The sequence below is a fragment of the Anopheles coluzzii genome, chromosome 2, assembly GCF_943734685.1.
Source record: "Anopheles coluzzii chromosome 2, AcolN3, whole genome shotgun sequence".
Lineage (NCBI taxonomy): Eukaryota > Metazoa > Arthropoda > Insecta > Diptera > Culicidae > Anopheles > Anopheles coluzzii.
The window spans coordinates 88,627,372-89,128,199 of record NC_064670.1 but is presented as its reverse complement, the minus strand read 5'-3'; the positions used below and the strand labels follow the sequence as shown (position 1 = coordinate 89,128,199).

Here is a 500,828-nt window from a genome sequence, read left to right as displayed (position 1 = left end):
CGGAGTAGATCTCACGGCAACGATCAAAGTGTATCAAAATTGCAGTATCCATCAATGGATCATAAATGAATTTATTATGAATCCTGCCAAGGGGTCCTCGAGAAAAGGGACCAGTTGACACCCCCGGTTGCTTTCTCTGTGTTTCACTCTCTGCCTCTCTCTCTCTCTTTCGCCCGTCTACGCTCGCGGTCGAATGGTGGAAACATAAATTTCCCATTTACTGTCGGGGAACGGGTCGAGCCAACGGTTGGGCGGCCGTTTCCCGCCCCGAGACTGTGGTCGAGAGCTTGTGGTGCAAAATTTGCTACGATACATACAGCGTTCGCGCCTGTTTGCCGAAAGGGACGATGAAGGGTGAAGGAGAAGGGCTGTATGCCGGGCTATCAAAGTTAATGGGATGAAAATACTTACGAGAAGCTGGGAACGGGATTTCCCTGGACATTGCATGGTAACTGCACACTGGCTCCCTTGCCGGCCTTGAGCTCGCTCACTGACTTCTGGCTAGTGGATGGCGCCATGTTTGGAATGTTATCTGTATGTGTGCAAGTGTGTGTGGGTGTGTGCGTGCGCCAGTAGTGTATTGTTCAGCAAAGAGGATCAAAGAAGGGGAAGGCAGGTTGATTTAGGCAGAGAGCGATGGCGTAATTGTATTAGAACTTTCGATACTCGGTCACTCGGAGCAACCGAGCTGCATCGTACGCTATCGCACGTTCCGGTGAGTTTCTATGGAAAAGGCGTACCTTTCAGGGTGAGCAGGATGGCTTCGCTTGTTTTGCGCTCGCCCGTCAGCGTGTCGACCGTTACGCATGAGAACCGCTTCAATCTGTCCTCCTCATTGACGTTCCGTATGCACAGCTCTCCGCCGGGCGTTGTGACAACATACCGAGTGCCTGTGATGGGAAAAGGAAGGAGTGCGTGAGACACGGACTCCGTTGTGTTCGGGCGTCTGCCGTACGGGTCGCAATGTAACGTGACAACAACTCGCCTCTCCCACTGATACGAGTTCGTACGGCTGGACGGGTTGTGCTGCTGCTGCTGGAGGCTACTCACCGATGTCGGACCGGCCGGGAAGAAGCATTTCCTTCTCGCCGAACCATGACGACACATGGACGAATTCCCGCACGTGCGACGAGACGAAGCACTTCAGGAAGGCGGTGTTGCCGAGCGTCACATCGGTGCTCTCCACCTTTACCTCGTACGGTTGCCGTACCACTGCAGCAGCATCGTGCCCCAAACGTGTGAGAGTGTTTTGGTGAGCGATGCGAAAGGAGAAGAAAAAGAAAAACAGGATTCACCGAAAAGGAAAACAAAGTTCCAGCTCAGCAGTGCAGTGGGTAATGTCGAACCGGTCCAAGAATGTCGTCGTCGTCGTCATACGTCAGTGTGTCGCCGTCAGGGCGTGCTTGGCTGAGAAGAGCGGGAGACTTACCTGCCCGTACCCGGATGTCGTGGCTGAGCAGTACGTAGTAGGAGTAGCTGATCCTGCACCGATAAGTCGTATCGTGCACGTCCGTGCGAAAGAGATGCCCGGCGAACGGAGGGAAGTAGAGCGTTCCATTTGGCAACGCTTGCCTAGGTGAGCGGTGGTAACGGTAGCGGTAACCGGCAAAAGGTAAGATAGAGCACAGGCGACGGGTTATAAGATGTTGACTCTATCCTTCGATGAAGCCCGGATGCCATCCTTTAGCTATATACGGGCTTGCATGTATTGTCAATATTGCCGATATCGATACATGCAAATGTAAATTTGCTACAATACAAATCTTCCTGCTGTCAAGATACTAACGAACCGAGGGAGAGGTGAACGGAATGCAATCATACGTTGATCCAATGTTGAATTTTGGGCGAATGATACATCACATGCCAACAACCGAACGGTATCACCGCTGCTGGACATGTTTTCGCTGGAAAATAGATTCTTTAGGATAGTTTTTTCCCTCCCATCATCCTTACAACGCTTTTCGACGAAATGAAGCGGATGTAACAATACAAGATCGAGGTCAATTTGGAGATGCAATTTTACTTTTGCAGAATAGCAAATCGCAAATCCATTCTGCATAAAATGTAGTGCAAATGGTATCAAATGATGAACATCGATTGAAAATTGTTCATCGCAGTTGTTTGAGATGTCTTTTTTCATTTGTACATTCAAATGCATGAAAGGAATTGAAATAATATTCATTGTAGTTGTAAGATGTTGTAGTTTGGTGTTCGATTGGTTTACCATTGGATTCCTGGAAAAATTGGGAATAGCGATTTAACAGCGGACAAGCTTTTGAGCCAAAGTTGATCATGCTATCATAGCCAACTGTCTAGTAATTTGTTCTTTGCACGAAACAACTCTTTGAAATTAATGAAAGACAAGAACAGATTGAATGGTTGAACTCTTTCTGGTGTTATTTGTTTAATAGAGTTTGACAAAGACAGACATCTCCTTTTATAGTGAGGCAACGGCGAACCTCCATGGGATTGAGTATGTCTTGTAAGATAGTGACTGGTAAATTGATTTCCATGGGAAACAAATTTATCTAAGGAGACTTGAAAGCAACTTAAACTGTAACTCACTACCGTTGCGCATTAAGAAAAAAGAACTTTGCCATATAGACCTTAAATCACTCTAACGCTTCATGGACGCTTCATGTAATAAAGAGCTGTACAACATGCAATGAGTGATTTCATCATAAAGTTAAGTATTAAATTAACCCTTAGTCAAGTTCGATAGCAATAATGCGGCATATTCTAAGAAACCACACGAAAGGTGCACGTCACTAGAGATCTGATTGATTCCTGAACCTGAACATTATAACTTTCAATCTTCCTTAGCCTACCTTATGTCTCCATTACCCGTCGGTTACTTTATCAACCGTTCCCAGTAACAGTATCTTGTTGTGACCGGATGCCAATCAAAGCACTGCACGAAATGCTACCAAAGATCCTTCAACCAGTACCTAGTACTTTATCATTCCCGATGGCTTCACTAGCGGCCGGATCTTCCTAATACCCTGGGCATGTACGTTCTCTCCTACATACATACATGTATGTGCTGGCGTTGCATGTGGCAAAGAAGTGTTCCGTTCGGACCACGTACCCGGCGTATGTAGTCTTGTAGACCCCTTGCTACCAGACGCACGCACGTAATCCCAATAAATATTGCATCAAGACACTCTGATAACTTTACGGAAGATTGAACAGGTACATAATGCGTCGTATATACGTACACTTCCCCGTGTTGCCTCGTGTTTCGCATCGTACAAGGTTCATGCGAATATCAGCTCGCCCGGTGCACGCACATAATCAAGTGTACTATCATGTGAAGTGAACATAAAGAATGGCATCTTTCGCCCGCGCGCGCGTCTGCCGAGATTGCGTTTGCAACGCATTAATGCGGCATATTCTTCTGTTTCGGTGGTTTCGGTGGAATTTCCTGCACGCTTCTCGTGCGTGTTGCGGGCGTACGGTGCAAGGTGGAATGTGAGTTCGAGGTGTGGGTGAGTTTGCTTTGTGATGCGGGACGAGTTTTCGAATAAACTTCGGTTTACATGTTAGTTTCTTTGCGGTTTCCCAGGGGGGTGGAGCGAACGACCAAAATACGCCGAGTCAGTGGATGAAGCGTGCGAACGCCAGAGCGTCGTCAGTTGAAAAAGGTCGCAACCGCAAATCGTGACTTTGGTTGTCTTCTAAACTTTTCCAAACACCAGAACACCAAAGAAACGCCCCGCCGCACTGTCTCGAGAAAGAAATTGAAGGTGCTGCGCATCGCCATCTCCCAGGGCGGGGAGGAACCGCGGTTGTATGCTTACGTGCCGGGCTTTAGTTTATTTCTCCGTTGCGCCTTTCATCTTTAATTAATAATTCACGTATCAAACAGTACGGCCGCAGAACAGGAACAGAAGAAGTAGTTTTGCCGACAAACTTCACCTTTGCGCCTAACCCCCCCCCCCCCCCGCCGTGCGTCGTCGTGGGCGCCGTCGTCATGTGCTCTAAACAAGCACCACATAGCTACCTTGGACGATAATCTCGTGTTTGATATGTGATCTGCAAAGTTTTCCACTTACCTCAGCCCCGGTACGCTGCTCACCAGGCTGCCGTCCTTCAGTATCCATTGGATGATCATTTGCGGACCACCGTAGGCCTGGCAGACGAGCTGCGAGTTGCCGGTGTCGTTGCTGAACAGTACGCTCGACGGAAGCTCGTGCAGAAAGTTGGGCATCTGAAGATTTTCCGACGACAGCGCCTGCCCCGCCTGCTCGATGAGTACCGCCAACGCTAGGTACTGGACGAAACCTGCAGGCCCGTCGGGGCACCATCGGGCAGATAAATGGATACGGGGTATGATTTATGAGGTTGTGCGCTAGTTTATTAGTGGATTTATTGCTGTTCGTAACAAATTTGTCTATCCCTAATAAGAATACACCTCTGTCGGATATGGGAACTGGGTAGGTTGACTGTAACGGTGGTACTTTGGCCATTTTTCTTGCGCACTAAGTACGCATGCAAAAGCGAAACAATAACAATCGTAACTTACCGGGTAAGCGGGATAGTGTTGCTCTTGCCACTTCCATAATTCCTAGGCGTTGCTGAAAATTGGAAGATGGATCATTGTTAGTAAAACTTACGCCATTCAACAAGACCTGTGCTCTACAGGGTGAACATTAGAATTGGAAGCTGACAATTGGTGGATAAGATTATCTAATTGTTCATTTGTACATTGCGCATTGCCTATGGTATATCTAGAGCGGTTCGGTGGCTTATTCGATAGACGCGCCTGTTGTTACAAAAACGGTCGTTTTCGATTGCTATTCCGAATATGATTAGCTGTTTCCAGCAATTCTGCCATCGGCCAAGACACTGTTTGATTTCAGTCTGTGAAAAGTATGTAATAGTGGAGATTTTCAATTACTTTACAGTGGTTGAATTTCAATGTCAGATACAGTATGTTCATTTGAAAATATTCGTTTTTTTCATCATGGCAAAATGAAAACTACGCCTGTTTCGTGTATAGGAATTTATCCCAATTGAGATATTACTCTTGCGAACACATCATCACAAGACATGTTTAAACGAGTTTTTTGGGTAGGAAATAGAGGGCTTTATTGCCTTTGCCGAATAGCAAAATTTTCAATATCTTAATGTGTGGCGAGTTTCCGCACGACTTGTGTTAGGTTGATCTAGGTTCTAGGAAGGACACAACACAACTCTTAGCAAAAGATTGGACACGTGAATGTTTCTAGGCGAAAGCAATACCCAGTCGTTCCTCCGTGAATCCTTCACAAGTATATTTGTATTAAGAGCAAATACAGTTTCTCTAAGGTTTGTGTGATATACAGACATTTTAATGGTGAAAAACGGAAAATCCGACGAAAAGAAAAAAAAACACATTTGTTTTAAGATAGCATATTTCAACCCTTCCATTTAGTCAATGATGTTTCGTGATTGCTCATTATTATTTTCAAGACATTTCTACTGGTCTCTTCTTCATCCTCAGTATAATCTGGAAAGTGGTTTTGACATTTTAATTCATGGATTTTTAAGAACGATTTTTTATTTTTATATTTTTCAACAATAATAAAAGGCCATCTATTTCAGAATAAGTACAAAATTATAACATAATTATGAAATATTGGCAAAAAGTTAATAAAAGAAAATAATTTTGGTCCATTCTACAAACCGTTGCTTTACACAACAGATTATGTGCAAAATGTGTCATTATCATTGTTTTACGTCCCTCCCCCTCCCCCACACGCGACGATTGAATTGAAACGAAGAACAAAAGCACAGCCCGAGTCTCACTCTATTTAATCTATTTTCTTTCTATTTAATCCTTTACTATTCTATTTAATCCTTTACCTACAATTATTGGCTCCGGGCACTGGTTTAAAATTTAGTAGTTTAGTTGTGCATTTGACCTGTAGTTTTTTACTTTTAACTTTTTTCATGCAACCAATCAAATTGCGTATCAATATCAATTCCGTATTGAAGAACATTATTGGTTTTTATTAATTAGTAATTTTGTTGTTAATCATTTGCTGTATTTACTTTGCTTCTTTGACGCAGCAACCGTTGTCGTTCAAGGGCCTAGAATCTAGGTATGCCTGTACCAATAATGTGTTCTACTATCATTCACTTATTGTATCTCATTCGTCAGTCCTACGTATGAGAGGCGCGGAGCTTGAAATCTTTGATTTCTGTACAGTTGGAAAAAAATTGTGCTTTATTCGAAAAAAAGCGCACGATACAGTACGTCATTCATCAATAACAGTTTGCATTTAGGAAAGTATTTGCAAAAATACCTTAATGTTCGAAGCCCATGGTTGATGAATTGAATATTGAATCTTGCTTTTATTGCTTACATGGAATTTAACTGTGCTTTTCATGCAAAGAAATTGTGCTTTTCATTTTCAGTTGCAAAGAAATTAAGCGTACTCTGTCGTAACGCAAACAAGTATAACACGGCGTTCAACTTCGTTGGAAAAAGAGTTTAGTTTTGATTCTGCTTCTTTTGGCTCAACAACCGTTGTCGGTAAAGGCCTGCCTGTATCACTACGTGTGGCTGCGCTTGGCTTTCAGTGACTTATGCATTGCCCCCATACCAGGATAGTCAGTCCTACGTATGGGGGGACGTTCCAACCGGGTCTTGAACCCATGACGAGCATGTTGTTAAGTCGTACGAGTTGACGACTGTACCACCAGACAAGCTAACCGGCTTAATTTAGATCAGTAACATTGAAAACAGCTCATGGAGGGACTGTATAGGGACGGCAGCAATTCCAGAACTAATATGGGTTTGGAGTTAATAGCAGCAATTAGTTCTGAATCAGTTCTATGGCTATTATGGGTTTAAGATGTGTTTTAAGAGAGTTTGGGTTCGAAGGTGAAAACAGTTCCAGGGCTATGCACTTGGGGTCTGTTTCAAATGAAGGTATATGGGTTAGGGACCGGTGGAGGTCCGAGATCGATTTCAAAGCAGGTTTCTTTGAATTAAGACCTCCGATAAAGAAACACATAGGATTTGCATTGCGTAGCCATGAGGTTAAAGTAACACTAGAACTAGTAAGCGTTTTATTTAATGTGTTTTGCATATGCATTTTTCTTGAAATTTTTTAATACGTTAACGTTAAACACGTTAAAAACGTTAAAAACGTGTCAATGGCCTGAATATTTGATGCAATTTCATACATAAAATAATTCATCTCATTATGAAGTTTAATATAAAACACTAATAAAGATAGAAACAAAACAATCATCTCATTGTACATTATTGTGAATAAAGATGGAGCGTACTTTAACCCTAAGCGATGTATGGATGTTTAGTTGTATTATTAAATAATTCAACTATTAAATTTAACCTTAACTGCATGTGTATATAATTTTGCAATCGTAATCAACATTATGTCAACCTGCAAATCATATTATTTTAAACGCAAAACTTAATTTTCGTTATTAAACTCTCGATTGCCCTAGGTCTGACGTTCAGATCAGGACGTTGTTGAGCCGCGCATTTATCGGCTATACCACAATACCAGCTCATCCTTCCTGAGCCAAATTACTAATGTCCAAAAACATGTCCAATTATTAATCGCCATCGCCATGATAACATATTTGCGTTACGTATATTCTAGCACACTAAGCGCATCTGGAAAATTGATAACATATTTTACCACCCCACCTGCATTCGCTTCTAGTGTGAGTTCCGAGCTGGTGCTTATCTAGCGTCACGATAAAACAAAATATACTATTACAACATATAACTATCCCGTGTGCGTTCGTAGCCCAGCGAACGACGGTGGTGCAAATGTTACGACTGCGTCGCAACGACGACTATCACACCAACCACTACATTTCAACCCAGTACATACAGTTTCGCACTGGCGCTTGCTAGCTTGCTTGCTGTGCCACGGTCCATGTCCTCCGTGAGATGTATTACGATAATCATGAATGTTTAAATTCGAAATGGCACCCGGCACCGATGCTTACCGATGCTGCTACGCCATGTATGAGTGTGTATCTGTGTATGTGTGTGTATTCTAACGTGTTGCCCGCGGGGCAAAAATCCTCACCCTCACCCCGTACACTCCGGTGCGTACCGATGCACGAGCGTAGTTCTTAATCAACCAAATGACAAATTACCACCCGTGGTGTTTCGTTACAATCCACTTGCGTTAGCTGTTGATAATTCATGGCGAGTGTGGCATCCCCCCGCTCGCCGGGTGCACCCTCGTGGACCGAAGGGTACGGTGGTCGCGACAGCAAAGGGACAAGAAATTCGAGTGTCAAAGACAGCGTACGGTAAAATGGTAAACTGTACTGGCGTGTCGCAGCCCTCGTAGGCAATCAGGCCGGCGCGAGACGGCGTGAGCCAAGGAAAACAATAGCGTCCCACGACTGGTTTGCGAGTAGCGTAACCACAAAAGCCCCCGAGGGTAGAACGGGCACGGTTGTGCTTTGCTGCTGCTGTGCAAAACATACATTACGGGATGCATTTTGGGATGCAACTGGGGAAAACATAAAACGTGCATAAAAACAAAAACTACAATCACAAAAAAGAAAAGCACGAACGAACATGATACCTGCTGCTCCCGTACGTCCGAGCGACGGCTTTGGCCGGCTAGGATCTGAGAGGATCCTTTGTGAGGCGAGCGTTTGTGTTTGTGGTTTGGCTGCGAGTGAAAACTTCGAGATGGCGATGGGAAAAGTTGGAGTACAAATGGTTTTTTGATTCACAAAAATTTATTCTCCCTCACGTGCCGCAGCACCATCCATCCGAACCGGCAGAACGATGTGTTAAAGGCTTGCCCTTGGAAAACTTTTGTTTCACTGTCTCTCCCTTTTCATGAGGAACTTCTTCATATTGCGATTACTTTTCAACCGAGCAGCCCGCAAGCCGTCGTGTTAGATACGAGTAGAGTTTGCTGCAAACCATTGCGAGTGGATTGAATGCAGATTTTGAATGGGAGTAGTCGACTTGTTTTATTTTTTGGTTTTTGCTTGGGAAGTTACGCGAAGCTTGATGTTGCAATGTCGCGTAGACGCTTCTGTATTCCTCGTGCACACACACTCACTCACAAAGGGGTTGGCAGAACGCTCCTCTAGCTCGACTTCCCTTTAAGCATCTTTTGCACTGCACACTCATTCCCCGGCCATTCGTCATTCAGCGCATTCGAAAGAACGCCTCGAGCGATTGTCAATGGAAGGGCTCGAGTGGATGTGCAGATGTCAAACAAAGAAGCATCCAAGAAGCTGGCCGGGGCGAAGAGTTCCGCCGCCTCGTCGAGACTGCCGCGACCCGTGTCAAGTGGGAAGCGGCTTCGTTGAAGCCGGCAAGCTTACTCCTAACGACGATGATTTTATACGCATGTACACATCAACAAACTGCATATCAACAACTGCTGCAACCACTACCACCGACGCTGTGTTGCTGTGGAATGATAATACCGAGCATTGACAATCATTCCGCACCCCTCTTCAATCAGCAGTCAACCGTTTGGAGAAAAATAATGGAATGTTCGTGCGAACGACACTGTCGCCGCGCGGAGACTCACATTCCGTTGGGGATGAAAACGAAAAAGAAAAAAGGAAAGAAGAATAACGGCTGGTGGTCGGTGGCCGTTATGAGAATAGCATTATGTGTATCGTTATACGTCTCATTAATACTTAATCACAGTACAGTGGTGCAACTGGGACCGGCCGTTTGGTCGAGTGAGCTTGAAATATGAGGATGTCGATGTATCGTTAGTGCTTCCTGCGTTCAAAACGCCACCGTTATCAATTTAAGGGACCAAGCAAGCGCCACAACTTTTGGAAGGGACAACAGTGTTTGTGGAATAATTAAAGGTTTTAAGTTTGATAACTATGGTGTAGAAGGCTGATATAGGAACGGTAGGTTGGCATACATTTATCTATTGAGATGCATAACTTATTTTGGAATCGTAATATAAAATACAAAAAGATAAAATCCTCTTTATGGCATTGCATTTATAGAAAAACTGCTATTATTACATATTATTAAAAATAGTTGAACTTCTTCTTGAGTTTAGTCGCTACATTTGTGAAATGATGCTTCAAAACGCCGATGTTGCCCGATTCTTTGGAACACGAATTAGGGTCTGTAGGAACCTTTTTGAGGGGATAATAATTTAAATGCCTTAGCTCAGCAGTCGGCAAACTTTTTAGGTGAAGGGTCAAATTTACTACATGATCGAGAGCCGCGGGCCAGGAGTAAGTTTTTATAAAATATTTTCGCTTAAAGATTAAAGATCATTAGGGCAAGATAGGTAAAGACGGACACGTTAAGAGAAATGGTAAAAATCTAGGGATTTATAAGTGCAACGACCATGAAAATGTGCATACATTATCTTACACTCATGTTTTATCAGAAAATGTGTTGAAACTAAGTTTCCATCGATTTTTGCGTTTTTTTATGAATGAAAAACATATTATTTTTTTCGTGCAGTTTTGAAATGTTCGGGTAAGACGGCCTGATATGGGAAAGATGGACACCATGAAGGGTAAGATAGACACTTATAAAAAACGTTGGAAATTGAAGAGGTTTATAGTATTTTACCATATCCTATCGCTTTCCACATCATGGTACGTACATAAACCAATTCTAGGTCAATTGCAACGACGGTTCTTTCAACCATGAATTTAGAAATTGTAAGCAAATTAGATTGCACACTATTAAAAATTTATTTTTTTCATAGATTTAAGCAATTTTGCATATATAATGCCAAAAATGTTCTCAAATGTGTGGTTTAACTTTAAGTTAGGATGCTGTATTGTTGATTTTTTTTCGAAAATTACCTTTTTAATGCATTTATGAGAAGTGCCCATCTTACCTGCAGTGTCCGTCTTTACCTACCTTCCCCTACATTATAAAATTGTAGAAACAAAATAATTCGTTGATGCTATCGGACATTGCAATTGTTGATAGAGTTAATTAGTAACTATCTAAATGCTACAAATAAATATCAAATATCAAATATCAAGAAAAGTCGCATGCAAAACATTAATTAAATTTACTGCAACCAGACTTTAGTTTATCTTCTTTACACAAAATTTCGTATACCGCTTCCTCCGGTTTTAAACACTTGTTGTCGAATTGAATAAATGTTTTTATTACGTATGCGAATACTAAACTCTAGTTCGACCATACTGATTGGTCCGTCATTGCACATTATTAAATTAAATTAAATTAATGTTGAAAGATACAACGGTATAAAATTTCATTCTAAAAGATATTCTGTAATTTGAATACGAAAAGATTCGCCGTATCTTTCAAAATCAGTCGAATTCTTTCGCCGCCCGGATTGCATGTTGCGGCGGGCCGTATTTGGCTCGCGGGCCGGACTTTGCCGACCGCTGCTTTAGCTCATAATCGGCCTCACCTCCAGCAAGATCGTTGTTAAAATTTTAAGACTAATTATGTAATTGCGAATCCAGCATAAAACATATGGCCATGAAATTTTGAACATGTTTCAGTTTCATTTGTGGTTCGTGGCGTGAACAGATGTGGTCTGCGAATGAGGTGATTTTTGTTTAAAGAAAAGCTCCAAAAGTAATAACTATACATATTTGTTTTCTCACAATCAAGATTAAAATTCCAACAGCCATATCTAGACTAATATTAAGTATATTTTTAATCAAAAATCTTTGAAAATAGCCTTCTAAACATATGCACTAAACATATGTGGACCGCGGCAAATGTATTTTCAAACACAAGTGGGTCGTGGTCCTTAAAAGGTTAAAGAGCACTGATTTAGATCACGCAATGAACATCAAGAAGAGGGAGACATGATCGTTTTGGGATGTTATTGTGAAATCAATGGGAAACTTGGGAAATAGACAATCTTGCAAGGGCTAAGAGGAAACACTCGTATAAAAAACATTCGCGAAATTTTAGAGATTTTTATGATTCAAAGGGATTAAGTTGGAATAAAGCTAGGAGGCACAAGAATACCTAAGATTTTTTCCAGTATTTTCCAAATATTTAGCATAATGACACCAAATTACAGTTCAGTAATCCAATACAGTCTGTTCCCGAGTTACACGGTTCTCGACTCACGCCGATTCGGAGATACGCGGTGGTCTAAATTTAACATATCAAATCAAATGTTAAATCAGTACAATTTGCTTCAAGAATTGTCCAATGCAGTTTTAATTGCCTTGATTCTAAAAAAAATAATTTAACTAAAAAAAACAAAAATATCAGAATTTTCTGCACGAATCGTATCAAATAAATGATAAAGCAAAATAGTATAAAAAAACCTAATTTAATCAAAAATACCGAGTAATCAAATGTATTTTCGGTGAAAAACGTGAAATTCGACTTAGGCGGATATTGGAGCTACGCGAATTCCTCTGGAACGCACAAACCGCGTATCTAAGGAACAGGCTGCACTAGACTCAATTGTGTTACTTTTAACTCACTTAAAATGTTTGTTTTACTACCGGTTGCCGTAAAAGACGCCCTTCTTCTTTTTGGCGTAATGGGCTACGCGGTCATGCCAGTCTACATAGGTTTTCGAGACTTTTTAACGTTTTCAAGACCGTACAATATACAAGACTAAATTCGCCAACAAAATACTATTGTGAATGAAAAGTAAGAGAAAATCACTATTTGTCACACATTATTAGTCATTAATCACACCGCTTTTTAACTATTTGTTCTTATAATTCAAGTTATATTCAGTTTATACTAGTAAACGTGGATTGAAATGTTTCTACAAACGACCAGGCGTATCCATGCGGAATTTAAAAGAGATGGAGACGCCAAGTAGAAGACCATTTGAAATGATCTATGCAGCCGAGGACGACTATGCCACGCAGGATAACGATGCCACGTTCGATTAAACCACGTGACAAGAACAACATTCAGATAATATTCTCAAACTCCGAAAACCCTATGAACATTATAAAATAGGTTTTAACAATACTCTTGAATTTAAAAAAAATGCATGATGACTATTTTTTACTATGTTATAGATTTTAGTAACAAACTGTTAGTAAATCTCACGTTACTTTGAATAATGCTCTCTCCCAATCCCAATAACTTTTTTATGTAGTTTAATATTTGTTAGTACTGTCCAAGTTATAATTTTAGAGCTTAACATTTATATTTAATTGTATTACCTTCTACAGTGTTACTAGTGTAAACTAGTTAAAAATGTCACTTTTTTGTTAAATGCAAGTTTGTACAACCATAAAGTTTAACAAAAAAAAAACTATTTTGTAAACACAATCTCCACTTGATTGCTTCGAGTGCTTTCTATACTAACAAACTAGTTAAGTCATTTAGTCATTCAACAGGTCGCACACAAGGCAATCATTCTCATCGTACGTCCGATTTGATTAGCACTGTTTCTCGTTTCGTTTGGCATCCGGTGATCTGCGCACTGCGAAAAAAAGGTCCGTTTTTTCGGCTCTTGCGGCAATAGAAAAAAGGTCCAGAAAAAATGCCATAAATCTAAATCGGAAAAGTTGTACCGTTGGCAGTAGAAATGTGACCGTGTTCAGTGTATTTGTGGATTGTCTTCTGACGTTTGGCATCATTTACGCTGGAGCTGTAGAAAGATGGAACTCGTCGAGAGCAATATGTTGCTGGGTTATGGTCAACTGATGTTATCACTGTGCACGAAATTGAATATTCATCTATTGCGTTTTTGTCGCGCTTCTCTTTCAAGTGGCCATGAATGAACACATAGCACTCATAGAGGGTTCTTCAACATGTGCCCAACAAAAAGTTACGAATACGAATAATATTTTTGTATGGGTAGCCACATAGCGTATAAGACCATCTTTTTTGTAAGCATTTGGAATACATTTTTGCATTATTCCTTTGATTTCGCGTAAGAACTGCCAAATCACTGTAGTTTTTTTTATGTTTATGTTTTTTTTAAATCATTGCTAGGACAGTCCCGTGTTACAGTCGTGCATTTGTACGACTTAATAACGTGCTCTTCATGGGTTCACGCCTCATATGGACCGTCCCCCAGTAGCAAGGGTTGACTATCCGGCTACGTTTTACTGAATAAGTTCGCGTAGGACGTTACGCCAAATAAAAGAAAGTTACCATTGCTGATGTTTTATAACATAATTAATTTATAGCAATGCTGTATGAATAATAGAACAATGTAACACCGTTATACCAAGTCAGAACTGTTTGAAAATTATAAATGTGCATTGTAATTTAGCTACCACCACACGATATCTGATTTATTTAATCACACAAAGGTGATGATTGTGTGATTGAATTACTATTCCCATAATATAATGAAGGACAACTGGCTTATTATTTTCTTAAAGGCACTTTAGACGGTAGCAATGCAATCAGCAATGCAATTGGTAACGCCGAATTGCAACCTCTGAAGATATGTAACTTTGATAACGCTTCACGGATTTGTGTCCAATCGATTAGAACGAATTGACAATTTAACAAATTAAAAAGAGCTCTTTTGTGTGTTTAAGGTACGCGATCAACCTTACTCACCAAATTACAGGGTTTCGAATCATATAACCCAAGAAACATTTCTTATAGCTTTTACACTTAAACATGCCTAAAGAATGCTTTACTATGAGTGTACTAAGCCTCATAGTTTTAACATGTATTTTGAAGATGTTTAACAGTCTTAAACCGTTAAACCTTTAATACGTTCTGAAGGCGATTATAATACTGTCTTATAAGACTTATACGATGCCTGGCTATAACCAGCCAGTAAACGTATTCTTAAGCATTTTTTAAGACTCGTTATTTGAGACTGGGACATCAAGATCAAAAGATATAATTAAATGCTTATTAAGTCTTGAATGAAGGGAACTTGGAATAAACTATACAGGCTGTATCTGAGATACGCTATTAACGCAAATTGTGAAGAAGCAGATTTCAGCCATTATATATTTAAGTTTCTTTTCCTTTTGCTTGCAGTGGGTGGTTATTAATCAAATTCTAAACAATTTTTGTTTTTTTTTTTATAATGTTGTTATTAACTGATATTGTATCAAATCAATATTTAATTTGTGCAACGAACTGTCAAATTAAGAAATCCTCGATTGTGTAAATTTGCATATACCAGGATCTGCGTATCTCGGACACTACCTGTACGTGGAGAGTTCTAAAACTTGTTAGTCTGCACAAGTGCTTACTAAAGCTATGTGCTGTTTAAAACTATCTTAGCCACACATATAGCACTACAAATCGACTGAACTTGTGATCAGGATAGATCCTCTTGATCTTAAGCCAATGGAATCCATTTTAATGCATAATATTGTTGATTTGTGTATCCAAAATGTGTCAGCCATGTTGATGTGTAGATAAACCAATTCATAATTTACAAGACAAATAGAAAAAATGGCAATTTTCCAAAAGTTTTTCCCGTCATGTTTATTATGCCACATCACTGAAAAAGCTTTTTGTGCAAATTGAGGGCGTTTCAATGAAAACTATATTTTTAAAATAATTTATTTTAAAAATAAAAAAGTAGTAAAAGTTGCTAATTATTGAGTATTTTTGAAATTTTTTAAATTGTTATAACGTATTTTAACAATGAAATTTTCTTGGCATGGATTTCTGCACATACGCGAGCGATTTTAGAATCAGTAGAAAAAACAAAAATTATAGTAATAAAACTGATAAAATCAGTTAAGACAACTTAATAATTCTCAAATAATTATTAACCATTATTATGACTTCATAATCATTACTTCATTTCCGTCTCAAGAACATATCCATAGAAACAAGCTGTAATTTTGATAATTTATTTACGCCTCACATCTTAAAAGTCTAGAAATGGTTTTAACAAGTAGTCTTAACAGAGTTCTGTAGTTGGGCCCTATCAGTCTTAAGAGAGTTTTATTATAGTCTTATTAGGTCACACAAGACATTCAAATGAAAAAGGAAGGCCTAATGGAATAACCGTAACAACAACGTTAAAACTATGATAAGATTTAAAATGTTACTTTTAAAGGGAATAGTTCAATCATTTAGGGGAATGTTACATATCGGTAGAGGAATGTTGCAAGCAAGCTGTGGAAGATTGCAATCATATGCAATCATTTGCAATCGGCTTGGGGAATTTTGCAAGCATACTGTGGAGCTGTCATCAGACTGTGGGTGCCGCTGTTACAGCTCCAGTGAAATGAAATGAGATTGAAATTTAGTGTTTTTTTGCTATATTTCATTAAATATTAATTAGAATAGCGTACACCAAAAGAAAGGAAACAATTCCCCATCTTTTAAGACTATAAAACATATCGGAATAATAAATTAAATGCATTCCCTTGTGATTTCCCGCTTGGTTCACGGTGAATAAATAATGTTGAGTGGGGAATCACACGGATATGCATTTAATTCTTCCAATATGTTTAATAATTGTAACGAAATTTTAAAATTTATTTAAACATTTAATTTTTAATTGTAATATTAATTGAAATTTCACGTTCACCTTCACGCAAGGTCTAAATCGACCTTACGGTATCGAATCTCGCAAGGTAGTTTTTAGTATATAGTTTTGCGAACTTCGTAAACGCCGCTTTTGCGCTGTTTTGGAATCCGCACTATAGTCATAAAAAGCACAAAATTTGAAATGTAACTGTTCTGCAGTATGGTTTCAAGGTGCTGACAGAATATTTTTAAGGGCTGATCATCATTATGTTAGTGTACGTGTTCAAACAATTTAATAACATGTTAGCGTGTTCCTTTCGCTATGAAAGTCTTCCAAGTATTGACGCATTTTATTTTAATCTGCAAAAGTTTGCACTTGGAACAGCTGATTAAATGAGCTGGTTTTTCTGTAACTAGAAAGGTTGGAATCCAACCACGACCGATCTTGTAGCAGCTGCCGCCTTTATCCAAACATTAGTGGGGATCAGCGCCACAGAACACGTACATCGTTTTATATCTTTAAAAGCTTAACCGAACCTGCTCGAATTAACGCCTTAACCAAAGTGTGCGACTCACCTTAATTGATGTGTAAAAGCATTGTAAAACACCACAATAACTACAAGTCCTTTCGAACGGTCTACACAACCGTCCATTCACATCCGTTCGTTGTACACATTACGGCAAATTAAACTCTCCGAGATGAAGGAGATAAAAAACAGCCACTGCACTGATACGCATATGACAACTGATTCACTTCATTTCCGTTTTCCTGCCTGCATTTACCACGAACGGGCTCGTTTTTCTCCCTAACCAGCTTCCGATCCATGTACGCACATAGCTGGTAGAAAGAAGAAGAAAAAAACAAGCACAATCACACTTACTACACACACGCACACACGCTTGGTGAGAATTCCAATTCCACTGTACGGTTGGCGTCCCTCAAACACTCCGCACACGCGGCCCCGCCACTCCTATTATGCTATTTCATTATCATAATCATTTTGTACTCATCAGCGCTGCACCGTGAAATGAAGAACTCGTGTATGCATTATTATCTCATCACTTTATTACACTCCAGTTGCACTGTTGCACCTGCAGTAGTGTCGCACGTGCTGTAGAGTTCTCGTTTTACCCACTCGTTTATTTTTCTTTTTTTTTGTAGCACCATCCTCGCACACGTACACCATGTGCAGCGAGTCGTGCTCGCCATTTTTATGTCACCGAGGGAAAAGCGAATTAAAAGGAAAAAGTATAAAAAACAGGAGGATGACGGGAGAAGAAAAACAAATGTAGAAACAAAAAAACCGGAGAATAAAACTCATGCTGAGCGGAGGAATCAAAAGGAAGCGACTGCCACATCACGGCGTGCAGAGGCGAAGAGTCGGGTAGCAGCACGAGCAGAAGGCAAAAGGATATAAATGAGACCAATTATCCTTTCCCGGCTTTCCCGACCATTTTTACTCTTTCTCTCTTCCCTTCGCTGCACAATCCATTCATTTGACGTGTGTCTGTACGTGTGTGTGTGTGTGTGTGTGTGCTTGTTCCGTTGTTATTGTTGTCCCATATTTTCCATTTATCACTCGCTTCTCGCTAATCTTTCCGCCCGTAGTATCGTCCCGTGTGTGTGTGTGTGTAGACCAACTCGCGGCCGGTTGTTTTGCATTCAATTGCTTCCGGATGCAATGTTTTCCCTCTTCTTTTTTCTCCATTTTCTGTCGCCTGTTCTCTAGCTGCACCACGCGGGTTCGTTGTTGTTGTGTGCCATTTGTGAGTGTGTGTGTGTGTGTTTTTTTAAATCTCTTACTCACTTATTTGTCACGTCACAGCTTCCAACGTACGCGCGCTCGGTCGTACTCAGAATGAACAGCGTTTCATATTTTGCTGTACCCTTTTTGTTTCGTTTGCACCTTCCGGTCCTACTGGCGCTGCGATACGATGAACGCAATAAAAGTAGTTTTTGTATGCCCCCCAACCCCAGCCAAAGCCTCCCCAACCGGTACGGGGAAATGCCGCTGGTGGTGGTTGGAATCGCTTTCACTTTTCACACAACTTTCACAACCGACTCCACGCTCCCGCGGGGAAGCGGCAAATGTTCCTTTCACGTCGAACTACCCAAAGCCCAATGCACCGTTGCACCGATTCGAATGAACTGACAACGGACTTGATATCGCACCACTTGGCGGGTTGGTGATATCGGACGACGCCTGCGATAATACTGGACCGGCCACTAGCCAAATCCGATCTGAATTTTGTAACGAGCGCACGGGCTATAGATACTGTGTATGTGTGTGAGAGTATTGTGTCCTCCTAGTCGCTTGCCACCTTCATATAATACCCCGTATGTATCCACTTATGTACTGGCTGGCTACAGTTTTGGAGCCGGTGGACCTCTGGTGGACCGAGAAGTGTGTTGTGCTGTGCCGAGCACTGCAATTCACATAATTATTCAAAAGTACGAAACCGAAGAGCAATAAAATCATCATCTCTCGCTCGAGTATCATCCCGACTGTCCCGACTCCCGTGCCCCGAGCTGCAGTCCCAGCGGTCCTCCTCGGTCCGGGACTGTTCCGGGGAAGGACTAGCGTACACACTCGAGAAACTGTTGAGCAAACACATGGACTCAACTCGTCGCTCGCTGCACACTTCATCGCCACCAGCCAGTGCGTTGCTCCTCCTTGCCTCCTCATGAGTGCTTGCGTGTGTATATGTGTGCATTTGTGTGACTCGAAAGGGGATGAGAGAAAGGTCAACGCAGGTACAAAAGGTGGACAATTATTTCCGCCCCACACTAGCACCGGGGTATGTGTAACTGTGGCAGTGGTGCCATCGAGTTGAACAGTGTCAGGAGTGCGCATCATATGCTTCGCTACCTTCCGTAACTGGGCATTCTATTACCATACCTGCACCGGAAGTGCAAATTTAAACGGGAAAAATAACCGTTTCACTAGCTCATCCTAAATTTTGAACGCTTTGCGTGAAGCTGGGCGATAAATTTCAGCGAACTCTTCCGCACTCCCCACAAAAATTAACAATACTTATCACTTCTGCGAGCGGCTGCTATATGTGTGTCACCGCTCTTTGCACATGTTTAACGATGCGTATCAATCTCGTTTTCTCGCCCATATATGCGTGTGTAGGTGTGCGTGTGGCTGTGTGCCTGCAAAGGACGGCGCACGGTGGTGGAGCCCTTAAAGGACGGGCAGACAGGCAGGCTTGCGGTATGACGAGATACAAACAGTTGCGATGATGATACAGAGCCATGCCTTCTAACATGGCCGTCCCTCCCAATACATAGGTACGATCGTACGTACTGTCGTCTGAAGCTGGAATCACGGCCGTCGGAGCAGGAAGGGTTTAAGGGGTTTTCGGGGTGGAAATAATAAAATCAGAGTGATAGCCGTGGCAGATCCGGCCTGTGCAGCGGCAGTGCGGCGCGATGGCGGCAATGCAAAGTGATAATGTACCTTTTCAGCAAAAAGGATGAATGCTCCACCGGTACTACGGCTTCGGAAGCTCGGCAGGGCCGGGTGGCCCGGCACGACGTGCGCTTTTAACGGCGACTGGCACCAGCCGCTTAATGCTGGCGATGATGGTGAAGTTGAAATGACAGGCAGAAAGAAGGTACCGAGCGCACAGACACCGTCCTTGTGCGGTGAAGGATGCACACATCGTCACTCACTCACTTTCACTGCTGCCGTCTCGCACTGTATGTGTTTGAGAAATTAAGCCGGTGCTTAGCAATCCTTCCCCGCACAATCCACGTCCTACCATTACTGCGTCCCTGGAGTGAGTACTTCACGTACTCCAGCAGAATAAAAAAACACTTTCCCATAAACGTCCAACTGCCAGCTCAAGGCATGCTTGATGTGCGCATCAGCTTAGCTCGATATTCACTCCTTCACTTCACACACACACACACACACACACACTCACTGTATCCCAGCCAATGTTTCCACCGCGAGTGAACCAACAATTCCCGCGCTGCAATTGCGCCCAGAGACCTGGCGTACACCAACAACGGTACACGTCCTCGCGCTACGAACGCCAACCGCCAACTATATCATTTCAAATAGAATCATATCCTCTCCAGCGCAAGAATCCTTTCGGAATGATACATGATATATAAACAAATTTCCATCATGTGTCTGTGTACGAGCCGACCCTGCCGTTCCATCCTGCCGACCACCCCACGCAGGGGGCGGCAAAAACCTCCTCCACTTCAGGCGGAGCGCGCACGCGTTTATACCCATGCCGTGCCATGTCTCATATGGGTTTATATGTGTGTATGTGTGTATGTGTGTGTATGTGTGTATGTGTGTGCATGTGTTGGTGGGCCTTCCCACTCCACCGAAAGGTACAACATACACACGTATGTGTAGCGAGATGTCGCTTCTCATTCTCATTCACATTCTCGCATGTATGGCGACGGCCACGCGGCGTACGGATGCTCCAATCGCCATGTACACCGGTCGCCAATTTGTTGGAGTGCGATTGGGGCGGCCGGCGGGCATGGCAGGTGGATGTGCTGTGTTGTCATTCTCGGCCGGAGCGCAATCGGAGCATCATCGGTGTACGGTTGGCTCTCTCGGTGGGTCCCCCCCCACGGTGCTGTGAGGCGTTCTGAAACGAAGGCGGCGCGGGTGAAAAGGTACCGAGCAAGAGAGCGCGAGATAGCGGAGGTGGCTCATCTTCAAAAAAGGATACATTAAGGATACACAGTACGGTAGAACGAGAGAAGCGTGATGCACAGTGACGGCTAGATAAACAGCATCACACACGGGGAGAAACGGTTGAGAACAAACTATGAGGTGATGATCTAAATCAATCTGGGAAGTTTAGACTGGCGCTTCGGATCAGGCAAATATTCTTCTTTGCAAGGAATATTTTTTAGTGAATTGGTTAATGCTATTAATGGTGTTATTATTATATCTGATATCAAACCAATATTACCAACATTACCAATATTTGCGCTATACCTTGGTTCCGCTCCGTTCGATCGTGCCACCTAGTTGCACTACTTTGCGCCTCGTGTCAAACTGCGAAATGCAAATAAGCACTATCATGTCGGGCAAGAGCATGGTCAGGAAGTACATGCCTTAGTCACCATTAGAAATACTTTTTCTATTAGCAGCAACCTGATTCAACACGGTGGCCGGAGCATGCGTCGCTCAAAAAAACCTGAGAAATTGGCGTCTACTACACGAATGTTCTCTCAGGGCTCGTGTCCGCAGATAACCATCTGGAGTATTCATGTTTGTTGTTGTTTTGAAATTTCTGAAGTCTTTGTGGAGTTCCTAGTTAGGCACGAACATTGTCCGGAACAAAACGTCTCTGGATTTCGTTCCACTTGACGTTATCCAAAATTATGATCGTCTCATGAACTTCTCTACACGGAGGACACTCTAACACGTTGATAATATTGATATGAATGTCCCAAAACGGTCAAATTATTTTAATTTTTTTCTGCGCTACAAATACTTGACATGAACGACGCTCTAGTGTACTTGGAAGAACATTCAAGATACATCAGATTTATGAGACAAAAATAAGTTTGTACGTAATTGATAATGAGTTTTTATCGCGTTAGGCCTTGAGGACCTTGAGCTCCAATCTAATTATTTCCATCTTTGCAATGTGATGCATTAATAAGAAAATAATTTTCAAAAAAATACAATTGCCCTGTCGTGGTGCCTGGCACATCCGTTGGTCACTGTATATGTGCACTCACATGTGGCTGATACCGAACACCAATGAAATCAATGGCTACGTTGATGCTGAGGGGAGTGGGGCCAATGATGATGATGCTGCTGATGATGGTGACGATACGTTTCACCGGTAGTATTCGATGATTCGTTTGCCTTCTCGTATTCATCGCTTGCTTTCTCCACACACAAACGATCTCGCTACTAGACGATTATCACCCAGTCACCCCGTTGCCGCTACATCTGCCACCCACCGCACAGAGGCACATCGTTCGCCTTCCCGGAAAATTCCCCCCCTCGAAAACTAGTCTCATCCACCCACACAAATATGCACATACGAAGCGGGCGCGCGAGAGATAGAGATGTTGTGAAAGAGATCCGTTCTCTGGCCCGGTGGTGAAACTGAACCGAAACACACAGAGAGATAAAATTGTTAGAATGTTACACATTTGTCGAGGTGAAAAGAATGAGGGGATAATATGATGCCACCTCTCCGCCACCTTTTCTTCTCTTTTCCCTTCTCCGCTCCCTGCGCTTTCTTCATACATTTACCAAAACGCACACACACACACACACATACAAACACCCACACAAATAGACAAACTCACCGGTCCAACTCAGGGGGATGCCAAATGTAGCCGCTGGTGATGCTATCCTACTCGTGCGTTCGTTATGTACAGCGGCGTGGAGCGTTTATCGGGAATTCGTTGGTAAAATTTTATAAGATGGATAAGATGCGGAACTTGCGATTGGAGCTGCTTAGCAGGGTTGTTTGCAATTTGGTGAAGTGTTGTATTTTTGGCCGAGCGAACCCTTGGATGAGCAGCGCATTAATCCTGGCTTACGGTGTTTGTTCCGGTTCGTGTCCGGAAGGATGTTTACAATTGTTATTACAGTAGCAATTGTTTTAGCAATTGTTGCGTAAGATTTTATTGAAGCAAGAAATGACGTTGAAGGGATGAAAAGAATCTCGGCTCAGTTTTAGATATTTAGAGTTCATAAAAGATCTTTTTTCTCTGATTATTGAGGAAACGTTCATTGAAATTCGGTGTTGTTTATTTGATTTCGTAAATTATAATGCTCAACGTGTAGATAATAGATACTTACAAGAAACAAATAAATACATATGTTTATATAAAACATACTGAAATTGTTAAACTTATAAATATGTCAACATAAACACATACATCGCTATTAATGAATTGAGAGAATAAATTGCAAAAAATATTTTAATAAAGTACATAAATTTATATAGGTACTTTGTCAAAAACTTAAATTTATGAACAAAAAAGGATTTTAAGTTTAAACAATTGCAATGTTAAAAAAAATATATAGCAAAACATATAGCAAAAAACCAAGAAATCATAAAAAAATATAATAAAATAAAAATAAGAACTGCAACATAAAAGAAAGTGCGCCCCAAACCAATCTGGGTTAAAAAAAGAGAAGAAAGGTTCAATGATTTTTTCAAAAGAAAACGAAAACAAACACCAGTCTCATCCAGTGCGGTGCCGGGTCGTGCGGTAAGATATTCCAAATTTCGTTACCTTGCATTATTGACTCCGCTAGAAATTGTGAGTCCCCGTAGTGTTATGTACCGACGGGTCGGTCCTTGCTGCCGTACGTATGTATGTATGTATGTACACAACGCACGATTCGATAGATTGAGTTGAAGTTCTGCTGGGTATGGAGGATAGCGTCCCGAACGGACCGGCCGATAGAACCCACACACGAAGCGGGACAGGCGGTTGGAGGAAGATTTTTGGAATGGCGGGAGATTTGGAGATGAATGCTCACAGACCAAATACGACCTAGTGTCAGCTCTCGAGCCAAGCGGCAAGTGGGAAGAGGTATGGCTGGAACGGATCAACCCTACACCGTCCTACAGACCAACCGACCGACCGACCGACCGACCGACCGACAGGATAGCAGACCAGGAAACCTTCCGCATCTACCCGTATGTGTGTGCGCGTGTGTGTGTGCACAACCATCAAGATGTCGACATTATGTATCCATTTATCTATACGCGCTCTCGGTGTGCCTGTGTGTATGCTATGCTGGTACTACTGCGGACCCCCGGACGAGCGAACAACAGCAGAACTGGAGGAGAGACAGAGAAGAAGATCAGAAATTTCACACATCCCACACGTACGGACGACAGACAGATAGAGCTTGCCGGACTCCGGTCCGCTTTTGAATACTGGTCCGCCCCAATTGCTCCCTACCTTCACCACTCCCCCCTCCTCCCCATCGCCAAAAAGGGTAAGCTTTCCAAACAAAACTTACCACTCAAGAGCCTTAGCAAACTGTAGCGAAAGGGACACGGTGGCTGGTGAAAAGATTGCTGCGTGAATTTGGCCTACGGCAAACATTGAGCGAGGCCAGACCATTTGATGATAGCCACTGCGGAGAGAACAGCGAATGATAAGAAAAAACGCTTGAAATTCCTCGTCCCGCTATCGGCCAACCGTCCTCGAAAGCAGCTCGCAGAAAGAAAGGATTAAAGACAGCGGTGGGGAAAACATCACGCACACGGAAGCGATTCCTCGATGGGACGGAATGGGCCCCGTTGATAAGGAGGGCACGGACGGAATGAGCGTTGACGAGCAGGAAGGTGCGGCTAACTATATTTGCCAAGCATTATGCACTATGGATTAAAAGTATCTGCGCCGTTGGCCGAGTGACGAGCGAACAAATAGATTTCGTGCCTTGTGTGCCTAGTGTGGCCAGCGCCGTGCACCACTCGGCTTCGCCAGCATTCCGGCACCTGGTTGGCAAATAGTTCATTTGGTCTCCAGATCGGCAGCCGTCCATCACACCAAAGTGAAACGCTAGGAGACGGTCGGCCGTCGTCAGCCGTTTGTTTGTTTGTGCGCCTACCCTTATACCCAACACACATGGCGCGAACCGAAGGGGTGAGATGGGTCCCATTGCAATACACAGGCTCACACATAAGCCTTGGGCGCCCCTATGTATTCTGCTAATTCGTCCCGTTTGTTTGTGTGTGTGTGTGTGTGTTTCGATCCACCAGGAGAGCATTAGCAAACGTGAGGCATCATTTCGGCCGTGTACGTGTACATGGATCCCGTTGTCTTCATTCCAGCGGTGCTTTCCACCGCAAGACACCGATCCACCGATAAGGAACTCCGACTATCGATACCATCTAATTCGTTGACACTTCCTTTCGCCTTTCTTCCCTGTGCGCTCACCGGGCGCTTATTGCTTATTTTCGGTACAGCAACAGTATCCCCCAAAACGGCGGGTGAGAGAGAGATGGGGATGATTGTTATTAATGGTCGAGAAAAATCACCACCAATTATCGCTCGCAGTCGTTGGTGCTCACGTACGAGGGTTGCGAGTTTACGCTCTTCTCCTCGCTGGTAGCGTTTTGGTACTGGATGGTAGATTATAATAAGAATGAGCGGTAAGGGATGGCAGTTTGCTAACCAGTTGCTTGTTTCGCCAGGGATGCGGTTCATCGGGGTCAGTCGGTGGGATACGAAAACGATACTGCTAAAAGTTTATTGTTAACGCGAATTTCATGATAATTTTCAGATCTTCATAAACGGCATGCTTCCAATCAAGGCTGATGGTGACAAAATAAAACAACTATGTGTGATGCGTCAGAAAACTGTACAAAAAGGTGGGAAAAGCTCTAATTGAATTATTTAAAAAATGAAAAATCTATTAGTCTTGCTATGACAGGGAAATCTTATTGTCTGTTTGATAAAAGGACAGATTTCTACTATGTAGGACATCGCTGCATTCCTATCGTCATTTTCATTCCTAAATACAATTTTCGCTGCTGTACTATGGTTAAAAATATGTTATAAATGTCATATGATAAAAAAATATTAATTTTTGTGATTTATGAGTATAATAAAAATATGGAAGCAATTGAATGTTCCCCGCGAATCGAATTGTCCGTGACTAGCGTGATTTTTTATTGAAGCTTAAGTCCGTAACTTATAACGATCATTGATAATTCAAGAGTTTTAAACCATCAGTTGTTCAACTTACACAAAGAATTCTATGTTTGATATTTGTACTGTACTGAATTTGTACTGAATTTATATTAATTTGTATTTGTAATGAAAATTAAATTCTTTCGTCAAATTGTTCCTCTCTTGGCCTTACTAAAGAACCAAATGTGGCCTATAGCAAAATAGCTTTATGAACTCAATTTCTTATATCTTTTCACTATTTTGTGCAAAACAAAGTTTGTGTAACGTTCTGAGTGGTTGAAAATTTGCCACAATGAAAGTGATTTGCCAAAACTGTCACTCTGTATTGTAATTTAATTAAATACTACTTGGAATTTAAATTTAAAACGGAACGGATAACGTGATTAAAAAAACGACTTCAGATTTCAAAAATGTGCAACATGGTGAATTTACAAATTGTCCTTAAACGTGAGGGATCAATCTTTTCTTTCATCAGTGAATTTTAGTGATTGGCCTGTATATATTGTACAGTTTTCCGTAAGCTTAGATACCCTTTCAAAATATTACTATTCCTTTACCATATACAAAATTTACAGGAAAAGATAAAAAATAAAAATGCAACCACAGTTAGGAATAATTTGAACTGGTATAATTTCAGTTCAGCTAATTATACCAGTTTAGTTATACTCAGTGCCGAGCAACCTACTTGTGCAGAACTGAATATATGCATACATGTAAACAAACCTTTTATATTTATAACGGTGTTTAGTTGATTTTAAAGCTATTTTTTCCAACAAAAAAAGTGATGCTTACAATTGTCACCTGGAACAAGTTTTATTTGTAAAATTTTGTGATATCTATGAATATAAACAATTTATAAATATACATGCACATAGACCAAACAAACTGTGTTGTTTATTGCAACGATGACGATTCGATTGAAAATAAAGTGCAAAGAAAAATAATCCCCGGTAATGTGACATACATGGTGTGCCTAGCCAATTCGGCATCGTAAAGGCGTTAGCAGTCGCTCTAAATACTCGTTCGGGCGAAGTAAATCGTCAATTGGGCTCTGTAATTTGGGCCTGTATGAAGTATGAATTGGGCAAAGTAAACAATGAAAGCGGCCTATTCTGAATTTTTTTTGTAGCAATTTTTACACAAAGCAATTTTTTGCGTGTAGAGCATTTGATCGGAAAGAAAATTTAATATTCTAAAGTAAAATAAAAAATAAAAATGACCCAATTTTGCAAACATTATTTTCCCGACCAAGAATTTATTATGAATTTTGTGAACAAGAATATTGCGACGAACAATTTTGCAAAACATAATTTTCGACCAAAATTTCTGCGACCAAGCATATTGCGAACAATAATTTTGCAACCAAGAATTTTGCAACCAAGAATTCGACCATGATTTTGGTTGCCAAGTTTGTTTAAGCAAATTTGGCTATTTGGGAGCTGTTGCATGCATACCACAGGGACTACCTTTAGGTACATTTTTCGGGTTGACGGGGCCCCTGGCGGTTAGTTCAGCCTTTAAAACTACCTCTGCAAACAACCCAGTAATTGCTCAACAAAAAAGTGTATATACAGTGAACCCTCTCTTATTTGACATCTCTCCAATTTGAAAAACCTCTCTTATTTGAACATTTTGCACAGTCCCTTGATTTCCAGTAGGGGAAGGTAGGTAAAGACGGACACTGCGGGTAAGATGGACACTTCTCATAAATGCATCAAAATGGTAATTTTCGAAAAAATCAACAATGCAGCATCCTAACTTAAAGTTAAACAACACATTTGAGAACATTTTTGGCAATATATATGCAAAATTGGTTAAATCCACGAACAAAATAAACTTTCAATCATGAGCATCCTTGTGGACCTAATTTGACTACTACGGATCTTAAGCTCTACAACTTGTATTGTTTATATTTCCGGAAGTTTTATTCCATGAATGGGTTGTCGTGATCATTAATGAAAAAACTGGCGAAAGAACGATAATAAAAGCAATACAAAATATTGTTTTCTGGTAGTTTAAACATTCTGACATCAAAGCGGGAAAGACGGACACCTTGTTGTAGGGAAAGATGGACACCGAATTTATTGATTTTTTTACATTTTATATCAATTGGTGATGAATATATTTCTTCAAATATCTTAAATAAGGGTATTCCGATGCTATAAATCAATCAGTAACTAGAGAAAGTATTTAAATAAGCGAGAAATGAAACACCGGTCAAAATAGTAGCCATTTGTTATGTTATTACTCGCTCGACGCTGATGAGTCGCTTCACGAAATCCGATATCTTGCCACGACTTGGACAACTTTAAACAATAAAAAGTTGAGGCATTGATACGACATCGTTCAGGAATAGATGAGAAATTCTATGGGATTACAAATATCAAATGTTGAATTTTCACATGGTGGAAAATGGCTTAAATTATTAACAAGTCCCTCAAAAAATACTGGGGTCGTGGTCTTTTCGCATAGTAATTTCCATAAGGGAAGTTCTAGACTGTTGTTCTGTAAGCTGGAGCAACGTCAGCGGTAAGTGCGCAATTTTTCAATAATGCTTTAGATGCTGCATTCTACGTTCTATTACAAGCGCCACTTACAATTCCTAAAACCACGGCTGAATGAACTGTCGTTGCAATAGACCAACAGTTGGTTAATAAACATACCAGGACGTGGAAAGCGATAGAATTTGTTAAAATACTGTAAAACTCTTCACTTTCCAACCTTTTCTACAGGTGTCCATCTTACCCTTCATGGTGTCCATCTTTCCCATACCAGGTGTCCGTCTTACCCGAACATTTCAAAACTGCACGAAAAAAACCATGTTTTTCATTCATGAAAAAAAACGCAAAAATCGATAGAAACTTAAAAGTTTTAACACATTTTCTGATAAAACATGAGTGTAAGATAATGTATGCACATTTTCATGGTCGTTGCACTTATATATCCCTAGATTTTTACCATTTCCCTTAACGTGTCCGTCTTTACCTACCTTCCCCTACATTTTTGTCCCTTTAATTTGGAAAACCTCTGAAATCTGTGTCCCTCTTATTTGTGTATGGTGTTGCCATGGTTATTGAATGATGTATGCTCAAATTGGCAATCGTATGCACAGTTTCCTATAGCAACAGTTAAGGCTGCATACTAAATGTTCTGTCTCTTTCTTGTTTGTATGGACCTTTCATTCACTTTCAACCTCTCTAATTTGAAAACCCCTCTTATTCGACAGTTCCATCGACTCTCAAATAAGAGAGGGTTCACTGTAACAATTAAAAAATTTACTGGTTTTATGTTTAATTCACTTTGAATCAATCGATAAATCGTTCTTCTTTCTTCTTTTGGCTCAACAACCGTTGTCGGTCAAGGCCTGCCTGTACCACTACTTGTGCGCTTGGCTTTCAGTGACTTTTTGATCCCCACATAGCAGGATAGTCAGTCCTACGTATGGCGGCATGGTCCATTTGGGGCTTGAACCCATGACGGGCATGTTGTTAAAGTCGTACAAGTTGACGACTGTAATACGAGACCGGCGAGATTAATCATTGGTTTCCGCACACAAAGCTTAGCAAATAGAACAGATTTCCTTGTTATTATGTGCGTTTTTGTGTGTTTATTGATTTTATCGAAAAAATGAGATACAGTAGAACGTCGATCATCCGGGGGCGGATTAACCTGCGAGCAGCTGTTCAAACGTACAGCGAGCATTTGCAGCGATAGTCAAGTGAGCAACCAGATTTTTGTGCAGCTCTAAAGTGTCTAGTGATATTTTCGAAATTCATTTTTGTTCATGAACAGGTTTTTAACCTATAGTTATGGATGAAAATAATATTTTACTAACGATTAATCGATTTATTCAAGTTGGATTAATCATAAAACTAATAAAAAACTAGTAATAAAATATTTTTTGTATGAAATTGACATTTCTTGGACCATTATCCGTGCAAATCGATTAACCGGCAACCGTCCGGTACCGAGCTGCCCGGATAATCGACGTTCTACTGTATATTAACAAAAGATTTGATGATTTGTTTATGCACGAAATTTAAAATCATGTGAGTATGAGTTCTAATTTCACGTAAATTGTCCATGCGGCTCGTAGATAATAAGGAATCAATGTGAAAATGGAAAACAATAATGATTTCTTAATTTTTATCATCAAAAATGTCGAAAACACAATGAATTATAGAATAAATTCACGGAATAAAACAAAATAACACACTTTAATCCATGTTCTAATGTTTAATAAGAACTCACAAAGTCCAAAATATAGTTTTAAAGAATATTTAATCGAAAAAATTAGGTAGATAAATTATATGAACAAATTGAATAAATGTAAACAAAGTTTGAATCCTGGGGACCTTACGTCAAGTGACGAATTGTCAAAATGCACTAGAGTCCATCACCTGATAACTTTAAATCCACCTTGCACCAGAGACTACAGAGCTGCACAACAAACTGACTGCCCACTTGACTATCACTGCATATGTTCGCCGAACGTTTGAACAGCTGTCAGATTTATGCGCACGGATAAGCCGCCCGCCGGTTAATCCGCCCCCGGTTAATCGACGTTCTACTGTAGTTATGAATTTTATAGTTTTTTGTTATGATATTATGATCTAATAACGATGTTTTCAAACCTTTTGCTTGGCACATTATATGTACCAATTTTGTTTTGAGCTGTCACTTCTAAACAGTACGGAAATTCGGAAAACTGGATAAAAAGGTGTGAAAAACAAAATCAAGGTTGCTCACCCCTGGCATTACCCTGTTTGACATTTAGGCGTCAGTATGTTGTTGACAGTGTTTGACATCCAGAAAAATCGTGAGGCTCGATTTTATCAAAAGTATTGATGAAAATATCATAAACAATTTACAGCTTACGACGGAAAAGTGTTGCTCAACAGGCATTTAAATTTTCAGCAGGATTCCCTGATCCGACACGGCACACGGCAGGTAAATTGCGTCGTGCATCCCCTTCTTCCTCGGGTGGCAGAGCGGAAAGGTAAATGCAATGAGCAGTGCCGGATACACCAAAACCGAATCGGATGGAAAGCGACCATCCAGTAATAAGAATGGCGATTGGACTTGTCCGGAGCCCGAGTAAGCAAACCCCCGATGGCAATTTATTATTCTCAAAGCACAATTGAAGACTATTTTGGGATCTAACGTTTTTGGCCTTCTCCATGCACCCTTCCGTGAAATGGCTTGCGCCAAAACTGTGGTGTGGCAACGCGCCATTCGCACCACTGCATCGCACCGTCCGCCGTGATTAGTTGTAAGAATCTAAATTTTGCCCGAAGAAACCAATGTAACCGGTGCGGCAAGGAGCGTCCCAACAGCGGTTCAAAGAATGGATCCACGGCTAGCGACTCCGACGGGGGCGGTAGCAGTAGCGCCGGGGGTAAAAAGAAAGTTGGCACCGAAATCGGCAAGGCAGCTGCCGAGAAGTCGCGCGGTCTGTTCAGCGCCGAAGACTGGCAATGCAATAAATGCGCTAACGTGAATTGGGCTCGACGGCACACATGCAACATCTGCAGCGCTCCACGGTTTTGCGACGTGGAGGAACGGACGGGTAAGCACATATGAAGGCTACGGAACGGATGAATGGAATCAAACTGTTTCGTCCGCTTTTGTGACCACTTTACAGGCTACGGAGGAGGCTATAATGATCGTGGCGTCGTCGAGTACAAGGATCGCGTCGAGTCGGACGATGAGTATGATGAATTTGGACGCCGGAAGAAACCCAAAGGTAAACCGAAGGAATCAAGCGCCCGTGCCGCACAACGACGGCGGAGCACCGATTCCGAGGAGGAGGCAAGCCAGAGATACAGTGCGCGAAAAGAGCAACAGAAACAAAGACATCAGGACGAGGAGTCTGATGACGATGGTAACGAGGATGACGATGAGGATGAGGACGACGAAGACGAAGGCGATGAGGATCTTTCCAAGTATAATCTGTGGGGATCGGATGAGGAAACTGCTGCAAAGCCAGTATCTAAGATTTCAAACCCTGCCACCAACCACAGCAAGCAACAAACTTCTCACCGCCGCTCACGATCAATTTCACGATCGAGATCGCGCAGTCCAGATCGCAGCAGGCGGTCGAGTGATCAACGTTCTTCTTCAAAATCGACCGCCTCGTCGACTAGTCACGGACGATCCGATTCCAAGCGCTCCAGTGCGTCCCGTCGCCATGGCCGGTCCAGATCACGGTCGTACTCGCGCTCGCGGTCACGATCCCGCTCGCGATCTCCTCGATCCTATCGACGCAACAAGGACAGGCGACGTTGAGGCATCTCGTGTTGTGCTTGCTGTTTTGCAGAGCAAGGCTCAATATTGATGGTGAATAAATGTATAAATTTTAGAGCGAAATGTTGCTATGTTTGACGTAAGTGTCTTTTGCGTTCTTTAACAATGGCTTAAAGAATGAAATGTGCACAATAGTTGTTTCGAGCAAATCGAAATGCATCACAATTACACTAATTGTAAAAAAAAAAACAATAAAACAAGAAATCAGCTTTTATTAACTGAATGTTCCCAAAGCAATCGTACACTCGCTGTTTCATTGTTTGCCGCTAGCATCAAACAATTGTATTACACTACTGTGTATTGATTTAACACAACATCCCTTCCACATGTCCCTGTGCTTTATCCTACGATACCTCATCGGAAATTATACTGTCTCAAGGCAGATTTGAGGGAATTTACAGGCACTCAGGAATAAATGCTTGTGCCAACGGTTTTATGACTGTCGCATTATCATAACTCTCTGAATAATGATCGGGTCATCGGGTCGTCACAGGCGACACTTTAACAAAGATAAATAGAGCGTTGTTTTTTTGCGAAATCCAACGTTAGTAAAATAATTACTTTGATTTTGCTTCTCACTAGAAGCTGTAGCTCGTTTTAAAAGAATTTAGCCATTATTTTCGAAGATTGAATCATTGATTGGCCGAAAAGTGGAACACTGAATCTCTTTTATTCTTAATTAATCGTTTTAAAATATCGACGCAGGGTTGCCCAACGTGTATTTGTGGCAAAAACACTCTCGAACTGCATTGACTCCTCAGATCTGCTGGCCAGAGTAAACAAATACCAACTTGAAACTGAGGAAGAAGAAGAAAAGGAACAAGCAAAGACTTCAAAAGGCGACAGTATAGCTCTAATGAACCATTGTTTTTCAATTCACTTCAATTCAATTATTTATTAATATGTCTGCCTTACAGTTTCCACACATTTCCCATAGTAACTTAGCTATCCTATACTATTCTATATTAATAAGTCTATCCTATTACTGATTTAAGAAGCACTGAAAGTAACATGATCACACATGGTGAAGAGGAATTCGTAGATGATCTTTAAATGAGACGGAAAATTGACAGGGATATGTGGAAATCAAAAATGTCATAGAAGGTGTTAAAAAAATTGTTGTCCATGTGTCGAAGTTTCAACCTGGTCTATGTGCATTTTGACTATTTTGACAATTGACTATTTTAAAAATCACCTACTAGCTTGATCATGTTGACTTTTAATTGCCCAAAATTGTTCATAATAGTATAGGATATTTTTTATGTTGCTAAGGTCACATCAGAGATCATGCAGATTAAAGAAATACATGTTAATCAATTTCACCGTTTTCAAAATATTATTCAATGTAGCGTTTTTTTTAATTTATATACTTGTAGATGGCATTATTCATTTTAAATATATAGATATATCTCCTATATATAGATATATATATATATCTTCTTCTCTAATAATCGCAAATCAAGGGCTATCAAACTGCTATTGGATGATATCTCTCTGTTTCATATTTGACCACAGTAAGGGCTACAGTTCTGCAAATAAATCATGTTGAACCATTTTACTTAACCATTTAAATTTAAGAAATAAGGCAAATAAACAAATAAACATAACGATAAAATAATACAAAATATGGAAAAGTTTAGTTTTCCAGATCAGCATATCTGATAACCTAACTGCTACTAATTAACTAAGCTACTAAACCAATAATCCGATCAAATCTCAAAAGCCTTAATCAATCTATTTGTAAAACCCGGGTAAGTTGTCAGTGAGACATATAAAATTGAGATTAAATTCTTTCCCAACCAGATATCGTGAGGAAGCAATCAATCAGGCAGAAGGACAAGGAAACTGTATGCCAAACAAATGTAAAGAATTGTGCGTGACAATGTCCTTTTTTTTGCTAAAAGTATACTATGCTTTTTATTGTTTTAATAAACAATGTTTTGGTCAAATTTATTTCATTCTTCTCCTAATGGCAACGAGTCGGTTTTGGCCGTTACAAACATGCACGTGCTATTCCAACATTGGACAACACCATTCAAGGATCAAGTCAAGGGCGCCACGTGGAGTTAACACCCTTTTGCAACGGAAAAATGCGACTTGATTGTATGTTCACAACCTGTTCCTTTCTATTTGGTTAATGTGTATTTTGAGCATTCGTGTGTTCCTTATCACCATGTAACAGTGGTTTGGGAAAAGATTGCATTTTATAAGCAGTTGCGTAAAAAAAATCGGAAAAGGTATGTAGTAAACACCGTCACTTTACAACGCCCCAATTACCAAATACTATGATTAAAGGAAGCTAGATTAAATTCTCATTCGTCATCTGCTTCCGCACTAATTAATTAATAAAACGGTACACTAATTGATGATCGTAAAATACTCCCGATCTGTAGTACCACACAGCACTGTGAAGGTAAGCTGCTACGAGCGTGCACCAGCCAGGCAATCTGCAAGTTTCCACTCGCAAAGGGCTGACCTTAGGCACCATACCAACAGGAACGGATCACTTAAATAGATTATTTTACATATTGCGGCGTGACTCCCCGCGTACACCATATGACCGTGACCGGACGCTAATATGCTCCAGCACCAATCCACCAATCGACCATCGGGACCAACGCCCATGTTTTCCAATGTACTTTGCCCACCACCCTCCTCTAGCGAAACCGCCATTAACGCGCTCTAAAATCTCTTCCCCAAAAGCAGCCCCAAACTGAGGCTACGAGGAACTCCTCCTTGGTAGGGCGGGTTGGTTATACCAGCGAGTACCAGTACCCGGACCAACGAACTGTTGCTGACAGCCTTGAACTGGTTTTATAGAACGCTACATTATTACTACAGCCCCACTAACACCACCATCAGTATCCGGAGTTCGTCTCGTTCCACCCGGTACAAGGAGTCAGTACTTGTTTGCACGCCCGAATGGACACGATGTTTGCGCGAACAGGTCGGTCCTTCGGCGATAATTCGCCAGGTCAAAAAAATGGCCCTGACGTGACGTATGATGCACAGCTGTAAGGAGGAAAAAAACACCAGTAGCAGATTCGAATCAGGTGCCAGAGGTGGCGGCTTTGGGCCATTTCCTTTCAAATCATACCTCCAATAAAAATGGATCATTATGTTCAAAGTCACGTGGTGGGTTAAATTTCAACTTCAAGGGAATTCTAGGTGGACAGACAAACAGCCCTGTCCATCCATGGGTGTGTTTGTTAAAATATTGGTACAACGTAGCACTGGTTTGAACAGTTTTGTCAAACAGTTTGAAATTGCTACGCCTCTTCTACATCTGCATCCACTCACTCCAGTTCAATCCTTTCCCAAAGGAAAGAGCCTTCTACCAATTCACCCCTCTTACTAATACATCGTTTCGGCTGAGTTGTAAGGGCTATGGGAAATAATAACGATTAGTTTATCCGTTAGGGCACCACCGTTGGATTGCCTTGAGATGGTAGGGTCAAGGCGTGACTTTTCCTTCCTTTTTGCAGGTAGGTACCGCCAGCCACCAGAACCACAGCTACACATAAGTGTGTGCGTGTGTGCCAGCGAGGACCCACGACTTTCGCTGGAACGATCCTGCTGGAACCCAACGCTCCAGGGCATTCCGAACGAATGGTAAAGGGAGAGTCTGAGTGGCACTAATGGGTCGGTGTGGTCCGCCGAGTGGTCTGCCCGTTTGGGTCGGTTTAATTTATTTTTAGCGTCCACACACAACCCGTCGACTGACTGACGAACGTGTGGTCGGATTTAGTACCGCCTGAGCGGGCCAACGCGACGGATGTGTCCGACTGGGACGGACTTGGACCAATGGGGACTGTGCGTGCGTGAGAGAAGGTCGGTCGGTCGGAGTAAACCCTCGCGCGGCGGGAGAACGTCGTTTGTGTCGTGGATATTCACTCGCCCCGAGCTCCACATGCACGAATGAAGTGATAAACGGTCCGGTGGTATGCCGTTTTGTAGCAATAAAACCCAAGGTGGTGTGGTGTGCCACACTCGTAGGAGTGTGGCTAACGGCCAGGTTATCCTTATCCTACAAGGAATGGTATTTTATGCAGAGGAAATTTACGCTAATAAAGCAACATTCAGTGACCAATGCGGTTTGTTGGCTGTCGAGCTACAGTGTTTTCCAGTGATTCGTTATCAAAGTGATAAAACGAAGTGGCGTGAAATGAAATGTCGATCGTAACGATTGTTTCGTGAGAATATTCCAATTACGACACTAAAAAACCAGAAAGCTAACCTTATGCGATGATGTGCTGCATTTTTAAACGAATGGTCAAATATTAACGGTGATATCTTGTTGTGCAATTGTATGTGATTGTGTGTACGGGTACGGGGAATAGCCTTGTGACATTCGACAGGCTTTCCAGTGAGACGGTGGATGGAAATAGAAATGTGAATAAAAATAGCATTTGATTGCTGTACCTTTTTTGAACGTATTGTTACGCAGATGGAAGAGTAATCGTTTACTAATATTATCGTTGAAAGTTTGTTACCCTAACCAGATAGATTTATAATCTCACATCATGGTGCGCCTAAAACATCGACAGCATGGACCCGCAACGAGGTAAGCAGTTTCAGTTTCCTTTTTCTCGTCCACCATTATCATCCGTAATGTCATGTAATCGTGGTAAAACATCCATTTCCTGCAACGATTTAATTAAACTACCTATGCTAAGTACTGCCTGCAGCCACTTACTGTGTCCTGGATGGTTTGTTCGCTGCGGCCCAGGCGCCAAACCGAAGGACATTCTAAATTGGTGGTACAATTTTTGCAAGCTTTCAGCTGGTGGGCAGAAGTGGGTCAATCGTGTAAGTAACATTTCCGGCTCCCTAATTGAAGCTCCCCCCGCGTAATCGTGTGAGTGAAGTACGTACGTAGGTACGTAGTGTGCCCAAGATGAATGGAAACGGAAGTGGAGTGTAACGACAAATCGACCAAACAGCAGTAGTTTCGGGGCTTTTGCAGAGAAAAGTTTGAAGGTTGCATCGTTTTGCAGCTTGCAGGGGAGAAAGTAATGCAGAAAAACATACATATTTGAACCGTGGGCAGTTTTGGTAATACTAAATCGCACATAAAAATAAAATAGGTTTATGTTCCAAACATCTAATTGGAAGTGAAATCAAATAGCAATACGGTCTTTTTGGACCGTTTCTCCTGAATAAAAAAAACTGATTGGAAGTATTTTTTCTAGGTTTTTCGAATTAAAAACTATGAAGGCACTAAATATTTAAAGACGGTTTTTGAATTCAATTTAACATTGCTCAGGGTTGTTTACATAATATTGCCCAAAGATTACAATGAGTGCTGTCCAAGGTTATAAAATGCGTTTAGATTCCAAAGAAAGGTATCAAGAAAATTAAAAATCCAAAGAAAGGGAAGTTTCAATATACTTCAATACAACTAGAACCTTCAACTTATCACAATTTTATGTTGTGAATAGAGCAAACGTTATCGTAAAAATGAGTTTCTACAATCTTGCCAAATACCTGAAACACACAATTAAATATCTGAATAAAAGTTATTTCAAAGGACTAACTACTATTTTCTCTTATCGAGGGTTATGAATTATGCAGCACGGATACATGAATTTGTTTATCAATAAAATTTTACGCACAAATTGTCTTTACATAAAAAATCAATTGCTTAAAACAATATTTCAGAGTGTTCTTACTGTGATCTTATTATACAAGAGTTGTTTATCATACAAAAAATCAGAGTATTGTTTGTTGGCGATACAATGATTAAATATAAGTTTTATTGTGGATGTATGTTTACGATTTCATCAAGACTTATATAAACGGAAATATTATATTCTTGCTGAGAGACCACGGAAGGGAAAACAATCTAACTATTTCTCAAGACGTGGATTATTATAACACTTTTTTGTTGCTTTTGTTCAATTGTAGCGTCCTATAGCAGAAATAGAATGAACCTTAAACAAATGTCTTCGATAAAACATGAATTGTGCTCATAAGCTACGGCCTTTGATCTAGGCGCCAGATTTTATTGTAAATATTTTCGCTGATTTTAATGAAAAAAAATCATTCATTTATGTAAATCAATTCGTATTCTGTGATGCCGGTTTATCCCAATTTGTTTCAAAGTGGTGAATAGATACACACACCACGATAAAAGCTGTATTTGCAGCTGAAAAGCTTATGTTTACACATTTCATTACCATTGTTCGTTGTTGTTTCCACGCGTCTTATCATTTTCTGTTCATAATTGTATGATAGTCGAAATTAGAGATAGTCCAAATAAAAAAGATTCCTTGTCACTAACACGATTTAATGGATTATGGGTTTAAGTCCAGGAAAGACGATATACACGATACTTTCCTGCTATAAGTACCCCAATAAGTTACATATAACCAAGCTTAGGCAAGCCTTTGACCATCGATTAAGGTTATAGTTACAGAAATTCTCTTTTCTAGTGGAATTTTAACTCTCACTGATCCAGGTCAGGTCTTTCTTACATTAATTTTGGGACTTGGTTCATCTTCCACTTCGTCAAATGTACTTTCTTATGAGTTATTTGAAGAAGGAAGTAGTTCTACTCTCCTCTCTTATTCAAGTTTCACACTATTCGCTATCGAAGAATGGCTTTAAAGGAGGTTAAAAGAGCTGAATTTCACAACTACTGATTTCACTAGGAATTTCCATTTGCCATACATTTCACTGACTGCAAAGCCGCATATGATGACATAGCTAGGGTAAAACTATACGACGCTATGAGTTCTTTTCCAATCCCGGCCAAACTGTTAATACTAGTTAGAATGACTATGACCAACGTCACTTGAAAGGTGAAGGTGGATGGAAAACTCTCAGGACCTTTTGCTACCACCAAGGGTCTGCGCCAGGGGGACGGGCTTGCCTATCTCCTATTCAACCTGGCGCTAAAGAGGGCCATCCGCGACACGAGGGTGGAGACTACGGGAACCATCTTCTATAAGTCAACCCGAATCCTTGCATACGCTGATGATATAGACATCATTGGTCTGCGGCTCTCCTATATAGCAGAAACCTACCAAGGGATCGAGCAGGCGGCAAAGAACCTCTGATTACAGGTAAACGGGGTAAAGACCAAGCTGATGGTGGCAATATCAGAGCCCCTTACAGCAACAAATCCAAGCTTATGTAGGCGTGACGTACAGATAGGTGAACGCACTTTTGAGGTCGTTCCAGAATTCACCTATCTAGGGTCAAAGGTCACCAACGACAATTGCGTGGAAGCTGAGTTGTGCGCCAACCGGTTCACTTCAGTTCACTTTAAAAGGATGTTCTGAACGAAATCTGACGAAACCCTCTTGGCCGCGTTTGACTTGGGCACTGCTGAGGCAAGAAATTGTTTGTTCACGTGTCCGTGAGTTTTCAATTGAAAAGCTGGTTATTCAAAACTAATATCTTTTTGTTATTTATTTCTTCTAAAAGGTGTTTTTTGCGTAGTTTAATTCATACATGAACCATGTCTAGTCTTGTATGACCCAACGTATCTTTGCACAGGCCTTAAGGTCGGACAATGTGATGCCTTTTCTTAAAGATAGCTTTTATAGAAGGAGCTATTGAGCTATATTGCTTGAAATTGCTTGAAACACACATATCTAAATTGTACATGATCCTTCCTAAATGCTTACTTACTTATCCGGCGCTACAACCGCTTTGCGGTCTTGGCCTGCCTCAGGAGTGTCCGAAACCGAAGGAGGAGTGTTCCTAAAGAGGAGAAGGAGTATTCCTAAATGCATGAAGTAATAATTCCACAAACTTTGACCGTCAATTTCTTTCAAAAAGAACATGCAGAAGTAGTTCCTTGGAGCCAAACTGTATCCAAATTGTAACTGTTGCAGGACGTTGTTTATAGCAAAATTCAACCCAACCCACACCGCATCAATGATTGACAGCCGGTCAGCTTGGTTTGAGTTGAGGTGCTTGATTGCACCGAACGAACCAATAGCTGACCAAAAAAGGGCAAGCAAGTGAAACGCATGATCTATGCTAAAACTAGGTTAAATGTTATAATTTCTTTGTTAGACACCTGAAATGCCGTACAAAGGAAACGCCTTAGCATCATTACCTTCCTCCGCTTCCTGCACCTTCTTCGCTGGGAAAACCCCTACTGGCCTTGCCAACGGTGCCTTATAGTAAATAATGGCACTGTTGCTTAGCGATCCAAGCCATTCGTTTATTTGGATCAATGCACAGGAACGCAACATTGATTATTTGTTTGCGGTACGCTCGTTTCAGTTTTTCAATCATAACTGGTACCGTGCGCTAGTTATGTATCGATATGTTATCGCATTGAAGCAAAGAGTTTTGGAAAGTTTCGCAAGGCCGAAAACGTTACGATAATCTTAAGATAAAGTGAAGCAAAATCGTGTAGCAGAGCTTTTACTACAAGGTAAATTGTGCGGACTGTTGGTGTAATTAAGTTGGAATTTTGATTTTCGTCCCGATACCACCGAAGGGCATGGGTTTGCGCTGTGTGCTTGAATTAGCGATTTTCATTTTGTTTTTTTTTTTTCGTTCTCTCATTCGCATAGGTCCAACAGTCGCGACTTTTTGGACTGGAATGTTTTTGTGTCGGAGCCTGAAATACCTCGATTAAGACATAGTAAGTGTTAACTATAAGTAATATTTAATGAATTTAATTAAAGTGTAATATAAAAGTGACAAATCGAGCTAAAGATATTATGCATAAAATCTATTGTGATGCAAATATAAAATTCATTAAACATTTTCGAAACTTACAGGAACTGGCAGTTGGTGGTACACACAAGAACGTTTCGCAGTCAAGCATCCGCACGAGTACATTACGGTAGACGAACTGAACTGCTACCGTAAACGAAAGTTCTCACAAGATCACGCCAGTACGTAGCCAGAGAAATCTCGAAATAGTATCATTGATTGCAAAATTAACTTCTATTAATTTTTACTTAAGAACATCTAGGCAGCAACTTTTCGCTGTACAACAAATCGGAACCTTCACTGCCATCGGCGGTCGATGCAAAAGCAACCGAGTACGCCGACCGATTTCAACGCCGAGCGGCATACGAACGAGCACTTCCGTTGAGACGCAGCACCTCGCTGCACATTGAGCCGGGCACAATGAAGGGCCTGTCGGAAAATCACTCCAAGTTTGTCAGCTATTCGCAGGACACGATCGTGAAGTATGGCCGAACATATAAGGCGATCCACCAAACACGGGTGCTTTAACAGGACATTGTGTTTTTTTGTTCTTCGTTTCACTGTCGGTTACAGATCTCGACCACCTGCCGTTAGGCCAGAGGAATGCTTCAAGCTGCCGGACGGTGGGTCCCGGGGTAACGGACTTGCCAACGCGTCTTCCGAGTACAAGTCGGCCTTTCTGCCGTACGATTTTCTGCCGGCCACGATGGACCACCGGTACCGCAATTTAAACAAGCGCAAGGAGAAGGAAAAGCGTGACGATTTGAGCGCCTCCGACTCGAAGCTGCACAACAAGGAGCAGCTTACGCGCAGCAATCTAAGACTGACCGGCGAGGCCACGTTCGAGCCGGAGTACAAAAGTCAGTTCGCACTTCCGCTGGCGGGCGACAAGTCGCGCTCGACACCACAGCTCAACAACATTGCCTTTACTGGCAACTTTCGCGAGGCACCGTCCGAGTACAAGGAGTGCTACAAGTACTACGACCATTTCACCAAGAGTGCTCCGATCCGGAAGTTTGATAACCTCAGCTTGCACGGTACGATCGAGTTTCGGCCCGAGTACAAGGAAAGCTACCGGGAGCTGCCGACGGGCGGGGCCACCGATCAATGGCGCTCGCAGTGTGTGGTGCGCAAGGACAATCTGTCGCTCAAGGGCGACTTTCTTGGGCGCGAACCGGAATACAGCTACAGTTTCCGAAACCCGCACATCACGTGCAAACCGGAGAAGGCCAAACCGAAGGACAACTTTCTGGCGATGCAGGGCGATATGGACTACACGCCGATGTATCGGTAAGTTGCGATGAAGAGTAAGGTTTGAACAAGTGTTTTGTTTTATGAATCTTACGTTAAGATTCATTCATATGAATCTTCAGCGATAAGTGATACGAATCTCGCATCGATTCTCTGAAGATTCATGAATATGCAAAGATTCGTGATTTTTTAAAGATTCAGGAATCCATCCATAAGATTCATTAAACTTGCATGTTTCGCGAATCGTTAGAGTTTTATGATTTTCAAGCCATTGAATTATCTCAGAATCTCAGATGATTTATGTATCTTATTCGATTCATGAATCTCTATACATTCATGAAACTAAAGATAATCATAACTCCTTTCAGCTATTATCATGAATATCTATCTAGTCTCTATAAATAATCAATAATTTCATTTTCAAATCCCTACACATGATAGAAAGATTTATGAATCTTTAATGATTCATGAATGTCAATTTTTGAGATTCAGATCCATTTATTGATTTCATAGATTCATGTATTTGAATCAGAGTTATCCATCTCTAACTTAAACAATAAATAACGATTTAACGATTCAATTTATTTATTTTTGTAATATTTTCAATCCAACAGCTGCTCTTACGTTGACTATCCACGTACGAGACCGCTGGTAAAGAAACCGGTGTGTAGCATAAATTTGGAGGACGTGTACGAAAAACCGCCCCAGCGTCGGCTTCACCGCGGCTCTCCATCGCCCGTCAAATACAACGTTCATGCCGCACCCACCGACGGTTCAAAGCCCGACGTGATCGATAAGTTCGTGTCGCAGCCCGAGTACCGGAAGGCGCAGCGGGAGTTAATGATAAAGAAGCGGTCCCCACCGAAGGAGCGGGGCAGTCTGCTGGCCCAGAAAATACTCCAAGACAGCAAGCTAACCACCGACCCAGCGCACCCGATGCCACCCGTCCCGGTGGTGCACGTGGAAAATGTTGGCGGAGGAAGTAGTTCCTCCACCACGCACGACGGTACATCCACCACCACCGTAAAAGCAAGGGCCAGCAGTCCGGTCCAGCTGCCGGTGCGGATAGCGAAGCATGGACGGCGCGCCAAATCGCCCATCATTGCCATTCAGCGGGAAAATGAGCCGGTCATCTTCTACAAAGATCTGCACCGAAAAGGTGACGCCCATACCGTGCGCAATCGGTCGAAGATAGTGGAGGCAAATGCTGCCTACCGGAAACCGACCTACCAGCCTCCGCCGCACACACACAAAAAGGCGATCGACAAGGCTAAAGCGGGGACGCAATCTTTCGTCGTGCTGAACGCGCCGGCGAAGCAACGATCAACCCGTTGGGCGGAACCGGCCACTATCTATGACTCACATTTCTACTAAACCAATGTCTATGTGTACGGCTGTATGTATTCTAGATGTACCGTATCCACCTCACTGGATCACAGAAAACATATTGGAATTATTAGTTTTCTTCTTATTCATTATCGACATTTGCTACACTTTTCAATTAAAAAAAATGCATTTCTGTTGACAATTATTTAGTTATTATAAACACTTTAGGTTATATTACAAAAAAAGAATTAGATACAAGAAACAGGTTTCAATTTGTTTAGCGAATAAACGTTATACCTATGTATGAAAATAAATTTGAAAAAATGCACTTTATCTAACATACATCATTATCATGAACATTCAATCTTATTTCACTACTGAACAACGAAGGAAACTTTAAAAGGGAAACATCCCTCACATTCGCTCGTACCACTTGTTCGGATGGATCTGTGAACATATGAACGACAGTATTGTTACCCGGCTGCATGATCCTAGCTTTATTTTTTAGACAATCCTTCCCAACGATCCGGTACGCATAAAAAGTATCTTTAATGGAACGAACAGTAGAAAACAGACTTCAGCAAATAGCAAAAACACATTTGAATGCTTTATACGACACTTACCTTTCCATCGCGACAATGAATCGAGATTTGTACATCTTGGGTGAAACGACGGTGGGTAGCTTTCCATGGCCGCCCATCAAACCCGACTGCTTGATCATCGACTCAAATTTTTTATCCAGCGTATACGTTCGAATATAATCTGGCGCGAGGGAAATGGTAAAATTGTATTATTCCTCTATAATTTTCACCTCCTATGACACAACACATTCTTACCGATTATGCCAATCACGAGATTCTTTTCAGAACTTTCCAATCCAACCAGCAGCGAGTAGTCCATAACTTCGTTGCGTTCCAGAAAACAGGCATCGCGGGTAATTGCTTCCTTCAACACCGTCTTACTGTGCGACAAAATGTACAGGGGATTTGTCCAGGACACTGAAAATATTAACCATAACACCGTTAGCATTCCATTACAGTTTAGCTGTAGCCTCAGAATCATACTTTGTATGAAGTTTTCGTCCATCAGCACTCGTTCCGTGCCTGTTTGCCGATTCGGATCTACCAAACGGTTACGGTCCGAACCTTTGAGGTCATATTTTTCCTTGATATCTTTCCCACAGAAAAGATTCTCCATGACCAGTACAGCGCTTTCCACAGTCGTGTTGCTGTGGAGGTTGTAGAAGACATTAGAAGACAATAGTTAACATAAATCTAAAAATTGATAACCAGCTTTGCGTCACTTACTCCTTCCGTTTGATGGTAATTTTAAACACACCGAATATTTTCGCTAGCAGCGTAATGTGCTTTTGCTTCATGCAACGCTGTAAGTACTCGAAATAGTTCGGAGCAAAGTTTTCAAATATGGTCAAATCGGTCCGTGACATCTCTTTCAAAACAAACCGGTCATCGACCGTTTTGCTAAACTTGGAGCCGCTCTTGCCACCACGCGCTTCCCAGCGCACGCTTTTACTGAGCGAACGGGCGAACATTTTGCGCACCGTTTCCATAACCTCCTGCGACGTTTCGTTCGCGTCCCCACCGGGACCGTTGCCTCCATTGCCACCGGCAACGGTCCCAGCAGTGTTGCCTACCGTTCCAGAGCCGCGATGCGTCGTTCCAGTCGCGGCCGGGCGTTTTAAAATCTGGCATCGTAGCAAATCAAACTCCTTTGCAAAGTAGATTCGGCATACAAAGTTACAGTTCGCATCCTGGTTGAGAGGAAAGGCATTGTCGTGCAATTAGTAGTTGTTTTAACTGATTTTGACGTAACACATGTTTTGCTTTCCCTACCTGGAAATGAATTTCACTGTGAGAGGCATTTTTATGCTTCTTATCTTGCTCGTTCTTGCTAGCTGCTGCAGGAGAGTCTTCTGCATCCGTTGTTGAGCTGCGATTGATAGAATAGTTTTGGAATGATAAAGCAGTCTTTTGTGAAGTTCTGGTTAAAATTATACAACCTCACCGATACATACCTGACCGAAGTCGATTTTCGCTTCATATTTGGACTGTTTTCGGACGCTCCTATCGTGATGACACCGCCGGTCCCTCCACTTAGCATACTATCGAGCATTTTGCGATACTCCTGCGACATCAGGCTGTACGCAATGCACGAGCCTAAATCTTGTTCGTTCACAACGATCGGAAACAGGCCAGCCTTCAGACCGTGATGTTCGTGGGGCGGTAACGGCGAACTCAGGATGTGGGAATAATCGTTCGTTGAAAGCAGCTGGCTCAGAATCGTTTTTACCGTTTTCTTCTCATTTAAGCTCTCCCTTGCTGGTTGTTTTTCTTCACTTGCATTGCTAACTATCTTGTCGTCCTCTGCATCGACAGACATTGCATCTTGTTCGAGCTTTCCACCGGTACCAGCTGACGTGCTTTCAATTGGCTCCGTCTCGATCGGATCCTTAGAAGATTCAAACGCGTCCGGGTTATCAGTCGATCGGGATAGGTCCAACTCTTCAGTCGCGATCGTTCCGCTATCGATTACAGTTCCTGCATTTCCATTGCCAGCATCAACTACCGCGCTCGGTTTGGAAGCTTGAGCACTCTTTGTCTGGTTTATTATGTCGTGCAGCTTCGGTTCCCATTCCTCGATTGCTTCGGCTAAACTGTGCTTCAACGTTACGATTGCATCGTCGATCAGTTCGACCGACAGCACGTCTTCAGTCAGCAGCTTCTGCACCTTTTCGATGCGCTGCTTAAAAGCAACCTGGTCCTGATTGGCCTTCTTCTTCAACTTGGCAAACGTATCCGTATCCACCGACAGTTCAGCAAGTTTCTCCAGTATTTTCACAAACACATCGTATCCCATGACGGCGAGCGTTTTCATTTCTTCCGTGCGCTGATCGGTAATTGTGCGCTGGCTGACACCGGTAGCGGGGATGACCAGCGAGATGGACATGGCCGGTAGCACTATCTCCCACACATCGATCGCCGTATATCGGAAGCTGGCTACGATGCCTTTGTATGAAAAGTTTTGCTCAAAATCGCGATGCAACGAGTGTCGACAGACCATTCCTCCCCCTCCTTCTTCACCGCCGTCCGACTGATCCATGATTCCCTCACAGTTCCGCTTCTTGTAGGCGTGTCCGTGGAAGCGAAGTTCGAGAAATTTGGCAAACGAATAACACCACGTGTCTTGGGACATTGGGGCCGGTTTCGAGTATTCGTTGCAGATTGTACATCGTGACGATATCAATATCGTGCCGGTGTCCATTTTGGTCACATCCTCGACCAGCTTCACTTGAATGCAGCCGCCGGAGTGAACGTAACGTCGCACGTGATCCATCATGGGAAGGTTGCACGATTTGCAAATGTAAGAGCTGCGGAAGCAATAGTGCTCGAGGAACAGCCCAAGCATGATGTCGTTTTGGCCGTAGAATTGCATATCCAGGTAGGATGGTTGCGCACAGAAGGTCGACGGGACATTTTCGTTATAATTGAAGCTGCAGAAAAGCACCGGCAAGCGTTGATGGTTTTCGATGTCCAATGCGTCACGATACACAAACTCTTCGAGGGATCGTTGTGCTATCGTGGTAAGGCGTCGTTTACGAGTTGAAGTTTTTTTCACTGCAACAGATATATAAATATTCAAAATTCCTCATAAAACAACATAGAACATAATCTGTTTGCAATGATTACTTACTCATGGAAACTTTTGGATACCGCCCACCGTTTGCACGAAAACTGGCGAGAATCGTCTGCATCTCCTTACTCTCCACCGAAGTGGTTATTTTATGCGTAACAAAAGGATGCACGGGCAATAGTTGTTTTTCCTCCTCGTCCGTTGAAGCATTGCCTCCCGCGCCACCAGCATTTTCTGCCATTGCTGCGGAAAACTTCTCTCCCGCCAAACCCAACGTTCCTCCATTACTCCACTGCTTCGAATAGTAGAGCTCATCGGGAAAGTAGCACCGCAGGGCACACTTGCGGCCACTGTCCGTTTCGAGGTACGGCAGGGGAAAGGCCACAAACGGACTGATGGATAAAATTGTCGAACTAAGAGCGGATCGGAACCGGTTATCGTGCGGTGTTTCCGCCGCTAGCTCAAATGATGTGTCATCTTCATCGTCATCCGGGCCCGCACCGTCCTCCGAGGGACCAAGGGCTCCCGATCGCAAGGGATCAGTCCAGTCTCCAACGTTTTCTCGATTGGTCGCACTGCCCGTGGTCGTACGAATGGTTTTGCCGACTGTCGTTGGTTCGATTTGGGCCATTTTAGCCGTAGCTGGGGTCTGATTCTCCTTCAATACACTTGACGGCTCTTCCACCGACTTTCTCGTGAGCAGTGGGGGTGGATCGGAAGGGCTGGATTCTTTTGAATCGAATATACTTGCCCGTGGCGTTGGTGGCATCGCGTACACATCGCATAGATACGACAGCTCGAAGCGCCAGTTATGTCGCGCCAGAAGCAGGAGTGATGCTATCTTTTTAATTTTTGCCAGTTCGCTTCGTTTCGCTCCCCGCAGCAGAACACAGCAACCTCTTGGGCTGTGCTGCTTTTCTAGGCACATCAAAGTTTTGGAAGATCCTGGAAGAAGGTGAAAAACAAATAAGACTAATTGATAAACTGACATATGAGCGGTTCAGTGATACAGTCGTCAGTACGACTCAATGGCATGGGTTCAAACCTAGAACGGGACCGTCTCCCCGTAGCAAGGATTGAATATTCGGCGGCTGTGTGGTAATGCATTAAGTCTCAAAAGCCTGTATAGGCAGACGTTACACCAAATAGAAGAAGAAGATGGACTGTAGCATTAAAACGCCAACGCCCTGCTTACCTTGATCGTCGTAAAATGTCTGAATCCTGAATCGATCGCATATGCCCAGCTTTGGCTGTCCAACGTTAGAATCGATACAGCTGATAATATCACAATCAAGAAAACGCGCAATCCGTTCCAGTACGCACAGCTTCACGTCCAGCACCAGCGTAATGCCCTTGTTGCGCAACATGTCCTGCGCAATGCCGGCCACGTTCTTGTGCACCAGCACAATGTTCGGCCCGAGGCTGATAATTTTCGACACCTTGTTCCGCAAATAGTCGCGCTCCTGCAGCATCAGCGTGTCGAAGCTGACAAACTTTCCTTCCACCCGCTGGTACGCGATCGCACACTGCAGCAGCAATATTTTCGGCTTGTCCACCTTCTGCGACATCTCCTTGTGGGCCACATTTTTGGAAAATACCACCCCACCCAGTATCTGAGACTCGCTGCGATCGCCACCCGGGACCTTTTTAAAGTAAACATAGTTCCGTATGTCCATAGCGTCCGTGCCGTAGGCCTCATCAAGCCGCATCGTGTTTGCCACCCGGGCCACAATCGGGATGAGCGTCTTGCTCCACGATGGGTCGAGGTTCTGTGCCCGCAACAGTTGATTAACGAGCAGTTCCTCGTGCTCGCAGAAAGCTTTCAGCAACGCTTTCGCTCCCGTCGATATTAGGTATGAACTGTCCATCGCTGAGTCTTTCAGTATAATGCTGCTCAGTGTGGTGCTGCCTCCAATTCCACTGCCAGCGCCGTCTTCGCTGTCAACCGACGATTGATCCTCGTTTCCGGAGCGCATTAAAACCGAGCTAGATTTAAAATTCAGCTCCAAATGGTACGCTCCTTCGCCTGCTCCTGCCACCAAACCGGGCGCACCAGCCGGACGATCTTGAAGCACCGCTAATTTGTAGACCGTATCCTCGCTGAACTCGATCGACGAAGTATTGCCATCTTCTTCATCTTCTGCCGATCCACCACTACTTCCCCCTTGCCGTTGATGGGCTTGTTCGGGCAACGTTTTCTCTCGCGCAAGGGTTGCCTCTTCATCGATACTGCTTTCGATCTTGGTCTCATAGATAGCGATCAAAAATCCCGCATCGATCATAGCATTAAGTATAGCGATTGCTTGCATATTATTCGACGACTTTTGTCTGCTGAACAGAAAATCGATAAGCTCATGCCCTCGATTGTACAGCGGCAACGAGCGACACATTTCATCGTACAAGGTTTTGAGGGAGTTGGACTGCTGCAGAATGGATTTACGATCGGCGGAAGAGATGCCTGACCCTGCACTAGCCGCAAACCGTTCCTCCTGATATCCGACGGATATTTTTCTCCGATTTCTTCCACTAGACGCTGCGGTAGCGCCGCTCGACTCTGGCCCACCACTTCCCGGCGGCTGCAGCGTCGATAGTTTCTGTGCTAGATCTTCCTGCAGGGCCTTCAGGTCCGGCTTCAGGTCGGCAGAAATGTTGGACGATTTTAGGTACGTAAAGACGACCTTGGAGCAGTAGTTGCACACGCGCAAATCTTCCGAACAGTTGATGATCTTCCCCGTCACCACCTGGTTGCAGCATTTGGTGCAAAAGATTTGCCCACACAAACGACAGTGGTGTTTGCGGCGGAATGTGGTAAACTTTACCGAACAATCGTAACACTCGATGGACGTAGAGTCGGGCATCCAGAACTTATGCAGCTCCGTGTTTTTATAGCTTCGTTTGGTCTGTAGAGAAGATGAAAATTAATTTAGTATTTCTAGAAACAAAAATGAACAAATTGCATTGTAAACACATTACATTCGGTTTCTGGGAAATTAGGCTGCTTAATCGCCGAAGTACGCTGGTGGTGGTCCGTTCGCCGGAGGTCGGCTGAGCTGATGTAGTGGACTCCGCATCGGTATACGAACTGCTCGTCGATGACTTTCGAATGGCCGATGAACTAGCTGGCAGTGTGTCCATTTGCGCTGTCCGGTTATCTCGTCCCGATGCTTCACTATCCCCGCCGGACGGTTCCTCGTGCAGTACCGTCCCTTGAAGTGTTGACTCATTGCTGGGTCGGTTATTGTTAGTTAGCCTATTCACTAGTTTCGTAAATATGGTTTCCTGCTCTTCCTCAAACGTGCGAGCGAATTCCGTTAATATCGTAGGGGAATGTAGATGTCTATTCATTGTTAATGTGGTTTTGATTAGTCGATTTCAGTAAATAACACGCGTATAAGCCGTATCATGTAGTTAGCACACAATGGTGCCGAGTTCGGTGCAGCACAATCGAGAGACGCTACACGCTAAACACCAGGGAAATTAACCTGCTCGGAAACGGACAAATCCGGTGCCAGTGATGTCAGCGCCAGATCAGTCCATTTCTGCTCTTGCTCTTTCAGCGTCAGATGCGAGTCACCGTTGTCCGCCTCGGGATCGGGTAGCTTATCGCAAGGCACTTGGATGTGGTCGTAAGGCAGCTCGTCGGCAATCCACTCGTTGTCCACCAAATCGACCAAGCGTCCGCCCAATGGTGGCTAGAGATATAACAACAACAACAACAAAGATAATTACATTTCGAAAGAACATACCAGCGATAACCAATCTTCCCCTAGCTGCATAGTTTACACACTTACCTCACTATCCATTAGAAGCTATTACAAATTAACATTCACCACACCGAAAACGATAGCAGGGCCGCTGTTACGAATGACTAACAGCTGATTAGATTTGCAAGAACAGACCAGAATTTTGTGGATCGCCCAACACTTTCGCCACTTTTTTTGTGGCTTTTGTTTTCTTCAATGCCAAATAATTTTCCATCGCTGTCAAACCGCACGCGCACAAGCTGTATATAGCAAAGGTGGTCGTTGATGTGGTTTGTTTTGATTTTATTATCTAATTTTAAAAGCGTTAATACTACGTTAACTATTATTTTTTCACTTTGTCATACCATTTAAAAGCACTAAAAACAAGACTTTTTCATAATTATTTCGATTACTCTTCTGCATGATGTTTTCTTTTTAATTATTGTAGATATATGTATATATAAATCTTGTCAATGTTATTGGTTGTTTTGGACTCGATCGCGTTCTGTAGTCGGAAAACAAACAACAGCTGGGTGAACATGATGCGCAGAGTTTTATCTAAATTTGCTCGTTTTAGGACAGTGAACAGGTATGAAAGTTTGCATCATTTCATCGAGACACATATACGAATAAATTGTAACTATTTATTCACGCTGCATATGCCTTCTTTCAGACATTTGGCAACACAATCCTCCCCGGTAGTGCTGGGAATCGAAACGAGTTGTGATGACACCGGGGCAGCTTTGGTTACCGGCAATGGGACAGTTTTGGGAGAGTACATTCATTCCCAGCAAAGCAGTCACTTGAGGTGAGGAAATATGAATTCACACACGTAATGGTAAAATGTATCTACAGCATCGAAATGCCTTGGCAGGTTTGGTGGAATCATTCCACCGGTAGCGCAAGACATCCACCGTGCCAATATCGAATCCGTTGTGCAAAATGCGTTTAAACTAGCAAATATGACTCCTAACGATATAGATGCAGTTGCTGTCACCAATCGGCCTGGTGTGTAGAAGATATTTCGCTTGAGATACGGTTTGTTATAACCATTTCTTTTTTATCTTTTAGGGTTACCCCTCAGTCTGATAGTGGGGATGAGGTATGCGAAACATATCGCCCGCTCCTACAACAAACCGCTCATTCCCATACACCATATGCAGGCACACGCGTTGATGGCTCGAATGACCTCTACTATCCCGTATCCATTTCTCTGCCTGCTGGTAAGCGGTGGTCACTCGTTGCTGGTATTTGTGGAGAGTACTGCACGATTTCGACTGCTCGGCGAAACATTGGACGATGCGCCGGGTGAAGCGTTAGATAAAATCGCTCGTCGGCTGAAGCTGCGGAACGTGGCCAAGTATGCGCAAATGTCTGGTGGTCAGGCTATCGAAGCAGCAGCCCAACAGGCTGGCGCAAACGACACATCTGCTTACGAATTCCCGCTACCACTTTCTAAATATCGTGACTGTCAGTTCAGTTTCGCCGGACTGAAAAATACCGCCACGAGACACATACTCGAACGAGAATCCACCCTCCGTAAGTGATGGGCAAAGGCTGAAATTGTGGTTTAAAGTGAAGTAATCTGTGTTGTTTCTCACCTCCCAGATCTTGCTCCCGATGCTTTGCTGCCCGATTATGAAGCGTTTTGTGCTTGTTTCTTGAAAGGAGTCACACGGCACATGCTGCACCGAACGCAGCGCGCGATTGAGTACTGTGAACGGCGCAAACTTTTCTCCGATGCCGAACCACACCGCAGTTTAGTCGTTTCGGGCGGTGTTGCTTGCAATGACGTTATATTCAATGCGCTCAGCTCGATGGCGGCCCAGTTTGGGTACAGCACCTACCGGCCACCGAAAAAGTTGTGCACCGATAACGGCACAATGATAGCGTGGAACGGCATGGAGAAACTGCTGGCAAAAGATACTGCCGAAATGACGACGAAGTACGAGCAGGTTGATATAAGCGGAAAGTGCCCTATCGGTGACAGTCTTATCGATGATGTGAAAGAAGCGAACATAGCATGCAAGTGGGCTAAAGTCGATATATTTCCAGGCAAAGAAGAAGTTAGTAGATAGTAATGGGGAGCAATTTTGTTACTAGACAGTAAACTCTAAAGAAACAGTAAACACGATTATTACAGCTTTTAAAAACGCGTATAATAAACACGATTGTTTGCCTAGTCGTAAATGCGTCATAAAATGCAAGAATGTTCTGTCACCTCACAACATTTAGTACTGTATTTTTCAGTTTTCAAGCAGTAATTACATTGTTTTATTTATTCGCTTATTAGTTGAATCAAAACTTAACTAAGCAATACAAACGTTGAAAAAAAAAACCGGCACGACTGAGTTTTGAACGTTTTCGTCGGGCTAACTGCTCGAATTTTGTTTCGTTAAAAATGGTTCGTTCAAGCATAATCAAAATTGTTACCGCTTTTGAGTTTATTAATGTTTTTACAAATGATCATACATCAAACATATTACATCAAATCATTTTATTTAATTATATATTTTTTTGCTTAATTTTAAAATGTACAACTTCTAGAAGGCAATACGATCCATTTTAGCTATTTTAGCTTTAGGAATAGTTAAAAACAACTGATCTAAGTTACGTACAGATGTAGCTTAGAGACTCAAAATCACTAGTATGATTTACACAAGTAAAATTCTAAAACTAGACATTCATTTCAATTTTATTCCTCGCACATGCAATCGTTTGTAAAAGGTTCAGTTTTACCATCTCCACGGCGTTAAAAAACATAAACCAGTCGGCAATGTACCTGTTTGATATAAACACTGCTGAAGTTCGTATAACACCCACCAACACCTTAAACCAAAGCATAGCATAGCGTCTGTGTGCATGGCTATGTTGTGGCACGGTGCGCGTGTATTGGTGCTGGCCGGGCAGCAAGAGGCTGGAGCTAGGCAAAAGTTGCCTCCGATCGATTCTCACAAACCCGTATCGCCCTTACGATCAAACAGGTGAACAAATCCGCAGCGTACGGTCATCAGGTAGTGCGATCGTCCCAAACGGCCCTTCTTGTATGACGTGACGTAGGTGCGGTCACAGGCGAAATAAAGTCTAGCTACGAAAACAAGTTTCAAGCAGTACTCCCGTGCAATTATATTATTTTTCGGTAAAGTGTGTGCGCGCATCCCCAAGACCATCTCCAACCACTCAAATAAAGCTGAAAAGTTCCGAGTTGCTCGTGTGAAGTTTTTTTTTCTTCGCTCCATTGCTTGATCGTGTGATCGTTGGTGCCTTTTTCTTTGCGTGCAATATACATACAAAAAATATGATTCAATGCAGCAGTGGCTACACACAGTTCGTGCTTGTGACGGGGTAGAATCGCTTTTGCGCACCGTGCAATAGAGAGGCAACGGCGAACCACAATCCGCCCCGGGATCGGAGTGGCGCGGCGAGTCGCTGCGCAGCGCTTGCGGTCAAACTAAATGTGCTACGTATGCAGTTTCTCGCGCGTTTGTGTGCTGTCCGGTGCGCTCCGTGAAACGAAGGCAGAAAGGCGTACGGATGCCCAGTGAAATCGTGCTGAGAACGTAACGCATCGAGTGAATAGATCTTGTGAGCCACAGTCTGACGATTTTTTCGACGTTGTGTGAAGATACGTAGCAGTGCGCTGGGAGCAGCAGGAAAATTGAAGAAGAGTTTGACGACCCTACTACTACTACTACACACACACACACCCCGTGAGAAGAAAGTTGGCGGATTCGAAAATCCGCTCTGCCATGCCGTACATGTGAGTGTCATCAGCAAGTTATGTGTTTTTGTGTGTGTCGTTAATATTTGTCCCGGGAAAGGTTTTGGTAAAGCGTTATCATTTGCTATTTTCCGAGCGAGAAATGGCTGCATGAGCTGTCTTTGGAAGTGTGCCAGTTGAAGATTCCATCCGGAGTTTTCGATCGTGCGATCATCATCTACTAACGCTTCGCATGGTCTTGCATGAATCTAACAAATGGTGGCGAAGGGATAGTATAGAGTAGTAAGCATGGTGGAAATATTTAACAAACCTAAGGTGTGGAAGTTATAACAAAAAAAGTCACCCAGTGCCTCCCCAAACGGATTAGATCCAAAACAAGTGACGTGACAAATTCTTGTATAATCTCCCTTCTCCAAACACTTACACACATATACACACACACGCATGTATCCATCTTTTTTAACGGGGGCTGAAACGGTATGCATGATGTTGCTACCCCATTCTATGCTGTGCTCTCTCTAACGTCTTGTGTTTTACCTGAGTGATCACTCGATCTTTCCCAGCGCTCCTTTTCTCCGCTGCTTTAACTTGTGTATATGTACACACACATAGCGGACAGCGAAAGAGAGGGAGCGAGTGAAGCCAACACACATACACACATGGGCCGAACGCGAAGTAACAGTAGAGGAAGGAGAGAAGCGATAGCAAAGAAGCAGAAAACAACGATCGATGTAAGCGGGCACTCCCAGCATCCTAGCCCAGCCGAACCACGTATAAAGCGAGCAGCGAGAAACACATATATAAACAGAATGGAATTCCATTGAAGAAATTGTTTCGTGTCTTGTGCCACTTTTGCGCCAACACTACTAGACGGCCCCCTCCATCGCTGGGTGGTGGCTGTCCGAGGTGGCTGGAATGTTGCCGGATCGGTTGATGCGCATGTGAAGCGCGTCGGGGCCGACGGGGAAGAGTGCGAACGGTCGCGTGGAAGCTTTCCAAGTGAACGTTTGATAGTGCGCGCCACTGATATGGAAAGAAGTGGAGAGGGCATTTTTGAGTAATATCCTTTTTTCTGCCTTGATTGAACTGGTTTCGGCAACTTGCGAAATGGTACACCGAATCCCTAAAACACCCTTAAAGTTCGTATGGAAACGTCACGGCATCTAAAACCCAGTCACTCTGCGGCGAAAAGGTGGAATGTGACAAGGTTCCCTTTTTCGTGTGTATATCTCTATGAGTGTGTGTGTATGTGTGCCGAATTTTTGTCCCATGAACAACGCACCAACGTTGTGAGCAAATACGGACCGCTCTAACCCACTCCTCCGTTCACACACCCGTGCAATCGATCGATTTCTACACCGTCGCGCAATCATTAGACTTGCGCGATGGTGGCAGCGACGAACCTGCTGCTGGCACGGTCGCGGCAATCGGGCGCGGCATGGTGGCGGCACCCTACATTTTGTCGTGCACGCAAATCGGTCGCGCAAGGACTAGAACCGCGGGTAGGCGCAGCACCAAACGAGTTGGCACCGCGTTTGGTGTTTGGCAATCGTGCCCCGATGGTGGCACGCCATAAATTAAGCCGTCATAAAATATGTACACCTTTAAATGGGACACAGAACGTGGCCGAGCACGCTGCTGTTGTGTGCAGAACGATGCTTTTGCGAAATCGATATTGTTGGTAAAAGGGTATTCATTAATGCGTGCCACTTTACTTCCCACTTGATGAAAGGCGGAATTTTAATTGTAGATGGGTGTAGCAATTTAACTTATTTTTTTTTTTAGCTATTGGAAAATGTCAGCAAATAATGCTAAAGACACCATTCAACTATCAACAAAAACCCGCGCTTAAAAAGTGCCTAGAAACTGCTTGCTATCATGCAGCATTTCACCACATTCCTGCTAATGAAATCGTTAGTAGAAAGCTACAACTCCATGTACAAAGTGATGTCAATCAGCACTTCATAATTGTTTCTGTACTCGTACCGGCCATCTTCTAGCGATGGCTCCATGCTTCTCAAGTATTCCCCCGTTGTATCATGTACCTATGTGTGGGGTGCTACTTCCTACCATTTTGTTATCGTACGTGTGCACGTGCTTGGCTGGTGAAATCATAAGTCGTTTTTGTGTTTTTTTCTTTGTAAAGACTTTCCTCATTCCCATACCCAAAAGATCAATATGCAAATACCGAATCGCTTCGCGTGCCTCAACGTATGTGTGTGTGTGTGTGTGTGTCGAATACAGCCAACACAGCCACCGTGGTGGCGTGGTTGACCTAGACCGTGGCGAAAGTTCCCTACTGCTACCGCTGTTTCTGTTTGCCGATTTGCCTTGACTCTCAGGTCCATGCATACGTTAACAGGTTGCGAACTAGCACCACCACCACCACCACCCGTAGGTAACACGACCCACATGAGGGGGATGCGGAAACGGGAAAACATCGTGACACATAACTGTGTATGCGGGCCATGCCCAAGGGTAGATAAAAGCTTGTGTATGCGCAGCTTATCACAATACACGCATGGCGATCGCGCATACAAAATACGTACGTAGTATAAACATCATCCCCAACACGGTCGTGGGCTGTCCTGGGAAGGGAAAAGACAGCTCGCGCTTGAAATGAGGCGCATATTTTGAACCCCACTTGTCAAGTACGTGGTATTTGGATGCTTTTTTCGTTTTTAGTAGAAATCACAGCCCGTCCAAAAATTGGACAATGGCCGTCAACTGCCTCGGGGCAGCCCAACGTACACGACGTTTCGGTATGCAGGCATTTCTATGCAAATGAAAACAAACGTGACCGTGTGGACACTTTCTCTTTATGTGTGACACGGCTGGCTTGATCGAATGCCAGGCGGGTAGGATCGAAAGCTCGAGCGAAGATCACCGATCGGCGTGGAGATTCGATGGTTCCGGTTTTTGTTTTTTTGGTTATCTCTTACTCAGTGTTTGTCTCCTTTTCGCTCCCTCTCTCCCTCTCTCTCTCCCTCTCTCTCTCTCCCTCTCTCTCTCTCTCTCTCTCTCTCTCTCGGATGGCACAGGTGCCTCGCTTATGGTACGCCCTGCCCATTCGTGCGTCACGGCCAAGGTTTTAATTGGAACGCAAGCGGAAGGAATGTGTGTCCGTCTACATTTCGGGGGGAGGTCGGATGTGCTTTATTTCATTTCATTTCATTTTTCCTATTGCTGTGTTGTGCCACAGTTTTTCCACGGTGTGTTTTCCGTTTGGCGGTACCGTTTCCGTACCAGCAGCGCAGGTACGTCCTTGAACTCGGGCGGTGCACAACAGCATGTGCACAACAATGGCGTGTCGGTGGAGCTGAAATGGAGCGCGCGGGTCTTTTTTCGGTACTATTTGTTGCAGATCGCTTTAAAAGATATGACGCCGATAAAGCACCAATGGCACAGATATAGCCTTATAGGCTTTATTTTGTTTTTTTTTTTCGTCAATAGCAAGGCGAAGCCGTAAAACGTTTTGCTGCTTTTAGCGGCTTAACATTGAGCGTTTCCCATTTGTTGCGCCTGCAGCGACTACGCCCATCGAGATTTATTGGGTGTCAAGTGTGGAGTGGCTTTTGTTTCACTTTTACTCGTCGATCGGTCGTCGTCGTCGACTGATTGCTAGTAAGCTAGGATATGTATGTGATGAAGGCTTCGCTAAACCATTTCAAGGGTTTATTTGGCCTCTGTTGACCAAAAAATGATTTTGGTTTTTTAAAAGAATTCAAAAACACGTTCCAAAATTTCCCATTCTCTTTTTTCTTGCTATTGCGTTCGTTGTAAAATAATATAGAATTCAATAACATTGCAATACACTGTAGAAGTTAAATTGAATGTTAGAAAAGCACCAGCAGCAAAACAATGATTATACCACAGTGCACCACCACCGTCCACTCCAATGTTACAAAACGGTGGCTCGGCAAAGCAGTACCATAAAACACTATTTCAATGTTTTATTTATCAGTGCGATATAGAAATTATCTAATTATCTGCAGCTACTCTAAACACTCCCCGCAGTGCTCCGCGATCGTGGTAAATATGTTCACAGGCCGTTACCCACCCTAACGAGCGTACCTTTAACCGCTCCGTTTTGTGGCACCGATCGCTGGCCGATCGGACAGTTAGATAACTCCGCGCGGCAGTAGCAGTACAAAACAATAAACAGTAATTGTGGACATTGTTTGCATCTGTCCCGTGCGTTTAATTCAATTAGAGCTAATAATGTTGCAAAATGCTTTCGATCCCACATCCCGCCTTTTACACCCTGCCCAAACGCCCCCCCGAAAACAATTGAAAGAGTTGTGCGCTTTTTCCTCCTCTCCTCCGCTTTTTTTTTATTTGACATTTGACGCACCCTTTTGCGTAGTTTGTGTCGTCCCTCCCGAGCGAAACCCTCCCGAAAAATCTCCAGCTACACTAAATTGAAAACTGAACAGACCAACAAAGCAAAACAAAAAGCACACTGATTGTTTTCCGTTCCTAAAAATGTTAAAATCTAGATTACGAAGTTTCTCTTACTTTCCGCCCGATTCACAAGCTCGGGCGGGCGCAAACCGATTGCTGAACAGCATCGATTTGTATGGACGCTCGTAGTTTTCTCCAAACAAAATCGTTGATCAATTTGCACTTCCCTTCCCTTTGCCTCTAGTTGAGTGGCCTCATTAACGGGCTGCGGGCTTCGCGAAGAGCCGGTCGCGAGCAGTTGTGTGTTGTTCGACGCGTCTAGACGCGGTTTTAGACTCATCTGCTTATCATGCCTATGCCACATATTCATGCGAATGCGCGATTAGCATCGGTTCTGCAGCGTTTTGCAGTGGTTGCACACACACAAAAAATGCTGATATTTCAATTAATTAACTGCCTAACTTAAGAGCGCAGGAAAGTCTTTTGTCTGTTTGGAGAATTTGTTTTAAGGTTTATCGTGATGTTTTTCGTAAATGCATGTTGGATGTGCATATCTATTGAAAAAGCAATTAAAGATAACAGGCAAACAAAAATTTGCATGCGTCACAGTTGTGATCATCGTGTGGTTTACGATTGTACATATGCATATCACGCCATGGGGTTGGAGCAAAAATATCATGCGAAACAGAAGAAAAAGTAGATAAGGTTAATGAACTGACCAGTGTAAAGCAAGTTATTTGCTAAGCCTTCTTCTTCTGAACGTGTAGTAATAATTGTAGCTTCCTTAAATATTGTACTACAAAATACAGAGTATTTACGTATTATCTTCACTGTTCCTATTCAAAAATAAGCAGTGATAAGCTATAAATGCTTGTTTCGTGACTCCATCGGTAGCGGAAATATATCTTCATGTTCATGCTTTCAAATGCAATGAGTTTATCGTTCTAGGGCTTTAAACATTTGATCAAATAATTTCTGCATTGAATCAAGTTTGAAAATCAATAGCTAAATATCTGCTTCACAGCTGTTTTTATTTTTGTCTTTAGCAGTTATTGTATTCAAGGCTTAAAAAGATATCTCTGTTATTCCATAGCCATTTACTTTGTTATTCTTTAATGTGATTTTGTTTCACTCCTTTGCATATGGACATGGTTTATTTTATAACTTAATGCTTAACAAAAATAGCGTAGCACGACACCCGGTCCATCGTATGACGGACTCGTTTCATTCGAGATTTGCCACGAGACCTCTCCAAGTTATGGTACTAGGAAGTTTGTTGTTTGTAGTATTTCAGCCTGGTCTTTAGCCTGTGGCAAAATTTGATTTGAATCGTTTGAAGCACATACGAACACATACGTTAGTATATCACAAAGATTGAAGATGTCCGTCTTGAGATAATGAAAAAAGCCAACTCATTCTCATGCCTATATACCTATGATACATTATTTGTCGCGCCTTCGGGATAAACTGATGCTTATTTGTTGATATTAAAAGGTCAAATGGATCCGATAGAAATCCATGACAGTGACTGCTCCCACAAGGCCTTCTTCGAGCTTCGATTCTTATCGCAGCTTTTCCACGTAGCAAGAACTGACTATTCGCATGTGTAATAGAAAAAAAAGACATGGTAGTTTTACCAAGACAAAGATACGAACAAACTAATGTATCCAGTTTGTTAAGCTCACAAATAGGGCTAACTACGGTTAGGTAAGAGTTTTGAGGGATGAAAAAAGCAACTAATAGCTTTTTGGTTAATTAGTATATTCGCCAAAGGAATGCTGGAACACATTAAGAACAATATTATAAATCTAGAGATTTATAAACGTAACGACCATGAAAATGTGCATACATTATATTAAATTCATGTTTTATCATAAAATGTGTTGAAGCTTTAAAGTTTCTACCCATTTTTATGTTTTTTTTAATTAAATAAAAACAAGAGTTTTTTCGTGCAGTTTTGAAATGTTCGGGTAAGACTGACTCCTAATATGGGAAAGATGGACACCACGAAGGGTAAGATGGACCCCTGTAAAAAACGTTAGGAGGTTTATAATATTTTAACATATCCACGTCCTGGTACGCACTTAAACCAATTCTAGGCCAATTGCAACAGTAGTTCATTCAGTCGTGAATTGTAAGCACCACTTCTAACACCTTAGAAGTGGAATGCAGAATCTAATGCATTTTTAAAATATTGGGCACTAACAGCGGACGTTGCTCCAGCTAACAGAACAACAGTTTAAAACTTCACTTTAGGAAATTACTCAGTGGAAAGTCCGCGATCCCAGCATGTTTGAGGGACTTGTTAGTAGGTCAAGCAATTTTTCCATTGAAAATTCAACTTTTTGGTGTTTGTAATCCAATAGAATCTCTTCTCTATTCTTGAATGATGTCATATCAATGCCTCTTCTTTTTGTTGATTAAAGTTGTCCAAGTCGTGACAAGATATTGGGTTCCGTGAAGTGCCTAATCAGCATGTAGCGTGCATAACGCATGAATGTTATTTTACCGGTGTTTCATTTGTCGCCTAATTCAATATTTTCTCTAGTTTCTTGATGGTTAATATATTTCTAATAACCTTATTTCAGGTATTTGATGAAATAGATTCATCACCAATTGATATAAGTAGTTAAATAAATCAACAAATTCGGTGTCCATCTTTCCCTACGACATAGTGTCCGACTTTCCTGCTTTGGTGTTAGGATTCATAAACCGCCAAAGAACAAGATTTTTATTGCTTTCATTCTCGTTCTTTCGCCAGTTTTTTGCATATGTAATAAAACATCCAAAAATATAAACAATGCAAGGTACCGAGCATAAGATCCGCAGTAGTCAAATTAGATCCACAATGGTGCGCACGATTTACAATTTGTTTTGTTCGTGAATTTAACAAATGTTCTCAAATTTCTTGTTTTACTTTGAGTGTATATGCTGCATTGTTGAATTATTCGAAAATTACCTTTTTCATGTAGTTACGAGAAATGTCCATCTTATCCGCATTGTCCGTCTTTACCTACCTTCCCGATACATCGATGAATGTTATAAAACTCTTAGAAATTCAAATACATACGCAAACATACATACATACATACATACGCGGCCACCTGAAACTACAACCAGTAATAAATTACTTTGCAAATAAGTAACCTGATTAAAGATTCTTGCAATTGTTACACTGATTTTCGGAATCAAAGTTTTGAAATAATTGACAGCGCAATCTTTCGTTGTTCATCTTACAACTTTGTTAACAAATATCAAATAACAATCTCGTGCTTCGCATGTTAAAAGATTCTAGAAAAATTTCATGATGATCAAATTTTAAACACTATTCCGATGTATCCAAACAAAACTCTACTTACATTCGGTATTTATGCAATAGTTAAGCTTTGTAAAATTTCTGATAACAAATAAAACCTTTCAAAACTGTAAATACAAATATTTTCTACTAGATACAAAAAAGTTTTAGCTCCATCATTTCAAAATTGTTCCTTATGCCACATAAGCAGGGCTTGTTTGCGTTAAGCCCCTATATTGAACTTTTATTTATCATTTCATAAGCAATGCTCCAGATTTAAGTTGACTTCACACTAAGTGATGTGTTGAGTGAGTGGTTAGGTGTTTAAAGATATCGATATTAGAGTTACATTACACAATGAACTAAAAAATTGAAACCTTCTATTGCCACACTTTTACAACATCTATTTTTACCTCTTTCTTCACGCAGGGTTCGTTTAACCTAGTGACATCGAACATACACCAACGGTATCAAAGGTACAACCGGTCACCATGGATTGGTCGACGGGCGATCTGGTGTGGTTCGATCCGGGCCTCGGCCACCCGCTGCCGGGGGAGATCCAAGAAGTGCATCGTGCCGCTCAGATGATCATCGTGCAGGCACTTATCAACGGCAAGGTAGGTAGTTTCCAAACGCGCGCATCATTAACCATGTAAGTTTGACGCGAGCGGTGAGAGAAAAGGCTCACGCACGTATTGAGCGGCTTACAAGAATATGGTGAAGAAGGAGAAGAAAAAGCAAAGCTGGCAGCAGTGCAAAATGCAGATTTGCGATCAATTTGGGTCTATTAGGGTGTTCGCACCCACGTACACACTGCACAAAAACAGCAACAAAAAAGCCGTTTTTTATCGTTTTCCAAACTCACTTCCAAGAGATTGTTGTGTTCGTGTGTGTGATAGTGTGAGTGGCTTCTCGTTTGCTCTGTTGCGACTGCATGCGCAGTAATAGGAAAATTGCAACTGCACCCGACGGCCGCTCACACTCGCGTTTGCGGCTGGTCAAACTAGTTTCAAATGCGTGCGCGCAACTTTTCCACCCGATCGAGCGGGTGTTCGGGTTTTTCTTTGATACGGGTACGAAAAAGAGCATGTTCCTTTTGCACCATCGGCTGCACGGGTGTCCCAAAGGGAGTGCAAGAGCGAAACGGTTGCAGGCAAGGTTGCACTCTGTTGCAATTGCACATCTCTCCGGTTGGTCTGGCGTTGGCGGCCCGAGGATGCACAGTTGCACTGGAAACATTATCACGAACGAAAGCAAAAGTGAGTGTTGGCGTTGGTGCGCGCGTGCAATTGACCTTAGAGTGGAACTGGGAAACTCCTGAAGTTTGTGCGAAGTTGTGTGCCACACGTGTCATTTTCCAGCCAACACGGTAACAACAGTTGGTTAGGCTGGAACACGTATCTCGCAAGTAGATTCCGTTCCGCTTCGGCACCGGCACGGTTCTGGATGCGGACGGTTAGCTTCCATCTGGAACCATGGCAAAGAGGCGGCACACCCTCGCCGAGTCAGTCGCTGTCCCTGCTGCCGCAGCGAATCAAGCGCCGCCAGCGGCGCATGGAAACGGTCAGTGAACTTTCTCCCAGCGAGGGAAAAGAAAGTTTCGTGCGACAGCAACCAGCCAGAATCAGGAGACCGCCACGTAACAAGCTGCTGCCGGACGACGTACCGCCGAATGTATGAAGTGATAAAGTGTTAAAGCTGTACTTTTAAGACATGCCAAAGTGCCACCGCGATGAAGTTGTTGATCGATTGGTTTTTTGTTTTGTTTTTGTTTTTTGCTTTCAGCCGCAAACGTTCACCCTCGGGCCGAATGAGGGAAACATACGCGCCCGGCAGGATCTGGGCAAGACCGGCGTGGAGGATATGACCCAGCTGGAGGATCTGCACGAAGCGTCCTTGCTGTGGAACCTGAAGCTGCGCTACGACAACGGGCTGATCTACACGAACGCGGGCAGCATCCTGATCGCGATCAATCCGTACAAAATGTTCCCCGAATCGTACGGCATCGAGATGGCCAAGCTGTACTCGGGCCGGCCGCTAGGCACACTGCCGCCGCACCTGTTTGCGATCGGGTCGGCCGCACACGCAGCCCTCCCGTCGCCCCAGGTGGTCGTCATTTCGGGCGAGTCCGGCTCGGGCAAGACGGAATCGACCAAGCTGGTCATGCAGTACCTGGCGGCGGTCGTACCGGGCGGCGGTTCCGCCTCCACCGTCATCACCGAGCAGATACTGGAGGCCGCCCCACTGCTCGAGGCGTTCGGTAATGCGCGCACCGTGCGCAACGACAACAGCTCCCGGTTCGGCAAGTACCTGGAGGTGTACTTCAAGTCCGGAGCGATCATCGGTGCCAAGATCACGCAGTATCTGCTGGAGAAGTCGCGCATCGTCACGCAGGCGGCCGGCGAGCGGAACTACCACGTGTTCTACGAGCTGCTCGGCGGGCTGGCCGAGCCGGAGCGCATGAAGTACGGTCTGCTGGAGGCGGACAAGTACTTCTACCTGAACCAGGGCGGTTCCGACTGTGCGCCGGGCCGGATGGACTGGGCCTCGCTGCAGAGCGCGATGCAGGTGCTCGGTGTGACGGAGAGCGAGCGTGAGGGGATCGTCAAGGTGCTGGCGTCGGTGCTGCACCTCGGCAACGTGTACTTCCACCGGCGCCAGCTCCGGCACGGACAGGAAGGGGTCGAGATCGGGTCGGATGCCGAAATCAAGTGGGCGGCCCATTTGCTGCAGCTGCCATCGGAGGGCATCCTGAAGTCGCTGACCTCGCGCATCACCGAGACGCGTTCGGAGCGGCTCTACACGCCGCTCGGCATCGATCAGGCGCTGGATGCACGGGACGCACTGGCCAAGGCACTCTACTCGGGACTGTTTAACTGGTACGTACATACTGGCAGGTTGTTGCTCGCCTAAACGGTAGTTGGCCGTGAAATAGCTTCTAGATCATAGGTTGGCATACTTAAAAAAATAATGTCAGATTGAAATTTCTCAGAATTCGAACCTCAGCTTATGGAAAAGATTTTGATTCAAATTTATTCCCATGTTTTAGTGTGACTGAAGTAATGAGTGATGTCGCTATTGAAATGGCAGATAGACATGAATGTGAAATCAAATTGAAATACACCTTTCTGTGCCACAGACCTTATTACAGGATTTTCTATGGTTTTTGGTTATTGGAGTGCTCATTTCACGATTTGTATTTTTTAATCGTTATCACAATTTTCTCTTTGAAAATCAATTCAAATGATTCAAACAGTTCTAAAAAATGCCAATAAATCCTAACAAAAATCCCAAAAACCAATTGGAAATTATACAAAAATGTTTGAAAACAACCAAAAACCAAGGAAATACTTGTATCCCGTGTGGCCCGCACACTCTAACCTGTAACCTGTAACGAAACAGGGTTTTCCAAGTCACTTTCGAATGTGTTTATCATTATTCCTTGCCTCCAAGATGTTTTTCAGCAGCTGTCCAATGGTGTATTTGCATCATAATAAAATTTAAGTTCTTACACATGATTTTCAACATATCACAAATAACTATCAATCTTCATCCAGCTTGTAACTTGTTGAAAATCATGTGGAAGAATTGAAACATTATTGTGAAAAAATACAACATTTAGCTGCTGTTGAAAAACATTTTGCATGCAATGAAAAATGTCGTAGACATTGGAAATTGACTCGGAAACCCCTGTAAGACTATAGTGAATCCCAACAATTGTCTCTATCTTTTACCATACCTATAAGCTTATAGGGTTTTCCGAGTCAATCCGATTCCGAGTGAGTCCAATGTCTACAACATTTTTCAATGCCTGCGAGGTGTTTATCAACAGATGTCATATGTTGTATTTTCATCATAAACATTGTTCTGTTTTTTGCATGATTTTCAACACATCACATGCTGGACTGAGTTTGAGAGTTCTTTGTGATGGATTGAAAATCATGTGAAAGAATTGAAATTTTATTTTGAAGCAAATCTAACACGTGAAAAACATCTTGCCGGCGATGAATAATGCTGTGTACATTGGAGATTAGCTACGATACCCCTGTATTTCTCTGCCATGAGGTATTTATAATTAATCATTCATAGATGTCTGAATCTGGCTAAAGCAACCAACTTTAGTTAGTTTTCACGGCAAATATATTGTCAAGGACTGACTATCCGACTGCGTGGTACTGTATAAGTCTCGAAAGTCTGTATAGGTCGGCATGTCCATGTAGGACGTTACGCCAAATAGAAGAAGACCAAGAAGAAGATATCGTCATGAACATCTTAAAATCAACATTTCCATTTATTGTTGTTGTATTGTTTAAAACTTATTCTCTTTATTTTAAACGCCACACATGAAATTCACTTTTTAACAATTAAATAAGCGTAGCACGCACGTCTGACCCTTATCGCGGTCCGTAGGAGAGAGCCCCAGTTCGTGTATCGATCTCTTGCATCATGCAGAAGACCGATCTCCGATTATCTCTCCCGATCGGCACTCATCCTGTCGGCTTCCAGGGGTAGGCAACCTCTTTTGTCGCACACAACAATTGTCAAGGATGCAGCACAAATCTAGAAGTAGTTTTCACTTGTTTCATTGCTAGTAAAAATTTGTCTGCTTCATACATCTATAGAATACTCCGAAGAGGTTTTCCTTAGGTTTTAAAACTATAACGAAAAAACAATACCATTTAATTTTTTCACAAACCTTTCTAGATTCAATATTTTCTGCTACTAATGCAAACAACTGCGGGAACTTGCGGTGCGACATTGCATGTAGACTATTTAGTTGGCATAAATGAACCCAATTGTTTCAATCTTTATCTAAAAGGAACAACTCTTTTTGAAGTTGAAATCTGAAGAAAGACGACAAAATTGTTCACTTTACAACCTTCTAATTCAATTCCACAAATGTTCTTAATGTTTTGGCGGGTCACATGAACTAATCGTGGACTCTTACCGACCCCTGCTCTAGATTTGGAGCTTTGGTTGTAGTTCATTAGTAACATTTTCCACCCGTTCTGTCCTTCACTACCCAGGCTTGTGCTGCGGATCAACTCGATCGTGCACCGGGGCGGCACGCACGACGCGCAACGGCTGTCGATTCTGGACATCTTCGGGTTCGAAGATTTGGCCGAGAACTCGTTCGAGCAGCTGTGCATCAACTACGCGAACGAAAGCCTGCAGCTGTACTTTAACAAGCACGTGTTCAAGCTGGAGCAGGCGGAGTACGCGCGCGAGCGGCTCGAGTGGACCAATCTGGAGTGGGAGGACAACCTGCCGGTGATCCATCTGCTCGCGAAAAAGCCGGTCGGCATCTTCCACCTGCTGGACGACGAGTCCAACTTTCCGCGGGCGAACGATTCCAGCTTTCTCGAGAAGTGCCACTACAACCACGCGCTGAATGAGCTGTACTCGAGGCCGCGGGTCGGCGCGCAAGAGTTCGGCATCACGCACTACGCCGGCCAGGTGTGGTACTGCGTGGACGGTTTTCTCGAGAAGAACCGGGACGCGCTGCGCATGGACGTGATCGAGCTGCTGAGCTCCAGCACGGAGCCGCTGGTCGGCGAGATGACCAAGCAGTTGCGCGCCCAGCGGGATGTGGGCAAAACGCTGCCTAAGGGCTCGAACGGGCGCTTTGTCACGATGAAGCCGCGCACACCGACGGTGGCAGCGCGCTTCTCCGACTCGCTGCAGCAGCTACTGCAGTCGATGGCCAAGTGCAACCCGTGGTTCGTGCGCTGCGTCAAGCCGAACAACGACAAGCAGGCCCTGCGCATGGACATGCCCTGCGTGCTGCAGCAGCTGCGCTATCTCGGCATGCTGGACACGATCAAAATCCGCCAGTCCGGGTATCCGGTGCGCCTTCGCTTTCAGCACTTTGTCGAACGGTATCGCCATCTGATGAGGACGCCCCTGCCGAAGGGCACGCCGTACCGGGAGCTGTGCCGCTTCGTGCTGGACGAGCTGCCGGGCACGACGACCGAGGGGCCCGACTTCCAGCTGGGCGCAACGCGCGTATTCTTGCGCGAAGCCCTCCACCGCACGCTGGAGGCGAGCCGGGCCGACCGGCTGCGGCTGGCGGCCGTCACAATCCAGCGCACCGTGCGCGGCATGCTGGCGCGTAAGAAGGTGCAGCGCGAGGTGCGCGGTGCCGTCACGATACAGCGCTACTGGCGTGGGTACCGCGACCGCAACCGGTACCTAACGATCAAGAACGGCGTGGTCAAGTATCAGGCCCTGTACAAGGGGCACATGCAGCGCAAGCGGTACGCCAAGCTGAAGAACGAACTGAAGCGCCGCCGGGAGGCGGAACGGCTCAAGAAGGAGCGGACGGCCCAGCGGCTGGCCAAGGAGCAGGTGGAGCGCGGTTCCGCCGTACCGCTCGACATACCGGCCGAGTTGGCGTTCATCTTTTCCAAGTCGGAGAACTGGTCCGGCCAGCAGAGCGATCGCAATCTGGTGAAGGTGGTCGGAACCGTGCCCGGGCCTCCGTCGGCGGCCGATCTGCCGCCCGACCTGGATCAGTTCGCGTTCGGCAAGTTCAGCTCGGTGTACTGTAACGGGGTCAAGCTGGCACCGCGCCGTGACATCATCAGCGCGCCGTTCCTGTCGCGGGCCGCCGCCCGCGACCAGGACTTTAAGGACGCGATCGCCATCTTCAAGCTGATCATCCGCTGGACGACGGACGCGACGATGGACGCGAATCGGGAGAAGATCCTGGCGGACTACATCGTCCACAAGGGGCTGTCGTCGCGCGGGCTGCGGGACGAAATACTCGTGCAGATCTGCAACCAGGTGTACCGGGCGGACGAGACCGCGGCCGAGAAGCTGTGGACGCTGATGTCCCACTGTCTGTCCGCGTTCCAGCCGGGCTCGGCGTTCAGCAAGTACTTGATCAAGTTCATCGTGGACAATGCGCCCCCGAACACGAAGGAGCAGATCCTGAAGAAGCTGCTGCGGAACGCTAACGCAGGCCAGACGAACCCGTGCCGGCTGTTCCCGCCGGCCTGGCTCGAGTGGCGCGCCTCGTCTCGGCTGGCGGACACGGCGCTCGGGCTGAACCTGCCCGACAACAGTGTGCAGACGGTGGCGGTCGATTCGTGGACGACGTGCGAGGAGGCAGCCGCCCTTGCCATCTCCTCGTTCGGCATACCGAACCTGGGCTGGACGGTGGTGATCGACGAGTCGGACCAGATGACGGACTCGTGCGGGCTGGACTTTGTGCTCGATTTGGTGGCGGAGAAGGAGCTACCGCCCGCCTTCCCGGCCGTGCGAAGCGATATACTGCGCTGCGGCAGGAAGGGTGGTGCGCCGAGTGCCGCCCCGGGTGCGCACGATTCGGCTGCGGAGCCGAGCAGCCCCAAGCGGCCGCAGGTGCCGCCGCCCGAGCCACCGTCGATGAAGCGCAGCTCGCACGAGATACAGCTCGTACCGGTTGCGATCGGCAGCGGCACGAAGAAGCACGAGCCGGCCGAGTACGGTGGCGGTGGTGGTGGTGCCGCCTCCCGCCACCATATGGAACCCTCCAGCGCGGGCAGGAAGACGTCACACGATGTATCGCTGTCGCGCCATAAGCTGCGGGAAGAGCGTGCCTTCTACGAGGACAAGAGCCGGTCGCGCTCGCTGGACGATCTGCTGGCGGGCGAGGCGGACGACGCACTGCTCGCACCGGATGCGGACGAGCCGGAAACTTCGCTCACGCTGACGCTGGCCGAGAACCGGATCGGCAACAAGTACCGCTCGGTGGACACGATCGCACCGCTCAAGGAGCAGCACCCGCGCTTCGTCAAGTCGCAGTACGCCGGCAAGCGTTCGTCCGGCTCACACTCGCTCAAGTACGCGGAGAAGTCGGAGTTTAGCGTACGCTCGTCCGCCATGTCGGACACGAGTGAGGCACCATCGTTAGCGAGTCACGTGCGCCGCGTGCGAGTGCCGTCGCAGGCATCCGACGTCGACCAGTTTCTGGACGATCTGTTCAGCCCCGTGCTGGACGGATCGCTCGACGAGCTGTCCGACGCCCGCTCCCTGGCGGCAAGCATCCGGGGCGGAGCGCAGTTTGTGAGCGAGCTGCTCGCCACTGTCCGTACCGACCGCTCGCTAACCGACCTGGAGCAGTCGGCCGTGCTGGCAAGCGCTACGCAGGGTGGCACCACCCACCAGGCGAAGAATGCCACCTCGAACGGGTTCACGCCGAGCGCGCCGAACCCGATCGCGCCGCTGTCACCGCCGGCCAGCTCGTCCGGCTCGCTGCTCATGATGGGCTCGGTCAGCCCGGACGTGGTCATGCCGGTGTTTACCATCCCGCCCGGCGTGGACAGCACCGCCTACCAGCAGCAAATGCAGCGCGCCTTCCTCCAGTCCGCGATGGCCCAAAACATCCAGATCCAGCAGCAGCTGATGGCGCAAAACCAAGCCCTGCAGACGCTGCTCACGCAGCAGGACGGGGCCGGCCCATCCTCCTCTTCATCGCCGGCCAACCCGGGTGCCGCCTCACCGAAGCATGGCGGTGCCACCGGCTCGCCCACCTCCGTGCAACATTCGCCCATTCGCAAGATGAGCGCCAAGGCCGGCGGCCGCAACGATTCGACCGACCGTCCGATCGGTCCGCCCGCCACAACCACCTCCTTCTCGGACATGCTGCGCAACCGCAAAGACTCGTCCTCGTCCAACCTGATACCACCGCCGCCACCGCCACCGCTCCCACCACCGCTCGAGCTGAAAGATCCGTTCGAGGTGCGCCCGTTCCTCGATCCGTACGGGCGGGCGAAAACCGTGCGCATCGGCAAATGGCGCTGGCCACCGCCGCAAGGCGTCACCGCCAGCACCGAGACGGAGGAAACGTTCATCCAGTTCAAGATGACGCGCCAGAGCAATCGCAAAACGACGCCGCAGTCACAGCACAGCAGCAGCAACCTCGACTCCCCGATTGGCTCCCCGAACGGGGTCGAGTGGGAGGAGTTCGAGATCGACCAGAAGCTCCAGGAGCAGGCGGCACGCGAGGCCGATGCGGGCGGCAAGGGTGCGGGAGGCGGCGGCCAACAGCCGGGTGGTGCGGCACGGACGGCCAAGCGCAGCTTCGACATCGGGGCCGACCGGCCCGCCCCGAACAGTGTCGGCAAGCTGAAGCTGAGCAACGAGATGCGCCAGCGGCTGGAGCAGGTGACCGCGGGCCACTCGGTCCGCTCGTCCAGTGCCAAATCGGACCGGCCCGAGCGCACGCCGGCCAAGCTGGAGGATACGCGGCGCATGATGCTGGAGCAGCAGCTCGGCGGCATGAACCCGCCCGGTGGCGCCAAGTCGCCCGGTGGCGATGCGGTGCCGTCGGTCAAGACGCAGGTGCAGCGGATGGAGGCAAGCAAAAAGGGTGCCCCAGCAACGGCCTGGCCCACGGTAAGTGCGATTGTGCGGTTGCGCGCACTCAGGAAGAGCTGAATGTGCTGATCCTGTTTGGTTGATTTTAGGTTTTGCCACCAGCACCACCTGGGCCGGCACCGCCACCACCGATCAGACCGCCGACGTCTACTCCACCGGCTCCGCCGCCACCGATCCACGGCAACATGATAGCCGCCCAGAACGCGCACCAGCAGAACCAGTCGGAGATTCCGTCGTTTGTGCAGCGCCAGGAGCGCGACACGTTCGGTGCCAAGGATAGCTTCATGGACTCGTGGGGTCGTGCCGAGGCAGCCAAGCTGGATCTGGTCTACGAAACAAGTAAGCATTCACTCATTTCCGACAAAAGAACATATTTAACATTTAATACACTTTTATGAACTTTTTTTGCCTATCAAGAGGTGGTAATGACGTAATGGTGATCAAAAAGAGATAGTAGGTGGTTTTAAGGTGATTTTTTAGTTAGTAGCGATGAAGATTAAAATACTTGTAGAATATGTTGAAACTTCAAAAGACATAGACGACAAAGGTTCATTAGAGCTATGCTGTCGCCTTTTAAAGTCAATACTTAAGAATTCAAGATGTCTTAGTGTCCTAGTTGGTAAATTGATAATTCTGGTCAGCAAATCTGGGGTGTTAATGGCATCCGAGAGCTTTTTTGCCATAAATACACTTCAGGCAACCCTGCGTCGTTATTTTAATGACTGTATTACCGACATTAAGCACCATGTGCGATACGGAGCATAGCGCCAGGGGCTGTTTTTTTTTGTTTTCAAACAAACTAGTATATTTTCTTTAATGACTCAAGCTCAAAGGACTTAAGACAATGACGATCAATTGTGATAGTTGAGTGGCGGTTAACGAAACCTAGCATTGCATGGGCTTTGCTCAAAATCGTCTCATAATGCAAAAATTTAAAGTACACCTGTCTGATATGGCTTCTCGCACGTTACGCAATATAACTTTTGCATTAAACAATGGATAAAAATGGAGCCGGTAGTAGGCAAAAAAACTGAGAGAGATCATTTCTTTCCATGAGGAAGGTAATTATTTAAGCTTTCTTGCAAAACCAAATCTACGACCTTACGAGCAGCCTTTCGTGAGCTATCTGGAATTTTCGCCGTAGCGAACTGAAACATGCGTGCAGGCATGTATTGAAGATCTACCTCTTCCTCTTCAGTTTTCGCAACAAATTTGTTGGTGTATAGCAGTGATGTCAAACTCGTTTTGGGTCGTGGGCCGGATTACGGTTCAAAATATTCTCGGGGCCGCAGTTGAGCAGCGATCATATTCAATTGCTCCAGATATCTGCTATCTTTAAAGCTACCTGGACATTTCTTTAAACTTCGTATATTGCCTGCACACAATGACACACGAAGTACAAATGCTGCATTTTGACAACGGTAATAACTAACAACTATAAATCAAAATTTATTACTACACCGTCAAATATTGGATAGATATGTGGCCATTTTGTTGAGCAAAAGGAACTACCAGCATACAGTCGACCTCATACAGTTGTTACTTTTTTTTAGTTCTTGGTTTTTCATGGTTATATCGACCTGGTTATATAGAATATATCGACCTGATGTTTGCAGAACCATATCTAAAAAGTACCCTCATCAATAAAGTGAAGAAAGAGGTATTCCAATACTTCAATTCTGAACTTTCCGAACTCAATGTCGTAAAATGGTTGAAAATATTGATAGTCTGACTTTAGATTGCTCTTAGGAAACAACTACTAAAACACTTGCTACATGCCTTCCGCAACAAGTAACTATGTGTAACTTACTTCACTCTTCTAACTTAATCGAACTATTAAAACTGAATGTTAAAACCTTCTTCCTCAGTGGATAAACATTAATACACCCGTTTTTCTTATCTTATAATTTACAATCTATCTCTGCTCCATTCAAATAACTATCAAAGTTCTTCTCGGACCGGATTGAGAGCATTCGCGGGCCAGACATGACAAACGTCTGGTGTAGAGCTTGTTGATCCAGAAAATTTGGAAAGAACGCAGCTCGGGGATTTGGGACCGGTTCGCGTGCTGGGGTGTCATATTGAAGTTCAGTCGAAATTCACCTAAAATGCATTGAGTTTTGCGTCATTGCAGCCGCTACGAAGCCTGTGGACCCGATTTCTACTTCCTGATATGTTTGTTTATGTTTCCCAAGTACTTATTCACTGTTTGGCGGGCTGCATCGACCTACCTACCGCCGCGATGTAGCCACTTGTCTCTCGGACTTCAATTTCAGCTTCCTTTGGAACCTCAAGTCGCTAAGGGTAGGCGGCCATTCGGTACCGGGCTTTCATTCGGTGCTCTGATTGTTGTCTAATAGTACCAAGATGTTGTAGGAGCCTAAAGGACTCATAGTTATTATTTTTTACGAAGAATTTCTTGTTTAATAGATAAGAGCTTAGTCATGACAGTACCGCTTGTGTTAATCCCATGCGCTGAAGCTTAGCAAAGAGTATTGAGTGATAAACTCGGTCGAATGCGGCCTTCAAATCTATGTATATAGTATCTTCACCTGATTTAAGTAATTAAATGAGTCCGATATCTTTTTTTGCAGGTTTCAAGAAGGAAATGATTATCGAACGCGAGCGATCCCGGTCAAGATCACGTTCCCGTGATCGGGAGAACTTCTCCGAATCGGTCTGGGATCGTTCGGAAGTCGAAGGTCCATCGTCCACATCGAGCGATCCGCGCGATCGCGATCGTGGCGACAAAGAGCGGGAGGCCCGTGAGCGCAACTACGAGCTGACCCAGCTGCAGCGTGAGAAGGAAAGCAACAAAGTGTTCCACCCGTCGTCCTACACGAAGGACAAGCAGCAGCAGCACCACCACCAGCAGCAGCACCACCAACAACACCACCAACAACACCAGCAGCAGCAACAACAACAGTCGCAATACCAGCAACAGTACCAGCAGCAGCAGAAACAATACTCCGCGAACGCGCCGGGCTCGGGCATTGCCACCTTCAAGACGCACATGGTGCAGAAAAGTGTCCAGGAGCGGGAGCGCAAATCGTCGGCCGCCACCACGAACGGTTCGGTGTACAGCGAGAAGCTGGACGATGGGGCAATGGCCGATCCGCCCGCACCCGTCCTGCCAGTGCAGATGAACCCGTCGCTGAAGGCGCCGGCGGCCGCCTGCCTGACGTACAACCGCGTCACCTGGACGCTGCGCGTCCGCAAGGAGGTGTTCCGGCCGAGTGAAACGGTGACGGCACCGGCCGCACTCGATCTGCTGTTCAACCAGATCACGGCCGACGTGTTCGGGGTCACGCCGTGCATGCGAATATCGCCGCAGGAGAAACGGCTGGCGGTGAATCTGCTCAGCAGCCACGGCATCACGGCGAACGGGCACAGCACCGCGAAGCAGCACGTGCGTGCCATCGTCAAGCGCCACGTGCTCGATATGGCCCGTGGCTGGCCGCTGTACTTTGCGCGGCTGTTCGTGATGAACGGATCGCCCTCGATCCAGGAGGGCACGCTGCTGGCCGTCTCGCATATGGGCGTGTATCTGGCAAGCAAGGAGCCCGAGTTCCTTTCGATTCAGCGCGCCATTCCGTTCGATGACATACAGAGTGTTACCACGCTGCCGCGGCCGCTCACGCTGCAGCTGACGCTGAAAACTGGCGCCCGGCTGGTGATGCACGCGTCGAAGGCGAACGCGATCCAGGTGATGGTACAGTCGTACCTCGCCGAGTACCGTCAGGTAAGGCTTGATAACTTTATTTTATGTTTATGCTTCGTTTGGGGATATTGCTGGCAGAAAAGAGAGGAAAAAAAGGTTTGTTTGGAACGACTCTTCGGTTGTTTATACATACAAGTCACGACCCACGGAATCAGCTTGCTGTGTATTATTTACACAATTCGTAAGGTAAACTTTGTGATTGCATGTTAAGTTTTTGTTTACTGCGTAAGTTACTTTTTTTACATATTACGTAACCGCAAAACATCAAAACTGCTGTAAAAAATAAAAAAAAAAAAAATACAGCGACACTAGTCTCGTGTAAGCACGTAATAGGATAATAGCGTTGGCATCGAATATTTACAAACATGTTTTACACTTGCAATGTTATCAACATTAGTCAATTCTACAATCATTTCTATTTTCTTTATTGAACATGTTTTTACTTTCTTTCCCATTATATTTATATTTAATTTTTTTCTTTAAAAAAATTTTCATACCTATTAATTTAACCCTAGGACATCATAAAACAGTCTGATATGTTCGTTGTTTTTAATATAAGGATTGTTTTATATTTGTGCAACTTCCTACATAAACTTTTTTTTTATGCTCAGTCTGCACTAATATTCGTTCTTGCTCTGCCACTACCATATAATGATTTTGGTGTTATCGCTTTTTTGGTTTTATAATGTGGCAGACTATTGAATTAAGGGAACCATATCTTTGCGGTGTATGAAGTGAATAAAATTTTCACAGAAAAGTTGTTTGGATTTATTTGCGATTGAGCTCTTTGTAGCAACTCATTTACTCAACTTTAACCGGTCTCGTAGTAAAGTCGTCAACTCGTACGACTTAACATGCCCGTCATGGGTTCAAGCCCCAAATGGAACGTGCCGCCATACGTAGGACTTTACTATCCTGCTATGGGGGGTAATCCAAAAGTCATTAACAGCAAACCCCACAATTGGTACTGGCAGACCTTGACCGACAACGGTTGTTCAGCCAAAAGATAAGTAACTTATACCCATTCACTGTGAATGATATCGTTAGTGATGTCACATACCGTTTTGTTAATTAAATATCGATGAGTTTTTAAACTCTACCTCCAGTTAGAGTTGGTCTCCTTCAATTATTCAAAGTGGCTGAAATCAATTGGGACTTAAGTAGCTCTTTAAAGAATTGAATCATATTAAACTTTGGACCGTTCCTCCTGAACAAAAAAAAACCTTTAAATCTAAGCGTCGACTCAGCAGGTACTGGTGACTTCTAAGGTAAAAGAATAAAATAATTTACTCGCCATTCTAACTGATCCGCTCTAAACTTACTTTCATTACTGAGAGGTCTTTTTCCTCATTAGTTAAAATGTATGCCACCCGAGGCGCAAATGCCAAATTATGCAAATTACTGTTAGTTAATAGACCTCTCAATTTTCTCCTACGCACTTTTAAAGCTTTAAAAGCTAAGCTAGCTTTTAAAAGGCGTTTTAATCATCAAATGCTCAGCTGTTCAACAACAATACTGTTCAGCTTTTTGTTGTTGAACAGTATAAAACATATCGGCCAATTCCTTGACATAGCCGTTCAATAGTCGATAGAGTATAATAATCGAACACAAAAGTGAACCTTATATTTTTTAAACGTCGCTTATTTTGGTTTAATTTTTAAATAACGACTTCAATGAACTCCAGGATTGTTTAATGATGCACATTAAGTCCGGCATGCAATTTAATGTAAAATCTAATTCTCCTAAGCCAAAATAATCAACCATCTGATAATGATGCATAGCCGATACGTTCAATATTCATTGTCTTTAATTTGTTGAACGAAAGCGAAACCATTCAACAGTTTCCAATTATTCATCTGTCATAAAGCACAATCCTTATCCTGGCATCACGAAGCGAGCTAATTACCTCACATTAGTATGCACATTTTGCCACATTTTCACCCAGCTCGCCGCTATACTTTCGAATGCAGCCGCGTGTGAAATGCAGTCCTAACCAAATAATTATGGAACAATACCAGTTGGGTGCAGTCGGTGCCACGCAGTTGCATGCACATGCACCCCTTAAGTCGCCTTTAACGCCTGGAATGATTCCATCCAACTGCGAAGGATTATATCATACATGCGAAATGATCATCTTTAAAGACTCTCGCCCCCCATCACTCTTGAGCCATTCGTCGCGTGGCGCTGTCGATCGCGCTGGATCATCGCTGCCATCGTCCAACTCCCATGCATGCGGACGATTAAGTTATGTATTGGCTTCGTTTCACCTTGACGCGATCGTGAAGTTCATTAACGGACGCATTGAAAATTATTCCAGTGCGCGCGGAAAATGAAGGCAAGGACGAAGTGAAGACAAACCAAACAAACCCCCGGAGCAGATAGAGAGGAGGGGGGGGGGGGTTTAAAACCAAGCGTGGCGTGTGAAGAAATCGATCGATGATATGTGCTGTAGGATGCATGGGGCAGCACAGTAAAAGTGAGAAAGTTGGCAATTATCTGCATCCGGATGTGTTGTCACCGCCTGCACGATGCGTAACCAACTAGCCAGGCGGACACTTTTGCCGCGATGCAGCGTTAATGCTGTAATAAAAACACGTTATGGAAAGCCACCGAATGACGTCTGAAGCCATCCGATGGACAATTTGTTATCGTTAGTAACTCGCCAGCTCGATAATTCTATGGCAATTTTTCTGGATTATTGCTTTAAAAATGAGTTTATTTATCTTTTTTACTAAGCTTGCAATAACAAAAGATTTTAAAGCCTATCTATTAGCTTCAATCAAACGAATGCTCTTTTTGTTTTTAATGGTATTTTATTGTAGTTATATGAAATAGCTAAAACCATAATCATACCTTCCTCGTTTACGGATGCTCCAGCATGCATTGCTATCAGAGGCATGGCCACATACATCTTCCAGCATGCTTTTCATACATTAACGGGTATAGTTCAGTTAACCAGCGCAAAAAAACAAACCATCAATCATTCCTACTTCTTGCAGTAGTTGCACATATGCTCACAGCAAACTGGACAGCCATCGAATGATCTAGGCGCCAGCGAGCAGGAGTGAAGATGATACTGAAGATACAGAGACAGTTGAAAAAACGAGAAAGAGAGAGAAAAAACACACCAATCCCAACTTACTCTTCAATCAAAGATGGAAAAGATTGTGTCAGTGGGCAAGAAGAAGAGAACGAAGATATCGGAGGAAACTTGTGAAAAAGAGCACCACCAAAGACTGATGGAAAACTCCGCATCGGCAAAGCAAAGCAAAGAGATGAGTCTGTGAGATATTAAAAACGGGGCGAGAGACTTGAGCGGCGAAAGAAACGAACCCCCATACTTCAGTCGTTAGGAAAAGTCGGGGAAAAGTATCAACTGTACCGATCACTTCGGACCACAGCTTACAAGTCTGCAAACTCTGGAAAGATATCACAGGAGAAGGACTGCATGTGTGTGTGTGTGTTGTACTTTCTCGAAGCTTCAAAAGAAATTGAACGCCTGAAAGCGTGATCCTACCACACTTGGCCGGAACAGTTCCGGTGGGGTCAGCCTCCCCCCCGTGCCGCCGTCTCACAGATCGAATATCGTGCGCACACTGCATATATCCAACGACGCCCGCTGCGCGTGACGGATAACGTCACCAAGATAAGACAATCCGCCGCCCTCATCCATACGCGTGCGAGCGCGAACGACTGCGCACGTGCGCGAAGGGTGCCGTTGCGTAGGTGTTGTAAAATCGTTGCGGATCGGGGGGAGTGGATTTTTGTTTTTAATCTGCCCACCGTTTTAGCTTTTTCGACACCATACCACCGAACGGCGCAGCACCACCAGCTCCAGGGCCCGAGAGTGGTCGAGAGTTTAGGGTGAGATTTTGCACAGGCTTTTACGCAGATTACGGAGGTTGCAGAGCGTTACGCGGGTTGGCACGTTCTCTCCGTCCAATAACTTTCCATTCGGGTTTTCTTCGGGATGGAGTGGTGTCCGAGGGAGGGAAACGTTCGCGAAGTAGTCGCTGCAACAACCCCTAAAACAGGCTTCGAAAGCATAACGCAGCAGCAAAGAGAGCAAAAACACATTTGTCTGACTCGCGCGCGCTCTCGTTCTGCCTCTCTCGCTCTCGCTCTCTCTTTGGCGCTACTTCTTTCTCGTTTGGGGCAGAAAGCATTGCGCTCTTTTTCCCATTTTCTGGCCTGAGGGGAGGAAAGGGGGTTTGCTGCTTTTTTATTATGATCTTCATTTTACGGTGGCCGCTCTTGCACATACACACACACACACACACACATAGAAAACCTGCCGGGGTCCGTCAGCGGTGGCGTTCGACGCGAACAGTTAGTTCACATTCGGACCGCGATCGTTCAACATTCCACGGATTAGGCTGACGCATACACACGTGCACACACACACTCGCACGCAAGCCACACCAAAAAGGAAAACTGGTATCTGGTGAAACGGCGACGATGAAAACCGTGCGGTGGACGGAAGTGATCGAAGCGCGTACCCGATAGTGGATCGTACAGTGATGCTGCTGCTGCTGCTGCTGCAAGGAAGGAAGATGTAACGGATTTGGGTCAAGCCCCGGGCCTGGGTATCACGCACCAACCGTAGTGGAATTGAACAAACTTAGATTGAATGCAGTGCCCAAACATACTCAAAAAGGGAAAAGGAAATTAAAAAGCTTCCGCAGTTTTGTACGATCACGGTGGTGCAGTCGTGTGAAATGTGCAGCATGGTGCAAGGTGCTAAAGTGTACTGGTGGTGACCAATATAGGCGCTGCAAAGCCAGCAAACGGTTTCTGGGTGAAGCATTTGCATTGGCGATTGCCGTTATTAGGCTAGCATTCTTCTGCTCGGCGTCCGGCGTGAGCGTTGGGCTTACATTATTTCTAACGGAATTGGCAAACTGAGTGTGAGGAATTGTTTTTGATTTGAGTGTCCGTGAAGGCAGCAGGCCGCTAGAGATCGTTAGCCTGTACGGGGCAGTGTGTGTATGAAGGCAAAAGTGTGAAGTGTGGCTTGAAGAAACGCGCAGCAAGTGCAAACGAAGCAGGATTAACAGTTAGCTTTTGAATTGCCACAAATTGGCCGCTCTTTGTCCTCCCCCCTTTCCTGGGCTGCTGATGCTACGGGAGAGCACGATCCGGGAAAGATCGATTGGAGAGGCGAGTGACGAAAGAGATTAACACGGTCTGCCCCTGGGAGACGGTGTAATGGTGGCTGCTGTTGTTGTTGTGATATGTGAAAGTCCCCATCTCAGAATTTCGGTGTGATTAGCGGTCCTCGGGAAAATTCGTACCCAAACAGTAGTGAGTGAGTCGGTGAGCGCCACCATGAGCCTTCTGGACGATCGGCGAGGTGGGCTCGAGTCGCTGCAAAGTTCGTACAAATGCTACGACGGCATCCCCACGCCCAGCCCAATCGGCGGTCGAACGGGTGCGCACGATGCGGGGGTCGTCAGTGAAATAGCGCAAAGTTCCCGATCACGTGGCGGATCGGCATCGGGATCGGCCGACAGGCGCCAGATGGGACGGCCCTCGGCCGCCTCCAGCCTCAACCGATCGCCCTCGATCGACAGCCTGATCGAGGCGTCGGACCAGGCCGGCTCCGACCTGGACGACCGGGGCGACGACGACGACCTGGAGCGGCTGTCCGACTCGGACTCGATCGCGGAGATCGGGCGCATCACGGGCCAGATACGCGTCGACGTGCACCGGCGCAGCGATCTGGACGATGTGAAAAACGTGCAGCCGCTGGACGGGCCGGTGATAAAGGCGTTTCTGGAGAAATCGCACGAACAGTGCGAGTACACCAATTGCGGCTACCGGAGGCGGCACGACGGCGAGGAAGGCAGCTGCCGCTCCGCCGAGCCGGACATCATGGTGGCGGATGAGGCCGGGGGGACGGGGCACGGCAGTCGCAAAACGTCACCCACCACACCGGCGGCCATGCTGCTGGGGCATCATCAGTACAGTGCCGTCTCGCCGCTCTCGTCCTGCCCGTCGTCGCCGGGCGGTGGCAGTGCGCCAGCCACCACGTCCCACCACCCGCCGGGGGACACGATTTCCAACAGTGCCAACAATGTCAACGGAAGTAGCAGCAGCAGCAGCAGTGCAAGCAGCAGTGGAAGCAGCAGTGGCAGCAACACCCTCACCAGCACCGGTTCCCTCTCCGGCTCGCTGAAGAACCGCCGGAACAGTATCGCCAGTTCCGGATCGGTCGGGCGCATGGAGACGATCATCGAGGAGCCGATCGAGCCGAAGGTGTCGGTGAAGGAGATTCTGGCCCGGTTCGAAACGTTGCGCGAAGCGGCAGAGGTAACATTGCACCCGGTCCACCATCAACCTTCCCGCTTTTGTCCAGCTCCAGGTCCAGAGCACAAACCGCTTGCGTGACGCTTGCGCACGCATGGGAAAGACGCGCAAGTCACAGCAAGTCTCCCGTTTGCGTGTTGATTGCGTACAGCTGGGCGATCTCTAGTTGATGGTACCAGTTTACCAATCAAAGGGGTGAAGGGGGGAGAAGGGGTGTGGGGGTTGAGGGCAGAAAAGCAGATCATAAATCGGTTGATTTCTTTTTCTACCCCGTCTCTGTTGTCTTCCGCCTTTTGCGCCTGCCGGTTGGCGTATTGGAATTGCAGGCGAATCGATCATTAATTTTCCATTTCCAGTCCAGCTTGGACGAGGGAGGGCTGCTGCAGGGCAAATAGTCGAACCGGACCGTCGCCACAACGCGGTGGTAAACGCTCACATCACCCAGCCCCCATCGCTTTCTCAGTGCAACAATGTGCGTGTGTGTGTGTTTGTTTTTTTTTGCTCTCAAACACATCCCCATTTTCCAACCGCTCGAGATGAGCGAGATTTCTCCTCTGCTCGATCGATAATGTCCACGGCACGCCACTGGTGCAGTTCGTTTAGGTCCGAATTGTTAGATTGAACGCCGTGCGCAAAGTGCTGCTGATGGAGGTCGCGCGCGCGTTTGCGTTTCGTGCGTAAGGGTAAACGGGGCAAAATGAGCATGCGGGGCCAAATGGGTACCCTTGATTTAAGAATTATTTCACTTCAAGGATAAATTCCAAGGCTCAAAATGTATTCATTGGGAGTGTTCTATGAACACCATGTAAGTTGTATAACCCGGAATTAAAAAATAATCAAGCAAAATACAAAATAATGGTCACAGGGATGCGTGAAAGTTTTACATGGTGTATTTTTAAAGATATGATATTTCTGTACAATTTTTCTGAAGAAAGCAAGGCAAATGGATGCGTATTTTTATTAATATAACCAAAAATAGAAAAATGCTTCACATGGAGGAGAATGGGTAGTCATGCTTGAGGCAAAATGGGCAGGTGCTTTTGACGTGCTTGGTTGGGCTATGGTGTTGTATTTGTCAACACAATAACACTCGCAGGCACAACTTCAAAAGATTCAATTTCGTAGATTGAAACGTGTAAACAGTGTTTCAATTTTAATAATATATTTTTGGAAAATTTTGAAAAGCTTTTCACGTTTGACGTTTTTTTTTTTTTGACAGCAAAGCAAAAGATAGGAAGAGAATACATTTTACGAAATTTGCGCAAAAGCTTTGACCATCACGTAAATGCTGTTGTTGTGGCCCATATTGCTCCAGTGTTTTGTCGTTTCACGTGTTGTTTACATATGTCCACTATGACTCAGAACTATGCCTATTTTGCTCCGCGTGTCAAATAGCAGCAAAACATAAACTTTTATTTATATTTTTTTCATTTATTTGCATGTTCATGTTCATGTGCTGATCATGTTGCATGTTTTAATCCACACATATACAGGGTTTACCAAGTCATGTTCATGAATGTGCCCGTCATTATTCAACGCCTATCCGATGATTTTCAACAGCTGTCATACATTGTATTCGCATCACATTAAGGTTTCAGTTCTTACACATGATTTTCAACACTTTTCACATTCAACAGATTTTCACAAAGAACTATCAAACTCAATCCACATTGAAGTATGTTGAAAATCATAAAGAAGAACTTAAATAATAAAGTGATTTAAATACAACATTTGACAGCTGTTGAAAAACATATCGCGAGCAATGAAAATTGTTGTTGATATTCTAAATTGACTCGGGAAACCCTGTAATAATGTAAGAATAATTGTGTTTTATGGCACATTCAAAGGCATATTCATTAAACTGCTTAACAGTGCCATTTTGCCCTGCCTTCCCCTACGGGCGCGCATTATACAACAAATTCGAGTTTCCCGGGCGTATGGTTTTCCTTATTTTTTCTTCTTCTGTTGCTTCTTTGTCTTCCTGTGGTTGCTGTTGTTGTCGGTGTGCAATTTCCTCTTCCCTCTAGTGGGGCAAATTGCCCTTGCGGCTGCGGCAGAACTGTGACGAGCCCATGCCGAATGCGTGTTGTGTTGTGGGAAAAGCGGCAGCATGCAAACACACGCCACCGTGCGCCACTCACCGTTGGCACGTTGTTTGATTGCTCGATCAAACAACAAATAATTTTAAAAGAAAAAAAACACAATAACACAAGAGAAGGAGGAAATAGTGGGGAGCACAACAAAAAAATGCGTAATCGATTCTGCGGTTAATGCACCTTTTGCGCAGTTTTTATTTGCCCGCTTCGTACCAAATACCTTCTCGATACGTCTTCATTCGATCGCGATCCGGTATGCGGCTGCTATTTTGGGAAATTCTTTTGTTTCGCTGCCCGTGCCCGGGCGGGAAAACAAACCAAAAAAAAAAAACATCGAATTGTAAAGAAAGCACTCGATCGAGCTCGATGATTGGTTCGTTGCCGTTGGAACCGATCGGTCCACTTCCCTATAAAACGGGAGGTAGTAATACCGTTTTGGAGGTGGTGAGGAGCGGTGGGACATTCCCATCCCGATCGCTTCCCGATCGCTTCCCAACAAGAAGATGTAAATTTTAACCAAATCATCTGCCGTTAAACAGGTGAAACTCAATTGAATTCCGGCAGCGGAGCAAGCAGAGAGGTAGAGCAAACAAAAAATAACTCAATCGCTCGACCTCAATGCTGCACCAGGCAGCAAACCTTATCATTCAGCGAAGGTGGAAAGCGAACAGAACGTGGGGAATGGGATGGGAAGGCTTTTTGTGTGTGCATAAATTAGCTTGCTTTTAAAAAACCTCCCCCACCCCCCTGCCCCGCGTAGCAACGGGAGTGGTTTGAACACAATACAAGCAGTACGCGGCCAGCAATCGTGTTGTGGCTTATTTTTCCGGGCCAATGTGTTGCATGTGCCCGATAGATATCAATCGTTAATTAGGGGGAATATCGGGAAAGAAGGTTGAATGGCAAGCGAACGGAATGCGCATCAATTGGCTTTGGAGAGCGAGTGATGAGTTCGTTTGTTTCGCTTATACAAGCTTTTACCCCTCTTTTTGCCCCCGGGAGGCGTTGGATGGACCACGAGCAAAGAAGTAATTCAAATATTACGCTAAAGTTGATGTGATTTTATCGAAAACGGTAGTATGATGCAACGGTTGCTCTAATGTTGGCAAGGGAAAGGTAGCCGATCCAAACCAGTGCCGTACCGAAACTGTCATCATACTGTATCTTGCCGACTTGTTTAGCTATGCTCTTACGTACCCGTGCTGTGTGCCGGCAGATGGACATGGCGATCGCTTACCGTAAGCAGTAACTTTAGCCAGCGTCAGCGAGTCCATTTACAACACCAACCAAAAGGAAAAAGACATTTGGAAAGTTTGGTGCCCGCCCGGGGAGGGCAAAAGAAAACTTATTTATTTATGCGCCCCCTCATACTAATGGCACATTCGAAATGGTCTGTTTACCCTCGGTTTGCAGTGATTGTGTGGTTGCGTTTGCGGTGCGAGCGAAGACGCGCAACAAACATGACTCTTTCCACCATAAATTACCGAAGCAACAGTAAAACAAAACCAAAACAAAAAAAAATTACAAGAAGAAAATTTACAGAAAAATGATAAACCATCAACCCCTCCCGGCGTTTCACCCGCCCCGGGGAGGGGGTCTGTTTCGGTGATAATCAGTGAAAAAAGGGTGATCGTAAACCGACCGCCAAACACACCATTCGAACGCTAATGGCATAACAAGCGAGTGAGGCAAACGGGCAAAACGGCTGCAAAAACTAGGCAAAGCGAATCGAGCTGGCTGGCTTGATAAATTCATTCGTTTTTCCCGATGTCGCCCGCATTATTAGTGCTGCACCCCAACCTCTCTGCTTTCCACTCACTGACCGCCACCCCGCCAGAGCAGAGGACGACGAAGCTCATCATCGTGATCCGAAACCCGCCTGCATGTTATAAAACGCTTTTCACCGGCTGGCCATTTTCACTGCTGCTTTGGAGGGTTTTTTTTTGTTTGTCGTTAACCATCCTCACTCTCTTTCTCGCTCTCTTTGTCTCTTTCTGCGCATCGATACACGCCGTCGGTTGTTTTCCGTTACGAAGCACAATTTTGTGCTTTTCACAAACTGTTTACTTTCCCCCGGGCGATGCGACACACGCGTGAAAATTAATGGCCAAGTCAAATATTGCATTGTGTGTTGCTGGCCCTGTCTGTGCAGTCGGGCTTACGAAACGGAGTGGCTTTGGCAGAATTGAAAGAGGATGATCGAGGATGGGCGTTAAGGTACACAGCAGATGGATCTGTAATTGATTATTTTAGATTAATCCATGCGCATCAGTGGTTGGCAATCTCTCCAGACGACAACTTATTCGTTTTGATTCATTTGCGATTTCGATCAATCTATCTGCTGGTATTAGTCGTTAGCTCAATTCCAATTCCATCTTCCGTGTAATAATTTTCATAAAATATAATTTTACGATCAATTACAAGCAGACAAATGATTGTTCGTTACTTTGTGTATTGCATTGCATCATTCTTCATACCTTGATGTTATTCGTAATCAGTGTCACTCTAAATATCAATGCCAAATCGATATTCCAAGTTTTAGACTGGCACCTAACACGTTCTTTCAAGATTTTATAACTATTGAAAAAAATGGCAACGATGAAGATGACGCTTGATAATGTATACATAAATCCAGTGGCTCAACAGAAGAATATTTATTTATTTAAATCAAAGTTATCGGGCAGTATGCCTAAATAACTAAATGCTTACAATGTACATATTTAAAGTAAGGCCCTAGAGGTAACTCGAATATGCTGACGCAGCTGACTAACGGATTGATTGAAATCTGCTGATAACCCTAACCTATTATAAACATCAATCATTTTGAGCAGTGGATCATTGGCACCAAAACCAGTCGATCTAAAAGAGCTTCTTAGTAGCTCTCTACTTCTAAGACCTCTAGAGGGAGTAGAAAAGCAAATAAAATTTAAAATGTCAGGTGCATCAAAATCTCCAATTAATAATGTATGCATAAAAGTTATCTGAGCAGTAGTTCTCCTATGCTGTAAAGTATCTAAGCCAAATAATAAACACCGAACATTATAAGAAGGACGAGGAATTTGGTTTGACCAGCGAAGACGATGAAACATAACATACAGGTGTCCCCCGAGATACGACTGTATTTGGGACCGAAAAAATGTCCCAAAGCAAGGCGTAAGTCGAAAAAGTCGTATGTCGAATATCTATGAATATAAAGTTTATAACCGAAGTTGAAGAGTTGGAATTTATGATATCGTGTATTTTATTTAAAGTAATGTTCGTTAATGTAATAATTATATTTTAAAATCCGTACACAATATAGATATTCAAGATAGGGTAGTTGTGGAATCTTTGGAAATGTATGTATAACGGTTATCAACCCAGATATTCAAAAAAATACATCAATTTCTTGTCAATGACAACTTTTAACTGTCAAAATCAAAATCGTCGTATCTGCGAATCGTCGTAACTCGAGGGGGTCGTAACTCGGGGGACGCCTGTATAGGTGTACCATCGTCTCTTGAAGTATGTTTTAATTCATTTTCCGTTTGCTTAAGTTTTTTTTTAAATGTATTTCCATCCTTCATGTTTACACACCAAAATTTCGATAATTATTTATTAAAGTATTCCTTGGGGAGCTTGATTGTACAAATGATTGCGCAAGTTGGGTTGTGCCCTATTTTTCATAAAAGGTTAATCATTTGTTCAGTCCTGTATGAAGAAGGAATTGGTTATTAGTTAAACTGACCATTTTTCCAATATTCAGATAGAATATCCCAAAATGTGTCTTCTTTCATTGTATCGAGCGAATGATGTGTTAAAGTTATTTTAAAAAATATGTTTGTCCTGGCATCATTAAACGTATTAAGCTGTTTCATGATTCATACGTTTAACACTATAACAATATACACTACATTTAATTTGCTCTCTGTAAGAGAACACTATTTTCCAAACACTTTATACAGTTGATCAATAAATTGATAGTACAGCTGTATAGAATTGTCATATTGAGATAACTTGTACTGTCTGTAATATTGTATTTGTCCGCCCAGCCTTGTCCTTTTTGGGGCAGTTTTGTTATCATTGACTATGTTGTTTGATTTAATGATCTGCAATAATTATTACAGAAAAGTACTTGAAGTTAAGATAATACGGCATGGAATGTTTTAAATGTTAGATAAAATAGGATTTAAAATGATTTATTCCACTACACATCTTGTCTAGTAACTGGTGTTGACCACAAATTTATCGCACACCACAATATGGCTCAAGCGTTCGATTTAGGACAATTTACCAGAATTCAAAAAACCACACAACTCGATGTTCAAACCTATTATCTATCGAATGGCATCAACAATTCAAGTCTAGATTGAAAACCGTCCAAGATATTGGCAAACCATTGCGAAAATGTTGAGAGTAACATAAATATATTAGAAATTATACCGTCGTTAGCCTGATATTTTATAATATTTCATGTGCAGTTCCACAATGTTGGACTGATCACTAGAACTGAAACTAAAAGAGTAAAACAAATTAAACAAACATTGCTATGCTAAATATTGAATCCAAGAGTATGAATTATTATGTTAGTTCTTTCATAACTATTTCTGCTATTTTTCCGTCGTTTTCGAGAAGCCATGTTTTAGGGAGTGTTAATGTTGAAATTGTGTAGTATTCGTAAAAGTGTCTTTAATAGTAATGTGTTTGTGAGTATAGTGTATCCGCCACATGGTCCACTATTTTGGCATATTATTTTACACCATATACGTACACAAAAGGATCAAATAGCGACTAAACGTGAGTCGCTGATTCTACAAAGCACCTACTTTTCTACCTTTCTGTGTGTGTCACTGACAATTTACAGATATGTTTCAAAACTTTTTACAATTAAATGTCAAAAAATTATATTTAAATTTGATCCTACGACCTAACAAATTGTTCTTCGCGAGCTCAAATGGTATGAGCTTCCTATATACTGCCGTGCTGAGTAGATCCTACTACGGCTAAGCCAATCAGCCACTGGATAAGAATTGTATTGCACACTCTAATTTATCCTAAACCTAAATCTAATTTATCTTTATTCAATGTAATATAAGTGAGCTTACAAATTCCCAACCATCCCCTTACTCTGCGGCACAAGCATGTAGCCGGTGACGGATTTTTATTAACACAACCGGTGACCGGTGTAGCAAGGTTACACTATCCCATTCGATGAATTATGTCGGATTTCTGATTAACCTTTCCACTGTCCAATGCGCTCCATTTTTCATTCCACAAAACGGGCGGGATATGCACCATTAGCTACGCCACATTTGCATAACTTCGTACGTTTGATGTAATCTGACAAATGGAGCGGAAACTTTATACGCCGTCCGGCAAGCGGAAGCCCTGCTTGGAACGATACCAAACTGCTAGAGGCGTGTTACATTGCCTACCCTGAGGTTGTTTGTTTTTTTTTTTTATGGCCAAAGACGACACCGTGGCGTAATGTGACAAAAACATTAACAAATGTGCATGTTTGCATGTTTGCGAGGTGGGAAGTGAGTAGCGATTGTTACGATTTAAATTTGTACCATCAAAAAAGCTGCTCTAATTGTTGCGTTGAGAGACAGCTAATGTCCGTATAAAACAAAACATAAAACAGTTCATCGGTGCAAGTTGTGTAGGGTCGTGAAAGTGGGCAGATCGGGTGTAAACAGGTGGTATTTACCATAGGTTTCTGACATTTGGCCCTCCCACCACCCCCCACCCCCCCTTCCCCCCCCCAACAATTATGAAGAAAGCAGCGCATACCGCACATCGAAACGACGCGCAGGTTCCGAGCCGAGGCTTTCTAAATTTAATAACACGTTCACGGAAGCGTACGTTTTACGTTGCCAAACCGCCTGCCAACCCATATGCATTTTGCTCTTCATTCCGCTCAAATTGATTACGGGCGGGGAAGGGGCGGTCGCACACCAATTTCAAAACTTTTACGTACAATCATCATCGCTGATCACGCTCGCTTAACGTTTTCCCTTCTCCCTGTTCCCCATTACCATTGCAGACCCAGTCGAAGGGATCCACCATCTCGTCCGGTGTGCGGGCGGCCGCGGCCACCCTGAATGTGCCGCTCGAGCGGCTGGAAACGTCCAACGTGAACAGCCCCGGCTCGCCGAACCAAATGTCGCCGACCGACAAGGGCCACCATCTGCACCACATGATGGGTGGCCATCCGGGGCAGCACCAGTCGCCGCACCATCTCCATCACCTGCACCACCAGCAGCAGCAGCAGCTGATGGATGAGTTCGAGGATATGCACATCGATCACGGCGGGTTGGCGGACTCGTCCCCACCGCCGACGATGATGGGCGGGTACGGAAACGAGGGCCGTCTGCATGGCGGTATGAAGCACGGCATCAATGGGCAGTCGCAACAGCAGCTGCAACAACAACAGCAGTCGCAACACAACTCACCCTACGGTGGGGAGCGCAGCCCGACCGACGGGGGCATGGCGGGCCGGGCCGGCAGTGGCGGCGGTACCGGTAGCGGCATGATCGTTAACCACAAAGGCTCACCGATGGGTAACGGCAACGGCAACTACAGCGATATGCACATTGTGGCCAGCGGCCACCACGAGAACGATTCGTCGCCGACGCAAACATCGCTGACCAAGCATTCGCTGCTGCAGTTTGCGATGCAACACTTCCGTACCGAGTAAGTATGACCAGGTCCGCCCAGCGTAACACGGCTCGCTCGAACGTGAATCGATAGTGGTGGATCGGTGGGCCGGTCGGTCATTACGGTGGCGACAATCGAACGGGACTAACGCTTTGCGCTTTGCTTCACAGTGACGAGTTCAAATCCAACCGTTCGGACAAACGGGCCATGAGGAACCAGCATGCCGATCTGGTGAAATGGCAGGGCTACCCGCTGCGGGCTCCGCTGCTGCGGCTGCCGGCCGACCTGACGCCGCTTGCGCTGGAATGTTTCGACTGCGTGCTGCGCTACTGCGGCGATCTGGCAGTCGATCCGGAACTGTCCGAAGTGAAATGCGTCTACACGGTGCTGATGGTAAGTGCCGGCCGCACCTCTCGCTTATGGGCGATTATTTTTAAACCCCCTAATCTTTCCTTCACAGCATTGTCACAAGCATCTGGCCCTGCGCGACGAGGTGTACTGTCAGCTGATGAAGCAGACGACGGCGAACCGATCGGCCTGTCCGGATTCGGCCCAGCGTGCCTGGCGCCTACTCAGCATACTGGCCGCGTACTTTGGCTGCTCGGACGCGCTGCGGCCCTACCTGATCGAGCATCTGACATCGGCCGCGTCGGACCGTCGGCGACCGTGCCACGGTACGGCAGCCGTCTGTTTGACCAACCTGCGCAAAACGGCACGCTGCGGTGGGCGCAAGAACGTGCCGAGTGTCGAGGAAGTTACCGCCGTTTCTGCGGGCAGGTAAGTGCCCTCCATCAGGTGTCCCTTCCACAGTGAAGCTCATTCCTCCTAATATTACAGGTCTGCCCGGCGACAAATTTACCGCCTGCCTGGTGGCGCGGAACGCATCGTCAACACGCGCTGCTCCACGGTCGTGGGTGACGTTATCGCCGAGCTGTGCTCGCTGCTCGGCATCGAATCGCCGGCGGAGCAGCAGGAGTTCTCGCTGTACTGCATCGTGCAGGGTGACGCCTTTACCATGCCGCTCGCGGCCGACGAGTACATACTGGACGTGACGACCGAGCTGCTGAAATCGGGCCAACCGTTCTATCTAATCTTCTGCCGGTCGGTATGGCACTTTGCGCTGAAGCGCGACCCGGCACCGACACCGCTCTACATCGAGGTGCTGTTCAATCAGGTGGCGCCCGACTATCTGGAGGGTTTGCTGCTCGAGCTGCCGAATGGGGGCGCGCCCAGCCCGGACTACGTGCGCGATATGGCGCGCATTGCCGCGATCCTGCACCGTGCCGCCGACCTGAACCACCTGCCAGCGATGAAGGAGATCAAGTTCCTGCTGCCGAAGCCGGCCCTGTCGTTGCGCGAGCTGCGCCCGGCCCAGTGGGTGGCGTTGGTGCAGTCGGCCTGGCCGTCCGTGGCCGGGCTGAGCCCGATCCAGGTGAAGGCACAGTTTCTGAACGTACTCTCCTCGTGGCCACTGTTCGGCAGCAGCTTCTTCGCGGTGAAGCGCGTCTGGGCGGACGAGAACCCGATGGAGGAGCCGAGCCCGATGTGGCGCGAGCTCATCCTGGCCCTCAACCGGCGCGGTGTGCTGTTCCTCGATCCCAACACGCACGAAACGATGCAGCACTGGCCATTTAATGAGGTGATTTCAACGCGAAAGGTAAGTCAAGATCACCATCACGCTCTCTAATGGAATTACGAGATGATGGATTGATTGTTTCCGTTGTTTTCCCACCCCACCCCATCACAGGTACGTTCAGAGGATGGTGCACTGTTTCTCGACATGAAGGTGGGCAATCTGCTTCAGCAGCGCGTCATCCGTGTGCAGACCGAGCAGGCGCACGAAATTTCACGACTAGTGCGCCAGTACATCACAATGGCCCAGGCGCAGCAGCGCGATCGAAGGGAATAGGGGAATGCGCGGGAAGCTGATCACGATTGAAGACGACTACAACTAGGCGGGCCAGATTTATTTAGGTGCAAAGGATAGTTAGTTTTTTTTTAAGATTATGAACCCACACACACATACATTAGGTAGGACGAGTGCAGAGTTTAGTAGGATCGGGAAGGTGGTAATGATGATGATGACGATGGTAATGATGAATATAAATAATATTAATTGTGCTGGTGTGCTTATTGTACTTATTTGGGTGAACCATGCAGGGCCGGCTGAAACGCTCGACGCGGCTAATAATAATAGATTTGCTCTAGGAGAAACTGTTTCGTTTTGTACCAATCACAAAAAAGCGAACAAATGCACATTATGCTACGTATCATATGCTGTATTGATTATATTTTTCTACAATTTTGAAAATATATTTGCATTTTATATAAATCGAACATTGGCGGTGTTGTTTTAACTTACTCGTTTTTTTTTTGTTTATTACTAGATTTCAGCGTGTTATATGAACTAGAGTCTTTTGGTCCGTGATCGTACAGACATATGCTCGAAATAGTCTCACGCATGCTGTTTAGTGCCTGTCTTCTGCCAATCGAACATCCTGTTGTTAATGGAGGGCGCAATAACTCAATCGAAATATATTGGGATGGATTCATTTGTGGGAGGTAAAATTGTCGTATAATTCATACAGCAATGAAGCACCCATTATTTTTGGATATCTTCTGTTTTGGCACAGCGATCTAGAGAAGCGGTTGGCAATCTTTATGACCGAAAGAGCTAATTTCATCGCAAATATTCATAGAGCGACATTCATTCCACGAGATGAGACCAAATAGATAAACCATGAGTAAAAATGTGTGCAAATTCTATGAAACATATAATCAGTTAAGAGAGGCCATCTCGAAATCAAAGGCTTGCGAGCCGTACTTTGCCGATCGCTGATCTTGTTGAACATGCTGGTCCTATAAAAAGGTTGTTAAACGAACTTGTATACCCAATTCAAAAAGTTGATCACGGTAATCGAGGAATGTGAATCAAACCCGCTCGGGTAACAGCGATCTTCTCAATCGTTAAACATCAATAATTAACCTTCCCGCTAGTTGCTCTCTCAAGTAATTTGAGGAGCCTATGCCGCAGAAGGGGATGAAGAGGGATGAGAGATTTCTTTCGTGATCCGAATATGCAAAATTAAAAAAGAGGTTTCTTAGAGTTGCAAAATCCGAATGATTATTTATTGAAAGTTCGGTCCCTTTTATCCCCCGGAAGCCCATACAATTTTAGGGTGTTAGTTTATCCTTTCCGAGGATAAGTAGTACATAAGTGCAGTGGCGGATTTAACGGTACGCGGACTGAGCGGCCGCGGGGGGCCCCGTCAATGTAGGGGCCCCGTGTATGGTAATTGCAGCATATAGAACAGTGTGTACAGTAGTCTTAGCAAGAGCTTCTGTGATAGATAGGGGCCCCATGGATGAAAGGACTCATAAACTCATCATAGGGGCCCAGTATACGGATCCTGAGCACCACCCCCCCCTCGCCAGCAAAAAAATAAAGATGGGTCAACACCTAATGCAACAATATACATCCCCCCCCCCCCCCCCCCCCCCGGTCGACACCTACCGGGGGGCCTCCACTCCTTTCAACGCTTAGGGCCCCCAACACCCTAAATCCGCCACTGCATAAGTGTACGTACTCGTGAGTGCCGTGTGTTAGTATTTGTGACGCATATTTATTCCGTTTTTACACGCAGCGTACCCGGTTTCTAGATTAAGGTGATCGCGCACCACGCGAATTTATAGTTTGACACGTTCGTTGCGGAATTAATAATAGGGAACGTAACACTAACTGACAAGAATATATTCAGATTTTGGTCAAGTCCACGCCTCAGGAGGGACGGGATAATCTGAGTTTCGAGCTTCAAAACAGACGCTTACTGGAGGATACTTTTCCCGAAGCTGTTAATGACCGGTGGGTGTTCTACATCCTTCTGCGACTCGACCCGACTTCCTCAATATTGTTGGTACTGAACAAGATCCGAACGTTCAATGGTTTGATATCGGATGATCTATACCTTGGTGGTCTTTAGCTGCATAGGAGAACATCGAACTACTCTTTTCAGCATATTTCTAGGCCTGAGTCTAGCCCTGAGTGCCTAGACAATTTTCAATATCTAGACTAATGATGTACTCTCTACAGCGCACACATGACTCTGATCGGCCTCCGGGTATTGTTAGTCCAATTTCAGAGTCGCAGCCGCCTGGGTCAGAATCGTCCGAAGTCGACCGTAGAAGACCGGTGTAATGTTTTTGTGCTCAAAAATTTAATTTTGTGGTATTTTTTCCTCCAACTTGTTGCGCCTGCACTTCTTAAATAGGGCTTTTTTGCTAAGTATAGCGGTTTGAGTTCACCGGAGGTCGGAGTAATCGAGAGTTGGCCGCTGTCAGAGTCATTCGGAGGCGGTCGGAATCCGGAAGACTCCGACTCCCGGTGACTCCGATCGACTCCGATTATAGGCGACTCCGGACGACTCCGTACAATTCCGACTCCAGACGACTCCGTACAACTCGGACTCCGGACGACTCAGGACGACTCCCAGCGATATCGGACTGCTCCAGAAGATTCCAAACGACTCCGTAAAATGTTGGGCGGACCTACCTTCCGGAGTCGATTCCCAAATGTTCAGAGTCAGATGGGAGTCGACTCCAGATTTTTGCCAACATTACCCATCACTAATCATGACCGCCTCTAGCGCCAGAGTCTTTTTTACCATTTTAAATCCCTGGTTTTCCCATATTCTAGTCATGCCATTTATGCGATCTACAAATAAATGTAAAGACGCCTGTTCTGCCAACTTCCCCAAATTCGTGACAAACGTTCCATTTGCAGAGTGCATAGTGTGGAAGATTGATCGATTCTTTATCCGAATTTCCCGTTGTAGTTCAGTTCATAGACAGCATTCTGCATTGTATCAATACAAGGTCGTCCAGATATCTGTGCAGGCACTGCTATTGGATCCTCTAATCGTATGGTCAAACTAAGCTCACAGAAGGTAATCATTTTTTTTTTAATATGACTCCATCCTGAGTGAAGCAGAGTAGGTGTGAAGCTGTCACGGTGGCTTACTATCGTACTTCTTCCTTTTCAGTTATAAATCATGTTCATTTTCATCTTATACCCCTTATCCGACGTTACAACCGCTTTGCAGTCTTGGCCTGCTGCAAAAGTGTCCAAAACCACTCACGGTCTCGCGCCTTCGTCTACCAATTTGTTATTCCGGCCTTAATGACGGATGCCTCCACGCCATCTCACCATGTCAATATGGGCCTGTCATGCCACACTGTCCTTTACGAATTTTACAGCTCGTATGACTCGTCCTTGTAGAGGTTCCTCCATTGTCCTTCCTCACATCCGTGGCCGAAATTCCATGGATGTATTCGACTGAAAATGATGGCTCGGTGATCCATATCATTTTTACCTCAGAACAGTCCGATCCGCTGTAATCACGATGAGATGAGAGTGCATGTCTAAAATAGATTAGTCGTTGATATCGTTCCGAAATTCATTCAACAATCATATCAAACATCTTCTTTGTTCGTAATTTTATTAGCAGCACATTTGTAATTGTTTTCCCTTTATTAAAATACGCTAATGTGTATGCCCCATGTAAAAGTAATATTCTGACAGATCGAAACATTTCAATTGTTTTAGCAAATGTTTAAAAAACGGCACGGTATGGCTTTCCAGCGCCTTCAACAATAAAATTTGGTCCCATCCTTACCCTAATGTAGCCGTCGCGTGACTATGGCGCCCTTGCTTTAGTTTAGTTCTTTTCTTACAGAAACATTATTTCTACGATTTCTTCATTAGTCCCTTCATCTTCGACATGAACGTTTTCCCTTTGCGTTCAATGTGTTTCGAATTCGCTACAACTTCATCGAATGTAGCCGAATGCCAGTACTTGGTTTGCGATTTCTCCGCTATTTTCGAGTTGAAAAGCGTATAATCAGTGCTGCCCACAGTTGCTGGTGACTTGGCCGGATGTTTCGAGGAATGCCAGTGCTCCAAAAAGTCAGCAAACATCACAGTTTCCAAAAAGCAATTCAAAAACAGTTTCATCTCCGGATTCTCGAACCGTTCCAAAAATGCAGCTTTCTGAAATGGCACAGGAGAGATGTTGAATTATAAATTGCAGAATAACCACACCGCCTACAAATTGTGCACTTACCTCGTATGTGTGGGGATCCAGGGTGGAAAATAATTCTACAAAAAATCTAACAAATGCACCACCAATCAGAACGCTCGCTAGCCCCTTGGAATCTTCGAATATTTTTACGAGATCCAACGAAACGCGCAGCGGTTTCTTCAGCTCGCTCGGCAGGATGGAAAACTGTTCCTTTCTGGCCGGACGCACGGTCCGCTTGTCCAGGTTTACGTAGCACGTGTTGCCAGTTTCCCACAGCTCCTCCGGGACGGGCTGCAGCGTACCGGCCAGCATCGGAACGGGCGCTTCGAGCATCTGCTGCAGATGCTCCGGTATCGCTGTCACCAGTATATGCTGCCATTGGAATGGGTAGAGTATTAGCAGCAGGCCCTGCACGCAGGACGTCAGCAGCGATAGATGCTCGCTGAACAGTATCACCATCTTCTCCAGCAGCAGGCTTTCGAACACGTGGATCAGTCCGTCCGATCCGAGGCACTTGAAAATATCATACAGTTCCGTTTTCTCTAAGCGTAAATCTTTGGGACGGTTTATGGTCATGGTGATCGGCTGGGGCGTGTCTTCGCGCACCGTCGACCGCATCTCGAAGCTGACGGGCAGCGTCAGTGGCAACCGTTCGCCCGCCAGCGGCAGCTTCTGGTCGTAGAACTGCTCCATTAGCAGCTCCGGCACGCGACCATTGCCGTGCTGGCTCTCAATGCACTCCAGCAACTTATAGAATACTTTTGGCTCGTTGTACTTGGTCACCAGGCAGTACGTAAGGGGAATGCAGAATTCCGACGACTCGGGCAGGACACGCCGGCAGAAGCCGTACAGTCGCAACGGATAGTCGGTAAGGATGATGCAGTACTCTTGGTTGCGGTTGCGCACCAGCGCACCATTGTCGGGATAGACAAACACCTCGATCATCTTGTGCGGTTGCTTGTGCCGTGGGTATCGGCTCTTGACGTACGGTTTGTTCTGCATAATGTCGTACCCAACGACGATGCAGTATTCGTACAGTGTTTGCGGAGGTACCGGGGAAGTGCGCTGCTCCACCGTGCTTAGCTTGTTGTAGTGCTCGATCAATCCTTTGGCATCGGCCGTTTTACACTCCGCTGGGGGAACCGGTGCACTGCCCTTGTCCACCACGTCGTACACCCGGATCGTGCCGTACTGCTGCGTGTAGTGGTTCAGCTCGGCGCAGCGGGACAGTCGACGGAGCCGCTTCCTGTGCTCCTCGCTGACGGGTTGCTTTAACGAAATTTGTTCCCGAGACGGTGACTGATGCAGCCCTTCGGACGGTTCTTGAAACGCGGCCTCTATCAGCATATTCACGTCGTCGTAATGCTGCGACTCCGTTGCGCGAGTGTCCTCCTCTGTTCGGCGCGCCCATCTTCGCGGTGGTTTTTCGGGCGGTGGCCCTTCCGGCAGGGGTTTGTTCAGCGCCTCCCGAATGCTATCGGAGTGGTTCAGCTGCGGAACGGTGGAGCAGGCCGAACCATTACCACCGTTCATTGAACTCGTTTGGGAAGTGCTGCGGCGGAATGCTTGCGAACGCTTAATGCCGCGTCGAGCCTCCAGATCGCGAAGTGCCGTCGCCTCGTCGGCCAGCTTCTTATCGTCACGCGCCGAACCTGTTCCCTTCGTTGGCCATATATGGCCGGACCGTTGCTCTTGCTGTTGCTGATGCTGCGGATGCTGCTGATGCTGGGGCGACTGGGGAGGAGGCAGATGCACCTGTTGCTTTTGCTGCTGCGTTGTTATGAGCGTCTCGAACTTGGCCGTGATGTTTTGCACCCTGCTGTTGCCGCCATCGTGGGTGCCCGGTGCCTTGGAAGATTTGCTCGACATATTGAGTCACACATAGCTATTTCATTGCTGCCTTTCGTATGCGTTTACTAGAGTGGTGCACTATTTCCGCGAAACATTTCCGCAGAGAGCGAAAAGAGAAAACCCGTTTGTTGACAGAACGCTGACAGAAAATAACAACAACCGCTATCATAAAGCAAATAAAGATAAAGGTTCTGCCACGGTCGGCGAGGAGAGAAAAATAACAGCCACCTCACCTATACACACCCTGTTCAGCATTGCGTTTGACAGCGATTCGTTCCGCGAGTCGAGTGCTACGTAAATACATGTGGTAAAAAGTAGCGCAAAGTGGTGTAGTTGAGCTTTTTTACTTAAAAAAGGACATCATCAAACCTTCCCCGATGGATATTAGCTGTCAGGACATCATCGGGGACATTGAAGATTTAATATCATTGGACGACCCGTCGCCGGCAGAACGATACCTCAACAAGAAGGATGTTACTGTACGCACCAAACGCGTCAAAGTACGCGCGAACCGGCCGAAAGAAACGTCCACCGTCGAAAAGCCGCTCCTGGACAGCGTTATTCCCGAGACGCAGCACATCTACATGAAGACATGGGGCTGTGCGCACAACACCTCCGACACGGAGTACATGGCGGGGCAGCTGGCACAGTACGGGTACAATCTAACGAGCGATAAAGATTCGGCCGACCTGTGGGTGCTGAACAGTTGTACGGTCAAAAACCCGTCGGAAGATACGTTTCGTAACGAAATTGAGGCGGCCCATCAAGCCGGCAAGCATGTGGTAGTGGCCGGATGTGTTCCGCAGGCCGCCCCGCGTTCCGATTATCTCAAAGGGCTCAGCGTGGTCGGCGTGCAGCAGATCGATCGTGTGGCGGAAGTCGTGGAGGAAACGCTCAAGGGCCACTCGGTCCGGTTGCTGCAGGCGAAGAAGGTGGACGGTCGCAAGGTAGCCGGCCCAAAGCTGGCCCTGCCGAAGGTGCGCAAAAATCCGCTCATCGAGGTGATTCCCATCAATTCCGGCTGTCTGAACGCGTGCACCTACTGCAAGACAAAGTTTGCCCGGGCCGATCTGGTAAGCTACCCGGTGCAGGAGATAGTGGACCGGGCGCAGCAGGTATTTCAGGACGGGGTGTGCGAAATATGGCTCACGTCCGAAGACACCGGTAAGTACAGGTTTTGGGTTGAAGTCGCTCGAACGGTTGATTTAATCGAACCAATTATCTGCAGGAACGTACGGGCGGGATATCGGTTCGTCGCTGCCGGAACTGCTGTGGCAGCTGGTTGAGGTAATCCCGGAAGGCTGCATGATGCGGCTCGGCATGACCAATCCGCCCTACATTCTCGAGCACTTGGACGAGATGGCGAAAATACTGTCGCATCCACGCGTCTACAGCTTCCTGCACATACCGGTGCAGAGCGGCTCGGACGCAATCCTGGGCGAAATGAGGCGCGAATACTGCGTGAAGGATTTCGAGCGCATGGTGGACTTTCTACGCGCCCAAGTACCGGGCATTACGATCGCGACCGACATCATCTGCGGGTTTCCGGGCGAAACGGAAGCGGACTTTGACGACACGCTGGCACTGTGTGAGAAGTACCAGTTCCCAAGCCTGTTCATTAATCAGTTTTTCCCCCGGCCCGGTACGCCGGCAGCGAAGATGACGAAGGTTCCGGCCAATGAGGTGAAAACGCGCACGAAACGGTTGACCGATTTGTTCCATTCGTATGAGCCGTACAAAAAGTACGAAGCCGGTACCAAGCAAACCGTACTGGTTACAGAAATCTCGCACGACCGGAAGCACTTCGTCGGGCACAATAAGTTCTACGAGCAGATATTGCTACCAATGCACAACAACTTGCTCGGCAAGCAGGTCGAGGTAAGGGTGAGAACGTACGTTTTATCCCAGGACATTAAAATGTTCTCTCGTTTGGTTGTTTCTCTTCCTTAGGTGGAAATTACCGGATGCACCAAATTCAGCATGTTTGGCAAAGTGATACAAGGCGAGCAGGAATGGAAGAACTGTAGCAAGCGTAGTACCGCCGACGGTACGACGGTCAGCAGTCTCGTGGCCGGCGCAGAAGAGTCAAAGTATCGATCGATATTTGCTTACTTTTTCATATCGTGCAGTTTGGCGATAGTGTGCAAATACATTTTTATGTTTCTTGATTTCTAAAATCCCTTTTGCGCATGCTGCAGAACCTGTTTGCGTGTATGCCTCGGGAGATATAGAAAATATAACAATGAATTTACTGCATCGCTTGATGTTTTGTGTATTTAGAAGGAGGCGATGCCAACAAGAGCTAACACCACTTCCACTCTAGTCAATCGTCATGAAACCGTCGGCGTTTGAAAGATACACGCTTTCCTTCTTCGTGCCGGCTGCAACGACAAAGTGTGGCCCGATGATGCAATTCTTTAGCACTGATCCACTCTTAATCACCGCCTTTTCGCCAACTATGCAGTTATCGATGACAACACTGAAATGTAAAAAAAATGGAATTTTAAAAATGCAAGCATCGCGTATGGTCGACAATCTCCATGCTTTACGTACGTTTCTTCCACTGTGACGCCATCCATAAGTACGCTATTGTTAATACGCGTTTTCGGCTGAACCGTGCAACCGTTCGCAATCACGTTCTGGTTGAGGGACGTCTTTTCACTGATGGTGGTCATATCGCCGACGGCACATTTTGTTATTTGCGTGGATTTGATCGAGCTGCTTTGTGACACCAGCTCACGCTCAGTAAACCCAGTCAAAGCGGGGAAAATTTCAAAAATCTGTAACGGAACCGTTGAAACGGTCATTTAGTAAAGGGAAATTTGCGCGTTATCACGATCGAAACTCACCTTCAAATTACATGACAAAAACGAACGAACGTTATTTACTCTCAATCCGAATGCTTTCGAGTCGGCAAAGTAAGCATAGCAGCGTATCGGGTGAGAAGTTGCTTTCTCTTCCTTGTTGAAAACCGATGCTTTATCGATCTTCTTATCCATTTCCGTGTACACAGCAAACTGTAAAAAAGAAACGGTACCTGGAAAGCTACAAATCCGTTTCTTCGACTTTTCCCAAACACAAATCCTACCTGAAAGATGTCGTCCACCTTCGGCTTGGCAGTGTACTCCGAGGCGCCATCGTTTTCCGGCACGGCGGGCGGTTGGAGCAGCTGCTTCTTGATGATGTGCGGCAACAGTTCGCCCTTCACCGCGGACAGCAGCTCGGTCACGGCCAGATACTCCACCACCCACTTCTTCATGATGTACACGTGCGCATCGAGCATGCTGGAGGAGATGATCATGTCCGGATTTTCCCGCAACAGATGGCCGGACAGTTTAACGGTTTCCTCGAAATCGCTCGCCGACGCCATGAACAGCACCCTGCTGGTAGCTTTGTCGTAGCCAATGATATCCTTTTCCGCTTTGTACTTCGATTTCGGCCCCGGCATCACAACGTCCTGGTCTTTGCCGCTTTCGAGCAGCAGCAGCTGTACGGAGGCATCTTTTTCCCGGAACTTGGACAGCAGCGGGTATAGGTTGATTTCGATGATGGAATCGCACGACAGTACCACCACATCGGATTTAATCCTGACGAAGGGAAACATTGAAGTTAGCAACATAACGAGCCAATCAGACGCTAGCATGGACATACTTGTCCGATACAAGCCGCAGGGAATCGGCAGTTCCGCATTCCGAATCCGTTGGTATGGAGTAGTAGTCCAGCTTTAGCTTCAACTGCAACCGTTCCAAGCGTTGCTGTATTTCCGATTTTTCCGACTCCTGCACCACGACGATGACCTCTGGAAGCGAATCGGGTGGAATTGTTTGATAGGCCAAATAGGATATCCCTCCCCCCAAACATCCACGTACTCACCGGTGAAACCGTGTCGTTGCAGGAGCTGCAAAGGGTACCAGATCATTGGGAAGGGTCCAATCGGGAGCAAACATTTCGGTCGTCCTTCTAAAATTTCGGGCAGCCGGGTTCCCTTTCCGGCGGCCAGGACAATCGCTTGAAATTCTAGCTGCCCCATTGGCGATATTTTTTTCAATTCTAAGCTCGGAAAAGAGTGCAGTTTGTGCAAATCCTCGTGTTTTTGTTTGCTTTTTTTTTGTTATTTTCTGCGGTCTGTGTGATGACGTTTGCGATGCGTCAACAACCAAGATAAGTATATAAACAATCTTAGTTTATGCAAAAAAATAGTGGAAATAATCTGAATGGCGTTATCAATCGGCTTGATCTCTATTGATTCTAATCGCATTAGGAAATTCCCAATAACAGTGATGGTTTACAAAACATGCACGTGTAAATCACAATCCACTGGCCGCTCGTTCGCCGGCCGCTCAGCTGATTACAATCTAACTTTTGCGCCGGCAGCTGTAAACGCACCGTGCACGGCAGCCAGTGTGGCCAGATTTTTTTTGCGGTTTGCGGTACGAGTATCACAATTTTATCGGTAGTTTTCGGTAGGATTTTCAGATTTTGTCGCTGGTATGCGGTATCATTTGAAGTGTTTAGCGAGGGGTGAGAAGAAGGGGGGGGGGCGGCTTGCCGAGAACAGATAGCCTGCCACGATCTTAATTTGTACATATACCGGTTTTGCACCCTCTACGATCTAACTGCTAAATAGAGCAGTGACAACGCCCTTTGTTCCGAATCGAGAAAGTGTGTACAAATTCCGATTATTATTTTTCCTGTTATTTTTTACTCAAATTAAAAGTTTCTTGCTATAACTATTATGAACACAATTTATAGAAAAGGTTAATGAAAATGATACCTTATGAAACATAATAATTTCTCTATGTTCTATTATGTTTGTGATATTCAAGGTGGAATTGTATTTGCGGCTTTCGGGTGCTGAGAATTGGTAGGCATATGAAAAATCGGTATTCTGGTCACACTGCCCGGCGGCGCATGAAAACCTGCTTGTATTGTCAACGTTGGTGGACGGGAACCCCAGCGCCGCTTTCACCTTGCCGTGCGGAAACCATAAGGTGGGGAGAGAACATCGCGAGCACGTTAGTTTTTCATCTGTGAAAAGTAAAATATGTCGGTAAATCCCAATGCACCCCCGAGTTCTGCCTCATCGGATAGGTGAGTAATGCTAGTACTGGCAGCGACAAAAAAAACGTGCACCAGTCCTGCCCGTTTGCTGGAGTGTGTGCTTTTTACTTTTGCGTGTGCGTGTTTGTTTTGCTTTGTGCATTTGCAATTGATTTCGCAAAGGAAGTGAAAATCTTGAGTCACTAGGCGCTCGTCATGTATTGCGCTGTACGCGCGTGTTGTGTGTGTTGGCCGGTCGTTCGTTCGATACGGCAGTATGCTAATTGAGGAAACGGTTTTGAAATTGCTTCCCCGTCTCTCCGGCTTCTAGTGACGCAAGCGAGCCGAAGGAGTGCGAAACGCACGATCTGAACGCTGGATTGCACTCGAGCGACAGCGGGTACGATGCGGAAATGCCGCCGGACTGCTGTCCGGCGTCGCCGGCCACCGTACCCTCGAAAACGGCACGCTCGAATTCGTTCGGTTCGCAGTTGCGGTCACCGAAACCGCGACGTCAGCGAACCACGTCGGTGAACCAGAACACCATTAACTCGAACGAGGCGATCATTCGCTCGAACAATCGCACGATCTACACAGCCGGCCGTCCGCCGTGGTACAATTGTGCGGGGCAGCAGGTGGAACCGTTCGTGATAGGTAGGTCGTATGGAGCGGCGGCTGCGGAAACCGGTTCCTTGGTGTCATTAGAAATGTCTCACTCTCTTTCTCTCTCTCGCTCTCTTCGTCACATGCTTTGTACGTCGGTTCCTGTCCGCGGTGCAGGTATCTGCGGTGGCAGTGCCTCGGGGAAAACTACCGTTGCGCAGAAGATCATCGAAAGTCTGGACGTGCCATGGGTGACGCTGCTGTCGATGGATTGCTTCTACAAGATACTGAACGACAAGCAGCACGAGCAGGCGAACCGGAATGAGTACAACTTCGATCACCCGGACGCCTTCGATCTGGAGCTGATGAAGGATGTGCTGCAGCGGTTGAAGGAGGGCCGTAAGGTGGAAGTTCCGGTGTACAATTTCGTTACCCATTCAAGGGAATCGCACACGGTACGGTTTGTGGATGGCGCCGGAAAAAAACAAAAATCAAAAATAACCTCCGGCTCTGGGGACCAATTCTCGTTTTTAGAAAACTATGTACGGTGCAAACGTCATCATTTTCGAAGGCATCCTTACGTTCCATAGCAAGGAAATTCTTAAGATGCTGGACATGAAGGTGTTCGTCGATACCGACGCGGACATTCGGCTGGCCAGACGGCTCAAGCGGGACATTATGCAGCGCGGTCGCGATTTGGAGGGCGTACTTAAACAATATTCGACCATGGTGAAGCCGGCGTACTGCTGCTACATCGCTCCCACGATGGCACACGCCGACATCATAGTGCCACGTGGTTCGAGCAACATTGTTGCGATTCAGCTCATAGTGCAGCATGTGCATACACAGCTGCAGTTGGTACGTGGATTGGCAAACGAGCGATAGCGATGAGTCATACATCTTCTAAACATAATCTATTCATTATCGGCTTTCCTTCCCTCCTTTTCCAGCGTGGTTTCAAGCTGAGAGAAGCGCTGGCTCATTCGTACATTGGGCAGCCGATGCCGGACTCGCTCAAGCTGCTTCCGACGACGCCGCAGATTAAAGGTCTACACACATTTATACGCAACGCGAACACAGCGCGCGATGAGTTCATATTCTATTCGAAGCGCTTGATACGGCTGGTGCTGGAGTATGCGCTGAGTTTGCTACCGTTCCGCGACGTCGAGGTAGAAACGCCTCAGAATATGCCGTATAAAGGGAAACGCATGGCCTCGCAGAAGATCTGTGGCGTGTCGATTTTGCGCGCGGGTGAAACCATGGAGCAGGCCGTCAGCGATGTGTGCAAGCACATCCGCATCGGCAAGATTCTGATCCAGACGAATCAACTGACCGGAGAGCCGGAGGTGAGCACTCGAAATTGCTGACACACATCTGCCAGCGTTATCTTGGAACGTGTGTTTGTAATGTTTTGCTTTTCCTTTCTTTTTTATCTTTACAGCTGTACTATTTACGTCTGCCGAAAGATATCAAAGACTATCGCGTGGTGCTGATGGATGCAACGGTTGCCACTGGAGCGGCAGGTGAGTGTAATCAATGTTCATCGAACGTGTCCACGCCGATAACCGCACAGTAAGCACGTTTTTAACGATCGTTTCCCCCTTATCGCAGCAATTATGGCGATCCGTGTGCTGCTGGATCACGATGTGCCGGAGGAGAATATAATGCTGGTCTCATTGCTGATGGCAGAAATCGGGGTGCATTCTATAGCGTATGCGTTCCCCAAGGTGCAGATAGTGACATCCGCGCTTGATCCGGAGATAAACGAAAAGTTTTACGTCATACCTGGTATTGGCAATTTTGGCGATCGTTATTTTGGCACCGAACCGACCGAGCCGTCATTGTTGTACGAGTAGCACTAGCCGCAACGCAATATTGGATGGTAGTGTGGATGCACAAGCACAATATAGGGTTTTGCGATTTGTCCCAATACCGCGGGACACTTTTACGATTTGCCGTGGTCTCCATGACTGCGGCACACTTTGTCGGGCATAAAACGTCCCGAGCTTTCCACGGTCAATGGTATTGCATCACGACGATTGGTGAAAGTGTTCCGCGGTGAACGAGATAGTTCGTAACACCCCCTGCAATGGGGTTCCTCCGCTCGCAATCAATCCGTTCTCTTAATTGACAGAACGCTCCTGGTGCTTGGAAGCGTTTCAATGATTAGCATCTCTTCTTCAAATTAGTTATAACATTTTAATCCTTCTTGTAACCTAAGTTAAGTTGAATCTAGATTTAAAGTCCCATTTAGTTGAAATTAAGCGGAAGGATAGATTTTCAATTTCCTCCTCCGCTGCTTTGATCTATCCGTTGTTTTGTGTAATAATAAACATGTTTAAAGATGAAGATGGAAAAATATCTTCTATACTTAAAAATATTACTCATCGACCTTCGAATTTTCCTTGAGTTTCAGAATGACTCATTTCAAGTAGAAAATGTAAAGAGCTAAAAGACTTAATGGATCTCGACAGAAAATGCGATTGTATACACAAATAAAGGGTTAACACCAAAGGTAAGATAAGTGCTAGGCGTGCCAAACGGTAAATGATACATTTTAGAAGGTATTTTATACAAGCTAATACATGTGAATGTGTGATGGTTCGGATTTAGATTCCCAGTAGTCAAACGCGTACTATAAGGGCTATAAATAGAACAACAACGCCCTTCTAGGTAAACGTCAGAAGGCGCAATTCATGCAAAAGAAACATTTTAATGCGCAGTGTTGATACATCTTGAACAGTGTTTACTAAAAACAAAGAGGTTTGGATATAGTATTCTCACACTAACGTTTGAGAAGGCTATAAATATACCAATAACACCCTTCAAGGGGAACGTTAGACGGGGAACCATCATAAAGAAAGATGTGTACAACGCATTTTGGCGACGAATGGTCATTACAGACAGTTCATGCGGCTAAACATAACTTGAATGAGGATGAGAAATGCAAAAGAGCAATGCCGAGCCCAATGACTCGTGGTTTATTTTAGATGGGTCACACCCATCGAACTTGTTGTTTGCTGTGTTTGACTATCACTATCACAGGTTTCATTTGCACTACATGGATCTTACTTCATTGCTGGATCTAATAAGAATCCAAAGTGCAGCAGTAGGAATTAGATCGGCCTGGACCAGCGATCAGCAAAGTACGGCTCGCGAGCCACATGCAGCTGTCTAGCTTGCGGCTGTTTACCTTCATACATTGTGTAGAATTTTCCCGCACTTTCAATCTTGGTTTATCAATTTTGCTCATCAAGTGGAACTCTACGCGCATTTTTATAGATAATGATTCATTCGATCGAAAAACTTGTCGACCCCTGGCCTAGACAAATGGCGCATAATGCTCACCACATTGCCCTTCTTATGCAGCAAGAACTATCATTCTAACAGATATCCATATATTTGCCGCTATGTAGACTTGGGATACATATTTTATCCGGTTTCCTTGCAATCATCGTCTCGCCATCGCTGGTATGCTTAGCTCGGTTATCTTCAGCTGAAATGGCACAGTTTCTCTGTTAAATGGCACAGACAATTGATATAAACGATAAAAACAGCAATACAGGAACTCCTAAACTCACCTCAACTTTTTTAAACATAAGCTCACGAAAGAAACTTTCATTGTTTAGTGCTTAAAAGCCACAACTTTTAAAAGCTCTTTAAAACAAGCTTTTTAGACAGCAGGACACATAACATGCGACATACCGTATGTACAATTGTGCGTACATTCAAGTGCTATTATTAAGAAGGAATTCGTCAGGGAAATTAATAGAAAAAAACAAAAAAAGATCATTTTCATTATTGATTTACTTAATAATTTCAATAATTTCGGTATGCAATAAATTAGAAGCAATTTACATCCTATATTGAACTATGTTGGCTCTGTTGCTTGTTTCAGGCTTCACTTGACCGCAATTCATGAGGTTGATGAGGTTTTACAAATATACATTTTTTACATTAAATAATGTTATTTATATATTTGTACAAAGGCATAGAACCATTATTAATTGATATTCGGCCAAAAATATTATCTTACTATTTGGATGACTGGAATGAAATATTTTTATCCTTGAAATCGTTTCATATCAATTTTATCCAAAACGGATAAGAATCACCTGTTGCTCTTTTTGGCACTGCACTACATTAAAAAAAACTCAAATTGGTACCATATTTTATGCTAGAGATATTTCTGTTCCACCACCATTTTCTGCACAACACATGTTTGCAGAGTAATTCATTAATCGACGGAGTATCCCCGGTGGCACATGTGTTCAGGCTTTCACGACCAAAAACGTACTGGAATGACTGGCTTTGTTGTTTATTTCGATGCCGTGGTGTAGAATAGGGACAGCAAACAAGTTGCTTCTTGGCGCCCAGATGTAGCTCGCTGACCGGGGAAAAAACTGTTGCATGTGAAAACGACGCCACACGAACACTCTCCTGCGCCTGTGTTGTGAGGGGAAATGCTTCCATTCGGAAGGTACTGTGGAAAAATTCTTAATCGATTGTACGGAGGGGAAACACTGGCTAGCTTGTTGCGCTATGTTGTGCAGGGTTGTCGTTTTGTATTTAGTTGTTTTTGAAGAACAGAAAAACAACAATACTCCATAGCTTTGGAGAAACGGGAAGAGTGAACGCCACTGTGTGCACGCTTCAACGATCTAATGGTTTGCGTGCGTTAATTGTACTGGGCATGAGTCTCGTGGGAGGTGGATTGCAACGATCTACTTTACATTTGTGTTATTGTGTTGTTAGTTTGATATAATGTGACGATAATTATTCCACTTTATTGGTTGAAGATAATTGTCAATTACGCCGAGTATGCCGACTGATCTTTGATGCTGGTCGGAGGATTTTGATGGCTGATGCTTTTGCAAACGAAGTATAATCACTCACATTTATGCTTTTAGTGCGGTTATACACAATTTGTTACGTTAGCATTTTTTTGTTCGTTATAACATGCTAACTAATGCTCGAACAAATAAAAATATATGTGTGTATAATGAATCTTTTTGTATAATTTTAAAAATATTGTGCATATTTTCGAATTATCGATTGTAACCAATATCAAGAGTTGAACCAAAGCATCAATTAGATTAACAAAAACTGAAAAAATGTGATAAATTTGCAATTCCGTAACTATCATATACCTAGAATAATTTTTTTTTCAATGGAAATAAAGTTATTAATATATTCAAATGGTTTTTCATCGTTAAATGTAAAGTGATAATTATCTCCAAATAGTGGATTACAATTTGATATGAAATTACTGTGAAACCAAAGAATCAAAGATCTTTACTTTTGCGTTTGATACTCAATTTCAACAAATATCACATCAAACGGAACTATTTCCTAGAAAATACAATCAAACTATTGCAATGCAATCAATGCATTGTTTCATTCATAATTGAAGCAAAACATTTTTTTTCACTATATTCTTTGAGTATTAATTCCGTAGAACAGATGTATCCTGTTTTTTACACGTTTTTATATCATGCAATGTCTAATTATTTGTATTTTGTTTGTGGACCCTTTTTCTAATTACATCATTGCAACAAAACATTCAGAGTTATGAATTTTCACAAACAAAAACGACTGATTTATTTCACTGCTCAAGCTTGTTTATTGATGTATTCATGCATAAATGCGCTTCACTCACCAACGGAAAAGAACCAACGAGAGCAACTGCAGCGACTAACGAATGTCATTTGCTGCAACTAGACACGACCAGGCGACATCAGGTTTTCGTTCTACCTTCCAGGAAATTCCGGAAGATGTTTTTGCATCTGGACAAATTTTCCATTTCCGCCCGGTTGGGTCGCTACTCATCATTACTCGTTTTATAATTGTTGTTTTTGCGAGCTTCATTGCTATGCTTTTACAGTCAAATAGCTTCGTACGATCCTTCGGGGCGGCGAAGACAGTCGGGATGTTGGCAAAACACGGCAGTGAGCCTGTTAGTGCCAACGAGTTCCCCCGACGGTCATCAGCGTGAGATTGTTATTATTCATGAAACGATGACGACAACAGGAGCTGCAGCAGCAGCAGCAGCAGCACAAGGACTTTGCAAATGAGCGACAGGACCCAAGGTAAAGTGCGCAATGTTGTTGATGTATATTTAATTAGACCCTCTATTCTCCGGCTGCATTAGAACGCAGCATGTGCACGTCTTGGTGCAGCGTGAATTGCAAATGTCGACCCGGGTCATCTTTCCCGCTATTGCCACGCTGGTGTAGCGCATTTGACTGCGTACCTTGGCAAAGATGCTTCCCACGGTGTGCACAGGCACTGGGGCTGGTGCGTAATGAGTATGGTAATTTCACGTTAACTGACCAAATGGTAAGTCAACAGATCCATTAGTCGGTCGCATGCTTGAAGACATTTACGGTTTACAGAAGAGAGTGTCCCGTGTTATGAAGTCAAGTCATATTGCAGGGAACCATGATAAACTGAGGTCTCGCTTTGAACGCATATTAATGCATGATGTTTAGCTGAATCGAAGAGCTAAATCGAAGATGTAGTACGATCATCTTCTTCTTGGTGGACAAACGAGCATGTCGTGTGGAAAAGGCTAGGTTGTTTACAATGCTCCATGAATCTTCGTCTATAGGTACTATGTCAACTGAAATGCTCGGTATTCAAATCTCTACACTCGATCTTCGACAGTCACCAAATGTATTCATTGCTCATCTCAAACTCTTATTGTTCTCAATAAAATAATTCTTGTGATCAGACGCCGCTACGGACGGACTGTTGTCCGTATTCCGAAGAGTCTCCCGTACCGTCTCATAAGTATCGCTTTTATCTTGGACACTTATGTCTAGCAACATGTCTGGCTTTGAGCAGATGCAGCAGCAACAACAAAAACAACCGATATATAAACCTGCCCAAACGGTATCACGGCCACTGCTTCTGCTGCGTCATATTTTGCACTGTAACTCTTGTTCAGCAGTGCATGTTCGTGTTCGGGCTTATTCTATTCTGATTTTGACTCGTTTTGAGTCGATAAAATAAAGTTTATTTCATACAAATTGAATAATTCATCAACTCTACGTTGAGATGACTCTATTGTACGATAGGAGTAGTAATGAAAACCTGCAAAACACAAACAACGATAGCGTACCAGAGGTGAATAACCAGTTTGGTAAAAGTCAGCTAATGGAAAAAAGCGTTTCGATGTGCTGGTTCTGGTATTAAGTCAATAGTTGATTCACTATCAACAAACCCAGCACGATATTTGCATCAATCTTTTTTGTCCTGTATGAAGTTTATGTGTATGGCTTGTCACGATGGCTCACTGTAAAGATAACTTGAACGTTTCGATAAATTTCATAGTACAGTTTAAAGTTCTAACAATTTTGTCTTTTTGAGAAATGTATCTAGGTAAAGTAATCAAAGATAATGAAGAATAAAATGCTTCAAACGTTTGATTAGAATAGGATTTGAATGATTTGTTTTATTTCATATCTCGTCCACAGGTTAGTGTAGTCCAGGTTTGTCAAACTGGCGGTCCGTGAAGGTTTTGTATGAGGCCCTGGAAGCTATGAAGCTATGAACTCTTATTGATAAAAGTGGATATGTTTGATCGTTTCGCATTAAAAGGGAATAATGATCCCAAGTGTAGTGATCATTGCCAAAAAGTGTTCGCCACGGAATGTTTTGTTTTCGATTCCGCGCTTCCATTACATGGCCAACCAACAACGCGAGATATAATGTGATGAACCATGCTTGTCATCTCTCAGCGTAGGCACATGTAAAGTAGGGGAAGTCGGGGTTGGTTCGACACTGCGGGTAAGTTCGACACCTTGCCGTTTTTGTATTTATAGAACTTTTTGAAGACAAAAAACTTATACATATTATTTATGTTTGCTGTTTCGAATATTTGAGTCACATGTCACTGATCGGAAACCTGTCAATTGTCAAAAAACAACAAAATAAACACATGGTGGTTCTGATTGACAGCCGATGTAAGTTTTTACTTCTGGGACTTAAGGAATTGTGGCGTTATTTCAACAAAATTATAGTTTCCGTGTTAATAGTGTTGTTTTATAAATACTATTGATTAGTTCTGTATCATAGGGCGTAATTTTTATATTAAACTATATAATATAAAATGTCACTTAAACTTGTGCGGCCAATGGGGGTAAATTCGACACCCCACTTGGAAGTAGTGTAATGCTTATTTGTAGCATGTTAATTTTTTTATATCGTAATTTGAAAGTGCCTGTATTGTATAAAGATGTACGATGTACGACAAACGTAATAATCAAGCTGAACAAACACGCAATTAAAAATACCGTAGAAGCTTTAAAATTCAAGATGTCAACAAACCTAGGAAGTTATAATTATGGAATTTAGCTATTATTCTCTCACAGAACGTTTGCCAAACTCGGACTCAAAACATGTACTTTGTATATGGTTTAGGCTTATGAAAATTAATATTTTTATGGCTTTGACCGTATTTTAGGCTGACTTTAGGCCGGGTAAACTTGACTGAAGAAAAAAAAAGTCACTGGTTTGGAATCACATTGACCGATGTTCGCCTTTTGGCTTTCGAGTTGGCAGAGAAAAATAAAATTAAACACCCTTTGTTTTTATAAAAAAAAGAAAAAGATCACTGGAAGATGGCCAGGTTATTTTTTTAAAGGAATTTTAACCAATTATTCCGTAAACCAGATGCTATCGCCGCAGCTTCTATTATATGGAGTCTGGTCCGATGCTATTTGTAATGAAATTTTTGTTCTTGCTTGTAACTTCATTTTTTTTGTTGTATATTTCAATAATGTTTTGTGTTAATTTTTCATAAAATTGGTACGAAATACTTTGTTGAACTTCAATGAAAACTACAGGCCATCAGAGTTTGTTATTTTAAAAGCTAAAACCAATGTGTCGAAATCACCCCCAAGGTGTCGATTTAACCCCATCATGGTGTCGAACTTACCCGCAGTCGTGACGCAACAAAAAACACACTTTTTAATTTTTATCAAAATGTTATCAAAATCAATCCAGGAACCGTAGTTTCTCGTAAGATGGTACATAATACACCAAAAAAGCTTTTTCGATGTCTACTAGTAAGTTTACATTGGCAAAAGTATTGCAATCAGAGGAAAACCTTAAGGTGTCGAAACTACCCCCAGTTCCCCTACTGCTGGGCTGGGAGCCTCTACATTAGCCAAACTGTTTAATATATTTCAAAATAACTGAAAAAACTTAACGTACCATCGGGTTCTCAAATCTTTAGCAGTTTAATATTTGAGTACAGGATTTTTTCTCATTATTATGCTGACGAGTCCCACTGACCAGCTAGCACATTTGAAGAACATTGAGCAATTGTATGTATACAGTGGAGCGCCGTTTATCCGGGTTCCTTTTATTCGGCTGTCCGTTTATCCATGCTGTTGATAAATGACAGTTCAATACAAAAGTGACATTGCGTTTTGAGAAGGATATTAAGAAAGGTTATCAGAGCACATTGTGAGAACAAAAAACACTATATTTCAATTATTTTGGCAAAATTCAAATATTCTTAAAGAAAAAACATGAAGATAGATTTTTTTTTTATCAAAACATAAGATAAATTTAAAAAAATAATCAGGAATTAGTAAACATTTCACTCATTATCTGTGCTATTTGCATATCCGGGCGGGTTCGAGTCTCGATGAGCCCGGATAAACGGCGCCCCACTGTATTTATCTCTATAAATACGGGTTAAAAACCATTTTCAAACAGAACAAATCAATTGAGATGCTTGGCGAATTATAATTATTCCTCTCAAAAACGTTTAACACAAACTAATATAACTAATCGCAAACTAATTTATATCTAACTTTGGATCAAATCATATGGCGTAAACATGCTACGGGGTCATGCCGGCTTATAAAGGCTATGGAGATTTTATTCAGTACCACGTAGTCAGTCTTTGCTACGGAGGACGGTCGATATGAGGGTTGAACCCATAACGGGACCGGATCAAATTATATACTAATGCTAATAATACTGATTAGGTCACACTAAAACAACACATCTAACCACAAACAAACCAAAAGCTAAACTGGAATGGATTGATATTAGTATAATATAATGGACTGAATGATTTTCATAAAAGAATAACTATCATGCCTCGTAGTGACCGTATCTTCGCTAGCAAGGAATGACTATCCGCCTGCGTGGTATTTAATAAATCTCGAAAGAGTGTGTAAGCCAGCATGACTACGTAGGTCCTTCCGTCAAAAAGAAGAAAATCTAAGTTTTGCTGTTACTTATCAATAATATCCTTAGCAAAAACATCCTTTTTTTACATTACTTTTCTTGATAAACAATTACCATCCAACCAGTAAAAGGTAATTTGATTTCTCCATTTGAGACCACCAGGGAAAGTGTAGGAACAGTAATAGCTTTCAGTACACCATTACTGCAACTTCTGCTCTACCAGAGATTGGTATTTCAATAGATGATGAGCTCTATCGGTTGCTCGGTAAATACACTGCCTGTTAGCTTTCACTTAATATGTTCGGAACATGAAGCATATATCCGATAACCGGACTATGGCAACTGGGTGAGATGAAGACTGTCTTTCATTTCCGGCACCGGTCTACCTCCAATTCAATGAATAGCAAATTACGTCATACGTTAGGTGGTTGTGGTGATGTTTAGAGTGGGTGGAAGAAAACACCATGCAAATACACAACTAAAAATGTGGGCATATCTGCATATCGCCCACAATGAAAATGACAGCCGGCCAGTAGTGATTTCGCCCGGCTGGTCGTAGACCAGTATAGAAGAATAGGTAGCCAATGGTATCATTTTTCTTTCCATGTACAGTTTAAAGCTCCAAACAGATGGGCAAACGATTCGTCAACCCACTTTCGGTGCACCTGTTGCAGCTTCACCTTGCGTATGTTTGCCCATCTGGCAATGATACGACCTAATGTAGTTCTCATCTTTCTGGGCTGGCGGTTTTCGGATGTCTAGAACATTACTAACCACACACACACACACACTCACACATACACCTAGAAGTACCTGGTGGTACACAAGTTCTCTCATTCGGGTTCGGGACAAGCATGAGGTATGGGAAGCAGACGAAAACCTAGCACATCGCACAACCCTACTCAATGTACGAAATTGGTTGGGGGACCGTCTGTCGGGACGTACCGAGAGCATAAGATGAAACCGAACGTTTGCTGCCCCATTTGGTGTTTGGTCTGTGCCTCCAGAGACATGGGAGTAGCACATTTTAACCCGGGAAAGGTGAAACCGTCCCAACTTCAGCCGACCATTGTCTCAAGAGAGCACACACTATGCTGTACATACCAATTAGTGACACTGATTGTGACGGACCGACTGACCGCAGATAATACTGAAACGTAAGCCGAAAGCCTGTCGGAAAATTGGGTTTCTGGTGGTGTTTCATTTGCAGGTGTTTCTGCGTAGGGAAGGTAATATAGATGATGCTAATGAATCGCTACCATTTGCAAGTGGGTTTAGTTTTCCAATCGTTATGTTCATTTTTTATATTTTACATTTGCTTGAATGAAATTTTGGTTCGAATGTGGTTGTTATGGGAGTAAACAACTTTTTTTACATCATAGTAAATGTAATGTAACTTTTTTTTAAAATATTTTTGTACGTTTAGTTGAAAAAGTTCAACATCATAGGATTGCATAACATTTCATTTAATTTAAAAAAGAAAGTTTTTAGATCATATATCAAGTATAGACATCAACTCTTCTCTGTTATTTCTATACATTACGTTTACATTTGAAATATTGTCGATTCAATAAAAATATTTACAAACATGAAACAATACGGACATTTTTTTTCTTCTCTATCGTATGTGAAACAAGTTTCAATATTCAGTTGCATTTCAAATTATGGAACAACACACCAGAAGACTATAAAAATCACCTCTATTAACAGCTAGTATCAGCTTTTCTTTAATCTCAACCTACCTTACACAGTCGTTGCTGCTAAATTTTGACTAAAGCTCACCTATTTTTGTCTCAAATGCACCAAATTTTGATAGCGTGTCAACATTTTTGCCTCTAAGGCCTCATTTTTTGACAGTGCACATCATTTTTTGTCTTTAAGGCATCAATTTTTTACCGTGAGTCAATCGTTTTAGTGACAAAATTCTAAACTGTGTGTTTCAAAATTATTGAAATTAACTTAAGTGGTTAGTAATTTCATTTATATAACTCAAAATATAACAATCGTTATGACAATTTTGAAAGTTTTAATGGAGTGAAAAAAGATGGCATGTATTTTCAGGTCTAAACAATTGCTTTTTTTCTAAATTTTTGTTGTTGTATTGTTTATATGATGTAAAATTACAATTGTCAAAAATCTGCTCCAATACCTTGTGAAATTATCATGATTCCTACTCGAGTAAAAAATTGATGACTTTCAGACAAAACTAGGTGCGTTAGAGTTAAAAATTGAAGCGCACTGTCAAAAATTGATGCCTAAGAGCTAATTTTTTTTGGAAACGACTTTAAAGTAACATGATGTTTTAAGGTCTCATCTTTTAATGCAAGTGTATAATAAAAATAAATAATGATTACTGACAATCGATTGGCAGACTTTTGCGGATTTAAATTCATCCATTTAAATGTTATATTGATTATCCTACTATTGCTAGGCCAAGTAATCCACATCGAAGCTCATAAATGGCTATATTGGTTGTTGTCTCAAAAAGCATGCAACCGTGCAGTCAACGCCATGCAGTTAGACCTCTGAAAAATAATATCAGAGCACGTAATATCATTTTACACAAAGCCACAGTTATGTGCATCAATGTAAAGTAAACAGTTATGCCACACGCAGTATCTTATTTCCGATAAACCTCAGGGCTATGCATGAAACAACAATCCCAGGAACTTCGTTTAGTACACTGGGCAATTTGTACCATAGAAAACAAGCAGTCTGATTGCATCGACTAGCCACGACTTGGAAAAATACAAAGAAAGCTAGCTCTTTTCTACGACATGGAAATCAAACACCAGGCGCCTCCATTAAACGCTACGTTTTACAGTTATTTTTTGGATTTATTTAAAGTATTTGCAGTTTCTTTGTGATTAAGTCAAAGTTGCACCAAATAATAGGTTCTGGATTTTAGACCTTCTAAAATTCACAAAACGGCCTGATTTAAAACAAAAAGCTTCCTTTGAACAAAAATTGTAAATAATAGGGGAAGGTAGGTAAAGACGGACACGTTAAGGGAAATGGTAAAAATCTAGGGATATATAAGTGCAACGACCATGAAAATGTGCATATATTATCTTACACTCATGTTTCATCAGAAAATGTGTTGAAACTTTTAAGTTTCCATCGATTTTTGCGTTTTTTTCATGAATAAAAAACATGATTTTTTGTGCAGTTTTGAAATGTTCGGGTAAGATGGACACCATGAAGGGTAAGATTGACACCTGTATAAAACTTTGGAAAGTGAAGAGTTTTACAGCATTTTAACAAATTCTATCGCTTTCCTCGTCCTGATACGTTTATAAACCAATTCTTGGCCTATTGCTACGACGATTCATTCAGCCGTGGTTTTAGAAATTGTAAGCGGCGCTTGCAATATATCGTAGAATGCAGCATCTAAAGCATTATTGAAATATCGCACACTAGCAGCTGACGTTGCTTCAGCTTACAGAACAACAGTCTAGAACTTCCTTTTAGGAAATCACTCTGCCAAAAGTCCACGACCTTAGTATTTTTTGAGGGGCTTAGTTTAAGCCCTAGTTAATAGTTTAAGTTTTTTCCACCATGTTAAAATTCGACATTTAATATTTGTAATCCCATAGAATTTCTCATCTATTCCTGAACGATGTCGTATCAATGCCTCATATTTTTATTGCTTAAAGTTGTCCAAGTCGTGACAAGATTTTGGATTTCGTGAAGCGCCTCATCAGCGTCGAACGAGTAATACCATAACGAATGGCTACTATTTTGACCGATGTTTCATTTCTCGCTTATTTCAATACTTTTTCTAGTTGCTGATTGGTTTATAGCTTTGGAATACCCTTATTTAAGGTATTTGAAGAAAACGATTCATCACCAATTGAAATTAGAAGTAAAATAAATTAATAAATTCGGTGTCCGTCTTTCCCGCTTTGGTGTTAGGAATAATAATAATAATAATAATAAGAATATGTAAGGTTAGGATCTTTAAACCACCAGAAAACAAGATTTTGTGTTGGTTTTATTCACGTTTCTTCGCCAGTTTTTTCATTATTGATCACCACAACTCATTTATGAAATAAAACTTCCGGAAATATAAACAATACAAGTTGTAAAGCTTAAGATCCGTAGTAGTCAAATTAGATCCACAAGGGTGCACATGATTGAAAATTTATTTTGTTCGTGGATTTAACCAATTTTATATATATTATGCCAAAAATGTTCTTAAATGTGTTGTTTTACCTTCAGTTTGGATTCTACATTGTTCAATTACTCGAAAATTACCTTTTTCATGCATTTATGAGAAGTGTCCATCTTACCCGCAGTCTCCGTCTTTACCTACCTTCCCCTAAACATATTTTGGTTTATTTTTAAATATAGGGACAAATTGTATGAATAAACAACTTTTTATAATAAGAATATGTAAATATTTATATAATAAAAAAAATTAAATCAATAAATAAATTGTTCTTCTTCCTCTTCTTTGGCACAACAACCGCTGTCGGTCAAGGCCTGCCTGTACCACCCACTAGTGAAGTGAGCTTGGCTTTCAGTGACTTATTGTTACCATAGCAGGATAGTCAGTCCTATGTATGGGGGCCTATTCGGGACTTGAACCCATGACGGGCATGTTGTTAAGTCGTACGAGTTGACGACTGTACCACCAGACCGGCCCAAATAAATTGTACATGAAGTTATTTAACGCATTTTTCAAAATTGCTCTATTAATAGCTTCAAAATCAAAATCACGTTTTCCACCTTGTTCGACTTAAAAACAACAAATTATTAAAAATTTACAAAAAGAAACCATAAAAACTGACGACCAGGGAGTGGCAAACATATCTGCTAATCCTGGAATAATACTAAAGCTAATAAAATCACCGCAAACGTTTCGCTTGGAGAAATCGTTGTGAAACAAATTCCGATAACATCCACAGCCGCTCTATAAAAATATACATCCATTCGACCGCCATGAAGCTTTAGGTGCACCGCTACGATTAACCGCGACCTACGATCTTAAAGTGGGTGGCGTTTTTTGTTCTTTTTTCTTCCTTTTTTTAATGAAAAGCACCAAAAACGGCTTCGAGCAAATCTGCTTTCACACATAATTGAGCTATCGGGCGCAAAGCTGCGAGAATAATTAATAAATCATCCGTGGATTAATTATGCAAATTTGTTCCGTTACAGGGAAGCTTGTGGTGGCGATGGTGATGTTGTAGGTATTGTGCTTACTCGTTATTATCAGTCGTTAAATGGCTTCCGCTGGCATACATTGGCAAATCAAACGAACTGTACGGTACAGTGTAAAATGTTTAATGTGAAGCATTTGCATGGCTGATTCGTACGATCGATCAGTTTGATAATGAATATAGAACAATTACTCTTTCTCAATTTAATTAGAATAATAGCTTTTTACTTTCAATAAAAACTGTATAGAAATTTTACTGCATTATCATATCTATAGAAATCAATATCAAGCGTTAGTACTAGATTATCATCGTCACAGCCCTTGATATGCGAAAAATGGAACAACCAACCGTGCAGCGTTCGAACTCTTCCGCTACACTTAACACTCGATGTTCCGCAGAAAATGGACATACGACCGACAAAAAAAGGGGGACATTGGCTCGCTCTGCATGCCTTGTATTTGTCCGTGAACCAGTGAACGAGTGAGGCGAGCCGGCTAGGAGCAACGGGGCCAGCACAACACGGCGGCGGAAGCTGTTGCATCTCATGGAAACATATCGCCCAGTCATCATCATGTTGAGCAACGTTCACCTATTTTTCCTTACACTCACACACTGCGCTGGGTCACCATCGTCGACAACCGCTGCTGCGTTGACCCAGTTTGTCGAAAAAAAAAAACAAATGAAAGGTCCCGCTTTACGGCTGCTTCGTTGCGCTGACCTTTATTTCCCCTGGACGAATGCCGCCGATTCCAAAACACCCGGCTGCACAGGCCCAGATGACCTCGCATCGGACGTCTACCATCGGTAGCTACCGCTGGCCTGCCGAAAACATTCTAGGAATCCCGCACACGACGTAGCAAAAATGGGGTACACAAATTTAATAGAACACACGGGAATAAAAGCTGCCCTGCTTTGCAAATAGTACAAACAAAACGACCGAAAAAGCTCACAAAAATACGACGTTGGTGGGTTTTCCGCCGCTCCGATGTGTACGACGTGCAAATTGCGCGTCCTGGACGCACATCGGTAGCTCATGGTAGCTTTGTTTTGATTAACAGGTAGTCGGTATCGGTCTGGAAGGGTGAATAAACTTGCGACCCGACTGGAAACCGATGCGTCTTCTGCTTGCGCTCGACCCGAACCATGGCACATGCGCTGATGGAATGCTTCGTGCCGGGACTGGGAAAGGTTCATGCTGCTAGCTATCATCAACAGTTTGCAGCGTTTTGGAAGCGTCAGTCAACAAGTAGTTTGCAATGGAAATGTCTTGCTTGGCAGGATGAAGTTATCATGTTATCCGTGGCCGAATCTCAATACACTGCAGCGCAAACGGATAGCAACTGCAAGTTCGACTAGTGCCGTAAATAAAATAAGTCGAAATTTATGTTTTATCTGAATTGTTTTAAATTGTTGAATAGTAGATCAATGTTTTACATGTCAGCTTGACACATTGCTGACATTAAGAGTTTGATGAATTTTTTTCATCCTTGTCTGGCTTGACTTGACAAATTATTAATTTTCGAGATGTAATACACTAAAGCCGGGGTTCCCACGATTTATTGGTCAGCTCCCATGATGTTTTGGTGTGTTCCCACGATTTTTGATCGAATCCAATAGATTTTTGGTTCGTTCCCGTAATGTATTGGTATTTTCCAATTGGATATCAATACAATTGGACCAAATAATTCTGGGAAACGGCCAAAAAATCGTGGGAACGCACCAAAAAATATGGGAACCAACCAAAAATTAATGGGAACCAACCAATAAATTGTGGGAAACCCTGTAATATTCTTCTTGCAAAATGAAACAATTTACCATATTTTCTTCAAAATGAAACGAACGAATAAATCGCGAATCATGTTCAATTCATCTTAGTGAAAGAACTAGTACGTTCACGTTCATCAAAATGAACCGAATTGCCCAAGTCTAGTCTACAATACAAGTTTTTATGACATTTCTTTTAAATTATTATCTTTGCTGTTCTTTATATTTGCATTGAATTAAATTGTTTATCTCTTTCAATGTTTTCATTTTCATTTTTTATGCGTTGTATTCGATAGTGTTGGCAATTTGAAGCAAATCAATAAATAGCTTTATCATTTACGAGGACGTTAATTCAGTCCTATTTTTTCGGTCTTGATTTCCTCATCTTCAAGAAGTACTTTTTATCTCTTCAACGCTACGCAGCGCCCTTCTGTTCAACCCAACCTCGCCGGGAAACTGAAAAACTGTTGCACGAATGAACACCATCCTCCCCACCATTAGCTCACACACAACGAGAACGAAACCCGAAACCGGGCGATCCCTCCCGGCAATAAGGGGAAGGATCTAATGCAATCGCTCCATCGTCGAAGCAGTGCAACGAGCGCACTGCTTCCCCAGGTTCAGGAGAGCGAACGTTTAATCCTAGCGCAACGAGATCACAACCGTTCGCACGGAGCGTTCAGTTTTGATAAAGACATCGAACCGTGCGGTGCTCAGCTCGTTCGAAAAGGATCGGAACATAGCGCTGTGTGTTCCACTGTGTAAGTGTGGCTGTGCTTGAGGGTATGGGGAAGCCAATTTTTTTTTTGCTTACCTGGTGGGCATGTATGAAAGGAGTGAAGTGTAGCAAAAAAAAAAATGGATAAAACGGAGCAATTGGAATAACTTATTATGGAAGAGAGCATGCATAAAAGGAGTGAAATGTAAATGCATTAAAGTTAAAGTGTTTCCAAGTGCTGTGTAACGGGGCGGGAAGGTGCCAAAGGTTTCAATGGTTCCAGCAGACCGAAGCGCAGTGTGCTTTAAGAGTGATTAATAACGAATGCTCACGGGAATGATATTAGAAGATAGACGACCCGTGGCATTAAATCTCGATGGGGCAGGAAATTTTCCATCGTTCGGAATTTTTCCCACCCCATCGCGCCCCCTTTGCTAGAGGATAAGCAGCTTCGAAACAATTCATCGCAATATCTTTCCGCCAAAGTACACATTTTCATAGAACCGGGGCTTGGGCGAAATAAGGAAACAAAAACAAAAAATACATGAGGGCAAAGTCAAATACCTGTGTCACCGAGTTTGATGAAGAATAAAAGGACCTTCCAAAATCATGTTATCGATTTTAGCGGTGCTAACGGTGCTAGAGGTGAAAATTCTTCCCTTATCATTTTCCTCTCATTGCGCTAGAAACAGTGCCCGAGAGCGGAGGCAAGATGAAAAACAAAGTTGAAACCATCATTCATCATTAATCAGCACAATTGTTTGACCATTTTGTGTCACACCTGGTCCTGGTTCGTCCTCCTGGTTCACCGTGTCTGGTGCGAGTGCGGTGAATGGTCGAACCTTTACAACAAAAAAAAAGACGGAAAGCAAAAGACGCGACCAAGGCAACATTTTCTCGTGAAGGCTTAGTGATTGGTTCCTCGTTCCCTGTTTCTTCGTTCTTGGAATCGATCATAGCACTTTTTGGTCGAATTCGGCCCCACTTACCTCGTTCGATGGAAAACTGCAGGTGGTCCCGGGTTTGAACAACCGCTTGTCGCATGCAGCCAGTGAAGCGACAGATGATTTCTCTCTCTCTCTCTCTCTCTCTCTCTCTCTCTCTCTTTCTTTCTTTCTTTTCACTTTTTCTCACCGTTTGCCAACACCATCGAAACCGCTTGCCATTAAACATTAATTCCAAAGAACATGTGTGTGTGTGTGTGTGTGTGTATATCGGTGTTGTTCTAAGGTACTGCGTACAGAAAGTATCTTTTTCATGAATTTTCAGTTAATTAAGCTACAAAAAAACGCACAGTAAACGAAGCACAAAAACCAACCACAACAACAAAAAAAAAAGACATCAGAAAACCTTTTGCTCTTCTGCGATCATCCTTTCATCGTCGCCTGCTATTTGCTGCCGAGCGCCGCATCCAAGTGACAACCATTAAAATTGGATGATAATTAGCTAATTATCGTTTTTTTCCTTCTTCCCGCCGTGTCTCGCAGTCGTCGTCTTGCGGTTTCACGCTGCGAGTAAGTGAGTGAGAGTGTATACGCGTGTGTGTGTGCGCGCGTGTGTGTGTGTATCTGAGAGGGTATCAGTGTGGTTTTACGTCGGTGATTTGTGGTTTCTATAGAGCTTTGCCCTCCGCCGTTACGCACGACTCTAAACAACGCCGGACGGTGTAAGTTTTATTCGCGCTCGCGCTCGTTTTTTTCACGATCGAAAGGCTGTGCAGCGGTGTGCGAGGAACGCGTATCCTGGCCAAATAGAAAGGCAAGGAGAGGAGGGAATCGGATTCTGCTGCTTGTGCCGCAAGCATTCCAGAATAGTTTCCGAATACTTCCGCGCAACATCAAAGCGCAGAACTTCGGTTGCGGATCGAATCGTCCTCGGAGCCGTACAAAAACGGAATGGAAAAAGTTAATTACGTAGTGTAATTAATTTCACACCGGGAAGGCCAGCACTGGTAGTGAGCGCACATTAAAAAAAGGTAACATGAAACTTCAGTGCTTAAGGTTGAAATGTCGTACTAGTTCAGAGGAATGTCTTTTTTTTATACTATTCAATATGACTGAAAATTGCACCGCAGTTGTGTTACGCTTCGATGCTTTCGTATCATTTTGCAGATTAATTTCGGCTCAAATAAATCTTGTGCAACGATGTTTCTGCTTCGAGTAATAATCTCTTTTTTGCTTATCCGTCTACCGCGTCCCACTTACCAATGTCAGCAAACATCGATTATCATACTTTTAAGCTAAGCGGAAGTGAAACTTTCGCAATTCATCCGGTGTGCCTTAATGTTGATAAAACATCCGGTTTCTCAATGTCACTCTCTCTCTCACACACCCACACTGTTAGTGTTAGAACACACTGTTAGAGGGAAGACGATGCGGAAAAGTGTGCTTCCGAAACAGTACAGTTCATTTTCTTCCCTTTCCCTGGCTAGCCTTTCTTACACCCATTCATCTCCGCCACTCAGGTGCAGGTGAGAACGCCAACGCCATCCTTACCAACCTCCTTCACCCTGATTGCCTGCTGAACTTGCGCCCTTTTTTCCTCTCCACTCCCGGCGTAGCGGTGCCACAGACAATGGTCGGATGGAATTATGAAATTTTAATTAAATTTTAATGAAACAACCATGCCCACCCCGTTTTTATTCCCTCCACACGCACCCAAATACACACCCGTCCCCTTTCTGCAAAGGGGAAGTAGTTGGCCAAATGTAGTAGTCGTGGTGGGTTTTGTGGTTCGCTATACAAACATTACGCCTTTCGGTCCTGTGTCTTGAGCCACCTCTCTTTCACTCTCTTTGATTACTCTAGCGTCGGGGCGTTGTGACGCAGTGCGTTTGCTATTGGAGTTTGGGCTGTCTTGGATTTGATGGACGGTAATAAAAACGCGCGATGGTCCTACCAAGCGCTTGCACGGACAGTACGCATCGCTAATGGGTGGATTAGTGAATGGACGAGGGCATCCCCAGCGCCCCAGTTTGTTGACTTTTCGTTAAGTTTTACTGAGACGTGCAGTATTGAAGGGACCTGACGTGTATACTAAACGTTAAATTAGATTGATTTCAACAACAGTTGAGACAGGGTGCAAACGGAACAAAAGCGCTTTAATATCTTCCATTTTGATTTAATTTATTATGTAAGTTAAATATTTCTCACAACTTTAATTAACTTATGATGATTCATAACCCTTTAGTGGATTTGTTGTCCATAATGACAAAGAAGACATAGGGGAAAGCGGGGCATGGGAAATGGGCATTTTAAGCAGTTTACTTAAGGCAGAGGCATAGCCCTGAGCCGAAATGGACATATGTAAACGCAAGTTTCGTAAAATGTATTCTCTTCCTATCTTTTGCTTTGCTGTTCAAGAAAGTCCTTCACAATTTTCAAAAATATATTATTAAAACTAAAACACTGTTTACACGTTTCAATCGACGAAATCGAATCTTTTGAAGCTGTGCCTTAACCTTGCATTTTTTTTGTGAACAAATACAACACCATAGCTTCACCAAGCGCCATATGTCAAATGCATCTGCTTATTTTGTCCCACATGAAGCTTTTTTATATTGTATTGTTATATTCATAAAAATACGCATTCAATTGCCTTGCTTATACCATGTAAAACTTCCACGCATCCATGTGGCATTGCTTAGAGCTTATTTTCGAAGTGGTAAAAATTGCATCAATATGCTACGAAATATTATTTTGGTTATTTCTTAATTACAGGTTTTTAAAACATTCAGGGTGTTCATAAAACACTCCATTTAATACATTGTGAGCCTTGGAATTTATTCTTGATGTGAAATAATTCTTTAATAAAGGATGACTATTTCACCCCGCATGCTCGTTTTGCCCCGTTTACCCCAACAATAAGATAAGATTAAATATCGACAAAGAGGAATGGTTGAATGTTATCAGCTTTCACTAGATTCAAAAACCATTTTTCTATTTTTAACATGTTTAAACATTTATTTAAGAGCTTTAAAGTTTCAATATGTACTCTTTTCAATTTAAGGTCCATCCGATGGTCGATCAATTTTGTAATATTTTTGACATATGGCATTCTTCTTAGGTACGTGTAACTATCTACCTAGAAGGGTTAAACAATACCAATTTAGTTGGTCATGGGTCAATATGAGCTCTTATCCTTGGATAAAAATATTGTAAAAATACCTGTAAGCCTGTGTCTATTCACATTGGTCGGATAGGCCAGTCACAGTTTGGCCTAATGTCATGCATTTGTTAAACATAAGGCTGATCTGTCTAAAAATAATCATTCTATTGCAAGCACTGAAGCTTAAAGTTCAATAAATACACCTGTTGATTTTGCTGCATGCAACAAATCTATTTATAATTTCATTGCCCCCTTCCTCTCAACTCAGTTGGTTCGCTCAGGAAGTAACGAGATACAAAATAAACATCAAGCACTAATAATCCATCATTATTAATTACTTTTGAAAAAGGTTTTGCTTAGAAAAGCAACAGAGAGGTTGTATACTTTTTTTTCATTAAAAATATTTTTAATCAACAAAAAGATTTAAAAGTAAGATAGAGAAAAGATAGTAGTGGAAATAGAAAATTTATTTAAACTATCATAAATCGGGAAATAACTGCAATCTTTTGAATTACATGGCCTTACATTATCAAACCATAAAAGTGCCTTCACGAGAGAATGATTTCTCAAATATTTGAATACATTGTTCCGCTGAAATCAACCAGTGCATAGCTTTACTAAACTTGTACCAAAACTATTGCAATAAATAATCGCAACAACAAAGTTAAGCTAACTAAACAGATATTTCATGTCGGTAGGTAATACGCGTTAAAGCCTCAACTAATGGCTCCCAGGAGTCGGTGCGTGCGGTGTGCGTGTGTGAGGCTGTATCGCTTCCGAATATTGTGAAACTTTCTCCAGAATAGTGCCTTTCCCCGGTCCCGGTGGTGATGGTGGTGATGGCTGCTCAACCTATACTGTAAAGCCCTTACAGTGTGCAAACTTCTAGACTGCCCCATGGCCTGAGCAAATTTATCTATCGGCCACAAAACCGTACAGCTCGCAGGGATGAGAGTTAAGTTTCTCTGTTTGACTTTGTACTTCCGGATGCTGCTTTAGAAAATGAGGCAAATGGTATGGGAAGAAAGAATGATTGAAAGATCAAAAAGTGAAACTTTCAAACCCTGCTACTTGGACGCCTTGGGAAAGTATGTCCATCCAGGGGCACAATAATTGCAATAATCCTTACAGATAAGTTGACGTCTGACGGTAGTAGTGGTTCGACGTGGTTAAAATAAGCTGTTCATTATCACAAACGCACCTGTGAGCAACGGAATTTAAAATTACCATCCGATGAGCACTGAGATGAAGCTGCACCCTTCAGAGCTTCGTCCAGCCCGGAAAGCCGGAAATAAACATAATCCCAACTAAAACGCAATCATTTTCTGCGTCGTTGATTGTTGGCTTTTGGACCGCCGTGCAAGCGTCTCGGGACAAACCGCGTCAGTGTAGCCGATCGGCAGGAATCTTTCTATTTCGAGCGACGGTTTACGGTAGCATGTACGCTTCTAAGCCACCGCCAGCGTCACTCACAACTGTCGCCCACAAACCCCGTTATCCCCGTTAAGCCTCCCCGGTGGTGATGGTCGGTGAAGGCCGTTTGGTGCTCGCACGTCGACAGACTGATTCGCTAAAAATCCCCCAATTTGATTAGTGATAGCAGCATCCTTCACCGGTGCGTCCACAACGAACCGGTGTGCCACCGAAAGCGAACGATTTCCCGGGTTCCCCAATGTCCGTTTCCGGGAGCGGGGAAAAGCAACAACAACAACAAAACAGACGAGGATTTATTTTTATCTCGCCTTTCTTGGCACTAAGAAACGCACGTACGCTCGAAGGTGGGCCGGGAAATCCATCCTCGTAAGGATCCTCCCCATTCCCTGGCTCCCTTTCGCCTTTCGTGTGAAGCGCTCGGAAACGCGTCGGCTCTGGTCCGGTTTAAGCTCCACCGGAGTCTAGTGCAACCCGTGTCGCACAGCAAAGCCCTACGGATTGTTCGAGGCGGCCCCGGGATTGACGATTTCCGTGCTGCCATTGTCGGCGGGATGGCGTTTCCGGTAGGAAGAAAGGGAGCAGAAGAAAATAAAACTGTCCCGGGTACCGAGCGACGCTACGGGTACGCTTTTACCGACCGTTGCTCCATCGAAGCGGCCATCAAAGCGAGGAAATCCTTTAAGCATTCAGTTTACTCTCTTCCTGTCCCTTTTCCTTTTTTATCTTTGCACACTAGTTGCTTCGCTCTGGGCTGAAGTCAACGTCCATCGATTGGAAATTGGAACGAATTGTGCGCGGGAATGAAATGGCTTGTGGTTTTTATTTTTATGTACAAAAAAAAGTTACTAAATGAATTGAAGTTGTAGAGTTAATACCAATTTAATTGATAAACAGACAAGACCCTGCTCAACATTGCTTTGCGTACAATGTGTTCTATAGTGAACAAAAACAGAATGCAGAACGATGTAAGCACAATCTAATAAAACATTCATTGAATGGTTCACTTTCATCTACTTACAAATTGAATGTGTGTGTGTTGATAATAAAAAAATATTGTGTTGATAAAAAGATAACGAGTTCACGGTGCAATGAAAAGCTTCTAGTTGCAGTATGTCTCCCTTTAATGTATGTCTCCTCGTTTGTATCCCTTTCTTTTGTTCAACAAATCCGACGGAGCTCACTTGTCCCGTTTTGTCCCGATCTGTGAACGAAAGGATGAAAAAAGAACATTACGAGGAAGTAAAACCATTGTAACAGTAAGAGCAAAGCAAAACAAAAAGAGAAAGAACCCCATTTCGCACCCAGGAGGATTGAGCAACTTGACAGTAATTAATGGGAAACCATCGAAACGATGAATGAATACGGACGTAAAAGTAATGCAAAATGGAAAACCGTTTATTTTGCGGGTCCCACTGTGGGTGTTTTTTCAGCATTCAGATGGCGTTTTTTGTGTGTTTTTGTTTTGTTTTTTATCTGTTCTGGATGGTTTACCTCGATAGAGAATACAGGTGACATGATGTAATTTAGAGAATGTTGCTCACCTCGCGTGCTTACCGTGCACAGTGTACATGACAGAAGTAAAGGTTTGTCCAGGACATGGTTTATAGTCTGCTTTTGGTGCTCTCAAATGTGGGTATTCATTATTTTGCTGGAAGAATCTAGGTGCGTTTGAATGGACTTTTGTAAAATTTCATTTTCTGGTATGCATGGTGTCATGGGTTTCAGCCCCGAATGGACCGTGCCCCCATACGCAGGACTGCTATGTGTAATCAGTAAGTCACTGAAAGCCAAGCCCACTAGTAGTACAGGCAGGCCTTGACCGACAACGGTTATTGTGCCATAGAAGAAGAAGAAGATGCATGGTGTTTAAGATTAAAAAATGAACAGAGCATGCAAAAATTATGAGGTTTAAATACTTCGCGAGAGGTAAAAATACCAATATATTCATTTAAACTTGTGTCGTATTAAATTAACGAAATAATATTGACATGGGCGGATATGTTTTATGTTTTTTTGTAGCTTACTTCAAAAATATTTAAAAATAATCCAGGTATTAAACATTTTATGAGCTCTACAAATTCTATTCTTTTGAATTGTTTGTGGCTAAATGAGTTATGGTAACATGATAACAACCTTCCATAATGATTCGTATGGGCCGCAAAATACTATTTTTTTAAAATAATAATCATAATAACTAAACTTTCGTTTAGTTTACAACGTTTTGTAAAGCTAGCGTTTAAAATATGGCTTGAATTTCACTGATTGAATTTTTGGATGAATTTTAGCAACATTATTGAATATAGTTGATGAATAGAGGAAAATACCTTCAGATTTTTCAAACATTCTTCAGACTACATTTACTTTTCATTCATGTATATTTTATCACTAGAAAGGAACTATGAACGAAATATACAGAAATATTATCTTCCAATCGTATGTCACAATTACATGGTGAATTGCTTATCATTTTAATTCATCAAAAAATTACCGAACGATAGCATCCGGGGTTCTCGATTCATACTATGATCAACCTTACAGCGAGCATTTCATGTTGGTCATTAGTTTAGTACCATCCAAGGGACCATTTGACACATTTGTTAAATATAGAATTAAAATGCTCTATACATATGAGGAATAGTCAATAATCAATAATCATATAAAACAATATAAGATAAATAATGCTAAAATAATAAAAAAAATCTTGGGAAATGAAACACAACACTTGCTGGACTAAAATATCAAATTTGCAGAATGCAATAAACGCAATTTTCTCAATCTTTATAATCTTCCTGCATAGCGTGGTAAGGTACCTAAAGACTAATCTTGATCTAGCCTAATTAGTATTAGTCTTGGTTAGGTTGAGCTATACGAAGCGCGAACCGATAAGCATTAGATAGTACCATAAAAAGGAATACAGGAAAAACCGCGCCTATCACTTAAAAAATATACGCGGAAAACAGACATTTTATTTTGCCCAAGCATTGTTATAAATCGTTTCGGCAAGAAATTATCGGCGCAGTGGTTTCGTTTTCCCGCACCAAGTGGAAAACTCCTTCTTCTGAACTACCCAAATAACATCATGAAAAAAGCTTGATTGAAGGAGACTCCATCCTCCATCCACTGTAATGCTGATTTTTTTTACCAGTAAAACCTACACTGTTTAACAGCCATTACATGTACATTAATCTCTCCATGTTAATGGTGACAAGTACATAGATCGCGCAATAAATCACACACCCGACAGCCTTGGCACATCACGACACCGGTTGTACTGGTTGACTTTGTTATCGCTGCTTCCTACATTACCCTTTCCCCCCTGGTCCCCTGGCGTTGTATGGCATGGGTAATTCCTTCCTCGCACACGCTAAGACTGCTAATTCACGGAGAAACATTTTGTTAATTGACAGCGACAAACAGTGTGTCAAACGGTACGACCATCGCCTTATCGCCACCGAACATATGAAGCAAAAAGCTCGGAAGTGAAAGGAATGGAAGGAAACAAACATTATGAATGAATGAAACCATGCAACACCTTTTAATAGTAGTTTGTAGTGGCCATTGCCTTTGCTATTGCAAAGGTCGGGGTAAAACTTACCCAAATGTTATCCGTTCGCAGCAGCTGGCACCCCAAAAATTAGTCCCATTCGGGCTGGGGAAGTAAACTCGCTCTATCCCACGCAACACACCAATCAAGACCTAATAGTCACAATAAACGTGGATATAATCACGCTTGTTTTACTTTACGACAAAAACGGCCGAAGCGAGCGAACGAACCATAGTGACGACCTTTTCCGGGTGCCTTTTGCGGGACCTTTTTCCCGCTGCTGGTGTTGTTGTTGTTGCCCATATCCATACTACTACTGCTCTATGCCAACAGCCGCTTTGCAGTGGAATCACGCTGAAAAAGACATTGTGATATCCGGTGCGGTCGAAACAACGAAAACCCGGCGGTCAAGCAAATAAAACCGAACTCAATTAAGTGAACATTATGGGCTGTTTTGCTTTGAACGAGTGCTGAGGATACGGTTACAACGTGTGGGGCAAAGCGACCAGGACTGGGAAGACAACGGCGATGGGTTTGTCCGGTGTTGCGAAAGGTTCTGCTGGTCTGTACCGCATTCGACGGGAAGAGATGAACGAGAACGCATGTTCAAAACCCACCAAGAAACATGTGAGCGGTACAATGCAGTACACACCGGTTGATAATTAATTTTTACACCGGCTTTATTTAGCTCGTTCGAACGTTAATGAATTTGTTTTTCGACTCATCCGGTTGTAACATTGGGTTTGTTGACAAAAACAGCTGGATATAGTACCAGAAAAATTAACGAACATCACACAGATGAACAATGCTCTATTGGTCAGTAAGGTGGAGCTTGAATACGTATATTGAGAAATTCAATTACATTTTTGGAATTTTTTCTTCATGGATGCGTTTGATTCATGAAAGATATTACACAATGTTGTAGCCATGATGAAAACATGAAGTAACTTTTAACAAGGCCCACTATGGTACAAAGTACACCCAAAATCTTTCGATGAATTATGATGAATTTACTATTTTTCAATTATGATCAATAATCGATTGCCATTATTAATGCCACATTGATGCCAAACATTTGTCTGTGCAAAATTTTATCAGTACAGTCTGTTCCCGAGTTACACGGTTGTCGACCGATGTAGATTTGGAGATATGCGGTTTTCTAAAATGGACATCTTCTTCTATGTCGCGTAACGACCTACGCGGACATGCCGGCCTATACAGTCTTTCGTGACAAAATGCATTACCACGCAAGCCGGATAGCCAATCCTTGCTACGGGAGGGACGGTCCATTCTAGGCTTGAACCCATAACGGCAATGTTATTGAGTCATTCGAGTTGACGACTGTACCACCCCGTAGTGTTGAAAATTCACACATCAAATGTCAAATCAGTACACTTTGGTTTAAGTACATCGTCCATTGAAGAATAAATTACATTTTTGTTAGAAAATTTAACCCGATTTAAAGTCAGAAATGGGGCCCTTTCCGCTTTAAGTTCGTAGGCTGAAATTTCAACCTGTCAGCTGTTTCCATTGTATAGATGTTTTCGAGAAGCTATGTGAGTCGGTATAATATACAAGAGGTGTATGAATTTAGAAGGCTGATTTTTATCGCTTCTGTTTCTGAATGAAGATTTTAAGAGTGTTTCGTGTGTTCGCCAAGCCTCCAGAAAGCTTGTTTGAGCAAAAGTTTTCACTCGTTCTGTCAAAAAGTGACATTTAAATTTGGTTATAAAAAACTTGCTATGAGACCACCTGGACTACACTTTCATTCTGGATTCCATCACCAGATCTGTTTAATGCACCTTGGGATAAATGTAAACACCACCTTGTTTTACCATTTTGCGAGCAGGTACTCGAATGTAATTCTAGCTATGAGGCTAGAATAAACTAGACTGAAAATTGCAGGCTAGTTTTGTGTGTGGTTTAGTATGGAGTGTTAACATGATTTCAGGCTCCAACTGTCAAACTCTATACAAAAACCTGACTAGAATCGTGAAAGGCCTTCATATTAGAATTGTCTGCACGAATCGTATCAAATAAACGAGAAATATATAAATAAACTATACATATTTAACATATTTAACATATTTAACTATTTTTAGTTTAAAATAGTAAATCAAAACTAAAGAGGTATCAAATGTATTTTAGCCGAAAAACGTGAAACTCGACATACGCGGATATTCGAGTTACGTGGATTCCTCTGGAACATTCTGTATTAGAGCTTATGCTACGTTATGACAACTTCAATTACCACCAAGACACCTCATTTGTATGCACACTGTACAAAAAACTATGATAGGATCATGACAATGATGATAAGAAATTACAATGGCTAACTTAAAAAAATAGGCCTGAGAAGGACAAAAGTATGATGAGTATATTTTTATTCTGATGTCAGTTTTGTAAGCTGACATAAATGCGCCATTAATAAAGGTGCATACAAAAACACTGCAAGTAATTCAATTTTTAATTTTGCCAATTTTGTGCCTAACAAAGATAAGCCTAAAAGATGGACTAGCTGTGGTGTTTATTGTTGTATGTTTAGCTTCCGAAAAAGATTTACAATGTTTTTGGACATGGGTACATGTCGATTCTGTTGATGAATAAATTTCATTTTGACTTCTCAATTGTGAGACGAATTCTGTACTCTTTAAAACAAAACATATTGAAATCATCATAAAAGAATATTGCGTGTATTGTGTTGCAAAATGCCATTCTCATTTACTTTTAATAATATAAACTCTTTCGTATAAGATTCATATAACTGTAATTATCAAAGTAAAAAAATGGCGTGACCAAACCATACCTGCGTAACTTGTTGTATGACATGTACATTACATCCCAATCTGAGCCCCGCTAGCACGGTGCACAGTGCAATATGTAATTAGCATAGCTCCCTGCATAGTGCAAAAACAATACTAATCATCCATCCCAGCAAGCTCATTTGCTCTACCGGCACCACCCGAAGCCTTTGCCATTCGTTCGACCCATATTGGTCTCGAACCTCTATCGAAAAGTTTGGCTTTACGGAACAGAATTTAATACCACAGAACCTACGCCTCCCAGCGATGCAGACAGCACAGATTGCCTCGTTCCTGCGTGGTGAGGAAAATAATTACCATTTTCATGGAGCTTCCCAATGTGCAGCGTGGTTCATTCCTGTGCCGGTGCGAGCCTATTTTTGGAGCCACCGAATAGACCCGGTGTCAGGCAGCGTGACCGCGTGGGAGAACCGCGGAACCCGGACTGTGGCAGCTGTGGCTAACCAAAGGCTCGGTTTTGTGAAACGCATGTTTTCGTGCATGCGGCGGTAGGATGTGGGATGGCCGGAGATCTGAAAACCTGCCAGCAAAACACATAAGCCAGTTGGTCGGTGGTGGTTTCATGGACCTTGACTAACGCGTTTTGGCTTTTCTCGTTCGCCATCATGCGTCTATCATGTCTGTGTCAAAAACCAGTCAGCTGCGGTTTCGCTTCCAATACGTGTATGTGTGTGCGCGACCAGGCCCTAACACAAAGACGGTTCTATGGTAGGGGTTTATGGAGAGCGTTGCTGCTGCCTGACGTTCGGAGCACATGATTTATTCACCGGCCAATCTCTTAGTCTGCGCGCGGGACTAGGCGTAATGGTGACCGAAGTTATGCCAGAACTGATGGCATCTTTCTTGGTGTGATCATCCACATCTAGCGGGTGGAGAGTGATTCTTCGGAGCGTTTTTTTGGTCTGTTACTCTACGAGTCAACGTCAACCGTCTTAAGAGACTCGTCTTGGATGGCAAATTGGTGATGATGTATTTGTTTAATGAAAATATTCATGCGAGACAGACAGAAACAACTAAAAACAGAACAGCAAAAATGCCAAAGGCTTGCACTTCACGGTTTTAGGTAAAAAGATATGTTGAAACAAGAGTTGAATCGTTTTGTCAAACAATTCACCTGACAGGAATTTCAAGACAAATTGTCTTGGATTGTGAAAAAAACAACACCTTAACATAAGGAAATACTAACATGCATGTTTGAAGCTGAGTTTACCAATGTTCCATTCTAATGCTTTTAAAGCAGCTTATGTATCACCATCCTTTTTTCCCCGTACATTTCTGCTACAGAACATCTACCAAAGGATGGTTTTAGGTGAAGCGAAACAAAATTTGTGACTTATTTTTCCCCTCGAATTGTCGTGTCTAGCGTACAACCTGATTCTGATAGCCGATCGATAGGAATTGAGTCCTCAATATGATATGTTTCCAAAAAAGCTTCTTATGTCCATATTTATCGTTTCGAATACAGCTTGAAAAAAAATATCATCGGGCAAAACAAGCAACAACACCATATTGTACACGTGTTTGCTAGTTTTATTTACTTCACGTGATACGCTCCTGCCATAATACGGAGACGGTATGATCAGTCTTGTACTTTGCGTTTTATTTATAATTATACCCAGTTACATTTTTAATGCAAAACCCGCCCCAAAGCCATAATTATTGAGCTTTCATCAACAAACACTGTTAGCGCTAACGACTGCACACAACCCCAGAGGGATTCTTTTATCTCACCAGCGACGCTCCCTGCACAAAACGGTTGTGCCCTGGCCTGTCCTGCAATCCGGCTCTACCTTCTGGGGCGACCATTAAGTATCAGCAAAAAAGCCCTCGACGCATCGGTGGCCCACTGAATTTTTCATGAGCTCGTCCATCCCCAGCCGGCCACCGGGTCTTGGTTTTTGACTCGTGAAATTTCCCCTTCGTCAGCTGGTGCTGTACCCATAGCCTTTCTGAACATATCTAAAAAGAAAAGAGGAAAAAAACAAATACTAGAAAAAAAGAACTAGAAACATTCTCTCACCCATCAAACCCGATATCATCGCTCAAACAACCGCACCACAATCGGCGATACAAAAGAACGACACATTAAAGCTCAATATTCCCGCTAAGCGTGTATGGTTTAATGTTTGGGCAGCATAGCAGATGAAGATAGGCGTTTGCTTCAAAGTGGAAAGCCGCTAACAGGGCGCGCGCTATCGGTATCGGTACACCGTGCCTGCCGTGTCTGGTGGCAAGCGAAACGTAAAATGATCGATCGGCTGAGTTTGAGAAGCTGAGAATTGTTTCGGCTGAGTTTGCATGTTTTATGCAAACAAGAGTGAAGGCAGATAGAGAAAAAAGAGGAGGAAACAGCCATACTCTCAGTGTTTCTTCGTTTCGGCGAATTTGATTGCAAAGCTTCGTCGTCGTGGCTTTCATGAAAGTCAAATATGTTTGACAAACAAAAATTCAACGAGTAGAGTAGAGAAGTGTGGAGAGTCAAAACGGCACGTAAAATAAATTTGTACCACTAGAATCGATGATTCCCGTCATGGTATGCTGTTGGCGGGGAGATGTTACGAATGGAGTTGTTATACATATTTAGACATTGTTGAATTATTTAACCACTCCTGATCAGTTTGTTTAAACAGTGCTCAAACACTCAACTCGACACTAGAAGCGATTGTACGGTAAATAAATTTATATTTCTATTGTTTTTATTATAAGGATTAAATATATTTAATTCAATTCAATTGATATTAAATAACATGAAGCAGTATCTGAAGAAACATCACCATTTCAAAATGGAAATCAGTCTTCTGCGAATTAATCGTCCAACGAGCTTAAGAACTTGCTGCAAAACCGAACGCAGATGTCTTCCGATGAGAGCACAGTGTGATAAAACCGTTTCAATCCAATCCCCCAAGGACCGGAACGATTCGTGCTCAACGCTGTCAACGCTGTGTTCCAACGAAAGGCACACTAAAAAGATACTCATTTTAAGCGCTTTCTCCAGCATTTCGTTGTTCGATGGGAAGCAAGACGTTGCTAAGGATTGACTTTAGTTTGTCTGTTTTTTTTTTGTGTGCCCAAAACCAGACAGTAAATCCCAGCCATCGATGGAACTGGGAGCTCCGCTTGCTGAAATAGATTCATAAAATTTTAATAAACGGCTTTAATCTGTTGTTTCTCATCCGTGCCCCGGAGGCGCGTGCTGGAGCGCCCATTTGACAAGGCTCTTATCCTTACGCCGACGCGAAGCCACGGTTGTTAAAAAAGTCTGAAAAAATCCTTCCAGACCGAGCATCCTTTTCGGAATGCGGGTGGAAAGTTCCGAGGGGACAAAGTGGATTCGCCTGCCCGTCGAGGAGAAATCAATTTTCACTCGATTGGGTTGGTGCAAAATGTCGATACAGAGAGGGCTGGGGGAAAATCCAAAGCCTCGTAAAATGAAAGTAAAAACTGAACAGCAACGGACCAACAAAATGCTATCCTTCGGAGTGAGCAAAAAATCCTTCCGCTTACGATGTTGCGTTTGGTTTATGCGCGAAACCTCGCAGCTTGCGAGGTATAACACCATTTTTTTCATATTTTTCCTGCCACGTTATACCTGTGCAGTGTACGTTTCTTGTACCTTTTTTGTCTTTCGCTGCCATTTTCCCTTTTGTGCTCTTTCCATGCCTCCCCGAGCTGTCAATTATAGCAGCGAGATGACGACGACGACAACGACGGGGACGAACTTGTTGCTTGGTCAGCGACGGTGGCTAGAATATCTGTATGTGCGTGTGTGTATTTCTATGTGCGCTCTCCGCCAAGGACACGCTGACGCTAATGAAGAAGGATTTGTTTAATCAGTTTATTGATACCGGAGCTAATCCCAGCACCCGACTAATGGCAGGTTATCGTACGGCAGTGCGCCAGATAGGGCAGGGTACAAAGGTGCAACGTTCGCGCCGGGGACTTTTAATAACAAACCATTAATATCGTTTATCAAACCGCACACGCTGACACGGTGACATGGGGCTAGGTGGTGCTTTTAAGGAGAAAGAGGAGGGCTTTAATGTTAACTTTGGAATTAAAGTTTTCCTCTTTTGTATTTTCTTATTTTCAAACATTGAACGCAATAGATTGGAGATTTGATTGCAAATGGAAATATTTGATATCAGATACATTTGGGAGGATTAATAACTGAGGAGTTGTCGAATAAGTCTTGTATCAAACAAATTTTCTTAAAAAACTGTCTTAACCACTAAAAGTAAGCACAATACATGTATTAAATATGATTGATTTTTTTATTATTTAATTAAAATATTTATTTTAAATTTCATGTGTCTCTTGAAATGAAGACTACCAGTAAATGTCCCTTTTATAATATAAGCCAGAAATAAATTTCATCCTGTCAGTGGAACAATACCCATTATTCGGGTTGTATTTATTTGGGAGTTACGTTCTAGCATATTGGATGTAAGCATTTATGTACAATAAAAAAAACATTTTAAAATGGTTTTGTATTCTCCATTTCTGTTTGCAATGGGTGATAATACTTTTAATACAGTTAAAAATATCATATCAAACTGAACATAATATTTCTTGACAACATATTATGCAACGGCAAAACAATTCATTAATATTAGTTAAAATTCTGATTTCATGTGTTAAACTCCATTTGAAAAAGCTGGTAGAATTGTAAAACCCCAAATATGTGATACAAAATCAGAATTTCTTTCTGCAACTGCAAAAACGCAGTTATTCAATGTTCAGATTTCTGTAGAAAACTTAAACTATTTATTTATTTTATTTAAATACACATTATAACGGCTTTGGCCGTATTTTCAACACATTATGATCGACCGATTTTGTTCTCAGAATATTTGCATGCTGTAGTTTTAGTCTCATTCCGGGCATACTCGGTATGACAACTTAAACTAAGAGACCGAATAATTGTAGCTAGTAATTTTTTATGTTTACTTGTTTGCTGGGGGTTTAAATAGCTTTACTCCTTAAGGCATTTAACATTATTTTGTTTGGATTATCAATTATTCGTAGCTAGTTTGTTTGGTATCATTTAACACGTTGCTCCATTCTAATACAAAGTTACATCTAGCTGATGAGTAAAAGTAATTGTATACTAACTCCAATGACATTTATTACTTTTTATTAATATTTAAACATTCCGTGTCTATAATCTGAAGATAACTCATATGTTATATGTCACTCTATTTCACTTTCTACTCAACTTCAGATAATTAATGAAAAAGGTTAATTCATCATTGATGCATAAAGGTTCATCAGTAAACACAATAACAATAAAACTCTTTTAATGCAAACTGCTCATTATAACAAATGATCGCTGAAACTAATGACATTCAATTTTAATGTTGGAGAGCAAAGAGAATAAAAACTTATGCGAGCTTGGAATATTAAACTGGCTTAAACTCAATGTAGCTTATTGAAGTTTAAATTTACACTGAATTTTATCAGTACAAGAAACATTACAGCATTTCTGTTAATACATTACGGCAGTAATTACAAACACTTGCAAATCCATTTACTCCGCTTGTTTATTTGCATTGCAATTAAATTTCATTTCATAACTTTACCATTTCTCGTTCCCTTTCCTTAGAATCTTCATCACATTTCATCAGCGGAAGGTCAACGCGTTCGGCATTAATGTAAAACACATTTCGCCATCTCATCCTTCAGCACCACCGTGCAACAACGCGCTCGCGCAAAAAAAAAAGCTCATAGAATTGAGCCATCCCGTGCTATTTAAAGCGCAAACTTCCGTCTCGCCAGGAAGTGTCAGGATACGACCGGGCATCGGGCTCCAGTTCTAATTTGAAACACGAAGGTCCATCAAAACGAGCGATTCGCAAAGATCCCCGTACCCAATTCGCGCCGGTTCCATTTTTATATTGTTTCACCTTTTACCAAATCAAAAGCCCGCCAGCAGTTACGCCGACCCGAACGACCGTAAAAGGGATAATGAGCCTTGAGGTAGAATGATGATTCAGGCTCAACATTAATCATACCTTTCTGGTCTACGGTTTGCTGGACGTACCAGTGCCACTGAGGGGAAAGGAAGCAGCGGACTCGAATGACTCCATACGCACGTCTACCGGGAAATGCAAAGCAGGACTCGCTCCGTTGAGCTGGCCGTTTGATTGAGCAGGAGAAACTTTTACACGAAGCAAGCAACGGAGAACCTGGCATAGCTTGCTTCTCCTCTGTACGTGGACAAACACACACAGTCGAAGTACGGAGCGGGCCGAAATTAAAGCAAAACATACACCTTCCTGTACATAGAGGCGGATCGCAAACCTCTATCCCAGCTACTAATTACCGACTCTGGCGATATTTTGCTCCGGAGCCGGTAGTGATTCCCACCGCAAAAGGAACGCTCTGCTGACGCTGACATTGGCCGACAGGGCGGAAGGGGCAGAACCTGCTCGCCTGGGTCGGTTTCTCACACGACGTTTCGACGGTTGTCGCCCGCAGTGTCCAAGCAAGCAGTCAACATTCCGCTATTTCAATTAAATGTTATGCCGGCCGCGACCATGTTTTCCAAGTTCAAAAGTGCCACCACCAGTGCGCCGCCCCAAAACCCCTACGATAACAATCCAATCACGCAGTACTTTGAAATTGGAAAACAGGTCGCCTGCGCCGGCCCGGAACTGATCTGGAAGATACACGAGGGCTACCGGAAAACGGATGGCAAGGTAAGTGTCTGTTTGTGTGTATGTACATGGAGATGGAATGTTTTACATTTTCAGTCATATTATCATTTCTGTTCATCATTTTTGACACTATGGTGCTGGAATCAATTTACAGAGCGCATTTATTTGATATAGAAATGTTGTGAAATGTGTACATTGAATTCGAAATTTATCGGTCACATAAATCAGCTGGCTTAGTTAAATATTAGTTGACGAATTGGGTAAAATCATACATACAATACATTCCCTACGTACCTTCGTGTAAATAAACATCATACATTTCATAACTTTGCATTAGGATTTCTGCTTGAAATCTGTGCTTATATGTGTTTTACATTACAACACGTCTTTTTAAATGATTTTTAATTAATCTGGACAAAATAAATCTCATGTAGTAAAAAAACAAACATACATGGGTTTACCACTTCAACCGGGCAAGAAATTTGCATTCTTTACTGCTTTTAAAGATGAAATATCAACAATGAAGTTTTAAGGCTTCAAGGGACACCAAATGTTAAACTCGATATAAGAAACTAGTTGGAGTTATATCATCCTTTACAGTTGGTTATCTATCCGATCTCTTTTCTCATAGATAAATTAATAAAGTCTGTCGTTCGGCGTTGTTAGTGAAATATAAACAAGTCCATGATGGGCGGTTCCGTGGTACGGACGGCAACATACTTGTCGCGGATTCAAATCTAGAATGCACCGTCGCCCCGTAGTTTGGACTGATTATCCTGCTGTGCAGTTCTGAATTAGCCTCGAAAGTATGTATCAGCCGGCATGTCTGCGTGGAACGTTACGCCAAGTAGTAGAAACATGTACCCGGTACTATTTTGCCTATTATCCGTTGAAATCAATCAAAAACCCATATACAATCTCTGTAACGCACCTATAGATCATATCCATGCCTTATTAATTTTGTTGTAACTGATACATTTGGCTTTGTGTTTTTTTTATTTGTAGCGCGATACACTGTTTGGTATCATTGAATAAATATAAACAAAAACATATCACCAGTGCTGCAAAATATCACTGTCAATGTCATAAAAAATTCTAAAAGAAACAAAATACACGTCGGCGTGACGTACTCAATTATGATAATCATAGGTGATGCTCAAACAGATGTTATGACCAATACATGCTTAGTGAGAAACCTCCAAGGTCGTTCACTTTGTCTTTTTTTTTACTGTGATCAGTTCTGCAAAATGTAACTGACATTAGTCACGACAGATTCCGACTGAAACAAAATCATGTCACCGTCACGAGCTCTACTGTGATGATAAGAGGTGAGATTCAAAAAGTTCGTGCGACCATCACATCATGGGTGACATTTTTGGAACCTACTCTTGGTCTGTCACTTGGTCGCGATATTTTCTGTCGGTGATCATCAGCCGGTCTCGTGGTACAGTCAACTCGTACGACTTAACAACATGCCCGTCATGGGTTCACACCCCAAATAGAGCGTGCAGCCATACGTAGGGGGGGAGGGGTAATCCAAAAGTCACTAAAAGCCAACCCCACAAGCAATATAGGCAGGTCTTGACCGACAACGGTTGTTGAGCCAAACGAAGAAGATCATCACGATAGTCATGGGAAATATGCGGTACGTGCAAGTAGTCCCAAACAACAAAATCAGCATGGTTTCTTGCTATATCATTCTAATGCATTATGCTGTATCATTCTACCCAACTGACCATCAAAGCGGACAGAGCGAGAAAGCATGCTCATTTTAATGCTTGGGACCACTCGCCAAGCAGGTCCCAAGAATGTCATGAATATCATAGGGAAAAAATGTCATGACCAAGTGAGTGAACAAGAGTTGGATCCTTCGAAAAATGTCACCAAGTATGTGATTGGTCCACCAACTGTTTGAGTTTCACCTCTGATCATCTCAGTTGCGTACGTTAGTTGACTTGAACTTCGTTTTAGTCACAACTGAAACAATGGCATTTGGTAGCACTGTACAGAGCAACAAAAAGAAAAGAACATGATTATGCTTGTGACGGCTTTAAGTTCAACTTGTCAGACAGAGTATCTCGTTGGACTCAAGCATTCTCATATCGACTTCGGCATGTCATGACGCACTTTCATTGAGTATTAACAATGAGCATCAACCTATCACGGATAAGTTCATTGTCTCCGATTATGATCGTAACGTGATGTTTATGACATTATGCAGCACTGTCACGCACCAACGTACTATGCCCTTCCGTGAGTCCTGTTCGACCGGTTGCTCACAAAACACTCTCGTCCTGAGCGCGAGACACACACACACACACACTAAGTGGCCTGCGCAATCGTACCCATGAACGACGACTAAGGGCAGCGAAACTGTCACCACTAGTTCAAGGGTCGATACGACTGCTTACAACACTTTCCAAAAACTGTAAACAATATGCCAAGTATCTTGATTCACCGCTTTCTAGCTTATAAGATTTTGTTTTATTTCATTTCTGCACACAACAAACACAAGACCGGAAAATATTGTTCAAAATTCTCGAATGTTTGTCCAATGATCACTTCAAAAGAATAATGTAAACCATTCATATTAGAGTACTTTTAATATTAAATAGTCTCAAACGAGGTAACATCCTGAGCTAATGTTCAAAAACCGTGTAACACTAATCCATATCCCAAATTGCTATGTAGTGGTCGGTGTCCGTTGGAAAAGATTGCCCTTGACAAGAATACGGTAGAGTAATTCGTCATACCGTCCAAATAGAAAGCAAACCTCAAATAGAATAATGATGAGTTCGAATGAAAAGCTTTTTACTATTCACTGGCCAGGGACTTCCTGAAGATACGTCCCCGAAGTAAAAAGCACCAGTCACCAGCCCGCACACACAAATGCACGTGATTACATTACGCTTAATGAAGCAATAAATAATAACTAACCAAGCCCAAAATACCGGTTACTGCGGCGGTCCAGGACCGACTGCCCTGAATATCTAGTTTTAACCACAAGAAAATTCAATTTCGGGTGTCACAACAAACCGAACCGTTACCACCTCGTCGCTACGCCATGCGAGTACGGGAAGCAAAAGTAATCCAAAAGCACGCTGCAAGTTCCAGCACTGGCCGGAAAAAAACTTAGTGACAGATTTATTACTCACTGGGCGGCGCTAGCGGACAGAGACAAAACTTCCTCCATCATTCCGGTTGACTCTGTTATTAGCTCACACGACCCTACGTTGCGCTGGTTTCGGTTGCAATGTCCCATTGCTCGTAGGCGGAAGGAGTGTTTGTGTTTGACTAAACGGAGCCCCGTAAGTGACAACATGGCTGCCGCCGCACACATATCAACAATTGTGTAGCACGTGCCGGATAAAGCAGCTTGATGTAAAAGTTACCGTGCTGCAGACAGTGCAAAAACTTTTCCAGTACGAATGGGTACCATGTTTACTGGTCGTTGATTGGGTTGCCGTTGCAAAGCGGAAAATGGCGTTTTTGGCGCAAAAGAAGTAACAAAGAACAGCTAACTAAATAAAACGCAAAGTGTGGTGAGCACTTTGAAGCGACGGGCAGCCGTCGGGCAGCCGTCGGGCAGCCGTCGAGCAGTGTGCTCAGTCTGCAGGCTTTTCTGACGAATTTTGCCCTATCCTGTACGTCGGTGTGTACGATGAAGCGCGAACATGGCGCAAACATACACGCGCGACAAGTAAGAAACCGAATGAAACGTGCCTCTAAAAACAACTCTATTTTTGTGTTGATTCCATCTTGCCATATGCCCGTACCAGCCCGTCAGCTGGCTTACCTGGCAATCCATTCCGCCCGTTCCGAGCAACCTCCGGCGTCGCCTGACACATGCCACAGGTTGTACCGCGAGCGAGTCAGCGCGTATCGCCCAACTCGTCGGTAACGGCACAAGTTGGAGACGAGCAAAACATGTTCACCAGGCCACACCATGCCATGTGTTGGTGCGTGTACGTGTGCAGGATCGAGAAAGAAGGCCTGATTTATGCCACCCCGTCGGTGGCTGCTGGTGGTGGAAAGCCGAAACGGCACAAACATCATTCCACCCCCTGAGTTTCCCCTAGGTTGGTCCCATCCTGGAAAAAGCCAAACGTGGAAGATTAACAATTTACCATTCATCACGCCTCCACCTTGCCTCCCTGGAGCCATGCCTGGTGAGCAAGTGTTCGTGGCGGTGTGTGGTTTTATGCACGAACTTCTTAACCGTACCAGCAGTCCATTCGTCAGTGGCCAGAAATTCCTTGGAAGAAATATAAACCCGCCACACAGCATCCGTAGACAGCAGACACACAGTCACCGAACAACACGAACAACTCGTGGCAACGGTGTGTTTGTGCTGCTTTGAAGCGTCTCTGCCGGGACAGCATCACAGTTGTGTGACTGCTTGCGTGCCTGATCGCATTTCGCTGTAGCTAATTAAATTGCCATCTTCGGCATGCGTCCGCCTTTGACGAGGCCCTTGCTTTCCTTCTTACTTTGCGGCGCGACTGAAAACAATAAACCACAAACAGGTATACAAACAGCGGCAAAGGCAAAGAGCATTTGGCACTGCGAAAAGGTTTTTTGATTTCGATTTGTTCCGGGCTTTGGCTGTACGGCGATTTTGCTTCGCACACATTGAAGCTGTGTCGATCCCAATCGATACGCGGTCGGAACGGAAGAAAAAATAAAGACATGAGGCAATTCAATAACATTTTACCAAAAGCAGAACGTGCCGGCGGAAATCCTCATCCTCGCCCAGAAGCGTTGCAGCGATGGGGCTGGGAAGCGACCTTCTTCAATCGCACTTATGCACGAAGAAAGCTCGCAAGTCAAAAACCACAGGTTAAACCGTCGTCATCATCAGCATCATCGGGCCTCGATTCGTTTTTTCGATTTTTTTTGTTAGCCCCCAGTACCAGAGTGAGCTTAGCGTTTTACTCCTTTGCTGTTCGAGTTTCACCTGACACTGGCTCAATGATGGCAAAAGAACACTTTTCTGTAGAACTCGAAATGAAATGGAAATATCCCAAGGGTATCCCTGCTCGTTGGCTGTAACTCACGCTTTATCTATCTCTCTCTTTCTTTATTTTCAAAGTTTAATCGGAACCAGCTCATTCGTTGGCTGACTGAATTTCTGTTCCATTTTTTATTACCAATCAATAGTGTTTGGTTCGAAATTGGAAAACTTCACAACCGAACCAATTTTTGTGCCGAAAAAAAAAAGAAATTTCTATTTGCAGCTCGTGGTATATGTAGTAAGGTAACTCATGTGATTGGCATTGAAGGTGTAATAGTTGTGTTAAATATACCCATTGCCAGTTACAGATGACGAAAGCTTTTTTTTTCTTGGTACACTTTTTGAAAATCAATATCATTTACATGGAAACAGCTATAGAATGCGGTTCATGTTTCTTAAAAGAACTCATTTATGTTCTGTTTCATCTTTCGTTTACCTTCCTAGGGTTTTGAAGAGAGTTTCCTGTAAGCTCAAATTGTTCATATTAAAACACTTGTGTGGGTCGCGATTCAGAAGAAGACAACAAAATCTCACAAGATGTATTTTTGAGAAAGCTGTATTAATTTTCTGGTTTGTGGGTCGTTAGATTGAACAGATAGAATGTGTGTAAGGCACGTGAACGTGTGATTTTAACGTACTGATGAACCACACTCCCGCATGGTGTTAAAAATCGTAATTGTGTTTACTGACATCACTTGGGCAAAGCAAACACTTGGTCATTCTTAGGGGTTAAACTGTTAAATATAATGTTAAAATTATTCATTATTTAATCGTCTTAAATTTATGATTTTGACTACTTACTTACTTATCCGGCACTGCAACTGCTAAGTCGTCTTAGCCTGCCTCAAGAGTGTCCGAAACCGCTCACGCCATCTTGCCTTCTGAGTTTGGACCTATCACTTCTCCTCTGTCCTTGTGGATGACCTAAAAAGACTTTACGGGCTGCGTCGTTCGTTTTGTCCGGAATGGGTTTTTTCGTCAAATACGAACGATGCGATGTCGTTTATCTTCTTAAACCTTTGTAAACTTAGCTAAGCTTAGCTTAGTTTTCATCAAGCATGGTTAGTACTTCCACCGCCAATTACGAAATACAAATTACACGGCTTTTGAATGTAACAAGTGCCTATTGTAATGAACTAATCACAGATAATTCTACATATTGCCGTAGCTACACTACAGAAATGGAATTTGGCAGATAGCATATGCCAGTCTTATAATTAAATATGACTTGTGTCCCTCGACCACTGCAAAGTTTAAAGCTATTACTAATTATTAACAATGCAGCAACATTTTCCTGACAGCATAATTTCATTGCTAAATTATCACAACAAAATGAAGCTTAAATTAGCCAACTCAGTACCTTCGAGTGACAATATCTGCTGCAGGAAAAGTTTATAGTAACTTTGCCGTCTCCTATTTTCCTGTCCTCTGTGGCGCTTCAATACAATTACACCCCACCCTCTCTCAACTCACACCATCGCAGGAACTAACTTTACGAAGAAACAATATCCCCATTCGAAGCCCGCTAGACGTTGTAGTGATGTTGCAAAAGTGCATTAAGGGAGTAGGTACGCTACTGCTTCGACCCCATCCCAGTGGCAGTAACTTTGTCCCAATTTTTTAATGCAAAATATTGCTGCATTGCATTCAGTGGCTCACGCTTCGGGCGTACTGTCATATTCTTTGCCGTTGTTGCTGCTTACAAGCACACCGAATAAGGATGACCACCGCCAGCAAGGGCAGCCGCACATCACCGCCAATAGTGCGCTACCTGACATACAAACAGAAACAAAAAAAACGCGGGAGACGCGAAATGCTAAACGGTAACGGCCAACGGCTCGGTAAAGTCAATTAAAACTTATAGCTCCCCGACTGACTGACTAAAATTTGCCACCATTCAGCCTCCGCACATCCGTGGGTAGGGTTTCCCCACGGACCGGCAAACCTGACGGGCAAGACGGGCACAAAAGGTGTTCACAACCGTTACCGGCACAGCAAATCGGGCACAATAGCAACAATCGCCCGAGACTGCCGCCCTAGAAATCCCTCAGAAAATGGGAAAACTTTTAACTAAACAATTACTAACGAACCGGTAAAATCAAAGTGTATTAGTTCCGTTCATCAGCTCGGGGGTCGCGGAAAACCCTTGGTTTCTCCTCGTCTATACACTTCCTTTCTCTCTCTCTCTCTCTCTCTCTCTCTCTCTCTCTCTCTCTCTCTCTCTCTCTTTCTCTCTCTCTCTCTCTTTCTCTCTCTCTCACTCTCACTCTCTCTCTCCCTCTCTATTTCTCTCTCTATCTCTCTCTCTCTCACCCATATTACCATACAATTGGTTTTGGCAGGTGCTGTCATGTTTTGGGCGAACTCGTTCCTCTCTCACATCGCCGCCGACTACGAAGGCGGCTATGTTTTCCGTGGCATTCGGAGTGAAGGCATCGTAATAGATTTGGAGGTTTGGTGGTTTGCCGTTGTTGTTGGTTCGTATTCGATTTGGACAGTGTGCAAACTGTGACGAGAATAGGTCAACATAACCGCAACAGCATATCGAAATTGGCTGCTGTGGGTAGACGAAAGTGTTTACCACGGCAAAATAGTTAAATTCTTTCGAATTGAGCTATTTCACGTGAAACGCTTTCTGCTTTTAGTACAGAATGTCATTTCACATGGACCAGCAAACGGAAATAAGTTATGAGTGTTTCGATGAAATCAAATTACTAGTTATCACGAGTTCAATATTTGGCTTCCATAGTCTATGATTGTTCTTAAAACACAACGATACTCCTCTCCAATTCGGTTTATTAATTCATTTCAAAAGCTTCTCCTGCTCCTATTTACCTGTCCATTTTGCCAACAGCCTTCAAAATTCGTATTGTTGGCAGTCAATCTGCTTCGCCGAAAGCTTGAAAACAAGAAGCAATCAATTAACCGATGGTAGAGAAAAATAAATTCCTCCCGCACCCTGTGCCCCTATACCATCCGGCTTCCTCACGCTCACGCAAATTAATTGTTTTGCGTTTCATTTGCATTTACCCCAACTGCCGACCTTCCCCTCGGCCCACCAATCGCTAACCGTGGTAGGTGATCTGGTAATCTTCGATCAATTGTTGTAGTTCGCTTTCCGCAACCCAGCGCTAGCGGCATAAATATCCAATTAATCAAAGCTTCAACAGGGGCAATATCGAATTACATCCCACTGGAAAGAAAACGCGCAACGGCTACGCCAGTGTGGGTTGAGTCTTTTATGAAGTGAGTGAGTTTGTTTGCAGCAATATTAAGAGATGCAGAGAGCAGAAAAGTTAATGAAATGATAATTAATCTTAAGAGCTTAATCCCATTTCACATAACTCTGTGAGGTGGGTTTTCGATGAGTCGTTAAGGTCTATTATCTAGTTTATAGTGAACTATGCTCGGCCGGTTTCGTCGTATTGCATTTCAACAAGCAAACACAACTTGTAAATTGCTTGCGTATTGAAACTCAGTGTAAAAGATACGACAGTTAGGCGAACCTCTCTCGTCCTAAAACAACTCCGTCAGCGGTGTCATTTTTTTTTTTACAAATCCACTTACGGACAGCTGCTCATTTCCATCAGCTTCTCCTCGCACAGCGAGTAATGAAAACCAAACATCAAAATACATCATTTTGGTATTTGCTGTCACGACCGCCACGTGTATGACCCAATCTCATCTAAATTTGTGTAATTGAACCTGGACTCTTTTCATTTCGCTTATGCTCGTGTATGCAAAAAAAACATGCTATTCCAGGCAGCATCATATTTTTGGTCGAGAATCTTTCTTTAATGTCGTTTTTTTGAGCGCACATGACCTTAAATAGCATACAGTAAATAAGGAAAAAATACATAAAAATAAAACTGTGAACCAACCGGGCAGAAGATGAAAAGATAGGCACTGAACAATGTGGTCTCGGTCATGCAGTCGTCGTCTTATGGTCTGACGGTGTATTAGTTTTTATAGACGTTCGTACAAGTTGGTTGAACAAAAAACCAAAAAAAAGACACTCTTCACAACACCATGACCGTTATCCATACGCCGAGGAATAGGATTCTGCACTAGCGCCAAAAAGCGTAGCTACATCCCCAAAAAGGTTATGTCAATTTACCTTCGAAATGGGAATGATGGGAATGATTCCTGATCCCAAATGCACCGTGAGCATGGGCACTGCTGGGGCATGGGCTATGATGAAAGTAATGATTCTTATGGGCAACCACGCCGATGATGATGATGATGATGTGGATGTTACTCGGGATAACTGATGTTTGTATCATCAGCTTTTTAAGCAATCGTCGCTACCGTCGGTCGGTATGAAATCTGACGAATTGCACTCCGAGGGGTTTCGTGCGTTAGCAAAACGGTGGAAATCCATTTACCTCATTTAGGACAAGGTAGCCAGGGAAAGTTTGGGTTACTTTTGGCCGCTCTTTATGTTTGATCCCGGGAATCCTTGGAAGCCGTAATCTTTACTCAATCTAGGGAACCATTAAAAATGAAGTGAAATATTAGCCTTGCGATGAACTTCATGATAATGGAGGACTTTATTTTTGATACAAATATTATGCTCGTCGTCTATGTCACTGTCTATAGCATATTTTAATCTGTCCATTTTAATGCAGCATCAGAGCATTGGATCTCATCTAGCTAGTCACAGGAAAATGTAATTAAATTAGTTTATCAAAATATGATCAACTGCTTGTAGCTCTGTGAAGCAAGAAAAGTACATAGAGAAAAAATGATAGCACATGTATAAGTCTGTTTTATACAAATTTACAAATTTAAGTAGTTTTGAGTTTCAAAAATGTTTGAAACAACAGTCCTTAAAATTATTGTTATTTACAGTCATACCTTTAAATAGTGTGTTTGTATCCGCTACTAATCCAACGACCACTGCCAACGGCTCAATTTCTGTGCTTGTTATTCTTCAGTTCCTCTAACCAAAGAGTGTGAATAATCCGCTACTTACGAGACTACTCTTGCGACCGTTCCCGTTGACCGCGATACCCTCAAGAGCATCGCATTAGAATTCCCTACAGGACATTCATTCAATTGTTATAACGTAAAGCAAGGAAGCTTTAATCTAGCTTTAGCGGCTGCAAGTGAACCTTACTTCCACCGGTTCCATACGGAGGCTTTCAGTTCGTCTTACGCTACCCAGTCTCAGGCCCAAATATCCTGAGGGTATCCGGAAGACCCAACGCTTTCCTTTCCGCAGCATGGGCATTCTCCGTTGCAATTCAGCGTCAACATTGTTTCGCAATTTCGTAGTCATAAAGCCATACCCTTGACTTTTGGTCGTAGGACACTGTTGCTGGCGAAAGACATTTGGGTTGACTTTTTCTTCCAGCCCACCTTTCAACCAAGAAACGGGATGGTTTACTTAGGTTGTAGTTAGTCTTGCACGCTAAGCCTCCCTCCGGGGATGTTGGTGTAGTCTGGTAGGAAAAACTGAAACACAAACCAAAGGTTCTATTATTATCCTTAGTAACATCAAGATTTACACGGTGTCAAAAAGTAAAACAACTATAACCGCTAGTTATTATTGACGCTATTGCGCTTTAGTAATTGAAACAAGGAATAATTCATTAACAGATGCAATTTAGAATTAAGTCTTGTTTCAAGAAATATTACTCACTAGAATTAAAATCTATAAAGTCCCACAAGTTATAAGAACTGCTTTTGATTCTCATATGCTCATTCAAATATTCATTATACGAATTTACTCTTGAATATGGATATCAATTAAATACACTAAAGCACCATGTCACATGCACTAACATCTGAAAACATATTTATTTTACTCATTTAAACCAATTGTTGGTATAATTTTAGTGTCAGTACCCATTAGAAGATCATCATCATTATATTAAATTTTTTTTCTAAACTATTCACAAGCAAACTATTCGTATTACATTTGCCCTTGTGTTAGTATCAGTAATCTTACCATTTTTTTATCATATGTCAAGACAAAACAAAACAAAAAATGCCAAGAGCAACACTTTGCCGTCCCCTGCAACAGATAGTCCGTTTTCGCCCATTTCCCATCCAAATTGATCCGGTCGCATTCTAATAAATGCCAACCACTTGTTGGAAATCCTCCCGCTCGAGCAAGCGCCACGAGAAGTAATAAAACTTGACGCCAAGGATAAGTACACGACGCCAATATCATTCACTCGGTCCGAGTATTCCCCTGCCGCCTGTTGTCGTATTTGTTTTTTTTGTTGTTGTTGTTCTCCTCCTTTCTATACCACCAAAGATAAAAGCAATAAAAGTCAACCACCAGCCTAAAGCAGCGTCTAACAGCACTGGTGGGGGGGGGGGGGGGGGGTGGGGTAGGTCGTCATCTGAGCAGCCTGGTTCCGCACCTCCCAGAAGACCATAGCCAAGCCGGCGAAGAAACATGCCAGCAGGTGGGATTTAAAAGCGATGGAAAATGGATATTTTCTGTTTATTTTCTGTACATTGTGCTTCTCTTCCGCGTCGGTCCATGTTTAGGGGTACGCTGTAAGCGAAAGGAAATGAAAAACTTCTCGCGGCCACTACAACATTATTGCGCTTCGGTGGCGGCATATTTATGGCCATCATCATTCGGCACAACTTTTGGCAAGACTTTTCACTGCTTGTTCTTTTCCCGGGCAGACAAGGTTGGAAAGATATTAACGAAATTGTTATGACCGTATCGGGTGACGGAAAGTGGGACGTAGCAGACGGATGTCGGTGCCTACTTGGGTGGAATTATGGATTGTAATCCAACATTTTACTGTAGAATTGGAGAGTCATAGATGTATCGCCGTGAAAGATTAATGTTTTTAATGTGTTTATAAATAATATCCGAATGAATTGATAAAGACATGAAGTAGGATAATATTTTTTATCTCGCAGACATTCTTCCATCTGCGTTCTATGTAATGCCTAAAATTTTAGACATTTTATTTCAAGTGTATTTGTTCTATTTCAAATTGAATATAAACTGTTTAGTTGTAATTCATTATTACTAGAAGTAATATTATTGTTTTAATCAAATCACTAATTTTTTGCTAGTTTTAATGATGTTTTTTATTATCTTTTAACTGAAGGAGTTGGGCCGGTCTGGTGGTACAGTCGTCAACTCGTACGACGCAACAACATGCCCGTCATGGGTTCAAGTCCCGAATAGACCGCGCCCCCGTACGTAGGACTGGCTATCCTGCTATGGTAACAATAAGTCACTGAAAGCCAAGCTCACTTCACTAGTGGGTACTGGCAGGCCTTGACCTGACCGACAGCGGTTGTTGTGCCAAAGAAGAAGAAGAGAACTGAAGGAGTGAGCTTTTGACAAGTCCAATCATGTGTCCAATCTTAAGTTTTATCAATTGCATAGTTTATGTTCATCCATTAATCTACACCTTTGAACAAAAACAGTGCTATATGTTATAAATCTAAGGTGTTAAATAGCTATGGAATTATTCCACCCCCTTAATTACACTCATAGCACACTGTAAGCGTATTCGCACACAAGTACATGTGCGTCAATTAACAACCATCTTGCTGCAATAGATTTTTTTTTCTAATAATTTACACACATAAATAAAATAGCACATTCTTACACGTGCTGAAAATATCTCACACGTAACATCATCACCAAACATTCCCGTGCGTCCGTGCGAGTTTGTCTGGAAATATGACACAACGGTAAAATATTCCATGTATTGCCCCCAAGGCAAGCACGCGTGAAGTCAACAAGTAGCCGTCTAGTTTGACAATGGACCAACACCGACCGTGTTCGCACGTCGGCAAGAATTACATGCCAGGTGGTGGCTGTGGTTCCGAAACGGGCAAAGGGAAGGAGGCCAGATACCGTGACACATTATACGAAATCCAGTTTTCATCCGGTGATGTCATTTTGCACCGCAAGATAAGCCGATGGTTGTAAAAAGGAAAATTCTTGTCATTTTGCCACATCCGCTGGCGACAGGGTGTACAGCTGATGGCTCGCAAACAAATTCTAATCGAGTGTTGAAATCTCACACATACCCAAAGCCAAACCCAAAATCCTTGCCGTTGGTGCACATCATCACATCCCACCAGTCCGAACAGCGACTAGCGTGGAGCAAAAATACCACTATACCCCCCTTCGGTTCGCTCGGAGTTTTCCGCATTTTGCGACGCTTCGTTTGACTGGCGATCATCGTACAATATTTGTCATAATTTCCCATGACAGATTACTTCGCACGCTAGCGTCAACGATGATGCTGATGGTGTATGTGTATATATGTGTGGTGTGTTAGTAATGGCACCTGGCACAGCGCATCGAAGGGTTCCGGAGCTGCAATAGGCCACCCCATTTCACTTGTGTGATACACATTTGCTCGAGATTTATACCAGCGCTAACAAGATACGCGTTCCGGGAAGAAGCATCACGGAAATCATCGATATCGCATGACAAGTTGGGTATCGTTCGAACGCAAAGGCAGGTGTAGGCCGGGATTTCTAACCCACACATATGCCACACTTTCATTTGCTGATGTATCGTTAACATCTGGAAATGAACGAAGGAAGGAAATGTGGGCACCCCGTGGGCGAGAATTTCCCTTTAACAAAAGTTTTCCCATAAAGCAGAGACAAATTGTACCATTCAATCATCACTGCAGTCACAGTTTTATCGTGCGGTCTCGATCAAACCGCTAAACTTTTCGTTAGTGCTCAAAACTCTACTGCTCTGCGAGACAAATTGGCCGCAGAAGTTTATTTGAAGTGAGTTTACAGTAACGAGTCGAAATATAGAGATTCTTAAGTATTTGCAGTTTAAAATAGACTTGTGGAATAAGTTTAATTAATTACCAAAGTAAATCTGAGATAAGTGTTGTGAGTAGTTGGAGTGATTTCAAGATGATTTGGCACAACACAAACGTAGCAATATATAAGCAACATTTCATAAAAATATTAGTGTGCTCTTGGAAGAATGAATGAAATAATTAATTTATTGTCTTGCCTTTTAGTGATAGTCACCGATCTTATGAGATTTCAAAAAAATAAATAAGATACACAATCTGTATGAAAACCAGAGCGTCTGCCAACTGTGCATTGATTTATTTTTCCAGAATAAAACTACCTATACGATTGATTTGAAATAACAGACAGACAGAACCTGTAAAGTTCTGATTGAAGCATATACCTCTAACATCAAGGTTTTGGAGAACGGTGTCCCTCAAGGTGCTATATTATCACCTACGCTTTTTCTAATAAGCATGGAGTCTTTATTACGAACAACACCTACTAATATAGACACATTCATTTAGGCTGATGATCTTAATAGCTAATACTAATTACTTCAGACAAATCAGAAACAAAACATAGAACCAAACTACAAAAAGCACTCAATAAACTTCATCATTGGTGTTGCTTGACAGGTCAGATCTATCAACAACAAAAAGTAAAATTCTACATATATGCAATAACTCACACAAAAGGGCACTTAAACCTATAAAAATTAAATCAGATATAATTCCAAACGCAAGAGCAGTCAAAATTTTAGGAGTTATCAATGACTCAAGGTTAAAATTTCGACAACACTTTCTCTACGTTAAAAAAATGATCAAAAGCAGATTACATATTCTGCATATTAGGTTAGGTTGCGGAAATAAGAGATCGGCAAGACGCACACTTCTCACTATTTTTAACAGTTGTGTTGACGCCGTCAACCGTCAATTTAGATGCAAAAGCCTCCTTGCACGGGTCACGCGATAGATGGCGCTGTCGGTCGCTTCGAAATTAATCGGCTTATCGAAAACCGACCAGCGACGGCACGAGCCGAAGCCCTTAGGGGGAATGACCGGAGCAGCAGGATGACGGGCAGATTCCTTCGCGCACCCGAGCATACGCACGTGATTTTTTAGCGCCACCTTGCGAATTGTAATAAATTATACCATTCAAAATTCGGCTAAAAAACGTTTAATTGATCTCTGGGTAGAAAGAATCGGTTGCATCGCAACAAGTTGGTTTGTTCCAAAATTATTGTACGGCATTGAATTCATTGCCATGGGCGATGCCAACGTTGGCTGCAAGCTAGCCCCAATGTACCACTCTGCTCTGAAAAAAATTACAGGCGCTTTTATCACTAGCCCAACCACCGCAGTACTTTTTGAAAGTGGACAATTACCTCTCGATCATGTTGTAGTCCTTAAATTAGTAAACCTAGCTGGCAGACTCATTGAAAAAGGAATCGAAGCAAATGCTTTTGTAGATAGAGCCAACAAGGTGTTAAAACAACTAACAGGTCACAGCATGCCCAACATAGCTAAACTTACAAGCTGTTCTACTAGACCTTGGTACGACAAAATCCTCACAATCGACTCGACATTGCAAAAACTAAGCAAACACGAACAACAAATAGTACAAAACTATCAAATGCTCATCGCCAACAAATATAAAATATATATATATTAAAATTTATACTGATGGCTCGGTCTACAATAGTTCTGCTGGCTGTGGCATAACATCGCTAAATGCTCGCTGTAGTATTAAGCTTCCGGAGAATACATCAATATTCTTCATAGGCTATTGCTATTATGATAGCAACTGAAGAAGCGACCGTAAATGACAGACCTAACGTTATTTTCACAGATAGCGCTAGTGTTCTGAAAGCATTAGAGAAAGGATCCATACGAAACCCTTACATACAAACTATCGAATCATTATCAAAAGACAGGTCAATCGAATTCTGTTGGATACCAGGATATAAAGGCATCGCTGGAAATAAAGTAGCTGACCGTCTTTCGAATGAAGGTAGGATGACCAAAGATCATGTAGATGGAACTATCTCTAGAAGTGATGCATCCTTGTGGTGGAAAGTATTAATAAACCAGAGCTGGCAAAACATATGGAACAAATCACCCATTACCAACCTTAAAAAAATAAAACAAACCACGGCACCTTGGAAGAATCCTCTAGATCACAGCGATCAAACAAGATTGAGAATTGAACACACCCGACATACGCATACGTATAAACTTAAAAAGGAAACACCGTTAATCTGCCCATTGTGTGGATGTGAACGGTGGAACACATTTTAATGGATTGTTTTGAATATTCCGCAAAAAGGAAGGGACACAGACTTGGAGAGCATTTGAACATTGTACTTTCCAACAATTACAATGAAATTGAAAAACTTTTGAATTGTTAAAGGATACTAATCTCTACAAACAAGTGTAGGAAATTAAAAAAATGTATAAAAACACAATTTAAATCAAAAAAGCATTAGAATTAACCAACATTTTCACCTTTCACCATTGCCATAAGAACTCTTGTATTTTTTTTTCTTGTTTAACTTTAAATTCATTTTTTTTATCTCAAATAGTATTAGCAGTTTCTGAATTGTAAATCACGAGAGGCGAATGCTAAAAAGCCTCGTAAAAAAATAAAACAACAACAACAACAACCTATACGATTGAGTGATAAAAAAAGCCTCCCAAAGCCGACACGACCCAAAGCATAGAAGAAGATGAGAATGATAAAGTACCAAAGTGGCTGCTGTGTATGATGTAAAAATCAAAACAATCAATTACACGTTTGATAAATCTCTGTTGTACAACTTTAACTGCAAAATGCCCGTCTGGGTTGTACATACAACCACAACACATGCCGATTGTAATTTGTCTTTCAGCTAAACTTTCACACCACAATGCTCCCGTCACATATGTGACATACGTGTGCGTTGGGGTAGGATTTTAGCATATTTTCCTTCAGAGCATCATTATGACAAATAACCCAGCTTCCCAGCACCTGGCATCAAACGGAATCCGTGTCAATATTTATCACAACCAAATGGTGGTAGAGCAGGCAGGCTGCCCTAACTCACGATTACAACATTCACGAACAACCATTAGTCAAATCGTGCGGCTAGAAATTGACTAAAAGTACCTCGATAACTCACTCTACGGAGCACTCCCATCCTTGCGGACCTCCGTCGAACAGTAGCAACAGTGGCCTATTCTTCGTCGCGTATGTCCGGAGCTTCCGGTTGATCCGGTTTTATTTTGCACTGCTCTGTGTTTTCTTCTCATACCTACTACCGAATCCTTTCGATCGAGTGTCATGAGAATGAAATTATTCATTGAATTCTCACCGGATGCTAAACCATCGGTAGCAAAAACGGGTAGATTTCACAGCGAACTCTCCATTTTGCTTGTTCCCTCTTCGCTGTGGAACTGCACAATCACTTCCAAGCATATAAAATGGACCGAAGCGGAATATGATATTACCTAGGGAATCATTATTTATACATCAAATAGGTCAATTTATATTCTATCGAGGGTAGGAAAGCATGGAACGCTAAGAACGGAAAGACTAAACGAAACACGAATAAGTGAGCTTAGTGAAGTGAGCCCGTTTCAATCCGTGAATGGAAAAAAAAACCTGAAAGCATAGATATTTTCAAGTGTATAGAGCGCCCCCTTACCGATTTGCTTTATCTGCAGTTTGTATCGGCGAAACAGGGAGACATAATAGGAAAGCTTGTGAAAAAACGACGTCAGCGAGAAGCAATTAAAACTCTAAAGTTACCCACGAACCTAACAATAACAAGCGTAGGATATTTGCTATCAATCCTCCCTCTATTCCCGTTGCTTTTCTCTTTCTTCCTTTCTCTCTCCTATAACGAGCGCTGGTGAAGAAGAAGAGGAAAAATGCTGACAACAAAATCCCCGATCAATTTTTAAACTTTTTTTCACTTATAGTTTTTTTTCTTCTCCTTACTGTAGCTCGTTATTTATTTTGAAAGCATCAATCGTACACGGTGGCGCGAAAAAATAGCAACCATCGTCAGAAACTGACGACGGTTCCTAGAATCTTAAATTTATACACCAATCATGACGCATGTACTTTATTTCGTGACTAGAAACTAGAGAAAAGTATCTCGAAATGGCAGAAAAATGTGCACTATGAAACGTTTAACTTAATGCATTGCCGTTTAATGTGTTTACTTAATTTATAATTTGGTAATGGTGAGTTAAACTTTTACAACTTTTGCGAAGCTGGAATTTGCTAGGCAGCCGTCTAAAAGCCGTTTCTTTCTAACGAACGCCATTCAGTGCGCTTACCGCCCAAGATCATAATCCCAAAAACTTGAGACATAGAAACGGTACAATTCCACCCCCCCCCCCCCCCCCCCCCCCCCCCCCCCCAGTACCGGTAGAGAAACTCTTCCAGGGCGACAAATGCGGAACCGGGATTAAAATTTGAAAGCTCGTTCCCATCCCCAGGCAGTAAAGCTTTCCGCTCGTTTCTCGCAGCTCCAAAATTCATTTCCGGCTTCCGGCCATCGAAAGCGTAAGGGTGTGCGCGAGCGCGCGCGTTTGTCCGCGTCTCAGGCGGAAAAGGTGACGAAGCACAATTTGCATTTTACCTCGCACCGACTGTCGATCGCGGTGTCGCACGGGAGACTGCGGTGCAGCACAATGTTCCGCCCCGTCCCGATGACGACTTTAATGATAATGTTGAACGTGAAGCAATCAACAAAATTGTAGCTGGTTCGATGGCGCGGCAGCGGTAAACGTTGAGTTTTGCGCTGAGTTGAATGAATTAATTAACTGACGGGGCGGAAAATCGAAGCAATGTGCAACGACGCTGCCGGATGATCTTTCCTTTCCTTCTTTCCGATGCAACATTGGTATGGGAAGGGCGTTGCAAAAGCTTAATTAATGCTGCTATAACGTTAAGTATCGCCAAAAACCGCATCACAATATCTTTTCATTTTTGAACGTGATACAGCTTCAGATAACCTCCTTTAAACTAGACAGTGAAACTGGAAACATTCAATTGATTAAATTAGTTTTTGCTGTGCCTTACACACCAACGCACCAATTCTCGTTAATAAACCTACTTAAAAAAATAAATTCGAAACTATTGCTCTGCAGCTTGCAGTTTGAAATTGTTTAGCTGTGATAAAAAACATCAAACCCCACGCGAAAATGGAAGCAAGCTGCTGAAATACTTTATCTTTAGTTAGTGCAATGTGGCTTTTTTTCATCCGTTACTTACTTTCAACCGGAACAGCGAGCTTATTTTGCGCGGTAAAGAATATAATACACGCCCACAAACACGAACGCCCATACACACACACACACACACCAACAGGAGCAGCAGGAAGTGGGAGCAGCTTTTGATGACTTTTGAAAGTTGTTTCCTTTCAAATAAGTAGCATCGGTCGAACTGTGGAAAAGTCGAACCGGGGAACGCATTCGCACATACTCGCGATCATTCTAGTACGCCAGCTGCCTAAGCTTTGGTGGGGTGGTGGGGAAACATGATGCCAAAGCAGTGAAACTTTGTAGCACGGTGGGAGGAAGAAAAATGAACTAAACTTTTGCCTGACATGAGAAGAAAATTATAAAGCGTGAAGAGCGTGGGGCGGTAACGGCGAGCAACGCCGATCGCGTTTGCTCGGCGTGTGATATTCGGCACATGATTGCTTTCGGTGTGTTCATAATGGTGGAAAATTATTTCATGTGAAGTCGGATAAATGAACACACAGCATAGTGGCGAAAAAATGTGATTAAACATTGATAAGGTGTTGGTATGAGTTAAGCTAATGCTAAACTCATTAAAAGTAATCATTTGATAACGGTTTTGAGAATTGAAGATGTCTTTTAAATGTGTTTATGGTTATTTTTAAAAGAACGGGACCAGTTCGTGCAAATTGGACCTTTTGGTATTGTTTTTAATGTTTTTAACATTGAGATGCCAAGGAAGATTCATGGTGGATGCTGAGAGGTTAGGTTACAGTTACTATGGTTGCTCAATAAATTGTTGGTACCATTAACTTTTATGCTATCCTTTGCCAATATCTTGTCCAATTTTCAAGGAAGGCTTAATCTTTTGCATAATCTTTCTATGCAATGATTTGGGGTTTAAAATGCAAAATTTTCATAATTTGTTTGTCATATTTTGGCCAAAATATTCAAAAGCACCATAATTCGAAGTCAAACTATTGGTGGTACACCTATAAATGAATGAACAAATCTAACACCGTTGAGGTCATAATTTAGTTTTTTTGAGCAGCCTATGCTTCTAGCCTTCTCAGGCTACATGTAAATAAGGAAAACAAGCTGTTTAGTGTAATAAAAGTCATAAGAATAACAGCCAAAAGGAAGTAATTGTAAATTGCAATTGATAAACATTTCATGCTACATTATCTTGCATACATGTATTTTATCTCTGGGGTCGAGATCGTGAACTACTTCGTCATCTGATTCAGATTGTTTAGAGAAGTCCGTAAACGTGGCAGGAGTCGATATCGTGTTGTTCGTTGTCATGCGGCGTCCTTGTCCGGGTTATCTTAAGGGTAGTCTTCGAAAATCCGAGATATCAGTCCGTTCGGAAAGGATCAGTATAAGTAGAAGGGGTCTTTATCTGGTTTAGCTTCCATGGTTTCGAGTAGCAGTATGTATCTCTTGCAAATTTTTGCAGACTTTTTTAGGAAAGGACCTTGTCGTTGCTCTTGACGAGGATTTCCCTGAACCACCAGCCATATGTACGAATGACTCACGAGCAAACAAGCGATATACAACATGTAGCACAACGACAAACAAATAGAGTGGGAATGGGAAAAATGACACTTCTGGCCAACCAACCGATAACAAGTCGCACGACAATAAAACACGTCAACGCCTCGACAACAATCCCGCCAGAGAAGCCACGAGAGAGCAAGTGCCTCAGTAACACCCCAGGGATCCACGCCACCGCACTGCTAGTCATAAGAGTATTACCATAGGGCGCTCACACAGTTAAAACCTTAGCTCTACAGAACTCAACGATGATCTTTAACAGACACCAGTCCGACCCAGCTAGTATATCTAGTATAGTATATCTACCCGAATGGGGAGATCTTCCCTGGAGATATCAGGAGATCTTCCCAGTTTTTCGACTGCATCCAGCATGGAGGGTTGTGCAGCCTCGTATTCTACGCGAGACCATAGAAAATGGTCTATGTCGTGAAATTCAAGGCTGCAACTACATGCTACCTGTCCTATACGCTGGAGACCTGCGCCCAGTGTGAAATAATTAGACCTAAGTCTAAACATCATTCGAATAAATGCACGATCCTCACATATGTCGCGTAACCAAGGCTTCAAAGAAACTCTAGGAGAGATCGAGTACGGGAACCTCCCGAGTTGATGCGTGTCCTACAAGTTCTGCTAGTGTGCAATGCAGAAAGCCTGCGGGCCCTTTAGAAATCATGAGGTAGGATAGGTATATCGTAAGAGGGCCCCTCCAAAGCACCCTTTATGGCCAAATGGCATGCTTTCTCATTTCCTAAGATGCCGCAATGAGCAGGCCACCATACCAGAGTATTCGAAACGGCTTTTCAAACAGGGCGCTTAGGACTTTTAGAATTTCTTCCCAGAGTGGTCTGGGCTACAGACCATTCTGGAAGAAAGTTAGGTTATCTTAATATGAAAATTCTATGGAGCTATACCATCAATTAAATTTAAACGTAAAATATACTAATTAGAAAAACAATGTAAAAAAGGTATTTGATAATTATAAACCAAGTTTATTTTCTTAATTATTGAATATATTTGTTCGCGTATAATAAGGACACCAAAGTTTGTACAGGACACCACTGACTTGTTGCAATAATTCGCTTTCAGTGAAAATGTACCATGTTCATACCGCCGAGGCGACTAACGTACCAACGCAACGCAACCTAACCGACAAGCGTTGTTTGCCATCAGCTACGGGAAAATAAATTTAGGATTGTTTTTCGACAGGCACTGAAGCAAAACGTACGCTGCATCGCAATTGTTCTTAATGCCGTCCGCCACAGTGCGGCAAATGTCGAGCGCCGCCCGCATCGGGCCCGCCAGCTCGTCCGGCATGATTGTGTCGATCTGCTTCACCGATGCGTCGTAGTTAAGTTTTCCCTTCTTCATCTGCAACAGCAAGAACACGATAGCACGAAACAGATGCGTCAGTGTGGGGTCAGGGCATGGGGAGATTTAGTGGGAGGAAAGTTCCATACCGACCGTTTGCATCATTTCCATCACGCAGTTTACGTAGCACTTAAGCTCCTTAACGTCCGCGAACTTGGACTCGCGCAATCCGTTCACCAGCTCCTCGGCGACTTTCGTTTTTCCCAGGCAAACCGACCGTATCATTTCACCCGACTTCATCATCTGCTCTACGGTTGCTTTCTATTGTGTATGTGTGTGTGAGGTATTGAAAATAACGGGAGTAGGGAGGAAGAAAGAGGGAGAAAAAGAGTAGAGAGTTTAATGAGAAAATCGCTTGGAAAGTTAAATTTGAACCCTTTAAATGCGTCTCCAGAGAGCGAAATGGTAGGGTTTGTTTTGCAGCGATTATAAAACCGACAGCAAGCAACAAATAGTCGCTCCCTGTGGGTTGGGCAGCAGATGCCCGTTAAATGGTGCTTGGAGAGCAAATGATTTTTCACCGAGCCGAAGCTAACAGGTGAAAGAGCGATGGGAAAATTATTACCCCTTCTACGGGCGGTAGGCCCGGCGCAGTGCTCAACAGCAACAGGCTGCCAATCCACAAACACTTCCGGAGTGGGAAAATCCTTTTCACATTACGCGCTTTCCACGACATTGCTGGGTGGTCCGCTATCAGTGATCGCATCAACGTTTCAACGCTTCAGATTCACTTCTTTTTTTTGTGCACAACAAAAGGGTAAAAAACACAAACAGCATAAAATCTTCTTCCTTTTCGGCGTAGGGAACACAATGCCGTTCCTTTGCAAAAACTCGGGAAAATCTTTCACTTTTCTGCTTCCGCTCCTTCTGTTTGAGCCAAAGAAAAGCACGCACACACACGGTTATAATATTTATCGCTTTTCCTCACTGTTCTTCCCCTGTTTGCGTGCGACCGAACAAACTAACGAACGAACCAGGGCGGCCCAGTAACGAACGATTGTAACGGGCGTCCCGGGGCAGCTTTCTGCCGTTTATGCGATCGTGTAACTAATACCGCCCGTAATCCATTATTCATACGACTTTTATATGCAAGCGTTTACCTTTTTGGCGTGCGTGCACCCATTGTTGCAACGGTTGGTTGCCGGGAGCTGAGGAAGAGTATTGTGCTCACCCCGATATGGTAAGAAAGGCGCTAGCGCTCACAATAGAGCGCTAATCGACGCTGTATATTCATTTTTTTACTGTCATTTTAACAGTGCTTGAAACATTGCTCGTGAAGCAGCATGACAACGATCGTTTGTGCGGTTTCGTAGGGATGCGGGCGGGTAACACATATTTGTTTGTATTGCTAAAAATATCGGCTCAAGAGAAATGCACAGTAAATAAAGTTTATTTAAACAGCACGAGCAATACGGTCGTCTTTTTGAATAAAAATGTTTAAAGCTATTTAAAATTGTTAGCATTATTGAATGTAAAGCTTCCATGTTACTTTACATTCTAATTTATGCTGATAGCAAACAAATGTCCTAACAAAAGCTTAACATGTTTTGTCACAAAACAGTTTATTTTAAATCGATATTAATTAATTATTTGGGCAAGTGAAATATATCATTTGTTGGATTTTATTCTATGCTACAAAACATCAGTATTAATTCGATATTACATATAAAAAGACTGATCGACAGAATTTAGGTCTTATGAGACAGAGTTCTATTTGTTTGTATTATTTAATGACTTGTTGTGTTGCACAAGCGATGTTTTGCGTTGTTTCGCTTGATTATTATACATGAAAATTAATCTCTTTATTGACTTAGAAATATGTATGAAACGTTGTGGGAAATGCAGTACAAAAAGTGCAATAATTTTAATGAGTAAAAAAACTAGCTTTCCCTTTCAATTTGTCTAAAAACATTAAAATTCTCGAAAAGTCGTACTAGGAGGATTTGTTTTTAAGCTGTTCATTGATAACCCACTCCATTGAGCAGCACCGTCAAGCCAATATCGTGCTGATTCACTCAAAACGCCTCCCGGATAAGGTGTAGACGATTGCAATTACTACGGTGACCGACGATAATTTGCATCTGCAAAATGCAAAACATGTTCATCGAGTTGATGGCACGGAACACGCTAAACGGGGACATAATAACAGGCTCGTCATAGGTTTTGTTTCTTACGGCTTGCTGAATGAAAAAAAAATCAAACTCATCATACGTATAGTGCGGATAATCAATGGGCGTTTAGGGGCAGCAAATCGAGAGGCCACTATTTTATTGGCACTTCAGTCAGTACTTAATATATGTATCGATGTATCGGGCTGATAAACTGTGTACAAACTTCGACATTGTTTGCAGTTTTCATATTATTTCACATACTATCTTTAATCTTTAAATACTTTGTTTAACGAATTGATGAAATCAAAACATTGTATTTATTATACAATTATGTCTTACGTTTTGATTGGTTTGTTTCTCGATGTAAAACAAAATTAAAGTTTGTTCTCATGGAGTGTTCTGCTCTGTTTATTTAGACTATTTTTACAATCAAACTGCCATCTATTGATGCCCATCTCCATCAAATTCGGGCGATTTTCCTCGGAACGCAAATAATTATGTGCTCTTGCAAATTCACGAACCATATTAGTCCATCGGCCGTTGGGCAAACCGATGAAATTCATCGGAAGCGCAAACTTTATCTTTTCGTTCAAGGATTTCCATCGAACAAATCATTGTTGATTTAAGCGGTAGCAATCCCGGAAGAGTACAAGCGTCAGTCAAACACATTTTAAACTCGCTGCTGCTTTCGGGACGCAAAACTTTACAGGTCATAAATATTGCTAAGGTCGCATCGAACTGTAACGCTGCGAACGATTTCTTGGGAAACCGGAGTAAAACATCAGCGCGGACAATCAACAAAACGGCAAATCCCTTTGCCGGTGTCGCTTTTCTTTTTTCATTCCATTTCATTTCAAATCCTGCAAATCTATCCCCCTTGTTTGGGGATGTTTGTGATGGGAAGAACTCAATGCACGGCTGAAGGGCAGGAAGGCATGTTTGAATTGAGAGGAAGAAAGAAGAATCCCCGGAAAAGGTACCCGTACGAACCTTAACCACTATTTGCTCAACAAATTCGGCTCGGCGCATTTGTGCGCCACAAAGCTAATCCGCCAGCAGATTAGAGTTTTTCTTCCCGTTATTTCGGTTACAGTAAATAGCACTGAACTTTCGGGTACACCAGTAGGGGGAGGCGAACCGGGGCAAATTTAAAAAAGGCAGCAATGTTAACATTTGCCCAAGAAAACCTAGATTTTGGTCCAAATGTTGAAAGTGATAAAAAAAATTGATTACAGCGCGAAGCTGCACGTACATCAATTGTATTATTTGGGTAAAATTCATGCTTATCCTCCAGCACGAATTTTCTTGTACAAAAACTTGAAAACACACATACACAATGCTCAAAACACGCGTCAGTTCACGCAATTTTAACGCATTTCGTTAGCCATTTAAGATTCATGCCGTACGCAACAAATCTCGGCTGACGATGCCTAAAATTTCTTTCCACCACCGCTGCTCCGCATGAAGGTGAACAGCAAAGCATATAAACCTTACTGCGGTACCGTAATGGTTTGGCGTATTTTATTTTTGTTGGAGCACCGCTCGGTATACTCATGCAGCCGCTTTTCAAAGAGGCAACAAATATTTCAACACTATAAAACAGAAATAAAATTCAATTTTCCACGGAATGAATTTGATTATTCGTGCGGAAGTGTTTGTAACACCCACCGCTTTCTGCAAAATCTCGCCTGGAATGTTCGCTCGCGTACGACGTGGGGAAAGACAGGGACAGACAGCACGATATGGCTGGTTTGACGTAGAAGAGAAAAAAGGCAAAAAAACCGACGACAAACACTCCATTGAGTGAGATGGAGCAAAGGGCAACAAAGAATCACGGCATAGTGATTTGTCACCGCGCTTACAAGCGACACCAAAGTTGGACGGTTCGCCCGGCAAACGTGGTACACAAACGCTTCCAGCACTAAGACGGTCGCTCGTTCGTTCGTCCGGAACATTGCGTCGCAAGCTGCTTGGTTGGCAAGTTTCGAGCGGGAAAATGTTTCACTAAACGCAAGAAATGCGTTTCCCAGTGGAGATGGGGGTGCGGTTGGAAAGGGGATCAGTAAATTCATTGATGTTATGTCAAGGTGAGTCCAACCTACCCGGGATTGCCACACTTGGAATGCACATTGGTAATGCACTATGCACTATGGTAGGAGGAACCCGTTATCGTTCCACTAATGGTAGGTTGATCCATCAATCGTCGGTCAAATGGTTCGAACGACTAAAAATCAGCGAAGCAAATCAGTTAGAGTGGCAAATAACAGATCTTGAAAGTCGAAACGCACTTCGGCGATCGTTTCGGGTACCGCAATGCAGATGCTATTCGTGAGCAGCACTGCATAGCACTGTAATGTAAAATATGTATACGATTACGCATCAAAACAGTGCTTATTTTGTACTAAATTAAAAATTTAATGATTTTTATTCAAGTTGTTTGTAATGAGAAACTTGCTTTCGATTAATATTAAATTCGAAGAGAAAATTCAAAAGTCCCAGATAGAAGCGAGTGTTCATAGCATTAAATTTTCTAATATAATTTTCCAACAATGATTCTGTAATGTCATTCACCAGTATGCGAGACACTTCGTTAATCTTTTTATACCTTTATTGGTATTTTGGTATTGTTTTTCTTTGCTATTTTTAGCTCAAGACAGCTATAAGAACAAAAACAACGCTCACCCTCTGCAACTTAACGAGCGCTGACTGACGAATTTAAAGCAATACCGCACTCCAGTGAGCGCACACAATTTCAAACAGGATCGACTTACTTTCGAGCAGCTTCCTGGAATATTTTACGCTGCCTTATATTTAGCAATGGCGCACACCGATGTTCGAAATACGTACATACTTTGAAATCCCGTGTTTAGATGTTTAGCACTGGAAAGCATGGCTTTCGTTCGACATTTTGATGACGTTCATGGTTCAGTGTGTTTATACTTTCAGTCTTGCTCGGCCTGTAGCGAGGAAGTGTATTATTTAAAGATTCAAAATAAAGTTATTTAAACGATTTAACGGAAGCATCGCGTGACGTATATATTTAGCAATATTTTCATTGAATCTGAACAGGTGTCTTAAAATATACTTTACGTCTGCAACTATTATGATGAATCATTGTACATCGTACATTCTTCAGGGTAGCAGGTTATTCGATAAATACAGTGTTTCCCCGAATTACGCGAATAATGCGTTCCGGATTACTTACTTACTTACTTATCCGGCGCTACAACCGCTTTGCGGTCTTGGCCTGCCTCAGGAGTGTCCGAAACCGCTCACGGTCTCGCGCCTTCGTCTGCCAGTCCGTTATCCCGGCCTTAATGGCGGACGCCTCCACGCCATCTTGCCACCTCAATTTGAGCCTACCACGCCTCCTCTGCCCTTGTGGACGGCCTAAAAAGACTTAACGGGCTGGGTCGTCCGTTTCCATGCGTATAACATGGCCAGGCCATCGGAGCCTGGCGAGCTTAATACGCTGTACGACAGTGAGGTCGCCGTACATCTCGTATAGCTCGTCATTATAGCGGCTCCTCCATTGTCCTTCCACACATACGGGGCCAAGTATCCTTCTGAGCATCTTCCTCTCGAACGCGGCTAAGAGGGCTTCGTCAGATTTGGACAGTGTCCATGTCTCAGAGGCATATGTGAGTACTGGTACTATATAGGTACTATATAGTCCCAGCTTCGTCCGTCGCGACAGGTTCTTTGAGGTGAACTGCTTTTTCAGGCTGTAGAATGACCGGTTGGCAGCCAGCATCCTTGCGCGCAACTCAACTTCCATACTGTTGTCGTTGCTGACCTTTGACCCAAGATAGGTGAATTCTGGGACGACTTCAAAAGTGCGTTCACCTATCTGTACATCACGCCTACGTAGATTTGGATTATTTATTGGTAGGTCCGCTGATGTTGCCACCATCAGTTTGGTCTTTGCCTCGTTTATCTGCAATCCGAGGTTCTCTGCCGCCTGCTCAATCCCTTGGTAGGCTTCTGCTACATAGGAGAGCCGCAGACCAATGATGTCTATATCATCAGCGTATGCCAGGATCTGGGTTGACTTATAGAAGATGGTTCCCGTAGTCTCGACCCTCGAGTCGCGGATGGCCCTCTCTAGCGCCAAGTTGAATAGGAGACAGGCAAGCCCGTCCCCCTGGCGCAGACCCTTGGTGGTAGCAAAAGGTCCTGAGAGTTTTCCATCCACCCTCACCTGGCATGTGACGTTGGTCATAGTCATTCTAACTAGCCTTATCAGTTTGGCCGGGATTCCAAATGAGCTCATAGCGTCGTACAGTTTTACCCTGGCTATGCTATCGTATGCGGCTTTGAAGTCTATGAAGAGATGGTATGTGTCGTTTTTGTATTCAGCCATCTTCTCCAAGATCTGCCGCATGGTGAAGATCTGATCAGTGGTTGATTTTCCGTTTCGGAATCCTCTTTGATAGTTTCCTACTATCTCTTCGACGTGCGGGACAAGGCGATCCTGAAGGATCAGGGAGAATATTTTATAGGCGGTATTCAACACCGTAATACCCCTGTAGTTGTTGCAGTCCAACCTATCTCCCTTCTTGTATATGGGGTAGATGATGCCGAGATTCCAATCACAAGGCATCGATTCGCTATCCCACACCTCAGTAACAATTTGATGAATCTCGTTTTCTAGTCGTGCACCTCCATTCTTGACCAGTTCGGCTGCAATTCCGTCGGTTCCGGGTGCCTTGTTATTTTTCAGCCGACGGATAGCCTTTCGTGTTTCATCTATGCTAGGTGGCAGTAGCATGACATTATCTGCTAGTGGCGCTTCTAGCTGTTCGCTAAACTGGTCATTGAGTAATTCATCAAAGTACTGAGCCCACCGCGAGAGGACCTCTGGCTGGTTACTGACCTGATCTCCATCCTTGTTGCGACAGCAGGTTACCTTAGGTACAACGTTGTTTCGGTGACCTGCTATCGCTTGGTAAAACTTTCGTCTCGGTCCGTACGCCTCTCTGGTTTGCTCGAGTTCCCGCATGTTTTGCTCTTCCAAAGCATGCTTCTTGGAGCGGTGAACTCGTTTCTCTTCGCGTCTAAGCCGTGAATATTCCTCTGCGCATGCCCGCGTTCTATGCCGTTGCTGCATTGCTCGGTATGCAGTATTCTTACGTTCGGTCACTTGTCTGCATTCATCGTCGAACCAGCCAGATTTGGTGTTGCCACGACGTGGTGGGAGTATATTTCTTGCACAGTTTATTATTTTTGTTTTTAGAGCGTTCCACCTCTCGCTCGTAGTTTCGTATCTGTCTTCTGGTAGTAGAGACTCTTCTAAAGCGGTTTTGAATTCCTGTTGGACAGCAATGTCCCTTAGAGAGTCCGTGTTGAGCCGAGCCTGCGTGTTTTCTCCGCCCCCATTGGCGCGGGGGCGGGCGATTCTACAACGTATCACTAAGCCAACCAAGTAGTGATCGGAATCGATATTGGCTCCTCGATATGTCATGCGTTCCGGATACATTCGCGTAATTCGGATTATCGCGTAAGTCGAATATCACGTTTTATAGCCAAAATATACTCAATTATTAATGATTGTATTTAATTTATTTATGTATTTCGTATAGAAAATTAGGTTATTTCCGTCTTTTTTGTGATATCAAGCTTTTGGAAACATTGCAAATTATTTTTCATTTGACAATTGATGGAGATAATTGTACTGATTTGACATACAACTTGTCAAAAATAAAAATTCGCGTAACTCAAGTGTCGCGTAATTCGAGGAAAGACTGTACATCCTTTTTACTTAGAGCTCTGTAAAAAGAGATTAAATGAATTGTAATCATTGTTTCATTATTTATTATCCACTATTACTATGAAGTCCTATGTAACTCATCCCTTCACAAAGCCGTTCCTTGTGCGATACAAAGGATGCATATCCTCCTCAGTTAACTCTATTTATTGGTATCCTCTTAAAACATGAGCATCATCGTTTATTCAACACAAAAACCTTCATTCTGTTCCATCTTTTTTATTCTGCCCCGTTTCAGGAGTGCTCGATCTTTGTGTTCGAAAAGCGGACGGCCGAAAAGCTGCACAAACCAAAGCGAAAGGAGACGGTTACGGAAATTTTGCGAGCATCGGTAAAGCAGCTGGAACGATTTCGGCACCCCAAGGTATGCAGGGGGAGGGGGGAAAATGAATAGCAAAGCTGCAATGCTACTGATGCACACTCTGGCTGGCCGACCAGAGCACCAGGCAGTAACTGAGTGCATCCGGAACGCGTTTGTGTTTAATATTTATGCCTTCCTATCATACTTTCTCCACCCACCCGGTTTACTTCACAGATACTGCAGATCATGCACACGGTCGAGGAAAGCTCGGAAACGCTCTCATTCGCTACCGAGCCCGTCATCGCCAGCTTGGCCAACATCCTGGCCTATCAGGTAAGTGACCTCGGCTACTGTTGCTAACCGTTAAGCTATCGTGTTTCAGCGTCGCCAGTGGGATGTTAAGCTGTGTTGTTTGAAATGACACTGTTTGAGATCAACAAAACCAAAAACGGCTGGAGTGTCGCCCGCTACAGTGCAATGAACGAATGCCCGCGTAGGGATGATTAAAGCGAGCCAAAAAATACCTACTCTCTACGAAACGAAACAAAGACTTTCGGAGTTTATCACACTTTCTACAATTATCCCGCAGCAATGTTGATTTTAAGCTGCACCTAATAACAATTGACTGGGTTTGCTGTAGCGAGACGACTGTTTTACAACCCTAGGGTCATTAAACTGTTGATCAACTGACTCACTCGCTGTGACAGCGTAAGCAGACTTCACTAACGAGTTGAACAATACCAAGAAGCTTCTTGTTGAGAGTAAAACTGCGAGTTTTACCTTGAAGGACATTTATCATTCTTATTTATTTAAATGAGTGTACATTACGGACAATAGTTTGTCACGCTGTTGCTGCTGCTGCTACTGCTGCTGCGAACTTGAGATTCCAGTCCTATTTGCCACAGCAAAATACGCCATTCCCACGTTGCCTCCCAACATTTTAGCGGAGGTGCGTAAACAATAAGGAAAACTCTTTCAGTGCTCGCTCCATTACTGATTGCGCCGGATGGCAAGGGAGAGCAGTAGGATGGGCGGTATTAATTCGAGTGTTTCTTTTGTTACCGGTGTAATGGACCGAGACCAGAACGGAACGACACCGGCCACACAATCGTGCGGAACGGTGATTATCTCGTTCTAACTCATTTCCTTTCATGACCATTCACTCGCATAATGAAGCTAATGAGCGCACGATAGATGGACGGATAGATGGAACGATAGATGGATGTCTCCGGAAATTTCCTCCCTTTCGGTTTGACCATTAAGGATGGAAAAGTTTGCTCCCTGTTCCGGTGAGCTTTTTACGATGAACGGCGGCGTTCGTTATCCAATGAGTGGGGAAAGAAAACAAACAGCTAAACACGACGTTGTTTGCGAGAGCCGAAATGGAACCAGGTGCATTAGCGCTTTAGGGGAAACACGAATCGGCGCATTTTTGGACATGGTCGATGTTTGTTTCGAGTTTTTGGCTAGGGCTGGCAGCGTTTTGGTTAACGAAAACCATGCATCCATTGCAATATCAACATATTTTGTTATGATGAGTTATGAAGTTTTGCAACGATGCTAATAATGGGGACTTTCACGATACTAGCCTGCTTTTATGTGGAGTTTGACAGTTGGCGACTGAAATCATGTCAACACTTCATATAAAACCACACACAAAACTAGCCCGCGATTTTCAGCCTCAAAACTAGAATCAGAAACAAGGCCATGTTTTCATTTATCCCAAGGTTTATGCCAAGGTGCAAGGTGCAAGAGGTGCAAGGTGGTGGAATCTAGAATCAAAGTGTAAGTAAACCTGGTGGTCTCATATCACCTTTTTTGTAACCAAATTAGGACGTCACTTATTGATAGGACGGTTGAAAACTTTTGCTTTTCTGGTAACCTGACAAATACACAAAACACTTTTAAACTATTAATTCAGAAGCAGAAGTGATAAAAATCAACCTTCTAAATTCACACACTTTGGGATAATCCCACCTGTATACTATACCCACATAGATAGCTGCTCGAAAACTGCTACACAATGCAAACAGCTGACAGGCCTGAAAATTTCAGCCTACGAACTTAAAAAGGAAAGGGCTCAATGAGAGAAAAACGGGAAAATATGTTCTGAAGCAACGCAAGATTAAATTCAAAACAAACAAAAAATTGTGTAATACATAACATTTTCATGATTATTCATTCATTACAACCAAACACCATTCATCATATATTCTTCTTCCTATGCTCAAGAACCGTTGTCGGTCAAGGCCTTGCTTGTATCACTTGTGGAGTTGGCGTTCAGTGACTTATGGATTATGTTTTTTTTTTTTTTTTTTTTTTTTTTTTTTTTTTTTTTTTTTTTTTTTTTTTTTTGGCTCAACAACCGATGTCGGTCAAAAGGCCTGCCTGTGCCCACTTGTAGTAGGCTGGCTTTCAGTGACAAATTGATTCCCCCCCATAGCAGGATAGTCAGTCCTACGTATGGCGGCGCGGTCTATTTGGGGATTGCCCATGACGGGCATGTTGTTCAGTCGTACGAGTTGACGACTGTACTACGAGACCGGCTCTCGTAGTGGAATATGTTATTGATTTTTAATATGTGACCAATAACGCAAAAATGTATTGCATTGGTAGCGTTTCACTGCCTTACTCTTTCGTTTTTCTTGACAGTTTCGAAGGTTGTGCGATTTAAGAAGACGATTTTTTCATCCTTTTTTGTAGATTGTATATAGAAGTCATTTAATTAGTTTTGAATTTTATTTTCGATAAAAAAAAAGTTTAAAAGAAATGCACCAACAACAAGATATATACTTCAATCATCTACTTTTGTACACTAAATATTTTCAAAATTTTAAATCATTCAAACGCTCATTTCTTCGACTCGATTAGCCAAGAGCAACGTACTTGCCAGCATATTGCGTTTGCCGTTAGAGTGATACTGTCCCATCACGTGGCATCTACACCTACACTAATCTCTGAGCATTAGCATTACTTTAAACAAAAGAATCAACATAAACCAACTTATAAAGCTTTAATAAATTTTAAAAAATAAACACTTGAAACAGATGGCTTTTAATGCATATGTGCATATGTAGTATATGACAAAATAATGTTTGTAAAATTATAATAAAATAACATCAAACCACTTTTAGGTAACGATTCAATAACTACGTTTGCTACTTGCTTTTCTGATACTGATACTATAAACGAAAAAATGATAAAGTTGCACAAATAACAAATATCGTAATCGCGTCCAATCCCGTATCTTACCATTGGTTACTGATACCATTAATCAAATAACCATTTGCTGATGCATGTTTGCTAAAGCATAAACAAAAATGAGCTCATTTTAATAAATTGTGCAAACACACGTACGGGCGTGCTCTGTGCAGCCTACACCATAACGATAAATAATTTCACTTGTTATGGCAAGGCGCAAAATTACAGCAATGATATCGAATATCGTTCGTCAACGAAATTACCGAGAACTCGAACCACACCGAAAGCCAAACATTACATCCGTAGTACTTCCATCGAATGGTGCAATTCACTCGTTTCCGCACAGCCAGCCTCTGCCTACCTACCAGCCGGATTTGGTGCAAACTGCCGTGTCCAAACCCCTCAATGCCAGTGGTGAATGACTCCATCCGCTGCCGAAACTGGTGAACGCGCACCAAATGGCACAGAAATTCCCCAAGTGCATGCATGTAGTAGGCTCATTAATTTCGATGCCTTTCCGGTTTGTTCGTCTAGCCGCCTAGCACCATGCTGCCATTCCACGTTCCCGTGGTCAGCCGTGTTGGTGTGTGTGTGTGTCTGTATAGCGAATATAGTCGATCGAAACGCTACCATGCGCTTCCAAAATCTGTACCACACCTTTAACCCTGCAACATTAGGCCACACTTTACTGCCTGAGTCCCGCTGGGCGGGGACTTCGGATGACCAGCACCAGGCAAGCCGGAGGCAGCATCAAAAGTAATGGACGGTCGTGCTCGGTAACGTTAGGCGAAAATAGAAATCGATCCATTCCCACTCACCGATGCATGGCCGAGCAGCAATTCCTAATTAATTGGAGCTGTTCCATCTCGCTCCTTTCCGATTGCTGGCCGCTACGTTCTAGCGTCGCTAGATTAAATTCATTATCGTTCTACATTCTTCGTGCAATTATCACTCAAGGACACTCTACTCTTCTTCCACGGTCGATCGATCCGATCCGAATCAAATGAAAGCGCTTTGAAGGTGAATGCGTTTGTCTTTTCTACAATTTCATTCCACATACTCATCAAATCTAAAACAATTCGGTCAAGTATGTAAATGGCCACTGTAAATACGAGGAAAGGGAGAAGTGCTTGACTGTACTTTCAAATTCTCAACAACTCATGACCCATACAAAAAAGGGAAAAATGTTTCAATGAAAATGGTCAACGCTTGTATGAGCGTGTATGGTGTAGCAAAGTAAAAAGAAGGAAGAAAAATGTAGCATTTGTAGCGATACTATTGCCACTTGAAAATTGATGGAAAAGTGTACATTCCATGCTGTACATTCATGGTGTCCCGGTATCCATCCAACTCGGCCAAGTGACTGGCTGTCAGGTTGAAGTTGTTTAGAGCACTACCACCATCGTCTATATTGCCCTGTGTTGTTGTTGATTTTTATGAGACTCTTGTTCAACTATGTTTTGCAATTGTTTCCATCTTATCCATATTCCAACACCTGGATTGTATCATTTTCCCGTCGGTATCGGTACTGTAAACATTTCACTCAGGATGGCAGCAATGTTGGAGCATGTCACTGTTCGGTGGGGAGAGGAAAAAAAGTACATTCCAGCAATGCATAAACCACACATACCATACGTCTCGGGCATCTCGGCATCTTTGTGTGGTGGTAAATTTATCGAGCCACACCATGCCCTTACATCGGTGCTGTCTGCTTTTCCAGACACGGGTACACCCGGGTGGGATATTGATAGGGACACAATGGGTACGCTCGCCCGGCGTGCCCTGCTCATTACCTTTGCGGCTCATTGAAGGTACTTTGTTGAAAGTGATACTTTTCTTCCAGCTGCCTCCCTTAGCTAAGACAGCATTCGTGTCGGCATGCTGCATAAACCCGCCGCACCAGTACGTGGCACGCGATGCAGCTAACCGCACCGTGGGCCACACCTGTAGCGTGCGCGCTGCACCGACTGAGCTGTAATCCTTGCCTCCTTGGCGTGTTTCCACGGATGACTACACGAAGGATTATTTAAGGAATTAAGAACCACCTGCAGGTTCGCGCGCCTCCCTCGGCAAACGGCACGGTCTGCCAGGTCTGACTCAAGACCGTGTCCAGGGCACGGTGCAAGAATGCTTCGCTACGCTGAGTGCACTTTGCGCTTGATTGTTACCCCCCATCTATGCGCAAGGCGTCAGGATCGACAGTTGCATTACCGGGCCCTCGGGGCCGTGGTGCAGGGAGGTGGACGGAGAAAGGGTAATGAATTTTTAAAGCAATACCACACACCAACACACTTCTCACAAAATCCTCCGACGCCGTTGCTGCAACTAGTAAACCATTTTCCGCATCAAAGCCAACAGATTACATTTATGCAAGCACATGCTACAGCACCGTATGCTAATGTGCCTTTATTCGCAGTGCTGCATCATTCTGGGAAAGCGGGGTTCTGGCGGGACGCTCAACACGTTGCAGGAAAATTGGTTGGAAGGTATGGTTTAAATGTAATAATTTTCACCATGCCGGGAAGCGTCCTAGATAATCCCGTTCCCTGTATTGTGTAGATTGGTAGAAGGAGCAACAATAACGCCATTACACATTTAGACATCGTTTGATGTGATTGATTGCTCAATTGCTGTTGTGTTAGTGTATGCAAGCAGTTTGGCTGAAAGTTGCCAGTCACGTGGAGCTAAGTAAGCCAATACATCAAAGTCTTCACTCAAGTAGCGTGTTCTTGTTTGATATCTTAAAGATATCGTGTTTGTGCACGAGGAATGTGAATGACTTGCAATAGCGTATGAGTAGTGTTAGTTTGAAATCAAATCAGCTGTAGGGATGTTGATGAACAGTACCGCGATATTAAGGGATGTTTTTCCAATCAAACAGGTACTCAACGTAACAGAATGCAATACATAGCTGAACTTCAAATGTACAGCAACTATTGAATTTATTACAATTTTGTTTAATACCCACTTTTGTCATACAATTACTTTCTTTTTTGATAACTATTCGCCAACTAAAATTAAAAATAAACCTAGGTACTATATATGCCGTTATGATAGTTGAACTTAAAATTTTCTTAAAAACTATTTGGTGATTAGTATAATGAAATTCGATTTTTAGTGATAGTTATTCATGTGGCAGTTATTAGTAGCAGTAGTTTATTTTTTGTTTATATTGAACTAGGTAAATTTGACATTTTTTTATGAAACACTAGGATCGAATCTTGAAAAAAATCCGTTAACTGAACTATTTATAAATTGCTGGATTTACAAAAATTTAAATAAAAAAATACTAGTAGCATAAGAAAAATTCGAATAATTTTGTCTTACAAAACTAACTTAATTATGCTAACATAACTAACCTACTTTAGCTCCTTATGCCGAGCATTGTCGAACATCATATATTAATCTGTTTGAACGTCGATGATTTCGAGCAATTGCTATATTTGCAGCGGGCCTACTTTTGACTGTAACTGATGCACCTTCCATCTACCTTTTTTTCTACATCCCATCCTCGTCATCCCTCCCCATCCCCGTTCTCATGTGCAATCAAATTTATAAGTAATTGTTTTAATCTTTCACTTTGCTTTAGTTGTGAAAAACATTTATCCTTCATTCGCTCCGGAATCTCTCGCCAATTTACCTAACCTATGTTTCCTTTGCTTTAGCAGTTAAACTCGATGAACTTAAGCGTTTGTGTAAACAGTTTTGTTAGTATTAATATTCGATGGCGCTGTATCAAAGTTTGTGAGCAATGGCACAGGCCTAGGCTGGGGAAATGGTTGGGTGAGTTTTCTCTCCCGTTCTCGGCAGTCTTATCCGAGTTGATACAGGGTTTTCCGATAAAACTAAAGACCGGGGAACTCTTTGACGAATCTGCGGGAGTCAATCGCAAGACTGCGAAACAATACTTGAAAACGTTGATGATACCGGGATCTGCGAATTTGTATCGCAAGACTGCGGTACACTTTCTCGGGTTTTTTATTTGTTTGTAAGCGAATTAATTATTGATGCACACTCTAAAAACATGAAATTTGAAATTTAAAAATTTAGGCTGTCAAGTTATATGTCCCCTGGGGTGCGATGGTATGCCCAAAAAAAGTGTGTCACAGTCTTGCGATGTAAATCCGCTGATCCTAGTATCATCAACGTATTCAAGTATCGTTCCGCAGTCTTGCGAATGACTCCTGCAGATTCGTCAAAGTGTTCCGCGGTCTTTAGTTCTATTGGAAAACCCTGTAAAAGCGCAATGATGAGCAACGTTACTTTCTCGTGCCCTTGCCCTCGAGTAATTACAAACAAAACCTGTCATTAAGATTTTGCTAGTGCTACTAAATTGGGCTCAAAATGTACAGTTCTCTTGATGAAAAAATAGGACACTATTATCTATATTTTTGTTCCGTTTGTTCTTCGATGTTTGTTATCGTCTGTTTTGTTCTTGGAAAGACCTTGCATGGACATTGATGAATAATTTTGCTGAACTTGAATGAATGCTGACATGAGTAGAATGATGCGTCAATTTGATGAATTTTCAAGAATTTTTTATTACAACATTAGTTTGAGGGCTTTCAAGAATAGTTTGAAGAATTGACGAATGTTTGGAGTATATACGTTCGTGTTTATAATTTAACGTTATATGTAACCCTAATGTTTGGTGCTCTCGTTAAGAATAATGGCGGATGTGTAATTTTATATAATAATAATAGTAATAATAATAATAATATTTTTCTATAGTGATAATGTTTAACAATTATTTGTCATTAATAAACAATGCAGTATTACATGGATTCATTAAAAGGTTCGTTTGAAAGCATAGCATATTGTTTAAACCTCTCCCGCAAACCTACCAGGAATAATATAGCATAATAAACTGTCTGAGTTGAGCCAAAAAAACCTTCCGTGGTACGAGATTTTTATGGGTCTCGAAGCAGTAAAAAAACTTTTTACACTTTTTACCAGTTTACCACTTTTTTTAAGACGGGAGTGATAGACAAAAACGTCATGAAGTAAAAACGGTATAGCATAACTTCTTGATTTCATAATGCAGCTTTTATTTTCTATTTTTGTGCTCACCGCTCTTGTAAAACTACGAGAAGGATGGCGCATGGTCTAATAAAACATCAACCGCTGTTATTGGTTTTCATTTTTTGTTTTCGTTGCCTTTCGTCACATTGTAAGTCTTCGCGTTGTTAAACTTTGCATCTTGGAAGATAAACGGGAGAAATTGGAATTAACATATTATTCCATCTTCATGACCTTCTTGGCAGTTGAGTAATCGTTAAGCTGCTACAAAATTATTTGTGATAATAGTTACTCTAGAGATGCAAGGAACATGATACAAGGATGTTTCAACGCATGTTTCTGTACAGTACAATACACACAATGAGTAATATCATCTAAAGAAGTACTGTAATGGGTTAAAAGATAGCTACAGTTGCCATGTCATCAGTTCGATTTTTGAATACGGTCGCCATGTAATGTGATGATCGTACAACTGTACCTCGAGCACCGTCGCGGTAGGTCAGTTTTTACTGATATGAGCCGAGCTGGAATAAAACATCGATCGAGCGGACTTTTCAACACTTGATCGTCCAGGCGATCATAGAAACCTTAAGGGGGTTTCCCTTACTGGAAAGGTTGGAGTTTAGAAGCCTTGCCTTGGGTAGGGGAACACAACTAAACTCTTGACATAAATTGGAAGGCGAAGTATTAGGAAGCGTAACGTCCTATCTTGGCAGTCCGAACGAATCTTACTTGCCACGGTCGAAAAGGGTTATATTTATACTCAATAAGTTTCGTACATTTGGTGTTGGTATTTGTTTTGTCCTAATTAAAGGTTATTGATATGAGGTGCAATTTATACATTGTATCGGAGTGAGGTGTCTATCGTTATGTGCCTATGCTGCGCTTTTAGTGATTTTACGAAGGTTAGGGAAAATATAAACTGTTCTAGCTAAAGAACGGGTGCGTTGGTCGATCTTTGCCTACACTGCGCTTTTAGCAATAAGTTGATATGCGTTCTCTGTTTGACCACTTTACTGCAGTAACGCTTGAATTGCTTATGTTGCGCGTTTCGGTTGTTTTCGATAAATGTGTCTCAAAGGTTTTTTTTCTATGGACGGTATGGTCTGGGTATGTTGCTATGGTGTGGATTGATTTGCTGATGTAGTATAATGAATGTGTTGCAATAGTGTGATTTCGCTTTCCGAAGTGTTTTACAATGAGTCTATAGCTGATAGTGTGGTTTATAATAAATTCTATTTAGCAGATATGCTACAGTACGATCTAGAAAGCAGAACGCTATTCGTAGAAAAGCTGTTAAAGTAGGTTAATGTTTTAATTGAAGGAAGATAAAACATGTCAAATCGCTTTAGACCTAGCAAATTGTAAGTATCGAAATCGGAAACTCATGACACAGAACATGTCTATAAAATGAATACCAAGTATACTATCAAAAGGCTAAAAAAACACACAAAAGAGCATAAAGTAATACAATTCAATTAAACTCATATTGACAAGAGTGGCCCCTTGGCATTTGCTCTTCAACACACTCCTAGTGAACAATTTCATACACCTGCGCCATAGAAAGAACAAATCACTCAAACTCAACCCCACTCAACCGCAGATTGAATATTGAGATCGTTACCAATTGCACATTGTTTGCACATTCACAATAACGAGCGTTGAGCACTCCATGTTGTCAAATCGCTTTTAAAACCACAACATTCAATATGTCGTTATTTTTGTGATTCGTTCTCCACCTCCTGCTGCATCCTACACCGCGATGGTTTCATCTGACCAAAATGACAAATCAGGACCAACCGACCGTTGGTGCCACCGTCCAACGTAAACAATTTAACCACAAACTCAACCACTAAACCCCTCGCAACTGGCGGTGAATTGTGCTTCGATTTCTCCGAAGAAGACCGCACAAACCCCTTGAACCTATGGCAACGAGGTTTTATGGTGTATCAATTATTGGTATCGTTCTTACAGATAAAGATCTACGGGTTTCGGATGAGACGTCAGGGGAGACGGCTCAAACCACAAACATAACCCATGTACTCATACACACACTCCCAATGGGGTTCAGCAAACAAGCTAAATGGATGGTCTCGCTAGACGGTTTCGGGAAGACGCAGCAGGCATTTTGACAAATGGTATGCTATTTCCGATTGCCACGCCATGCCTTCACACCTGCCGGTTGGTACACATAGGCCCGGACGGTTGCGGTCTGCTTCCTTGTTGTGCGCCACGGGTTCCCACCTCCAGGTGCGACACAGTGGGCATGGGTGACCATTATGGGTGGATTTATGTGATGGTCGATAGATCGGGCATGAATCACCTTAGCGCCATTATCGTCAACATCGGTGATCATTATCGAAGCTCTAAACGACCGTCATCAACGGTCGTGGCTATCAATAGACTCCCCGGATTGTATTGTCCGTTGCTTGGGCGAAGTGCAGAAAACGTGACCTGTGGGGAACAATGTAAAGAGCCGATCGACCGACCAAAACCTCGACTGAAGCCTCGGGTCGGAGGTGGGTAATTCTTGCGGAGCAACAAGCGTAATCAGTAGTCCTTCGAAACCTGTCCATCAAAACCACTGATCAGCCGAGGTATACCCGTGGAGAACGCCCGCATGGACGATGCGGAATGATAATTTCTCAATAATCACTGCGCAACCACATGGGTTTCGCCATATTTGTTCTACTTTCGAAACCTTCTACAAATATCATGCGTTAGCGCAAACATCTCTTTGCTTGAATTGGGAATATTTTCTCAATACACCTACCGTGAGCAACAACATTGCAAATATCCCCCTAGGAAGAAACGATATACGAGCTCGCAAAGTTACGATTTCTGGGAAACGAGGGCGAAAAATCAGACCTTTCTTTCGGCAGTTCGATTTTCCAATTTCACCGCCAATTACTTCCGCCAGCCGTTTTCCACCTACGAATAATCTGTTTTCTTTCTCTCTCTTTCTACGCTGTGCGATTTCTTCATGCTTCCGCGAGCCAGGAAGCTGGCGGAACAATTACGGGGCCACCGAGCACGGGAGCTTCCGGTCAGCACTGCCCGAACAGTGTCGCCACGAACCGGCCAGCCCACGCGAAAGAATACACGTTCCTGGACATCGAGCTGAAGTACGGAATCCTACAGGTAGGGTCCTTCTGTATACCGGAACCATATTCTTTTCTGTTCTGCATTGTTTTTCTTCCGACAGCCATTCTGCGTAAAAATACAAGCCCCTGCCAAAATCCATTCCTTCCTTTAACCCACTGCTTCTCTAACTCTTCCTCTAATACCCTATTAATAAAGGTCCGCAATTTGTCATTGAACCGCGAAGCTTTCCCGGATCGATATGCTGGTCTGTCCCCAGCAGCCCAAAAGAAGCTGCTCCCCCGGGGGTACCCGTTCCCAAATACTACTACACACACACGTACCAAGCTTCGTTGAAAAAAGGATTCCCAAAACGTTCCGGGAAGCAACGATTCGTAAAACTGGCCACCATTTTTACCGGGGTTAGAACCGACCTTGCAGGCAGGGAACGCATTCCTCAAATCGTATCATTGCTTCGTCCAACTGTGACGATGAAGTACCGGCAGGTGCTTCCGTTTCGGTCGACTGGAAGATTGTGTGCTTCCCGTGTCGTTTTTTTTGTTTTTTTTTCTTCTACCACTTCTTGCCTTACCCCTAGTTGAATCGTGTCCTATACTGTGAGACGTGGGACGCAAAATCGGATCAATAAATAAATGGAAACCAACGCACGGAAAACACATTTCGCCCACAACGCTGATGACATGTTTCTGTACAATGTGTTATTGCGTGCATTCATAAGATTTTGTTCTTATTCGTTATCAAAGCATCCGGCTAAGAATGATCGGACAAAATCAGAATTAATTTCTTATTTTAGAAGCAATGACAACCTCCATGACATCACTTTATGAAATATCTACCAATTATTGATAATTGTTTGGCCACAAAAGTGCATGGAAAACGTGACATTTTATCAACACTATTGCCAAGACATGGCTTCCATCCATTCGGACAAACGTGATCGATTACAATGAAAAAAAACAGCAACTGCCCGATCAATGACGATGCGAAGGTGGATGTGCAATAAACTTTTACCAAGGCAAATCAACTATACCATGGTCAGATGAAGTGACGCAACAGGGGCACGTGTATGCGTCCATTTCTTCCCGTTCCCAACAAACTTGTGTAAAAATGCACTTCCTGTTTCCCTGTCACGGCCGGATTCCCCCAGCTTCTAATATTATTGTGCTCGTTATAATACGACCGGTTTCCACACTGCTCGGCAACAGTTTGCCTTGGACTGTTTACCTCACTGCTGAACTAACGTCCTCCGTCCGTCCACAGGACGTAGAAAAACTGTTCTTTGGACAGAATAATGATCATTTCAAATGGCATTTCTTCACGTTGCCAAAGTCACGTTTCACAGCTGTAAGAAAGCTGTAAGTGACACCGAAGGTTGGGGCAATGTTGCAGTGCGCAATCGATGCCATTCGCTATGGAACGATTCTGACGCGTGTTCTTGGCTTACTTTTACGGATAAAAGTGTGGTCCGACGTGCTGTGTTAGTTTCTTTTTCAGTTCGAGGCCAATTTTATTTACAATTCTAAAAGGGAAATGCAATTGCAACCATTTCACAGTGGAAGCAGGCCATACAAACATCGGGATAAAAATACGTTGTTAGTAGATCTTAATATAATAAGAAGGATATTCTATTTTGGCTTAAACATTATTGAGATTTAACATAATTAGCTACAATTCGATAGATTAACGTTTTTCAAACAATTTTCTTGTGCTGGTACAGTAAATTGCGACTATCTTGACTATTAGCAACGTATATCTTATTTATTTATTTAAAATCGCAAACACCAATATAATTTAAATTAGTTATTTGTATTAATAAAAGAAAAAAATTGTATTAGACTTGAAGATACTTTTTTAAAGCAAGCACATAAAATTATGTATCTTTGTTGTGCGAAACTCGTGAGTGCTCAACACCCTGCTTGATCATAATGCGAGAGAAGGTAGTGCATTTAAAAGAATCATATTAATAAAACTGTTATTTGGATAAGACTGAATCTTATTCCTTATCACTTCACCTGATTTCAATCATTAATTATGCATTTAATTGTGACTTTTTATTTATGGGTTTCGAACTTGAACCACTGGGCGTCTCCATCGGTATTTGCACTTTGTAGAAGGAATATTGTACAGGCGGTCTCCGAGATACACGGTACCTCTTATACGCGGATTCAAAGATACGCGGTTTTCTAAATTTTACAGTTCTTCGATCAAATTGTACTGATTTGACACATCAATTGTAAAATTCCAAATAATTTCCCTATTAATGAAATAAAAACCATTTCAAAAGGATTGAAACTGTTAAATTATTTAAAAAAATATCAAATAATTAATTTGATGGCTAAAACTACTCCTACTTGCAAAATTACACGAATATTAGAGATATTTTGGCTGGAAATTACGAGATTCGACTTAAACGGAAATTCGAGATACGCGGTATTTTGCGGCCGTTTTCGGTCCCTATTAACCGTGTATCTGGGAAACCGTACACCATATATTTGAACCAGTGTCAACAGTTTCTTTTCATTAACCACTAGTTTAATAACAATCTGGCGAAACATGTAGTTTGAAACATTTAAAGTTTATTTTTCAAGACAAAAATACACTACAAAAATAAATAACAGAACCGTACGCTACACAAGTCTAATAAGGCACGAGACGCGAGGTGTACAATTGTCCGTCTACAAGGTGCAATACCGATGGAGACGCCCAGTGATTCAAGGTCGGGACAGAATGGGATAAATAATACGGAATACTTACTTACTTGCTTACTTATCCGACGCTACAACCGCTTTGCGGTCTTGGCCTGCCTCAGGAGTGTCCGAAACCGCTCACGGTCTCGTGCCTTCGTCTGCCAGTCCGTTATCCCGGCCTTAATGGCGGACGCCTCCACGCCATCTTGCCACCTCAATTTGAGCCTACCACGCCTCCTCTGCCCTTGTGGACGGCCTAAAAAGACTTTACGGGCTGGGTCGTCCGTTTCCATGCGTATAACATAGCCAGGCCATCGGAGCCTGGCGAGCTTTATACGCTGTACGACAGTGAGGTCGCCGTACATCTCGTATAGCTCGTCATTATAGCGGCTCCTCCATTGTCCTTCCACACATACGGGGCCAAGTATCCTTCTGAGCATCTTCCTCTCGAACGCGGCTAAGTGGGTTTCGTCAGATTTGGACAGTTTCCATGTCTCAGAGGCGTATGTGAGTACTGGTACTATATAGGTACTATATAGTCCCAGCTTCGTCCGTCGCGACAGGTTCTTTGAGGTGAACTGCTTTTTCAGGCTGTAGAATGACCGGTTGGCAACCAGCATCCTTGCGCGCAACTCAGCTTCCATGCTATTGTCGTTGCTGACCTTTAACCCAAGATAGGTGATTTGTGCGACGACTTCAAAAGTGCGTTCACCTATCTGCAAAAAATACGGAATATGATATAAATAATCCTGGTAAAATGAACATTTTATTATACATTCAAAAATATTCTAACATGATTTCAAAAGTATAGAATTTATACATTGACAGAATGATGAACATTTATTTACCCTTTTCCCATTTGATACTATGTATTGAACGAGCTCTACGGAAGCTTCTAGATACACGAAAATCTATAAATGATTCAGTTGAAAAATACCAAAGAGTGATGGCCGTGATGGCCAGAACGAAAATCGTCCTCCGTCAACAAGGTGTCAAGCAATACATTCTATCAAAAAAATGTCCCGATGCAACTTCCACCACCGGGCATAAAAATGATGTACTCACTCCATTGCAGATCACCGAAGCACTGTCGTTTCTGCACTACTCCGGCCAGGTGATACACAAAAACGTCTGCCCATCATCGATACTGATCACGAAAAAGGGCACCTGGAAGCTGGCCGGGTTCGAGTTCACCGAGCGCACCAACGAAACCGACGCTACCGATCCGGTACCGTGCCAACCCTGGTCGACCAGAGCCTCCAAGCTGGTACAGCCGAACCTGGACTACATGGGTAAGGCATGGCCGCGGGCCGCGTGAACATAACGTTCGCATAAGCGTTCAGCAACAGCACCACCAAAACTCATCCCGCGCTCATCTCATCCACAGCGCCCGAAATCCAGATTAACAGCAGCTGCAGCATACTGAGCGATATGTTCTCGCTCGGAATGGTTATTTGTGCCATTTTCAACCACGGCCGTTCGCTGATACAGTCGGGCAACTCCACCTCGACCTACCTGAAGCAGATGGAACTGGTTGGTATTCCACCGGGCACGCGACCAACTCAACCGGGCCCGGGCACAGATCTGGTTTCATCTACGAATCTGCTCTCGTACGCGCTCCTCCGTTTGCCGTTTAGTTACACGCACGCTTCATCACTTTGCGGTCGCATCGCCCACCGGTTCAGCGAACTATTTCCACCGAATGTCCCATCATTTGATACGACTTCACGGCGCATATACCTCCTTCCCATGACAATCGCTAAGCTTCTCTGTTGCCTCCAAAAGCGTTTTGTACGGCTTTAAGCTCTAACCCAAGCAACCAACACGGGCCAATACGGAACGGTTGGATGTATACACACACACACATACACTCATAGACATTTAAAAGCAATATGCCGGTGTGCCACATTCTGCAAGTGAGGTAGCGCGCGTCAGGGTACCCTGAACCGGATTTTTCCAATTTTCCTCCAGCACGTGAATAGTATCCAATTTAGGGCTTTGATCTATACACCAGGATTTCAGCCTTCGAGCAGAGAGGTATATCTTTCCACTTGGCGAGTTGCTCGGTCTGCTTGGTTGCGTTCACTGTGCTACCTTTGGGCCGGGGAACGGGTCGCCTGTAGCGCCGTGCAAAGCAATCTCGGGAAGTTACTTTCCCTGCTACCCGCGTTTTGTCAAGACGTTGGCCTTGGGTTGATAACAAAAGCAACAGAAAAGTAAGGTAAAAACACTTTCAAAGCACGCATAATTCATGCAATGACAGCAGGGCTGCAAAGGATAAGGGGAGTGCGCGTACACTCATTGTTATCATAAATTCCTCCCATCAGCTATGCTCCGGATTTTTGATACAGCGCAGAGGGTTTTGGGGTGTAATATTCGTTTCCAAAATCAGGTTGACGTCCATTACGCGTTACCCGAGCAGCGAGGAATGCTGCTGAGGAAGTTCCAATAAGCAAGGTGGCTGATGGGATTTTCGTGCAGCGATACTTTTAAGCTTGAAACTCATGTCATTACATTGTTTTGGGCTGTGCCCAGCAGCAGAGGTGGCTTCACATGCGGGTGATTTAATTTGTAAACAATGATTTTTTTCAGCTAGAAACACGATACATATGAGATGCTGCTGTTAGGAAAGGGACGAGCCTTTTTAAAAGCATTACCTTTTCGTTATGAAAATCCATATTAACGAACAAAGTAAGAGATAACGAAGGAAAAATATGATTGGTATTGCTATATTACTTATATCTGTTGTCCAAATATGGTGTATTATCAAGCAAAAAGGTTATGTTTTATACTCATTTGAGCTGAACCTACAATTTATGTTTTTTTTTCACTGTCATTTGATGACGAAATGGACCTTTACATGTAAGCGATGCAAAAAAAAAGAAAAAAGTATGTTATACACTCAACCAATTTTCAATTGTCCCTACGCTTGTCCACTTGTCGTTTTGCTAACGTTAGAAATGAATTTATATTGGCCTTTTTTTTGCTTCCATTCGAGAAATGTTAACTTTGTACGCCAATAATACAATATCTAAACATACATACGTGCTGGGAAAAAATACCACCAACTTTGCCTGCGACAAACATTGCCTGCCCACCGCATGAAAAGGCGAGAGCTTTTTCTTTACGTTATTTAACTTGGTTAGCTTTCATTTTATTCACAACAATAATTAAATCAATTCCCGGCACTCCACCGTGCGAGATGTACACCGTTATATGTACGCGACACAAGCAATGATTTCTACACTCAACAAAACACACACATACACACACACACGAGTCCTATAGGGTTTGCCGGAGTTTTCTATTGCACGAAGGCAGCAGACACCTTCACCTCCAACGGCTGGAAATTGCGTCTCGGAAGAAGTATATGGACGGTTTTCCTCCCATACGTCGTTGTTTGCCGACGGTTTGCTTGTTTGCCTGTTCGGCAAAGTTCGCCGGGAGCCTGCCAGCAGCCCGTCCACGTGTTCGGACGGGTGAACGGTGAAGACTAGCACAACATTATTATTAACTGTGCTGCCTGTGCCGCTTGTTGATTAGATTCAAAAATACGGCACACGGCGTCGAACGCTTGGAGGGTTTTGCGCTTACGGGGAAGTCAAAAGCGGAGCCAAATTATTTGCCAAAGAAAAAAAAACACACACACACATCCTCTTTTCCTCAACAAAACACTAACCATGTGTATGCGTGCTTGTGTGTGAGTGTGAGTTCCCACGTGTGTTAGTACTGGAGAGGTGCTTTGGCAAAGACAGCAAAGGCGAGTCGCCGACCCTAATAGAGCAAGCCTATTATTAGCCGACCCATTGATACTGCAAATATACATCCCACGCGATAAAGCGCCCCACATCACGACACACGAACGGCCCCACGACTGCACACCGCACACGAACATGTTCCATTCACACGCAATCAATGTGCACAACATACTCGCTCGCTCCCTTTCCCATCCTCACGATCAATGCTGTTCCCGTGCCATCCTGTCTACGCCAACCGGTGTGTGACGGTCGCCAGCGCCATCTTTTACCGTGGCGCCATGCAGCCTTCTCCGCTGTGCTGTCGGGCAAAGTGCCCGGAATACTACACCTTCCGCGACGCGCTCTTCACAACAGTGTTGCTGGCCCTCCCCTTTAGCTTCTCTTACCCCGTGGGTGATTAGTTTAAACGGAGCGAGCGAGCGAGAACGGAAACGGGGATGAAAAAAAAGAAAAGCGTAGCGACGTGAAACTAATTTTCTATAAATCATCAGCTAGATGAGGCCGTGCACAACATCCTACCCAGGATACCGATCCCGCTGCAGGAGGCAACCACAAGGCTATTGAAGAAATCGCCCGGAGCTCGCCCAACGGCTCAGCTGCTAACGCTCATCAAGTACTTCAGGTAGAATGACACGTTTTCTTTTCGTATCTCTGTCCGTTTTTCCGAAGAAAAAAAAAGGAACCATGTTCTTACCAACCTCACGCACAGATTGGCAGCGGCAAGTTTCACGGGCGAATTGATCGCAGAGCACAGCAACACAGGCACACGCGGCACATAATTGGATTGTCCGTGTTGTTCCGCCGCTCGGTGCCTAATTCCATTCGTTCCGTTTCGAATCATTTCCCATTTTCCCATCCCTCACCATTGCTACCATTTAATTCTTCTGTGTTGTTGTTTTTTTCTTCTTTTTTCTTTCTCTCCCCTTCTCATCACCGTTGAACAGCGATCCAGCCGTACAGGCGCTACAATTCCTCGATGTCATCAACATGAAGGATCCGACGCAGAAAACGCACTACTACCGCAGCACCCTCAGAGAAGTTCTACCGTTCATACCGCGGGTAAGTTCAGGAAAACATTTACTTTGTTTGCTTTCGCTCCTCGGGACTGCTCGAAAGATCGTTAGTAAAAACAATTCTTTCAAGTGGGCAATCCCCTTTAACTCCCGAGCCTTCTTCCGAGCACTTTCTCTCTGTTTTGCGCTCACTTGCCAAAGGCTTGCGCTGAATTGCTTCCGTTCGCTCCGCTGCGTATATTCGCAATAATGTCACCAGGTGGGGAGAGTGGTTTTAACAATGTTTCCAATGAATCAACATCTGCCAACGCGCTTCCAGGTAGCGGATAAAGGTAATGTTAATGGTTTAATAGTAGTCAATGAATATTAGGCATAATTATATAATCTGTTCGGTGCACGTGGCTGTGGACGCATTTTCGGAGTATGCATAATTGATGTGCGGCTCATGATTTTGTGCTTCACATAGAAATGGGCGTTATTAGCTATACAGGGATTTTCTGATAATTTCGCACATGCAATTTGCGTACGCTTGTCATATGATACCATCCCATTTAACATGTATCCATGTTATGGGTAAACTAAGGAACGCTTCATTTTACGACTGCACTAAAGGCACATGTATTGATTTCAAAGTGTATTTCAGTTCAATTAACTATAAACTCAACGAACTGTATAGCTGTTAGAATAAAATATAACTATCTTAAAAATACGTCAAATAAATTGTTAAATCTAATCTGTTAAATGTTATAAAAGTCTCGCAAACAATTTTTATTAATATTTTAGCTGTTCCTAATTACTGGACTGGTCACGTCGATTTGCAATAGAAGAATTTATTTCGGAAAGCTACATTAATTCTTATTAATTTGTTTGAACGCATAAAGTTTGTGTTGTTATCTAAATGAAATTGTTAAATTGTTATTGTTCGTGTCCGGGCTGTGCATTAACAAAATCGAATTCAACACTAACTCAAATGGATTATGTTACTTTTAAGGTTTGCAATATTGTTTTAGATATGTGTTTAAAACAGACCTTAGTTCTTGTTTGCGAAATATTGTATTTGCGTTTTTTCGAATGAGCATCATCATCGCCATTAGTTTTTCTTAAGTTAAATTAGCAAACTTAACACTTCTCGATTTTTATTGTTTGCCCAAAGGGTTTCATGCTCAGCTCTCATATGTTTTATTTTCTGAAATAAAATATATGCAGTCTGCTTGCATTTTACTTTTATATTTTTTTCTTCAATGTTCAAGGTGTTTGCCACATTGACCTATTTCTACATTTCGCGACAAGAGTTTATTACTTTGCATTATACAAATCAATCTGGTTTTTAGTGCCAAATATTGCAGACAAGATTAGTTTTCTGAAATAAGTTTTAACGAGTTCTTATGTGTTTATACTTTTTCTGAAAATTGCCACTGGACTCGTGTTGGAGTGATTTCTGAGCGACATCGTGTCATGTCATCGTATAAAATAAAAGTTTCTTTGTTATTCGTTGAATGATAAAATGGTTACATGACAGATGTCTAATTTTCTATTGCGTACTTACACACTATATACTACAACACCTATGTGGTCTTGCCTTACTCCAGGAGCGTCAGCAACTACTCATGGTTTATCATATCATCATAATTTGCACAAATCTTTTCCATGATAAAGAATAGCACTTCTATTGTAGTAATGAACAATCACAACATTAATAAAACCGGTGCATGTTCAATTAATCGTGTAAACAAAACCCAAACAAACAGAAACAACATTATTCTTCGAATGGCAAATGAAGCACTGCAAGAAACAGCAATCGTACATCGGCACTTGCAAATTGAAGAGCCTTGTAGTACAACAGCCACCAGCAATTCCCAAACAACTTACCCACATAAAAGAGCCACATTCAATTTAACGTCCATTTTGCCTGGGCTGTTGTTTCTGAAACCGGCAAGCCTTACGGGTTGATCGATCTTTTATGCGGTTTCCAGGGCTGTTTGCTCACAGCCGGCACACCAATCACGGATGTAAACAGCTCCGTTCTCTTTTTCTAGTTCATTTGCGTCGCTGGTTAATAAGGGTTCGTGTAGCTTGCCCTCTCAAGGCCTCTTTCCTTCCTAGTTACAAAACGATTTGTGTAGAATGTGGCTGGACCATCATCAGAAGCCATTTTACCACTGCTTCAAAAACCTATCACTGCTCATTCGCCCGCTCGAGGGAAATTGACTGGATGCAAAAACATGGTTCCCGAACTGAACCCGACTTTCAAAAATCAATCAACCCTAATCGATGCAATCGAAGATAGCCCGAGCCAGAGTTCAGGCGGTTGTGCTGTCGATGTCCGGATCGATGTCGATGATTGTGACGGATACGAAACAACTCGGTGCTCATCTTTCCCGTGTTGCCATCAACCTGTTGCACTCTTTTTAGCTTAGCTTACCATTCGATCCAGGCTAGCAGACAACACCAAAGCATCAAGTGGTTTGCCGGGTTGAGGTTTGGTTTTCTGCGAATGGTTCGCGATGTAGCAATCGCTCCACCGGTAAGCGATCCCCACCAATCCAGACGGTGTTAACAATGTAAAAGTGCAAATTAGATTTGATCGTCCGACTTTCGCACATCGTCTGTCCGTTAAAGGTGACTGCATTGAATTCAGTGTCGTTTCGCTGATATTCCCATTTATTTCCTGGCAAGGGCAAACGTCGCTCAAGCACCAAACGTTCACCATCGCACGCGAGAGAGAGAGAGAGAGAGAGAGAGAGAGAGCGAGAAGTGGAAGTGTTTTCTTCGTGTTTTTTTACATCTCAACACCCACGAAACGGTAACGTTTTGGTGCAGGAAAACAGCATAAGCACAGTAATCAGTTTATCGTGCTGGTGCCCTATAAATCAAGCATCACTTTCGACGGGCCCTTTTGTTACTCGTTTAATTTGCGATTCTACAACGTCGTAAATTTACCACTTTGCACCACATTCATGCGTACGGCGGACTCATACGGATATATCAGCATGGTCTGCGATGAGAAAAGTGAAAACATAAATGAAACATGTACCGGCAACGATAGGTTGACAGCTCCAAATCAATACAAAAAATAATATAATAATAGTTACATTCACTTTTTAAAATAATCAAAATAATATCATAAGCCTTACAGTCAGGCCATTGCTTAATACGATCTTAAAGTTCCATTACAATTTTAGTGATTCAAGTATTTTAGTACTATTGATTTTTTTTTTAGAATTTTGTTCTGCATTAATATTCAGCTAAAACACTGAACGTTTTGTTTCGCAATGCGACATTAAAAAAAAATCTTTTCTAGAGACAGTTTTATAATTTTGAAAGTTTTAAGGAATTCAATTTTTTATTTGCAAACGTCTATTTCATACTTTACACTACTATAATACTTTTTTTACAAAACACTATTATTAACACTATTCTCCAAATCAACCTATCTCAACGATGAGTTGAAATTTATTAAAGAAAAAATGACAATCTAACAATTAAATACTCCGTCGCCGACCAATGCTGGCAGTCGCTGAAACCCGAACAAGATTTGGCTCTCTTGCGAGAGCCCCCTTCTTTGTATTAGCCGTCTATTAAATTCAGCTGACGATATTTACGAGCCTGGAATGACGATAACGGAACTGACTTCACTTTTAAGTGTTCGGAATGCGTTAACCAAAATAACTATATATAAATGTTCTGTTCGTTATCTAATGTGTATTGTAAACAAATTTTGACTCGAGAGGGCTTCATCGATCCATCGATTAATAAACTAAACTAAACTAAACTAAACTAAAATAGCTTGCTTCGAAATGTATTTTTGAGAATACCAAATCAATGTGTCAATCTGTAGAGTATTCCTCGTAAAATATTTGTATTATCTGTCGATTTAAGAAGCAATTTAACCTCAGCGTCAAAACCCTTTGTTGGAAATGAGGTACATTTTGAACAATATTATGATAATTTTAAGCATAAGCAATTTAACCTCAGCGTCAAAACCCTTTGTTGGAAATGAGGTACATTTTGATCAATATTATGATAATTTTGTACAAACACAAATATATGAAATGAAACATTATATTGCAAATGTTTTACATACAAAAATAGGTTAGGAAGCTTCTTACCTGTATATAAACTAAATTATTTGTTACTGAAATATATAAATGCTTAAAACATGTACTGTAAATGAATCACAAATGTCGTTGATAGTTTAATGCGTCATGGGTTCGATCCCCAAATGGACCGTGCCGCCATACGTAGGACTGACTATCCTGCTATGGGGGGAAATTAGTCACTGAAAGTCAAGCCCACAAGTGGTACAGGCAGGCCTTGACCGACAACGGTTTTTGAGCCAAAGAAGAAGAAGAAGAAGTTTAATGCGTTGAAGAAGAGATGTACAACGCTTTACCAACACAATTATAATTTATAATATAATTAAAGTGGAAATTTAAATTAATTTATTAAGACCTTACAGTTCGCTCAGTAATTTCTTCAGCTCTTTGCATAGCGTTATCATTGATACAGATGGCATCATGCCCCGGACTACTTCCTCATAGGAAATTGTTAGCTTTCCTTAAGTGTGTTGCCCGTGTTGAAACAGATAAACTACAAATGACTGTTCAATTTATCTGTCATAACCATCTTCGGTCTGATCGAGCGGTTTTGTGTGATTCACAACTCGTTACCTGCAAGCTTATTCCACGCTTTCTCTCTCTCTCTCTCTCTCTCTCTCTCTCTCTCTCTCTCTCTCTCTCTCTCTAACACTCTTCCATGCTGTTTTCTTTCACAGAAACTCTGGTGGCAACATATCTGGCCTAATCTGCAGCAGGAAATGCGTGCTGATGAAGTGCTGGCCGCCGTCTTGCAGCCCGCCCTCACCCTGGTCCAAGAATCTTCAAACTCGGAATATGAAGCAATCATTTTACCTACCTTTAAGTAAGAACCGTCCTACCTTACTGTTAGCCCATTGTGTACTCAAGCATCCCTTTTCCATGTAATGCGTTCTCCCTGCTCCCTCCAAACACTGGCCCCCTACCGCTACCCTACACGTTCATCTGGTGAAAGTGTATTGTGTCAGCATGGAGTATATACTTTACATGCTAGATCTTAACAGCTTTCACACATCCTCGATCCCCCACCACACCCCGTGTGGTTTGTGCTCACACATTGTGCTTTTCACTTTCATTCCACCGACCGCTTGTATTCTCTTTCCCATTTCTTCGGCAGGACTGTTTTTGTAGCTCCAAAATCTATACAAGCAACCGTAGCATTATTAGAGAACTTACACATTATTCTAGAGAAAACACCACGGGATGATATACGGACGGAAGTTTTACCCCTCCTGTTCAACGCGCTGGAAAGCACAACGATACAGGTGCAGGTGAGTGGCGAGCAACGGATGCTCGGCTGCACGACTTTGTCGGGCATGGCTTGCGGGTAGGTGTCAGGTGCTATTAGCACGGTTGGGTTTTGCAGCTTGTAAGATGAAGGTACGTTGTGAAGACAGCCCTATCATGGCAGCAATTCAATTACATTATACTCGACCCCTTTATCCAGTGGTAATCTGGGACGAAAATGAACTACCACTATTCCATGCGGTTGTGTGGAAGGCAGAATAGAGTGCTGTTTCAGGGCAATTAAAATCTCGGTTTAAGATTTGCCACTTCCCGCTTGTTTTGGAGTTGTATGATTGAACTCGACAATCTAAAGTGTTTTTCATTGTGTCTGCGTGCAGTATTAATTCCTCCTTGTTACATGTTATTAATGCATCCTCAATGGAGTGTTATCAAAACTCCTCCTTCTAGAAAATTGAAATTCGCATTCATTCCAGAGAATTGCAGAGAAGAACTCATTTTCCAGTTCAACTCAATCTCCTGTTGGGTTTCTGTAATCTTGTCTATTGAAATTTCACTCAACTCGCACCGAAAGCATATTCTATCCATTTACCAACATAATCCCCATTTCTGTCCAGTTTGCACTATTTTACATCTGCATTTCATAATGCACCCCACCCTCTAGAGGTACGCTTCCAGCAAACTTTGCACCATCATCGCATTGCTCGCTGATGGAATCGATGACCTCCAGAGGCATGTCCAATCGAATCCATCACAGCCCTATCAAGATCAAATCCCGTGTAAAGTCTCACTATACGCCATCCGCCCGTGCCAGCGCCTGCTGGTGCAGATTAACTTTCTCCCCGATTCGAGGAAACGCTTCTGCTAGCTACCCGAGAAAGTGTGTGCATCCTCGCCGTCCCAATGTCAATTATCCTGAACGCGATTGGATGAATGGAAAAATGAAGAGGAAAAAACCATCATCCGACACCGAACGAAAACTTCTTGAAAGCTCCCGCCTTCAGTTCAACGCTTTGCTGAAACCCGAACCCTCCTGGGGGAAGGTCCGGGCAGAACCGGGCTGCAAGCTGTGATAAATTAATTTCCCTCAGTTTTCACCGCCTCACTCACCCGACGATGCGGTGCTTTGTGCTTCCCGTTCACAGAGTGCCGCCCTGGTAGCGGTTACGAACGTGTACGACTACCTGGACGACATCACGATCAAGAAGCTGGTGCTGCCGAAGCTGAAGTCGGTGTTCGAAAAGAACCAAAGCGATCTGAAAATCATGGGCAACGTGCTGCAGTGCGTCGAACGTACGCTGGATAAGCTGGATAAGTCTCAGGTGAGTTGTCCGCTGTACAGTTGGGTTGAAGATGGGGAGGAAGGAGGATAGACCAAACCCGGGAAAGCTCATCGTTCGACTGCCATCTCTTCTCTGTGACAGATAATCGATGAGGTGCTGCCGCTGCTGCTCGAGGTGCGACTCACCGATCCGGATATTGTGGTGCGCGTCGTCAGTAAGTATGCAACCCAACCGTGCTTGCTCTGTGTCCCGAGGACAGTCTCGCCCTCAGTACGAGAACCGTAACGGCTTTACTTGCAAGTAGATGACAGCATTTTGCAAAATGGTTGCAAACTCGTGGAGGTTTTACTTGTTGCAATTGAACTTGGGCCTTGCGCTTGCCAATCGGCATGACCGACTCTCGGTTACACTCCAAACCATTGCAAAGGGTTCAATAAGCCTTTGAACGATGGATGTAGCTACGTAGTAGCCGGGTGCGAAGTATTTGAACGGGGGTTACTTCATCTCGGGGACTCATCGTTCTCGCAATGTCCTGGTTATGTTCCACTCATCTCATTCGTTAACCATGATGCATAATGTGTGTGTATGTGTATGTGTATGTGTGAGAGAGAGCGAGTGAGTGTGGCAATGATGCGCTCTGTTTGTACGTATACTCAACGGCAACATCAGCAAAATGTCTGCGAACGAATGAAACCCGGTTCGCCTAGGGCAGAGAAACATGCAGACACATACACATACACACACACTTTTAAAACAGACAAAATTATTAAGTTGCTGTACTCCAGGGAGTTTTTCAGAATTTAACACACCTTGCCTTCATTATTAATGGTGCACAATTTTTCAGCCCGTACAAGTCAAGGCACAATATCATCAACTTGTTGAAAAATAGCTCCAAGGCTTAGGTAATACTCGACACATGGGCGAGTATGTAGGTCCGAGAAATATGTTTCGTCTTGTTTTGCACTCTTCTCCTTTGCTATACAAATATTTGCGAATAACGAAATACTGCTTACGGCAATACAGTCTGGTTGGTTCCTGGTCGCCCTGGCTCCTCGAGATGAAAAATATTATTAATATGAGATATTTTCATTGTACCTTGTATTACCATTTAAAATACTTTTGCAAAAATATTGTAAATATTTGAATCGATTATTTTGGGTATTTTTTTATGCAACTGACTGGATTCAAGCATTCTTAACATCGTGTGCAGCAATTGTTTAAATTATCCTTTTGTATTTGACAAAACAATGATGACACTATGTTGAATCACAAATGTTCCTTCTTTATTACCATTAATAGAATAGAAGGGTGTCTAATATCACGATCATCACTTGGAGTGATATGATCTAAAATTTAAATATAAAAATATCCTTTCCACCTACATGCGCAATGCTGGTCGGTTGGCTGACATGAGCTACCAACGCACATCGGAAGCAACCTAGCAGAACGTCAACGAAAATAGTCCTGAAGGTGTAGTAGGCCGCTTCACCACTGCTGGTGCATCCTACACTCACCTAGCAACAGCCGGCAGCGGTGTGTGGTGCTGCGATTCCGAAAAGTTTATTTTTACCAGCCTGAGTGGGTGAAGTGCGTTGCGTTCACAGGAGAAGAGAGAATATTGTGCACCTGGTGAATGCAATGTTATGGGTGTAATATTGACCGAAGCCTTATTTGTTGCTAGATCGCAATTCAAATTGGACTGGTGTCAACTACATGGAGTATGGGTTAAACAATTCCCGACCATTTGTATGCATTTGAAGTTGTTTGTTTATAAAATTGACGGGTGTTGTGAAAATGCCAATTATTTGTTTATGTTTTTTTTTAATTATTTGATAATTTATTGTATAACTCAAACAAATGTTTGGAGTTCTTATCTTTTTTTATATATAAATGTGTAGCGACCAGACCGCCATCTGGCGTGAGAATCGTGAGCGATCGTGACATCCAGGGACAAGGACACGGATCTCCGTGGAGCGCACTCACCAGGCACACGAATGTGTCAAAGTGACGTGCGCCGCGTGTCCAGCGCTACACTTCCTGCTGTCAGCGAGCACATTCTTTCTCTCTTGCGACCCAACCTCGAAAGCGAACAGACCTCTTCCTTCGCTCCGCGCTCGAAACTTCCTCAACGTGAAACCCTCTCGCACGAACGTGCGCAACCGTTCATAATATAGTGTAAAATAAAGTTCCGTATTACCTACTCACGAAACCCAACGCGTTCGCGACATAAAAAAATAGGGACCACTTTTGTGGCGCCCCTAAAACTGGTGACTCCGACGTGATTCGCAACCCGCCGCGGATGCCGTCGGGATCCCCTAAAACTGGTGACCCCGACGTGATCGCGTGCGCGAGTGAGTGAGTGGTAACCTGACGAACATCGTGTCCAGCCGGAAAAAACGTGTTTCCATTGTTCCACGGTCCGGTCCGACGACAACGTTCCCCCCCATCATCGAGGAGCGGCCGACCACGAAGGAGGCACCACGCAAGCGCAGCCAGCGAAAAAACCCCCGTGCACAAACCCCGAACCCACGTGAGTGCAAATCGACACCGAAGGTGGCCGACAGTGAAGAACACGGTTCTGGAACATCTTTACCCGACGGAGCGACCGATTCTAGCGGAAAAGTTTCCTCTCGGTGCTGAGCGATCGCCGAACATTTTGCTGACACACCCCGCGCCGTGTCGCACACCCGCCGAGCATTTTGGTACCCGTACGTGTTTGCGCACCCGCCGATCATAACCTCACACGTACCGCCGAGCGCGCTCCAGACCCACGCGGTTTTTGTGTGTGCCCCGTGTGTGTGTGTGTGTGGGTGAATGTGCGCAGGCCGACACCGAGCGGATTGCGTCAGAATTTTGCTCGAGCTACGTTCGTCATATTTTTCGACCGTGCACCGAAGACGTCGTCAGCGCACGCAGCCATCGTTCTCTTCTCGCCGACACCACCGACCGAACGCCACCGAAGATCATCGCCCCTCGTTTCTCACACCACCGGCGTCATCGACGAACGCAGCCAACGAGCGACTAATCCTAACACGATCGACCGCGTGTGCGGATTTTTCGTCGCCGAAGGATCGACCTAGCCAACCTCAGCTGGACTTGCTTGCGCCCCCGCCACTAAGGTAAGATCCACCCTTTTTTAACTAACCTTAGTCGTAAGGATGTTGCACAGTCCGCCGGTCCGCGACGTATCGACTCCCGATGGCGTAACCCCGAGTGCCGATCCAGCCGCGAGTGGATCCAAATCGCCTCACGTACCAACACCGCCCGTTCCGAATACCCCGCGCGTACCAGGGCCGTCCGCCTGCGACGCCATGTTTATGCCACCCGAATCGCAGATTGACACTTTGAATGCCATGCAGCTGAAACCACCGGAGATGGACACCACTGACATTCAAACCTTTTTCTTCGCATTGGAAAACTGGTTCGACGCGTGGAATATCACCACGAACCAACATATTCGCCGTTTTAACATTCTTAGAACGCGTATACCGCTTCGTGTCCTTCCTGAGCTTCGCCCCCTGTTGGAGAACATTCGACAGTACGCTACGGACCGTTACGAGGTAGCAAAGCGTGCAATAATTGAGCACTTTGAAGAGTCGCAACGAAGCCGCTTGCATCGTCTGCTTGCCGAAATGAACCTCGGGGACCGAAAACCATCGCAGCTATTAGCGGAGATGCGCCGCGCCGCAAATGGAGCAATGACGGACTCTATGCTGGTAGATTTGTGGATCGGCCGTCTCCCGCCATACGTCCAGTCCGCCGTTATTGCCACTAACACGGATACCAACGATCGAGCTAAAGTAGCAGACTCTGTTATGGATTCGTTCGCGTTATACCACCGAACGGGCCCATACCAAACCATCCACGAAGTACGCAACGAGGACTTCGAACGTCTTTCTCGGCAAGTAACGGAATTAGGTCAGCGCTTGGACGCCGTACTGAGCAAGCTCAACGAACGAGAACGCGCGCGACCACGCTCACGTACCCGGCAACCTCAACCGAACCAGGATGCGGTAACACCCAGCGGACACTGCTATTACCACACGCAGTACGGGCAAGCAGCGCGGAACTGTCGTCCCCCCTGCTCCTTCAACAATCGGCGGCAGGGTAGTAACTCGGCCACTGCTTCCGATTGACGCTTAACCAGAGGCCAACCTCAACAGATACACGTACTTTCGACCCATAGCTATCGTCTCGTAATAACCGATCCAAAAACTAACATCAAATTCTTAATCGATACCGGTGCAGACGTTTCAGTAATCCCTCGACAACACAGTTCCGTCCCGAGTAAACCCTCCACCATGAAGCTGTTCGCCGCTAATTCTACACCAATCCAGGTTTACGGAGAGTCGCTCTATACTCTCGATTTGGGACTTCGCCGATCTTTCCTTTGGAACTTCATCATCGCAGACGTGGGGACAGCGATTATTGGAGCCGATTTTCTCCAACATTTCCATCTGCTCGTGGACTTGCGCAAAAAATGTCTTGTCGACGCCTTAACGAACGTACGTTCTACCGGAGTGCCGAGCCAAAACCCGTCGGAACCAACCGTAAAAGTATGTGATTCCACCTCACCGATCGCCACTCTCCTAAAGGAATTTCCCGGGTTAACTGCACTATCCACTCCTGGCACCTTACTGCAGTCCGAAGTGACACACCGAATCGAAACGACGGGGCAACCAACATTCGCAAGACCTCGCCGATTACCACCCGAAAAGTACGCAGCTGCCCGCAAAGAGTTCGAATCACTCGTCCAGCTCGGAGTGTGCCGCCCCTCGAATAGCAGCTGGGCCAGCCCGCTACATATGACAAAAAAGGCCGACGGCACCTGGCGCCCTTGTGGTGATTACCGCGCCCTAAATGCAAAAACCGTACCCGACCGTTATCCACTACCGTTTTTACAGGACTTCACGATGCATTTGCAAGACAAGATCATATTTTCCAAGGTCGATTTGCACAAAGCATACCACCAGATACCAATTCATCCGGATGATATAGCGAAGACAGCCATCACGACACCCTTTGGACTTTACGAGTTCACTACCATGCCTTTCGGATTGAGGAACGCAGCGCAAACATTCCAACGCCTTATCCATGATGTCCTACGAGGACTCGAGTTTGTTTTTCCGTATATCGACGATATGATCGTAGCATCAACGTCCGAGGCAGAACACCACGAACACTTACGCCAACTTTTCGAACGATTGGAGAAGCACCAACTAGCCATCAATCCAGCCAAGTGCGAGTTCTACCGGAACGAGATTTCCTTTCTGGGCCATCTGGTCAACGCTTCTGGTATTCGTCCTCTCCCCGATCGAGTCCAAGCCATCAGCGAGCTGCCACAGCCAACGACGATTATGGAGTTGAAGAAGTTCCTCGCCATGATAAACTACTACCGACGTTTTCTGCCGCACGCCCTGGAAACGCAAGGTATACTTCTCGAGATGACTCCAGGTAACAAAAAGAAGGACAGAACGCCATTAACCTGGTCGCTAGAAGCTTCCGAAGCATTCGCCCAATGCAAAGAGCAACTGAAACGTGCAACGTTATTGGCACATCCCGTGAAGAACGCCGAACTTTCTCTATGGACCGACGCTTCAGATTTCGCAGCCGGAGCCGTACTTCACCAACGCACCAACGAAGACCTGCAACCACTAGGCTTCTTCTCGAAACGTCTCGAAAAGGCACAGCAAAAGTACTCGACCTATGACCGAGAACTTACCGCCATCTATCTCGCCATACGACACTTCCGATACCAGCTAGAGGGTCGGGAATTCTGTATTTATACAGACCACAAGCCTCTAACCTTCGCCTTCCGACAAACGCACGACAATGCCTCACCTCGACGAGCCCGGCAGTTAGACTTCATTGGCCAGTTTTCCACCGACATCCGTCACATCGCCGGAAAAGACAACGTTACAGCCGATCTGCTCTCCCGCATAGAGACAGTGCACGCGACACCGACCATCGATTATGAGCGATTAGCAGAAGAACAAGAGCGCGACCCTGAACTTTCCGACATTCTCAGTGGGAAAATTCAGACGGACTTGTTCCTTCAGAAGACACCAATACCGGGAAGCCCCAAGTCACTCTACGCCGACTGCCCTGGAGGTATCATCAGACCGTACATCACCCGATCGTTTCGAACACAACTTCTCCACGCCGTACATGATCTCAGTCATCCCGGAGCCCGCGCCACAGCTAGACTAATAACAGAGCGTTTCGTGTGGCTCAATGCAAGGAAGGAATCCCAGGACTTCGCTCGGAACTGCTTAGCCTGCCAGCGCGCTAAGGTAGGAAGGCACGTCAAAAGCCCCTTGATACCATACCCTGCAACAACAGCGAGGTTCAGTCATATCAACGTAGACATCATTGGACCATTTCCCATCAGTAACGGTAACCGATACTGCCTTACGATAATCGACCGATTTACTCGCTGGCCAGAAGCAATACCGATCTCAGATATCACCGCATCTACCGTCGTATCAGCACTACTATTCCACTGGATCGCCCGATTCGGAGTTCCGGCGCACGTAACAACGGACCAAGGGAGACAATTCGAATCCTCCTTGTTCAAAGAGTTGACGAAAGCCCTAGGAACGAAACACATCCGTACGACAGCCTATCACCCGCAGGCAAATGGAATAATCGAGAGGTGGCACCGCACTCTTAAAGCAGCAATCACCTGCAAAGACACCGCAAGATGGAGCGAACACCTACCGCTAATACTGCTTGGGCTACGAACCACGTTCAAAAATGACATCAACGCCTCGCCAGCCGAACTTGTGTATGGAACGACGTTGACCATCCCGGCAGAATTCTTCATCGCGAAACCGCAAAATGCCCTCGCCGACCAATCCGACTTCGCCAAAACGTTAGAGGAGACGATGAGCAGCATTCGACCACAGAGCACCGCTTGGCATACCAACCGCACACCGTTCGTGCATTCCGATCTGAACAAGTGTACTCACGTGTTCATACGCGACGACACCGTCCGACCTGCACTAACTACACCTTACCACGGTCCATATAAGGTTCTTACACGCAATCCTAAGTCTTTTCAGATACTCCTACGTGGACAGCCAACGCTGGTTTCGATCGACCGCTTAAAACCAGCGTATGGCGCAGAAGAGGAAGCCACCCCGGCCCCGCAGTGCTCGTGGGAAGGGCTAACGACAAACCTGCTGCCGCCAACAACCGACCACTCGGAAACTCTGCCGTTACCGGACGTCCAGGCAAATTCGGACCGCAGAGACGCCACCGCAGCCTCCAAACCGACGTCGCGCGAACAACCAGTGCGTAATCAGACGACACCCGCACCACCATCGCACCCGACGACATCGAGACAAACCGACCGAGCCGCCGTCGACGCCCCACCACCCTCCATCCTACGCCGCAACGACCAGACGGTATCGACCGGCGTCACCAGGTCTCAGCGGAAGGTCATCATACCTCTACGTTACCGGTGACACCGCTCTAGGAGGGGAGTACTGTAGCGACCAGACCGCCATCTGGCGTGAGAATCGTGAGCGATCGTGACATCCAGGGACAAGGACACGGATCTCCGTGGAGCGCACTCACCAGGCACACGAATGTGTCAAAGTGACGTGCGCCGCGTGTCCAGCGCTACACTTCCTGCTGTCAGCGAGCACATTCTTTCTCTCTTGCGACCCAACCTCGAAAGCGAACAGACCTCTTCCTTCGCTCCGCGCTCGAAACTTCCTCAACGTGAAACCCTCTCGCACGAACGTGCGCAACCGTTCATAATATAGTGTAAAATAAAGTTCCGTATTACCTACTCACGAAACCCAACGCGTTCGCGACATAAAAAAATAGGGACCACTTTTGTGGCGCCCCTAAAACTGCATAGAGGGAATGTAGAAGAAACGTCAAAAAGGGTTTTATAATGAAAGATTCTCTGACAATTTATAGTGTCGTCCGTAAAGTTGCAATCTTCTCGAAATTTCACGAATCTGGAATTGATGGACATGTACTGTATACTGACGAAATAGAATGGACCTGTAATTAAATCAATAATTTATTTCACAGCATATCAAAGGTTGCTGTATTTAACACCGAATTGGAGGTTTCATTCATTGTTTAACAAGGAAAATCTTTTGAAGGCTCATTATGAACTATTACATTCGAGAATAATAATCATCTGTGCCACCAAACAATGGTTATATTGTTCTCATTGACTACCAGCGCAATTTTCATGCTAATGTGGCACTAACAATTCCTCTTAATTTGGTAGCGAATAATTAGCATACCCAAAGCGAGTTCAAAGCAATTTGCTTCATCTTGTTTTACATTGAAAAACTACGGCAAACTTTCAGCCGTTGTCCATCTAAATGCTCTAACAGCATAGCCGAACACTCGGTACACCCGATACAACAACAAAAACTTCCTAACAAACTCAGCTGCCCTTCCCCGAGCGGCTGACATGTTTTGCATAAAATACTCTTCGCATACGCACCACACCCCCCTCCATCAATCCTGCTGTTAGTAAATGTAATTTAATGAGCTAGAAATCATGTCATAAACCAGTTGATACACTAATAAAGCAAATTGAACAGCGAGCAAACGTACCCCACACCTCTGGACCGCCGTTCCTTGGCGTGTTTGTTACGGCCCATGCATAAAGCATAACACGGATGGCGTAAAATTATTCATGGCATTTTCTTTCCATCGCAACCGGACAACGAGTTGTGTTGCGCTCGGTTCTGCAAAGCTTTGCAGCCTTATGTTGTCTCACTCTCTTCAATCCTCTCTTTCTGTGTTTTTCTCTCTCTCTCTCTCTCTCTCTCTCGCTATCGTTCACCACCCATCGCAGACATCTATCGGATCATGCTGTGCGACAAAAAGTATGGCTTAACGGTTAACATCATGGCGACCAAGGTGATGCCTACGCTGCTACCGCAGACAGTGAATCCGTCGTTAAATCTGGAACAGTTTATGATACTTCTCGAGGTATGGTAGCGAGCGCGTTTGCGTGCGTGCGTGCGTGTATGTGTGTACATACTATCGCCCAGCTGCAGCCCAGCTTCCGCGTGCGTGAAGAAGTTTTAATGCAAACGCTCTTTGCTTTGTTCGTGTTTTGGGGGCTGGGCGGGGGATTGCGTTCGCAGGTGCTTCAGGAAATGCTGGACCAAATAGATAGACAACAACGTAACAAATTGAAGCTGGACAATCTATCGCTACCGTCGCCGGATCGGCACCGGCCGCTGCGGCACCAGTTCTCCTCGGACAACATGAACGCGCAGCAGTTTAACATACCGAACCTACGCATCGACCAGCGCAAAACGTCGAGCGCCGAGGATATGGCACGGAAGAACTCGACAGGTACCCGAAGAGGTATTGGAATGTCTAAACGTGTGCATGCTATAGTTGTGTGTGTGTCGTAACCCCATTTCTAACAGGATCGGGTGCTCTAGGTAGCTGGTGGTTCGGCGGCTCGCCGTCCTCGCCGGACAGTAACTTCCTCCGGGTGGTGAACGCATTCCCGAACCGCCGCCTGTCCGACAACACGCTCATGACGCCGAAAATACGCATCGCACCGTCTTGTGCTTCGTCTCCGGGTGAGTACTCACACGCACCAGCGAGATAGGGTGCCGTTTTGTTAGGAAAGTCATTTTTTACAACCTTTTTCTATTACTGATTGTAATCATCCTTAGTTTTGTCGACCAACCCCTGTCTTGTTATACATATTGCATCTAATCAGAAGAAAAACATTAAAATCTAATTATTTCGATAAGCTTTTCCAGAGCTTTTGTGTAAGAAGAATTAAATTGTCTTGAAAACATATCCAAAAGATCAGTTTTTGAAATTTTCATGTTTTACCATCCTGTTTTACTTACCAAATCGCAGTTTATACTGTCGAGATAACTGCTATGGCGTATTTGTCAAACATGTAGCATGTAGCATGATGATAGTCACACATTTTTTGGTCACTATCACATGCTTAATCTATTTCCTTGATGTTAAATATTCATTGTTAATACACTGCATTCTCGGTCCGGTTAGTTTGCTAGTGTAGCATACAGTGCTCCGACGACGACGGTCTGCGAAAAGTACCGATAGATATAAGCACGTCTCACCATAATCCATTGAATAATTGCACAAATTACAACGCACAGCAAGCAATAAATTACTAAAGCTCCGTGCTCTGTGCAGCACGACAGTTGCCTTCGAGTGATTCACCGATTACCGCAACCGCTTTCAGTGTCTAGCTGAAAGTGTTGATGTTTGAGTTAGCCATCCCGACACATGAAAACCGCAAGCTCGGTTCCAACACATTGGTACCTTGTTCACACAGCAGCGCCTGGTGTGCGAACTTTAACCGGAGCTCACTTAAAGGATAATGCAAGCTTAAGACATAAGCTGTGCAGTTTGTACCCCGTACACACCAAATGGCAGCTGACCAATTGCTTTGCTCTGTGTGCTCTTATTTCTTCCCCCTCGCTTTTAGGTGGAACCCCGGGCGGAGGGCTACCGATACGACGACACTCGAGCATTGGTCCGCAGGAACGACGAGGCTCCAACATCAATCTGTCACCACCGACTGTAAGTAGCAAAGGGATGGACTGCAAGCTCTACACCTTGCTGTAGCATTTGTGCGTACTTGCGTGCGTGTATGTGTTTGTAGTCCTTGATGCCGTAGTAGAGAGTGGGGATAACATAACAAAAAAACAACATTGCAAAAAGGCCAACAAACGTAGCATTGAATAGCCCGAGCAGTGCAAGCTGCACTAGTGTAACACGTATTGCCAGCTATAATGCCTAGTGCCTAGTTTCTATCTTTCTGTCCTTTTTGCTCTTTCTCTCTTTATCTCTCTTTCTGGTTGCTATCATACGTAATCTTCCTAGCTCTCTTTCACAAACAAACACACATATCTTACGTTGCTGTTTATCTTCCATCTTGCATCCGTATCATTTTGGTGTACACAAATCAGTCTTGCTAAATTATCATCACTGTGGAAATATTGAAACAGTATCGACATTTTAAAACCCAGTATCAGAAATACATTCAAAATCAGTTGTCTTCCTCCCACAGGACAGATAGAACCACTGTCACAGACATACACACGAATGGAGAACTAATTACATTTAATTTCCACCACTATCAAAAGTCATCGCACACAGCTTTACAGCGTCTGATCCGTACATATGTCAACTGTCTGTTGATATAATCAGACGACAAACTGTCACGGACTCCCTCATGCCCTCATACGCTTTTATTTATACTTTTCCTGTCAGGCTTTTTTTGTAATCTACATGATTTGTTTTAAAGCTGCTTGAAGGCAAATTGGTACAACCTTAGTATGTCTTGTCTAAAAAAGCTACAACCGACCATTCAAAGTCAGTGTTCAACTAATCGAGAGCGATGAAATGTCTCAACATTCACTTCGGTACCTCCACAACTGTAACTGTAATTGAAATTGCCTCAATAATGTAATTAATTCTATAACCATTCTCCCTTCGTCTTCACTTTATTAATAAAAGGTACACATTCAAGAGCATGTGTACCACTATACACTGAAGGCTGCCTTCCGCTTGATATTTGGCTAATGAGTTTCCAAACAATCCTTGCCCATCATGTAATCAATCGAACGCGTGCTGCTTGCTTCTGATCACAAAGGACTCATTATGGTTTGCCCGATCACACTCAAATACACACATACACACGCCTACATACACATGCACACACACACACATCCTTCATTAGGCATTATGACGTTGCAAATTACGCCACTTGCTTCAAACAGGTGGCAGTGGCATGTGGGAATCGATAGAATTTCCCATCACGATGGGGACCCGGCAGTCCACCGTTCGCAGCACAAACTAACGTAATGTTTCCATTTCTGTTTCTTCTCTTCTATTTGCCACATAACAACATCCTGTTCTGTTTCACACTACGCCCCGGCGACCTGTCCCTATGTTTCCTTTCTTTGTTTCCGTCGTGGTCGTCGTCGGGGTTCCGCGGTACTGGGGTAACGCTGCATCGACGTCCTACCCACTTTGCATCCACTAAAGCAGGCTTTCAGCGCTCGAGGGGGCTCCGGTTCTAGCCTTTCTGTGCCTTCCTCATCCGCTTACGTCGTAAGTTCAATGGAGAAAACACGAGTGGTAATTGAAAATTTCCCGAACGCTGTTATTTGGTTGTTTCGGAGCCAGCACCGATGTGTCCGTCTGTCTGGACACCTTAGTGTCCCACACCGTGTTGATTACCGTGTCTGATTCTTGTCTTTGATTTGGCACGTTTGTGTATGTGTTGTGGTGTGCTGGGACACCTGTGGGGCACTTGCTTGAGCTCCCCTGGTGCCAAACAATCGTCAATTAAGCCCGGATTGCTTGAGGGCATGTTTGATCACGGCACACCTCCATTCGCAACAAAGCGTATGTGGTCGTTTGTTTCTGCACTTTTATGTGTGTGTGGCGTTTTTTTCGTGTGTCTTGTCTCGCCTGTTAAGCTCGTAAAGGGCCGTTGGTTGTGTTTGTTCTGTTTTTTTCAATTGTTAACGTTCCCAAACCCTGCAACGAACGCGTCCATTGCTTCTAACTACACTGTTGTGTCTACTTCTCGTTCGTTACAGTTGATGCATTATTACTGTCACTGTTCCCAAGTCTCGTCCAAAACCTTCTGTGACGCTGTCTCTGCTCTCACGTGTCCTTTTGTCCGTGCTTGCTGCCTGTTGTTTTTTTCTTTTTCATGTCTGTGTGTCTGTTTTTTGTGAACGTCCAAAATTGATGTGTCGATTGAAGTGCTCTCTTACGTTTCCTGTGACGTTCGACGCAAGACGCTTCTGAATACAAAGACAACAACCAACTACAACAAAAACTCCCACCACAAAAATTGAACCAGTTTTGTTTTATTCTTCCTTTTGCTCCACCATCCAGCAATGCTTATCGAAAGAATATTGTGCTTGTTCCTGCTTTTTTTCCCATCCTCATCAGAGTCAAGTGTTACGTGTCAGCAATTATCCCACGATATCCCTGGCTTTTAACGTCTATCTTTCGCTCAGCCCATCCCGACCGATTGATTGATTAGATGAGTAGAGTCGGCTGCCCATTTTTTTATTCCTGTCCCGACGAACCCATGATAACAAAGAAAAAATCCATTTCCCTATCGTTGCTTTGTGCATGAAAATTGGTCCTCGGATAGAACAAAAAAACAAACAAAACAAAAGGACCACCCACCACTCTATCTACTGGAGTGCATCATCGTCACGCTAGATAGCGTTTATTACGCCACACACACACACAAAAAACTACCTTTTTGCAGCTGCTTCTTTCATGGCATTTCTCACTTTTGTACTTTTTGTGTGTTTTGTGCACGCCTGCATGGGCTGCACTTTTTGCAAACATTCCGCAAAGGTGTATGAAGCTGCTTCTAACACCTAACCTGTTGAACCGACGGCACCTGTTGACATTTGGCCGGGAAAATGTTAGCTTTTTCTACATGGCATTCACTTTTTTTTTGCTATGCCATTTCGTTGTGTTATCCTGCGCTGAGTTAGCTTCACCGTTCACTTTTGTCCCGTCGATAACGATCCAGGTTGGCTTCCGGGAAGCTTTTGTTTTTCGTTCCTCTATGGCACGAGAGAGTTTCGCCTTTGTGGCATTGGTGCGGCAGCACTAAAATGGAATGTGGTATTAAAAAAAAACTAAAAAACTTCTTTTTCAGTTCACTGCTAACATTGTAGCACACATGTGCTGAGGTTAAAATTGTGTTGACATTGTGTGGAAAATTGATATACATGCATTTTTTGTAGATAAAACTACATCACAAGCTATAAATAATGAATTATTGGAGTTACTATCAAGTCAATAATATTCTATTTATAAAGCAAAACGTATGTCGAAAAATATATATTTTTTGTAATTATTTCGAAATTATGAAGTCGATTATCTTATTTTTTTCATTTTCACTATAAAGGACGACATTCTTGTTGATATTTTTTCTATATGAAGCGGCAATGTTGGCATATTTAATTAACAAATCCATGCTACAATTTTGTGTTTGTGTTTCTCCAGTTTCATCGTTCGTTCAATCAGCATATTTGAGTTTACTTTCACAATCCGATTCCTGTTGATCGACTTTATACTTCGACTTAAGCCATTCGACTGCTTCTCTCAGTCTATCTCTCTTTCACTCTCTTCTCTTTTAAGCCTTTGTCGACATTTGTACAAAAAAGTATTTCCTCCTTTGTTAATGTTTGCTTTTTGTTCGACATACTTGTTGCTTTTTTCCTTTAAACATTTGTTTTGTATTGTCTCGAGTTATTGTTCCGTGACGTCCTCTTGTTGCATTTATTGCTTTTGCATTTGTAGCAATGTTTTTATTATACGTTTTGGTTAATTCGCTGCAGTTGTAAGCTTTAGTTGTGGTTACGTTTTCAAGATTTGAATTGAGGCGTTTGTTATACTGTTTCTTGTACAAATGCAACTGGTTTCACATTTATTGATAATATTGCGCTATGAAAGAGAATGCATATTGCATATTACGTTTGAGAATATTACGTTTGCTTGCGTTTATTCGTTTCTGTTTCATAATTCAGTTTACTTCAAATGTTCAACATTTTCCAAATAAAATGCCAACAATATAAGATGCTTTCATAAACATTCAAAATTAAAAGATTTTTTTAAATTATTTTCATACTTTTGAGCAAGATATTGTTGGAAAAAATTTCATTTTAATGTAAAAATTCTCAGCTATTTAACGAAACCATTGGAATTAAGAGTACAGAATCGTATTTATAACCTTCAATTTATAGATTAACAATGTCGTATTAAACTTACCAACATAAAGAAAACTACTAGAAGCAATTTTTCTAATGGCATCAAACAGCTTTAAAAGCACCTCTACCAATCAAAGGCTTTCACCGTGGCTGCCTACGAGCAATAGTGTTCCACTTTCAGCATCGTACGGCAAACACACTCACACAGAAAACAATCAATCAGAAAACAAGCGCGAGTGCGTTGAGGGCACGCAAACACACTGGCACCATCATCAGTCACTGTCCCTGCACTAGGCGCATAAAGCTGAACTACGCGGGCTAGTAGAATACTCCTTCCGTATCTCTCGAATCGTTTCGCATCGAATTGAACTACGAAAAATGAGCAGAAACAAATATACGCTTTTCTTCCCGTTTGACTCTTTAGCTTGCACGGAGCATGATCGTGAGTACTATCTATCTGTAATTCTTGTTTTACGTGTTTTCTTCCTACCTCTTCCGAGCCGTTTATCCTAGCGTAGCGCTGTCTCCGGGCTAGCTTTCTACAGTCCCGCGTTCGTAGCTTTCCTGCGCACCGGATTGTAGCGCGATCGAAACCAAAACTGCATCCTTGCAAGTTCAACATTCCTGTTTAAGTAGAACGAATTTTGAGGTTTTTATCCTATCCTAAACCAACCTTCCTAAAGTAACCAAACCCGCACCTGATTTTTGGTGCACAAGATCTTTCCATACGTTTTCCCAATCCCAGCGGATAGGTTAGATGTGGGCATATCATAACTTAGCATCACAGACGGCAACGATTGCCGACAACCCAACGAATCATATTTTTCTTTGTTTGTATTTGCAACCGGAAGTAGCTTTACTTCTCTGCAAACATGAAGCACTCCGTCCGTCCGTCAGTTGCTTGTCTTGGCGTTGAAAAGTTTTGCTTAGCCAAATGCATCCTACCATCTCTGCCATGTTTGTTTTATTTTTATCCTTTCCGCCGGAAATCACTTTTCTTCAAAAAAACTATTACATCCCTTTGCACAGGCGAGCGGCGGGGGTATGCTTTCAACTAGCTACCCACTTTACTTTTCCATTGTTCCGCCCGGACAAGCTTTCGGTCGAACGAAGCTCGGGTGCACTGGTGCAAACCGAGCAGGGAATAACAGTTTTTGCAAGACTTCCACTCCTGACGCAGTGCTGAAAGTTGTACGTTCACCTGAAACCCCTCCCTTCCGTGTCGTGTGTGCTGCCAGCTCGATTTGTGCCTGCGCACGCTGAAAGTTTGCATTTGCTTCAAGATGTTTGGCAGATTTCCTTACGCAAACAAACAGCATTCGTTCCTGCCGTACGGTGCCGCCGTGGTATGGCTTGGTTGTTCCTTTTTGCTTTTGTTGCCCACGTCTAGCACCATTGTCTGATCCTTGAGCGCCATTCGTCCATTTCTAATCCCGTGCCCACAATCCATTTCTATTACCATAACCCATCCCCCTCCCACATCAGCATGTGCACACAAAAGACGAACCGCATTCGCAGCGAGTAAGTGCGCGTGAACGTGATGAGAAGCTTTAATGTAGTTACCCGTGTGATCGTTCCTGTTCCTGTCAGGAAGCAGGTGACGTTGTGAAGTTTTATTTTTATTATTTTCACTCCAAGCTATCCTGCTTTGACGTCTTGCCGCTACCTCCAATACTACAATTGTTGTCCGTTATTGGCCGTAAAGCGCATCCTGTTTTACTTGTGCACGACCAATTATCTGTGCTTTTAACATCTTGCCCTAGGTGCGCAACTTCCGACGGGATTGCCTTTTGTTGTTCTTTTTTACATTCATTTGCAATGTGTGTATGTAATGTATATTTTATTTAAAATCATTCCATTCTGACAAGGTACGTTGCTTGTTATTTTCATTGAGCTACTTTTCATTCCTGGCTATTAGTATTCTCTCTTCCACCACTACCATACGACACTAAAGTTGATTGGCACATATATTGGCACTAAGTTTTAAATTTCAAAAAATATATTAAATTATCAAAACCGTTTTCCGTCCCGTCAGGGTGCGTGACTAATCACCCCGAAGTGTAGTTGTTAAGAGTAAAAAAACTGTCATCGATACGTGTGTGAAAAATAATATTAATAAAATTCACTGATCTATCAATTATTGTACTGTTGTAGGCAAAATACGCTCAAGTGTAAAATCTTTGATAGAAACCAATGTTTGTGAAATGTGTACGTAAATCAGGTTTTTCGTCGTAACAGCATACACGTAAACACAAAAGTTCAATGATTCAACATATTGCCTTGTGGATAGCATCTCCGTATCTTACGAGGCTGTATGGGTTCAACTCGTTTTGTTGCCATCCAGTAAAGTGGTACAATAAGTCTAGGAAGTCTGTAAAGACCGGCATAATCGCGTAGGTCGTATAAGTACCAAAAAAGCTAATTTATCTATAAGTTTTGAAAATGTAATTAATAAATTGAAACAAAAATCATTTGAAAAGCATCAAAGGCACACATTAGTTTCATGAGCAGCCTAACGCTACTATATACAATGCCACCTAAAATGCCACCAAAGACGATTTTTATATATATATATATTTTTTTTATAAAAACGGCTATGAAAGCCGCTTTATTTAATTGCAATATTCTTAAAATATGCAAGAGTTATTACACATATCGACAAATTTATCTTTGCCGCAGCAAAGAAAACTATAAATTACACTGTCAACATACTGTACAACTTTGAAGAATCTAGAGACCGCTGTCGTACAGTTCTGAACGAACTGTATTACATTTTGAGCACACCGTCAAATCCATTAAATCTTAACGCCTTCGCTTTCCTGAGACATTGTGCTCTGGACGTTCGCTTCATCCATCGGTCGCTAGCGATAACGTTAGTGTGAAAGATGCCCCTACCATTGCCAGTTAGTTGCAGCAAACTCATCACAACCCACGTTGTACAATCGAGCAATAAAACACGCGCCTGCCGATGACAGTTTTTACCACCCACCGGGCAAAGAAAAAAAAAAGGTGTGCACAATTGGCCATCCCTGAAAGATGGACAGGGACAGCTGACATGCACACACACACACACATCCTGACGGGACACGACGCAAATGACCCGTGACGAGGGCGGCGTGGAAGAAACAATCGAACGAACCGAAACTGACAACCACTAATTGCATTTCGCTTTTCTCTTCTCTTTTCCCCATTCCTGTTTACTGTTTTTCTTCCATTTTTTTTATTCCACCCGTCTGCACCGCGTCTCTCTCGCTTCGGACGGTGCGCAACGGGACAACGGTACACCGCTCAAACCGCACACGGACGCGCAACGTTTATCCACAATCCAGGGAGGCTCGATGCCGAACACTTCGAGCAGTGTTCCGTTCCTACTGTCGTCGAGCATGCAATCGATCAGGAGCCGTCGTACCTCGACCGTGCTCTCGTCCGGACCGCTCGGTTCCGGTTCCGGTCTGCTTCAACAGCTCGGTTCCGGCATGGTAAGACAACTGACTGGTTATGGTGGCTCCGGTGCCGCAAGTCCGGTTCAACAGTCTCTTTTCAATGGAAATTCTAGTAGTCAGACTCGAAATAATTATGTACGAAAGTGTCCGTCACTAAATATAACGTTTAGTCGTTAAGACACACGATCACACTGCAAACACCTCCCGACTCACGTCTGCACAACCACCAACACCGGCACAAGCTCATGCATCAATACTTTCACACATTTTTACTACAACAACAACAACAACAAAAAACACACACACACAAGCCACTCATACTAAACCCGCAAATTATCTCCGTGTTTCGATCACGTGTCCATACGCTGTTCATTTAATTCCTTCATTTCTATGTGTTGAGCATCACGCACATGATTTCCCATATCTATTTTGCCATCCTTTCATGGTTTCCATTTTCTCATGATCAGCTTGTTCATTGTAACCCATTTTTTGTCTTGTTTCGTGTTAATATTTTTTCATCATTCTCATTCCACCATTTTAATTATCTATGTTACTGTTATTCCTCTTTATCGTGCGTCATAAAGTTTTATTGCTGTTCCAGAAACACTTTAACTCAACTTCATTGCTTCAAATGAACTGCTTTTTCAATTTATCTGATTGTTTTCCAAAAATGAACTCACTGTTCTTTTTTATCAATTGGATTTTATATATTGGCTCGATTTCACATCGATTACGTTCTCCTTTTCACACATTCAATGCATTTGCACATTTTTGTAATGTTTTTTTTCTCTAATACTTACAATCCAATCAAACTATATTTTGTCCGTAACAATCCGTAACAAAACATTTCAAAGCACATTAAGCAGAAAAGTACCCCAATTAAACGAATACAATAACACGAAAATAAACCCCAGACCCTCTGGCAAAAAGGCAATAATCTCGAGGCACAACATGTAGAATGCAAAATTTAGAATAACTAGTAGCTCAAATGATAAAAAAACAATGCAATATTATTTTAAAATAAGTAAAAAATTGCGCCAAATACGAACAAGTAAGCATGCACGATCAATCGATGAATAATGGATCAACCGCCGAAAAAAGGTAATTTTTGCATATAACAATAACATTGCGGTTTCGACCAAGCGACACTCCCGGAAAAAAACGGAAATTTAAAAAAGAAAAACAACAAAGTCAACCGCTCATTAACAACATCGTCATTAATCTCCCGGGCAGATATTACACACGCATTGCAAGACCCTATTTTAAACAAACATTTATTTGGGAGCGTTGTGAATGTACTAACGTTAATTTAAATTTTGGGAGTAAGAAGAGTGAAACGCACAAAACTCAATAGAAGCGAGCGTTATCAATAATTACTAGCGCCTCCAATAACACATTACACTTACCAGCCATGTAAGTACTATTCTGGAGTACACACGAGTACACCGCATCGTAAGACAACGACCACTCTTGGCCAGTTGGTAAGCCGCTGCGACAAATCACCGGCCAAACGAAGGGTGCTGGTAAACTCACCATATACAAATGGTTAACGATAAGACTGGTGGGTGTTGACTGTATGTTACTTCTGTTTTGTGACTTGTGTCCTATTTGTGTATATTTTGGTGCGTGTATGCTTGCGTGTCTGTTTCGGAGTGTTCGAGCGTGTATGTGGGCGCGTGTGTATGTGTTGTACGTATGTGTGTTTGTACAATTAATAAATATATAGATAAGCTGTTACTATCATTCACAGCAGCAAGGCTCTAATTGGCTAGTGATAAGCATTATTACCACGGAAACTGTATTAAATTATTGTAATGGGCGGTAATCAACAATCCCTACTTTTGTTTTGTTTCGTTTGCGGTAGTCTGCCTGAGTTCAATTCCGATCAATATGTCCATGATCGAGTCGCGAATAGATTTATTGTTTTTTAGTAAAACACCAACGAACGAAACTGAGAAATAGCTATACGTAAGGCTTACTAAAAGTAATGTTAAAAAGTTCCCCGCCTCTATTCGCCCTTTCCGGTATAAGTACTAGGAAACAATGAAATAAACAGAAACGTTCAGTCACTGAGGATGGTCCAATTCAAAAACATGTAAGCTTAAAGTTTCAAACACAGATAAGTCATACATAAAGCAATAGCAGGTTTGGCGGCTGAAATTAAACTAAATTTGCATCCCCAATCGTGCAGGCTGAATATTCTGATTGTTTATCAATAACCATAAAACTAATCAACTCTTGTAGACATCTACCTACTTTCCTGTTGCGTATTCTTCACCATTTATATTGATCCGTATGTAATTAGGTAATCTAATCTAACTCTAACATTTTAACGATCTGTCTTTCTCTATCTCTATCCTCCTCTTCTTACAACTGTGAGCAAAGGATTGCACGTGGCTATATGCTCCGTTCTGTATAGGTCTGTTTGCCTGTGTTGCCAATAGATAAATTATTGTAAATGTAGGATGCCTTCTCGCAGCTTGTATAATCATACCAGCATTGTCTGTGTTTTCCCCAATAGTAAAAAAATCCTTATAAATGTTTATCAGTTTGTCTGTAGTGCAGTGCATCAAACTGCCTAACTATTATTGTCTTGTAAAAATAACGAATACTTTAATCTTGTACCCACGCTTTTTGTGCTGAACTGAAAGAGTGCTGATCGCCACAGATTTTTGTGCTGACCCTAACTACCTTCCAAAAAGCATCGTTGTGCGAACCATCTTACCTTTATCGATGTTTCGATGTTGCGCTGTTTGTTGTCTAGGATCTATCTTCCTTTTCTTTAATGTTTGTAAACCTTTCTAGAAGCCCATGAAATAGCACAACGATTAACAAAAGTCGACCAATAGCTTCATGTTTGCTTTCATCTATGCAACACAAAAATAGACAGATAAGCCTCAAAATCGGCCTATGACGACACTATTGCAAATATATATATACTTATATATACTTCAGCATTAATATCATCCGTCATATGATCTACCGTTTCATCCCTCAACTGATAAGTTCCTCTAAAATGCTCAAGCATTAAAACAATTGTTCACTGTTCTTTAAAGCGTTTTGTTTATCTGCCCGGGAATCGATAATGATCTTGTTGTAGAGTACTTTGCTACCGACCTCGGTTTACGGATTGCCTTTATTCATACTTGCGATGCATCCTGTCTTTGCCGGTGATGAATGCGAATGATTAACACGTTCCACTACAATACTTTCTAAACGATACAGTTTTGAATTGTCGATCCTATCGCTTTGCTCCAAACTTATGCTATACTGCTTCTGTATTGGCTGCTTGTGCTTCTGCTATAATTTGCACTTCTTCATCCCTGTCACAAATACAACTTTACATTTTTACTCCCTTTATTCCTTATTTTGCAGAAATTGTTTTCTATGTTGGTGTACATATAAACGAGATAATAATCATCATAACTTATTTATTTGCTATATCTAACACAGATATTGTATAACAAATATTGTTTCCTACGTTTGTGTACATATCAACGAATTAAGAATCATCACACAATTATGTATCTGTTATATCTAACATGCAACAGCACACATTGGTACATTTGTGTGATTCAAATTTTCACTCTCCTATTTCAATCAACCCAATCCGTTTACAACAAAATGTCAGCTCAAAAGGACATTTTCCTCCCATCTATAGTCATCAAATTCAGAATAAGTATTACTGTGTCATGATTTCTACATGTCGCAAGCTGAACACCGCTCAGAGTGGTACGATTCTATTTCCGTTCTGAAAAGCACAGTTATCATCTGCAGCATTATTGTGTCGAATCATCACATAACTGTTGTTTTATTCACAGTACCACACAAAATTGTACGGTGCATTGATCTGTAAACAAGTTTGTCAGCATGGCGTTAGTTTCATTCATTTCCTGGCCAATGCTATAGAGACCGATTTTGTTCATAGAATCGCCATTTATACTGCTCTGAGTCGTTTATTTACTGAAAAAAGACGACGCAATATAGTTAGTTTGACATTGCTTCGGGATCCCCACCTTTACCACTATTACATCCATTCCCGACAGTGAGCCACGTAACATACATGTTGCCAACAAGGCTATGAATTTTAAATTATATGATGCATTTCATTTTTATTGATCATGTTGTGAATCTCTTATGAGCATGAACATTTGACGAACCTGTCAACGAATTACAAGTTAAAGTTCACGAGCAAAGTTTCACAAACATTTTGAATGTGGTTGGCTTATAATATTCATATTTATTTGTCTGTTCACAAATAATTGCCATGTTGTATTCCTTCCAAACATTCCCTTGTATCTACTGTTTCACACTGCAACAGAACTCTTTCTTTCACTCGTTGGTAATTATTATTTAAGTAAATACAAGCATTTTTTAAGCTGTCTTATAATTATTTTTTTTTCTTTAGAGACGCTAAAAAACCGTCACTTGTCATTGGATTTGACGAAATAGTGAGCTTGCCTCTTTCGCTTAGCCTAGATCGGGATCCTTCGAGAATGCTCAACCCGATCAGTGGTTGTCGTTGACCACACTAAACACTGTCTGTGTCGTCCTCTTTCGGGAATCACAAGAAATAACACTGTGCCAGCGAATCGACCGTTAATAATAATTAACAACTACTACAAATGATGTTACCTAGTTCTGCAGTATTTGCATTTAATACTTTGACAGCTGGTCTGACGTCACAGTTTTACGAGTGAGCATGTAGCGCATGGCAAGATAGCGACATTTTCTCGTGCGACTGTTATCATTCTTTTGTTTCATTGCGATATGCGGCGTAACACATGTCGTTCTCGTTCTCTCTTTCCTACCTTATTCTTTCTCAAGAGAATTACTGGGCGCCAGAGACAATGCTGAACGGTGAGCAAAGCCACCATGCGAATTCATATGACACGGCGCTTAAAGTGTTAAAGTGCTAATATCAATGCAGGATTCAGCTATCAATATTTGTGTTTAATCTTACTATAAGTTATATAACAAACCATTAAATCCAATTTTGTTTTTAACGTTCACTAGGTTTTTGAAATGGTTTGAACACTACCATAACTGGAGCACCTCCATTGATTTTACCAGTGACCAGGCGTCTCCACGTGGTGCATCAATGTACTAAACGTCTTTACCATTTTTATAAGCGACTAGGCACCTCCAGTATTGAGTTCTTTTTTAACACTTTAAGCGCCGTGTCATATAAATTCGCATGACGGTTTTGCTCACCGTTCAGCTTTGCATCTGACGCTCAGTGATTCTCTTGAGAACGAACGAGGTAGGAAAGAGAGAACGAGAACGACATGAGCTACGCCGCTTATCGCAATGAAACAAAAGAGTGATAACAATCGCACGAGAAACTGTCGCTCTCATCGCTCTCTTGCCATGCGCTACGTGCTCACTCAAAAACTGTGACGTCAGGCTGGCGGTCAAAGTGTTAATGCTTTGTTCATTATTATTTAATTGTGTAAAGGTATACACGTTGCTGATTTACATTTTAATAAAAAAAACTGTACACAATATTTAAAAAATGATAGCCAAAGTACCTCATCGACGTTTGTTTTTACTTTCCGTTCCCTGGTAAATATTTAATTAATTACACACGAGACATAAAACCAAACACCCATTAGGAATTCAGTGCACCATCCCCCAACAACACAACTACACTGTTCCCGGCACTATACTGTTGGTGCTGTAACAAGCAATTCGGCACGGATTTGCACGTCACTTTGCATGCAACACCTGAGCCCACACACGCGCCCGCGCATTCAACAAGCCCGTATCAAACCTACTCTGCACACCAATATGCACAAAACCGGCACACAATACAAATCGAATCAGTGGTACTGCACCCACACAATGCTTTTAGCACCGTGTCTCTTCCCTAGCATCGATACAGCTTCCGGCTAGGCCATTCCGCTCTCAGCACACGCACGGCGGAAGCAGCCCACCAGCAACAAGCTGGCTTTAGTATTTCATTACGAGTCTGCGGTTCTAATCCAGTTTGATGTATTATGGCCACGCTACCTCTACGTAATACTTGCCAGTGGTATGTTGCATATGCTACGTGAGTTTCGGCTCTCTCCCTTCTGTCCTTGCGCGATGCTTGTACGGGTACGGCCGATCCAACGGGCTCACACAGCGGCTATATTTCTTGATGGTTGTCATTTGTCCTCATTTCCGCTTTCCGCTTCTTTCCCTGCTCGTCCACAACCGCAAGTTGCGGGTTGTTCCGTACGTGTTTGAAAGTTGCGTGCCAAATTCATACGTACGAATCGTCGATTCAAATTTATACGTGTAATTTTCATCCGATTGGCAAATGTGCTTTCGGTCGGGTTTAAAATTCTAGTGATCTAAATAAACGCCATGGCAACACATGTGACGGGACAATTGAAAACATAATCAGGTGTTCCTTAATCCTTTTGGTGGCTTCCAGACTCAATATTTTCACAAATGATTGAAATAATGGAAACTTAAACTTCATTGCTCGCAACAAAATCGACATGATTTTAGGCGCACAAAAAACAGCTACCAAGCTTTCCAACTTCATCATACGCGCATTCTCACAAAAGAAAACAATACCTAAAGCTGCTTTTCCCTTACTTCCCTAAAACTGCTTCGTCGTCTAAAAGCTCTGGCATACCACGCATGAAACGATGCCGAGAAACCATTTTATGTTTGTCTCTAATCAGATTAAATGTTCCACCTTGCAGTTGGAGGGAAATTTCATTTTCCTGCTAACGAATGTGCTGTTCGGCATTGGTACTGGGGAATTCCCCCGTGCCATTACTCAACCGGTGTCGCACGATGAGATGACCCATTCCACGGTGCTTAATCTGCAGCATACTCCGCAGTCTGAGCCAAGCGAATGAAGTTTAACGCAAAGTGAAGGTTCAATTGGATCTGCTACTAAGCCTTATGGCATTGAAAATATGTTCTATTTTTTTTTTTCTTTGCTACACAAAAGCTTAGAGTCAAGGAGTGGCTGGAATACGATATCAAAGGTGAAACAGACATGTTAGCGTACTTGCGCTCAGCCAGCTTCCAATCTGTATACTCTCTAACAGTGGACACAAAAACAGAACAAGTAGCAAAACGAAATTTCTTACAACAAAATGGAAGACTTGCCGATGCGTATGAAACCAATCCGACATGCTAGTCGAAACGGTACATCAACAAAAGAAATCTGTCAAGTAATCAAGCTTTAAGAAGCCGTTTCCAATGAATTGTTCTATTTTTTAGCTCACTATATTACATTTTTCTGCCATTTTTTTGAAGCAGAACAATGGAGAGGTGTGTTTTGGTTTTTTTTCACTGTAAATCGTTGCTGAAAACAATACGCTGATACAATAATGGTCAAAATGAACCAGTTTGCGTCGTTTTATAATTTTACTTAGTTTAATTGCTTCTTCTTTTACGAGCATTTTTTGTTTTTGACACAATAAACCTCTGTATATATTTTCCCACATTTTACAAAGATGTACAATATACTTTTGAGATAATTAACAATTTTTGTTTTCCTTGCAACGATTAGTCACTAATGTAATGACACAACAAGTACAAACAAACACAATTCAGCACCAGCGTAGCTAATCATGATTGAATTCCGAGCTTTAGGCACATTGCATAAACAACACCGCACCGAACTGCTGCCGGCAACTTGCTGCACTCTCTTCCTTTCCCTAGCGGACAACAAGCACGCATCACGTTTTCACCGTACGGCGGCAGTAAGCTTGCTTTTGAACAAATGCTTCAAGCACAATTACTTATACGCAAACAGCAAAAACCAAATGTTGCACGCAAGCTGAATGAAAACTGGCGCAGCACCACTAAGCTAATCGCAAAACTAACACCACTGAACACGCCTTCCTACAAACAACAATAACAACAACAACAACAACAACAGACACGTCCACTTCTCCGCATAACCATACGGTGGCGTGTACAGTAGCCATTGCTCATCGCTTTTGCTACACACCAATATTATGAAACCGTGCCACAGTACCACATGCAAGGCATTTTGGCTTTTTTTCTTGAAGCAACTCTCGATCACTACCACCACCACTACCACCAGAACAACACAACAACTACCAAATAATCACCACTGTCACAAAAATAATAATTACAACAACAACAACTATCAACTGTCAAACATCCACCACTAAACAACATTCACAGATAGCAAGAACCGACACAAAGCACGGAACGAATAAAACCGAACGGCACAGATTCGTAGCAAAACTGAAGCGTAGAACAAGCGGACAAGAACGGCGTGCTACTACCCGAATCTGATTGGATACCAAACATTCTCCTACAAAAGATTTCTCTTTTTCTCTTTCTCTCTTTCTCTTTCTATTTCTTTTTTTATTCCTGCTCTCCACTGTACAACCGTGCTTGTGCGTACGCGCGTGTGAATGTTTGAACAACTAAAACACACCAAATCGTGTACCTCATACATCTCAAAAAAACAATTAAAATCCATCACAAAAACACTAACTACACCTCCCACAGTCAACCGTACAGTCAACCGTCGTCAAGCAGTCGTCTAAAATATCCAACCTAAAACCACTGGAACTACTATCGTACGCACCGGCATCGCGCAATACCAGCGCGACGAGCAGCTTCCAGCGCAGCTTCCAAAAGAGCCAGAAAAAGGCGATCAAGAATCTGCGCAAAAGCTTTAAGCTCTGAAATGCTGCCAGCTACTCCTGGGACGATGCCGTGCGGAAGGCACTGGGGAAGTAGTAACGCAAAAGGGCGCGCCAAGCAAAAGGCAAAGCAGTTATATGGCGGCACAATTCACTCCCAGTCCCGCCACGGTTTTAACACTTATCCCGACAAGCTCTTACATCTTACACATTTCGATGGCTCTCCAGCGTATTCTCTCATATATGTCATCTTGCTCCAAACGATCAAAGTCGTTGCATGTCGTTGCTACTTCTACTACCACACTACACTACGTACACTGCATCTAAACTCGTTGATGCATCTCGCATACTTGAATCGGTGTGCCGCTACTACTAGTCGATGTATCTATTTGTGTTGTTATGTAGTGTGATATGTGTGATGGGCTGCTTGACGACTGCATCCGGGACCATCTCCGAGATAACGAATGAATGAATGCTGTTAGTGCCAGTAGCAACTCGGCATAACGTGCCTGCATCTTATCGCACCACTATCTATTCTCTAGTACTAGTACCCTAAAGCCTGGATAGCCGCTATCGCTTTTATTCTATCGCCCTACCAGCTGTACTGTAGTTTCACCTTTCACCTTTAAAAACCTACCTGAAAAGAATGTCTTTTCTAAAAATAAATGTCACCATGCTAGACACTTAAACCAAAGCAAGAGAAGAAACAACAGTTCCAACCGTCATGATATGATAACAATCATTACCAAGACACCAATGTACACAAGCCACAGCACCAAGTAGGACACCACTGTAACAACACCAGACATCGGGGCACAGAACTGGTGTAAGAGAGCGCAAAGGAGAGAAGAAGGAAAAAAATACTAATATATGAGTCGCCACGAAAGTTAGAATAGCCGTGGCATTAGGAGCATAATTTTTGTACGTCACACGGTTTCCAGATGCATTCTGCAATCATCCACTGTATTATTGTTAGCGTAAGAGGGTAGGAGTGTAAACCTTTCCCGACTAAATGGCACCGATACTGTTTAACAACACCAACATGTACATGTATGGCGGCGATGGATGCGCGACGAGAATCAAAACCAATCAAATCAAACCCAGGACGCAAAGGATGCAGAACACATGTGAAACCAGCAACAACAACAGAAAGCAGTCAATTCATTGTACTCCCCGTATTGATATATGGTGTATTACCGTAATATATATAAGGAACGAAAGAAGGAAGCTGTTTCCACAGCTACATGTTGATGTAACTGCAGGTAGCATAGTAAAGTAAGCGGTGCTATCCTGGGCCAACGAGCACCACACTAACCCAAATCAACAGTCTAGCTCAACCGCCACGGTATCCTGACATTCCGGTGTAGGCCCGCTAAATTAGTAGCACCCATGCCCCGTGCCGTAGCCGGCAAGCAAGTAAGATCGTATCAGTAGAAACAGTAGACTATCCATCCAAGTAGAACCTTTAGCAGTTCGAAACGCAAACGGTTTCCGCGAAAAATTGTTCACCTACACACACACACCGTTATTATATTCAACAACCACTGTAGACAATATCTCTTCCTTACTATCGATTGCTAGTGCTACACTAGCAAACCATACTGTAGATCTCGTACTAGTATCGACTGAGTGATTTTATTTTAGTATCGATCTGTATTATCTCCTAATTTTATCGTTTACTCTAAGTGTGTGCTTCCTTCGTTCTTAAAAAAAGTATAGTTTCCGTTGCATATACCGGCGACATTTCTTGCTTGTACTAAAACCTTCCACATTTTTATCAACATGTTCACACCACACACCGTACACACCACCGTTCAGTATTTTAAACTCACCATACTTTTCACCCACCGTTATCGTACTGCATGCGTACTCGTCATGCTCACCACCATTCTTCCCATCCATCATTCCCACGTACTGCTTGATTGCCCGTTTGTTCACCACTACCATCTGTATATTTTCAGATACTGAACACCAAAAACTTCAAATCCGTTCTGGAAAAAGTTACTAAAAATCGTCCACGATCATCTTCCCTATTTAGTATGGATAATGATCGTTAGAACTAAAGCTCGCATAGCACCTTAAAATTAAAAAAAAAAAAACAGACTCACATATTCTCAGGCTGTTTTGAATGACTGTTTAAGCTACTAATAACTACTAACCCCTCAACAATGCACACACATGCACACCTGCTTCAAGTGAAGCAATCCTTACAAAGCGAGAGAACCGTTTATCAAGTCACAAGTATGCACACACAAACACGTCCAAGTTGATTTTGTCAAAGGTCTCCTAGGAACTAACAAAAATAAGTACAATACATTTGTGTAAAAAAATCCTCGATTAGAACTAAAGGATGCTAGCGCCATCTGATGGAAAACTAGAAAGCACCTTCCTTCACTATTAACCATACACAGAGTCCTGCATCACTAGAAAAAAAAACAATAGCTATATCTTGTATGTATGTGTGTGTGTGTATGTGTTCGGTACAAGTATGCCCACGCGCCCCTTTGAGTCCTAGTGCATTTAGTGACCGTTTCCAGCCACTACCACCAACACCAAATCACGTACCACCACCCACCGTCGAATCCAACGGTACAAAATAAACCAAACCAAATCCAGACAGACAGCACGCACCGCCGCCCAACATCCACAACAACCCCACCACAGCAAATCATATGTCCAACGCAACAAAATCCGCTAAACCCATTTCCCCAACCATATGAGACACACGAGGCGCTTCGAGTGGTCAGGTTGACCTGTGCTAGCACACATGCAAACCGGCAGCACAGAATTGTCCCATGAGGTAAGCCCATGTTTAGCTAAGCCGGCTCGTGTTCATTTGCAAACGCTGTCATCGGTCGGCAACACCGGTCGGCTTCAGTAGAGCGTACTAGTAGACTTACCTTAGCCGTAGGGTTGGTTCACGCCATAATGCGTTGATTGTTAGCCGTTAGCGTGCAGATAATGCATTATCGCGGCTGTGTCGTACATCTTAACCACTGTGTAGTAGTGACGTAGTTTAAAGGTTACTCCTATCATACAGTAGGTGTTACACTTCTGCCACGTGCTGCTAGTGTACTGTTTTAGTACAGCTGTTTAGATTAGTATCGAGCCGGGGGGTCAATTAGTATGTTTGTTGCACTCGCCATTTCACACGTGGGATGTTCTATTCTTACTTTCCTTCCGCTGGTATCGTTTCCATCGTAGCTAGTCTGTATGTGTTGCTCGGTAGTTCTGTATCTATGGACAATATGTTATTCTTGTCAGAATAGTTACAGAAATTGTGCTTACACTTCGTGTCGACCATTTTAGTACAGTATTTTACAATCGGAAAAATTGGTATTGGATTTTTATTTTGCACAACAAAAAGAAAACATCAATAATGTGCAGAAATGGTATGCTCAAATGGCTCCTCAAATTTTTAAAATTAGAACAGTAAAAGTTATCTTAATCCGGCGTTGTAGCGCAGTTGTAGCGACGAATGATGTTACACATTGCACTAAAAATGGTACTAAAAAGATCGCTCGACATAGAAAATTTCGGTTTTGGATGCAAATACGAAACTTGTTTGACATGCTTAGTGGGGAATTGTAGTGATGTTTTTAAATTCTACATTATATTCATACATACACACAAATACTTACACATCAGCATTCATGAAAGAATATTTTCAATACAAAAGACAATATCGCAATTATTATTATTACTATTTTACTTATGTTTTCGTATAAAAATCTATGTAATGCGCGTTAGAATGTTTTGCACGCAATTCGAGCTCTGCTACTTACCAATACAACTTTTAACTCAACTACTGTTACTACTATCTTTCGAATCTCGTCGTTTTCAGCTTGCTCGTCTATCAGGCCGCTCGTGCTTTCCCGTTGAAGAATGAAAATGTAGAACCGAGACGTTAATAGATCACTAGGTTACTAACTGTACTGTGTAATGAATTGTACGTTGTTTTGCGTAGCATTAGTCTTTAGTTAGTTTTCTGATTCACTTCATCCGGGCAAAATGGTTTCATAATTAATATAGTAGTGTGCAGTGATTAACATACACATACCATCGCGTAGACGAGAGACACATTCGATTTTTCTCCACCCAAAGCTCTGCAACATTCCAAATCAGATTAATCAACATGATCATAATCCAATCAGGAGTAATTATTGACAAATTACTCTTTAAACACTTTGCACGCAGTGTACCGTGTGCTAGTGGGGCACTTTTTCCCGCTGGCTGGCGGTCATTAATCACATCAGATCTGTTTGCGTAATTGAATTTCATATTTGATGGATAAAAAAATCGAAATAACATTTTTACATCGCATATTGCCGCAAAATTTGCAGCAAAATTAAATGCACAACAGTAATCATATTTTACTCGAGTTATGTAAAAAAGGCTTGGTTGGTTTCATCTGACAGCACCATCAATGAAAAAAAATGGAACACCAATGTAAGATTTTCATAACGTTCATCCGTCGAAATAATTATGTGCGGTTTATTTTCAACCAGCTTCCGGACGGTTTGATTTATCGAATTTTTCATCCTTACCTACGCATTCCCACAGCGTAAATTACAGTAAATCAGTGTAGTTTTCGCAACACCACACGAACGGATCTATGCGTTAACCATGGCAATTGGTGAGCGAGCTGCTATTTACAAACATGGACATTGAAATGCGGTAATTGTGGTTACCAGGTTTACTGTTTTATTATTTATTTTCATGGCATATCACTACCAGCACCACTTCAAAGCGGTAAGGTAAAATAAAATTAAACCTTAAGTTCTACCTCAAATTAATATCGCTGGAAACGTTGATGTAGCGCTATTACTGTTTGTGTGACCTTGTTTCATTAAAGGATATGATCATTAAAGGCGAACAACTTGGGGCACTTTCTTCATGTTTTCAGTTCTTGTTGTTTTTAACCGAAAGAATAAAAAGCTGCTTCCACAATTCATATACACCAACCAATTCTTGAACTTTTCTCTACGCCTTATACAAAAATCCAACCACTTCAAAATAGTAACAAATCATACAAACCATAAAGAAAAGGAATTTTGGTATACCCATATAAATCATCTTCAGCATTTTGTTTACATGCTTTGTGTGTGTGTTTGTGTGTATCATAAACTGTGTGTGTATGTTTGTGTGTATGTTATAACTGTTTGTTGCAGTATATCTATAGCATTTGTGTGAGTGAGTGTTGCCTGTTGCATCTAACTGCAAGCTTAACGTAGCCACGCTCTGAACTCCTGTTGCTCATGGTCGTATTTTTCTCTCTTTCTTTCTTTCTCTCTCTCTCTCTCCCCTCTTTTCCACACTCCCTGTCTTTCATGTCTTTCTCTAAATTCGAACCCATCTGCACGGCATCATCACATGTTCTATCTTTCTCGCCCACTATCATCATCTCCACTGCCGATCGAATCATCCACGTGCACCGCGCTTCACCTTTGCTGTTCACATTCACCATCCCCGTGGTGCCCGTGTTCATCGGTCCCGAATGCACGCATCAAATCCCGCATCCCACGCCATCACGCCAAAATTGAAAACCAACACACAAAAAAAACGAAAAAATCGACCATTCCTCTCTGAACTTTGCAGCGACAGCTGTACGCATTAATGACCAAAGATAGATTCACGATCAGCAGTAATAGTAGTACACAGCAGGCACCATCCAAACCGCACGCACCTCTGTCGGCATCCGCTTCGGCTCTCAACACCTCGTCCACCAGCTCGATCAGCGGCAGCACCGTCACCGTCAGCACCATAAAGCTTACCAGCGGGGGAATCGCAACCATTACCAATGCAAACGTTGCGTCCGGGATGATGCCCCACTTTACTGCCTCCGCCATGGTACCGTCGAGTAGTCTGCAGGGCTCCACAACGTCACTAACCACCAACGTAAACCAATTCGTAAGGTGTCCCTCCCCAGGCAGCACGATCGGGTCATCCGTATGCGCGGGCACAAACCGACCGGCGACCAGCGCTACGCTGAGTGCATCCAACGGTGGTCACCCGACGGGTGCGTCATTTGCGGCGTCCCTTTCCAACCGTATCACTGCACAGGTCCCCCCACCGACGACACTGCCGATCGGTGGAAAGCCCGCCCGGTCACCCACCTTTGCAAGCACCGCTCATCGTTAATTGCTTCCATGTGAGGCATAAACGGCAAAACAAAAACAGCTGTACAGTTTTTTTTTTTTCGAGCTTAACATGACGGAAAGCTTATGGCATGTGCTTTTTTCTCCCTTTTAAAGTACACAAAACTATTGTTGGTAGGCTCTCAAAGCACGCAACATCAACCCAAACTTTCTAATTACGCGCTTTAACTTTGTCAAAGCACAACCTCTGCGTTGCGTTATTTCTTGAAAAACCACAGTCCTTTTTTTACATTCTATTCACTTCTCGTGCAAGACCTAAAATTCTTACACTTTTCTATTTCTGCTAGTAATATTTTTCCTCTAGACTCTTGCTACATGTTTAGAACGATGCGATAAATTTTTCCCTTTCAATGCGCCCAAAAACAACAACAAAAAACTCCATAGATTGTGCTACTGATAGGATGTTCAAGCTTTTGAGTTCTTTGAATTGTTACCATTCCCCAAATTGACTGACCGTACAATTCACGTTATGAACACACAAAGAAGCTATAGACACAAAACAGGCAACAGAGTTCTCGTGAAACCAATTAACGAAAGCGAACAAAGAGCTTTACTCTTTTACTTCTACAAAACGACCGTAATCAACATAATTGTTAAGCGCGCAATCGCTGGGTTTTTGGAAATGTGCAGGTTTTGAAAAATGTCCATAACCGTTGATCCTGAAAACCAATTCCTCCGTACCGAAAGCGGTACGGTTCCTACAAAACCTTGTTAATAGAGTTGTCGCACACAGAACATACACACGCCGGTATCACGCTGGACGTGATTATTCGATGTAACCGAATGAATGTTGTTAAAGTTGTAAAAAAAAACCAGCATTTGAATGTGGGAACACTCGGCAACACTCGCTTTGTAACGAAATGGAAACTCACTTGGTCGCTCTCACTCTCAACGACATCCTCGTATGATGGTTTATGGTAGCTCAAGTGCCCATCTACGACCTCCAATCTCCCCCTCGAACAAAAGCGCACCTTAACCAGCCAGCAGAAGGCTACATTAAACACTTTTAAACACGAAGTCCCTTCCTAAGTCGTTCTCCAGCAGTTCCCGCTCTCGTTAGAAAAACGTAATTCCGCATGTAATCAAACGCTTCAAAGCGCAACATCAAGCAGCGGGTCACCCCTGCAGGGAGGGTAAGAATAGCCCTCACTTTAACTCTTTAACTTACCCCTCCTTCCCATGCCTGCGTATTGTGCGTAGTGCAAAACGGCGGTAGCATGAGTAAATGAGAATGGAAGGCGAACTTTCCACCACGTGACACGAAAAGTGAAAGCAACCGTGTGATCATCGCCAGTTACCATAGTGCCCTAGTAGTTTCCTGTGCTAAGCGGGAATTTAATATTCCGCACTAACGGATGCGAACTTCCCGCCCTGGGTGCTGCTCTCCCTCGGAGCAATCAACGTCGTAATAGAGTGGGGAACGTTGTTGCATTGAAGTCACTCTTCCGTTTCAAACACGGGCGCGCTTGGAATGCTAGCTTTAACGCATGGCAAAAGGGATGAGGAAATGAAACTTCCTGCGAATGCTGAACAGTTTTGCGTGTCTCTTATGCTCATTAGTATGATTTTCAGTGACTGACAGCCACAGTATTAACTTTGTAAAACGACTGGAATTTGAATCTGCGACTCTAGGTGATTTGAAATCGCTGTATAATGTAGCGAGTTGTTAGTTAAAGCGTGTGCTTTTCAATTCCTGGAACTCATTGATTACCCATCATTGTTAATCCAAACAAAGAAACGAATTTGCATGACTAATCATTGAGCTACATAATCCATTATACGGATGATCGGTCCTATCGGGGGAGTAAGAGTGTGAAGAATTTAAAAATAAAAACTAGCAAAATAAACATATGCAAAACATACTTAAACGTACACATGATGTGTAACCATTGTTGCCCAAAACACCCGCACAAATGATGTCAATTTCAAAACCTAATGGAAACCACGTTTTTACACGTTATTACAAGAGTTCTGATATAGTAAACATATGGAAGGAAAACATTACAGTAAGAAAACAAACCCCCTTTTCATGGCGCTTACAGTCATACCATTTGCACGTTGGTAAGGAGTGTGTATTGAAGGATATAAACAAAAATCCTGCTTAAATGTTCCGGGGGCCCAATCGACGATTACTAACACAAATCCGATGTCCGCAATCAAGCAAAAAATAGACAAAAGAAAAAGAACTGAACAATTTGAGGCCGATCTGAAGAGGTGTGACAGAAATGCATAAGAGGAAACAAAAACCATTTCTTGCTAAGCGATAGTATGTGTTTGATCTTTTTTCGGAGAACACGAAGAAACGGTATGCCAAGAGCGAAGATTATATTTTCATTACAATAATTAAAGTTTTCATCGCCTTTTTGCGTATTTTGTGCATGTGTAAAAGCTTATTCACTCGGTTAATCAAATGCTTTTTACATAATTAAGTTTTATTTTTGTTCTTCTTGAACTAAGACACTTTTTTTCTTTCCTTAACTATCGTTTCATGGTTAGCTGCCCATTGCAAGCACGTTAACCATACAATACGAACGAACGTGTCGTTGTACATAGAATCATGTAACATTAAACATTAACTATAACAATCAGCATATAACTACACCACTAACAATATACATCATATGCGACGAAAGGGAGGTAGGACGCGGGAAAGAGAAAGGTAGATGGCAACAGGAGGTATATAAAAAATTAAACCACTCAGTACGAGGATAGCGTAGCTCATTCTAATTTATTCCGACAAAAAAAAAACGACAAACATCAGATGGAACAGTTGGATCAACTGGCACAGCTGGTAGACAGAGGGTATGCACATCCGATGAACGCCATCACCGCTGGCCAAGGCTGATTCGCCGACACATTTGAAGGAATTATTAACTATAGATTAGTATTGAATCTAGCATTTAAAGCATAATTGTACGTTTTCCACTAAGCTCCTATAGCTCTCTAGCTGTATAGCAAGCAGAAAGTTGCACCGATGCATCCCGATTTCCCGACTCTTCCTTCTAGATAAGCGTATATATTAGCAAAGCACATTGTAAATTGAATTGATCGGAAAGCCGTCATGAATGTTTGGCTGTACTGTACGACCTCTGTGCGTGTGTTGAGTATGTATATGCTTGCGTATGTATGTATGCGTGTTTGGAAATGTATGTGTGCGTGTATGAAATGCAGTTCCTTAATCACTATCTGACCAAAACCGGCCCCTGCTCAGCAACAAACAGTCCATACCTCGGTTGTACGCGTACAACAACCAAATGCCACCAATCTTACCTTCTGTTTCCTTAATAATTCACCCTTGACAATCATCGTCGTGCGAACCCCATATCTTGTGGCATGTTCTGTATACCATTCTATAGTGCTATTCAATCTTTTTCTTTCCATCAATAATAAGCGCCCATTAGCTTAAACTATTGCTCAACGAATTAAACAAAAAAAACCTTATAATAAAAACTATTCCACCACCACCTGCTGGGAAAAAAACAAACTAACAAATACGGCTGGCGAGCGATCGCCACGAACGATACCAAAACATATGCATATGATATGAGTAAACTACAAACTACTCCGAGTGTTGTTCCCCTAGATGTGATGTCGGATGGACGGAAATTTTGCTAAATCCTGTACATTTTAGAAATAATAACTGCTAGGCTGCAGGGCCTGAGCCGCACTTTTTGATACATGTAGCCATGAACCTTCCTAATCGTTCGTTTTACTAATCGTAAGAATCGAACGAGTCGGTATTACAGCATCAATGCTTTAATTATACCAACAAAATGAAAGACTCTTACCGTAGGGAGAAGAATGGGAAAAAACCACCGCAGGCGGAATTAAAACTGAAATTATACGCATATTCATCGCAATGTTTCCAGCACAGAACGCGTAGTTGACGGTGAACAACTTAGGCACAAATAATTTAAACGAACTTATGTGGATTTGTATACATGTTGAATACACACTAAAACACGTCACATTTAATAGGTACATTGGCACAGTGTTGAAGTGAATGTCGATCCGTTATACTTGGCCAACCATTCCCAAACAGTTTGTACGAGTATCTACTGAATGTTGTTATAAACGTGTGTGTGTGTCTGTGTTACGATCCGAGATAAAAGCTAACAGATTGCTAGTATGTAATCCTAAATATCTGGTTCCCGGACCGATCCACCATTAGCATCGCCCCACTAATCCACTCTCATTGGGTATGGAACCAGCCGTTATCATAAGAGCACTATAACACATCGATCTTCGGGCTGGGAAACTGTTTTTCCATCATATCTCCCAACTACTCTCTAGCACCAGCCAAAGCCAGCCTTGTTTTTTGGTTTAGATCATGTTAGTATTAGCTAGAACCGGTTGAATAATCTGTTTTTCAAAGTCTGGCACTCGCACAGTTTTGCAAACTCTAGAATGAATGGATAAGTAAGCACTCACCTGTGAACTACTACTAGTTACTAAAGAATAATAATGTACACACTAACGACCCAACTAACCGATGTATCTGAGCTGTAAGACAATCCTTAAATATGAAACCTACTTGACTCGTTGGCCCTTTAACTAATAAATGCCTACATTTTTCGAAATACCTAAGAGACAGAGAGAGAGAGAGAGAGAAGAAGTGGGAAGGCAACCTTATCGTGGTCACCTACAAAGAAGGAACTGACCCAGAGACCACTCGTTTGTCATCGTACCCGATGCCGATCATCCATCCATCCTAGCTTTCGTTTCGGATGTTGCTGTGATAATCTGTATCTATATCGTGGTAGTAATGACGATTTCCGTTATCTCCAGATGTTGACCGTAAAGCCACGCCAATCAACAGGGCGCTTCTTTGCTAATGTTTCAATAGTTTAAATTCAGTTGTTACGACATATCACCGTTTATTGATGCTGATTGATGGCAGAGGAAGAAACAGGAAGCAAAGCTTTGAAGATAAAGGAGTGCGTGGCTATATAAATAAGACACGAGAAGTAGGAGCAGAATCTAATTGCAAAAGGGCAAATATATGTCTAGGTATGTGAAACAACAGATCGATGTTACTTTATCGCGAAGTGTATCGTAAATTGATGGATGAATATTTACACAGAGGGAAAATAATGGAACGAACTAACAGTGAACTAGATCATATACTTAGAAGAAAGAACCGTAACACCGTAGCGTTTAAAGTGCACAGATCACACAGCATTTATGGGAAAGAGATATTTTTGTAGCATCGCTTATTGAGGAATACAAACAAAATTAATCATTATTTTGTGCCGCATGCCTGTACCATGCTTTCAATTGTAAACCGTCAGTCGGTGGAACGGAACGTTAACAGATGCGCAAACATATTCACCTTCTCGTGCCACAGACACACACCAGCTGTTCGCGTAAGCTTTATCCCGAAACAGACGCCAACCCACTACCTTCACACTACCTTCCATTGGCGTTTGTTGCAGTGAGACCTACTATGTACCATCTGACAATCCTAAACCACATACAAGAATCTACAATAGAAGCGGTTCAGCAACAGAAACTACCCCTATACTACGTACAGTACGCAGCAAGAGATTGATTCTTCATTGCAACGTTCTTTAATGATTAACCAAAGATTTTGCAACGTGTGTAAAGCACATTGGAGAGATGCAACAGATTGACTATGAAGTATAACATAAACAGAGAAAAAAAACATATTCTTGATAGCATACATGATAAGAAATAGCAACAACAACAACAAAACAGAAGTGTTTAAACATATGTTTTACAATACCTGTTAGCGGGGAGAAATAGTAAAAACCACATTCATATACATACAACCAAACCCCAATGACCGTCAATGTGAAGCCGAGGGAAGGTTGAACTGGTAGACAAAAAAAGATCGAGGCCATTTTTGTAACAGCATTAAACTCGGTTCGATTTGGTTCGCTGAATGTGAATGTCGCTATATCAGCCAATTTTCAGCCATTTTTGTAAAACATAACAAAAAACACTCTATTTTTATACATCTTTTACACACATTTAAGCAACATTCGAACGCACAAGCATTTTTCACAGTTTCGACATGGACAGTTTTTACTCATAGATACATAAATAGGTCCTACGTAATTCAATTCATATCGAAAGTGTTTCGCAAGCACAATATTAACACATTGTCCTGTATTGTTCCTGAGCGCACAGTTTAAGTGCCGTGTGCATCGATTGGCTGAGGTCTTACAATTTTGATTTAACCTTTTCCTTATAAGCGCCGGATTTGGACGAGCGGCATGAATGTAGTAGATAAACATTCTTCTCAAAACTAAAACCGCCAGTGGCAATGAATTCGGCAAATGCAAACGCAATGCTCTACAAATGCATATTAACAAACTATCTTGATGTAAATGAACTGATTATCACATCGGAGAACAAGCATGTTAACTAAAACCAAAACCAACCCAAAATATCGAAGATTTGTACTTACCCTGATCCAAATGATAAAATTAATAAACAACCAAAGCGTGATTGCAATGGTTTTGCATGTTTATTTCCGAAAAAGTTCTACCAGCGTGTTATTCTTTATGCTTACGGGTTATTCGAACATATCTGATTAATCGGAAGGCGGAAAGGGTTTATGTTCGGGTCGGCAAACAACCGCCTCAAGTCGTCCACAATTCTATTCTGTTCATTAGACTGTACCGGATTGCGCATCGATTTCAGTGTCTCGTGTAGTATGGCTATCTCTTCCTTTTGATCCGCCCTGGACGTTTGCAACACGGTTTCCTGATAGATGGTCAGAGTAATTGGTAAGCATAAATCAGAACGAATCATTTAGAATCGACTACAAAATCTATACGTACCTCATACACCTTCTTCAGTGCATCCTGTGTACTTTGATTCATAACCCGTATCGGTTGCCCCATCATCATGCTGGCCAGGTTCAGATACAGCAGCTGAAAATCAACACCGTTTGCATTTTCTGGTTTGGGAAAATGCTCCGTGTGAGCAATGATTTGCAGCGCCAGCGGTAGCTCGTTGTTGCACGTCTCGCGGAACCCGACCGAGTCGAGAATTTCACTCCACGACGCACACTGCACAAATTCCGGACTGTTTTTCATCTTGTCCAACACATTTTCCTCGCTCATGGTGGCAAACTCGTTCACGTACTTTGCCAGAGCGTCCGGTGATACCAGTTTCTGTAGGGTCTTTTCAATTTCCTCCGTGTTTTGAGCACCATGCCTCTGAAATGCATTGAACACACTTCTCGCCGATTGGAATTTGGGTGCCCGGTCTTTGGTAGATTTACCTTTCGAGGAGCTTTGCGGCTTTTTCGATGCTTTGGGGCGTTTTTTTGGATGAGATTCTGTGCTGGCTGGCGCGTCCATCCCGAAATTTATGTCCACAAAAATGTAAATAAACAAACGGCTTTGACAGCTGTTTGACGTTAGTTGAGGCTGCTTGACAATGGGTACAGTACTGGACATAATTGTAAAGAATGGTTTTTAGTGTTCGAAATTTAAATTGAAAAATAAAATAAGTTTGGCACGGTAATATTTATAATTCCTAAAAATGATTGTAAAAAAAACAAAGGCTTAATTACAGTCAGGCTGAATCCTGAAACCACGGTACAGTCATCAAGTCGTACGTATTAACACTATACCCGTCATGGGTTCAAGCCGCGTATGGACCGAACCTTTCAATCGCAGCACTGACTTTTTTGCTATTTGTACATTAGTGCTGTACATTAGTGCTGAGAGCTCTGAGTCAAACCTACCCGATTCCGCAAATGCATAATCCATATACGGTAAGTTATCCTTTATCCTGATATATCCTGGAGCGGTTAGATCAATCAGTCACATCAATTTGATCAACTATGGTGCTCACGTGGTCAACTTCCATCACCGGTATTGAGTTGCGTGCTAAACTATTGAGTAAACATTTGACTGACAAATTGAGTCAGGGTAGAAACTAATACTGTGATTACTACCTTAGATTTACTTTAAAGAATTATAACTTTACAGTAAAGACTTACGAATCTGATCTGATTGATCTCTAGTTACAATTTGATTAAGGCAATCAGACTGTTTATGCTTCACATAAAATGAATTCAAATTTACTTTTCCCATGATAATGAATGTGTTATTTAATGCTATTTTTATCATAATTGTAAATCAATATGTAACAACTAGACAAAAACCACATCACGGTTTAAGTGTCTATTACAATAAAATACTAGAAATACAGTATATATTATTTTAATACATTCCCGTTCTTTGAATATCGTTCACACCTTAACTAATATCACGAACGCTATTAGCTAACACTGGAACTTCCAGCAGAAGAGGCGAGATTTTGATTACACCACTACCAGTATGGCGAACGCTTGTTCTATTCACTTGAGCTCCATTCTACACAGAACCGGAATACGGATACGTCATGAGCAAAATTTCCCGCCATATGTATTACTCACGTTCTAATGGCGAGGCTGCGAAACCAGCAAAACGCCTATCGCCGATCACACGGGCACTTACACAAAATGCTGGCACCTTGTCGGCCACGCTAGTGTTGCTCACGTCGTTTCTCAACCAGTTGTCAGTAACGTTTCGATCGCGATCGTGCGCGACTGTGCGCAAATGCGGGTGCACGTGTGATCACGCGAAGGACTGCAAAAGCTACACAAAACAAGGCAGGATCCGTGATCAGCATACAAAGCCGCCGCAAACCATACCACAACCCTTGCCAATGGAGAACGCAAGTGCGTCAACGACCGGCCCGGTGCCAGATTCGGTGGCCAACGCGCTCATGAGTATTCATCCGCGGTACAACAGCTTCCACCAGCACAATGCCTTCCCGGCGGCAGCCCCCGTCGGGAGTTTGGGCGCACGGTACGAGCAGAACGCGGACAGCCCGGGCATGGCCACGAACCATCAGAATGGGCTCAGCACTGGCAATGGCGGAAATACGACCGTGCAACCGGCGGCCACAAGCGTCATCAATCTGTCGAACTCGAGCGACGTCGTCATTGGCCCGATGACACAGTACCAAGGTTCCGTTACTATTTACCAGTACATGGATGCGACTGTCGAAGCTAGCCGAATTGCAAGTAAGTTTCCGCTTCCTATGCGTAACAGGGTAACGACGGTCTAGGAAGTAAATAGCGAGTGGATTTAGGTAACCCTTTTAAGAGGTAAGCCTCTTAGAAGGTAAGATTACAATGTTGTCTTGCCGATACGTTCTTAACAGTGCTTAGTACAGTTATGTCATAGTTCTGTGTGCATGCTTGCTATACTGCACAGTTGCACAACTAATTAACACACTTAAAGTATAGTGTGTGCCAACGACATTACATTCCGTCGACGTGAGCGAAGCTTCATGTATCTGTTACAGCAAGCTAGCCAGCCCCCAACAAAACCACTTACTAAAAGCAATCATATCACGTGGGAAATCCCAAGCGGGAGTTGCAAAAATGGTAATCTTCCGTTAAATCTTAGCGATGAAACAGGTTGAAGTGCTGTAAAAAGTTGTATTATCATTATATGACTGATTATTGCTGCTGTCAAACGTTGGTTTGAAAAGCTTAAAAAATGTGTCTAAACTTAAAATATCAGTCATTTTTCACAACAATTCTATAGTAAGTGTTGAGATTTTCATGATCTACCAATTTTGAAGTCTACAATTTATTTTATTGGCATGCATAATTTTAATTTATCTGCGAGAAAGCTATGTCAGCGAATTCAATCACAAAGGTGCAGAGTAGATGTAATCCCCTCGGCCTGATGTGTATAGGGCAGTGTAAAAGACGCGCTCTGTAGATCCCACCGCAAATCGATGTTTTAATATTCAACATCAATTGCAGTGTACCTTGCATAATAAAGACTTGTATAATCTAGAAAACTGGATTTGATCGAATATCAGGTCCCAAACATAAATGCTAGAGATTCGTGACTGATACTATATTTGTTATACTATATTTGTTAATTCTAATGTTTAAAAATTAAAGGAAGTATTAGATCAATGGTGCTGGGATAAGATCTTGTTAGGAAAAACCCTTTGATAAGTAACTTCGATTCTCTGAAATCTTTCATTGTCCAGCTTTGTCGTATTTAGATAAATATGTTGTTATTAGTGTTAACTAAACCTACACCTGTGACCTAAACACATGAATAGTGTGGAATCTATTAAATTGCCAATATTGGCTGGTATTATTGATTCCGTTCGTAGCGGCGGCGTACGTCCCGACACTCATTTTCCTAACGTACTAGATGGTTGCTACAGTTATTCACTGCGTCGTTGTAGGACCGGGCTCAAGAAATGTGTTGCCATCCCTAGAATTTCATTTGAGCGCCGTACGTTCCCGCTACGAACGGATTCAATAATACCAGCCATTATTTATTTCAAATATTCACCTGTCTCTATGTGTGAGTGCGGGTAGTTTGCTTAAGACTAATCCCGTAGTATTCCGCCACTGCTAACCGCGCATCAATTGTAGCCAATTTTACTGATCAACGGTGATGCGTCTCAACGCGCACGAGCGTTCCGCTCGTTCGTCTCCCGCTCACCAAACAAAGTCGCCGAAACTCACCACCCTTCCTATACAAACGTAGCGCGCAAACGCACACCACACCACACGGCAAACGGCAGCGACAGGTTGATCTCGCGTACCAAACAAACAACGCTCCCGGTCCAGTCCGTGTCAGTCTTATTCCGGCCCGAACACACGTTGCATCGTGTGCATTGCGAAAACACGCCAGTAACTGACCAGTACAGCACATACACAGACAGCGACTTGAGAGGGTGGATTAATATGGTTGCGGCACCATTTTACCCTCCTACTACACCCTGCTCCATGGATTTTGTCGCGTGGATTGTGAACGTGTGTGCGAACGTATCATAAAACAGTGTCATCGTGAGCTTTAGGGCGCTGCGAATCGCTAATTGAATTTAAATCCACTCCCACAAGTGTCCTCGTGTCCAAAAACGCGCGACCCAAAAGAGAAAGTCTGGGCCTGGGCGCAATGGCTAATCCGTGATTTCGTGGTTCTCCGCACAGCCGCCTAGCGCCGACGTACGGTATAGCACGTGTTTTGCGTCCGTTTGAGTGCTTCCGGGATTAGAGTTCGATACCGCACTGGTCACATTTCCAAACAGTCATTCCACCAGTCCGTCAGATATTCGATGGTGTCGCGCAAATGCTACCCAGTTTCGTTCGTGCTATAGTTACAAAGTGTTTGGCTGCTGCTTACCTCCCGGAAACCATGCTAAAGTGTGATCCGATCCGTGTCAGTTACATCGCATTACCGTAAAACAAAACAAAAAAAAAACAACATACCAGGGCCATGAAACTGTTGCTCAAAATTCACAACAAAGATCGTCACTCGACGACCACGGCGGCGGTCAATCTGTTCCAGCGGAAGCGTAAATATCACCGTAGACACTCGAAATCATCTTCCCCGGTGCCCTCCGGGGCCGCCTCCCTGCCTGCCTCCCAGCAGTCTGGCCCTTCCGCATCCTCCACCCCGCCGCACGTATCCTCATCCTCGCTGACGTCAGCCGCGTCCGGTGCTGCCGTGCCGTGCGGTACGTTTGACGCGGATCGGACCACTTCCGGTGCTGCGTCACTGGCCGCACTCGTGTACGGTGGACCCGGAAACTGCACGGAACCGATTTCCTGCCCGATCGAAAGACGTCCGCTACTGCGGAATTCCCCATCACAGTCATCGGCACGCAGTTTTGCTAGCTCTTCCCGACGTGTGTATATAAAATTTGCAACCAAATTATTCTAGCGCATGCTGTGTTTTTTTCCATTATTCAGTATCCACACAATCAAAACCAAAAACCTCTATTTTGTTTTAGAAAATTACGAAAATACAACATCTAATCTTTTGCAATCTCATATCAGCCGCAAGATTAGCCTGTTCAGTTTACGCTGGGCACGAATTCACACAACCCATACCACATTACACGTTACCTCTTTGCTCCAGCATCAGTACTGGATTCCATCCCGGGCGTGTTTACAGTTGTGGCTATTTTTGTACGGAAAAAGTAACACCTTCCATCTTCTTGACCCTTTCCTTTTCTTTGTCCATCGGCGTGCAAAACACATGTGTATATCCAAGCAGATCAACCGTGCTCCGTGCCCCAGCCTCGCTGGAAATCTGTGCGTCGTCACCATTTGCAATGACTGTATTTATTGAGTTTATGCAAGCATGCATGGCCGAGTTCGCGCGATAAGCCTGAGGGAACGTTGCATGACACATGGAATGCTTTTTGGATGGATGTAAATGGCAATCATCATTTGTTTGAAGAGAATGCAGTTCCATCCTTGTGCATGTGTGAAGCGCAGCATGCACGCGTTAATGGTCCGCCGGTTGGGTAACATTTTAAAGTGGGAATAGACGTGTTTGTCCCCGGAATTATCATCATATTTTTAATAGTAGTATATGATATTCTTTGCCAGTGGTTGGCATAAAAAACGATTTTGATGACTTTCATAATTCCTTCATTGTACCATCTACAGACAAGCACATTTTATTGCTGGGTTTATCAATTTGATCAGCTTTTGTTTTCTCTTTATACCACAATGTTTGTTCTATGAAAATGATTAGCAAGTTCAGAAAACTCATTCTGTTTGCCGATGGAACTATTCGTAAATCGGAAATAACATTCGTATTAGCTAATTGTTTACGTTTATAGGGAACATTTAGTCGAAAATGTGATTCTATTCGCGTTACGTGCGTTTTTCCTTTTACAGTGCATTGTATCGGAACCTTGTACGAGGTCGTTACTCCATGATTTATTATGAGAAGCGCTCGTTGATCACTCGTTTAAAGAATAAAAACAATGCAACGTGATAAAACTTAATTAATAGTAGGTTTTTATTACAAATGTTTGGTTGGTTGAATTGTTTATGCTTGTCCTAAGTTTGGGTAAATAATTCTTCTTCTTTCTTCTTCTTTCAACAACCGCTGTCGGTCAAGGCCTGTCTGTACCACTAGTGGGCTCGGCTTTCAGTGACTTACTTATTACCATAGCAGGATAGTCAGTCCTACGTATGGAGGCACGTTCCATTCAGAGCTTGAGTCCATGAAGGGCATGTTTTTAAGTAATAATAAATAAATTATCTTATATAAACCAAGCAAATTATGGTTTTTAAGCGACATTATTGAAAAACAAAAACAAACAAAAAGTGCGTATGAATCAGATTCTGTACTCTTTGTACCATTGTCTATCAAATAGTTTTGCGACCATTTTGGTATACAAACCAAAATGTATTTTCTTTTGTGATTATTATTCCAAGTTCGCATGAAACGGTTTGGAAGAATTTTGTGGTGAATTGTTTCCTCTAGCCATGAAATAACTATCTGGCCAACATCTAAGGTTCATGCTACTCTACATATTTAATATCTAATCTCGGCTTACTATAGGATACATACTGAACTCTATAACAGTAAAATATACTACTACAAACAAGATAAAATTTATATTATTCCTTTAGTCTTTCAATGAATACATATGTCACATGACATGATTTTAGCGGCAAATTAAAGCATACATAAAGTTAGTAGAATAAAAGTCATTTTAAAACAAGTATAATATGAGTGATTTTTATACATTTTTTATAATATGTTGCTACGAAAATCACTGTAAGGTGTTGTTTCTTTGTATCTGAAGTTGTTTTTGTTTTATTTTTTATTTAAATGCATTATGTTTTATACCAGGGGTCTCCAAACTACGGCCCACGGTCCGCATGTGGCCCTCAAGAGCTCATAATGCGGCCCACGATGACTTTGCCAGCGTTAATATAAATAATATAACGTTATTATGACTTTTTCAAATAAAATTGTATTTTTTACTTTTCTTAGACAAGAATCAAGCTTTAGTAACAAGAAACTGTACAAGTATCGTTAGTATTTTGTTATAAAAATAAGATTTAAACGTTCACTCATCAGTTAAAGGTAGCGTCAAATGGCCCTCAGCATAGTTATTTTTGAAGCAATGCGGTCCGCGAGCTGAAAAGTTTAGGCCCCTGTTTTATACAATACATTTACCAGCTCGCTCTTATAATATATAAGGGTTATAAGGGTCATGTATAGCAGTTTAAAATTTGCAGCATTTTCTAATAAATAGCGATAATTCAAGTTATAACTGTTAATAAAGCTTGTCCAGTTCTAATTGACAAATAGGAAGCAGATGTATTTTATCGCAATACTTTACGCAATAGAGCACCAACAATTCAATACATTAAATGAAAAATAAATATAAAAAGTTGTCATTGTCAGTTGTCAAACACTCCTCAAGATAACAATAATAGTACAAAATATGTACTGAATAAAATTATTTTACTATCGTGCCGTACCGAGAGACGTTTTATATCGTGGCGGATAGATAACCTTGTACACTGTTTGCATTTCAATGAAAAAATACATCTGCCCGTGAAATGTCATTTACTGTAGGAAGTATACCATACCCCGATAGGTTGACTTCCTTCTTTAAGAATCTTACAAAGAAGAGGACAAAAATGGTCTTTGGAAAAAGTGTGCGGCAATAAAATGTTTACCGACCGAGTGCATGCGTCACACATTCACAGCAATATTGACCTAAGACGTCAATGTGTGCAATGTGGCTTTACTTAAACCCGCCCTTTGCGACAATGGGCAATATGTTTGCGTCCGATGCACAATGGTGCGCTTTGAGTGTAGAGCTTGACTGAATTTTATGACCTCCTCTTCCCATCGCACCTTTCCTTTCCTACAGACGGCCGCAACAATCAGAACCGCGGACTACCTTCAGCGGAACCATCGACCCTGCGACAGGAGCGCTACTTCATTTACGGAGCGCTGATATTTTTCGCGATCGTCGGATTCTCAACCGCCATCTACTTCATCGTGAACCAGGTGCGCGGTCCAGCTGACATTGACCGGGAGATACTGTTCGACACCAACTACCACCGGCGGACGAGTAAGTGAAAAAGCACCAACTTCCATGCGGAATTGTGGATAGAATCTGGACGAAATGTACCAAGCTAAGCTGCCGATTGATTCCTACAGATTGATCTCTTCGCAGTGCCCAATCTCGGCAACAGCCACATGATCATCGAACGGCGTAACTGGGGTTCGCAGGTAGATGCGCACGCATCGATCCAATTGGAGCATCCGGTTCAGTACGTGATCGTTACACACATCGGCCTGCGCTCCAAAAATTGCACCGGCATGCACGAATGTGCGAACAGGATGCGCATGCTACAGGATGCAGCCATCGGTGAGCGGAATCTACCCGACATTCCAAGCAACTTTTATGTAAGCATTCTGATTCTGATCACACACGATAAGTGACAATTTCCAAACAAGATGTAGACTAATTTGAATTTCCTTTTTTCCGTCAGCTTGGTGGAGATGGCAACGTGTACGTGGGCCGTGGTTGGGATATTGCAAATTCGTATCACAATCGAACACTGTCCGTCTGCTTCATAGGAGACTTCCAAACCTACGAACCGAAAGAATCTCAATTCTCCGCCCTGCACCATCTCCTGACGTACGGTGTGATACAGCGAAAGCTTGCCAGCGACTATAAGCTTGTGGCACGAAGACAGGTTAGAGAATGATAAATATGGGGGAAATACACACAGAGTATCAATTTCTTATTCATTTTTTTTTTATTCTTTGCAGACCAAACCTACCACAGCCAGCCCTGGCGACATGCTATACGCTAGGCTCGTTAGACTATCCCGGTGGAATCCTTGTGGAACGCAAGCATACGCACACTGTGGGGCAGAATTGGGCTTTCCGAGCGTTTGGGACGATGAGCACGATTTCAATGAGCGGAACGGAATTCATAACCCATTGTTAATTCATCGGAAAAGCACAGAAGAAGAATAATGTGCGTTAAATGCGAATATCATAATTAGGTAAAGTTTATGCTCCTTCAGATATTGTAACAACATATAAGGGTCTAGTCATAAATGTTTTTTCTGTACATATTTATAGATCAATTATGATCATCAAGAATTACGTTTAATAAATTCTTAAATAAAAACAATTTTAAATCAAAAAGACTTTAAATTTTTATATTTTTCGTATGAGAAAATACTGGTACTTTAAAATAATACAAAAGGTAATCATTATTAATGTTATTGACTCTCCATAAAAAAATATCTTTAAGTTTAAAATGATTTAAGGACTACAGTAAAACCTGAGTAAAATAATCTACTATAACAGAAGAATCATAACAGAGCAGAAGAAGTACATTTACTAGCATTTATATTAGAGATACTTCACCTGTATTATCACTCCATATGGAACCGATCCCTCCTACACTCATTATCCTGCCATGTAAACGTCGTACAATCACAGTTCTTTAACATAGAAGGGAATATCCACGGTAGCTTAATATTGTACATAACACGTTGAGGTCAAATGGGTTCAGTACTATGTAATAGATTAAAAAAAACGTTCAAGTATGTTATTAAGCAAATATAACCAGGAAAGCCTTACCCACTACTTATTGATTTGGGTCTATCTGTACCTGATTGTTGTACCCAAGCGCAGCATAATTAGTCCTTAGTAAAGAAGAGACTCTAGATTATAGTACATGACTGCATGCATATTGTTCAATTATGCACTTGACGGCTGTACCACAAGCTCCGTATTTTAAACGTACCAGTATTACCAATACTATATAAAGCTATTGCCACTGTTGGCAACTACTGTGCCTACAAGCGCCGCTCCATCGTTCAATCTAACTTAAACCTTATATCTACACTCTGGCTGGTTTCAAGCAAACTTTCCATAATTGATTTTTAACTTCATTGATAACAGTCGTTCGAACTAAGGCATAGAAAGTAGCTTTTAAAATACTTCAATAGGCCGTCTCAGTTTTTGTGTACAGTCTTTTCCCGAACTGGGGATAGTTGAGTTTCCCGAGTTGAGTTACGCGAATTCGAGTTGCGCGAATTTTTATTTTTGACAGTTCAGATGTCAAATCAGTATAGTTTTCTTCATCAATTGTCAAATGAAAAATATTAATTTTTTTCAAAAGTTTTAAAGCACTAAAAAGACAGAAATCATCGAATTTTCTATACCAATTGAATTAAATAAGTAATAAATTAAGTAAATGAACTAATTTCTAATTTCGAAACTAATGAACTAATAATATTCGACATACGCGAAAATCCGATTTACGCAAATGCCTCCGGAACGCAATATTCGCGTAACTTGGGAAAAGACTGTACAAGATAAAAATAATCTGGTAAAAAATTTAAACATCAAGAGAGATTATAATTTCGTTCTAATATAAAGTTCTACATTACACTCTCCCTTCCAGATGGATTCAATAATCAGAACCAGTTGATGGGACCAAATACTTCGCCGGGCATAAAATACGAACGCCTTATCGTGTACAGCATAATTACACTCTTCATAATCATTGGTTTGGTGCTATTGTTTTACGTTATCTACATGATGTTCCCCTCCGGCGACAATATCATTCCGAAGGAGCTATTTTTTGAGGACAACTCTGCTTCTAAATCAAGTAAGCGTTATGTTTAGACCAACAGGCAGTGCTGTAACATTGTGCTTGGAATAAACCATTTCTCTCCCGGTAGTTCCCAATCTCGGCAACGGGCACATGGTCATCGATCGCCACAACTGGGGTGCACAGCAGGGTGTACATGGACCGTACAAGCTGCCACATCCCATTCCGTACGTGCTGATAACACACATAGGCGTCCACTCGGAAATCTGCTCCGATGTGCACGTTTGCTCCATCAAGATGCGCACGCTGCAAGATGCAGCAATTGCCGAGAAAAGTCTGCAAGACATACCGAGCAATTTTTATGTAAGTTTTCTGCGCGAAACTATTTGGGATAGTCTAAACAGACAGACTTAACGCCAAATTAAAACATGACTATATTCCAGGTCGGTGGTGACGGAAACGTTTACGTTGGTCGTGGATGGGATACGGCCAATGCGTACGCTAACATGTCACTGGCCGTGTGCTTCATGGGCGATTACGGGCGGTATGAACCGAACGATCTTCAGCTTTCAGCACTGGACCATCTGTTGACGTTCGGCGAGAAACACCACCTTTTAACGGAAGACTACAAAATCGTCGCACATCGACAGGTGTGATTGCAATTTTTATTGTCTATTTGAAGACCGTTCAACGTTTTAACTATGCTTTCAGGCACGAACTACACGCAGTCCTGGGATAAAACTGTACGAGAAAATAACGAAACTCACGCGATGGTACCCGTGCGGACTACCAGGTTACGCAAAGTGTGGCGTCGAAATAGGTCTACCAACAGTCTGGGATCAAGAATACCCAAAATCGATCTCTACAATAGTTGCTACAGTTAGTGATAATAGTACTCAAACCAATTAAAAGCATTACAAACGAATTTAAAGCAATTTTGTTAAATACTCAGGAAATATCGTTGTCTAAAAATCAATTATTGTTTTTCATTGTTGTTAAATGCATTTTGTTCTTAAGATATCGACAAACTTTTGATCATTTTTTATAATATGTTTTCGTTAGCAAAGGTTTCCTTTTCTTCTTATATAGCACATTAACCTTTTTGACTTGGTATACCGCAAACCACTAATGGACTTTTGCTATCGGTGACTTGATGTGTTTATACCTTGATAGCAGGATAGTTAGTTCATTACGGATTTGAACCGATTATAGGCCGATGATAGGTAGGTTGTTAAGTCGTAGTTGAATAGGTTCATTGTAATGAAAAATAAGTCAAATTTTCTCTACTAAAATAATCCTGTGGTTATTGATTGTTGAGTTGAGATTTTATAGATATTCAGAGATCGGGTCACTTTTACAATAATGAAAAAACATTCATGGCGAAAAATAATTTATAATTAATTAAAATGTACATGCTTTGTACAAATATATAGAAGCTATACAAAAATACATCATCTCCAAACATTTTCATACATACAATATTTATCATTCCACAAAGCATGACTCTTCACCGATAGCATACATCCTTAAACTACAGCAAAATTGTTCTTACCCTACTCTTTTATCACTAAAGAAAAGAGGGGAAGAACTGTTCAACTGATGCAACAACAAGGGCACAGTTTGATTATAGCTGCTTTAACTCACGTTTTGTGCAATGAACATTGCTACCCGAAAGAAATACCAAAAACACAAATCGTTTCTTTTGCTTATCAACACGATTGGTCATGTTGGTTTTGGACATACGCTACGGCTCAAATAAGGCAGGACGTGGATCTGTTCCTGTTCGAACCGTCCCCATGAGACATGGAACAGTTTCCGGTGGCATTAGAAAAATATGTTTTGTACACATGTATAAGGCTCTCGTGATCACGAAGCTAATTGCAAAAGAAAGAACAAGAAGCAAATGCTTATCATTGAATTCGAATGCCGATAACGGAAAAAGTCACGTTTCTGTTATGCTCTGCAAAGGAACTGTGTAACTCCGGGCCCTCGACCATAACCGAGTAAAATTGTTTGGACAACAACAGTAAAAATAAATACATTCACCGGGACAGCTGCATTTGTTCGTTCGTATTTATGCTTCTAGCTCCGTACAATGTTGCGAATGACGCGAAGTCATGTTATCGCCGGTAAAGCAAACATACGACACGGGCAGATATCATACGCACCGTGATCTACTGCGACTGTTTGGGCCCTCTCTGGTCGAATTAAAAAAAAAAAGAACTATCACCTAAGCGTATGCAAATGTGAGCCGCAATACCACGGGAAGGGATTTATTTTATCGGGTGCGCATGCCGACTGATTGGATCGAACTCGATTACACTCCCGATAAATTATCCATGGACTGCAATCCGAAGCGATACGCCTCTGCCCACGATACAACCCCAACGGAAAAGTCTATTCATTTTGTATGATTTAGCGAAACGCGTCATACGCACCCATGTCGAAGCGAACATGCTTCTGCTGCTGCTGTTGTCGACAGTTGTGCCATTTAAAGCGTACCGTTTTGTTCTGCCTCGGCCGAGTGTCAGTCCGTGTGCTGCACTTTTTATTTTCTCCCTTATCAGTGTAAAGTTCTGTGTGCTGATTGAAATTAATTGTAGATTCGATAACGGTGCGGCAGGTGCGACAACACATCCGACACTTTCCTCGAGGCTTCAGTTTGAGGCTATCCACCATTAGACCCTATAGTTAGGTCCTCCCACGCTGCTTTCCGGTAGAGGTGACACCTTTCGAGTGGGACAGGTGAGCAAAGGAAGAGCGCGAACCTCGCAGTGCTGTAAAATGTACTAAAAACAAACACCTAATACAGACCCACTTCAATCTTTGGCACTTATTGCAAGAAGAGTGCTCCGCAACCTACTGTAATCATTAACAAACATCATACCCCGCTTGGTGGTGCTTCAGATAAAACAGAAAGCAACGTAGGATTTGCGATACTCGATCACATGACAGTATTTGTGTAATGATTTGGTACAATCGTATATACCATCGATAGTGAGCGTCTTGCGTGAAGATTGATAATTAGTTGAGATATTTATTGTGGCGTAATATTAGGCGCTCAATTGACAGGCGGCAATGTTTTCACAGCAGGAACTGATGTAAGCATCGTTTGTACTGGTGTTAAAACCCGTTTCTCTTCATTTGCTGCAGCTTGTAAGTTTCCAGTGTAGCTGGGACAGAAATTAACTGCATGTTAAAAGAAAATTTCAGATAACATAATATATTACACAGCTTATCATAATATCATTTGATCAATGCTTGAGTTCACTGATATGATATAAACTAAATATAATGCAGCATTGTAAAACTGTTTTATGTAAAAAAAAAACATTAGAATCAAACGTAGTGTATGTAACAAAATGGATAAAAATTACAAAATCAAAAATCACAAACGCGCAAATCATGCTTACAGATAACTTTACCCTTATTTGAATGTTATGAATGAGATAGCGATCACAATACTCTTCTCGCGAGGGCACATGAATGACGCGTCAAACGAAATCGCCATTTCGCGGGTTCCAACGAATACGATCGCGCGCTCTATGTGTGTGGTGGTAGCGAAATGCGTAAAAAACGCGCGCGCGTTGGCTGTGTTTGTTCGTCCCAAGCTCCAAGTTCCACGCAAGATGATAGTGGTTGATAGATCGTGAACGCATACGCAACGATTCGGTCATCGCTTCACCGTCATCGGGCTCATGCAGTACGCGCCCATCAAAACGGGAAGTCCGTGTTCAGGAATTATACAAGGAAAAAAACTTCTTTTCTTGCGAGGCAAAGGGTGTCAGCAACACACTTCCAAGAACGAGAATCTGTAATCTGTGTATTCCTGTTGGTGGAGGAAAAGTACGTAAATTAACCGCCCCATTACTGTTCCAAACGCAATATATTACATCCATTTGTGTGTGCGTGTGTGACAACAAAGCAGGCGGAAACACTTCCACCCCCTCCCAAAAAAAAGAAAAGAAAAACAAAGTGTACCGATAGTGTGATAACAGTGATTTGAAGCAGAACATATCTGGAACTGTTCTTATTGGTTCAAAAGCTCAAAGCTCATCAAAGAATCATCAAACTATCCCTGGGCAGTATAAGTGTCCTAACCCACGTCCATAGTGCATTTTGGTCGAACGAAACCTGATACAAAAAGTCGAAACATTATTTACTCACTTCGCAGTGAGATCAAGGGATGGAACGATTTGTTCACATCGGTGGTAGTGTTGGTGATGTTGGACGTAAAGCAAATATTAACCCCACGTTAGACGATGGGTCGTTGAGCGACGGAACAAATAACCTTCAGCACATAACATGCGACGACACGCACGAGCACATGATCGGATCAAGCATCGATCGTGCAGATACAATCGAGGGTTGATGGGAGTGTGTAAAGAGGTGTTGGTTTGGTCAGCTAACAAGTAACTTTCTGTTGTGATTGCTAATGTGTTGTGATGTGCGAAGTTGAAAGGCATTGGCAAGCTCGCAGCACGTCCTACAATTCTGACACGTTTGGCAGTGGCCGCGCATGAGTTTTAACGTATGTTTGATGCGATCTTCAACGTTGTTTCATGGGGTTAGATGCAGCCTGCATCGTATATTTACCAAAATCTGTCAAAACTAAGCTCTGTTCTACATCCATCGCGCAAAAGAAAGCCGACGTGACGTGAGCAAAACTCTCTTAAGCGGGAATTTCGATTCCAAGAAACTTGTAAGCCTACTGTTTCCTGTCCAGACAGTTGTAGCGAAGGATTTACAAACGGCTTACCATGCGCGATCTCATTCCACTTGACCGACCGAAGATTGCATGAGACTGTGTGTGTTTGTCTGTGTGTAAGTGTAAAGATAAGGAAGATGTTTTAACCCCTGCTGATCGTTGCGAATGCGGGGTGGGGTACGGTGCATACTGGTTTTGTGTTGTTGTGCTAGTGACACATGCAAATAGGGCCGTGCAGCTCGTAATATTGCAACAATCGATCGGTGCAGTGTGCTACATTTTGTGTGTTAACCGCAAGTGCTTTACCTACGTGTTTAAGGTGGTGCCTAAAGCGTTGTTACACTAGTTAGCTATTGATTTATTTTATGTTTAATCTTAATTTCTTGGATGTGTGAACTCTGCATTATTCATTCGTCAAGGTTACTTATGTCGACCAATTTTGGTTTATTTACTTGTTATATTGTTCAGCCATATCGATAATTGTATCACATTAGTGTAAAATGTTTAAGAACGTTGATCCTCATATTAAAATATGTTTTGTACATAAAGCTGTGCTCTAAAACAGTCACCAAGAATAGAACTATTCCGGCAATAATAACAACACGAATTACCTATCAATTCAAGCCTGTCTGAGACGTTTGACCCAATTGGTTCACCGATCTCATACATTCCATCATATGTTTGGTAGCAATCGAGAAGAGTACCCTCTCCAAAACCCCTTGCAAGTTACAAACCGCGAAGGAAATGAAGTGAGTGTTTCTATTTCTTCTAGTGCTTATCAGGCGGGTACCCGCCATGTTCAGTTGACCTCAGTGCAAACACACTAACATCATTATCATTAGCAGTGTGCTGGGACGAGATATAGAAACGCTTTTGAACAGTGCAACCCCTAGACTTTCTTTGCTCTCGACACACATTGTCTTGATAAATATTTATCGGAGAGCGGTTCTGAGTTACATAATGTTAGGATATTCTATTGTCAAGTGATTTCCGACATTTTTTTTAAACAAAACAACTGTCCTTGCATTTTGGCTGCGGCTGCATTCAACTTTTGAACTGGCACTAAGACTCTGACAGTGACTAATCAAATGTATTTTTAACCGGCTTATATCACCCCCTTTTCAGGCAGAGACTGGAGCTACTGCGAGGCTAAGATGTCTCTCAACACTTCCGTGAGATAAAGAATAGCCACACTACAAACACAAACAAACGGAAGCTTTCGGAGATACTTGCAAGTCGTGTGACTGTGACAGTGCCCGTTGCAGCAGTAAACGAAACCCGAACGATGGCACTGGCAAGAAACCTACAGCTAGAAAATGATACCTCAGTCAACACCGGATACCACACTAAGGCACAGTCGATGTCGGCGAGCGGCGGTGATACGATCGCCGGCCTAAACAACTCGGGCACCGGGACCGGCAAGTCAGATAGCGCTAAGGGCAGCAGTCTTTCCAATATCTCGGCGTCATCCATCAAACGAACAGACAACGGTGGCGATGATGACGACTCGAGTGTCTTCGATAGCAGTAGTAGCGATACCGAGTGTGACGATGATTCTATCAAGCGAGCGATTGATCGTATCCCTGGTACACTGGCACCGGGGGAGGCACGCGTGCTCCCGAACGCGAACGTTAAGGTTGCCGTGGAAGCCATCGCTCCCGGGGTACGGCCAAGCCCGGCTGCATCCACGATCGGGGCGATCGCGGTCCACAACTCGTCGGACATCACGTTCGGCAACAAAACGTACATCAAGGGGCAGGTTGTTATAAAGAACATCTACCAGGATCGTAAGAATGGGACCACCAACCAGGGATATCAGGTTCAGGAAAATGAAACCGACGATACAAATTCCACTAAAAAAGGTACTGTGCAGTGAGATTAAGCAAATGGGTGCGTGATTTCTAACGCCTGCGATATGCTTGCTTTTCTCTTTTTATCGGTAGTACCTTCCGCAACCAAACCTCCCGAGCCACGCACCTGGCAATCTAGTCTTAAGACAATTATAAAGGATAAACCCTTGCTCAGCTTTATCGTAATGGTATCGCTGATGATTGTCCTGTGTGCCATTGTAGCGGTCATATCGATCCTCACCGCGTCAGGTAAAGCTAGATTTAGGCTCCCCGTAGGCGACGGCGACGACAATCGTCAAAATATTCCGCAGGACAAGGATATAGGTACAAAAACTTGTTTTGTACTAGACTTTTTACTTTTCACACAATTCTACCCTCCTTGGATATCATTCTCACTATGCCCCTTACCTAACACGTAATTACAAAAAAAAAAAACAAATTTGTTTTTCTTTCGTCGTTTCTTCCATAGAGGATGATCTATTTCCAGATCCGAGACCGTTACGGTTAGTGACGAGAACGGAATGGCTGGCGCAACCGCCCAGAGAGGAATTGACCGATCTGAAACTGCCGGTTAATAACGTCATCATTGCTCACACTGCCACCGAAGGTTGCACTACTCAGGTAAGCCTTAAACAAGACGACAAAGATAAGACACCGTGCAGTGTAAACTTTCACATGATAGCATTATCAAACCGTTCATTTTATCGCAGTCGGTGTTTATTTTTTGATGGTCGAACATTGTATTCAACCCCAGCTTTGCTATTATTCAAGCGCCATTCATAAATTATTAGGTACATTTTTAAGACTTAAGAACTAAAAATGTATAACATAGATGTGTCCTAATTGTGGAATTTTGCAAAAGATCGAATTATTGTTAAGCAATAACCACAATGTATGGACAGTTTTCTTTGCGTTTTTTGTAAATTTTCTTTTATTTACTATTCTCGTTTTAATGTGTTTAAATAACTGTCTTTGAATTTTTCGTTTTAATAAGCAATTTTGAAGTTAACGGAAAACATTAACTTATAACATTTAAGGTCATTTAAAGTACTTCAATTACTGAGAGGAAGTCAATTCTTGTCAACCCGTCTAGACATGTCCGTTTTAACAAAAGGTCCTTTCAAGGAGCCAGATTAGTTTTGCATCAAAACATGAATATAAAATATAAACATCAAGCATATGCATATACGCTTTAACTTTGTAAAAACTGTTAGTTTTTAGGTCATAAATATATTTTTTATATGATTGAAGTTACGTCTATATCCTCATAAAACAATTGATAAATAAATAGACAATCTTGCAACAGCAACATTGAAATGCTGAAACAGTGTTTTGCCGAATTATATTCGGTCGGAATACCCAGCAAAGTGTAGAAGATCTGGCTGATCATCCATTCTCTAAGTTTTTTTTATTCATATTGAAAAAACACGGTAAACATATATAACTTTACTTTTACTCGTATAGTTTACGAGATACAATATGTAATGGGAATATAAAAACAAAATTATTCAACATTATAAGCAGATAATTTAATAAAAATCCAAGAGTTTCAAGGGTTTTTAATACATTGCAACATTAGGCAGTAAAGCCGTTAGTAACTTTGCAACCGTCAGCTCTTAATATTTTCATAAATTTAGAATTTAATTTTTGATCGTTTTTTTCGCTCTTTTAGCACCATTTCGTATATTTTGTAGATTCATGCTTCAAAAGAGGGTAGCGGAACTTGGGGCAAGTGTGCCACCTTAAGCATTTCAAGTTATAACTCACTAAAACGTGTTTTTCAAAAGCCGATTTAAATCTCATAACCATTTTACATCTATTTCCTCACTTATAAATGAGTTTCGCTTGAAAAAAGTGCAAATAAAACAGTTTTTGAAGCGTTTTAAAAAGGGTCCAAAAAGACGTTGTTTTTTGGGCTATGGGGCAAGAGTGCCACTCGTATGGGGCAAGACGGCCACCTGGTTAAAATAACCGTATTTCTTAGATAATAGGAAATAATTACGTTTGTACCACTAGTGTATGTATTCCTACATGTATTTAGTCACCAATGAACCCTTTTTGACCACCAACTGTACCAAAATATGGTTTGTTACTGTTCTGTTTTTCTGGCGTGGAATCCGCTCACAATAGCGCACCATTCCGCAGCACGCTACAACAATGTTTACATTTTTGACAGCTCGCGCCTATGAAAGATGGTGGCACACTTGCCCCAAAAAGAGATGGCACACTTGCCCCAAAAGTTGTAACTTTTTTGAAATTGAATTTTTCAGTGACAAAAAGAAAGTTTTTTTCAACTAACTCCACAAAAAATTTCACGTTTTCTCAGCTATACGGTGGTGTAAATATTTTCTCGGTTGATTGTTCGCATGATTTTTGAGAGCTTATTTGGTTGGACGAAAAAATTAAAATATTCTGCACAATTTTGAAACTCAATATAAATCAGTTCAAAACAATGGGGAATATCGATTGGTCTATATGAAATTCGGCTCAGTATACCTAGTCATTGGAAAGGAACCAACTGTATACACAATTGATCATTAAACTAAAGTTTTTAAGGAAAAATGCTTGGTGGCACTCTTGCCCCGTATGCCACACTTGCCCCAAATTCCGCTACTTTGTGCGAAGAAAGGAAAAAGCTTCACATTTACATGCATATTCCATTCCAAACCATTTATAAAGATTATAAGGAGAATTAAGGAAAATATTTCGTCCTTAATAAAGCTGCTTGGAAAAAAAGTTTAAAACAAAAAAAATCAAACAAGTAAAGGTTTTAATAAATTGCTGGAAATGAGAAGCATCGAATAAAATTAGCAAAAAGACCCCTGTGATAAAGCTTTGGTCATTCAAATAGTCATTTCATTACTTTTCTTTTCATTTTTTCCTTTTCCTTTAAGAATTTAATGTTTCAATATTGTTTCGTGTCATCTTTGCCTAAATCGTTGATAATTAAGCGAACCATGCAAAACACAGTACCTTTAGCACAAGCTAGAGATGTACTATACGATTTGTTATATTCTTCGTACGGTCAGTTTTATATTAGCCGAGTGATCTTGAGCTGCTGAGAACCATGGATTTTGCGCAGACACAAGTTGTGATTGATACATTGAATTTAATGTTACGATCGTGTAGTTATGCCGCACATTAACCACTGCTTTTTAGAACAGACCAAAAACTCTATTATTCTGCTGTTTTAGAGCATTTTTTTAAAACAAAATCACACGCAAAATTGTACAATACCATACCAGTCACATTTATACATAGCCAGTTACCTCTTACCGTCGAAAAACATAGACATCTATTTTGTAGTGTATCCCGCGCAGTCAATTATGTGTCGTTTAAAAAAGTGTGTGCAAATCTCTGATGCTGTTACGTTAAGTGCTTTGTACGTTATATCGCACCACCACCAGAACCATCATGTAAAATGAATAGTAACTAAGCTGTGTCCTGCTTAAGCGGACGTCTGAAGCTTTACTCACTGTGCTGCACACCGCTTGCCATGAGGCAGATTCTCTAAAGTATTCCACAACATATTCCACAACATATTTTCTTATCATTGTTTTATACATTACATCATCACACTGCACCTATGGCCATGCCATATTACACTATTCCACATGAAATTCTCATTGGCAATTCAATCAAAAGCTCCACCTAATTCGTAATAGATCAATTACTCGCGCTCTATTTACCACATCTAACAAAACTTTCTATCTTTTCACCACAATCACAAAACACCTCTGACCTCTCCCATGCAGCAAGCATGCAAAGCACTAGTGCAATCAATTCAAAGGTATCACGTAAACCACACCAACTACGGTGATATCGGTTACAACTTTTTGATCGGTGGTGACGAATTTGTGTACGAGGGCCGCGGATGGCTTAAAGTTGGAGCCCACACCAAAAGTACGTAACTACCAAAATCGCAAAGGCCGAAGGAGGAAAACAGTTACAAAATCATGCCCACAATATGTGCGTGTGTGTGTGTTTCACAGATTACAACACGATCAGCTACGGGATAGCATTCATCGGTAACTACGAGACTAAGGATCGACCGACGGAACAGCAGATGGAACAGTTGGTACTGCTGCTTCGCAACGGTACCGACGGCGGATGGCTTGCCAAGGAGTACAAGCTGTGCGGTGCCAGCCAGCTGAAGGGCACCATCAGCCCGGGCAAATATCTAATGGAACAGCTGAGGCTTTTGCCACATTTTAGTGAACGTTTGTAATTATGATACGCATAGGTGATTGAACGTACGTAGTGTAGGTGCATGTGCCATTGAAGCGAAAGTGATGAATGCAGAATCGAGTAAGACTGAGTGGCACCCTCTAAGATGAAGAACAACTTGTTGACCACGTTGATCCTGTCACTGGCAACCCAAAAAAAAACATCATATTCCAGGCAACCGGGCGGCGCGGTTGGAAGCTATGTTGGAGCCTTGTAACTTTTGAATGCGTAATCCAATATCAATGCAATACTGTGATGAAAATTGAATAAACTAATGTAGTTTCTATGACTGTGCATAGATTGGTTCAACTCGCTACCGTTTTTATGTTATAGCTTTTCAAAGTTGGCAGGATTTAATTGAAAACAAAAATACAAAATGTAAAAATCTTTTTTTTTTGTACTTTACAAAAAAAATCACAACAAGATTGCTCGAATAGTTTTGAGAATTGTATACTACACGTCAAGCAAAAAAAAACAGAATTTTTCTATGAGTAATTAAACAGATAAAGAAGTTTCCATTTGAATAAAAACCGTTACATACATTAATACATCTACCAGGAAGAGAAAGACACCAACATAAAATAAACTTCACACACAATGTTTGAATTCAGGCTCTTTACAGTGTATATTCAACATAACATAGCAATAGAGATCATTTTATAAAGTTTTCTCATTTGCGCATTTTATAAAATTATGATGATAGGTGTGTTGTAACGGTTTTTATTCAAATCGAAACTCCTTTATCTGTTTTATGACTCATAGAAAAATCTGAAAAAATATGTTAGACGTGTAATATACAGTTCTCTTTTATCTTTTAGTGCCATATTCCTGTGAAACTGTTGTAAAGTACTGCAAAAATATTTTTACGTTTTGAATGTTTTCCAAAAAAATCCTTTCATTTTTGAAAAGCTATAAGCGGTAGCGAGTTGAGCCAATTTATGAACACTTGTAGAAACAAAATTAGTTTATTCAATTTTCATCAGACTATTGCATCGATATTGAATAACGCCCTCAAAAGTTATAAGCCTCCAAAGTCGCTGTCTACCCGGGTATCCCGGGTTCCTGAAATAAGGGGTATTGCAAAAAATAATTCTAAAAAACAGGTTTCTTATACTCCAAAAACTCTACAAAAAAATTCGGAGAAAAATAACTGAAAAATAACACACATATTCAAAACTTCCACTCAATAGGATTCCTATAATCAGTGAAATAAGCAATAAGCTAAATCGATTTGGCTACCCGTGTAGCCGGTTGCCTGGAATAGAGAAAAGGATGCATAAACAGTAGTTGTTATAATTATGTTAAGCAATGGGAAATAGCTAGATAGTGTACTCTGTTTTAATAAATATTTATCGTAGGAATTGAGAGGAGCAGCACAATCGTATAATATCGTATATATGAAGCATTTGTAAGACAATAAACGATGCTGCTCACGAGCCGAGACGAGACGAGACGTAATTTCCGTGGCTGTTCGTCTACTTTCCAATAATAACCCAAATGTGGTGCAAACACAATCAACCTTAGTATAATGAGGTACACACATAGCGAACATAACAGGTGGCATGCATTGCTCGTTTCAGGCCGCATGCCGTTTGCGGGTGCGCTTAATTCAGGAGTTTCATATGGATGGCAAAAACTACGACGATATAACGTACAACTTTCTAATCGGTGGAGATGGACATATCTACGAGGGTCGAAATTGGCACAAAATTGGTGCCACCATTCCCGGTAAAATACAAAAAAATTAACATCCAAAACAGCACAGACAGAATCTCTACGAATTTCTCCATTGCATTAAAATCGTCCTGTCGTGTCTTTACCGCCGCAGGTTACAATTCCCGCAGCATAACGGTGGCCTTTGTGGGAGAGTACAATTACGGTGGCAAACCTACTAAAAAGCAAATCGAGCTGTTGAAATATCTACTGCACTTTGGTGCAAAGGAGCGGCATCTAAAGGAAGGTTACCGAATATATGCCTCGGAGCAGCTGGATCCAACGGTTGGGACGGGCAAGTGGCTAATCGAAGCACTGCACAGCTTGCCCCAGTTTGTCGATAAGGAGCAAAATAAGGACGAGCAGCCCGATCACGAGTAGCAGACAGCAGTATTTAGGTTAGTTAAGCTAACAAACTCGTTGTGAAATATATCATACTACCAACAACCAATTCTCCACGGGAAGTTACTCTGTCTGTCTTGAAGATGATTTTTTTTAAATGTCGTTTTGATAAATACCCATAAAACCAATCTATTAATGCGACAATTTTCTCTTCCCTTCTTCTCTCTGCTTGCTACAGACGAAATGCATGTATCAGGTAAAGTTGATCCAGGAGTTTCATTCAAGTCCCGACTCGAGGAACTTCAGCGACATCGCGTATCAATTTCTGGTGGGTGGTGATGGCAACGCGTACGAGGGTAGAGGATGGACAAAGCAAGGAGCGCACACGAAAGGTAAGGGCAATCCTTGCAGAGCCTGACAGCACCAAACGGTTCTAATTTGTTTCGCCCTTGCAGGGTTCAACGTGGACAGCATCTGCATCGCGTTCATTGGAACATTCATCGCGGATCCGCCACCGATCGCTCAGCTCAGTGCTGCGAAGCAGCTCATACTGCTAGGTATGAAGGAAAACTATCTTGCCTCCAACTACAGCCTGTACGGCCACCGACAGCTGGCACCGTTTGAGAGTCCGGGCAAGGCACTGTTTGATATCATCAAAACTTGGCCCCACTGGTCGAACAAGCTGGGGTCCAATCACTGGGTCGAACCGGCGAACGACACCACAAACCGACGATGACGCAGGAAACGACTTGCCCCCATCACCATTCCTCCCCCCAAGTGTCCTTGATGACTTCCTCTCTCCTTCTCTCTCTCTTGAACCGGAAAAAGAGAACCAAAAAGACTGTGATGATGAAAATAATCGAATAAACATTTTAAATATGGTGTAATTTAGCTCATACGATAAAACTGCTGAATTTATTACGGTTTGCGTACAGCCAATCGAGTCGTCGGTTGCTTTTCTCAGATTCTTTAGAACGTATCCGGATGTATTTGTTCAAGGAGAGGCAGCGTCAGCGCTTCCGCATGCTTCTGGCTGCCATGTAGTTCTGTAGCCTGGGTAGGGTTGGTTTAGTTCGCAAGTTTGTGCCTCGCCCCGCGTCCTCCTAATGACCGTACTTCTGGAACTCCCACTCTCTGTTGTCGAGCGGACAGACCTGCCGGGTCTTCAGCCATCGGGAGATGCAGTGGAAGTGGAACGCATGATTACACACACCCCAAGCCACCGTGCATTCCTCACTGGTGGCGGACGCTTGGTTCGCCTGGCACTCGATGCACAGATCCATGATGTGATTTCGGCAGATCGCACAGTTGTCCACCACGATGTCCCAGGCCCACAAGGCTACCGCGTTCCACTTCTTGACCTCGAACCGCTTCCGCTCACCTCGGCTGCTGCTGGACGTCGGTGCCTCGAACTCTTCCTCGTCGATATCCATGTTGCTTGGCGTAGATTCTGTACCAGGCGCGCAATCAACGCAAGAAAACACAACGTTAATCTTTTGCCGTTGGCGCGTTGGGCAGTACGTTTTTACGCCGAATTTTTTGCAAACCGAACAAAGAAATTCCGGAAAGCAGCGGCGGAACAAAAGTGCTCTTACCTCGGCAACCGCGATGGCGTATTTTTGCTCCACTAGTTGACAGTCATTGTGACAATTGCGCTGACGCTTGCCCGTTTCGCCCGTTGTGTTCTTTCCCCCCGCCGCACGACTCTTCCCCTTTTTCCGAACAAACCCATCTGTCAAATTGGATGTTGGGGCGAAATCAAAACAAAACAAAATTCAGCTGTAAACACGAAATCGTCTCCACCGATTGCCACTGAAATCATCTAGGCCGCTCCCATTTACCCTCCCTGCACAGATTGTAATGGCCGTTAATATGTACGGGTATGTATTGCGGTCAAAACCCGTCTGAAGTGCTGGCGCATACAGTTCCCACACGAAAATAATCAACCCTCTGCCCCCAGCCCGATGCAGAACCATCCACCGCCCAATCCGAACCCGACCGACCTGATGGCGATTAAGGACATCTACCCGGGGATGAAAAACATCAACGTGATCTTCATCATACTCGAGATAGGGCCGGTCACGCTGACGAAAGAGAACCGCGAGGTGCGCACGTTCAAAGTGGCCGACCAGAGCGCCGCAATCAACGTGTCGATCTGGGACGAGCCGGGCAAGCAGCTGCTGCCGGGTGATATCGTGCGCCTCACCAAAGGCTACGCCAACGTGTGGCGCCAGTCGCTGACGCTTTACTCGGGCAAAAATGGCGAGATCGTGCGGTTGGGCGATTTTTGCTACACCTTCAACGAGATGGTCAACATGAGCGAGCCGAACCCGAACCTGGCCGCGCCAATGCCCCAGCCCATCCTGAACAATGGATCGGGGGGCGGTGGACCGAACGGTGGCCCGAACAACAACAACAACGGCAACAACGGTACAGGAAAGGCACTGGGAACGCCCAAGCCGGTACCGAACAGTAGCAGTCCGCTGCTTTCGACTGGCGCCGGTTCGCAACCGAAACCGCACGCCGCTACGACGCGCTACTCGGTGGCGGTCGCGGCCGCTGCTGCCGCCGCCACACCGCCCAGCATCATGAAACCCTCGCAGAAGAACTCCCCGCGGACGGGGCGCAACAGCCAGGCCAAAGGGGCCTCGGTGAAGGGCGATCGAAGATAACAGTTAGCGGATGCTGCCCTCGGCGCATCACCGATGTCCGTCGGCGATAGTTTTATTTTACCGTCTAGCAATGTAATGTAAATGCAGCACCGGCGACCGTTGGCGGATTCGCTGGTATACCTTTTGTGTGTGTGTTGAGCTCCATTTTAAACCTTCCCATTTGTGCACGAGCATAACATTCCTGTGTGGAAAATGCTTACACTTTTTTTACAGTAGCTACATACTTTGTGCGAGGTATCACGTTGTAGAAATAAATCGAAATCCGTATCCTCACTGGAGTGCTGGAGTGTTTGTTTGTCACGTACTGTAGTTTCGCCTCCCGAATAGCCCGCTGCTGTGCTCGCGAATGGGTTGCGTGAAAGTAGCCCCCATCCATACGCTGCACCGCAATTGACAAATTCGGCACAGCCAAAACAATCTGTTTTTGAAGCAATCCAGCGTGCAGAAGCTCAACGCATATCGATCGGTGGTAAGTTTTGCGGGTGCTTTTATTTTAGGTGTGATTAAGCATGTTGTGCATCTCCATCATATCGAATTTTGGCGGTGTTCTTCCGATAAAAAAGAATTTCATAATTGCAGTTCACGAAATGGAGAACGCAAAAAAAAACAAAGCAATGTCATTGCTGTCAAACTCTGTTATCCGGGAATGACAGTAGCTACGCTGCGCGTGTATGCGTATAGATGTGTGCGGTGGATGGTAGTGTTCTGTTGATGGAATCCGTGGCCTTCCGAAAAGGTTTTCGGATGCTCAGTCCCTCGCGGTACTTTAGCTCGTTCGTGTTGAAGATTGGATAATTTGTCGCGTGATTGTGTCATCGTCGCTACGGCACACACGTTTTCAGCGTTCGATGACGGTGAAACAAAGCATTGTCGTAGCGTTTTACGTTTCGGTTCCATTTGTGGCCGGGTGTTTGTGCTTTTGAATGGGCAATGCCATCGGTGAATCGCGCCTGCATACCGTAACAGAACCGAACAGTAACCATCGCGAGTGTAATCGAGCGCCAACGCTGGTATGACTCTGCTGCGCTAATTTAATGTTACCGTAGTTGAGCAATCCAGACGAATAAAAACGGCAAACGTTGCTGTTGCTGCCGACGGCGGCGGTGACCCTGTTCCGTACAAATCAAGTGTCAAATTCTTGTTGATACTGGAACGCAAATCCGTGGCCGTGATTGTTTGCGCATTGTTTGGGGTAAAGCGCAGACTGCTTCGATCGGCAGAAACACACATAGCACAGCAGCATAGACGCAGCAACCAAGTGCCATGTGGTTAGTGTAGAACCGGATAGAGCACCACCAACCAACGAGGGGCCACGCAAGAATGCTGGATCGATCGAAACCCCACAAATCTATTCCTAGACCGGCACCAGCGAAGAGACCGACCGCAAAAGTCGGTAGTAAAACTCACCCTACCAAGAAACAGTATAAATCTCGGCCGACGGTCATAGCACGACTCAGCAGCAGCAGCGATAAGCATCGCCCGTCGGCACGGAATCTCTCACCCGTTAGGTTAGCGACCGGGAGAAGGGAAGCATCATCCCTCGGCCAGCCCGGGATCCATAGCGGAAGCAGTGCGTAAGCTACCCCGGCTCCCACGAGCGTTATCGGACCGGTCACGATATGATAGCTTATCTGTCGAAAATGCGATCGTCCGCGTCGGAGATGGCGGGCGGCGAAACGACCCAGTTTCTCAAACTATCCAGTGCCGTGTTTTACGGCCTCTCGTCGTTCCTGATCACCGTAGTCAATAAGACCGTGCTGACCAGCTACCGGTTTCCCTCGTTCCTGGTGCTCAGTCTCGGCCAGCTGACGGCCAGCATCGTGGTGCTGTTCGTCGCCAAGCGGCTGCAGCTAGTCAAGTATCCCGATTTCAGCCGAGACATCGCGCGCCGCATATTCCCGCTGCCGCTGATCTATCTCGGCAACATGATGTTCGGGCTCGGCGGCACGCAAGCCCTCAGTCTGCCAATGTTTGCCGCCCTGCGCCGGTTCTCCATCCTGCTGACGATGCTGCTGGAGCTGCTGGTGCTCGGCATTAGGCCCACGCTCGCGGTGAAGGTGAGCGTGTTCGCCATGGTCGGGGGCGCCCTGATGGCCGCGCTGGACGATCTCAGCTTCAATCTGCAGGGCTACATGTACGTGATGATCACGAACACGCTGACCGCGGCCAACGGCGTGTACATGAAGAAGAAGCTCGACACGGCCGACATGGGCAAGTACGGGCTGATGTACTACAACTCGCTGTTCATGATACTGCCGGCCTTGGTCGGCACCTGGCTGGCCGGCGACATCGACCGAGCGTGGCAGTACGAGGGCTGGAACGATCCGTTCTTCGTCGTGCAGTTCCTGCTGTCCTGCGTGATGGGCTTCATCCTGTCGTACAGTGTGATCCTGTGCACCCAGCACAACTCCGCCCTGACCACCACCATCGTCGGCTGCCTGAAGAACATCAGCGTCACGTACATCGGGATGTTCATCGGGGGCGATTACGTGTTTTCGCTGCTGAACGCGCTCGGCATCAACATCAGCGTGGCCGGCAGCCTGCTCTACACGTACGTCACCTTCCGGAAGAAGCCGAACGGCGGGGGAGGAAGCGGTGACGCTGCCTCGTCCGACAAGAAGCTGCTGCTGCCCGCCGCCGGAAGAATCGATAACGTGTGAGAGGACGCGATGGTGGCGGTTGTGGGGGGGTCGCGCGTGTGTGTAGTAAAGCGAACAAAACCAAAGCGAGCTAACCGGGGGGCAGATAGTGGGGCATATATTTATTAGTAATGTCTGTACGTTACCCCTTTCTCCCTCCCTTCGCCCACTCGCTTGCTAAGGGCAAATGCATTAGTTTCACAACAAAAAAACCAGAAGGGCATTGGAGATGATTTCCCCGCGGGCGTGCAATGTGGCCATTGATTCAGTGCGGTATACCAAGTGTACAGAGAGATGATGATCGATGTAGTTTTAAGCGATAATCACCTAAACGTTCACAATCACACACACCCACACACGCGCGGCACCGGGAGTGCGCCGCGTGTCATCGGCAGTGATAGAAACATTTGAACAAAAACAAACGAATAATTCTCGTGTTCCGAACTCCGACGGGGGAAAAGGATGCCACATTACAATATTCTATTGTATAGCGAAAATACTGGCGCTCCTCCGCCACCTTGTAAACGAATGGCCACCCCTCTCGTGCGTGAGTTGATATTAAAAAGAAGGCATTGCATCGAAGGCATGATAAGCTGTGCATCGTAGATTGTTTTTAGTTTCGCCTGTGTAGTTTTAAGTTGAAGATGTGTACATGTACCCCGTGTAGGAGATTTTAGTGAAGCTGATTGATGGAGTCGAAATATATACACCACCCAAGAGAGTTGGTGGATCGCCGTTGTGTAACGAAACCGCGTTGTGAGTGAGCATTTATGCTTTTTTTTTGTCTTCAGTTGTATAAACGGTACGTCTGCGTATAACGAGAAAGAAAACTCATCAAAACCATGAACCACCCCATCGAGGTTGAGTAATCGGAACTTGGTGTACGTTCATCGCGGTGGAACGATGACATATAGAAAACGTCACGCCTTTTTAATCTAATCCAAAAACAGAAATTATATAAAGCAATACACGATAAAGCATTACACCATTAAATGCGCACGGAAAGAGTGGGAGAGAGCTAACGTGTGATTAGGATTTATCGACCCTTTTTGGGGGGCGAAACATTGACTACTGAACTGCTTGATAAAAACGGATTCAGTATGCATTTGGTGTCACACGACCGGGCCTTTCAGTCCAGTGTGAACGGCTGCATCCCTTTGCGAACTTTAAAGATTTGGTTTTCCGTGGCTGAATATGCAAGAAATGCAGAAAATTTTGGAGAAACCAATACAATTTCTATAGAATTGTCACAATTTCACAGCATGAACAGTACTCTGGCTGGAGCGCAATTTCGATCCGCGGGCGATTGTTTGCGTTCTTCGTTAAACACGTCCCCAGTTGTACGACCAGCGGGAAAACCAGTTTATCAGTTGTTGTTCAGCTCTTTTTTTCGTTGCTTGCTCTGTAACGTACAAATCTCGGACGGGTCGGCGGGCGTGTACTTTGCCGTTGCCCTTTAATGATATGGTTGGCCGTTTCACGAACTTACCCTGCCAGCACAGCACACGAACTGTTGCTGTTGAGATTATTGAGTTTGCATTAGGATTATGCTTTGCCTTTTATTTTTAGCAGCAACAGATAGGCTAATCGCGGGCCTTCAGACGACTTCGTTCAAATGCCGGTGATCAAACCTATTTGTTGTGTGTGTTAGTTTGTTTAATAACATTGATCATTCACTGTTCCGGTGGGACAAGGTCAGCGTTTTCCATGATGAATAGAAGAAACCTTTACCAGATCCCAACGGAACAAACAAACTGTTTCGTCTTCGTGCGCGGAAACAATAGTGACCGTGACCTCGTTGGTAGGTTCAGGTTTATTGACACGGCAGCATAAGCGATGCGTCTTAACCGTCGTCGCCATCATCCACAGTCGCTCTGACCGTTCGAATCCGATTGTACATCTTCTAGCATATTTCTGGGGAGCGTAACGTAAGAGGGAACAGGTGTTGAGCTGAGGATGTACATTCCTCATGAGGAGGATGTAGAGGGCTACGTCGGCACTCGGTGTGACTGATGCGATGACGTTAGGCATCCCAGAGTCAAGGGCTAGGAAGGTGAAGATCGCATTGAAATTACAGTACACGTACTGGCAGAAACTCCACTGAACGATCGCATGTTGTATATGTTTGCTAATTATGTCTAAATTGAGCCGGTGCAGCTCTAATCAATACGGCAGCGTTGTGGGACAAATTGAAGGGTGACCTTTTTTTAATGATATTCCACTGCGAGCCGGCCGGTAATGCATTTTTAGATAAAACCAGCATTGTCCCACTTGCTTATCATCCCTTTTGTATGGGAAAATGTATTTTAGCTGCTCATAATAGAAGGTAATTATGTTTAATATTGTTTTTAATCACATGGGTCGGATTTTTGTTGTTGTAGATTATTAAATGGTAAAATGTATAAATTATTTTTCAAATAATTGCTTCACCCATTCACATTTCCTTCCAGAACAAAAAAAGCACCAAAATGTTCGTTCGAAAAAGCTGCTACCCGTTGATAAACGCTACGAGAAGATGTCTCCGGTATCGCCAGCTAAGCTCTACCACGGCCGGAACCGACGGCACAACAGCACCAACAGCCAACATTTCCTTGAACGATGAGCCACAGCCGGCAGCAGCAGAGATGGACGAGTTTACGAAAGAGTTTCTTCGCAATCGAATTGAAGTCAGCGACATTCAAAGGCTAATTTTAAGCGCCGGAAGCTCCGTCGCCGCTTTAGTCGATCCGCGAAGGTGAGCCCTCTTGCAAACTGCTTACCCGAAAGCCAATAAGCGAGCCATGCTAATTAATTTACTGTATTTTTTAAACTCTTTTTTTGCGCAGGCATGATATGATCGCTTGCCTGGGGGAAACGACTGGACGGGAGGCGTTGGAAAAAATGCTCTACTACATGAGATCAACCGAGGAGGGACAACGGATTCTGGTGGAGAAACCGCGCATCAATACGCGCACGGTTGATATGGAGGCACTAAAGAAGATGCCGGAGCATACGTTCGGTTACACATACGTCAAGTTTATGGAAGATAATGTACACGCAATTAGCACACAGACAGACACACACACTCGCACAAACGTTTCTTGAGTATGTTACGCTTATGGTGTTTTTTTCCTTTTTTCTCACAGAATATTACACCCGATTCACGAATGGAGGTGCGATTTTTGGACGAGCCCGAACTTGCGTACGTCATGACCCGATACAGGGAAACGCACGATATGGTACACGCGATCCTCGACATGCCCACCAACATGTTGGGCGAGGTAACGGTCAAGTGGGTGGAAGCGTTAAACACCGGTCTACCGATGTGTTATGGCGGTGCCGTCTTTGGTGCCTTCCGGCTTCGTACCAAGTAAGTGGCTCAATTCGAAAAAGATTTCCCCAACAGTGCTGCACCCCCAAAATGGTTCCACTTTCCATTTCAGACAAAGACAAAACTATCTGCGAAAGTATCTGCCCTGGGCCCTTCGGACGGGCAATCGGATCAAACCACTGATGGGCGTGTACTGGGAGAAGCGATGGGAGCAGGATGTGACGGAACTACGCAAAGAGTTAAACATTGAGCTGTTGGCACCGTAGACCTATCCGCCACTGCTTTCGCGTTTGCATCGTATTACAACAAAACCAAATCGCAATAGTGAGACGTTCGTTTGTAGTTATTATTTAAAAAATCCGTTTTTTGTTGGTCACACCGCAATTTACTTCGCAAGTACACAGCGCATAATACACTAAAATTTCAACGTGTATTTGTTTGGTTTCAAGTCCTTCGACTTTTTCCATGCTTCCCGCTGGGCCGCTTCCGTCGCGCTTCGCCCAAGCAGCAGCTCCAGCAGCTGCCGATTGCACATCTCGGGCAGGGCGATGTTGAGATCGATCGCATTTTGCATGATTTCCGAACAGCCGCGCAAGTTTTTACGCCAATCTGTAAGAGACGCAATAGAGCACAACCCCATTAGTGTGTAGAATGTACAAACCTCTTTGCTCGCACACACTTACACTGATATTCAAATAGTCGGATGAGCATAGCTTTACAATCCGCCTTCATTTCGTGCTTGAGGAACATTTCGATCAATTGGTACACCTTTTCGACGTTGTTTTCGTACAGCAGTTTGTAGCACAGATTTGGTATCCTGTAAGTTTAAAATAAGCTGTTGCCATATCGCTATATAGATTTCGATCATCCGCCACGTACCTTTTGCTGATCGCGTTCCTTAGTGCGTCGTGCCGATCGAACAACGTTTTGGCCGCCTCCTGATCGCTGTGCCACGCGCTAAGGAAGCTCTTTTCCCACACGTAGCAGATGGGAAACTCGTGGCGCAGTGTGACTAAGCTGAACTCACACAGCTGCATTACGGCAAGCAGAACTGCTTCACTCTTTTTGCCAATCGTTTCATCGATAATTTCCAACAGTAAATGATCAATCATTATCATCCTTTCTTCGTTACACTCGAGCATAATGGATCGAAACGCGTCGAGTGATTTAAACGTGTTGCCCTGCTTCCACTCGCAAAGGGCCTTATAGTGCTCGAACCTGCCGATCGCTGTGCTGCCGCATTCCGGATAAAGCTTTCGGTAGAGTTCACTCAATCGTTCTATGGTTCGCGTTTCTGTCCGGTGTGCCAGGTTCTTGAGGACGGCGTTTAATACCTGCAGTGACGGTAGCTTCTCGTACTCCAATATTTGTGCCAGTAGCAATTTCACGTCTTCGTTGTTTTGTTCCTTCAGTGCCGTTTCGAGTAGATGATCAACTTGGGATACTTCCATCTGACTAATGTTTATCACTAGCGGGTTATTCGTAAGCTCATTGTACAGCTCGCTGAAGCGAAACGAGGAGCGTTGGATGGTTTCCGTGGGTGTACGAAGGCTGGCAGCCAATTCAGACGGAGCTAGGTCGGCGGTTTTGGGTGACGTTTTTGGTTGCCCGTTACGATGTCGGCTGTTCAAAACCTTCCATTTTAGCTTTTTGTTGTCCATCAGCTCACTGATAAAGGAATCAACCGCACTGATGTTGGTACTTTTGCGCTGATAGCTGACTAGCCAGGTAAGAAGCCACACGTTCGGTACCGAAGGACGGAACATGGCGCCGTGCCGGGAAGCGGATAATAAGGTTGCCATGCTGGTAGTTTCTGGATGTTTTTATCTCTAAAAAGGTAACTTTTTCACGACGTAATTTCACATTTTTAAGCGCCCATTGTTATGCACGGTGTTTGTTTATTTCGTTGTCGATATTTCCCAAACAGACGAAATCAGCTGACAGTGATTATTATGACAGCGCGATAAACCGTTCCCATTGAACAAATGAACGCATAATTGTACGCAAACAAAATATCCTTGAAACGCTTCGACAACACTTCCGACGTAACGTAGCAACTCGTCCAAAAATGCTATTTTTCAACATTTTTGACAATTATTTAATAATTTTTACTTCAAGGTATAACATTTTTATTACATATTAAGGGGAATGTTTTTTTGTGATTGGAAAAAATAAAATATCATTGTCACTCATTAACCCAAGTCTCATTAGCCACAACTCATTAGCCACAAATCCACTAAAAGACCACTAAATGGGTTCTAAACGACTCATGCTAGACCTAGATGGAATATAAAAAGCCTTCGTTTAGCTTTCTTCACTTTGAGAGCATTCTTCTTTCCTCTGTATTGTTTATGGCTTCTAATTGAAGTTATACATCGCTAGAACTAGAATGTCGATAATATTGTTGAAATACTAAACCAGCACTGATGCAAATGAGATTTTAGTAATGGTCATTGGTGTCGATACCCACAAAACTGACCACACGACCTTTCATATAATTTTTTGCTCGGAATGTTTGAAGGGTATATAGGCCATGATTAAATGAAGTTAGTCAAAACACGTTTCAAGAAAAGGACAGCAATATAATGATGAGTTATAAAACGCCATATTATGGGCCAATCAGTGAAGCTTTGGAACTTTCGTTTTTTTCTATAGATATTTGATTTTCCAGTCGTTTAAGCTTAATCTGTAGCGCTTGGGAACTGGCATAAAACAGCACAGTGTATGTTCCAGCTGGGTAAATTAAGTCCTTTTAACTTTCAATTTCAAACGCTGAGAGTGAAATGAACATCTACAATATGCATGCCATCTTTTTCCGATAACCCAAGTAGCACAATCCTGTTAAGAAACCGTTAAAAGTATGCCTAAAAGTATTACTTTTAGCTTTCCATACAGCAGTAATTTCAGGGCTTAAAACACTGCGTAACGCTTTCCTGGCTTCGTCAATGCTTCGTTAAAAATTTAAATTTTGCCGGTATTTTTAACGAAAAATATCAAACTCAACGAACAAATCGACAGAGATGGCTGTATTGCTCTGTCTCATTCTATATGGATTTTCAAGATCTTCGTTAAGTTACAACAAAAGGTGTTAATATTTCATGGAATAAATACATAAATTCACCACAAATACTTTTATTCGACATTTCATCGTTTTGTCAATGCATATTGTTACTGTATCACATAAGTTTCATTCATTCCATGGGTTTCTTCGATTATATCAGCATGGAGGTCAGCTGCAGCCGTGGACGAAACACATGATGTCCAAACGCTATCCAAATCAAATATGCTGCGGAATATAAAACTTATGTAGCTCATGTGAAGATAATGTTAATATCGATATACTGACCTGTTATAAAATCATGATGACACACAAATTAAACAATAGCTGATAGAAATTGTCGCAGACGCTTGGTTTTGTTGCCATCTACACACAAGCTACACACACGAAGCTTGACGAAATTTTTGACATAAGAAATGGTATTCACATCATGTATTATTCACATCTTCACATGTATTATTTGAAAATATGAAATATTTTTTTTAATTCTTTTTTTACTATCACCGCAGATTCAAATAGAAAAATAAAGGAAAACACATAGTTTTCAAACAGTTAATAAAAAAAATAGTTTTGTGTAAAAATAAATACGCATTATTACATAAATAAGAATGAAAAAAGATTTTCCGATTATTGAATAAATTGGAAATGGTTTAGATAAAATTTGAAAAACACTGTGTGGTATAGTAACCCGAATCGAAAAAACGAGTGTAACGGAATACGTCGTTATGATGTAACGCTGGAAAATGTCATATTCTCTTAAGAAACTCTATTTGATTTTTAAAGGCTTTAAAAAACTGTTAATAATCAAATAGGGTTTCTTAAGGCTACTTGGGAACCCGGTAACGAATGATAAAAGATATGTTTGAGTTGATTCAGTTATAGAACATATAATTTCTATAAATTAGTGTTGTGGATGATAAGCAACTCCTGTTCTCACCGCGACAGTCGTCCTGTAGATGGTGGAGACCCAGGGAGGATGCCAGTGTGCGCACGCACACTCCGGCGCATCCATAAGTACCACACGATTAGAGTGTGTGGAACAGCCGATAGAGCAGGAGCTCTCGGCAGGGCACGCGGCCCGTTTACTGTGGTTGTATATTGTTTTATATGTTTTATCTGTGAATATAAAACGTTCTGAAAGCCAAGCTCACTACACTAGTGGGTACAGGTAGGCCTAGCCCGACAGCGGTTGTTGTGCCAAAGAAGAAGATAAAACGTTCTGTTTGTGCCGTGTAATACAGGCGGTCCCCGAGATACACGGTTATTGGGGACCGAAAACGGCCGCAAAATACCGCGTATCTCGAATTTCCGCGTAAGTCGAATCTCGTGATTTCCAGCCAAAATATCACTTATTTTCGTGCAATTTTGCAAGTAGGGGGTGGTTTTAGCCACCAAATAAATTATTTGATATGTTTCTAATGAATTGAACAGTTTTAAACCTTTTTAAATGGTATTTTACATTCGATCAACACGGAAATTATTTGGTATTTCACAATGGATGTGTCAAATCAGTACAATTTGCTCCAAGAACTGTCAAATTTTGAAAACCGCGTATCTCCGAATCCGCGTATAAGAGGTACCGTGTATCTCGGGGACCGCCTGTACTTCAAAGCTGTATACTATTTCATTTGCTCGTCCAAAATAGTCGTCCAAAAATAAGTCCAAAATAGTAAAAAAATAATCCCATTTGCTCCATAGCAACGCCCATAAATAATGTTTAATTGAACTGATAAAATTTTCCCATAGCTTTCGGTCAATTTGCTCTAAATGCATCGAGCTTTTTTCTTTTATGGACCTTGAGTAAAAGGGTGTGAAAGTTATATGAAATATATAAAGGAAATCGTCGCCATGAATGAAGGAAGCAAAGAGACGCTATGTAGACAGTGAATTTAACAAAAATTACTAAGCACAAAAATTTGGTTGGCCACTTGACTATCGCTGCAAATGTTCGCTGTACGTTTGAACAGCTGTCACATTTATGCGCACGGTTAAGCCGCCCGCCGGTTAATCCGCCCCCGGATAATCGACGTTCTACTGTAATTGTTTAGTGAATTTGACATTTCTTGGACCATTATCCGTGGATTCCATTAACCGGCAACAGTTCGGCCCAAGCTGCCAGGATAATCGACGTTCTACTGTACTTCGGACATTGCGAAGACATGTCGACATTGTCTATGTGAAGCGTTTCTGTCAGTTGGGTATCGAATTTGCCCAGCTAAGCCCGGACCGGATTCGATCTTTCTTCGTCGAACGAGAACTTGTGTTCCGCTACTTGCGTTGAAAATTGTCATATCGATTTCGTGATTGTCGCGTCTCATTTCGTTGCTGGCGAAAGGAAATAAGAAAGACCGTCTGCATTCTGCATAGATTCTGTACCATTAAAATCCTTCTAGTTGTGTCGTCCTCCTGAAGCAATTCTCCCGTTAGGGCAGTAGTGCGAAGAGTAGTTCTCGAAGAACGATACCACCCGCTAACATTGTGTGCTTTTGCGTGAGGTTAAGCGGAGCACCCTACTGACAGCGCACGAACACACACACACACACACATACACACAGACCGCAGAAAGGCCCATTGTCGCTGTAGCAGCCCACTGTCAAATTGCTCGCTCGTTTCAATATAGGAGGAGGCGTACAGGCCGGGGCTAACACAGCCAGTGAAGGATACACGGTTGGTGCACGCAAGAAAAGTCTGGAAACGCGCTCCACTGTACACGGCACACGTACACGAGCACAGCCAAGCACACACACACACACACACACACACACACTTAAACCCGTAGCAAGCAGTGTTTTTCGCCGTCCGTGTGAATAGTAGCAGACGGACAAGGGAGAGCCCCCTTTGTGTCGCTCGCGTTGCGTGTGCGTGTGTGTCTGTCGCTGTGTGGAAAAGAAGGGAAGTTAAACAAATATGGCTGCTCTGCCCCGTAGAATAATCAAAGAAACGCAGCGCCTGATGCAGGAACCCGTCCCCGGCATCAGTGCCATACCGGACGAACAGAATGCCCGTTACTTTCACGTAATCGTGTTCGGCCCGGAGGATTCGCCGTTCGAGGGCGGTCTGTTCAAGCTGGAGCTGTTCCTGCCCGAGGACTATCCGATGTCGGCACCGAAGGTGCGTTTCATCACAAAGATCTACCACCCAAACATCGACCGTCTCGGCCGGATCTGTCTAGACATACTGAAGGACAAGTGGAGCCCGGCGCTGCAGATTCGCACCGTGCTGCTGTCGATTCAGGCGCTGCTGAGCGCACCGAACCCGGACGATCCGCTCGCGAACGATGTGGCCGAGCTGTGGAAGGTGAACGAGGCGGAAGCGATCCGGAATGCGAAGGAATGGACGCAACGGTACGCCAACGACAACTAGATGCTGATTAACCAATTTTCCTTAAAACTACACACACACACACACAGAATAACTTTTTTTAAGAAACAAAACGCAAAACAAATTGTAATGGTGAGCGGGCGGATTTAACAAGTACGAGCGTACCCGCAGCAACAGAAACCAGCAGCCTCAGCAACAGCAGCAGCAGCAGCAGCAGCAACTTTCCAGCTCCAGTTATCATCAATAATCCTCCCTTTGCCGAGTGTGTCCACAGAGGCAGAGCAAAACACTCTGTGGGAAAAGAAATAAAAGCTTGTGCGTGTGTATGTGTGCAAGTATGTGCGCGTGGTGTGTGTGTCCAAGAATGTGCGTGTGTCTGGAGGAATTTATAAAAATTAGACAGCATCATCCAAGTAGCAGCTAAATGAACTGTCAAACATCTTAACCGCGGAACTATAAAAACAAAAATAGAAGAGCCCACGACATAACGTACGAAGAATTATCTCCTGCTGCAGTTAGTAGACGGTGTGTGATAGCCATCGAGCATTGGCTGCGAACCACGCGGTGGCACTTCTATGCCGTACGAGCTTGTTTTCGCGTCAACATTTAGTACACGTGAATGCGTGCGTGCGTGTTTCTGTCCGTCTGCTCGGCTGCCGTACATACACACACACACACACACACACATAATCAACAACAGTATATGGACAAGCAGAGTAACAATAAATCATAACAACGTTCGACTCCCTTGGCGATGGGAAGCCTCACACTACGAACGAAACAATGGCATCGGACAATGTGGCGGTGGCGCGAGGAAATGTTCACCTTAAGGTAAATACACTAATCGATTCTATCGACTGTTGGTGTAGTGTTGCTTTCATTGCCATGAGCATGGAACGGAGACAGTGGGAGGCGAAGTTGGGGGAATAGAGTACGGGGAGGGTCATTTGTGATGGGGGGAGAGAGTTTGGTGTTGAGTCTGTCCTTGGCCTGTCCAACGACAACAAAGAACAAATAGGCGTTCTGGAACTTTCGAATTTTAAACAGTAGCGTTAGCTTTTTATGCATTGCAGTGAAATTAATTGTTAGTTTGCGAAGAAAATGAATTGCTTTATTTGTTTGAAACTTGTTTGTTGTTCGATTGGCTTATTCTCATACACAGTACAGGCGTAGGTTTAAAAACAGCGTAAATATCCATGAACCAACATAACGCATTGCGGTTGACCGTTTGTCGATGGCGTTTATTCACGTTTGCAATCCAATTAAACACGCCAAAGCATGGCACAAATATAGCACGCTATAATGGATGCATGCTGCTGCTCATCAACGGCTAGTAGAGAAGTAGAACGATCGTAGAGGCAACACCTGCGGTACGTGCATGGTGGAAGGAAGACTTATACGAGTTTGACGCATCGAAAAGAATTATCTTCCCCATCGGATTGTAAAATAAGTAACGGACAAACATACACACACACTGGGCTTCAGTCAATGGGCCATAAGGTCCTAGTATAGAGCTAGTAGTAGTGGAAAAAGGAATTTAATATTTGAAGTCACCGGGACATAAAGGAGAATCAAAGAATAGAGAAACATACATATGAGTCAGGCTTTTTAAATGCTCAAAGATAATATTGTTTGATTAATTTTTATTATTTTTATTTTCTCATTCTAGATGGCTAATTGCAGCTTAAGAATGAAGCGAAAAACATAAAATTTCCCAACGACTACAACATGTTGTGGGCGGTGTCAAAGAGGAGTAACAATTATCAGCTGGAAATTCAACAAAGGTGAACAACGAGTGGTGCTGTTAATCAGGAATGGTCAGGAACCAAGTCGAAAATTTACTGCTGTCAGCTGTGCTTAGATATCAATAAAATTTAAAGTGCTAGTACACACTGAATGAGCAATGCCCGCAAATCATCAATCGATCCGAGCGAACGACGGGACAGGTTGAAGGAAAAGTAGACTAAAAAGATGTGTCAACATGCAATTTTCACCAAATCACGATAACGGCAACATCGTTCCCGTTTTTTTTTCGTTCCTCTTACCTTACCGATTGTATCTGTAACGTGAAGTTACTTGATTAGCTGTAGCTCGAATCTTCTAGCAATATTACGGTTTTTAATTGGTTGAATACAGCTTCGACAGTAGACATTTTCTCCACTGCTCTTCTCTTCAATATACGAGCATTATTATGTTGTCTGGCATGTTTGCTAAATTGAAAACATTTGCGATAACTCGAGCATAACTCAACATTTTAGGGCGATTTTGCTTTAAGTAGAATAGCACACGAAAGAACGTCCAGAAAAAAAGGATTAAATTACAGTTATGGCAACATAAAATAAACGCCATTTGCAGTGATCTAGGAGACGAAAAAGGAATAAACGAACTAACCAAAAGTGCTGCCTCCTGACACTGTTTAAATGATTTAAAACAAAATCCTTCAGTCAATGCCGTAGCTTGATATTCTGCATGATTGCACATGCCACAACACAAACATACCACGGTTACAAGCACGTACAATTAGTTCAGTTATTGATGAATAGCTGCTGCAAATGGAACGAAGCAAAAAAAAAAGTTTGCGCGTACTGCTGCAACACTTTCGAAACAACTCACTGCAAACGCATTATAAAAACAACTCGTTCGTGAATTGGTAGGTCAAACGGAATTTAGAATATCACTGTAAGAAGGGACGCGAATGTACTGATAGGAAACTGCGGAGGGAATAGGGAACTGTGAGATAATCTACGAACTGAAAAAATGGCTAAAGCACACGTACGAACAACATCTCTATGGGAGAAGGGGAACGGGAATGAGATCCGAGGATAGAAACCCACTGTGCTATCGTATGATATAAGAGAAAGTAATTATGATCACCAAGAAACGGCATTCAATTCGCAAAAACAAACTCTATTTCACAAACTACACTAAAAAAACAAAAAAGAACAAAAAAAGAAAGAAACACGCAAACACATTCTACGGAAAACAAACAGTTGTATATTAGAATGAGGATTATAAATAATTGAATGAAAACCTAAACCGAAAGTGTATTGTGTTTCGAAAGAATAAGAGAAAATGTTGAGAAAACACAGCTTTGTATCGGGTAGTATTGGGGATTTAATATTTGACCTTCAACAGTCGGAATTCAGTAGAATAGCTAATCGATGTTCGAAAATATTCACTATAGAAAAACAAAAAGATTTCTGTCGTGTGTAATGAACTTGCCGTTAGCTGGCACAAAATTAATTGTTGGCAAACTTGCCAACTAACTGGCACAAAGTTAATTGTTGGCAAACAATCAAAGGTCAACTAATGAGTACAGACTGGATCATGATTTTTACACGCGGGAAATACTATCTTGAATTGTGTTATCAGAGTCGGGATTCGAAAGATTTCCTAGAATGATTCAATCGGAGCGGATCCCATTTGAAGGATTCGAAACGGATCGAATCCTATTAAAGATGCTATTGCGACTGTGGTTCTATTGCTATTTGATTGCAATTAGGATAGAACTTAAAATTCAACTATGATTCTTTATTGGGATTTGATCGCGACTCGATAACTATCTGATAGGGATTGCGAATGGATTCATTGGGAAGTGTTGATGAATCCCATTGAGAATCAATCAACGTGCCAAAAGTTCCGAATGAATCTAGGCAGTAAAAAAATTTTTTAATTACATTTTGGCTCTAGTGGAACGTTCATAATTGTAGCAATGGGGTTTTACGAGAAAATGGAAGCAATTTTGTTAAAAAAAAATCGAAGAAAATCGCATTTGAAAACTCAATGAATTCTGAGTAAGTCAATGAAGCTCAACAAACGGAAGCTGTTTTTTATAAGAAGTTTTCTATAGTCTATACTTCTATAAGGAAAAAACACAAAGCCAACATTCAAAGATTGGAATTCTTCATAGGATTCGTATTTCTCATCAACTTTTTATCATAATACTCTGGAACAATATTCCCATTCGGATTTATGGAAGTTGCCCTGATTTTACCTTTTTATTTAAATAAGATGATGAAACTCTCCTTTGCTGCTACTTGGAGTGTCATAGCGCATCACACACTAGAGCTAACTAATATCACACTATCATTTCGTGTATTGACTCAAACGCGAAGCCGTAAGATTTGAATTGATGATCAATGCAACCAAGACGGCATACCTGCTTGACGCAGGCTAGAAAAGGCCCAATTGGGAGGCAGCGTATGAGTTGACGGCGGCAATATCGAGATCGAGAGTTTTGTACCCTTGAATATCTTCAATGTCAATAGAATTTCTAATATAACCTGCTACAAGATAAGATCAACCTTCCCTAATACCAGTGTATTTCACAGCTTTCAGTTTTATGTATAAGAATGTATTTCATTTTTTCTGCATGTTCTGAATGTTTCTACTTTCTATGTAAAGTTTTCCTAAACTAGCTTGTCTACAGTTCTAAACATTATTTACATCAATCATCACTTTTACTCTTATTCCGTACCGTCGGGTAGGATAGAAGGAAGCTGTAGAGTACTTGATTTTTGTATCGACATTTGCTATACAGGCTTTCGAGACTTATTCAGTACCACGCAGCCGGATAAGTCACGAGCTACGTTCAACCGACAGTACTGGACTAGTCTACCGCGGTTTTCGTTATCGTCTGCTCCAATAGGTCTTACTGCAGTTGCTGAAACCGTGGGCCACACTGACAGAGTTCCCGCATCAAGGAACAACTAATACACATTGCGTCGTTTCCTGCGTCCTACATCAGGTCCGTCCTTAGAGTGGTTAAAGATTGGTTAAACGATGGAGACAGACAAGAAATGGATCGTTGCAACCGTACTGCGTACGCCTTGAAAGATCAGCTAGGGATGGACGGGAAGGAATATACAGAGGAATGCGGAACATGAGGATGTATATATATATATATATATCGCATATCGCACCCAACTCCGTAGGAAGGCATCTGGAGCATTTCGTCCCAGAAATATATTGAAAATGAGTCAGGTGAAGCGACGCTCAAGTTGCTCCAATTTTCTCCAATATTCCAAGATATTCCAGGGCACAAGTGAACAATCTCGCTCACAAGTGAGCAATCTGCTTGAAGTTACTTGATCACCTAAATACGTGTTCAGCGTAGAAAATAAGCATTCAACGTGGAAGTAAAATTGTTTTGTTTTAAAAGTAAATAGGAAAGGACTTAGGACACTACCCTGCGGGATCCTGCGCCAGCAACAGATCACGTGGAACCCTATCGAAGGCTGCATTAAAATTAGTATATGTGCATCAAGCTACATGTCACGATCCATACATTTTGTAGTAGAACACCTAACCGTTCCATCATTAAATGTTTTTCTTTGCATTGGGCTTCATAAAAGCTTCCAATAAACTCATTACTTGAAGTCCAATGTACGATTTTTCAATGCGAAATATCAACTGCTAAAAGTAATTCCATATTCACCATCCTCGATCAACTAAAATTGCATCTTTTTAGAACACTGTCCTGATATATGTTCTGTGATTTCATTTACTCGTTCTCGTAATCTTTTCTCATTCAACAATTGTTCCGATTCATGTGTAATAATGTGTAATGTAGTACGTAATTGGTCGTGCTATGAAGACTACTGGTCTCATACGCAGAATGTATAGAGCTACGGGTTATAGTTCTTGTCTTTAGTCTCTCTTTTGCTGTCTGGTCCGTTTTGTTCTTGAATATTATACCTGTATTGTTCGGTTTCCATCTCAGTCAGTGTGGTTTTCCAATCCGGAACGCGTCCAACTGTATTTTAGGCGTAGAATATGTTTGAATGTGTAATGGTTTGGTTTTTTTGCTATATTTCATTTAATATTAATGAGAATATGACTTATCGTACACCAAAACAAAGGATATCCAATTTCCCAGCTTTTTAGCCTGTAAAATGTATTGGAATAATGAATTAAATGCATTTCCCTGCTTACCATTATTTTTTCACCGTGATCAAAGTGGGAATCGCAAGGAAATGTATTTAATTTATTAATTAAATATGTTTTAAAGCCCATACAAATGGGGAATTGAAAATCCTTTCTTTTGGTGCACGATAAACCATATTCTGATTAAAATTTATTGAAATATAGCAGAAAAACCCAAAATTTCACGTTCAATTTCACTGGGGCTTTAACGCGGGCGTTACCTTTTATATCCTCTCCCGCATTCTTCAGACGTACACGGTATGCCCGTAATGGTCCTTTTGTGGGCTGTTTGCGTCGATTTAATGAATATTATTATGACTAGTTTGGCTTTAACCTCTCTATCTCCTCTTTCTGTTCTGCTTCTGTTCTGCTATCCTTTATGAATCCTGCCCGTATGAATGTGCAATTTCCGTACCTGTGAGTTTAGTTTAGTTTTATTAGGTTAGCTTAATGTCTAGTGTTAGTCATCGTAATTGAAAGAACGAAATATAACGTAATTTAAAAAAAAATCTACTCTCCAAAGTTTGATGTAAAAGAAGATCAAACACGATCTTTTCCAAACACGATCGAAGCGGGAACGATCAAATCGGTTTTCAAAAATGACAAAATGTCTACTTTGATGTTTTGCCAAATGATTTCGCATTATAAAACAGAACATTCTTGAAATAAATCAATGCAAGCGTTGTTTCTAGGTAACTGCAGCTAACGTCCCTCTTCGATCGAGGTCGAAGAAATGTGACTAGATGGAGAATAAACTCAACAAAGCCGGTTACAAAACATGTTTAAAGATACAAAGATAAGACTAATAAGTACAACACTAGCACCAATAATACTATTCTTATCACATTACGAGGTTGGAAACCCATAAATTTTACTACAGGCAAAACTATTTCAACAAAACATACAATGTCAACAGAAGAATGCAGCTTACAAGAAAGTATAAAATGGTTTAATTCAGTATCAAGTGGCATTCAGTGTTGGTTGGTTGTTTTAGTAACCGAACAGTTACATGCTAAATCATACACAATGCAAATCAGTGCTACCGTGTTCATATTGGTTCTAGTACTAGGGCATAGGGAAGAAGTTAGCGGTGCCACTATTGCTGATCGTTTATCTCCTATGGCACTCATTATCGGTGGCACTGATGTTGAGGATGGGAAGGCACCATATCTAGCTGGTTTGGTGTATAACAACTCTGAAACATATTGTGGTGGCTCGATTATAGCCGCTCGATGGATCTTGACAGCAGCTCACTGTGTAACAAAGTAAAACAGTTCGCTAACGTCACATACATCTATATTAATTGATTGTTTCTGTTGTGATGATTTCGCTTTTTCAGCGTTAATATTACAAATTTAACTGTAGTACGGGTGGGAACAAATGATAACTATAAAGGTGGATCAATGTACCAAATCGATCGTGTTATACCACATGAGCGGTGAGTTAGAATATTAAATTAATAACGAATCCCATTTTACATTGATCTAATCGTGATTATTTTAACAGATACAGTGCTATAACATTCCGCAATGACGTTGCGCTGCTTCGTCTGAAGACCCCAATAAAATTTGAAGAACACGTTGAGAAGATAGAACTTAACGAGGAGCTCGTTCCGATTAATGCTACACTGACAATTGTTGGATGGGGATTCGTTGGATGGAACAAAGAAAACCCAAAACGAACTCAAGTGATTAAAGTTCAACATATTGGTCTAAACCGTTGTCGAAAGATTGCAAACGGTAGTGCTATTTACCCTGAACATCTGTGTACTTTTTCTAGAGCAGGGCATGGTCCGTGCAAGGCAAGTAAAGAATTTATGGAAAAATCTATTTATGCATATCTAACACCTTTGTCTTCACATTTTAGGGCGATTCTGGTAGTCCTGTGGTATGGAAAGGGAAACAGGTTGGCGTAGTCAGTTGGGCAATGGCGGGCGTGTGTGCAATTGGATTACCTGATGTACAAGCCAGCATTAGGTACTTCTATGGTTGGATTACGAAAACAATGGCAGCTAATAGTGGTCATTGAAATCTACAAAACTGATATCAGATGTAAGGCAATGACAGTATCAAATTCGCTCTTGTATAGGTAAATGATAATAACTTTGCAACCCCCTTTATTGGCTATAATATGGTAAAGTAAATCTATGATGCCATTAAGCAATGAAGCCTATGGGACCCAATTAGTGATCCGAAAATAATATTCATATATGGTGGAGCGCCGTTTATACGGGTACCTTTTATTCGGCCATCCGTTTATCCGTGCTGTTGAGAAATGACAGTTCAATGCAAAGGTGACATTGCGCTCTGAGGTGGATATTTAAAAATTCGGTTATCATAGCACATGGGCATAAAAAAACATACAATACATTGCAAATTTCAAACATTCTCATTGGAAAAACATGCAGTTAATAAAAATTGGGTAATTTTTATCAAAACATACGATTAATTTCCAAAAAACATAAGGAATTTGTGATTCAATATATCATTTGACTCATTATCCGTGTTATTCGCATATCCGGGCGAGGTCAAGTCCCGATGACCCCGGATCATCTGCGCTCCACTTTATATTATTCGTCATAGGTTTCACTACAGAAAAATAAAACAATTAAAAATGATTTAAAGTGCTGATGCAACTCATCAGAATGCGAAAGGGAGAAATTATTTAACCAACGGTATAACATAAGAGAATAGCCCCAACCACTCGGTCTCGATCGTAACTCGATCGGCAGTAATAAATAAAAAAATCACACATCATCGATTAATTGTTGTACGAGGTTTCCCTTCTTAAGGTTTCTACCTTAGTACTATTAAAAACTACCTTATTATTATTACTACTTAGGTTATCTACTGTATCTAGTGGCGAATTGATCCTGTTACTGGCCAAAAACAAGAAAAAAACGTAATTTATATTCCAACTGAATTGGAGGCTTCTATCTTTTATAAACGTAATGAATGCAAAATGAAATGAATGCAATATTTGATAAAAATTAAATTAGCTTTTCTAACTAACTAACGATATCGATTGATAAATTGGCTCAACTCATAGCTTTTGTTATGTTTTATTGTTTTAAAGTTGACACCATTTTTCCCTTTAAACAAATTTGTTTAGTACTTTAAAATTGTTTATAATTGTTTATGTTTTTAGTGTAGTTCCTTTTGTCTAAAATTGATTTAATAATGATTCGTATAATTTAGATTACTCAGTGTTGCCAGTGTTGCTTTCTATGGTGTCGGGTACTCTGTAACGGTTTTTATACTACTACTCTTTGTTTACTGATGCAAAAGTTCTACTGATTTTAAGTTCTATGCGTTTGGCTGTAAAATGTTGAAAACTGGTAAAATATACGTTTTATGTTTTCTACTTTTACTCTACTTCAAGTTCTACTTCTTCTTCCTAGAATCTGACAAATCGCGATGAAAATTGGGGTGTATCTGCCCGGGTAGCCTGGTATGGTAAAGGGAAAAGAACTCGATATCGACAGTCTTTAAGCGATCGGTAAGACTAATGAAGGTTCTGCTGAAGCGTTCAACTGAAAGGTTGAATGAAAGATTCTCAACTGGAGAGTTTATGAAGATGAACATTTGCTTACTTATAAGCGGGGCGAGGGTCTTATTAGCAGTTTCCCACTTAGAGATCTTAGAGCCCATAGCGGCCACTTTGTTTGTTTAGTCATACCGATCTATACAGGCTTTCTAGACTTATGAAGAATCACACAGCTGGATACAGTCAGTCCAAAAAGTATTCGTCTAGTTAAATATTTTGCAGAAAAAAGGCGAATTATGGCCGCAATAAGCATGGGGTGGTAAAAGTAATCATGGGGTTTGATAAAAAGACCATCAATACACACGTTTTGCTAAAAAATAAGCAATTAAATAGTGCAATAGTAACCAAAATACATAAAAAAAAAACTAAAAAAAAGTCGTTTGATGGGCGCGCAAAAAGTATTCATCCATCTAGCTTTTTAATTATTTACGCTGGACAAACACTACGTAGACGTGAATTAAATTTATTATTATCAATCTGCTGATGACTTCTTTCTAAATTAATGCATTTCTGTTGTTTCAATTGCACTTCAAGCGGTCAGAGAGGCACTAAAGTCGGGGGAGTTAAATGATTGGAGCACGATGGCGAATATCGTATCTTTAACTTCTGCATAACCTATCCTACCCATTTTTGAAGGTTACAAAATGTGTGGGAGGCCTCATTCGTTCATTTGATCAGCGTTTGGCCATTTTTCCTTTTTTTTAGTTTTTTTTATGTATTTTGGTTACTATTGCACTATTTAATTGCTTATTTTTTAGCAAAACGTGTGTATTGATGGTCTTTTCATCAAACCTCATCATTACTTTTATCGTCCCATACGTACTTACTTACTTATCCGGCGCTACAACCGCTTTGCGGTCTTGGCCTGCCTCAGGAGTGTCCGAAACCGCTCACGAGACCGTGCGCCTTCGTCTGCCAGTCCGTTATCCCGGCCTTAATGGCGGACGCCTCCACCCCATCTTGCCACCTCAATTTGGGCCTACCACGCCTCCTCTGTCCTTTACGGGCTGGGTCGTCCGTTTCCATGCGTATAACATGGCCAGCCCACCGGAGCCTGGCGAGCTTTATACGCTGTAAGACAGTGAGGTCGCCGTACATCTCGTATAGCTCGTCATTATAGCGGCTCCTCCATTGTCCTTCCACACATACGGAGCCAAGTATCCTTCTGAGCATCTTCCTCTCGAACGCGGCTAACAGGGTTTAGTCAGATTTGGACAGTGTCCATGTCTCAGAGGCGTATGTGAGTACCGGAACTATATAGGTACTATATAGTCCCAGCATCGTCCGTCGCGACAGGTTCTTGGAGGTGAACTGATTTTTCAGGTTGTAGAATGACCGGTTGGCAGCCAGCATCCTTGCGCGCAACTCAACTTCCATACTGTTTGCTCTGTAATGGGATGGGATCCGAAGCCCTCCGAGGGATAACATAGGCTCTCCCATCCAACTCCTATTCCGACACGTCCTCGTCGTGCAGAGTGGTAACATGTGCCTCCATATATCCTAGCTTGGGTACACGGGCTAGGTCCAACCACTTGGGCGGATGGTGGCATATGGCGAACCAGGAGGGGGGTGGGTATCCCGAGAAACTGGGTGCCTGAACGTCGGGGGGGGGGGCAACCCGACGCTAAATAAAACGGCCACGTGTGCGCAGGGCCAGTCACCCAGTCTCACGTAACAACTGACTACAGAAAGCATCAGAAGGATACGAAACGGACTTAACGATACCGTCCCATACGTATTGCGGCCATAATTCGCCTTTTTCTGTTAAATATTCAGCTAGACGAATACTTTTTGGACTGACTGTATAAGTGTCGCGTGTACATTAAAATGTTACTTTGTAATTACACACAACACCTTCCGGAGGATTTGAAATAAAATCTCCGAAACTTTTAAGATTATTCATTAGAAATTTCGAAAATTATTTCAACTATTAATATTCGATACATTCGATTCAATCGCGAATATTCGCTAATTTTTGAGTCATAATCGTCCCAATTTGAATCAAATTTACCTAGCACTATAATCTGTTCGATTTCACATTGAATGCACTCTTTTATTTTTACATGACGATCTACGCTACATTACGTTTACGCTACACTACTACAACACTGTATACTTATTAGAATGAAGTTAGAGATGGTTTTAACTACCATTTTTCTTATCAATTTAGAAGGAAGGAAACTCATAATAACCTGTGTTTGAAAAGTGTTATTATTAAAAAAAAACAAATACAACGACTTAACTATTCGGTGACTTGTGGGGATAGTATAAATATTCATGTATCACCCACGATGTACACTCAGTTCTCAGTTGGTTTGTGGCGTCTCTACCCTAAAGCAGGCCAATATGTTTCTCAGCGGCATTGTGCCTTTAGTACTATTAGTAGTTCATTCATTGGAAGCATCGCCTGTTGAGCCTTTAGCACCGATTATTGGAGGATCTAATGTTGAGGATAAGAAGGTACCATATCTAGTTAGCATAACAGTAAACTCTATCGTTTGTGGAGGATCCATTATAGCGGATCGTTGGATATTGACTGCAGCACACTGTATTAAAAGGTATGAAAAATATTCATTACAAAAAAAAAACGTATTTACGGTTCAATATTTTTAACATAAAGGAATATGGTGAAAAATGCAGCTGTTCGTGTTGAGACCAATAATTTTACTGCAAGTGGAACTGTATACCGCATCGATCGTGCTATAGCTCATGAAAAGTAAGGCTAATGTGACAACAGTGACGTGATGTCGTGGTACATTGATCATCTCGGTATCATTCCTATAGATACTTTCGAGGCGCATTTCGTGACGATGTTGGACTACTTCGTTTGAGGAGCCCTTTGAAGCTTGGAGAGCGTGTTAAAAAGATTGAATTATTGTCGCAGATTGTTCCGTATAATGCCACACTGACACTTGTCGGTAGGGGTTATATTAGTAAAGATAACAAAACAACAAAAATAACTCAAATGATCAAAGCTAAAAACATTGCCTTGAAGCTTTGTCGCAAGATGCAACCAGATTTTATTTACCCTGGACATCTGTGTACATTTGTTAAAAAAGGCAAAGGCACTTGTAGTGTGAGTAAATAATAAGTCCCAAAGGCTGTGTGTTAAGTTATGACCAACATGCGCTTCTCTGCTTGTTTCAGGGTGACTCTGGAGGCCCAGTGGTATGGTATGGAAGACAGGTTGGCATAGTCAGCTGGTCAAAAGGATGCGGTGCGGGATATTTTGATGTCCACTCGCGCATCAGCTACTTCCTCCCATGGATTAAGGCAACGATTGCAGCAAATAGTGATTAGGAGTGACCAGTCATTCTATGTGACCATTGATTTTCACAAAAGATAAAGAAAATAATAAAGTTTTAGTGATGCAAACATACTGAGGTTCATTATGCTCCAATGAAATCAGAAAGATAACAGATTAAATAAATCGAAGCGATCGATTGAGCGGGAAGGCGCCATTTAACATAACCAATGAACAGACGAAGGTACGAGACCGTGAGCGATTTCATGCACGCATCCGACAGACCAAGATCACGAAGAAGTTGAAACCGTCGTAAGTAAAATGGGGTTTAGTTTTAATTTAATCATACTTCAGAAGCCATGCGGATTGTTTTTCAAACCTCATCAGCTTCTTATATGGACCTTGATGTTTGATGACATTAAATGTGTACAAGTGTGCTCGCGATTTATTTAGCGATTAGAGGTATTGTCAAATGAATCACACTCTCCTGTGGGTTTGGCCCTTGTGGACGGATGGGTCGTCCGGTTTGATCGCCAATACAGTTTGTAAAACTCGTTATTGCAGTGGGTCCTCCGTTGTCTTTCTACAAAGAGGCAACCAATACCGCTTCTAAGAACCTTCCTCTCAAACGAGGTTTTCGTCAGATTTGGACAGTGTCCAAATGTCTCAGAAGCGTATTTGAGCTTCGGTTCTATATAGGTGCAATATAGTCACACCTTCGGCTGTTGCCACAGGTTCTTTGAGGTGAAAGCCTTCCTCAGGCTGTAGAATGATATAGAAATGCATTTTTGCAGGGTTTTTCAGGGATTTAAATAATTTTTGGAGACTTTCTTTACTGTTTCGAACGTGCGCTGGTGATAACACTCATTAGGATTGGTCGATTGGAATTATTAATATTATTTCTTACTAGGATTTGTTAATAGGATTTCCTCAAAATTATTACACCAGAACCTTAGAACCCACATTTATTTGCACTTGACTTTTAATGGAACACGTGCGTACAATTTGCAATCAAAACAGTTAAATTTGCATATCCACCTATCACGAAAATCGTTAAATTCGAGAATCGCCGAATTCGGGAACAGATTGTAATCTTATTCCAGTAGGCTAGTACAAAAATACTTACATAACTATCAAAGCATTACACTAAAGAATATGTAAATTATCAACAATTAATATTGAAATTTGAATACCAAGTGAATAATTCAAATAAACATATTATTATTAGAGTTGTTGACTAAAGGAAAACGGATGTTGGAAAAACGGATTTGGAAACAAAAATACATATAAAATAAATAAATAAATAAATAAAATAATTAATAAATTCATAAAAAATAAATGAAATAGATCAATCAATCAATAAATACGCAAATAAAGAAAAACTATGTTATTTTTAGAATACAGAGTTTCCCACGATTTATTAGTCAGTTTCCACTATTTTTTGGTGCGTTCTTACGGTTTTTTGATCGTATCCTATAGATTTTTGGTTCGTTCCCATAATTTATTGGTATTTTCCGATTGGATATCAATACAATTGTACCAAAAAAATCGGGAAACGGCCTAAAAATCGTGTGAACGCACCAAAAAAATATGGGAACCCACCAAAAATTGATGGAAACCAATCAATAAACCGTTGGAAACCCTGTATGAAGCACATATTCTAAAAATTAAATAAAAAATATAAAATTCCTCATGTCCTTTTATAGCTATTTCGTAAATGTTTTTTTGTAATGAAACCTACAAAGTAAATATGATTTCGTGTTTTTCAATGGTACTTAATGTTTATTTTACTATTAGTCCATCAAAGTTTTCTTTAATCTTATTATTTGCTACCTTAAGTAAAAAAACGCATCTTAAGAACCATGGAAAAATATGAGCTGTGAAATTTAACATGTTTTCCAATTGGTTTGAGCTTATAGCATAATAAACAATACTCCTCCTACCATTTAAGCGTTAATCAGCGTAGCAAAAAAAACATCAATTGTTATCTGTACCGCTGTTGAGCAAACAGTATATAAAAACAGAACTTCTGTTCATATACAGTCAGTGTAGGTCCGACAGTCAAGGAAGCTCACTTGTGGTTGTGAGAAGGATAAGCATTACTTAAACGAGGAAAAATGGTAGTTCATATCATTTTCGCAATTCTACTTGCATGCGTTAGCAGAGGTAGTGCAAGTCCAATAGATCATCCGATATCTCCCTTCGCTGCTAACTACATTGTCGATGGATCGGATGCAGAGGAGAATGCGGCACCGTATCAGGTTTCACTGCAGATTGATGGTAACAGCACATGCAGTGGATCGATAGTCGGTGATCGCTGGATATTGACAGCAGAGCACTGTGTGCCATTGTTACAATTGTATGCTTTCACTTATCATAATTATGTTTTTGTGTTGTTTATCCTAATTTAACCTAATTTTATTTTAGTTTCTCCGAACGATCTAATAACACTCGTGTTGTAGCAGGCACAAATGATTTGAAAAAGGGCGGCACACCGTATTTTATAGATCGCTTTTTTAACTACGACAATTGCTCAACGATGCTAGTGCATACATTTATGTTTAAGTATGTTTTTTTACTCTCTAAGACAGTTTAATAGTTCAATTCAAAGCATTAATTATGTTTCCATTATTTTTCAGTTCAACGCCTAATGATATCGCGTTAATACGTTTAACAACGCCGTTGAAATTCAACGAGCGGGTAAAAAAGATTGAATTCACGACAGAAACTGTGCCGGAAAATGCTACACTTACACTGACAGGATGGGGACAAATGAGAAATGGGACGAGTCCTGCTAAGCTGCAAACCATCAATGCGCCCTCCATAGGGATTGATCATTGTCGGGCTATTTATAATGAAACGTATCTTAATGACGGCACAATTTGTAGTTTATCAAAACGGGGCGAAGGAGCATGTATGGTATGTACATTGAATAATTCTTAGAATTCATTAGTAAAAGTGTATTAATGGGGCAAACAATTCCGGCTCTTTTAGGGAGATTCTGGTGGCCCTGTGACATGGAAAGGAAAACTGGTCGGTATATTCAAAGCAGTACACAACAAAGGGTGCGGTGAGGGATTTCCAGATATCCACACAAGTGTTGCCTACTACTACAAATGGATAAAGGATACTATTGCCAACAATAGCGTTTAAAAATAGGAATTGAACCGATCAGAAGCAAGGTTTTAAATATATTTTAAAAAGTGATGAAGCATAACACGCGAATTGTCACTTATTTAGATAGAAATTTGATATTCCATAGCCAAACAAACGTGTGATTTCACTACTTTGTATAAGCTTTTGCATGAATTTGCGCTTTGATTTTTTTTTCGTAAATTTATTCAAAATAAGATATAGCAACATGTAGCAATAGACTTACGTAAAGCGTACAGTGTCGTCCTTTCCTTCAGTTCTCACTTTGGCCAATCATAAGCAACACGTTCGAGAGCAGATGAATGTAGTCCTCCTCCACCATCTGCACGTGCGACAGGCCGGTAAAACGGGGCTCCTGTGGTTCGAAAAATATCGGTTCATCTTCCGGCTCTACGTAGGCCATACTTTTGGCGGTTTCGTTCAGCCCATCATCAAACATGACCCGCTTTATCGAGGCGGATGGCGATGGTTTTAGGATCCCCCGAAGAACCGGCGTAGATGAGCTACGTCCCACCGCATCCTGACTACCGCTGCTGCCAGCGATCGGGCTTAAAACATTTCCGGCGCTGCTGCTGCTGCTGCTGCCACTCTGCTGTTCCGTGCCTTGGTGCTGCTGGTGCTGTAGATGCATTTTGCGAACCACATTAATGCGCATCGAATGTTGTGCACTGGCAGAGGACTGTTTTTTCGACTGCTGCGCTGTGGACGATTTCGATCGGTCGCTTGCGGATTTACCACCACCCGTAGTACGTTCGGCTTCATCGTCGTTATCGGTGTCGTGATCGGGCGCTGCAGCGTAAGGATCGTTTATGATTGGCACCACGCCGTGCTTCTTGCGCGAGAGAATGCATTTCGCATCCTTCAGGATGCGTTTCTTCACAAAATCGTGAAAAATCAGCAGTTCCGTGCTAAGCTCCCGCTTGATGAGCTGCTTCTCCCGCTGGGACAGGTTCGTGTCTTTCAACGCGAACAAACTCTGGGACGTTAGCAGTGTTAACACGTATTCGAGTCCACAGACACACCGTTTCGTGTCCAGATGGGTCAGCAGCTCGTTCGATAGCGTGATTGCATTGGTGGAGGTGTAGCTGGACACGCTGGTCATGGAGAGCGTTTTTGCAAACTGCACCCTCTTGCCCAGACGAGACCCGTCCGATGGAGAGCCGGCTGGCGATGGTGATTCGCCAAGGGCGGATCGATTACCACGCGAGAGCAGTCCCATCGTGAGTGAACCGTCGATCGTGTCATCTTGCTCTGTACCCTCCTGAGCCGGCAATTCGTTCAGCGGTGTTTCGTGGAAGCTGTAGTGTTGCTGTGCAAACGTGTATGATTGATTAATATTCTCATAAACCAAACTATCATACTAATGCTGGACTTACCAAGTTCAGAACCTTTGTAAAAATGCAAACCGCTTGCAGCAGCGAGCCAAAGCTTAGCTGGGAATAGTTATCATTGCTCAGCTTGGGCGCACCGAACTGGATCTCTATCAGCGGGCACCACTGGCTGGGAATGAACTCTACATCGCACAGCAGGGAAAGCAGCGGGGGGCTGAAGCAAAGCAAACACTTTGCGCACAGTGTGATGATCTCGATCAGGTTGTTCATCGCACCGACCAGCTCGTCCGAAGTGTCGATCGTGCTCGGATCCATCTCCAGCTCGGACACGATGAACCCAACCGCGTCCGCCGTCCCCGTTGTGAGTCGCTTCAATATTTTCGGCCTGTACAGCAGCGAGATGGAATGATCCATGAGGAACTGAGTGCAGCGCTGCCAATGGAGAGAGAGAGAGAGAATTTAAATTTCCTCCATGGCCATTTGCCCTCTTTCCTATTCTTCCTACCATAAGATTGAGCAAACTTTGGCTGTGCTCTAGCCGCCATTCCTTTTCGAACGGAACCATCGTGCACAGCAGCTGGAGCGTTTCGAGAATCAGCACAAAGGCGCTCGGTTCGAGCGATTGCTTCGCGAGCATTAGCGAATCCATGAGATATTCTTCGTGGATGCCGACGAAAAAGATTGCATCGCGCAAAAATCGATAGCCATGCTTGCTGAGAAGCGCCCGCACCAGGTGTATGCCCTTCGAGTAGATTGGCCACCAATCCTGCGTTTGCCATTGCTGCTGCGTTTCCTGCGAAGCGGGGTGAAAAAGAAAATACATTATATATCAAAGAAAGGAATAGAAAGCAACCACTTCTCTAGCTTACATTCGCCATCACGTACGGACGTTGGAGCAACTCTTTCGGCGGCAACAGCTTCAACCACAGGTAGTCTCCCACGTCGCTGTACAGCAGCTCCTCCGAGCAGCGGCTTTCGGCAAGCAGAATCAGCAAGTTCAGCAGCTCCGTCACCAGTTTTCTGCGACCGTACTCGGGCAGCACCGTGCCGGTGATGCTAAGCAAACGTTGGAACAGCTTTCCCTTCACCAGCCAACTGACCCACCGGGCGCTGGCTTGCGCCGTTGCGGAACCAGCCTCCGGCTGATCGAAGCTTATCGTCAGCTGCTTCAACAGATTGATCGCTAGCAGTAGCGAATTGTACTGCTTGCCCTCGATCGCGTCGCTCACCGTTTTGGCCTTCAGCCCGTGCGCCTGAATGGCAAGCTCGAGCGCGTGTATCTCCTCCCCGGCAATGTCCACTGCCGCGCGCGTTATCTCCGCCGCGAGCGTGTAGTTCTGCAGCAAACGGTCGGCCTGCAGCTCGACCGTCTTAATGCCGATCGCCAGCAGCGCCTCCTTGGCCCGCTGGTGTATGTCGGCGTACGAAATGGCCAGCAGACTGAGCAGCGTTTCGATCTGTCCCAGCATCTGGTCGTCCTTGGTCGCGTCCTCGGTAAACTTGTGATCGAAATCGGACAGCACGATCAGGTACAGCTCCGACAGTACGATCAGTGGGCGCAAATCCTGCAGCTGCTTCACCCGTTCGACCAGCACCGCCAGCAACCGCTCCGCTAGGTACGTTTTGCATCGTTCGGGCAGCGAAATGCCGGGCTCTTTTTTGCGCACGATCAGCACGATCAAATCCTTGAACGATTGCAACCGTCCCAGCCAGTCGGGCGTTTGTTCGTTGGCATTATCGGTACGGCCGCCACCACCACCACAGCCGGAACCGACGCTCACATTGCCTTCGCTTCCATCCGCCGTCTGCCGGTGGGTGTCAGCGTGCGGCAGCTCAAGCACAATATCAACCCATCGCTTGAAGATGCCGAACGTTTGGGTGAAGCGTTCGAACACCTTCGTCAGCTCCGGGCCCATCTTGAGGCCGGTAGCCGAGCTGACGCGAAACAGTTCAATGCCGAGTATGTTGAACAGCTGGCTGTACGAGCGCACATTGCTCGAGGTCTGCTCGCTAAACAGCGGATTGCACAGCGAGGACCAAAAGTTTGGCTTCTGCAGCAGACTCTTCACCAGCGCCTGCATGTTGTTCTTCCACAGCGCATGAAACAGCGACATAATGCGCGACAGCAGCGGGCTGGCCAGCTTGGCCGGATCGTTCGAAATGGCCTCGAGAAACTCCTCCATGTACGTCGGTATGCCGTCGTTGATCATCGTTTTCGGGCGGCCCTTGCTACCGCTGCCCGAGGCCGCCGCACCGTCCTTTGCCAGCAGCAACCGACGATCGGGCTTGCCGTAGTTCACCTTGAAGAACGCTTCCGTCAGTCCGGGCTGCTTGTGTACGCACGATTCGACAAACTCCAGCACGGCCAGCTTCAGATCGTCGCTCTCAATTTCATCGTGCAGCCGCTCGAGGAACGTGTGCCGGATCTGGTCCGGCTCCATGTCCAAACACGCCAGCAGCGACATGCGAAACTCGATCGCAAACCGGCGCAACAGGCGGCAGGACAGAATGGGCAGCCGGGGATTGAAGATGTTGCTCATGTACCCCGTCACCATCGGGATGATGCGCAGCGTGTCGCGCTGCTTCGGCTGCGTGTAGATGGCCGATTCCAGCGGGGACAGGTCGTACTCGTGGATGTGCCGCTTCAGGCGCAATATCTGCATCAGTATCGTCATCGAGTGCTGGATCATCAGATTCAGCTGCTGCTCCGGCACGAGCATCCAGTTCGATTCGCGCTCCATCACCGCCTGCAGGTAGCCGTTGCCGAGACCGACGATTTTCAGCAGCACCATGCCATTGTCGCGGTTCAGCAGGCTGTACACGCAAGCGTCCCGCAGCACGCGGCGCGCATAATCGCTCTCGAGCTTGTCTTCGCTCAGCTGCAGGATTTCGTAGATGTACTGGACGACGAACACCAGCACCCGGTACCGGTCGGAGCTCGTTTCGAAGCGCCAGTTGTTGGCGTACGGCAGCACCTCGCGCAGCAGAAATATGGCGCCCGGTAGCTCCACGCCGAACACGTTGTCGCGCCTAAGCTTGGTGTAGGTTTTGAGGAAGTTAAAGTACGCCATCAGGATCGGATAGCGACCAGCGTTCCGCTCCACGTTCATCAGATAGTAGCCGATGAGGCTCGAATCGTACCCGACTCCGTTGGCGTAGTCCTGGTACGTTAGATTCGCGTTGTTCACCGAAGGCAGAATGTTGAGATTGATGATGCGCGTGTATATTTCCTGCTCGAACAGCGGCACCAGCGCGGTGCACACGTTCAGGCACTGTACCAGCAGATCGACCGGCGGGTTCGGGACGGCTCGGAACTTGAGCAGCACATCGAACACCATCTCGGTCGGGTGTACCATCTCCGCGGTGATGTCGTGCGGTTGCTGTATGCGTCGCACGGCCACGGCCAGGTACTTCAATCCGGTCGCAATCCGCTGCACCCGCTCCGAGTTCAGCGTGCTGGTCGCTTGCGCGTCCTCGAGCAGTTCGTTTATCTCGTGGTGCAGTGCGTTAAAGTAATTGTAGCCCGTGCTAAAGTGCACGTACGTCCGCTGGTTGTGCAGGTCTCGCACGATCAGCTTCGTACCGCGCGGGATGGTGAAATTAATCTTGCTCGATGGGGTGTAATCGTGGCACAGGATGAACTCGTCCTCGTTCGAGCTGGCAGCTTTCCGTATCTCGTACTGGTTCTGCCCGGTGTACAGCTCCGTATAGACGGGCAGATTTTCCAACAGCTCCTGTATGTATTTGTTCTGCGACGAGCCGGCCGATGCGAGCGCGTACGCCACCTTCGACAACGGTGTAAACTCGACCGGAAAGTGCTCCAAACAGATGTTGAACAGTGCCCGTATCGGGTGATCCTCGATTTTGCAAAACTCCGTTGCAATCGTTGGCGAGGTGAGCAGCTCACTCAGCAGATCGTAAATGTTGCTGTGATGGGCGATCGATTCGTCCGCATCGAACAGTTGGCACAGAAATCCCAGATGGTTAAAGATGGACTTCCGTACGATCCTGGCCGTCAGGCTCTGGTCCTTAAACATCGGATGCGATACGATCGCGTGCAGATACTCAAACACGCCGAGCTTGATGGCGCGCGATCCCAGCTGCTGGTAGCGTCTCGTCGTGTCCTCGTCCTCGACCGTGTGCTGCAGGCGAAAGTTGAACAGCATCCACACGAGCAACAGCGGCCCGTGCTCGGGAAATTGATGCAGCGACACCATCGGTCCGTCGAGCGCGGCCACCACCCGCTCGATCCAGCCCGCGTCGTCAAACTTGTCGGAAAGATCGAGCGTGCGGAAAACCAGCGCAAGCTCATTGTACGTGATGCGCTTCACCAGCTCGGCATGGATTTCCGACCCCGGGTCCAGGTGTTCCTGCTGCTTGCCGAACGAATGCTCGCGGAACAGCTTGAACAGCTGGTCCAGCTCCTCCGGGCTGATGCCGCTGTAGTGTACGATCAGCAGCAGGATCTGAAGGATTTCGTTCGTCTCTCGCAGCCGCCGTTCGGCACAGGCGACCCTCGTTTGGCCGTGCAGCAGATCGCCCGCGAGCGGCGCTTTCTGCGAGCTGGGCGGATCCGCTATCAGGTGCGTTAGCTGGGCGAGATACGATTTGCGCAAAGCCTGAAGGCCCATCTTTTCTACCACCTCGCGGTACTCCTTCGAGTACGGATGGGTGCCGGAGTGGAAGTATTCCAGCAGATTCTTCATCACCTTCAGCTGCACCATGCGCTCCAGCGTGTGGTACGTCCAGATGTCGTGCAGCAGCTTCACCATCGACGTTTCGGTGGAAATGTACTCCGCCAGTGCCGTTGCCGCACCGCGGTACTCGTTCACCAGATAGTAGCACAGTATTTGCCATGATTGTACCGCATCTATGTCCTGCAGGAAAGGGAGGGGAGCAATCGAATTGATATGAGTTAGTCGGAACAAACCACAGCTCCACTCACCAAATACTGGTGCAGTTTGTTGGCGAACGGTTGCAGCTTCAGCTGGTTCCTGTCTTTGATCAGCTTCTGCAGCTTTTCCTCCGACGCTTTGGTAGGCTTTTTGTAGTGCAGTATCCCGTCGACCAGCTCCTTCGACACCTGGAACAGCTTCTCCTTAACATCCGCGTTCGGTGTGCCGTAATGTATGCCCGAAACAAACTGCCACAGCTTCCTCCATTGGCTGGAACAGAAAACGGACCGTGTGTAAGGTTATGTGAACGTAAACAAAGCCAAACGAGCGGCAATCGCGCCTCCAACTTGTTTGTCGCCTTCATTGTGCAGCGCATTACCAACACTTACATGATATCGCCGTTGATGTCTTCCATTGAAAGGGGAGTTTAAAGCTAAGAGTTTGTAATTAGCACTTTGTATTCTAGTCTAAATAAACATTTACTTAGGAAAGTAAAGGAAATTTTACAATGAAATGAACCGGGCTGCAGTGTCGGTCACACAAGATGAAGATATTCAATGTACCGAGGTGAGATATGACAGTTGGAGCACGACACATTAAGGAGCGATTACACGGGTGCGTAATTATAGAGACAGTATTTAAAAAAACCTAGTAAAAGCAAAGATTTTTTACATTTTCTTAGTTTTCTTTTTTGCTTATAAATTTATTCTGATTTTAGCGATTATGATGGCATCTCCCTAGATGATAGCATGGTGCACATCCTCACGATTTTTCATCTATTTATCTTGATATTCCACAGTCAAACCACAGCTTTTCACACGCTCGTCCTCATTGTATGACGTCATAATGGTTTGTGTACACAAATCACACTAGCGCAAAAGAAACCGCAACAGTACAGCGCGCTTCGACTCGTTACCCGATATGGGCAGGCTACGGAGCAAGCTGCAAATCTCCAAAACAAGGTCAACTGTCAAACCAATTCTCATTGTGTGCAATCGAAATTTAATTGATTTTGATTAACTGCTCCCTTCCTGCAGACTAGTTTTTATTGGCCGCAAAGGCCCAAAACCTACACCACTGCCATCAAAACCTTTTCTTGCTACGTCGGTGAGCGCAAAACCCCCCGCGAAAGCTGAAGTAGTGAGAGTTTTTTTTTTCTATTGTTGTTGGTATCAGTTAAAAGAATGTCACCACCAGCAAGAAGATTGTGGCTGTGATACGCGGGGCTGCGTGAGATAATACGGTGTGGCACGATGGGCACTCGAATACAATTTGCTGAACGTTGCGGCTGCATTCGATACCGCAGGAAATGCGATAACACCAGCCTAGCGTAAGTGGTAGCGGTTCAGCCATAGACCGGGGGGTCGCGTTTGTGTGAAAGAAAAGTTAGAACGTACAGAGCAACGTGCTTCGGACAAAAACACGTCGGACCGATCCGGGAGCAGCACCACCGATGGCTCAATCATTTACCTGGTAAGCATTGTGTTGCTTTCATATCTGATTTACAGGGCTGATTTTTAAACCAATTCCCCATGTGTAAAAAGTGTTGGCAAAGTGTGAAACTAAATTACGTTTGCCTTGGTACGCGCGACGGCTTGCAAAATTCCGCCGAGGTGCAGGTATTTGTTTACCTTGCTCTTGCTACAAAGTACAATCAGCAAACCTACCCACACACCCCCACCACAAAGGGACTAGGAGGGGGAGGCAGAGCAAAAAGAAGGGGCGCATGTACGCAAGGAACGAGTTGCGCTTACGCAGCAGTAGAAGCGCAGGTTTCCAAACTGCCAGAGCAAATATTTGACCATTAAATGGGTCTTTGTTACCGACCGTCGCTCGGTGACATCGGGCGCAAACGCTCTACTCGCCCCGTCCGTGAGGGCGGGCGGGAAATGCAATAAACGTTCATGGGTTGCCTGGCAGCCGTTTCTATGTATGTTTGCATAAATCGAATCTAATTGATAATGCACACTCTGGCGTCGGTTGAGCGGCGGCCAGTCAACCAGAACGCGTTCAACGAACCCTTTTTGCATATGCTGGTACGGGAAGCACGATGCTCTGTCCCATCTGTCGCGGGGTTGCAACCGACACGCGGTAAATGCATTGTTGTACTTTTGTTTTGCGATGCAACCGGGACCCGCCCATTCTGGGCCAAGTGGAAAGGTGAAAACCACTACACGGAAGTAATGCCAGTCCCCGTCTAGACATGGTAAATTCTAACTCACATTAACCACCAAGCGCGTGTGAACTGCACTGAAGTGGTTTGTTAGGTAATCGTATTTAATAGTGGCACCCCGTGGCAGGTACTTCGTACCTCACGCCGATGAAGGGCTTTCTGGTGCAAACCGATCGTGTTAACAGTTAATATGGTGATTACTATCCTTCCCAGGTTTCCGGTGAACCACCTCAGCAGCACCAAGAGCAACGAGCGCCTGCAAAACCCGTACGAATGTCCGTCGGTACCATTGTGTTCAGCGAACGATGTGCAGCTCCGGTTTCTCTGCCCGGACGATCTCGAGGAGGTGCGAACACTGTGCCAGGATTGGTTTCCCATCGATTACCCGCTCTCGTGGTATGTGGACATTACCTCCAGCACGCGCTTCTTCGCCTTGGCAGCGATCTACAACTTTAGCATCATTGGGCTGATAGTGGCCGAGATCAAATCGTACAGCAAACTCAACAAGGAGGTAAAGTGGGAAATGTTGCCCTCCTGTACGGCATGATGGAAACTGTTTCGTGTGTATGTTTTTTTAAAGGACCGTGGCATTATTCCGGAATCGATGGGACGGGATGCCGAGATTGGCTACATTCTGTCGCTGGGTGTGCATCGAAAGTACCGCCAAAATGGCATTGGCTCGTTGCTGCTGGATTCCCTCATTAACCACCTGACGACTGCGGAGCGGCACAAGGTGAAGGCCATTTTTCTGCACGTGCTAACCACGAACCGTACCGCCATTCTTTTCTACGAACGAAGAGGGTAAATATCCACTTTAAATGAGTCTGGAGACTCATATTGGCATAACTGCTCATATTTGTTCTGTTTAATTTCAGATTTGTTCTTCACTCCTTTTTGCCTTACTATTACTCAATCCGAGGAAAGTGCAAAGATGGTTTCACTTACGTGTCCTACATCAACGGGGGCCATTCGCCTTGGAGCTTATAATATCCTTTTAAAAGTTGTTTAGCTTGTAGCTGCATGGGATCTCAGGGGTTTTGATACTTTTGGCACTCTTTCCGAGCTCTTTTATAGCAAATGTAGGACCTCTCGTGCGAAAGTTTCAATAATGCAACAGCTTAACACCAACGCGCCAAACGTATCGCAGGCGAAGAGTCGAGGAAGTGTGCCAAAAGTATAAATAACCTTGAAAAGCCCTGTATTTCGATTGCCGGATGGCACCAATCTTTTCCCCCAATAGTTCTAATTTCTCCTTAATGACCAACTTTACCGATTATTTGAAGTACTGGTGTTCCCAGGTTCTAACTGCCGGTGGACTTTGCCCATGGATCTGTGGCCGAATGCGGACGGCCTTTCGCTGGGTATGCTACCGTACGATTGGGCGGTTTCATCTTCAGCAGGACGAATAGATAGATCGGACCCGAAGCACAGGAGAGTGGTCGACCTATCGCAAATATCGCCACATCAATCAACCCAGCAAACAGTTCACTGTTTCAGTTTTCTCTTTTTCGTTCCATCGTCCGGGTAGATTTTGAAACTCTTCCATCGTTTTCCATCGATTGTCGTTTGTGTCCTCCCAACGAGATATGATTCTGCTACACCCTCCTCTACCATTACCTTCCGCAAAGTTTAACGTATCCTCAGCATACAAACACACGCACACATACTATTACAGTCGACAGCATTTTCACGTGCATCGAGATCGTTTTATCGCAAGTGTTCATTCAACTGCGATCGCGATGTTTGTCTGCACACGAACAAGCGCAAACACATCCATTTAGCGAACATGCACAAGTAGTTGGCCATCCTTTTTTGTTAAATTAGGTTTAACAGGCTACGTTCGGAATGAAGGAACCGCAAATTGTGATGCGATTGTATGTTCTTTTGTCAGTACGCAAGTAGAAACCAAACGCCCGCAAGTGGTCTCGTTGTCATATCAGTAAGCATTTTATTTGTGATATTACATTCTTCATCATCAGCCAGAGAGAGAGAGAGAGAGGGAGAGATATAAGAGGAACGAGGAACAAGGAGGGATAAAAAACATAAAAAGATTGAAAACAGAGAAAAGGTATAGAAAGAGAGTTCTCTCGACTAAAGGAGACTATAGTAGATTGTACGAAACACTAGAGGAGCATATTTTTAAACCCGCTGTACATATGGTAACGCAACAAACCAACTGACCAACAAAGTGTGTAGCAAATCGAAAGACAAAGAAGCTAAGTCATTTACGTTGAAAAGATATACTATCGATGGGCTAGAGAGCTGTAATATAGCCAACAAGCTGTAGTCGTTTTATATGTGTGAATCGTATATATAGATAAGGACATGGTGTGAATATTGTGTAAGATGAAGCTGTTGAGTAAACAAACCCGTTCAGCTTCTTATTCGCGTTGATTTGAATGGTTTTTACTGAACGGAGGAAAAGACAGATGTACATCTTGTTGTGCCTGTTGGAGTTAATAGCGTACTACTGTTTGTTCTTTGCCGCATGATAATTTAATTGATCTTTTTTTTAATTTATTCAAATTTGGACGTTTTAAAGGGGAGCTTTGTTAGTGAAATGGAAGTTAGTTTTATTAATGAGGGTCGATTCTTTTAAAACTACACACAAAATTACGTTGAACAACGGTGCTAGAGGTGTATCAGTTACAGCCATTTAGAGGGATGATGTAAAAGAGAGAGAAGAAAATGAATCAAATCAAATAACAGAACAAGAACACGTTTGCTGTGGCCTTCCCGAAATACAAGCCTCTTAGCAAAAGGACAGGAAGAAAGAAAAGACAGTTTACGCGTGAACACCACACCACCAACACCCAACACACCCCGCAGCCGCAGTGGTGCGCCAGATTATTATGTATTTGCATGTGTTACAGCATCGAAGATGATATTTATTGAGCCTAAGCAAAAACACGCCACATACAAAACGGTCGCGACATGGCCACCGTACAACCGTGAAAGACAAAAGGAGGAGGGGGGAGCGTAACGGTCAACGGAATCTGTTTACAACAAAAGTTATGCCAAAAATATAGTGTAATGAGTATGTAATTTACCAATCGTATTTTTTTCATTTCGATGTCATACAGTGTAATATAGTGGTGGGAGCTCCTGATTCCGATTATTTGTTCGGAATCAATTTCGGAGCCGATTCCTGAGCCGATTTTGGAGTTGAAGTCGGAGCCAATTCCGCAGTTGAATCTGGAATCGGATTCGAATCCAAAATCAGAATCGGCTCCGGAATTGGAATCGACTTGGGAATCGCAATTTGTTCCGGTAACATAATCAAAATTGAGTCCAGAATTGGAGTTAGCTCCGGAATGAGAATCAGTTATTCAATTGAAATAAGAAGTTTCAGTAGCGCAATCAGTCCGGGAATCTCCATGAGAATGGATCGTTTACACGTAAATTTGGATTCTTTGCGGCTATCAATACGTAGCATCACTGGATCCAAACGTCGCTTCTTATGGAGATGCCGAAACTGACTCCGATCTCCAAGCCGATTCTGATTTGGGAGCTAATTCAGGAACCAATTCCAGAGCCGATTCCGATTCTGGAAGCAATTCCGGGACTAATTCTGGAGCCGATTCCGGACTTACTATCCGGAATATGATTCCGGAGATGATTCCGATTCTAGAACCGATTCCGATTCCGGGCCTTCTTCAGCCATCCCTCAGGTCCGGCACCGGCATTTCCTTCAAACAGTAACACGCCAACCATCGAACACGTTATAGTAGGGGAGGAGCGTTAACGCGTTTATTCTAAAAAACATGTTTGATTACAATTTCCTTACTTTGCCTTCTTGTTTTTCTTCGACTTCGTAGTCTGCTGCGGCTCGCCTTTGCGCTTCGGCGTTTCCACTTCCGCGTCCGCACCTTGCGCCTTCACGCTGAACCCTTCGATGTACGGTTTCACCAGCTCGAACACGAGCTTTTCGTGCTGCACGTTCGTCGAGTCGAGGCTGAGCCGCACGATCACCGGATCGAACGCGCGGAACACAACCTGGCCACAGCGCTGCGTCTGCTGCTCCTCGTCGTACACGAACCGGACGCCCGTTTTGATCTCCTCGTTGTTGCGCCCCGTCACGTAAATCGTACCCTCGAACCCGTACTTCGGCACCAGTATCTGAAGCGCGTTCTTGCGGATGAACAGTATGTACGCCTGCTCGTCCTCCGAGCGCTTGCGGAAGAACAGATGCGTGTGCAGCGCGACCGAGGCGCGGCCCGCGTACTGTGCCATCCGGTTGCGGTAGTTCAGATTGTTGCACAGGTTCGAGTTGACCTTCTTGTCCAGCAGCTCCGGGTAGGTGGAATCGGCCCCGATGCAGGCCGCCAGCAGCCGGTGCACGATGATGTCGGCGTACCGGCGAATCGGAGACGTAAAGTGGGTGTAAATCGGGGCGGCCAAACCGTAGTGGAAGAACTCGTCCCGCTGCACGGTGCCGCTGATGAAGTAGACGGCCTGCATCATGCAGCGCGTGGCCAGTATGCGCAGCATCGTGTTGAAGTACGGATTGTCCGGCTTGACCGCCTTGTCCAGGCTGGTGGCCAGCTCCTTGCCGCTCGTGGTCAGTATCTCGAAGCCCTGATGCTCCGCCGCCTTCACCAGTGGCTCGTAGTTGGCCTGCGGCGGACAGGGATGCCGCCGGAGCATCGCACACTCGGGGAACTCTTGTTCGATCTTTTCCGCGACCGAAACGTTCGCGAGCAGCATGAACTCTTCCACCATCGAGTTGGTTTCCAGCAGCTGCTTCGCCTTCACGTCGATCGGATCGTGCGTTTCGCTGTCCACCTGGAAGCGAATTTCGGGCGACGCCAGCACGAGGGCGCCCTTTTCCGTGCGCCGCTTTTTCAATATTTTCGCCAGCCGGTTCAGCAGGCGCAGCGAGGTGGCCACGTCGTTCGTCTGCTTCGCATCGTCGATGATGATCTGGGCCTCCTCGTACGTGAGCGCACTTTTCGACTTGATCACGCTCTTGTGGTACCGGGTGTTCCGGATGTTGGCCTCGTCGTCCAGCTCCCAGATGCAGGAGAACGCGAAACGTTCCTCGCCACCGCGCAGCGAGCAAAGGTTGGAGCTGAGCAGTCCCGGCACCATGTCGATGCGCTTGTCCACCAGGTAGACGGTGGTGGCCCGCGATGCCGCTTCCCGGTCGAGCGCCGTGCCCGGCCGTATGAAGTGGCCCACGTCCGCGATATGTACGCCGACCTCGATGTTTCCGTTGGGCAGACGGCGCGCGTGCAGCGCATCGTCAATGTCCGTACAGCCGGGCGGATCGACCGAACAGACGGTGATGCCGCGCAGGTCCACCCGCCGCTGCAGATCCGCAGCCGTGATCGTCCACGGCAGCTCGGGCAGGCAGGCCAGCACGTCCTCCGAGAACCGGCTGTGCGGTACGTCGTGCTCCAGCAGGATGACCTCGTTTTCCGTTTCCTTCGAGCCGATCGGTCCGAGGGCGCGCACGAAATGGCCCTGCGGGTAGCGCGAGTGCCGGGGCCACTGGTCGATCGCAACGATGATGCGCTGGGACAGGAGCGTCGCCGCCTGGCGCGTCTCGATCCGAATCCGCGGTATCTTGCGCTCCGCCGGCACGAAGATGTGGCGCGTCGAGCCCTGGATGTGGCTGGGCAGCAGTATGCCACAGTACTGGCGCCACTTGCGCTTAATGATGCCGACCACCTTGGCGGTCGGTTCGCGTTCCGCCTGCGGCTTCACGCTAAACGTCGGGTCCGGTTCGACCATGTCGCCCGGGTCGGTCTGCTCGTCCACCAGCACCACATCGCTCGGCGCTTTCCATTCGCTTTCGGGCAGCATTTCGATCGCGACCGTATCTCCATCGACGGCACGGTTCAGATTCATGCGTCCCTGAATCAGTACCGCCTTCTCGATGCCCTCGACCCGCACATACCCCTCGAGGTAATTTTCGCGTGACGCCAAAAACCCGCCCTGCATCAACTTCCCGCCCTTGATGCCCTCGTGTATCTGCAGCATCGTGAGATGGGAAGGAAACAGTGGATCCTTCGATTCGCTCACCAGCTCACGCTGGGCAATCTTGTCCAGCAGATGGGCAAACGTGGCCTTTGCCGCCTTCATGTACTCCAAGGCCGAGCACGTGTTCAGCCCGAGTGCCATCGCTTTGGCACGATTGTCTGCGTCGTCCGACAGCAGCACGATGCGTACGCCCGCCCCGGCCGACTTCTTGCCCACCCGTGGGGCAAGATGCTTCCCATACCATTCGGCCGCCGTCCGAATCATTCGATCGTTGCGGTCGTTCGCCGACTCGCCCGGTTCCCGCTCCACGTACGTATCCTTGTGGTGTTCGTTCACGAACGTGTAGAACTTGCGGGCCGGATCGGACAGCACGGCCCGGAGCCGCTTGTACACGACCGCGCTGCGATGCTTCACCTCGTCCAGCACCGTGTGCAGGATGATCACGTTCCGGATCGCGCTCTCCTCCAGCAGGTCCATCTGGTAGAGTATGACGTTCGTGTCGAGCAGCAGGTAGTGCGGAAAGGCGAACCGCTCGCTCACCGGTTCCGGCACCTCGTCCAGCAGCGCCGCGTTCTCGTCCGCCGGGCAGGTTTGGCAGGCGGCCGAGCCGCACCATATATCATCGCGCAGGTAGTGCTCGCGGACAATTTTCAGAATATTGCCGCGTTTGGTTTTTTTCATAAACACTTTGTTTGTCAACATTGTGCCGCTTGTCGCTTGCCGGTCGAAAACGTGGTCCCACCAGCGGCTACTTTCAGCATCAAACGGAGCAAAACTCTCGATTCGATTCGAACGTACAGTGAATTATTACCGCTCTTCGACACACCGTAAGGCTGAAAGTTAAGTTTTGATTGGGTTTTAACACTAATTTACACCATTTCCCACACTTGCGTAAAGATCGGCGCGTTTTGGATCGTGCTAGACTTCACGTTTCTGTTGCGGCTTGCACGAGACGTCATCCATTGCAACGTACGCAGCCAACGATTGCACAGAACGCAGCTCGGTCCACCTCACACATGTATACAGCTTGTGCTTCAGACGTCTGTGGGCGTAATGTATGTAAATAACAACAAAGCTCGTCCTGCGTGCCGATAATCTGCAACTTTTTCGTGTTTTCTGTACGACCAGCAGCACAATTACGACATTCCAGGGCAATAATTGCAAAGCACCATGTCTGAGGAAACGTAAGCCACCAAAAAATATGTACTATTGTTCATCGGTCATGTGCTGATACACGTTTCTTCCCTCATCCATCGGATATCTGTTTTAGCTCCGACAGCGAAAGTCAAGACATTCAGGAGCACAATGAAACGGTACGGGCACTGTCGGCCGGATTGCTACAGATTTACGAGCCCAAGCTCAGGGAAGTTAAGGAAAACCTGAAGGAACTGATGTGAGTGGTTTGTGCGCGCCCGTAAGGAGTGCCCGTGGCTTTCACCAGAACGCACTGAAACACAAATCACATGCCGCGCTATCTCTTTGCAGAAACAAGCAGAACGATCTACAAATTGCAATGACCAGCGAAAAGAATGCTTTCTCCAGTCGGCAGATACAGGAAGTCAACGAAATGGTAAGCATGTCGTTTTTGGCCGTTTGATTGGCCTGCGTTTGAGCAACATTTTACTATTATTGTGAGTCAAAAAGAAGTGCGATTAGATTTGTAATGAATGGTGAGTTTTCCACGGTGAATACGTTATAGGACAGTGCGTGTTTGTTTTATCGTAAAAGAAACGATAAAAAACATTTATCAGAAGAAGTGTTCGTTTACCCCGCAAAATGCATAATTTGTTCTGCTTGCGTCACGAAACCCATCTGTTTGTTGACGTCTCACGACGGATCTGTCAAAGTGCTCAACGTGTAGGCCCAAGTGTTTACCAAAACAAAAGTGCGGCAGGCTAAAACTCATCTCAATCTCCAGCAAAAATGCCTCTCATCGTAATCACCGGCCTGCCGCGCAGTGGGAAAACAAGCCGCGCCAAAGAGCTGGAAACATACTTTACCGAGCTGGGTAAAGGGCCGGTGCACATCGTGTCCGAAGCGGACTGCATCGCTCGGTCCGGGTGCGGCGTGAAGGAGAGCTTCACCGACACGGGAAAGGAAAAGCAAATCCGTGCCAGCCTGAAATCGGAAGCGATGAAGCTGCTCACCAAGTCGACGCTGGTCATCATGGACGGGACGAATTACATTAAGGGCTATCGGTACGAAATCTTCTGCATGAACAAAAACGCCCGTACGACCCAGTGCACGGTACACTGTGCCATGACGGTTGAGCAGCGAAATGCTCGCAGGGAGGAGATTGTACAGAGTTCCTCGAGCGGGGAACTGGATGCGGAAACGTTCGATGCTCTTTGCCAGCGGTACGAGGAACCGCAGGACACGAGCCGCTGGGATCGACCCCTGTTTACCGTGTACGGTGGAGAGGAGATGGAGCTGGCGCGCATCCACAGCGCACTGTACGAACAGGCCCCGCTGCCTCCGAATTTGGCCACGCAAAATGTACGTGAGCGGAAGGGTAAACAACAAGACAAAGAAGAGGGTTTTATTTGAAATATTTCCCCATTTCAGATGCCACTGAGTGCGACCAATTTTCTGTTCGAGCTGGACAAAAGTACGCAGACGATCATCGATCAGATAGCGGCGGCAAGGAAAATTGGCCTGGACGGCCCGGTAGAGATACCGCAGGCGGGCATGCGTGCGGAAGTCCCGTCGAACATGAGCGTGGCGCAGCTGAACCGGCATCGGCGACAGTTTTTGAACTACGTGAAAATGCACACGAACGTTAGCTCGGATATTAGCAAAATACCGGCCATCTTTGTACAGTTTCTCAACACAAATACAAATGGCGCTTAACGATGAGCGTTTGTTGAAACAACTTAAAACGTTGTAGCTGTAAATTGATTTTTTTGTTCAATTCACACACTTACTCATGAATTTAAAAGATTAATTTTTCTTCTGCCTGGTAAAAAAACATAATAATTAAAAACCCTGCTCAATGTAGCCTGTTGCTACAACCTTGTTTAGTTTGTAAAGCTCGTCCAATATTGACCTTTAACCTTTTACGAAATGGTTCACACTTCCAGGTGCTCAAGACGAAAGCCTACAAAGATAAGGTGGCGCGCATTAAAATGCAAATGCATCAAATTCATCAACGAACAAAGAATCTCAGGGTGAATAATAAGAATGCCTTTGCTGTGTATTGTTGAAAATGCATAATTTTGTTTATTCATTCTCTTTCCACAGGCAAAAGCGTTGGAAATCCAGGAACTCAAGGTGAACCAATGTGCAACGAAGCTGCAACAGCTGCATTACGAAGAATCGCTGGTTGGGAACAGTAAACGAACCCCACGGAAATCTTAATGCCGTTTCCCGCTCAAAGCCAGCAGGGAGCAGTGGAAGTGGTAATCAGCAATCCCAACCCGATTACTGTTTGAAAAACACAAATCGCATTTAATTAACGACATTGATCGGGGGACTTTTGTCCCCCATTCTCCCCACCCCTTGTTGGAAGACTAAAGACAGAGGCAGGAAGCAAGCAAGACTAATGATGATGCACTGCCCTCTCAACGAAGCAATCTTTTAACACAACAAAGCAACCATAGAACAGGTGGGAGCTGTTTGGAAGCGATAAAAGGTCTCCGTTTTGCAACTTTGTTGCAAAAAAAATAAAAAATGAGTGTGTCAACCGTGCCTGAAGGAAGGGTCCATGATTGGTTGGAGTGTGTCGTGTTTGTATGATTGCCACACCGATATTGCCAAAACTTAAAACAAAAAGAGGTAAAAACAAATCATAGACAAGTCTAATATTTTATCTTCCAAAAAAACGTGGGAAAGTTGGGATTTTACCGTTACACTTGTTAAGAGCGCAGGGAGCGCTAGTACGGTGAACAATCAAAATAAAGTAAACACCTGTAATCAAAATAGTAATGCCCGCTTTTCGTGTCGTTTCTTCTACTATGTAATGAGCTTTATTTCACTCTACTTCTATTATTGGTAAATATTGTAAAAAAAAACACACCTGATCTCTGCAATAATGCCCAATATACCCGTTTACTCACATGCACACACGTATCTATTCTAAGCACACGCACACGCACATACACGCACTGGAATGTGTCTCACTTGTAGGATAAAGTTAGTTAAATGCATTTCGTCAGTGTTTAAAAAAACGATAGTCAGAGACACGACAGGACACGATGAAATAAGATTCGGCCGCGTGTGGCGCTAGTGAACGTTCCTTCCATTCCATTACTTCTGATAGCTGCCACCGGGCACGATCGGTTCATCGTCTTCTACGTTTTCCAGCGCCTCCTTTGGTGGTGCGTAACCGGGACGCGTTTCTGCAACAAATAGAGAAAAGCAGGGAAATTATTTAAGAAAGAAAGAAAGCGTATTGAGAGAACAGAAGAGAGTAAACGACAGATCTAAGTAACATGCTGCTTTTCATGCAGGAAATAACCCCGACCTCAAGAAAGGAAAATTACACAAGGAGGACCACACGCTAGGTAAAAGCATATCAAAGATTAACGAATAAATAAGAGGAATTGCAAAAGCAAACTAAATATGCTAACACACACACATGCACACATTTTGTGTGCTGAACCTAAAGAGGGGTGCTTAATGGTTTCAATTTGACCATCACGAGTGAAACACGTGGTTTAAGCGTGGCAGCAACACTAGCACGTGGAGCGTTTTCCGTGTCCGTCTCCGTGTTGGGTGCAATTAGAGGAGATATCGAATGGACGCAGAGACGCTTGTTAATTGTTTTAAAGCGCGTCGCCGACAGAAGATAGTGACAATCTTGCCGGCTAGTGGGTGTGATGGCGATTGTTTACAGATATAAAAGTGCACCGTAAGCTACATTATTGCGCGCTACGTTCCGATAGGAGACAATGTTGTCCGCGGGTACATTTAGCTGCCAAACGTTGGGAAAGAAAGAGCAATCACTCGCACATCTGGACAGCAGGAGTAGTGGCGAAGCAGGGCATCATTAATTATTGTTCGCAGTTCATGCACAATCATGGAGACGAAGCGTTCTGAAGGGAGTTTGTCTAGAGTGTGGTTCGCAAAAAGGGTAGCAGCACTAAATCAACTCTACAAAAATGGAAATTGAATAAAGCAACCAACAAACATACGAGCAAACACACGGTGTACGCAGTGGTACGGTAAAAGAAACGTATTGTAATTGACACCCACCTTGCGTCTGGGGCGAGATGGCTTGTGGTTGCGTACGAAAGAGACGTGTTGATTGAAGCGCTTTGTACTACGGTAGCAATGGTAGCGAAAAACGTGTTGTTTTTGTACTTCCTATTTCATTTGTTACTGATTGCAACCATGTTTAGGGCAACAAACCTCCCTTTTGTTGTTTCTTTTATATTATTTCATAATGTTGTCAGAGAACGCGTGTCGTCGCATGGTCCGGTAAATGAACTACTCAACGTGGCAGGGAAGCAACTAATGATGAATTATAAATCGTATTTATTACTTGTACACAATGCTAGTCTACGAACATCATAGCAGGAAGAAAGATAGGGGACCGTCAAAATCAAAAACCAACAAAAGACATAAATGCAAACTTATCGCAAACTAACAATCAGTTACCGGAAGAAAAAAACTGAACCGCCGTTCTTTGTACGTCCATAATCCGTTCGATGGGAAGGATTTGGTGAGGTGAAGTGGTCTTTTTTTGTGTGTACGGATGTATGCGTTTGTATGTGTGTTGTATGTGTGGTCGTGGCAATGGTTGTGGCAGATTGCGAGAATGTAAATGGTATCAGTACGCGGGCGTGAAGGGCTTCCCCAGCGCTTACAACTAATTGATTTTCCAAACCCCCTTCCATTTTGCCCGGATGTGTAATATCATGTTGAATTGTTGAAAGGACAACATAGTAGGAGGAAGAAGCGATCCCTCCCGTCCAACCTAATTTAATGGCACTTCGTACAGCTGGCCTTGGACAGCGGCGGCGGCGGCAGCCGTATTGCCGTTCGGCTGCTTTTCTCCCTCGTGTCCGGCCACGTTCCCGTTGAAGGCATTCTTCTGCCCTTCTGCCCGGCTGGCGGGGGGGCAATCGTGTAGCTGGTCCTGCTCATGGTCGGTTTCGTGCAGCACCTCCTGCACGGTGGACTCCGACAGGATGGAGCCGGTTTTGCCCAGCTGTCCGTTGGAGAGACCGTTCTCGCCCAGCCCGCCACCCGACCCGCAATGCGTTCCGTTTTCCTTGAGCTTAACGTCCGTCAAGCCGTTCATTTTCTGTTGCTTTTGCTTACCCTGGCTGCTGAAGCGGTCGGTCAGCTTCTGCACGACGACGTGCAGCACGAAGAGTATGAGCGCCGCCGTGCCGAACGCGCGGAACGTTGCACTGCCACCGATACGATGGAACAGATTGCCGGCCAGCAAGCTGCCTAGGGAGACGCCGACACCTTCGAACACTGCTCCCACGAGTCCCTGGAGGGAGAACAAATTCAACGATTAACTGTAGAAGACTGGCGCTTCTTGATGCGTTGCATTGCCCTTACCTGCATGGTTGCTTCTGTGCCGGGCGGTGCAACGATACTGGCGTAGGATGCCATCGTTGCGTAGAACAGACCGAACGTGATGCCGTTCATGAACTCGATCGGTATGACCCACCACGGATCGGTCAGCAGCGAGTACAGCAGGAAGCGTACGCCGAACCCAAGCAGCACCAGGCTCATCGCGTGGATGTGGCCAATCTTTTTCAGTATCCAACCGGACAGGAAAAAGAATGGCAGCTCACCGCCGAACGTTTGGATCGACATGATGATGCCTTCCAGCGTTTTAATCCAAGTCGAATGGCCACATCTAGCGAGGGGGGGTGGGGGGTGGGGGATGAAGAGAAAGAAAGAACCTTTTATTTGTGCTCCGTCGCAGAGAAACACAACAGCAACACGCTTACCCTTCCTGGGCGCTGGCCAGATCCTCCAAATGCCAGAACAAAAAGTTCCAAATCAGTGCCGTTCCGAAGCCGATCAGCACACACCAGCAGAAAAAGACACAAATCCGGAAGTTGACAAATATTTTGCCAACATCCTTCAGAATGTTGGTGGACAGGCGTGTCTGGGTGTGCTAAAACATGGCAAGAAAAAGAAATGCAATTAGTCGTGGCTTCATCCGCTGTACGGTTCGTTTACCTACCTGCAATTTGGAGGAGCAAAGCATATCGAACCCAATCAGCACGATCGTCATGTAAAACACGATCGTGTAGTCCTTCGTCAGCTTGCCCTCGGACAGCGTGTCGACCAGGAAGCCGGCAAACAGCGACACCGTGCCCCAGCCGATCGAACCCCACAGCCGCTGGTTGCCGTACAGGTGCGGCTTGTCGCCCAGCATCTCGAAGCAGATCGCATCGCCGACGCTAACCACCACGGCCATACCGGCCCAGCTGACGATCAGGAACAGGAACAGCAACCAGAACTGATACAGCCCCGTCACGTCGCCGTCGGCAATCTTCGAGTGTGAGATCGCACCCATCACCTGCTCGTTGTTGCACTGCACCTGGCAGCTCGTCCGGAAGTCTGTCGTGTTCGCGGGACAGTACAGCGGTACCCGGTCGCCGTCCATCTGGCCCTCGCGCAGCATAAAGTACAGACACTCGTCGACCAGATTGATGTGGTTGTTGGGCACGACGCCCGTCAGTCGGAGGATGCGATCGGCCGGTATGTTCTTCTCGTCGCAGTACGCCGACACGTTCCAGTACTTGCACACCGTGTCCCACATCCACGGCTCGGTGCGGCACTCCATATCGCACAGCAGCGTGCCGTTGCTCTCGTTCGTGGTGATGCTTTCCACCAGGCACGCGTCAATGCTGGTCCCATTGTCCGGGCAGTACTTCAGGTCGGCCGCCCCGTTGTGGCAGTGGAATGTGACGGTCGAGTCCTGCGGGATCGCCGGGATGAACATGATCAGAAAGAACGGAACGGCTGTAAGGATCTACAACGACCGAGAGAGAGAGAGAGAAAAAAAGAGTGTAAAATAGGAGGAAAAGAGGTTGGCGAAACATTGGGATAACAGCAGCAGCAACCAGCGCTACAAAATGTCATGAGCATCACGTGATGTTCACGAACGAAAACAATGAACATATCCGTGGTTGCTTGATGCTTATTGCTGATACTCATTGAAAGTGCGTCATGATATGCCGAAGGCGACATGTGAATGCTTGAGGCAAACGCGATACACTGACCGACAAGCTTTGCTTAATGCCGGCTCAAGCATAATCATATTTTTTTCTGGCTGTGAAACTGAAACGAAGCTCAAATCAGCTCACGTACACAACTGAGATGATCTGAGATGAGTCTCAAACAGTTGGTGGATCAATCATATGGTTGGTGACATTTTGTTTGGTACCCAACTCGTGATCACTCACTTGGTCACGACATTTTCTGTTGGTGATAATCACAACATTCTTGGGATGTGTGGCCTCAAGCAACAAAATGAGCATGCTTTCCCGCTCTGTCTGCTTTGATTGCCTGTTGGGTCAAACAGAGTGAGAAAATATCTTCATTATGTTTTTTGGGACCACTCGCAAGCACCGCATATCTCCCAAGACCATCGTGATGATCACCGCCACAAAATGTCGCGATCAAGTGAATGACCAAGAGCAGGTCGCACAACATATGACCGCACAACAACACCGTCATGTGATGGCCGCACCAGCTGTTTGAGCCTCACCTCTGATTATCACAGTAGAGCTCGTGTCGCTGACACCATTTTGTTTCAGCAGGAATTTGTCATGACTATGTCAGTGACATTTTGCAGTGTTGATCACAGTTAAAAAAGACATGACACAGTTACCGACTAAGCGATGGTCGCAAAAATGTCATGAAGGATGTATTGGTCACACCAATCGTTCTGAGTATCACCTCTGATCATCACAATTGAGTACGTGATGCTGACATGGATTTTGTTTCGGTCAGATTTTTTTTATTACATTGACAGTGACTTTTTGCAGCACTGGCAGCAACACCTACCTGAAAGATTAGAAACAGCAGCTTCTGGCGCTGAAACCGATCGGCAATGATGCCGAACAGGGGCTTCACCAGCATGCCCACGATCGGCAGGACCGTGTAGATCGTTCCGACGATCACCGTAGAGAAGCCGAGCTGCCGCACGAGCGTCGGCATAAAAGGCACTACTGGAGCCGTTCCTGAAAGACACGCGCATAAGCAAAAGAGAGCATAAGAATGTATGTAACGCTACCGGTGCCGGTGTCAATGTACGACCAGCACGTGTCATGGGGTGTGTGAGTGTGATAGTGTGTGTAGCCCTGCGTTTGGGCCCATTCGGGAGGGCTGGTGAAACGCCCGATTTTACTATGTGTAATAGTAGAGCGATTTGGACAAACTCGGTACTTCTTGCATAACTATGTTGCAAGTATATCTATTTTAAACGCATTCTTTGTCCCATCGGCAGCTAATGGTTACAATATGTGAAGTGCGACTGCAACAACGGCCAACGAAAATAGCTCGTGTAAAAGTGGTGTAATACCGAAATTCTTCCGACCGCTTCCGTTGCTTCGCGGACAAACCGGTTTACCGGGGTAGTCGTCGTAAATCATTTGTTGTGCCGTCCCGCGCGGCGCACACACCTGGAAGATGCTGCATGGTCGCAGCGTTCTTTTGGACTTTTGAGGGGGATGAACGAGAAGAAGATAGCTTACCTGCATTGAAGAGGAAGTAGTGTGCCTTCATGGGCAACAGTTTCTTGTTAATCTCTACCATTTTGGATGCCTTCTTGCTGCGTCTTCAGCACGAACGAAACGGGCGAAAGAACCGAAGCTAAAACTGCCTACGACAGTGAAATATAATCATGAGCCAGCGGGGCGGGGCGCCTTCGTTCCCTCGTGGCGTGTTCTACCCCTTTCCGAAATTAGGGTAGATATATTGGGCCAAATATTGGTTGGCAAACGGTAGCTCCTGGTGGGAAGGAGACTCTCGAAACGAAGGATTTCACTCTATTCTAACAGTACCGATATACGTACACACACACATATATAACACACATACACGCACTTTTCTGCCACTGTTTTCAGTTCATTTTCGGCATGTTTTTCAATGAAAATGGTCGCCGACGGGTTACACCTACAACGTAAACACATGTAATAGAAACCACACTTTCTACTCGTTCCGGTACACAACGTTTCGCGGTGTTGCGTTTGTTTATGTTTTGTCGTGTTTTTTTCACTCTCTCTTTGCAAACGTACGACAACACAGTGCGGACGGGAAGTGCGTCGGGCTTGAGCAACAACACCGGCCACGAGATCCCAGGACAGATTTACCGCGAAGCGTACGCGTCCGCGACGAAGGGTAGAGTCAGAATGCAACACACTAAGTGCGCTTGGCAGCTGCACCGACCGGTCTCCGTGCTTGCGGTTTGGCAATTATGCAACACACACTCTTTGCTGTCGGACGGCCTGTAACCAACACCACGAAGGATTTATCGTGTGTAACGATGCAGGTTGACAGATGTGATGTAGGGCACAAGGTTACAGGGGTCGTCGGTTAACCTTTACGCGTGATTGTGCATGGATATGATTTAATTTAATTTCGATAAATTAATGTAGCAATAAATTCAAATTTCAATTTTTAAATGTTTTTCCCAAAGTTGTTTGTGTTGGGTTGGATAATGTTATTTTTGGTTGTGATTTATACGTTTGTGTTATTTATGTAAAATATAGTTTAATGGCGAATTTTTTTTAACAAGTTGTTGTTCACTAAAATGCAACTTTTTATTCTAAAAAAATCTACCACATCCCACAGTTTTAATGTGAACAAAATCCGTCTTCAAATTTACTCATCCATAGCGCCTGGAGGGACCTACAACTAAACCCCCTGCAATCGCAAAGTTTGACGGACGGTGGTATCCCTTCGCACGTGGTTTTGATGTTGCGCCGTCGCGCGTGGAAAACCGTTGAAAATCACAAGTGGACGCGCAAGAGATTAAATTGTTCGTGTTGATTTTACAAACGTGCCCGCCTGGTTTAAAGCAAAATAAATAAACTGTAATTGAAATTATTTTCTAAACAACGGGTAAAGCTGTATGCTGCTGTGAAGTACTGAAGTACGCTGCAGTATTTTGTTAATTGTAGTAAATAAAGAAGGGTAAAAGCTGTTGCCAAATAATCTGTATGTAAAGTAAATAGCATGTCGTACCAATATTAATTATTGTACTGATCTGTACTGAAATATGCCTGAATCTTAAAATGTTTATTTAAAATACACTTTATAATACAATATTGCACCGATTTGGAAAACGAGATGGCTGTCAGACCAGAACGATCATAAGCCTGAATGCATCAAATCGCAACATCAGTATCAAAAGTACGCATTTTGTACACAATTCATCATGCATTCACTCAACATTTCTCTATCAAATGCACCAAAAAGAGGATTTTTTGCGCATACCAATCCATGCGCAAAGTTTGCAATTTCTACCGCCTTTTTGTCATTTTGTTGCAGAGTATTGTGAAATGATTACAGAACGAAGAAAAAAAAAGTAAGAACCACAGCGACACTCCGTAATTGGAATATGCTAATTGGTGGCATCTGGTTGCACTCTCTTCCTATCGCTAAAGGGTTCATGTAGAAAGAGCTGATGCGACGACGAGGCACGAGTTAATCTTTTTGAGCACTTTTTTTCAAAACAAACTTCTTTTACTCTACATCTTCCCATGCCCTGTTACTATAGACAGCCGATAAGAAACCAATCAGTTGTGGGTACCAGCACGGCGAGCGTGTAATTGTGAGCGATGGTGGATAATCGTCGCCCGCCTATCACTATCAATCGTTTTTCTATAAATACGATTGCACATATACGGAAAGCGGTAAATTGGTACCGGCAAAACGATAAGGGTTTTGGCTCGCCGGAATGTAACCACGTTCAAAGATCACGCTGACCACACAGGCCTTGAAGCAACGGACCATGTGTGTTCTCTCTAGCCCCACATTAAGACTAATTGATCACTCAATCAAGTTAGCAGCTGGCTTGAAACGATGCCGCTAGAAACCTACAACGCAAGTTCAATTACACTACGACCCTGAATTGCTCGACAATGAAACACGAAGTAGCCGGAGTGGGTAGCCCGCCCGTTAAACGCCCGAATTCCAAATTGAAGAGATTCCGATGGGCAATATAACAACAGCACACCACAGAACATAGGGTACTGAAATAAACGCACTTTCTGTTACTTTCTAGTACAACGATCGATCAAGAACGAACCTCGCCGTGGCGTGTATGGCACCGTACTGAAACCAACCGAAGTCGATTCATCCCATGAAGCTCCTTGGACGGACCAGCCACACTCGCTCGGCGGTTATCAGCGGTCATGCGGAGAGAAGAATCTGGGAAGCCGTCATCGATAAGATTGCTACTGCTGCTGCTGCTGCTGCTGCTGCTGATGGTGGACGAGAATCGTCACCGTGTGCTTATGTCTGTTCTGGGTCTGGCGACGCGTTGATAAGAAGAATGCACTTTCTTTTCCATGGGGGGTGGCGAAACGAGGAGCGAGAAGAAAATGGGCGTTAAAGCGATTGCCGATGCATTGGCTCTACTAGTCCGGTGAGCTATATGTGTGCGCAATTTATGCACTTGTTGCATAGACCTGCAAAGAAAGGCAACAGAAGTTACACACAATGACTCACTGCAATGGTATCAGCATCCAGAGAGCGAGAGCGAGTCGTGGGCCTTCAGAAGGGGTAAGACAGAAGTCTCCAGAACTGAGGACCCGACTAAACAGTGGGGTGAAAGTTGTTTATGAATTACACAAAACTATTGCTGTAAACAAATCCAATGACAATCTAATGAGCACATTCTGGTACGTTGGGAGAGTTATTGAATCGAGGATGAAGTTGTTTTTGATCGTTTCTCAACATGTCAATATATTGTTTCTATATGACATCAATCGGATGACATAGGGCATGTACCTAATTGTATATTGATAGAGATTGATAAGCGTAGATGCACCTGCAACCGTCATAGCTATGCCTCCGATCTGACTAGGTATAGGAGTAGTGTTGGGAGTTCGAAATCGAAACGATGCTGTAATCGATTCCAATACCGAAGCAGTTTCCGATTTTGGTATCGATTAAAATTAAAGAGCCGACTTCAATTCCGGAATCGAATTTGGCCCCGGAATCAGAATCAGTGCTGGCATTGCAATCAGAACTTTCAGAAGTACAATCCATTGTCCGGAATCTCGATGAGAATGGATCGTTAACAAGTACATTTGGATCCTTTGCGGCTATCGATATAATCGTAGCTGCATACGACCCAAGTACCTATTATCATGGAGATGCCGATGTCCCAATCTATAAATATAATGCAGAACAATAAGCAAACGAAGGCGAAGTATCAATGCGACGAAGACGAAATACCTTCCGGCCAAAGGCTCAATCCCGAAAGTGTATTAGTTGACGGTGACAACCTCGAGGTGGTAAAGGAGTTCTACTATCTTGGGACGGTCGTTACTTCAGAACGTCACTCCGAATCAGCAGTGAAATCCGGAGATGGATTGTGCAGTAGAATCGTACAAACTATGGACTTCAGATTTAGACGACTTCTAGACTGCACGACACTCTACATACAGCGCACATTGATTCGCCCGCGGGATCCTTTACGGCAACAAGTCCTGGACCATCCGAGCGGAGGATGCAAACGCTCTGGGCATGTTTGAGCGACGCATCCTCTGGACCATCGTTGGCGGTGTTGGAGCATGGAGCGTAGAGGAGAAGGTTGAACCACGAGCTTGCTGAGCTGTACGGCGAACCGAGCATCCTGACGGTAGCTAAGGCTGGCAGGATACATCGGCTGGGGCATTTCATGAGGATGCCGGACCAAGAAGGTGTTCGACAGCGATCTCCAGTTCGGAATAAGGCGCAGGGGAGCACAGCGAACTCGATGACTGGATCAGGTGAAGCGACACCTGGCGGAGATCGGGTGTCTGCATGGATGGGAGGCAGCAGCCAGGGACCGAGCATCCTGGAGAATGATTGTTGGACGGGCCATGTCACACCGACGTGCTCTACCATGAGCTGACCAACAACAGAGAGAAAAGAGAGAGAGAGAGAGAGAGAGAGAGAGAGAGAGAGAGAGAGAGATTTCTCGAACCTAGCTATCTTCAATACAGGGTTTACCAGGATTTATTGGTCAGTTCCCATAATTTTTTGGGCTCGTCTCACGATTTATTCATTGTATCCCATAGATTTTTGGTTCGTTTCCATGATTTATTGGTATCGTCCGATTGGATATCAATACAATTCAACCAATAAATTCTGGGAATCGGCCAAAAAATCGTGGGAACGCACCAAAAAAATATGGGAACCAATTAAAAATTGATGGGAACCAACCAATAATTCGTGGGGGAAACCATTTTATAATTATTGAAGAAAATTCTTCCAAATGTTAAAAAATAATAGACTAAAATAATAGACAGTGGATAACAAATTGTACATCTCAGGACTGGCGTGTCAAAAAAGATAAAACCGACTTTGGTTTAAAAAAACGACTTACGGCTCATGTTTTTCATCGACTATGTTTCGTCCGAAAATTCTTTACGATTCGTAATCTATAGGTTCGTTTGTTCACCTTAAAAGTATAAGTCCTGGATTCATAGGAACAATTAAGAAAAAAGAAAGAAAACTAATGACACTTACATTTCTGGTCCGGATCAATACAGCTCAATGCACCTGATTTCTTTCGTACGATGATCGTTCTCTTCGCGTATTCGTTGACTTCGTGTTGTTTGTTTAAATTCACTATATTTTCTCTTATTTTTCGCGGTGTGTGTTGTTTGTTTTCTTTTTTTTAATGTGTTTTGTATGTAGGTATGTATGTCTTACATGTCTGCGATGTTCGCTTACTTCTTACCTCTGTTTGCACTACTGTTTCACACTTTACAATCGATTTTGCATTAAAATATGGGATTACAACATAAGAGTGACTGAAGCGATGAAGAAAAAAAAACGGACGTTTAACGTAGATATATGTATCTTGATTACATCTTGCGTTTGCTGCTTTTTTGTTTTGATCTGCCGTGTTTTCCTTGTTTATATCTCTCACTGCATAATTCCTATGTTTATGCTGAATATGTATATTGTTTTTGTCGAATTTTGTTTTTAACTACCCCTTCAAATTCCGAAAGCATTACAACAACAAAAAATCTTTCAGCTTTCTTAACCAAACAAGGCTTTTTGTGGTGGATGCTGTTGGTTTGTTTGCTCTACAACGTTTGCTACTCAAAGCAACTCAAACGCGCTATTATCATCAGTTAACATATGCGTTAGTGAATTAACTTTTGCTAGAATTATTTTCTTTTCCTGTAAGGGGTAATTTAGCTCCTGTTGTTAATTATCCTTAACACAGCAATTATGAAATGCGCACACGACGACAGGCACACACAGCTGACGACTATCCCTACAAACACACACACACACACACACGCACGGGTTTGCACTACACTAGATGTACGGTTTCGAAAACAGTTCTTTATGCCGTTGTTGCGTACAATTGTTGTGTTGTCTTGTATCGTTTAATAACTTATACTACCCACTTAATACGATTCTTTTTGTGTACGCACTCGCCCACATCCCCAACTGGTGTGAAACGCTGTGGAGGTGTAGGAGAGTCTATACTTAAAACGTGTATTAACTAATATATATTCCGATGGCTATAGCAATGTTCTTCCCTAAAATCGCATTTTGTCAAACGATTTTTTTGTGATTCGCCTTGAATCACATTACGCTAATTCGACAGACTGCGCGCATGCCTGTTTTTTGTTCTTTTGTTCTAATAATTAACAAGTTGTTTATTAGCTTAACCTACGCACACCAGTACGCACAACATCTATACAAGGAACGGAAGAGTTCATAGTGTGTGTAAGGTTTCCTTTCCAGCAAAGAAAACGCTACAGTTGGTCGTGGGAGAAGGTTCGCCGCCTACAGATCGTATTACCAAGAGCGATCGGATCGCACTCTTTATCCGACTAAATGTATTTACAAAAAGGCTTACTAAGGTGAAAAAGAAACCTAAACGATCGCAATGTTCATTTCGATCGTCATCGTCTAATGTGTGTGTTGCTGTAACTACTGATGTGCTTTTAAAAAACGACTTTTTACATTTTCTCCAATGCCCTCGGTCTAATTGTATGAAAGAGAAAGAGAGCTAGAAACAAAGAACATAAGATGAAGAAAAGGAAAAGCGAACATGATCAATTTATCTGTTTTTGTTCCGTCCGCTCAGTTTCTACTTTTGTTCACACACATAAAAAATAAAGAAATGAAAATTGTATAACCACAGTAAGAGAAAATACACAATTTTTGTTCTTTCACGCATGTGATTGATAAACGTGCTGAGGGGAGGACCCGTACAGAAAGATCACAACAAGGATCAGAATCCAGATACAGATCGTGTAGCAATGATATAAATTTTCAAATATAAATAGATCCTATAGTCAAATTTTGATTATTATTCAACACCTAACAAATTTGTTGCCTTTTATATCTGTTTTTTATCTCTTTCTCTTTCTTTCTCACTAATCTCGTTACGCTTTGCTCGGGGGTTTGATTATTGTGTTTTTTTAAATTCTCCATTAGCTTAGATCGATAAACTTCTAGTTTCCTATGTTCTGTTTGCATGCAGACAAACGATGATGAACCGTTTCCACAAATTTTTTTTGGTGGAAGTTACGCTGACGAATAAGGCGTACAGTACAGGGGCTGGGGGGTGGCGAGTGGCTGCTCTTTTACTGTATTAAACGAAATGGTTACCATTTTGTTTTCATATGCTTGCGTTATAATAGAATATTCTTCAATATTTACTTATTCGAACTATCGACTGGTATTATTTGTGAGTGTTACGGTTACTGATGAAATATGTTTTACCATTAATGGATACTTCTGTTTAAAAAGTGAAGGAAACTCAACGAGGGAATGTGGTAATGTATCTTCTTGGTAGTAAGGGAACTAGTTAATTCATATTTATGTAGCAGAACTTAAGCAGAATCGCGGCTAAGTAGCTTCGACAAGTTGAGGCTAAAGTTAAGTGCTGTCTGATATTTTCGCCCTTGAAACCTTCACACTCGACCAATTCTGAGAATATTCAATTGTGTGTGTGTGTGTGTACATTTAAGACCATAACAACGAAAAAAACCAAAATTATACTCCACAAACTGTACATAACTGAGTACTTAATTTACGTTATTAAAAACAACATAATTCATACAAAACCCAGCCGTTTGCAGTTTTTAACATTCTGAGACACCACACACCAAAATTGGATAATAGCCGCTAGGAATAAGAGCCGCTTTTCCTTTAGCAGCGACAAACATTTATCACGCAATCACTGCATCATCGTCCAAGACGAGGCATAAACATGACATTTGCACAATGTGAACGAATCTACAACTATACACAGGTTTTGTAGTTTTATGAGACAATTCAACGTTATTCCAACACAGTTCCGGCCGGAAAGACAATACAAAAAACACGTAAGGAAAAATACTTCAACTTATTGATGATTGTTTTCCCTGTTCCTTACTGGGACGAATAAACATATTGTATAAGCAACGTACAATATCTTGCAACATTTGCATAACAATGATACAAAACTAGGGACAACAAGAAATAAAAACGGTCTGGACTGATGACAAAACGAAAAAAAAAAGAAAATAAGATAGAGAGGTCAAAAACATTACATACTAAATTGAAGTAAATGTTTGCAAATTAAACCTTTCAGAGACAATTAGCGGTGGACCCTTGCAATATGTGATAGGTGCTTTTTGCTTAGTTTTTAATGAATTATTGAAGAAACATCACTACCTTTCTTATTCCACTCTGTGCAAAAGGTTAGAAGAAGTGAAATAATCTGCCAAAATCCCCCAAAATAGAAAACATCAATACAAATGCGCAAAGCATTTTAGGTTGCACAAACTCATTCTACCCTTCGTACATCGTTCTTAGAACGGATGATAATGTCAACTGAAGTAAACCTTTTACTTTGCATGCAGGACGAGAAGGGGGACATCGTTTTTTTTGTTTGTTTTCATTCGCTCCCATTCATCTCTGTCCCAACTGGTGCCGTTTTCCCCAAAAGTTCACCCCCAACCGGTGGTTGCGGATGTTATAGGAAGGGCGAGCGGTTCATGCTGTTCATCGCGTCGTACGGTTTGTGCATACCGATCGCGGGATGATGGTAACCGGGCTGTCCGTACGCACCGGGCGGAGCGGCACCCGGCGCGCCCAGAAGCCCCTGGTTGATCATCATCTGTGCCCGAAGCTCCTCCTGTCGCAGGTACTGTTGGTGTAGTGGATCAAACTGGTTCATGAACTGGTACGGGCGTGTGCCGTGATGCGAAGCCAGGAACTGATGGTACGGCGAGGCAGCGGTCGGTGGCGGTGGGCCGTGCACGGAGGCAACGGCAGCGGCCGCGGCGGCCGCCGCTACCGACCCGGGCGGGGTAGCCTGGGAGCCGATCGGGTTGCCAAGCTTGTCGGCCTCGGTACCGGTGCCACCCGAGCCCGCCGCCGTTGTGCCCCGATGGCTGGGCGGGAGGTAGTACGGATTTTGGGAGTTGCGGTACGACTCCTCCAGGTACGTGCTGGCAGACGTGTCACCGTAAAGGCCACCCGGTGGTAGACCGAGCCCGGCCGGCCCGGGGCCAAAGTTGAACGCGCTGCCGGGAACGATGTTGGCCGTTTTCAGCGAGATGGCGGACGTTTCCGCGCTGCTCGCCGGATTCCCAACGGCACCGGGCGCAGAGGAAGCCGAACCCATGCCGGGTGGACCACCGCCAGCACCACCCGCACCACCATTGCCGGAGGAGGTAGAGTTGGATGGTTTTAGCCCAGGGTAGGCGGGGAATCCTTGATGGGGACCGAGCGCCTGCTGCTGATGGGCGGCATGCATTGCGTGCTGATGCAGCGTTTGCTGCTGCTGTTGGGCTGCTGCCGCTGCCGCTGCCGCCGCTGCTGCCGCCGCCGCCGCTGCCTGTTCCTGCGCTAGCTGGTCCTTCTTTTTCCGCGAGCGTTTGGGTTTGGCCGGTGGCGGCGCAGGTTCACTGCTGACCGACGCATTACCGGCACCGCCGCCCGACGCCGACGGTACGTTGGCATTGTGGGACATCTTTTGCGGCTGGATGTTGGCTGCATTCATCATGTCGGTCCGCTGCTGATGCTGCTGCGGATGGTGATAGTTGGGCGATGGCACGTAGGAGCCAACGTTCGGCTGCTCCCGGTTGGCGTTGTACGCTGCCATCGTGGTGGCCGCCATGGTGTTGTTGAACATCTGCTGCAGGGCCGACGTGGTGGCAGCAGAGGAGGACGCGACCGGCGGCTGGGACAGGTTTTTGCCAAACATGTGCGCAGTCGACGGCATACCTTTGTCGTAGAAGCCGCCGGCTGTGGTCGCGGATGGCGCACCGGGACCACCGAGCAGTCGGTCCGGGTCCGGGTTGTAGAGGGAGGACAGGGAGGTGAGATTGCGTATTGCCGGGTCCATCAGCGAAGTCGACGCGGAAGAGGCTGGAGGGGCCGGTACACCGTATGATTTGTAGCCGCCACCCGCGCTGCTGAGATCTGCCGACGCGTTGCCACTGCCGCTTGGTTGCGATGATGACCCGGAGGAAGCGGATGTTGCACCGTGCTGTTGCTGTTGTTGCTGCTGCTGCTGCTGCTGTTGCAAATGTTGCGGACTGCGTTGATCGTAGCGGGGCAGATGCAGCTGGTCCGCTGGGTGTTGATTGGCAGGTTTCCCGCCCGCCGGCTGCATGGTGTAGCCGGTTGGTGCGGTGGACACGCTAGCCGCCGCCGTACCTGCTCCACCACCGCTCATATCGTGCGCCTTGTTCATGTTGGCCGCCTGTGACAACGAGCGGTGATGATCGTAGCCGCCGGTGCTGTTGGCCCCAACGTTGCCAGCGGGTGCCGGCTGATGGATGCTCGGAGCACCGAACCCGCGCGGGAAATTCATCGTCGCCGCACGATTAAACATATCGAACGCCTTCGATTTGCTGATGGAAATATCCATCGGATTTCCGTAACTCATGCCCATATGATGATCGAAAGATTGGTGTTGTTGTTGTTGTTGTTGTTGTTGCTGCTGCAAATGTTTGTTGTCCTTCGTACCGTCTGCTTTCTCCTTGCCCAAACCACCCGAAGATTCCATATTCATTGGAACGTCCTGCGCCGGTTTGCTGCTATTGGTATCAGGTTCGCTATAGCCTAGGTTGATCATTTCAGGTACTTTCGAAGTGTTGGTGATTGAGGCCGTGCTAGGGCTGTTCTTGTTGCTGATGCCACTTAAACTCGGATGCTGTTGATGATGCTGCGCCGAATGCTGCTGTTGGTGTTGCTGATGGTGAAGATGCTGCTGCTGTTGCTGCTGGGAATGATGTGGCGGCGCATGATGGTGATCAATGTTGGATGATGTCGCGGTCGTTCCCGATCCGCCCACCGTTGCTGCTGCTGCTGCTGAAGCTGATGACGATGTGTTGGATGCCGACGCCGAATTGAGATCGTACGGCCGACCGTACGTGGAAGTGTAGGGGTTGTTGTTGGATCCCATCAGTAGATTGCCAAGATGGCTTTGCTGCTGCTGCTGTGTCGTCGCTAGATGATGTCCGTGTGGCGTTTGCTGATGATTTGCTTGGTGTTGCTGTTGATGACTTTGCTGGTGTTGCTGCTGTTGTTGGTGGTGTTGCAGTAGATGCTGTTGCTGCTGTTGCTGTTGCTGCTGCTGCTGGTGCTGCTGATGCTGCTGGTGTTGGTGCTGTTGGTGCTGCGTGTGGGCGGGCGATGGATGCGTGTGCACGTTGCTAAGATGACCCTGCTGAGATGGTGGCATATGAGCCGGTGCTGGGGGCAACGAGGACGACATGCTGCCCGCCCCACCGGCCGTTTCGCCCGGATGGTTCAGGTACGGGTTGTACTGATTGTGGTGCGCCGTCCAGGGCGATTGGTGCGAGTTCAGCTGCATCGGTGTGGACGCGATCGTCGTTCCCGGCGTGCTGGAGGGGGCAGAACTGTTGTTGCCCGTGCCCGTACTGCCACCCGATCCGGTCAGGTTTTGTGCCTGATGCACACCGATCGTCGCGGCCGTCGTCGCTTGCGAATGGGCGGGAGATTCGGGTGGAAGTATCACGCCAGCGGCAGCGGCGGCCTGCTGCGGTGTGATGATCGGGGGAGCGAGCTTAATCGCATTGTTGGCGTTGCTGTTGCTGGTGTTGCCGGCAGCGGACGGAGCAGCCGGCTGCTGGGGTTTCGGGGACATCGGCTGGAACGGCGAGAGCTGGCCACCTTGGGAGGAGTAGGGCGAGTTGGGATCCTGCTGTGAGTAGGGCGAGCTTTGGTTTGACTGTGAGAACGGTGAGTTGGGGCTTTGGTGCAGCGGCGTATTTGGTTTCGACTGCAGCTTAGGTTGACCACCACTGGCAGCAGCACCGCCCACCGCTGTACCGGTCGATGGCGACGTCGAGGCCGTCGACGGGGCCTGATTGGTGTGGTAGGGCGATTGCCCCTGGCCCGGGTTGTACGGCGAGTGGCCACTGACGCTCGAGGGCGTGGTCTGTCCAGTAGCCGGACTGTGCGGTACCGCCGGCGCATTATACGGCGACAGCGGACCCACCGACGAGGCGGGCGACGCAATCGACGACGGTTGATGCCCGTACGGGGAGGAGGAGGACGCTTGCGGCTGCTGCTGCTGCTGCTGCTGGTAGCAGGAGGGCGAGTTCGGCTGCTGCTGGTACGGCGATGATGCCGGGTTGTGATATGGAGAGTTGGGATTTGTACTGGGGCTCATCGACGAGTTGTAGTCCGACTCCTGCGAGGCTGGCTGTTTGTACTGGTCGTAAAAATCGACCGGTGATTTAAGCTCTTTGCCGTAACCTTTGAAACTGTCGGCCACACTGCTTGCCGTAGCTGCTGCCGCTGCTGTACTAGGCTGGTTAACGTTTGTACCGGTGGACCCGATACCAGCAGGTGTAGTCCCATACGCAGAATAGCTGCCGTACACCGAGGAACCTCCGCCGGGGGCAATATTGTTCCCGGCGGTTGTGGTAGTACTACCGGTACCTGTAGCGTTCGCAGCGTTGGACGTGTACAGATGCTGCGAGTACTGCGGATACGGCGAGGGTAGATCCCGCGGACTGCAACTCTTTTCCGGGCTGCTCTTCTGCGTGGTGTCCTGATAGAACCCGACCTTGATCGCACCGTTCAGTGGATGGTACGGGCTCTTCTGCGTGTCGTCCAGCTTGGGCGACGTCATGATCGGTGACGCCCCGATCGGGCTCGGGTACGGGGCGGGATACGCTCCGAGCCGTTCGTCGATACCGATGCGGGGACTGTCCGGATCTTGGCTGTACGAGGACCGCTCGCTAACCGTGCTCCCGGTGCTGGCCTTTCGCTGCCGCGGTACGGTTGGCAGCGTGGGATAGCTGGGACTTTCCAGACTGCCGGGAATGGTCGGCAGGCTGCCAATGCCGCTGGACGATTCGTTCGACGAAGGGTGGGTGGAGGTGTTCTCGTTCGGCTTGCTCTTATCGCTGGCCGGCGACGCTTTGCCGGGCTCATCGGTGTCGTCCGATTTCTTCGGCTTTTTCGGCGCACCGAACGCCTTGATCCATGCGTTCAGGTTGGGCGTGGCGGACGGTTTATCCTTGCCTTTGAGCGCGTCCTTTCCAGCCGCTTCCTCCGCTTTGCCCGGCTTTCCATCCTCCAGCGAGAACAACTTGTCCGCTGCCGACGAAACGGTGCTGCTTTTGGACTCTCCGGCCACCGCCAGATCGCTGGCCGGTTCCGGTTTCTCACCCGCGGCCGTGGTGTTGCTAGGTTCATCCTTTTTCGAGAGCGATCCTCCCTCCCGGCTACCGGCGGGAGAGCTTCCACCGGTGATCGCTAGTGCTGCAGTTTTCAACGCACTTATTAAGGGCTTTACAGCACCGATCGCTGCGGTACCGATCAGCAGTTCGTCCTCCTCAGCGTCCTCGTCCTTCTTCAGCAACGAGGAGCTACGCTTCGGATCGTCCTCGTCGTCGGCAAAGTTGTGCTGCTGCACGATACCGAACCCTTCCGTATTAAGCACGGTACCGAGGCTTAGCTTCGGCTTCGACTCGTCCGTCTTCACGATCAGCGAGTTCTTCACCTCCTTCACCTTGTTCAGGGCACCGCTGCCGGCCGCACCGCTGCCTCCCGCGCCAGCACCGCCACCCGCGCCGAGCGGGAACAATTCGTCCGGCTTGTTGAGATTCTGGATCGTCCCGATGAGGTTGCCCTTGGCCTTGCCCGGCTGCAACCGGTCGATCGTGGTGCGATGATGGTGCAAATCGCGCTTTCGCCCACCCGCACCCAGCTGGCAGAGCTTTTCCTTCAGCGACTTTCGCTTCGGTTCTTTGGGTTCCTTTTTCTGCGAGTGCGGCGGTATGATCGGCGGAGGGCCCAACAGTGTGTGACTCGTCGGCCCGGCGGGTTTGCTGCCCGTTGCGGCAGCGGTGCTGTTGGTAGAATCTTTTAGTGCACCGGCCGAATCGGAACCCGCCGGTTCACCTTTGGAGGCGTCTTTCGCGTGTGAGGCGGATGGCGTCGTGCTGCCGGTCGCTTGTTTGCCGGCGCCAGCTGCAGTGCCACTGGGCTCCTTTGAGCTGGCTGCCGACCTAGGGGAGAATGCTTTCGGCGGTGCTGCGATGGTCGCCAGCCCGGGACTTGCTCCACGTAGCGGGCTGGCGGCCGCTTCGTTCGCCGCCGGCAGCTGCGACAGGGGAATCGGTTTGCGGAAGTCGGCCGGTTCGATCTTCACCGGCACCGTGTCGAAATCGTCCATGATGTAGCGCGACGGCGAGTTGCTGGCCGAGCTGTACTCGGGAAACCGGGGCGTGTTTTCCAGCCATTTGTTAATGTCTTTCAGTGTCTGCTCGGTTTCCAGCTCTAGCTCCTCCATGTTTGCACCAGCCGCACTACCACCACCACCGCCCGCTGCCGTAGCGGGCGTTTTGGACGTTTTTCCCGTTGGTGGCGGTATGGTTTTTGAATTCGCTTTAGGATGTCTCTGAGCGGTTGAACCCGTCGGTCCGGCCGCAGTTGCTGTCGCCGACGTTGACTTTTTGCCCGCCTTGGAAGAACCACCGCTGGCAGCAAGGGCTGACTTCGCGTGGTTCTTGTCCAGCTTTGTGTCGGGGCCATCGTCAACGAAGTCGTACTCGTTGCTTCGGTCCACCTTCTTCGTGCTGTCAGCTGAAGCAGCACCTGGGCGTGAGTGTTTTTTGTCGCCCGGTTTCGCGTTGGAAGACTCGCCACCATTAGCCGTCGATTTATCGCGATTTTTCTTCCCCTTCGAGCCACCACCACTGGTGGTGCCTTTGCTGGATGATTTACTTTCACTGGAAGGCTTGCTGCCGTCTTCTGGGTCGCAAACGTGCTGGTGCTTTTTCTGCTGCTGTTTGGCACCAGCGCTTGATGGTGAGGCACTTGCATTGACACTGCTGTCTTCTTCCACCGCATGCTTCTGGCCACGGTTGCTACCTCCTCCTCCCTTGGTCGACGATTTGCCCTTCTTTCCCGAGCTACCTGCTTCCTTTCCCTTCGCTTTGGCCTGCTTGGCCTTTGCTTTGCTTTCGGCCGCTGCTGCAGCCGCCGCGGCCGCCCTATTCCGGCGTTCTTTGATGAGATCAAACTTATCCTTGATATCGGGAGTGATCGATCGGGTCGGTGGAAGCGTGGAATCGTGCGCTTGCTTTGGAAGGTCGTCTTCCCCCTCGCCACTGTCGCGTGCCGAGCGACCGTCAGAGCAGTACGAACGGGCCGGGCTGGGCGAACGTGACATTGATCGCGTTGCAGCGGCAAGGCGTGAGTCCCTGGACTGCTTTTGCATCGGCTTTGAGGCACTTTTTGACGCATCTCCGAGGTATTCAACTCTTCCCTCTCCTCCATCCGCGCCTTCTTCATCCTCACCACCGCTCGACGTTGCTTCGCGATCGTCCCCGTGCGCACGATCGTCGCTGGAGGATTTGGACTTCTTCTTGCCCTTACCAGCCTTATCGCGCTTGTGCGATTTTTTGTCCATCTTTTTATCTTTCCCCTTCTGCTTGCTCTTGCTTCCGCCGCTCTTTTTAGCGCGATGATGCTCGCCCCCAGCACCGCCAGCTTTCCCCACATTCTTCTTGCTGGTTTTGTTCTTTTTGTTTTTTGATTTGTCGGACGACTTTTTCGCCGCCGGCTCCCGCTCGCCACCACCACCGTCTTCCTCCTCTTCGATGCTGGTGTCGTGAGGCTTCACGCGCATATTGTCAATGTCCTCAAAGTCGCTCATATCGCTTGCTTCATCGTTTCGCTCCCCATTAGTATCCATCGGGCCCGGTTCGTGTCGTGCATTGTGGTCCGCTTCTTCCTCACACTCGGACCCTTCGTCGACACGCTCTACGGGGGAGCTTTTCTGTTTGCCACCCGCTTTCTTTTGCCGGCCCTTGCCACCACCCTTGCTGGCAGACGCAAGGGCGCCGGATTTTTTCGTCTTTTTGTCCAGCTTCGCAACCGAAATACCCGCTCCGGCCTTGACCGCGCTGCTCCCCTTCTTATGCTGTTTCCCATCGGCTTCCGACCCACTCTTATCCTTCCCTTTTTTGGACCCCGTTTTTTCCACCACACCCCCACCGACATCGGACGACGTGCATTCTTTTTTCTTGGGGCTCAACGACCCATGCGGTGACTGTTTCGAGAAGGGCGACGAATTCTCCTGCGATGGGCTGGGCGTTCGCGACATTGAACGTTGCCGTACCGGCGAAAACGATTCACGCTTTGCATCCTTCCCCTTGCCACCCTTGGGCGGTTTGTTCACCTTCTTTTCCTCTTTCTTCACTTTAGAACTGTTTTTCTTTTTCTCTTTTTCCTGCAGCGCTTTCACCGCCGCCTTCTTCTTGCTCTCGTACACTGGAAAATCTTCCTCCTCCTGCTCCTCCTTCAGATCATCCATTTTACCACCCGCCAACCGCATACCACTACCATCTCCTGCCTGTAACGGTGTCGTTGCAGGTTCGTCCTCTTCCACATCACCATGATGATCCTTTTTGTACCGTTTCCGTTCGGGTTCGCACCAATCGGGCTCTTCTTCACTTTTGACATTCACCCTATCTTCGTCCCGCTGCAGCCCATCCTCCCCATCACTATGATCACTTGCTTCGGTTTTTAGTTTCTTGCTTTTCACTTTATCACCTTTCTCCTTCTCCTTGCGCTTGCGTTTTACAGTTTTGTTGTTCACTCGCGATGCACTTTTATCCTTTTCCGGCGGTTCCGGGTCTGGTTCCGGTTCCGAGTCCACCTCCGGCTGCTGTTTGTTTGCTTTGTTCTTTTTTGAACCGGTTCCACCAGCCGCCGGCGCGGACGGTTCCTTTTTTTCGCTTGTCACATTTTTGCCACCTTTTTTGTCGCTCCCGGCACTTGTACCACTTTTCACCGACTTTGCTTTCGATTCTTTGCACGGTTTGTCCTTCCCTTGGAGGGACGGCGAATCACCACCACCATCACTGTTATCTTTGGAGTTTGCATTGGAGCTGCTGCTGCTTGACTTTGCACTTATGTTATTATTGCCATTGCCACCGGAGCCGCCGCCTTTCTTCGACCTGTCCTTGCTGCCGGCCTCTCTCTTGCCGGTGTCCTTCGGCGTGCCTTTGCTGTGCGGCTGTCCACGGCCGTTCATTGCATCGGAGGAGGTTGATTTGATGCTGTCCTTTGAGGACGGTTTTTCCTTGAACGCAGCATTCGCGCGACTCACATCCGGATACTCGTGGCTCATCAGTTCCTCGTCCGATGAGTTCTCGTCGAAGTATTTCTTCCTGGCACGTTCAAACGCAATCTGAAGGTTGTTGACCATTTCGGTGTATTCTGTTGAAATGGGCAAAAGAACAGGTATACAATTAGATAAAATGATACTGGGGGCCATCTTCACATACGCATACATTATATAGTCGAATATACAGTGCTGCAAAATGTCATGAGCATCACGAGCTTTTCACCAGCGAAAACAATTAACATATCCGAGGCAGCTTGATGCTCATTGCTGATACTCATTAAAAGTGCGTCATGATATGCCGAAGGCGACATGCGAATGCTTGAGGCAAACGCGATACACTGACCGACAAGCTTTGCTTAATGCCGGCGCAAGCATAATCATGATTTTTTTCTGGCTGTGAACAGTGTTGCCAAATGCCACTGTTACAGTCATCAAAACTCAATGGCTGAATCATGGCTGAAAAGAAGATCAAATCAGATCACGTACACAACTGATATGATCAGAGATGAGACACTAACAGTTGGTGGATCAATCACATGCTTGGTGACATTTTGCAGAGCACCCAACTCTTGGACACTCACTTGGTCATGATATTTTCGATCGGTGATAATCACGACATTCTTGGAAAATATATGTCTTGTGGTCCCAAGCAACAAAATGAGCATGCTTTCGCGCTCTGTCGGCTTTGATCGTCTGTCGGGTCTAACAGAGCGAGAAAAAAGTCTCATTATGTGCGCATCAACTGCTTGAGTCTCACCTCTGATCATCACAGTAGACCTCGCGACGCTGACATGATTTTGTTTCGGCAGGAATTTGTCATGACTAAGTCAGTGACATTTTGCAATGCTGATCACAGTAAAAAAAGTCATAGTGACTGACTAAGCGATGGTCGCAAAAATGTCATGAAGCATGTATTGGTCACACCAATCGTTTTGAGTATTACCTCTGATTATCACAATTCAGTACGTGACGCTGACATGGATTTTGTTTCAGTTCGATTTTTTTGTGACATTGACATCGACATTTTTTTTATGACATTGACAGTGACATTTTGCAGCACTGTAATTAACATTGACTTTCCACATTTAGAATCATTAAAAAAACAAAAAATCGTCACTACTTACCATTTGCTTGACCATTATATAGCCGGCAGTTGTTGACGATCAACTTAAAATCGTTTTGAAAGTCACTGAAAATCATGTACTCCCCGTTGTCTAGCTTTTCCTCCATCTTTTGCAGATCCATAGGCCTACAAACGGAAGAATAGAGAGAGAGAGAGAGGTATAGACAAAGACGGTTTAATAATTGTATTTTAAAGTTTTCAGCAAATAACCTTCGTTTTTACCTTCGTATGATCGAGTAGTACTTCGGCGCAATGTCCTCATCGACCGGATCCATAAATGGCCAGGCATCGTCGTGGTTCTTGATGCTTTCCAGCACCTTGTGCATACCGATCTGCAGGACCTCGTCGGTTTCAGTAAAGCTAAGAGACGACGATACGAAAATTGAGGAGGCGGAACAGTTCGCTTTGGTGAAACTACTGTTGGTGTAGCTAGCAGCAGCAGCAGAGGTGACATTACTGTTCCGTGCGTTTACAACATTTACCGACCAGAACCCACACCCACACGCGCGTGCGATACACCAGTGCCAGATGCAGCCGTGTTACAGGTTATAGGGGATATATTTACAGGATTGCCACGGCAAATAAGTGGCGGTGTGGTTTTTTCCAACATTCATACCGATGATGATCCCACATTAACCGGCCAGAATCGTGCAGGAAGGATGTGTGTGGGTGTGTGATAATAGCATGGTCACATACATGATTCGGTAGTAGGAAATCCGAGAGGATGCCGGGAATATAGTTAATGCACACAAACGCACAGCAAGTTATCGACAGAGCGGGCCACGGGTGCGCATTGGGTTGCGTGTGGAGTAAGATTATGTACAAGTGCAGGATATGTTGATGATATTACAGGTAAGGTGGTGTGTTTAATGGCATGGTTAGGGGAGGAAAGAGAAAAGGAAAACAATCAAACAACTGTAACATTACGTCTGTATGCATTTTCTCATGATTATATTCATTGCTAAAATGCACGTTTGCAAATAACTAAAGGTTTACAGTAGACCAATTATACAATTAAAGTAAGTCCAATATAGTAAATGCACGTTTGCAAATAACTAAGGGTTTACAGTAGACCAATTATACAATTAAAGTAAGTCCAATACCACAAACCTTCTTGAAAAAGAACAACGCATAAAGGACCAGTTGGACACGGCCAGTAAGATAGATTAATTGTTTTGAAATAATTAAAACGCAAATCCTAGCGATTAACTAAGTTAACAACTAACGGGGTTAATTTCTATCGTGCAAAAACTAAACAATACAGCTCCATACAGCTAGAGCACCTCCACCCAGGACGGACAGGCTCTTCCAATGGTAGTATACTTACACATTCGTTGACTTGCCCTTCTTCTTACGGCCCTGATTTGTGGCCGACGCGGCAGCGTCACTTCCTTTGCCGCCGCTGTTACCGCCATTGGGTGTGGCGCCCTTAGCAGCCGGCCCTTCGCTGAATGGCAATATCACGGGCCCGGTGACGGACGACAGAGAGTTGTTCGTTTGACGGCCAGGCAGTTTCGTCGCTGTCGGAGCCATGATTTGATTGAAGCGCAACAATTTCTCTACCTCCGCGCTTACCGCCCGAACGGGACGCCGTTCCGCTTTTTGTTCCGCTTTCGTTTGCTGCCGCTGCTGACACAGTGGCTTGATGACAGCCGGTTCCGACTGTTCCACCAGCTGGTGGTGGTGGTGTTGTTTGCTGTTCGTGTCGGTATTGCCACTGTTGATGTTATTTTCGGCCTCGGTGTCACTGAAGCTGTGCACACTTTCGCTGTCCTCGCGCCGGCTTACAATGTAGTACGAATCGTTGTAGATCGCAGCGTCCGCCGTCGCGTGGTGACCACCGTCGCTTTCAACCGATCTACTTCGGCTGCTGCTGGTGTAACTTCTTTCGCTCCGGGCGTACGATTCGACAGAGCTGGAGCGAGCTAGCGACGTTGGCGATACGCTTCCCGTTGCGCTACGACGTGCTGCGGCGCTGTACAGCCTGGCCCTCCCGAGCCGAGGACCTACTGACGGAGAAGTGGAACCGCTCAAATTAGTGGCGCTGTCATAAAGGTACGGACTATTTGCTCTACTACGGAACGCGTTTTCTTTTCGTGGCTGAAAAATAAAATCACGCGTGAGAAGGGATGCCTCGTCTGGGGAGCTTGCGGTTGGCGAAACTATACTTGTGACGGAATTCGATCGAGATCTGTGAATTGAGAGAGCGATAGAAAGGGAAAAAGAAAGAACAAAAAACTATATTAATGGCACCGTTCCAAAGCATACCAACGGAGTGTGTGTATGTGAGTGTTAAAAGTTTCATTAGCTTTCCCTATTAACAGTGCACGTCTGGAAGTTATTTTGGCAATTGCACAGTAAGTAGCGGGTTCGGAAGGACAGGAGTATTAATCGGATCGTTTTGAACAAGGGCTGTTACAATGCTCATTATTGAAAGATGGGTTAGCACAATAGACAATCATGATGGGACATGGGAAGACATCTTACAATGAGATGACACATTGGGAAGTACTTTGTCTGTGTTAATAAGTTGGAAATAATGAAACTTTTGGACGGTTAAAACAAGAAAAAAGGAAAAAGAAAACGGGAGAAAAAAAACATGCATACATACATATTAGCAAGCAAAGGAAGCCCGCGCTAGAGGAAGCAGAACAAAACTAAAGCATCGACACATCTATTCTTCAATCACAAACATGGTTTCACGCTTCTCACGTCTGTCACGGAACGGTTCGGTTTTCTTTTTTCTCGTGCAATCGAACGACGATGTTTTTGTTGTTGGTCGAGGGGGGGGATGGTCGTCGAGGATAGTAGGGTCGGATCAGACGTCGCATGTAGTGCCGATTCTTTTGCTTTGCACTGTGTGTGCGAAAACGGTCTTCCCGCCAATGTCGCCAACTTTAGGTAGTTGTCGTAGTCGTCGTCGTCGTCGTCGTCTATCGTCCGCCAGCATCGCACACTACACACTTGCCCCCGTGGTTGGACTTAGTGCGTACAAAAACTCTGCGGTACCCTGTAGATGTGCGTGTGCGCATGCTAGAGAGAGGAGAGTTGGTGGATTTATCTGTGACAGTGCCACGTCCACGCAATAGGGGCTACCTAAAACACTTTGGCCTTGGCTATCGGAAAATTTTGGCTCGTCGGCAGTAAAGAGTTTTGCTGTGTAGTGTGTGTTTCAAGAGAGGGTGTGGTGACCAACGGGAGATGGTTTGCCGTCTAGTTCAAGGGAGAGTGGTTGGTTTTCTGTCCTTGCTAGTGAGAGTTGTTGTTCGCGAGTGAAAGTTTCGCTTCTAACCGTCGTTCAGCTCGTTTCGCACGCGCTTCCGACAGCAGTTCCGCCCGTTTCGGTGCCGGTGGTACAAGTGTGTTTTGCTGCACTTCGGTAAGATTGCTGCTGCTTTCCCGATTGATCTCTTCCTCTTCCAGTAGCAACTGTTGTTGCTCCTTTTGCAGCTGTTCCTGCTGGCGGAGGTTTTTTACTTCCTGCAGCTGTTTTATGCGTGTTGATCTAGGCCGCTCGAAAAGTCTACAAAATAAAGACCAAAACCTCCGTGTAAGGTTGTTTCATTTAAACTTATACCTTAACCTTACGGCAGTCTTTACCTATTGCGACGTTCCCTTTCCTTGTCGCGAAATAGTTTAGGAATGTAAGGCAAAAAGTTTTCCACCAGCAGCTCGTGCAGGGTGCGCTCTTTGGCGTTGGTGGAGTTATCGAGCTTGTTCGCTAGATTGCGCCAATCTTCCTCGGTGAAGCAGATTACCTGCCAGACGGGCGATTTGGCCGCTTTCGATTTACCGCCACCACTCACGTAATCTTCTCGATACAAGCGTGTACCGAAAAAGTGCCAATAAGAAGATCCGTTGCGATCGTACCTGATTGGTCCGAAGATCGATAAGAAGCACATATTAGCAAAGAAGCGGCATACAGGTATATTGAGTAACCTACCCTATCGGTTCCAGGCGCAGACTGTCCGCGTCGTAATCGGCAAAGGTGGAGCTGACGTGTTCGGAATCGAGCCGGAAGTCGCAAAGGTACTTCAAAATTGTGATCTTCGTACGAAGCGGTAGCTTTTCGAAATCAATATCGGTGTTAAACGGATTATCAACGTTATATTCCTGTAACGAACACGGTGAGAATATATTTGAATGGAGTTTCCATTTGTTTTGTCTAGCTGGAGCTGACCCTCTTTAACCTACCTGACATTTTTGACGAAACAGACGCCTCAGGAACATCTGATAGTTGCTCGGGCTGATGTGTGAACCGATCTGTGCAAGCGCATCACAGCCCTTCAACAGTGCGACGATCAGCTCCGGCAGCAGGCGCGCGGTGTACACTTTCAGATCTACTTCACCCTCGGCATCGGCATCTGTTAGAAGGGCCTCTTCGAGATCCTGTAGGCGCAAAATAAAAATTTGACTGAATAATTCTCCCTAAAGCACATAAAAACACATACACACTTACCTCAATGTCAAACCTAGGCAGCTGGAAGGTGGTACTAAACAGCGAACAAAAGTGCGCAATGCAGGGCACCTCCCACCATGATTGAATATCTATAAAATTCATGAATGATAAGAATTTTGGAAGCTTCCGTTAGCGTCCGCAGAAATGTGTCTTGTTTTCGGGTGTTACTGGGGGGAGGTTTGGTTTCCGTTAGTCGCCGACGTAGGGGATGGGCATGTGGCGTGCATTGGGGAACCGGAGAGTGCTTCGGGACGACGATGCTGACGATGATGAAGGTGGTGTGATGTGAGGCCGTACGTGTGTTATGATTTTCGTGTAATAGCATAGCGGATCGAAAAAATGATAAAAAATGGTGTACGTGTAAATTGAGAAAAATGTATAAACCACAGAGTAATGACAGATGACAAAACTACACAAACAGAAAGACATTACTACGGCGGGTGATGATTTTTTACAAAACAAAGCAAATCCAATGAAGCATTTTCTGTTGAGGATTTCAATATTTTTTTCTATGCATTTCAAAACCGACCAGAACGGTTGTGAGTGAGTGAGTGTGAGTGCATAAAAGATGTGATACATAAGAGGCGCGCGCGTCCACGACTTTGCGAAGTAACATAATTGCGGAAAGCATAATTATGTGCGTCTCTTCTACTTGCAGTGTGTGCGCAGCAGTTGTGGTTGTGCGGAGAGTAGCAGCCGGTGGGGGGCTTGTGCAGTAAAACCTGCTTTTGGCGCCCAATACCGCGGGCATGCCGTTTTGAATGAACGATTCAAGATGAACGGTTAGATGGAATGAGGGAAAGGTTAGCCGGAGAGCTCAACAGAGAAAATGACGTACGACGAGGAGGTGAAATGTTAAGCTATCGCCTACAGGATGTTTCGATTAGGAAGGAATGCATTAGAAAAAAAGTAAGTGAAACAACCTGCTTCTTCTCGGGCAGTTTCAACCAACAATAAAACTTACCAATTAAACCGATGAAAGTGGTAAACATGCCCTTCGACTCTGCAGCAAGGCCAGGTTTACGATCCGGTCCGGGAAGACCAATACTTGTATCTGCTGTGTCCTGCAGGATCGTGCGTGGGTTTTTCAAAAGCAGTGCCACCGAAATTATACATTTGCGTATCCGTTTGCCGAAGGAAAAGAAGAGAGAGAAAGAGAGGAAGAGAGCGAGAGGAGAAAAAATGCTAAAATTAAATTATGAACTTTCACGGTTTCGGGACATCGTTTGCCGCCACGTATTGGCCGAGCAGGTGGGGGGATACATTTAGCCCCGTGGGCTATTGTTTGATGTCCGAGATATGGTTTTTTTTTGCGGGGTGCGTATTTGAACGATTTTCTGGAGACCTCTGCGGAACAAAACGAGGCACTGGCGTGGTTCAGTTTTAACGATAAGGATAAATACAAACGACCCAGAAAGGGCGCCAGGAACAAAGAGCAGAACGTTAGTGGTTTCAACGGACAGAAAAGAGCAAGACTTGTTTCTCCAGTCTCCCTCTACTCGAAGCTAAAACAAAAAACCGTTGCCTACTTCGACACCAGGAAGTTCGGGTTTTTCGTTCTTTGGCGTGTCTCTTTCCGGTGAAACGGTAGCCAGCAGATTTGTACGTGGCGACGGCGTCGGCGGCAATCCGCTACTGCACGATTCTCACATGACGTTTGTTTTTCTTTTCTTCCCCCCAAACGGTCTGTGTGTGTTTTTAAACCGGACGGATGATTGGTTTTCTCCGATACGGTGCACGCCGCAGAAGGGCATACACACCGACACACACACACACATACACAACGAAGAGTAGCTCGGTGTTGTGCACGCGCTCTTCTCACTCGGTATATTCCAGCATAGTTTCACATCGTTTCACCGCCAGCGCCTGCTGCACACCACGGGCGTACATAATCGCGCACGGCCCAAACAACATAACACACGGCCAGCAGCATACAGCCAAACACACAAACACACGCACACGTACACACATACACACGCACTGTATTTCGCCTATTCGCTCGTCGTTTGGGCGCCTTCTCCACACGCCTTTGCTCTTTTTCTCGCTCGGGCTCGCTCTCACTCTCGCTCGTTTCTGCTCAGGCTGCGCTGCCCGCTCCGCGTTACGTTGCGTTGGTGTACGTATGCATCCCTTTCGGTGCCGCGAGTAGCGGAAACTCCACACGGGGCGGGCAAAAAAATCAACTACGACGTTCGACCGTACTACACCGTCGTCCCAAAGCGGGAGTTGCGAGCGCTTCGGAAAGATCCGCTATTTCGCCTTTTTATTGCCCTTGCCGCACATGCTACTGCTACGAAGCATCCGCGTACTGTGCTGTTGGGTGTCTGTCGCTCTGGTCACTTGCAAAGCATGCCCCTCTCCCCAAACCCCCCCCCCCCCCCCCCCCGGAACATAACGGAACGGAAGACTTCACTCCACTGTGAAGGTATGCGCTACAGGAAGATGCATCTCGCAACATCCGGAACCGAAGCGGGAAGTTGGAGAGGATCGATAACCACGGTGGTCGTGCTTAAAGGAAGAGACCCCTTCAGCGCTTTTCCGGTGCCCCCACGGCGAGAACGGGTCGCGTATGCCGTGAAAAAATTCCTTTGCTCGTGGATTGGTTGGCAATCGTTTTGGCAGGATGGGATGGGATGAGGGGGGGTGGGGGGGTGGGGAGGTTTCGCTGGAGGTGCCTCCTATCACCCACGAAACACTACACTCACATCACAACAGAAGGCACCACGCAACACAACGAGGGAGGGTGGCGAGGAGGGGAATTGTTGAGGGTGAAAAGGATGGCAAAATCACGAACGCGGGGACGCGCAGAGCGCCGTACAAAAGCGACCGTAGCTTGAAGGGAGTGAAGAGCAGAGCAAGAAAAAAAACGTCACGAATCTTTAGCCAGCTTTCTTCGTGTGGCACCAGCAGCGCCGCCAGCATTTTGCACCACCAACAGTACACCAAGGGCCAGCAATATTCACCAAGGAAACACACGAATGTGAACAATCCGGCCAGCGCGTAGATTTTGCGACCTGCGACTGCACCTGCAATCGATCGTTTCGATACGCACCCAGAACGGAACACAAATATACGCAGTGATAACGCACCTTCCGTCGCGACCAGCTTGAGTTAAAAACGCTCTCTTTTTCAGTGACGATGAAAAATGGTCGCCTCTTTGGTGTTGTGCCGGAGCGGGTCGTTCCCGAGCTTGCTCCGTGCGGACGGATCGATTGCGATCCGGGGCCGGAATTTACCGTTGGCTGTCAGGTTTGGAACGGTATTAATGTTTGCAAATTGAGCATTATGAGTTTGCTTACTTACGCAAATTGTATGAAAAAATGGTAATTGAAATTAAGATATTTTACAATCATCGTTCTATACATACATATAAAGACAAACACAAGTTCTTTGCATTGAAACCCGCTTCGTGTCCATCCCATCCGAAGGGGCGGGAAGGCCCATCACTAGCTAGAAAACACAAATTTATAGGGCGATATTAGTTGGTGTGCGTGCCGTCTTCAGTTGTGCATTAGTGTGAGTGAGGGTATGAACCGTGCTGTCAAAACAAATTTGGCGCTAAATCGATTGTGATGAAATTCGATTAAATTAGCTTTAAAACAATAATCTTTTATTATTTGAAAGTGAAACGTGATTAAACAGGCCGATTTAAGGCGAAAAATGGATTAAAGCAGCCAACTCAAGCTTGAGAAGCAATCGGGGTGAAGGTTGCCTTCGCTGTGAGCGGCAGTACAAGTTAGAGGGGTAGGAATGATTTGTTTTCACCCAGTGCAAAACAGTTTGAAAATTGAATTGGTTTTAACGGTTTTTTACTGGTTTGTTTTTTTACAAGAAATAGAGTGACATTTTGACTTACCAATAAAAATATTGTTGGAATTTGATAAATTTTCTTCCTCATTAGAATATCACTAATAAAAACTACAGTTTGTTTGCCAAGCTATGCTTTTAATTTCCCTCTGGTTTGGAAGCAAGCAGACATGGTGTATTTACTTTTATTGTGGCAAGGCGCCCTCCATTTTAGGCTACTTTCTGGGTTTCAAAATTGGTAGCAATTGTTCGTCGGAGGCCTTGTATCGGTTTTCTAACTTCTCTGCTTTAGCGATATGGTTTTCAACAGCTTCAACTATTTGGTTCTGATCGCCGTAGAACAAAATTTTTCTCAGGTAACCTTATTCTAAATGCAGGGAATTTATCGATGCCTATCAATAAAGCCGCATTTAAATCATTCCTGCACAAAACTATCGTTATCTTGAAGTAGCCTTAATGAAATGTACAATGAAAATGGCAATGTACAGTTTGAAATCATTTAATTCTTATCATTAAGAATAAACAGATACGCTACAATACGCTGCATTTGCATCCATAGTTTGTCGAATGTTGATTGGAAACAAGAAGTTCAATTATTGCTGCTATGTCTTCAAACCATTCCGATGTTTTGAAGTTAAATTCAATCGATCAGAGTATGACTTTGCAAGTACAGTCTTTCCCCGAGTTACGCGACACTCGAGTTACGCGAATTCGAGTTACGCGAATTTTTATTTTTGACAGTTCAGATGTCAAATCAGTACAATTTTCTCCATCAATTGTCAAATGAAAAATAATTACCGATAAATAACCAAATTTTCTACACCAATTGCATCAAATAAGTATTAAATTACATAAATGAACTAAATTAAATCAAAAATTATGATAAATAAAGTATATTTTTGCTGTAACATGTGATATTCGACTTACGCGAAAATCCGAGTTACGCGAATGTCTCCGGAACGCATTATTCGCGTAACTCGGGGAAAGACTGTATAGCGTTGTTTATAGAGCACCGTTAAAAGGATTGATGACTTTAGAAATGTTCATCATAACCTGCTTTTTTCTAAAGAGAAACCTCTGCAATATCCACAAAATCACTAGAAATAGAGCAACATAAACGATGTATCAGAGCACTAACTTAAATCTTGAATATTGATCAATACATCAATCATTTTGAGATTATAAAACGTTATCAACCTTAGCGTTAAATTACATAAACCCGGTTCAATATTGACTCATTAGCTTGGGAATGTTAGAAGCACACCATCATGCTTTGACAACAGACACTGTTTGATGAGAGAGGCACAGAAAAAAAACAGTTAAGTGTATCTTTACGTCCCATTGGAATAACAAATGTCTGCTTATAAAAACATTTCGAGGTGCAATTATGGCCAGTTGCACTCAAGTGACGTTAGTGCAACGAGTGTATATGGAGTGCAAATGCTAAGGGAAGTTTTAAATTATTCAAGCAAATATGTACGATTGCTTGCAGTTGCGTTTCTTGGCAAGCTTGGTGGTTATTAGATTAGCACAATCGAAATTAAAATGTGAAACGTAACAAGTTGTTGCGAATGACCTTTAACTTCGAGAATTGGGGAAATTGCATAAAATAAAATAATATAAAATAAAAAATATATACGAACATACGTAGATCTGGCTCTCCTGTTATGGGTAATCAATAAGTTACTGATAGCCCAGCCAATTAGTGGTACAGGACAGGCCTTGGCCGTCAACGGTTGTTGCGTCAAAGAAGAAGAGCATATCAACAATCACATTCTGTGACTTCTTGTTACCATCTAAACAAAACCTTCTTGCCACTGAAAAAACCTCCAAACCTATGTCCATGATCTGCCAATAAACTAATCTAAAAATGAAATATCAGGTACTATCCGCAAGCCAAGGCTAGTGAACTTCGTAATTGCAATAGTCAAAATATAAAGTTCTGGAAACAGCTCGTCATTGTTGGAAAACAATTTGTCTCGCAAGAAATTACTTTCTATTCCACGACTCGATGTAAATAGTTTCGCAGACACTGGACGGTAGTAAGACAAACCACCACAAATACATCCTTCCTAGCCAACTCCAGAGTTAAAATCGAGGGAGCAACAATTGAAACTTTTATGACCGAAAAAATGCTTGAACACTGAGACACTTTTGGTACATGGTATCATGCGATGCGAAGAACAGATAACTGGATGAAAGTAGTGAAGAGAGCATATTTTGTAGATAAAAATATATGTAGTTTATGATTCGTCGCATACGAACGTCACATTCCTGGTGCAATTGATTGCGGTTGTTTGAAAGTGCTTGCCAAAATAAAACCCAAAGTAAATTAGCTTTGTTTATTTCTAACGCGTGGTTGAAAACTTCCGGTGGATAACAAAAGGGGAACCACTCCCGCGCACGTGGCTCGTGGAGGTACGAGCCTCTGAAGATAACAAAGTCAATGTCCGGTTACATTGTGGTACCGTAAACGCTTCTATCACCCGCGGTGTTCCCGCGCTGATCTGTCGCCAAAAGTGGATCGGGTTTGTTTGCGCGGGAGTGGAAAAGTTTCGTTATTTTGCTGCTGTCTGCAGCCTCAACCCGTTTGCCGTTGTCCGTGCAATCCGCTGCATCCGTGCCCGTAGTTTCCACATGCACCAGCAGTCAGCACCAGCAGCAGCACCCCGGCAGAGTGATATTGTAGCAGATAAAACAACAATCCTCGAAGCACTTGTCGGAAATTGGACTCGTTTCGCTTTTCCGATAGTTTTCAGAAAACTGTTTACGAGAGCATCTTTCGCCAGCGCGAGTGCGCCAGTGCCATCCCGGGTGGTGTTCCGGATGCGCCGGAAACAAATAGTAGCAAACAAATAATAAACTTAGAGTTTACTGCTTCCGCTTGATCGCGATTATTTCGTGCTGGTGCTTTTTTGTTGCCGTTGAGAGGGTTTCGAGTTTTGGGTTGCATTCGTAACGCGGCATGTGTGCGTTTGTGTATGTGTGTGTGTTTGACACCGACAGTATGATTGGATTGGAATTGGACGCAGATCCTGCACTGCTTTTACTGCGAAAGTAGTGCACGATCGTGCCGGCTGCATTCCTGATGGCAAACGGGTACGCCATGGCCATCGGACACTCGAGAATGAATATCTTACAATCAATTCTCCGCCACCGTGTGCGTAGATGGCATCCAGGAACGCGTGTGGCGTGGTTGGAACGTCGAAATAAACATTGAAGTGGAAATATCGTAAAGTGGACACACTAGCCGAGAATGCATTCAAGGGTGTTGGATTCGGGTTTGGAAAGCTTTCACACAACACGTGACGATTATTTACGGTCGCGTGTGCTGTGTTTGTGCGTTGATGGAGTTTCCGCAGCATTGGTGGATTATTTAGTATTTCCCTTTTTTTATATCCATTGCAGCTGCAACATCGGGTAACTGTGTTAAGGCTAGGCTTTTAAAACTCCCTAATCGAAAGGGAAAAAATGCATCCGATGCATAAACACCCGGTGAACCGGTAGACATGCCGGCATTCCAGCTGTACCGAAACCGGCCGTAGGTATGTGGTCCGTCCGTCGTTCGTTCTTGTGGCGTTTGTATCCGGTGCACCAGGAATGAAGTGCCGCTTGCAATATGCATCGTTGTCGTTATTTATGGGCAAGGGCTCTATATTCGTTTGCCACCCGTAACCGAAACCGAAAAACCATTCGAAAGTGCACTGCGCTGTGCCTCGGGGGAGATTCCTTGGGAGAGCTTTTGGTTAGGATTCTGTTTTGAGCGCTTGGTATAGTGGGTAGGCTTTTGGATACCGAAATGGATGGGAAGAATTTCGTAGCGAGTTTACTAAAAGGTCTTTGGTTTGTTTTTGTATGCATTCCTACTGCGGGGATATTTTTGGCCAAAGGTATAAAACTTTCGTACGAGGCATGTTGAGTGGTAGAGTCATCAAATTAAAGGTTATTTTTAATATTGAATAAGTAGCAGAATTCATTGAAGGATAAAATTACTATTATTAATTTTGATGTAGCTTTGAGATACTTCATGCTTAATACAAAATAGGTATTTGAGGCCTTGTTCTTCTTCATCTTGACCCATCTGAAACAAGCGTTGTGAAAATATTGATATTTGTAGAGCCCGTAAAGCTCAGCAAAATTAATTTCGTCCTGTGGTGTTATTCTTATACATGGTAAGGCTGATTTACTGTTGCATTTCATGTAGTTCAATTATTCCTATTAATAACAAGTTAACAATCCTTAACATTTTTGCGGGTTTTTTTTCCTATAAATTTTTCCCTCTAGAAAATTTACAGGCAAATAATTATCAAAAATACAAATCGGTAAAGCCAATATTAAAATTAGGAAAACCAATGAGGGGAGTATAAATACGGACCCATTGTAAAATTGCACTATGTAGTCAACATTTAATGTACAAACAATTAATAATACTGCTACTACTACTACTACTACTACTACTACTACATTCCTTTAAATTTGGCCGATTTCAATTAATATATTTTCTATTTGCTACTTGATTTATTCTGTTGATTTATTTCAACCCAGAGACCAGATGAGGTCCTATAGGCCTTATCACATTTGGAAGTTTGGAATGAAATTGGTACATCAAATGGCGACCGATTTTACATCGCCAGAAAAAATGAATTGGTCCAGGTACCAATGCAGATTCTGTTAAGAAAAAGATAATTCCACTATTAAGGTGTAAAACGGTGTTTTTTTTTAGAAAAAAAACCCATAAATCAGTTAGGAAAGTGTCTTTGTAAAACAACTCCTTCGTTAAAAAAATATTATTTTAAATAAAAAAAATATATTTTACATCAAATTCTGTTTCGTTAACCGTGTTAGCGAAGCGGATTTTTCTGTGAAATGTGGCCAACGACAGATGAAGTCCGCAATTATTACTGTAATGTAGCGTATACTTGTAACTAGTTACTCTACTTAGTTAACTGGTTAGTTTTTGCTGCTGGAGTTAGAAAATGAGTTGGAGTAGCTTAACAGTTTTAAATTTTACTTTCAGACTCTAGTCTAGACTTCAGAAATACGGCTGCACTAAACAGTTCTTCCGAGAACAAGAAAAAAAAATCCTTTCTTTAAGCGTGGCTGTGAAATTTGGCTTTATATCTAAGTATGTGTAACTCTGCATTACAAGTAAAGTTTATAAGCAGATGCATCGTTGACAATTTCATCCAGACAATACTTTGGAACTGGCGTTCGACTAACATTTATACTTTTCATGCAAATAATAATAAAATGCTGGAATAAATTCGTTTCATCCTTTGTTTTTCATCGAAATTAGCTTATTTGTCTCCCTGATGTACTTATGTAAATATTAAAGAAAAGCCTTTTGATTATAAACATAGATATTTCATATTGATCGAGATTGTCACAATTCTTTTTTTGGAGGATTGTAGAGAGTTTCTCGAGGAAAATAGTCTTCTAATTATTTGTGTTTAATTCAAAATTTATCTTGATAAAAATATCTTGTAAAATAAACCTAAACTTTTCCGAGACAACGACTCCTTGATCTTTGGAACTTTATAAGTCCGATGCCGACAACAACCAAAGCCGTCTCATAAACACATTGTTACAGCCTTTCACGTCAAGCATGCACCCGATTCCTACCTCAACTCGTGTGGTGTGGGTTTGTGGTTGTTACTTCCGCAAACTTCCTTCTACCTTCCGCAACAGTACTTCATCTACAACGTACAACGCTCCATACCTCTGGGCACAATGAGCACACACACACTTCATCGCGTTAAAGGTTGCAGCGCGTAAACATTGGTGAAAATCTTTGATCGAATTCTGACCACGTTACCATCATCGTCAGCGATATGTGCTTGATGATGGGAGAACGGTACCGCAACGGGCTAGTGCGCCGAGCCACCCGCCGTGTTGGTAGCGGCAATGCATATTTCATGCAGCATCGTAGGATATCATCGTCTTGCAAACTCGGCTCATCGGCGCCCGATCGGCGCTCATCAGGACGATAAAAATAAATTGATCTCCATTCGGCAATATCGAAGCGAGTGCCAATATCTAACACACCGAAACCTTAGCCGTTTTCCAGCTGCCCGGTCGGGTGCTGCGTACTCACGCACGTAGCCCGTCGTCGTTCTGCGACGGCTCGGTGGACGAGTCCTTGAGGGACAGTTAATACAATGGACATCCGGGTACGAAGCGGCCGGCGTTCGAACCGGAGCGGCCGGGTGGGCAATCTTGAGCAGGAAAGATGGGTGGCCAGGATTCGAGCGCATATCCTGATCGCTCGGAATGCTTGAACCGGATCAAGGATGCGGCTGAATATCACCGGCAGACACAGAGCTTCCAGTGATTGTACCGAAGCTAATGCAGAAGCTCTCGAAGCGGTCCCGAAGGAGGCAAGGGCTGATGCTGAAGGTTTCGCTCTTTGTGGGCGAATGAGCGTGTGTATGTGTGTGTGTGTGAAATGGATGATGGTGCTTTCTAAATCAAGATGCCTTTCCATTGCCACCATTGCCAAGCCACGTCGGTGGCTTTTCTGTCGACGGCAAACGTTTCGATACGGCGTGTGTGTCAAGATCGAACACAGCACGGGTCGAGGACGATCAACACCGGCGACACGCTGGATGGCGTGGTGGTTTGGCCGTGCTGATGGGAACTTTGGCCACATGGGGCCGCTAGAGGAAATACCCGTCCATATAACGTTGTACATATATATTTCTGCACATTTTCAATTGATAGGGAAAGCTTTATTCTCGGTTTCATAAAATCCGTCCGTCCAGTTTTGGGGTACGGTGTACGGCGATGGCTTGGATGGCTTAACAAGCTCTCCCGCAAGGGACTTTCTTACCAGGACGAGCGAGTGAGGGGGGGGGGGGGGGGTGGTTTCTTTCCTGTACTTGCAGCCCTACCTTCCTACCGTTCGACACGGGGAGAAAATCGCACAATGATGCAGGATAACGGATGCACGAAACGAAAGCTCTGCCAACGGGTACACCATTATCCTTTGGAGTGTGGGTAGGTGGGTGTTTGGATCGGCCGGCATTTGGCCTTGGTGTCTGATGTGTTCTTTCTGCTCGTACGTAAGAACAACCTCCCACCAACCAACCAACCAACTAGCCGGCTCGATCGGTATTATGTAGGATTACTGGAGTGTGGAATATAAATTTGCTGATTCGAAAGTTGCCAGCTGATATCGCGCTGCCTTGCGGAAGCGTGCACTGCGGACCACCTAGAGACGATGAATGGCTATAGAAACGGAAAGTGTGTGTTCCGTTCCGCTATTCTTCTCGAGCACTCAACACTTGATTTTCTTAATATTCACTTTGAAGGGTTGGGAGCGACGATGTGTTTGGTGCGTAAGGTGGTAGTGGTTGGTACGTTTCTCGTCGATCCGTTAGGGTACACGCATCTACGTAAAATGGTGGAAAACGATTTCGATATGCAAAAATGGACTAAACAGTTTGGTGAGCGAATATTGTTCGCACTTGTTTAGGAATCAAATTTAGATGAAATTTAAACGTCGGATGAGGATTAATATATTATAGTACATAAATTCAGGTAGTTTCTATATTCAACAAAATTGTTTAACATTTTGTTTGTTGGTGTAAGTTTATATTTTTTTACCGTTTTCCACTAACAAAAGGATCTATACAATTGGTTTACACATATTCGATTCGATTTAAATTAGTTGAAAATTGGCCAGCATATATGCATTATTCACACACATGTAGTTGTCGATAAAACGGTCCACTCGAAGAGATAGCTTCGAGTTTGATATCGATACAAGAATATTCATTTTGAGTTGAGAATGCTTGTTGAGACTGCAACATTTTAAATTTTTGAACATTAACTTAAACCTTTTTTTTATAAATATTTAGAGTATGTTATTTATTTTCAGTGGAGCACCGATTATCCGGGCTCATCGGGACTTGACCTCGGCCGGATATGCGAATAACACGGATTAAGAATCAAACGATATATTTAATAACAAATTCCTTGCAATTTTTGGGAATAAAACGATTGTTTTGATAAAAATTGCCCAGTTTTTATTAACTACATGTTTTCCAATGAGAATTTTTGAAATTTACCATGAATTATATTGTTTTTTGTTATGAGCTATGATAACCGATTTTTTAAATATCCTCCTCAGCACGCAATGTCACCATTGTATTGAACTGTCATTTCTCAACAGCACGGATAAACGGATGACCGGATAAAAGGTACCCGTATAAACGTCGCTCCACTGTATTTATTGATTAATTTTCTTTATTTCAAGCTTAGATTATCTATCAAATTCTTCCGACATGATACATCTTAAATAAACATAACTTTGATAACTAACATAAATAAATTTTTTTCGCCCTAATAACTAGTTAAAAATAACTAACTTAAGAATGAAAAATAGAAACAATGTTAATGCAAAAAGGCCTCTATTCTACCAATTATTTTATAGAGGCTTTCAGCCGATTGGTTCCTTTCACCTCTTTTAATCGGTAGATCAATGCTAATCTTAAAATATGAGTTGGTAACGTCTCTCTTTCTTTCATGTTCTCATTTAAATTTTCCTATTCTCTTTATACCAAGTTTTTCGTTGAATTGTTGTAAGAATAAGTGTCACCCACCAAGAGCTCGACATCATCACACTTTAATTACTTTTATTACTTGCGAAAAAATTTCAACATTTCTTTTATCAATATTCAATGATTTATTAATATTTCTACTACTTTGCAATTGTTTAATTCTCACTACTCCTCCTGCACTCCAAAAAAATTGGTTTTTCCATACCATGGGAATTTACTCACTCACTCAATTAAAGGAATAACTCATACTAATGAATCAATTCTTTTTTACCCATCACTAGTATATATATTGTTTTTCAGCTATTCAAACAAGAGTACTTTTGATAATCTTTCGTTGTTATCATTTACAGCGTTTATCAATTTTACAGCGTCGCCTTGGTACGAATGGCCACAATAAATGGTGCAAATATCAGATAACGATATTTTACAAGTTCTGGTTAATTTCACGACCTAATCGGGCAAGACAGTCGGTATAAGCCAAAACAGCGCTAAGTTCCATACAAACAGTTGAAGTGCACGCAACAAGAAATAGGAATGAGCAATAGTGATATAGATGTTGTTATGGGATGAATTTCATCTTCTATGTGAAGATGTGAATTGTGTCTTTCTTCACATTTATAGGTAATAATGCAGTTCTGTGTGAATTTTGAAAACAATACGTTGACATTGAAAGTTCATTACTTGTGATTCAGATTGACTAACTTTGTTAGAAGTATCCTAAACTGTATTGAGTAAGTAAATTCCACCTACCACTTTATTCATCAGTGTTGTGAGTACACCGCAAATGTGTAGAGAGGGAATTGTTGTAGAGTTATGCTACTCGGCAGAAGAAAACTCCATCGCGATTGAATTGCGATGGCGGGAGGAGGAGAGAGGATAAAAGGACCGGAGGACGAATCTCTGGCCTCTTTTCGCGCCTGTTACTCAGGAGAATAAAACTAATTTTGTGTTTTTTGCCACCAAGAATTATTTACGGAATTTTCTTTGAGTACTTTTTCGCAACATTCAGATTATCGGCCCGGTAATCGCTAAACATTGTGTTTCGCTGACATTGTGCGTTCAGGGTTTCCAACGTACATCGCCCACGGGGCCCTCCTTGCTAATACAGTTGCATATTCTATCAACTGTTATAGATGCTGGTCTAAAGATCTGCGGGGCCCTTCATCGACGGGGCTTACTTTGCTTACTTTGCTTACCGTTAAAATCGCCACTGCTCCATACGTAGGACTGACTATCCTGCTATGGTAACAAATCAGTCTCTGAAGGCCAAGCTCACTTCACTACACTGAGGTACAGGCAGGCCTTGACCGACAGCGGTTGTTGTGCCAAAGAAGAAGAAAGGGGAAGGCTAACATTTTCTCGAAGTCGATTTTTTTCGGGCCATGTAAGCTATCCATTGTTAGGCTTTTGAATGCTTCTTTCTAGTAAAAAGGAAAAGGATTAGCAAACAAACATATGCACTGTGTACACGTAGCTGTTTTAAACTGTTTTAGTGATTGCTTCCGTTGCTTGTTCGTTGACAATAACTAACCAAAGAATTTGTTAGCGTTGCTACTCGTACGAGCGATTTTTTATTTATCAAACAACATGCATCATGTATTTTTTTTTCTTTTTATCAAATATTGCAGGATCATCAGTAGCAACATCCTAAAAAAGGTGTTTGTATAACTCAAAATTTTTTTTGTGATTTTGTTCCAAAACTGAGACGTTTCTAACGAACCAAGGACTTGCAAAAAAAAAAACTTGTCGTGGCGATTTTTCTGGCAACTAAGTTCATCATTTCCTAAGGTTCAGAAGGTACATAAACGCCTCCAATCCATATAATCTAACCTCAAACAGATAGTAAATTATTAAATGCGCATTCTATGTTCCACACTACTTCTAGTTCCAAAGCAACATGGAGTCAGGCAGCAAAAGATCCTCCTTACACGGCGTGGCTTACCACATTCGATTGACGATGATCATTCTTTTTCGTGCCTACTCTTTGCACCGCCAAGGAAAGTTGCCTCAATTTGAGTTGAAGATGGAGGTAGCAGATGCAGGAAAATTCGACGACCTGGTGTTTCGCTACTCATCACTAGCGAAATCGAAAGGTACGGTTTTCATACAAGCTAAACATAAACAACCACCCAAAAAGCCAACGAAATCGAAAAAAATCCACCCAAATCATCCGTACACGCCAACGCGAAAAGAGCGACCAGCCATTACGGAAGGAACGCTGCTCACGAAATGGAACTCCAACGGTACCTTTTCAATTCCCATGTTCTTTATTTCGTACCTGGAAGGATATGAAACATTGTCCCCAGGTTCGCATACTTATCTTCTGTGCACTAATGCAACGATCGACAACAAACTCAAACAAAAATTAACACTACGACCACTGGACAGCAGCGATATACTTTCCTTTTGCGACGACATTGGAGCAACGTGTTACAGCTTCAGTAAGGAGCAATTTAATACGCTGGCAGATGAATTGCGGCAAGCTAGTATAGAAAAGCTAGGACAGATGCTCGTATTGCATGTTCGTTACAACAAAGAAGTTAACTCGAATTATTCTTCGTTAAACGTTTACGCCGATCTGATTTCTATATGCGTCGAGGAGCTTGAAGGAGGAACAGGGAAGTTTAAACTAAGCCAACAATTACTAACTGCTTGTGAGTCATCAATAATGGGGAAGCTGCGAGCTGTTCTTCATAGAGAATATGAAAGGCTTATAAGAGCAAAGCAGTGTGATGATAGAAGCGCCATCTGGGAAGAGATGCAATTCATGATCAATAAGTCCTTCTTTCAATCAGGTACCATGGAAACACCGACTTCAATGCACGACGAATCATGTTTCTTCAAGAAGGTGGATCGTGTTATACAGCAATTTTACCAAGAGTTTATGCTTGTTTGTGGGTCATTAAACGGGGAACAGCTGTACAACAGTGTTCTAGAAATAATGCCACACTGGGTCGACGATAGAATGACAACGCATAACATGCTGTTCATGCGACTGTTTGATTCAATGAAGTTGTCCCAACCTATTCCTATGGATTTAGACTATTTAAAACAACAGTTTGTCAGTATGAGGGTGAATCATTACTTTTCTAGATTCCAAATAGAATCACAGTCTAACCTTAACCAATGGAAGTCTAACTATCGATACATAGATGTTCGATCAGATCGACTTCAAGACACTAAGCTGTATAAATTTCTCAGTAATGAGTCTGCTTATGAACGTTACCAATATCACACAACAAGGGATATAATAGTGTATTCTCTTGTTGCATCACAAACAATTGAATTGGTTCAATGCAATGCATTATTCATACACTATGCAGCGAAAGATTTTGAGGAAAATATATGCGATGTACTTCGTAAATTAATCGAGTTCATTTTAGAGGTAGATTCCTACTCTTACACCATTATAATGACCATCGATCAGTCGAAGAAATCGATGCTGCCAGAAATTCAAAGATATACTAAAGAACATAAGCTAAAGTTAATAGTAGTCGAAGAAGTACTCGAAGCATGCCAAGATGAAGATTGTTTCATCGTACGCGATCTTACCGAAGAGGCAAGACTACAGTTGTATGCAAAACGTTCCAATACAACTTTAAATATTTTTGGAACCACGATATCGCCGAGTGGCATTTTGAATGACGATGATAGCCTAAGCTTCGTGTGTATCTTTTTGGACAACTATTATGAGCTCGATAATATAGCATATATTGAATCGAAGGAAAAAAACTTTGAAGCAATCAAGCATCTGTATATTCCACGCACAGTCGTTCCATGCTCGAAAGAAAATGAAAACCATGCAAAAGAACAGGAGGAAACCGATGTTTTCTTTTGTCCACTGTACAAAAACGAAATATCGTTTGACGAGTTTCGATTTAGTAGCCCCAAGTTTTCTCAAATGCTCAAATCAGTTTCATCTGCAAATGATGATGTACAGTATACCGTTCCTGATGTTTTCACGCAGCACAACGAAGAGAAAGTACACATCTTACTCGATGAAGCGGGAACGGGAAAGTCAACGTATTTCACGTGGCTTGCACATGCTCTATCGATCGCTAACCCTGCACATTATGTGATTCGAATTAACGATTCACAGTATTGCACGGATTACAAAAGATGGCAAAACTCTGACATTAAGTTGCTTGATGATACTGCAATCTTAAGATGTCTGTATCGTTTAATCCATCTCACGCATTTCGTTTCGAACGTTTACAGTTTTTCGATCAAAGCGACTGATGTTTTCCGAAATCAAGCTGATCGAGCTGCAGACCTATTTACTTTAGTTAACGGCAAAATTTATGTCAACACGCGTAAAGCAAACCCGTCAAAATTTACATGGGCACAGTTGATCGAGCTGAAGATTTTCCAGGAAAAATTCAATCAAAAACAACTGATTATCTTGTTCGATGGACTTGATGAAACTGCTCCTTTTTATAAAGAGTTCGTAGTGCAATTATTTGGAAGGATTGCAAGTTTGGATGGTATTCGAACTCTGTTCATCTCAACAAGACCGTATGATTACATACAACAGTTAGAAAGTACATTTTCTAACAATAGAATGTATTGTCTTAAACAATTATCACAGTACGATCAGCTGCAGTTTGTTCATAATTATTTGATGCATGAGCTAGAAGATTACAAACATTGCGATGCAAACAAGCGGCACAAGATTTTAGGGTTTCAATATCATTGGATGGTACACTATTTGAAGGATTTAAAGCGAATACCCTTGCTTCTTCATATGGCATGCGTTATAAATCTACCAATTTCAAGAAATAACGTGGACTTTAAACGCCGCATTATACCTAAAGGATATTTAATACAAACAAATGCTAATATTTTAGATCAAATCGAAGATTTCATCAAGCAGAAACTAAAAATTTTAAGCATTCATAAAGCTGGCTTGACAGAGATGGCCCTTTTAAATCCTTATCAGCAAGTGGTCCATGAAAAGTTTTGTGAAAACATTAAAAAACGGCATATTTTATCGGCAATGCTTGTAATGTTTGAGCAAAATCAGATAAATATGCTATTGACATCACATGACATCGTGAGAAGTAAAAAAAATATTAACGAAGTGCATAATGGAATTGAAAAAACTGGAATCATTACTGGAGCTTATGATGGAATTCCTCAGTTCACTCATAGAATATTTGCTGAGTACTTTGCAGCTTGCTGGATGAACGAAAACAAGCAACGTATGAGAAATGAGAGCTTCTTCCATTCATGGTCATTTTGGATAGTTCATTTACACAAAATGCGTGACTTTTTCAACCGAATAATTCTACAACAAAGCAAAGGATGTGATCTTCACATGGCCGTTGTAAATCAATCCACCACTATAGTAAGCGAGATACTGTCGAAAAATCCATCAACCGTATTGGTGAAAGATGATCTTGGTCGATTTCCTCTTCATTTGGCAGTTACGTACCCATCACTGAATATAGTTAACTTGTTACTCGATAAGATGTCCGTTCAGTCTATTAACACAACAGATCATCTGTTTGGATGGAGTGCCATAGACTACGCATTCGCCATCCGATGCATTGAAATAGCCAAAAAAATAGTATTAACCGGAGCAACAGTCAACGAACACATACTTCTTCAACAGATACTTTCAAACAACTTATATCAACTGTTGTATGGTGTTTATTTTTATGGAGAATATCTTCAGTCAAATGAATGCTCAAGAACAATTGCAAATCGTCTTCTCATTCGAGTAGTGGATCACATACTTAACAAACAGCGTGTTGATATCTTCTCTCGTCTCGAGGTATTGGATTCGAAAACAGTTCTTGAATTTTGCATAACTAAAAACTTTCTAAAAATATTCAAACAATTTGTATTGCAAATCAACGATCCATCCAAGATTTCTGATAAAGAATTAAAACGATTCGCCCGGCTGGCACTAGAGAACAATGCTCACGACGTAATTGTTTATTTGATCGAAGATCGTAACATTGCTCTACCCCAAATGAACAGCATGGTCGGTCTTATTTCTGCTCTCAAATATACGATACAAAACAATAAGCTTACTTCATTCAAAGCAATCTTTCATCATCTCTGCATTCAACAAAACATACTGATGAATGAGAAAACTGATATTCCTGATGACTATTGTACTCCAAGCATGCCACCATTCGAGGAATGTTGTGTGATGTATGATGTTTCTCCTGAGGTATGCTGCGTACTTTCCTGTAATAATGTTCGGTTACCGTTGCCTGAATATGATGAAAAAGACATCCTTTATAATGGATATGTGCTCGAAGCTCTTTTGGCTTATTCAGTTCACGAGGGAAATGTCCGCATGCTCAGATACATTCATCTCAAGACCAAAATGGTCATCACCAACAGACTCATCGCAATGATCATGAGATTACTTCCGAAAGGTAAAGATGTATGTCATAAGAAGTCGATGCCTGCATTTCTGTATCTTCTCGACAATTCCACCGATCTGGACGGTGTGGACGATGAGGGTCGAAATTTGCTTCATATGACTGCTCAAAATGGCTGTTTCTTCATGATGCATTGTTTGATTGTACGAGGATTCCACCCAGCTACAGTAAACGCCGCAAATAGCTGGAATGTGTTTCACTATGTTGCGTTCAATGAGGAAGGGAATCGTTCGAATAAAATCTTGGAATATTTGTTGAAACGTTGCAACATGATTTGGTTCGATCAGTTAGATAACATGCTACATTGGAATGACCGTGAGATAGCTGACAGCTTCTCCATCAATCTGAATGTAACTCAAGATACAACAAATATGGCTTGGCTAACCAAACAACAATACGGTTTGCTGGCTTGGTTGTTTTTGCTTGACAAACGACTAACAGCTAAGGTGTTGAATGACCTGGAACAACAGGAAGCTTACCAGTGTATGAACCATATAGTTAAAGGCAATCATAAGACTTTGTTGATCAAAGAAGTTCGAGATGACATTCCTCAATTCACACATAGAATATTTGCTGAGTACTTTGCGGCTTGCTGGTTAAATGAGAACAAGAATCGTATGAAGAACGAGAGCTTTTTCTTTTCGTGGTCATATTGGAATAATGAATCAAGAAAAATGCGTGACATCTTCAATCGAGTAATTCTTAGAGAAAGCAAAGGATGTGATCTACACATGGCTGTTATAAATCAATCGCCAGATCTAGTACGCGAGCTACTGTCGAATAATCAATCAGCTGCAATGGCAAAAGATACCGTAGGTCGATTGCCGCTTCACTTGGCAGTTACGTACCAATCACTGAATATAGTAAACTTGTTGCTCAAAAAAATGTCCATTCAGTACATTAACACAAAAGATCACCTATTGGGATGGAGTGTCACAGACTACGCATTCGCCAGTCGATATTCAGAAATAGCTCAAAGAATATTGGCAGCTGGAGCAACAGTCGATGAACACATACTTCTTCAACAGATACTTTCCAATCAACTGTCTTCGTTGTTATGTTGCATTAAATTTTACGGGAAATATCTTCGGTCAGATGAAAGCTCCAGAAAATTTGCAGAAAGTCTTAACATTCAAGTGGTCGAAAATATACTTAACGAAAAGCGCGTTGACATTTTCTCTCGTCATGATGAAACATATTCTAAAACAGTTCTTGAGTTTTGCATAACTGAAGGTATCCAGGAAGTATTCAAACAATTTGTATTGCAAATCAACGATCGTTCCAATATTTTTCAACAAGAAACCAATCATTTGTTTGAACTGGCATTGGAGAATGATGCTCATGATATAATTGTTTATTTTATCGAAGATTATAACATTCCTTTACCTCACATGGATAATATGGTCGGTCTTATTTCTGCTCTCAAATATACGATACAAAAAAATAAGTTTACTTCATTCAAAGCAATCTTTCATCATCTCTGCATCGAACAAAACATACTGATGAATGAGGAAACTGATGTTCCTGACGGCTATTGTATTGCAAGCATGCCATCATTGGACGAGGATCTTTCTCCTGAGGTATGCTGTGTACTTTCTTGTAGTAATGTTCGGTTTCCATTGCCTGAGTATGATGAAAAAGACATCCTTTATAATGGATATGTGCTCGAAGCTCTTTTGGCTTATTCAGTTCACGAGGGAAATGTCCGCATGCTCAGATACATTCATCTCAAGACCAAAATGGCCATCACCAACAGACTCATCGCAATGATCATGAGATTACTTCCGAAAGGTATAGATGTATGTCATAAGAAGTCGATGCCTGCATTTCTGTATCTTCTCGACAATTCCACCGATCTGGACGGTGTGGACGATGAGGGTCGAAATTTGCTTCATATGACTGCTCAAAATGGCTGTTTCTTCATGATGCATTGTTTGATTGTACGAGGATTCCACCCAGCTACAGTAAACGCCGCAAATAGCTGGAATGTGTTTCACTATGTTGCGTTCAATGAGGAAGGGAATCGTTCGAATAAAATCTTGGAATATTTGTTGAAACGTTGCAACATGATTTGGTTCGATCAGTTAGATAACATGCTACATTGGAATGACCGTGAGATAGCTGACAGCTTCTCCATCAATCTGAATGTAACTCAAGATACAACAAATATGGCTTGGCTAACCAAACAACAATACGGTTTGCTGGCTTGGTTGTTTTTGCTTGACAAACGACATACAGCTAAGGTGTTAAATGACCTGGAACATCAGGAAGCTTACCAGTGTATGAACCATATAGTTAAAGGCAATCATAAGACTTTGTTGATCAAAGAAGTTCGAGATGACATTCCTCAATTCACACATAGAATATTTGCTGAGTACTTTGCGGCTTGCTGGTTAAATGAAAACAAGAATCGTATGAAGAACGAGAGCTTTTTCTTTTCGTGGTCATATTGGAATAATGAATCAAGAACAATGCGTGACATCTTCAATCGAGTAATTCTTAGAGAAAGCAAAGGATGTGATCTACACATGGCTGTTATAAATCAATCGCCAGATCTAGTACGCGAGCTACTGTCGAATAATCAATCAGCTGCAATGGCAAAAGATACCGTAGGTCGAATGCCGCTTCACTTGGCAGCTTCGTATCCATTAGCTGAAATAGAAAATGTGTTGCTCAATAAGATGTCCGTTCAGTCTATTAACACAAAAGATCATCTGTTGGGATGGAGTGCCACAGACTACGCATTTGCCAGTCGATACAGAAAAAAAATTAAAATGTTACTATTGACTGGAGCAACAGTCAACGAACAAATATTGTTTGCACAGATAATTTCTAATAATATGCGACATACTTTGACAGGCATAGGATTTTATGTGGAATATCTTCAGTTTAATGAAAGCTCCAGAACAATTTCAAATCGTCTTTCTATAAGAGTTGCAGATTATATACTTAACACACAGCGTGTTGACATCTTCTCTAGTCTCGAGGTATTGGATTCGAAAACAGTTCTTGAGTTTTGCTTAGCTGAAGATTTCCTAGAAATATTCAAACAATTTGTATTTCAAATCAACGATCGTTCCAGAATTTTTCAACAAGAAACCAATCATTTGTTTGAATTGGCATTGGAGAATGATGCTCATGATATAATTGTTTATTTGATCGAAGATCATAACATTCCTTTACCTCACATGAATAATATAGTCGGCTTTATTTCTGCTCTCAAATATACGATACAAAAAACTAAGTTTACTTCATTCAAAGCAATCTTTCATCATCTCTGCATCGAACAAAACATACTGATGAATGAGGAAACTGATATTCCTGACGGCTATTGTATTGCAAGCATGCCATCATTGGACGAGGATCTTTCTCCTGGGGTATGCTGTGTACTTTCTTGTAGTAATGTTCGGTTTCCATTGCCTGAATATGATGAAAAAGACACCCTTTATAATGGATATGTGCTCGAAGCTCTTTTGGCTTATTCAGTTCACGAGGGAAATGTCCGCATGCTCAGATACATTCATCTCAAGACCAAAATGGCCATCACCAACAGACTCATCGCAATGATCATGAGATTACTTCCGAAAGGTAAAGATGTATGTCATAAGAAGTCGATGCCTGCATTTCTGTATCTTCTCGACAATTCCACCGATCTGGACGGTGTGGACGATGAGGGTCGAAATTTGCTTCATATGACTGCTCAAAATGGCTGTTTCTTCATGATGCATTGTTTGATTGTACGAGGATTCCACCCAGCTACAGTAAACGCCGCAAATAGCTGGAATGTGTTTCACTATGTTGCGTTCAATGAGGAAGGGAATCGTTCGAATAAAATCTTGGAATATTTGTTGAAACGTTGCAACATGATTTGGTTCGATCAGTTAGATAACATGCTACATTGGAATGACCGTGAGATAGCTGACAGCTTCTCCATCAATCTGAATGTAACTCAAGATACAACAAATATGGCTTGGCTAACCAAACAACAATACGGTTTGCTGGCTTGGTTGTTTTTGCTTGACAAACGACATACAGCTAAGGTGTTAAATGACCTGGAACATCAGGAAGCTTACCAGTGTATGAACCATATAGTTAAAGGCAATCATAAGACTTTGTTGATCAAAGAAGTTCGAGATGACATTCCTCAATTCACACATAGAATATTTGCTGAGTACTTTGCGGCTTGCTGGTTAAATGAAAACAAGAATCGTATGAAGAACGAGAGCTTTTTCTTTTCGTGGTCATATTGGAATAATGAATCAAGAACAATGCGTGACATCTTCAATCGAGTAATTCTTAGAGAAAGCAAAGGATGTGATCTACACATGGCTGTTATAAATCAATCGCCAGATCTAGTACGCGAGCTACTGTCGAATAATCAATCAGCTGCAATGGCAAAAGATACCGTAGGTCGAATGCCGCTTCACTTGGCAGCTTCGTATCCATTAGCTGAAATAGAAAATGTGTTGCTCAATAAGATGTCCGTTCAGTCTATTAACACAAAAGATCATCTGTTGGGATGGAGTGCCACCGACTACGCATTTGCCAGTCGATACAGAAAAAAAATTAAAATGTTACTATCGACTGGAGCGACAGTCAACGAACAAATATTGTTTGCACAGATAATTTCTAATAATATGCGTCGTATCTTGACAAGCATAGGATTTTATGTGGAATATCTTCAGATTAATGAATGCTCCAGAACAATTTCAAATCGTCTTCTCATAAGAGTTGCAGATTATATACTTAACACACAGCGTGTTGACATCTTCTCTAGTCTCGAGGTATTGGATTCGAAAACAGTTCTTGAGTTTTGCTTAGCTGAAGATTTCCTACTCCGGACTACCCGATTCAGATTCCGTGTTCGGAATCAATTCCAGAGCCGATTCCGATGCTGGAATCGATTCCGATTCCGCAGTCGATTTCGGAGTCGATTCCGGAATCGATTCCGGAGCCGATTCCGGAGCCAATTCCGGAGACGATTCCGGAGCCGATTCCAGAGTTGACTCCGAAGCCGATTCCAGAGTTGACTCCGGATCCGATTCCCGAGTCAGCTCTGGAATCGATTCCGCGATCAGACTCGGCTCCGGAATCGGAATTGACCTGGGAATTGCAATTTGTCCCGATAACGGAATCATAATTGAGTCCATAATTAGAATTAGCTCTGGAATGTGAATTAGTTCTTGAATTGATAAAAAGAAGTTTTAGATGCGAAATCAGTCCTTGAATCTCCATTAGAATGGATGTTTTACGAGTAAATTTTAATTTTTGGGTTATCAATACGTAGTATGATTTGACCCAGACGCCTATTTTTATGGCGATGCCGAAACTGACTCCGTTTGGAAGTCGATTCTAATTTAGGAGTCAATTCCGATTTGAGCGCCGATTTCGATGCCGGAACCAATTCCGATTCCGATTACGGAGTCGATTCCGGAACCGATTCCGATTCCGGAACCGATTCCGGAGCTAATTCCGGAAACAATTCTGGAGCCGATTCCGTAGTCGATTGGGATTCTGGAATCGATACCAGAAAACAGCGGAGCTAGCCGGAATCGATTCCGAAAAAACTTAATTTTTCCCATCACTAGTCAGGACTTAGTGGTGGAATAATGGAATGCTGTTAGTGTTTGAGTTAAACAACAATGTGTTACATTTTTAATTTATAATAATTATAGGCTGCTGTCATACAAAACAAAACATTCATCATAACGAAAACAAAACGACAACCAAAAAATAACGCTTGTTAGTGTAAATAACAATAAAAAGGGTTGTTTGCTACAATTTTCATGACAAGAATTGAAAATCGTAAAGACACGGGTACATTTATCGTACTCGCCTAGTGTAATTTCGATTTTCACTACCACATCTGGCAGTTGCTAATCGAAGCATTTTGCCTTTAAAACTCTAGGCAGCTTCATAAAATATGTTATTTTTCAATACGTACGATCACACAAGCCATATCTTTCTTCGCGTACCTTTCCCCTTCCAAAATTGTCAAAAAAGAAGCCAATATTTTTGCGTTCACATACCATGCAGCATACACTTATCGTAATTTAACACTATTACTGTGATTATCTGATTCAAACAGAAACGTATCCAACAAAACCGCGCCACACGAACTGGAACGAAATCGGTATTATACAAGATTGTTAGAGACTTCTTTCGTTGACTCAAGACAATGCTACCAAATTGATCTGAAATGGATTTGTTTGTCAAAACAAACTGCAACGCGTAACGCAAGAAGTATCATACCAATTAATAATTATTTCTACGTGTGGCATATTATTGATATTTAAATGTGTTTGGCAATGTCATGAAAAGTAGCGCTTTTGTTATGATTCTCCAATTTCTGTACATTTTGTTATTTCCACCCTTTTTGCAGTGAATAATTACAAAAAATCCCTTCTGAATGTAATTACATGCAACTCGTGTGGTTTAAATATATGTATTTAGTAGTTAAACCGTAAAACAAAACGCTTTCCGTAGCTTTAACCTGACGGCAAGCTGTTGGACAAAAAACGGTCTCCGTTTGAGTCAGGTAATGCAAATGACCTTCGTTAAGTTCGATATATCAAACCAGAGACAAATCGAATTCTCAAACACGGATCATAATAGAAAATGAGCATTTTTGATACTTTTTCTCAAACAGTTGAGCCACATAATCGGCACTAATAATTGGTAAAAAACGGGTTCTTATTGTAAGAAATGCACAATATTTTTTATTTGTTTATTTAATTATTTTTATTTTATTAATTGCTCGGCCACGTTGGGTTACAGCAATAGTGCTTACTGACTATAGTATACAATTATTCACGAAGGAGTTGGAAGGAGTTTATGGTACGGAAAAGGAGCGAAGACGGAATCGGTAGACAGGATAGGATATGTTGAAATCGAACAGATCAGAAGTACTATTAAAAGACAACATAGCTCTTACAAAAGGCTCATTGCGAGCAAAACGTGTACGACATATAGGTAACTGGAGACGAAAACGATAACGTAAGGTGCGACAAGGTGCATACAAATGTAAGCGCGATAGAAGGGAAGGAGTATCAATCGTATTGAGCAATATGCCAGCAACGAAAGAAGCCTGAGCGATCGAGAGGCAGTGCTCCAACTTGGCAAGGCCTAATAGAGTGCATCTATCGTCATACGAAGGAAGCGGAATAGAGTGATGACCTAGCGACCTACAAAATACGATCCTTGTAAAACGTCTCTGGATCCTCTCAATCCTTTGGAGCAGAGATAGTTGGACACGAGACCAGATGACACAGGCATATTCTAGTACGGAACGGACCCAACAACAACAAAGGTACTTAAGACAAAAAGGATCATGAATTTCAGTGGACATGCGACAAATATAACCAAGACTTTTGTTGGCCTTGTTGATGACATAGTCCATGTGCTCCTTGAAAGAAAGACTCAGGTCAAAGAAGACGCCAAGATCCTTAGACAAGGACGCACGGGGAATAGGGGCATCACAGACACTATAAGCATGAGTTATACTTGTAGAGGATCGGAAGAAAGACAAGACAGAACATTTTTCAGGACACAGGACTAAAGAAGCACACCATGTAGAGAATTTACAGAGCCAGGATTGAAGGACTAGACAATCAGCTGTAGAAGATACAGGAAGAAAAATTTTAACGTCATCCGCATATAGCAAGAAGCCGTTAGGAGGAAGGATCGAAGTACAGTCATTGAGGAAGAGAATGAACAGTAAGGGACTAAGGACACTACCTAGAGGGACACTCGAAGAACTAAGAAAACATTGAGAGAAAGAGCCACAGATTTTAACTACATATAAACGATTCTCAAGATAGGAGTTGAACCACGGCAATATAGAGCCAACGAAACCTAGTTTTCGAAGCTTAGCAACAAGTAATGATAGAGGTATACTGCCAAATGCCGCTTTGAAATCGGTATAGATACTGTCTACTTGCTTACCACTAGACAGGTAGTGATGTAGAGAAGACAAAAAACACATTAGGTTGGTGGACACTGAGCAATTGGGCATAAAGCCGTGTTGTTCCGTAGAAGTATAATTTTTTACACAAGGCATTACAGATAAATGGACAATTGACTCGAGGATTTTAGAACACGCACAAATAATAGAAATGCCTCTGTAGTTTGATGCTAGTGTGCGGTCACCTTTCTTATAAATGGGAACAAGCCAAGCCAGTTTCCGTTGACTAGGAAAAATCCGAGCGAGCGAGAAAAAAGACGAGTGAGAATAGGAGTGAGGGTATTGCCACATTTTTTCAAAACACAGGCAGGGATGCCATCAGGGCCTGGTGAAAACGAAGTTTTAAGTTTGGATAAAGCGGATTTTACTAGGCTTATATATACAACCGTTAGAATATTTAGAACTTGAAAGCAATCGATAACTAATGTTTAAACACGAAAAAAACCCTACATTTCTCTCGGCCTGTCAAAAGATTGCAAGCAAATATTTTTGTTGTTCATCCAGCGATGGACAGTTTGGATAGCTTGAAAAAGAATCGCCACAGGCTGCTAGACTTCCCTTACCTCAGTGAAAAAGTGTGTTTGACATATATTTTCTAGCAGAATATGCCGTGTCTGAACGCGGCTAATGAATTTAACTAAAAAGTTTTGTAATTGGTAGATAGGTAAATTGGGCATGCTTTTTTGCATCCAACAACGATGACAGAGTAACTTAAATTTGCGATCTGACACGACCATTTCATCGATGACAAAATAGTAACTTCCATCAGCTGTCACCAGAGTGAAAATCGAAATTACGCTACCAATTACGATCAATGTACACGGGCCTTAAGGATTGTTTACAGTTGGTTTTTGTTCTCGCATTGCTGAGGCAATGCGGTGTCGTTTAGCAAAATTAATAAAGAATGTGATTCAGATTACAAATATAAACAAATATAAAAATATTATACATACAAAGGTGCAAACCATGCAATGAATAAGTAAAAATATTAAAGAACTGCAAGTTCAGTTATATTGTCAATTGCTTAATTTATTTTCGTACAACTTTTAAAAGTAAGGATATTTTATAGTTTCCTGAAACTAGTGGCTTTTTATTGCATCCAGCTTACAGTGTGAGTACCGCTAATGGTTGCCATTGATTGCCATAAATGTGCAACCATTTTTCACATGCAACATCTTTATTAGAGGGGAAAATTCTCGCCGCATGTGCAAATGTGTTCGCATTAACGCGTTCCCTTGCGATGGCGATTGTAGCGGGTATGCCTGCAAAATCTTTCAGAAACGAAATACCAGAATTCTGCAATAGGACGGGGCGCACCTGTACATCAAACACTCGTCCTCGTCGAAGGTTTTGCCGGTGTGGACAGTGGGATTAGGATACATTCACGTACGCATGTACGGCTATGGAAGAGCAAGACCGCGTTGGTAGAAGGTAGGGCTGGTTGGTGCTGATAAGAATGCACTTTTCTCTTTCTTCCGACCCTCGGATGGTTGGATGGTTAAATGAGCATCCCTGTTGGATACGTGCACGCTCATATGACTCGTACGGTATGAATCGTTTATCGGTGGCTGCTGTGAAATGGTTCGGAAGCATTTGAACTGGCAAGGAGAAGCAGGGGGTGGGCCTGGTTGTGGACACGGTGCAAACTAAAACCGAGAAATGTAGGTACATTTCATCTGCTGGGAAAGCTGTACGACACGACTTAACAAGGATTCCTGTGCGCAGCGGAACGTGTGGCGATGAGGGTGCTCGCCTGCTCGCAGAACCTTGAATTATTCAAACACCAAAAGCTTTGCCACGGACCGGAAACCGATGCTTCAAAGAGTAAGTTTGATGTGTGTCCCAAATGACAATAATAGTTTCGAACGGGAGGTTTTGCCTGGCGAGTTGGAAAACGATGAAGCAAGAGCTTCCAGTTTTCATCCAGAACCTGCTGCTTCTGCTTTAGGTGCACTTGGATCCGATACACCTGGACCCGGGGACGTTCGGTCGGGGTTGATCCGGTATGTTTCGGTCGGTTGTTGTAGCAGCACGTGTATCAGCACCACGCAGGACGGTCTGAGCATAGATTATAAATTTATTAATATTGCAACAGTCTTATCACCTATTGCCTGAAACCGAGACATGAGCAGTACAAGACACGAGCGAATCGAGCTGAGATGGGTAAGTTCCAGGGAGCAGACCAGAGTACCGTAAACCGGGCGTGTACACAATGACGTAGTTCAAGTTTTACTTTGCATTCCAACATCCGTGTCCCAACGGCCAAACTAAAACAGGGCAACAGAATTCCAGGCCATTCGAGAGTGATCGGCTTGGGAAGGAACGCAGCTCCATGTGCTGGGGAGGAGTCGTGCAGCGAAAACGTGCACGAGGAGGTAAGCCCTGGGAGACTCCCGAAGACTCTCGATAGTTTCTCGCGTAGGTTGTCCTTTCGGAAGTTTCTGCACGAGGTTTTAGACATACTGGCTGTGGAAGAATCTCGTGGGTGAGACTGCCCCGTGCACCGGTGTGTACAATGTGTTCCGTTACTGTCGGATCGTATGTCAAGTTGAGGAACATACAGAAACAGTTTGAATAATTTGTTGCCGCTTCTTGTTGCTTTGCTGACGGTTCGAAATTTTCCTTCCACCTCTCATCGATACCTTCGGTTCGGTCGTCACCGGCTGTCAGTGCGTCGTCAGTGATGCACGCTGGAGCACAGGATATGATGCAGACCGGTACGGTACATAAATGATAATATGCTGCACTGGTTTATGAAATCACCATTAATGTGCGGTCGTCGTGCGTGGATCGTAATTTGCTGTTACGATTGAGGGACTGGTGGAGTACAAGGACACAGGCTCAGTGGGATTGGAGATAATTTTCCCAACAATTTAGATACAAAATGACAAATTTATGATGGCAGATACTTTGTGAAACATTCCCTATAGATTTAGAAATTTGACAGGAGCTCTTCGAGTTGTTTATTTGCATTGATTCGACAGTTGTTTCATGAATAGTTTATTTAAAAAATCGAACTTTATATAAAATTATTTCATAAGCTAACCTTTCTAAAAAATTATTTGATTTATAGTGAAGCATATTTATCCATGGCTGGCTTTTCTGTCTCAACTTTTTTGTTAAAGTAGTAAAGTAGTCAAAAATTAATAATTAAAACAGTCGGAACAATGGTTTTATACAAGGGAACATTGGGTTTCATTGGTTTAATTAAAATTTTTATGTTTAATAACTAAATTGTGCTTTATGTACATTGCACGATTACGATACTAGTGTAATTTATGTAGGAAAGTAGGAAACTTTGCCTGTTAGAGGGACAGTATGCATCATCCGGTACCCAATTCACCGGATGTATGTACCCAAATCCGGTATGTACCCAATTCACATCATGAAATGGGATCACGTCATGCATCAGGCATTTTCATGACAATCTTACTTACTTACTTATCAGGCGCTACAACCGCTTTGCGGTCTTGGCCTGCCTCAGGAGTGTCCGAAACCGCTCACGGTCTCGCGCCTTCGTCTGCCAGTCCGTTATCCCGGCCTTAATGGCGGACGCCTCCACGCCATCTTGCCACCTCAATTTGGGCCTTTCATGACAATCATCTATTGACAATTTTCATGACAATCATCTATTGAAAAAAGTTTTGTTTTACATTTTTTTCGGTTTGAAATGAGTTTTAATAGGATATTTATATTTTCAAACGCCATTTTAAACTGGTTAAGCTGTTTTCAAAATGTATGTTACAGCAAAAAAAACTGAATCCTGAATTCCTAGATATCGATAGATTCTCATCGGATTCGTCGATTAACGTCTGCTTTAAAAAAATGTACAAAAAATGTTGATCTTAACCCGCACTAACGAATCGTTGATTGTATTAAATTCAATAATAGTATTTGATGAGTCAGTAGACAAAATTTGACACCTCTATTAGTCAAACTCTAACCGTGATGGTAAAAAAAGTAAAGCAAATTTGGACAGGAGCGTGCGCGATCAAACAACGGCACCCCGTAGCGTCTAAAACGCACTCTGTTGGGGTTCTCGGTAAACGACTTATGGATTTTTTATAACCTTCAACTTTTTTGCGTAGCGTAGGGTTTAAAAATACATTCAAAAACATGAGCATTCACCTATCAAGAGAGCCATCAAATCCGCCCCGATAATCGTGTTTCTTATGCTGATCATCCGTTAATGACCTGCCACTTCACGCGTTTACAATTGAAAGTCGAGTTCGTTCGAGCTATCCTAACAGACTCCCTGTGGAGGTTTTTAGACGTCTTATAAGCTCGTTCCGGTATCTACAACATTAAACTATTAGACAACTTTTCACTATTAGACAACAATCAGAGAATCGAAAGAACGACCGGTTCCGAATCGGCTCTGAGCGACTTGAGGATACAAAGGAAGCTGAAAATGAAGACCGAGGGACTGTGGGACTGTGGCTCCATTGCTGCGTTAGCTTGGCCGGGAGGCAACAGGCTAAACATTGAAATAGTACATGGGGAACATAACATATATATTACTTACTTACTTATCCGGCGCTACAACCGCTTTGCGGTCTTGGCCTGCCTCAGGAGTGTCCGAAACCGCTCACGGTCTACCGTCTACCAGTTCTTTATTCCGGCCTGAATGGCGGAAGCCTCCATGTCATCTTGCCACCTCAATTTGGGCCTATCACGCCTCTTCTGTCCTTGTGGACGGTCTAAAAAGACTTTACAGGCTGGGTCGTCCGTTTCCATGCGTACAGCATGGCCAGCCCACCGGAGCCTGGCGTGATAACTTGCACGACAGTGAGGTTGCCGTAAATCTCGTATAGCTCGTCATTATAACGGCTCCTTCATTGTCCTTACACACATACGGGCCAAATTTCCTTCTGAGCATCTTCCTCTCGAAACGCGAATAAGAGGGTTTCGTCAGATATGGACAGTGTCCATGTCTCAGAGGCGTACGTGAGTACCGGTAATATATAGGAACTATATAGTCCCAACTTCGTCCATCGTGACAGGTACTTTGAGGTGAACTGATTTCTCAGGCTGTATAATGACCGGTTGGCAACCAGCATACTTGCGTGCAATTCAGTTTCCATGCTATTGTCGTTGCTGACCTTTGACCCAAGATAGGTGAATTCTGGGACGACTTCAAAAGTGCGTTCACCAATCTGTACGTCATGCCTATGTAGGTTTGGAGATGTTATTATTAGGGCCACTGATAATCCACCATCAGTTTGGTCTTGGCCTCGTTTATCTGCAATCCGAGGTTATCTACCGCTTTCTCGATTCCTTGGTAGGCTTCTGCTACATAGGAAAGCTGCAGACCAATGATGTCGATATCATCAGCGTATGCCAGGATCTGGGTTGACTTATAGGAAATTGTTCCCGTAATCTCCACCCTCGAGTCATGGATGGTTTTCCCTAGCGCAAAATTGAATAGGAGTAGGCAAGCCCGTCCCCTTGGCGCAGACCTTTAGTCCACTGGCTTCACAACTGCAAGCAATGACGCCAAAACTCAATTCGACTATTTTAGGTGAATTTTGGCTGTATTTCATTATGACACCGTAGTAAGCAAATCAATCCATCCTCCCCTAGCTGCGTCCCATCGAAATTTTCTAGACCAATATATTGCAAAACTTCTAATACAATTTTTTTTTCGCGAAAACTGAGGAGGAATTGATAAAAATCGAGGTAGGTCTTAAAAGCATGCCTGCACGCATGTCTTCATACGCGCTGGTGAAAATTCCGGATAACTGACGTCAGGAGGCCTGCAAAATCATAGATTTATTTTTGTAAGTGAGCTTAAATATTCAGCCGTATCGCCATACGTAGGACTGACTATCCTGCTATGGGGATAATCATTAAGTCACTGAAAGTGAAGCCCACAAGTAGCGGTACATGCAGGCCTTTACCGTCAACGGTTGTTGAGCCAAAAGGAGTAGAAGAAAAGAAGAAGAATAAGAAGGAGAAGAAGAAGAAGAAAAAAGAAGAAAAGAAGAATAAGAAGAATAAGAAGAAGTAGAATAAGAAGAAGAAGAAGAAGAAGAAGAAGAAGAAAAGGAAAAAAAGAAGATGAAGAAGATCAATTGGATATAAAATAATAACAAATTAAAACAACATGAGGTATGAATAATGCCTAGTCTTTATTTCCTTTTTTACATTTGTTTTGGGATTCTTGGCAATATATAATAAGCAACAACAAAAATCATCTTTATCATAGTCATAGTCATCATTTTTGTGGTGTGTTCCAAACAAAAATATATCATGATGTAAATTTAACATAATATGTAAAACATATATCTAAAAAAATATGTCATGCGAGTTCAATATGTCAAGCACAGCCCTGTCAGGCCATCGTTTTTAAAGAAATACAAATATTGTTCATTGAGTTCGATCGTTCGGTTCGGGAGTTTATAGGTAAAAGTGAATTTGAGCAAATAAAATTCATACTATGGTACACTGGTATAACAATTGTGTAAAAATTTTATGTTTTTTATTATAAAATAAGAGCAAATTTGTAACCCAAGATGAAACGAACTTGTTGCAAATACTTTAAACATTTATTTCATCAAAAGTGTGCCAACGTCATTTAACGTGATGCATGTAAGTTTCGTTAACTGTTCAAAGTTTTCCACGCTCATTAAGCTTTATCAATAACTTTTCCTTGTATGTCTCTAGATTGAGGTTATAGAGAAAAATAATGAAGAAAAAATAAATAAAAATATTTCGTGTTTCTTACTCGTTATTAAAGTAGATGTTTTCTGCGAACATACATCCACTACCACCCATAACACAACCATAGCACAGTAAAAGTGGTATCAAAAGTTAGCTGTAGCGCAACAATTGCAGAAGTAAGGAGACATTTCCACCGATGACTGTTGGGCACGATTCTTGTGCACAGCCAGCTGCAAAACATTGGCCCGTGCTGCTTTCCACTACATTTCCTTGTGTATCTAATTTCCAAACAAGCAGAGTCACCCCTTTGGTCCTCCGCTTTCCAGCAAAGGATACCTCTATTTGTTCCCTCGTCGCCGGGCGTGCTTGTTTAGAAGTGTAATTAGTAGTTGTTGGAAGCACTTCCCGTTGACGTTCCAGCTGGAGACGCCCGGCACGTTGGATGACTGTTGCAGAAAGTTTCACCACCGCTCCCGCTCTACACTGGAAGATCGTAGTTAAAGTATTCGAACGGCGTTGGTCACGGTTTTATGATGATTTTTACTAGTTCCAATCCCCTGAAACAACCCGCACCAGCAATCAAACGGTACAGTTTATGAGTGGAGGAAGTTTGCTTTTTTTCGCATTTACCGTTCTGCTCTCCTCGAATCGTTCGCCCGAAATCATTCCGATGGGCCCCGGTAGTGCTGCTTCCTGAGTGGCCGGGAAAAGTTAGAGTAGATTTTCCATTACCATAAAAATATAATTAAATTAGACAAACTTTCACCAAAAAACCTGATGGCCAGTGGGGTTCGGAAGGGCTAGCTCTAGTGGCGCTCGTAAATGGGAGCTATTCAGTTTCTTTGCGCAGTTTTCTGGCATTTGGCGAGAAGCGACGAGATATGGTTCAAGCGAGTAAAATGGAACAATTTGCAGCGATGAAGGAGGTGTATCGGAGCTGGACGCCAAAATTGCACGAAAGTCGTTGAAGAAATAAAAGAACGAAAAAATACAACAAACTCTTCTCAGGACGTTGACGAAATCGTAAAACAGTGGGGGGTTTTCGTTAGAAGCGAAAGGAAAGCAAACAAGACTCTCCAATGGAGCGGTGGCAGGCAACACAGGCAGCGACACGAAGCAACACCTTCAGTGGGTGTCCTATAAAATTTCAAATTAAATCATGAAACTACGTTTGATGTTGCTAACAACGGCGTCGCTAGCAGACCTTCTGCTGCTGGAATGCGGGGAATGTGCCGAGCACCCAAAGTACCGCGCTGTTGCAGCGCGGCGTGCAAGAATGCACATCCTGTGCCCGCTGTTGCATCCGGGTGTGGCCCGGGATCTCCAATGTCGCGGCAAATGCGTCTGAAGGTTACGTCCCGAATCGGTGGAATCTCGCCGTTTCCTTTCCGTGCTTATTGTTGTTGTTTTGTTTCGTTTTGCCTTTCCCGTTTACGTTCTTGTTTTTATTTCCTTTTTCCTCCGAGTGAACACTGCACGTTTCGTATCGTGTGAAGGTTTTGATCGCGTTTTTCCTCGCAAGGACGACGAAGACGACGACGATGACGACGCCGATGTTGGCTTTTTTCTCCGTTGGCCACTATCGTCACCGTGTTGGATTGTGTACCTCGAATCCCTGTGCTTGCTGCTTGCCCATCCGTCCCGCAAGGCACTATAGTTGCGCTGGACAAGTTTTTACTTTTGTGCTCTCGCTTGCCCTTTTCCTGCGCTGTTGCGGCGCGCCCAGTTCTCCTGTTGCACAGCTCCAAGCTTCTTAAGGACTTCGTGTGTAAAGCGTATGTATGTGAGTGGGTATGTAAGTTTTTTTTCTCTTTTTATACACCGTCCATACCACTCTTTTGTTCTCTCGTGGGTGCAGAAGCCGTGAAAAACGGCATCCATCATGGTGGCGGGTGGAAAACGCTTGCGGCGTGACAGGAAAGCAAAGTAAGTAGAAGTCGCCCGCTTGCTCCGGGCATGTATGCTGGTTTGCCGGGTTTTATGAGGATTGTGAGATGGAACTAAAAGTTCTTGGCAATATCATGACTGAAAATATCAACAAAGTCTGTAAATAATACAATTAATTCTTTTTTTTATCATGGATCACACTTGCTTCAAGCACACGGTTTCAGACTACAGATTTTTTTGATAATTGCTATAAATATGTTCCAGATGCGTTGTAGTTAATCGGAATCCATTGTAGAAGCAATTCATTACTATATAGTAATTGTAGGGCGGTCCCATGGTACAGTCGTCAACTCGAAAGAGTCAATAACATGCCTGTAGTGGGTTCAAGCCTAGAATGGATCCCTGTTAAGTCTCGAAAGCCTGTATAGGCCGGTATGACTGCGTCGAACGTTACGTGAAATAGAAGTAATTTTCACAAAAAAACATTTAAGTAGTTCTATTTGGAATTCAAAGCAAGATTTTTTTTAAATTCTGGATAGCCGAAGTAAATTACAATTGTTATAATTTACTTCGGCTATCCAGAATTTAAAAAAAAAATGAACATATTTTGGTTGACAGTGATAATAAAGAAAATATCAATATTTCGAGATCGATGTGATGAATACCTAAATGGCTGTACGGAGAAGATCGTCGATTAGCGAAGCAGTACTACGGTTCAGTGCATCTACGAGAACAAGAGACAAGGACACATCATCCAAGCCCCGTTTATCAATATGACCATCGTCCTGTCAGTCCTGGCGGACACTGATCTTTATAATTGGATGTTGGGATCTTCATTTTTTTTAAAGAAATACGGGGACCGTTCTTCCTGAAAAGATAAAAACAAAATACAATAATTTAACAACTACTTATACCTGAATTTGAATAAAAAAAAGCCGTAATACGAAACATGCCCTCGAAAATGTCAACAATATGAATTAAAATATTGTTACAATTTGAGAATTTTTGCAATGTTTTTAAAAATTATTTGTATTCCTTATTTTTCCTCAAATTTAAAGATTTACTCCAGTATAGTGAATTACGAACTATTTTATTGAATAAAATAAAATAAAATAAAGTAAAATTGATTGAATATCAAACATAACATTAAGATATCTGGTTTCATTGTTCTTATCTGGTCTCTAAAACTGATAGACAAGAATAAATTAATGTATTTCAATTGATTGTTTTATCCCATCCGTATTCATTTCCAGTAACTTAACGTTTCGCAGCTTTTAAGCGAAGGTGTGACTGGAGCGTATCATATTTTTGCTGTCCCATTTCTCTTCCTCGCTGCATCCTAAGCCATTCTGCTTCCTTCGTCTCCCAATTTCCCTGCCAGTGTTGCATCTCTTCTTGGCAGCTTTTCGCAGTTGCATCCAGACAGTGGCCGTGACCATGCCACCAGCGTTTCGATTATGTACGTATTTCCCAAGTGCACCTCAAAATGGCGAAAGGAAATGGATGGCGCAAACGAACGAACGTCGTACATAAGTTGTGCTGGGCGCATTTCGGTGCTTACCGTGCTCGGGGTGCTTTTGTGCCGGGAAATGGAACCCGTTTCTTTGCGCCCTTTTTTGTTTTGCTATAAATTTTCTTCATCCATTTCCAGCGCTGTTGCTGGTGGGAAGGCTGGGGGAAGCGAGTGTGCTACGAGAGTAAGCCCAAGAAGCTGCCAGTAGCGGTGGTGAATCATGATTCGGGCTGGGAAGCTAGCTTTCAATCCGGCAACAACGGCAGACGCGACGCGGTACACGCTGTGCGCCGGAAACCATTTTCCTCCCCCTACCCACGTATTCCGGTGAAGGTTGCTTTCATTTTTCCTTGTGTTCAGTTTTCTTTTTGCCGCGCGGAAGTGCATTTGAAGGAAAACAATTCCGGAGATGCAGACGGAGATGAATATCTTTGGCCCTGCTCGGCTAGCTGGAGGGCCGAGCAAAAGGGCCAGAGCAGCGGCAGGACGACAGAAATGGAAATCAAATGCGCAACGAGTTTCTTATCCGGCCAGCGAGCAATAAATATTAGATTGTCTGGAAATTTGACTGCGCACTTTAGTAAGGAAAGATTTCTCCTACAGTCAATTAATTTTTATGATTTTTATGCATCATTTTAGCTCATCGTTGTCTCGTCATGCGGGTCGTTTTATTTTGTGTCAGTTTCAATTTCCTCGCCGTAGAGTAAGTTTGGATAAGCATTTTATTGATAATTGAATGATTTTCACGTGGAAAAGAGTGTGTCTGCCGAATAAAACGATCCGGAATGGTTAAATCTACAATAATCAGTATAAAAATGGGTTAGTTAATTGCTATTTTGCAACAATTCATTTTACGGCTAAGAAAAAACAAAGAAACAATAATTGGTTGGCATTTAGAACGCGTAATAGTTACAATTTTTTTTACGAAATCAGATACATGTATTAATAGTGGGCTAAAATCTTACCAAAAAAATATTCAGTTTGATTACTAATAATGAGTTCTAGAGCATCTTTATTGATTAATACATACAATTTACATACAATACAGTAATTATAAAAAAGGCAAATTATAAAAGAATAAATAATAAATAAATAAATAAATAAATAAATAAATAAATACATAAATAAATAAATGAATGATTAAAATGAAAATAAAAAAAATATAAATAAAAAAACTATAAAAATAAAAAATAAAAAAAAATCAAAGAAAGATAAAAATAAATATATAGGTAAACAAATTGAAAAATAAAAAAATAAAATAATGAATACATAATTAAGTACATAAATCAATAAATTGATACATAAACTAAAAAAATGTAAATAAAAAAATAAACACTTGCATAAAAATTATTTGTGTTTTCCTTATGTATCAAATTTCATTCTTATAATACGAACAAAGGTACAGTGGCTGAGCAAAATATACAAAGGTAATTCATCCTACTAAATATTCTTTATGATATGATCATATAAATTTTAGCGAATAGATAAAGGTATAGAAATGAAAAATAAAACTTATTGGTCTATAAATTACAACAAACTGTACGCTTGCTGTGAGGTTCTAACTGTGTAGTTGGCTATTTGATAGTGATATGTTTACATATAGCAGCATATTCAGTTTTCAGAAGCATATGAGGAGCGTTTTGGCCCATATACTATGATGTTGGTCATGCACTAGACGAATATACTAAGAGATCGCCGTAGGTCAGGGTATATTAATGTTGTTTAACCCTGTGGCTCCTCCACACTATTGAGCATTCATTGTAAATGTAGATCGGTTTCTCACAGTTTCTCACAGTTTTGGGAAACGTTAGGATATAGGATATAGAAAGTGAACGTTATATGATGGGAATTGAACTCATTGGCAACCTTTTTGGACAAGGTCTTCGGAAATTTTCTATTAGATTTGTCCAACAAGGCTGCTAATTATTTTCGTATTAAGTTCATTTCCCGTAAGAAAAAGTCAATAAAGTGTCCCACAATTATGAGAACGTCTGAAAACCCCTGTAAATTGCTAAGCGCCTAAAAATATGCAAAATAATAATGAATGTCTAGTTTGACACACTGTGGTCGACACATATATTTTTGAAAAATGTATTGAATGGTTCATACAGTTTATCTGACAAGAAATCTCAAGAAATCAAGAAAATCAAGTAATAAATTATATTTTTTTTAATTTTGGGACTGTATAGAGTTTTTAAAGAATCTTTAAGGTTTAACATAAATGTATGTATCCAAACCAGTAAATCAAATAAACTTTTAATTCAATCATGAATCGAAAAGTATTTATTTATAGAAAGCGAAATGACAAACAACAGATTTACCACCTCTCTTTTACTTTTTCATTTAACATCTACCCAAAACTATTACCAGTATAAAAGCCACCAGAACTGTACGGTAACCAACGAAATACCGATGTTGATTAAAAGCTTGCTTCATGTACCACCACCACCACCACCGACAGTATCATTGCTAGATCGGCATCAATTTCGCCTCTGCATTCCATAAATATTTTCATGTTTAGGTTAATCTGCTCTTGCATCAGTGGTGGAGGGTCAAAACGTACGTAGAGATCGTGTGCAAACACTTACCCAATAAGGGGAGGCATCGGGCTGGTGATGTTGGTCATGGCTGAAGATGGCTTCGGTTGCATCAAAAGTGGAAAGAAAAATAACAAAAACGGAGAGAAAAGGTAATGCTGGGCCGCGAATGTGGGCGAGCTTTAGTTGTTGTTGCTGTTGTTTTTTTGTTTGTTTGTTTGTTTGTTAGCAAGTTCTAGTTACGGGTGCATGTGCACCAGAATGGCCGAACTCAGCAGCACTGTCGGTGCAGGGATATCGTCTACGACAATGGCGCTTGGAGCAAAATGTCTGCCACGATAAGGACGAAGTTTGTAAAGGACACGATGTTGTGTATCGAAACCGTGGGTGTGTCTGTGTGTGTATGAGTGCAATGAGTGTGGGGTGTAGGTTAAAATGGTAGCATCAGCATGTTGCCGTACCGGTTTCATCCGAAAAACTCGGCGAACGATGGCGATGCACCAGTGTTGGTGTGTTCGTACGATTCCGTTCGTACAAGCTGGGTGGGTGAAGTGACGGAGAAAATGAGAAAATCGTGCATGATGTTCTGGACGGGTAGAAGTGAAGGTGTAGGATGAAGGTGTATGGGTGTGTGTGTGTTTTATGTCGCTCGGAAAGTGGGTCAGCTTAAACGTTATGCTTAAAGCTTTCAACATGACAGAAGCTGTCGACGCGCTTGGAGCAGCCGCCTGTCCTTTGGTAGGGAGATAAAAATGAAAAAAGGAAACAAAATAAAAGGAATATGAAAGATGCAGTTTTTTTGTTGGTTGGCTCCAAAAATCTTGAAAAAGAAAACAAAGCTAAAAGTCATCAGCAGTGAAGGATTTTTTGTTGGTAGCAAAACTGCACGCTATACACGAACGCAGCTCCAAAAGAGAACTTGTGCAAATTTGTGCAGCAATTGCGTTGCAAATGGTACACGAAAAAGGAAAAAAAAGAAAAAAAAATCATAAATGGTTCAAAACCAAGTAGAACGCCGGTGCTGCACACCTCGGGAATGAATTTTCACTTATTATGACTTCAGAAACCTGAACTCGAACCTCCCGGAATCACCGGGTTTGTACCTGGTGCAGCATTCCAGCGCTGCCTGGGATGAAAGTGTTTTCCATCTTCGTTTTTTGTTGCGCTTTGGCGCTGCTGCTCGTTCTTTTCGAGTTGTATTTCTGTGCTTGTGTGTGCGTGTGTTTCTGTGAGGATTCGCTCCGGCGGAATTCTGTATGCAATTGTGTCGGAAGCAAAGATTTGAAAATTTTATAAGTCTTAACTAGCTTGCACCTTTTTCCCATGCTCCCTGGAGGGAAAGGAAGTGTAGTGCTACGGTTCTCCCCATCCTCCGGTGGGAATTTTGAGGTGCAAAATGCTACTAGGTGCATCATGAAACGTACAGCGATGGTGCTTTGAAGCGTACACATGTAGCGAAGCGATATAGTGATCCAGGTTTGCCATGAAGCGCTACAAATAATCTCGAGCATGGTGTGCATGGGAATAGAAGCTGGCACGTCAGGAAGATGCTGCGGATCGAGTAAAAGAACCACACACACACACACTCACACACACAAACACACTCACACATAAAATGTATGATACACTCTAGGGCATACTGTTCGGGACCGGGTGTGTGTGTAGGGGTGTATGAGACCTCCTGCTTCTTACAGTCCTTGAAAACCACCGTCTCGGAAGATGTTTGATCGGAGTTTCTGCAGGAATTAATTAGTGAAAAAGTTTAATTGCACCCTGCTCGTGCAGTAACTGGCAGCAGTTTTCCCTCGCTGGCTGTATTGCCGGAGCCGGGATGTATCTGTGTGTGTGCTTATGTTGGAAGACTTTCTTTACGGAACGACCCGTCTTCTATGGGAATTCTTCCATCTCAAATGGGGTGACTTTTGGAGGAAGAAAGAGGAGTGGCATGTGAAATGTGTCCTTTGGAGAACGCCCAACTCCCTCGGTCGGGGGAGACTCTTCATGGCGAGAAAATGGAGAAAAAAACTGTGTGTGTGAAACGTTGCTAAAGGCGTCTGTTTCGGCTCTCCTGGTACACAACCGTACCGAGCTTGGTGGGGTATTGAGGCCACACCGGGACCAAAACCCAAGACGCTTCTGTCTGACGTCGCCATTTGTCGCAAAGCATTTTTTTTCTTTTCGCTTAGCAAGAAGGGGGCCGAGGAAAGTGTGCTGCATTCTTACTGTATCGGGGTCGGTGGGGGCTCTCCCCGGGCTTCGAAAGAAAACTTTCAATTTATAAAGATTTGCCTCTCGTCGGAACGGCTCATTCGGTTCGGTTTTGGAAGCTTGGGAGCTCATCTTACGATTGAATTTTCATTTCCAATTTGTTTAATGGAAAAACGCAAACCGTGCTAGGGATTGGTCGGAGGTTGGGCTGGGAAATGGGGAATGTTGGGTCGGAACGGAATCGGTTGGTTGGTTTTGGTAGTGTTTATTTCTAAATTTTCACTCCAAAAAACGAGTGGTTGACGGCTTGGAGGGGGGGACGAAGGTTGCTGGTACACCCGTTTGCAAAGCGGAGTAAACCCGCGAAGTAACGAATATTTACGGTTGCTGGTGTTGTTAATGGCTTTGTTTAAGTTTGCCGCCCGCTAACGGTAGGGTCGCAAATTCTGAAGAACCATGGTGGATTTTTTGTTTCTGGCGGGCTGAAGGGGCACAGTTTTGTTTGGACGAAGAACTGTGCTCCGCTCGGGTGACTTTCGTTATCAGCACGGCGTGCGCGGTATCGTTGTTGTGTTCCGCAGCAAAGCCGAGCGGCTTTGGTGGTGTCGTTGTTTATTGGAGACATCAAAGGTGCTTTTTGAAAGAAGATATGCGAGTGCCGCGTCTACGGTGATTATGGCATTAATTGAGTGGATCCTAATGTGCGCATTGAGTTGCAAACTGGGTACCTTTTTTTCTTGAGAAGAGCTTTTTTACGCAAGTAAGGTTGGGGATAGCGTTTATCGTAGATCAAAAATGAAATCAAAATAGACTGCGGGTAAAATTGTCCTTACATAAATAAACGAATAAAAAAATAAGTAAATTGAGAACTGGAATTCGGCCTAGCTGAAAAACAAAAATAAATTGAAGGGCATATGTTTAGGAAGTTGTAGATACAACATTATTTTAGTTATATTATATTAGTGGATTATAATTATAATTATAATTATAATTATATTTAAATAATAATGATAACATTATACACAGCAAACAAAAGATCATGAACAAGCAAAAAAGATTCACTACTGCTACTAAACATTGCACATAATATGTATAAAATAACATAAACCTTAAAGTGAAATAAAGTTTCTGACACTGCAAAATATTTTATATTATTTCATTTTATGTTAATTTCTCGGCCACGTAGGGTAACAGCAATAGAGATCACTAACAAAAGCGTACAATAATTCGGACGTAAGAAAAGGATGGAAAAGAGCAGGAAGGAGATAATGATATGAAAAAGGAGTGAAAGCAGGACCGATAGACGAGTAGGAGGTAGACGGGAAGGGATATGTTCAAATCGAACAGATCTGAGGCACTATTAAAAGACGAAATAGCTCTTAAAAAGCCTCATTGCGAGCAAAACTTCCTGATCAAGGTATGCTACTCGACGACAAATTATCAATGCGTGACCACTACAATGATACAATAAGTAAAGCAAATAGGACTTTTGGATTGGTATGTAAAATGACGAGTGAATTTAATCATCCTATGTGTATTGAAATGATATTTATCAGTCACGTTCGTTCTATATTAGAGTTTTCTTCTGTAGTGAGGTGTCCTTATGCAGATCGCTAGATAAAACAAATTAATACAGTTAAAAAAGACTCTACATGCTATACGATTTCTAAGATGGCCGAAAAGTTCTGAGATTCCCTATGAATCAAGATGCTTGCTACTAGGTTTAGAAAGCTTAGAAAATCGTAGGGAAGTGGCAAAAGTTTCATCAAATTGTTAAATGGTGAAATAGATGCGTCAAGATTACTTGGTAAAATAAAATTTCACATTCTGCGATCTAGTTTAAGACATAACAGTTTCGTACAAGTGGAGCGTCACAATAATTTTTACGCATCAAATGAACCAACATCTGCCAAGGCACTTAGTTTCATTTTATACAACTCTCATTTTGATTTTAAATTTTCCATCTAATAGTGAGGTTCTTCGTTTTTCGATTGTATGAGCGTCTACTAGCATTAGTTTAAAAAATAAGATATTGTTGTATTTTACATCTATCTCTTGTTGAGTCGAACGCCACCGGACAAGAATATACAAACAAATAAGCAAATAAATATTCAAAAATGTTGTACGACATGTAGATTAGTGCAGACGAAAACGATAACTTAGGTTGCGACAAGGAGCATAAAATGTACACGACACAGAAGGGAAGGATCATCAATCTAAGGCTTGATCTACCGAGAGGTGATGCTTCAACTTAGCTATACCTAATAGAGCGCATACCTAAAATTATACAGGTTGGCATGCTATAAAATGAACATTAATTGAGTAAAAGATTACAACAGTTAATAACAGCACTCTGAATACTATGACAATACGGCATAATAAATTAAACCAACTTATCAAATATACAAGTAAATTTGAGCCCTTTGAAGATGGTTATACCTTAAAAGACATGCACATCAATGCGTTTATTTTTGTCGTTCATAATTTGTTAACAAAATATATCACGATATATTGTGTACCTGGAAACTTATTTGGAATTGATTTGGAAACTTACTTCCACTTTCACATATTCAGCTTACTTACGACACATCGCATGCAACGTGTGCGAGCGCACGAAAATCGATGCCCTAAATAACGGAACAAAGAAGTAAGTGATAAAGTTAGATGAAGCAGTAACTTGCCGATGCAGTTATAATGATGACGCAGCTCCAAACACGAATCTATCCATATTCATATTCTTCGACGGTGGTAACCGAGAGGGGGTTCCTCTTTTTTGTTCCCATCATTATCGTCTGCTGTCGGGACGGTTTTGCTTCGTGCGCTTCCCGAAACCGGACCGCCAAAGTCTTCTCCCCCGTTCCAAGGGCAAGGGGTTTCAATGTCGATCCGGTCGAACTTGACGTTGATGAAGAGTGGAATTGAGCACGGAACCGGATGAGGCGCTTTTTCCTTCACGATCAAATATTGCGCTTTGCTCAGCTTTACCGCCTTTCCCGATTGCCCCCACAGCCACCGACGCTCGCGCCATTGCTGGGAAAATGGTACAAAGCTATCACGAAAAGCACGCTTTCCGCCCGCGTGTTCGCCTCCCGTATGCTCTGCAACCTGATTTCACAAGGACATCATTTGTAAAATTTTAGGTTACGTTAGGGAGTCGAAGAGATGCTACAACTGCGCTTTAGTTTTCCTGCTGATTGCTTTTCATCCAACTTCCCCACCGAGCTGTGTCTGTGCGCTGTAACGAGTGCTTCCCCCTAACCTATCCCTAGCCAAGTAACGGAGGGATATTATTGTTTAAAATTTAATCAGCTCGCCTTCAACCCCGTACCGATCGTGCGCCAGTGGAGGTAGTGGCAGTGCGGCGCATGGAGGGCCGAATGACGTCGAGGGTGTCCGCAATGGCGGGCGCAGCTGCATCGCCGATGGAGACGCCCGGTTGCTGGTGCTGCACCTTGAATTTAGCACACATTTCGTCAAGGGCAAAGCGAACATTTTCCCAAGGACGTCCGCTCGAAGTGTGGTTGGCGGGTTGTCCTTGCCACTGCCAGCCAACCTTTACAGCAAACTGCACCGAACAGGGCTGCAGGCAAGCGGACCGTGTGGGTGGTAGTAAATATGCTGCTATTTATGTTGGTTCGTTCGCGCGATTCGCCGCATCCGCCAAAGGGGAAGGAAGCTTCCACACACCCGGCCGGCAGCCGGCGCTTATGTTGCCCTAATTTTTCCTATATTTTACATCGTACCACCACTACACCGGCAATTCGGGATGCGCCGGGAGCCGGCTGGGTTGCAGATTGGTGCAGCCGGTGCGATGGCGCATCAGACGATGCACATTGAGTGTTCTTTATTCGAACGAGCACTCAGTTAACTCTATGTAGTAGCATCAAACGAACGGTCGCAGTGCGAGAGACGACAGAGAAATAAATGAAATGCAGTGAACGAAAACGAGAACAAGCAAGAGACGAGCGAGAGCGAAAGACAGCCAAGCTTTGGAAAATTATTGCAATACGCTAACCGGGAGCATCGGTGGGGAAATATTTCACCACGCTTCCATAGTTTGGTGCTGCGAAGACGTGCAAGCGAGCGTACGAGAATAGCTGTAGAGAAACAATAAAATTTAATAGCAAATAGATAACCTAGAGCACATTTGGTCTCAGGTTATTTTTGTGGTCACCCTAAGCTAATGATATTAGAAGAAAAAAAGAAGAAGGAAGAGAGAGAGAGAGAGAGAGAGAGAGAGGCATGGTGTATTCATTTTATTTTTAATATTTCTATTTGTTGTTTCATTTCCTGTCCACTTCACTGTCCACGCCGGTATCGTTATCGGTGGCCAAGTGTTTTGCTCGTGTTAGTTGTGCTTGGTGCTTGATAGAAACAGCCATGTCTAGTGTGATTGAAAGAGCGAGGGGAATGTGGTGAGAAAGCACTAAGAGGGGTTTATATATCTGCAAAGACGGGGACGGGAAAATACGAGCAACACAAAACTGAATTGAATAAATATATACACGAAAATGGCTGTTAAGGATGGAATGAATGAAGTTTCGCTTGGATTTCCAGCTTCAGCAGCTGGATCCCTTACAACCCTTACACTGGCAGCATGGAAGCACGGGCGAAGAAGAACGGGCGAGCGCGGGTGCAGCGTGGGTAGTAAATATAAAATGTATGTATACACAGCAGCGAGAAAATCATAGATTCTGCAAGATGTCGGTGCAACCCGGTGGTGCAAAACCCGTCGTCTGCGTCGCTTTTTGTCAAGTTGCGCCCAGTTGCCTATAAAGGGTTGAACGAAAAGTTGCGTATGTATGGCTTTGATTAATAGCACTGGATACACAATACTTTAAACCCAGTATTTTGACTACACAGGTAGTGCGATGACAAGAAAGCGATGAAATTGACATTATTTCTTATCTTTATTTTATCGTCACTATTTCGCTTTCTTTTCTCCTTCATTCATTCTTCACATAATTGTTTAGAAACAGATACAAAGCCGGAAAGCAAGTTAAAGTTGTCATTTAATTTCATTTGTTAAAGTGGAATGTCTTGTTTTATTTTGATGTATCCATCATCTTTTGAACTGTTATTGTTGTTTAAGATCGAGATTCACTGGACTGTAACGAATTGAACATTTTTTCAACAATCTAAGTACATATTTGTTTTCAGTTAGCTTAAACAAAAAACAATTGAATTGACTCTTTCAAAATTACAAAATTAATCCATGTAATCCAAAACCAAATGTCATTTAGATACAGAGTTTCCCATTTACAGAGAATATAGATACAAGGTTTCTCATTTACACACAGTTTTGTTTGTTACCCAAAATGTTTTGGTTTAATTGTATTGATGTCCAATGGGACGATACCAATAAATCGTAGGAACAAACCACAAACCTAAGAGAAAGCATGAATAAATTGTGAAACGAGTCCAAACATATACGGGAACCAACCAATAAATCGAGGAAACCCCTGTAATCGACCTTTTAGAATTGTTAGAGGCATATGAGAGACTAATATTGAAGATTTGTTTACTGTTTTGCATAAATTGAGATTGGCTGTTGCATGTTATTTTGAATTAATATGTTACATTACAACGCGTGTAGAGCTATAGATATTACAGATAATTAGAGCTTTTACTCATATTTTGCATCGATTTGTAGCATTGCTTTGTGTATAGAGGTATCGAAAACACAATAATTTTTTTTCCCTTTTATTATTTTTTCTTTATAAACTTTATACTATGTTGTCTTTTTTAATCATCCAGGTTTGTTTTTTATATTCTATTACAAGCGAATGGATGGATTTTTTTCTTATTTCTTTCCTTGGCAGCACTCCTTGCTTTCTTTAAATTAGTTACTAATATTATCAATGTTTATGAAATTATTAATACATTTATAAAGCATCATTGGTATATACTTTCCAACACACCCACCCACATTTTCACGCTGTATCTTTGGCGATGGTAGCGTCAAGCAAAACTTCAGCCCACGTCAACCAAGGGAAGAAAACCCAAAAACCATCTTGGTGCAGTGCAGCCAAGCGCAACCATGTTGGAGAAGGTCCTGGTTTTTTAACGTCGAAATACATAGCCGGTGTGCTTCGGTACGCTCGCACCAGTCTGTTGCATTTCGTTTGCCTTTGCTGCTACACAAACACACACACAGAGACGGATACACAAGAAAATGATACCACTGCGCTGGTGGAACGCTTCCTCTCCCATCCCCCATACCCCATACGTCTACCGGCGAATGTAAAGTTTTTTTTTATGTACGAAAAAGCTTCCACATAATCGTCGTCCGACCCGACCTTAATCTGACTTCATCGGTTTTCGGTTGGGTTCGGTGGTTCGAGATGGTTCGGATCGGGCTGGGGGAAAGCTTCGGGCGGGTTCTTTGTCTGTGTGCATTCCGTCGGAATCGAGCGTAAGGTGGGGAATGGTAAGGTGAATCCTGTTATGTATCCTAGATTTGGGTTTTCGTTTCGCGTTTTTCTCATTTCCTCGCCGTCACTCATTTTGCCCTCACCGTTGTTTACTTGTGCAAAAACAAAAGGCCAGACATTTACGTACACTCTCCTCCTACCCGGTGACTTCCCTTGTTCGTGACAAAATGGCAAAAATCAAGGAAGCTTCTTGTTGGTATTAGCTGTCGATTGGGAACGCGCTTTTAGAGAGTGACTAAGTACAGGTCTACAGGGAAGGAACAGAGAAGAGGAAAAGGAATGGCCGATTTTAGCCTTAACCATGTCCATGAATTTGAAATATTTCGATCGGTATCCAATTGGGCCAAGGTTTTTCCCGGTCCCATTCATTGTTTCGTGACACGTCGCGTGACGTCGCGAGCGACCAGAGCGAGAAAAATGCTGCCCTGCGTTAGCCGCTGCTCACTGTTTGGCTTCTTCTTGTTCTTTGGTCCGGCAAATCCGTCGACACGACACATTTCCTGACATTAGACATTTCCCCAGGGGTGTGAAGAAGTGCTCAATTCCAGTGTCCCCATTTACGTTGGATAAGTAGCGCAGGGGGAAGCGTTATGCGTCATTCACGGTTATGAAATGTGTGTTTGCTTCCGACTGTCCCACCATATGGGCGCTCGATATGTTTGGAAATGTCTGGCTTCGCGCTATCATTGTTTGTGTTTTGCGAGTCGGGCTACCCGTAAAAAGTGCACATGTGTGTACGGTCACGTTAATAATTGTATTTGTCGGCTATAGCAGGGCATAGGCGGCGTGTGATCGAGAAATGCCAGGAGGAAGATAACGCCCTTGCCACCAAACCATCTCGGTCGGGACGTTTTTCTCGTTCAACTTTTTGTAAGTGCAGTCGTAACGTTTAGTTTCCGCAACGTTACCGGCTTCTCAAGGGAACAGATGTTAGCGCGTTGCATGCTCACGTACTTTAGCTTTCATGTTTCATGCTGCTTACAGCTGAAGGCCACCGCCCAAGTGCAAAAGAAATATTTATATGTGCTCAGGAAAAAATAGTTGCCCGTCTCGATACCACTTTTCCTTCCCTCTCTGCGCAAGGCATCCCACAGCACCGGAGGAGTGTATGAACGTACCGTGCGTGCTGGTCGTTGTTGGTGTACGGGTTCCGTTTTTGCCCGATACCCGGTTGGCTTCAAGGTGCTTCCTGCTACGTGCAGGATCCGTGATGGTGGGTAATTAATGGAACCCGAAGGACAGTTTGATGCTTTCGCGCGAAACGCGGTAGCGGGACGCCTAACGGGAACGCTGTTGAAAATGGAGTCAAGAAAGTTGCGTTCAAGGGTAAAACGGGACGGGTGAGCTATGGGGGGGATATGTTTTTTTAAATACAGTTAGCGAGGATTGTAATGGTTGTCCGATGAATCAACAACTCTAATCGGTTCTGATGGTTCGTTACGCGAAATGGTGGTAAAAAGAGTTGCCAAAGTCATCGGAAACACACAAAGAAGTTGAACATTGGTTTGTGTGTACGGGGGAGGGATTTAATGGGAAATATGTTATGATGTATACTTACTTATCCGGCGCTACAACCGCTTTGCGGTCTTGGCCTGCCTCAGGAGTGTCCGAAACCGCTCACGGTCTCGCGCCTTCGTCTGCCAGTCCGTTATCCCGGCCTTAATGGCGGACGCCTCCACGCCATCTTGCCACCTCAATTTGGGCCTACCACGCCTCCTCTGTCCTTGTGGACGGCCTAAAAAGACTTTACGGGCTGGGTCGTCCGTTTCCATGCGTATAACATGGCCAGGCCATCTGAGCCTGGCGAGCTTTATACGCTGTACGACAGTGAGGTCGCCGTACATCTCGTATAGCTCGTCATTATAGCGGCTCCTCCATTGTTCTTCCACACATACGGGGCCAAGTATCCTTCTGAGCATCTTCCTCTCGAACGCGGCTAAGAGGGTTTCGTCAGATTTGGACAGTGTCCATGTCTCAGAGGCGTATGTGAGTACTGGTACTATATAGGTACTATATAGTCCCAGCTTTATGATGTATATTGAAGTCTTATTAGAAGCGTATTTCATTTGGCGAAAAAGCATCATGGGGTGCATGACGAAGAAGTTCTGTTGGAAGCTGTTTGTACGATTGATTTATGTATTTTTTTATGAAGTGCAAAGAACATAATTAGAAAAACCGTGTAGACAAGATCGAGTAGTTTGGAGCGATGTATTATTATATGTTTATTATATGTAGCAAACTGTTTAGTATATACAGTCTGTTCCCAAGTTACGAGTTAGGTGGTTTTCTAATTATGGGCGCTTTTCCTTTTTAAGATCTTCGGTTGAAATTTCAGCCTATCAGCTGTTTGCGTTGTATTGCAGTTTTTGAGCAGCTATCAAAGTGCGTATAATATACAGGAGGGCTTATCCCAAGCTGTATGTATTTAGAAGGTTGATTTTTATCGCTTCTGCTTCTGAATGAAGATTTTAAGAATGTTTTGTATATTCGTCAAGCTATCAGAAAGCCTATTTGAGCAAAAGTTTTTACCCATCACGTCAAAAAGTGACGTTCAAATTTGGCTATAAAAAAATGCTATGAGACCACCTGGACTATATACACTTTGATTCCAGATTCCACGACCTGATCTCTTTAAGGCATTGGTCTAACCTTATTGCGCGCAATATTGTTGCTGATAAAATGTATGGATTTGACATTTAGCACAGGTTTGTTGCGGATAAAATTGCATCTGATTCGATTTTTATCTTGCAACATTTTCTATTTACCTTGGTAATAGTTACGGAGCCTATGAAATAACACAGCAGCAGTTTGCGTTTGGTTGGCATCTGCTTAATTTGGTTTTTTAGCATTTGTATTATAATTCTTATTGTTTATAATACTATCCCAACGCTTTATTTCGCAAGTGTATGTAAAAGAATTCAAAGCTGCTTGTTGTAACCGTTGTAGGGTTCCGCCGAACTGTCAGCCAAGCGCATCGCGGATAGGACAAAAATAGTTTAAATAGGGAACGAACGGCAGTTTCTGCTCCTTTCAGTAAAACGAATTCACCGAGAGAACAAGCCACAAAACGCCTAAAATAAAAACTAATTTTTTGGTACCACGCCTAAGCCTAAAAAATTCGGTTTCTTTGTTAGTTTCTAACACTGCTAATTGCTAGACTGAAAATCGCAGGCCAGTTTAGTGTGTGGTTTTGTATGGAGTGTTGACATGAGCCAACATCGCGAAAGAAATGGTTAAAAATTAACAGTCGTTAAAAATAAACCAGATTCGTTGAAAATTGCTAGAATTTGCACATCGCGAACGCATTGAGTTCATTTGTTAATTTAAACGAATGGTGTCCTATGGTCCTATGCCGTCGTTAAACAAACGATCGTCAAGAGCGTATACGATACAAATTGACAGTCGTTTAATTATACTGCTCGATTTTTTCCTCCGTGTTTGCCTATATGCGATATCGAGTAGTCGTTAACTGTTTTGACGATCGTTTATTTTAATATGAATGAACAACAAATGAACTCGGTTAAACCAAAATGAACTTTAAGCGACTGTTAAAATGTGTTCATTTATTGTTTTCAGCCGCCAACTGTCAAACTCCATATAAACAAGCTGGCTAGTATCGTGAAAATCTCCTTTAGCCGTTTATGTATCAAATGAGTACAACTTGCTAAAATAATTGTCAAATGCAAATTTAATTGCATGTTTCCATTTTTTTTAAATCACTTAAACGCCAGAAATATCCAGATTTTCTGCACGAACCGTATTAAATGGATGGTTTAGTACAGTGGTCTCCCACCTGTGGTCCGTGGCGTTAATAACCGTGGTCCGCGAAAGAATTTATTTTTGAAAAAGAAAAGCTTATTATTATATATATCGTGCTTTTTCTCCCAACCATTAAAATTAAATTTTCAACAGGCATGTCTAGAATAAGTTTAAAACATATTTTTTATCAAACACTTTAAACTAAGTTAAAAAAATGTATGCTCTTGATGAATGTGGGCCGCGTATTTTCACAGCTAAGTGGTCCGCGATGCTAAAATCATTGGGAAGCATTGGTTTAGTATATAAAAGAACTAAATTGTACCAAAATAGGAATCTCAGATACGCATATACCGCGTATCTCGGGAACAGACACTAGTAGCCAAATTATTTCTGAGAATCTCATAATAACTCATAATTTTGGATTAATTTGGAATAGCTTCAATTGTTTAATAGTCTTGAAAAGTATTGATATTTCTCAAAGCTGTTGCTTATTTTATGATTCTTATTCCCTGTGGTAAGAACAAGCTAGAATATTGCTTTGTGTACTAACAGTTATCATGGAGAAAACTTCACGTGAAGTTCAGGTCACGTGCATTCATAGTACAATAATAGTTCTCTCCTGTACTTTCTATACGTCATCAGTGCTTTTCCCCCCGAAAATATACTGTTAGCCGTGAAAAAATACCCTGAAACCAAAATCATCTGTTCCCAGAAAACACAATCAACATGTTCGCTGTGTTGGAAAGAAAAAGGCAACTTTCCACCGGCGGAGCAAAACAGTAAATGTATCAAAGTTTTCCAAACAGCAAAACAGCTTCGAAGAATTCTTATTTGTGCAATCCCAACCGTTCGGTCCCTTAATACGTACTCGAAATAAATGTTTCACTCACAAGTCTAGGCGAAGAAAACTTTACCACCGGCAAAGGGGATCGCAGCCAGAAAGGGGGACGAAAATTATTTCGTCGCACATTTGACTCGCTACAACTGCTGGAATGTGGCGAACTGCCATCGGGAAGGATGGTGCGGACACCAGGTGGTGGGAATTGTCACGACGGGGTGTGCCATTCCGTGGGCCACCATTCCGTCCGATTCTCATCGATGTATGGAAGCGGAAGAGCTATGTGCTATGCATGTTATTTCAAATATTTCCAGCCCGCACGTTCCGACCACATCCCTGGAAGAGCCCAATGTGTGCGTGTGTGAGAGAGACTCGGTCGGTCCTGTGCGGTTGTGCAAGGAAGGTTGGAAGATGAAAATCTCCATCCCATGGCTCCGGCGCCAGAGTCGGTAGGATGTTTCGTTCTTCTGTTACCCAGCTGAGCAGCCCCGCTTCCCTTTTCTAATTCACTTTACATGTGCCATTTTTCACCTTCCGGAGCCACCCGGCAGGACCCAACGCTCGTGACGGGTAACTTTATTTGTTGAATATTATTACGCAAACAGAACTGTGGGAAGCTGATGCACTCGCTGTGATCCGTTGCTGTGGCTGTCCCGTCGTCAAGGTTACTCGTGACGCTGGCTGGGTGGGCAGAGCATCGTTCTGGTCTTTTGGAGAGGGGATAAATTCCAACGCGTTCCTCTGAGTCCATACCGAATTGCCGAATTTGCAGTAGCAGCAAAAGGTTTCTCCGTGCATTTCCTGATCAACTCGATCATGGTCGAAAAGAAATTGCAGCGCAAATTTGTTGCCCAGGAACAATAGCATAACAAACGTAAAATCAGGGGAAAACCGTATCCTGTAGCCATGCTTTTTTGTATCGTTGTGTGCAAATGCGTGTGTATGTCGGTTTGATCACATGTAGCCAATGGCATGGTTAAAGGAAAATCCATCATAAACTTTTCCACAGCTCACACGGTCGCTTTGATGAGCGGGAGTTTCCCGAGTTATTTGCTTTTAACACACTCACACACACACACGCACAAGTTTTCTTCGTCGAATCCATAGTCAACCGATAGTATACCCAAATATTTTCCGGTCGCAAAAGCAACCCCCTGTTCCAAAATACACCAAAACCGTAGTGAAGCGCTAGGAAATGGTTCGGTTGCCCGTGCCGTCCTGGTCCGTCCGGGTGGCTTAGACCTGTGGCAGTCGTTAAAGCTCGCTTGTCGAGCTTTCGCAGCGCGCTTTCCCGTGTGGGGATACGTACCGCTGAGCGGGCAGCGTGAAAGTATGTCCCTCGACAGGGGCGCACTAGGATGGTCATAAATTTTACGAGGCATTGTTCACGGCACCCAGCCCTACTTACACGCCGTCGAGACGTCCCCGGGAGATGGGGGTTTGTTTGCACGAACAAATTTTTCCTTTGATTAGTTGTACCGGGTGCAACTGCACCGCGTCACCCGTCCATCCCGGTGCTGGGGAAGGGCATGAGAAAGGCAGAGCAAACATTTCGTGCACCGTGAATGATGAGGAAACCTGGTGTACACACAGTCAGCAAAACTAGAACAGTTCGGTAAGGGTGTGTGTGTGTGTTTTTTAAACATCCTTCCCCAGCTTCGCACGTCTGATTCGCCAACGCAGGCATAATGTAATATTTAAATTAACAAATTACAAAACCCGGTGCAGCACGGCAGCGTGGGTGGATGTGTTGTTTTAGTAAAGTTTCCATTTCTGTTGATTTTTGCACGTGAACTTATCGCCGTACAAGGGACTGTGCTGACGATGGAAACGTCTTGAACGATTCGCTTGTAGTTTACAATTGTGTATTTTTTGTTTGGCGAGCTTATGTTTAATTATGTCTCCAAACCGACGTGTGAAGTGACTAAACTGAAGTGTGTTGTATGAAATTTTAATACCGTTATGCTTCAAATTACGGACAGCTTCATATTCCGGACATTCGGGATGTTTTTTTAATTGAATTTCTTCATATTCAGTCCTTGACCATATCGCTTTTTAATTTTACATGATTATCATGATGTACTAGAATGAATAAAAAATGAGTCTGACCCCTAGTACGCCCTGATGCCACAGTAAATAAATATTTTCTGTCAGATAGCTCACCACCAGAGACATTCTTAGCAGTTTTGCTTCAAACCGATGCTAGTGTTATTTCTTCGAGAATTACTATTAATCGCGTCTACGTGCATTGAACAATATAGCCGAAGTTCTGACGCTGTCCGAAATTAATATTAAAACGTCCGTAATTTGAAACATGAGTACGAAACTGGCCGGAGTATGAATTAAAATATTATGTTACAATTTAATGATTTTTGGCAACGTTTTCAATAAATGTACTGATTTTTTTGTAGAAGGGTTGCTTTAGTTAAGTGAGCTAGACAGAGGTTTGATCGATTAAAACGGAACTGGTTAGAAAATATGAAATGCAATAAACCAAACCTACAATGCAAAAAACCCAAACTCGATCGAAGAGGAATGATAGTTGCAGTTGCCTAGATTTTTTTTGGGTTGCTTACATTTATTTCATGAGTAGCCTGCACAGTTAAGCGTACAACATGGCAAAATGTGCAATAAACAACCAATAAACAACCAGAAAACTACAATTTTGAATCATATTTGACAATCCTTTCGATCGTACCTGAATTCGATCGACCTTGGGGATCTGGCTGATAGTTTAATGCATAAAACAATGTTTAATTCTAAAATTGTATTCACGCATTGAAAAATAAAATGGTTTTTTATTTTATGTATTTTATTGTTATGTATCAACTAGTTTTTTGTTAATATTGAATAATTCAATTAAGGTCTCTTGAATAATTCAATTAAAGTCTCCTTTTAAGTTCCTCTTGATTAAAAAATAAAAAATAAAAAAACTTTGACGCACATGCAATAATCTTTTTTTTTTACTTAATCTTAATTGGTGAAGTGCTCTGCATACATATGTAGGAGTAATTTTTAAGCTGTTCAAAAGTAGGAGCAAAACTTGTTATTTCAGTGTTTTTCACAGTGTTTTGAGGTCAGTTTCGTGGTACAGTTGTCAACTCGTCTGGCTTTACAACATGCCTGTCATGGGCTTCTAGTACATTCATATTTAGGACTGCTATGGGTATTCAATAAGTCACTGAAAGCCAAGCTCACTAGTTAGTACAGGCAGGCCTTGACCGGTACCAGTTGTTGTGCCAAATAAGAAGAAGAAGAAGAAGAAGAAGAAGAATAAGGTTTCCACAGTGCGATTTTGAGTGCAGTGCAGTTGAGAAACTTAAAATTTTCTCCATGTTGTCAATAATGAAACAGAACTCCCGCAAAACACACTTTTTATTAATTGCTAAACTAATCTATCTTAATTCTAATTCATTTATCTGCTCTTTCATGTCTCCTTTCATGGCTGTATGTACCCTGTTTCTGTTGGATAGAGCATGACGCACAATAATAAAACAATATAAAAAGATGCATTTTGGAAGAGGTGTCAGTATTAGTGATGTGCTGTATGGAGCGCACCCATGACTCCGATCCGACTCCGACTATTGTTAGTTCGAGTCCGACTCCGGCAAAATGGAATCAATAGATCCGCGCGGAGTCGGAGTCGTCCGGAGTCCGGAGTCGTCCGGAATCGTCTGGAGTCGTTCGGAGTCGTTCGGAGTCGTTCGGAGTCGTTCGGAGTCGCCGGAGTTGCTGCTTTGAGGAGTTGGAGTCGTCCGGAGTCGTCTGGGGTCGAACGACTCCGAACGACTCCGAACGACTCCGAACGACTCCGAACGACTCCGAACGATTCCGAACGACTCCGAACGACTCCGACTCCGGGCGACTCCGGACGACTCCGACGACTCCGAACGACTCCGGACGATTCCGACTCCGGGCGATTCCGGACGACTCCGGACGACTTCGAACGACTCCGAACGACTCCGGATATTGCAGCGCGGACCTACCTTCCGGAGTCAATTCCGAATTTGTTGGAATCGGATCGGAGTCAACTCCGGATTTTTGCCAACTTTACCCATCACTAGTCAGTATATTCATTACCTAAAACCAAGGTGTATGTGTGTGAAAGATAAATTGCCAAAGGCAAATACAAATACCGTTATAATTACAAAGAAAATCCCATAAATATTACTCTAATACTGATTACTTATACTAAGCATTGCATATTACGGATAATGTACATGCAGTGGTTGAATATGTAAACTTGTTTTTACGTGGACAATTCGAATTTGAAACTCTGCGTTAATAAATCGATTTCGACAAAAACTATTTTCCAAACTGTAAATTATTTAAGAAACGTTCATTTCACACATCCTCATGTTTTGCTCGTTCCATCTTGCACAACGTTGAGGTAGAAGAAAGAACAAAAACCCAAAAAATCGAAATCGAAAAAAAAAACATTCAGGGGGCATTGATCCGACCGCGGGCTGCAGTCGCTAACAAATGGCCATTAAAAAAGCGAACCATCCATGTCGGATACTTACTAACTGCTTCATTTAATTGCTTGTTGCCCGCTTAACAACCCAATATGTTTTTGTCGCTCGTATAATACTTTTCGGGCTCGCTTGCGGCGAAGACGGGTACACACGGCCCACAGTACAGCACACATGCACACAAGCACACCCATCCAAATGGATAGAAATTTCCGGACCCCGCGCGCAACCGTTATAAAATCGGTAAGAGCGGAGCGTGAGTCTCGAAAGCCATCATAAAATGTGCCACCGCAGGGCAGGAGAAGCTGCAATAAATGTGGTATGACATTCAATTAACCTTGTGCCGCCTTGTGAATGGACGGTTAAAAGCAGTTCGGTGGCGGGGGGGTTGGCGAAAGTGATGGAGTGACAGTGGCGGAGATAGAGGAACCGATAGACCGGTCAGGCTTCCCACTAACAGGTAACTATGCTGCAGGGCTATAATTTCATATCCTTGTTCAAACGGTCATGAATGTTTGCGACTGCACTTCACGTCCTCACGGCGGGACGCTTCTAGCTAGCTGTGTGCTCCGTGCTTTTCTTCAGCATTTTCCTTTCCACCGGAAAATAGAAAGGAAAATAGAGACAAATAGAGAGAGAGAGAGAGAGAAAAAGTGTGTAAAAAAGAGCGAGCTAGATATGCAACAAATCGAGCTGGTTAATGTGAAAATCACGTGATTCGACGACGATTTTGCTTGCAGCCGTCGCGACCCCGCTGGCTGGCATGAGCGATGATGATTTATCTAATTAGCTCTGCGAGGTGCGATTTTCTTATTAAATTATTAACAATAACATGCTTCCTTTGAATACGCTTCTTGGAGCGATCTTTTCAAAGGCAGTCCATGGTGCGGGACGGTAAACGAAACAAAACCGATGATGGAAAGCGGATGTGCCATGAAAACCCGGTACAGGGAAGGTACGAGGTGTGGTGCATCAGACCAGACCGGGCAATAAAAGAACATAACCGTTTGGCTGCTCTTTTTTCGTGTCCTGGTTTAGCTTGTCGGTAAGACACGTACGACGGTGGGATGGTTAGGAGTACAGCTTTAACCGCTCCTCTACTTTCCTCCGTTCTTCCGGTCTTTCTGCTGGTGAAAACCTCACTTTTCTACCCACACATACACATGATAGTGTGTCTTTCTTTTTGTATCGTTTGTTGAAAATAGTCTCTGCATGGTATCATTTCCTCGCGTGCAAGCGTTAAACCCACGAGTGTACATTTTACAGCGCGGGATGATTAACGAAAATTGCCATAGCCATGCCATAGATGATATTCCTACAATCCACATTCCTTTAGTTAATAAAAAAGGGCTGCTGAAGCATGGCTCCATATCAAAATAGTTGAAAGCGCACACGGAACTTACTGCAGCCAGGGTAAGTAGATGATCCTCAAAGCTGCACTCGCCACACACACTCACACACTCACTTAAGGGTTAAGCAGCCATCGGTTGTCATAGGAGCGACATGAATGCATTATAATTATTTATATAAATAATGAAACCCGGTAATCCTTACTCAGCCCCAGCTTGGTTCACCTTTCTCCCACCGGCCTGTCTGGGTTGCCGCCAGCTTCGCACGGCCCCTGCGTCCACTGTCTGTTTGTCCTTGTCGTAGCGTTCGCTCAGCTTCTCGCGCTTTCTCTCTCTCTCCCTAGTTGCTCTCGGTGCTTCACATTCCACTGTCGCAGACGGTTGTTCCAGTACAGGCGCACCGGCGCGCTTGGCGGCGGAGCCTTGTTTGGAGGACCAGACACTGGCACCTTGGTTGTGGCTGGTCGGAAACCCGCCAGCTCTCCCGCCAGGGCGGTCCGGGCGGACGGAACTCACATTAAAAGCGTCATAATCCGCACCATGTCTGGCCCGGGCTGCCGGGGCTGGGAGCCCCCCAATGGTATGGATGTTATTTTTCGCTCATTGTTTATCCTTCGCCCATAACCTACCCCAAAGCAGAAACAGGTAGCAGGGTAGCCGGCGTAAAAGGGATGTTTTTCTTTCCTTTTTTTCTGTCTGGCGCTTTCCGGATACCGTTGCTTTCCGTCTTTGTGCTCCACAGCCGTTTGCTCTCTAGAGGGCAAAGCTGACAGGGTGGAAAATTTAACCAACGAGCGCTTCCCTCCAGGGAGGAGCACGCTGGGAGGCTTGGGTGCGGTGTTTGTGTGGGTGTAAGATGCGGCTCGCTTGTGTTTGTGTTTGGGCGTTTTGGGCGTTTGTTTTTCTTTTGCTCGCGAACCCGCCGTCACTCGCCGTATCAGCACGCTCTCAGACATGCTTGTTGTTTTAATGCTTTCTCCGAGTCGCGGGTCGTTTGGTGGGCGAGTGCGACTAATCGATCGACGGATGTGTCTGGAGTCTGGGATGTATGCAAAAGAAAAAAGCATGTGGGAAAAGGGTCGTTTTGCAACCGAACACCACCAGACTGTGACAAGGTGCGGTTGGTTTTTTGGTAATTAATTTTACTAAAATGCATATCGTCGAAGAGAAATCGTTCCGTTAGGTGAATGTTTGTTTCAAAATAAAAGATATGTTTTTATTTATTCACAAATATATATGCATATACATACAATCTTTAAAAAGTAATTATGGGCATCATGTATTCTTCTTCCATTTATACTACTTGGCGTAACGTCTTACATGCCGGTTTATACAAGCTTTAGAGAGTTATACGCGCTTGTATAAGTGCAACGCCACTGGATATTCAGTCCTTGCTATGGAGGGACGGGACGTTCTAGATTTGTAACCACGTCGTGCATGTTGGTATTTTAACCCTTACGAGTTGATGACTGTAGTACGCTACCGCGATATATTATGCATTTTATACTATAAATAGGCTGGAGATGCATAACATTCTAAACCAGTGGTGTTATACTAGTGGCCAATGGATCGCTTGTGGTTAAGCGTGTAAATAGACGCGAAATGAATTATTACAATAAGAAAAGCTCACTACATTACTGAACAGAAAATATCAAACTGCTTTTGTGGAATGCAAGTTTTATTATAACATCACCCATTTGGCCAAAGTGTGCCCACTAACCCAAATTAAAATTACAAAGATATAAACAAATCTTTTTTGAAGGTTATTTGTAGAGTACCTCGGTGGTACAACACAGCTACATTACACTCCGAAAGTAACATTCCCACAGCAGTGCAAATTTTAGCCAGGTTGAGTTTAAAATCCTAAAGTCCTGAAGTGTGTTCAATGAGAGAATATAGTTTCGTACTCATAAACGCATAAAACAAAACAAAGGAATTCATTTACATTTGTGAAATAGATAAAAAAGAAAGAAATAAAAATTAAATAAATAAATAAATACATTAATTAAACAGTTAATAAATTAGGTACTCATATATTAAATAGAAGCTTTTGATGCAACTTTGATACATGAATATATGATGGAAACATAACATCAAAAAGTTTATGAATACCAAAAAAAAATGTTTTTATTTGCACAGAACAATAATCAAACAAAAAAGATGAAGAAGCTTTGAGCAAAGCACAAAAAACATTTAAAAAACCTGCGATTAAATTTTATGAAGTTCACAGATGATTAATAATTTTTTGTAGATAATCGATTAGTATGTATCAAAAAGAGCTGACTGTTCTTTAATGTTTTCTGAACTTATAATTTTAAGTGTTAACAAGTTTATTATTTGCCGGTATATATTTTTATTTCACTTTTAACGCTAGGTTTACGTCTCTTGTATACCTATCCTTACGGACACCCCGTATACGTATACGTATACGTATTTGACTGGTGGATGAAAATACGTATTTAGATTGGTTGAAAAAACCTATTTTATTAAAATAATGAATCCTTTAATGTTTTGGTTTTTGAATTGTTGAATCGTTTAATGTTGAAAACAAAAATTGTCTGCACAATGCTAATTTATTGAAACGACTATTGTTTCACCTAACACATAAACCGATATCTTTTCGATGTCACATTTTGACCGATGTCTGCGGTAGTTTCGAAAAACACGAGGATTGTGATGATCAGCAATTCAGTTTGAGGCCATTTTATTTAAATCTTTTATCAAGATTTTTATAATAATAAGTGGTTAATAGTTTGCTTTCATTCCTACATTTAATTTTAATGAAAAAAGTTACAACTTAACAAATAAACTGAATAACTGAACGGAGTTCATCGACCTAAATCCCCGCTCCGTCAATGTTTGGCGACCCACTACTGCAGCATCCCTTGCACCTTCTGCGCCTATTAATCGTGAATCGGATCATCCTTCCTCGCCACCTTCTATCAACCACACGACACAACTGCGAAACGCTGATTTCACTATTTCGCCAGATCATGGCCCTATGAGCTTGCCTTATACGCAGTACTTTCAGCAAGCGTAAACCGGCTGATCCGGCTGAAGATTTTCACGAACTACCGACTTTACCCGAATTGATGGAAGCTAACCCTGCATCTAATACACATAATCCGTCCGACTCTCTTTCGCCGTTAATAACTTGCAGCGAGAGCACTCCCGGCGCATCTCGCTCTCTCATCCCTTTGATCGATCAACTAAACATCTACTATCAAAAAGTATGAGGATTGCGCACAAAACTAGACGAGTTACGCCTCTCTGTCTATCTGAGCTTGATATGGATGTGTTTGCATCGTGCGTTAATCACTTCATTCCTACTGGTGTATCTCGTGAAAATGTTTCTCTGCTTGATGGAATGTCGGTAAACGGTTTGCCGCAATTATCTGGCATAAAAAATATACGCGCGTTTACTAATGTAATCACTTCCGCCTTCCCTTCCTGCTGTCCTCTCCTATCCTGTCTACCGATCCCGTCTTCGCTCCTTTTCCGTACCATAAACTCCTTCCTACTCCCTCGTGAATAATTGTATACTATAGTCAGTAAGCACTATTGCTGTAACCCAACGTGGCAAAGCAATTAATAAAAAAAAAAATCTTAAGCTTCGTACATGTATGAGAAATGAGGTTTAACAACCTGTTTCGATGATGTTTCTACCTTACGAATCCTTAGGAGATAATTTTAATGAGGATTTTTTCAAAGTAGTTGTGATATTGCACGCAATATTACGCCATACATTTGAAATATACCTCGTTCATTAAAAAATTCCAAGAAAGACAAACGTTGGCAGCTCTCTGTTCCATTACGCAGGAAAAAAGTATGAACTGCACATATGACCTGTGTGCTGAACAGGAATACCAGTCTTGTCTTGTTATCCATCTCAGTATCAAGACATTACGACAAACAAAACAGTACTTGTATGTCACTCGATTCCGGGACACTTTTTCAGCTCATCGTGACACATTTGCCGACCGTGTTGACCTTCAATGTTTGTTTGGTAAGGCTCGAGATCTGCCGCACCATAATTACTTCAATATCAAATTATACAGATGGAATCATTTTCATGGCCAGCTAGCCTAACGATGACACTCGGTTTCCATTTGCGGTTAATTTCCTTTGAGCGCGAACGTGACCAGGGACAACAAAGAAAAACCCCACAAACAAATCCATATTGATTTCATCATTAATTTATGATGGCTTTTACACCGCTTGGTCGAGTGATTGTGTTGTGCTCATGTTTGTGCACTATGTACTATGCCAACAAAACAAGTGTTCCCATTAATGAGGTAATATGATGTATAGCCAGAAATGACCGTCAGCCCACAACAGTGCCCAGACAAACATTCATAAATCATGCTCGAATCACTGGTATGGTCATAAAACGCAATCTCATCCTACCCGACCGCTGCTTAGCATTTGATACGAACGAGCAGGACGATTTTCAATTTGCTTGCGAACAAAGCATCGGTGGAGGACGATTTTTGCCAAAAAAAAGGGTAGATTCGGAAGGGTGGCGAAAATGGCGAGCAGCTAAACATCTAAAATAAATTTAAAAAGACTGCACACTCATGTTGTGATCGTACACTATCATCCTGGTGCTCTTTGTTTGCATGTTTGCAGCTCGACAGAAATCACAGATAAATGTGAAGTTTCGGTTCACGTTGCTCTCGAGGCGATTAGATTGTCCATTTCACAAAAATGCTAAATTATCCTATGCATTAAGCAGCATAGGTGTGTGTGTGTGTGTGTGTGTGTGTGTGTGTGTGACTGTGTGCGGTTTATGTTGATGTTTGCTGAAGCATAGAAGTTGCCGGTTGGCGCAATTAATCAAAGTTCAAACAGGGGGCAGCCCTTTTGCCGTTTCGGCGTAAATACCGCGGCGGTAACGGTTGAAGGAAAAGTAACATGTAAAAATCAACCAGATACATAGAATTATGCTGCCGTGGCGCGCGATGCCGCAATGGCTGGATTGTGCGAGGAGGAGTGTATTGTAAATTTCCCCACGCCCTAAAAACACCTAAATGACCTCTCCCTCCTCCTTTGCGGTATCACTTACCACCCGTGAATTGGATGGATGGGTACCTGCTTTTCGGAAGCCAATTAATCACAACAAAAGAGCAACGGTTTGTTCTCTTTTGATTTCCTGCGCCACTGCGGGGCTAAAGTTTCCCCAAAATCACTTACTCTAGCTTAGCGTTTTCCCGTCATGGCACGGGGTGGTGGAGCGCAGTAACGTAAAATGTACTTGCCGTATCGTGAGCATTATCGTAAATAATCTATTTTCTCGCATTCTTTTCCCGTTGTTGGCTGCTGGTGTTAGCTGCGAGTCCAGTAGGGGCCCAACCAACACCACCGGTCAGCAGTGAGGAAAAGTGGTAAGTCGCGGCTTCAAAAAGGGAAAAACCGCCACATTTATGGTCGTAATAATATGGTAATTGAAAACCTTAAATACAAAACAACAAAAAACCCTTAGAAATGAAAAGGAAATAAAAATATCCCCGAGAAGAAAGTGGTGCCCTTTCAAGTTGAATCCCATCGGAATCGGAAGAGTCATTCAGCCAAAATCCGGGTAACCGGTGGGCTACCATTTCTTTCGGGGATTTTGTTTTAGGGGACCAGAAAATGCGTATTCAAATGAAGTGATGCTTGGTTTGTTGGTGCTAACGACCGAGGGGAGGGAAGGGACGTAGGTTTGCCCTCTGGTCGAGTGCTTGGGAAAAGGGCTAAATCATCGAATGTGTGAGGGATGGCAGAAGTCACCGCCGCCGTGATGCTTACGAGCGCTTACGCATGACGGTCAACCGACGCGGGAGTGTACGGTTTGGATTGCGTATGTTAATGTTGCCATAATTAAATGGCTATAAAATGTAATTTGGAAATAATCACACCCGCGGCAAGGGTGTGTGTGTTGAGAGTGGCTATCGTATGAGGTTTGGTTTGGAGAGTTTTGCAGCAGGGATGATGAATTGATAAGTTAAGAGAAGATCGAGGTTGATTATTGCTCGCATGTATGCAACAGCATTCATTCAGAAAGTCAGTCCTAAGTTTTTCTTCTTCTTCTTTGGCACGACAACCGTTGCCGGTCAAGGCCTGTCTGTGCCAATTAGATACAGTGACTTTTTGATTAACCATAGCAGCACAGTCAGTCCTGCGTATGGGGGCATGGTCCATTCGGGGCTTGAGTCCGCGACGGGCATGTTGTTAAATCGTAATCGAGTCAACAATTGTACCACAAAACCGACCAAATTATGAAATCAATATTTGTAATGTAAATGAGGGAAAAGGAATTATGTTATAGATTGAATATATCAAAAGGTTAATTTTGTATAAAATTTTACATAAAAGACTGTTCCGGTGGCTTGGATTGTTACAGGTATTCGTAAAATTTGAAATTGTGTTCTTATTTAGGCAAAGCAATAAATGAGCCAAACCAACGTTTGATAAGGTACGACTAGCGACACGCAAGCTGCTCTTTTTGATTAGTTTGTGATTCTTTTTCCTTCTTTGAACCATTCACGACATTATAAATTGGTTTCTTTCGTGGAACTCTACGGAAATTTGTTAAATTTTCGCTCTTTATGCCAGGCTTTCTCTAACCTTTGAGGAGTGCTGCTACGAAAAACTATTGATTGTATGTCATTGACAAAAAATACAAAAGCTCCAATGAGTTGTTTGTTTCTAATAAATTAATATTTTGACAGTGTCTAAATGAAACAAAGCAATTTATATTATTTGATATTTGTTATTTTGTGCTGCTGATTATTTTGTAATACATTTTAGTTCATAATCGGCTAGTTAAAAACATCAACTTTGCAAATGTACAATTAACTATTATGAATACTTATCAATCAAATGCTATCTAAGTGGATGAGATAGATCCCTTTACACTTTCCTTCGTTCTGCGCCCTTTTTAAATATCGCCCCACACGACCCAATGCTCCGCTCTACCGTGAACCATACTAAAAAAAAGTCCCATACCATTTCTCCTAGGTTTCTCCATAAACTGATGTTTTGTTTTCCCAGCACCAGTTCCGACCCGGTTTGTTGTTGTGTTATGTTTTCAATTCGTGGTTTTATTGTTTGATTTATTGGATTGCTAGTGTGTGCGCCCGCAGAAACGCTCCGCTAATAGCGCAGCCGGTCTGTTCTAAGGGCGCCCTTTTGCAGGCGCGTCTTGGCCCAAACGACACAGAGGGCTTCCTGCCCGGCTGCTAAAGTTTACGGCCAACCGAAGCAGAGCTGTCTCTGTGGGTGTCCATTAGCTTGAAAATCCTTTAACCCCTTGCGTACACCTCTTGCCACCGAGCACGTCGCTCGCCAGAATCGCTCGTTGATCGATGGTCGTTGATAAGCAATCGTAAAACTGTTGCGCTGTATAAATGTTACGGTAATTTTTTGCTCACATCATGCTCCTCGTGTAGTGTATAATGCTGCGCCACTTCCGTTTGCTTTCTGGCACTATTTCCTTGTTTTTATGCTCGCTGGGGTTATATTTTGTCGTACTTGAAACCATTGGCCGATGGGTTGCGGGCGACGAAGACAGCTCCGATGGCGGGACGAAGGTGCTAGAATCGACCCTGATCGGGAATCCATAAAGGGCCACTCCGGGACACAAAAAGGGCCCTTGGTGCGCCCGGGAGCGCAAAAAATGGGAACGCCACGAACCGAGCCGTCCTATCGGCTTCTTATCGCTCTTTTATTGGGAGATGGCTGTTTCCTTGCCGTACGCTTCGTTTCGTTTCTTGTTTGCTGCCTCTGTTTTGATCTGGAAAAGTGCAGCAGGACAATAAAAAGGAAAAGCCACCATAAAATGCTTTGTTTTCTACTGGCAGTTTGAGTGTAAGCAGGGTGCAAGGTGAAATAAAACGGGGAATAAAAGTGAAGCCAATAACGGTTGCGGCCTGAGAAGCGTAGATACGTTTTTTACGCTGGACAGAAAAGTGGTTTCCTGCCATAAATCGGTTGTAATAAGTATTTGCGCGTTTGGGTAAATTGGATATGGATTACATTTTCCAACCACCAGGTACCGTGGGAGGAGGGCCGCTTTGTGTACGAGATGCACGTGTTTTGAGCGTTATTAGGCGTGAAGTCCATCCTGTGGTCTCCTGAGCCGACGTGCGTTGTGAATCGGGGTGTGCCAGGTGTGTTCTGCTAAGCCAGGTGCAAAACCAGTCTAGCCTGGTGATGCAAGTGTGATCTTGGGTAACCGACAATTGACATTTGGCATGATCAACGCTGAGATAGAATACTCGGTACCTTAAGACTCTTTCTATCGTACATTTTCATGTAATCCATCTTAAAGGCTATACTTTCAAGCAATGGTGTATGAATCATAATAAATTATCTTTTGTTTGAAGTAGTATTACGCAAATGGATTATGATTTATTATTGGGTAGATTTGAGTTGAACACAAAAGGATAAATAATATTTGCGATGACAGTATATCACAACACAAGTTTTCACAATTTTTTCTCCAAACAGTATTACGTTTTTATTGTTAGCATCTAGAGTAGAAATTACGGCTTTCTATGAATTTTGTTTCTGTCAAATGGTACATATAGTTATTTTAAACTTAAACAAGGCTCAGAAATTTTTTAGGTGGTTTTTATAAATGATCATTTTCAGCACCCCGAGCCATTTTTTTAAGAATATTTATTGAATTTAATGTATTTTTTAATAATATATCAATTAACTCAAACAATAAAACATGTTCTTTTAAATGACATGCTTGAAATTAGAATTTTGCATAATTTTTGTATCGGAACACATTTATCAGTTTATAAGATTGAAGATAAATCATTTTATAATATCAAAGAGTAAATAAAGAAAAAAATTAAGACTTTGATTGGAATAATGATAAAATTATCATCTTCATAAACTCTAACCCCTCATATAAAATTTATAAAACGTGAGCCTTTTTTAATGAACCATGAATACCGAGAGTTTTAACATATTTAGTACTTTTTTGATATGTTATTTTATGTAAAATAGTTGTTGCACATGATATAAATCAAATACATGATATAAATGAAATAAAAAATCTTAAATTTTTGAATATTTGACGGAATCAATTTTTGATAACGTGATTAATTTACTTTAATAAACTTACTACAGCTGTTGCTCAGTGGTCTATTGGATAGAGGCGTCAGCTTTTTATAAGGCAAATAGAAGCGATTCACAGCCATTTTCCTGTGGCAAACGTTATAAGTCTTTATGCCAAAAACAAACAAGATGAAGAAACATACAAAACGAATAATGAAATTTTCTATATATTAAAGAGATTATTATATATAAACTTTTTTCATGGGATACACAACAAAATTCTATTACATATTTTCCACTGCACACGAATTCATGATTTGTTTATTGATTTTCGGACCTTGCTGCTTTGCTTACGTTACTTTGGGAATGACAAAGTTTCGAGCAACTGCACACTACACCACCAAATGCGTGATTGATTACCATCGTAACTATGTACGAAAGCGCATGCTCTTGGGAAACAGTTCTGCAATCTCGAACACACCCGATGCCTTCCATTAAATGCATCGATGGGAAATTTGTCAAACCGTCCGTCGTAAGCATCTGGGCACTAGCGTACGAGTCAGAACGGTAACCATAGCTGAAGAATGCATCATCGGAATGTAACCCGTGCAGCGAAATACCTTCGAGCAAGATCGTAAACAGACTAACAGGCTGGAGGCTACATTCCTGCCGCAGCTGCATGTGCCCGTGACAATGATTACGGTCACCGGAAATGGTTGGTTCGGGTGCACTGCGTGCACCTACGGCTGCCTGCTGAGGTTAATCATTCGAACGCACTTGTCGATAGGGGCGGAAAACAATCAAGCCTTTCGATGAAGGATGGTTGACGTTGAAGAATTTCAATCATCTTTCGTCGAAAATTGGCCGGGTTGAGTTGAAGGACAGATACTGGCATAGTTGTACGATTAGTTGATTCAGCACGATGGGCAATTGCATACTAGAAGGCAAAGGATACAGTTTCCAGAACGGGATGAAGACTTTGGTGAGTTATTGACTGAACTATTTTTACAACAAATGTTTCGGTTTGAATACAGTATCTGCTCAACATATAGAAACAAGGTAAGAAAAAGGTCACACATAACATAATTTCTGTAGACATCGAATGGATGAAAGTCAGATTCAAGCTTGCCACATTTTTTTTTAAACAAACAGAACATAACATGTTAATATGCCTGACTCGCGGTCATAATGAACGTCAAGATACATATCAACGTACTCCTGGGTGTGGGAGAGTGAACCATACCGAAGTATTATTTAAATTTAATTGTTTTAAACACTCCCTCTGCTAAAGCGAATAATGACACGGAAAATTGAATTCGTGTCATTATTGTTTGTTTATTACTTTGCTTTTTTCACGTGTACGGTATTTCCACTCTTTAGCTGTTTGAAACTACGATCGTACGGTTTCAGATGCTTTCATGTGGATGTAGCATGCTGCAATTAAAATCTCTGATAAGCTCAGCTGTCAGTAGATTGCAAAGGTTATGTTTCGTCCTTATCATGTGTGCATCTTGCAGTGACTTTTGGTCGGAGTTCGGCATTGTGCGGTGTTGGGCAACGCATGAGTGAGATTAACAGTTATCTGTTTGCTATTACGATGGCACGATAATGATCGGTTAGCGAGGATCACTTTCCAGCATGGAAGGCTGGCCGTTATCTGTTTCGATAATTACGGACAACACGCTCGCTAAACAAATGGTGACGGATGGAGGCATGTTCTGTGGTCAGCATTTAGCATTTTGAATGCCTCATGTGTCTTATGTGTATGTGTGGGTATGTTTGTGTCTAATTTTTACATACTAAATGATCCATGTTGAGTCCACTGGCTATGTTGATATACGTATATTTTTCCTGTTAACGCTGGGTCATGGAAAAAAAACCCGCATTAATGTTAATTCTTCAATGTTAACGTGAATGGTATAGTACAACACACCAACACTGTTGTCAGCCTAAGTGTGCAGCTCGAACTATTTCGGAGATATTTAACGGTCTTTATCGGTTGAACGAAAATGCTCGTGTAATTACTGCCAGGTGGAACGAAATGTTGCACCGTTGCTATCTACAAGCCGTATCCAACTCATGCGAGGGTTGAGATAAAATTTCAGAAAGCGCATTTAAATAGGGCAGCTAAATTCAAACCTTTATTTAAATGAGATCTATCTCGTGTGTGACCGAGTGAATTTTTGGTACGAATGGTAGAAGTCTACGAAACCGCAGCTGCTTCTCTATTCCTCTCTTTTACAGGTAGGTTCGTCAAATGCATGGGACAATTTAAGGTTAAGTAACTCCTAAACTGTTAGTACTATTTGCAGGGAGTAGGCAAAAAGTATGATCTGTAGCATTTCTCCTTCTTCAACTCTAGTTAATGCAATTTTGAGGTTACTTTTAGGACAGCAGCCTTTCGGGATTGTTACTATGCAATCACTTAGTCGATTTCAAACACATATTTGTAGTCCACAAAAATGTTCTAAATGTTGACATATGTATTAAATCTTTTCTAATCATTTAATTATTGCAATACATTACTTCCAATAAAAATGAACCACTATTTTATGGCCTACGAGTTCCATTTCGCGCTTAATGCGGAGAAAAAAATACACGTAAACCACCGATTCCACAAACAAAAACCCCACAAAAACTCTCATGAACTTCAGCTGCAAACGCGACTTTAGCTTAACGGAAGCTTCTTCTCAACGATAGCGATTTGCGATAAGTGTGCGTGCATATGCGAGAGTTTCTGTAAGTTTCATCGGAAGGTTGTGTTTTTTTTCTTCAACCTGTTTTCCGGTTTCACCGCGAAACCACCGGGACCGAAGGGGGCTTGGAAAGTAGTGAAGGAATTAAAGGTAATTTCCATGTTTCTGCTGGCGGATGTTCTTTCATCTGTGAAATAATTAACACCTTTTTTTTTGTCTCTCAACGCACCGGCCACGCTCGATCCGGAGGCATTTGGCGCTTGTCGCTCGATCATCTCGCAACCAGTCCCGAGCCTGCATGCCGTTTCTCCCTGTCATTGTTTTGGGGTGCGATGGGCCGATCGTAGCGGTGCGATTGCTGACCATCGCTGTCCAATGGTGGGGTAGTATCCAATCTTTCCTTGTTTTAAATTGTTTATTTTTTTTTTAATTCCATCCCTCTGCCTTGCGCCCAAAACCTTTATAATGTCCAGCTCAGCTTCAGCATTCGATTTTAGCGTAATGAGCACGGAATGTATGAGGGTTGGTTCAAGTGGGTGATGGAGCGTTTTAGTTTCCACCGACCGCCAGGTCACTACCGCTTTGAGTTGGTGAAGGAAAAACCCTTCCCACCGGCACCGTAAATGGTTCTTGTCTATTTCGTTTTTTTTTTGCTTGTTCAATTTTAATTTAAATATTCCCTCCACCTCGAACTCGCGCTATACGTTCCAGCAGGCGGGTAAACATAAAACTGCTGGTGCTTTGCATTTTCGCAGGTTGTAACGTCGGACGACGCAAGTGGAAATAGAAGAGCAGAGAAAAACTTGCCGCAGTAAAAGAAGTGTACAAACATTCACACACGTACATATATAGATAAAAGCAAGCTGAATTCCCTATTGAGGTGCTGTGTCTGCTGCACTAGCCATGATAGGGGTTTATGGCAGTAGAAATCAGATAGCGTTCTTCTGGTGCAACGCTATCGTGAGTCAGCTGCAGCGGTGCATAATTCCAAGGGCGGTAAGTGCTGCACAATGCTACGATCCCCCGCTACGATCATCCTCATCATGGCCATCGTTCTCGTCATTATCCTCCTGTCAAGTCATCGGCGGAAGCGCTCTTTTTTTTGCTACACCCATTAAGCACGCTAGATATCGCCGCAGCTTTTGGTGTAAATGAAATCAAACACACCTCCACACACGCTGGTATATAAATTTAGCATAATAAAAAAAGCCCCCATGCTCATGCCCAACGGTGCACCGATGCGTTAGCGGGCTTTGGTCAGCAAGATTTTAATTTTTCGTATTTTATTTCTTCCCCTCGCGGGTTGCCCGGGTATAAACTAAACGAACACTCACACAAAATGATCGTGTGAGAAAAGTTCGGAACGATCAGTACCGTCTCACCTGCCGCATCACCGCTTGCCACCACGGAATGTGTATTCAAATAATTTAAATAATCAACGTTACGCCGCAGGTCCAAAATGAAACGAATGCGCACAGCGCGGTGATAAACTTCACATTAGATGAGCGTAAAAATTATCTTCCGGACAGAATCGCTTGCCCTTAAAGTTTCCCGTTCATAGGGAGTGTGGGGGAAAAGGTCCCGTGTTGGTCAGGGAAAGTGGAAGAGGGTGGTAAAAAAGTTTTCTCGTCAGCTCTGGGCACGTCGTCGGTTTTACTGAGTCCACTCGGCGGGAGTCCACGGTGGTTCGCGGTTGTTGGTTTTAAAATTTTCTACTCAACACCCGTAGAACCGTTCGGTGTCCTTTTGCTTCCGGGACGCGTACATGAACCCAAAGGGCAACTGTGTGTACATACACACACATCGCTTGCTCATGCGTAAGGGAAACCTCAAGTATTTATATGGGACAGCTTCGTAGGAGCTAATAAACTTGACCCAAAATTTGAAATTATTATTCATAATGAAGTGTGGACAATCAGCCCACTGTACGTTCGTTCAGTGGTATGGGGTGTATGTGTGTACTGTACCTCATCTGCAAAGGTAGATAGGATCATCGGGTTTAATTATTCACGAAATTTATATGATGTTTTGGGTCGTTGGTAAAACGAGCAATAGCTTTATTTTTGATTAATATCTTAAGACGGTTGTAAAGTTGTGTCCCGGCCCTAGCTATGGGTCAATTTGACGGGGGGTTTTATTGTCCCTAATAGGGCCATCGTGTATGTTGTATGGCAATTTACCTCTATTTAAGCTGGTAATAATAGATGATAATGTTTACAATGTGTGTGTAGTAAAATGCGTTCATTTATTTAGACGCCAACGTACTAACGACGTGAACAGTACGTAAATTTCTTATTTTAAAAGTAAAATAATCCATGTAGTCGCTATATATTACACCCTCAGAAAAATGGATTTGACGGATGAGACACATTGACGATTGTGTGTGTTCAATTAGATCCAATTTTACAGAGCTTATTCCATGGGTTCAGTTGAAAACTCTCTTTGTATTTTGAGTTCTTAAGAGTATTTAAGAATAGAACCTCTTGTTTTTAACTGTCAGAGCTAAGTAAATCATTGGTAGGTCAGGCTGAGACCAAATAACTGCTGTTACTGGTGTTTATGCTAAATAAAATCAACATTATGTATTGAAAAAGTAAACTTACATATGCAGCTTGTGTCGTAAAACTATGTATCAACCAGGTGGTGTGTTTCAAATAGTTTTAGTTGCTGAAACGGACTTAAAGGAATATAAATTTTCGAAGCTTTTTAGGTAAGCTTCAAATTTATTTTACATCATTTAGGCAGAAAAATTCCAAACTATAAATTTGAAGCTAGGCTGAAATCATAAAACCCTTCAATTTTCAAGCGTCATATGTACAAAGGATACAATTTTTTGCTTTTGAGGGTTAGGCTAAAAATTGTGTTTAAATGCTCCCTTCTAAATTTGTGCAGTAGATTTAAGTGTTCAACTGTAATCTTACATTTTAAATGCTGTTATTTCTTTTAAGTCTGAAAGATTCGTCGTAATTAAAGCCACGTTAAATATTGCAACGTTCTCTTTCAATTTTTAGCTAATATATTTGGTTGCCACTTTTGAAATTTGTCCTACATCCTGCATACAACAAAAAAAACAGATTTTTTAAATATTTGATGCTAGCATAACGTTCGGAATATTATTGAACTAATCAAGTTAATTTTCAACAAAAAAAGGTGTACATATGGTATTATAAGTTGTTTTATGGACCATAATTTTAATTCACTATTAGTAATGTTACTTATTTGAAATATTTCCTGCAACATCCATTTGCTCATATAACCTCATAATTTCACAGGTCATTAACATCAATCCGGGTTTGGTTTATGGAAACGAAACTAGTTCCTTCCCCTCTCCTAATATCCACTTGTTAGAAGCACTCGCGATACCATGTTTTGCATGCAGTTTTGATTACGACGCAAAAATGCGGGCACAGTAACAGTAGCGAACCACCGCGGGACGCCACTGAACTTCACGCTTGCTCCACATTACCGATAATGCTATCGTACAGAGCGTCCTTGGCATCGCCCGCGAGCAGGAAGTCCATATGGTTGAAGGTTGCGTTCGGCAGCTGGTTCAGGGCTACCAGGTTGGGCAGGCGGCCTGCCAGCTGCCGCACATCAGTCGGGTGCGTTAGCTGATCGGCAAGGCCGTAAAAGATGACTACCGGCGCAGTGACCTTGGTGAGGTCATAGTCGGGAGGCACTGCACTCCCAGTGTAACGGCGGCGGTTTTCTTCCGCTCCGTAGTCGTACGGCCGGAAGTGGCCGGAGGTAACTGCTTGGCCGAAGTGAGCGACCTGCTTGAGGGAACATCCCGCCGGTAGGTGGCGTAGCAGCATTGGGAACCCTAGCTGTGACATGTGATGGTACTTGTTGCCCGTCATTGTGTGCATCGCGTCCAGGCAGAGTGCTCTACTGTAGAAGTCGGGACAGAGCGCTTTGGCCAGTCGGTTGATATCCTCTTGATATGGTTTAACCTCGAAAATACCAAAAAAATTGACAAATTGCTGCAAATGGAAATGAAGGAAAAGGATAATCATTCAGGAAAATGTTGAACGCTCTGCCTATACTTTCCCGTACCAATGCCGCTGTTTCATGTTGGGCCAAAAACCGCAGAAATGGGTTCTGCAGATGGGTAAGAAAGACGGCCGGTGCAAGCGCGTGCATGAGCCGAAACTTCCGGTTGTACTCGGGGCGCAAGGCGTTCAGTACGAAAAACATGGTAGTGCCCTGCGAATGTCCCACGTAGTGTAGCTGGGGCTGACCTGTTTGCGCTAGTACGTGATCCACCATGACCGGTAGGTCGTAGAGCCCAATTTCATGGAAGGTAAAGTCCCAAAACTCGCGTCCATCTGGTGATAGGTGTGTGTGGTTGCGGCTGTACCGATTACCACGCGCATTTCCGAGCCATACATCATGGCCCTGGTCGGAAAGCAAATAAGGAAGCGATTCTTCCGGTCCCATAAGAATCCAGTCGGCGGAGGAACCCATCAAACCGTGCATGAGCAACACTGGAAGTTTGTAGGGATTGGCTGGACCATAGACTGGAGAACTTCGTACACGGTGCAGCTCGATGATATATCCATCTTGCGTCTCGATATTGTGTATTTCGCTATTATAGCCATACTTTAGAATGATTTCAGGCTATCAAAGAAAAATGCATTGAAATAAGGTTAGTATAGAATATGAGTTTTAAAAAAATGTTTAAAAACTCTTCACCGTTGACAGATTTGCATCTTCTTCAGTAAAAATAACGTCGGCAACACTCGTAAAAACACTTGCGGCAACCAACAGCATTCGAATGGTTAATGGTACAAGCGCCATCGTGGACGGTTAGAACAACATTAGACGTATCAAATGAGGCATTATATTTATATGAAGTTTGGTTGAATGCGGGTCACATATTTTCATCCGTTCAGTTCTTGACAAGGTTCTACCGCTGACAAAATGATTTTCCCCGCTAAATGTGTCTCAAAAACTTGGCCTACAAATATATCCTCTAGCGTGACAGGAAGATAACAATTAAAAGAATCTGACAAGGTTAATATGGGATAAGTAGCAGCTTTTCTTAGCAAACTAAACAAAGACTTCAACAATAATAACAATGCCATTTTTAAATGAAGGCAGATAAAGCCGCTCATTTCTAGTCGAATAATTAGTTTCAAACAATTGAATTTGCTGTTTAACAATTCCCATTATATCATTTTCGAGTATACGAGTATCGAGTTGACTGATGAAGTTGTTTTAAGAAGTTCCTAAACGCGTTGAAATGATACATGTGCAAGAGCTTTCATATGTTTACTTTTCTATCTGATGAATGCTTTGTCTCACTCTGTGAATGAAATTTTAATAGTTTTATACCAACAACTATTAATTATTTTGTTGGTTTGTTGGTTCATCGAAAATCATTAAGGACTTAGTCTTGGACATAGAATCTCTTCTACATTTTTTCATAGTCTCCAATACATCAAATGTATGAAACATTCTCCATCAAGCTTCTTTAATGGTGTCGAAATAAGAGAACATAGAAATAAAATTATAATTAAGCAAAGCCGTTCATGACATTTACCACTGATTTACTTCATCACTTTAATTTACTCAACTTTAGTGCTCCTAACTGATACATGCTAACTATGAGGCTACCCGGACATTTCTTTGAACCTCGCATATCTCATTCACATATCGACACACACGAAGTACAAAAGATGCATTTTGACAACGCTTATGATCAATAGCTCATAATTTAACACTACAACGGTAAATATTCGCTACCTATGTGAAGAAGAACAAAAGAGACAACACAGTAGACCTCATACAATTCACGCCTTTTCGAAGTGCTTGGATTTTCAAGATTTTTAAAGATATTGGCCAGAGTTTTGCAGAAGCATAGCTAAAGAGTACCCTCATCAATGAAATGAAGAAAGTGGTGTATAGTTTCCGATTTTTTCCAGAAAGCCTTAAAGTCAGAAAATGGGTTAAAATATGGAGAGTACGACTTTCGGGTGCCAGCAGCTAAAAACTACTAAAACACAGGCAACATGCCATCTTCCTGCCTACCTTCTTGATATCTTCCTAAAAAGTCACGATAAGTAACTTACTTCACATTTTATTAACCGAACTATTAAGACTGAATGTTGAGACCTTCTACCTCTGTGGATATACATTAGTACACCCGTTTTTTCTTGTCTTATGATCTACAATCTATTTCTGCTTCTTTTAAATAACTGCCAAAGTTCTTCGCCAGCTGGATTGAAAGCCTTTACGAGCCGCATGTGGCCCGTGGGCCCTATATTTGACATGTCCGAATATAAAACAGAAAAAAGTAATAAATCAAACAGAACAATTTTTACGTGCTTAAAAACCCCACCAAAAGAAGATGTGATAGAAACAGTTCTTACTACAGCATAAGAATCTTATAACTTCTAACTGCTGTGAAATTTCATGGCTAATGTAATTTACATGCTTAATTTGTCTAATTATCTTAGACTTTCTCTTTCGCTCGAACGCTCCGTGTGGTGCTGTAAGCTCCTGCAGTATTGAACACCACACATACATCACTTCACCACGGTGTTGAAAAGTTGTTCTCAGTTGGTTCGAACCTTTAAACAGTAGTTTAGCTTACTATATTCTGTCCCTGCCTTACTGTTGGCCATTTTTCGTTCCAGAGACAGGTGATCCATCATCATCAACCCCGTCCGGGCGGTCAGCCCTTCGTCAGGCCCTTGAAGAGCGACAACATCTAGCCGGGCCAACCTGTCACCTTCACATCGGTATCACCTGCAACGGGTCAGCTGTTTGTATCACGCAGCGGCTCGGAGGCACCGAAAACTACAAAACTTTCATCTCCTAATCTTCTGGTTCGATGTGATTGATAAGCTTGTGGCTTTGCCGAATACGGGAAGGCGGCCGACCGTACGGACAGGCCAGCGTTAAGGTAAAGATACCCTGTACGCGCTGACATCCGGGTTTTCCGGATTCGGTTCCGGTAGTCAACTAGCTCTGGTCTGAAGTTTCGGGTGGTTTTCGGGAGAATATAATTAAATCAATGCCAATTAACGCACGCCACAAGAGAGAGAGAGAGAGAGAGAGAGAGAGAGAGAAGAGAGAGAGAAAGAAACTGAAGAAACTGTTTCGTTTTCTGTAACAGCAACGTGGTGTGGATAGATCCGCCTGTTCACGGGTTTATCAGGTTCAGGTTAACGTTTCTAATCGAATTAATCACAAAACAGCCACTCTTGAAGTGAGATTGAGCATCTGCAAAGAGGAGGCAGTTCTCAGTTTGTGGATCACATTCCTTACAGTAGTGCGATTGCAGCATAGCACCGCCATCCGTTTTGGGGTACTAGACTATTTTAAACAATTTCACTCGGTGGTCATGGGGATTCGAATTTCGTAAATTTATGCTGACAACTGCGAACCGAGTTTTTTTTGTAGTGGTGTGCCTGGTCGTGTGCCCTGCCCTGTGTTTGGGGAGATAAACCAATTTGCGGTCAGTCTTGGGTAACATGTATCATCTAATCTTCGTTTCGCGACGACGGCCGTTGAAGCATTGCGGATACAGTAAAGGTTCAGAACGGTTGGTTGGTGGTTTGTTTTTATATTACTCTGTTTCTCTTGGAGGTCGCTCCTCTTGCCCTTTTCTTGTGCATATTCCGCTTATTTCGCTGAGCCGGAGCAGCGGCCTCTGCCCGAGCATTTGTTGATTTATCTAAATGTGATTGTGCTCGTCGCTTTATTTTAATTTACAACCAATTTAAGCGCACCGTTGCGTATCGCTAGACGAGCTGGGCGTCGTTGATGGTTTATGTTGTAATTTTTGGAGCCCAGCCCCCGTATTTTTTTTTTCGAGCACGATATAAGATCCGGTGGAACCAGTGGAAAAATAAAACAAATGCATCAAACCCGTGAGTGAATGGGGCTGATCACCCATTTGCGGTGTTTGCCTATGTAGTTGCGTACAGTGTATTGTAGACCCCCCCCCCCCCCCGAAATAGTAACAACAAAAATCGGCTACCTATGCCACTTGACCGCCACTCGGAAACCAGCGAGCGAGCCCGACGCGACCCGCGTTCTGTTTTGATCCGTCGCTGGTGTTAGGTTGAGTAATGAAGGGGTTTGCCCCTATCTGCGATACATATCTGTAGCGTGAAATTTCCGCATTTCTAGCCATCTTTCAGCTGCTCTGTTTTCCAACGCACATTTTGACCGGTTTAGGTTTTTTTTTTGTGGTCGAAAAGGAACGGTGGCGTTACGGTGGCGAAGAGTCCGGCACTTCCCACCAGTGAATGATATTGATCTACCGCTCAGTTACGCACACTGAGCGGAGGGGTTCCATTTTCGACAGCTTCTGCTGCCCATCTCTTGGTCGACGGGGCCGATTGTCCTATTCCTATTTTGCGTGTAGCAAACAATGACACACACACACACACTCATACACACCGTACTAGGGCTCCACGGTCCACGGTGGCCATGCGTGTGTAGTTTATGCAGCCGGGGGAAAATTGATGCTTTTCAGGCTGACACGTTTTCCGCTCTAAACAATGCATAGAAGGTAGGTTTGAAAAAAGAGGCAAACGAACAAATGTACGTTTTAGCCCAAAAACCACGAGTCACTGACGAATGAGTTTTTTTTGGGTCATATTTGTTTTTTTTGTTATTGTCCTATCGTATGTGTGTGTGTGTGTTTTGTTGGGTAATTATTTTAACACCAATTTTAGCAGTGGCAAGCAGCGTTGATTTTCAACGACAACCTTTCGGACAGTTCGGAAACCTCGTTTGGTCGTGTGTGTGTTTTTTTTTATTACTGGGGTCAACTTGTTTAGCACGTGTGGAGGATGGGAGGAGCTTTTTCTATCATACCGTGGACTTGTAGGAAGGAAATGTAATTTGATTGTAATGGAAAGGTTTGATACTATATTTAAAATTGAATTTGGGTGACAGGACAGTACAATTGGAGATTGGAGATTGTTTACAACCATTACGGTACGATAATTTGGGAAGGTGAGTCGATAGGCAGTGTGTGTAATTATGTGATGTGGCGATATTTCCTCTCTATTGTTACAGAAAATTATATTTCTGTCGCAGGTTGCTTACTGTATTGTAGGGAAAATTGAGAGAAGAAAGGAAAACGGTAAACGATAAGTGATGTTGAGTTTCGTACATTTTATATGACAACATATTTAGTTCGTTTTAGCGTTACAATAAATTTACATTGATTTTAAGGTATTCATATTTATTGTTGGTTTATTGCATTTTATGTCAGTTTTGACTTTATCTTACTGCACTCTCAAGCATCAATAATTCTGACAAAATAATTCAATTTGATAAAACGTGGTCGTTGCCTGCCAAAAAATGGTTGTAGAAAACAAAATTAAGCAAAAATGCTAACAACTTTCAAATGAGCAAAAGACACTCGTGCACATCATCGCAAACTGGCTAGCAAATTAAAGTCCATCTTTCATGAGGTGTTTCTAAAGTTTATAATTCAAATGTTGTTGTTCCCCTCGAGCAATTAAAACATTCTACTTTGTTTGCCAAAGTACAGCCTTCTACTAATCTAAAATTGCGATTTAATTACCCCCACTATCAAGATCCGTCAAATTAAACACACGGATTCCGCTAATCACAATCAAATGATTTACCACTAGTTACAATGATTTGCAAATGATATTAAACAATCTGTGACGTCAACCATATTCCATGATTAATGGCAAAACCTGTGTGGCAAACTAAGACAGAGGGAATAGTACGCGTTCGAACCGAAACCAAGGCATGAATTTGAAATGGCAAACAGGAAACCAAGGAACGAAAGCAATTTTATAGCGTTTGCGTGCCCTGTCCAGAGGCGGCACAATTTGGTAACACCGGTTAAAGCTTTATCAGCGATTTTCCATCACTCGTGCGAACTAATTTGATGTTACGCTACGCATTTTCTATTCGCTCCGGTGAATCCATCACCGCGCACGAAAGGTTCGCTGCAAACGGTTTGGTGCGTTAAGCTAGAATTGAGTTGGAACCTAAAAAAAGAGAAGAAGAAAAGAAACACGCACAATAAAAATAAAGCCTGCTCGGTACAATCTTCATCCCTGTATCCACCACCGTGAAGGGTTCTTTCACTCCGAACAAATGCTAACTTTCGTCAAATTGTAGGAAAAATTGTAAATAGTTGACTCAACGGCTGTCCTTTTCCCGGAAAGCTGCCTTCGCCAGTTGTGTAAAACCGTGAACGTGAGAGCTTGACGAGGGCTTGCAAGTCTCTTTACCGGGCAGCCGGAGCTGAAAGGAAAGCCATTAATAATCATTACAAAACAAACCCTGGATGCCCGAATCCTGGATACACGCGCTCCAGGATTACGGAAAGTTTGTACCTTCGTGTTTCGTACGGCTGTTGCCCAATGCCACGTCCGCACTCACAAGCACAGCGCACAGCCCATCACCGTTGTAGACGAATGGCGTCAATTAACACGAAAGCATTCATTAATCATCTCGTAAATCAATTATGATCTTCGATGGATGATAAAATGCGAGACGGGTCGCGACGTCCCAGGCAAATAAAGGTGCCCTGTGTCCGTGTGACAACAAGCCGAACAAGAACATGGGTGAAGGATTCTACCGCGTTCGAGAGCAAGAAGACACCTTGTCGTGGTTGTCGTACCACCGGGCCAGGGATCGGGTTATAAGTCCTTCCGCCGCCTGCGATACGTTCTGTGTGCTCAAGTTATGAAACATGAGCCTGCCTTCGATTCGGTTCGATTCCATGCCCAGCGCGCAAGCATACCTTAGCTGAAGCCTTCTCGCCCGCTACTTGCTTTCCCGGGGAGCCCGGGACAATTTGTTCTTCAAATACGTCCCAAATGACCTTCCCACCCCTGTGTTCCTTAAAATGTCTCACCGACGGTGGTGCGTCCTCGTCATTTAAAGGGCTCGGGCATAGAGGGCACGTTTCTGGATGCGATGCGGGCATTCGTTCAAACTATCTGCACCCGGTACCGGATCCCGCTCCCGGAGATCCTAAATAAATATTCACAAATAAAGGAGAGAAACGCGCGCAGCATCGGAGAAAAAGCAAAACAAAAATCTCATCGGTATTCGGTTTGGAAGGTTTGTTTTTTATTCTTCCCGTTTGCATCCCGCATCGTAAAGCCTTTTTTGACGTACGCTTACGCTTCATTGGCTCTTATGAATGTTGACAGATCGGAGCAGAAGCGCCGATGATGGAATGGGATTTCTTCATATTATTCTTCGCCAGCTTTATCCCCGTCGCTCTGTTTATGTTGTTGTTGTTGTTGTTGTTGTTGCGGGGCTGTATGAAGGAGTTTGCCAGGACGATTGATGCTGTTGCTGCTGGTGGACGGCATGGAGGCATCCGTTTCGGATACGGTCGGACAGGAATGATTGAAATTTAAGTTGAATGAATTCATAAGAGCGGATACGAAGAGCCGTCCAGAGGATGGGTGGTGAAAAATCGTATTCCCAAAATGGATTGGGATGAGCGACTTGAGACACTGGGATGGTACAGTGTAAAACGCCATTTAAATGTAATAAATGGTTTAACATGCCTTATAGGCCAAAAAAAGATGCTTTTCGGCAGGAGAAAGGGAACGTTGTAGCTTATAATTATATTAAGAAATAGTGAATGATGTTTATGTTTTATGTTGTCTCCCAGTGTATAGTGAATTAGTGCATATTAAGATTCAGGTTAAGGAGGATTTTAAAAGGTAAATAAAACAAACAGGTCCAAAATCGGTATAAAAAAAAAAACAATAAAAAGCATCAGTATGACAAATAAGTGTAAATTGTTGTAGGTTATTGGTTCATTGATGATTTATCAGTAGACAGTGAATTAAATATAATATTAAAAATATAGTGATCGAAATCAAGTTGATATTCGCATTCACATACAAAAAAGCTTACGCCTAAATGGAACAAAAGTATTATGATATGTTTTGAAATACATTTTTATAAGTTTACAGGGTTAACCAGCATAATAAACAACTGTCCACTTGTTCATAACTATAGTCGTTTTGAATAGACAACGCTGTCTACCACTTGCTCACACGTCAGATGGTGTAAGCTACTCTGTTCAATTCAATAACACACATTTCACCTTCGATTAGCAACTGTCAGATTCGGCACAGTTTGTTTTGTTGGGACAAATTTTGCAAAAACAAAACATTTTCAAACACGTTTCTTTTATTCAAGCAAAATGCAGCATAAACCATACGTTTCAATAAATCAAAACAATAATTTTGTTAATTATACAACAACCACAAGAAACCGTGCCGTATCCGACCGTTGTGCAATCGAAGCCGAAAATTGTGTTATTAAATTGGATTTATTAAAGCTTACACCAACTGACGTGTGAGGAAGTGGTAGACAGCGGTGTCTAATCAAAACGACTATTGTTATAAACAAGTGGACAGTTAGGGTTACCCCTGTAAATAAGCCCGATATTAATTTACTACCATATTTGTATGATACAATATTTTGTTCATATTTTATTTATTTGTTCTGAATATTTAAAAAGTTGTTCAAGATAATTTTTAACGCACTAAAGCTATTCAAACTGTTAAAACATTCAAAGAAAAAAATCGAAATATTTTGTTTGCTTTTCAGTAGAAAAATATAAATAAAGTACTAACATTATCATATTTTATGAACATTACAGAATGAATGGATTCAAAAACTACCAAAAACTTAACGAGAATATTAACATACGTAGCTATGTGCAGATTTTTGCTAATGCATTGTTTCGCTATAATTTATTTGTATTATTTATGGTCACAACACCATTACAATGTTTAAATTCCACATCCACGCCTCGTAGCCATGGTGTTCAAATTCGATAATCGTAATGATGCGAAAATGCGAATGATTTAAGAGAGACAAAAAAAAAAAACACTCCGGTAAAGCGCTTCCGGTACGACCGCTTCCACATCATTACTCAATCATCCTGACACATTTCAACCCAGCTACCGGGGGAAGCGTTTAGGTTACCTTTCCCTTTTTCGCATCGCAAGCAGACAGAAAAGCTTCCCAGGGGAGATTTCGAGCAGGCTGGATCGATTTTGTCCTTTTAAAGTGTCCACAAAAACGCATGCTCCCGTCCCCACTTTCCTTACCCGATTTTACCCGTTTCCTCACCCACCGGCCAGCCCGCTGTGTATGCGCGCCTGTTAGCAAAACTTCCATTTATTCCCATTTCTCACACCCTTGTCGCCACCCCGTTTCGAGGTTCCAACCGTTTCCGGCCGATTGGGAATCCTGAATGAGTTCGTCAAAATGTCAACAGTGGAATCCTTCCACCTGAACAACTTTCCTTATTGTATTATTAATGAAAATACCTTTTTTTGGGGATGGCGGTGACGGTGGTGTTGCTCGCCACCGTCCCCCGCCCTCCACCGAGCAGGGGGTGACGAACGGGAAACGGTCCATTTGTCAACGGCGGGATCGAAGCGCCCGAACACTTGGGGGACTTAATTTATCCTTCCCGGTGCGCCGGCCGGTGCGTTTCGGGCTGGCCGGAGGCTAAGTGATTTCGAAACTATTTCCCTTCCCCAGCATAGCCATTAGGTCACGTTCCTTTTTTATGTTTTGGAGGGCGTAGAAAGGGAGCTGAGGAGAGGAGTCTTTCGACTTTTCGCTGTGTAAATAAAAAATAACACAAAACCAACAGCCAAACGGGGGAACGACGATCGGGAAATCGCGTGAATGTTTAACCCGCGTAAAAGTAAACGAACTAATTTTTATTATTTTTAACAGCATTCTAAATGACCCATTAATTAAAAATGTATCTTTTCTCCGTGCGCTCCGGAAAGCGACCACTGGCGTAAATGGACGATTGAGCACGATCGGCGGGTGTGTGTATATGTTGGATGTGCTAGACAAACTAGCGGACGGCAGGGGATCTGACCCGAAAAGCGGCAGCTGACGATAATGCGCGTGGCACAGCGAGGAGTGAAGGTCCCTTTGGTGATTGCGCGGAAGCGGAAAGAGAGAGAGAGAGAGAAAGAGAGAGAGAGAGAGAGAGAGCGAGCGAAAAAAGGTAACACGGCCCAGAAGATAAGACTCTATTCAATTATTTAATTATACCTTTATAAGCTCTTAATAGAATGGAGCTGGGAAAAAAGCGCGAAACACTCGATGGAGCTATCGCAGGGCGCGAGGAGACCGATAGATGTGTGTGGCAGTAAAAAAGGCCTTTAGCCGGGGTGAGATGCGAACGTTTGTTTTGTGTGAGTGTGTGTGTGTTTTTTTAAGCCACTCACTGTAAAGTGCGGAAAGAAGCGTGCGCTCCGTCGTCAGGGAAATTGCGGTGGTGTTAGGGGGAAAGTTAAGAAGCTTTAATTCTCACTTCCTTTACGGTTGTATATTGCCTCTAGTCTCCATTTCATTAAACACAACCCACCCGCACGAGGTCACCACAAGACTGTTAGACCAATGTGTTAAGGGTGGAAAAGCTTTTGAGAAGCAAGTTCACAGGAGAGAGAGAGCAAAAACAACAAAACCGGGCATAAGATCTATACACAATGCAGATAGGGATCGTAAAGAAACAGAGACCTCTTAGATAAGCGGAGTAATGCCGCTTTGGTAGGGTAATGTGGGACACAGACGAGCGAGACGAGCAGCTCTGGCTATCCGAACTGACCAGCCCTGGTGTCGTTTGTGTTTTCCTTTTTTTCGTTTGCCTTCGGAAAATTACCTCCACCACAGAGCCACCACCAATCGAGCAATGTGTATCTTGCGCCATAAACAAGCAGGATCCGGGACGCAATCGGGAAACAGGTCGGGGGTGAGTGAAAAAGAAAAAAAAACGTTAAAAATACTGAAAAACTAAAATAAAATCCATTGCTGCCCCGCTGGATGGAACGAGCGAGCAAGCGGCTCAGATGGTGTAGTTCGGTTGTATAATAATATTATTAAAAGAAATTTATGTTATTACCTTCGCAGTGCAAGCGCTCCAAGAAGCTTGTCACTTTCCTATCTCTTTAAACCTATCTGCGACGCCATTATCGTACGATTTGAGGAAGTTCGAGGCGTAAGGAACGGGGCTCGATACAGACAACTGTGAAAGCGAGGGGTAAGCAACTCCTGACCAGGAGATCCAACACAAAAACGAAGTGTTTGTGTGTGAGACTATGGTGCAGCACGATTGTTCCGTGGACTGAGTGTAAGTCGTTTATTTTGATAAAACTTCCTTCCCTACTTTTTGTACCGGTTCAAAAAAGCTCCAATAGTAGGGGCAATTTTTCGGGTGACCACCACCCGCTGGGAACTTCCTGGTGGGGTTAGCCCGTGTACCAATTGTACGAAACCGAAACGAACTATCGAACCTATCTAGCATACGGGTGGCATTCCGTAAAAAAGGGTATTTTGTTTGTTGTTTGTAACGGATCCAGCATTAGAACGATCGACGAGTTCTCTCGTGGGGTGGTGCCCTCCTCTTGGGCTCAGGGACGCATGCAGATGTATAGGAGTTTTTTTTTATTTTTTTTCGTTTTTGTTTCTATTATTCCAATGTGTGCAGATGGTTTTGCGGTAAATACGGGTACGAGCCAGAGCCAGGCCCTGCCCTGCCTCGTAAATTAGCCAACCGCCAGACTGAGCCGCTTATTTAGTGGAATATTTGGACCAAAACGTATGCCGCCTTTTTTTTAAACACGATCGTCCACCACTTTAGCTTGGATTAGGAGTGTTTAGGCACATTGGGGGTTGTTGTTTTATTTGTTTACCCATCTTCCTTTGCCCGTACGTTCGTTCCGTGAATGATTAGCGTACTATCTTGGGGCATTTGATCTGAAACGATTGTGCAAATTGGAGCGTGTTATGATTTTCCTACATTATGTAAATTTTTGTTAAAACGTTCATCGTCCTGCCAGTCGTTTATTCGGCGTGTGTGTGTGTTTTTTTTATTTTTAGAGTACCGAAGTCATCACTGTCAGAAGCACTGAATGGGAGGTTACTGATTATTGTCGTTTTGTTGGATAAGGGTGGCATCGTGCATGCATGGTGCGGCAAGACGAGGCAGTGGCTTTATTGGCTTTATTTCAAATTTGAAACAGACTGTCGTGCTGACAGAACTAACTTGAATTAGTATAAACATAGGTATACATTCAATTTCAAGTACTGGATTGAGACTAGATGTCTTAAATGAAGCAAAAAACATTAACATTATTCATTATTCATAAACTGTTTATTTGTGTTATCCTATCGGTACTAAACTTACGTTTCTTGGCAATTTAGCAAGCTTAGAACTCAAACGTGTTGTATAGGTGATTTACGAAATATTTTTTATTTTTTTATAACATTCTGCTGAAAAACTCTTCCTTCTACTTTGAATCAAATACAAACCAATTATTATGCATCTATCTATGTAAAGCCAATTATAACTGTTAAATGGGTTACTTCCTCTTCAAGCCTTTGTCGAATTTTTTGTATGATTTAAACGTTAATGAGAATCAGTTTTATTTGAGAAACAATTTTAGTGGACCTATCATCTGTTCGGCACGTCTATTTGTTAAAATATAAATTGATAGGCTCGTGTAACCTTTAGCTTTCGAAGAACCATACAGGGCTCGCTACGCAATCTGCCAATGCCTGAAGAAATACCAGTCCATAGATGTATTCTTCAACAAAATGCAAAGTAAAAAAAGAATCCGACTGAAGGAGGCAATTCATATCTGGCGATGATACACGCTTTAAAACAAACCTGCCAGCGCCAACACACCGTAAGTCAGCCACATTCGTAACTGGAATCCCAGTGCGAAGGGTGTTCTTATCTTGAACTCATCGGATCATCCCTAAGCGTTCCAAGGTGGCGTAAGGTTTGTCCGAAGGGTCGGCTTAAAACCCACACGCACCGACCACGCCTTGACTGCGTAGGTCAATCGAAGCCCGGAGGGTGTTGTACGGCTGTGCGTCCTTTTGCTCGATAGCTGGGCTTTAAATCGCACCTGGTACAGGTGCTGTACGTTGAACGATTGTGTCCGGGCCGCTGGTTTGCTGGTCGTTGAAATGTTTAATGATTTGTTTTTTCTTTAACACCAGAAGAGCTGGATCTACTTTTAGTTATTATGGGAGAGTTTTACGAGATATGATTGTAGCTGAAGAATGGAGCGTTATATTCGAACCATTCATTTTGATTGCTACAACTAATTGATGGCATTGGACGGTTTTATCGCAGTAATGGGCGTTGATATGATATTTGAATTTATGTAGTTACAAGCTACATAGAGTTTTTATTCTTTAACATGAACTTATAGATGATAGAAATCACTCTATTCAAGCTGAACGACTTAAAAACATAACCCTCATTAACTGAAACTTCATATAATTTGCACAATATATACGTATTTTGATTAACTATGCTTTATACCGAAAATAGTTATTGCGTGAAATTACTCACAAAATTTTATTTGCATTGTAACATGTACTATTGGGGAAAAAGTTTAAATTAGTTATACATTTCGCACATCAACAAGTAAATAAAAATGTTACAAAATAGAAGATAAAGATGGAATAGATAGATGATACACTAAGTAAAAACTTATTTTTATGCATTTGTATTTTTGTTTTGTGTTTATTTATGTAAAATATATACAAAGATCGATATATTATGCAATACGGAGTAATACTAACATTGCGCAAAATATAGAAAGAATATAAGAAAAAAAAAATAAACGAATTATTTAAAATTTAATACATTCAAGTAAATATCGATAGAATAGAAAATAAAAATATATAACGCCTTTTATGCAAAAAAGCTGTAAGCTCGATACTGGTTTAGTTTTTAATTATGTAGTAAACATGATGCAAAATATTTCACATAATTTCACATAAATATTTCAAACATAATACTTTTTAACTTTGCTGTTCTGAGTAAAACATACTTTTTTCCGATGATACCAATGATGTAGCTCTAATTACATTAACCTACGGTTGTAGCAAAAAAAGTAAATTTCTAGAAGCATATGTGAACAGGATGTCTACAAAAAACAGCTTCAACACCTTACAAAATTATGTGTACCTCTTAGAGCAGAAAACAGAAAAAAATCAATGAAACAACACTCATAAAAATGCCTTTTCCAACTAACATAGCAACGAACCGGCCGTCGCCAATCGTCCTGCTGCAATGCCACTGCCTAGCATACGGGGCAACCGTTGGGCGAATGGATTGCAATTTGAGAAATTTATTGAGGTGGTAAACAATAAATATCATGTGTCCATTTCGGCACCTATGAAGCAAGCACACCGCCGCCGTCATCGTCGTTCGTCGGTATCCCAAAAGCATCTGAGGCGACAGCTGGTGGCTGTGTGCGCGCTGAATTCAGGCCAGCAAACCGTCGATGTTGGCCTGCGGGACCTCGGTGTAAAAAGGCTGTTTGTCGGAGTCATCGTTGTCGTCGCAGCCGTCGTTGGAATGTGTGTGTGATACTCATCTCCATCTTTGGGCTCCGGGCTTACACACTGATCCTGGCGGGATTCGCACCCGGCTAGCACGGGTCCGGATGTGGTGCGGAAAAATAGTTTCGATAACCGAGCAGCTCTAATTACTTCCAACGCCTGAGCGCCGACTGCGGCCACCACCTTTTACATGACCCATCCCAAAATAGGTAAAGCCGGAGGGGCTGAGATGTTGGAGTTTTTGTACTCTTTTCCGTGACGTTGTGGCTCCGGCTATTTTTTTTTGCTGTGTCTTGCACACTTTTGTTCCACATACGTGCGTGCGATGCTTGGGTGCATTCGATGCAAAACGGTATTGCAGTAGCAACGTTGCAACGGCTGCATTTTACTACCGCCGGATCCATCCACCGGCCAGACAGCATGCTCAGGTGTCGTTTTCAGTCGACATCGGAATACGGCATTAAGTGGAGATAGTGGAGATCTGTAGGGCAAAAACAAGGCGAATAAGCGTAGTTGCACAGCGGTTGATGCAATTTTATTTTTTTGTTGTTGTTGTGGAGTTTGTTGTGCTACTGCAGCCAAGATGTTCCATTATGGGACGCAAGTAGTACTCGAAGCAGCAAAACGTGCAGCGCGTGTGCTGGGAGTGTGCTGACTCACGATGTACAAGATTATCCTGATGTATGAAAACGATCGCTGGAGTCGTATGTGTGCCGTGTCGAACACTAAGGAGAGATAAGCATATTTAAATGCTTTTAACTACAGCCGCACTTTTGGTTCGTTTCGAACGTATGGCACAATAATTTATCGTCTTCAAGATGTGTATTTTTTGTATTCAATTAAAATAAGAGGATTTTAACTTGAGTCAAGTTTCAGTTAAATGGATTGAAATAATCGCAGCTTGAAACGATCGCAAGGGTTTGTATTTTAATACTTTGCTTTTTCAAAGATTTTTGTGGTAAATAGTAAAGGTGGTTCGATATCCTTGCTGGAATCAGCAGCGGGTTCGTACTCTATATGAGAAAAACAAAACAATAAAGATTTCAATTGTATCATTAATAACTCGTCACTGTCTTTTTTATTTGACACAAGTATTGCAGATGATCTAATAAGAATAAAATAAGGAAAGAATAGCAATCAATGCGATCGAGCGTACGTGGAGCAGAACGTTGTTCGAGCACCGTGGCTGAAGATAGAAATCATAGAAATCCGGAAGGGATGTCCCTGTCCCTGTATGAGTAAGAAACTTACATAGAGTTAGGAGACACGTCCATACTCATGAAATAAGAAATCGAATAGATTTTGGAAGCTTGTGGCTATATCGTGGTAGTTCGAACGAAGCTTACTTGTTGATATCCGTGATGGCTTTATTTATGGACTTAAGAGAAGTTTTGCGTTTCGATTTTTCCAATTTGTGGTATCTATTAAATGTACTGTTGTAACGTGTTTGTCGATTTTTACCTAAGCTGCACTTTTAGGATTATTGCAAAAGAAGGTTTCAACTGATCTTGTCAAAGAACGGCTGTGTTTATCGATTTTTGGTTACAATGGGCATTTTGGGTGATAGGACGCGGTTGAAGTGCAACTGCTTCAGGTTTGCTTTCTGTGTTCCAGTAACGCCTGTTTTGCCTATGATGCGGGTTTGGTTTGTTTTAAACAAGTGTGTCATAATAGTGTTTAAAAGAACGGTGTAGCCTGGCCTTCGATGTATGGTATGATTTCAATTGCTGGTGTGACCTGAGATATTTACAAAGTATATATGTTGGATATACATAGGTGAGCAAGTGTACATTGTATGTGGTTTGATTTTTTGTGCTTGTGGAATATTTACAGATAAATAAAACAAATAAAAGGACGCTCTAGAAAAACCACTCGAAGTAATTTTTGTACGTTCGAAAAGGTTTTTGAGAATTTCAAATGAAATGATGTTTACATTTACAAGTTAAGGTCTTTTCGAATGTTACAATTTTACAATACAAAGCAGAAATATCACATGAATTTTACGCATCATTGCTTAGGTCATTATTATAAATTCGTTATATAATTATACTAATATATTTCTCATTATTTTTTTTGTTCTAGTCATTCTTTTTATCAGTTGCTTCTAGGGGAACAGCTAAAATGGAAATTGGACTTGTACTTTCTTGTTAGAATCAGCTTATTTCCCCAATAGGCCATCATAACACCTAAATTTCCAGATTTGTACATGATTATTTCTGCATTGATCACGTTCTTATCAGCCCACAGCTTGTGTATAAGAGCAATAACAAAATCATCGGATAAAATGGAAAGGTTAAATACTGATTCAATATTGCTGTATGTGGAGTTAATGGAATGCATATACTGCTAGCAGAAAAGCCGATAGTAATAAAACCCATTTTGCATTGAAAACGGCTGAAGCATTGCTGCGTTTGTTTCGTTGTGCATACATGGATGAAGGCGTTTGGCAAAAACTCTCAATCTAAACTGTAACGCATCTTGTCTTGCCGGCGGTGACTCTCCAAAATTCGCTTCAAATCCATATTGGGCGAACGAAAAATGTTCACCAAATTTCTGTTGTGTACTGCATGTGTGTATCTGTTTCTTCTTCTACTTTTACTCCAATGCCCTTTGGCTCTAACCACGGTGCGCTGCTTTGATTTTATGTGCAAAACGTTCAAATGCTTTCCATGTTCGCGAAAGCGGAACAGATTCTCCAACACCCGATCGGGAACAGCATAGGACCCGAGTGACTGCTTGTAGATAGGCACGCGTACGTGCTTACGGTACGGAAAGAATGTTCCGACACAAAGCTCACCGTCTCGGTTCCCACCTTCCAGTTTCATGGCCCGGGTGGATATGCGAACGGTTTGTGTGAGCACGGATCTCGTAAACTCAAAGTTGGCGTCCTAATTTAGAATCGGAACCCATTAGAAGATAAGTTCCGTGTTGCTTCCATTCTCCCCCAGGGGGCGGAATGTGTTCGCCTGCTCAGCTCTGCCTCGATGCTGGAAGGGTGGCGGTAGAAATGTCTGTTTGCACGAAACAGGTAAAGGCAACAAGGATACCGGCGTGTATTGAGTGTTTCAGGTGGATCGAAACCAATTCCGAAGCAAACCAAGCTTTCGAAAACGAGCGCACGGAATAATCGATTATCGTGCGGTGAAGCAGTTGTAGGAGACGCCCTGGTGTAAAGGTAAGCTCTGGCCGAAGGATGCACGAACGGTTCGAAATCGGAATTGTTTGCCGAAAGGAATGTGGGATGCATTTTACGGTAAATTATCAATGAAAATGGTGCCCGCTTCCGGCGAGCCAGATCTCGATCGGGAAGGATGCTTTTATCGGCAGCCGGTGTAGTGATGGTCGATCGTCCACCAGCGTGTCCGTTTGATGTAGTCGTTACGCCGGCAGGTTTCCCGAATCCTTGCTTCTGGATGTTGAAGGTTGGTGAAACAGTATCGAACAGTGCAAGGGACAGTGGAGGCATCACTGTGTAGGTGTAAAATGTTCCTGTTTGGTTTTGAGGTGGAAAACACTATTCTTTCGGCAAACACCATTACGTCTTGCGGGGCAAAAACAAATACACATCGCTACGGGAAGACACGGCCAGAAGACGTCCTTAAGAGCCCGTGGTCCGGTTGAATAGCCGGGACTGGCCCGCACCACTGATTGACAGTTTCAGTTGCTGGGCGTGAGTGCTCGTTTGCACCAACAGCTTGTTTGATCTGCCTGATGCAGTGCCTCAGTGCCATTTGCAAGGGCAGTAAGGGACAGAAAGATGCAGTTACGAAGTGAACTTTCAAACCAACCGGACGGAAACGTAATTGAGTCTCGGTGCCAGCGAGGTAACCGTGTTATGTTGCAACATTATGTCATAAAACCATTAGTGAAAAACTGCAAAGAAGGAGCGCTTTCGATGAACTGGGGTGTAGAAATGGTACAACTGAAGTTACCCCAGTGACACGAGGTCTTCTGGAGCTGCTGTTTTATCATATAAATGTTTAAACTTAAGCTAACTGCTAGCGAAAAATGATTCCCACTTACACGACACGGTGGATCGCATACATAACGCACCAAGAGCATCTGTGCTGGTTGTTTTAACGTAACAGTAGGTGAAATATAAAATCGTACATAAAGTATATTGCCGGGAGGTTTCGATGGTAGGAACCACATTTTGTATCAAAAAGGTTAGTCGAGGCCAGGAGCCACTACGTTGGAGCATAAAAATGATTGGTGCGAAAAAAGTGCCATAAAAATCATTTATATCATAAATAAAAGCTCCAAACACTGGGATAGCCAGACTCCGGACGGGTCGGATTCGTGGGAAAGGAGCGTTGCGAAGGAGAGCAAAAAAAAAAAAACTCAGGGATCAAAGCAAACGACTATGCAAGTGAATCCGAAAGGAGCTGTGCGGAGTGTGTTTTGTATGGTTTATATTTTCTAAACCGCTCGTTTCCCTCGATTCCCCTGCATGGTGTCAAAAATGAGGGGTTTGGAGCTATAGAGAAGAAAAGAATGGCGAGAAAAGTATGTTTGCTGCCTTCTATGATCTGCCAACCCCTCACACAAGGTGGTGGTCTTAGAAAGGGCTAGTATGATGCTCCAGCAACTAGCACCACTGTTTGAAGTGTGTGAAATATGTTTTATGTGAACATGAATGGGAGGGGATTTTTAACACACACACACACATTCAGCGACCACCAGCACCAGCACCGGGTGCCAGGTTGAGCAAATCTTTTTCCATTCGTCTGTAAATTCAAAGTGAAATGTGCAAGCGGCTGCAAGTGCCTGGGAAGAGGACAAAAGGAATACATCGGAAAGGAAGGTGTGAATGTATTTGTTCGTGTATGTGTGTTGTGTGTGTATGGATGAAGGAGCGCTAGGATCTCACTTGTCATTGCAATGGATTTTTTCGGTCGCTTTTTCTATTTCTTGATTTCCTACTAGCAAGTGTGTGTGTGTAGATAGAGCAGGACAAGAAATGTTTCGACTTCTGTTTGGTCGACTTTCGCATGTCACACTGAAGAAGTGTTTTGGTTTAGGATCATTTCCCTAGCAGCTGGGAAAAAGTATTGAAAATATGTAAATTATAAGAAAATTTTATTAATGTATAGAATACAGAACATTATGATTAAAAACCAAATGGAATAGTCAATCAAATCTGTATGTTCATAAAAATCAAAACAAACTTTAATAAGTTTGGTGTTGAAATGTGATCATCAAAGTTAATAATGAAAAGAAACATTTAAAATATGTTACATATTACATACAAACAAAATTAACATTAACGATTGTTCAATGTTGATCCCTAAATCCTCAATATTATTTTATTTTAAATGTCATTTTAATTGAGTTCGTTGTTCAAATTTTCTTGATTTTTTTATTGGTTATTATTTTAAATAAATAATATTTTTCAAGCTTTGGCCTTTTGTCAAATTTGTGATTTTGTTCAGCACACCGTGTCTTTAAGAAACATCAATTGAAGTCCTCTCTAGGGCGATATCACAAATTACCTTTCAAGAAGCATATTGAACGAAAAAGTATGATGAATGAGACCCCTTTCTCCCCACTCCTTCCTACTCCCTTCGCCAAACCAAATCGACAAAAGGCAAACTGGCATAAACACGATGTGAAATAACTTGCACCTACGGTTCAAAGAGAATTAAAAACGATAGCCAAAGAAGCCGGGGAAGAAAAAAATAGAGAAGAAACCCTATAGTCAGCATAGATTTCCAACTGGAGAAGGAAAGCGATAAGTGTGTGGACCAGCTCGGGTAGTAAGTTTCCCGGCGGAAGAAATATGAATATTTTCGAAAGCTTTCTTCCACAGCCTGCAGTGTGGTGACGGTAGCACGACGGTAGATGTAGGAAATAATTTATAACATGTTTTAGCAGCGATGCATTTTTGCATATTCTAGGAAAAATGTATCCTACCCACATATGCATTCCATTGTGGTTTGGAAAATAAAATGTTTGGCGTTGTGTGTGCGAGTCTCAGAAAATGTTTGTGTGTGTAAGCGAAAATTGTGAGCAAGTGGCTGCTTCTCGAAGCTTGATTCCTTTTGCATTGATCATTCGTTAAAGGAGCAACGTACGGAGGCAAAAAAAGGGTATAAGCGACCGCACTTCACTTTGCAGGATCATAGGAAAAAGATCCATTCAGGATCGGACGATTGCTTCCCTTCTGCACTCGTGGAATTCTTCCGCATGCGTTCTCTCTCTCTCTCTTTTTAATAGCGGCAAGGATTTTCTTACCCTGTGGTTGGACATGAACCGCCTTCGTTATATTCTGTTTGACGCCTTTTTTCCCCCGCCCGAGCTGCATCCTCCGCTGCGTTTGAGTATTATTATTTATGTATCTTGCGAACATAACAGTAAAATGTGAGATAGAGATTGCGTCTTCATTGCATAACGTCCCGGACCTTTTCTTGAACGGTCGGTTTTTTGTTGTTGTTGCTGTAGCTGTTCTTTTCTCCCTTGCCACAAGCCCCTGCCACTTGTAGTGCATGTTTGTTTTCTACACGATGGCGTCGTTGATGTTCCGCTTGTTATCAGCAGTAGCTACATTACTCCATCGGGCATATGGGGGAGTCGGATGGATGGAGTTGGCCGCTTTTTTTTGTTCCTTCTTCAATGGGGTTTTACCACTTCTGTGTTGCCTGCTGCGAGACTTAAAGCAAAGTGTTCGGAAGGGAAACGGTTCAGCGCAGGCTGGATTTACTTCTTTACGAGCAGCCGAACATTATGATCGAAATGTTTAATGCTCGAGCGGGCGGTTTTGGGGGTGGGGCAAACAAAAAAAAAACATATATCGAGGCCGAAATGGTTAAAGGGAACCTTATTGAACGATATCCTTATATGGGACCCAAAATATAGTGGTAATGTACACACGGGCAGAAAGACTGACCGATCCGTCTTGGGTATTGGGTATTAAAAATTATCAGCAGATTAAAAAGAGACAGCGTAAGCATCCATCCCACCGCCGATGATCCTTTTGGCAAAGAAACGTACGTACGGATGGGATGGGGCTGAGAAAAGGACGGGGGCAGCACTTTGATCACTCATGGGAGCGTGCTGGACGGGGTGTGTGTGTCTGTAGTTCCGTTCGGCCAAACATACTTTATAGGCCAGTGAAAGGTGCCATAAAATGTTGGATAAGGGACGATTGGGCCGAGATGGCAAATGTGCAATCGGGGTGCGTTTTCATTGTTTCCTTGCTACTTCGCTTCCTTTTCTTGTCGATCAGCATGTGTGGGGATTATGTTTGCAAGTGTGTGTGTGTGTGTGTGTGTGTGAGAGAGAGTACATATTGTTTGAACCACTGCTCAACAGTCTCATCCTAACCTACGAGAGAGTTCCACCGTGGGAGGCATGGGTAGAATTTTTTTTTGTTTTCTGTTCGACTCAGCAAAGAATATATTTTATATTCGGAAATAAATACGATAAGAACAGTTCAGGATTAAAAGCTGTTTATGGGGCAAACATAAAACGGCTTCTGCTGCGTTTGTTAGACTTTCCCTTGTTGAAGTGTGCAATATTTACGACACCCACGCACGCTTCTATTTTCTCTCGAGCGCTTATGCTTGTGAACTTACCACAATCGGTTTACGGAATCACTTTAACTACTTCCAAGGCCTTCGGTTCAATCATTTTCAATGCTGAAAGGGTTTATACTTAGCAGGTAATTTTTTGTTTTTGATCAGCAGAAGAATCGCTACAATTCGTACAAGGTTTTTGGAAAAGGTGCCGTGTGAATAAGGTGTGTTTTAATGTTGCCTTTCAAATGGTTTATCTAAATCCACACTGGACCAATGTGCTCCTCCATTGTATGCTTAGGTGCAGAGTTAAGGAACGTGATTGATTTATAGCGCATCGATTCGTCGATACGATAATTGCAAATGAATAAGGTTAATAACCAATTGCATTAGTGTATTTTTGTGTTGACCTTGAGCCGAGTTATGAGTGGTTTTTTAATCGATTTTGGCTCGCTAATACGTTAATGAAGAATATTTTTTGGTTTTTGGAAATATCACATAACACATGAGACTAGTAAACGATTAAGATAAAGCAGAATATTTATAGATAAAACGAATGGTTGCAAGAAAATCACTGAAGATACTTTATTGTAAGTAATGACTGTTTGCTAAACATTATTTAATGGACTGTGGGCATGGTGTGGCTTCAAAAATCTCTGTAAAAGCAAATGTTAAATAAAATCCTCAACTGAATCAAACTATACCATCTTCACCAAATTGGTAAGGTAAAGTTGACCAGCTTCATGTTACACGTGCTATGGATTTATAACCGTTCGATGTAACATAGATTTTCCAAAACGAAAACTATCACATATTATCCAAAGCAAACAAAATTCGAACATGTAAATTCAAGCTACGCTTATCGAAATTCTCTTGGGAAGCTCTATCAAGGTTTTACCATTACCATTACTCTATAAAGGTTCCAAACTGTTCAAGAGATCGGAAACGATCAACGATAACAACAATAAGAACAAACAGATTCCTTTTTCCAAGCGATGATGCTGCGATGCAATCTGCCGGTTCGTTTCGCCAGCGTCGTCGTTAGAGACTAAGAACGCGTCGGAGGAGACGCAGAACGATACCGTCAAGAGACGTCCTTCCCTGCGCGCTAAAGAATTTAACTACTCAAGGGGAAGTGTTCGTTTGGCACCCGTGTCTTGTTTACTGCTGACAAATATCTTTCCGACGAGCTGTGGGCAAATTAGTGAGGCAAGACAGTGCCAGCAATTGTAGCCACCGTGCGAAATTAGTTGTACTTTTCACCTCGCTGAGTGGGGTGGCGGCTTGGTGGCAGATGGTGGGTCTAGGAGCAGTTTCTGCTAAGCATCCTAAATGAAACTGCAGCGGGAAATAAATAAATTAAGATGGACGACGTAAAGTTCGGGTTCACGTTGGACGCTGGGCGTAGCAAACCGGCTGGTTCGTTCGGTTAGCTGATGTTGTATGGTACTGTATCTTTCCTTGCATTGCTTCTTCTAGGTCGTTTCGGTAAGGATCTGTAGTTCACTGGCAGGACACCAAAACCTTCCAATTGCCAACATGCTAGCTCTTAATTCACCACATCCGATTTGGCGATGTCGTTAGATAAGATAGCGATATGCAACTACTTATTTTGAGTCATTTAGTTAGATTATTTCAGAGTTTGTCGTAGTTGAAATAAGAGGGTCAATCTTTTCTCGTTGGCTATACAATACTTCACTACACATATACTTTATTATTTTAAAATTTAACTTGTTAATGTAATCTTTTAAAAGCCTGTCCGTTTCTTATTTTGAAGAATATAATCAACAATTGTTTTGATACAATTACTATTTGATAAGTAAGAAATGGAATGTGCGTTCACTAGCATAACAGCAACATAATTTTTTCAAAGTAGATATGTAATATTATATCATATAATCTCAACATTATTATAGATTTTGCAAAAGTGCTACAATAAAAGGATTACTCCTTACTTACTTACTTAGTGGAAGCATGGAACCATTTGTTTTAAGACTATTAATAGGGTCATTTCCGTTTTAAGTTCGTAGGCTGAAATTTCAGCCTGTCAGTTGTTTGCATTGTATAGCAGTTTTCGAGCAGCTATCAAAGTGGGTATAATATACAGGTGGGCTTCTCCCAAGGTGTATGAATTTCGAAGGTTGATTTTTATCGCTTCTGTTTGTGAATGAAGATTTTAAGAGTGTTTTGTGTATTCGTCAAGCCTCCAGAAAGCTCGTTTGAACAAAAGTTTTCACCTTGTCCTGTCAAAAAGCGATGAAAAAAATGTCCTGAATAAGAAGTTCGAATTTGGTTATAAAAACATGATATAAATTTGGTTATAAAACCACCTGGAGTACATACACTTTGACTCTAGATTCCATCACCTGATCTCTTTAATGCACCTTGGGATAAATGTAAACATCACCTTCTTTCGCCATTTTTTGGAGCAGGTACTCGAATCTAATTCTAGCTTTGAGGCTAGAATAATCTAGACTGTAAAATGCAGGCTAGTTTTGTGTGTGGTTTTGTATGGAGTGTTTACATGATTTCAGCCTCCAACTGTCAAACTCCATACAAAAAGCTGACTAGAATCGTGTAGGGACCCAATACTGATAATGTAATAAAATTCTAAATAAATAAAAATCGATCGAAATCGATTAAAAAATTATACGCTATTTTACGTAATTTTATACAAAAAATGGCTTTACTTTAATTCATATCACTAATTAACATGCTTGTCATGGTTTCAACCTCCGAGCTTTGGATGCTTAGGACTTCTAAACTCTGATGGGCACACCAACCAGTCACATATAGCCAAGTTTATCAGTGACTAAGACAGGCCTTGAGCAACAACTATTGTTGCGCCAAATAATAATAATATTATTAAGAGTATTTATGTATCCTAACTCTCGGCCAATATTAATCATAAAAACTTTATAAATACTTTTCATGATGAGGTGTTCTCTCGATGGCCTAATAAAATACACCATATAGTGTCTAGAATTATTATTTGTTGGATCTGTAGACATTATATATAAACTAGCATCTCTTAGGGTGATATAATTATAATTTCTAGGCAGATTTCTCTCCCATAAATTTTAGTTAGCTGCTACTTTGTAGCAAGCATTACGTAACTCATCAAACAAAATAAGCATCATTTATCAGTCGTCAATAACAAATCAATATCTATGAGTTTAAGAGCGATATAAACGCTGCACTCCATGTTTCCTAAGCTTCGTGCTAATATAGTAAGATAAAATCTAGAGCACTCTCAGCAGAGTAGGATCAAAACCGATGGTTACGCTTGCACACTTCAACAATAAATTCTCCCATCAAACCTTTTAGTGAGACACACCTTCCTACGACGTACGACGTACCTTCCACACTCAGCACACTGTAAGCCTTCCTTCATACGTTAAACTTACACGTCCTCTCATCTGCGCTGCACTTCACTTCAATTCAAGAAAAGGCTACCAAGTGGAGCGTGGGGCATTTGTACGTATGTATTTATCCATCAACGCTTAGGTTTGCTGCTGGATCCTTTTCCCTTCCTAGGTTTGTTGCGCCTAGTGGAAGGGATATGGTCGAACGGGACAAATCATTCGAACGGTGGCTCCCAGTTTTGCACCGTACTACCAATCCTAAACACCAATGCGAAGAACCCTCGGTGCACGAAAGGAAACCTTACCTGGTACGCAACTTCAAAACCGATGCACTTGTAATTTTCAAACAGTGAGCGTCGAATGCAGCAAGTCGGTGTGATAACGTTGAAAAAAAGTGGCTTCAACACAAAACACGGAGCAGCTGGATGATGAAAAAAGTATGATAGTACAAGTGTGGGAGATAGAGGGGGCAGGTTGTAGGAGTAGAAAAGAAGCGGAAAATAAAATAATACCTACCGCAATGGGATGAGTAAAAGAAAAGGGCATGAGTGCTCCTAACGCTTGGTACCAACCTCTCGACTCGACTCTGCGCTGCTCAAGAAGGATGAATTGTGTCGTTGGGGTTCGGTGCCTCCGAGACTCCGCGTCCTCTATGTGTGTGTGTGTGTATCCTGTGTGGGGCAGATCCGTGTGTCAGGGTGCGCGCATGTAAAGATGTTATGCATGGAGTGGCCTTTTGTGCAAGGGATGTGAGCAGCACCGGTTACACAGTTAGCACTCGTTCTCCTTGGGATTCGGTGCACTTCTGTACGGGTTCGGTCTTTCGGTGTTGCGGAGTGGTCCCGAGTGCCAAAGGACAAAACGATGCGGAGCACACAGACCCCTAGCAGTGATCTTGGGTTCGGTGGCGACGGAAAGACGTAAATTGGAGAAGGCGGTCCAGGCTGAGGAGTTGCGACTCGGCGAGAAGGGAATTACCGGTGTATATTCATTTTTATCATCTAAACAATTGAAAGTAAAGTGCTTTCTCAGAAGTGCATCCTTCAAGCGGACTCGTTCCACCTCGGCATACTGCGTACCTTTCACCGTTCCGACCGACCAGTACTCACTCAAGCTCCCCTTTAACCTGCACGTCCTATTAAGCAGGAGGTACATGCCAGCTATCATCATCAGGCTATTAAATTATTATTTCCCTGCACTGCACTGCAAGCCACTACCACTGCGCTGCATATTCGCCCTGTCTTGCTAGTTTCATCTGTCGTAGAGTTTTACCTTATCTCTTTTCCGGGGGCCGTTTACCATCCCGGGGAGGGATGAATATGCCACTTAAGGTTGAACAAACTCCCTCCCACCAATGCCGGTGTTCCGCACAAGCTTCGACAAGTCGTAAAAGCGTCCCTTTGGCTTCTCTTTTTGTTTTTGATGCCATTATTTCCATTCTTAAAATCATTTGTTGAAGCTCGCTTTCGAGCATCACACTGGAGTTCAATGTTCCTGTGCAATGTAGTTGGTCGGATCCAAGTCCAAATTGTGGAATCCACTACGGCAAGGTTTGTGCAACATTTTTCTGTGAATAATATTGTACTCTGCGCGTTGGGTTCGAGGCCATGTCGGATGGGATAACATAGTTCAATTTTGACCATTAGCTGCAACACAAGTGGGATTGTATTTGTTTTTCATCCAGTATCGTCGATGATTGTGTTGTGCAGTTTAAATCTGCATTTATAAGCTTTTTGTTGTTGTTTCAAACATCATAACTGTGTTGACTCGAAAGCGTTTGTCAGGTTCTATTGCAACACAAATAATTGAGGATTGTTGTATTTTAAAATATCCAAATGCGTATGGTCTAACACAACAGTGATTTTGATTATAGAATAAGATTATATTCAAACCACATACCTGCCAAATTGAAAACAATGTCAACAAAGTTATCTTAAATTTCAAACTATTTTTGTAAGACGATCCAAAATGTTATTGGAAACATATTTTATGTTCAATAGAACACTTGTTTGTTTTTATCTTTTTTTTTTATTCTATATATACTAAGTACCAAGTAGATATGAGGCTTGAACCTTACCAAGGGAACGCCCATTTTGCAATCCATAATTGCAAATGATAGGCAGCCTGTAACTAAAAATAAAAATTAAATTTGAAAACATAAAATAGTATTGTTAGTTTAGTATTTTCATACGAAACTACTTCAACAAACGCTTTCCCCTTGATTCTCCACATCCTGTTTGAGACTGCACCACTAGGAGGTTAAAAGTAGTTTTTTTGCACAAGTCTTTAACAACCCAACCTTAAGTGCTATTAGCCAGCTGATGTATGAGTGTGTGTGTATAAAAGGTTGCTAGAGTGAAGCACCCCGAACTGGCAGACTGCTGATCTGACCATTCCGGAAGCACGTTCACGTGTGTATGTGTGAGTGTGTGTGTGTGAGCTGCCGGAAATGAACTTGTTGTAACAAGGCAGCACATCTTGATTTCAGTTCACATCATGTTGAGCTTTTGTATAAATTCTTGATAATCTGTACAAAGTGAAGGAGCTTCGCAGGAAATGGGTGAGAAAATCTCTTTTCCATGCTACGAGATTCAGTGAGTAAGTGTGCTTGGGTTTGGGGATGGTGGGTGGCTAGAAAAATTGTGTAACGAACTGATCGTATGGCTGCTTGACAGGTTCCAGTTGCATGGCTGAAAGCGTCGAAAGTCCTGCTTTACGGACGAGCATAAGAAAAAATCGGAAAAAAATTGTTGTGTCTATGTGTGTACGTTTTTGTGCTTTACCTAACTACAATTTCTACCGTACATGAGATCTCGCTCGCCATTCCACGTGAAGTATAAACGTATTATGGGTTTCAAACTGATGAAAATGAACAACGCTGTAGGGGCCAAAAGAAAGAAGAAAAAGCAGCAAAAAGCGGATTTGCATTTCTCTGTCCAGCCACAGATGCTAACTGAATTGGACCATTTTGCTAGCGTTATAGTAAGAATAGTATAAACAGGTAAATTTTCGTTTGTATGAAAGCAGCAATAAAAATTGTAATGAAAGGTTTTATTTAACATAATTTTATTTTTGAAAAAGTAAGCATTAGGCGATCTAACATGATTTGCTTGTCTTAGGTATGAAAACATCGATAATTTTAGTGTTTATTTTAATTTCGATAATTTCACTTTTCATAGTTTCGACAATTTTACTATGAAGTTCGTCGTGAAAAGTTAAACTAAAACCTTCACAAATACGAATACTTCAATAGAATGTAACCAATATTTCAACAATGTAGTCATTTACTCTCGTTTCCACATTTTCTGTAATAACCTTTTTCCATCCTCAAACACATTTTCGTAATCTGTCTCTCGTCAGCCCCATGAAAGATGCTACCGTTTTGGAGTTTATTCTAAAATTAAATTGTTTCGCTTTCGCATTCCCTTACGCCGGCCTTGTGCATCTCACCGACTTCCTCTTTTTTTGCCGCATCTTGTCCTTTCCTCGCCTGTGGTGTCATTCGATTTGTTTCCTCTTTTGGTTGAGAGGATTTGGTTTTCGTTTGCGCGGTTTTGTGGCTGTTGTTGTTCTCGTTGTTGCGACTCGTTCGTTCGCTCGGTCTTGATGCTCTTAAGCCGCGTCTGCAAAAGCGGATTCAGGTCCGTCCGTGGATGCCGTGCTGCAGCTAAAACTTCCCTTTCCCTGTAAACCAGCTTTTTTTGTGTGTATGCTATATCTGTGTACATTACTTCCACTCAAACCCATCCATCTGTCGGTTTCTCGGGTTGGTTTCTCTGTGGTCGAGTTTTTGAATCCTTCATCCGGAGAATGCAATAACATTGACTGACTGGCTGTTCCTACTGTTCCCTACCACCGTTTTGCAGGTATGGCGAAGGCGCACCAGTGGTTAGTGCGGCTGTATCGGGGGATATTAAATTTATTAGTCGCGGTGATCATCTGTAATGGCATACGGGGCAGAGCTCCGGCATTCGGAACTGTGCTCATTTGCTGCTAAATGTGCTCGTGCGACATTTTCGACGGCAGGGGTAGCGCAAGACAGCGAGATGAGCAAGAAAGGCGGAGGTGAGTGGTAGGCGATGGGGATACATAACGAATGAAATAAAAATGCACCGAGATGAGAAATTCAGCCCATCAACGGGCAAATTCCTGTTCCAGACCGTTCACCTCTCTCGTGTCTTGTTGAGCGTCGCCTGATTTATCTTCGTACCGCGTTCGGTCGGCGTCGCTGTGCATGGCGGCCCTCGGGAAGGATGATGGCCACTGCAAAAGGAGTTGGTGTGATATTAATAATGTAAATCAGACGTCGACGTAGACCCTGCGGCTGTGTTTTGAGCCCATCTCGTTGGGTAGGTGGCAGCTGTACGTGAATTGGCAATTTCGGCCATGCAAATGATTATCCTTCCTTGGGAGCGGAGGAAAGTGAGCGGCCTGTTTATAACATTTATGTTTTAGTAAATAAAAGTACTAAAAGGTACTTTAGTTCAGAGTATTTGGAAAGAGTTAGATAGAAAAAAAGCGTTTCTCTTGATGCACAACTTAATTCAGTTGCAACGAATTGAAAAGCTTAATTCTTCTTCTTCTTTTGGATCAACAACCGTTGACGGTCAAGGCCTGCATGCTCACTAGTGGGGTTTCTTTCAGTGACTTTTCGATTACCATCGTGGAATTCGATTGATTGTGGAATATTGCATAACAGGTTAGTTAAAGATCTTTACAATTCCATACATTCTTCAAGTTTTGTGATGATTAGTCGATACATTTACTAAAAAATGAGGGATGATACCAATTATGTTCCTTAAAAATATTAGTCCATGACAAATATTAGAATTTCCTTTCAAAAAGTTTCAAACTTCATCAAACAGAACAGCTAACCCGAGTTAAATTTAATTCATGAAATAAAAGATGTTTAACATCTAAACCACTTCCCTTTTAAATGCATTTGTGATGCGAACACAATATTCGCCGTGGCAAAATAAGCTTGCTAGAGTAAGAAGTAAGCTTGCACACACACACATACATACATAAAAAAATGCAATCAGTGGCAAACGATTTGAACACCATTATAGTTCCAATCGGCGAGAAGAAGCGTTCTAACCTCCGAAACGGTTAGCAGTTTTTGCCTTCACCAAAGCTGCCTCGTTTGGTTCTGTATTCGCTGGTGTTCCTCTTGCTGTCGCCACAGTGTTACATTGGAGCGGTACCGGCACTACTACCGTGCACCGGATTTTACCAATCGAAAACTATTTCCAACTATTTTCTTTTCGGTCCGCTCCACCGGTGCAGATTGAGACGATAGCGCGAGCCAATCAATAAATCCGTCTGGCATAACGGCTTTAATGCCCAAGGGCATCAGGATCAGGACCGGATGGTACGGAAGATTCTAACCGTACCACGGCCAACTGTGGTGTAAAAGGTCTCAGGGAACTCATTCGTCGTCGTCACCGTCGTCGCCATCGCCGACGTTGGTGGATGGTTCGTCTTCGCCGTTTCTCTCCCGTAAACGCGATCTGGCCGGATGTGGTGCACACGAAAATCCGCCGGGGCTATGATTCAGCGAACAACCGTTTGAGGTGTAATCAAATAAAATTTAAAATCTCGTGACTCTTGTTCCGGCATGAAGGTTCTTTGGGTCGATGCCTGGCTGCCGGCTTTTCCAGCAGCAGTATGGAGCGCTGAGAACATTTTAACATCCACGCTGAAGGTTCGATGCTGCATAGGACCAATAAATAGAGCGATATTCCTCTTTTAGACCAAAGACTGTTACATACACACTCAGACGAGCTACCAGCTGGTGATAACAACTAGAAGCAAAAAATGGGTCGTTTTCGATCAAGTTCATGGGGTTCTGGAAGCACCGGCATAGATTGATGGTTCTTTCTCTTTGGTTCCCCTGTGAAATAGACCGTCGACTGGTCATTCATTGTATAGTTCTTGTCTGGAATTGGATTTGAGTATTCTAAGGCTCTCTATAAGGCTGATACTTCTTTACTAAGGCACTAAAATGGAATTTGAAATGTTTGGAATTTCATTTATATTGTTTTCTATTGTAGCAAAGTGTATTTCGAAATAATAGTATTATCAGCATTAAACATAAAATCAAATAGTTTCCTGTAGTGTGTTTGTTCGTTTATCTACGAAAAGGGTTTCGAAGATTTTGAAACAATAAAGTATTGGCTGTTCTAATAAATTTGTAACGTCTTGATATCAGATGTCGTCGCTACACTAAATGGTACCTTAATATTAGTAACACTTTTATTTTGATATTGCACATTATTAATGGTTTATCCAACGACGTTGTTTCTGTAACTTCCGAGAACCATTAAATGCATCTTTGGAGTGTTTCAGTGTGTTGGAGTGTTTCATAACATTATTCAAATGTATAGAAACAAATCGTATTTTGTTTAATGATTTATGTAAAAGTGCTAAAGTACCATCTCGGAAGTGATTTTTTTTCCATTTCAGCCAGTGTTGGTAGATGATAAACAAAACGCGTTAATTTGGTACGGTCAACTGGAGGTTGTTTATTATGAGCTAAGCTGGTTTGTTACAACCGCACGAAAACAACCCAGAGCAAGTTTATGCGTTTACGCAAAGCATATCGAGATATACTGTCGGAATACGAGACGAATGGTCACTCATTTCTATCATTTTCAATCAAATGAAGTTTGATCTGGCTGACTGACAGTTTTTGAAATACTGACCAATAAATCGTGGAAAACCTTGTAATACACTGCAAGATTATTCAACCTATAGCAACGGTGAATTAATAACTAAATGATTAAAATCGAGACACATCTCAGTTGATAGCGCTGCGAACTGATTCCTAGGATTCATATAATCAAACAAACCAATATTAAAGTTATAATATGATTATCTTTCTTAAATGCTAAATTGCTTGGTATCTAAGAGTCTACTGCAATATTTTGTTAAAATAGTTATTTTTCATCCCTTTATTTTTCTAAAAAGACACCCTCCAATATGTTCCTCAGCAGATCAATAAACTTATTCGTATGCATCTAGTATGTATGGCTGAGCCGGTGTTGTTTGCTTCACCATCGTCGGCATATTACCATGATTGCCTTAGTTCCAGATGAGAATTTGCTAACGTTTCGTGTTTTGTGCTGCCTTCCTTTTTTTAATTCCTCCGTGTGCATGTGCGTACACTCTCAGTCAGTGCTACCGTGCTCACAGATTGGTGTTTATTATTGCCGGCTGCCGGTGTATAGTGTTGATGTTATATTTTTTGTGTTTGGTTGCGTCTTGCTGTTTTCGCCTGCACCGGGTTGCATTTAATACATATTTATTTATTTACCGGCTCGAGTTCGTCGCCATTTCCAGCGTTACGACCTTCAGGGGGTCGCAAACCAACCAACCAACCAACCAACCGACTAACCAGCTGGAGCTGAGTTCGGTGAATTCCGCTGGCAAAAGGCAATACCCGATCCCGAATCTGCACCGCTACTGCTGACGATGCGGGTGCATCGATGTATAACGTTCCACAGAAATGGGCTGCAAATCGATGACTTCGTTTTATTCTCATTACAACCGAGTTTTAGCAAAGAAAAAATGGAAGCAGTGCTTTCATTGCGTAAACCAAAGAATAAAGTAGTTCAAATTAAAATATTTGAAATTGTTCAAATATTGCAGTTTTTCATTTTTATAAACCCACGATTCTGTTTTCGAAACGAATATCCTCATGCTCCTCTAGTGACGTACGAAGATGCCAAGAGGGTAAACGAACCCAACGCCACCAGCCTCGTCAAGTGACTCTAATTAACATTTGTTGCGACAACTCATCCGTAACTAACAGAGATGGGTACAAAAAAATCAGTGAAAAAGCCGACTGAAAATACAGTCACACACCACGTGACAAGTTTCAGCATTCCAGCAGTATTCACACTACATAAGCAGATTTTGTATGGCAGTGGATTAAAAGGTTTTGCATTATTTTTAACATTTTCGCTGCTGCCTAATGCATACATTTTTCCCAAAAATGCGTTAGAACAAGAGACTTTTACGCCCCGAAAATATTCCACCACCAAAAACGTTTCGGGTAGGACATGAAGGTTTTTTTTTATTTATGGTGTTCCAGGGAAAAACATGTATTCAAACGTGAAAAGATATTTTGTGCATATATGTTCAAGAGGTTCCAACAACTTCATCAACTGTTGGGACATTGCTGCCGTCAAGTTTTATAAATTTTAGCTCAAAACTTAAAAGAACGTTACACACTTATTGTCACTTTGGAAAGTAAACCAATTACTGCTGGGATGTTTACACACCTCCTTGCAATGGGTAGCAAATGTCGTTGACATCCGTGACACTCAAGGGCATGTGGCGGAGCTTGATGCACTCCGTTGCACCACGCAATCTACGGTGGACGAGTGATGCGTTAATGAAACAATTAAATACGGTTTTGAAAACTCATTGTTTTGTTCGAGGCGATCCAACCGATCCAACCGACCATGCGTTTTAATTGTTGTGGGCATTAAACTACTTGTGCAGAGACTTAGTTGTGAGTTTGGGTTTTCATAAACTTAAGATGTAAATAATGTGATGTATTTGGAAAATATTATTCGTATTCTATTATGAACCTTAAAATGGGGCGAACTCTCAAAACTTATAGATAATGCATATATTAGAGTAAATCTTGTACATAGTTGACTGGTTTAAATTTTGTTGTCCAATACGAATATACATCCTAAAATGTCAGAAACTTTACAAATTGCAAGAGGACAATCAGCAGATTTTTTATAGAATTTCAACAGACAAGAACAAGAAAAAATACTTATTAATTCTGTTGAAGATTTTTTATTGATTTCTATTGATTTTTAGTTTAAATGTAATTGTAAATTCAAAATTTGTTGATTTAATTAGTTTTTACTCTTCATTGGGTTTATTTCATCGTTGTTTTAAGTGTCATTTAGTGTTATAAAATCGTTATACTACAACAGACACTCAAAAAAATATAGATTTTTGTTAAGTAAGTACGATAACGGCAACGCTAGTTAAAAGCATGTTAGGAGAAACACAACCTGTTTTAATGCATATATTATTTCATAGGAATGCTGCACAAATATTTTTAAGGACATACACAAAAAGATGTTCTAATTTATGGTTCATCTAAATTTTATTGGAGCTCGAGAAATGGGCATATCAGCAGATTGAGTGCAGCTGAACGTTAATCTCATAAGAATGAAGTTTCTTGTTACAGAAAAGGTATAACCAGTCAACGACAACGATTGGATCAGTATATATGCATAACAAATCATTGCAAGTACAATGAAATTCATTTAATAGGTTTGCGGATGTTAAATCTTTTGAAGCATTTTTGGAAATTGTTTTGAGTGGTTAAATAGGTAGTCTTAGATCTACAGATTTGTCTCAATTGAAACAACCCGGAATATAATAAATATAAAAAACTTGCTATGGTTGCAACTGTAATTATCTTTTGGAAATGGATCATGAAAAATAGCATCCAAATCTGGATCCATTCAGAAGATCATGCTTACCACACTCTGTGTAAGCTCCCAAAATCGCTAAAACTGAATCTTTTATTCGTAAGTGATCACGCATTTACTCCATCGCTAATGGATTTAGCAATTTGAAAACGATTTTCCCCTGAAGCTTTCGATTTTGCATTCCAGGACGAATGCAAATTCGTAACACAATACGTGTAAAAAGTATTGTACGAAACGCAACACAAATCAGCACAGTGAAGTAAACGGGGACAAATGCGAGTAGCCCTAGTTCCAACAACGCCTTGAAAAACATTCATACAAAACTGTTCTTTTTAGTTCCATTTTTTGTTTTGTTTCGCTTCCACTGCTAAATGTTACGTTCTACCTTTGGGGTGGGTTTTTGCAAGAAGCAGAAAAGGAAGTATAGCTAAACATTTATCCCAACGAGAGCCATCATTACTGTCACCAAACGGTACCAAACAGTGGTCACAGTTTCACCCTTGCTTGGGTATATACCAGCTGCAACGCGCGTAAATTGTAGCAAACTGGCTGAATTTGGTAAACGCCCTTTTGCGCACGGACGTCTTTATCACCGTGCCGCATCGGCATCGGAACGGCTTCGTAAGCTTCCCGCCAGCGTCCAGTGGCCAAGCTCAGCCAGGCCGCTGTTACGTGAACGATTGGACACAGAATGCAGCATAAATGCAACACTGCGAATAGAAAAAAGAACTGTCCAAGTAAAAACCTCATAAAACGTTCGCCCACTTTGCCCCTTCCTGCTCGAGCGCGTTCAGAATCTCGAGCGTACGAGATGGAAATGAAAAATTTTTCAAATTAAAAACACATTAACAGTTTTGCGGTGAGTGTTGTGTGGCGGTGGTGTGCCGCTGCTAGCCCAAGTGGTATCGCCCTGTGGTCACGGACTGTCATTTGCGTACACCCTGACCGCATGTCGGTAGGGTTGGAATAGGTTTGCCGGGGTCTGCCACAATGTCTGCCACAATGGCAGCAGTTGCAGCACGGTGTGGCATTTGCAAGAATCGATCAACGTACTGCATTTCTACAATGTGCGACTGGAGCGCAAAACCGGGCCGTACGCGTTTGCGGAAATTGGGAGACCCAAAATGGGATATCATTTAAACTCAACTGTCTACGGAGCACTGAGCCCACAGTGGCACAGATCGGACGCCCAGCAGGGCTTACTTTTATATACTTTCCAGCGATCCCAGGAACTCCCCGGTTTTTGTTGCTGCTCCACGGCTTAACGATTCCGATCGAACAAAAGAACGCCAACCAAAACGTCTATCGATACGATTACTCAACGGTCCCTGAAGTTCGGCCGACTTCCTGGACGCGTTAGGGCTAAAGGAACCCGGGACACGCACAACAGCCCGGGCCACCGTTCGTTACGGCATAACCGCGCAAAAGGGAGTTGAACCATGTCGTCCGTGATCATGCCATAATTGGCACCCAAACACAACCCGATCACACTCACCGTCCAGACAAACAATGCGCGAACGGTTCGATATTCGTTTGCCGAGAAGAGTTTTATCGCCTCGGCTGGTACCACAAAGCATGTTTGCATGCTGCAAAACATGACTCACAACACACTGTTCATATTCGCACCAGCAAAAAGGCTGACAGTCGGTTTGGACTCCGCTCGGCTGATGGACTGGACTGGCTGGACGCCCATCGTTCAGTGACTCATCTACTGGTTGCGGATTTTGTTTTGCTCTCTTCCGTCCACACTTAGCATTGATGTTTTGCACTTTCTGTTCATCTTCTTTCAAACCCCCTGATTTTCGAGGTCTTTTGGGCGAAATTATAGCAAAAAGGTAAAACAAATGGGAGGGCAATTATCGTGCCGTATCATCTTGTCTGGAATGTCCGGAGCAACCTGTAAAAGGTAAGGTTCGGATGCTTGGGAGCTCTCGAAACAGGCGGAGGGGTCATTTTTCGAGGGAGCCTCCTGTAGTTGCTTCAAGCAACCGTCCCCCTGACGAGCCTCCTTCAACATCCAATCAACCGGCCGGTTGGTAGGCAGGTCTCTCGTAACACTACCGTCGCAAAGCTACTCACGCAGGTTGTTTTGAGCCGAACGGGCATAGGCGATGATTCATCGCTTACAAACAGCTAGAGCAGACACGCAAAACGCATCGCTGATGAATCACGTCCAAGTTGCAGCCCGAGGGCCCACTTCTAGTTGCATCAAGGTTTTGTTGATACGTTTGCCAGTGCAAACTGTATCACGTTTCGCTTGGGTGCTTCACTGGAACTTGGTAAGATATTGCCCATCCAGTTACGCGGGGGTTACAGGGGTAGCAGTTTAGATTTCGTAGTAATGGATGCAATTTCCCGTTGTAGCATAAAATAATCATCCACACCTGCTGTGCTTGGTAAATATTGATACCTAAGTACGGGCAAAGTACGGGCGATTCATATCGAGAAGATAAAAGATGGATAAATAGTTTCGATCCGTGTAATTGGAAGTTAAGCAAATTTGTTCCCCGTTCGTGATCCCAGGCTGAAGACGAACGACTGTTGTCATGTCTCTTCGCAATAGATAGTCGGAAGTGCCTGGTTCTTGATGTTTACTTCGTAGTGCGAAGAAAAACGTAGGAATGAGGTGTTGGTCGCTTAGCTTCGTAAGAAGGGCATTTATGGAACGTAGAAATCTTTTGACTGGCGCTCGTGAACGTTCCTGCTTCACCTGGAACGAAGCAGGGGCGAATTTGCTTGAGCGATGTTTCCTGTATCCAGTCGAGCGGAATAAGGCTGAATTGGTTGTACGCAGCACAGGGCAGGGTGGGAAGATATGCAAAGAATGTTCACCGTATGTGTACCAGTCATTCAGCGTTGCGGGCAATCATATGGTGTGATTTCTAAGATTTATTTGTTATCGTTGTATCGTATCCTTGGAAGCAGACGATACACAGAAAGTGGTGAATCGAGTGTAACACCAATGTAGGTTTATAGTAAACCGACAATCATTTGTGCATTTAGATTAGATTAGATTAGAGAATTTACTGAGATAATTAAATTAAAAAATATATTATATTATTTTATTTTATGTGCAATAAATTACAAACTGGTCTATTGGCTAGATTTACAAAGTAAAAAACCTTAAAAATAATGTTAAATAAGGTAGTAAATTGAAATGTTGTTTAATTAAGACAATGGTCGTAATAGGTGAACAATAACCGATTTGGTAGTGACCGTAAATGTACGTTTTCGTTACAGAAAAGTTATGAAAAACGGAGACTAAAGGGTTTTATTGAATAGGTCTCGATGTTTTGTCGATCAATATTAGTCGAGAGTTGTAAAATTCATGAAATAATTTTCAATAGACGATGAAATTCAATCGGTTTTAGATAAATATTAGCCAAAACATGTACAAAATTCTCTACTTTGTATAGGGTATCGTGGGCGATATGATTTTTTGTTGGCAAACCTCATTAAAATGATTGCAAAAATTGTGATTGTTTTCTTTCTTGATGGCGCAAAAAATAATATATTTTAAGTTGAAATATGTAGTAGCAGTAGTATACTACTTTTTATTGATTTGTACAGTGCACAGTAAATTCTTATGTGGTAATTTCTAATGGGATCAAATCGTTTTCTTTTCTCATTCTATGAATGATTTAGCTAGCACTGCCAACATTTAAAATTTTTCTTATTTTTTGTTATTACCGTTGGTGGAAAGTTGGAAAAATAACTTGTGCAATAAGTTGAAGTTTATAGTTTTTACTATTACAAGTAAAATGAATGTTAACCGCTTCCAAAACATAACAAAGAACATCATAATCATACTTGTCTATTGAATTCTCCGAATTGAATACAAACATCAAAATCAATGAAACAACTTCTTATTCCTCCCAATAAAAGCTTGCATTTAAGGGTTAAAACTTTAACCCCTCAAACATTATTTTGCTAGTCGAAAATCAGGATTTACATTGTTCTGAAACACGTTGTTGTATTTCCATGACACAATATGAAAAAAAGTTCCCAAAAATAATTTCCGTATTTTAATTTATTTCAAGTTGGAAGTTAAATTGTATAATTAAAAAGACATCTTTGTTAAGATGTCGATCCTTTTAGTAAATAATTAAATTTCCATCAAACGGTATACAATTCCGTCAAATGATAAATTCTCCTCTCATTACTTGTAAGCTCAAACATTTCGAGCGCTTTATAGTATAATAGGTAGAACTGCGACACATTTCAACGCAGCTTCCGAGCAGGAACGCTGTTTACAACTCAAACCCATCAAAGGATACCATTTTGTGCAATGGTCAAACAACAACAACACTACTAGCACACATTCATGCAGCTGATGACTGTGTTTGCATAACAAAATGTTTTGCACTCGCCTGTAAATATGACCTTTCCGGGTAAAGTCCGGGAAGTCGTGCACGTTTCCACGATTGCAGTCACCCAATCCCACCGCCACCACGCAATAAGCCTCGCGCTAGCATAGTAGTAGATTGGCGCTCAGCACTGGAAAGCATATTAAAATATTCATTTGCACGCATTTTCAAAGCAATATTCACCTAAAACGAGGTGGCTGCCGGTTAGCTGCAGGCGGCTTAGACCGGAATGATGGTTTGAAATTTCGGTGGCAGTACCACTTTCCGGTCACTATGTTACCTTCGCAAAAGCTCACAATTTCCATAGCTACCGGTTGGCGCATTTTGTAGGTTTCGATTATGACGATAATTATTATAATTCGATATGCGTTGTGTGCATTAGATAAACAGTATGTTTGGCGATGCAGGGATCACCCGGACGACGGACGCTCGACTCGCACGCTCTCAAACTCAGCGCTGTTTGCACATATGTGGCAACCATAAAGCCCCACAAACAACCTCGTTCATCCATCTAGCCTCGGTGCGAATGCGAATCCAAAGCGCTGTGCTCTTTTCCATTCAGGTAGGTGGAAAAATGCATCCCGAGTCAATGGAATTTTAGATGCCCGATGCTATTGCCGTAGTTCGTAGTTTTGCACAAAATGCAATCAAACACGCGTGCATTGTCGAAGCCCATTGCAAAGCGCACAGAACAGAAGCAAAAGACCCACTCCCGGGTCGGTGTTTGGTTGCAGCACGGTAAACATTTTAATTACAATTTTAACGGGGATCCAATTGTGGTGACCTGGCACTACGGGCACGAAAACATATTTTTTTTTTGGCAAGCAGTGGAGAAGCAGCCCTGCAAGGTTGGTGGATATGAGCACAACTGGCTTCACCAGACCACCAGAGCAGGATGGCAAGGAAGGGGATAGCGCGGGGTTTATCAAAATTATTCAAGCGCATTCGACTGGCCACCGGGACACAGCAGTAACGCGAGGGCAGGTGAAACGGAACCGAAACCCGAAATCAACGGAAACGGACAGCAATTTCCAATCTCACGCTCACGTTGCGCTTATCATCAGCATCATCATAGGGACAGGCAGACAGGCAGAGCAGAGGTAGCACCGTCGTCATCGCAGTTGATCCTCCCGAACTGCTCCCGGGGACGGGAAACTCACAATTTGTTCTGGAAAATGCTAATGGTATTCCGTGGCCCGTGCCCGTGAGTGGATGAATAATTTGATTGTGTAGTTACATCGATTTTTCAACCAAGGCACCGCGACGGTAACGAGCGTTTGATGGTGGGATAAGTTGATAGTTGATTTGCAGCAGCACGAAGGAGTGACTTCCGGAGTAATTATGAAAATGTGTGTGAGTTTTGATTTTTCTCGGTTTACTGCCCGTTTTATTCTTTGCATGTTTTGTGTTACATTTTAGGCGGTGGTTTAAAGTGAAGCTAACTTTTTTTTAAACGCTTCGGATTAACAGTTGATTGTATTAAACGTGTTTATTTTGAGGTATAATTTTACATGTTAATGAGCTGTTTAGTTGTTTAGGGGTACGGATTGGTCAGACATTAAAGCTGGATAGATGTTAAAGATAACTCATCCATATCTAACTAACATTATTTAGAAAAAAGATACCAGTTGTGCTGGTGTGCTGATGCAATAACTTATGTAAACTATTTTCAGAGGATATTGTGATGAAGAAAAGCATGCACAGAAGCATAGAATATGTGTGCAGTAGTTTACAAAAATGACACAATCTTGGATCATACATATTATTACTACTAACAATTCCATTTAACACGTTCTTATCGGCGTATTTTATATTTATTAAAAGCAACACACAACCGAATAGATGTAGCCACGTGATAAGGATCCGATGTGGAATTGAAACGTACATCCTAGTAAAAGCTTACCTATCAAATAGATCGCCAAGTCTCTTTAAGAAATTATTGTTAATCTGTACTCAAGCTGTAATCAAGCAAACAAACAATGAAAAAAATGGACAATACTTTGTAACAAATATTAGTTCTGAGGCAAATAAATTAAATAGTGCCAATAAATTTGTTAAGCTTTTATAATCATAAAAATAATTCGCTTTCTATTCCACTTCTATTGAAAGATAACTTTCATTACAAAAATGTAACACTAAAATCATCAATCTCACTTCATCGTGAAAGCCGATATCAGTTCTCAAAATGTATTTAAATTGCTAAACTTCAGGCTTTAACATAAAGGATGTATGAAAGAACATTGATAATTCAGACACATAATGTTGGTAACAACATTTAACAACTTCTTTATCAACGGTAAAGGTATTGCACCATATAGTACGGATGCAGAACTATTTACGCTGTATTGTTTTCTGCAAAACAATATATCTACGTAATGAAGTCTTTGGAAGCTACTTTAAGCATAGAATAAATCAACCGATTAAAAGAGGCAAATGAGGCCAATTGGCTCAAAGTCTATATGAAAATAAATATACAAAAATTGAAGCTACGACGCTAATTTGTCCATGCAATGTCTTACAAATTGAGTAAAAATTATTTGTTAAATGCTGCTCTGATTATACTTCTACTGGTTCATGGTAAAACTAGCTGCAAAACATCTTTGACGCAATCGTCGCTGTGTAATGAGCTGTGTAATAGATGTATCTTCTTCTTCTTTTGGCCAAACAACCGCTGTCGGTCAGGGCCTGGAAGTACTATTAGTGGGTTATCTTTCAGCGGCTTATCGATTACTCTTAGCAGGATAGTCGGTTCTACGTATGGAGACACGGTCCATTTGGGGCCTGAACGAATGACGGGCATGTTGTTAAGTCATATGATTTATGAACTGGACCACGATACCGGATGTTTAAGTGGAGAAGAATCCGTATGAATCAGATGTTTAAGTGGATTAAATATGCCACACTTTACTAATGTTGAGTGATTGTTGGAAGGAAGTAAGTTTCAAATAATGTAACGTTAGTGCACAAGATTTCTAAAACAAATGGTAATTTTTCTATGCAAAATAATGCATATCACCTTCGTCCAAGAACATTCGCTCAACTATCGATAAACGTTTTGTTAAACGTATCACCATTATTGTCCATCATTGTATCATTGCTTTTTTACAACGTAACAGATACTACAGTAAGAGTGAGCAATGCGTAATCATGCTTTTCATTTCCGTGGAAAACCCCCGCATATCCGCATATGCATGCGTACCGTGAAAAATCCATTAATCAAGACTGCATATAGCAGTGTCGTCGTCGTCGGGAAGGAGAAGCGTCAGATTAAATTGAGAAAAAGCGCACAAAAACTAACCCCTTAACGAAGAAAACAAAAAAAAAAACAACAACAGATTGAACCATACACAACCGATGCAAAACCACCACCCTTCGACGTACAATCGCTAATGAAACCGTACCTCCTTTGCATGTTTGCTGCATTTCGCTACGTCACCCGCGCCAGAATTCGATACGAATGCGGGTTTGTGCACTGTGCATGGCCAATGGTGTTTTTCCTTTGTCCACCGGAACGGTCGCTGCCGGGTGCGCTTGCGTCTCTCGTTCTTTATCCGGCGCGCGTATTATTTTTCTGAGGACGACGGCGGCCTCCGACCAACCGCTGCTCCCATACAGCGTGGTCGCGTGGATCGGAACAAAGCTGGCACCGCTCATGGCCATATTTGATACCGTCAGAATCACCCCGCTGTGCACTGGGTTTGATCCATTCGTCCCGACGTCACTCAACCGACGAGCACAGATTACGCTTGTATGCGCTTGATCGATCGATCGATCGTTACGATGCTTCCTTTCGGGCAGAACATCTCCATCCAAAACAAGCATACACACACACAATCATGAGTCCGGAACTACACAGGTGGTCGGTAGCGTTGCCGACGGGAAGCAATGCATTTGCGGAAGCGATAGGCGTACCAGCGCGGAAATTGCTCGTTGAGGCTGCCGGTGTAGTGGCCGACTGGGAAGTGGACCTTTTTTTAATTATCCTTGGCCCATGTCCTTCGAGCCCACGGAACGCCGCCGTGCCGTGCTAACTGGACATTCATTATCGGCAGATCGGCCGCTACCGTTCTTGGCTGCTCGCTTTGTGTTGCGGAGGTGCAGTGCTGTTGGGGTTTGTTCCACCGGTGTTACGCTTCAATGCAGCGAATGGCAAGTGCAGCAGAAGCCCAGGCAGCAGTCGCTGATGTGGCCACGGAATTCCATCGGCGGGACGCTACCGGCCGTCCGTCCGGTGGAAACTATCGCGCCATAAATCAAGCTGAAAACGAAGCCATTAGCTGTAAAGAAAGTGATTATTAGCGGTACGGCTACAAAGATGGAGGCACATTTGATGTCGCCATTTGTTTGCCTAACGTCATTACGATTTTAGATGAGTGTCGAGATTGGGATACCGGTAGCGGGTGCCGTGATGTTTTTTTTCGTCAAGAGAAATACAGTTTTCTAGTGTATATAGAGCGTTTTAATAAAAGTAGTTTGACATGTGTATAGTCTCTCACAATAAATTTACTTCAATCACTATAATATAACATCGTTGAAATTAAATTTATCATAAACTAGATGATTTACCTGGTTTCACACGGGATAAAATTGATGTCTCGTTTTAATCTAAAATAGAAGAATAGGCAATCCGAGGAGTACAAAAAGAATGATTACAATGATTTCAATGATTTCATCCCAAAGCTTCGATTCTTCTTATCGGTCGTTATAACCGTAGGTAATTAAGATCTGCTATCGCAATCATCCGTTTGGATACCACTGAGTTTTTGGTTTACCACGGAGTTCATTGTACTCATATACCATATACCATATGCAGGTCTTCTTCTTCTTCTTTTGGCTCAACAACCGATGTCGGTCAAGGCCTACCTGTACCCACTTGTGGGCTTGGCTTTCAGTGACTAATTGATTCCCCCCCATAGCAGGATAGTCAGTCCTACGTATGGCGGCGCGGTCTATTTGGGCATTGAACCCATGACGGGCATGTTGTTAAGTCGTACGAGTTGACGACAGTACTACGAGACCGGACATATGCATATGCAGGTACTCCCCGATATATGCTAATTATGTGAACAGAGATTTTCAGTTCAATTATAGCTAATTTTCTTATATTTTTCCTTGAAGTGGTAGGTTTTAGCCACTAAATTAGTTGTTTGATCTGATTTCAACTGAAGATTCCAATTTTATACAGGTATTCTCCGGTATACGCTATTAATGCGGACCTGGAGGTAATAGCGTATCTCGAATACAAGTAGTTCGCGTAAGTCGAATTTCAATGATTTCGGTCAAATTATAGCTAATTTACACACCATTCTGCTTGGGGAAAATTTTATCCATTAAATAAGTTATTTGATCTGATTTCAACTGTAAATTTCAATTTTGTACCAATTCAAATGGTTTTTACAATTCGACCAAAAGGGAATTTATTTTGAGTTTGACATTTGATGTCTTAAATTAGGATAAGAACTGTCAAATTAAGAAAATTGCGTATGGCAAAATTGCGTACATCGAGTATGGCGTATATAGAGAAATACCTGAACCTTTTGAAATGGTTTTTAAAAGTCGACCAAAGGGAAGTTACTTTGCGTTTGACATTCGATGAGTCAAATTAGTACAATTTGCATAAAAATAACTGTCAAATTTAGAACATACCGTATATCAAAATCGCGTATATCGAGTATGGCGTATACCGGGAATTTTCTGTACCCATATAATGTAGGCCTAATGTGAGCTCACAAACTGCTCGAATTTGCTTGAGGGGTTTTTTAAACGCCAGGGTAAATCGCACTTCACACCATGTGTCAAAGTTCTGCGAACAAAAACAACAATCTTGTTTGAGATTTAGTAAATTGCAATTAAATTAAGTTTAGTGTAACATCTGAACATGTCTTCTTCTTTGGCTCAACAACCGTTGTCGGTCAAGACCTGCCTACCCCACTAGTGGGCTTGGCTTTCAGTGACTTATTGATTTCCCCCCATAGCAGGATAGTCAGTCCTACGTATGGCGGAACGGTCTATTTGGGGCTTGAACCCATGACGGGCATGTTGTTAAGTCGTACGAGTTGACGACTGTACCATGAGACCGGCTAACATGTAGTAAGTCTTTAAACCTATTCTCATACCACCATGAGGTGTTTGCAAAGTTTTGTTGAAAATGATCCAGTCGGAGGTTGCTGGCAACAAACACCGTGACACGAGAACGGATTTTTAAAACACGTGTTATTTTATTTTTTAAATGATGCAAACATAACTCAAAATGTGTCCAATGGTAAATTGTTTAAGCTCAATATTTCACTTTTGATATTTTAAAGCAATTTATTGCTCAGCCGTTACCAACAGTACTCGTGAGGATTTTTAGAAAAATATAAGTTTATTTGAAAATAAAACACTCCAATCACTGATAGCGGTTTTATTAGTTTTTTTCTTGACCTTATCCATACAATGAATAATTCCTGTGTGCATTGCTGCATGCTTTTTGTGCAATACTTGCTCTATCAAGAGACAATGTATAACAAAGGACATAGTAAAATGTGTGACAAAATCGTTCATTTGGATTGATAAATGTGTTTCCACGTTAGCGAATCAGCAAATTAACAAACGGAAAGGTTGTTTAACTAACCCGTTAATTAAACGCTACGTGCACTCGTTTGTCGAGCATGCCCGCTTGTTTAACTATCCATCATCAGTGGGACATTCAAATTCAATTTCTACCTCACAATCAACCCTCCATCGGATTTCAGTATCAAGTACCAATCGGGTGCCTCATTTAACTATCACCACGACGAGGTAGTAAGCAGAAGAGAGGCTTGTATGCTCATGTAATACTTCACCACACATCCTTGTGCTACCGTCGGCAAGCGAGCTTACAACAAAATCCAATCGATCGGTTTTTTTGTCGGTTGTTGCTATCAGCTCAATCATTTTATTATATTTTCAGATTTAATTGAAGTAATCGATTGCCGGTGAAATGATTGTGGGTGGGTTGGTGTGTATCCGTACCTCTAGCTAAAATCGGCTGCGGTAGCAACAAAGGCCCGATTGCACGACGCACACAGTGCATTAACGCATAATCACACACAAGAGGTGACTGATTAAAAACCAATAATGCAAAATATCATGTTAAATAGCCTATCATCGACCAGCGGTAGGGTGGCACCGGGTTTTTTTCACTCGATCACTCGACATTTCAATTTGAAATTAATATCACAACCCTTCCCTGTTTCTCTTTCGCTCTTCCCTTTCTGCACCGGTTCGCTTTTGTGCATCGTATTGATCGCACTTTCACTATGGCAGCCTAATTAATTAGCTTTTTAGCGTGGATGGTTTTAATGGTTTAACTCTCGTTTGTTGCTTTGTTCGTGCTATATTGATATCGGTGGCGGAGTTTTTCGCGAAAAGCTCCTGCGGTGGAAAATCGTGCTGTAAATTGATCGTATCTATGGAGACGGCTGGGAGGAATTGAGGAAATGTAAAAAACCACTACAATGCTGTCGCAAACGAAAGATATCGACAGGTTGAATGACGATGAATCATATAAACAAGCAGTTTGCCGCATCGGATAGACCCCACGTCACTGTTGCTCACACACTGATGCAACGGAAAAGGAGCGGGAAAGTCGGTGGGAACGCGAAGAAGAGTCACGTTTGATGAATAATACTGCACAGTTCCATTAACGTTGCAGTGCGTTTTTTCAGTTTTGCTTATTCTTACGACCGCGTTCGACATGTAGGTAATAGTGAACAGTGAACAGAGATAGCCTACGTGTGGCAGATGTATCTTCTTATAGCCTCTAGCGTAAACGAGTAAACGAACTGGATAAAAATGAGTACAAGTTTATTGTAAAATGTTCAAGCAAGGGTAATATTACATCAGAAATTTAAAATCTTAATTGAATATGTGAAAACCTTACGTTTTTCCACTGCACGTCTACATAAAAACAATCTGAGAACATCTTCTTTTGCGATCTTCATTCCCCCACCCCTCTCTCCTCCGTCGTTGCTGTTCGTGTTATCCATATTGATGGATATAAGTTCCCTGTGCACGTACGTTTTGCGAGATGCGTTACTTTTACGATCCGTTCCGTTCGCTGATTGTTTTAAAAGTGTCTTGCGTAGAATAAAAAAAAAGATGGCAAGCAACAAACAAACAAAACGCAGCACACCGTTCTACGACAAACTGCAGTGCACTCGTGCCGAATACACAATTCTGTGCTACGCGCGTTTATTATTATTGTTATGGCTCTCCGTTGGTTTGGCGTCTTCTCCGTTCGCTGCTTGGCTGGCGGTCTTTCGGTCTGCGTGCTTGCTGCAAGCTCTCCTGGAGGTGCAATTTTTCTGCACTATCCAATAAAACAGGTGGCCAAATAAACAGGCAATGTCGATGTGCAGGTCATGCGCGGGTTATGGCAGGCGATGGCTGTAAAGATTAGGCTGCCATTATTTTGATGGCTCGTGATGGTGCGAGAATCAAACGCCCCGGCATGGGCAATGGGTAAAACAAACTATAACGAACGGTGCCGAACAGCAATTTATGAAATTGTGAAAAAATTGGTGCCATAAGCCTCAACGTGAATGCATTTTTTTTTATTTTATGCATTAGTTTAGCGCTGGTAAGAAAAGGAAAATGGGTTGTGATTATTGGATGTGTTTTTCTGCAAGGTGTTGTTATCGAGATAGAGAAGTGATGAATTTATCAAAAGTATCATAACATCATTAGCCAGTCAACGGCAACATTATCGTTACAGCATTTAGAGAACGAAATCGTATTTTATGCATCAACTATTTCAAGATTTCCATTAAAATTGGAATGGATGGAAGAATAAGAAACACAATGGATTTTTTTACACATAAGTGTATTTTTTATAATTTTATGAACATTATAATAAGAAACGGAGCGGTACCGTATATTAAATAACCAAGTAGCGGAATTTGGGGCAAGTGTGCCATACGGGGCAAGAGTGCCACCAAGCATTTTTCCTTAAAAACTTAAGTTTAATGATCAATTGTGTATACAGTTGGTTGCTTTCCAATGACTAGGTATACTGAGCCGAATTTCATATAGACCAATCGATATTTCCCATTGTTTTGAACTGATTTGTGTTGAGTTTCAAAATTGAGCAGAATACTATAATTTTTTAATCCAACCAAATAAGCTCTCAAAAATCATGCGAACAACTCTACCAGATGCCAAAGTAGCACATGAAAATCAACAACTTTGTTGGACCAGGATCTGGGCTAATATGCAAAGCTTTGATTTATCAGCACAACAACGAGCTACTCTATACATGCTAGCAAATGGTAAAGTGTCACATGGAGAGCTCTTGTTTCGGATGGGAAGAAGGGCTTCCAATCAATGTTCGTTTTGTCTCCAAATGGAAAGTCTGGAACACAAATTTGCTTGCTGTAGTAGAGTAGCGGCGGCTTGGGCACTGCTGCAGCAAGAAATAGTTTCAATAGCTCCAGGACGCCCCTATTTGTTCAATAGTCTGCGATTTCCAGAACTAGCAGGAGTTAGTCTGGGAATACGTATATTTATTCTTAGGTTGTTTGCTAACTACATTTTCCACATCGTTGAAAACAACGATGTTGAGATAGATTTAGTCGTCCTTAAGTGTGCACTACTTTTGTAAATGTAAAGTTTTTTTTTGTTGTAAATATCCACACTAGTAAATAGAAATTAATCTGTACACGCAAATAAATATATTTTATAAAAAAAAAACAATCAACCGAGAAAATATTTACACCACCGTATAGCTGAGAAAACGTGAAATTTTTTGTGGGGTTAGTTGAAAAAAAACTTTCTTTTTGTCACTGAAAAATTCAATTTCAAAAAAATTACAACTTTTGGGGCAAGTGTGCCATCTCTGTTTGGGGCAAGTGTGCCACCATCTTTCATAGGCGCGAGCTGTCAAAAATGTAAACATTGTTGTAGCGTTCACCGGTATGGTGCACTTTTACGAGCGGATTCCACGCCAGAAAAACAGAACAGTAACAAACCATATTGTGGTACAGTTGGTGGTCAAAAAGGGTTCATTGGTGACTAAATACATGTAGGAATACATACACTAGTGGTACAAACGTAATAATTTCCAATTATCTAAGAAATACGGCTATTTTAACCAAGTGGCCGTCTTGCCCCATACGAGTGGCACTCTTGCCCCATAGCCCAAAAAACAACGTTTTTTTGGACCCTTTTTAAAACGCTTCAAAAACTGTTTTGTTTGCACTTTTTTCAAGCGAAACTCAGTTATAAGTGAGGAAATAGATGTAAAATGGTTATGAGATTTAAATCGGCTTTTGAAAAACACGTTTTAGTGAGTTATAACTTGAAATGCTTAAGGTGGCACACTTGCCCCAAGTTCCGCTAATCTATCAAATATATTATCTTAGGAATATTGAAAACAAAATTAAAGGCAATCCTAGAAGATCTAATCCATGCTCGTATTTCAAAATATTGTATCAATAATCTCAAACAATCATCAGTTATTCACTTTTATGCGTCGTTCAACATCTTTCAACAAATTTCATTGAAATAAATGAAATGAGGTTAAATTTTTGTCGCATAAAAAAGTGCATCCTACCAAAACATCCAGCAATCGTTAGTTATAAAAGTTGTAATAAATATGAATTCTCGTTTGAATTCTTGTTTTGTGCTAGGAAGTGCTACCCATAGTCGTATCATCCAACAGGCAATTGACATGCAATGAAATCTCATCTCCTCGCTGGAAGGATGGTGAATCTGCAAGATGCAGAGAACGGAAGCTACGAGCCGATCATTAGCGCGCGACGCGAACAGGGAGCCTTTGTATCTATCTTTAATTGTTTCAATTTCCAGCTGCACCGAGCGGCGGGCGCAAGCTATTTGCAATTCAACACGGTAGCAGATTTCGATTAATGAGCAAACGAGTCGAACGCCACGACCAATCCATCACGACTGACGGAGTTTCGCCGTACCTAGTGTCGCTCCTTGTACTGACACTCGTCCTAATGTACCGGCGTCAAAGGTGTTCAAGGTGTTGGGTACTTCGTGGTGGAGCAGCGATGGGGTGATGGTTGTGGCAGTTCTTTGTTTGACGATCAAGGTCTTTATCTCACCGATTTCTTCTCTAGCCCTGCTCCTTCAGTGCGCTGCCCGCACGTTCGTCCTCAGATCCGTGAGTAAGGTCCTCCCTGGCCCGAATGGTCCATTAATCAGGACGGAGGAATCAATACAGCATCGGCCACTAATGGTGTCGCATCCGGCGATCGACCAGAAATATCGGTAGCGGCTTTTCAATACGGTACGGCGTTTCAAGGTGGTACCGGAAATTGAATTTCTCGAGTAGCAATAGTATCAGCGAAGTAGCAACATTAGCGCGATAGCACGCGTTTTGGTGGCGGCACAAAACAAACTGCCTGCTACGGTCAGTTTGATGACTTCCGTAGAGTGCACCCCGATACCGGGAGTGTTCGAATCAAAAAAGAAATAGTTCTAACGATGCGAATGATCGATGGTCGCGACTTTGTAGCAGCTTCAGGCGTGCACGGAGTAGATGATAGTGCGATAAATGTAGTCCGAAGTGATTGAATCAACGTCATAAAGCATCGTACCGGTGGGGAGGCGTAACACGGTGAGCCGTTAGGTAATGTTTCAATCAAGTGTCACATAAATGTGTAAGTGGAGGTCATCTGTGCAAAGTTCCCTGGCTGTATGTTGGATGATGTGACAATTATTTGTATTTGGTCTATTTGTGCTTACTACGGATAGTTGTTTTTGAGCGCATTTTACTTGTTCGGCTATGTTCAACGAAGTGGCCTGGCGTAGGTGCTTAAAGGAGGTGATACCTTGATTCAAAGGAATCTACAATACTCAGCTTAGCGTCAAAAAAAGATTAAATTTCATACTACGTTATATTGAAAAATATTGAACTAGCGTTCAAACACTAAAAGGATGATGTTCTCATCATGTTTTAAGTTTGAGAATTTTTGCTACTATTATAATTGTTTTATTATAAAAGAAAAAGGGTCAGATTAGATGATGTTTTCGCAAATTGATTTTCTTTTTCAATTGTGTTATTCGGCAATAACATTTAAGTTTGAAAAGGATTTGATGTTATTCTACATTAATTATAAGATTTGTTGGATCTTCAATTTTTTTGTAATGTAATTGAGGTGATTGAAAACAAATGTATTTCAATAAAAACTGAGCTATATGAATAGCTTATTCTTTTTAGAAAATGTAAGAGAAACGTTTTGAAATAAGTAAATAAATACCATTATCTAAGGACCCGATGCCCCGAGAAAACGGAATCACCCTCTGCTCATAAATGAATTTGCTACGCATTCGCTAGTTTAGAATTCCTCATACAACGTCTCGCTCGACACTTCAGAAAGGCGTACATACGTCTGACCATTTAAGGCATTCACTCGTGTTAATTCGCTTCTGCATAAACAAATAAATAAAAATCAAAATAAATTGCAATTTAATGATACATAGAAAAAACATGGCAAACTACGGCTTCTTGTGGTATCATTGGAAGGATTTGTTTATGTGGTGTAAGAGTCGTAGTCGCAATTGGTTGGCAATCACTGGCTGATTTCAGGTGTTTTGGATCCTTTTGACGGATTATGTTCACTTTCCAGAATATTACTTTCTACTCAATGACTAAAAACAACAACAGAATGTTTATCGCCTTTAGCACATGGGGAAGTAAATCCGGCGCACAAGGGATAGGTATATAAGATTTAGCTATATTGATCGTTTGTTACGACCAAGACACGCTAATGTTTGTGTTAATAGGCATTATATGGTTTCCCGTTTTTATTGCTAATCTTATCTTAAACTTCTTCTTTCCAATTCGCATTTTAATAGTGAATGATGCAACAAAATGTCTTCTTGCATTCTTACAAAATTAAAAACAACTGTTTACTTATGTTCATTTTTTACCTCAGCTGTTTGGTTGACACAATTTTGCCCTTTGGTTACGGATCTTTATTTTCTGTTGTTTTTGCGCGTGTCCACCCAGAAGAGCACCACAATCATACACGAGCTTGTGATCGCCACGTGCTGAGAACGTCCACCACATCAACCACACAGTACCTTGAGCTAGTTCTTTCGCTTTGTTTTGCAAGCTTGCGAGAGCTTCTGCGAGCGAGCGTGTGTGCTGTATGATCGGGTGCTGGTTTGCTTCTTTCATAAATCTTCCCGCTCGCTCGCTAGGCACGCTGAAAACGGTGGTCACGTATCCGGGAAGGTACACAGTGAGCAAAAGACGCGTCCCGATTTGCGATGGCGTAATTCGATACCGGATGAGAGGCCGGATAAAGTGTCGTCTTGGCTGGTCGTAAGTGGCAGAAAATCACGTTCTGCACGAGCATGCGTGGGGCAGCGATGGAGTACGATGTGCGGGTTAATACATCATAACTAGAACATAAGTTGATAAACCAGATCAAATTTCCCATTTACTGAGGAGTTGCAAAAATTACCCCGATGCACATTGCTAAAATCCCCGCGATGCGGTACAGCTTGTTCACCCAAACCTCTCGGTGCTGTTGCGAAGCGTTTGATTGATGGCAGGTCACTTGTTGCACTGTTGAATTTGTGTACTGTTTTCGTCACCTTCAAAGCTTGTGCTAGTTGGCGCTGTAAAGGGCAATGTTAGACGCTGTTCAATAATAGTTGTGTGTTGAAATCTGGGCACATACTAGACGCGATCGAGAACGTGCGCTGAACAAACCGGCATGTTTTTTGAACTGTTCAATGTCTGTATGGCGATGATGTAGAGCTTTGATATGTAATGAGGTCAATTGAAACCCAAAAGAAAAGTAGGTCATTCCCATGGGACAGCTTGGCTGAGAGTGATGAAGCGAGCAGACGATAGTCAGCAAAATTTTGGTTAATTGTTCTCAGATTATGATGCAAACCGAGAGCCAGCACTTGCATCATGTTCGGTTTTTCTTCTTAATGTTCTCTTCCTATCAAAGGTCACCACTTCACCATTCTCTTATGGGTTTTGTCGTCACTTTGAAGTCTGCTAGCTGCTTGGAATTTAAGATTGAAATTAGTCTGCCGGTTCGATTACTTAAAATAAGCAAACTTCTCTAGACGGAAGTCAACCAGTGAGCATTAACGAGAAACACACAATCACCTCGCAACGTGCAATTGTTTATACGAACAGCTTGAATGTGTGTTCAGAAAGGGTTGCCAATTTGGAGACCAACGGCACCGGGACACATTTTCTTAACAGTTTATAAACAAATTATTCATCCGAATGAACGATACCCTGCGTGCGATCCAATCACTCTGCTTCGGTCGATAACATAAACGCGCTTTATTATTTATTGGAACAACATGAGCAGAAGAAGAAAACCAAAACCCGTTCATTGGCGATTTGTAATGTTGAGTAAACGGAACAGTTTACCCTCAGCTACCATCTGCAGGCGCAGGATTGAGTGACGCATCGTTCGGGGTGGTTGCAGTGCGGTTTGGTATGTTTAGTGGCCGGCTACTTACTTCAAATCCATCAAATAAACAAACGGCTTTATTGCACATTTCGGTCACATTTGGTGTTACACATTGGGGGCTGTTGGTTGGTTTTGCTTCTTGATTTAATCGTCCTCGAGTGGGGTGTTAATATTGCGCAATCAACATTAAACACTTGGAGCGCGCATTGCTTGCAATGTGTTTGCTGCTCGAAAGCATAGTCAAAACTATTTTTGAATCTGTTTTATAGGTAACGATTTGAGAGCGTTTCTATTACCATAAACAATTGGTGGCGCCATTGAATGGATAGTTTTTTTTAGTTTTAATGAAGCAAACATACGCTTTGTAAATCATTTTTAAAATGGTTGCTGTCATTTGTTTTTTACTTTCAAGATATTTTGTTGATTTTTTAAAATAAAATTTCATTTATATTTTGACGTATGTTTTTATTACTTTCAAATTACTCGGAAGTTATGCTGAATATATGAATTCACTAAAAATAATTCTTTAAGTAAATATTTACAAAAATCAAACTCATGTACCACGCATCACAATACACATCGAAGCGACCAATATCCTAATGAAGATACAAAACAACTACTTACCACCTCTATTGGAGATCATTTTTCAACAACGCACTTAAACAATCAACAATCTAGTAAAGCAAAACGTCCCCAAACAACAATGACAAATGATGAAATGAAACAAATAGTGTCCCCCGTTGTTCCCTAGTTTCAGTATTTCACTTGGCTGTAATAAAGCTGAACCTAATGCTTCAGAGGTAAGGGTGCATGCAAGATTAATATTTGCCTCGTCCAAATGGATGCTATTTAGCGATGCCTTCCCAATCGTAGCGTACAGACCGAAGTGCCGGATGATGAGTCACTCATTGGTATCGTTGTCTTCTGTTATTTATTTTTTTGTCTAGATGAGTCCAGAACATTTGCCGATGTCGATTACACTGAGTAGTGCGTCTGGTTCCTGTTTTTTTCTGCTTGTATTGCTTGTTGCTTTCGTCTCAGACATCGGCAACGTGTACATTACAATGAGCCGTAAATATTGGCCGATCAAGCAAATCAACCCCACTCGGTCAATGGTTTGGTGTTTGCTGTGCTGCAGGTGGGGTGTGTTCAAGTCGTGATTTTTTTCTTCTGTTGTTGCATTAAAATAAAACAGAAAATAGAAATATATCTGTGGCTTGATAAGTTAACTGAAAAGATGTTTGAAATGAAACGTTTATTATTTCAAGCTGAATAAGTATATTTGTAAATTATAGCGTAGTGTGAAAAACGATATATTTTCAGTACAAAAGATTTTGCAGTGAATACCATTCAAAGATTTCGTATAAAAGTAATCTTAGTAAACTTCTAATCTTAGCGTTATTGAATGTTGAAAATCGTACTTTTTTTGCTTAAGAAAACTAATGCGTATCAATCCGCACCGTTAACACAGCCAGAGCATCACAGAAGGGGTAATCTTGTTGAAATGTCTCGCTGCGAAGAGGTTATTTTTCTTATTCCGTCTTTGAGATGCTCTATCATGCTGCATTAAACCATCTGCCTCGTGTTGACTCGTGTAACGCACCTACCCAACAACATGCGTTTCGCGATTGTTTACCAAACGTGTGCGCAGCGGGAAAACGTGACACGGCGTGATTGTGTACCGTTCGACGGCATCGAGCACACTCGGTTATTATTACACCGTGGCTCTTCTTACGCCTCGTTATCGCTAACCTGTTGTTCTGAAGGTTGATAAAAAAAAACTTCCCCGAATGGAATAAATATAGAACAGTAAGATACAGACTTGGTGGTCAGTTCTTTTTTCAGTGAGTTTGCCATCTGCCTCAAAACACCCCAACACTAGCGTGCGGCGTGATTTCGCACAGTTCGAAATGATCGTATGATATGAAGTGGGGTCAATGATCATTGAAAACGTAAGGCAATACGCTAAGACAACCCATTAGCATCATTAGGAAGTTGGCCGGTGACTCGATTCGCACTCAATTATTGTGGAGTGGTGATGGGATGCTTCTTCCGCGGGTGCAAAGATCGACCAGGTTTGGTTGGTAGACAGTGTTCTCACGTATGGTACGTGTTGCCCATAGTCAAACGATGGTCCATATGGCGACAAACAGTGACGATGAGAACCAGAGGTGATTCATTGCCAATGCGTGTAATCGTAGCTTTAATGGGTGGAATAATAAAACTGAAATGAGTATCGTGACTGTCAATCGATAGTTTAGCAAAATTAGATTTATCATTATTAGAGCGGGTGGCATATTGCAAACTATTTGGAATATAATATTTGTTTCAATATGGCTATAACCTGTAAATATATATAACTATCCATGTGCATTACATTTTTAATTAAACATAAAATAAATAAAAGTATTAGAAGACCATCATAATTCTATGATATATACTCAAGCAGTTAAAGCTTTTGCTTTAGTCAGTGAAACTAGTACCAAAGTCATCGAAAAATTCCAAACAGCAATTGAATGATAGAATTTCTGTAATGATTAAATAAGATTACCAAAAGCATTTAAAGTTCCTTGAAGTAATCAAAATAGGGAACTACAAGTGATGTTTTATGTTTATCGTTGGTTTAGAACAGTAGTAGTAGTAGAGATGTTTATTGTGGATAGAAAGAAAAAAAAACATATAGAATCGAACGTTCTATAACATTGGGTACGCAATGTGCTCTCCTCAATAATCGGGATTTTTTATAGCATAGCTGAGTAGAATATATGTTGTTTGCTGATTTTGAATCTGAGTATATGGGAAAAGTGCAAAACCCATGCATTTTTAGACTTAACCTAAACACAAATGTATCTAACCTATATCTTAACCTACATTTGCTAGACCTAATCCTTAACTAGATAGAGAAGAGGAGAGCTTTGTACAGAAAATTATAAACTCATATTTTATGCTTAGATACGTTGTTCAACTAGTTGATTGATTACGCTAATTGAGCTCTGGCGACATTTGTATGCGTAATTTCCATTTAAATTTCCTATAAATTCTTCCATTTTTACTAAATTACTTCTTTTGTGTAAATCGTTTGTGTTATGCCAAGGCGGTAAGTTCATGATCATTTTCAATGCCGGCGCTGCGTACGTCAGAATCGGGCGTATATAAGCCGTGTAAACAAATTTTTTGTTTTGCAAATTTAGTTTTGATTTCTTATTAAGGAAAGGATATAAATTTTTTAGTAATTTGTCTACTTTTTCTAATTGTTTATCTATGTGGGTTTTAAATGACATGCGTTTTTTCTAAATATACTCCAAGGTATTTAACTTGATCTTTCCATGTAATGTTTCCTTGCATAAAGCTAACTCCATTACTAGGTAATTTGCGTAAACTTTTATTTATTTGCGTTTGTTTTAAGCTTCCATCTATTGCAGAACTTGGCGTATGCAATGTGCCGTTTAAGGCTTTGATTATTGAGCTCGGACTTCTGGCCGAAGCCGCGAATGCTAGGTCGTCTGCATATAGATAATTCGTACAGTTGTTTGTAGTGGGAATGTTAGAAATAAATATATTAAATAGTATTGGCGATAATATACTACCTTGTGATACTCCCGCTATGGGTTTAAAGAAATTTGATTTAGTGTGCCCAATAGTTGGTTTAGAACATGAATTCTTCTTAAAGAATAATAAATATAGAATAATATGCGACAACAGGAATCACTAATACGTGAATTAATTAGAATCAAGGATCAAGTTATTATAAGCTGTAGTTAGATTGTACGTAAGAATATACTTATTAAGATTAAATTAGATAAAATAATGAATGTTTTTGAAGGGGTTTTTTTTATTAACGTTCACCTCTAAATAACAGAAAAGGCAATGGGTTATTGAAAAATACATGTCAGTAAATTTAATAGAAAAGTTAGGGAAAATTATGAGGAAAGTTTGGAAAATGGACCATTATACATTGGCACAATGTAATTCAAATTTTATCTATAAAACCAATAAACTAAATCATGTTTAACAATTATTTAAGTGCATGATTGGGACCATGACATACAGACAATGCTAGTATAAAGTAACATCAGTCGGCTTTCTTCTAGCGATAGTGTAGGAGAAAAAAAACTTCTACCATACCAGTTTTCCTTGAAAAATGAGTTCAAGTTCATTAGATAAGTAAAAAAAGTTTTTTATTACTTGTACAGACGGCCTGGATTGGTTGGTTGAATGTTTATAAAGCTTTTGTGTAAAGTTGTTGGATTTGTATTTACAATCATTTTAGTCGATTTCGTATGCAGTCCTTCTCCTCGAAGCACTTTCGAAAAGTTTATATCATGAATTGGGAATATGAACTCACTCAGCCTTCACAAGTTACAATAAGAATAATTCACACCACATAGACGGGAAAGGATAATGACGTATGATCGTTCGGGTTCTTGGGTTTATTGAGTAAAAGAAAAATTGAACGAAATGAGCAAAGGACATGATAAAATAATTAGATATTATTCTGCAAAAGCCACTCCAGATGTTAATTCTTTGCCAGTGCGCCCAGCCCAGCAATGGCAAAAGGGCAGAGCACAAACAAGGCAATGATTAGATTTTCCACAACATTAACGCCGAACAGCTTCGCCCAGCTAAAGCGGTGCTAAATTTTGCAATTTTACGTCGTTGGTTGGGCAATAAACTAACGTTTCATACGCGAACGAAGGGGTTGTGCGTTTGCTGCTCTTTTACGAGCAAATACTGCCAACCCGCGCACTAAATGGAAGATGAGTGAGGCCTTCCGGGAGGCAGGAGCAAGGAAGGAGGGATGAAAAAGAAATTACTAAACTTTCATTTCGACAAGTTATCACACCCGGATACCGCCTGTCATGAGTCATTGCCAAAGTAGCGAGCGGGAAATAGTTTTCACATGTGATTTTACTGGTTGTCTGTTGTTGATGTTGTTGTTGCTGTATTCTTGTACACTTGCCCCAAGTAGTAAGATATGCAGCCTCAAGTTGGTTGCGAATGGAGCTAATTGATTTTGGCCTCCACGCCTCCGTCTAATAAACCGGTGGTTCCGCCCCTAGGTTTTCCAATTCCAATAAGCAGCGTAAATATTAAAGAGGAGCAGACAAGATAACAAAAGGCTACACAGACCCACAGACAGATCCATACATCGAGGCACAAAAAAATGAGCAAAAAAGAACACACCGGAAACCCTCCCCTGGACAGTCGACTAAAAGGACAATAAATCGCGCCATCGATTCCACACGTGCACGACCCCACGTGTGGCGAACGTGGGGAAGGATTCGAGAGCGAACCAAAGCATCCATCCCATAAATAAATTTTATGCGATTTCCAACAGACCAGGGGGAAGATGGCACGAGGTAAAAACCGGTCAGCGAGTCACTCAGGCAGCCGATAGCTCGTTTTCCACACGAGATGTTTGCCAAAACTAATAATTGGCTGCATTATAAATCATTGTACTTTTCTGCAAGTCTCGGCACCTTTGCTGCCAGTAGTACTTGGGTGCCGCGTGTGTTTGGCCAGTCCGCCTAGACCTAGGGCGCACGAGCGTTTGGGAAGATGCATTGCAAAATACACTCTTTTCCAGAAATGTTGGTCTCCTCTCTACCATGCATCCCTTGCCGGTGCTAGTACCGTTTATTGTGATCAGTTTTAACGGGATCGGATCGTCGTCCTTTGGTGTCTTCGTCGTCGGTAAGAAGTTTTCTTTACACGATGCTGCTTCTACTGCCTTCGTCGGTACGTCCGGTGAATGTTGTCGTACCCGGTCCGAAATTCCTTCCATCGTAAAGTTTCCGTCGAATTCTGGATCGAATTCTTGTATGCATCCACCAGCTTCCGTTCCCGCTGTGTGTTTGTGTGTGTGTATGTAAGCGTGTGTGGTCCAGGACCCAGCTGGATACCTTGATGATTTGCTCATAACGGTCGACCGTCTTCTGTTGGTCCCGACCAGCGTCATCTTTGCTCTCCCCGAAAACCAATACCTCCAAGTTACCCGAAATATTATGGTTTCCGTACGAATGCTGATGCGAAGAGATGCATTCCAATGGGGACCGAGATTTCTTTACTTCCTGCGGCGTATTTTTCTTGTGCATCTTGTTTTCTTCACCATACTGCGTCTTACCGACCCGGTTACAGGAGCTACTTTTATGAACGGGTTTTGACCAGAGCAATCGTTAAAGCTGTCAGCTCTCGTTAGTCCTTGCAGGACATGATCGTACGATCTGTTGCTAGGATGCAGGGTAGGAGGTGACAGCCGATGCAGCAGAATTTTTAAATTTTCATTTTTTTAAATCCCTCCTCTGAACCAAGTACAGAATTCTGCACTTCTGCTGGTTATGCAGCATACCTTTGCCGAATAACATCTGGGTGCTCGTAAGATTTTGGTGGGATTGGGTTTATTCAATTCATAAAGAGTTTTTTTTTTCTACAACCAACTTGTTATGGATTTAATTTTAATTAAGATTTTGAATTACACTAATCAAACGATTGTTTTATTCAGTTCAACTCATCAGTTTAGTTGATGGCCTATTATAAATTTTTAAGTAAAATGTCTAATGTTAAAATTGTACAAACAGTTACAAACTATGGCAAAAGTTTTTAAACGCGAATCTGTATGTTCAACAAAACATCAAAATTATTATTTTAAATATTGTATCCAAAAATTGGAAACATGTTGACTTACCCTTATAGCCCCTTATAGTATCGACAATCGATAATTTTAGTGGTTGTAGTACATAGTTTTAAAAAGATTTACCATTATTGTTATCGAATTTCGGTATAAATCCTTGAACTGCAAAGGATCGTACAGAACACACAGGACCACATACTAGTAGCATAACCGGTGTATATCAGCTAGCACAGATCTCCCCTTACAATGAATTTCAAAAGCAAGCACTAGAAAGAAGGTGCAACGACATGAGTTTGAAAAATAAAGTTATGGATTATCCTGTGACAGGAGGTTAATGTGCCAATTTTATGTGTTGTTCTGTTTCCTCCTTTGACTAAAGCGTCCTACAGCTATGGTGAACGAAAAATATGAAAGTTTTTTAGCATTACCTTCCTGCAACCGCGTATTTTCGAAACGATAGTTGGCGAACGATGTGCTCAAAGGATCGAAGGCCGTTTTTTTTCTTGTCTGGTTGTATAAAGCGTTCCCATCAACGCGCTGGTTTGATTTTATCTCGTGTAACGCTGAAATATTTTCGGTCGATGAAATACTGTGTGGTGCGCTTTTGCATGGATGATCACTTCCGTTGACTAGAACGAAGTTCAATGTGCCCAGTACATGCTCTAACGCGCTCGAAACTATTTCTTGGGAACTTTTTCAAGGGAAAAAAGAGAAGCAAAACTCTCTCCTAGAACGGATTTACGAGACCAGCACAACACGAATATGGTAGCAATGCGTACGTGCAAAGTATTTTATCCACACCAAAAATGTGTCGGAAACGTTCGGCTTCGAGGGAAAATGTATCAGCAGCGCTGGGCCAGTACGTTGAAACTCGAATATCAATTTTATCAGCCATCGAATTTCGATGACAGTCTATGATTTACCACTTTTATGTGACCGTTTTTACCAACATTCATGACTTTCTTCGGTGGTAAGCGCTGGCGTTCACAAACGCTTCAGACAACGATTGAGTTCATTGCAGAAGTTAAGCGGAGACTGTCTCACTATTTAACTGTCATTGAGATTAGTAGATAGATAGAGATGGTGTTGCCCGCACCTGAAATCAGGTGTTTCTGCTAAAAACTAATGTAGCTTGCGTAAACAATATACTACTTCCACAATCATTAACGATTATCACATCAACTTGATCATTGATAATAAACTTGATCTTAAACTAATTAGTAAGATGTATCATAGTCGTCGATCAAATTATGTTAATGAATGCGATGTTAGTTTGTCAAAACTATCAAAGATGTTTGTGTATATTCAGCCACTTTCCCATACTGCAGAAAGCGGGAACGATCGAAGCTACTGTCAAAAATGTCAAAAAATGGTGGTTTCCTATGATGTTTTAAAAACATTTTCTCTTATAGTTCGCATTACTGAGTAGGATACTTATGAAATAAATTAAAGCAACCGTTGTATCTAGGCAACTGCAATATTGTTTTTCCTCGATCGAGTTTGGGAAAGCGGCTGAGTGTCTTAGAGCTGAGCACATGAATGTAGAGCTATTGTAGATCCGTGCAAGAATTGTAGAAATCTCCTCATAGAAATCCCATTAATCATGGCCGCTAAAATCAGAGATATTATGTTATCTGTAGTTTATCCAGTAATTTATAATTTAAAAACAGTGTTATAAGGTTTTATTGTGAAAACTACATGTAACATTGGATTTTTTTGTGATAGTTTTTATGTAATATAATATAATATAATATAATATAATATAATATAATATTATTTAATATAATATAATATAATATAACATAATATAATATAAAATAATTTAATATAATATAATGAAATAAAATATAATTTAATATAATTTAATATAATATAATATAATATAATACATTATGGTATAATATAATATAATATGATATAATTTAATATAATGACATATAAAATAATATAATCTAATATAATATAATATAATATACTATAATATAATATCATATACTATAATATAATATAATATAATTCAATATAATATAATATAATGTAATATCAATAATATATAATATATATCGATTAAGTTTTGTGCTGATCATCGAATGCCGCTGGAAAGGATTTCAATTTAACAAAAACTGTCTCGTAAAGATCTGGTTCTTCGATCCAGTTTCTATTTTTGCGATTATGTTGTAATAAAATTATTAAATTTGATATTGTACACAACTAGTACATTTACTTAAATCTTAGTTTCGTTTCATTCTCACAAGTAATAACATATCATACATAAAACGTGAATGCAAATTGAACAAGACCGGAGTGGTGTGCATAGGCCCTAATATAGGCGTTCAGCGTTCGTCAAAATGCAAAACATCCGATAAAATGCCTACACGAGAAACCGCGTACTACCGTGGTGGGTGAAACTGTACTAGGTCTACTGCATGTAATACAGTCAACAAAAAAGTTGCCATCAAGCGAGAATATGAAGAGCCGATGAACTACCGTAGCGAGAGTAAGAACTGCGCGTGTGAGCGAGGTTCAGAGAATACCGGCCTATGAACAGCTGAGACTCTCTTGTCGCTTGTTGCTCCCACTCAATGCTTCTTCGTCAGTCCAACGGCGTCATCCCCCTTTTTCCTGGTAGAGGGTGGAATGGTCTACTAGAGTGTATTTGAGGCTCTCTCATGCTTCTATCTTTCTCATTCTATTTTGCGGATTGAAAAGTTCATAGAAGCATCGCATTTGGGGATGCTCGAAACTACAAGAATCCGCTCATCGTTGCATTCAAAGAAAGAGGATTTATTTAATTGAAATGTTTAACCATATAAAACTGATTACCTGTTCTGTAGGTCCCAATACAAAGTAACTCTTTTTAATTGACAACAAGCAACCCCTTGGGCATGTTATCTATTTTACACATCTTTACAGGGGAAGAGTACGGTACATCGGTTGGTAAGGGATATCGCATCAAAAGCAGTACGCTCCTGATACCATTCTCTCTTGTGTCAGTATAGTACATTCAACAGCTATTTACGTTTGAATTTCCCAATTTTCCCTCCGACGTTCGATGTATTTTCCCTATGCTCACATGTTTGTGGTTTTGTTCACCAGCAATGGCAGCCAGCAATGGCGAAGGAAACCGAAACCGAAAGGGGCACGATAAATGACGTAGCAATTGGGTTTTCTTGCCCTTCAACGTTACATCTTGGCATTCCCTCTTCACAACGTCGTCACCGTTTATCGTGCGGATCGTTGCTCGTGCGTGTGTGTAGTGGGGTTTTCTCGCTTTTCCTCTTCGCTACCTTTATGCCTTTTTTTTCTTGGTTCGTTTTTGTTTGCACCGTGTTGTAGCGTGTATTACACCAGTGTCAGTGATTTTTCATCGATTTTCCTGCACCATCGCAGCAAGGCTGACGGAGGCTGGTTGCAGTTTACTACGCACTTTTTCCCCTTGTCATTTCATTTCAGGTTTGTTTGCAAAAGACGCCATTCATCGGCAGGGAATGGGCCCTTGGCCCTACGACCGCTTTGATGACGCTTTGTGTGTGTTGTGAACACACTGAACATCACTTCTTTGGAAAAGGTCCCTCGAGGAAATGATAAGGAGGTGGGTTAGGAAAGAGAACGCGCCCCTTCGACGTTTTGCAACATTTGTGGTTTTGCAGCCTTGGTTTTTTCTCCTGAATTTACGTTTGCAGAACGAAAAGATGCGCATCTTTAAACAGGCAGATCTCCGGATGTGCGGGAAGTAATACATATTTAAAATCTCGATTGTTAAGTGGATTGGTTAGGTTAAAAAATGAAATTTGCGTCCCAATAGCTAATGTAACAAACTTATCGTTTATGTTTTAACCATGGTTGAATGGTTATTAGCATATTAAAATTAGTACAGTTTGCATAAGGCTATTCCATATTTTGAAACTTTAAAAATTGCAAATTTGTTTGTAGGAATAACAAGGAAGGTTTAAATATGTTTAGTTAATATGATTAAGTCTGAGCTTGCGTCGCACTGGTTTGATGGTGTGTGCATCCATTTTCCATGCAAACTACCGCCATCTGCAATAAAGAAGTGTGATTAATTTGTTTTCCCTGCATGCAGACGTACACGCGAACGTCTTCTTCCATCAACTCACCGTGAAACCTCGAAATCAGCTACGATCACTATTTTCCATATACTGTACGCTTCTGCTCTTTTCCCTAACTAGATCCACATGCCCTCCGTCTTCCTACCCTTCCAACCTACCCCACCGTGGGTGGTGTAAAGTGGTAGGCAATAGGGTAAGTGCAGAACGAACCATCGGCTGTGTTTACCGATCAGCAAAAGTAAATGGCGCATTCAAGCGAGGCGACTCTTCCGCATCTGTCACACAGCAGGAGGGCGATATATTTTAATTCAAAACAAAAGCAAAACTCAAAACAAACACCACCCGCCAAGCGCGATGAAGTAGTGGGGTGGTGGTGAAGGCAAAGTAATGCATTTCTCTCATTGCCCCGGTGAACCTCCCACTTGGCTCTTTAACCATAGCGGGGGAACTATCGGCAAAATATGGTGCACATTCACGTACACTCACGCACACATGCATGCGCATACTTGCATTGGGCAAAGGCGGTGCACTTGCACTTGCTCGAGTGCAGTGCAGCGAAATACACCGGCACTGGCTGACGCTGTATGTGTGCGGCGTAAAGCGATTAGGGAAGTTTTGTCATTGTCAACGGGTGAACTATTTTCCCGTCATTTTTCCTTCGCGTTTGCCGTAACCGTAACCTTGGGAGGCAGGAGGGGCATCGTTTCCTTGGCAAACCCCGCACGTTAATCCGTGGGTTATGGTAGGCGGAGAAGGGCATAGTGTGGGTGCATATTTGATGATTAATAAAATTTTCCTCCACCCAGCGAGTGCTTTTCCCTTGCCTATGAGATGGGGTTTTTTTTGTTCGGTTTTGCTATGAAACGATCGTGGGAGAGAATTTTCCACTACATCATTTGAATATTCTGTAGTGTAGTGCAGCATGGTAGCATCACGAGCGATGGGAATATTTCCATGCTAAGAGTATCTACAGCTGACTGGTAGGAGTTGTAAGAAACCCTAATGGCGAAAATAGCAACTGCATTGTTCTAAAATAATGTGTCAAATTTAAACAAGTCATTTAAACATACTGAATTGTTTATTCAGTTAATGAGTTCTTGACACAAATAATTGGAAAGCAAGAATCTAAAGACACTTAATTATGTGAAAGAGTAATAGGGAAGCTTTGAAAATCATGCAGACTATTACACTACACATTACTATTACATTCCAAACAACATTACTTTTGTGGAAAATGTTGTGCATGAGATGCCAATCCTTCTACTTCTTCTTATTTCGTTTCTAGAGGTTGATCACGGTTCGGTACTGAGGTCCAGGTTCCTGGGCTCTTCGGCACTAGTCCGCTATTGTGTTGGTGAGAACACAATCTCCGGCTGTATAATAAGCGCAAACACGAGCTCAGTTGTTTGAATAAATATTATATAAAAATTAATGTTGGTTATAAACAATTGATGCTACTGCATTTTCACAGACATTCAGAGTTTAACCTAAGCAAATTCTAATCGTGTAATATAAACCAGGAAGGGAATGCGACACTCCGAATTAGACGCGCTTATCTTATTAGTAGCAAACTTTCGCACAGCACTCGTTGCATCTATCAATAAAATCCCCCACTGGCAAACATTTGCACTTGATTCGATTTCAAAAATGTTTTGTTTATCTTACCTGACCTGACTTCCCTGTTCTGGGGTATGTTCATTGTCCCTATCTCAGCCGATATGCTACTGCATCTTTGCCATTCCTTGCGCTCGGCTTTTCCGATTATCGCTTCAAACGCGTAGAAACCGGCCTGCAGGCGGCGGCGGAATCATGAGCGGAGCAACGAGGCACGGTTTGCTGCATCGGCTATTTTACATTCTGTTTGCATTTAGATTTTTTTCCCTCAACTACCCATTCGCCGTTGCTGTTATCTTCCTCCGTCACTCGATTGTGCTCGAGCATCGACGGTTGCACAGGCTTGAGTCAGCTGATTGCTAGAACCGTCCAGAGATATAAGAACCGTCTCGAGCAGCTGTGAAAAGTGGAATTCTCATGAGCAAACACATCTGATCAGACCGTCTTGGGCCAACGAGATGGGGATTCCTGGCATAGCGCAAATCTGAAACAAGCGCTCGTACCAGCAAGTAGCCTGGTAAGCCGAGTTCGTCTGTCTCTAAGGGGGAGTTATTGCACGGACGTTTCCTGTTGGACTGAACTGTGGCTCAAGTTAAAGGCGACCCCTGATGACAGCTGTTTGTTCAGGTGGTACAGGGTTGAGTTCACCGACGACACACCTCTAGTCTCTGTGGTCTATGACCATTGTTGACGGATATTCATTTTTTGTTTGCTGATTCCTTACATCATTTTCGTTGGAAATGCAAACAATATTACAATACAGAAAGAAATCGAAAGACAATGCAAGCAGGTTAATGATTGTCAATTAAACAAAAATATACGACATGATTGTTGAACTATTCAACAGTTATAGCGATATTTTTATTGCAGGGGAATTATACTACATGAAAACTGCGTTTTTATTTTTTTTAATTCAGAATACTTTTGCTGTCTGCTTCCACTTTCGTCGCAACAACTATTCAATTTAATACATTTTTAGTGAGGTGTTGGAATGTTCCAATAGGACGGCTCTTAACCGTTCATATTTTTCATAAACTTGCTCACATTTTTACTCTTGGTTTATTTATTTGGTTCTGATGTTATTGCAAAAATGTTGCATAACCTGGCAATAATTAAAATACATTTTTATATGCTGGACGAGCGTGAAAACCCTTCCATTTGATATCTTATTCTCTATATTTCTATTTTTACCTTTTGACCAGATGAAGATCATCAGCAAATAAACTTAAATCGGTATTACTATAATTATTATTAAATTATTTGTTAAAAATAATGTAGACATTTTCCGTCCATCGAACCGCACTGTCCAGTAGATAAAGACACTAGTAATGGGATAACAAAATCAAAGGATCAGAGGCCTGTGTAAGAACGGTGTGATTGCATTGATCATTTTTTGTAATACCAAAGACTGTTTCTGATTTATCTGTTAGGATGAAGTATCAGTTGAGCCCGGAGCTCCCTTTGAGCTGGAGGCTCAATCGGTTACTTAGTCTGCTACATGCTTGTGACAAAATAGTAATATTTACTTTGCATTTGAACTCGGTCTCGGTTGGATACGGAAAAGTTCTAATTAACTATTTGAGCGATTTTTGCGTATCATGCTAGTCTATCATTTATGCGGTAACCGGATCATGGCAAGTGCTACATGCAAAGTGTTAAGAAATTGTTACGACACCTGACACAACATCTTTGATATACCAAGTTATGTACTGCAGACTAAGAATATTTAAACGCTCATGCGATTGTAGAACATCAGTTTCATTAATCTTGATGTAAAACACAAGGCAATTATTGATTTTCGTCTGTGTCGTTACCACACTTTGCAGGAAAGGTTGTCTAGCAATAAGATAATCCACCCATATGGCAAAACAGTCCAAGATAGTTGTCGATTGTAGCTACAAATTGAAGATAAGAAGAGCATTTGCCTGTTTCTCCCATTCCCGTAGGCGATAATTGACCCTGCCTGGAGCGGTCGTTCTCGTGCAGTGCAATCAGGCGAGCATAAACAGCGAAAATCAATCAACAATAATTTATTTAGCGCTGTGTGACATAATGAAGAACCATCGTGTACAGAGAACCGCAGCACATATCACGTTCCAGTCGTTCGGTCAACAGTTGCGTTTGCTGTTGTAGCTACCTAAAACGCATCGTTGCTTCCAGTCCAGATAGCAGTCGCCCGGTTCGTGCAAGTTCTTTCGCTGGGCTAACATTCTGCGAGGCCGCAAATTTGTTGCTATTACAAAATTAAGTGTCATTTCGACCGGACCGACGACCGAGGACCGGGGAGTAATCGTGCCGCTGAGCTAGTTTCGCGTGCGGTTACCATCAGGAAGCGTTTTCTTCCGTGCAGAACGTGCAGCACTGGTGCGCCGCCCAGGGAAGCGCAAGGTGAATGGAATTAAATGTCCCATTTTTTCCCATCCGTGCAGCTAAAATTGCTGGCGTAGATCTGCAATTTCTGCACCTGCCGAACCGCCCGCACGCCCCGGTGCGTTGGTGTCCGGATCGGTGGCGTTGTGGTTTCTGGTAAAATCAAATTAAGACCAAAATGTCGTCCCCTTGGCAAACGTTCTGCAAGCCACGACTTTGACTCCATTAGTGATGAAGCGAAGGAATTTTTAGTGGGTAGGGGTGATATGAAGAGAGGGGTATGCGTGTGTGTGTGTGTTTGTAAAGGACACGGTTCGTGGTCAGCGTGTTCGTGGCTGCGGCAGTGGAATGCGTGGTAACGATTGCAGCTCGTGGTCATTCAACCAGACAGCTGCTGCCTAATGCCGTCGGTACAGCCGGACAGTGGTGTTTTGTTTGCTTTTTGATTTGTTCCGTTGCGTTTTGCTATTTCTTTCGCTCTCGGTCTCTGTCTTGCTTTCCTTTGCAAAACGCAAACGGACCCGGACGTCCGGACGACGGGCATACGCAAACGGGCCACACGCGCTGGGAACTGCAGTGATTCATAATGCTGCGGTTCATTGCAACGATTATCATGCCGCGGTTCGGCGTGGCCGAGTCTCAGATTTATGCCGCTGCAAAATGCTGGACACAAGCTGCTGGTTCGGATGGGTGGGGTAGAAATGAACACCGGTGGACGATTTTGTTTTTGGCTTGCTTTGGTGAGTTTTATTGCCGTGTTTTCCTGTAAACAGGCTCGGCTGGTGTCGGGAATGGGCTGTTGTTTTTTTTTTGCGGCTGAACATTATCGCTTATACAGGAATGATCTACTCTAAAGTACACCCCAAAAACAGTTTAGATTTTTTTAAATTTCATTTGATTGAGAAAGAGCGAAATGGTTCATGTCAATTGATTAAACATGCATAGTGAAAGACCACATGTTTGTTGGATTTTTGTAAAAAAACAGCTTAAGATTAGATTCTGGTTTACTGGTACCCTATCCCACCTGGCTGCATTTGCTTATATCTCGGTAAAATAAATCAATTGACGTTGCTGTGGTATTGAAATATCTTCCGTTATTGAACAAACAGCCCAATTGTACCGGTCTGTTGATTTATTTCAAAACGTTCAAACAAAATCGTACCAAAATGCAGGCTTCACACTGCTATCAACCACGGGCAGTGTAAATGAAAATTTATGGATTGTTTTCCATTGGTAATGAATCTAAATGTGTTATCAATTTTATGACCATGTAACGTTACGACCCTGACAAACATTAGCTGCAGCAGTGCACGGGTTTGCCACCAGCCGGGGTCTAGTGCTGGCCAGTAGACATCATAATCGCACAAGCCTGACGACACACAATGGGTCATAACTCATCGTTAATCGTAAACTAATTGTTTCACTTCGCTAATCTTAACTACAATCACATTAAGCGAATCGAATTATGGTAGTTCGTTTCATTATGTGAGAACATTGGTTTCCTTTTAGGAGATGCTTTCTTTTTTATATCTCTTCTAAAGCGCTTTATTTCAATTAATAAACCCAATTAGGATGCTCCGGTGCAGCAAAGAAAATATGTATAGAGAACTTTAATGCAAGTAGAAGTTAGAGTAATCCCGCAATTGAGACTAAACTAATAAATGATCTTGGTATTTCAACATCAAAGTCACGTGAAGCAGCAACGCGGCGGTCAATAGGAAACGAGACCGCACATTCTAAATCATAAATCAGCACGCTGCGCAGCACTTTTACGCCTGGCTACGTAATTAATTTTTATCATGAAACTCAACTATCGCTCGCTCCTCATTTTTTCGATATCTGTGCCTGTGTGAAGAGGATTCCTTCGCGCGATCCTTCTTCTCCTCCAACTCCGTACGAGGGGCAGGCAGCGGAGTTCTAGAGCCTGGCGGCTGTCAGCTAGAAAGATCAGAGAGTGGGTCTCGACGTCGTCTTCGTTTCATCTTATCGCGATTTGCTCAGCCTACTTGTCAAGGAGGGATGAGGGGGCTTTCCGTTTTGCGGGCAATTCCGAAAGTGCCGCCCGACGATGCTGAACGATGGCACTGCCGGGACGGATCACCGCTACCACCAGCAAGGGCGACTGGAAGCTAGGTCCTTATCGGCGGGAGTGTAAGTATGTGTGTGAGTGTGTGTGTGTGAGTGTGTGAACGTGTAGGTCTCGACTCAAGTTACATTGCAATCAACTAACGACCGGGATGCAATTGCGTTGCGATGCACCGAGTCAAGCGATAGTGACCGATCTCGTTTGCAAACGCTGCCGACGATCATCAGCTGCTCCGCAAAAAAAGAGGGTGCTCGCGTGCTTCAACGAGATTGTTGTGTTGCTTCTTATTTTATTCTTTCTTGTGTTTTTGTTATTTGTTTAATTATTACTCGTCCAGTTTCGAGGTTGGGTCATCATTTGTGGACGCGTTGTGAACGGGATGGTGAGGCTGGGGGAAACGCACATTCCCGCTTTACCCCTCGGCTTGGGAAACAATTTGCAAGATTCGGTAGCCGGAAGATGAGACGGTGCCGACGCCGCCGTTGCCGCCGCAGTCTCTGCCGCCATCGCTAGTCACTGATTGACTGGTTTCTGTGTGACGATCGTTGATTAATGCCCAAGCACAAGGGTGCTTCACCGCTTGACATCCAGTGCAATAAGTCGCGCTTCCAGTAATTAATGATAGCGATAAGTAGAAGTGCACTAGAGTCTGATCGGTCAATTGGATTTGTATGGATCTGGGAGTGAGAAATATTGTGTGATGAGTTTGAGGAAAGTTCAAACAGTAGTCAGATTTTGTTTTATATAAATGTAAATAGTATCATAGATCTTTAAGAATAATTTCTGTGTTTGACGGAGCTTAAATTACTAATATAACTAAATTCAGACCCGTATTTTTTGTGATAAAATTTAGCACTCACACATGAAAGATGCATTACATAATCCTTATGTCTTTAATATAATGTTATATAATGTGATATAATGCAATAAACGGGACAAATTGCTGCATCAATTTGTATTTGTATTATCTTGAAATTCTGTTCGATGTATTAGTTCATAGTTGATTGTATATTTTTATATATTTGAATTACTCCGATCAAACAGTGCAATAAGTATTAGTTCGGGAATTTCAATTTGAAAGGTTGCAAGGTTTTAGCAGTCGGACAGATAGGAGATGTCTTCAATGTATTTAAATAAAGATAAAATATGCAAAAGTGGAACAGGCACTTTTATGTTTCGGCGTACTAAAAATGGCTGCCTAAAGAGCTCGTTTCTTTGGTTTTTGAAAATAAATTGCATATGTGTCACCATGGTAAAGCTTGCTTCAGATAGAATTGGAACATAGACAATTGCTTGTATCTCAGTTATTTATAATTGAAATTAAGATCTGTTTTTATGCAAATGTAGCGTTTTCTTCATACTTTTAAGGAAAAATACGGATAAAACTATTCTTCACGGTTTCGAAGGAATTCTCGAATTTTTCCTGTAACACGGCTCATTAGGCGGCGCACATCTTCTTCGTCCATCGTTTTAGCTATCTTATTCCACCAGGTCGTCATCTGATTGATGTCTTTGACAACCTTTTCCTTTGCCTTGAGTCTCCTCTTCATGATTGCCCAGTATTTCTCAATAGGGCGGAACTGGGGGCAGTTGGGTGGGTTAAGGTTTTTTGGAACAAACTAGATTCCTTTCTCTGCATACCATTCTCCAACGACTTTACTGTAATGAAAGCTTGCCAAATCTGGCCAACACATTACGCGATGGTCGTGGGATTGAATGAATGGCAAAATTCGTTTTTGGAGACTCTATTTTTGATATAGTTCCGACGTCATTGTCTTGTTTGTAACGAAAACTTTCGTTTTTTTCCATAGCTACAAATGCCCTCCCAAATTTTAAATTTTCTTGCAAATTTGTCGGCAAAAACTAATTTAAATTTGGCGGGAACATCCCCCCGACCCGTTGCCAAGTAAGATTTTTGACCTGGGGTTTGCCCGAAGTCAGTCTTAACATAGGTTTCATCATCCATCAGAAGACACCCGTCGAACTTGGTCAGCACCTGATCGTATAGCTTCCGAGCACGAGTTTTGATCAAACTATTCTGTTTTATGGTGCGATTTGGCTGTTTGCTAGCTCGATACGACTTGATTCCTTCCCGAAGTCGAGTTCTCCTGACGTTACTATGAGCAGCACCGAATTTTCTGGCCAAATCGCGGTCCGACAGATTAGGATTCCTCTTAATCGTCTTCAAAATCTTACTACGCAGATTCCGGTCAACAGTTCCACTCCGACGATTGGCTTGAGGCTTCCAAATCGTCGTCAATGTTTCCTTATACCGTTTGATAACGCGCTATACGGTATTTCTGGGAAATTTCATTTTCTTTTTAGTTAGCCTAGATGCAGACCACAAAGGATTTTCCAAATAACTGTGCACATTTTTTTCCCTGCTTTCGGCTTCCATGTTGATTGTTTACTAATTACAGTCGATTTGCGGAATGTCAAAAATACATACGTCAAGCTGACAAAATTCCCGACTCGTTGACGCCAAGAGCTTCCAAATCCGTCCACCAGGAGCGCCACAATATGAGCAACAGTTTGTTCCAATTCTAAATGAAGCAAGCTTTATAATTGGTTGATGTTGCAGTACTTTTAAAATAATGAAATCATAACATCACATGCAGCCGTTTGGCGTTATTCTTCTACTGAAACGAGCCAGGAATTTCATCACAAAGTTGGTAATGTTTTTAATATTTGTGGAATGATTATTGCATGCGACAAGAAGTGACCGGGTCGTACCCAGTCAGTATACATGTGCTTTATTTTCTGTCATAGCAATGCTGTAGAGATTGTTAGTTGAGACTATTCGGAGAACTATTTAATTGTCATTTGATACGGAAGTTTTATTTTTTACACGACAGCCGCTGGTTGGATTCTAATGTCAACGTAACGCGAAGAGCAGCAAAACGGTTTGTAGCTAGAAACCATCTACGGGTACTAGGAACAAGCTTCACAGCAACGCTGTCGACTCGCTTGGCGTACTGAAGGGCTGAAGAGGGTAGAGCTCAATCCTGAAGGATGGTTACAGACTGGTTCGCAAACTGCGGTGGATGCAAGCTTTGATGTTTGCTAATAAAAGTGAATTAAATCTGATGCTTGATGGCGTTTTGGCTGCACAGCTTTCGCCCGTTTCGCAAGGGTTTGTTTTCATCGTGGCTGAGGGTGAATTTCAACCTCGTAATGGAACGAATATAGGTATTGTGGAAAAGATGTCATATTAGGATTTTGATTAGTAGGTAAACTATCTTGCGGAAAGAAACCCTAGTTACATTGTCATACAGCTTAATGCATTCCTTAACAATAGCTTCTCGTGAAATTAAATTTTCTAATTAACGTGGAATTGTTTCACTTTGTGCAATGCGGTTAGATGAAAGACCAGATCATATTTATGTCAATAAGGTTTTAGGATATAATGTTCCACTGTCACGCAAACTGTTGCCTTCTCAATTAAGTGTAAAGTACGTAAGTGTACGTCCAGAGTTCTAGTATGTAGCAATACAGGATGCTTGATGTTTCTATACGTAGAATTTGTCTACGATCCTACTTCTGTGGTCTTACCTGATTTATGGTGCCAACATAGATTTTGTTTAATTGTGCTCAATGATACAGTTGGCAGGAAGCATTACCAACATAACATTTTGACATAATTTTTATTGATTTTTTTTATTTCTTTTGTAATATTTATTTGTCTGTATGACTAGCATTAATTGTAAGAAAAGCAGATATGTGAAAAATGAGTGCCAAAAAGTCAAGAAATGAAGAAATGCATAACAATGTTTTTAATTAACCAACCCCAAACGAGCTAAGGGTGTACTAATAAAAATTCTTTAATTACTATTATGCATCAATTCGTCTCTTATTTGTTGTAACTTTTTTTAATTTACTATGTACATTTGTGTAAACTTAGAAAGATGTGTTTACTATTGAAACTTTATGTAAACTAAGAAAAAGATGTGGAAATTAAAAACAGAAAACCATTCTTCCTCAATGATGTACACGCCGAAGATGAGTGTTTCGCCATTTTATTTTATTCATTGCGTAGGGTTTATGTTGAAATCAGCATAAAACCCGACGCCTCCGGGCACTGCTAGATTGCCCCTCGAGGTAGAATTATGTCAATTTTTCACGGTACAAGCAACGACGTCACGTTCACCCGGGGCTCAGGTGAAGGTAAGAAGATACGCATCGGGTGCATAGTACGCCGTTGGAGTTTTTGTTTCCTTCGCCGTCCCATTTCACCCAACACCGAACGGGGCTCGTTTTCTGTTTTGATTACGTTTCGATGAAACTAATTCATACCGCGTAAATGCAACGGTAAAGGCGAGACCCTTTCGACCGGCTACGATTGCTGCGAGTCGATGGTAAAGCGCGTCGGTCAGCAAGTGTGACTAACAAATACTGCGCACTAACCATCGACAACAACATGCTCGACAAAGTTGCAGGGCGGCCCCGGTTCGAGATTCATACGTGCGGTGAGATCATGACTCAATGGCATGCATTGAACATGAACTTGCGGGCACGATTTGGCGTGCAGGTGGGTTCGCTCACCTGGTGAACTGGGGAAATTGGCCCGGGGAAAGGCGAAAGGAAATGACTCCGTCATCACTAAAATAACTGACCTTAATAATATATATTTCAAGTTTTCTGGGCGATTAAAAAGTGCTCAAGTTGGCGCAAAAACAATCTCTCTTGGGCTCACCTTCCCGGTGACTCTATCGTACCAACAGGTCTCTGAATGAAGCGAACCTTAAGCAGCGGGATTGGTGATTGAAACGTCAGCACTCTCCATTCTCGAGGGCTGGATTGTTAGGATTATTAGAGGTGCACGTAGGGCGAAAGAGAGTGCGAAGGGGATTATTGGCTCACGGCACAGTCAATTTAGCCCGCGGGTGCCTCTCACAGCCCAAGTGACACGAAAGGGACAGAAAACTTGCGATCCAGACTTTCAAGAAAGGTGTCGTTAAAGCGTCTCGTGCCAGACCACATCCGTAAGCAATTCTAATTGGAAACGGCAAAACAAAAAATCTCTATCACTTGAAACGTGCTGATAGTGCGCGAGTCACGGCAAAAGAACTCTCCCTCAAAGCGTGCATAGGCGCGAACAGTGAAGCATTTGAGCAGCCTCCATAGGCTGAGTGAACGGGTAAACTAACTTTGGCAAAGAAAGTGAATTATTGCTCGGTTGTGGTGTATCTTTTGATTGAATGTTATGAATGGCTTGGATTTCTTTTGCTTTTGTATGGGTCGAATTGCCGTGGCTATTAGGGTAAATGTACCAATAGTGGTGCAATTTGTGGTGGTACAGGTGTATTTTAATGGATTTAAAGTGTCAGGAAGGACAATTTCTGAATATTTTAACACGTAATAAGTGTATAATTTCAAAATAACTTAGTTTTGAAGCTGTTTTCGTGTGAATAGCTAGGATTAATGCCATAATAATGATTTATTTCGTAATTTGATCGTAAAAAATGTATGCATTTGGTTGATGAAAATATTGACTAAAGTACTGAATAACACCTGTCGTCAACCCATACCCAGAAGAGTTTGCTTGATGTGAAGTCGATTTTTCACTCAGCTAAATAAGCGACTTTTGGCCTTTTTTGGTAAATTATCTACATAAAACTTATTTTTGTTGCTTATTTTTAGTGAAAACAGTACGACATGTCAAAAATGTCGTCGAAAAAAAATCTAAAATTACCTTTTTTTATTGATTTTAGAACTAGGATCACTATAGGAACATGCCTGTTTGGTGAACCTATAAGGGCACTATCGTAAAAACACGTAAGAATACGTAAATATGGTCAAAAGCCATTTTTGAATTTTTGAATTTGAATAAAACAATATCATTTGATAACAATTATGTTAAAAATAATAATTGCGTTGTTATGTGGTCATTTAGAACGGCAACAAAAATATGAATATCGTTATGAAATCCTAAGGATTTTTGTAAAAATGTTGATACCTTTCACAAAATAATGGATTTTTCGGTCACTGAGAACCGGAATGGCCCCATTTCATTTTTAAATCCTTTGTAAAAGGCTAGAGAACATTTCACACTATCGTAGATAACTTAACTACTGTTAATTTATCGTATGAGACACATTTTAGTGCAAATGTGCACCACCACTATTGGTACTAGCACGACTATAGGTACGTTTACCCTATTTTGAGTTTGATATTCAATCTTCAAATGTTCGATAGGTTTTTTTTAATTTATCTTCTGCTCGATTATAATGTTTACCCTTTTAAAACATATGACAATACAGACAACGTCCACATTTAGTTTAAAGAGAGTAAGATCCAGAGATGGAAAAGTAACCCGTTTAAATCAGTTGATGAATGCAAATATTGCCAAAAAGCACAAAGATTGTATAAGAGAAAAAAATACAAGATTATATAAGAGAAAATTCCAACAAGTCTACATACAGTCTAAATTAAAGTTTAAAAAAAGTATATGTAATAGTTTTTCATGTAAATTAATTTTTACTGAAATGTCAGATGTAATTGTCATGCTTTTCCTGCTTTAGCAAAATTAGATATCAGCATCTGATTTTAATTTTTAGTATTCGAGAAAGAATACCACTGTCGTAAGGTAAGGTAAAAATACCCGACGAAAAATTTTCTCTGGGCGGTTTGTCACAAGTCTATGAAATCTTGATACAAGAATGATGACCTTAGTTATGAAAACATTTTGTTCTTCTTGTAGACATCCATTTTTAGATAAGACAGCAATAACTAGCCAAATACAGCAAAAGGCATAAGTGCGTGCTCGGAAAATAAGCTAAGCAATAGGTCGTACAGGTGTTGCTAAAAACGTATGTATTCTATGTTCGCTACATACCTTTCTACCTATACCATTAACGTTCGAAGGATGAGTGGGTCATTTGCTGCTATACATCATGTTTCATGATTCATGCCTCGACACCATCAGGTGGAATTTTCCCTCGCGCAATTGATCGCTTGTGCTCATGCTTGGGGAAAAACAAATGCAATACAATTTTCACACACATTTCCATAACCGCGTAAACTGGCTGCTATTAATTTCCCTTCCCAATCTTGTATGCATGCTTACGTTCGGGGTAATTGGCCGTGATGCATTTTTCCGCCCCGACCGATCCGATGGCTCACCGGAATGGCATTTGAGGCCGATTCATCCGCAAGCCGTCAAGTCCCCACTGCAAGTAAGGGGGTAATCTGATGGCGAGAAATAGATCTAAAAGTGACAATACAACAAGCAACACAAAAAAAACACTTTTTGTAGGCCTTTCCAGCTGGCTGGGTTTTTAGCGTGTATGTGTATGGCGGAGCTACAAATGCATGTACGCTCGAATTTCTTTGGCTAGTAACGCACTTCTTATCATCAGTGGACTGCAAAAAATGGGTCAGACATTACGGCCTCAGTATCGGAAGGTGCTGTGAGGATTGCGCATCAGTCATCGGGCAGCGCATAAGTTAGCACCATTTCGCTGCATCAAAGGCCAAAGGGCATGCATCAACTGCTTCACGCGTTGGCAAGCGGCTGGTGCAATGCCAGCAGCGAACACAATATGCATCGCACTGGCATTGTAACACACATGCAGCCGTGATGCAGCTGAAAGCGCACAGGAATGACGTAGGATTGGTAGGAAGCAGGAAGTGAAAGAGATGTTGTGTAATATTTTAAATTAATGCATTACTGAGACATTGCTAAAGCCTATAGCAAAAGCATTAATGTAAAACCATAAATTAATATTAGGTTTTTTCTCAATTCCTCTGTTTCAACTTTATTTTTCATCACTTAAATTATGCAAGTAATGAAATTAAATGCCTTATACATAACTGAAAAAGGGATGCACAATATGGTAATGTGTTAGATTGCTATTTGTTTACATTGCTAATTTACTGCTGTTATTGTAGACTTTGCCTTTGAACGGAGAGCCCGCTCAGGTTGTGATTGGATTTTCTAACGAGGAAGTTGCCCGTCGACTTCACTGCACTGTTATCAAACATTGTGCGATTTTATTGTCTTTTAATGAGCCTTCTCGATCGACCGACCGATATGGTTCGAAACCGTGTCAAAACCTTGACCGATGGAGGGCGATAGTCATCGGAGTTAATCAATCCGTCGTGTGGCATTTGTTTTGGTTTCGGGTTCGCTATCCGTTTCAAAATTATCTCGCAATCGCAAACGCACTCGGTTGGACAAATTGGCATCTGGCCATAATTGATGCTTGATAATGATTGTCCGACAAATGACACTAGAACATTGCGTGTATATTCAATAGCATTGGGAGGATTGGAAAAATGTGAACATTGGGATAATCAAATGGAGTTTTTTGTTTACTGGATTAATAGATTATACTTGGTATATTATGCTACTAAAAATGCTTAAATTCGGTACAATAAATGTAAGCTTTTTAGGAATTACATCTTCTTCTCATTACGTAGTGACCACGACAGTCATGCTGGAATTCCTACTAGCGTAACAAATACAAAACGATTCTTCTTCTTATTCATTAGCGCAACATTCGTAGTCGTTCAAGGCCTACTCAATACCACTAATGGTCTGTGTTATCAGTGACATATTGATTAACCAAGTCAGGATAATAGGTTCTACGTAAGGGGGCCACTTTCCATACGGGGCTTGAACCGAAGACGGGCATGTTGTTAAGTCATAGGAGTTGACGACTGTACCACGGGATTGGCTGTACCAGTAAACGAATAAAGGTAAATAAAAACCGGATGTCTTCAGTCCTTTAGTACTCTTGGTTAGTACTATGATAAGAATAAGAATCATTAATATTTAAATATGCGCGTGTTAACTTATAAATACAATAATACAATCTTCGTTCTGAACTCAGCCACTGCACCAAGGCTAAATTGAAAAGCAAAATATCCAACGGTCCATTTGACGGGCCCTACAAATCATCAACCGCTACTGGTTATGACAGGCAGTGCAGAGTATTCGTCTCGTTCAATGATTGATGAGTTCACTCTTACGTGAACCAGATGACAGTAGGTGGTGGGAAAAATGTGCGCACAAAATTTTGAGATGATAATCTTTTCGTCGGCAATAATGTGAGTAATGCCGATCAAAACCCACAACACTCTCGTACCAAACGTCTGGCACGCTGCTGGCGGAGCGTTTTACTGGTACCAGCAACGGTAAATTAGACACTTTAGTTAGTTAATGTTTTTCTCGGAAGCCTTGTTGTTATCAAACCGGATCACATGCGGTGAAATGCACTGGAAACGTGTACAGTATGCTGCCCGGCGAGGGCGAGACGGTTGGTTGCACTACGCGCGGATGCGGAATGTGGATGGGGAATTTCCCCAGATGGTTCAACACCGATAGCACCGAATCGTCAGCCGAGCAGGTCACTTGATTAAATAATTACCCCTTAGTCAGTGGCAAATTTCCATACACGTTGAATTCAGCATAGGGTTGGGTATGAATTGTTTTGCTACGATTTGGAGATGGACAATTGTTCGAGAGAGCTTTAATAGATGACTATTTTTCGTACAAACAATATTATGCTGAAGACTGGTTTTTCGATAGTAATTGAATATACTTGAGCAAATGAAAAATAGACTAATTTCATGGCAAGGCTTACGACTTACCAACATGTAAGTTACGGCAAAGTCAATCCTATTAAGTAAGTGAATTAGTCAATCCTATTTGAATGCTTGAAAAGCATACAAGCTAAATAAAAGCAATCTTTAATAGTTGTATCTTCTTTGACACAAATACAATAGCAATTCGATGTATTGTCGATGTCCCAAGGTGGCTAGCATTTCTCACACCCACTGATTGTGACGGACTGCCCCGTATCGAATGTTGACCGACCGTACGAGAATTTGGTTGTTCACCTCGCATCATTCCAGGGCATCAGTTTGAAAGAAAGTAAGACACAGCTTGAGAAAGAAAGACAACCAAAAACTTCACATGGAAAATCAGAGTCCACCAGAAATTAAAACAAAACCACAATCCACTGAACACGAGTTTCATGCATGCCGCTACGCATTCCAGATTCATTCGATCGGGTGTGTCGACTGGCAACGAAGGTTTCATTCGTTTAGCTTTTTCAGACAGACCAGTAGGCCTCAACACCTCAACCGACCAAAGAAACAGAACCAAAGCAGCATCGAACGCATCGATTGGTGGCGGTTTTAATAAAATTAATTACGCCTAAATAAATAATTGGAGACCTCTTTCTATTTCATTTGGAGCAAAAAGAATCATTAAAAAATCAACCAATCCTTACTGAAATGACACTCCTTAGCACAGCATGCACGTGTAACTGGTCCACGTGCGGCTGTAGTACATAGACTAGTTTTTTGTTGCCACTATTTTGCTTTGGGTTTAAAAGCAAGTGTTTGAATTTTACGCTCCCGAAAGCTGTGTGCCATGTGTGCCTGGGTGAAGCTGAGCATGCATAATTTGTGTTTTCAGCTCGCTGCTCTTTTGAAGTTTTTATCTGTTCCACGGCGAGTCAAGCGGAGCAAATTTGGGTTTGGAGCGGGCGTCGAGATGTGTTGCGAACCTGCACGATCATCAGATGTTTCAGTTTTTGCTTGAGCATCGAAAGAACGGCCCTTGATGGACACGGAGTAAAAGTGTGTGACAGTTAGTTGCATACTTCAGAAGTTTGGCAGAGGTTGAAAATGGAACGTTGTTGAAATGTACATAATGTATGGATTATTCCGGTACATTTTTACAAGAAGAGGAGCCAAATCTACATGATTAAAATCATAGAACAAGTGTGAGGAGGTTCCGTGACATAGTTGTTATCTGGCACGTCTTAACATGCCTGTCGTTGGTTCAAGTCTCGTATAGACCCGTTCCCCAATAGCAAAGACTTACACATCAATGGTCATTTGTTGCACAACTACAAATCAATCTATTCCAATCATTTCCTTAACGACAGCGCTCCAATGGTCTCAGCTCGATATCTCTTTGCTTCTTCTCACACTTGGTTCGCTCTCTGTCAGTTGCTGTGCATTACTTTTCGCTTGCCCTATTCTCGACCACCTCACGCACTGCCCCAGTTCTGATACGAACCTTATCTTTCTTCGTCGATGTTCAGGTCCGAGGCTTGAGACGTGTTCCTCCACACACACACACACACACACCAGCCCACTTCTCTCGTGGTAAACCGAGAGCGGGCGAATGGGTGCGTCACGTTGAGCCACGTTCCCAGGCTCCATATGCCGTGGCTCCGTAATGATGCTGTGTCAATTAGCGAATTCAAAGAAAATGATTATCAAAACTAATAATTTGCATGTTCCCTGCATGGTCCCGGGTGGGTTGTTGAACGAGGTTTCGGTGCGTGCAGTGGTGGTATCGTTTGACCGCCAGCGGTCCGTTTCTTGAATGTCTACCAGCCCTCGTAGGAAGATGCTGGGCACAGGCCGAGCAGTTTGTGGCGGGGGTGATGCTGTTTACCATTCTTACCGAGAGAGTTTAAAATAGAGCACAAGAAGTAATATTGATATCAGCTGGATGGGTTGGTTGGTTAACTGTTGCTGGTAATTGGGATGAATGTTTAACTTAAATTTGTTTAAAAAAATAAATTCCTCTCTTTGGCAACTTTGTATTATATTTCGCATTTTTCTTCTTATTTCGATTTTTAAATGTTTAAAAAACATAAAAAACTCCATCCATGAGTGTGTCTGTTGTCCCATTTCACAAACCTGTGGCATGTTGCAGCAGCGGCAGCAGCACCGGCCGCAGTAAGGCTCTGGGGTGCGCATCGCGCAACAGCATAGCGACGGGAACGCACCGCACGCGCTTTGGTCGGCCAGCGCGTGGACAAATGGATTGGCTACGACGCACGATCCCGGAACAGGCATTATCTATGCCCTGGCCACCCGTTCCCGCTCCTCTCCGCCCAACCCTGCACACTGCTCCGGTTCGAGACTGCTCGGCCACGGTCGCTTCATTATGCTGTTTTATCTTTGTTTTTCCCTTCGTTCAACGTTCAACCAGTGTGGAACTCGGGCAGGCCGCCTGCATGCGCCCGTGCCAGTGTGTTTGCATGAGATAGCATTAACTGGCACATTCACACGTGGCCTCCGGGCGATTGGGATGGATGGTAAAAACAAAATTGGGAACGGTCACTGCTGCCCTGGCGTGGACCGTTGCGAATGGTTTTGCCTGCCGATCGTGCAAGATCGCGCCGCACAGATCGGCGCTGGCGGGCGGGGCGGCATTTTCCCGCACAATGTTGGCCGTTTTCGTACGCACTGTTTCGGTGAGCGCTAGCTAATAAGTGGTTATTTGCGTTACATCTGGATCATGCTATCTGTCCTAACGGGTTTGCTGAAGGGATAAAAATAGAGAACAAAAAAGAGAAGAGGAGTAGAAGAGAGAGATAAAAAGTGAGAGAGAGAGAGAGAGAGAGAGAGAGAGAGAGAGAAAATGAAAATAATGCAAAATTTCACCTTACATGTAGACTAACTTTACAAGGAGAGTCGAGAAGGTGCCAATAGACTCATAAATTAATATCATTTAACAGTCCGTATGATTAGAATCGGTTCTTGTTCCACTTTTTTTTATTACATATGTGTTAAATAGTGAGTGTTTCAAGCCGTTCTAGGTCTCGTTAGCCCAACAGGTCAAGATATTGTGTGGCTTTTTATTTGTTATTAAAACCCTTTATACTCGACATTGAAAGAATGAGACAGGTGCAAAATATTAATTAACAGTTGAAACTTCATAAGAATAAGTTCTAGTAGATATCCGCAAACTATACTATACTGGTATTGGTAGTAAAGATACAGCTTTAACTTAACGTTAGTAACATCATTAGTGTATCAAGACACGTTATCGATTGCAAAGCTTGTGACCCATTTAAGCCGCTACTTCGAGATGCCCCAAACATCAAAGCTTAAATGACAAATTTATGAAACACATTCGACGATTTATTAACACGCACACAGATATGTGCTCTCCACAAGTTCGCTAGTAATGGCCCTTGGCATTCCGGTTTGGGGGGACGGATACGCATTTCTACGAATCACAAAAGGTCGCCTTCAAAAAAGAATTCTTCTTGTTCGAAATTGCCCAAAATGACCCCATCCGTCAAACGGCAACACTTCATGGACACATTTGGCTTAGCGTTCAAACAGAATGAATGAGCAGAAGCAGGAGAGAATGGCACAAAGAGAGAGAGAAAGAGATAAATAGAGAAAAAGAGGTATAGAGAGAGAAAGAGAGAGAGAGAGAGAGCGAGAGAGAGAGAGAAAAGGAAAATGAAAGCATGCTAGGTGTTTATGTCTCCCTTGAAACGACCAACGCCAGTATGCGTTAAATCCCCGCTCGATGTGTCGCTGATGGAGATGGAAAGCTGAATGCAAATGGAGGGAGAGAGCCGGAATCCAGCATCCTTTAAGGACGCGAGCAGGAATGTGTTCCAAGGGATTGAACGTTATCCCTTTTTCGCTTCGACAAAAACCGATTGTCACTTGCTTACAAATTAATCTTCTGTAGCTAACAGGGGACCGCGTTTTTCTTCCGTGCTTGCGCTTCACGTTCCCTTGTACCATGCCCGGCTGATGGATAATGTCTGTGTGCCAGTGCATTCATTTTCCCATCCCACGAGGATATCTGCTGATGTCAGCCAAAATCAATGACTGCTGGTTCGGATGCCGAAAGGCAAGGAATCTCTTCGTCAACCACACCGCAATGTAATGGTGGCGGGATGGACAGATCGCTCGGTCGGTCTCACACCTGCATGCATCGCGTCGCTCATTCACCTTCCCTGCTTCCGGAGGTGGCGTCAGGTGGCGGATATCTCGAGTTCAGAGTCAACAATTGAAGGAAAATGCAATATTTGCAATGCCATAACGGCAGGAATAACGGCAGGCTGCATTACCTTTCGCCGTTGCGCCGTTGCAATCGCTTGCGAAGCAAAGGTATTGCCCGTATCTTCCCTTTATCAACTCGGCAGGATGAAATGGGGGAAAATTTTAATTTTTTATCTTTTTCCTTACCCTCTTCAGCATCTCAGTTTCCTGCTTCCAATACAAAAGCTTTCCCGGTATCCCCACCTGAAGGGGGATGCACTGAGCATGACACGGCTTATGGGTACGGATTGGCGTATCGTTTCGACGCCAGTTGACAAACGGTTGGGCAATGGGACGTGGAGGAGGGGAAAACTCTTGCTGACGTACCGTAGACTTGAAGACGTTAAACAGATCATTTTTCTTTCCCTGTCTCATAGAAGGTTTTATAAATTCTTTTTCATTCATTTGGTTGGATTTTTTCAACGTGGTGCATTTTTTTTGTGAGGTTGTTTTAATGGACCACTTTTAGTTACCAGCATTGCCTCCGCTTCGGTACACAGGTTCACTTGAGGATCTTTCCTGCCTTCTTGTTGCCACTACCTATTCCCCTCCACATACACTTCTCTCGCTCCCATTTACGTAGATGATTTTTTTTCTCCACATTTGTGTATGTGTGCGAGAATGGGGAAGAAATTTGAAACCACTCAAAACCAGACACCGGCCACTGAACGCGTGTATGTGTGCGTTTCCTCGTAAAAAGTCAAACAACAAAGCTGCATTCATTGACGGTGAAGTTTTCATGAGTTGAATGATTTTTCACTTCATCACTCGTTATTTCGGAATTGAAAGGGAGGCAAAATCTCTCTCTCTCTTACACACACACAATCCCCACCAACCACCAAATTTTGTCCCCGCACTCGAATGCCATTAGGGCTTCAGTTCGAATAAATCGATACAGCATCGGACAAGAGCATGAGTTATGGTTTGCTGTAGGGTTGACATGAATGGCTTTCTTTGATATTTGCTTCTGTTTGGATAGAGTTTTAGGATCTAATTATTCTACACTTTTAAAAGCGTGTGTTCTGGAACTCATGCATGCCTTTTAACACTTATAAATAGCGATAATTTTGAATGTTTTTAAGTTCCTTACAATCTATGTATGCTATTTTTTTATATTTTGTTGTGATTTTTTTTAACTGGAAATATTAGCTCAGGGGAAATTTAAAAACTCTCTGCTAAAACTCTTCTAATTCTCTTCTTCTAAAAAACTCGAAATTTGAACTAAATAAAATTATGATATTTGGCAGAAATTGGGTGTGTACATAATTGTCTTCAGATACAATAAAAATTGACTAAACATATCGAAATAAAATGTGAATTAACGCATATGTTTTAGCATCAATAAACTTTTTATCATTTATTTTACTCTTAGCTCAAATTCATCAAAATTTCTTCCTTCAACTCAACACAAATAGTTATTCAAAGAACTTCAAAAAATATAATTTACTTTGGGTTTTATGTAGGATGCCTACAAAAAGCTGGTACTTGCTCAGTAATTTGCAAATTATAACCAGAAGCGTGTGCAGGGTCAAAGAGTCTTTCAATTTTGTCTTTAGACATTGTTCACATAATAGATTCACATAATTTACTGAATACTAGTTTAAACCTTGATATTCTCACGATTTTTGGAAAATGCACAAACCCATAGTGAAATAATTGCAAAAAGTTAATACAAAAAAATAATTTTGGCCCTTTCTACCTGGTGAGGTTTTCAGTTGATTTCATTTTCCAACTATTTCTATTTATATCTGCAAATGCTCTTTTAAATAATTAAATTAAAAGCTAAATTGTTTTACTAGTGCCTTTCCATTGGAATGAAGTTAGATTATTCGATAAATTTTCATATTTCAATAGTATATGTCGATCCTTGTGATATGCAATACATCTTTTAATAATAATTAGTAGACCATTATCTTGTATTTTATTTTTCATTAAAGAGCGGATGCATTCAGTTATGTCAGATGCAGTTAATGGTTGATCATGCCATGGTCTAAATGGTACGCAATGGGTGGATACTTGTAAATTTGAGGAATAGACAGAACTTGTTTGTACCAAAAGCAACTCTTATTCTTTTCTTCAGATTTTCCTTTCCCAATCCCACCAACCATTGAGATGTTACAATTACACTTTACCAAATAATAATCCACTTGCTAGTCATCAAAACGCGTTGCTGCGTCTGTCGAAATCGTTCCCAGATGGCTCGCATGGAGGGTCTTCCCTTCATTCCTGCAACCAAACATGGAGGCAATGGAGGCGGAACGAGGCTTAACCACCGAAAAAAACGAACAAGAAAAAGGAAAGGATCACTTTGCCACATCATCAATATATCGTCATCATCATCGTCGTCGTCTTCATCGCACGGGTTCGCCTATCCCGTGGTACCGTATCTCTTCCAAGACGCAAAAAGGAAACATATCCGATGCAACCAAAACGTACACACACACACACACAAACACCAAACGTGCTTACAGTGTGCAATGTACACACCGCGGCTTGCAAAGGGGAACCTGCAGCGGCATTAAGCGGTGTGTTTCTCCGCTGCCCCTGCCTGTTCAACGTTTGTAAGGGAGTGGTGAAATGGATGGTTTGCTTATGCTAGCTTTATGCGCATCATGATCTGGTAGGAATTTAGCACCCAGAACGACAGTGACGGAGTGAAGGGAAAGGAAGAAAGCAGCAGCAGCAGCAGCACCAGCAGCAGCAGTGGGAAGGATTCAATTCGTCTCGAACAAGGAACCCTGGTTGGTGGGGCAGGCTTACCTCGAAGCGAGCAATCTTCTGTGTGTTTATGTAAATACCTGTGTACATAATAACATCGCTTTATGCTAACAGGCTGATACCGTGGGTCGGCGACAGCAGAGGGAAAAGGTAGTACGTTGTTGGTGTTCGTTGCAGCACGTTAGCGTAGGGTGCGGGGATTAATGCAAAAGGATACCCCGCAGTCTGGTTTTCTGTGTCCCAGCATCTTCGCCGCCTTGGACGGTGTACGGTTGCGTACATATCCTTCACCACCTGCCCACCGCCAAGGCTTACGGTTTTTGCTCTTTTTGCGTAGCAGGGCGAAGAATTAGGACGTCCGAGATGGATGGAAGAATGGCAAGAAGGCCAGGTGTGGGCCGGATCGGTCGTGTCTGTTGCACGACCGTTGTTTCGTAGTATTCGTTATTTCCTGTGTTTCGGGTTAGTTCGCCGAAGAAGATGAAAAAGGATGCTGGGACCGATGTGGACGACTATGACGACGACGACCACCACCACCACCGTTAACAGGTGAAGTTTTTTGAAAGTGTTTGTGTTAGTTCTGTGTTGTCTGGAAGGTTGGAATGGAGCGCGGAAAGGTCACGGGACGGGGGTGTCTGGTGTTGTGTCGAGTTGAGATTGATTGTTGCTTCATTATAATACATGCCCGTGTGAGAAAAGAGAGAGCGCATCAGCGAAAGGAAGAAAGTCTACTTTGAAATTGATTTTGATGGATGGTTCTGCTTAACAAATTTCCATCCAGGTTTTTATTTCGCTAGTTTTAGGTGCATATAAAAAGGTAATGTAAAGTTTTGGTTAGCTTCAGCAACGATAATTATGACGTGGGATTTTTTAAAATAAAAAATAGTTTTTTTTTGTGATGAGAAAATTATCTGAATGAATAAACGTAATGCTTATAAATTTCACATAAAGTTTTGTTTTATTTGCTTATAAAGTTCCGTATGTCATTGCGGGAAAGTATAGAGAATTGTATATTTCCGTCCATGGACGGCTAACCACAATTAATCGTGCTCGCAATTACACGCGAACACATGTGAGTGTTTCGTAATTTGGCATTTCGACGCTTACCTACAGATTGTTTCCTTTCGTTTGGCAATTATCGAAATCGAAGGTTTTGCGAATGCGAGATAATGCGTAATTTGCGCGTCAGTTCGAACGGATGGACCAAATGGTCCCGTTCAAGAAACATGTTTTACGGACCGAGAACAAGGCGAATAAGAACGGGAAAGCGAACGTTGGGAAGGAAGCAAAACCAAAACAACCCTCGGCTACCCTTTACAAACTCACATACATACACACACACACACATGCACCCGAGCCACACTCACCGCACTTGGAAGCGAATGATGCATAAATGATGGAAGAAATGAAAGAAGAAATGAATATCTACCAACACCAGCCCATAAATCATATGTTTTGTATTTTTATTTATGCTCCTCATCGGTCGGTACGAAACGCGCACACACTACCAAACCTATCCACTTGATGGCACACCGTGTGTGTATGTGTGTATGCTGCTTTGTAGGAATGAGGAACCGTTTTGCAATATTTTACACGGCTGTGGACATGTGTGTGTGTGTGTGGGTCTCAAATTATGCTGCGCACAGGGAAACATACTATTCACCCACCCTCAGCAACTATTGCGGGGCTTTCGATATGCTAATACACTCAAGCGACAAGTTTACCACTACAGTGAAAATCAAAGTTTGTGGAAGCTACCGAAGATGGTGGCACAAGTAGAAGAACTGTGCTTATGCTCAATGCACAACAGATGCACTCTATAATATGGTCAGCAGTGTGTGTGTTATGTTTATCACGCACACTAGCAGCCAAGGAAAGAGTTTTTGCGTCCCGGAATAGAATGATAGAATCAAGTTTGAAATTTGCTCGAACACCTTTTAACCCATTTTAACACTTGATTATTTGTTTTGTTAACGCTGGTTCCAAAATTGCCTCCTCATTGTGACGCTTTTCCTCGAAGCAAACTAATCGATCTAATCAAATCGCACAACGACCCGAAGGTGTTGATACTTTTATTTCCCATTCCTGCGCCTGTTTGACCGATAACGCGTCGAACCGCGTTGCTGATAAGTGGTGGTGTTTCGGTGCGGTTTTGCAGCTGGAGGGTAAATTTCTTATCTTACCACCCACAACAACACTGCGAGCCATGATTCACGAATGGCACGTTTTTCCTGTCTGTGAAAGGCAAGTGTAAAAGCTCCGGAACACCGGTCAGCTGCGCATGTGTTGCTTGCACCCCGTGGCGTGGTGAGCGTGTGGGGGAAGCGAGAAGGAAGATGCCACCCGGTTGGCAGTATGCATTTTTAACTGGTGGTTAAAAACGTGCTTTTCCCTTGCAAATGTTACACCAAGTTGTGCGATAGCGGGTGGATGGTTTTGTGCAATTCTTTTGAGCATAAAACTTACAAGAATGGCTTACAAGTGGCATTACATGTGCATTATTATTTATTTTTAGTTGCATAACACATTTTGAACAAAGTTATAAGATAGATTTTGCTTATTCACATAGAAAGATAAAATTATATTCAAATTTATTTCTGTTAATTATTTCAAAAAATGATATTTTGAAACGCTCAGTAGTTTACTCCCTTAAACGCACACTGTTACACTTACGCACACCAGCATGAAAAAGGGGTTCGCTTGTTGAATACATACACGCACGCACACAGCCGCGAGCGATCAGCTGTGGCGCGTTGATGCAACAGCACAACAGGGAAATGCGTTTGCGAGCAAGTGTGTGTGATAGCTGCGGAACGGTGAGTGCCGTACGAGGAGGTGGCATGCTGTGTACCGTCACTCACTAGACTGTGAGTGTTATTTTTCCACCAATTATGTATTCTATTAAAATGTGCTACAAAAGCATGTTAATAATTGTAGAACGATAATGCAAAAATATTGTTTGATTTGTC

General features: G+C 42.8%; 32 protein-coding genes across 52 annotated transcripts in view; 18 read left to right on the top strand and 14 right to left on the bottom strand.

Annotated features, from left to right (window-relative positions):
• The window catches only part of LOC120950520 (Down syndrome cell adhesion molecule-like protein Dscam2), a 50,008-nt gene extending 29,431 nt beyond the window's left edge, over positions 1–20,577 (bottom strand). The window contains exons 1-8 of one of the 2 annotated variants that reach the window (XM_040368625.2): positions 20,309–20,577; positions 16,952–17,213; positions 4,526–4,577; positions 4,056–4,284; positions 1,430–1,572; positions 1,051–1,212; positions 741–890; positions 412–532 (exon numbers count right to left, since the gene is read on the bottom strand). In XM_040368625.2, the coding sequence (XP_040224559.2) occupies positions 412–532; positions 741–890; positions 1,051–1,212; positions 1,430–1,572; positions 4,056–4,284; positions 4,526–4,562 (842 nt within the window). In that variant the 5' untranslated portion in view covers positions 4,563–4,577; positions 16,952–17,213; positions 20,309–20,577. The remainder of the gene's footprint in view (positions 1–411; positions 533–740; positions 891–1,050; positions 1,213–1,429; positions 1,573–4,055; positions 4,285–4,525; positions 4,578–16,951; positions 17,214–20,308) is intronic. The other variant, XM_040368626.2, reaches the window with a different exon arrangement.
• A 10,231-nt stretch (positions 20,578–30,808) lies between these two features.
• On the top strand, positions 30,809–32,590 carry LOC120951587 (zinc finger Ran-binding domain-containing protein 2). 2 transcript variants are annotated; one of them, XM_040370384.2, is made up of 4 exons: positions 30,809–30,883; positions 30,960–31,139; positions 31,313–31,611; positions 31,687–32,590. In XM_040370384.2, exons 2-4 carry the CDS (start codon positions 31,051–31,053, stop codon positions 32,328–32,330), a joined length of 1,032 nt encoding a protein of 343 aa, XP_040226318.2. In that variant the 5' UTR covers positions 30,809–30,883; positions 30,960–31,050; the 3' UTR covers positions 32,331–32,590. The 2 variants fall into 2 exon arrangements, with proteins under 2 accessions (XP_040226318.2, XP_040226317.2); XM_040370383.2 differs by having other exon boundaries at positions 30,842–31,139.
• A 1,869-nt stretch (positions 32,591–34,459) lies between these two features.
• Positions 34,460–44,082, top strand: LOC120948114 (uncharacterized). 2 transcript variants are annotated; one of them, XM_040364111.2, is made up of 6 exons: positions 34,460–36,912; positions 40,886–40,956; positions 41,096–41,212; positions 41,284–41,512; positions 41,604–42,320; positions 42,896–44,082. In XM_040364111.2, exons 1-6 carry the CDS (start codon positions 36,872–36,874, stop codon positions 43,653–43,655), a joined length of 1,935 nt encoding a protein of 644 aa, XP_040220045.1. In that variant the 5' UTR covers positions 34,460–36,871; the 3' UTR covers positions 43,656–44,082. The 2 variants fall into 2 exon arrangements, with proteins under 2 accessions (XP_040220045.1, XP_040220046.1); XM_040364112.2 differs by having other exon boundaries at positions 41,293–41,512; positions 42,896–44,049.
• LOC120948113 (putative 1-phosphatidylinositol 3-phosphate 5-kinase) lies at positions 44,078–50,605 on the bottom strand. Its single transcript, XM_040364110.2, has 10 exons — positions 50,232–50,605; positions 48,454–50,158; positions 47,319–48,203; positions 45,643–47,242; positions 45,461–45,557; positions 44,915–45,378; positions 44,672–44,835; positions 44,444–44,605; positions 44,231–44,369; positions 44,078–44,153 (listed from the first exon to the last, which is right to left on the bottom strand). Exons 1-10 carry the CDS (start codon positions 50,601–50,603, stop codon positions 44,105–44,107), a joined length of 5,637 nt encoding a protein of 1,878 aa, XP_040220044.2. The 5' UTR covers positions 50,604–50,605; the 3' UTR covers positions 44,078–44,104.
• Positions 50,574–51,241, bottom strand: LOC120948116 (anaphase-promoting complex subunit 13). Its single transcript, XM_040364113.2, has 2 exons — positions 51,050–51,241; positions 50,574–50,950 (listed from the first exon to the last, which is right to left on the bottom strand). Exons 1-2 carry the CDS (start codon positions 51,059–51,061, stop codon positions 50,720–50,722), a joined length of 243 nt encoding a protein of 80 aa, XP_040220047.1. The 5' UTR covers positions 51,062–51,241; the 3' UTR covers positions 50,574–50,719.
• A 238-nt stretch (positions 51,242–51,479) lies between these two features.
• LOC120947587 (probable tRNA N6-adenosine threonylcarbamoyltransferase, mitochondrial) lies at positions 51,480–53,183 on the top strand. Its single transcript, XM_040363042.2, has 5 exons — positions 51,480–51,590; positions 51,675–51,809; positions 51,876–52,009; positions 52,073–52,540; positions 52,610–53,183. Exons 1-5 carry the CDS (start codon positions 51,541–51,543, stop codon positions 53,077–53,079), a joined length of 1,257 nt encoding a protein of 418 aa, XP_040218976.2. The 5' UTR covers positions 51,480–51,540; the 3' UTR covers positions 53,080–53,183.
• A 770-nt stretch (positions 53,184–53,953) lies between these two features.
• LOC120947586 (unconventional myosin-XV) lies at positions 53,954–92,886 on the top strand. Its single transcript, XM_040363041.2, has 11 exons — positions 53,954–54,761; positions 62,851–63,038; positions 64,207–65,300; positions 67,449–71,802; positions 71,874–72,123; positions 74,379–75,526; positions 89,936–90,585; positions 90,720–90,942; positions 91,010–91,326; positions 91,387–92,206; positions 92,297–92,886. The coding sequence occupies exons 2-11, from the start codon at positions 62,913–62,915 to the stop codon at positions 92,456–92,458; spliced, it is 9,144 nt and encodes a 3,047-aa protein (XP_040218975.2). The 5' UTR covers positions 53,954–54,761; positions 62,851–62,912; the 3' UTR covers positions 92,459–92,886.
• A 3,135-nt stretch (positions 92,887–96,021) lies between these two features.
• On the bottom strand, positions 96,022–98,618 carry LOC120947794 (DENN domain-containing protein 2D-like). The gene is made up of 2 exons (XM_040363518.2): positions 96,669–98,618; positions 96,022–96,595 (listed from the first exon to the last, which is right to left on the bottom strand). The coding sequence occupies exons 1-2, from the start codon at positions 98,493–98,495 to the stop codon at positions 96,293–96,295; spliced, it is 2,130 nt and encodes a 709-aa protein (XP_040219452.2). The 5' UTR covers positions 98,496–98,618; the 3' UTR covers positions 96,022–96,292.
• Positions 98,619–98,736: 118 nt separating this feature from the next.
• On the top strand, positions 98,737–100,733 carry LOC120947796 (threonylcarbamoyladenosine tRNA methylthiotransferase). The gene is made up of 3 exons (XM_040363520.2): positions 98,737–99,641; positions 99,706–100,355; positions 100,428–100,733. The coding sequence occupies exons 1-3, from the start codon at positions 98,855–98,857 to the stop codon at positions 100,650–100,652; spliced, it is 1,662 nt and encodes a 553-aa protein (XP_040219454.2). The 5' UTR covers positions 98,737–98,854; the 3' UTR covers positions 100,653–100,733.
• Positions 100,725–102,820, bottom strand: LOC120947797 (translation initiation factor eIF-2B subunit gamma). The gene is made up of 6 exons (XM_040363521.2): positions 102,351–102,820; positions 102,129–102,276; positions 101,566–102,064; positions 101,327–101,494; positions 101,031–101,257; positions 100,725–100,956 (listed from the first exon to the last, which is right to left on the bottom strand). The coding sequence occupies exons 1-6, from the start codon at positions 102,505–102,507 to the stop codon at positions 100,797–100,799; spliced, it is 1,359 nt and encodes a 452-aa protein (XP_040219455.2). The 5' UTR covers positions 102,508–102,820; the 3' UTR covers positions 100,725–100,796.
• Positions 102,821–103,408: 588 nt separating this feature from the next.
• Positions 103,409–106,469, top strand: LOC120947795 (uridine-cytidine kinase-like 1). Its single transcript, XM_040363519.2, has 7 exons — positions 103,409–103,568; positions 103,849–104,171; positions 104,298–104,575; positions 104,655–104,978; positions 105,071–105,466; positions 105,562–105,643; positions 105,732–106,469. The coding sequence occupies exons 1-7, from the start codon at positions 103,522–103,524 to the stop codon at positions 105,974–105,976; spliced, it is 1,695 nt and encodes a 564-aa protein (XP_040219453.1). The 5' UTR covers positions 103,409–103,521; the 3' UTR covers positions 105,977–106,469.
• A 15,254-nt stretch (positions 106,470–121,723) lies between these two features.
• On the top strand, positions 121,724–235,496 carry LOC120947986 (SCY1-like protein 2). 7 transcript variants are annotated; one of them, XR_007452025.1, is made up of 22 exons: positions 121,724–122,016; positions 123,461–123,948; positions 139,483–140,578; positions 170,586–170,711; positions 170,883–170,981; positions 181,869–182,009; positions 185,733–185,949; positions 186,045–186,190; positions 188,907–189,037; positions 189,360–189,474; positions 194,203–194,348; positions 194,640–194,793; positions 195,913–196,089; positions 196,192–196,264; positions 204,884–205,020; positions 205,179–205,392; positions 205,470–205,628; positions 206,519–206,613; positions 208,084–208,176; positions 214,118–214,267; positions 222,728–225,664; positions 228,463–235,496. XR_007452025.1 is itself a non-coding variant. In XM_040363917.2 (21 exons), the coding sequence occupies exons 3-21, from the start codon at positions 140,402–140,404 to the stop codon at positions 222,905–222,907; spliced, it is 2,730 nt and encodes a 909-aa protein (XP_040219851.1). In that variant the 5' UTR covers positions 121,724–122,016; positions 123,461–123,948; positions 139,483–140,401; the 3' UTR covers positions 222,908–226,313. The 7 variants fall into 7 exon arrangements, 6 of the variants coding, with proteins under 6 accessions (XP_040219851.1, XP_049462398.1, XP_049462397.1 ...); XM_040363917.2 differs by lacking the exon at positions 228,463–235,496 and having other exon boundaries at positions 222,728–226,313; XM_049606441.1 differs by lacking the exon at positions 228,463–235,496 and having other exon boundaries at positions 205,179–205,404; positions 205,485–205,628; positions 222,728–226,313.
• On the bottom strand, positions 162,070–163,541 carry LOC120947990 (general odorant-binding protein 72). The gene is made up of 3 exons (XM_040363922.2): positions 163,035–163,541; positions 162,563–162,730; positions 162,070–162,469 (listed from the first exon to the last, which is right to left on the bottom strand). Exons 1-3 carry the CDS (start codon positions 163,173–163,175, stop codon positions 162,272–162,274), a joined length of 507 nt encoding a protein of 168 aa, XP_040219856.2. The 5' UTR covers positions 163,176–163,541; the 3' UTR covers positions 162,070–162,271.
• On the bottom strand, positions 235,497–249,182 carry LOC120947988 (uncharacterized). Of its 2 annotated transcripts, none has more exons than XM_040363920.2 (3): positions 248,879–249,182; positions 235,832–236,447; positions 235,497–235,754 (listed from the first exon to the last, which is right to left on the bottom strand). In XM_040363920.2, exons 1-3 carry the CDS (start codon positions 248,929–248,931, stop codon positions 235,557–235,559), a joined length of 867 nt encoding a protein of 288 aa, XP_040219854.2. In that variant the 5' UTR covers positions 248,932–249,182; the 3' UTR covers positions 235,497–235,556. The 2 variants fall into 2 exon arrangements, with proteins under 2 accessions (XP_040219854.2, XP_049462402.1); XM_049606445.1 differs by lacking the exon at positions 248,879–249,182 and adding an exon at positions 239,378–239,461.
• LOC120947992 (uncharacterized) lies at positions 239,653–247,364 on the top strand. The gene is made up of 9 exons (XM_040363924.2): positions 239,653–240,719; positions 243,726–243,929; positions 244,035–244,267; positions 244,354–244,560; positions 244,637–244,790; positions 246,291–246,497; positions 246,571–246,803; positions 246,884–247,090; positions 247,152–247,364. Exons 1-9 carry the CDS (start codon positions 240,308–240,310, stop codon positions 247,347–247,349), a joined length of 2,055 nt encoding a protein of 684 aa, XP_040219858.2. The 5' UTR covers positions 239,653–240,307; the 3' UTR covers positions 247,350–247,364.
• Positions 249,183–250,059: 877 nt separating the features above from the next.
• LOC120961347 (peptidoglycan-recognition protein LC-like) lies at positions 250,060–260,171 on the top strand. The gene is made up of 11 exons (XM_040385056.2): positions 250,060–250,286; positions 252,274–253,010; positions 253,092–253,322; positions 253,468–253,619; positions 256,754–256,901; positions 256,991–257,224; positions 258,783–258,953; positions 259,054–259,318; positions 259,404–259,410; positions 259,519–259,672; positions 259,736–260,171. Exons 2-11 carry the CDS (start codon positions 252,434–252,436, stop codon positions 260,014–260,016), a joined length of 2,220 nt encoding a protein of 739 aa, XP_040240990.2. The 5' UTR covers positions 250,060–250,286; positions 252,274–252,433; the 3' UTR covers positions 260,017–260,171.
• LOC120947991 (RING-box protein 1A) lies at positions 260,158–260,990 on the bottom strand. The gene is made up of 2 exons (XM_040363923.2): positions 260,876–260,990; positions 260,158–260,730 (listed from the first exon to the last, which is right to left on the bottom strand). The coding sequence occupies exon 2, from the start codon at positions 260,711–260,713 to the stop codon at positions 260,384–260,386; it is 330 nt and encodes a 109-aa protein (XP_040219857.1). The 5' UTR covers positions 260,714–260,730; positions 260,876–260,990; the 3' UTR covers positions 260,158–260,383.
• A 43-nt stretch (positions 260,991–261,033) lies between these two features.
• Positions 261,034–262,421, top strand: LOC120947989 (SOSS complex subunit B homolog). Its single transcript, XM_040363921.2, has 2 exons — positions 261,034–261,160; positions 261,241–262,421. Exons 1-2 carry the CDS (start codon positions 261,141–261,143, stop codon positions 261,950–261,952), a joined length of 732 nt encoding a protein of 243 aa, XP_040219855.1. The 5' UTR covers positions 261,034–261,140; the 3' UTR covers positions 261,953–262,421.
• A 68-nt stretch (positions 262,422–262,489) lies between these two features.
• LOC120961346 (uncharacterized) lies at positions 262,490–268,229 on the top strand. The gene is made up of 5 exons (XM_049611146.1): positions 262,490–264,606; positions 267,042–267,325; positions 267,417–267,621; positions 267,717–267,940; positions 268,014–268,229. Exons 1-5 carry the CDS (start codon positions 263,572–263,574, stop codon positions 268,165–268,167), a joined length of 1,902 nt encoding a protein of 633 aa, XP_049467103.1. The 5' UTR covers positions 262,490–263,571; the 3' UTR covers positions 268,168–268,229.
• On the bottom strand, positions 268,224–269,855 carry LOC120947987 (uncharacterized). The gene is made up of 3 exons (XM_040363918.2): positions 268,781–269,855; positions 268,585–268,718; positions 268,224–268,510 (listed from the first exon to the last, which is right to left on the bottom strand). Exons 1-3 carry the CDS (start codon positions 269,701–269,703, stop codon positions 268,317–268,319), a joined length of 1,251 nt encoding a protein of 416 aa, XP_040219852.2. The 5' UTR covers positions 269,704–269,855; the 3' UTR covers positions 268,224–268,316.
• Positions 269,856–273,217: 3,362 nt separating this feature from the next.
• Positions 273,218–277,316, top strand: LOC120948638 (ubiquitin-conjugating enzyme E2 N). Its single transcript, XM_040365211.2, has 2 exons — positions 273,218–275,111; positions 275,950–277,316. Exon 1 carries the CDS (start codon positions 273,867–273,869, stop codon positions 274,320–274,322), a length of 456 nt encoding a protein of 151 aa, XP_040221145.2. The 5' UTR covers positions 273,218–273,866; the 3' UTR covers positions 274,323–275,111; positions 275,950–277,316.
• Positions 277,317–281,703: 4,387 nt separating this feature from the next.
• On the top strand, positions 281,704–287,088 carry LOC125908410 (chymotrypsin-2-like; the record flags this gene model as incomplete). Its single annotated transcript, XM_049611145.1, has 3 exons — positions 281,704–282,119; positions 286,518–286,827; positions 286,899–287,088. Coding segments are annotated over 3 exons (879 nt in total), but the record flags the coding sequence as incomplete, so codon positions are not given.
• A 1,563-nt stretch (positions 287,089–288,651) lies between these two features.
• Positions 288,652–290,206, top strand: LOC120961345 (chymotrypsin-2-like). The gene is made up of 4 exons (XM_040385054.2): positions 288,652–289,354; positions 289,423–289,560; positions 289,635–289,914; positions 289,990–290,206. Exons 1-4 carry the CDS (start codon positions 289,113–289,115, stop codon positions 290,146–290,148), a joined length of 819 nt encoding a protein of 272 aa, XP_040240988.2. The 5' UTR covers positions 288,652–289,112; the 3' UTR covers positions 290,149–290,206.
• Positions 290,207–290,311: 105 nt separating this feature from the next.
• On the bottom strand, positions 290,312–296,940 carry LOC120949440 (nucleoporin Nup188). Its single transcript, XM_040366747.2, has 6 exons — positions 296,764–296,940; positions 296,425–296,644; positions 292,349–296,356; positions 291,985–292,272; positions 291,525–291,911; positions 290,312–291,457 (listed from the first exon to the last, which is right to left on the bottom strand). Exons 1-6 carry the CDS (start codon positions 296,787–296,789, stop codon positions 290,402–290,404), a joined length of 5,985 nt encoding a protein of 1,994 aa, XP_040222681.2. The 5' UTR covers positions 296,790–296,940; the 3' UTR covers positions 290,312–290,401.
• Positions 296,941–297,329: 389 nt separating this feature from the next.
• LOC120953120 (N-alpha-acetyltransferase 60) lies at positions 297,330–301,596 on the top strand. Of its 2 annotated transcripts, none has more exons than XM_040372814.2 (5): positions 297,330–297,847; positions 298,761–299,058; positions 299,128–299,348; positions 299,423–299,533; positions 299,834–301,596. In XM_040372814.2, the coding sequence occupies exons 1-5, from the start codon at positions 297,828–297,830 to the stop codon at positions 299,850–299,852; spliced, it is 669 nt and encodes a 222-aa protein (XP_040228748.1). In that variant the 5' UTR covers positions 297,330–297,827; the 3' UTR covers positions 299,853–301,596. The 2 variants fall into 2 exon arrangements, with proteins under 2 accessions (XP_040228748.1, XP_040228747.1); XM_040372813.2 differs by having other exon boundaries at positions 299,818–301,596.
• A 679-nt stretch (positions 301,597–302,275) lies between these two features.
• On the bottom strand, positions 302,276–305,475 carry LOC120953116 (exosome complex exonuclease RRP44). The gene has a single exon (XM_040372803.2). The coding sequence runs from the start codon at positions 305,232–305,234 to the stop codon at positions 302,331–302,333; it is 2,904 nt and encodes a 967-aa protein (XP_040228737.2). The 5' UTR covers positions 305,235–305,475; the 3' UTR covers positions 302,276–302,330.
• Positions 305,476–305,583: 108 nt separating this feature from the next.
• Positions 305,584–308,456, top strand: LOC120953121 (biogenesis of lysosome-related organelles complex 1 subunit 6). Of its 2 annotated transcripts, XM_040372817.2 has the most exons (6): positions 305,584–305,716; positions 305,803–305,925; positions 306,018–306,102; positions 307,613–307,699; positions 307,773–307,930; positions 308,041–308,456. In XM_040372817.2, exons 1-5 carry the CDS (start codon positions 305,703–305,705, stop codon positions 307,887–307,889), a joined length of 426 nt encoding a protein of 141 aa, XP_040228751.2. In that variant the 5' UTR covers positions 305,584–305,702; the 3' UTR covers positions 307,890–307,930; positions 308,041–308,456. The 2 variants fall into 2 exon arrangements, with proteins under 2 accessions (XP_040228751.2, XP_040228750.2); XM_040372816.2 differs by having other exon boundaries at positions 307,773–308,456.
• On the top strand, positions 306,121–307,430 carry LOC120953119 (protein KTI12 homolog). The gene is made up of 2 exons (XM_040372812.2): positions 306,121–307,028; positions 307,098–307,430. The coding sequence occupies exons 1-2, from the start codon at positions 306,456–306,458 to the stop codon at positions 307,380–307,382; spliced, it is 858 nt and encodes a 285-aa protein (XP_040228746.2). The 5' UTR covers positions 306,121–306,455; the 3' UTR covers positions 307,383–307,430.
• Positions 308,457–308,463: 7 nt separating the features above from the next.
• LOC120953118 (major facilitator superfamily domain-containing protein 6) lies at positions 308,464–317,041 on the bottom strand. 6 transcript variants are annotated; one of them, XM_040372811.2, is made up of 8 exons: positions 316,721–316,812; positions 314,204–314,624; positions 313,515–313,690; positions 311,683–312,477; positions 311,444–311,613; positions 311,046–311,349; positions 310,797–310,974; positions 308,464–308,869 (listed from the first exon to the last, which is right to left on the bottom strand). In XM_040372811.2, the coding sequence occupies exons 2-8, from the start codon at positions 314,262–314,264 to the stop codon at positions 308,778–308,780; spliced, it is 1,776 nt and encodes a 591-aa protein (XP_040228745.2). In that variant the 5' UTR covers positions 314,265–314,624; positions 316,721–316,812; the 3' UTR covers positions 308,464–308,777. The 6 variants fall into 6 exon arrangements, with proteins under 6 accessions (XP_040228745.2, XP_040228740.2, XP_040228738.2 ...); XM_040372806.2 differs by lacking the exon at positions 308,464–308,869 and having other exon boundaries at positions 309,985–310,974; positions 314,204–315,049; positions 316,721–317,041; XM_040372804.2 differs by lacking the exon at positions 308,464–308,869 and having other exon boundaries at positions 309,985–310,974; positions 316,721–317,041.
• A 2,231-nt stretch (positions 317,042–319,272) lies between these two features.
• Positions 319,273–340,089, bottom strand: LOC120953245 (mucin-19-like). Of its 4 annotated transcripts, none has more exons than XM_040373019.2 (11): positions 339,980–340,089; positions 337,855–337,954; positions 336,891–336,979; positions 336,626–336,820; positions 336,375–336,544; positions 336,032–336,301; positions 335,724–335,954; positions 333,759–334,622; positions 332,654–332,887; positions 332,433–332,557; positions 319,273–331,400 (listed from the first exon to the last, which is right to left on the bottom strand). In XM_040373019.2, exons 2-11 carry the CDS (start codon positions 337,880–337,882, stop codon positions 322,657–322,659), a joined length of 10,950 nt encoding a protein of 3,649 aa, XP_040228953.2. In that variant the 5' UTR covers positions 337,883–337,954; positions 339,980–340,089; the 3' UTR covers positions 319,273–322,656. The 4 variants fall into 4 exon arrangements, with proteins under 4 accessions (XP_040228953.2, XP_040228957.2, XP_040228954.2 ...); XM_040373023.2 differs by having other exon boundaries at positions 332,654–332,791; XM_040373020.2 differs by having other exon boundaries at positions 339,943–340,050.
• Positions 340,090–349,741: 9,652 nt separating this feature from the next.
• On the top strand, positions 349,742–370,068 carry LOC125906541 (uncharacterized). The gene is made up of 3 exons (XM_049605798.1): positions 349,742–349,989; positions 350,887–351,055; positions 351,144–370,068. Exon 3 carries the CDS (start codon positions 351,156–351,158, stop codon positions 360,660–360,662), a length of 9,507 nt encoding a protein of 3,168 aa, XP_049461755.1. The 5' UTR covers positions 349,742–349,989; positions 350,887–351,055; positions 351,144–351,155; the 3' UTR covers positions 360,663–370,068.
• Positions 370,069–410,448: 40,380 nt separating this feature from the next.
• Positions 410,449–411,826, bottom strand: LOC120961344 (lipase 1-like). The gene is made up of 3 exons (XM_040385052.2): positions 411,722–411,826; positions 411,083–411,646; positions 410,449–411,009 (listed from the first exon to the last, which is right to left on the bottom strand). The coding sequence occupies exons 1-3, from the start codon at positions 411,824–411,826 to the stop codon at positions 410,473–410,475; spliced, it is 1,206 nt and encodes a 401-aa protein (XP_040240986.2). The 3' UTR covers positions 410,449–410,472.
• Between the last annotated feature and the right edge of the window lie 89,002 nt (positions 411,827–500,828).

Excerpts from the sequence above, each read along its gene's own strand:
- LOC120947794 (XM_040363518.2), bottom strand. The coding sequence starts at position 98,495 with ATGTCGAGCAAATCTTCCAAGGCACCGGGCACCCACGATGGCGGCAAC. Across the intron at positions 96,596-96,668 it reads TGGATCCCCACACATACGAG|AAAGCTGCATTTTTGGAACG; the intron begins GTAAGTGCACAA and ends GTGCCATTTCAG.
- LOC125906541 (XM_049605798.1), top strand. The coding sequence starts at position 351,156 with ATGGAGTCAGGCAGCAAAAGATCCTCCTTACACGGCGTGGCTTACCAC.
- LOC120961346 (XM_049611146.1), top strand. The coding sequence starts at position 263,572 with ATGATAGCTTATCTGTCGAAAATGCGATCGTCCGCGTCGGAGATGGCG. Across the intron at positions 264,607-267,041 it reads CCGCCGGAAGAATCGATAAC|AACAAAAAAAGCACCAAAAT; the intron begins GTGTGAGAGGAC and ends ATTTCCTTCCAG. Across the intron at positions 267,941-268,013 it reads GCCTTCCGGCTTCGTACCAA|ACAAAGACAAAACTATCTGC; the intron begins GTAAGTGGCTCA and ends TTTCCATTTCAG.
- LOC120948114 (XM_040364111.2), top strand. The coding sequence starts at position 36,872 with ATGGTGCGCCTAAAACATCGACAGCATGGACCCGCAACGAG. Across the intron at positions 40,957-41,095 it reads AATACCTCGATTAAGACATA|GAACTGGCAGTTGGTGGTAC; the intron begins GTAAGTGTTAAC and ends CGAAACTTACAG. Across the intron at positions 41,513-41,603 it reads TCGCAGGACACGATCGTGAA|ATCTCGACCACCTGCCGTTA; the intron begins GTATGGCCGAAC and ends TGTCGGTTACAG.
- LOC120953120 (XM_040372813.2), top strand. The coding sequence starts at position 297,828 with ATGGCTCAATCATTTACCTG. Across the intron at positions 299,059-299,127 it reads ACAGCAAACTCAACAAGGAG|GACCGTGGCATTATTCCGGA; the intron begins GTAAAGTGGGAA and ends GTTTTTTTAAAG. Across the intron at positions 299,349-299,422 it reads CTTTTCTACGAACGAAGAGG|ATTTGTTCTTCACTCCTTTT; the intron begins GTAAATATCCAC and ends GTTTAATTTCAG.
- LOC120951587 (XM_040370384.2), top strand. The coding sequence starts at position 31,051 with ATGAGCAGTGCCGGATACACCAAAACCGAATCGGATGGAAAGCGACCA. Across the intron at positions 31,140-31,312 it reads TGGACTTGTCCGGAGCCCGA|TTGTAAGAATCTAAATTTTG; the intron begins GTAAGCAAACCC and ends CGCCGTGATTAG. Across the intron at positions 31,612-31,686 it reads CGACGTGGAGGAACGGACGG|GCTACGGAGGAGGCTATAAT; the intron begins GTAAGCACATAT and ends ACCACTTTACAG.
- LOC120953116 (XM_040372803.2), bottom strand. The coding sequence starts at position 305,234 with ATGTTGACAAACAAAGTGTTTATGAAAAAAACCAAACGCGGCAATATT.
- LOC120961344 (XM_040385052.2), bottom strand. The coding sequence starts at position 411,826 with ATGGCGCTTGTACCATTAACCATTCGAATGCTGTTGGTTGCCGCAAGT. Across the intron at positions 411,647-411,721 it reads AAGATGCAAATCTGTCAACG|CCTGAAATCATTCTAAAGTA; the intron begins GTGAAGAGTTTT and ends TTTCTTTGATAG. Across the intron at positions 411,010-411,082 it reads AACATGAAACAGCGGCATTG|CAATTTGTCAATTTTTTTGG; the intron begins GTACGGGAAAGT and ends TTCCATTTGCAG.
- LOC120947992 (XM_040363924.2), top strand. The coding sequence starts at position 240,308 with ATGAAACTGTTGCTCAAAATTCACAACAAAGATCGTCACTCGACGACC. Across the intron at positions 244,791-246,290 it reads TGAGCACGATTTCAATGAGC|ATGGATTCAATAATCAGAAC; the intron begins GGAACGGAATTC and ends TCTCCCTTCCAG. Across the intron at positions 246,498-246,570 it reads CAACTCTGCTTCTAAATCAA|TTCCCAATCTCGGCAACGGG; the intron begins GTAAGCGTTATG and ends CTCTCCCGGTAG.
- LOC120947987 (XM_040363918.2), bottom strand. The coding sequence starts at position 269,703 with ATGGCAACCTTATTATCCGCTTCCCGGCACGGCGCCATGTTCCGTCCT. Across the intron at positions 268,719-268,780 it reads AGGAACGCGATCAGCAAAAG|GATACCAAATCTGTGCTACA; the intron begins GTACGTGGCGGA and ends TTAAACTTACAG. Across the intron at positions 268,511-268,584 it reads CCGACTATTTGAATATCAGT|ATTGGCGTAAAAACTTGCGC; the intron begins GTAAGTGTGTGC and ends CGTCTCTTACAG.
- LOC120948638 (XM_040365211.2), top strand. The coding sequence starts at position 273,867 with ATGGCTGCTCTGCCCCGTAGAATAATCAAAGAAACGCAGCGCCTGATG.
- LOC120953119 (XM_040372812.2), top strand. The coding sequence starts at position 306,456 with ATGCCTCTCATCGTAATCACCGGCCTGCCGCGCAGTGGGAAAACAAGC. Across the intron at positions 307,029-307,097 it reads CGAATTTGGCCACGCAAAAT|ATGCCACTGAGTGCGACCAA; the intron begins GTACGTGAGCGG and ends TCCCCATTTCAG.
- LOC120961345 (XM_040385054.2), top strand. The coding sequence starts at position 289,113 with ATGGTAGTTCATATCATTTTCGCAATTCTACTTGCATGCGTTAGCAGA. Across the intron at positions 289,355-289,422 it reads TGTGTGCCATTGTTACAATT|TTTCTCCGAACGATCTAATA; the intron begins GTATGCTTTCAC and ends ATTTTATTTTAG. Across the intron at positions 289,561-289,634 it reads GTGCATACATTTATGTTTAA|TTCAACGCCTAATGATATCG; the intron begins GTATGTTTTTTT and ends ATTATTTTTCAG.
- LOC120947587 (XM_040363042.2), top strand. The coding sequence starts at position 51,541 with ATGATGCGCAGAGTTTTATCTAAATTTGCTCGTTTTAGGACAGTGAAC. Across the intron at positions 51,591-51,674 it reads CGTTTTAGGACAGTGAACAG|ACATTTGGCAACACAATCCT; the intron begins GTATGAAAGTTT and ends GCCTTCTTTCAG. Across the intron at positions 52,541-52,609 it reads CGAACGAGAATCCACCCTCC|ATCTTGCTCCCGATGCTTTG; the intron begins GTAAGTGATGGG and ends CTCACCTCCCAG.
- LOC120947990 (XM_040363922.2), bottom strand. The coding sequence starts at position 163,175 with ATGCGATCACTGATAGCGGACCACCCAGCAATGTCGTGGAAAGCGCGT. Across the intron at positions 162,731-163,034 it reads GCCTACCGCCCGTAGAAGGG|AAAGCAACCGTAGAGCAGAT; the intron begins GTAATAATTTTC and ends CATACACAATAG. Across the intron at positions 162,470-162,562 it reads TGATGGAAATGATGCAAACG|ATGAAGAAGGGAAAACTTAA; the intron begins GTCGGTATGGAA and ends TTGCTGTTGCAG.
- LOC120947797 (XM_040363521.2), bottom strand. The coding sequence starts at position 102,507 with ATGGGGCAGCTAGAATTTCAAGCGATTGTCCTGGCCGCCGGAAAGGGA. Across the intron at positions 101,258-101,326 it reads TTTTGTCATGTAATTTGAAG|ATTTTTGAAATTTTCCCCGC; the intron begins GTGAGTTTCGAT and ends GTTCCGTTACAG. Across the intron at positions 100,957-101,030 it reads GGCGTCACAGTGGAAGAAAC|TGTTGTCATCGATAACTGCA; the intron begins GTACGTAAAGCA and ends TTTACATTTCAG.
- LOC120953118 (XM_040372806.2), bottom strand. The coding sequence starts at position 314,264 with ATGGTAGAGATTAACAAGAAACTGTTGCCCATGAAGGCACACTACTTC. Across the intron at positions 313,691-314,203 it reads CTACTTCCTCTTCAATGCAG|GAACGGCTCCAGTAGTGCCT; the intron begins GTAAGCTATCTT and ends CGTGTCTTTCAG. Across the intron at positions 312,478-313,514 it reads TGCTGTTTCTAATCTTTCAG|ATCCTTACAGCCGTTCCGTT; the intron begins GTAGGTGTTGCT and ends CGGTCGTTGTAG.
- LOC120949440 (XM_040366747.2), bottom strand. The coding sequence starts at position 296,789 with ATGGAAGACATCAACGGCGATATCAT. Across the intron at positions 292,273-292,348 it reads GTCCGTACGTGATGGCGAAT|GAAACGCAGCAGCAATGGCA; the intron begins GTAAGCTAGAGA and ends CCCGCTTCGCAG. Across the intron at positions 291,458-291,524 it reads TTACAAAGGTTCTGAACTTG|CAACACTACAGCTTCCACGA; the intron begins GTAAGTCCAGCA and ends ACGTTTGCACAG.
- LOC120947991 (XM_040363923.2), bottom strand. The coding sequence starts at position 260,713 with ATGGATATCGACGAGGAAGAGTTCGAGGCACCGACGTCCAGCAGCAGC.
- LOC120953121 (XM_040372817.2), top strand. Across the intron at positions 305,926-306,017 it reads GAAAACCTGAAGGAACTGAT|AAACAAGCAGAACGATCTAC; the intron begins GTGAGTGGTTTG and ends ATCTCTTTGCAG. Across the intron at positions 306,103-307,612 it reads TACAGGAAGTCAACGAAATG|GTGCTCAAGACGAAAGCCTA; the intron begins GTAAGCATGTCG and ends TCACACTTCCAG.
- LOC120947796 (XM_040363520.2), top strand. The coding sequence starts at position 98,855 with ATGGATATTAGCTGTCAGGACATCATCGGGGACATTGAAGATTTAATA. Across the intron at positions 99,642-99,705 it reads GCTCACGTCCGAAGACACCG|GAACGTACGGGCGGGATATC; the intron begins GTAAGTACAGGT and ends AATTATCTGCAG. Across the intron at positions 100,356-100,427 it reads TGCTCGGCAAGCAGGTCGAG|GTGGAAATTACCGGATGCAC; the intron begins GTAAGGGTGAGA and ends TCTCTTCCTTAG.
- LOC120947986 (XM_040363917.2), top strand. The coding sequence starts at position 140,402 with ATGCCGGCCGCGACCATGTTTTCCAAGTTCAAAAGTGCCACCACCAGT. Across the intron at positions 196,090-196,191 it reads ATAAGCTGGATAAGTCTCAG|ATAATCGATGAGGTGCTGCC; the intron begins GTGAGTTGTCCG and ends TCTCTGTGACAG. Across the intron at positions 208,177-214,117 it reads CAATGGAGAAAACACGAGTG|GGAGGCTCGATGCCGAACAC; the intron begins GTAATTGAAAAT and ends TCCACAATCCAG.
- LOC120947586 (XM_040363041.2), top strand. The coding sequence starts at position 62,913 with ATGGATTGGTCGACGGGCGATCTGGTGTGGTTCGATCCGGGCCTCGGC. Across the intron at positions 72,124-74,378 it reads GGATCTGGTCTACGAAACAA|GTTTCAAGAAGGAAATGATT; the intron begins GTAAGCATTCAC and ends CTTTTTTTGCAG. Across the intron at positions 90,586-90,719 it reads ATGCAACACTTCCGTACCGA|TGACGAGTTCAAATCCAACC; the intron begins GTAAGTATGACC and ends TTTGCTTCACAG.
- LOC120947989 (XM_040363921.2), top strand. The coding sequence starts at position 261,141 with ATGGCCGTTAATATGTACGG. Across the intron at positions 261,161-261,240 it reads ATGGCCGTTAATATGTACGG|CCCGATGCAGAACCATCCAC; the intron begins GTATGTATTGCG and ends CTCTGCCCCCAG.
- LOC120948113 (XM_040364110.2), bottom strand. The coding sequence starts at position 50,603 with ATGAATAGACATCTACATTCCCCTACGATATTAACGGAATTCGCTCGC. Across the intron at positions 45,379-45,460 it reads ACAGTGAAATTCATTTCCAG|GATGCGAACTGTAACTTTGT; the intron begins GTAGGGAAAGCA and ends CCTCTCAACCAG. Across the intron at positions 44,836-44,914 it reads ATTACCATCAAACGGAAGGA|CAACACGACTGTGGAAAGCG; the intron begins GTAAGTGACGCA and ends CAACCTCCACAG.
- LOC120961347 (XM_040385056.2), top strand. The coding sequence starts at position 252,434 with ATGGCACTGGCAAGAAACCTACAGCTAGAAAATGATACCTCAGTCAAC. Across the intron at positions 253,011-253,091 it reads TACAAATTCCACTAAAAAAG|TACCTTCCGCAACCAAACCT; the intron begins GTACTGTGCAGT and ends TTTTATCGGTAG. Across the intron at positions 259,673-259,735 it reads GCAAGGAGCGCACACGAAAG|GGTTCAACGTGGACAGCATC; the intron begins GTAAGGGCAATC and ends TCGCCCTTGCAG.
- LOC120953245 (XM_040373019.2), bottom strand. The coding sequence starts at position 337,882 with ATGTTTACCACTTTCATCGGTTTAATTG. Across the intron at positions 336,545-336,625 it reads TGTTTCGTCAAAAATGTCAG|GAATATAACGTTGATAATCC; the intron begins GTAGGTTAAAGA and ends TGTTCGTTACAG. Across the intron at positions 332,888-333,758 it reads AAGGGCAAGTCAACGAATGT|TAATGTCACCTCTGCTGCTG; the intron begins GTAAGTATACTA and ends CGCACGGAACAG.
- LOC120947988 (XM_040363920.2), bottom strand. The coding sequence starts at position 248,931 with ATGGCACAACTGTCGACAACAGCAGCAGCAGAAGCATGTTCGCTTCGA. Across the intron at positions 236,448-248,878 it reads GCATGTTCGCTTCGACATGG|TACTGTACCCATTGTCAAGC; the intron begins GTGCGTATGACG and ends AATTATGTCCAG. Across the intron at positions 235,755-235,831 it reads CACTGAAGAAGGTGTATGAG|GAAACCGTGTTGCAAACGTC; the intron begins GTACGTATAGAT and ends ACCATCTATCAG.
- LOC120947795 (XM_040363519.2), top strand. The coding sequence starts at position 103,522 with ATGTCGGTAAATCCCAATGCACCCCCGAGTTCTGCCTCATCGGATAG. Across the intron at positions 104,172-104,297 it reads GGTGGAACCGTTCGTGATAG|GTATCTGCGGTGGCAGTGCC; the intron begins GTAGGTCGTATG and ends TCCGCGGTGCAG. Across the intron at positions 105,467-105,561 it reads AACTGACCGGAGAGCCGGAG|CTGTACTATTTACGTCTGCC; the intron begins GTGAGCACTCGA and ends TTATCTTTACAG.